The 576,716-nt window shown below is 42.4% G+C and overlaps 2 protein-coding genes, 2 non-coding genes and 1 pseudogene across 4 annotated transcripts; 2 read left to right on the top strand and 3 right to left on the bottom strand.

Moving 5' to 3' along the window:
• Positions 1 to 52,403: 52,403 nt before the first annotated feature.
• HS3ST4 (heparan sulfate-glucosamine 3-sulfotransferase 4) lies at positions 52,404 to 469,112 on the bottom strand. The gene is made up of 2 exons (XM_057748830.1): positions 468,376 to 469,112; positions 52,404 to 53,040 (listed from the first exon to the last, which is right to left on the bottom strand). The coding sequence occupies exons 1-2, from the start codon at positions 469,110 to 469,112 to the stop codon at positions 52,404 to 52,406; spliced, it is 1,374 nt and encodes a 457-aa protein (XP_057604813.1).
• LOC130860510 (keratin, type II cytoskeletal 8-like) lies at positions 134,980 to 136,451 on the top strand. Its single transcript, XM_057748829.1, has one exon. The coding sequence runs from the start codon at positions 134,980 to 134,982 to the stop codon at positions 136,384 to 136,386; it is 1,407 nt and encodes a 468-aa protein (XP_057604812.1). The 3' UTR covers positions 136,387 to 136,451.
• On the bottom strand, positions 435,701 to 435,818 carry LOC130829511 (5S ribosomal RNA; annotated as a pseudogene).
• TRNAG-CCC (transfer RNA glycine (anticodon CCC)) lies at positions 445,370 to 445,442 on the bottom strand. The gene has a single exon. It is a non-coding gene; the product is annotated as a tRNA-Gly (tRNA).
• Positions 446,106 to 446,179, top strand: TRNAG-GCC (transfer RNA glycine (anticodon GCC)). Its single transcript has one exon. It is a non-coding gene; the product is annotated as a tRNA-Gly (tRNA).
• Positions 469,113 to 576,716: the final 107,604 nt, after the last annotated feature.

The raw sequence follows: 576,716 nt of genomic DNA on the forward strand, positions 1-576,716 counted from the left end.
GTCAAGGGGGTAGAGGGGGGAGGGATAATTTGGGAGACTGAGATTGACATATACACATTACTATATATAAAATAGGCAATTAATAAGAACCTACTGTATAGCACAGGGAACTCTATTCAATACTCTGTAATGACCTATATGGGAAAAGAATCTAAAAAAGAGTAGATGTACAATACACGTATAATTGATTCACTTTGCTGTACAGCAGAAACTAACACAACATTGTAAATCAACTATACTCCAATAAAAATTAATTTATAAAAAAGAAGAACAAGTGCAAAGACCCAGAGGAGGAAATTAGCATTGATGGGTGTCTGGAGGCACTCTCTCCAACCACCTTGAGTATAGCAATTACTGTGTCCCAAAAGGTGTGCTAAATGCTTTATCAACATCACCTCCATTAATCCTCATAGTAATCTTACAAACATGGCAATATTGTCATTACATTTTTTAAATGAAACTAATTCTCAGATTGAAAAAAAAAAAACCTGAAATAAAAGGTCCAGTGGTTATGTGTTGGGATGCTCTTAGGTACTGTGCCTTACTGATGTAGTGAATAGAAGGGGCAAGAGAGAACTGGAAAGTAGAGGGGCTTTGTGGTTGAAGTCTTTGCACTCCAAGATAAGAAGTTTCGATCCAATTCCATCAGGAATTAGGGGTGCTTCTTAGGTAAGGGAAACATAACCAGCTTTGCATATTAGTCATATTACTGTCCAGGGTGAAGATGGATGTGATGAGGGAGACATAAAATTAAGTCGTAAAGCAATTAAAAAGTTCGGAAGAGAGGAAGAAGATAGTTTTGTCCAAAATAGTGGTAGTGGAGATACAGAGAAAAGTAGTGATTTCTGTGATTTGGGGGAGAGGGTTTAGACTCATGAAGAGAACTCAATAGCTAGCTGGATAAATAGGGAAATGAGCTCCCTTAGAGGGAAAAATAAGATGTTCAGCCTCTAAGAATCAGACTTTAGCACACAGCATGGAGTAGTACACTCAGGTCTGGTTACCCCTCTTCATGAAAGGCAGAGCCAAACTTTCACAGGTCCAGAGGAGTTGGTCAGCCCTGTTATTTCAACTCAGAGAAGCCATCCACCCTCTTGCTCAACTCACACTCCCTCCTCTGCCTCACTTCCCACACTCAATTAGTCATAAGGTCCAGCCTCTTCTCCTTCCACCTCAGTCTCCTAAATCCCTCCCGCACATCACAGTGTCCATGCCACCCTCATAGACAGACACGTTCACCTCCTGCCCAGACAGAGGGTGTCTTGCATCCTCTCTCAATGCGCTTGAAATTAACACCTTTCAAGAGTTACCAAATGTTCTTACCCCAGATCCATAAGATGATAAAGAAGGACCTGCATGATCTCTGCATTTAACTCCGCCTACCTCTCCAGCTAATCTTGATTTTGTATATTCTGGTAGAATTTCAAATTTATAGCAAAGTTATATGAACTCCCATATTCTACTCACTCAGATTGATCAATTTCTATTCTGCCCTATTTGAATTACCTCTTCTCTGGACAGATAGATAGATGATAGCTAGCTAGCTAGATAAGTGTTAGATAGAAATAATTTGTATAGAATTATTTTTTCCTGAAAAATGATGAGCTTTTTCAGTGTGTATTTCTGAGAACAAAAACATTCTTTTTCATGGCCAATTGTCAAGATCAAAAATTTTAACAGTGATGCAATTCTATTATCTAATCCCCAGCCATATTCAAAATTTGTCAATTTTCTCAATATATCCTTTTAAGCTATTTTTATTTTCTAGTCCAGGATCTAATCTGGAATCATGCATGGGATTCAGTTGTCATGTCTTTTTTCATCTCCTTTAGTCAAAAACAGTTCCATGTCTTTGTCTTTTTCGATCTTGACATTTTTGAAGCATGCAGGCCAGTTATTTTGTAGGATGTCCCTGATTTTGAGTTTGTCTGATGTTTCTTCATGACTGGATTTGGGTTAAGAATTCTGTCAGAACTCTACAGAAACGTTGTTGTGTTTTTCTCAGTGCATCATATCATCAAGAGGCCCATGATGTCAAGTTGCTCCATTATCTAACCAATGCTAACTTGGATTAACTGGTTAAAATGGTATCGCAAAATTTCTCTATAAAGTTTCTATTTTCCTTTTCGTAAATTAATAAGCACCTTGTGAGAAAATATATAAATGTTTCATGCCCCATAAAACTTTTACCTACAACTTTTGTAATTCATAATAGTTTTCTAACTCCATCATTCCTTTGGTTTTTATTAGTGGCACTTTTCTGTAAGGAGGAGCTGCCCTTTCTTCTACGTTTATTTAGATATTTATTCATGGACTTATAACAGTTGATTCACCGATTTTTCTTTCATTTGATGGATTAGAATCCATTTCTATCATCATTTATTTTGATGATCAAATTAGCCCTTATTTGGCCAGGAGGTGGTTATTTATTTATTTATCCATCTATTTTATTGGAGTATAGTTGATTTACAATGTTGTGTTACTTTAAGGTGTACAGCACAGTGATTCAAATATATATACATAAAAATGTGAGATATACATATATATACATATATATGAAATCTCCTTTCTTTATCAGATCCTTTCCCCATATAAGTTATTATAGAATATTGGGTAGAGTTCCCTGTGCTATATACAGTAGGTCCTTATTTGTTATCCATTTTATATATAGTAGTGTTGTATATTAATCCTAAACTCCATCCCCCTCTTTCCCCTTTGGTAACACTCCTGGGCATATATCTGGAGAAAACTCTAATTTGAAAAGATACAGGCACCCCAATATTCATATCAGCACCATTTACAATAGCCAAGACATGGAAGCAACCTAAATGTCCATCGACTGAGGAATGGATAAAAGAAGATGTGGTATGTATATACAATAGATTACTACTCAGCAATAAAAGTAAATGAAATAATGTCATTTGTAACAACATGGATGGACCTAGACATTATCATACTAAGTGAAGTAAGCCAGACAAAGATAAATGTCTATTATATCGCTTATATGTGGAATCTAAAAAGAAAAAAGATGCAAATGAACTTCTTTACGAAAGAGAAACAGGCCCACAGGCATAGGAGGTGGCCCCTTTGGTTGGTTCCTTGACCTTTCAATATGTCCTTATCTTTCTGAGCAATTTATCACTTATAAGGCACAAGATGTTCCAGCCTAGTCAATCCTACCCTTCTCTCTAAGACAATCTCTTATCCAGTCATACTGGACTTTTTCCCATCCTTTAAGTAATGCAAGCTCTTCTTTCTGCATTAGGGCTTTGAGGCATGTTTGTTCAGCTATCTACATAGTTTTTCCTCCCATGTATCTATCAGATACATAATAAGAATACAACAAATGTGGTTGACCAAATGAATAAAAATGTGAAATAAGGAAGCAGATTTCTATTTGAGTTCAGAAGACAAAAATATGGACACATGAAGTTTGGACAACCATGAGGAAACAAAGAAACACCATGCAGGCAAAGGAGCAGGAAAAAAACCCACAAGACCAAATAAATGAAGAGGAAATAGGAAAAATGCCTGAAAAAGAATTTAGAGTAATGATAGTAAAAATGATACAAAATCTCGATAACAAAATAAAGTACAAGAAACAGTTCATAAGAACTCAGAAAAACAAACAGCAATGGATAACAAAATAACTGAAATTAAAAATACTCTAGATGCTATAACCAGCAGAATGACTGAGGCAGAAGAACAAATAAGTGAGTTGGAAGATAGAATGGGGGAAATAACTGCCACAGAGCAGGAAAAAGAAAAAAGAATAAAAAGATTAGAAGACAGTCTCAGAGACCTCAGTGATAACATTAAGCATACCAACATTCGAATTATAGGCATCCCAGAAGAAGAAGAAAACAAGAAAGGGTCTGAGAAAATATTTGAAGAGGTTCTAGTGGAAAACTTCCCCAACATGGGAAAGGAAATAATTCACCAAGTCCAAGAAGCACAGAGAGTCCCATACAGAATAAACCCAAGGAGAAATACACCAAGACACATATTAATCAAACTAACGACAATTAAACACAAAGAAAAAATATTAAAAGCAGCAAGAGAAAAGCAACAAACAACATATAAGGGAAAACCCATAAGGATAACAGCTGACCTTTCTACAGAAACTCTGCAGGCCAGAAGGGAATAGCAGGATATACTGAAAGTCCTGAAAGAGAGAAACCTACAGCCAAGAATACTCTACCCAGCAAGAATCTCATTCAGATTTGAGGGAGAAATCAAAAGCTTTCCAGACAAGCAAAAGTTCAGAGAATTCAGCACCACCAAACCAGCCTTACAACAAGTGCTAAAGGAACTTCTCTAAGTAGGACACACAAGAAAAGGAAAACACCTACAAATACAAACCCAAAACAATTCAGAAAATGGTAATTGGAACACACATGTCAATAATCACTTTAAATGTCAATGGATTAAATGCTCCAACCAAAAGACACAGACTGGCTGAATGGATCCAAAAACAAGACCCTTCGATATGCTGCCTACAAGAAACCTACTTCAGACCAAGGGATACACATAGACTGAAAGTAAAGGGATGGAAAAAGATATTCCATGCAAATGGAAGTCAAAAGAAAGCTGGAGTAGCAATACTCATATCAGACAAATTAGACTTGAAAGTAAAGACTATTAAAAGAGACAAGGAAGGACACTACATAGTGATCAAGGGATCCATTCAAGAAGAACATATCACAATGGTAAATATCTATGCCCCCAATAGAGGAGCACCTCAATACATAAGGCAAATGCTAAGAGCTATAAAAGGGGACATCGACAGTAACACAATAATAGTGGGAGACTTGAACACCCCACTTACATCAATGGACAGATAATCCAAACAGAAAATAAATAAAGACACACAAGCTTTAAATGACACATTAGACCATCTTGACTTAATTGATATCTATAGGACATTCCATCCAAAAACAACAGACTACACTTTCTTCTCAAGTGCACACGGAACATTTTCCAGGATAGATCACATCTTGGGTCACAAATCAAATCTCAGCAAATTCAAGAAAATTGAAATCATAGCAAGCATCTTCTCAGACCACAACGCCATGAGACTAGATATCAATTACAGGAAAAAAACTGCAAAAAATACAAACACATGGAGGCTAAACAATTCACTCCTAAACAACCAAGGAATCACTACAGAAATCAAAGAGGAAATCAAAAAATATCTAGAAACAAATGACAATGAAAACACAACAACCCAAAACCTATGGGATGCAGCAAAAGCATTTCTAAGAGGGAAGTTTATAGCAATACAGTCCTACCTTAAGAAACAAGAAAATGATCGAATAAACAACCTAACCTTACACCTCAAACAACTAGAGAAAGAAGAACAAAGAAACCCCAAAGTGAGCAGAAGGAAAGAAATCATAAAGATCAGAGCAGAAATAAATGAAAAAGAAAGGAAAGAAACCATAAGAAAAATAAATAAAACTAAAAGCTGGTTCTTTGAGAAGATTAACAAAATTGATAAACCATTAGCCAGACTCATCAAGAAAAAAAGGGAGAAGATGCAAATCAAAAGAATTAGAAATGAAAAAGGAGAAGTAACAATGGGCACCTCAGAAATACAAAACATCATGAGAGACTACTACAAGCAACTATATGCCAATCAATTGGATAACCTGGAAGAAATGGATACATTCTTAGAAAAATACAATCTTCCAAGACTGAACCAGGAAGAAATAGAAACCATGAACAGACCAATCACAAGTACGGAAATTGAGGCAGTGATTAAAAATCTCCCAACACACAAAAGCCCAGGACCAGATGGGTTCACGTCGAATTCTATCAAACATTTCGAGAAGAGTTAACACCTATCCTTCTCAAACTCTTCCAAAATATTGCAGAAGGCGGAACCCTCCCAAACTCATTCTACGAGGCTACCATCACCCTGATACCAAAACCAGGAAAAGATGTCACAAAAAAAGAAAACTACAGACCAATATCACTGATGAATATAGATGCAAAAATCCTCAACAAAATACTAGCTAACAGACTCCATCAGCACATTAAAAAAATCATACACTATGATCAAGTGGGGTTTATCCCTGGGATGCAAGGTTTCTTCAATATACGCAAATCAATCAACGTGATACATCATATCAACAAATTGAAGGATAAAAACCATATGATCATTTCAATAGATGCAGAAAAAGCTTTTGACAAAGTTCAACATCCATTTATGATAAAAGCTCTCCAGAAAATGGGCATAGAAGGAAATTACCTCAACATCATAAAAGCCATATATGACAAACCAGAAGCCAACATTGTTCTCAATGGGGATAAACTGGAAGAATTCCCTCTAAGAACAGGAACAAGACAAGGGTGTCCACTCTCACCACTATTATTCAACATAGTTTTGGAAGTTTTAGCCACAGCAATCAGAGAAGAAAAAGAAATCAAAGGAATCCAAATTGGAAAAGAAGAAGTAAAATTGTCACTCTTTGCAGATGACATGATATTATATATAGAAAACCCTAAAGACTCTACCAGAAAACTGCTAGCACTCATTGATGAGTTTAGTAAAGTAGCAGGATACAAAATTAATGCACAGAAATCTCTTGCATTCCTATACACTAACAACGGAAGAGCAGAAAGAGAAATTAAGGAAACTCTCCCATTCACCATTGCAACAAAAAGAATAAAATACCTAGGAATAAACCTGCCTAAGGAGGCAAAAGATCTGTATGCAGAAAACTTTAAGACATTGATGAAAGAAATCAAAGACGACACAAACAGATGGAGAGACATACCATGTTCCTGGATTGGAAGAATCAACATCGTGAAAATGACTATACTACCCAAAGCAATTTACAGATTCAATGCAATCCCTATCAAATTACCAATGGCATTTTTCACAGAACTAGAGCAAGAAATCTTACGATTTGTATGGAAACGCAAAAGACCCCGAATAGCCAAAGCAATCTTGAGAAGGAAAAATGGAGTTGGTGGAGTCAGGCTTCCTGACTTCAAACTATACTACAAGGCCATAGTGATCAAGACAGTATGGTACTGGCACAAAAATAGAAAGGAAGATCAATGGAATAGAATAGAGAACTCAGAAGTAAGCCCAAACACATATGGGCACCTTATCTTTGACAAAGGAGGCACGAGTATACAATGGAAAAAAGACAGCCTCTTCAATAAGTGGTGCTGGGAAAATTGGACAGCAACATGTAAAAGAATGAAATGAGAACACTTCCTAACACCATACACAAAAATAAACTCCAAGTGGATGAAAGACCTACATGGAAGGCCAGACACTATAAAACTCCTAGAGGAAAACATAGGCAGAATACTCTATGACATCCATCAAAGCAACATCCTTTTGGACCCACCTCCTAGAATCATGGAAATAAAATCAAGAATAAACAAATGGGACCTCATGAAACTTAAAAGCTTTTGCACAGCGAAAGAAACCATAAACAAGACTAAAAGGCAACCCTCAGAATGGGAAAAAATAATTGCCTATGAAACAAAGGACAAAGGATTAACCTCCAAAATATACAAGCAGCTCATGCAGCTTCATACCAAAAAAGCAAATAACCCAATCCACAAATGGGCGGAAGACCTAAATAGACATTTCTCCAAAGAAGACATACAGATGGCCAACAAACACATGAAAAGATGCTCAACATCATTCATCATCAGAGAAATGCAAGTCAAAGCCACAATGAGGTATCACCTCACACCGATCAGAATGGCCATCATCACAAAATCTGCAAACAACAAATGTTGGAGAGGGTGTGGAGAAAAGGGAACTCTCCTGCACTGTTGGTGGGAATGTAAGTTGGTACAGCCACTATGGAAAACAGTTTGGAGGTTCCTTAAAAAACTACAAATAGAACTACCATATGATCCAGTAATCCCACTACTGGGCATATACCCAAAGAAAACCATAATCCCAAAAGAAACTTGTACCATAATGTTTATTGCAGCACTCTTTACAATAGCCAGGACATGGAAGCAACCTAAATGCCCATCAACAAATGAATGGATACAGAAGATGTGGCATATATATACAATGGAATATTACTCAGCTATAAAAAGGGATGAGATGGAGCTATATGTCATGAGGTGGATAGAACTACAATCTGTCATACAGAGTGAAGTAAGTCAGAAAGAGAAGGACAAATATTGTATGCTAACTCACGTATACGGAATCTAAAAATGGTACTGATGAACTCAGTGACAAGAACAAGGACGCAGGTGCAGAGAATGGACTGGAGAACTCGAGGTATGGGAGGGGGCGGGGGGTGAAGGGGAAACTGAGACGAAGCGAGAGAGTAGCACAGACATATATATACTACCAACTGTAAAATAGTCAGTGGGAAGTTGTTGTATAACAAAGGGAGTCCAACTTGAGGATGGAGGATGCCTTAGAGGACTGGGGCGGGGAGGGTGGGGGGGACTCGACGGGGGGGAGTCAAGGAAGGGAGGGAATACGGGGATATGTGTATAAAAACAGATGATTGAACCTGGTGTACCCCCCAAAACATAATTAAAAAAAAATAAAATGGGCAGAAGATCTAAATAGACATTCCTCCAAAGAAGACATACAGATGGCTCACAAACATATGAAAAGATGCTCAACATCACTAATTATTAGAGAAATGCAAGTCAAAGCCACAATGAGGTATCACCTCACACTTGTTAGAATGACCATCATCAAAAAATTGAGAAACAATAAATCCTGGAGAGGTGCAGAGAAAATGAATCTCTCCTGCACTGTTGGTTTGGAATATAAATTCGTACAGCCACTATGGAAAACAATATGGAGGTTTCTTAGAAATCTAAAAATAGTGTTACCATATGATCCACCAATTCCAAATGAGTGGAAGACATGCAGATGGCTATCAAACACAGGAAAAGATTCTCAATTATATTTCAATAAAGTTGAAAAAAAGAAAAGAAAAAAAAAAAAGATTACCATCAAGAACATGAAAAGACAATCTATACAATGGGAGAAAATATTTGCAAATGTTAAAAGAGTTTAATATCCAGAATATATAAAGAACTCATAGTTGAACAACAAAAAAAAAAACAACTCAGTTTAAAATAGGTGAGGGTAGGGGGGCTGACATGTTCACTGACCATAAGAATGCTCTGCTCAAGTGGTTCATTCCTTAGGGAGAAGCTGTGAATGGCTTGACCTCACTTGCTCCTCTGAAATTCCTCTGAACATGAACTTTCTCCTAAAAGAACTATTGTATTTGTGTTAGTAGCCTCTATTAGGCCTATGTTATTGCACTTTGAATAGATGACGTACTCAATATTAATATGTACAGCAAAGTACTTTATATAAGTATATTCAATTGAGCACACAAGGTATTAGTTATTGCTGAAATTCAGTGAGTTAAATATCAGGAAATGTATGGAATACTAAGATACATCAATAGATTAAAGACAAAAGATGGTCATCTCAACAGATGCAAAAAAGAGAAAAGAAAATTTCAATAATAATCTTGATTATTAATACTTAATAAACTCCCAATACTACTGATATAATACTACCATTTGTAATAGTAATAAAACCCGACAGAATTTCAGTTTTTAAAAGATGAGAAAAGGATTTGAATAGCTACTTCTTCAAAGAAGATATACTAATGGCCAATAAGCATATGAAAAGATACTCAAAATTATTAGTCATTAGGAAAATGCATAGCAAAACCACAATGAGATACTACTCAGCACCCACTAGACTAGCTATAATCAAAAAGAAGGACAATAATAAGGTTTGGCAAGGATGTGGATTAATTGGAACTCTCTTACATTTCTGGTGGAAACATAAAATGGTGCACTCACTTTGGAAAACAGTTTGGCAGCTACTCAGAAAGTTACAATATGACTCACCAATTCTACTCCTAGGTATATATGCCCCCTAAATTGAAAACATATTTATACAAAAATGTATACATGAATGTTCAAAGCACAATTATTTGTAGCAATTCAAAAGTGGAAACAACCCAATGTCCATCAAATGATGAATGAATAAACAAAATATGGTATAAATACAATAAATATACATACAATCAAATATTCAGCCTTAAAAAGGAATGAAGTACTGATATATGCTACAATGTGGATGAATCTCAAAAACATACTAAAAAGAAACCAGTTCAAAAGGTCTTATATTATATGATTCCATTTATATGAAATGCTCAGGATAGGAAAATCCAGAGGAGCAAAAAATAGATTTTTGCCAAGGGATAAGGAGAGGGGACAATGGGGAGTGACTGCTAATGAATACGGAGGGGGGTTTTTTGGGGAGTGTGATAAAAATATTTTGATATTAGTGACAATAGTGGCAAAACTTTGTAACTATAAACTATATTGAAAACCAAAAAAAAAAAAAAATATGGACACATGAGTAGCAATGACAGTTTCAGGATTCTACTCAGTGGAACAAAGAACTTGGGAATGTATTCAAGCAGATGCTTTTGGCCTTTTGCCAGCAATGTCACAGAGAGAAACCTTGCTCTGTAGAAAGGAGTGGACCAGATGGCCTCTGATGTTTCTTCTGATTCCAAGACCCTATGTTTCTGGTATTCTACAAAATATGCTTGGGCAGATATTTCTAGTATATCTTAGAGCCCAGCAGGTGGGTGGATTTCTAACCTTCCTTTCTTCTAGCATTTTCAATGGGATTCCTGGGCAGTTTGATAACTTCGGATGCCAATTTTCCCATCAAGGTTGTCATCAGTTAAGAGGAGTTAGCAAGCATACTTAGGAAGAATTCCATTGTAGCAATTTATCCTTTCCAACTTTAGAAGGCGTAATTACATGGCTTTCAACATGGAGGAGGGATCCAGTCATTTTTTGCCCTAAGAATCTGGGTGGTACAGAGGAAGGGCAGCTGAACTAGTGATGAACGAAGTGGGTTTGCCTTGTAGATTCCACGCCTGCTGGTTAAGATATAGGGCTGGGTTAAGATGAGACTCCTAGCTTAACTATCTAAGAAGTGTGAGAAATTTATAATGCTCCAACTCAGTAAACCTCAATTTCCTCATCTACAAAATAGGAAAATAAAGCCTCTCTATCAGAAATGTTGTAAGGATTAAGAGATAATATTGGTGAATTAATTGGCAAAGAGCAAGGCACCTAGTAAAGGTTAAATACATAAACAGTTGCTATTGTTATAGAAAAGACCTTAAGTGAGTTGCTTAAACTCTTTGAACCTTACTCTCTATATCTATCACATTGAATGATAATTACAGTCAGCCCTTTAACCTGGGATCAGAACCAGCAGATAAAGAGGGCCGACTGTACTCTACTATTATATGTAAGGGACTTGAGCATCTCCAGATTTTGGTATCTGCAGGGGTCCTGGAACAATTCCTTGTGGACACAGAGGAACAACTGTATACTTATCTTACAGCGTTTTATCTTAAGGCTTCACTGCACTAGAGCTTGTATGAGTTCCTAGCATACTGACAAGTTCTAAGTAAATGCTCTGAAATGTTGGTTAAAATTTAATCTGATATATAGCAGCCTATACAAGAGGAAAGTTTAGAGTTTAGCAATACGATGTTCCTTAATCAAATTCTCAGACCAAAGATTGGCAAAACATAATTTTTTCCATGCAGCCTTTACATTTACAAATTGACAACAGACAGGACTTAATTGAAAAATACCTCCTTCTATTTGGTTTCCAAAATTTGAAAGTAGCTAAAAAGGCTTTGACATTTTAAAATATTTCACATCTCGCTGAGAAAATATTTTTCAATGGAAAATGCTTTGGGCTTCTTATTGTTACTAATGAGACTATGGGTGACAGGGATTGCTTTTGCGACAAGTCCAGGGTTGACTTGCTCTAAACAACTCCTTTTTTACTTCCTGGTCCTACTCTGTTCACGCATAGTGACCTGGATAATTCACCAGACAACTTGCAACTAGACTTTGGATCCTGTATGGTGAGGGTGCCATTTGTACCATAGATGTGAAATACTCCTCTCCTCCTGTACTTCATTCCACATGACTTAGCATCCCCCTGGAATGTCCATCCTCACTGCCACTCTACTCATCCCTGTCCTCCTGGAAAACTCCTACTCTGGTTTCATAACCAAGCTCAAACAATTAACAATCTCTCCACAGTTTATCAAACTAGAAGAAGTGTTTCGAGTAACCTGTTTGAACAGGAAGGAGACACTAGTAGGATTACTAAGAATAGGGATAGACCTATATTGGGAGGAGGGAAAGAGGAAAGAAAGTTGTGTTGAAGCACAAGAAAACAAGCTCACCATCTACACAATGAGAGGTCAGAAAAAAAAAATCTAAAGTTGATAAATAAAAAATAATATAGCAAGAGTATTACCTTAAAATATGGAGGTTACCACCAAGAGAGCTAAGGATGGCAGTGATTCAAAATGGAGACCAAAAAAGAGGGGGGAACAATTCAACAAATGACTTGCTTTTTTAGGGGCTATTCTATTATTTTATACTGTTAAAAATCCATATTTGTATATTGTTCCAATATGATAAGTTAAACTAAATTGTTTCCCTCGTGTCCCTGGGTAAGTCATTCCTGGGTGTCTCTGGGGTCCCAGGATATAACACCACATTGTTTATAATTCACATTGTTTATATTTAACTCTTTTATCCAACTGTGAGCGCCTCATTGGCAGGTACCATACCTGAATTATCTCAGTTGCCCTAATGGGTCCAGCGCAGAGTAAGTATATAGGAAAAGGTTGTTTAGCGAATTCCAGGGAACTAGGGTTATGAAAAGGAAGTAAAACTGACATGAAGCATTCATGTAGAAGTTAATTAAATCATCATATTAGTGAATATGTAATAACAAACTGACATAGTGCTCTGAAGACTACGTACACACTTCTAGGAAACGGTGAAACAAAGGGCCTGAGTTAGGCTAGTGGGAATGATAGGAGTGGTCAGGGAGGTCTTAAAGAAATGATGTCTGTGCAGAAAACCAGCATTAATGGGTCAAAATAAATCAAAGGTAGTCACTTGTAAGAAGGGAACAAAGGAATGGTCACTAGTTCAGGCTTTACATTCTGCTCCTATTGCAACTGAATGTCTCGGGACAGAAAAAGGAGCTTTCAGCCAGATGTTTTCTGAGTTCAAGCCACAGAGAGATTCAGGAGCCAAAAATGTTGGAAGAGGAAGGGGCTGTCATTGGAAATGATATAAAACACACCATGAATACCATTCAACGAAAAGGGTACGGAAATGGTGTTTACTGCTAAATATGTTGTGATTTCTCCCTTTAGAAAAAAAAAGTTTCAATGCTCCTTTTACTTCCAGCTTCTGTCCTATTTCTTTGGTCTCCTTGGCAGTAAAGTATATAGTGTTCTACATTTTCTATCTCTAATTATTCTCTTCCCTTTCTCTCTTAAACTTGCTCCATAAAAACTGCTCTTTTTTAGGTCAATAGTGACCTTCAAGTTGCTCTCAGGAGCACTTCACATCATCATTCTTTCTTTCCCCCAGATATCCTTTCTTCACTTGACTTTCCTGGAGTTTCTCCTCTCTCATTGGTTCTCCTCTCAGTTTATTTTGTAGATCCTCATCTTTCCTTACGCCCTTAATGTTGGAGTGCCAAGAACTCAGTCCTTGGACCTCTTGTCTATTTACACGAAGCTCTTGGGTTTCATTCAATCTCATGACTATTCCTAGGGACTCCCAGTTTTGTATCTCCAACCCAGAATTTACTCCTAATCTTCAGACTCATAAATCTGGCTGCTTAATCAGTATTTCTGCTAGGATGTCCAAGAGACATCTCAGACTTACCATGTCCAAAGCTAAATGCTTGGCATGCCCAAATCCTGCTCCAAACACAACCTTTCCCATCTCATGTGAAGGCAGCTCCAATTGGTTATCAGTGCAGAGGACAAGGAACATTCATCCTTATCTAACACTATACAGAAAAATAAGATGCATCGTAAACCAAAATGTAAAAGATAAAACTATAAAATGTCTAGACCAAAACAGGAAAAAAAGATCTTTGTGATCTTGGGTTAGACAAGGATGTCTTAGAGCACAGGAACTCAAAATCTTATCTCTGGCAACAGTAATTTGAAGGAACTGCTTATGGTGCAATCACTCAACAAAAACACTTTCTAATTAGGGTTCCCAGAAAGCTGACGAAGGAGGTAGGGCTAAGATATAAAGGGGGGATTATCGGAAGGCTTTAAAGAAAACATCAGCCCCACCCAAAAATCCTTAACCACCTTCATCTTCCCTGTAGGTACAACTAAGACTCCTTGGGGTTAAGCTTGGCTCTAGAGCTGATGTTCTTTTAACAATTATCCATTCAGTTCAATTCAACAAATACTTAAATCTGCCAGTGTAGTGCTGGTACTCTGCCCAACACGGGTGAGCAAGCAGTCGAATCACCTGGAGGGCTGGTTAACACACAAACTGCTAGACTCCACCTCAGATTTCCTGATAATGGAGCTCTTGGGGGCTTGGGGAATTTGCAATTCCAACGCATTCCTCTGTGATGCTGCTCCGGCTGGCTGCTCCTTTTCTAGGGGTTTCACTTTCAGATCCACTGCTTTAAACTAAGGAATCTGGAATTAAAGATGCAATTTTTTTTAATGAAAAGTGCTATTTCAAGAAAAATGAATGTATAAAACAAAAAAAAAAGAGCTTGTGATTTCTCATTATATCAGAGGTATACTCAAGCCAGCTTCTACTGGATTGCAAGAGCTGATGGGTGGCTTGAAATCCATCATGATGGGAATATCTATACCAGAGAAATTGACCAACTCTACAAATGAGAACTTTGTTTTTATTTCCTAGAGAGCTCCTTATTGACATTGACTAATATGCTGCTGAATCAGACACATCTATCCAAGTTCAAATTCTAGTTTTCCTGTATCTGTTCATATGTGAACCCTTTAGCAAGGCACTTAACATCACTAAGCCTCAGTTTCCTCATCTGCAAACAGACTCGCCTACCTCTATAGGATTGTTGTAAAGATTAATTGATAATAACGTTAAGCATTTAGTACATGGCACATTTTTATGTTCCCATAAAGAGCTATTATTTTATTATTAGTGGGAGCAGACTGAAATGTAAATGCACAGTGGAGATACAGTCTGATATATGCCCTCATAGAAGGATGTGCAGAGTGCTATCAGGGTGCTACAAAAGAAGGCTCTAACTTCCAGATTGGAAGGGAATGGTCGGGGACATCTTCATCATTTCTTTAGAATCCATCAGGATGGATGTATGGGGGAGGCGGAAGGGAGGGACCCAAGAGCCTGGCTATCATGGAGGAACCTTATGAAATTGGATAGTTGGACTTGATTCCCACACAGTGAAATCCAGGTTCTGCACATCATTAAACATGTGTCAGATTCAGTTTGTCATCCTTGATCACATTGAGGGCCCCATTCCTGTTAGCCCAGACTTCATAGCTGGTTGCTCTAGCATTACAGCTGTCTGCTGAAGACTTTAATAATGAAAATGAGTGGGGTTTATGCAATATTTTACAGTTAGCACAGGATTTCCGCATCCTTATCTTATTTCATTTTCACAAACAATATGATAAAAAATATAGGTCTATTTGTTCATTTGCCTATTTTTTAAAAATTTATTTTATTTATTTATTGGCTGCATTGGGTCTTCATTTCTGCACATGGGCTTTCTCTAGTTGCGGGGGGTGGGGGCTTCTTTTCGTTGTGGTGCACCGGCTCCTCATTGCGGTGGCCTCTCTTGTTGTAGAGCATGGGCTCTAGGCACACAGTCTTCAGTAATTGTGGCACATGGGCTCAGTAGTCGTGGTCACAGGCTCTAAAGCTCAGGCTCAATAGTTATGGTGCATGGGTTTAGTTTTTCTGCAGCATGTGGTGTCTTCCCAGACCAGGGATTGAACCCATGTTCCCTGCATTGGCAGGAGGATTCTTAACCACTGTGTCACCTAGGAAGTTCCCCACTTGCCTATTTATTGAGACTACTCACTGGGTGCCTACACTGTGCCAGATACTATCCAACATCCCTAAGATGCTGTAGAACACAACAGACAGGATCCTAATGGAAATTGTGGGTTTAACCCACTCTTCCTTCATTTCCTAGTTTAATTACTATCAGAAAAATAAAACGTGAGCTCATAATTAGGAAACTCATCTAATCTGAGAAAGTGACATTTACCCTGACACCTACAAGGATGAAGGGGATTTAGCCAGTGATGTTGAGTAGGAGACAAGGAAGAGGACTCCATGCTCGGGGAGAACTTTGTACCAAGGAAGCAGCAGAAACTGGGGCTGTCAGAGATGTAAAAGAAGGGCAGTGTGGCTAGAAATCAGGAAGCAAAAGGGAAATGCATGACATGCGGCTGAGAGAAAGGCCCCAGTGTGGTGTGATTACACAGGGCCTTACAAGCCAGGCTAAGGATTTGGGTCTTCATCCTAAAACAATTAAGGATGCTAAGCAGGGAAGCAACATGATCAGATTTGCATTTTAAAAAGCTCTCTGTAGAAAACGGAACCATCTGAGACAGAGATTGGAAGGAAAATCTGCAAGATTGTTGATTCTTTGGATGTAGATAATGAGAGAGAGGGTAAGGGTCGAAGATGAGTCCTAGGTTTTAGACTTGAAAATCCGGGTGGGTGGGATGCTCTATATGGAGATTAACACTGGGGGAGATCAGCTTGGGAAATTGGAGGTGCTGAGGAGGAACTGGGACCATATGAGATGTCTAGGTGGTGACCTCAAGCCATCACATATCTGGAAATGGACCTCAGAGGAAAGATCTGGGCTAGAATGATAAACTTCCAGAGTTTATCAGCAAATATTGGAGTGGCCAAAAAGTTCATTCAGGTTTTCCATGCCATCTTACGGAAAAACCCAAACTAAACTTTGGTCAACTCAATAGATGACAAAGCCATGGATGTAAACGCTCTCACCCGGGGGCAAGGAGGCCAAGGGAAGAAACAGGGTCTGGGATTCTGCCCTAAGTATTGATAACTACAATGGAAGATCTGGACAAGGAGAATCAGAGAAGGCAGAGAAACATGGTGGGAGTGTGATAAGACATAAGCCAAAGAAAGAAAATTTTTCTAGAAAGAGAAAGTGGTCCATAGTCCATATCAGTTAAGCTGTAAGCAGTAAGTAAAGCCAGAAGTAGAAAGAGTTCCTTGAAGCTGGCCAAACAAAGTAATTAGTGACCTCGGGAAGGAAACTTCTGGGGGATTGCTGAAGGCAGGGGGCCAGATTGGAGGAGGTGGGTCACAAATGAAGATGAAGAAGGGGAGTCAGTGAATTTCCTGAGATGTTTCCTTTGAGTCATTTGCTGTGAAGAGGAAGCAAGAGAAAGCCAGTAGAGAGAGTGAGATGTAGGTGACATTTTTGTTTCCATTTTGTGCCCATTAGGATAGCCTTTCTGCATCAAGTAACAATGGCAAATCGATCATTCAGTGAATTGATTTTTTTTTCTTTACAGTTTGATTTTAGGTGAATTTCAGTAAGTTGACCTAAAGCCAAATTCAGAAGTCCAGGTCAATAAAAAACATCAACGACTGAGTACTTTCTACATGGCAGGCTCCCTGCTGCGTCAGTACTCTACGTTATCTCATTAACTCCTCACAGATCACTAGGAAGTTAGGTGGTTTTAGTCTTAATTTACCAGCCAGGAGACCAAGGCACAGGAAGGGTCTGTAACTTGCCTTAAGCCACCCAGCTGGTAAAAGATGGAGCTGGGATTCAAGTTGGGCTTGCCTGGCACCAAGCCCAGGATGCTGTATCACCATGCCAGGGTTCATTTCCAGCACATGGGAAAGGTCTGGAATGCCACCCCCAAAACTGTCATTCTGAACTGTTAGCAACAAGGAACTACTTTAGATCCTACAGTGTGAGTTTGATCTTAGAAAAGCAGTATTTAAGGTTTTTCTCAGATAACTGGGAAGGGTGGGCTTATACTGGGGAAGTCTTCCTTCTTCTTCTCACCTTTACTTAAATATACTATTTCATCTCTCAGATTTCAGTGTAATTATCATTTTGGGGGATTTCCCTTTCTGGATGCAGTGTCCCATAGCTCTGAGTTTCACTTCTTTACAGCACTTGTAGTTTTCATGTGATATTGGGATAAGAAACATCTACCCTCCCCATTCCCATTGGAGGTTAGATTTATGACGTCAGGAACCAGGGCACCTGCCTTTGCTCCAGCACCTAACACAGTCCTTGGAACATATCAGTCTTCAACAAACGTTTGTTGAATGAACAGGTTGTGGGAGCATCTCACTAGGGTCACAGGTTTCAGGTTGTAGCTCCATCACAACCTCTACCCTCATTCTGGATACCCTACAATGCTGGGATGTGCAGGATGTGAGTTCCCTGGGAAGCAGACAGTCACGGGGATGCAAAGGAGAAGGGTGGTTCAAGCATTTAAGTCTAGAGATCTGTCTTAGTGAATCAAAAAGGCCAAATTACCAAGCTATGCTTTAAACCCCGTGCTAGGGACTCCTGGCTGATGAAATCTGCCTTTGGATCAAAAGGACATTGAACTGGAGTAATCAGATGTTTGTGCTGTGCTTTTTATTTTATTTTTATTTATATGTATTTATTTATTGGCTGCGTTGGGTCTTTGCTGCTGCGTGTGGGCTTTCTCTCGTTGCAGTGAGTGGGGGCTACTCTTCGTTATGGAGCATGAGCTCTAGGGTGTGGGCTTCAGTAGTTGTGGCATGTGGGTTCAATAGTTGTGCCATGCAGGCTCTAGAGTGCAGGCTCAATAGTTGCAGCGCACAGGCTTAGTTCCTCTGCAGCAGGTGGGATCTTCCTGGACCAGGGGTCGAACCCGTGTCTCCTGCATTGGCAGGTGGATTCTTAACCACTGTGCCACCAGGGAAGTCCTCTGCTGTGCTTTTTAAAGGGAAGGGCCTTTGGTGTATTTGGCAGGCTATGGGCAAATGTCAAATCAGGCTTGCTTGTCTCTGGTTGGGTGGGGGATGGGGGTACACCATGACCAGGGTGTCCAATCATCTCTTCAGCCATCCTAGAATTCTCCCTGGTCCCCCATCCCCTCCCTCTGCCTTCCTCTACACATACACACAAGCTCATAATTATGGAGTCTTCCTCATAAATCTTTCCCTACTTCATCCTCACCTCTGCAATTCCATTGCCTTAGTTCAGGATCTCACTATTTCTTACCTAGGCTTTCATTTCAACCTGCCATTGGTGTCACCTGCCATCCCTTTACTCAGCAGGTGTGATCTTTGTCAAACATCAATCTGCTCATGTCACTCCTCTTATAATACAGGTCAGTGGCTCTCTAGTGCCCTTAGGATAGGACTCAAGTTCTCTAGACAGGCAATAAAGTCCCCCTACAATCTCATTCTATCAGATCCCTCCCACTTCATCTCTGACCATTTCTCTGAAGGAGAACTTTTGCTTTAGTCATGATGTACCAGGCATCTCCTGTTTCTGTACCCTGTAAATATTCATCACCCTGCCTACAAAAAAGCCACTTCCTACACCTAGAAATCTAGGTCCATATGATAAAGTTCTGGTGACTTTTCAGGGCTGAAACCAGACATTTATCCCCTTTGCCAAGTCATCCCCCAAACCCTAGGATAATTCAGTTATATTCAGCAGCTGATATTCAGACAGTAATCCATTGTCAGTGATCCCCCTGAACCTTATGCAATGATCTCAGAGTTCTTAACACCTGCTGTTATATTTATCTGCATGTCTGCCTCCCTCACTGGACTGTGGGAAACTTAAGGAGGTTCAGGGCAATATAGCCCAGAGGTTGAGAATTCAGGCTATGGTCTCATAAAGTTCTAAGTTTAAATCCTGGTTATGTCACAGTATGACCCTAGGGTATTTATTTAACTCTCTGCACTCGAGGTATTTTTCAACTATAATCTCTTCCAATATTTTCTCAGGTCCTTTCTCTCTTCTCTTTCTGGGACCCCTATAATGCGAATGTTGGTGCATTTAACATTGTCCCAGAGGTCTCTTAGGCTGTCTTCAGTTCTTTCCATTCTTTTTTCTTTATTCTTTTCCGCACCAGTGATTATCACCATTCTGTCTTCCAGCTCACTTATTCTCCCTTTTGCCTCAGTTAATCTGCTATTGGTTCCTTCTAGTGTATTTTTCATTTCAGTTATTGTGTTGCTTATCTCTGTTTGTTTGCCCTTTAATTCTTCTAGGTCTTTGGTAAACTTTTCTTGCAACTTTTTGATCTTTGCATCCAGTCTTTTTTCAAAGTCCTGGATCATCTTCACCATCATTATTCTGAATTCTTTTTCTGGAATGGTGCCTATCTCCTCTTCACTTAATCGTTTTTCTGGGGTTTTAGCTTGTCCCTTCATCTAGTACAAAGTCTTTTGCCTTTTCATTTTTTCTATCTTTCTGTGGCTGTGGTTTTCAGTTCCACAGAATGAAATACTGCTGATACTGCTTGATACTGCTGTCTGCCCTCTTATGGAGGAAGCTATCTAGGAGGATCATGCATGCTTCCTGATGGGAAGGACTGATGATTGGTAGGGCTGGGTGGGTGGAGCTCAGTAAGACTTTAATCTGCTTGTCTGCCAATGGGTGGAGCTCTGTTCCCACCTTGTTGGTTGTTTGGCCTGAGGCTACCCAGCACTGAAGCTTACGGCTCTTTGGTGGGGCTAATGGCAGACTCTGGGAGGCTCAAACCAATGACTGCTTCCCAGAACCCCTGCCGCCAGTGCCCCTGTCTCCTTGGTGAGCCACAGCTGCCCCCCACCTCTGCAGGCAACCAGCCGTCTCTGCAGGCAATCCCCCAACACCAGCAGGTAGGTCTGGTTCAGTCTCCTATGGGGTCACTACTCCTTCCCCCTGGGTCCTGATGAGCACACTTTTTTGTGTGCCCTCCAAGAGTGGAGTCTCTGTTCCCCCCAGTCCTGTGGAGGTTCTGCAATCAAATCCCACTGGCTTTCAAAGTTTGATTCTCTGGGGATTTCTCCTCCCGTTGCTGGACTCCCAGGTTGGGAAGCCTGATGTGGGGCTCAGAACACTCACTTTAGTGTGTGGACTTCTGTGGTATAACTGTTCTCCAGCTTGTGAGACACCCACCCAGCATTTATGGGATTTGATTTTAACGTGATTGCGCCCCTCCTGCCATCTCATTGTGGCTTCTCCTTTGTCTCTGGATGTGAGGTGTCTTTTTTGGTGAGTTCCAGTCTTTCTGCCAACGATTGTTCAGCAGTTAGTTGTAATTCTGGTGCTCTTGCAAGAGGGAGTCTGCACTTGAGGTATTTTTAATCTGTAAAATGGGCACAATAAATACCAATCTGTATTCTTCTTATAATATGGATTGAGTATCGAATGCTTAGCAACATCACTGCTTGGTTTAGCCTATAGCACATAAAATGTACGGAGATAATCAGACGAAAATGATAATCAAAGACACGTTTCATGTCTATTCATCTTCTCATCCCTACAATACAGTGCTTGGAACAAAGGAGGTATTAAATATTGTGAAAAGAAAGAAGTAAGTTTTCACAGGAAGGTGTGGGGACCAGGAGACATGCCCATTTCTTCTATTTGTACTCACAGGCTGGAATTTTACCATCCAGTTTTGTGTTCTTCCAAGCCCAGAGGTTGGAAGGAGATTTGACATTTTCCTAGTCAACCATCATTGAACCTGTCTGTGTTCCAGGTTACTGTGCTGAACGCTTTCATGTGTGAGCCAGATGTGAGCATTCCCATTTTCACATGAGAAAACTGAGATGCAGTGAAGGTAAGTCAGTAAGTAGCACTGGAAGGGCTTAAACCAAGATCTGCCTGATTCCAGATTACAAACTCCAACTTCTATAGTCAGCAGTAGCAGTGTTATTCCTAACTGGAAAGCTCTCCCCAGGTTTCCCAGGAGGCCCTGGCACTTCTTTGCAGAAAAAGATTCAGAGGATAGTCCATTATGCCAATGCTGTTGCCTTGAAACATAAGTAGTCACTCACTGTGGAACTGTTTGTTATGAGGAATGTGTGGACTGGAGAGAAGTGAGACATAAAATCATTATTTCATGCAGAAAGACATTGCCAAAAGGATAGAACTACTTACTATATTAATTCTGTCCTTCAGCCCCCAGCTCATCTCTCTGCATAATGACTTAGTCACAGAATGTATTGTTGGTAACATTTGGGGACATTTCCACTCTGATTTTTGCAGAAATTGAATTATCTAAGACTTCCCGTTCTATTCTCTTTCGCTTTACCTCCTCTCTTCTTCTGCTGGTCCTTCAGCTCCCCTCCCTCCACCCCATGTCTGTTTCACCCTATTTGCCAATCCCTATTTCTTCCCACCAACCTCCCTTCCTTCTACTCATATACCCCTCTTATTCCCCTTTCTCTTCTTCCAAACCCCTCTGTCAACCCTCCATTTCTTCTCTCATTTTTCCATCTGCCAAATGCCATCTCCTACAACAGGCTGGAGGATCTCCCAGTGGAAATTCCCACACTAGTCTTAAAAATGATACTATGGGGAGAGTACTCATAGGACATCATTTAGAATCATCATCTAGAAGAATCTGATAGAATCACCATCTAGAGTCAACCCATAGATTCATCATGTAGAGACATCATAGAGAACTATACTATAAAACCATCATATAGAACCATCACATAGCATCTCAGAATTAGAATGACAAGGATTAAGATAGTGTGGAGGTGAAGATCATCTGTCTACCCTGTGTTTATATATCCATGAATCATTCTTAATCCAAATCATACTTAATGGCAGAACATGATAGGCATTTCCAATTCAGTTAGGAATCCAATAGTTTTTCATTTGATGTAGTTGGGTAGATTTGGTAGGGAGTATGAAGCAGGACTGAGCAAAGAAAGAGTTAAAGCCACAATATTCCAACTTGGATGATATTTTCTATCCTGTGGCCTCACTTCAAAAGATTTAGGGGCTAATTGTACCAGGTGCATAGAGAGTCATCATGTGGAAGGGGAATTTTCTTCATGGTCTAGTATGATTGCGATTATCTATGGCTGTTCTACAATTTCTTTTAAATTAACACCAACTCTTACCATCACAAGCTGAACACCTGGTGTGCTGTGCCCTGCTCTGTTTTAGATTTACCACCTCATTTAACCCTCACAAGCATCCATGAGAGGCAAGGGTGACCATGTCCAGTTCAAAGATGAGTAGAGGAAGTTCAGAGAGGTGAAGTAATTTTCCTGATATTACAATGCTATGGAATATAAATAGTAGTTCTAACTGTTGCAAGGCGGACACAAAATGTTCAAAATCAGTAAAAAATTGCTACAAATATTTACCAAGGGCTCATAAAAGTAGACTGAAAAAACCAAGACTTACTATGTTTTTGTTTGGAAGAATAATATTTTAAAACTCTTAACTTTCCTAACTTATGAATGTAAACAATTTCAAGCAAATTCTGAGTAATTTTTCACATCTTAACAAAGGGAGTATTAAATTAAAAAAATAAATATCCTGGAGCAGCTAGAAAAATATTAATAAGCAATGAGAAGATTGTATGTTAGTGTAAACTAATAAACCAATCTATTAATATAATAATGTAATGATACGTTAATGAATAATATTATATAAATTATAATATTAATAAAATTAATATGCTTGTTTAAAACATTATGGGAATGGGTTCAAGAATGGATAGTTTGATCAAAGAAAAAGCAGAGATATCCCAGGAAGAGACCAATATATATAAAAATGTACAATGTGATAAATATGACATTTCCCATCAGCAAGAGAGGAAGAATATTATTCTGTACGTGGTCAACCCACTATTCATTTATAAAAATAATAGTAAGAAGAAGAAAAAAGAGAAGCAGAAAGGAGACATTGAATGGTTACTTGAATGTATAAAACAAAACAAATAAGTGGATTAAAGCATTGTAATGTTATAAGCAAAGGAAGAGAAGAAGGAAGGAAGGAAAAGAAAGGAAGGAAAGAAGGAAAGAAACTAAAAATAAGGAAAGATACTCTAGGTAACCAAACTTGGTATAGATAGGAAGACTTTTTTTAGCATAACTCAAAAGGAAAAAAATGAAGGAATATATTGACAGATTTGAATACCTTAAATATTTTTAAATAAAGCATTTATATCAAAAAATCATAAAACTGAAAGGCCAATTACAAACTGTGAAAAAGTTTTTGTCAATTATGTAACAGAAATAGGATAGTTAAGTTTCTAATGTTTATGTTTATTCTATTACTATTTATGTAACACAAATAGAATATTTTAAATACGCAGAGCTCTTAGAAATCAATAAGAAATTTTACATGCCCAATAGAAAAATGGGCAAAGGGTAATGAACTAGCTGTTCCCAGGGGAAAAAAAAAATCCAAATTCTTAATAAACATATGGAGTATTGGATTCCTAGCAGTAAAAAAAAAAAATGGTTGTGAACTGTGTTTCACCCATTAACTTGGTAGTGAATAAAAACCATTGTTGATGAGTGTGTGGGGCAAAAGACACACTCATACAATAGTGAAAAGAGGCAAGGGGCTAAAATGCTATCACATTTTTATTGTTGCAGATATTATGGATTTATGTATCAAAAGACTTAGGAAACAGAAATAATGATTGACCCAGCAATAAACATATGCCTGATCCAACCCATGATTCTCCTAGAAAATGTGTTCCAAATAAGCCATCAGAGGTGTACTGAAAGACCTACGTGGATGAAGATATCTCCAGCTAAGGGTATAGATAATTTGTATCAACCTGCAGTAGGCAGCTTCTGGCATGACTTTCAGTTACTCTGTCTTCTGTTATTTACACCCTTGTGTTACCCCGCTAGGTGTGGGCTGCACTTAGCCACTTGCATCTATAACAAATAGAATATGGGAAAAGGATGGGCTGTGTCTTCTGTGATTACGTTACAAAGACTGCTTTCTCTCTCGCTGGCACTCCCTTCTCTCTTTGGCTCTTTTGGTTGCTCTGATGAAATAAGATGCCAGGCTGTGAGCTATCCCATGCAAAGGTTCATGTGGAACACGACTGAGGGAAGCCTCCAGCCAATGATCGGTGAGGAACTGAGGCACTCAGACCATCAACTCGCAAAGAACTGAGTCCTGCTAACAACCACATGCATGATCTAGGAAGCGGATCCTTCCCAGTCGAGACTTTAGATAAGACAAAAACCCCAGCCAAGGAATTAACGGATTCCTTGATTATAGTCTTTGAGAGACCCAGCTAAAATACACTCAGATTCCCGAGCACAAAAACTGTGCGATAATAGATGTACTTTTAGGCCACTAAATTTGGGGATAATTTGTTACACTATTTGTCCTCATGAGCCTTACATTTTAGTGGCAAAAGACAGTTAATCAATGAATCCATCTGTAACATAAAGCCAAGGGGTCAGGAAGGGACAAGTTTATGAAGTGGAATGAGGCAATATAAAATAAAGGGGAGAGCGCTATTTTATACTAGGGAGGTTGGGAGAGCTTGAGATGACATTTGTGCAGAGACCTGCATAAAGTAAGTCACCGAAACATCTGGGGGAGGTGATTTCCAAGCGGTGAGAACAGCAAAGATCCTGTGGCAGCATCATGTCCCTAAAATCCAAACTGAATTGGCTGCAGTACTATATAGAACTCACAATCCCAGACAGCGAAGACAGGGTTCAAGGGCTCAGCTCCACGTCTTTCTTGGATCCCTTGGAAGAAGCTGATCAGACAATTTTAAGACACAGGTTTCTGAAGTTCCTCCCAACTGAATTTAATATCTTCTCCCTCTCCATGCTCTCTCTTCTCTATCTCAGGCAACCTTGACCAGTATAAGAGTTTATCATTGGCAACTGGGACCTGGAGTCATTATCACGGACCAAAGCATAGAGATGGCCTTCAAGGCACAGCATCTCCCTGCCCATGTGAGTGTGTTGGCATCTGTCTGTGGCACATGCTTTGTAAACCAGCCCTCCTGTACCTCCCATGGAGTTCTGCAGTGGATATTGGTCACTATATGTAACTGGACTTCTAGGTCATTCTCTCTGTCATGTAGCTGATTAGCCCAATGGCCAAAGCTCTTCTCCTAGTCTGCTTAATACTGACTACTGCTATAATAACTGACAATTATAAAGCTCTTGCTCTGTGATAAGAGCACTGTAGACATAATCCCATTTAATCCTCTCCACAAATGTGTGCAGCAGGTATGGCTATGAGAAAACTGGGGTTCAGTGTGGGCTGACCTCATTTAGTGTCATAAACTCACGAAGTGTCATGATTGAGATATGAGCACAGATTTCCCTGGTTTCAGGACTTTTTATTTGCCTTTTCCCAAGAAATCACATTTTGATTTCCTTATATTTTCCCCTCCTTCCTTCCTGTCTCATAGTGTATGATTTGGGGTGCTTCTTGGTTTTTGGAAACACATCCAGCAGAACTGTTTCCTGACCTATACAACCCCTCTATCCCTGCAATGCTAGCCTCTGAAATTGAATCTACCCTTCATCCCAACGTCATCCCACCATCCCACTCAGGCCTTGCCTTGCTTCTTCCTCATCCGTGCTACCCCACTGCTATGAAATGATGGAGGCCAACTGCAGTGCAAACTGTAAAGTGACAAATACATGAGGGTGACCCTATGGGTGATGTGGGGCACTCAAGGCTTCTGCTCTGGGCCCCTGTGTATGGCTTGTTCCGTGTACAACCTAGGCAACATATGAGGATGAGGTGGCCCTGCATCCCTTCTTGTAAGGTTTTGGGGTCTGAAATCCATTGCTTTCCCACTCAAACCTAGGCTGCATAGCAGAATCACCTGACAACAGAGGGAGAGAGAGAGAGAGAAGGAAATCCCCAAGTCTCACTACAGATCCAGAGAATGAAAATTGGAGAACAGAACTGGTAATCTTTATTTTTAATAAGCATTTCATGGAACTTTCAAGAAGCCTCTCTATGGTCAGATATTTCCTTTGCCTACATGGATTATGCCTGTAGCACCTGTTCAGGTGATTATACAGGTGAAACCCAGGTCCTAGGGCTGATTGTCCAGCAGGCAAATTTCCCGGTCTCTCCTGCATCCTCCAGCCTTGATCACAGAGGATGGAATTCCAGGCATGGTCAGTGAATCTGTGGGAGGTTGCGTGAAAGAACGTGGCATTTTATCATTGGGGGATGCCCACTGAGCAGTCTATTGGCTTTACCCCTAAGCTGATCTTGTTTTTAAGCCCAGCCAGGCCTCAATTTATTTAACCCAGGTAACTCAGAGACTGTAATAGAGTACTAAATCTAGGTTACAGGCTTAATTGTGTTCCCTCAAAATTCATGTTAAAGTCCTTACTCCCATGAACCTTGGAGTGTGACTGTAGGTGGAGATGGGGCTTTCAATGTGGTGATTAGTTTTAAAATCTAATACGACTAGTATCCTTATAAGAAAATGAAAAGACACCAGGAATGCAGGCACACAGAAATGACCATGTGAAGAGGCAGTAAAAGGATGACCAACTGCAAGCCAGGGAGAAAGGCCCCAGAGGAAACCAAAGCTGCTTGTTTAGGATACCCTGTCTCTACAGACACACACGTAGAGAACAAACATCTGGGCTCCAAGTGAGGAAAGTAGGGGGTTGGGGGCAGTGGAGAGGAGCTGGGGTGGGATGAATTGGGACATTGGGATTTGCCATATATACATTACTACTAAGAAAAAAAATATCAAATTGTATACTTTAAATATCTGCAGTTTATTGTATGTCAAAAAAAAAAGAGAAAAGATTAGGAGAGAGCCCACCTGAGATGGGATTAAGGGGGTGCAAGCCCTGTACACACTCTAATCTTGTCAGCAACCCCACCCTTGAACCATTATTATAAAACCTCTCATCACATCCTGCCTGGGTTGGGACACATGGTTTTCAAGTGCAGGAGCCCGCTGTGTCCCCCTTTGCCTGGCAAAGCAATAAAACTATTTTTTTTATACTTCATCCCCCCCCCCCCCCAAAAAAATACCCTTCTCTGTAGATGGACCTAGAGATTGTCATACAGAGTGAAGTAAGTCAGAAAGAGAAAAACAAATATCATATAGTATCACTTATATGTGGAGTCTAGAAAAATGGTTCAGATGAATTTATTTGCAAAGCAGAAATAGAGTCATAGATGTAGAGAACAAACTTATGGTTACCGGAGGTGGGGGGCAAACTGGGAGATTGGGATTGACATATATGCACTACTATGTATGAAATACATAACTAATGAGAACCTACTGTATAGCACAGGGAACTCTACTCAGTGATCTGTGGTGACCTAAGTGGGAAGGAAATCTAAAAAAGAGTGGCTATGTGTATATGTATAACTGATTCACTTTGCTGTACAGCAGTAACTAGCACAACATGGTAAAGCAACTGTACTCCAATAAAAAAAAAAAGATACTCCATCTCTGATTATCTATTAGGGCAGCCTGTGTCCATCTGCTAGGGCTACCATAACAAAATACAAGAGACCACCATTTCTCTGTGTGTCTGTGAACTCTTCATATGAGGACACCAGTCATATTGGGTCAGGGCCCACCCACAGGACCTCATTTACCTTAATCATCTCTTTAAAGACCCCGTCTCCAAATGCAATCACATTGTGAGGTACTGGGGACTAGGACATCTAACATATGAATATGGAATAGACACAATTCAACCCATAACAGAGACCTTAAGAAAGATACGAGAGAGAAAAGAACACTGGCTTCTCTGGATAATGTGCTTTGGGACAAACCCTGTACTGGGTGCATCCAATCCTAACAAAAGCGCTGGGAGGTAAACCAGATGGTCTCCCTTTTAAAGGTGAAAGAACCAAAGCCTGGAGAGTATATATCTAGTCACCCCCCAGGTGGGAAGGGAAGGGATGGGCTGATGGGGTATGCATTTCTTCACAGTGTAGCCCTGGGTCGCCTAACCACCCTCTTTTCTAGCCATGCACAGCTCCCAACCAGAACGAATTTTTGCAGAATTGGCCAGTCACAACTGGGATACTGATGAGGCCAAGCCCTCAGACTTGTGGCAGCGAGAGATCTCCAGGCAGAGCACTCAGCAAAGTGCTCAGACCCGGCAAATGCTCTAAGCAGTGATGGTCTGCTCATCACGATGATTATTTTGTAGCCTTGAAAACTCTGAGTGCAAGAAAAAGAGGCTATCAAATTGGTGATTGTACCATCTCCTTCTAGGTACCTCCACCAACACCAGGAAACTGAACTAGGGATGTTTTCACACATTAGCAGCCCTGGGAAGGACCATCGTTATTATCTTCCGTGTAGAGATATCCCTAAAGAGGCCCAGGTGAAAATGCAAAAGCCCAGGCTTTGCCAGCTCACTCGAATGGACTCATCTAAATAGAGTTGACCACTGACCTCAGCCGCTGCCCCGCCCACACCCCCCACACACCATCGTGCTTCTGTTCAGGGCTTCCACCTTGCTGGAGGTGGTAAATCACAGTAAGTCTCTTCTCAGCCAAAGAACACACACCCTTATCCTCTGTCCCACCTAGAAATCCTCCTTCCAATTTTCACTAGGCAAAGCTTCTCGGTCTTAAAAGTTCATCCCTGCAGCTCCGTTCCTGAATCTGCTCTAGGACCCTGAGGAATTTTCCATATTACAGGGTAGAGGAGAAATATCTAATGGTTACAGGGCCTAGAATGGACCCTTCATACGCCGCATTCGTTACTGCTCCTAACTAGTCTACCAGGAGGCAGTGTATTGGTCCAGACTTGATCGATGACAGAGGTTACAGAAACGCTCAGTAACTTGCCAAGGTCATATATACATAATTTTCTTTCCCCGTATTCGATTCTTAAGCCTCCAAACAATTTTACCAATAAGGAAACTGAGAGTGATTTGGTGACATGCTAAGGTCAGTTAGAAGAACTAGTTTCTGATCCCAGCTCCATCTTGGGCACTAACTAATCAATGGTCATTTATTTATTCAACATAAATGAATTGAGCTAAAACATAGAAGCAACTCCCGTGTCCATCAATGGATGAATAAATAAAAAAATGTGTTGCTTTTTTTTTTTTAATGAATGGGTGTGGCCATGTGCCAATGAAACTTTATTTACAAAAACATGTCACAGGCCCATGGTTTGATCTGACAACCCTTGGTTTAGAGCATTTATTTACTTTTTAATATAATATAATATTTTAATTAGAAGCAATGATTAAGGAGAAAGTCTCAGTTATTGCTAGTAAGTCCTAACCCTGATAATCTCTTTTTTAAAAATTTTTTTAATTTTTTTTCTGACATACAATAAACTGCATATATTGAAAATGTACAATTTGATATTTTTTTCTTATTAGTGATGTATATATGGCAATCCCAATCTCCCAAATCATCCCACCTCAACCCCTATGTCCCCCGCCCCCCGCTTTCCCTCTTTGGTGTCCATAGGTTTGTTCTCTACATCTGTATCTCTATTTCTGCCTTGCAAACTGGAGAAAAATGTGTTCTATACACATAATAGACCATCCTCTAGTCTTAAAAAGACAGAAAATTCTGACATATGCTGCGACATGGATGAACCTTGAGGACATTATGCCGAATGAAATAAGCCAGTTACAAAAGGACAAATGCTATATGATTCCACTTGTAGGAGGTACGTAGACTAGTCACACTGACAGAGACAGAAAACAGAATGGGGGCTGCCAGAGGCTGGGGGAAGTGGGCAAGGGTGAGTTACTATTTAATGGGGTCAGAGTTTCCATTTTACAAGATGAAAAGCGCTACGGAGAGGGATGCAGTGATGCTTGCACCGCATCATGAGTGCATTTAATACCACTGAACAGTACACTTAAAAGTGGTCTACATGGTAAGTTTTACATGGTATGTATTTACCAGAATTAAAATATCAGGAAAAAATATGGACTGAGCACCTGTTGGGCACCAGGTAGCCTTCTAGCCACTGAGAATTCAGTCTCATCCCTGCCTTTCTAGTGGCAGGACGGCGCGGGGTGGGTACAGAATGTACAATTAACAATAAACGTAGCTGACTGACCCCCAACAAAAACCACGGATATCAAAGCTTAGGTAAGCTTCCTTGGTTGACAGCACTGTGTGTCTTGTCACAAACCATTGCTGGGAGAATTAAGCAGTGTCTCTATGATTCCACTGAGAGGGTACAACTGGAAGCCAGTGTCTGGGCTCTGCCCTATGGACCTTTCTCCTTTGCTGATTTTAATCTGTGTCCTTTCACTGTAGTTCACTTTAACTGTGACCATAACAGCTTTTCTGAGTTCTGTGAGCCCTCCCAGCAAATCTTCAAACCTGAGGATGGTCTTGGGGACCCCTGACACATCTTCCCACTCCCTCTTCCCTCTTTTCATGTCTTCTGGAATAAACTAAGAGATTCCTCTATTTTCTCTTGCAAGTCAATTCTGACCATATTCAGATCATTTGGAGTCTTATGCTTTCTTCTAAGTAGTTTATCAATAAATTTCTCTCAAATAAATTAAGTGCTCTCCATGGGGGGAAAAAAAAACAATAAATGTAGCAGGAATAATGTGGATAATATATTAATAGGTAGGAAAAGCTAACAGGTGTGTTAAAATGGGGAAAGTGGTGGCAATTTTAAATGAGTGAGATGGTAACCTTTGAGCAACGACTTGAAGGAGGAAGAGGAATGAGGCTGTGGTTACCTGGGAGAGGCGCATCCCAGACAGAGCAAAGACAGAGAGTGAGCACGGTAGCTGAGCACACTGGGTGGATACACCGCAAGAAGGTCAGCATGAGTGAGGCAAAGGCAGTAGTAGATGATGACAGAGAGGAAGACAAGTCATGGAAACCATTGGAAGAACTTGGCTTTCTAATATGAACAATATAGGAAAGCCCACAGTCACAGACTCAATTGCCCCCATGGGCCAGGCTGGTGATGTCACCCTGGGATGGCTCAGGTGGAACTGTGGCAAACAGGTGTGCCTGCCTCATCTGAACGGGGCAGCCCCTACTCACTTTCATTCCAAATGTCCCCAAAGGAGAAGGCAAGCTTGATGTTGCTTGGTCTGCTTTTCAATCGAAGCCAGAAATCTAGATTTTTGCCTGAAGCCTCCTCATTTTTTTTTAAATATTAGCAATGAGCTCCATTTTGTCAAAGCACCACGTCTCCCTCGAGAAGCCTCTGATTATAGAATTATAACAAATCAACCCAGTTTGAGGCCTTTGCATTATTATACCAGGTTGCCATGTGATCCTACATCACCAGGCCTGTCTGATAGATTTTGAGACATTAGAAAGAATCAGGCCCTTATATTCATTACATGTATTCAGACACGAGATTTAACCTCTATCAGTGCAGTTATCTCTTTGTGTTGCAATGATCTGTGTATATGTCTGTTTCTCTTACTAATTTGCGAGCTAGTCAAGGCCAGAGACTGAGTTTTCCTTGCCTTTGAACCCCTAGAAGAAGGCTACACACATAATAGGAGGCTGATAAATATTTATTGAATAAAGCTGTAATGGTGAATGTGTAAAAATAGCTTGCATATGTTTTAAGCATAGCAGGGAAAGAAAAGACACAAAAGTAAAATGTGGATTGTGTTAGAGGTTGGCATTTAAGGAAGCTATTTTCTTTTGTTTTCCAAACTCCCCATACTGTTATATTGATTTTGTAATTGTTAATGTGAGAAAATGTTATAATAAAAAAAATTAGTTACTCTTCTAGGCCTCTCCTTTCAGAGCTGCTTGTCTGGGGATACAGACCCTGCTGGGGAGAATTTCCTGCAATATCCCACTTGCTGGCCCCAAGCACTTGCTCACATCCCTGAGCTCAGAACCAATACAACGTTACAGTTGTACATACAGGAATTCACATGATCTCACTGTATAGTCAAGGCTTGATATCTTCCCTACACCAAAGAGCCAACCCAGCACAGCCCAGACAATTCCCACTAAATTTCCAGGATCTTTCTTTCTTTCTTTTTTTTTTTTTAATCTCTTTATTGGAATATATTTGCTTTACACTCTTGTACCAGTTTTGAGGTACACCAAAGTGAATCAGCTGTATTTATACACATGTCCCCATATCCCCTCCCTCCTGCAACTCCCTCCCCCTCCCCTGTCCTGGCCCTCTAAGGTGAGGGCCCATCATCAAGTTGATCTCCCCTTGTTAGACAGCAACTTCCCACTAGCTATCTATTTTACAGTTGGTAATGTAAATATATCTATGCTACTCTCTCACTTCGTCCCAACTTCCCCTTCACCCCCCCCACCCCACCCCAGCCCCGTGTCCTCAAGTCCATTCTCTACATCTGTATCTCCACTCTTGCCCTGTCACTGGGTTCATCAGTACCATTTCTTCAGATTCCATATATATGAGTTAGCATACTGTATTTGTTTTTCTTTTTCTGGCTTGCTTCACTCTTTCTAAGATCTTTCTAAGAAAGGTTGTATTTAAGAAATGCTGGGGGACTTCCCTGGTGGCACAGTGGTTGAGAATCTGCCTGCCAATGCAGGGAACACCGGTTAGATCCCTGGTCCCGGAAGATCTCATATGCCGTGGAGAAACTAAGCATGTGTGCCACCACTACTGAGCCCACGAGCCACAACTACTGAAGCCTGTGTACCTAGAGCTCATGCTCCACAACAAGGGAAGCCACCTCACTGAGAAGCCTGCACACCTCAATGAAGAGCAGCCCCCACTCGCCGCAAGTAGAGAAAGCCCAAGCACAGCAACAATTGACCCAACACACTCAATAAATAAACAAATATTAAAAAAATTAAAACATTAAAAAAAAGAAAGAAAGGCTGATGTTTCTGCAGTGAGGACAAATATGGAGAGAAGCGGAGTCTGGGTGATGGGTCAATATAGATGGCATGTTGAGCTCACTAATCATGGTGGGTCGTCCAAGCACCATGTCCGAGAGGTGTGTGTAGCTGTGTGGGAATTCAGTTCAGCAGCTGAGGCATGGCACAGCAGAAGCCAAGTGACAATCGAACACTGGGGACCACATGCATAATAAACATCCATCCTCTCCTTCCTGAGTCTACCACTCCACGTACTCCATCTTGGGGAAATGATGCCATTTGGGTATCTGTAAATGGTGCCATGGTAGGTAAATGTGCTGTGCATGGGGTGGGGGTGGGGGTCCATGTGGGCTCTGATGTATGAACAAAACACTGGTGTATTAGGCAGGGGAATTGATCAGTCCTAACTGGAAGTACCTATTATAGAATCTCTATCCTGTGGATTAAGCCAACAGAGTGGAGAGGAAAATGGAACCAAATGACTATGATGTGTTCTGGTGATAAAGACCCACCTCAACCCTGCTCCAGGGTCTGACTACACAGAATAAAGAAACCGATAGCCAAGTGAGAACTCAGCCATCAGCTTTATTAAAATCCAAGTCCCTCCTTGACCCCCTTCCCTCCACAAAGGGAAGCTATCCAGAGAGCTTCGTTTGCCTGACCCTAGAGTAGAGGTTTCGAAGTCTACTCCTCATGCTTTGGGTGATGTTCTGTATAGCAGACACAACAATTGAATGGAAAGAGCCTGGGAAACAGAACTGTCTCCTCCTCCAATCATTTCCTCTAAGCACAGGCAGGTCCAACAGCTCAAGGTCCAAGGTACCTGTGAGCAGGAGATCAAACCTATAGGCAAACATTGTCCAACACATATAATGTTCTCATCAATTATAGTGGCTATTCTACCACCAGTGGGGAAGACCAAGCTCTCTTTACACCCTTTCTTGAAAGGTTAGATTTGACAAGCATTTTCCTTTCTGTGGAGACACAGAAATGAGTAGGAACATACCTACTGTGGATTAGACAGTGTCCTCTGTCTAATCCTCTATAGGAACACTAGCATGGATTGAGTCCTTCCCAGTGCTCCAGGCATCTTTCCAGATATTCACTCATTTAACCCTCCCAACAATCTTACAAGGCAACCAAGATGCGATGAGCCACAGGGAGGCCAAATGATGTAGCTAGTAAGCGACCAAGTCTGACTAAGAGCCTAAGGGCATCATCACTGAGTTTGGACCCTGAACCTCTGCTCTGGAGCTGATGCCTACAACCCTATACCAGCCCTTCATTCCAGTTTGACAGGTAAGGAACTTGAGATGTGCCCACGGTGCCAAAGAAATCTGAGTCTAAACTACATGCCTGCCTGAACCCAGAACATGTTCAGTTGCACCACAAAAGAGTTGCTGCATATAAGCAGTTATAAAGGACCTCAAGCCTTGTATCTGATGGGCAGGTAGCAACTCACCTGAGAAGATTCCACGATTCCAGCTGAGCCAGTGCATCGTGGTTCTGGCCTGTTATTTAATCCTAAACTCCAGTCAACTGAATGCACAAGAGGCAAGAGGAAGACAGAGGTTAATGTGCTGCCTATCTCTCTGGTCTGAAAGGTCTGAGTCTGCAGCTGGCAAGGGTAAAGGCTGTAGCCATCATCCATAGCTGCACATTACTGGGGTAAATTCTTAAAAACATTTTTTAAAGCTTCCAATGTAATTGATCTGAAGTGGAACCCTGGCCTAAAGGTGTTTTTGTTTTAAGTTCCCCAGGGGATTCTAATGTGTGTCAATAGCAGAGAAACACTGGGCCAGGAAATACACCCCAAACTGACAATTAGAATTAAAATCTTCCCCTAAACTAACCTTCATCTAAGATACCTGGGGCTTGACTGAGCAATGACACTTGAAATGGAAATGATCTGTCATTATTTACGGAGTTTAATTCCAGCTCATGATACTAATGCTGGGTCTGTGAGGAGGGCTTGGGGAGGGGAATTTGGGGGGAGGGTAAAATTGAAGGATGAGGCCATACAGATGGGACAAGAATCAGCAACGCACTGCCCTTGTTTGGTAAACACACCCAGTGCTTAATGGTGCCTAATGGTGCCTGTAATTGATGTCTAAAGTTATTTAAAAGTAAATTTACTAGAAAATAATTAGCAATTTTATAGTTCACTACTTCCTCGTTTTGTGGATAAAAATTTTTTCAGTGGTTTTGTCAGGCACCACAATACAACAGTACTGTGAAATCAGTTGCCCAAAATGGAGGTAGGCATGGGTCCCCTAAAGAGAGAAATACATTTAAAAACTTGTTTGATTAGCTATTTTCATTAATTGGAATGTAAGCCTCTCTTTCCCTTCACCACCACTCCCCACCCTGCCAATCTCCTGTTTGAATCTGTAATAAATTATCCTTAATCAACATCAAGGGAAAGTTGTAGGAAAGCAGGTTGGGGATAGCTTAGCTATGACCTTGGGAGTTCTTAACCTTCTCAGTGGGAGTAGAGAAGAAAATTGTTTTCTCATTAGGCCAGATACATCTTTCCTTAATAAGCTTGTAGGAATATTCATTACAACACATTAGCTCACCTATTCCTCTTTCTGCCCAGCTAGCCCAGGGATACAAGAAGAGACAGAATGATAGAAATAAACTTACTAAAGATTTTATTAAAGATTTACTAAAGAATTTGCTTGGAGGTTTCTTTCTGGACCTGTCTGCTCACAGCCAATAGGGGAAGGAGTTGCTATCATTTTCAGTTCAGATAGAGGCTCTCAGTGTCTTTTATAAACTTTCTACAGATGATTACCAGTTTCCACATCTGTGAAATGGGTGAGATAGTCTTCCCTCTGCTTGTTCCTAGAAGTGTGGTCCATAAATCAGCCGCATCAGCATTCTTGGAAGCTTGTTAGACATGCAGAATTTCAGGCCCCTCCTCAAAACTACCAAAAAAGAATCTGGGGTGTGGACCAGATATGAGTGTTTTAGTAAGTCTTCAGGTACTTATGCATGCTTAAGTTTAAGAAGCAGTGCTTTATAGGGATCCTGTGAGCAGCAGTTGTGAGAATATGCTCTGAAAAAAAAAGAATTGGAAGATGTTATCAAGATCCTGGGTATTATCATTTCTCTTCATATTATTAAGTGTAAATGGCACAAAAATATTAGGAGGTATAGGCCTAAAAGACTCATCCTGTAGCTTCATCAAAATTCTCTGTCTGTGTTTGGGATATGCACACATATGCACTATTATAAAATAGGTAACTAATGAAAACATGCTGTATAGCACAGGGAACTCTACTTAATGCACTGTGGTGACCTGAATGGGAAGGAAGCCCAAAAGGGAGGGGATATATGTATATGTATATGTATGGCTGATTCATTTTGCTGTACAGTAGAAACTAACACATTGTAAAACAACCATACTCGAATAAAAGTTAATTTAAAAAAAAAGGTAACTATGTGGGGTGATGGATGTAAGTAACTTGATTGTGGTAATCGTTTCACAATGTATTTGTACATTAAATCCTCATGCTGTACACCTTAAAAAAACAAACAACATATTGTACAACCTAAATATATACAATTTTTATTTGTCAATCATACCTCAATAAAGCTGGAAAAAAATTCTCCATCAGTGATGTTAAATCTTGAGCCTTTTAGAGGCAGGCATATACCATAAAGGAGGCTGATGGAAGTCTCTAGGGCATGTGGGGAGTGGGGAGAAGTAGGGACCCACACCCTTGCTAGGAGCACTCCAATTCCATTTAAAAACAATCGAATTGTGCAGGCCAGATAGAGTAGTTCTGCAAACTGAATATGGTCTGAGGACTAATGATACGTACAGTATAAATGCTTGGACTGCCCAAGGAAAATGTGTCCCCTATATCCCTTTTATTACTTTTCTTCCATTTTTGATATTATAGAAACTAATTGTTGAAGAGTCTAGGGGATGTCAGTCCAAAAGATTCTTCCTTGTATTAGCTTTCCTGGTCATTTACAATTTTATTTTCATATGGCTGTTGGGTAGCTGTGTTTCACTGAACATTTTCATTTTTGGATATTAGTTGTTGGAAAAATAGCTAAATGTGACACCTTCTTACTGAGTGTATTGGGTCTATGATGATATATTTTCTTATGACTTTCTTCTTCACCTAGAAAAATATTTTGGCTGCAATATTAACTTCTTTTAGCATTAATATTGTGCTTGAAATGTGAACTGAACTCTTTTAAAATATTTTTTCCTATATTAAAATCCACTATACTATAATGTAGCAGTTGAGAATATGAATTTTAGAGTAAGACAAACTTGGACTCATAAAAAGGAATGAAATTGGGTCATTTGTAGAGACATGGATGGACCTAGAGACTGTCGTACAGGGTGAAGTCAGAAAGAGAAAAACAAATATCGTATATGAATGCATATAAGTGGAATCTAGAAAAATGGTACCAATGAACCAGTTTACAAGGCAGAAATAGAGACACATATGTAGAGAAAAAATGTATGGGCATCCAAGGGGAAAAAGTGGGAGGGAATGTGAGATGAATTGGGAGATTGGGATTGACATATACACACTAATATGTATAAAATAGATAACTAATGAGAACCTGCTGTAGAGCACAGAGAACTGCACTTCGTTGTATAGTAGAAACTAACACAACATTGTAAAACAACTGCACCCCAATAAAAAAGAAAAAGGAAAAAAAACTTGAGCTGAAATAGTAGTTCTGTTACTTACTAGCTGTGTATCCGGGGAAAAATAAGGATTTTTCCAACTCTTTAAGCCTTAGTTTTATTATCTGTAAAATGGGGCCAATAATTTCTACCTGACAATACTGTTTTAAGAATAAATGGGATGGAAGTTCCCTGTGGCCTAGGGGTTAGGATTCTGGGCTTTCACTGCCGAGGCCTGTGTTCAATCCCTGGTCTGGGAACTGTGATCCCGCAAGCCACACCACGTGGTGCAGCCAATAAATAAATAAATAAATAAATAAATAAGACGGAAATGAGTTAGTATCATGCTATATGTGGCATCCATTATTATTATTATTAATTATTATTAATTCTTTATATAGTATAACATTGCTGCTATGTTTGTTCATATTGTATTGGCAGATGATATCTGATAGGAGAATGGCTCCTTATGAAATAAATAATTTAAAAAAAACAGAGTCTAGTGGAGTCTAGTAGTTTTCCTGAGTGACAGATTGTTTGGGCTGTCTCCCCATGGTCTAATAAAGTCACCTGGGAGAATATGTCATCATTTTCCTCTAGGTAAGGGGGCTCTCTTCACTCTCTCTGCACACAAAACACTCAAGAATGCAGAGGGGGTTGGCTAGAATAAGGTCATCTGGGGGGTCTCATCTCAAGGTCATCCTTAGCAACACTGGCTATCCATGAGGAACAGTCTCTCCGTCTGAATGCAGTATAATGATATAATGGCCAATTTTTTAAAAAAGGAGGAACTTTGCAAATGGAATGAGCCTTACCTGGCAAGTTGAGGAACTGTCAGGAAGTTCCATTCCAGCAAAAATGACCAATAGCCTTGTATAGTCTGGGTGGCAGAAGGCTTTGGTATGAGTCTCTGTTCTTCCTGCCTGCTCCCCATGTGCCTATAAGCTGTTCACTGCCTGTGAAGACAAGCAGGGAAAAGGAAACTAGACAGAATTGGAAAACTTCCTGTGGGACAGATCACTTAAACCCTCTATCTTTTGTTTCTTTCTCTGCAGAGTGGGAATCATAACCTAAATCTGAGTCAAATGGCATCAAGGATGGGAAAATGATTTATCACCTGCAAAGTTAGGAAGTCAGTCCCATAGCTCATCTGTGTCAGTCCAGCAATAGCTCAGTAAATCTCTTTCCTTTGGGGTTCACGCAGTGACAAAGAATGGTTGGCCTGGGAAAATGTCCCGCTAGGAACTTGAGAAGAATATAAAATCCCATCTCTGCTTTTCTACTGAAGCCCAGAGATTCCCCAAAGAGGGAGATGCTCAACTAGATCCTGACTGGGAGGCCTGGTTCTGCCACCTATTAGTTATGTGACCTTAAATGACCTCTTAACCCCTCTAGGCTTCAATTTCCTCATCTATAAAATGGAACAATGTTAGTGCCAACCTCACAGGGTTGTTGGGTAAAGTCGAGTAATCTATGTGAGGTGCTCGATATGTCTTCATCAACTTGGTAAATATTTATTGAGTGTGTACTGTATGTGAGGTACTTTTCCAGGAGCTCAGGGCAGAGCAGTAGACCACAGCCGGGGGGCTCTTGCCCATGCCACCCACCCCCTGGGTCATATCCCAGTGGAGGAGACAGATAGTGAGTAATTGAACACATCATGGTGATGTAGCCTGTATTATAACAACAGGCACTGAGAAGTGCTATGAACAAAAACAGTACAGGCTAAAAGGATAAAGGTCCAAGGAGGAGGGTTTGTGTCCTTAAATGGTGTGGTCAGGGAAGGCCTTTCTAAGATGGGGATATCTGAGCAGAGACCTGAAGGAATGAGGCAACAAGTCATGCAGATATCTGGCAGAAGAGCATTCCAGGTGGTGGGAATAACACCTGACCCTCAGTAAGTGCTCAGTAAAAGCTAGCTGAAAATAAAGGGAAAGTTCTACAAACAGATGGCATATAGTCAGACATAAAGGTGGAGTTCTTACCTATGATGATAAAATGCTGAAAGGAACATTGATTGAGGTCTGGAGGTTCTGAAGCCTTTCTCCAAAGAGATAAAAACTGTCTTTCCTGGAGAGTTTACCTTGCCTCTTGGAGTCCTTAATGACGTTTTCAGAGGAAAAGTCAAATGCCCATCCCAGCCTGACAAAATATACAGTGGAGATGTGCACAGCTCTTCTCTTTCCTTTTTTCATCATGTTATCCCTTTACAAGAGATCAGTATGCTCAGTGGGTAAAGAGGGAACAATGGGAAAGTGAGATTAAGAGAAGGTAATGAGGATTATTTCTCTGGTGGTCCAGTGGTTTAGACTCTGTGCTTCTACCGCAGGGGTCATGGGTTCAATCCCTGGTCAGGGAACTAGGATCTCGCATGCTGGGCAGTGCGTCCCATCCCCGCCCCGCCTCCCCCCCCCACCAAAAAAAGTAATGGGCTTGTTCAAGGTTAAAGAGTAGGTAACTACGTAGAGGGGAGTGGGCTCAAATGAACTCAAATGAAGACTGCAATCCCTTTACCTGGTGCTCTCCTCATTAAATAACATGTTTACTCATTCGTTGAATCCTTCATTCATCTCTTTGTTCAATATCTGTTCTATCAATCCTAAGATGTGGCATCAGTGGCAGAGAGCTAAGACATTCCTATTCCATCCCCCCAAACAATGGCTCAGAGAAGTGAATTACAGGGTCTCCATGGCATTGTAGAGTACTTAAAATGCAGAGGATGGGACAAACCAGTGCAGCCAGGGAATCATGGAAGGAACATTTCTATCAGGTCTTTAAGCATGAATACTGTTTCTCAGGAAAAGAAAAGATTGGTGTAGGGAAGGTATCATACGTAAAGGTAGAGCAAAATCTGTGTAGAGGATGATGAGAAATCGGTGTGGCAGGACCACTGAGTAAGCAGTGGTTGCCAGGGAGGATGCTGGAGGGGATGCTTAGGGGAACAGATTGTAAAAATCCTTATGCGCTAAGCTGAGGAATTTGGAATCTATCATGAAGGCGACAGGGAACCATGAAAAACATTTCATCGGCTTCCCAGCATCTCCTTTTGGAATCATTTTCCCCCATTCAATAATTGTGTTTTCCAAGCCATAAGGGCAGGGGCTGGCTCTGCCTGGTCCCCAGGTGTGACTTAAGCCAGGCTAGGAGAGTGCTTTAGATCCTTGGCCACAGTGATTGGTTCCTGAGTGGCCATGTGACCCATTTTAGATGGAAAATATGTTTTCTGGGGGATTGTTAGGAGTCGTGTAGGTTGGACTGCAAGTAGCTGTAACAATATAATGTGAAAAGACTCTAAGAATAAGACTCTGATCATGTGAAAAGAGATCAGAGGAGGCGAAATATTGGAAAACAGAGTGGGTAAAGGAGAAGGGACTGAAAAAGAGCAAACACCGATATTATTCAACCCTTGGATTCAGCTATACCTTAAGCCAATACAATTTGGAAAATCAGTTACAATGAGCCAGTATATTAACTTTAGTCCTTAATCTCATTTGAGTTATGCTGTCTGTCACCACCAGTTAAAGAGGTAACTGACTAATATAGGAGGCGTGAGTAGTTTATTAGTAAGGGAATGTTATAATCAGTTTCCCTTGTCGGCTAACATAGCCCCAGATGCAGAACTGATTATAAATAAGAAAGGGACTAAACCAGTGGAAGGGAGACCGTTTATGGGGAGATCTCAGAAGACCATAAGTGAAATGTAAATTGTGAGTATAAATATGTTTTATGCAATTATTTGCTAAATCAGACAGCCCTAAGTGGAGGAGATGAGAAGTAGCTGAATTCTGGACATATTTGATTTTAAATTATACGTAGGGGATAAGGAGAAAGAGAAAAATGAGGGTGAATATAAGTTTTTTGGCTTGGAAAGACAAAGAAGCCATTCACTCAGATGGAAAGACATTGGGAGGAACAGAATTGGGTGGGTTAAAACATCTAGAATTTGACTTGAGTGTATTAAGATTGAGATACCTTCTATACCCCACAAATGGCCAAGTCAAGAGTTGCTTAGTATAAGAATCTGGAAGGAGAGAGATCTGGGCTAACAATGTGGAACTGAGAGTCACTAGCATAGAAATGGTATTTAAAACCATGAGAATATATGACAACATCAGTTAACATTCTGAGGTCACAATGATTTCCCCAGATACTGAGATATGCTGGTCCATTCCTTCTCTTTCTTGTCTCATGGACTCTAGGGATTTGTAATTTAGGATGCTTTAATATGCAAGAAAAATTATTCATAATTACAAGTGTCCCAAGACACAAAGATGTTTCTTCTCTCACTTGACAAAAAGCTTGGAAATAGGTAGTTACAGGGTTGCATGATTCAGCAGATCAATAATTCCAACAAAGAGCCAGGCTCTTCAGTCCAGCTCCAACATCCTCAGTGTTGGCTATGTTTGTTGTCCTCATGGTTACAATATGGCTGCCACAACTCTAAATCTGTCATCCTTTCACAACAGTGTTCAAAGGTAGAAAAAATGGATTCCTATCATATCTTTTCCTATCACTGGCCACTCTTTTTTTTAAAAATCTTTAAAGATTATATTTCTCAAAAGCCCTGAGCTGTCCACTGCTCAGGTCCCACTGGCCATAAGAAAATCACATGTCTCCTGGCAATGGGGAATTAAAGGAGTATAATTGCTCAGATTCGTCATGGTTCATTCCTTGGGGCTGTGGAAGAGATCCACTTTCCATGTACGTATTGCCACTTCTTTCCAAAACAAATCCAGAGTTCTGTTATCAGGAAAAGGGTGAATAGATAGCTGTTGGATAGGCTATCAACAACATCAGTCATAAGCATTACGACCTTTGACACTACAGATTTGGGAGCTAGCTTATGACACCACTGAAATCATGGGAGTAAAATGATACCATGCAGAACATCCACATAATGAGGAATGGACCAACGATAGCAACCTCCGCCATTAACTGAAGAGAGAGAGAGAGAGAGAGAGAGAGAGAGAAGAGGAGGAGGAGTCTGTTATGAAGGAGAGATAGGAAAAGCTGCGAGAAGTATCAGAGAGACAGTGACATGGAAGATAGAGCAGGAGGGCTCCACGGAGCAAGGGGGTAACCCACAGTGTCAAATGCTAAGGAGAGATTATTTGGCAACTGTAACGTTACTGACGACCTCATCGAGCCTTTCTTTAGACTTATGGGAGCCAACAGCAGGACTCAGGGGTGTAAGAAGAGGAAAGTAACTGAGAGACTGCAGAGAAGGTAAACTTTACTTTCCAAAGATTTAGCTGTGAAGGCAGAAGAATGTATGGTATTTTGAAAAGTGCTACAGAAAGCTTTTGTCTTTAAATGAATGATGGGAAGATCTATTTTAGATTGACATTAAATATAAAGACCTGTGAAGAGGGGGGTAATTGAATAACATAAATGATGGTTGAGGTTGAGAGTTAGGGATTCAAGGCAAAAGTAGGATATGCTGAGACATGGGTGGAAGAATTAAGGATTCATACCATAGATAGTAATTTATAATTTATAATAAAAAATTTATAATAATGATAATAATAGCAAGCCTGTTGAGCTCTTTCTTCTCGCCAGCCCGTCTTTTAAGTTCCTTGCCTGTACCATCTCACTGAGTCCTCACCCTGTCCTGTGAAGTGGGCACTATTATTGTTTCCATCTGATGGATGAGGGTAGGCAAGACCAATGAGAGGCAGAGAGAGATGACCTTGACTTTCTCCATGACATCAACTCTCTTGACCAAGTAGAACACAGGGGAGGGGAATTGGGTAGGGATAGAAAGCTTGAAAAAACATGGAAATCTCTGAAACAAATACAAGGGACCTGGGGGAAAAAAAGAGCTGCCCAGGGAGAAATAAAAGGGATGAATAACAGAACTGAGAACCTAACTGAGGTTAGAAACCAGAAATTTATAGAGACCCCAATCTGCATTCTCTGCCAAGAGCATCAGAGCAGAATAAATGGATGATGGGATTCATCCTGGCTTGGGGACTGGTCTACGAGTCTATGATTTAGACTCAGTGCTCAGATGTGCTGCCTGTGGCATAAACAGTTCCCATTTTATTTTTTGCTTTCTCTTTCCTCTCAGCAGGATGGCCAGAGTAATGAAAGCCCTTATTTCCAAAGCCCTTCCCCCAACATTCCCAGAAGCAGATCCTCTCCCCTGGCACCCTTTAGAAGCACTTCTACTGGGATAAAAACGAAGAACTCTTTTCTTCCTCAGATGCCGGAGAAGAAGCTATCTCCTGCTCCGTCACGCAGTCTTGCCTTTGATCGTCAAAGCCACAGTGAAATCTGCAGCCATCATCTCGAATGTTACTTGCTCTTTCCTCTTGAGACAGAAGGAAGTAAAGTGATTGCTAAATACCGCTTTTTCCATGAGTTATCAAAAAGAACACACACCACTTTTTTTTCCTTTATACCATTTATTGTAGATTTTATATCGTTCCCAAGGCTGTTCCCGTGATCTTAGAAACAAACTAGTGACAAGCGCTCATCCCCCAAAGACATTTACATTTAAGGGGAAATATCCTGTTACAGAGACACTGGTGTAATTGAGTTGAAAGTAAAGATATAGCAGAGGTGGGTCTGCCAAGGGAATTGGGCTTCTTGAAATTTTTTTAGGGAAAATAAAACTAAATCTTTCCATCCAGCACAGAGCTGTGCAAAGGCTGCCCTGTACTGTCCCACTTTTGCCTTTCTGGACCCACTCTCAAGACATGCAGGACATGAAGTGAGGGGCTCTTAACCTTTCAAGAACCATAACTTGTCATTTTTCCAACCTGGTTCCAACCTCATCCTGCATTCCAGCTCCTGGCATTCCCTTTTTCCCACCAGAATATTTTGTGTTTCTTCCAGGCAGGGAAAAGTAAAAAAAAAAAACAACCAAAAAAGAAAGTTAGAAATGTTCAAAAAGCTTAATATCAACTCCTCCCTTAAATGGAGACTTAAAGGAAGGAGATATCCAATATCTTCTATAGCCCTGGGTCCCCTTAATAATCAAATTCCAGAACTTAATGTCCGCTGGGAAACCATCCTAGCCATTCGTGCTTACAAGCTGGATTGCTCTTGTACCTTTCCAGACAGATGGACATCTTTCTCCCATTAAAGTTTCATGAGGGTAGGTAATAGGACTTCTTGTTCGCAACCTTTCTCTGACACCTAGCACAGCTATGATACATAAATGCTTGCCAAATAAGTGATAGAATTTAATAAATGGTGGGGACTTCACAGCCGACTTGGTTTGCTGTAACAACGATCACTGCCTAAAACTTCCCTTTTGTGCCTAATTTAGTGGATTCTGGATAGGGATGATTACCAGTGCCCTCCTTGGGATTTCATCTTGCTCCTTATCCAAAGCTGCCTCTCCTGGGCGACAGGTTAAATGTCGAGTTGACAAAGAGCAGTGGAAAGCTGTGTGTACTCGTCAAACACACACACAGGCCTAGGTCTACCCAAAGGTGTGCTCTTTCAGAGCTCTGGAACATTCTCAGCCCTACATCATTCGTATCTCATAAGGTGGGGCCTCTGACTTTGGGAACACCATTAGAAAGGCTGGACTGCATTCCAACCAGGCAAGGCAGGGGCACTTTCAGAATCAAGCACAAACGCATCCCTTGCTTCCTGAAAACGTCTCGTTGTGAGTATTTGTAGAAGCACCACCTTTCTGAGATCTATCCTTTAGGCAAAGCTACTTTTAATACCCTTGGTTTGTCTCCTTAATCTGTGATGTGAGGGTATGGGAAGTGCATTGGGTTACAAGTCAGTAGATCCAGGTTGGGAGCATGGCTCATTTATTACCTTAAGTGAGACAGGGTGCCTCTTAATTTTGCATCTATAAAGCGAAGACATAAGAGATGATCCTTCGCACCAAATTTCTCTATTGGCCTGAACCTGAATTCCTGCAACAACTTATTCTAGTTCTCAGAGAACCCTAAACGTTCTTCCTGACTTTCCATTCCTTTTTCTTTTTTCTCAGAATAACCTGTCCTGGAGCTATAGGACCCTTGTTCCTCAGGCACATGGAATAGATAATCTGGTGTCTCTGTAAGGGAAGGCTTCTCTCAGTAGAGACGATGAGATATGTGGGTACTGGAAGATGAGAGCAAAGAACAAGAAATTAATTAAGGAAATAAGCTGTCCAGGAAGGATCGATCCAGGACACCTGCTAGGAAGTACTTCCTGGGGCCAGGTGGCTGAGAGAGGGGTCTACTGCCCTGGGTCTCACTGTGAATGTAGATCTTTGTTTGATCTTGGACCAAGGGCCAGGGAGTGAGTTCATGATGCTTGAGACTGGCCAGTGAGAGGTGTTAACCCAAATATCCTCCTTGTTTCACATTCAGTCCTACTTACTCCCTGATTGTCACAACAACAGGGTGTTACAAGCCAGGAAGAAGCTGCAATGATGATCTTCCTGACCCCAAGAACACAACAGACTGTTCCAGCTCTAGTCCACTCATGGCCTCAAGGATGAGCTGCTGACTGGTCATTCATTCTAAAATCATCCTTTCCCAATTGGTCCAGAATGATTATATGAAATCAGAGCTATTCAAGGAAAGCTGTTCAAGCCCAGGAGAGGTCTTAGAGAAAAGATTATGAAAATACGCTTTGAAATGTTTCCCGCTATTCTTTAGGACAGGCTGTACTGACACTTCTCTCTCTTACAATTCCCAGTGCAGCAACCTGCGCTGCGATTTTACTTCAGTCATTACACTGATGTACAATTTTGGAAAAGCCCCTTAAATTCCCAACCCATCACAGTTCCCATCTGTAAATTACAGGGTAAGACTTGTTGGTCATCCCTGACCTAGAGGACAAGTCTATAGCTAACTTGAGATGTGTAGCTGTGTGTGTTTTCATTTTTACTATTATTGATTTGAGTACATTTTCAGAAAAGTTGGAAATTGGTTCTATTGGTTTGCTATAAGAATCAACAAGTAGCTGACAGCTAAGTAAAGGAGTGGTCCCCGTTTGACCTTGGCCTTAGACAATGCCAAGGATGCTATAGGTGGTGGTGGGAATCTCTGGAAGGACTTATGTTCCCTATTCATGGCTTGGCTATGGTCAGAGATACACAACTTTTCTTCTGCGAAAAGATTATCGTTGATAGCAATGTCCCTCATGCATACTTCTCTCTTTTTCCCCCAAATCTCTGCCTTATAGCCTTCTTAATGAGCCAATCTTGTATTTTTTTTTATGTTTTATTTTGCTAGTGTCTACCTCTTTGTGCTTTAGCCTAACTTTAAAGCGTAAGAATAGCTTTATGATTTGAGATGAGACAAAATGCTGCTGAGTAGGGTCTTAGATGCCACAAGTACTTGGTGGTCTTTCCTTTTCCCTAGTAATTACCACCCCACTCCACCCCCATTTCATGTTTCCATAGCACCCTGGGCATCCCACCTCATAACAGTGTAAACCTTTTCATATATATTTCTCCCGTGTCCATCCTCCCCACTAGGCTGGTAGCCCTGTCCAGGCAAGTCAGCTTTGTTCTCTCTTTCAACTGCCCCTTGGTTACTCCACACATATTTGTGGAATAAAATCTGAATGAAACATGGTTGACTCTGGAGCACAGCTGCCTTCCTGTATCCAGGGACACTGGAGATGCTTGCCTATCTTCCATTCGTGGACTCACATTTCATGCATTTTCTTGGCCTTTATTTTTTGCCTTGATGGATGACGTGCTATTATTACCTTGAAATAACATATTTTCACATTTTAAAAAAAAGTGGCCTCCCATATCTCTTATATCTGAAACTGACACATCCTCACCCCCTTGATAAGCAAGAAATCATAGAACTCACCTCTCCCCACCCCAATTTGTTACACGAAGAACCTAAGGAGGTTGCCCCAGCCCACTTTATTTCCAGAAACATATGAGACCTGCTCCCAAGCACCTGCCCTGGTTCTCAAGCTTCTTCATCTTTCATGTGAACTTTTAGGCGTCAGAGTTCCAAGCACAGTGTTCATAGTCCGGAAGTTTGAAAAAATACCCCCATTTCCATCTCAAGAGGATCTGTTTGGCCCTTTGTGATTGAGCCTCGGTGCCTTGTAGCATCTAAAAGAACCTTGAGTGAGGAGCAAGAGAAGGGCCAGAGTGAGGTGACCGTGTCTGGGTACCAGGTGAGGGAAGGGGCCTGACCTGGGTAGGGAGAAGGTTTTGCATTCACATGCCTGAAATCCAGCCAGTTCTGAGCTATTTATAGAGGGCTTTTCTTTTGGTCTCAGCTCACAGCAAAATTGATGGTGGTTCCCTTCCTCCTAGTATTCTCGTAATTGTCCAGTCTGAGTAAAGATACACCCTTGAAACACTATAGAGGCATGTTGCTCTGGAAAGGGCTATCAGGAACCTCCTTCCTCCTCCTCCTCCTCCACCTTCTTCATGATCAACAGCAGCAGTATCACCACCATCATCATCACCATCCAGTGTGTCAGGGAAGCACTTTCTTTTCAAATACCTTCCCATCTATCAATTCACTTTGCCCATCACAGTCATTCTGGGTGGTCATCCAGTAGGGATTTAGTATGTCCATTTTCAAGGTAGGAAAACTAAGGTTCAAGTGGGGAAGGGTACTTGTCCAAGTTAGAGGCAAGGATAAACCCCAGCCACCTTTCTTCTGCCAGTAGTGAGACAGAAGATGATTGGAGGGAATAAGGAGGTAGAGCATGGGCAAATGGGAAGGGGCAGGACAGACTGGAAGGATCTGGAAGGAAGAATCAAGGGGTGGAAGTTTTAAAGAACCGAAACTCAGATGAAGACTCCCAGTACCACAGGACTGAGCAGGCCACACTCTCTGGAACTTAAAATTTGGTCTGTGAGGCTCCTAAAGTTGCAGGGAATTCCCAATGAATGGCCACATCCTTCCAACTCTGAAGTCAGGGTTTTCATACACAGTCTAAAGATAAACGGGACCACTGAATGTTTCTGTTATTATTGCTGTTGTGTTTTGAGCTGGGAAGTCTCAGTTCTAAGGTCAAGGCATTTATACCTTTCAAGTACAGACAATTACGTGTAAAAAGTGATGAACATGAGAACAATGCCAGCTGTGCTATTTGGAAGGATGAATTCTCCCTTTCTCATCTCTGAACCAGCCTTTCCAGGGCTGTGACTCACCCATTTGAGGGAAGGGAGGGGAACAGAACATTAAGTATAATTTATGCTTTGCTAATTGGAATCAAATACAAAATTCAGTCTCCTGTGAGTTGCCATGCTCACGCTTAAATAGGGTGGAAGTGTCATTAACCTGATTCTGTTTCAGAAGGTTGACTTAGCTTTTCTAGATAGGAAATAATTCCTTTGTCAAGTTCCCCCACCGAAGACAGGGACGTGGCTTAGTGACTTGCTCCAGGTCTCAAGGATCAAGCTAGAGGAGACACTGCCGAAAAGAGAACTTAAACACGTCAAGTTGGCATTTCTTTTCAGAACCATGAGCTTTCAACCATATCGCCAAACAGACGCTTAAAATAAAAATCTTCCAGATTGCAAGGCTTAGGCCTCTGCCCTATGTCTCCAGAGAACTTTAGCCTACTGTTCTATGCAAGAGCAGATAAATTCTTTCAGGAGGGTTCCCCACTTTGATTTCTCAGGTCAGAATAGCTTCTTAAACATGGGCTAACCATTTTAAAAATGGATTTGCTCATCCTATTTATGTGAGGATGCATACTTACTAGGTTTCTTTTGAAGCAGCACTTAAGGTCTTGATGTTCTGGGTTTCTGGGGACAGGTGGACAGCCAGGGAGATGGAACATGGAGAGTAGGTGTGATTGAGGGGCTGAGCTAATGGGTGACCACCCACCAGAGAACAGATGCGGGTAGGCTAGTGTAGTGGTCATCCTTAGCTGGTGGAAAAACATCTTTAAAGCTTTCCTACCAGCAGCTGCTCCTCTGACCGCCTACATCCTAAGATCATCCCTTACCTAGTTGTCATTGAACCCCTCAAAGAGACCTATTCCTCAAGAAAGCCATAAACCCTAGGGGCCACATCTCTCAGAAGTAATCCCCACAAAAGCCTCAACGGAGGGGAGGGAGGAGCATGAGGGGGCAAAGAAATACACAGGTGAGACTTCCCTCATTCTCAATCCCACCTTCCATTAAGACTATTTTTGAAAAGATAGACGCCTGGGACCAACCCTAGAGATTCTGGTCCTTTAAAAAGGCTGCAGTGGAATTTAGGAAGCTGTAGATTGACCCCACATCTGCCTCTGATGTGTAACTAGATCCACTCCTTGCTTTGCTTATAAAACAAGGCCCCAAATAAGCCAGCCCACAGTACACTCTTCTGATCAAGCAGGCGTGGTCTTTCTTCAAATAGGTGTGAGAGTGTACGTGCATGTGTATTTTTAATCTGTATCTTCTTTTACTTTGGTAATAAAGGGATATATGTTGCCTTCAGCTCAATAACCACTTTCTTATCTGGAAAAAAAAGTATTTTTAAGATTGTTTTTGAATCTGACACATCAGTCCACTCCATGACAGGATGGGTTAAGATGGGGGGGTACTGCGCCCCTTCCAAGAGCTGCTTCCTTTGGGCTATTCCAAGAATCATCCTGCCCTGCAGACAGAATTCCCTGGAAGATTCTCTAATCTGGGTCTTTCTGGCTATCCCAGAGAAGGGATGCTCCCAGAATTCAAGGGTGGGGGTAGAGGTGGGAATGGAAGTGACCAGTATAGACACACCATCAAAACCCATTAATCAGATTGCATTAAGCTTTATAACAACACAGTTTTCAGTTAGCGGGAGAAATGACAGTTTAATAACAGCTGAACAGATTTCACTCCCCCCCACTCATACATATTTCCAATTTTGCTAGAACAGTTCCTGGTTTTGGAGATCTGTGCAGAGTGCTTTATGTCAAATGCTGCATTTCAATGGAATCAAACTAATGGGAAGGGACATTTTATGCAGCAGCCCTTGATGGGGGTGTCCACAGACAGCCCTTACCCTCCCCCACCCCCATACACTGGATCTGACAAATGGAGTCAGCCCTCTTGTCACTGCCCCAATATGTGCCATCTCTGAACAGAGCAAATGAAGCATGAGATGACCACGCAGGGGTGACGGTGGGAAGAAGAGGAGGGCGGTGACGGATCCCCTGTGGGCTGTGTTGCTAAAGGTTATTCATGACAAAAGACATGCCAACTCTCTGATCCTTGCCCCTCTGGGGACCCTAAGGGACAGAGCCCACCCCGATAGCATGCCTCAGAACCATGGTGCTGAGGGTCTTCAGGGATGGAGACCTCCCACCAAGAGGGCTGGCTTTCTTTTTTTCACTCCCAGAGATGGCATTCATCTTTTCCAACCTCAGGGCTCTGAGCTCAGCTGCAACCCCCCTGCTCTGAGAGCAGCCCTGTGAGCCTGCTTCTGAAGAGGGCACAGGCTAAGCTTCTCCACCATCCAGGATACTCATGAAGAGAGAGACCCAACACCGCTTCAGGGGCTCTTAGAAAGAAGGCTTCCAGGGGTGTCAGCTTTCTTTTTGGTGAGGAACGTGCATGCCTCTGCCTTCATAAGGTGGAGAGGGAGGAAGTCAAAGAGTTGTGGGGTGAGACCTTTCAGGAGAAGGCTAGAGACACCTTAGAAGGAGGACCTTGCTCCTAGGAGTCCTGGAGCAATCAGCCACAATTAGTATTCTGGCGAGATGCCAAAGCAGAGGTTGATAGAGCAAGGACCTTTGCCAGACATGGGGCTAGAACTCAGGCTTCCCAAATTAAAGTGAGAGCCCCCTGCCAAAAGTAGACCATCCTTTCTTTTTTATGAGTTAAACAAACATTCATGGCACTATGTCTGACCTTGACAGCTATTTATCTTGTCTTCAGACTCAATTAACCAGCAGAAGACAAGAATTAGCAGTGGATTCTGGTGGCCATCTGGTCAACCAGATGCTGCTACTCAGGCGGGCCTGGTACCCCCACGAGTATGCTATGGGATCCATCCCTTTGCCTAAGTCAATAGCATTGGAAGCAATCCTGATTGGACAAAGGAAGAGATCTACTTGGCACCCCAGCAAGGCTGAGGCTGCAGACCCTGGGGGATTCAGGACTCAGTAAGGAGCCTCCCTAGCTATTCCCTCCACAGCCTTCCCTCCACATCTCTAGCCTCATTTGTCCCCCTCTTCCTGTTCCCACTGGAAATCTTGACCAGTCATTTGGTAAAACATCATGTTGAAGGGTTTGTAGAATTTCCGCAGTCTGTGGATCACATCGGGGTCGATGCGGGGATGAGTCCGACCTTTGCTCTTGCCTAAGCACCTGGGGGCACTGCTGTCTTCTGGCTTCTTTAGGCAAGGGAACCCCTTGGTTTTGTTGAAATAGAAATGTTTCTCGGTCACAACACGCTTGAGGCCTAGAAAATCCTGTACTTTGGCCATTTCCCCAGCGGGGTCCACAATGAGTCGCTCACCGCTGACAAAGAGAATCTGAGAGAGGGGGAAATACTGGAGCCAGTTCTCCAGATGCAGAGCATAGATCCCTATTCGAATGGCACTCCAGGAGGCATCGATCAGCCCTAGGGTCCGATTTTTGAAGGCCAGCACCTCAAAGGTGGGGATCTCGGGTTTCTTTGACAGTGTCTGGGTGTAGTCGGAGATGGCCCTGGTCACTGGGTTTCTCACCACCACGATGAGTTTGATGTCCTTGGCCATGGAGTGGATGCGCTTGGGGGCCTCATTGGTCACAAAGTAACTTGGTGTCTTCTCCATGGTTAACTGCCCATCCAAAGTCTTAGGCATCACATTTCTGGAAGAAGGAGGAAAACAAAAGAGTGGTTATTCCTATCCAGAAATAACTGAACTTGGTGCACAAAATGTATGACATCAATAGCCCAGTGGGGATCTACCAAAAAAAATTCATATACACTTGGAAGTTCTTTTGAGACTGTACGTCCCACTACAGTTCTGATTAAAGTATTATCAGAAAAGGCAGCATAAGGCTTGTGCATTCATTCTTGGGAATCGTATACACCTACATTCAAACTGCTGCTCTGTCTCTTACCAGCTATGTTTAACCTAGGTCGACTCTTAATTTCTCTATGTATTAGTTTTATAATCTCTGAAATGAAGATAATGATAGCACCTACTTCACATTGTTGTAAAAGGATTAAGGGAGATAATGTTTTCAAAGCATTTAGCACAGACTCTTGCATGTGTAAGAGCTTAATAAATCAAGGATATGATTGTTGTACGGGCTTTCAGACAGTGTTTGAGCTCCACAAGACCTCAGAGATGATCTAGTCCAGGGTCTGGCAAACTACAACCTGCCTCCTATTTTTGTATGGAGCACAGCTAAGAATTTTTTTTTATCTTTAAAGGATGGGGGAAAAAAGACACCCCAAATAATAAGACTAACATTTTGTGACGCATGACAATTACACGTAATTTAAATTTCAATCCTTATAAATAAACGTTTATTGGAACAAGGCCACCCATTCCTTTTTGTACTGTCTGTGTCTGCTTTTTGCATCTACATCAGCAGAGTTGAGTAGTTGTAACACAGACCATGTGACACGCAAAGCTGAATATATTTCCTATCTAGCCCTTTAAGAAAACATTTGCTGACCCCTAACCTAATCCAAAGGGATCTTTATGCAAATGAGGAAACTGAAGCCCAGAGACAGGGAATCAGACAGGCTTTGTGACCTCAGTAAGTTGAATCACATCCCCGAGCCTCATTACCCTCATCTGTAAAAATCCTAAAACTTACCTCAAGTTCAGTTGAGAAGGAAATGAATGACATATCATGTGACATATAGTGTGTGACAACAACTAGCATAGAACTGGTTTTATACATGGGGTTTCTTCTTTCTTGGCTCCCAAGGTTGTCCCATGAGCCAGTGATAGATCCCACACCAGGACCCATATCTCTTGGTTTCCTTCCCAGGTTGCTTCTCCAAACCCACCCCTCCATCCATGTTCACCTTCAGAGTGGCCTTGTCTTACTTGGGAGCTTCAAGAGATTAAAGGAGTTTGATGTTACTGGTCCCTCAATCCCAATGTGGCAGGTCTATCAGTGAGAAAATGAGGCTCAGAAACCTATTATACAGTCAATTTGCCATAGGCATATGTGGACCAAAGTTAATTGACAATAAACCTTTCCCTTACCTGTTGCTACAGCAGGCCATCTGCCCACCATGTGCTCCATTAAGTCTATTCACTTCCGAGACTTGCACCAAAGTGGTACATTTAGGATTACACAAGACCTCTTTGTTATGATGACATGCTTTTAAATGTCTCAGCTAATAAAACTTAATACAGACAAAGATCCCTCAGCTTCCCCTACCATAATTAAATTTATTTACTATCGTGTGTGTGGAGAAAGAATGACTTTTCTTTTATCTCTAATTCACATGCTCTGTCAATAATTAATTGCTACTGGGTTTTGAGCTTTCTCAGCAAGCACTTTTATGAGGCAAGAGGAATTTGCCTCTTGCCTAATGCAGAGAAATTCACATGGAGTTCAATGTTGTTCATGTATAATGGTTGGGCAGTGAGGAGTTTTCAGATCAAAGCAATAGCCCTGGCCATAAATAATCATGCTTGTCTTGAACTGATATTATCGCCCCAGTATTTTGAATGTCTTCACGTTTGTGGGCCTGTTTGGCTCTCATCAGATTTAATTGGGTCGTTTGGAGGGGCGGGGCTAAGGAACACAGTTTTGGGGGAGTCACACGAGCCTGATTTAAGAGTTCTGACTACCTATGTCACCTCTATGAAGTGAGCAAATCCACTCTGAATCTCCATTTTCTCAGCTAAAAAAGAGAGTTAATAAGAGTCCCTCCCTTATAGGACTGTAATGAAGATTGAATGTGATAAAGCAGGCAAATTACTTAGAAAAGTGTCCAATAAATGCCAGAATTTTAAAAGCTTAAGCCAGAGGCACAAGATCATTGGCACAGTGATTCTTAGAGAAGAGCAAGGAGAAAATATTTCTATTTGACCAAATGGAAAAGCTGAACAACATGGGAACTAAGGAACGGATCTGGAAAGAAAGCATATTCTTTCTTTAAGAAATTTAATTTTTTAAGAACTTTCACTGAGGTATAACTGACATACAATAAACTGCATATATTTAAAGTGTACAATTTGATTTTTTTTTCTTATTAGTAATGTCTATATGGCAATCCTGATCTCCTAGAAAGAAAGGATATTCTGATTCAAGCCAATATCATTAACCCTTCTTCTTGATCTGGAGGCTGGTGAGCAACAGGGGTGCTGCTATGAGCTCAGCTGGAGTTGAAGGAATATACCGACAGCCCTCTTTTATTTCAATTCCAGAGAGAGATTCTCTTATTTTATTACGGAACTCATGTCATAGTATAAAAATACTAAATAAATGCTGGTGCAAAAAATACTGAAGATAGATATTTTTACATGGCCTTTTCCAGATTTTCACCCCTCAGATATAGATTTTGCTCCTTTATTTTGTTGCATTTTTCTTTAGCACAGGAGCAGCTGCTAGGTTTTTCTTCTCATCCAGTCTCTGCCATTCACGTCTGAGACCTCAGTGTTTATCTTTACATTGACCCTGTTCCAATTCATCTCCATCACTTCAGCTAATTGCTACAGTCTGTCAAGACCTTTGTGGATCTCGAGTTTTTTATCCGAAGCATCTGAGATAAATGGTACCCAGCCTATAGGGGAGTAAATGTGTGCCTGGCTCAGTGCTCCATACAAAAGGCAAGGTGAGGAGTGGGGCTAGAGAAGGCAGTGGAGAAGGAAGAGGGGAGCAGAGGAGCCTAAATGGCTTTGATTGTCATTTACAGATGGGTTACACCATGCACTTAAGGAGAGTTTCCGCATTTGGGGCACACATGGTAAAACCATCTCATTGAGCCAAGATGCAACTGTTACAGTGTGTGATACACAGGATTTTTTTGCCAGTAAGAAGCTATCCAACAGCTGCTCAAAATCAATGAAGTAGCCATCCCCCCTTTCCAAAAATGATTCTGAATCAGTTATAGTTATTTATTCATTCATTCGTTCGTTCCATAAATGTTCACTTCCATAAATGGCAATATACTAGGGAAAAAAACAGACAAGGTCCCTTCCCCAAAGAGCTTCCAGTTTAACTGGAAGCTGTACGTCTGATAGAAGCAGAGTTCCTTATAACAACACATAAATAACCATTTTAATCAACAGAGCAGGTATCATTACTATTTTACTTTTACAGAGAAGGAAACAGACTTAGAACCGAAAGATACTTTTTCAAAGTCTCACTGGGTGACTATATCCTTGGTTCTTAAACTCACTGGCCAAGCAAACACCTACATCAGTTCCTGGAAAATAGCAGGTGCTCAGTAAATATCTCTTAAATGAATAGATGAATAAGCCATTAATCTTCTGTCCTAAGGCGAGGCTTTGTTGTGATGGGTTTTGTTGCCCTAATCTGGCCATTTCTCAGCCCTTATCCCTTCACCAGTCTTCTCACCTGGGCCCTCGATCCAGCAGCTATTTCTATATCTATCCTAGTCTCTCTCTTCCTGAGAAACTAAAGAATGCAGCTCTGCTATGTAAGACCAACCTCTCCCCAACTGGGCTTTGTATTTTCTCTCTCTACCTTCTCAGGAAATTACTTCATCCCAATTTTCCTTACCTCTCTTGCTTTTAGGTAAGTTCTTCTCGACTGGGTCTCCCATTTCACCATGCCCAAGTTCTCACATCTTTATGTGCTTGAGGAATGGGGAAGAAACCAGTCATGCTGGAGGGGACTGAGCAAAGCTAAGGAAGTGAGAAAACAAGGTCAAGGGATGGGGAGGGAAAGACCCTGGGGGGGTCTTACGGGCCATGGGCAAGACACTGGGTTTTACTCCATGTGTGATGAGAAACCATTGAGAACATGAGATTTACATTTTAGGAGATTTTTTTTTCCAGCTGCTTTGCTGAGAACACACAGGCAGGTGACAAGAGCAGAAGGAAGACAGCCTGCTAAGAGACCATTTCAAGAGAGCAGGTTAGAGATGGGGATAGCAGGGATGCAGGTGGAGAGGGCAGCCTGGGAAGAAGTGTTCAGAATTGAGATACCTTTAAAAAGTAGGGCCAACAGTCCTTTAGGATGGGTGGGATGTATATGCAAGAAAAAGAGAGTATCACAGAAGACTCCCAGATTGTTGGTCTGAGCTGATCGTTAAGTAGTAGTGCCGTTTATTGACGCGAAGAACACTGGGAAAGAAGCCAGTTTCCGGGGAAGATATCAAGTCTGATTTTGGACTTGTAATCGGAGATACTCAAATGGAGGAGTTGAATAATCGTCTTGATACAGGAGTCTGAAACTCAAGGGAGAGCCCAGTTGGAGGTGGACATTTATATCACCAGTTCACAGTCCACCTGCCAGAAAGTAGGGTGAGGAATGTCAGACTCTCTTTACCTTCACTGGTAGAAGGTGGGACCTGACCTTTGCCTTTCTGGGGAGTTGTCCTGAATAGGAAAGCTGTTTCGATGCCGATATGCAAAAAAATGTGTAATTCCTTAACAAAGATTTTCACTGACTCCTTTGAATTCCCGGGGTCTTTGATAACTTTCTGTATTACAGAGCTTAGGATAATGTCATAATTTGGTTGGTTCCCATGCCCCCCAAGGCTAGGCTCAGTTTCCGGAAGCCATGGGCACTGTTTTATTCACCTTGGTATCCCTGGTGCCTGCCGCATGGCAGCTGTCCCATAAATACGTGTTGGATGAATGAATGGATGACATACAAATGAAAACAAGAGCCCTGGGAGTCAGGAGAACCAGGGCAGTTTGGGGGACTTCTCTAAGTAGAGTTCCCATGTACGGGGTTCAGCGTTTCTGAATTCCACGCCATCCCTCGTCTGAAGGACCCTGCACTGCAGCGTGGACCATATGGTGAGAAAACACTGCATCTGGGCTTGGAACAGCTCGTTAACAGTATCTGGGGTGCTCAGAGCAGCCGCGACATTGGTGTCAACACACAGTCCTGAAGCGAGAATCATCCTGCAAGATCACACAGCTGCTCTCACAACCCCAACTGTTTATGAGACACGATCCAATTCACTTGCCCTCCCCCATCTCCGCTCTGCTGGCAGGGGGCGCTGGGCTGAGCACAAGCCCCACCTGGATGCAGGTCAGCCTCCAGGGCTGCATAGGAAACAGTAACACTGTGATCCTACAACAGTCATCACACGCCGTTTACCCAGTGCCCACTCTTGTGTTGTCTGGTGGCTGAGAGTTCAAAATCTGACACCGGATCAACGTCTCTAAGCACTTGCAGACGTGAGGCTCTCCAGCCTGGTGTAGAGCCCAGTGTCCGAAAGTGCACAGACGCCAGATGAACCAAATTTGGATCCACTTATTGTAACGGAATAGGACCCTAATGGCACCTTCCCAGGACAGACCCCTCCCCCATATCCTCTGCTTTAGCTCCTTTCTGAAGGACCTAGATAACTGTATCAGACACACATTTCCTGAGTTGTTTTACAGATGCTAGAACCCCCACCAAATGGAAGATGTGGACTACTTGATGACCACGAGCACGTAGCCCCCAGACCCCCTGGAGTCTAAGGATCGATAACGTTAACCCCTGTGACACCGCCCTGTTACCTCACCATCAACCAATCAGAGAATTGTGCACCAGCTGACCACAGACCCTGAGACCCACCCCCATCCCTCACTTGGCCTTTTTTTTTTTTTTTCCAAATTCTTTATTTATTTATTTTTTTGGGGGGGGGTACACCAGGTTCAATCCCTCACTTGGCCTTTGAAAATGCTTTCCCGAAACCGTCGGGAGTTCGGGTGTTCTGAGCACTAGCTGTCACGGACTCCTTGTACGGGGCCCTGCAACACACACTGTGCTTTCCTTTACCACAACCCGGTGTCAGTAGGTTGGTTTTACTTTGAGTGGGTATGCAGACCCAAGTTTGGTTCAGTGACATTATTAGCTGTGTGACTCTGGGCAAATGACTCACCCAAGTAATTTGTGTCTCAGTTGCATCATCTGGGAAACAGGCATTATACGGATAATACCCATTTCATAGGGATTTGGGGGACGATTGTATGAGTTAATATCGAAAAGAGTGCCTTACAGACAGTAGGTTCTCCGTACATTAGCTGTGAAATTGTTTTTTTATAAATTTATTTATTTATCTTATTTTTTATTTATTGGCTGCATCGGCTCTTCATTGCTGTGCACGGGCTTTCTGTAGTTGCAGAGAGCAGGGGTTAGTCTTCATTGCAGTGTGCAGACTTCTCATTGAGGTGGCTTCTCTTGTTGCAGAGCATGGGCTCTAGGCGCATGGGCTTCAGTAGTTGCGTCATGTAGGCTCTAGAGCACAGGCTGAGTAGTTTTGGTGCACGGGCTTCGTTGCTCCTCGGAATGTGGGGTCTTCCCAGACCAGGGCTTGAACCCGTGTCCCCTACCTTGGCAGGTGGATTCTTAACCACTGGGCCACCAGGGAAGCCCAGCTGTGAATTTTTAAAACAACTTTCTTAAGAAGGTATCACTATCCTCTCCACTTTAGAGGTCAGGAAAATGAACCTCAGTGAAATTGATCTGTTAGTCCAAAGTCACAAGAGGCAGAGTTGAAATTCAACCCCAGATCTGTCTTGCACTTTAGCCTGAGCTCTTAGTTACTGTCTGGCAATGTTTAACCAAACAACCGAGGCTCAGCAAGGTTACATGACTGGCCCAAGGTCGCTCTGCTGGTAGGTGACAAAGCTGCATCTTAAATTGTCTCATGTGTGTTGTAAAGGTGGGCTGTCACTGACTCACCACTGGGAGTTACAGAAACCCAGCCCAGAAGCCCCAGAAATTCTTGCCAAGTCAAACTCCATCATTCAATTTGTGATATCTCTCTCCAGGGGATCATCAATTGAAGCAAATGGACACCACCATGGATGCCGAGGGAGAGGGTGATCACCTGTGTGAGATGTAAAGAGCCCATTCTCTCTGGAAGGGTCAACGGCCCAGCTTGCTTTTGCTTGCCTGAATCAGAGGTACGCGGGCACCTCACATTTTCCCAAACGCATTATCCAGTGGGATAAATGGTGCATAAATGAGCAATATTTTCTGAGCCCTCCTGATAAACTGTAACCCAAGAGAACAGTGATCGGAGCAAGGGCATGAGATAGGGCTGTTTCCTCTGCATTGAGGAGAGAAATGTAGAAATTCAATCAGGTGCCTGCTACTTGCCAAGCACTGAGCGAGGCAATTTCACAGGTTATTCTGGCTGAATCTCACAAGTACCATCCAATTCCCTGAGTCCATTATAGAGATGTGGAAACTGAGAGTCAAGGAGACAATAAACCCTGCTCAGGACCACGGAGATGGAAGCTTTTCTGCCTCTTTCTGTTGGAAAGTTAATGCTGCTTTTCAAAACCAAGTTTATGAATCTCGGAATCCCTGAAGGTGAAAAGTCAAACCTTTTGGAAGCCACATTTCTTATGTAAAGATCCAAGAAAAGCAGCCTTTGCCGGGGCCATATGGCTAAGGACCAAATTGAAGCTGAGGAAGTAGGGATCCTGAGTTATAGCTCTGACTTAAGATCTAACTTGCCAAATGCATTTAGGACAGGGACTTTCCCTCTCTAGGCCTGTACCATGAAAGGGTTTTGTTAATAAGAACTCCCTCATTAATTCCATCGAGTGTTTGCTGGTGCGCATTATGTCGGGTATACAGTGATGAGAAACAGGCATGGTACCTGCCCTGCAACAGACCACAAGGTCTTTGAAGGACACACCTGAGTTTCCCATTTTTGTCAAGTGGTCTGTGGTTCAGACGGGGCACCTCTGTTGTGGGCAGAGGTCTCTTTTCAGACAAATTGACGTCTGCCTCCAAGAGGGAGAAGGAGGTGACAAAAAATGGTGGGCAGAGGAGGGGAAAGGAGGGAGAAAGGAGAAGCAAAAGATGAAGGCAACTTGAAGGGAGAAGAAGGAGAAATAAAGACAAGAGGAAGGAAAGGAGTGAGGAAGGAGGAGGGGGAAGGAAAGGGAAGAAGGAGCTGGGCTTTGAGGAAGCATGAAGAATTTAAATACCTAGACAAGTTACTCCAGAAAGCATTCCAGTTTTGAATGACACACGACCACTTTGTGGGAGAAAACAGCAAACCCAGATCTCAGGCGTTTTTGTGGTTTTAAAGTTTGTGCCAGGCAGGTACAGATATTTTAGGATTTATGACAAAAAGAGAGAGAACCATTCATTCGCTCATTAATTTAGCAACTGTCACGCGCCAGGCACTGTACTAATATTAGGAGATAAAATGAAGAGCAAGATCTCGCCCTGAAGAAGTCTGCATCTTTTGAAAGAGTAAAAATAGTCTGGGAGGTCTATCTTTGTCTCTGAGGATTCTCCGTGAATTTCAGGTGGAGAATCACTAGCTGAGGGTCGACTTGATCCCACAGCCCACGATCACCTCCTTCAGAAGCTTGTCAGTGGGTGCTCATCCTGACAAAGTGGGGTGGCTCAGTGTTTAACTTTGGGGTTCCATCTCTGAACCACAACTGGCTTTGAGCAACTCATTTCGTGTCTTTGATCCTCGGTTCCATCATCTGCTAAATGGGTATAACAGCATCTCCTCCTCATTCACAAGGAATGGTATCAGGCATCCCGGCACAGAGCAAGTATTGGTAAATGTCCCCCCTCGTATGCCTGCTAGTGTAACGTCGCACATAGTAGGTACGCATAAATTTGTTGAACGAGTGAGGGAGACGAACCCTGCTTAAATTCTGAATCTAAATACCTATTGCTGGTGGCCTAATATAGCCACCCCTCTGTAAATTATGACCCTGATTCACAGAAACCCACCTCTCCAATGGACATTGATACAAACCACTCTGAGAGCACCAAACAGCTTCTGTTTGGCATAGATTCCAGTGAATTCCTAGAAATCTCTTTCTCCTTGCCATCCCAGGGTACCCAGGCATTTGGCAAGCTTCAGTGCGAGACAGAGCTTGGCCACTTTATGGGGCCTGTACCTCAAACTGCACAAATCGTAGGCTCGCTTTTATTTCTCCCTGTCGTCCCTGGTTTTTCCCAGTTCACCCCCCGGGGCTTCAGCATCAATACACCACCATATGACAGAAGCTGACTTGTTCATATGGTTTGGTTTAGAGAACACATATGGACAAAAAACAGCTATGAAGTTGACAGTCCCTTAAAATGAATTTGTGATTGAGTCATCACCACTGAATCTATATTTTTCAAAGTGGCCGTGTGTGTGCGTCTGTGTGTGTATGAGATTTTTATTGATTTTGTGTATACTCAATGTTTCGTATCTAGAGATGTGAAGGTCCCTTGAAATAATTCCCAAGCCCATGAATTGGGAAGCAGGGTTCTAAAATCTAAGCCTTTGCCTGCTTATAACCTCAGCTCCATCAGACCACAACTCTCCCTCTAATCCCTCCTCTTCTGTTATTGGACCATCTCACTCCAGAGATTTGAAAACAAGATGCTCCCTGATTTTGAATTAACAAGATTATGGCTCACTTCACCTGCCCCTGACTGGGGATCCCACCTGGAGTGTTACTTCTCTGATACTTTATTCATACACGTTCAAAGAGTGCCCCGCTGCAGAACCTCACACACCAACTTCTATTAGCTGTTTCACTCTGTTTTCTTTCCTCTGGCTCAGCGTTTCAAAGGGCAGGTGCCACAATTAAAAGATGATCACGGAGGTGTCAGCGTTGTCTGCCCGGACACCTTGTGCTCACGATTTAACAGAGGATGACAGGAGAGGGCTCCTCTCGGGAAGGCTCCATTCCAGGTCTCTCCACCGCACAGTGCACTCCCAGCGGTGTGTCAGCTCATCACTGCCTCGGGGATGCTGCCAGCCCTGCTTCCTTCTCATCTGCATCCTGCGGCTGAGCCAAGCCCTGCTTGCTCCTGCTGAGTCTGCCTCCATCACCCTTATGCACGTCTCAGCCCTACTGAGTGGCTCTATGCCGGCTCTGCCATCCTCACTCTAAAGGACCTGGAGAAACCTATTTAACCACCTCAAGCCTCAGTTTCCCAAACGATGGAGATCACAAGTAAGACCCATCTCAGAGCATGTTCTACGAAGGCTGAAAGGGCCGGTGCTTATGATGCTGCTGTAGAATGAATGTTCATGCCCCGCCCCCCATTCATATGTTAAATCCTAACGTCCAATGGGATAGTACTGGGGGTGTGGCCTTTGAGAGGGGATTAAGTCATGAGGGTGGAGCTCTCATGAAAAGGACTAGTGCCCTTATAAAAGAGACCCCACAAAGCTCCCTCCCACCTTCTGCCATGTGAGGACATAGTGAAAAGTTAGCCCTCAATGAGCCAGGAAGCAGGTTCTCACCATAGAGCAAATCTGCTAAGCACCTTGATCTTGAAATTCCTAGCCTTCAGAACTGTAAGAAATACACGTGTGGTGTTTAAGCCTATGGTATTTTTGTTATAAGTCTATGGTGTTTTTGTTACAGCAGCCGGAACGAATGAAAGCTTAGCACAGCGCCTGGAAGGAATTAACCGCTCAGTAATTACTGCTGTTGTTATATATGAATCCTGTTTATTCACTGTGCATTCACAGAGAATGTCATCTTAGGACCCGTGCTGACAATGAGGTTATTTCATGTCTATCTCACGTGCATTGTTAAAACAAACTTTGTTTCTGTAAATAATTTGTATGTGTCTCTTCCTTGTAATCCAAGCAACCTGATTGCCTAGACCAATAAGGCTCAGTCAAAGCCCTTGATGTTTTACTGGTGGAAGGGTTACTCAGGTCGACTCAGGCCTGGCCATGGAAACTTGTTAAATAAGTCGGTCAAGATGGTAGCATCCATCTACACAAACGACAGGCGCGAAAGGTGCTGGGAGGAACCATGTTTTGTCACAGGGCCAGGCACCAGCTATAGTGTTGAAATAAACTCGTTCTCTCTGCCGAGAGGATGCAGCCCAGAAGCCCCCTTTCCCTACATTTGGCCAGGATGGCAGGACCTCTTCTCCTGCAAAGTGCCCAGGTAAGAGTCTTCCACGTATGTCCTTGAGATACTTCCTTCATAAGGTTGCATCCCCAAATCAAGATCTCTAGCTTCAATGATGTAAAGCACAATCATAAATTAACCAGTGCACCCTACTGTGCCTGTACTTAGACCTGACTTTCACAGCTTGGGGCACATGAAATACTAAACAGATTTTCAAACCCATCCATCTGATCATATAACAGATGGAGAAATGACAGATAGGAAAGAAGATCAGTGCACACCTAGAAAGATATACATAAACACACTGTGCCCCAGAGATGGAAGATTCTAATATTATATCATCAGATATGCATGCACACCGATCCCCTACAGAGTGTTTCTCTCTGTCGCTTTTTCACACACACACACCCACACACACACACCCCTACCTCTGCTCTTCCCATAACTGGCTCCTTCTCATTATTCAAGTCTTGGCTCAGACATCACCCACTCTGAGCACATCACCCTTCTCCAAGCACCATCTAAATCACTCTCTTTCACACCAGCCTCTTTTGTTCACTTCCTGGGGCTTCTTGTTATCTGACATTATCTAGTTTATGTGTTCATTTTCTTGTGTCTAGTCTGTCTGTCCTAAAGGAAGCAATCTCCCAAGAAGGAAGACAGTTTGGCATTTCTGTATATGGCTGAATTCCTGGCATGTCACTTAGTGCCTAGAATTGAGACACAGTGCTCAGTAAATATTTGCCCAATGATGGAAGAGATAAAGGAAAGAAGGAAAAGAAAGGGCACAGTTGGAAAGAAGAGAAAGGAGAATAAAGGAAAGGAGGAAAAAAGAAAGGAAGGAAGAAAGAGAGGGAGGGAGGGAGGAAGGAAGGAAGAAATTAAGGAAGGGAGGAAGGATGGAGAAAGCTGGCTTCTTCTCATCATTCAGATCTTATATTAAATGTCTGGCTTTGGGCTATTATGAAAGCCACAAGCCACATGAAACTATTTAAATTTAAATTAATTAAAATTAAATTGAATTAAAGATTTAATTTCTCAGGGACAATAGCCACATCTCAAGTGTGCAATGACTACAAATGCCAATGGCTACTATGTTTGAGGTACAGCTCTAATACATTCCATCATTATGTAACATTCTATTGGATAATGCTGGTCTGGTCAATCAGCTATGATTTTTGTGACATCTACATACCACGTAAAAGTCATCTCTCAGAGAGGCTTTCCCTGATCATTCTATCAAAACTCATGCCTGCTCGAAGTCACTGTCTATCCCATTTGTCTGCTTTCTCTTCCTCTTCACACTTCGCGGCATTGGTCAAGATTTGGAGCTATCTACTTTACTTATCAGTTCACATGATTTCTGATGCCCTTCTACCTGGAATTGACCTCTGCAATGGCAGAACTTTGTCTTATTCATTAACTATTATAACTATCTTTAATAGTGCATGGTAGAGACTTCCCTGGTGGCACAGTGATTAAGAATCCACCTGTGAATGCACGGGACATGGGTTCAAGTCCTGGTCTGGGAAGATCCCACATGCCACAGAGCAAATAAGCCCGTGTGCCACAACTATTGAGCCCGCATGCCACAATGACTGAAGGCTGCGGACCTAGAGCCTGTGCTCCGAAACAAGAGAAGCCACCACATTGAGAAGCCCATGCACCTCAACAAAGAGTAGCCCCCACTTGCCACAACTAGAGAAAGCCCACATGCAGCCACGAAGACCCAACACAGCCAAAAATAAATAAATTTTTAAAAAATAGTGCATGGTATGTAATAGGTACTTACTAAGTGACAATGAATTAATGAATGACCCCTCTTGATGTGTGCATTTGCATTTTTACATACTATACGCTCATTTCATGCATCTATGCAGCAGGACAAGGGTAGTGAAGTAAGGTCTAAGCTGGCGGTAGGTGGGCTTCCATCTCTACCACCAGCTGGTGAGAAGGTAGAAAAGGCTGAAGGCTGATGCTTACTCTTGCCCACGGCCCAACCCCTTCACTGAGGCTCTACGCATCTTGCCAGACTTCTCAGGGGCTGGACTCAGGCTCTAGAACCTAGGGGAGGGAGCGCTGGGAAAATCCAAGTCCAGGGTGTGGGATCTGTGCTGTTGGCTGGCCGGGGAGGAGCACACTTTGTTGCATGTTTGATCAACTACCTACAGACTTCTTCCTCTCACATCTATCCACAATGATCTTGCAGTCATTATATCAACATGTTATGAAAGTTCCACTTTTGGAGAATGCTTTCAGGGGGAATAAATATTCCCTTGTTGTTCTCTTTTTATGCTCCTACCTAGATCCTCTCACAATAGTCCTGGCAGAATAAGATTCTGCTTTTGCTGGAAGATCCCAGGCAAGCATGACATTGATCCTAGACGACTGTGGATTTCATCTTCTGCCTGGACTCACTCTGCCTGGTCTACAGAATTTTTGGTCCCATTCCGGAGCTCAGCACACATTCAATATGCTGCCTTGGGAAACAGGTTTCCTCTTAACTGTCAACCTCTGTGAATATGTTCTTAATAAGCCTCAAAACTGTGTCTTGAGTTGGGATAAATATGTTATTCTGACTCTGGGGGAATCAAATGTTTCCCTTTCCAGGTCCAAATGGCTGGCTTAGTTGCAGAGAAACACAAACATCATTGTCTCCTCTCTGGATAGATATTTCTCACACCCTAGAGCTTCCCATCTGCCTTCAGTCACCCCGACCCTCTTTCATCACAGCTTAGCCTTCCTGTGCGAAGCCCTGTGTCTTCGGGTGACTATGTGTATATATGGGAGTGTGTTCACACAAATAGTATCATACCCTATGCAGCATTCTAAAATTTGGGTTTTCTACTTTAGAATACTTCTTGAGATTTTCCCTTATCAGTTCAAATCCCATTTTTAAATGGATGTTGCGTTTTATAGCATATGCAAAACACTGTTTATGCAGCCATTTCCCTGTAGAGGGTCCTTGGAATTTCATCAATTTTCCATGATGACAAATAAGGCTAACGTGAGCACCCTCACACATGTCTCTCTTTGTATGTACTTGTTTGAGTATTTTCCTAACACAGCCATACCAGCAGTTAGATGCTTGAGTCGTGGGAGTTTGTGTCTAAAGGTCTTAATAGATACCGTGGCACACTGCTCTCCATAGTGGTCATGCCAAATTACGCTCCCACTCATAATGTGTGAGAGTACCCCTGCCCCCTCACCAGCTCCTAACAGTACTGACCCTGCTTATTTCCACCTACCTGGTGATAACCATCCCTCAGGACTCAGCCTACATGTCCTGTTTTCCCCGGGGTGACAAGACACTCCCCTCCTGTGGACTCTGCTGCCGGGTCTATTTCTACCATTGACCCATCCCACCCTATGGCATGTGTGTAGTTCCTTGCCTTCTTTAACGGACTCTGAGCAGCTTGGGAAAAAGGCCAAAATAGGCTCCCAGGAAAAGTTTGCTTAGTTGGACCAGATTAACCCCCTGCTCTTTCCAGATGCTATAATAGATCTCTGCCAGGAAAGCTTGTGCCCCTGGCAGCACCAGGAGCAGGTGGGGTGTCATGTGAACTTATGGCACTGAGAAATATTGATGGCAAAATAATTCTGTGCAGAAATGAATGTGATTGGGTGCAATTAAGCAGAAAGAGGGGAGGGACAACATTCAAAGGAAGGGTCTGCTGGCAAGAAAAAACCTTAGCCAGGCCCTGGTGACCCTGGCATTTCAGCTCCTTGGTGAGGACCGCTGTGTCCTGGCCACAGTCCTGCCATGTGCCCCCTGCATTTTAGCCTCTTAGAATTTTCTTGCCATTTCCTGGAAACAACAGATTTTGTCATATCTTAGATTTTGCATATGATGTTCCAACTTCCTGAAATGCCCTTCTCTTCCTGCCCACTGACTGGGGGAGCCCTTGTTCATGGCACGCCTGATCCAAAGGCCTCCTCCTCTGTACAGCTTCCCTGGGATATATATAATGTAATGTAATGTAATATAAAATAAAAATATATCATAAATACACACGAACCCATAAATCACTGATAGCATTGCATCTATCTGTGTGAAGCTCCCCACCATCTCAAACATTCCCAGGTGTTGTCCCAGAAAAGCAGATGAGAGAAAGAAAGGGGAAGAAGGGGAGGAACAGTGAGTCCATGAGTATTCTGGAAAAATACCACGTTGGTAATTAGATGCTCAGCCTGGAAATGATTCTTATCATTTCTGCTAACTGATTGACCAAAACTAGTCCTGTGGTCCCCGCCCATCCACAAGGGAACAAGAAGGCTGAGAGCTGCTAGAGAAATGGCCTAAAGACTAAAACAACCACTCTCCTGAATTTTTGAGTTTGTTACTCTAGTGTGTGTATATCATATGTTGCATTTCTAAACAATACACTGTTTAGTTTTGTTGTTTTTTTCAAAATGGCACGATACTCTAGTCTTCTGTTAATTTTTTAAAAAATTCAACGATATCTTTGTAAAATCTATTAATGTCATTGCATTTAGTGTTAGTCAATCCATTTTCACTGCTGTATAATATTCTGCTGTGTGGACATCGCATTATTTATCCATTTTTTTCTGATGATGGACACTGGGGTTGTTTCTAGAAGTTTGCTTTATAAACAGTGCCGGTGTGTCTATTCTTGTACATGACTCCTGGTATAAAGGGGAAGAATCTCTCCTGGGTATTTTCCAAATAATGGAAATGCTGAATTATGAGCTCTGAGATGCTTACCCTTATAAGATGATGGCACTTAAGTTATATTCCCTCCACCTGGGCAGAAGAGCTCACATTCATCCTCTTTGTGCCTTAATGTGTGCTACTGTCTTAGTTTGAATTTCTCTGAGTTCGAGAGATCTTTTTCATTTATTGATGATTTGTGTTTCCTTCTGGGTGAAATATCTATATCCTTTGCCCATTTTTCTATTGGATTGTTTTTCTTTTTTTATTTGTAGGGGTTCTTTGTATATTCTGGGTACTACTCCTTTCTCTGCTATATAGATTGCAATTATCTTCTCCCAGTTTGTGGCTTAATTTACAACCTTCTTTATGTGTATTTGATGATCAAAAGTCTTAATATTAAAGTAGTTTAATGTACCAATCTTGTGGCTAGCACTTTTCTTATTTAAGAAATCCTTCTCTACCTGAGAATGAAAAAAAAAAAAAAATATATATATATATATATATACATACATGGAAAGTGAAGGAAAAATTATGTGGCTCTCTGGCTGAAAATCGTTCTAAGCAGAGGAAACAGTTAGTGCAAAGGTCTTTTGGTAGGAGTGCTCTCAGTGTGCACAGAGGCAAGGTGGAAGCCAGTGGGACTGGAGACCATGGCAGAAGATGAGATCAGAGAGGTAATGAGAAGCCTGATGATGAAACTTTATTCTGAGTGTGATGGGAAGTCCTTGGAGTTTTCTGAGCAGAAGACTAAGTGTCATGATCTGAACTGCAATTTTCCAGGACCACTTTACCTGATGCATTGGAATTGACTGCACAGGGATACAGAAGCTAGGAAGCTGAGAAAGCAATTACGGTAGTCCAGATAAGAGAAGATGGAGGCAGTGATGTCGTGGGCAGAGTCTGGGCATAAATGGAAGAAAGAGCTAACAGAATTTGCAGATGGATTATACTGAGATTGTAAGGGAAAAAGGAGGTGTCAGGGTGACTCCAAGGCAACAGCCTTGAATAAGTGGGTTGGAGGAAGACATTGAGAGAAGATTTGGGTTTAGAGTGGGGGAAGATCAGGAGCTCTGTTTCAAATGTGTTATGTTTGAGATGCTTTTAGACATCCAGATGGAAATGTCAGGTAAGCAGTGAGTCAGGAAGAGATCTGGGTGGGCAAATATTTGAATGTTGCCAACATATACAGATGGTGTACACTAAGGTATATACAGAGATGAGAAAAGGTCCATGGACTAAGCCCTGTGGCACTTCTACACTGATCTCATGGGTTCTGGGTGTGGGGAGATGGACATGCCAGGAGATGAGGCTGGGAGAGCAGGTGTCTCCAGATGGACAGGACATTTCTGCCCCAGCGGTGTGCCAATTTCTGCATCCCAGATCTGTGATGTACTGCCAGGGTACCAGCACTGTGCCCAGTTGCTCCCTCCCCTCTCTTCCTCCCCCTAGACGAATTACTAGCACCAGTTAATGTTTGCTCTGGCTCATAAATGCATAATGCCTACCACACAAACCTCAACTGCCTGTAATCGAGACTCGCGCACATGCAGAAAAGATTGTGTGCGTGGAAAATATAAATGACACTGTCGCCCGAAGCTGCTGCAGGAAACAGGGCCACTGACATGGAAATCGCATTCTGCATTTACTACCTAAACAGCCTGGCTCCCTTTGCTACCGCCACCCTGGAAGGTAGAGGGAATTAGTTGTAAATATTTTACGGTTGGTAATTTGCGGGAATAAATCACAGTTCATTTTGCCAGAGAGTGAATGCAATGAGCATGAGTTTCTTTTTCTTCTAGGGGTTATTTGTGATGTCATTCCCCTGGTTTCATCCTGCATTTAATTTAGTCCTCAGCATGTTTATGTCTTCGTGGTGTAAGTTATTCTGTGTCTTCTGGATGGGCAGAAGTGGTGGGGTGGGGGTGGAATGAGGAAGGGAAGCAGGATTCCTCTTAGTGCTCTAAGACTGGGGCCCATTGGGTACCAATGCTATTCACCCAGCAATTTATTCATTCATTTACTAAGCAATTTCTGATTGATCACTGTATACCAGATGGCCTGCTAAGTCCTAGAAGAGGATCAATATGAGCCGTGCCTGTCATCAATGAGTTCACAGCTTATTTGGGAAATCCTTGGTAATACCTAAAGCTTACTCATAGCAACAAGTGTCCGATATTAATATTTACTGAGATCTTACTATATGTTCCAAGTGCTTTACAAGATTAAACCCATTTAATTCTTACAACAATCCTCTGGGGTGAAAATTATTTTTATCCCTATTTTACAGATAAGGAAACTGAGGCTTGGGGCAGTTCAATGACTTGTCCAAGGTCACACAACTGGCGAGATTCCAATAAGGCAGCTCCTTTAACCACATCAATGCTGCCTTTTGATGTGCAAACCAAAAGGAGGAAGAGGTTTAGTTATAATTAAGCGTTGTTACATTTGTTTTATGATATAAATCTGTGTTTGGTGATTTCTACAACAAATCCTTTAATTTCTAATTCTGGAAAATAAGCTCTATGATTTTACCCATTTTATCAAGAAAAATTAGGCTCACCCAAAGACACCCAAATAACATGCCACCGGGCTGAGATTTGAAGCCAGAACTTTTCTGACTCTACACCAAGCTCTTTTCATGCTGTGGTGGGATGAGGGTTGATGTAGACAAAGATGTGCTCAAGGCACTGTGCGGTCAGAACAGAGAATAACTAACCCCTGAGAGTTCAGGAGGTGAAGAGGGGGCAGCTAGTCTAAATTGTGAAGACAAAAAAGAACATTTTAGATAATCAAGGGCTGTAATGGCAAAAGAGGCAGTGGACCAGCAAGCGAACAGCATGCATTGATGTCAAATATCATTGCTGCTGGTTTTCTTTGCCTAAGTTCTTGCACACGGAGCACGTCAAGACCTTCTGCAACCAGCAGAGAAGGAGAGATTAAGCAGGAAGACAGCACAGTAAAGGCTTAAGGAGAGAGGCTTCGGGACAGTTCCCTCGAGATCTCCCCTTCCCTCTGCATCTGTGCTAGGGGACCAGCACCTGAAGAAAGGGATCTGGTGCCACTTTGCTCACTTTTTATTTGCTGTTTCTGAGCAAGTCATTGGTCTGGGTCTTTATCTGCCACCATTGTTAATATTCCCCAAGCTGCCAAAGGTAGGGGCTGAACGTGCTATCTCTGTTCTAAGCAGAGTGCTGGCCTGAGCTACACAATCATGAATGAGGCCCCTTTAGGTTGTTTAAACTTCACACCCTCCAATGCTCAGCTCTTGGCTTTTCCTTCAAGGTATATGCACGCTTTTTGGTCCATCATTTAGAACACTGATTTTCAACATGAAATGTTTCTGGGTAACTATTTTAAGTGGGGAATTTACTCAAAGGATGTATGAGGTGACTCATAAGGAATAGCTTATGAGTAGGCCTGGAGAGGGTAGAAAATGGGGGAACTGGAAACACAGGCTGCAGGACCTGATCTATAGTTAATTTTAAGGCATCACCATAAGGATGGGTTAGATTCAACTGTCTTCCTTTCTCCTTTATTTGATTCTTCTTTTGCTCCTTATTTATCTCTTCTCCTTCTCCTTCTTCTTCTCCTTCTTTTTTAAAATTTTTTATAATTTTATTTTATTTTATTTCTAGGCCATACCACATGGCTTGTGGGATCATAGTTCCCTGACCAGGGATTAAACCCAGGTCCTTGGCAGTGAAAGCAAGGAGTCCTAACCACTGGACTGCCAAGGAATTCCCTTCTTTTTCTTCTTCTTCTTCTTTCTCTTCCTCTTCTTCTCCTTTTCTTTTCCACTCCACTAAAGACCCAAAGTCCTGGTAGAAAACATATGATGGCTCTAGTTTATTATCCAAATGAGTGACAGTCCCAAACCACATACAGTGGGATAGAGGCAATTCCCTGAGGGAAAACTGGGGCACTTTAAAGCAGAAGACCAGGGCAGAGGTAGCATCTGAATAGGGATACAGAAGGAGTGTGAAAGTAAGCCACATGGAGGAAGGCAGAGGAAACAGCCCTTGAAAATTCTGGGGTGAAAGTGTGTCTGGTGTGTCCAAGGATCAGGGAGGGAAGGGGTGGAGTGACTAGAAAGAAGTGTGAAATTGGAAGAGTGGGAGGAGGTCAGGGCAGAAAAGCAGTGGGGTTCAGAAAATGTAGAGCTTTCAGGCCACTGTAAGATCTTTAGATTAATTAATTAATTTATTTATTGGCTGTGTTGGGTCTTCGCTGCTGCATGCAGGCTTTCTCTAGTTGTGGTGGGTGGGCCTACTCTTTGTTGTGGTGCATAGGCTCTTTATTGCCATGGCTTCTCTTGTTGTGGAGCACGTGCTCTGGGTGCATGGGCTTCAGTAGTTGCGGCACATGGGCTCAACAGTTGTGGCTCACGGGCTCTAAAGCACAAGCTCAATAGTTGTGGCGCACGGGCTTAGTTGCTCCACGGCATGTGGGATCTTCCCGGAGTAGGGCTCTAACCCATGTCCCCTGCACTGGCAGGCGGATTCTTTACCACTGCGCCACCTAGGAAGCCCAAGATCTTTAGATTTTTAAAAAAAATTCTTATTGGGGTAGAGTTGATTTAAAATGTTGTGGTAGTTTCTGCTGCACAGAGAAGTGAATCAGTTATACATATACATATATCCACTTAAAAAAAAATTTTTTTTCCCATATAGGTCATTACAGAGTATTGAGAAGAGCTCCCTGTGCTATTTTATCTTGAGTAAGGGGGGAGCCAGTAGATGGTTTTGAGGAGGAGAAGGACATGGCCAGCCTTACACATTTAGAAGATCATGGTGACTACTGTATGGGAAAGAGACTCTAGAGGGTAAGAAAGGGAGGAAGACCACTCAGGAGATGAATTAGGCTGCAATCGTCCCAGCGAGAGGTGATGAGGGCGTGGGCAAAGGTCAGTGTGATGGGGCTGTGATGACATATGGCAGCCCCAACAGCACTTGCTCATAGATTGGACTGAAGGCATGAGAGAAAGAGGAGAACCAAGGATGACTCCATGGTTCCTGCCCTAAATAAAAGCAAGAACAGAGCTAAGGTCTTCTGTGAAGAGGAAGACTCAAGAGGAGCAGGGTTTGGGGAATTGAAAAACAAAGAGCTTGCTTCTGGACATGTTAATGTTGAGGTGCTTCTTAGATACCCAAGTGGGAAGGCTGAGGAGACAGCAGGATACACACATGGAGAGTTACTGAGTCTGGATTGAGAGCTGTCAATTGAAAATCAGTATACGAGAGATATTTAAAGCTTTGAAAGTGGCTGAGCTCAGAAAGGCAGTGGATGAAAGCAGAGAAAAGGTCTGAGAACTGAGTCCTGCGTTCTCTGTGAGCCCTGACCGAGCTTCCAAAAAAAAAGGATCTTCTGATCCTTTAACAAGTGGTACCAGCCCCAAAGGGTCATGTTTTGGGCACTTACTAGCGTCAGAAGCGTGAGTCTAAGGTGACTTCAACTTACTGGCCTCTTGTCGTTTCTCAACCATGTCAATCACAAACAGCATCAAGCCTAGAGACACAGTAGAGGCCAGGATGGGTTGGTGGGAGAGAGGCTAAATTCCCAAGCTTCCAGGAGGACGGTCTGGTCTCTGACATACTTAGGTAGGGTGACTGGTTAGTAGTATCAGAAGAAGGGACATCTTCAAACAAGATAATGCTGAGGTCTACAGATGCCTTACCTGAAACCAGTTTATTTAAACCAACTTCTCTTAATGGGCAACCAGCTAGTGGTCAGGTCATGAAACTCACACTTCCTCTGAGGAGTTCTAGATCTAGTAAAAATGTATTTTTAAAAAGAAAACCACCTTTACGGCACTTTGAGATCCAAACAATTTTTAAAAGCATTCCAATTTAGCTTTGTATTTGTGGTGTGTGTTTGTGTGTATGTGTGTGTGTATGTATTTGTCAAATTTACACATTTTATGAAAGTTGGGCTTTCTCTGTACTGGTGTGGGTGTTGTCTTATATTTTATCTACTTTCAAACACGTTAAGTGGTTTTTAGTCACACTGATAAAAAAATCATTCTTTAAAAGTTGGTTTCCAGGGGTAAAAAGAATAGGATATATAAACAGATGTGAAACACGCAAAGGCATTGAACTTTAAAGGATATGGTCATTAAGTGAATTTACTGCTTGGTAAAAAATGGTGTTATTAGATTAATTAAGCTGGGAAGGTTTGGATTAATCATGTACTAAAAGTCTCACTCATGGAGATCAGAAAAAGTAGCCAGACAGAGTCCTTTGAAGGAATAAAGTCAATGTACTTATAGAGAAAACACCTGGGGATGTAGGAGGTGGGGTGGGTAGATGAAAACTTCCTAACGAAGATGGCCGGGGCACCTCCTGTCTATCCTATGAAGCCAAAGAGGGGTTTACTCCCCATTATAGCTCTCATGGCAATTTCGAGAGCTCCATGGTGAGATCTTTTCCTTCCTTAGAGAATAACTGTGATTCCCTGAGAAGAAAACTGAGTTGGAATCACATGGATCCAAGTTCAAATCTAGACCCTACAACGTACCAACCATAACAATGATGTGTTCTCTTGTAATTTACGTGATAGCTTAGGCCTCAGTTTCTTCACTGATGATGGTGTTGATTAGACTTCTTTGCCCGACAATTGCGAGGATTAAATAAGGCAATTATATAAAAACACTCAATTCTGGGTGGCAGAGTTAGGCTAGCTATTCCCCCAAACCCACTGTCTCCTTCTTCTGGGAAGAGAACTAGTGGCACTTCCCAGCCTCCCTGACAGTTGAATGTGGTCATGTGACTGCGTTCTGGCCAACGGAATATGAGCTCAAGCGATGTGTTCGCTCCCAGGTCTGCCCCATAAAAATTTCCCACTCATGATCTCCATGTTCTTTGCTCTTCTGCCTGGTGGCTGTTTACATCCAGACTTGTCTTAGAAGCTACATGTCTACCATGTCAGAGCCTCCATCAGCCTGGGCTCCTGAATCACCGTGTGGAGGAAACCTTTCCTCCCCTTGCCCAATCATGTGCAACCCCTTGGCTGTCGATGTAAGTAGAAAATAAACTCCTATTGTATTAGCCTGCCCAACCTGAAACAGACAGAATCTGACACCTTGTAAGAAAGAACGTGAGCAAATGAGCAAAAACCCAGAGAGAGTAAATCACCGAACATTATACGACAGAGATGGCAGGTCGACATAACACATGGCGATTGTTGGGTGGAGCTGGGACGTATTTGTTTTGTGTGTACCAGATCTTCAATGGGATAATGAGCCTCCCGCCGCCCTAGGGACAGCTGTTTCCAGGAATGGTATTTTACTTTCCTTGATTTGTTACCATGTGAGGGAATGGATAGGAAGAAAATGGTAACAGCAGGGGAGAAAGAAAGAAAGAGGAATGGTCGTGGGACCGACAAGAAACCCAGAGGCTTTTCCTTGCGGCAACACAGAGAATTCAAAAAACCACCTTTTGTGAGCCTGAAGGATTAATGACAAATGCCCAACAAGTAGGTAATGTCAGAACTCAGGATCCTGGGTGATGATGATGCCGAATACCTTGGAGGCCTTCTTGATAGAAAAATCCTTGCTAAGGCAGAAACAGAGACACAGATGCAGAGAAAAAACATATGGACACCAAGTGGGGAAAGCCGGCGGGGAGGGGGGTTGGGGGGGATGAACTGGGAGACTGGCATTGCCATATTCACGTTTCTAATAAGAAAAAAAATATCAAATTGTACACTTTAAATATATGCAGTTTATTGTATGTCAATTGTATCTCAATAAAAGTTCTTTAAAAAAAAAGAATGCTGCTTTTGATAACAGATTATGTTAACTTTGTTGCCTTGAAGTGATCTATATTTGCTTTTGAAATCTTTTGTCATTTTGATTAAATGAATATATATTCAGTACCTTATGATGCTATTTGAAAAAAGAAAAAAAGAAAAATCCTTGCTAGACTGAGCCGAGAGACCGTACAGAGACTGGATTTTTGTACGACTTCAGGCTTTCAAGTGCCATAGGCCAGTTTCAGAATTGTTATATTGACCCACCCACCCTGAATTGAACCGCTGTCAGTAAATGAAGAGTGCTTGAAATGGGCTATGCTTTTATATCACACAACTGTTTCTCTTCATATCCTTGGAAGAAGGGAACTGATACCCAAAAAAGGTATGCTTTCCAAAAACAACCCATGTTATTGCGTTAGAGCCTTCCGATTGGGGTCACAGAAGAATCTCTTGTCTGTTAGGAAAGTACAATCCTGAGACCTTTCAAAAGGCCATAGACAGACTATTGCAAAAAGGAAAGGGGGGAGGGGACAATCACGAAAAGAATATAGCTGGTTATTTGGTTATGAAAAAAAAAGAAAAAAAAATCTTTGAGATAAAGTGAAAAGCATATATCCATCCTTCCATCCATCCATGCATTCGTCCTTCCATCCACTCATCCATCCACGCATCCATCCATCCCTGCATCCATTCAATTGAGGACCTTCAGTACTTAAATACTATGCATATAAATGCAAAAAAGTATCAGGACAATTAACCAGGAATCCTACGGGAAAAAAGGGAGAGGAACATACTGATTACTAATATACGTGACCAACATAATGTTTCATTTCACTCATATGTTTAAGTTCACGCATTTAATCCACAAGTGTTTACTGAGCACCACCCAGGTCCTGGGCACTGGGATGATAGACACATTCCCTGCCCCCAGGGAACCTACACTCCAGGGGTGACAGGGAGCATGGTGGGACAGACCATGAACACACGTAAACACATTACAAAACAGAGGACTGATACGTTATAAATTTTAACAAAGGAGGTGGTCAGGAAACCAGCCTGCAGAGGTGACACATTTAAGCTGAGATGTGAAGGAAGAGAAACCTAACTCCAAGGAAAGTCAGAGGCAATAGAGTTCCAAGTATAAGGAGTAGCATGTGTTTGGGCCCTGAGTTAAGGGAATAAAAAATAGCCAACTGGCCACAGCATAAGCAAACAGAGAGAGTGTTATGACACAAGTCTGGAGAGGAGGGCCAGGACCAGGTAGGGCCCAGGAGTTTGGATTTCATTAGAAAGCCCTTTAAGTAAAAGGATGACTTGAAGTGGGTCGATTTTGAAGAGTCCATCCATGCTCCAGTCGGGGCAATGGACTGGAGATGTGGGGGGAATTGAGAATGGAAGTGAGGAGACTATTAAAAGGAGAAAGATGGCAGCTTGGCCGGGGTTGGGAGGAGGAGATGCGGAGGAGTGAGAAGGTTGAGACACAGATTGCAGTAAACAGGTCTGCTGACAGGCTGGGTACAAGCAGTGAGGGACGTGGTGACGGCAAGGATGACTCCCAGGCTTCCGTTACTGGGAACTGGGCAGATGGTGGTGTCATTTACGAAACGGGAAGATGGCTAGGCTCAGCTCTCATCTCCTGCCTTTAGCCCTGGCTGACCTGGGGAGCTCCTGCTGCCCCATCTGCAAAATGGGGCTAATAACAGCTTCCTTAACTATTTCATAAGATTATTAAGACTATTAAGAGGATCGCAGGAGATGATGTGACAATAATGTGAACACTAACACAGGAGTTATGGGAAGAACGAGGCTCTCCATGACGCCAGGTGGTGGTGCAAGCAGAGTTCTTAAGACATGTGCTAATGATTCCAGTTTGGTTGGGGAGATTAATGAGGCATGAAAATAATGCAAGGGGACTAATTGTCATAAATCAGAGTGGAAAAGTTTTCTCATTAGTGTAGAGCTGCACCACGGATTGGCAACAGGTGTAAGGGAGGGTGCAAATGAGTGACTCAAACACACCATAATGATCCCCCTGCTGTCCTGGGAATCTAGGGCAACTAAGCCATCTTTAGATGCCTCAGGGAACCAAGAAAGCACCAGCTTATGGGCCCGGATCTGGAGTATCTGAGAGGGGCTCCCCCAGAGCATCTGTGGCTGAGGGCATCCAGGCTTGTGCCAAATATGCTGCCGCTCTGTGACCTTGAAGCAAGTACCCAACATTAAGTAATCACACCTTTTCACACAAAACACCAGGGAGGATAATGCCGAATGAGTACCACTGTTGTGAAAATGACATGATATAATAATAGATGGGAATGTCCTCCCCCACCCCAGATATCCACTTGGCCCCTCGGTAGTTTCTGCCCTTTTGCCTTCTCAGGACCCCCTTCTCTTCCCTACTGAATAGAGATAGGATAACCCCTACACCCTTTCCTAATAGAGATAAGATAACACCTATACCCTTTCCTCCTAAATCTTACTGTCACTGACTCATATTTTTGTTTATTTATTTACTGTCTGCCTCCCCCACTAGGATGTAAATTCCAGAAGGACAGGGGTTTCTGTCTCCTGTGTTCACTTCTCTGTCTCTTGGTACCGGGCTCATAACTAGCCCTGGGTGAACATTTGTTAAATGGATGAGTAAATGAATGTGAGTAAACTTCTCATGAAAATGACAGACGTGGAGTGCGTATTGGATTTCCTTTCTTTGATTCCCTTGTTGACTGTGGGAGAGATGTTTGCTCCAGTTCATTCCAGATCTATCCTTCATCTTGAGGTTTGAGTACCAGATGGAGTCTGACTATCTGGGTTCAAATCCTAGCTCTGCCACATTCTGTTGATAGATGTTTGAGTTGGGCTGTTATTTAACCACTCCTTATCAACACTCTCTCTTCTTTCCTCTACCCATCAATAGCTCCATCCATATGTCCATCTGTATATTCACCCATCATCATCCACAAATCCAAACTTTCATATATCACTCTGATCATTCATCCATGTGTTCATTCATTCAACAAACATTTACTGAGCACCGCCTTTGTGCCAAATTCCATGTCATACCCTAGAGATGCTGAGATACCTAACTGTGATGCTTAGTTTTATGTATCAACTTGACTGGGCCATAGAATGCCCAGGTGTTTGATTAAACATTATTTCTGGATGTGTCTGTGCTTCTGGACGAGATTAACTTGAACTGAGTAAAGCAGTTTGCCCTACCCAATGTGGTTGAAAGTCTCCAATCCATTGAAGGGTTGAATAGAGCAAAAAGGCTAAGTGAGAAAGGATCCTCTCTCTCTCTCTGTCTGTCTTCAAACTCGGACATTGGCCTTCTGTCTTTGAACTTGGACTTTGACTAGAATTTATACCATTGGTTCTGCTGGTTCTCAGGCCTCAGGACTCAGGCTGGAACTTACATCATTGGGTTTCCTGGGCCTCTAGCTTGCAACCTGCAGATCTTGCAACTTCTTAGCCTGCATAATGGCTTGAGCCAACTCCTTATAATAAATCTCAATTTCTCTCCCTCCTCTGCCCCTCCCACCACTCTCTCAATAGACAGATAATCTCCTACTGGTATGTTTCTCTGGAGAATCCAGACTAACACAACAAGGCAATGTTTTCATCATAGGATCTAAAGCCAGGGACTGGAGCCTCTACCCCACTAGGTCTAATGAATCATCAGATATGATGCCTTGGGACAGTGGTGACTTGACAAAGAGCAGTGGGAACCACATGGCTTAGCTGTGGCCGGTCTCCTAGTGACATCTCCATGCTTATTGGCTGATCCAATTCACATCACTTCTCTCTGTAAGCCAAACAGAGCTGGGGATTGTTCTGTGGAGAAACTTGTTATGGCCAATTCTCTGCCATGTTTTTTTCTGCCAAGGAAAGTGCAGTCATGAACAGGGCCAGGGATGAGACAAAGAGAGATCCCTGAACGATATCTGAAGAGGAGGGCTCTAGAGGTCCAACAATATAATTTCCTGTGCCCATCACATTCTGGCTTTTTCAAGAGGACTCTGGTTGCCCCCATGCAGTGGTGCTCAGAACGTGTAAATAATCACCAAAGACCTCAGCTCAGCATTTCCTGATTTTTTCCAAAACCTCTGACCTCCTGCTAGTCTATCACTTCTAATTCTATAATATGCTCCTGCAGTAGAATTTAAGCCCCATATGGGCAGGGGTTTCCATCTCTTTGTTCACGATTGTGTCCCCCCACCAGAGCAGTACTTGGCACGTAGCAGGTGCTCAACAAATATTTCTTGAAAAAATGAATTCTTAAAATATTTGCTTCCTGGATCCCACTTAGATTTGGCATCGTTGCTTTGAATCTTCTACAGTTCTTGGCACACAGTGGGCAGTTCTTCAATGCCAATTTCTTCTCTTCTTCCTCCCTACCTATTCCTGACATTGCAGTTACTGGCTGGGATTCCTAGCCTTTTGGATGGTGACCCGATTCCATCACTAACTTCATTTTGGCATCTCCTTAGGATATGGTATCTTCTCTTGGCATCTATATCTGTGGCTCAGTAGCACCCTCCTTCAGTTTGCCATTTGCACAGGGGTCCCCAGCAACAAAGGTGGAACCAAAGCTGGTCATCAAGGTGTATTTAAGGTGTCAGGAAACCAATGCCCAAGGATGTGAAAGATGGGCTTCAATAACAAATACTGCCTTGACAAGAATAAAGATGCGCATGTAGAGAATGAACTTGAGGACACGGGGTAGGGGGCGAAAGGGAAGCTGGGACAAAGTGAGAGCGCAGCATTGACATATATACACCACCAGATGTAAAATAGATAGCTAGTGGGAAGCTGCTGCATAACACAGGGACATCAACTTGATGATGGGTGATGACTTAGAGGGGCGGGATAGGGAGGGTGGGAAGGAGTCACAGGAAGGAGGGGTATGGGGATATGTGTATAAATACAGCTGATTCACTTTGTTGTACAGCAGAAACTGGTACAACGGTGTAAAGCAATTATACTCCAATAAAGAGCTTAAAAAAAATAACAAATACTGCCTTGGAAAGGCAGGGAGCAGGTGGCCAAGTTCTCCTCTGCTACTTTAAAAAAAAAACACGTGTATGTGGATCTGATCAGGCATGATTTATATCCAGCAAACACTCACTTCATATCTCTTTTTTTGTGCCAGAACCTATGCTAGATGTTTTCAATACATCTGTTGATTAATCCACAGAGCAACACACCTGACAACAGGCATTGATGTTACAGAGGCTTAATATTACCATAGTTCAAGGCAAACATTACACGTGAAAAAAAAAAACACACTTCATAATTTCCCATCTATTCCTCTTCTTTATTAGGAGTTGGTTAATTATCCAGAAGGCAGAGTGATTTAAATGTCCAGACATCTGCATATAGACACTGCTTTCGCTTCTTTCTTTAGTCTAGCTTCGCAGTTCTCAAACTTTACTGTGCCTAAGAAAAACTTTACAGGGTTGTATAATATAGCCTCATAGACTGTGCTTTATGGGTGATTTAAGGAATTCTCAAGGGTACTGTTGACTCTATATGTTGAGTGAGCCTCACGTGCTCACTCCAGAAGCTGGCCTAGTAAACTCTGCACTATTCTATGACCTCAACTTCCCAACACAGGCTCCTCACAAGTCCCTTGATGTGCTCTCAGGGCCAGGGTGAGGGGGCCCGGGCTGTTGGAGGATTTGCCAGCTCTTTCTGGCGTCAGCCACCCCTTCCTATAACTCAGTGTTACTGACTCTCTTGTTGTTGCTTGGGGGTTCGGCATCTCCGGATTAAAATCTCTTATGACTATTGATGACCGCATACCCTTGGAGGATGGCTCCCGGGGTCTCCATGGGGTGGGCCACCACGGGGCAGTACAGGATTCTCAGGTCACCTTTATGAAACCAGTTGCTTCTGTGGGTTCTGCTCTTTGGGTCTCATTCATTGGTTCTTGAGGACAATACTATTTCTGGGGGAAATCAGGTGCACCCTTTCCACGTTCCTCTGCAGAGCGAAAGGAATGGACCATTCTCTAGCTAGGGCCTGGAAGGCTTTTTATACAATCATCCCCGGTGTCTGTCAGTCCATGTACCTTGGGGAATCCTGGCCAATGTGGACACAGCTCAATGATTAATGACTTCACCAGGATGCATGAAAGGACCATCAACATCCAAAGGCTAGGAGGTTTCCTGTGATTTATTCAACTCTGTCTTCCAAGGAGAACTCTGGCACTGCAAATGGCTTCCAGGCCAGTCCTGCTCTTTCCTCGTTCCAGCTGTGTGATCTTGGGAAGGTTTCTCAACTAATTTGAGTCCCAGTTTCTGTAAAATTGTCAATAGGAGAGTTGTGAAAAGTAGGAGAAAGGAAAAGAAGGGACTGACATTAAATGCCTACAATGTGCCTGTTATTTCATAGATATAATTTCATGGGAGGCCTACTAACAAAATTATAAACTTAGAATTAGTAGTAATAATGATGAGAGTGAAAACGAATTATTTATAGTGAGCCTGGTACCAGGCCAACTGTTCTCTATGCATTTTCTCATATGGGTCACAGGGCCCTATCAGGTAGCCAGTGCGCCTTGTCTACAGGAGAACCTGAAGCACAGAGAGGTTAAGTGACTTGCTCAAAGTTGCACAGTCCAAAATTTGGGGATCCAGGAATCAAACTAACAATTCACTGGCACAAAAGCCCACGTGTGCTATCCTATCTCCCAGTATCTTTATTCCAATATTGTGCAGGTGGAAGTTAAAGCTATGAGAGACAAAACAACTGGTCTCAAGTGACACAGCTTCTACAAGGCCTATCCAGGGTCTGCCTGCTCCTGAAACATGCTGCCTCTGGGATTAATATGACCACGATGTCAAGGCCAACAGACCTTTCTGGCATGAAGGAAGCACTCAGCATACGTAAGCAGCCTTGCCTTTTTCCTTCAAGCGTCCTTGTCTTTCTCTCTGCTCTTCAGACCCTCTCTGAAGTGACACTTGGCGTGCTATCCCTTTTCACAAACCTACCCTAACCTCTCTGGCTCCAGCATCAAGCCCTCCTCTTCTGCCAGGCTTGACAACAGACTGTAGAATCAGGCTGGATACCCTCTCCATCAGGTGCTTTGCTCTCAGCTGCCACAGGCTGCGAGCTGCCCTTTCACCTTGCAGCTGAAAGAAGTCAACCTTCACCATCTGGAGATGCACACAGTCCCGTTCTGATTTCTAGGGGCCTTTAGGTTGCTTCCTCACATGCACTTTCTCTGGGAGGTGCTGACGGGTTTGGAGAAAGGCCTTCTAGGAGGAACAGTGGGGCTGGGACCACCCTGTCACACCTGCTCAGAAAAACACCCACTGCTACAGATGTGTGTGCATGTGTGTGTGTGTATGTGCGTGGACGTGCACACACACACACACAGACCACACACATAGACATGGAGCCCCTGCAGGAACCCTGGAGCAACTCTCCCAGCATGCAACAAACAAAAGGAGACAGCTCCTCCGGGCAGACTTTCATTCAGAGACAAGTAAGCTTCTGCTATTGGTGTGTCTGCACTACACCAGAAGAAAACAGCTGGATGGATTTTCTGGAATTTACAGGGTATATTTTGGATGGTCCGACATGAAATATAACCTGCATGGCCTAAGGAAAATTTAATACCGGGGACCCTTGAAGAGATCCCAATTAGAAAGGCAGTCTTGCTCCAGAGCAGCTGAAACAGAGAAAGTGAGAGGCCTGTGTGGTGGCTACTTGGGGGAGGCGTGGCATACCTGCTCACGCGCCAAGGGTGGATAAAATGAGCTGCGATGCACCATCTGATCTGAAGCTTCTAATTGCAGGTGCTGGTTTGCAATGTGCAGCCTTGCCCATGACAGTCACACACTGCAAGCACCCCCTTGCTCATTCACTGAGCATAACTCATGTGGATGGGTGTGGGGCATCTGTACCTGAAGTTTGAGCTGTGTGAGCTCATCAGCCTCCCATTCACCCTACAACCAGCACTACCACCAACCAACCAACACAAACAGCTCCTGCAACCCACCAGCCAACACAAGCAATCTGCACTATCATCAGCCACCCCCAGAACTAACCACACAGCTTGACAGCCAATCACTCATGACAACCAACCAAACATCGCCACACAAAACCAGCCATCACCACAGCTGGTCACTCTCTCAACCAACCATCTGCTGCAACCCACTAGACAAGATCGCAAACAGCCACGACAACCCATCAACCACAACCCTAGTTAATCAAAGACCATCACAGCTAATCAAACATCTCAACTACTAACACAATCAACCACTAACCCAACCAACCCACTGAATGCCTCTATATTCAACCAGCCACCCCCACAACCCAACACCACCACAGCTAACCAGTGGCTAGCACATCCAGCAGCAACCACTATTAGCAAATTTGGCATTTACCATGTACCAGGAACTGTGCTAAGTACTTCCTATGGGTTGACTCATGTTATCCTCACACTAACCCAGTGGGATAGGCATTACTACTACTACCACTAATATGGTATTGCATTATATTAGTTATACTATATTATACCCTGAGGCAGGGATCATCACGTGATGCAGAAGGTGTGACACAGAGAGGTTAAGTAGTTTGCTCAAGGTCACACAGCTAGCAAAAGGCAGATCTGGAAATGGAACTCAGGCACCCTGGCTTGAAGCCAAACACTCATCCATGAAACAAAATTACTCTGAATAGTAGGCGTCATGTGCTGGGCGCCTCCCCAAGGACAGGTGCTGTGCACTGCTGTCACCTGGTGGGGACATCTCTCAGCCACACCATGGGGGTGCTGAGCACTCCACTAGGTCCTGGGAGAGGCAGCTTGCCATGGGCCCCGGGAAACTCTGCGTGTTCTTGCTGAGTGTGCCAAGCCACCAGACAGCACCAATGCTGCTCAGATACTGAGCTATTTCTACATTACAGCTGGTCACATGCGCAACTTAGTAGGTCAGGGCAACCATGATGGTACCGTGGACCTGCTCATTCCCAGGGGAGGGGACAGCCTCCTTAATGCTCCCCTTCTTATGGTGCTGGGTCCTTGGCCCTGGGTTCCTTGGTGGTAGAAGAGCATGGGCAGCATTTATTTGGGTCATCACACTGCCTGTGGGACTTGGGAGCAAGAGTTAGTGTACTACGTTGAGGCTGTGTACTGTGCTGTGAGTAATAAGCCATCTCACTCTGATCCATGTAGTTTCCCCATCTACCCTCAGGGTTACTCCTTGCTGTCCTCTGTACGGTTGTGGGCTCTTCCCTGATGGTAGGTGATGGAGCTAAGTATGAGCAAAAATTGATATGGTCCTACCCTTACGAGCTTTAAGCCTAATGAGAGGCACACATGAGATCCAATACTTGAATCAATTAGTATAGTGACAAGTGCTGCGAAGACAAAGCACGGTGAATTGTAAAAGCCTATCATTTAGGGGCTTCCCTGGTGGCGCAGTGGTTAAGAATCTGCCTGCCAATGCAGGGGACATGGGTTCAATCCCTGGTCCGGGAAGATCCCACATGCCCAGAGCAACTAAGCCCGTGCACCACAACTCCTGAGCCTATGCTCTAGAGCCCGCGAGCCACAACTACTGAGCCCACACACCACAACCACTGAAGCCCACGCAGCTAGAGCCCGTGCTCCGTAACAAAGAGTAGCCCCTGCTGGCCGCAACTAGAGAAAGACCACGCACAGCAACAAAAACCCAACGCAGACAATAAATGAATAAATAAATGAATGAATAAAAATTTTTAAAAAGCCTATCATTTAGGTGTTAAGTTCTACTAAAGTTGGATATTAAGTATACTTACTTCATTGTCTTGGTCTCTATATATTTTTCTATATTGTGAAACTTTTCCTATTAAAAATATAAATAGTAAAGTCAAGCCTGTCATTTAGGGATTTGACCAAGCTGTGGCCAGGGAAGTCTCCCATGAAGAAGAGCTGCAGTTGAGCTGAGATCTGAAGGATGAGAGTTAAGTAGAGGAAGGGGAGCTTGCGTCCCACATATGGTGTGTCCAGAGGGAGCACGGCAGGCAGAATGGCTAGAGACGGCCAGTGTGGCTGGCAAAGCAAGGGATGTGAAATCTCGGAGAGGGCCCCGCTCATGAAGGATTTCATCCTTATCTGAAGAGAAATGGGAAAGCATTGCGGGGCTTTAAGCGGAGGGGGATGTGAGGGGTATAATCCAAATCATTTTACGTTTTTAAATCATCACTTTGGCTACTATGAGGAAAATGGTTTTGGGCGGGGGGGAGGCAGGATCCATATAGAATGGATTGAAGTGGGGGTGCCCGGGGCCAGTAGTTCAAGCAACAGATGCCATCACATTGGCCTAGGGTGGAAGAGATGCTAAGAGGTGGAGAGATCTGAGTTATTTCAGGGTTTAAATCAGCGTGTCTGCTGATGGCTTTGATGTTAGGGGAAGTGAGGAAGCCAGAGGTGTAGGTAGGTCCTGGGTTTGGGGTTGGCTCAGCAGAATGACAGGTGTTCCTTAGTTCCCTTGGGAAGCCTTGTTTTGGTTGAACCCCAATTCTGGTACCAGCTTGTCCCTTAATGGGAAAGAAGGGGGCCCCCAGTGAGCGGGTGGTTCATCATGCAACTCTCCAGGGCAGCTTGGGGCTTGCTCTAACCAAATCAAGGGGATTGAAATCCTATTCATTGTAAGTAAATACATACAGCCACTCAGAGGTGCCCACTGTGAGTGGTCAGCATCACACCTGCTGCTGAGCTGAATGGTCAAATTTTGTAAACTTGAGCCCCATCAGGAGCTTGTGAAAGAGATGCTGGCACACTCTTAATGATCCTGGCTCTTCCAGGTGTCACAAAACAAACAGGTGTGGAAACTGGAACCCCCAAAGTATTTAAAGAACAATTAATCAGCACGTTCTGCATTAAAGGCTTGGAAAAAAACACTTCTGAACAATCGAGGTGGTCTGGAAGAAGAAACTGTTTGCTTAACACCAACAGCAGGGGGATGGAGGAGGAGGGAGAGAAGACAGTTGCAGTGCCTGCTCTGCATCTGGGCAATACAGGTGAAAGCCTGAGAACGAATTAACCTGTGGTCATGTTATCAGAAAACACAGAGAAAAAAACCAAAAAGTGCACTTTTGAAAGATGCAATCAAAGATTAGTTGGTAGAGAGACAAGCGAAGAAAGGAACTGCTATTATTAAAGGTCAACGGCTTTCTGCATTTCATTCATTTGGCAAGTACTTCTTATATATCTGCTAGGAGCCAAACACTGTTCTAGGTGCTTGGAACACAGATGCAACCCTTACTCTCATGATGCTGACATTCTAGAGGGTGCATCAGATAATTGAAGATACGCAAATAAATATGATATATTCTTTTGTAATTATAAGGACTATGGAGAAAAATAAAACCAAGGGGATAGAGAGGGAGGGTGCTGTCATAAGTAGAGCAATGAGGAGGTGACACTTGAGCAGAGGTCCTGAGTGATGTGAGGAAACAGGCGTTGGGATTAACCAGCAGAGTCAGGATTCCAGGCACCTCCCAGGTAAATTCTATTTAATGCTCACAACTGATTCATTTTATAAACCCATTTTACAGATGAGAACATTGAGGACCAGAGAGAAGAGCTGATACGTCTGGGCTTGCAAAGCTTGTGATCGGCAAAGCCGAGGTTTGAACCTGCACTGGCCTGACCTTAAATCAGTTACTCTTTCAGTTATACTCAACTACCTGTTTGCTGTGACGTTTCATTCAGGTTTCCATCAGTCAATGCAAAGGTTTCAGTTCTTCAAACAACGAAACATGGATAAGGCTGGCTTAAAGAATCAGGTCTCAACTGAGGGGAAACACAGAGGGGAGTGGAGATGGACAAGACACCAGCCACAGAGGAGAGGAGGATGGGTCTCTATTCCTAACCTGATTCACACAGAAAGCCTCTATGTGATTCACTTCTCTCTGCTACAAAACGCACCTGCTAAGGTTAGGAGAACACCGAGCAGATCACAGCTGTAAACTAAGAGTCCAATCAAAGACAGCTATGACAATGCTGGAAACCTCCCACGTGTTCTTTGAGACCCAAGGATCACCCCCTTGTTGAGATTCTCTGGATCCCTCCAAGTAGAATTCATCTCTCCTCTTCTTGTTTTACAAATCCCTATTAAAGTATTTATTCGCCTTTAAATAGATACATAAAGTATGCTTTTAGCAGGATGAGACTAAAAACTTTTATGTGGCTTTAGAGGCTTCTGCGATACTCTGTGGAATTTTAATCAATGTCTTTATGGTTAACATATGATATACAATCTAAGATGCCCTGAGGATTCTCTGGTATATGGCATACATGAGTGTCTAAAAAAAGAAGTATGTGGAACATGCACTACAGGCTTTAAACAGTCATTATAAGAATCACTTAAAAAGATCCTGCCCCTTGCAGTGGTAAAGAACCCGCCTGCCAATGCAGAGGACACGGGTTCGATCCCTGCTCCAGGAAGATCCCACATGCCGTGGAGCAACTAAGCCTGTGTGCCACAACTATTGAGCCTGCGCTTTAGAGCCCGTGAACCACAACTATTGAGCCCATGTCCCGCAACTACTGAAGCCCACGCACCTAGAGCCCGTGCTCCGCAACAAGAGAAGCCACAGCAATGAGGAGCCTGTGCACCACAACGAAGAATAGCCCCCCACTCACCGCGACTAAAGAAAGCCCCCGCACAGCAAGAAAGACCCAACACAGCCAATAAAATAAATAAATTTACAAAAAAAAAAAAAAAAGATTCTGCCCCTACCCCAGAAGAGTAAGACCAAATAAAACAAAATCAGCGCTGAATACTCAAAGTATGTCTTCCAAGGTTTGAACCAGAATAAACTCTCTTTCTAACCTGCACAGAGACATCAATTACAGCATCTAGGAATTCCACCATTCTTCCTATACTAAGTGAGCAGTGTACCTTATTGGTTAAGGGCACTGGTTTTAGAGACATATTGAGTCATCTAAGACTCAAATCCTTAGCTGTGGTGCTATTACCTGCTTTTTTTTTTTTTCTATTAAGTATTTTATTTTTCTTAGTTTAAAACTATTTGATAAGTATGAAACAATGTAAGAAGTGAAAAATTTCAAATACAACATACAATAGCAAGAAACATATAATAGGAAAGTCACCATTCCTGTAACATTTGAGGAGTCTTACCCCAGATAGACTAGTTTCTGTCATTATCAATGAAGAAAGATGGAAACCACCTTTATTTTCTCATAAGAGAAACTGGGCAGGCAGGAAAGAGAGAAAGGGAAGCTACAAAATTGAGGGTAAAAATCACATTTTCTTATGCAACGGATCAAAGAAATTATTGCCAGGTAACAAAATAGGCCCCACAAAGTATTAAAAAGCCAAACTGTAGGCAAACCTTGACTGATACAAGGCAAAAAGAAACGGACACTCTTAGGTATGATGATGTTTAAAAAGAGGCAACAAAGCTCTGTGCTTTAGGAAATGATGACAGAGGTGAATCCAGAAAATACCAGAAGTAAATGGCTATGTTTCTCTCGAGGGAGGAAAAAAAAAAAGAAAGAGTCCAAGAAGGAAACCCAAAGGTCAACCAGATTAGAAACTTTGGGTAAATTCCATAACTTTTTTAGTCTCAATTTTCTGATGCTTAAATTAGGGCTAATACATGCGTTTTTCATAAGGACTAATTGAGATCATTCATAGACTAGCACAATATATGGTTAAAATAACATTCAAGAAATGGCAGGATATTATTACTGTCGTTGTTGTTATTATTATTATTATTTCTGCCCAGAGTGTAAGCCTCATAAAGCCGGTACCTGTGCCTGCACTATTCACCAATAATCTATAACCTTGCTAAATCTCTGGATTCCTACACAGGCTCTGGTATATACTATACCCTCAGTGAACATTTTTTGAATGAATAAATGCGAGAACTCATGTTCACATGTGCTACTTAGTCTTCATGCAACCCCATGAGATGGGTATTATTGATATGGTTCCCATGTTACAGTTAAGATAACTGAGGTTTCCAGAAAGTGGTGAACTAACTTGCCCCAAATTATAAAATTGCTAGGGAAGAGTCAGGATTTGCATCTAACTTTTCTGGATCTAAACCCTAGCCTCATTTCACCTCGTTGAACTGCCCCTAGAAAGTCTCCAGGATGCTGGATGAGAGAAGAGCCAGTAGAGACACGACTTTCCATCAAAAAGTCGTATCTGGCAGGCCAGCAGCTGGGTCCCACTGAGACAGCCACTGTATGGATGAGAGCTACGTTCAGATGCAGGGTCTGCAGGGAACCTCACAAAGGCATTAGCAGCCAGGACTCAAGGAATTTATAAAGAACAGAGGAAACTATAAAAAAACCCAATCTTTCGGTTGACAAAAGAAGGATCTTAGTCAACTCGATGATGGGTGATGACCTAGAGGGGTGGGATACAGAGAATGGGAGGGAGGCTCAAGAGGGAAGGGATGTGGGGAAATATGTATAAATACAGCTGATTCACTTTGTTGTACAGTGGAAACTAGCACAACAGTGTAAAGCCATTATACTCCAACAAAGATCTGCAAGAAAAAAAAAAAGAACGATCCTAGGGCCAAAAAAGTGACGAAAGCATGACCACTTTCAGACTGGGTAGCACCGAATACGTCAATCCCTGTAATCTTGCAAGAGAAAGAAATGGGAGGTTAGCTGGGGTGTGAGGTTAGAGATTTGACTTCAGAAAGGAAAGCAAAAGGAAGAAGGGCTAGGGAAAGTGAATTCCAGTGGAGAGGCTCTTTCTGAAGATTCCTGGTGGCCTGAGAAAGACAAAGCCCCTAAAGTCTCCATAGAAAGCCCTTGGCTGGAGGCACTGAATAACAGAGAGGGATGAAAGAAATTAAGTCTGTTTAGTTTAGATAAGCAGCGCGGAAGCGGAGGTGTGATAACCACTCCCCAACGTCTGAAGAAAGGAGATGTTCAGCAGAGACGGGTATCATAGAAGCTGGCCCATGGGGATAAGCCGGGAACAAAGGGATAATGCTAAGCCAGAGGAAACTGGAACATCAGGACAAAGCCCAAATTTGGCAGGGAAGCCATCTCACCAAGAGCTACTGGTTGTTTTGCTGTTCCTCAGCATACTACATCCGTTCCTGCCACAAGACCTTTGCACTGCCACTCCCCTGTAATTATGTATTTCTCTGTAATTCTCTCCTCTCCAGATCTCACAAGGCTGTTTCAAGCTCATCTCGTATGTTCTCTTCCTTAGAGAAGCCATCCTGACCTCAAAGTCCAAATCAAGTTAGCCCTCCAACCTCTCCCCAGCAACCATCGAATGGTTTCTCTTATTCAGGGCACTTGTCTCATGTGAAACTATCGCCTTTATTTAACTCTCTATGGGTTTATTTTTTTCTCTTCTCTGTATTAGAATATAAAACATAAGCCCCTGTCTGTCTAGATCAGAGATTTGCCAGGTATTGACCACGGGCCATATCTGGCCCTTCAATCGCTTTTGTAAATACAGTTTTATTGGAACACAGCAACGTCCATCCACTTAACGTATCGCCAATGGCTAGTTTCACTTCACAAAAGCCGCGTTGGGACTTGAGTTTGGTCTGCAAAGTCTAAAATATTTACTACAGAGCCCTTTACAGAAAAAGGTTTTGCCAACCCCTGGTTTGGGTAGCACTGAATATTCAAGGGCTTGAGGTAGATTTGATAGAATTAATGAGCAGAATGAAGTAAAGGTTGGAAGAGGACAAAAGTCCACGATGCTCGAAGTAGCTGCAATAGCTACAGAAATATTCAAATTAATGCAGCTCGCTCACTTTAATACATTTTTCCAAACGCCCACTCTCGTGCCATGCCCTGTGCCTACATCTGGGGAAGAAATGATAGAAACAATAGACTTTCTTAGAGTGCTGGAGATTCCAAGAGCTGGTGTGGGGAAGAAACTAATGAATAACTCACCGTAATTCTGTGTGCTGCAGAGGTTTAGAGAATGTGCTGTCAGAGGACAGAGGAGGAGCAGTTAATTATATCAGATAAGGGAACAGAAGCAGGTGAGGGAGAGCGCCACTGAGTCTATGTCATTTCACGTTGGCCTTGAATATCATGAATAATGGCTTCTCTTTATTGAGCGTTTCTTTTGTGCCAGGCACTGTATAAAGACATCACATTCGGTCCTTACAATAAAACCCTATGGCAGACACCTGTATCAGAACAGGTCAGGGTATGCTGTTGCAACAACCAATTCCCCCATCTCAGTGTCTTCAAATAACCAAGGTTGATTTATTGTTCATGTCACATGTGATACCGCTGGCTAAAGTGAGGAGAGGGGGGTGAGCTGCAGTGTGGCGTTGGCACATAGGACCCCGGGGTGACAGACACTCCACCACCTAATGAAGCCACTATTTTAACATGAAGCTCCAGGTTTGTTACTCCAGCGTAGGAGATGACGGAGAATCACATACAGCTCTTAAAATCTTCTGTGCAGAAGCAGTGTGTACCATTGCTCACTGGTCCAAGCAAGACACGTGACCCACGTGACCGTGCCTCACTGCCAGGGCACTTGAGGTGTACCAGAAGGAGGAACAGGAAATAATGGTTGAGTGTTAGTCATGTCTACCAAAGTGTTATTTACAAATGATGAAACTACAGGACAGAGAGTTTAGGTCACTAGTGGTCATACCACTAGTGAGAATGGTGTCTGGGTTCAAAACCCAGTCTGTCTGTTCCTACCACTTGTGACATAATTAGCTGCTCCTCCTCTGTCCTCTGACACTTGTGTCCTTCACCAAAATGGCTAAAATGATCCTCAAGGTTGGACAAAAGCTTCTCAGGGAGAGAAGGGCCAAGTTAAGTCATCTTTAAGTAAATGATTTAGAAAAACAGAGGGTAAAGATCAGTCAGGCATTAAGGACTGATGGGAGACAGCATAGCCGTCACTGAAGCCTGGAAATGAGACTTGATGAAGGACGACTGTAGTCCTGTCAAGCCTTAGAGCATTTTAAGGGAATATAAAAGCGATTGACAGAACAGGAGGCCCAGAACTCATCTCTATAAAGCCTATGCTATAAAGACACTATGGAATACCAGCTCAGTTAGTATCTACCTCCCTCCCACTTCAAAGAATACATCCTCTGAGTTAAATGGTGTCTGCCTCTACTGGCAGTTCCTAAATGGCTTGATGTCCTCCTCTTACCTCCAAGTCCTGGCACATGCTATTTCCTCTCCCTCTGACATTCTTCTGATTTTCTCACCTGGATAAGTTCTGCTGGCCCTAAGACACAGCTTGGATACCTCCTCTCTTGGAAGCTGAGCAGGGTGTATGCCCCAGAGTGGACCTCCCAGGACGCTGCAAACTTACTTTGTCTGCAGACCCAGTGTACAGTATTTGAAATGCCTCATGAACTCCTCAAGGGCCCAGTCTGGGACTTACCCGTCCCTGACTCCTCTGTACCTAGTGGAGTGTCTGGCACCTTTGAGATTCTCAATAAATATCTATTGAATGAATGACTGTATTTGGAAAAAATCCCACTGCTTCCCAAACGTTGCTGTGTATATTTATCACCTAAAGATATTTTAAAATCAGACTTTGATTTAGTAGCGCTGGGGTGGTGCCTGAGATTGTACATTTCCAATATGCTCTAAGTGATGCTACAAGACATCAGTCCATGGACACATTTTGATGATCAAGACGGTAGGGATGTCATGGATGCCCACAGGGATGCCCACCCGTATCCTCTCATCTCATTGTTTCCATGGATGCCAACCAGACAGATGGCAGCTGCCAGCACCTGTGACTCTTTACTGGAGGTCTTTCTCTAGCTGCTGGACCCCACTCGGCCCTGTAGGGGGCAGATTAGAAGTGGCTTAGAATGAACACACACACCCTCCTCCTTCCCCAGGGGAAGCCATCAACCAGTGACTGATGGGTATTGGTGAATAAATACCCCAGCTCCCTCATCCCTTGGCTGTAGTAGCCCTGAGACATTCTCCATAGTGTCTCCCAGAGTTTCCCTGTGGGACTGTACTTCCATTGCTCACACTGGTAACCTGCCTGTTGGTGGATCTGCTATTTTCTTTCTTCCCTTCTCTGTCTCTTTTCTACTCCTTTATTGGTGTTTCCTGGGATGACTACCTAAATGAACCACTTGTAATCCCAACATGGTCGCAGGGATGCTTTCAGGAGAAATCAACTTACGTTAAGTCCCTGAAACTCTAGGTACCTGCTCTGTCTGTCCTTGGACTTCTGTTAGGTACTCATTCATTCATTCATTCCACAAGTGGGCATGTAGTGAAAGATTAATCAGTGCTTGAGGGTAGGGAATAATTTTGAATTTTTTCTGTGTTCCCAACTCCTAGCAGAAAAGCAGACAAAAACAGGTTTCCAGAAAATGTTGGTGAGAGAAGGCTGAAAAGAAGGGAAGAGCTATTCTGCCCTGACTTCTTGCATCCAGCTTTGGTCATGGTGGGTGGTGCTCTCCAAGTATGAGGAGTTAGGCTGTCAGGCAGATAAGTTCAAATTTCCCTACTACCAGTTTCTCACAAGGTACTTGAATTCTCTGTGCCTCAGTGTCCTCATCTTTAAAACCAGGCTACCAATAGTACCTATTTTTTGGTATAGTTATCATGAAGATTAAATGAGATAAAGGATGGATATCAACTCCCCAAACATGCCTGACACAGTGCTTGGAAAGCAATAGATCCCAGGATGTCATTATCATTGGCTTCCTCCAATAAGCTGACTCCAGTGCTAAAGCCTTTATGACTATTGTCTCAAAGAGTCCAGAACAGAGGCGGGAGGCAGAACTTGATATGTGGACCCCAAGAGGAAGCTCCCTTCCCTCCACCTGAACAGAAATTGTTTTGCCTATCACAGTGGAGGTCTGGAATCAGACAGGCCTGTATTCAAGTCCCAGCTCTGCTGCTGGTAATTCTGGGCAATTATATAACCTCTCTGAGCCTCAGTTTCGTCATCTGCCTAATGGGCATAGTAAAAGTACTTGCCTTACAATACTAAAGTACTGTGATGTTTAAATGGCATCAGGCATATAAAGTACCTGATAAATTGTAAGAGCTAGTAATGCTATTTTCATTACCATTACTGTTATAAATATCAGACCTATGGAAGCGACGGGGCTTTCAGCTCAGCCAGTGTTGGCTCTTCTGTGAATCCAGGAGTCCAGGCTGGACTGGTTCTGCTTGACTGCCAGCTTCAAAAGAGCCCTTCATTTTTCAAAGAATACATTTGTTAACTATGAGAATTTGCCTGGTGTCCAAAGCCCCCCCATGGCTCTTGTAAATCCAGATTATTCTGTTTATTCCTTCAGCCCCAGCTGCTGTTGATCATGTGGAGGTAGCTCGTTTATTATGTCTCTGGCTTCCCAGGTGCCTGCTTAAGGCATCCTTTGTAAACTCCAACTGCCACCACTGCCACCGAGTGACATGTCGATGGCGGCACCCACGGCACTGGTCACCCACAAAGGGGCCTGAGAAGATGTCAGGGCTGAGGTGTTCCTGGGAAGAGCCCCTTCCTTGCGTCCTGCTGGGCACCACAAGCCACAGAGCTGCCTGTTTCACTATCCGTTTTCCGAATTGGTACCCACAGCTGCTTTCATCCTCATACAAGACAAACATAGTCGTTTCCCTGTTTTATTATTAACACATTCTGGCATAATTGCTTGGGCTCTCAACTGTGACCTGTTAGAGATGCACTCAGCTGTGGAATTTTCAAGGGGAATACAGCATTGTGGTTAAAGACGGCAATATGCATGTTTCCCGACCAAATCTATTCATCTGTAAGCCCCCAAGTCAAATCTCTTGTTGAATTTGTTCAAACATAAATTAATAGTTGAATTTACATAGACTTAATGTCTCATAATCTTTCTGGTCTGGGAATCTGTATTCAAGACTAGATGCACTGGTTCAGATAGATCGCATTTAAGGCTGAAAATAATTTTAATCCCTCCAAAGCCCAATCCTTTTGCACGTTACTAAACCAGAACAGCCAATCCTTTCTAATAAGACGCATAAAACCTACTGCTGCCAACGAGTAAATATACATTTTGAGGATTTGGGCCATGTGCATGGGTCTGTTTAAAAAAGAAATTAGAGCACAAACAACTTTTGCAAGGGAAATGTGGTCATTTGTTATTCCTGTTCCCCTTCCCCAAATGTTGCAGACACTGTTCATCACTGAGGGTTATTCAAAGTGCCTGGGATAAACACTCCTTCAATCACATCCACACCAACGTCAGTTGAATGAACTCAATCCATGCATGCAACCAATATTCATTGAGTGTCTGATACGTTCCAGGCCCTGGCCTGGGTGCTGAGCACTCAGGAGAGAACAAACCTGATGAAGGCCTTGCTTGCCTGGAACTGATATTTCAATGGGGGAGGCAGACAAGCAAACCAACACAAATAAATGCGTGATACGTGGCAGGTGGCGATAAGCACTGAGAACCTAAGTACAGCAAAATAAAGGCTACAGTGATAGTGGTGGCAGGACATGGCCACATTGCAGGTTATTGGATAAAGGTGGCCAGCTTCCTGCAAAGGCTGAGTGAAATGGGCAGAGAGCCACGCAGATAACCAGGTGTTGTAGGTGGCGATCATCATGGCCCCTGATCAATCAGGCCTCACTGTGACCACACCCTTTTGCAATATCCATCTTTCTGCTCTTCTCATCAGGAGGTGGCATCTATTTCCACACCTCCTTGAATCTGGGCTCACCATTGGTCAAAGCAAGTCATACTTGTAGCTCTGCCTTCATTCACCCTCTTGGAACCCTGAGACCATTGTGATGCAAAGAGGCTCAGGCTAGCCTCCTGGAGGCCAAGTTACCCCAGTGGCTGGACAAATCAATGAGGTTACTGAGGATCATCAGAGGATTGCAGCTGCATGGATGACCCCAGGTGAGAGGAGCAGAAGAGCCACTCAGGTGTCCCTCCACCAAAGCTCAACAAAATATCAATATAAATCAGTGCTGTCGTGAGGCATTGAGTTTTAGGTGGTTTGTTACGCAGCAATAGCTAGCTGCAACACTGGAGAAAGGAATGTCTCCAGAAGAGGGAATAGTAATGCAAAGGCCCTGAGGCAAACTCTACTTATTGTTGGGGGGGGGGCAGGGGGATAGGGTTCAGAGAACCACAAAAAGGCCAGTGTGGCTGGAATAAAATGTGTAAGAATTCTTAACCATTCTGAATAATTTTTAAGAAATGCAGAGTTCCAATTCTATGCACCTATAAAAGCAGTGGCTACTCCTATCTCTTGCCATCCTCATATTCCAACAACAAGGGCTGCTATGGATTGAGATACTTTCTTGTTATCTCATTTAATCCTCACAGCATCTTATGTGGAACATCTCTTTATTCCCATTTGAGACATGAGGAAACTTTTTGCTTGGAGACAAGAAATTTTTTATCTACCTAGCGAGTGGAAAAACCAAAAATGGTTCTAACTCCAAAGGCCACGTTTTGATCATGATGGTTCCCTGGCTTCTAACCTTTAACTCCTTCTGGGGCTCAAGTAGTGGGGTAACTCCTTCCAAACTCACTGCCTTGACTGCAGCCATTCTCACAGTATGAGTGAGCCTGAGACTCTCTATCCCAGTCTAATACTTTGATTGATGCCAACACCTTTAGCCTTATTAGACTGTGATCTTTGGGGTAGAGAAAGTCCATTTCAATGCAAGAATCACTGTTCTAACCATGTAAACCCCAATACTGTGCTGGATTCCTGGGCTGTCTGTCTCCCTCCCTACCAAATCCACACAGAAACAAGTGCATATGTCCCCCCGCCGGTCCCTGCCCTTGGTCTGTACCTGTGAGTGCTTTTATACTTTAATGAAGCTTGTAGGCTTAAGCTATAGCCTCCAATACAACCAAGATTTCTAAGAAGGTACTATAATTTAAAGTAGATCCATAAAACCAGCCGATCTGGGACCAGTAGTGAAGCTTGAAAGGAGGTTTTTTTGTCATTGATGGAGAAACGGATTATACTCAAGAATAAAGGCTGGGGATAAACTATTAAATTTCTAGATGACAATATCTAAGCATCATGGACATCCCAGTGAGGAGTGTTGGTGCCAAGTGGAAGATATTGAGAATTATTTCAAAAAAAGGAAATATCCAACAATGCAGAAGAGAATACATTCTTTTTCAGTAGTGAAAAACCAAGCTGGCATCGAGTGTGTGAAATAGCCTGGGGATGCCCTCTGGGAATGTATTAGGCAATAAATTTAAGAAAAATGACTTGCAACTGTATTTATACCCCAACCAGTTGAGAAAAGTATCTAAGGCTCATGCTATGTTGTTACCTAGGCACTTCAGTTCAGTTTACTGCCATGTTCCCAAAGGTCTACAGAATATTCGCATAAAATGTCACAAGATCACATCCTGGGATGAGGCACGCAGGTCTCAAGTTAGATTCATAAATGGTAATAACATGTTCCCATAGAAAACATTCAGTTATTCACTCATTCTTTGTTTAGAAGTTTTATTGGATTATAGTTGATAACATACACACACTACTATATATTCATTCATTCTTTTAGCAAACCTTTGTCCAGTGTTTATTATTGATCAGGTATCTCGCTGAGTATTAGCAATGCAATATCATCCCTGTTCTCAGAAAACTACTACCATCGGATAATAGACAGCATGTTAATGATTGAAACAGAGTATCCTAAGCCCAGGGGCAGATAGAAACAGGTGCTAAGCAATCACCCCGGAGGTCTGCCAGCCTGTATTGTGAGGGAGAGAGCTGGGAAAAAAAGTTGTCTGGAGGTTTCTTGGACTTAGTAACACATTTTCTGAGTCTTAAAGTAAGAGTTAACAAAGGGAGTCCAACTCGAGGATGGAAGATGCCTTAGAGGACTGGGGCGGGGAGGGTGGGGGGGACTCCAGGGGCGCGGGGAGTCAAGGAAGGGAGGGAATACGGGGATATGTGTATAAAAACAGATGATTGAACTTGGTGTACCCCCAAAAAAATAATAAATAAAATTAAAAATTAAAGTAAGAGTTAGTCAGACGAAAGAAAATCTGGACAGGCATTCCCTTAAGTGAACACAGACACTCAGCATTCTTGCTGGAAGCTCAGAGGCAGGACACTCGCAGAAAATACATGGGGAACTTGATAGCTGATGGACAGTGGGCAGGAGATAATATTAGAAAGTAAGAATACTCACATTACAAATTGCATTGTGTGCTGAGTTTAGGAACTAAGGCTTTTTTCTGATTCCAAAGGTCAAGAATTTGTATAATAAGAATGATAAAAAGATATCTGGCTGATAAACTGTATCTTTTTTTTTTAATTAATTAATTAATTTTTGGGGGGGTACACCAGGTTCAATCATCAGTTTTTATACACATATCCCCGTATTCCCTCCCTTCCTTGACTCCCCCCCGCCCTCGAGTCCCCCCCACCCTCCCCACCCCAGTCCTCTAAGGCATCTTCCATCCTCGAGTTGGACTCCTTTTGTTATACAACAACTTCCCACTGACTGTTTTACAGTTGGTAGTATATATATGTCTGTGCTACTCTCTCGCTTCTTCTCAGTTTCCCCTTCACCCCCCGCCCCCTCCCATACCTCGAGTTCTCCAGTCCATTCTCTGTATCTGCGTCCTTGTTCTTGTCACTGAGTTCATCAGTACCATTTTTAGATTCCGTATACGTGAGTTAGCATACAATATTTGTCCTTCTCTTTCTGACTTACTTCACTCTGTATGACAGATTGTAGTTCTATCCACCTCATTACATATAGCTCCATCTCATCCCTTTTTATAGCTGAGTAATATTCCATTGTATATATATGCCACATCTTCTGTATCCATTCATTTGTTGATGGGCATTTAGGTTGCTTCCATGTCCTGGCTATTGTAAATAGTGCTGCAATAAACATGATGGTACAAGTTTCTTTTGGGATTATGGTTTTCTTTGGGTATATGCCCAGGAGTGGGATTACTGGATCATATGGTAGTTCTATTTGTAGTTTTTTAAGGAACCTCCAAACTGTTTTCCATAGTGGCTGTACCAACTTACATTCCCACCAACAGTGCAGGAGAGTTCCCTTTTCTCCACACCCTCTCCAACATTTGTTGTTTCCAGATTTTGTGATGATGGCCATTCTGATTGGTGTGAGGTGATACCTCATTGTGGCTTTGACTTGCATTTCTCTGATGATGAGTGATGTTGAGCATCTTTTCATGTGTTTGTTGGCCATCTGTATGTCTTCTTTGGAGAAATGCCTATTTAGGTCTTCCGCCCATTTGTGGATTGGGTTATTTGCTTTTTGGTATTAAGCTGCATGAGCTGCTTGTATATTTTGGAGGTTAATCCTTTGTCCGTTGTTTCATAGGCAATTATTTTTTCCCATTCTGAGGGTTGCCTTTTAGTCTTGTTTATGGTTTCTTTTGCTGTGCAAAAGCTTTTAAGTTTCATGAGGTCCCATTTGTTTATTCTTGATTTTATTTCCATGATTCTAGGAGGCGGGTCAAAAAGGATGTCGCTTTGATGGATGTCATAGAGTGTTCTGCCTATGTTTTCCTCTAGGAGTTTGATAGTGTCTGGCCTTACATGTAGGTCTTTAATCCATTTGGAGTTTATTTTTGTGTATGGTGTTAGGAAGTGTTCTAATTTCATTCTTTTACATGTTGCTGTCCAATTTTCCAAGCACCACTTATTGAAGAGGCTGTCTTGTTTCCATTGTATACTCGTGCCTCCTTTGTCAAAGATAAGGTGCCCATATGTGTTTGGGCTTACTTCTGAGTTCTCTATTCTATTCCATTGATCTTCCTTTCTATTTTTGTGCCAGTACCATACTGTCTTGATCACTATGGCCTTGTAGTATAGTTTGAAGTCAGGAAGCCTGATTCCACCAACTCCATTTTTCCTTCTCAAGATTGCTTTGGCTATTCGGGGTCTTTTGCGTTTCCATACAAATCGTAAGATTTCTTGCTCTAGTTCTGTGAAAAATGCCATTGGTAATCTGATCGGGATTGCATTGAATCTGTAAATTGCTTTGGGTAGTACAGACATTTTCACGATGTTGATTCTTCCAATCCAGGAACATGGTATGTCTCTAAACTGTATCTTTTAAGGAGCCAGCCTCTTTCTAATTTCCCTTCCATCATTCTCAGCCTGTTGGCTTTTGTCTCTGAGGCCTCTGATGGTCAGATGGCTACCCAGCTCCAGGCGTCACATCAACATTCAAAATGGGAAGAAGGAGGGAAGGAGGTGGCACCCGTCCTAAGTGTCCTCTTTATCAAAAAACCAAAAGCATTCCCAGGACTGCCTCCCCAGATGTCTATTTACATCTCACTGTCCAGAAAATGCCACGGGGCCCCTATCTAGTTGCCAAGAAGGATGGAAATGTCTGAAATTTTTCCAGCCACAAAAGTAGAAAAGGAGCTGTTTGAGACTGGTCAGTCAGACAGTTGTGCCTGATGAGGGATTTTAAGCAAAAACATTTCATTTGGGGGAGGAAAAAAAAGTACTTCTGGGGTTTCCCTGGTGGTGCAGCGATCAAGAATCTGCCTGCCAATGCAGGGGACACGTGTTCAATGCTGGTCCGGGAAGACCCCACATGCGGCGGAGCAAATAAGCCCGTGTGCCACAACTAGTAAGCCTGCACTCTAGAGCCCATGAGTCACAACTATTGAGCCCACGTGCCACAACTGCTGAAGCCCATGCACCTAGAGCCCGTACACTGCAATAAGAGAAGCCACCGCAATGAGAAGCCCATGCTCTGAAACGAAGAGTAGCCCCTGCTCACTACAACTAGAGAAAACCTGCACACTGCAATGAAGACCCAATGCAGCCAATAAATAAATAAATAAATAAATAAATAAAATTTTTAAAAAGTACTTCTGGAAAAGGAAATTTCCTGGTGGTCCAGGGGTTAGGACTCCATGCTTTCTCTGCTGAGGGCCTGGGTTCAATCCCTGGTTGGGGAACTAAGATCCCACAAGCTGCATGGCATGGCAGAAAAAAAAAAAGTACTTCTGGAAGATGTGGAGAAGCCACAAGTTTCCTGCCCTTAAGGGTTCCTGAGAAATGACATGAGAGTGGGGACGAGGGGCAGCATGGAATTTATAGTTAATATTACGTGAAGGGCTTTTAGCTTAGAAACTGGAAGGCTGAGAGGCAACTGCTGAAACATTCAAGAAAAATAATCAAAATTTGAAAAATAATGCAAGTTATCTACCAATTTCTATAATTTTCATAATAATATCCAGACGGTGCATTAGGGCATACAACATAAATAGTTATGCTTTGTCTTGTTCAGTCTGATAACTCAGAGGGAGAGAGAAAGCTAAGGAATCAAAGAGTGAAAGCAACAAAGCAAAAGAATATTAGGGAAATTTAACGATGCCTAGGGTATGTAGGATGCTTTAAAGACTATTTAGATTTTAAGAGTACAGGTTCTGAAATCAAAAAGCATTATAAGTTTCCAAACATGCAGAAGCTTGAAGAGTTTTCAAGAATAATTTTGACTCTACACAAATTCTATTCTCAATGTTGACATTAGAACCCAATCTCCCTGCAGAATGGGACCACGCTCTTTCTAACGGTAGCTGTAAAAAAAATAAATAAATAAAGCAGTTCATGTAAAGTGCTCAGCACAGAGTCTAGCATAGATTTAGAGCCCAATAAATGTCTGCTGAATACCTAAATGGACAAAATAGAAAGAACTTACAATAGTAAGAACTTGTAGTAAGAACTTGTAACTCCAAAGCTACGTGCTGGACACCGTTCTAAGTCTTTGCATGTATTAACTCATTTAAGCCCCTGAGATAAGGGGTGGTATTTTGCCCCATTTCATAAAAGTGCTTTTGACCAGGATACTATACTGCCTCTCATGGACAAGAAAAGGACTTGTTATTTCTTAGGTGCTGTCTTAAATTTCTAAGACTGAGGCCACCATCACACAGACATTCCTTCCAACTATGTCAGGGGCTCTACAGACCACTGGTCTGATGTGGGTACCCATTCTGATGTTCCACATCCCATACCAAAGGCACCACCAGCTCATCAGCCAAGATTCTCACTGGCAGGTAGAAGACGAAACATCCCTCTTCTCGACCACGCTTCCAAAAGTCAACACCCCATCATCCAGAATCCTAGGTCATCTGAGTCAGAATGGCGCTAAGAAATAGCTCATCCAAATATTTTCTGAGAGCGGAGAACACCGAGCCACAGAAAGGAAAGGGACTTGGATAAGGTCACACAGTAAGTGACCGGCCCACCTGCGTTCAGAACCCATTCCTTCTAGTGCTGAGGTTTCTACATTACTCTGTGCTGACTTTCTTAAAGGATCCTTCTGTGTTTGGTGGTCCTTCCTTCAGTTATGTCAAATCCCAAGGGCAGCCAAGGTGGGGCCCATCAGAGGAAGAGGTGGGAGGGCATGTGGCCCAAGCCACACATCTTTCATCGGGCTTCTGATGAACGTTCCAAATGAGATCATGCATTCAGCAACAGTGATACGCTACCGTGACTGCCCCAGGCACCAAACTGAAGAGGGCTCCATCCTGACAGTGAGCGCCTCCTAAATTTTGCCCCCCGCCACATGCCTCACTTGCTGCACCCTAGTCCTGGCCCTGGTGCATCCTGAGCTTTAAACCTGAGTCCTGGGACCAGCTCTTGTTGTACTACTAATGAGTACATTGAAAAATAAATCTTCTAATTATCCCTTGAAGAGCATCACTATTTTGCATCATATTTTCCTTAGGAAAAGCTTTAAATGTAAACATTTGATAAATGCTACTGTTCATAACCATTCTGACAGCTCATGATTTTTTAACATAGCAAAGCCTCAAAAAATATAAGTGCCCCAGGCATCTCAGAAATGGAGACATCTCTAAGTTCAGAAATATTTTCTTTTTGCTCTGCAATCTGCTCTTGGACTTAGATGCCCCAACTCCTTTCTCCCTGCTTGGCCTCCCTCTTCTCTCCTGAAGCATCCCTCGGGGCCTCAAGCCCCCACCCCCAATTGCTCTCCCACAGCCCCTTGCCTGACCCTCCCCCATTCTCCCTCACCCCTCATCTACTCCCACTGATGCTTCTCTCTCTGTTTCGTGTGCCTTCTCCTCAGATCACAAAGAATTTCACCTCCAGGGTTTGTGAAGCTGTGTTTAGGGGTGCCTAGGGCTTCATGCATAATTAATGACAATTCAGCTACACATGTTTTCTATTAGCAAGTCAGGCTCTTTTAGGACTTTTTAAAACATACTTTGCAATTCACCAAAATTCTGAGAGGCATTTAAATAGGAAAAATCCATAAAAGCACAGAATGTCGGAGGGTTCTGGAAGGAGGATTTAACGAAGAATTTCTTCCCAGAGGAGCATTTTCTGAAATGCTTTTTGCTCTGTACCACAAGTTTCTCCAGGTGAGTACAAGACTAAATCGCAGGTCTCCTCAAAAACAATGTCAATGGAATACATTTTTAAAAAAATGGTCCCAGGTTGCCATAACAACCAAGGTTCCAACATCATGTTGACTAACTGCAAAGTGATATGATCAGGAAGACCAGAGCAGAGAACAAAAGTATCAGGTTGCTATAGCAACTGGATATACAGAAAATGGAGTTGTTTCAATAGGGAAGTTTTCAGTGCCAAAGTACATGTACAGCATCCTTCTAGGGTGAATGATCACCCAGGCAATTTTTATATTAGTCGAGGGTTAGCCCATCACTTTGTTTGGTTAGCAAAGCTCTAAGGCAGGAGTTTTATCAGTTAGCTATTGCCGTATAACAAATAATCTGAAAAATGTAGTGGCATTAAACAATAACTGTTTGTCTTTCCCATGAGTCTATGGGTTGCCTGGGGAGTTCTGCTCACCTGGACTGGGCTCATGTTATTTGTGTCAGTCTCGTTTGATTTCAGCTTGGCTTGTTCATGAGCCTGCAGTCAGCTAACAGGTCAGCTAGGGGCTGGCTAGTCTAGGAATATGTCAACTGGGATGACTTTCTTTGGTCCTTTTAGTCTTTCTTCTCTCTCCAGCAGGCTACCTTGGAGGTGCTCTCATGGTGGAGAAGTTCCAAGAGAAAAGCAAATCTCAGAAGACCTCTTGAGCTCTTGAGTCAGAACTGGCAGGCTAGCACTTCTACCACACTCTGTTGACTAAAGCAAAGCACAAGGCCAGCTCAGAGGCAAAAAGTATGGAAATAGACTGTTTCTTGATGGGAGAGACTATAACATCCCATTGCAAAGGATATGGGTAGAGGCAAGAGTGGAGAATTGGAGTCCTTTTTGCAAACAATATACCAAGATGCCAACTTTTACATATGACATACCTTGAAATCACACACAAAAGTCGAACATGCAAAAATCAGACAATCCAACTCCATATTAAAAGTCATTTAGCTTCCAGAGAGCAAAACAATATCATAAAATGCCGTTATAGCTCATGTACTGAACATAATTTTTGACGACGTATATTCAGGATTTTGCACTCATTCTTTAATGTCATTCCCTTCCTTCAAAACTGAAGAGAATCAAGTGACCACTTCAGTCTCAAAGGGCATATAATTGAAACTGGATCTGAGATTGCCTGAAATGTTCATTCATCAGCTGATGGAAAGAGGCAGTTTGGTGAAGTGATTAAACTGCGGGCTTTGGAGTCAGATTGTCTGGGTTCAAATTTTCTCTCAAAATCTGGTTGCATGAACTTGGGTACAGCACCCCCATAATTCCCAGTACTCTCATCTGTAAAATAACGGTAGAGTATTTTGTTGATCGTAAAATACAATTTTCACTTTTTAATATCTCTGAAGTTGGGCTGCACCACACAACTGATGCCATGTTAAAAGTCACACATGAAACTGTTGTGCATCCAATCAATGGCATCTTAGACTCAGCGACTATGGCAGTGCCTTCCTCAAAGGGGTGAATTAATCTAAGCTGATTGATTAGAACCGTGTACATCCCCAGTAAGTGCCCAATAAGTGAGAATGTGAGGAGCAAGAGGAGAAAAGTTCACATTTGGCTAACATGTTAGCGGTTTAGGAAAGTAGACATACAATTATGTACATCCAAGTTGTGCATAGTGTGCATGTTTGAAAGGGAAGGAGAATCTGAATCTGCTCCTCTGTGGCATCCTTTTGGGAGAAGTGAAGAAACTGAACTTCCCTGATGACTGGTTGGTTCCAGCAGCAACTTTTCTTTTTATTTATTTATTTATTTATTTTTGGCTGTGTTGGGTCTTCGTTGTTCTATGTGGGCTTTCTGTAGTTGTGGCGGTGTGCAGGCTTCTCATTGCTGTGGCTTCTCTTGTTGCAGAGCACAAGTTCTAGGTGCACAGGCTTCGGTAGTTAAAGCATGTGGGCTCAATAGTTGTGGCACACCAGCTTAGTTGCTCCTCCACATGTGGGATCTTCCCGGACCAGGGATTGAACCCGTGTCCCCTGCACTGGCAGGCGGATCCTTAACCACTGCGCCACGAGGGAAGTCCCAGCAGCAATTTTTCTTGAGCACACAAAACTGTCACATCAACCCTGGGAGGGCAATATCATCTTCCCATTTTACTGAGGAGGAAACTGAGAATCAGCAAGGTGGGAAAAAGGTGTTTGGGGGTCACAAAGTCAATTAGTGGCAGAGAGATGCTGAATCCAGATTTCTCTGACTCCAAATTGCCTTATTCAGCCCGCCTGGGACAGGAACAAGCAGAGAGGGGAGCATGAAGGACTCCATTGTTTTGGTGCTTAGAATTATTGTGAGTCACTGCTGATTCAGAACTTCTCTCTAGAAGGACTCAGAGGCAGTAATTCGGTTGGAAAGTGGGGCTGGGGACTTTGTGTTGTGGACTGAATATTTGTGTCCCTCCCAAAATTTATATGTTGAAATCCTATAGGAGGTGAAGACTTTGGGAGGTAAGTAGATCCTGAGGGTGATACTCTCATGAATGGGATTAGTACCCTCACAAAAGAGGCCTGAGAAAGCAACTTTCCCCCTTCCATGATATGAAGTTACAGCAAAAAAGGCTGTCTAGACACCGAATGTGCTGCTGGCACCTTGATCTTGGACTCCCCAGTCTCCAGAATTGCGAGAAATAAATTTCTTTTGTTTATTTCTGTTGTTTATGGCAGCCTAAGTGAACCAAGAGAGTCTGGAAATAATGTTTGCACAGGAAACATGTGATTTTACTGAGACAGCATGTTCATTTTGGGGTACTTGGAAAGTGTTGGTTAATAGAGATTATGAAAGACAAGCCACCCCCAGAATAACACTGCAGCCTGTAAAATGCTAATTCAATCCTCTCTAGTCTCAGATCCATGTGCTTACAAGGACCTTCCTACCTAATCAAACTGCTTGGAGTCCCTACATGCATGTCTTTATCTGTGTCTGCATCCCTGGTCCTTGGCACAGACCCTGCTGCTAATTATTTGCTACATAAAATTTGCCAATGCCTAAAAAAGTCCTAAGGAATTCATTCCATCTACAGATTTGATGTCAAAGGAACAAATGTCCCTGAACTTCACACACTGCAAAGGGACCTCCTTCCTTTGGCCACAGAAAGACTCTAGAGTGAGATTCTCATCCCAAAACGAGAAGCAAGAAATCATTTGGAATTTCGCAGAGCCAATGAGGCATGAGGAATTCAGCACTGTGCTTCAACTGCACTTACATAGGTGCATGATGTTTTCCTGTTAGTTAACCTTTCACATGTCTCCACCTTGCAGCTGCTGGTGGTGAGTCTCAGATCAGCTAGATTTCCATTTACCTGAGGGATAGGTTCCTATTGGGAGTCATCCAGGTTCCTGCAGATGCTCAGTGAATAAGTAGAAGGAAAGAGGCAGGAAAGGACAGAGGGATCAAGGAACAGAAGGGAAGAAGATGAATGCACCGAAGGAGAATGAGATGAAATCTTTTCCACCTTTGTCCACTTTTAATGTAGGAGGTTTCATTTCCTCAGTTAACACAGATTATATGAAATGATGCAATCATAATATTCTTTCTCTCCAGGGGATGGTCTTGGTCAGTTGGGCCTGCTCTAACAAAGTGCCATAGACTGGGTGGTTTGTAAATAAAAGAAATATATTTCTCACAGACTGGAAGCCTGAGATCCAGGTGCCAACATGGTTAGGTTCTGCTGAGAACCCTCTTTCTGGTTTGGAAAGCTTCAGACCATCAACTTCTCATTGTATCTCCACATGGTGGAAAGAGAGCAAGCTAGCTTCTGTCCTCGTCTTACAAGGGCACTAATCCCATTCACGAGGGCTCCACCCTCATGACCTAATTACCTCCCCAAAGCCCCACCTCCTAATACCATCACATTGGGATTAGAATCTCAAAATAGGAATTTCAAGGGGACAAAAACATTCAGTCCATCAAAGGGACCACCTGCTACAATGTTCACTGTCTCTTGCAGAAAGAATGCCCTTCCCTCCACCTCCCTTAACAAATTCTTTTTGAAGTTTAAGGGGAGGAAAAAGCAAGTTATATATGATGGGCAAGTGTAACTTCCTTTATTTCACAATTAGCTTACTTTCTTCACATTGTTCATGAGAACACTTCACCGTCTCTGCTGTTGGCCCACATGCAGGTGGTCATGTCATAAGCAGCTCACTCGAAAAGTAAGTCTCCTATTGAAAGGGTTTTCCTTGCACCTTGCATTTGGGGTTCATAGTGGAGACCACCCTTTGTCTTCTTTACGAGACTGTAATGATCTCGTGTCATACCCAACACTCAATCCCAGTTGTCACTTAACATATACTCAGGAAGATCATCTCAAACACACCTTCCAGACTTTATGAAATTCCATCCAGCTGTTCTGAATGAAATAATAACTTTAAAATGGGCAGAAATGTATTTTATTAAGGTAGAGGAGATATAGATGATTGTCTTATTTTATTGTCTTATTTTGCCCTTTTCTACCAGAATGAAGAAGCAAGAGCAAAGTTTTAGTAGTTGATATCAAATTGTCTTCACTCTGGACTTCTTCATATCAGACTGTGAGTAGTTCAAAGTGGGATCTACTTCCTGTTTACTTTTGGTCTCCTGTAACTAGGCTGGTGTATAGAACTTGGAAACTGGGAGTGTTCAATAACTGTTGAAATCCATGGGCAAAATTTTCCCTCTCCTCCTCTTTTATTTCTTGCCTTGTGGTTTAGTCTATGCTGACTGTCCAATCTTACTGCACTGTGTTTTTAATTCAACCTCAAGTTCACTCTACCATTGGGCGTTGAATAAAGAGCCAAATATATAAGAATATATTTCTAGCTGCCATCTCCGCTCCTAGGCTTTCCCTGCCCTTTCCTGGCATCTGCTAGATTTATTCCCTAAGTCCTGATGCTCAAGAACCTACAAGGATTCCCCACAGCCCAGGAATCATATCTAAAAAATTACTCTGGCTAACTTCATGCCTCTCTCTTTTCTGGCTCTGAGTACCCTGTGTTCTTCCCATCAGTCCTCAATGCCTCCAGGCCATTCACATGCCTCATTCTGGCTCTTGTACATGGTGCTCTGTCCTGCTTCTGGGCCTCTGTTCATGGTCTACCCACACCTGGGCTGCCTCCTGTTCTCTCCTCTGCACCCTCAAGACCTACTCTAAACATTAAGACAGATGTGGGAAACTATTTTTCTTTTTGCTAGTGATTAAAAATAGCCAACATTTAAGAACTGAGTTTAGTTTAAGAAATCCAGATTTCCATCATCTCTTGAAAGATTGGGAGATTTAGCTACACTGGATTTTCCTTCCTACATGACAATTATTGGAAGAAGCTGGGTCATGGCTGGTTTCTTTAGAAGAGGACTGCATTGTCAGGGGACTATAGCCCCATCACTCAGACAACACGTGTGTAAACACCAGCCCTGTTCACCCATGTACATTACCCACCTAGCTTCTTATATATTTCAGTAGTGAACACAACTGAAGCCCTAACACCTAGCTGAAGGTCATTTTCTCCATAAGGTATCTCTTAATTGTGTTTTAGTTGTTCCCCTGAGGAAACATGGGATGTCAATTGTCAATGGAATATTTTAATTTACTGGAGTTTACTGGTCACCCACAGTTTTGTTGGAATCACAGAGGTTCATAATTTGCTTCCAAACAACCCTCTCTGTATCTGGCCCCAATCACACAGCTAGGACTTTTCCCACAGGAGTGAAGTTATATCAGGTGACCTTTAAAATCTTTTCCATCTCAACTCAATATGGTGCTGTGAGCATCTCACCCACTCAGTTTCTCTCTATCACATCTCATGACTAGGCTGAGCATGGGCTTGTTAGCTGAAAATGGATAGGACACACAGGGAATAGCCAGGGGCTATTCAGTGAACTGAAAGCATTGGGGAAGATGTTGGCCATGATGCAGATGGACTGACTGAGCTCTGAGCTATAAGAGGAAGTTGGACTAACCGGAAACTCTGGAAAGTATTGATATAGTCATGGTCAGGCTCAGCACGCAGTAGAGGAGTCCCTGCAGTGTATGATGCACAGCAATGAAGATGATTCAGAGATGACACAAGTATGGCAGGTACGTATAGGCTAGCGGCACTGCAGGCACCTAGCCAAGTTCAGGGATAACTATCTCATCCTTGGGGGCAAAAAGAAATAGGTAAGAGGAAAGTAGGTCTTTGTTTGACTGACAGTGCCAAGAAAGTTATCGTGACAGAAATCTGGATAGAAAGACCAAGCCAGATTCCCATTTATTAAAGTTTAATGTGCACCAGTCACTATGATAAATACTGCGGAAAAGCTATTACTATCCACAATTTAAAGATGAGAAGATTAAGTCCCAGAGGCATGAAGCAGCAAATCAGCATTGAATCCAGAAGTTGAAGATCCTTCATTTTTTTAAGCTCTTTATTGGAGTATAATTGCTTTACACTGTTGTGCCAGCTTCTGCTGTAAAACAAAGTGAATTAACTGTATTTATACATATATCCCCATATCCCCTCCCTCCCGTGACTCCTTCCCACCCTCCCTCTCACCCCTCTAAGTCATCACCCATCATCGAGTTGATCTCCTTGTGAACAAGATCTTATTCCATGTTCCTTTCTCTAATTTCTCTGAACTGAATCTGAGAAACTTAGTTGGATTTGGTCTTGGCGATTTGGGTGTGAGACAGAAATCTAATGGTTGGATGGTGGACACATCCTCTTTTAGCCACTTAACATTCATTAACCTCTTTCTCCCACTTTTAGTCCATATGCTTTAGGGAGAACTCCATTATCAACTCCAGAAGGTGGAGCACATGACCCAGCCTAGCTGTTGAGAAAAGTTCACTCTCCTGGCTACATTTGTTCAAGGATGAATGTGTAACCTAAGCCAATCCAAGCAAGGATGAATCTCAGGAATTTTTTAGGGACACCTAGGAGGGGAAAAAAAGACCATTTTTTCCCTATGGGACCTGAACCTTGAGAGAATTTGAGGCTAAAGTTGCTGGTTCAATCCTGTCACCATAAGATCAAGAATTGGTCAGAAAATAAAGTCAGCACAGAGATCTGAGCCCTGAGAAGAAAGAAGAAAGAGACACTGAGAAACAGTCTTGATGACATCATCTGAGCCTGAATTCAACTGCACTCGAAGCTAAAATGACTCTCAGATTCTTCATATTCTTAAGCCAGTAAACTCCCAGCTGCTTAGACCAGTGTGGTCAGGTTTTCTGCCACTTCCAATGAAAAAGCCCCACCCGAATTCTGGGCACTAAGTAAAGTTAAAAGGATGCCAAGCTCCCAATTATCTGGCCAGGATTTCTTAAATCCACCCTCCTTCTGGTCATAATTGTTCCCAGACGCTGGTGTGCAGCCAACATGGTGGGTGGAGGTCAAAGAGAGCTTAAAGAAAGAAGAGAGGTGTGGAGACTTGGAACTAGGTGAGCCTGGGTATTCTCTCCCATGAGCTAGGCGTGCACTCTGAGCCAAGACCACACGCTGCAGCAGTAAGTACACACTGTGCAATGAACCACCCCTTATTAGAGAGAGACAACACAGTGTCTGCAGTCAAGCTCAACCAATTTATCAGTGCTTTTTGAGATGGCAAACAGGCATCTGGCTAAAGGAGTCTGTGTAAATAATTTAATTAGGCAAAAAATAAAGGAGAAATAAAGAAGAAAACCTTTGACAAATTTCCACATCGAAAGCTGTTCAAAACACCGCATCACCATGGGATTGGGGGTGTGTGTGCCTTTTGCCATGGGTAGAGAATGTGCTCAGAAACCAAGAACAGAGAAGTAAACAGGCCCTTGAAAGGGTGGGAACATGTAATAAACGGTGTTTCTCAAGGATCAATGACAGCCCTGGCCTTACCGATCTTACGAAAGATCGAGGATTTGTCGTAGTGTAGAAAACCCCATCACGCGGATAGTAGCGACTTCTTCCCGTTAGCAAGAAGCCAGCGGGGAGGGAGAGACACCCACTGGGATCCCCAGCCACTCAGCAATCAGTGACTGATCAGTTAATTACAGATCGAGGCTGATCAATCCCAGGGTGATGTCTGAAACTACTCTGCTCTTATGGGCATTTCCCGAGCAAAGAGAATTAGAAACTGCTGCCTTGTTCGAATACAGTACCTGCTAGAAGGCCGAACACAGACCAGCCACTCAGTCAATATGTGTTCGCTGTTATACCAGATTTCAGATGACAAATACACCATTACCTTGGCTATCTCCCACCTTGTGGCTAATGAGAGAACCACGTTGAGAAAGAGTCCCAGTGCCTGTCACAGCTAAGTGTCAGTGTTATGATTGATTGGCAATGCCTGCTATGGAGGTAAAAAAAAAAAAAAGCAGAGGGCAGTGCTCATATGTTGAGTGTCTGAAGACTCTGTACAAACTGAGCTATTTGAGAACAGGAAGCAAGGTACTCAGGTGGGAGTATATTTCAGCAACTCAACGGCCACCAGGAAATTCTCAGAACAAGCGAGGAAGACAATAGCGGTTTGCAGTGCTGAAGTGGGGTCTACTCAGGTGGAAAAGGTTCCAGCTAATGTGTCATTGGTGTCTACTCCAGGTTACCAGCCACAGACATCCCTGACACTCCAGTATAAGAAGAGCATAGGTCAATTTCAAATTGCTGCACCTAGTTTCCAGGGCTTCAGGTCCCTCATACATCTTAGGGAGCTTGAATAGTCATCCAACCTTTCCATGGTGGGGCAGGACTGAGTTTCTCTGAATTGGCTGTAAGGAAAACCCTAATGCACAGACTCAGGGCTCTGACAACAGTTAACACAATCACAAGTAGTAGTAATAATAATAATAACAAATCTATCATCTATCTATCATCTACCTATATAGTGAGAGAGACACACACACACACACACACATACACAGAGACACAGAGAGAGAGAGTCAGAGAGAGACAGAGAGAGAGACCGAGAGAGTTTTATGTTTTATGGATTTCAGAATGCAATGTGTTTACCTTCCTAGAGTAACTCACTTACTCCCATCAAAATCCATTTAGCTGTCATCATCATCACCACCTTCACAGCTCAGACCAGAGGTGTCTACGGGTTCTACCTTCCTCACATAGTGAAGAACAGAGCTGGGGACCTAGCACACACTAGGCATGTTCGTGAATCTGTAAACGAGTGAATGAACTGGTTAACGAAGCCAGCCTTTCGGACCCACGTTTAGTGCCTTGCCTATGTTTTCAATATTGGTACCTAAAGGGTCCTCTCTTCCTTACTGTAGTTCATTGTTAGGAATAAAAGATAATGATTTTGTGAAAACAGTTCTGCCTCTTCTGGCCTGGTAGTTTTCTGTAAGAAAACCAGATCTCACATTTTATAGATTGTATTCAAGAAAAACAGAGAGAGGGAACAAGAGAGACAGAGAAGGAGGAAAAAGAAACAGCCCAAACACCCCAATATGCATCACCCCAAACCTGTCATTTTGACCAGGTCTTTCACTGCTTCCCGATCTTCCACTGCTGCCTTTTTACACATTCTGGGGTTCCAGCTGGCTATGCCTCATTCTTTGATCTAGAGGCTTAAGACAGCTGGTCTGGCTTCCGTGTTGATCCTGACTTGAAACCATCCTTTTGTTTTTAAATTAATTTTTATCAGAGTGTAGTTGCTTTACAATGTTGTGTTGGTTTCCTGCTGTACAGCAAAGTGAATCGTCATACATTACAAGTACCCACTTTTTTTTTAGATTTCCTTCCCATTTAGGTCACCACAGAGCATTGAGTAGAGTCCCCTGTGCTACACAGTAGGTTTTCATTAGTTATCTGTTTTATACATAGTAGTGTATATATGTCAATCCCAATCTCCCAATTCATCCCAACACCCCCTTACCCTTTGGTAACCGTAAGTTTGTTCTCTACGCACCCGATCTCATCTGATCTCCAAAGCTAAGCAGGGTTGGGCCTGGTTAGTACTTGGATGGGAAATCATCCTTTGGATCACACTCTCTCAACCTCCCTCCGAAAGGTCTGACCCACTACTTGCTCCCCAGCCTGCAGGCTGAACCCAGACGACAAATGGGGCCAAATGATTCTCTCTTGGCACGGGACCCCAGGGTCCAGCTCTACAGTTCTGGTTTTATGACCTCCCTCACTCCCTTTCTTTCTCTGGGCTTCAGTTTCTCTGTACCAGGAAAGGGGCTGGATGAGAAGCTCCATGAGGATGCTTCCAAAGCCAAGATTCTGGAATTAACTGCATGCATGGGGAAGAAAGCAGAGGCAGATGATACAAGAGAAGCAATTTCCAACCCTTCTGATTCTGCCTTAGGGAGCAAGAGAGCCAAGCAGAAACACAGCAATTCTCAGTGCTGTTTTGAGGCCGAGACGTGATGGACAGGAAAGAATCCTGTAATCACTGAGCAGGAGAGCACGCAATCCATTAAGACCTTTTAGTCAAAGCCGCCACCGAGCTGTCCACCTCCTGCTGCGCCCACGAGCCCTGTCACTCCCCAGTTTTGATGGCCCGAGGAGCCCTCTCCTGCTGACCCTGTTAGCTCACTTGTGTCGCCGCCCTCCCCAAAGGCCACATTGAAGCTGACCAAAAGGCCTGCACAAAGCAACACAATCTAAAAATATTACCATCACTTGGGACTTGATTTCTTTTTCCTTTGACAAGTGGAAAATCTCCAGGGGTTACTCAGAGTCAGTGCCCAGATAATGCTCAAATAACAGGCAACGTGGACAGCCCCTTTCCCCTATAGACGGGAAAACTGGGCTTCAGAAAGTTGTGGCGGCTTCCTAGAAATCACACGGCCACAATTACATAGCTCAGAGAACCTCTATAATTCAAAGCTCTAATAGGGCCCTTTGCTTGCAATGACTTCTGTGACCCCCACTTTTCACAGTTAAACTCTCCCTTCTCCACCGGGACCTGATTAAATGCTCCCTTCTCAGGAAGGACTTCTCAGATGTCCATCACTCCATATTTTAATTCTCTCTCATACTTTCTGGGCGGGACTGTGCCCTTCTACCTTGGACCTGCAATGAGATGTCCCCCTCTGCCTCCTCTAAGATACTCCACAATAAGATGGAGACCCTTCCTGGTTCCAGGCTTCTGCGTTTCTCCTCTTGACACAGACAAACTGGATACATGACCTGATCCCCATGAGCCTTGGTTTTCCCACCTATCAAATGGGGACAGTCTCGGCTTCACAAGGGCATTGTCAAGATTAAATATGAGAATATAATGTGAACTACTCAATAAAATACCCTTAGTGCTCATTATAGAGAGGAATACATCTTATAATACTAATAACGACATATACATTGAACTTGTCATCTCTCTGGGTAGTTACACGACTGAGAAAGCCAAGGTTTTCTCAGTTGATAGGTTGACAGGTTGATCTGCGTTACCATAAAAATCAAGGAAAAGCAATCAATCAATAAGTGTCTGTGTGTCATGTCTCATTATTGGGTGAAACATAAGGATGTCCTGTGGGATTTTTTTCTTTAGGACACTGGGTGGAGGCCATTGGCAGAAGCTCCATTTCGTGAATCAGCAAAGAGGCTGGAGTTTCAAAGGGTGAACACACGTAGATAAAGAACATGCTGCTTTGCTGCCCTGAGATGGACTTTGGAGCATCTCATAGACCTGAGCTCCTCCCTAGGCATTCATGGAACCCATGGCCACGTCCTCTGTCCTCAGCTCAGGTTCTCTCTGGAAACTTTGGATTCTGATGGGGGTCTTTGCCTCTAAAATAATGACCTGGTGCTGCCCCACTTTGACTGCCATTTCCCCATCTTTCATTTTGGTAGAGATCGCCGCTCTTCTTGCACGACCCTTTCCCGGTCAATAGCTCTTAAAAATTTCCAGCTTGGTTCATTTGCCACAACTCTGATCACTCAACTGCCCAGCTTTCCTGACCCCTTGATAGAAACTGACAAGGATTCATGGAAAAGAGGCATTTAGCCCTTGCACTGGTAGGTAAACTGAGTCCATGGAGAGGGCAAGTTGATTTGAAATGGACTTCTGAAAAATAAGAAATATTGCTGTGTGTTCTCTCCCTCTCTTCCTCTCCCTCCCTCTCGGTGGTGAGGGTACATTAAGATGTAAATCCAACCTGTCTGGTATGGTGTTGTGTTTACACTCCTAGGGGATCTTTATCAAATGTCCAGTGAGCCTGAACCATGTAGATAGACAAGCCAGGTCTTTTAGAACTCCTGGCCCAAACTGTAAAGCTTCCTTGTCTATACCAATCAAATCAATCAGATGGTTAGCATGTAGCTTCTTTCTGGTCAATGAATATTCAACTGTTGCGAATTACAACATATTAGGATGGTACTCATCCCAAAGACACCTAAGAGGAGAGGAAGGAAACAGAGTCTCCACATGCATCCTCACACAGGGAATCTACAAAGACGTTTAGTAAAGGGACAGTAACTGGACTCAGAGAATTTTAAAGTAAGCCACTTGGGGATTTTTACGTGGGAAGTTTTTCTTCAAACCCATAAGCTTTAGCATGTATCTGCAGACTCAGCTCCAAGCCCTGGAACTTAGGTAACCCCTAGAACTAGGCTGATGCCATTGATCCGCAGTTATGCCCGAGACTTCCCTGACAGCCCTCAAATCGCCCAAATCACTGTATTCCCCCATCACCCCAGCCGCCATCACCAGGACCCACACACAGTGCTTGAGTTTCCCCTAAATCATCACCACCATTGGTCCCATGCCTGCTATGAGCTAGGTAAAATACAGTGCTTTACAAATATCACCTCCTTTACTATCAAAACTGAGAGTTGAGCCTCAGAGAGGGTACACCACTTACCCAAAGCCCCACAGCTTCTCAATGCCAGACCTGAGATGTGGGGCTGGGCCAGTTCAACTTCAAATCCTGCGCCTTCCTCTTGGATCTCAGCAGGCTCCCTCCCTGCTGGGAGCCCTGTCCTCTCTCATTAATGATTCACATTAAAGGGCAATTTCAGATGATCCAAAAAGACCAGCTCATCAATTTAAGAAAGGATAATGGAGACGTGGCAAAGGCGAACTGAGTGACTCTGAATTCGATCTCACAGGAAAAAAACAGAACAATCTGGTCTAATCTTCAGCAGGTCGTCAGAGAACTTCTAGCCCAGGGGTTGGGGATGCATGTGACCTCAGGGTCCAGCTATGAAATATCGAGGAGTCAAGCTTCTCTGCTGAGTGGGAGAGCAAACATCTTTCTGTGGTCAGAGCTTGCACAAATATTTGCTTCTCTCCCCCGGGAACAGTCCAGAATCATGTGTCTTCACCTACTCACTCTCAGATATAAGCGTATGAATTGCTTAGACCAATGAAACCTGGGAAGAAGTGACATATGTATGTTAAGATCCAGGGTATCACTATTTACAACAGCCAGCACATGGAAGCAACCTAAATGCCCACCCATAGATGAATGGATAAAGAAGATGTGGCACATACATACAATGGAATATTACTCAGCCACAAAAAGGAATGAAATTGAGTTATCTGTAGTGAGGTGGCTGGACCTAGAGTCTGTCATACAGAGTGAAGTAAGCCAGAAAGAGAAAAACAAATACCATATGCTAACGCATATATATGGAATCTAAAAAAAAATGGTACTGATGAACCCAGTGGCAGGGCAAGAATAAAGATGCAGATGTAGAGAACAGGCTTGAGGACACCGTGGGGGGTGGGGGGAGTGTGGTGAAGGGGAATCTGAGATGAAGCGAGAGAGTAGCATTGACATATATACACTACCAAATGTAAAATAGATGGCTAGTGAGAAGCTGCTGTATGACACAGGGAGGTCAACTTGATAATTGGTGATGACCTAGAGGAATGGGATAAGGAGGGTGGGAGGGAGACTCGGGAGGGAGAGGATATGGGGATATATGTATAAATACAGCTGATTCAGTTTTTTGTACAGTGGAAACTGGCACAACAGTGTAAAGCAATTATACTCCAATAAAGAGCTGAAAAAAAAATAAAAAGATCTCCTGGTCCCAGGTTGATTAGGACCACACTTCCTCAACTCCCATCTGGGTCTTCCTGGGTAAGAATAACCCATGTTTCCTTTACATCACCATAAAGTCTGCTTCTTTCCTAAGACCCTACTGTTTACATCTTCCAGAACCAGATACGTTTATTGTCCTCTACACAATATTTCTGTGACTTGGGAGGTTCATGCTGGATGATAAAAGCTACAAGTGTTAGCATTCATTAGTTGTTCTCAGTGCTGTGATAAGCATTTAAAATGACTTATCTCACTTAAACTTCCTAAATGAGAAACCACAAACTTCCTCCTGCTATCACGGACCATTATAGAAAGACAATGAGTCCATCAATTTATGTGGGAAAGTGGGGTTTTCAGGGATGTGTCTTATGTTGCCAGGATATACACATAGATAGCAGAGCTGGAAGGATGCCTAGAGAGTATCATTCACAAATGCGGAAACTGAAGCCCAGAGAGGGAACGGGGCTTGTCCAAGGTAACACAGCAAACGAGTGGCCTGAGACTTGAGCCCAGAAGTCCAGTCTGTGGTCTGTTTCACTTTTCCAAACAAAGCTCATGGAATCATCTGAAGGCAACTAACAACTTATGTTACATAAGATGAAAAGAGTTTAAGAAGGTAGACAGAGCATATTTTTAGTAATCAGAAGTCCCCGACTCAAATCAGAAATAATCTGCAAAGGGACTTCCTAGGTGGTGCAGTGGTTAAGAACCCACCTGCCAATGCAGGGGACACGGGTTTGATCCCTGCTCCAGGAAGATCCCACGTGCCACGGAGCAACTAAGCATGTATGCCACAACTATTGAGCCTTCGCTCTAGAGCCCGTGAGCCACAACGATTGAGCCCATGTGCCGAAACTACTGAAGCCCACGTGCCTAGAACCCGTGCTCCACAACAAGAGAAGACACCACAATGAGGAGTCTGCGCACCGCAGTGAAGAGTAGCCCCTGCTCGCTGCAACTAGAGAAAGCCTGTGTGCAGCAATGAAGACATAACGCAGCCAATAAATAAGTTAATTAATTAATTAAAAAAAAAGAAATCATCTGCAGAGATAAAGGTCCCAGTGTGGAGGCAATGCAGCACAGAGTACAAAGAAGGGCACAGAAATATATTCTGGCTTCGGGGTCCAGGAAGCATCAGGAGTGGCAGGGACCATGGCAAAGCACAAGTCACATGGTCTGCATGGTCTGCAGCTACACGCTCCAGCTGCTGTCACCATGGAGGAACATGAAGTCAGCATTGCCAGATATTCTGAATCTTTTCAGAATAAGCCACAATTCTGGATCTTACTTTAAAAAAAAAATGCAGTCTCCTGACTTATAAATGTTACCTCTTCCTCCCAAAAGAATATTGTGCAAGACAGACAGAAAATTTTTGCGACATCTGGAGAGCAGAAGGCGGGATCTCCCAGGGTCTGGTCCTGCCTGCTCACAGCTCCTTCTTAGCACATGGAAGGTCTCTCTGCCTTGGCCTACAGAGCCGAACATGATCTGCTCCCAGCTGCCTCCTTTCTGAACCCATCTCCTCCCAGTCTCCCCACTGCTCACGCAGGCCCGGCCCCATGGACCTTCTCGCTGTGCCTCAAGCGCACCGAACTCATTCGCACTCAGCACAGTTATGGCTCGATGTTTGTGTTTCCCCCAGATTCAAATGTTAAAGCCCTAACCCCTCATGGGATGGTCTTTGGAGATGGGGTCTTTGGGAGGTGATTAGGTTTAGACGAGGTCATGAGGGTGGAGCCCTCATGATGAAATTGTGCCCTTAGGAAAGGAGGAAGAGACACCACAGCCTCCTTTCCCCAGTGAGAAGGTGGCCGTCTGCAAGCCCAGAAGAGAGTCCTCACCAGGAACCGAAGTGGCCAGCACGTTGATCTTGGACTTCCAGCCTCCAGAACTGTGAGAAATAAAAGTATGTTGTTTAAGCCACCCTGTCTGTGTTTTTTTTTTGTTTGTTTTCTGTTTGTCTGTTTTTTGCTATAGCAGCCCAAGGACCATAATATAGGCAACTTTGTACGTGTGACTTCCTGCACCTGGAACTCTCACGGGGCAGATTTCACAGAGTTTATTCCTTTACCCCATTCAAATCTCAGAGCACCAGTAACCTTCTCAGGGAGGCCTCCTATGGGCCCCTACTTGAACGATGCTTGTTTGCCATCACTCCCCATCACCTTGACCCTTCCCCGGACGTATTTTACAGACTCCCTTACTTGATAATATTTTATTTCTTTCTTATTTGTCTACCCCAGTGACAATGTAACCTCATGGAAGCTGAGACACGGCACATCTTTTCCATTTCTGTATTTGCAGTGCTTAGACCATCATTGACGGGTATCTCATTTATATTTGTTTAAAGAAAGAGGATGAGAAGAAAGAAAAGCTGAAAGGATGGAAAGAAGGAAGAGAGGAAGGAAGAAAAAATGGAAAACAGAAAGAGAGGGATAGGAAAAAAGAGACTAGGGAAAAGAAACTGTCCTACTCAAATCTGGGTGATCCTGGAGGTATCATTACATATCTTTAAGCCTCAGCATCCTCCTGGGTAAATAAACACAAGAATATGGACTTAAAAGAGACACCCTGGGAGAAAATATGAATAGATATACTTGCCCTGTGAAGGTAGGTTTCCTGGAATAATGCTCATCCTTGTCAGGAAAGCTTGTGGGAAGACAGCTGTGTTACCTGTGTGGCGGGAGCCTAGACAATCTGCATAGGGCTCCCACACTTGTCAGTCTCTGCTTGAGGTTTGCAGAATAATTAAAGGTACAGTAGGCAGATGTCATTAACTTGTTAACCTGAAGTTTTCTCCCACCTCCCACCCCCTCTGGAAGAGAGCTTGCAAATGGGTTCCCATGAACCCGGTCTGACTTAGATGATTTCCTTTCAATTATTCTCCCTGGAGCTCTGCACATTTGTTGGGCTCATTATTAAAATTCAGGGGCTGCATTGTATTCATCCACAATATCTCTCTAGATGAACATACCGTGGATGCCGGCTCCTTAAAAGTCACTGCTCCCAAAGGAGATCCCTGACCTCCAAACTGCATAGTCCCCTCCATCCCAGCTCCCTGCTACAGAGAGGGCTTCCCCCCCCGCCCCCCCCGCCACATTTCCTGCTAAATTGCCCGAGTTAGGTAATTAGGTCTTCTAAGGAGCTGTATCTTTTGTATGCTTCTGAGTAAGGGCTGGAAAAGCAAGGAGTCTCTGCATGGCACTTTGGAAACACAATGTAAGGCTCACGGTAAGAACGCTGCCCACATTCCTTTCCACAATTTGCAGAACATGTTCATATATCTCGGCTCATTTATCACCAGGACTGATAAGGTGAGGTAGGTCTCTGTCCATGTGACATGGGAGAAAGAGGAGGCTCAAAGGCTTAAAGAGTTCAAATCACTTGGCCAAGGGCGTCTGGTCAGAAAGAGGCGCTTTTGGGGGTCACAGACAATTCTCTGACCTCTTAGATGAGGCCCCGTCTGTCTTAATCCCTGCTGCAGCTACAGTATCTGCACAGGGCCTGGCACATGGAAAAGACTCAATGAGTTTTGTTGATAACTATTTCCAGAAAAACAAGCAGAAATCATACCATCATGTACTTAATAGAGTGTGTGGCTGTATTCAATTCTGTTTACAGAGAGAGAAAACAAAGGCAGAGCCAATCTTCCTAATTCATCCCTATTGATGGGGTGATTCCAAGGTATGAGAACACACACACACAGCGGCACATGGGTCCCCCCCAACAGACATGCTTAGGTGTGCGTGTGTGCACGCACACAGGCACACACTCACATACAGCCACACAGATCTTCTGCCAACACATACACACACATACACACACATTCACAATGACATCCTCCCCCAGATGCTTTTCCCAATAGTTGTCACCATTTTCCTTCCTTTTTCCTTGCCTCAGCCCCACAACAGTACTTCCCAGGATGCAGGCTTTTGCATTCCACCTTCATCACTTTTGCCGTGGCTTATGAGAGTTAGTCTACTGTTTTTACAATATTTTCTTTAAATCAACCCACTTTAAAAAAATCTTGGCTATCTTTAGGTAATAAAGGAACGTTTTCGACGATTATCGCAAGTGGAAGCCCAGAACCATCTGTCATAAATGAAAGGCAAGCATAAGAATTAAAGAAGATGAGAACAAGAGTATTCTCAAATTCTAGCTAGATTCCACTATCTTCCAAGGCTCCTGGTCTTCCTCTTTGTTCAACAGGGGACATTAGCAAGTGTCAGAAAGGTGTGAAAGGCATATTAGCACCAACTGAGATCGTCTTCCTGAAAAATTGAAAGAAAAATGAAAAAGGAATGACTTTCTTGCGGTGGGATGCAATGCTATTTAATGTTGAATCCCAGTATCACTTAACACCTTGCCACACACAATCACGTGTGTGTTCACACAATCAGCGCCATGCGTTTCATACAGTGAAAAGGTCATCCCAAGGAAGGATTAAGTCCCACTTCCCTCAAGTGCCATTCCAAGTGTTGTGCCATATGATCTGGTCTTTTTTAAAAATTAATTAATTAATTAATTAACTTATTGGCTGTGTTGGGTCTTCGTTGTTGCGCATGGGCTTTCTCTAGCTGTGGTGAGTGGGGGCTACTCTTCGTTGTGGTGCACTGGCTCCTCATTGGCCGTGGCTTCCCTTGTTGTGGAGCACGGGCTCTAGACGCATGGGCTTCAGTAGTTGTGGCACATGGGCTCAATAGTTGTGGCTCCCGGGCTCTAGAGCACAGGCTCGCAGTAGTTGTGGCTCTTGGGCTTAGTTGCTCCGTGGCATGTGGGATCTTCCTGGGCCAGGGATCGAACCTGTGTCCCCTGCATTGGCAGACGGATTCTTAACCAGTGTGCTACCAAGGAAGCCCTGATCTGGTCTTTATCTGCAGCCTTTCTCATGTGGCCATCATGTCCCAGCTTATCATGGGGCCGAATGGTGTCCCTCCAAAATTCACATATTGATGTCTTAAGCCCCATTAGCTCAGAAAGCGACTGTATTTGGACATAGGATTTTTTGGTTTTTTTAGAGCTTTTATTGAGATACAGTTAACATACAATAAACTGCATATATTTAGAGCATACAATTTGGTATCCCAATCTCCCAATTCATTCGGACATAGGATTTTTAAAGAGGTGATTAAGTTAAAACAAGGTCATTAGGGTGGGTTCTAATTCAATATGGTTGGTGTCCTTATAAGAAGAGGCCTTAAGACATAGACACACACAGAGGGAAGACTGCGTGAGGACACAGGGAGAGGGCAGCCATCCACAAACCAAGGAGAGAAGCCTCAGAAGAAAGCAACCCTGCAGACAACTTATCTCAGAGTTCTAGCCTGCAAACCTGTAAGAAAATACACTCATTTTGTTCCAGTCACTGAGTTTGTGGTACTTTGTTATTGCAACCCTAGCAAACTAACACACAGTCAAAACAGAAGTTGTACATGTCCCAGAGTTCACTTATTCTCCCAGTGCCCAGCCTCCGTCTAAGCCATTACATCACATCTGGTTGAATCAGGAGCCATGTTCCCTCTTCAAGCACCACTTCAAATGCTTCTGTGTTCATGAGATATTTTCCAATCATCCACACAATGTAATTTCTGCTTCTGCCCAAACCCCGCAGGTTTGTGTGCACGCTGCTTGCTGCCCTGATGGAACCACGATTTTCTACCATTTCCTTTCCATCACGAGCTTCCTGAGGGCCAAACCCAGGTCTTTCTTATGCAATAGGAGCTCAGTAAGTGCATCTTCAATAAGACTGGATTAAGTAAAAGGAAATAAAATGATGGGAGACAGGAGAAAGTGAGTAATAGCTGAAAACACAAGGGCTTTGGAGACAAGATCGAGGCTTGGGTTCTGCCTCTGTCGTTTGCTGGCTGTGTGACCCTCAGTGACTTCTGAGGCACTCTGAGCTTTTGTTTCCTCACCTGGAAAGCAAGGCTGCTTTCAGGATTAAAGTATATAATGATGCCTTCCAGGACAAGAGAGCAGCTGGTAAATGATGACTAGATTCACCCTCCACCAACTTCCCACTGAGATATTTATGAAAACGAACACACCAACACATGCAAAGTTGCTGCAGCTCTGGGAATGAGAAATATTGGTGGAAATCTTTGAGGCCTTTGAGGATTTCCTCTAACCAAAGAAAGGAAGTGTCCTTGCAGATAAACAAGGCCAGGCTCTTCTGCAACAACTTCTCAGCACAGAAGCTTAGAGCCCAGGGCCCTGTGCCAGCCAGAGGCAGGGAGCTCCCTGCACCATGTGGGAACTATTTCAGGAGGTGCCCACACATACTTTTTCTTTCTATTCCTCTCATCAGTGCATCCCTTTCTATACTCATTTGGGACTACGATGCCCAGTTGTGGAACAAAGCTATCTATTGTGTCACTTCTCTTAAACAGAAAGGAAAGGAAATAAGAAAGAGGCAAGAAAACCAAGGCAGCTGCGGTTTTCCACTTTTTTTGCAAGAACGGAATGGAAAGGAAGCATATCATGGTAGTTAAGAGCACATATGCCAGAGCCCTTTTGCTCAGCTTTGAATTCTGGCTCGAATACTTCCTAGGTGTATGATGTTGGGTAAATTATACTGACTCGGTTTTCTCATCTGTCAAGTGGGGATACTACGGCTATCAACCTCACAGGATTATTTTGCAGATTAAATAAATATGAAGGGCTTTGGAATAGTGCCCAGTACCACCCCAGTAAGCAATATGTCATGTTTGTTAAACTGTGTGTATATGAATATATATGTGTACACACACACACACACACACACGCACACACATTTCTGTGCATAAAGCAGAGATAGAAAATTCCTCCTGAGTCTTAAAGAACCACACGGGCTAAAAGTCTTCCAAGATGTCAGCTCAGAGCGGTGAATATCACTGACAGAAGAGAAAATCTAACAGCAACCAGAGTACCATGTAGGAAATACAAATAAATCCACAGAGCCTAACACGCACAGACAACAGGCTTGAATAAGAGCTCTTCTTGTCGTTTCCCGAGAAACTATCTTCTAAGTACAGCCAAAACTTGTACAGCAAGAAAGAAGAATGTAACACTCACCCTCGAGCAGCACAGGCAGAAAAGGCCCATGAAGAAGATATACTCTAGGCAACAAAAGAAAATTCCTGGAAGTACAAATGTCTTATGGTCTTTATAAAGTTTCAAAACCATAAACTCAATGAAATAAGAAATAAAGTGGAAATGATAAAACAACGACCCGAAATGGAAAGAACTGTTTCAGAGAAGCTAGATTGTATGGAAAACAAGAATAACACCAGAGAACTAAAATATGCATTAGGCATGGTAAAGGAACAGGTTATCAGAAACAGACAAAAATATAATCATTAATGTCAGAGGAACACTGGGGTGTTGTAAAAGTGCAGAGAAATGGCAAAAAAAAAGATGAAAATGTGGAGAGAGATGGGAAATTCACAAATGACAGTTGTTTCGAAAGAAAAGACTAGAACACACAACCAACATTCACAGATTTAGGAAGACATGCTGGTGAGAAGTGAGACACAAAGGCTGCATTAGCAAAGCTCACTGTCTAGTGTGAGAAAAGCCTAGCAATGAGGTAAAATCTGCCAGGGAGGACAGTCTACACTTTTCATCTTCCTACATTCTGCAAGTTCTACCGCAGGGCTCGACTAAATCACTTATTTCCTAAACTAAATCTCCCGGGGAACACTGTTTGCAAGGCTACTGGCTACTACTAAAAGTAGCTCTCTGGTCAAAGAAATTTGGACAAGAATAGGTTTGTTTTTTTTCTTTTAAATAGACAGCCATTATTTATTGATATTTATTTTTTTAATTGGGGTATAGCTGTTTTATAATGCTGTGTTCCTTTCTACTGCACAGCGAAGTGGAGTTCCCTGTGCTATACAGCAGGTTCTCATTAGTTCTCTATTTTATACATATTAGTGTATATATGTCAATCCCAATCTCTCAGTTCATCCCACCCCCACCCCCCGCTTTCCCCCCTTGGTATCCATCTGTGTCTCTATTTCTGCTTTTGGACAAGAATATGTTAAACTGAACTAAAACCAAATTCTTTACTACATAACTTTAATGCTGGGATGCATTACGAATTTTGAAGAGAGTGTGATATTATGCCACATTTTCAAATTCAGAAAAGGTAGAGGTCATTTTTGGCTGATACTTTTGACCATGATGCCAACCCCCCCGTCTTTTTCATCTCTCATAACAGCTACTGACATCTCCCAGGCACAGCTGAGAAATGCCAAGGTAGACCCTGAGGAAGCAAATGCCAGGATCATAATATGTCAGGCTCTCATGGATGTGCCCTCAGTGCTACGCCCACAGCCTTTAGAGCAGCTTGATAAACAAATTACACATTCACGCAGGCTGTCAGTGTCTTTTGCAAAATCATGGTCGGGGAGACCACTGTCAGCCTAGGACAGCAATGAGATACATAGCCTGGTCAGCCAGCAATCCTGTCCCAGAACTTAAGTGCCTCCGTTACTCTTCCTGCCACTCTAGCGCCAGTAACCACAGCACATGGGAAAGCCCTGAGCCACTGCTTCCATCTGGCTGCAGCTTCACTGTGACATGGATGATGTGTCCTTATGGTACTACAGCATCACGTCTACCTGGCATCTTGCTCCAAACCAGCAGCCTCTGCTACCACCAGAATCCAAGCATCATCCCAACTTGTAAATTTCTCATATCAGGCCTCACACACTGGGCTGGATCCTGGACTGTTGAAATGAAACCCCGCTTTCTCCATCTCTAGTCCAGCCTTCCTCCTTTTTGTACATGGCCCAGGTCTGCTTCTGGACAGCATGTTATGATGCACTGATGGTCTCCCACCAGAACTCATTTGTAGCTTTCTGCCTTTCTTCCTTCTCCTGCTCTCTTCCTGTGGAATGACTTAGTTGCTCCTTGGAGCTCCTGCAGAGTCCATGTAACAATTAGAGCAGCTCTGATGGAACATCTGGTGAGGGAGAAACAGGATTCACTTGAGGTGCAATTACCAGATGTAGGAGGTACTGCAGGGTTTCCTCATCCAAATAATATACTATGCCCAGAACTCCAAGGCAGAGAGTAACAGAAATCTTGGAGCTGGGCTGCTTAGGTTGGAACCCTTGTAATACCACGGACTAGCTGTGTGATGTGCAGCTATGTATTGAATCTCTCTGGTCTCAATTTTCTAATCTATAAAATGGGGCTAATAATGGATCGTGGAGGCACCTAGCGGAAGACAGTGAAATTGCTTAAGAGGTTCCTGTATTAATCCAAGCAAAAGGTAATAAAGGTCCTGGACTGAGGCTGACAGAGAGGATGAAGATGAGGAGGTAGAATTTGAAAATTATTTAGGAGGTCAAATGGCACAATTTGGTGACCAAGTGACCATGGGGGGTGGGATACAAGAAGAATAGGAGGGGTAAGATGAGAATGAAACCATTCAAGGGTAGCTCAATTTTTTCACTAGGGTAGCTGAGTAAACATGGGTGCTTTTAACCAAGACAGTTCATAAAAGAGGTTCATATTCGGTGTGTGGGAGGAGTAGTGTATTCCCAGGAGTTCTGTTGTAATGATTACTATCTCCATTCATTTTCCTCACGACACTGTGGTTACAATTCTCAGATGAGGAAACTATCTGTTGCTCCACACCTGTTACCTCCCTTCTTCCACACAGCAGCCCTAAGAGGTAAGTGTTCTATTCTTATCTCCTCTTAGCTCCATCATGTAAAAAAGTAAAAAAGCATCAGAGAGGTAAAACACTGGCCTAAGATCACACAGCACCTCGCTTGGGACTGACTGATTGATTAATTTTTTGTGTAAATTTTTTACATTATTTATTTATTTATTTACTGCTCTCCGAGCTCTTCTTTTTTTGCTTTTTAAAAATTTTTTAAATTTTTATTGAAGTACAGTTATTTGCAATGCTGTATTAGTTGTGTCAGGTGTGCAGCACAGTGATTCAGTTTATATATATATATATGTATATATATGTTTACTTATTTATTTATTTATATTCTTTTTCAGATTCTTCAGCTGGGATTTCAACCCAAGGCTGAGACTCCCTGAATTATCAGGCTTGCAGTATTACACACTGCCTCTCAAATATACTCCACCAGAGATGCATACTGAACAGTATCATCTGTGCCATCTTCCTGCATGAAATAGTTCAGAGTCCTCTGCATCATTTTGATTTGAACCCCTCCTTGTACATTCGAGAGTTTGCCCTAGCTAGCACAGAGGTGTTTTACCATATTATGCATTTGTCACAGCTGTTCTACAAACCTGTGTGGGCATTATGTTTGCATGGTGTGGTTTCTGTGTCTAATTACAGCGTTGAAAGCTATGACATGCACAGATAGATATGTATATAGAGATTAGGAACACACAGCAATACTGTTTTCTTTTTTTTTAATTAATTTCATTTATTTATTTATTATTTTTGGGGGGGTACTGTTTTAACATCAAAGTACACACGCCTTAGAAGAAGAATAGCCTACTTTTAACTCTTGCGCACTATTTGCTTAGCTGATAGCTAAGTGAAATTGGGGAGTGTTAGAAAGCTGTGAATACTCTTCAATATTAATATTACAGGTTACCTGGGAAGAGGGGGTTTTCCAGTATAAAATGATACTGCCCAAATCCAGCAAAAGGCTTAAAAGTCCAAACCACTCTAAATATTGATTTGACTCAATTGTGCAATTTAGAACATTCCTATTTCCCCGGAGAGGAGTCATTCCTGAGGAAAATCGTGAAAATGGAATGTAAAAAAAGGAGAGAGAAGAAAAAGTAACATTGCAGATCTACCGCGGACAGAGTTCACTTTCATCTTTGGGGAAATTTCTTTCCACCTCCCGAAAAAGACAGCCACAAATAACGGTTCTCCCGATGAAACCATCCCAGCTGGATCATGCTAAAAAGCTTTTAGGAGGGAAGCAGTAAGTAAATTCAACTGTTCAGATGCATTTGTATGTAATCCTAAAGCAGTAGCCCGGGTAATCGCCAAGCCATCAACAACTAGAAGGATTGAGACTATTAGATGCGGACAACAGAGAAATAATGGATGTTAAAGAGGTCGGGGAAACAGAAATGACTGCATTCACCCACCACATAGCTCTAAACCTGATGACGGGAGAATGGAAGCTCCATTTTCTAAGCACTGAACTATTAAAACACACACACACACACACACACACTGATAAATGCCAGCATCAGTTTTATCCTGTAGATGGTTAAACAGTCAGTTTCTTCTTTAACGTTTTGAAATAGAAGAGGACGTTGGTCTTTTACTCATTTCAGAGTGGAAGGGGAAGGATGTCTTTCTTCTCCACCAACAGTGGAGGCTGGGAGGGTTGGCTGCTGGGGCATCAAAGGTTCCAGAACCTTGGAGGCAGGATGCTGGAACAGAAGGCAGGCAGGGACACACAAAATGTCTATCCATGATCTTAAAGGATTTTTGAAGAAGAGCCAGTTCTGCTTCTCCAGCCAAGCTTTTGTTACTTGCCAGGAACATTACGCTTCAGTAGATCTGGGATTCTTGCAGTGTGGACCTATAAAGCCTGCCCAGATGAAATCATCTGCGTTGCTTGTTGAAATGCAGACTCCCAGACGAAGGTTCCAAGGTACCGAAGCAGAATCCCTTGAGGTGGAGCAAGGATTCTTATGCCACTGACCTTGAGAATTACCATGGTCATTAGTGGAATCAGAAGTTGTGGTTTGAGCTGGGTGATCTTAAATTCCAGGCTCTTTGAAGTTATTATGATATAGACCCGGGGTCAGCAAACTGCTGCCTCCTGGCCAAATTTGGCTGCCACTTGCTTTTTTAAATAAAGTTTTAATTGGAACACAGTCGCGTTCATTCATTTTTGTCTTTGAGTAGTTGCCACAGAGACTATATGGCTTACAAAAATCAAAAATATTTACTATCTGGCCCTTTGCAGAAGAAGCTGGCTCACTTCCAAGGTAGACCAACGGTTTTCAATCATTTCTGTGCATCAGAGACATTTACAGATATTTCTTCTAATGCCACATCCCCAGACCTATTCCTAGAGATTCTGAACTGCCCAGCCTGGGATCGGACTGGGATATAGGTGTTGTTTAGAAGGCTGTTCAGGTGATTCAGTGTGCAGCCAGGATGAGGACCATCGCTACAAAGCGGATTGCACGTGGTTTGCAAAGAGGCTGAAAAGAACTTGCTTCATAATACCACCTCCCCACAGCTGAGTGTTCTGGGGTAGCCTATGTAACTTGTGCGAGTCTCAGTTGCCTTATCTGTAAAAGAGTGATATCAACGGTCACTTTGTTGAGTGAGGTGTTATGAAGATTAGAGACAAGGAATGCATACTTCCTAAGACAGGGCTTAGCGTGCAGAAAATCTACATAAATGATGTTGGTGACGAGGGTGATGGGGACAATGCCCATGGCTTTAACCATGGAATTAAGTACACATTCATTAGGCATTAGCTGTGTGCTTGGCAAGGGGAAACCGAGATACATAAGACGTGATGACCCTCTGAAGGAGCTCACAGCCAAGTTAAGCCAAGCAGGCACATAAAAAAATACTGACTGCAACAGAAAAGAAAAACAGGCAAAGAATATGGGCAGACAAGCTGCAGAAAAAGAGAAACTAATTTCCAATCAATATACACAAACCAGTTCAACCTCAGTAATAATCAGGGAGATGAGAAATAAAACGTGAGGCATTTTTTCCCAAGAAACAAGCAAATGTTAAAAATATTGAAAATACTCTGCTTTCACGGAAGTGTAATTTTATAGACTTTTTAGAGGGTGAATAGTCAAGTTAATATCTGTATTCTTTCTAAATCCTCTATTTCCCTTCTAGGTATCTAGTCTGTAGGAATATATATGCACCTGTGTAAGAACATGCACTGTAGCATGGCTGCAACAATGGAAACCATCCAAATACCCCATAAGGCGGGGAATGGCTAGCTAAGTCATCACTCTAAGAATTTATTGTTTTTTTTTTTCTAATGAGGAATACAGGTATAAAACGGACAGTCGCCCAAAGTATTTTATGGTGAAGTTGCAAATAATAGAAAATGCCAAAACCCACATATAATAAAGCACACGTACTCACATGCAAAACAAAACTTTACATTTTTATCCCCTTATGTGTATGTAAATTCCCAGACAAGATTATTTCTGGGAAGGAAAGGTAGATTTAGAGTAGGATAGGGGAGTTCTTTCACTTCACCTATATTGTTTGAATATTTAATAACGTGAATGAATGTATTCATGTACTTCTTGCGTACATTTTAAAAATAAAAAATAGGACAATAATTCAACATGGAGAGTATTATAATAGAAGTGCATGTAGAGTACAATGGCAGTACCAAAAAAAAAATTCTGCTGGGGTGGGAAGGAGAAGAAGAGATGCCACGGAGACAGGATAACACTGAGTTGGCCATTAGAGAAGATGATCGTGGCACCCCAGGCAGAGAGGGGACAATAAGCAGGAGCCCAGGGCCATGAACGTGTGTACTTTCATTCATTCATTCATTCACTCAACAAACACTTGAGGAGTGTCTCCTCTGAGCTCAAGAACCTTAAAAAAAAAAAAAGATACAAATGAACTTATTAGAAAACAGAAACAGGAACTTCCCTGGTGGTGTGGTGGTTGAGAATCTGCCTGCCAATGCAGGAGATACGGGTTCAATCCCTGGGCTGGGGGAAGATCCCACATGCCACGGAGCAACTAAGCCCATGCACCACAACTACTGAGCCTGCACTCTAGAGCTTAAGAGCCACAACTACTGAGCCGTTGTGTGGCAACTACTGAAGCCCATGCGCCTAGAGCCCATGCTCCACAACAAGAGAAGCCACTGCAATGAGAAGCCCGTACACAGCAACAAAGACCCAATGCAGCCAATAAATAAGTAAATTAATTACAAAAATGAAACAGACTCAGACTTAGAGAATGAATTTATGATTCCCAGGGGAAAGGATGAGGGGTAGGGAATGACATGGACACACTACTATATTTAAAATGGATAGCCAGCGGACCTACTGTATAGCACAAGGAACTCTGCTCAATATTCTGTAACAACCCAACTGGGAAAAGAATTTGAAAAAGGATAGATACATGTATATGTATAACTGAATAACTTTGTTGTACACTTGAAACTAACACAACATTGTTAATCAACTATACTCCAATATAAAATAGAAAGTTTAAAAAAAAAAGAATGTTCTAGGTGCTGGACATATACAGCAGGGGGAAAAAGAACAAAGGTCCCCGCCTTCGTGTTGCTTCTATCCTAGTCTGGCTAGAGACACAAGATACAATCCTACAAGTAAAACGCATAGTGTGATGGTGGACGTGATGGGGAGGGAAGCGGGATGGGAAGTGCTGGCACGGGAATGGGGTTCCCCACTTCAGCTAGGGTCACCTGACTGTGGTCATGCTAGGAGGTACCATGGACAGAGAGCGGAAGGAGCTGAGAGAACTAGCTATGGAGATAATCAGGGGGAAGAACATTCCAGACTCAAGAACACCAGGTGCAGGGGACCCGCTGTAGGGCTGAGCTTGACGTGTCCCAGCGACAATCAAGACAGCATGGCTGGAATGGGTCAGCAAGAGGGCTGTGGGTCAGAGGGCAGGAGGGGACTGGGACAAGTCAGGTAAAGCTTTGTGAAAAATGAAAAGGACTTTGGCCTCCTCTTGAGTGATGGGGGTCAGTAGAGGCTTTTGAACTGAGAGCTGGCTTGACCTGCTACATGTTTTAAAAGATCCCTCTGGCTGCTCAATGGGAAGACTCCAGGGGCAAGAGTGGAAGCAGAGAGACCTGTTGGGACGTTCCTATATTTTCAGGATCTGCTGAGGGTCCAGGCGACTGAGTCTGTGGGGGCTGGATCATTCGATACAAGTGTGGCCAACAGGGTCTTGGCAGCCTGTGGACCTCCCTGGTCTTTAGGTAGCAGCTCCCCAGTTCTTTTTGACAAACCTGCCTATAACATTGCGGAATAATCCAGGGACTTCCCTGGCGGTGTAGTGGTTAAGAATCCGCCTGCCAATGCAGGGGACACGGGTTTGAGCCCTGGTCTGGGAAGATCCCAAAGGCCACGGAGCAACTAGTTCGTGTGCCACAACTAGTGAGCCTGTGCTCTAGAGCCCATGAACTACAACTACTGAGCCCACATGCCACACCTACTGAAAGCTGTGTGCCTACAGCCCAGGCTCTGCAACGAGAAGCCACTGCAATGAGAAGCCTGCGCACAGCAACGAAGAGTAGCCCCTGCTCGCTGCAACTAGAGAAAGCCCGCACACAGCAATGAAGACCCAACGCAGCCAATAAATAAATAAATAAATGTATTTAAAAAAAAAAAAACATTGCAGAATCCAGGGTAAGAGTAGAAACCAAGGGCCCTATGCCACATGCCGAGGTATTTCAAAGTTTTAAAGCAATCTATTATAGTGTTCTATAAAATATGAACCACCCTCCCATCTTCACCGTGACCTGGAAAGTCAGTTCAAACTTAGAATCCTCTGACTTCTCAGGCTTCTTTGCCAAAATATGGCCGCATGGGGTGGGGGGGAGGGGAGGGCAGGGGGCTGGCACCTGGCTTATGGCTCCTGGATCCCTAACCTCAGTGTGTCCCCCACTTTTCTTCCTCCTGCCAGCTCTGTCCCCCCCATAGTGGCTTTTTTTGCACATGTGTGGGTACATCACAACCTGCGTATTGAAAATTAGTGGAAAAAAAAAAAGAAAGAGTGGACAACTGGCTTTACATCCCCTCTGGCTTTGGTATGCAAATTGTCCTCAGAATAGCGGATGCAGGGAAGAGGCAACTTGGGCAGGGAAATCCGGGTCCTCTGTTACCAAGAGAATGATTCGGAAGGGAAAGTGCAGGTTGTGGTGAGCAAGTGCCCTTGCCCCATGGTCTTCTCAACCCATGGGAAGACATGCGGTGGGAGAAGGGCTAGAGTGGAGATCTCTAGGCTATGTGACCCAGGGCAAGGATGCTTCTTGCATGGGCTTAAGAATGGTACTGCCCAACCCCACTGAGAAGCAGCTTCTCGACTCCTCGAATCTCTGTCTGCTTTTGCCTCCTCACCTCCTCTCCGGCCTCCACCATGTCCATCAGGGTGACTCAGAAGTCCTACAAGGTGTCCAGGTCCGGCCCCCGGTCCTTCAGCAGCCACTCCTACACCAGCAGGCCGGGCTCCCGCATCAGCTCCTCGGCCTTCTCCCGGGTGGGCAGCAGCAGTAGATTCTGGGGCGGCCTGGGCACCAGCATGAGTCTGGCTGGAGGTTACGGCGGGGCCCCGGGTTTGGGGGGCATCACAGCTGTCACCGTGAACCAGAGCCTGCTGAACCCCCTCAAGCTGGAGGTGGACCCCAACATCCAAGCTGTGCACACGCAGGAGAAGGAGCAGATCAAGACCCTCAATAACAAATTTGCCTCCTTCATCGACAAGGTGCGGCACCTGGAGCAGCAGAACAAGATTCTGGAGACCAAATGGAACCTCCTGCAGCAGCAGAAGACAGCCCGGAGCAACATCGACAACATGTTCGAGAGTTACATCAACAACCTCCGGCGGCAGCTGGAAACGCTGGCCCAGGAGAAGCTGAAGCTGGAGGTGGAGCTTGGCAACATGCAGGGGCTAGTGGAGGACTTCAAGACCAAGTATGAGGATGAGATCCAGAAGCGCACAGACATGGAGAATGAGTTTGTCATCATCAAGAAGGATGTGGATGAAGCTTACATGAACAAGGTAGAGCTGGAGTCCCGCCTGGAGGGCCTGACCGATGAGATCAACTTCTACAGGCAACTGTATGAAGAGGAGATCCGCGAGATGCAGTCGCAGATTTCGGACACCTCCGTGGTCCTGTCCATGGACAACAGCTGCTCTCTGGACCTGGATGGCATCATCGCTGAGGTCAAGGCCCAGTATGAGGAGACTGCCAACCGCAGCCGGGCTGAGGCTGAGACCATGTACCAGTTCAAGTACGAGGAGCTGCAGACATTGGCTGGGAAGCACGGGGATGACCTCCATCGCACGAAGACCAAGATTTCTGAGATGAACCAGAACATCAGCCGACTCCAGGCTGAGATCGAGGGTCTCAAAGGCCAGAGGGCTTCCCTGGAGGCTGCCATCGCCGATGCTGAGCAGCGTGGGGAACTGGCCGTCAAGGATGCTCAGGCCAAGCTGGCCGAGCTGGAGGCCGCTCTGAGAACCGCCAAGCAGGACATGGCGCAGCAGCTGCGTGAGTACCAGGAGCTGATGAACGTCAAGCTGGCCCTGGATGTGGAGATTGCCACCTACTGCAAGCTGCTGGAGGGCGAGGAGAGCAGGCTGGAGTCTGGGATGCAGAACATGAGTATCCACACCAAGACCACTAGCGGGTACTCAGGTGGGCTGACCTCAGCCTATGGGACCCCTGGCATCAACTACGGCCTGAGCTCCTACCAGTCCAGCTTGGGCTCTGGCGGGAGCCCTGGCTCCTTCAGCCGCACAGTTCCAAGGCTGTGGTTGTGAAGAAGATTGAGACCCGTGATGGGAAGCTGGTGTCTGAGTCCTCCGACACCCTGCCCAAGTGAAAGGCTCCCGCAATCCCTCCCAGCCTCCCCGCTCCTGCAGAAGGAGGAAGAATCTGAGGCTCAGCCCCATCCTTCGCCCACCACTGGGTGGAGTCAACTGCCTGCCTTGCCCATGCCCCCAACTAAAAGCCAATTCAAGTGTCTTTTTCAGAATAAATGCAATTGTGTTTTTTTCAGAATAAAGTTTCAGCTGGCTCTGCCAACCCAAAAAAAAAAAAAAGAATGGTACTGCCCTTCCTAAGCAAGATGGCGAAGCTCAGGCCTACACTCTTCACGCAGGAGACATGGGATGCTTTGACCGGCAACCCTACCAAGAAACAACCCATAGGAGAGGAGTTCCTAGGAATCTGAATCGTGAATGGCGGGGCTTAAGGAAAACTCTTGGTGCTGGTTTCCACTGGCCACTGGTTCTCGAAGAAACTGTCTCAACTTCTATTCTCTGGGGTGTTGGGGGTCCTCTGGTTCTAGTACTTTCTTAGGCCTCTGTTCAGCTACTCCTTCCATTCCATGAGGCTTTCCCAAAGCATTCTTTTTAAGGGCTGCACTATTCAGGGGTAGATACTGTGCCTGTAACCAAGAAGCAGGTCATGTTACAAAGAATTTCATGCGTCACATGAGAGCAGGTGAACTTTAGTCCATAGAAAATTGCAGGCTTTTAAACAGAGAAGTGGCCTGAATTTTTGTTTGTTTGTTTGATTGCTTTGGTTTTGGTTTTATTTTCAGTGTCTCTGGAGACACATGGAAGTAGGATGGGAAAGGAAAAAAGTATGCCTGGCTTTCCTTTCTCCACCAGCACTTTAATCAGTGGCTTACACAGAGGCATTCATGATGAAGTAGAAGTTGAACCTCAAGGAGGAATGAAGAAACATTCAGGTGAGGAAGATGCCAGGAGATTGAACATTGGCTAATGAACTCATTTTCAGACAAGACCAAAGATTCAAAGCTGACTCCCAGGAATTACAGATCGGGCAGAGTAACATCAAACCACAGTTCAATTCTAGAAAACATTGTAGAACAGATGGTTTTTGAGCAGGGAGAAGCCAGCAGAGGTTCAGTGTGACCCAGCCATGCCAGACTCCTGTCAGCCCCAGCCTTCCGCAGTCCTGTTTAGTAACACAAACTGAAATGCTTCAGCAGCAGGACGCCTGTTAGGTGCCTTGGCTTCACTAGCTAGTGTGCTCTTAATGGGGCTGCCATGAACTTGGTATACACGCCTTGATTCCAGTTGGCGGTAGCTTTTCCCTAAACCTTCCAAGACTCTTAGTCTCTTGCTGGAATCAGTATCTCAGTTCACCTGTGTAGGGTCATGAAACCACTAACCCCTTATAAGTTCTCCCTTGAGAAATTCTCCCTTGAGGAACTGCCCTTATGGTGGACATCTGCTGCCTTTACCTGGCCAGCATCCACTTCCCCTGGGGCTGGTAATAGCTCTGTATTTGACCTTGAGGAAGGACCCTTCCTCCACTCTCAATCCCCATGCTCAGTGGCGTGGCAATGGAGATGGGGTACTGACTTTGCCTCCGTCTCCAGGGCTTTATCTTTGTCGTATGACACCAGGAGATGTCACTGATGAGTTTCAGTAGGTGTCTATGAGGACAAGGTCAATGGCAGAATGATGGGATCAGGGTTGCATTTGGGGAACATCCCTCAGGCTCACTCTGAGGAAGAGACAGCATGCAGCAAGCCTAACTGGGAGACTGTTGAGAGTTTTGAGAGACGAAGATGGCAGTTTGGACTAAAATATTGGCAGGAGTAAGAGAAGTAGATTGACTTAAATGACTTTTAGGAACTAAAATCAACAGGCTGGTGATGAATCGTGTATGGGGAACTGACGGAGAAGAGATGTCGCAAACGATCCCGAGTTTGTGCTTGTGCAAATGAAATGGATGACTTCACCGATGAAGAGGAATCTGAAAGAGAGCCAGACTTGGGGAAGGGATGTGTGAAGAGCAGGGCTTCCGTCTGGAATATTTTGAATCTCCTAAGAGGACGCGTTAAGGGTCAGTTGGATATACAAATATGGGACACTGAGGATGTTGGAGATATTAACTTTCCAGTCCACGTACAAAGCTAAAGATATGCATGCTATCGGTGAAGAAAGGAGACAGGCCCAGAGACCAGCTTGGTAACTGCCCCCTCTGTGTTCACGTTCACAGCTCTCTCTTTCCATCTTACATTGATCCTGCTGCTTTTCCTCCCCCTCAAAATGTACCCACCCATGACTTGATCCTACTTAATTAAACCTAATCATCACCACGGCTAATTTCTGGGGATGGTATTTTGACTTTGTTAACTATTTTTCACGGCACAATTATAATAATGTTTTGCATAGGGATGGTTCAAGAGATCTGACCAGATAATAAGACTAATTCTTTTTTTTTTTAATTGATTCTCCTAATGGAGACACAAAGCATCTGGAATCTGAAACCCTATCCTCTGTGCTGCTGAGACCTTCTTCACTCACTTCACGGAGCATCTCCAGTTTGGGGGATTACACATCAGGGGAGACGTGAACAAGTTATATTATGTCTTGTGGGCAAGGGTCCAGGACAGAGAGAAGCCTGGAGGGCACGCAGGATGGGGAACAAGGTAACCTGGGGGTATTATCGAGAAGCCCGGCAAGAAAACGTGAACCTGACTTATTCTGTGTGGCCCTAGAATAAGAGCAGGATCTATGACTTACAGCTCTTATGCTCTCAGGCCAGCATAAGCCCAGCACAAGGCAGGCTTCAATAAATGGATGCTGAATGCCCCTGTAGATGATGGTGAACGTATGGAGTAGTGATGAGGCTTAGCTGAGGAGGCTGAAGATGTCGTTTGGGCATCCCATGAACACGTCACCCTTAAATGCTGCCTGGTGACTGGGTACCTGTATTTAGCACCCTCCAGAGTCTTGCCCCTGATATCGTGATGTCCATGGGCCCACCTCCAGCTGGTCCCTCCCTTGCTCTGCCTTCTTCCCTGGAAACTGCAGAAGCCGAGTCAGACAGCAGGGACTCCAGAAAGATCCTGGAGAGGAGGCAATCAGGGTGAGACTCAATTATCTATCATAGCTCTCCTTGTCTTTCCTGGGATCACCCAGACCTGAAATCTGATTATAGAGCCCGGGCCTCTAGACGGTGGGGGTGTGAATGAGAGAATACTTATTAAACAAGACAATATGCAGTGTTATCCTACCAGCCCCTTCACCTCTCTTTGTCCTCATCTCACACCTTTCTTTGGAGACAAGGGAGTTGAGGCTCAGAGAAGCTGGGATCGATCACCCAGCTTGTAAACCGTGGAGGGTGCTTCAAACTCCGAGCCTGTACTCTTTCCACTCAACTTCACAGCCTCTCTCCAAGGTCCTAATGAATGGGTCTCACCTCATATACACCCTCCAGTGAGTGTAAAGAGAACACCTGAGATAGAACCACATTTTTTAAAAATTTATGATGAGGATACTTTGGACCAGAATTCAAATCAGGGTTAGAAACATGCCTCACTTTGCTGAGCTATGCTAGTAGATCAGGCCAGAGCCCACTACTGACGTGGTTTCTAAATGATAACGCCTTTTTTTTTTTTTTTTTTTTTTTTTAATTTGGGACCAATTTGCTCCTCTCTGACTGATTGGGATTTAACACTAGCCTAGCCGAAATAGATGTAATGATAATCAGCATTTGCCTCGGTGCAGTCTTTTAGTGGAATAAGCCTTCCCCAGCTTCCTCCCTGCCTGGAATACAAACATCTTCCTTGAGTAAGGGAAGTGCGACCATGATTCTAAAGTTATCCTGATAGAAATGCGTGAGATATCTTTGCCAGAGGGTGTCGGGGCTGGAATTGTTCCTGTTGCTGCTTGGCTGGGAGCTGCTGAGTGATCTGTAGCTATATCCTGCCCTTGGTTCTACTTGGGAGGGTGGTGGTGTCCATGCACCTGGGTTTACAATTCAGCCCCTCAGCCCCTCCTCACAGCATCAAATCCCTCTTCTCCATCCCAGCAGCGAACCTGGACAGGCAGCAGGAACAGGCAGTCCTGCTCCAAATGGAGCTCTTGGCTAGACTCACAGTGTTCCCATCCACCTGTTTTCATAACATCCACAGCTGTCGCTTTCCTGAGTCTGCTGTGTAGGTACCCATCTCCATGCTTGGCACTTTGCATAAATCATATTACTTCATTCTCTCGACAGTCCTTTCCTTCACAAATATTTACTTTGCATTTCCTGTGTGCAAAAGGGATATGGTCCAAGGAATGCAGCAATGAACAAAAAGCAGGCAACCTTCTACATTACTAATATGAAAAAAATATATCAACTTGTATGCTTTAAATGTATGCAGTTTATTGCATGTCAATTGTATCTCAATAAAAGTTCTTAAAGGAAAAAAATTTGTAACAAAAATATGTTGTTTGATGTCTTAAAAAATTTATATAACTGTGTTTTGACTTGAGATGCTCTTCCCAGGTTATATCCTCAAATTTAGCTCAAATAAAATTTTTCATTTTTTTCTTAAAAAAAAAAAAGCAGGCAATTCCTCTGCCCATAATTATGGGGCTCACGTTCTCTAGCGGGGGAACATCTCTTTACACAGTACTGGTATCCTCATTTGGGGGAACATTTCTTTAAATAGTACTGTTAGCCTTATTTTTAAAGAGAAAATAAAGTTCAGAGAGTTTTCATAACTTGGAATCTCACACAGCTGGTAAGTAGAAGAGATGAAATTCAAGCACTGGTTTCTAAGACCAAAACTCACCTTCCTTCTATTAAATTGGATGACTTCCTGCTGATGGCAGGTCCTCCTCCTAGAATCCCTATGACTGAGGTGGTGAGATCAAGATACAACAGCTTGTGCCTTGGTGTGTACAGCTAACATGTTGTCAGGGAGGTTGCAAACTCGTTCTGACTGATTCTAAAGGTCTTTCATTTAATCGGGTTATGGAGAGTGGAAAAGCACAGTAATTCTAGCCTAACCATAGCAGGCCCACTATGTGCCAGGCATAGTTTCAGATGCTTTATTTGCATTGGTTCACTTCCTCTTCATAACTCACCTACAAATACGGGTATTTTTAGTATTATTTCCTCTTTACAAATGAAGAAACTAACAGATGGAGTGTTTAAGAAACTGCCCAGAGTCACGGAGCTAAGAAGGGGCAGAGCTGGGATGTGACCCCGGGCTGGCCAGGGCCAGGGCTAGTTCCTGGACACCACTGGCTGCGTGAAGATGAGATGCAATTTCTCTCATACTGGAAGAAGCCTGGATTCCCAGATGTCCCTCGGGCCATGCTACCACACCACCCGCTCTCAAGTTTGACAGGTCTTGCTCTCATAAAGAGCAAAAGATGTGACTGACTAGGAATCTGGTTTTGACAAACAGGCAGGGGAAAGGTGTACTTGGCAAAGAGGACAGTGTGAGCTAAGGTGCGGGGATGAGGAAGAACGCATCCTGGTTTCTAAAAAGACAAGTCAGAGGATCATCACTCGTTTTGACACCAGACGTGGAAACGGTGGTCACCCAACCAAGAAGATGCCCTCTCAGTCAGTTCCTTCAGGACTGCATCCTTCTTCTCCTGGGACTGGTGCAGAGATAGACCCAGAGACTCTTCCAGGCAGAAGCAGCTACATATTTTGCAGGGCCCAGTGCAAAGGGAAAATATGGGGACCTGTGTTCAACAATTATTCACAATGTCAAGATGGCAACAGCAGACCATTAGACCAAATGTGAGGCTCTTCTAAATGCAGGGCACAGTGCCCCCAAGCCAGTCTTGCCCCCAGGTTTCCCTGAGCAACATCATCACCTCCCTTATATCATCTTTTCCTCAAGGCAATTCTGGGAACTGAATATCATCACGCCCAAATTCCAGGTGAGGAAACTAAATCTCCAAGGCCAAAAAGGACTTGATCAAGTTCTCAAAATTAGTGACTAACTATGTCAAGATCAGGATAATAATGAAATGACAACTGACAGTTAAGATTTATGGAGTTCTAGGACTCAAACTAAGATTCTTTGAAGCCAAAGCCCACCACGTTCATACACAACGCTGCCACTCTTGTCTCCTGCCTGTAGCTCAGGGCTCCTGTGTCCAATGCAGAGCTTAGACGGTTTTGTGCCTGGATTATAAAGTCTGGTCTGAAACACTTAGGCTTCTGCCCGGAGATGGAATCAACACACGTGTCAACAACTGTCCATTGCCACGAATATCTTCCCCAAAGCTGAGAGAAGAGGCCCAAGTAGAGACAGTGGGGAGCATCTTTACAAATTGATGTTGCTGTCAAGGCAACCTCATCCTCAGGCTGGCACAGGGACCAGGCCATCATCACATTGCACTCAACAAACAGATGGAGGAGTTTCTCTTCTTGATAACCAGATATGCCCAGTAGAGTTTTCTATTTAATTATCACAATTTTTTAAGTAAGTTTAAAAATATACCCCTATTCATACTCACTCTTCTACCCTATTTAGTCTTTTCAGTCCAAAACCAAGACTCTGTTATCCAGATCGTTTCTTTCCTGTGTGATCTAATAAAGCCATACCCTTAGATAGGTAATGTGTTTAAGACCAAAGAGTCAGGCATAACTGAGTTTAGGTCCAGTCTCTGGTGTTACCAGATGTATCGACTCAAGCAAGTATTCAACATCTCCTAAGGCTCAGTTTCCTCATCAGGATAATAAAAGAATGCAGAGTTGTGACTATTAGGTGCATATTAGCAACGTACTTAATCAATGCTAACAATTAGCAGTAGTGTAATTGGCAGTAACGCTCCTAAGTTGGTCTCATTGAATTCCTCCGCTAGCTTGTTCACTTTTTCATTCATTCATTCGACATAAAAAGATCTCTCTGCATATTTCCGATGTTCCAGACCTGTACCACAGCGTGGAGAAGCAGAATGAGACAGAGCCCCAAATCTAGAGGAGCTCACACACTCGTCAACAAGGAGGAAGTAAATGTTGACCTAAATAGTTATACTACAGAGTAGACAATGTACCGGAGAACTTGCAGCTAGGACACGACTGGGCAAATCAGGGAAGGCTTCTTGGAAGACAGAGCATTAAGCTGGGCTTTTCAGTTGGAGAGTAAGCAGCTCAGTGAGTAGTGTTTCAACTACTGGCCAATGAGAGTCACAGCTATTTCTTAAGAATGGAACTCCCTGTAGTTTCCTGACAGCATGGCTATAGTCTAAAATTATCCCCACTTCAGAGTTTTTCTTTTACTTTTGAAAAGTAAAATAGATTTTACTTTAAATTTAATGTTTTGAAAGCAAAACATCTTTTTTCATATTTCAAAGGCCAACAGTAGGGACTTAGGCAGCAGATATTTATAAGCAGGGGTACTCTGAAGGAGGACAGGGGGCACTGACTTAGAAAGAATTCTGCCATGTGTCACAGGATATTCTATAAACGCTTAGCCCACAGATGTACGCACACACAAAAGGTTTAGCATTTATCATTTTTTAAAATTAATTAATTTATTTTATTGGCTGTGTTGGGTCTTTTTTGCTGTGCACGGGCTTTCTCTTTTAGTTGCGGTGAGTGGGGGCTACTCTTCGTTGTGGTGCGCAGGCTCCTCATTGCCATGGCTTCTCTTGTTGTGGAGCATGGGCTCTAGGCTCATGGGCTTCAGTAGTTGCAGCACATGGGCTCAACAGCTGTGGTTCATGGGCTCTAGAGCACAGGCTCGGTAGTTGTGGTGCACGGGCTTAGTTGCTCCACAGCATGTGGGATCTTCCTGGAGCAGGGATCGAACCTATGTCCCCTGCATTGGCAGGCGGATTCGCAACCACTGCGCCACCTAGGAAGCCCAGCATTTATCACTTAAATGACCCACAATGACATCTACCATCCCCTCTGCTCTGTAGCAAAAGGTTCCGGGGGCTCCTTCTTCTCTGATGGCTTGAGCACCAGTGTCCATTTTCCATACCTGATTTAGAGGACACATCTGCTTAGCCCAAAACAATTGTGATGATTCCATTCCTCTTGCCAGGGGTTCGTGCAGGGGGAGATATGTGACCCAATTCTGGAGAACAGACTTGAGCAGAAATCAGCTAAGGGGCTTCTGCAAAAGGTTTCCTCTCTGATAAAAGGGGGCATATCTTGTTTTCTACATTCTTGTTCTTCTGCACAGAGTTGATTCTGGATGTGATGCTTAACATTGCTGCGTCTAGTTCATGACCATGAAGAAAAGCCAGCTTGTATAGAAAACTGATGCATCACAACAGCAGAAAGAAGGACAAGACTAACCAGATCATTGGTGACATCACTGAGCTACTGAGTTATCCAACACTACAGCCATCCTACCTTCCAGACTTCTCCTTACATGCGGTAATAAATTGTTCCTTTTGCGTAAGCTAATGGAATCAGAGCTCTCTGTTATTTGTGGCTAAAAGCATGCTTTATGATTAAGCTCTAGTCTGTTGGGCTTTTGAAATCACAGAATTGGTCCCGGTTATCAACATAAGGAGAAATGAGGGAGCTTTATCAACAAATGATGTTGTTTCTAATTCTTCTGTTACTTGGGAAACTTAATTGCCTATTATAGCCCATCCTCCCATGCGACATCAACCCATGCCACAGAGGCGGCAGCCAATCCTAGCCTTTCACTCGTCCAATTGTTGAGCTCACCACCCGCTCTTTGCTAGCTAGCAATTAAAGAACCAATCGTGTGTCACCAGCCAATCAAAGATGGCCTCGAGTTCTGGGGAGCATTTTGAAAGGCAGATGTGGGACCCAGGGTTTGAATGAAATAGTAACGGATGGTAGGATGATCAAGGAAAGCTGGCAGTCAACCAAACCTGCAACTGAGATCTATCTTAATATCAGGTGACGTTATAGCACTTTCCTGGTGGGAAAATTTAACCTTTGTGTTAAAAAAGTAACACATCTGGAACTTCCTGCTTCCAGTGCAGTGCTTGGGAGTCCACCTGCCAATGCAGGGGACACAGGTTTGATCCCTGGTCTGGGAAGATCCCACATGCCACGAAGCAACTACGCCCGTGTGCCACAACTACTGAATCCACGTGCCACAGCTACTGAAGCCTGTACATCTAGAGCCTGTGCTCCACAACAAGAGAAGCCACTGCAATGAGAAGCCCATGCACTGCAGCAAAGAGTAGCCCTCGCTTGCCAGAACTAGAGAGAGCCCGGGCGCAGCAACAAAGACCCAATGCAGCCAATAAATAAATAAATTTTAAATAAAAATAATTTTTAAAAAAGTAACACATCTCTCTTATATCAGAGATGGTTATGATGTGTAATTTTTACTCTCTGCAAAACTATAAAAGAGTAACTTGTACCCCATAGTCTGGAGGAGATACGATGGAATTAAGGAAAAAAAGTAAAATTTGAAATTTATCCATTAGTAATTTTACTATTAATGGAATGAGAGAGAGGAATTCATAAAATAAAGACAAGACATAACCTACAAACTAGCTTGTAGCTGGCCATGCAACTCTAAGCAGCCTGCTTAGATGATCTGGTCTTTGGTTTACCCACCAAAGGTAAGGAGGCTACACTTGACTCATGGCTTTTGCTAGATTATATTTTGTCAGTTTGGCTAAGGCTGGGATTATGTGAAGATCAATTAGAGAGATATCGAACGTGATTTGTAAACCACGAAGCATTATGGTAAACAAGACTTGTTTAAAAAATAAACAAAAGCAAAAAAAAAAAGTAAAAAACGAAATAGTTGTAGGGTGCTCTTCTTACATGTCATCGTTCTAAAGAGAAGACAGATGTAACATCAACTAATGATCTATTATAACAATCAGAGATCTCATTTACGGATGCCTCTTGGACACTGTGCACTGATCAACCCAAGTGCTTTCTATACATTACCTCTATTACCTGGAATGACCTCACAGAAAATGCATTTTCAGGTAAGGACACAAAGACTCAGGTTGAACAACTTGTTGAGGTCACATAACTAATAAATAATAAAGCCAGGATGCAGATTTATACACATTTGGCTGCAAACCTCTTGTTCATTCTACTCAGCTGTTCCATATCAACTGAAAAGTCTGAGAGAAGAACCATTCCAGAAAACTCTTTTATGCATTTTGGACTTTCAATGCAGTCAAAATTGTTTTTTAAAATGTTGTCCTTCTGTCCATTTACATACCATTCCTCTTATCAAATCAGCTGTGCCAATGGTTGGGGCAGGAAAAAAAAAAACATATGTATGACCACAATGGCACATGGATATTCACAGTCTTTAAGGGGAAGTAGGTGACACCAGTGGTACATCAATATGACAATCTTCAGCCATTAACAATGAAAATTATTAGGATTTTTTAAATTGAAGTTCAGCTGATTTACAATATTATTACTTTCAGGTGTACAGTATAGTGATTCAGTATTTTTACAGATTATACTCCATTAAAAGTTGTAAGATAATGGCTATGATTCCCTGTGCTATCCAATATATCCTTGTTGTGTATTTGTTTTTTACATAGTAGTTTGTATCTCTTAATCCTATATCCCTATGTTGTCCTTCCCCAGTTCTATCTCCCCACTGTAAGCACTAGTTTGTTTTCTGTATCTGTGAGTCTGTTTTGCCACGTACATTCCTTTGTTTTATTTTTTAGATTCCATATAAAAGATATCATACAGTATTTATCTTTCTCTGACAGACATTTCACTAAGCATAATATTTTCTAGGTCCAATCTACATTGCTGCAAGTGGCAGAATCTCATTCTATATTACGGGTGAGTAGTATTCCATTGTGTGTGTGTGTGCGTGTATGTGTGTGTACACACACATACCCCACATCTTCTTTATCAATTCATCTGTTGAGGGGCATTTAGGTTGCTCACATATCTTGACTATTATAAATATAAATAGTGCCACTGTGAACATTGGGGTGCATGTATCTTTTCAAATAGTGTTTTTGTTTTCGGGGGATATACAACCAGGAGTGGGATTGCTGGGATATAGTAAATCCATTTTTAGTTTTTGAGGAACATCCATACAGTTCTTCAAAACTTCCATACAGTTTCCATAGTGGCTGCACCAATTTACATTCCTGCCAACAGTTTACAAGTGTTCCCTTTTCTCCGTATCCTTGCCAACACTTGTTATTTGTAGACTTTTTGATGATAGCCATTCTGATAGGTGTGAGGTGATATCTCATTGTTGTTTTAATTTGCATTTCTCTAATAATGAGCTATGTTGAGCATCTTTTCATGTGCCTGATAGCTATCTGTATGTCTTCTGTGGAAAACATGTCTATTCAGGTCTTCTGCCCATTTTTTAATATTTTTTTTGATATTGAGTTGTATGACCTGCTTATATATTTTGGATATTAAACCTTTGTTGGTCATATTATTTGCAAATATTTTCTCCTATTCTGTAGGTTGCTTTTTGTTTTATCAATAGTTTCCTTAGTTGTGCAAAGCTTTTAATTTAAATTAGGTCCCATTTGTTTATTTCTGCTTTTACTTCTTTTGCCTTAGGGGACAGATCCAAAAAAAATTTGCTATGATTTGTGTCAAAGAGTGTTCTACCTACCTATGTTCTCCTCTGGCAGTTTTATGGTTTCAGGTCTTACATGTAGGTCTTTAACCCATTTTGAGTTTATTCTTGCATAATATCATTATTTTTTTAAAATAAATTTATTTATTCATTGCCTGCATGCAGTCTTCGTTGCTGTGCATGGGCTTTCTCTAGTTGTGGTGAGTGGAGGCTACTCTTTGTTGTGGTGTGCAGGCTTCTCAGTGCAGTGGCTTCTCTTGTTGTGGAGTACAGGCTCTAGGCATGTGGGCTTCAGTAGTCGTGGCACAAGTTCAATAGTTATGGCATATGGGCCTAGCTGGTCCGAGGCATGTGGGATCTTCCCAGCCCAGGGATTGAACCAGTGTCCCCTGCATTGGCAGATGAACTCTTAAACACTGCACCATCAGGGCAGTCCCTAATATCATTCTTTTATATGCAGCTATCCAGTCTTCCTAGCACCACTTATTGAAGAGATTGTCTTTTCTCCAGTTTTCTTGCCTCCTTTGTCATAGATTAATTGACTATAAGGGTGTGGATTTATTTCTGGGCTCTCTCTTCTGTTCCTTTGATCTATCTATTTTTGTGCCAGTACCATGCTGTTTTAATTACTGTAGCTTTGTAGTACAGTCTGATGTTTGAGAAGGTGAAACCTCAGCTTTGTTCTTTTTCCTGAAGATTGTTTTGGTAATTTGGGGTCTTTTGTGGTTGCATGTGAATTTTAGGATTATTTGTTCTAATAGTGTGAAAATTGTCATGGGTATTTTGATAGGGATTGCATTAAATCTGTAGATTGCTTTGGGTAGTATGGTCATTTTAACAACATTATTTCTTCCAACCCAAGAGACAGATATCTTTCCACTTCTTTGTATCACCTTCAATTTCCCTCATTAATGTCTTATGGTTTTCAGAGGATAGGTCTTTCACCTCCTTGGTTAACTTTATTCCTAGGTATCTTGTTCTTTTAAAAACATGGGGAAAATCTTGGGAAATAAAGTAAGGTGTGGAATGAGAAAAAATGCCATATGGTATATACACTGAAATGACTGTAACTATTTAGAAACTATTGTCATAGGCTAGAACCTAGACTATGCAAACATGGTCCTTCTTATTGACTTAGAACAGGATAACAAATGAAGGTCTATGCACTAGATTGGACCTGCCACCTGTTTTGTACAGCCTACAAGATATAGGCATACACCTTTCATTTATGTGTTGTCTACAACAGCTTTCCTGCTACATGGGTTGAGCAGTGGACTCTTGGCCCCCAAATCCTAAAAATATTTACTATCTGCCCTTTATGAAAAAAGTGTGCTGACCCTCGAATTAGAGGCCTTGGATTATGAACACGTCATATTAATGCTCAGTATTTGTCCCATGGGAATAGCAAATAAAGAGTAGGCATTAGCTTTCATCTACCACTAGTGTTTTCAGATTTAGCTTTCTTGATTTCAACCAAGATTCATCCACGAGGTGAGTATTCACCACTATACTGGGAAGAGAAATTTGAAGGGATGTATTTAGAAGCCTTGAGCACTGTGGGCATCCCCATAGCCTCACAGGTCTGTGGATCTCTATTGCAGACACAGTAACATAGAAATGACCACTTTGTATCATGTCCAGTGAAATTCATATGATAAAGTGCAGAAATTGCCAAGTCAGATGTCTAGAGGGGTTAGATAGTTAATACAAATGAGTAAAGTGGGTTGTGCACAAGACAATAGCGAGTGTTGGGGTAAATGGGGAAAAAAATGCCCATCTCATTCTATCCTGCCCGTGATGGATGTTGCTACCCATCCCTGGCTGGTCGCTGATCTTGGAAAGAATGCAGGCTGCTGTGGCCGAATCTGTAATTTTTTCTAAGGAAGCTAAAAATCCAGATATTTAGGTAACATCGCCCATATTTAAAAGTTGGCAACTTTTTAAAAAATCACCACATAGAATAATAGAAATTTGCCAGACAAATTTGTCCCACAGGCTGACAGTTGTCCAAGTCTGCTGAAATAAATTCAAAAAATGTGCGAGTTTGCAAAGATTTCAAGAAATACACCTAACGGGTATTCAAGTCCTTCCACAAGATCTACTTTGAGGTTTGAAAGCTCCAAACCCTCAAATAAATATTAGCTCATGTTTAATGAGTGCTTGCAATATGCTAGGTACTGTTGCAAGTGCTTTACATCTATTTCTTTAGGAAGCAAAGACCATTTTTGCCATCCCCATTTTATAGATGTGGAAACTGAGGCCCAGAGAGGTTAATTAATTCACCAAAGATGGCAACTAGTAACGGTAGGAATTGGGTCTGAGTCTAGGCAAAGTGGGTTCCAGACTAGCTTCTTAGCCAAAGTTTTTTACACTTTAATGTACACACAGATGATCTGAAGATCTAGTTAAATCCAGTTTCTAGTTCAGGGGGTCTGGGTGGGGCTTGAGATACACTGCTGACAAGCGTCCAGGTGATGCTGCTGGTGTGGTCCATGAACTGCACTTTGCATAGCAAAGCTCTTCACCACCACACCGGGGGTTCTCAAAATGTGGTTCTTCAGAGCAGCATCACCAGCGAGCGTCCCATGGGAGCACCTTAGAAATGGCATTCATCAGGTCCCACCCCAAACCTGAACGTCTAGGGTGGGGGTCCAGCAATCTGTGTTCACCAAGCCCTCAGATGATTCTGATGCAAGTTCAAGTCCTTAGAAATGCAAAGCCTTAGTCCTAGAGCTCCCACAGACCCATCCTTTCTGAGCATCCATAGCTTGGCTAGGAGAACAGTCACAGTGAACCTTCCTTCTGTCTTAGGACTTTGATTCTTGCTTGGACCAGGAGACACAGTAGAGGGTGCCAATGGCTTTGAGTTTATCTATAATTCCTGGACCCACCCCCCACCCCCCCCACTGCAAAGAGCAGCACTTCCTTAAATAGAAGCAAGGGCTGTCTCTGTTATACACATTTATCTTCCACTCAGGCCAAGATCAAGTGAGATAAAATTATCCCAGTTTGACTCAAGTCACCTCTTTGATTCCACTACCAATTGTCAAAGGTGACTGCCACTGTGTTCTCTGGACTTGACATCCTGGGCTTTAGGCATTCATAGAGTTTGGGAGGTAAGATTGGTGGGAGCTGGGTGTAATTGGAGGGGGGGGTGTCGAGGGAGCACAGACACAGCATAGCTGTTATCTGGAGCACCAGAAGTGTTTTGACAGTTTTCGAGATGGACATTAAATCACCCACTGGAGAGAGAGTGAAGTGGGTGTCAGTCAGACTGGGATGCGGGTGGTGCAGCCAGCGAGTAGCAATTGCAGTGACTGTGTGATGGGAGTCAGAATGAGAATCATAAATCTTGATTATTCTCTGTCTCAGCTGATTTGATCCATACGCCTTGGACAGGGATGGAGTTCACATCTCGCTGAAAACTGCAAAAAAACTGATTAAATGTACAAACTGATATAAATAGCCCTCGATCCATGTTAATGTTCAAACTGTCACCACTGAGGAAAAGAGGTTACATTTTGCAGATCGGGGATCTGTTTCGATAAGAAGAGGCATTCTGGGTTCTTGGGAACCAGAGGGACCCACTGCCCTTTCTCTGTGTTTTCATTCTAGTCCCGGGCAATAGCTAGCTATCTCTGTGTTGCCAGAATGCTAGCTGCTCTTATAATGAAGGCAATTAGTACAGCCAGCCCTTCTGATTCTGAGTGCCTTCCTGTTAAAATTAGGAACCCTATAGAAAAATGGAAATGCAGAGTCGTTACCATAAAGCAATAATTAAGTAAACCATTCAATTATGGATGAAAAAAAGGCACTTGGATTAATAAGAATATTGTATGCTTAAGAGCATTAAAATACCAGTGTATTACCATTTCTGCATACATAATGAATGAACTTGGAGACCAGAATGATTAGAATATAAAAATACTAAGTGATGGCGCCCTTACTCATAACCCAATGTTGCTGTCTGGGGTCTAGGGGTGGGGGTGGGGGACGTATGAACGGCACAGGACCCCTGGACATTCCTATCATTGCTTAGAAGCAAGGACTGAGGGGCGAGATGGAAGGGAGAACAGATGAGAAAGAAAAATTGAGTAGTTGGCAGCTTCCACTTGCAGGCTGGGAATGTAGCTGCAAGAGTCCCAGCCTCCAGACGAGAAAATGAAAGGTAACCATGTGGAGCAGGGGTTGCAAAGTCACATGACTGCAGGGGCCAGGCAGGTGACGCTAACAGGTGAATTGGGCCAGGTGAAAGGTAATGAGGATGTGGTGACTGTTATGAAAGGCAACGACTGTTTGCTACTCAGCTCCTGCCATTTTTCAGCCAGGAGGAAGCTGCCAGATCTTCTGATTTTCAAGAGAAGGTAGAAAAGCTGATGTTTGCCTGAAGTCTCTCAAGTTGTAAAACACTATGTGGGCCACACACAGTGTTTGTGAAGACCAGATATGGCTCCTGAGTCACTAGCTGTGGTCTTTGGTGCAGTGTCCATTGGACATAAATGCAGAAGATCAGGAAGTTGTGTCTTTCCTGACCTTGTCAAAGACTGGCTGTGTTACCTTAGAAAAATCACATTGCCTTGCTACGACTCTGTTTGCTCACGTGTAAAATAAAGTTTTCTAGACTGTAAGTGCTTTCGGGGCAATTACGATGTCTCTTTTGCTCACCTGGATACTCCGAGAGTGTAGCAGCATACCTGGCATATAGCAGGCACGCAGAAAATGTTTGCTGAATGACTGAATACATGAAAGAATGAATGAGGGTCCTGCATCCAGTCTCCCAGTTTCTTTCCATCAGTTCTGACCAATCCTATCCCCTCAGCTCCTTGTCCTAATCAAAATACAAATCCTGGCCCCTGACTCTGTCACTTTCTCCATTTATACTTTATTTTAGCCACTTCTCCGCATCTATTCGTTCATCTCTGAAATCTTCATGTGGTCCCACTGTTCTGAGTTAGGTCCTGTGCTGGACACTGGGCATAGAGAGATAAAACAGTGTTAGCCCTGCTCTCAAACAGTATCCAGTCTGGAGAGCTCGAATATCAAGGGAGCATCAAAACAGAGTGTAATGGGATCAACTCTCTGATGGAGGTGTGTGCAAGGTTCCATTTTGAGTTACTTTTTTGATCCAGGTGTCAAACTCACCTGTAATCCTACCTTAGAAAACAGATTCTAGAATCCTGGTGCTGCTATCTGGCTTCGGAAAATTTGTGTCAGAAGGTCTTCTCTGCTCCTTCCTGACAGTCCCTCCCAGCATGACCCTGACGGTCCCAAATCTCCCCTCGGTATCGTCTGTGGGGGCTGCCTTTCCTTCCAAATGACTTTTTTTTTTTTAAGGTTTCTGCCCCCTTCCTCTCTTCAGGGCTAAACATCCTAAACCTATATCCTAGCTTTATTCATCCAGGGACCGTAGAGTCAGTCCCCGGAGGACACTTTCCACCTTGAAGGCCCCACAGTTCTGATCCCAGACGAACTCCATGAAGGGACGGATGGCTTACGAGAAGAAGTGTCTTCCTGATACAGTAAGATTTTCATTTTGCAATAACTCTTCAACAGAAATTGTTGCTTTGACACAGTGCTGCCATAAAGTGTTTCCACTTCTGCCCGATTTACACACCTCCTGTTCTATCACTATGCAAATCACTTCTGGAATCTCTATTCTCTCTTATTTCTGACTGCAAACTAGCCAATCTTTTCCTAGCTCATGGCTTTCATGCAATATATCACCACACGCAGCCAATATCAACCAACACACACTACTAATGTCCTATTTTCCAACTCTTTTCCTGGAGCAACCAGTGAACCAGGCACGTAGTCTATCTCCCAAGTTATCACGAGACAGTTTCACCAAACATGGACCACTGCCTAGCAAGGATTACCATGTTAATAGCCTCTCATAGTTTCCTCACCCCCTCGCCTTCCAATTGTTAAGCTAATGCCATATACATATTTTTTGGTTATATAATCACCCCATTCCTGGTACTAATTTCTGTGCTGCAAAGAAGGCTAGGGGGACTTCCCTGGTGGCACAGTGGTTAAGAATCTGCCTGCCAATGCAGGGGACACGGGTTCAAGCCCTGGCCTAGGAAGATTCTACATGCCGCAGAGCAATTAAGCCCATGCGCCACAACTACTGAGCCTGTGCTCTACAGCCCCCGTGCCACAACTACTGAAGCCCACGTGCCTAGAGCCTGTGCTCTGCAACAAAAGAAGCCACCGCAATGAGAAGCCCAAGCACCTCAACAAAGATTAACCCCTGCTTGCCGCAACTAGAGAAAGCCCGTGTGCAACAACAAAGACCCAACCCAGCCAATAAATAAATAAATAAATTTATTTTTAAAGAAAACAAAAAAAACAAAGAAGGCTAGGTTATGCTGTGATAACAAATGCATCTTGAAGTCCCTTAATGCAAAGAATGGTTATTCTTTGGTTCGATGCCACATGTGCCATGTTGGCTGGCGGGGGCTCTGCTTGACAAAGCCCCTCAACGAGGCTATATTGGAAAGTGATAAGGTTATCACAACACAAGGCTTCCTGGTTGACTGTGGCTTGGCTGAGTCACAGGGAGCAGGGAGTTCATGTGGGCTTTTCCCTGCCTCAGCTTTCCTCTTAGCTGGGACTAATTCAAGGCCCTGCCTAACTACAAAGAAAATGGGACATAGAGTTCTTTTGGATACCCAGGAGGGAGAAAAGGATCAGATAGGAGCGAGCACCAGAAGTTTCTACCACATTTACTTAGTGTCTCCTTTAAACTGAATGGCTTTTACATACAAAGTTCTCATTTAAATTAGAACTTATAGTCCTTGAGTTAAATTATATGTATAATTGGTGAAACGTATCGTTTGCCAAAACATATAGTAAGCACAAATAGGTCTGAAATAGAAACAAAGCACACTTTAAAATTTCACTTATAAGTTGCTGATAAAGGGTCCAAGTCCAAGACCCACTCTCCTTTTACGAAAAAGGAGGTAAGCTAATAACAGAGAGGGGATAAAGATATGTTAGTCCCATACTGAGACACTTTTCTCCTTGGCATAAACAGACAAAAGAGAAGTAAAATATGGGTAACTTCCCAATGATGTGATTCGATATTATTTAATGCCCTCTGTAGCTTCTAAAGTGATCTAGTATACACCAGTGGTACTTACACCTGTGAATTACTCTGACCCTAGAGCATATCTGGGTGGACAGAATGAGATATTTGGGTCCTGGTGTGACAACCACACTTGTAGGAAGATTCCTAGATACCATAGCCTCATCAGAGTCCTCCTGTTTGCAGGAGCAAGACAGGATGTGAGAGGGTAAAATCTGCCTATATTCATTCTATGCAATCCACGTGTGTCTGGGCTCATTTCTGGATTTACTTTACCCCAGGGTCTCCCAATCCCATTGAAACTAAGCAGGACCCTCCCGGATACAAATCCTTTCTGTGTCCTCATTTCTTGTTTGTAGGAAATAAGCTTCACTCAGCCTCCTTGACCTTCCCTGAGTTCCCAAGGGCAGATTGACAGTTGCTACTCAGGGAAGCGAGGGAATGCAGAAACTCTGGAAAAGCAGTCAAGAGCAATAGTGCAGAGGTCCTGGTTTCTCCTCGAGGAACATACTTAACAATATCTTTGAGTTCTTCTACAGCAACTAAGGCCCCCACCCAGGTGATGGATGGTGGATTCCTGGAACACCGTCCTGTCACCTCACCACTAACCAATCAAAGAAAGTCTGCACACAGTGGAAGGTGACAAAGACTCTAACCTTGCTGCTCCCCAAATGATTCTCCCTTTAAAACCTTTCATGATCGGGCAGAATCTTTGGAGTTGGTTCTTGGACATGATTCCACCAGCCTCTTGAATAACCTTTCCTTTCCAACAACACTTGTCTCTTGAGTATTGGCTTTCAAGCAGTGGGCAGCTAAACCTGAGTTTGGTAACACCATCACTACTGATTTGGGGGACAGATAACTCTGTGGTGGAGAGAGATGGCTATCTTGTACATTATAAAATATTTAACATCTCCTCTGGCTCACCCATTAGAATCCAGGAGTACCACCTCCCACCCCATGACAACCAAAAATGTCTCTATTCCTGGCTAAATGTCTTTAGGTAGGGCTTACAATCATCCCTCATTGAGGAGTAGTAGTTTAACTTAAACCTAAAAAACTGGAGAGACAGACTGTGGAGTAAGGAACTTAGCCTCCAAAGAGAGGTCTGACTTTTGTCCTCACTCCTGGCAAGTAACCTCTAAACCCTAGGAATCTTCCTCAGTAGGATCGTCTTTGGTTTTCAGGCTGGGCCACACCTGATAGTTTATGCTACTTTGGTGACCCATGTGTGCCTTAGATAGTTTGTGTTAACCAAATGACTCAGGGTGGGGGCTGGCCACACCACCACAAAGACCAACCACGTGATTAGCTTTGACACGCACAGTATCAGCCTGATTTCCAAGGAGGGGAGGAGGGCTGGAGATTGAGTTCAACCACTTGGGCAATAAATCAATCAGTCATACTTAAGTAATGGAGCCCAATAAAAACTTTGGACACCACAGCGGGTGAGCTTCCTGGATTGTCAGCAGGATGAGGCATCTCTGAGGATAACAGAAGATCTATGTTTAGAAACCCTCCCCTCCCCATCCCGCAAGTCTGCCCTGGGAATCTCTTCCTTTGGCTGGTTCTGCAGTGTCTCATTGCTATAACTGATGCTGAAAATTCAGCCTCTGTGCACCGGTGCCAAATTGAATTTCGGAGACAGAGTTCTGCGTGACGTAGAAAAGAATGGCTTTATTGCTTTGCCAGGCAAAAGGGGACACAGTGGGCTTATGCCCTCAAAAACTGTGTCCCCCCCTCCAAGGGGTGTTTAGTGAGGAATTTTATAGCAATGGTTCAAGGGTGCGGTTGCTGATAAGAATCAGGGTGTGTGGGGCCTACATTCCTTTAATCTGGCCTCAGGTGGTCTCCTGAGGAGCTTCTGTGGCTCTCAAGGTTATCAAACTGTGATCTGCTCTCTGGAATGAAGAGCACTTCATCAAGTAGTGAACATCTTCCATTTGTTGGGGATTTTAGTTCTGCAGAAGAGCTCAAAGATATTGTCATGTGTATCCTTTGAGGGGGAACCAGGACCCAGTCCCAAGGCTGCACTATTGTTTCTTGGCTGCTCCTCCCTTGTCTCTGCTTCCCCTCCCTTCCCTGATTAGCAACTGTTTGAACCTGCCCTTTGGAACTCAGGGAGGGTCATGGAGTCTGACGCCTAGTCCCTACAAGAAACAGGGGACACAGAAAGGCTTCTTCATGCCCAGGAGCCCCACAGGGTCCTGCTCAGTCTCATAATAAAACATAATTCTAAATACAGCACTTTCCTGAGTCTGTGAATCAATCCAGTGAATTATCACACCTGAGGGGAGTTGCAGGAACTCCTAAATTTGTAGCCAGCTAGTCTGAACTGCGATGGCCCTGAGGACCTCTAAACTTGTGGCTAGAGTCAGAAATCTTGGGCAAACTTGACATCTAGAAGACTATGTACTTAACCTCCAGTTTGGCTAATTCCAAGTACAAGTGTAACAGGGTCATGTAATTTTCATCATCAATTTTGTCTTAAAAATCTTTCCTCCAGGGGTTTACCATTGCTTCTTGAGGGGAAGGGCTGTGCTCAGTAGCTCCAGTTCACGATGGTAATCAGGAGGAACTTTCCAGATGCTGAGTCACCACGTGTGGTGGAAATGGCTCGGCTCTCTAAATCATGAGCATAAATCCTGCCTATCCCTTTGTTTGTAAATGGTGGTCAAGTCACTTCACCTCTTGAGACTTGCTGTCCTCACACGTAAAATAGTGATGACAGAGCTTTCACTCATTCATTCAAGAAGTATTCATGGAGTGTCCACCGTGTGACAGGAACTGATTTAGCCCCAGGGATACAGTATGAAACAAGACGATATCCCTGTCCTCATGGAGTCCACATTCCAGTAGGAGAGATTCCAACAAACACAAAATTTTACAGGATAAGAAGCACCCCAAAGGAAAATAAAGCAGAGTAAGGAAAGAGCAAGTGATAGTAAGAGTGGCTGCTTCTTTCAGTGGACTCCTTTAACACCTCTCTGAGGACAAATCATTTGTGCAAAGGCCCTGAGGTAGACATAGGTTTGGTATATTTGAAATATAGAAAAACTTGGTCATTGAGGAACAAATGAAATAAAGTCTACAAAATTAATGAACTTAGCACCCGGCACTTAAGTGAAAATTTAAGCATCTGTTAGGTGAATCTGCATAAATGTGCATTGAATGTTACTGGAAAACATCCCTGGGGATAAAAATGGTTGAATTCGATTGTGTGCTTACCATATATTTTATATTAATAAACCTATTTGATCCTCACAACAACCTCTTGAGGTCAATAACACCGTCTTCACCATTTTTACAGCTGAGGACATTGAGGCAAGAGTCTTGGGTAAGTTGCCAAAATTCACACAGCTTGTAGGTGGCAAAACCAGGAATAGAAACTCAGCAGCCATCTTGGACCTGTTCTGTGAATTTCTCATCCGATATATTTATTCAACGAGCATTTATCAAACACCTGCGAAATTGCCGGCCCTTGAACAGGCACTGAGAATATAAAGAATGCGGCCCGGCCCCTATACATGCTGGAGTGTGGGCATAGAGACGAGGGCAAAATTATAATGCACTATTTCAAGCCTTGAAACCTCATTTCACTGTCTCATGTGTCTTCCGCTTGTCTTCCCAGCAGGGATATGTCAACAGAGATTGTGATGTATGAAATTTATTGCTAGTGTATCTGGACATTTTCATAAACAATGGGGAAATATTAGTGGCTTCTGGGAAACAAAAAATTACAGTGGTAGAATTACAAATGTCAAGAAATCTTCAATTGTGCTTAGAAGAGACTTGGCTAACCAGGTTTTCTCACCTGCCCGAATCTTGATTTTTGTTTCTTGATCTTCCTTCTTTCTTCAAAGATTTGGCTCATTAGATGAGATACAAAGCTTCCCTTTCTTTCTGCTGCTGTTGCAGATTATTTCTTCTCTCCCTGGTCCTTAAGCCCATAGATTGGACAGGAGTCCTTTCCCCATGTGCCACGAGAGGAGGTTAAGACATGAATCTCTGTCTCCTTGTTTTATGGTCAAATAGGATTGTCTGTAAACCACGCCCTGCTGGCTTATCTACTGGGACACAAGGCCCTGTTGCCTTGGTTGATTAATTCTTGACATTGATTTGGAATTTGTACATATCTCCCTCAGAATCATTAAAGAGGCATTAATTGATTTTTCAGGTGTAGAATCTATTCTGTTCTCCAACTTTATAGCCCTCTCAATCTCTTCCAGAAATTGCAAGGGCTGTTTGCTTCTGGCATGGCTTTCATTTACCTTGGCCTGAGTAATACATGGGAAAAGAAGCCTAGAATCTGTAGAACCCATCACCTCATTTCTGTAACTTAGATCTCCACCTCATATATCCCTGATAATATTTGTAATAGATTAGCAAAACATGGATTTCACTTCCCTTTCTATCATACTCTCCACATTGTCTCCATTCCAACTGCATTTCCTACACACACACACACACACACACACACACGCTCCTGTTGTCGGATTGTGACTGGCAGTCCACCAGCCAAATCCAGCCTGAAGTCATGTTTTACTCTCCCTGTTCATGTATTTTAAACTTGGAATGCTTTCAAGTCATACTGGGACGCTCCAGTAATGGTGGGTACCAGAGACCCCATCATTCTTTATTCTCCTGTTTCATTTATACATTCCACCTGCCGGGCTGCTGGAGGAATCTGAATTTGCTAGCCACACAAAACTATTTCCAATTTCCTAACCAGGCCACCCTGTGTCTTCACGTGATGGCACTACACATGCTGCTATTCATGCTTAGACACTTTTTCCTTCCCAAGTTAGGACTAAAATCTGAGAATGTGATATGGGCAGGGCACTATGATAAGCATTGGAAATGAAAGAGGGACTGTTGGCATCTCATCTTATAGAAGAGGAAACTCGGGCTTCCAGAGATCAGGATACTTGTGTAATATCATACAGCTAATAAACAGTAAATCCCCGATGAGAAATCAGACCATCAGCTCCCAAACACACCTTCTTTTCCAATAAGTTCTATCAGTCATTCTGCCTTATTCTTCAACACCCAATGCAGATAATCCCTCCTCTGGGAAGACGTCTTTGAGTTCCCACGGGCAGAATTAGTTGCTCCCTCTTGAGCATCCCCACAGGATTATACCTAACGAGGCTTTGTGAAGTTGTCACACTCTGTTGCGTTTTTAATTGATTCCATGTAAATATCTCACTGGACCAGTATTTTTCAGACTTGAAAATGACAGACGTCCCAGAGTATATTCACAGATTACCAGCTTATGGAATCACAATTTAAAAGCCCTGCCCTAGCAAACACAAATATTTAAAAACTGCAGATATTAATTACACTGTAAAGCCATTTAGACTGTAAAAATATTGAAAACTCCTGCCCATACTAGTCTATGTAGCTCTTGAAGGCAGGGACCATGTCTTACTCATTTTTACATCTTTACTGCTCAGCCTCGGACCTGGCCCAGAATGCAGCTTCTGAAAATGTTAGTTGCATCAAAGAATGAATGACAATGTGGGCTTCCCAGGAAGAGAGAAGCCGCAGCCCATGTTGTTAGGATCAATTAAGCTAAAATGAAAAGCTGAATTTGCAGGGCTAATTCCCCAAGGTCAGTGGCTGCAGTTCATACCAGTCTCATAGTTAAACAGTTGGACTATTTTTTTTTTTTTTTGGCCACATCTGCATTTTTCCTGTAACGTAGAAGGGCACTTCTGGTCCCAATGAGGTTTGGCAAGAGCGTGTGACTTACTTTAGCTAATACAATGCGATGAGAAGTGAAATACATTGCTTCTGGGTGGAAGGCTGTAAGAGCCGGTGAACAATCTGTCATTTTCCTTCACCTGCAACATGCCAGATGGCAGAGGCTGTGTGTGCCCACACACCCGAGCGAGATGCCACGGGGCAGAGGCTGGAGCCGACTGCAGTGGACGTGAAGTGCGGCTGAATGGGAAACACCCCTTTGCAGGGTTAAGCCAATGATATTTGTTGATTCTTACTGCAGCAAAACTATTTCACTTCACAAACATTTACTGAGCACCTAATATGTTCCAGGCTCTACGCTAGGGGCTGAGGATAGAACGGTGTGCAAAATCAGATATGGTCTTTTTATTTTTTTAACTTTTTACTTTATCAATATATTGGAGTATAGTTGATGAACAGTGTTGTGTTAGTTTCCGGTGTACAGCAAAGTGGTTTAGTTATGCACATACATGTATCTATTCTTGTTCAAATTCTTTTCCCATTTAGGTTGTTATATACAATCTTTAATCTCATAGAAGTCATAGTCTATTGGGGAAGACAAATATTTATTAAAAAGACATACATTTAAATATACAATGTGACATGTTTTGAGATGAGGAGCATGTTGCTGGGAAGTAAACTAACAGAATCAGGTAATCAGAAGAGACTTCTCCCAAGGAAGTCACAGATGAGCAGAGAGCTAAAGGAAGAGAAAGAGTGACTAGGTAAAGGCCTTGGAGGAAGGAAGAACATGTGAGGCAGGGAGTATGTGCAAAGAGCCCAGGACAAGACGCCATGAATTTAAGGAACTGAATGAAGGCCAGTGATGGACCAATAAGATTAGCTTGGAACTTCCCCACTTTCTGTGACCACCAGACAAGATGGGAGCACTGGCATTCTATCCATGGGTGCAGCTAAGTGAGACAGTGCATATGAAATTACTTAGGACCTGGAAGGTACTAGAACTTAGTAGGTACTCCACAGATGCCAGTTGACTGTGACTCGTACCAAATTCCCGACTTTTCACTTGGTTTCTCTTTTCTTTTCCTTTCCTTTTTTCTTCTTTCTTTCTTTCTTTCTTCCTTCCCTTCCTTCCTTCTTTTTTTTTTTTTTTTTTTAAACAGAGACCCTATCTTTAGCTGCCTTGGGTCCCAAAAGTTCATGTCCTTGGTGTAAAAGAGAGAGAAAAGCAGTGTGCTGAAGCAGTTTCCCTGGATATTGCTTCATAAACCCAATTTCCACTCACAGTTCTTGAAAACAAAGTGTAAGATCCCTGAAGGACATGGTCATGTGATAGACAGAAGTTCTGGTCTTCATTGCCTGAAAGCACAAATTAGAAAGAGAGGAAATGGCCTAATCTGTGAGCCCACACACCTTCTGAGCAGCTCTCCAGAGGATCTGAAAAAATGGGACAGGGCAGCAACACTTTATTAAGTTCTAGGGTGCTTCAGATACTGTCCCTTCTACTTCCCTAATGTCCCTAAATCATACCTGGAAACATCCTCGTTTTGCAAACGTGTGCAGGGGCTAAACCTGACAAGGGATAAGGAAACTGAGATGCACGGAAGTCCCAAAGCTGGTAGCTGGTCAAGCTAAGATCTGAATCCAGTTCCATCAGATCCAGAATCTTCCTGAGGCTAACAAAGAAGCTTCAGATTGTGCAAAATTGAAAGCAGGAGTTGTAAAAGCAAATACTTCCCAGAGCCTGTGCAGGGCAAGTGAGGGAGAAGCAGCCTGGGAGAAGGAGAGTAGAGGGAAGTCTGGCGAGCATATGCTTTTTCGTAAAGGGGCAGCTACTAACCGGCCGCAATTGGTAATTACCATGTGGCATGGAGGACAGAGCACCCCATATTTCAAGAGAATCCTCAAACACAAATAATAATGTAAAATCTCTGAGCTGTTAAAATGCTAGCATCTGGGACTTCCCTGGTGGTGCAGTGGTTAAGAATCGCCTGCCAATGCAGAGGACACAGGCTTGACCCCTGGTCTGGGAAGATCCCACGTGCCGAGGAGCAACTAAGCCCGTGCGCCACAACTACTGAAGCCCACGCGCCTAGAGACCCTGCTCCACAACAAGAGAAGCCACTGCAATGAGAAGCCCGAGCACTGCAACAAAGAGTAGCCCCCGCTAGCAGCAACTAGAGGAAACCCGAGCGCAGCAACAAAGGATAAAAATAAATAAATAAATAAATAAATAAATAAATAAATAAATAATTTATTTATTTATTTAAAAAATGCTAGCATCTAAGATAGATGATAGATAGATGGATAGATAGATAGATGATAGATAGATAGGTGGGTGGGTAGATAGGTAGGTAGGTAGATAGGTGATAGACAGACAGATAGACATCCAGCCTCTGTAGGAACCAAAGCTGTACTGAAGCCTCATTTAACCCAGTGGTTCTCAACCAGGTGTGATTTTGGCTCCCAGGAGACATTTATCAATGTCTGGAGACACTCTGAGTTGTCACAACTGGGGGCAAGGAAAGCTACTCTATTCTGGCGGATAGACGCAAGGGATGCTTGTAAATATCCTACCATTCATAGGACAGCCCCCCACCCACAGAAGTATCCAGCCCCAAATGGCCACGGTGCCAAAGCTGAGAAATCCTGATTTAACCTGTGGTCCCTCAAGCTCTGATCTCTGGTTTAAAGGTTTCTTGACCCAGCTAAGTCTTCTCCGGGTTTCAACATCCCTCGCATCTATCCTACGGCAGGGATGGCATGATATTTACTTGCTTTTCATTTGATTTGCCTTGTCCCAGATCTGGGCTAATTCTTACTAATGCTGAAGGTCTTGAGTTACACTTGCAAATCCAGTGTAATGTTCAAGTGTATAAGAAACAGGAGCGATTCAACTCCAGTCAATAATGTAAACAAAGCCTGGTTTAGATAAACCCCATTACCAGGCCTGAAGTGGCCCAGGGCACCTCTGCTACTGCTGATTAGTGTAAATGCTAAACACAAACCAATTAACACACTCTAAGGCTGCTTATCTCCTGTCACTTAGCACAGAAATAAAGCCCAACGTTAAATACACATATTGATTTAGCCATTAAATCCAACATCACTCAAAATAAAACTCATTATATTATTGAATAACAACAAAGTCCCCTTAGTTTTCAGGATGGGCTATATTATTAAGAAATTTCACTTTTCCACTTTTCCATTGATTTCCCAAACCACACTTGCTTCCTCCCAGTTCGGGTCTTCACCAGCTCCAGGACAAACCTAGAAAGCAGAGTTTTGCATTCCCTTTAACATGATCTTTGCTTTTAGTCCTAAAGATATACATTCAGAAGCGAATCCTTTTTCTTTAAAATGCGATTGCAGCATAGACAAGGAAATTTTATGCTTGAAAGAAAGGATATTAAACGGGAAGATGAACTGGGATATTAAACAACAAATACAAAACCCACAGGCGTTATAATAAAAGTGGGTTAACTTTGAACATTAACCATAAGCACTGACATGATGCTTACGGGCAAAAAAAAAGAAAAAACAATGCAGAAATATCTTCCTAGTTTAGGTGTAAACAACAGACTGGGGCGTCTGAAAAAATATAATCATGAAATCACTTTGAAAAGATATTTTAATTTATTAAATTAAATAATTTTAATTTAATTAATTTATTTATCAGGTGCCATGTGCCCTATCTCGTATTCTATTGTTTTGGCAGCCATCATATTTTACTAAAATGAGTTAAATCTCTTCAGTGGGAAACCAATCCACAGTGAATGCTCTGTCTGATTGACCTTCATATCCCGTATGCTAGTTTGGGGTGCTGGCATGTAGAAGACACTATTCCACACGGGTAACACAAAGACATTGGCCATGAGCTGTCTCAAGAAATGCTTGCTTTTAGAAGTGTCCATAGAAGTTGTGTCTGCTTCTTGGGTTGTGTTTTCCCACAGGTTTCACTTGTGGGCTCTTTTACCTTTATTTCTGATTGATAGGACTGGACACATGATCTCAGCCCTTGTAAATACCTCTCTACTAAATGCCGTCCTTGCCACAGCATCCTTGTAAAGTAGTTAACAACCAGTTTATTTATCAGCTGCTCTTCACACCTGGCTGTGGTGTATTACAGATCAATGGTAAAGACGTGTACTTACAGCCCAGAAAGGTACACATAAACCACAGTTATCTCCTATTTATCCAACACACCTTATTGATGGAAATCTGTTCTACTCAAGAATCTTATTTGTCAGGATGGCAAGAAGTTCTGCCTTAAAAAACAACCTTCTGCATAACACAGGGAGATCAACTCGATGATGGGTGATAACTCAGAGGGGTAGGATAGGGAGGGTAGGAAGGAGCCATGGGAGGGAGGGGATATGGGGATATATGTATAAATACAGCTGGTTCACTCTGTTGTACAGCAGAAACTGGCACAACAGTGTAAAGCAATTATACTTCAATAAAGAGCTTGAAAAAAAAAAACAAAAACAAACAAACAAAAAGACAAGCTTCTGTGGGGACTCAGGATTACAAGGTGGCATGAATGTGTCCATTTATCTCCTTTTCCTCCAAAAGACCATTAAAATGACAGTAAATACAGGTTAAACTCTAACTTCCTAGGTTTGTTAAACATGGACAAAAATAAATACACATGGACAAAAAGATCTGGAAAGGGACAAGAGCAGTTGAGGAAAGTGACTTGGCAGGATGTTAAAAACTGGAACTAAACACCCACCCCGGCAGGCATCAAAAAGCAGCAAGAAAATTTGTTTCAAAGAAACATGGAAGGCCCAGAACTTGGAGGTTCCAGACAGAAGTGGTAGGCACAGGGCATGGAGCTACATACAGTGTTGTCAGCAGAAAGTCTACTCATCACACACTGTACTGCCAGGCAACTCCTTCACCTCACTCCAACCCCCTTGTCAAATTCCACACTGAAAATACCTCCAACACAGAAGAAATGGAAACAAACACAGTCTGTGGCTTCAGAAGAAGGACACATTCAGTACAGTTCATCCCACTGCCCACAGTGACCAGTTCAGGGATGGCCATACTACCTAGCTGTTCCAATGAAAGTCATCTTTGGAACTTTTGCTTCTCCTGCTGGGATTGCTAAACTGGTAGCATCCGAGCCTGCAGTTTCTGGTGGTCATCCTTTCCCAGTGGAGAGACTGCCTGAGAATAAAGTAAACAGGAAAGCTAGTCTGAAAAATGGGAGGCAGATTCATGATAGGCATTGTTTGAGCACCAGGATCCAGGCATACCTGAAGCCAGTGATCCCTGGATAAAATCAGCAAACACTTAGTGAGCAATTACTATCTGTCAGCCCCTCTTCTAAGAGATTTACTTATATTAAATCAATTAACCCTCACCACAGCCTTGTGATGATGGAGCTATAATTATCTGTGTTTTACTGATAAGAAAATTGTTTGGACAAGTTAAGTACGTAGGTCAAAGATTCTGACTCAGGAGGTATGGTTCCAGAGCCTACAAGTTTAAAACGTTATAGTATATAATCCCTGGTTATTACTTCTGTGAGTCAATAAATTCACTGAAGTCATCGGAGTTGGATTTCTGTCCCTTCTATCTGAAAGAGACTTAACCAACGTACTGTCTTGTCTGATAGGAACAAGAAAGAAATCTTTACTGATGGGAGCCTGCCAAGCATGTAAACTCTATTTGTGTAAAATGCCCTGACAAACACTTCTCCTGTGAATCTTTTTCAAGTAAGGAATTCTAAGGATGCATCTGGGAATCCAAAGTCTCTTCTCTGGAAACACTGAATAATCCAAATCTTTCTAAAGTCCAAATGTTCAGCAGCTCTTATTTCTAGATTTAAGAGCTAAGCCCCACTTTTCCACCATTCCTCTAGATTTGTCAGCTACTCAGATTTCTGCTCGGCAAGGAATTTACCTCTTAACCCTTTCCACTATTTCTGGTTTACTTCCTCTATAATAAACCAACTAGAACTTTGCCTGACTTTGTCCCACTTGGCCTCATGAGATACATGTTAATTGTGGTGACTATTTATTGTCCCAAATGCTCTGGAATGATCCTTAAAAAAACAACGTTCACAGGCTCCTAAGTTCGTCCCCCTCTGTTTTTATGCCTCCACTTTTCCTGAGTAATCCATTTCCTGAGTAAGCCCTTCCCAAGGCTTTAATGACCACCTGCACACTGATGGTCCCCAAACTTCATAGGGAGTTCTGACTCTTCTTGTGAACACTACACCCCTAATTCCAATCTCCTACATACATGCACCTGGAAATCCCATAGAAGCAACAACACCAAAACAATCTCCCTCTCCTCCATGCTGCACCAGAACCCCCGTCCACCTACTCCTCTACCTATATTTCAGTTCTATTAATGGTGTTACCATTCATTTAAGATTCTAAAACAGACAGCTTGGCTTTTTCATCTTTCTTGCCCTAGAGCTCTGTTCAATTAGGTACCAAGTCCTGACAACTGTCCCTTAAAATATCCTTCAGAGAAAAGGAAACCCTCTTACACTGTTGGTGGGAATGTAAATTGGTGCAGCCACTGTGGAAAACAGCATGGAGGTTCCTTAACAAACTAAAATTAGAACTACCATATGATCCAGCAATCCCACTCCTGGGCATACCTCTGGAGAAAACTCTAATTCAAAAAGGTACATGCACCCCCATGTTCATAGCAGCACTATTCACAATAGCCAAGACACGGAAACAACCTCAATGTCCAATGGCAGATGAATGGATAAAGAAGATGTGGTACGTGTACACAATGGAATATTACTTAGCCATAAAGGGAAATGACATAATGCCATTTGCAGCAACATGGATAGACCTTGAGGTGATCATAATAAGCGAAGTAAGTCAGACAGGGAAAAGCAAATATCATATGATATCCCTTCTATGTGAAATCTTAAAAAAAATGATACAAATGAACTTATTTACAAAACAGAAATAGACTCACAGACATAGAAGACAAAGTTATGGTTACCAAAGGGGAAAGAGAGGGGGAGGATAAATTAGGATTTGGGGATTAACATATACACACTACTATATATAAAATAGACAACCAACAAGGACCTACTATATAGCACAGGGAACTATATTCACTATCTTGTAATAACGTATAATGGAAAAGAATCTGAAAAAGAACAGATTTATATGTATATATGTATATATTCATACACACACATCTATAACAGAATCACTTTTGCTGTGCAATTGAAACTAACACAATTTTGTAAATCAGCTATACAATTAAGAAATAAATAAATAAATGGGAAAAGGGGGGGAAAAATCCCTCAGAGACATCCTCTCTTCTCTTCCCTCATTAGTTCTTGGCTGAACTATCGCCGATAGTCCCCTAGGTCTCCCCTCACCTCGAGGTCCTTTCCATCCTAACCTGCCCTCTGCATTGTAACCAGTGCAATCTCTCTTCAAAAAACATTTTGGAGCCTTGGAAAAATGGCACAGTAGATACAAGCAGTCAGGAAACCCTTTCTTGAATCCCTTTAAAATGCCCTCAAACAACCAATAAGAGGATGGTGTGATATCTTCGCCAACAGGATAAAATCAATCGCATTCTGAATCAGGGCCGAGTTTATATTAATTGCAGTGTCTTTCGAAATGGATTTTAAAACATACCTAATTATATCACGAGCTTGTTGAAAAAATCTCAATTACTTTGTTATTGCCTACAGAAAGATAAATCCCAATATCTTTTAGACTTTTTATTTGGAACTAATTTCAAACTTAGAAGTTGCAAGAATAAAAACAGCACAAAAAATACCTGTACTCAGATTCATCTATTGTTAACATTTGGTCTCTTTTGCTTTATCATTTGTTCTATATAAACGTACATACAGATTGTTATTTTCCACACCAATTTTCGAATACATTGTACATATCGTGGTCTTCTACCTTTAAATAGTTCAGTGTCTATTTCTAAAAATAAGAGGTGTTTGTTTTTTTATATCCACAGTACAGTTAACCCTTTCACTAAATTTAACACTGATTCAATATTTTTATCAAATCTACCATCTGAATTCCAATACTTTTATCAAATCTACCATCTGAATTCCAATATTTTTATCAAATCTACCATCTGAATTCCAATATTGTCAATTGACCCAACAGAGCCCTTTATTGCTTTTTCCTTCCCTTTTTAGTACAGGACCCAGTCAAGGATCAGAGATTACATTCAGTTGTTACATCTCTTTAGTGTCCTTCAATCTGGAACATTTCCACAACATTTCTCTATCTTTTATTACACTGACATGTTTTGAAGAATACAGTCCCTTTTTTTCTTTTAAATAGAACTTCCCTATGTGGGGTTTGTCTGATGTTTCCTCGTGATTAGATTCAAATTAACCACTCCTGCATTGAATACCATGTAAGTATACCCTGCCCTTCTCAGGGTAATATGCCTTGGAAGCCCAAATATTTCCAATGTTGCATTCAGGGTCTTTACATTTTGACTCTCCCTAGAGTCCACACACCCACTGAACCCTGCCTGGCTGGCCTCTCAGGGACCAGCCTTTGGAGAATCTGTTCACCTGCCCATCATCCATTCCTTTGGGGAGTGCCCTCCCCAAATTCCTTATGAATGCTGCTCAATCTTCTTGGTTTTCATAGGGCAGATCCCACCTCCCTTGTTCCAACGATACCATCTGGGACCAGGAATGGCCAACAAGGTCCCTTCTCTCCTCAGACACAGAAATGCAATCAAGGATGGGCACATATCATTATGGAGAACACTATGGAGGTTCCTCAAAAAACTAAAAATAGAATTGCCATATGCTCAAGTAATCCCACTTCTGGGTATATATCCGGACAAAACCATAATTTAAAAAGATATACCCACCCCCAATGTTCACAGCAGTGCTATTTACAATAGCCAAGACATGGAAACAACCTAAATGTCCACTGATAGATGAATGGATAAAGAAGATGTAGTACATATATACAATGGAATACTACTCAGCCATTAAAAAAGAATGAAATAATGTCATTTGCAGCAACATGGATGGACCTAGAGATTATCAAAGTAAATGAAGTAAGTCAGAAAAGGAACAACAAATACCATATGATAGCACTTATATGTGGAATCTAAAATACAACAAAAATGAAATTATCTACAAAACAGAAACAGACACAGACATAGAGAACAGACTTGTGGTTACCAAGGGGAAGAAGCGTGGGGGAGGGAAAGATTGGGAGTTTGGGGTTAGCAGATGCAAACTATCATAAATAGAATAGATAAACAACAAGGTTTTGATGTATAGCACAGGGAACTATATTAAGTATCCTGTGATAAACCACAATGGAAAAGAATATGGAAAATATATATATATATAAAACTGAATAACTTTACTGTATACCAGAAACTAAAACAATATGGTAAATTAACTATACTTCAGTTTTAAAGAAAAAGATGGGCACATATTCCAATTTAGGCCACCCTGGACCTTCTCTGGTCCTCCTCTTAGGACATCTCTTTTCTTTGAGACTTGTGAATTATGAGAGCACATATGTTTGGGTCTGTGGAGGAAGAGCATCTTATCACTATGTAGAGAGATCTTTCCTGAGAATGAGAGAAAATGTAGCTATAAATTGAAGTGAGCATATGAGAGAGAAAAAGACAGGAAGAGATATGTGATGGCCTCATTTAAGCACCTATTTCCTGCCATGCCTGAAGCCTTCATTATCCAGGACTTTTCAGTTACATAAGCTGGTAATTTCCATGTTGCTTAAGCTGAAAGTGGGTGTTTGTATCTTGCAAACTGTGTTAGCCTGACTTTACACACTAGTCTCTCACCTTTTGTCACCTTTTTCGCACTAGTCTGTGTTGCTGATGTCCAGCATGATAACAGATTGGGCAATAATATATACATTTACTTTTCAACATTGTGCATATTTATCTACAGACTAGATCAGCATTTCTTAGATTCTGTGTTCACATATTTCTGTACAGACTGTTCAATCCTGTTCATGTGTAGTCTGTTAGAAGAGATGATTTCATAACTATTTAAAATTATATTTCAAACTGAAAGTTCAATATGAATTTTTGAGAGCCCTTAGGATGTGTCTAAAGTAGTTCTCAGAGGAAAACTCATAGTTCTAAATGGTATGAATTTTAAGCTATACAAATGAAAATAAATTATACTTAAGGATCTAGAAAAAAAGGAACAAGATAAGTGCAAGAAAAACAGATGGCAGCAATTTAAAAAAGACACAAGCAGAAATTACTGGATTACAGAGTAGAAGAAAAATACTTGAAATGATGAATACAGTCCCAAACACAGTTTTCTGAAAAACCATCTGCTCACCTAATCAAGAGAAGAAAAGAAAAATATGAGTTCACAATATTGAAGTAAGAATGGAGAAACAGTCTCAGATGAAGAGGCAATTCCATTATGCAAGAAAGAAAGATATGCCCAGAAAGCTTCAGAAGTGAATTATATCAAAACTTCAAGGAACAAAACAAAACAAAACAAAACCTTGTGCCATTTAACCTGTTATAGTGCATCCCTTTAAAAGCAGAATGTAATAGATGCACAGGAAGAAATCTTAAAAACTTATCAGGGCACTTCAGCAGAAGCATTTTGCTAGTTCTCCAAGTCTGACTGTGGATTTATCAAATGGACAAGAGCTGGAAGTTCATCCCAGACAAGGGGAATTTAGGGAAAAAGACTTAGATTATGAACATATGGAGGAAATAAACATTCATCAAATGGCACAAGCCTGGGAAGAGTGAAAAAAAGGATTAAATGTCAGGGCCAGGAATGAAAAATACTCTGATCACCTGGAGTGATGGAGCTGATTTCTAAAAATACCTGGATATGGTACTGAACTTTGGTAGATAAGGCCAGGAAAGTAGTCACACCTGTGACATCAGTTATGCAACACTAACTCATTATGACTCAGAAATATGATGTGGGTAACAAAAATGTGAAGTTACCTTAGGTTATATTGCAGAAGTATACTATCTAGAAAGAAGAAGAGTCTCCATGTACAGTGCTCTGATCAGTACACTTTGATATAGTGCTCAGTTTTAAAGGCAAATTGATTTTTTTTTTTAACATGTCCCACTTTATTTTGTTTGTTTGTTTGTTTTTTGGGCACACAGGCTTAGTTGCTCCGTGGCATGTGGGATCTTCCTGGAGCAGGGATCGAACCTGTGTCCCCTGCATTGGCAGGCGGATTCCCAACCACTGCGCCACCCAGGAAGCCCCAAATTGATTTTTTTAAAAAGAGAGAACATATCCAGAGGAAGACTAGGATAACTAGGAGTCACCTGATGGAATCTATTATTTTGCTTTTTCTCATTATTTGGGGAAAAATAATTCATTTCTCTTTGGGGAAGCATTCACCATCACCCTCCTCCACACACACACGTACATACACCATCCTTAGCCCATGTTGGGTCTTAAAATCAGCCACAGCAATGGATACCCAATCCAGGCATGCCCAACCGCAGTCTTATCCTCCTGGAAAAAAAAGGGAATTGATTAGTTTTTAGGCTCATGATCACCCAATGAAGTCAAGCTTTGAGTTGGAACTATTACAAAATTCACTTTTTGCTGGCATTGCTGAGTTGAGGGGACAAAATTCTGGGTCTACTATGGACACTGTAACCGTGAATCCATTGGAGAAAACATCATAGCTAAGAGATGGAGAACAATAGGTTCCTGATGCCATTACTGAGATCCTTGGTCAGTATGAAGTTTTCAGATACGTGAATCCATAATGTTCTTTAACTAATTTGAGTTCAGTTTCTGCCACTTACCACCAAAAGATTTCTGGCTAATTCAGCATGCCATATGAGAAATGATTAAAGGGACTCTTGATTTTGAAACTGAAATGACACATGGAGACCAAGACTGCCCTCTTTAAACTCTCAAAAACCATTTCACTGAAATCCAGACAAGGTAAGGATGACCCACATCGCTAGTATTATTTTGCATCTTCCTGGAGGTTTTAAGAATACACTAAGAAAGAAAAATAAATAAATTTATGAACTATTGAATAAGAAGAGAACCTTTTTTTTCTCTTTGCTGATATGATCATCTAGATAAACCATTTTGGTTTGACAAAGTGGCTGGATGGAAGATAAATACACAAAATCAATACATTTTTCTAAATCAAGCACTCACTAAGTAGAAATGAAAATGGAAAAAAATTCATAAACATGATAAAAGAAATACTTAGAGATGCATTAAATCCAAAGAAAATGGGACTTATATAAAGAAATCTATATAACTGTATTTAAGAATATCAATCTACATATCAACAAGGAAGATATAGTATGTCCACAGATGGGATGGCAATATATTAATATATCAAATATTTGAAAATTATCATTTTAATTCAATATAATTTCAATTGGATGTCAAATTTTTGTTAATTTTATAAAATGATATTTGTTTTTATATGGAAGAATAAGTTTCCCAGAATAATCAAGAATATGTGTCAAGAAGAATAGTGAGGAATGACTTGCCTTGCAAGGTATTAAAACATACTGTGAAATTACCATAATCAAAACAATGTGGTACTGAAACAAAGAAATAAATAGATGGGGGTGGCAGTAACAAGCCTTGAGACTATGTGTGTGTGTGTGTGTGTGTGTGTGTATGCATGTGTGTGTATATATATATATCCAGTAATGAAAACATAGCTTTACTTAATAAATAGTGCTGGCACAAATGCTTATTATCTGAAAGAAAATGAAACCCATTATCTTCTACTGTATATTAAGTTTTTGATAGATTAAAAATTTTAATGTAAGGAAATAATAATATAGTTAAATCCTAGGTCATAATTAAAAATTATATGCATATTTGAGACATTTAAACCACACAAAATACCCAGAAGCTATAAAGCTCTCTCCTAACACTTTACCTTGTGCTCAATCTTATCACAATCCTCTAGTGGAGAAGGATAGATGCAAAACAATCACGTAGCAAATAGAGGATTCTTAGAATCTACAAAGGTATCAGGGGATAGTGTTGTCACCACCAATGCCTGCAGAGAATTGCTATAACTAATAATTAGAAGGCTTTGGATCCCCAACCTCATCTGGTCTCTGATCACATTTCGTTGCTAGTTCTCAGCCAAGGATAAAAATTTTCTGTATCATTATTTACACTGATTATCTCCTGGTCCATCTTATCTACAGATATACCCTTTTTTATAAGGAGAAAGAACAAATCAACTGAAGCAAATGTGCTTCTTAGCAAGGTGACACATAGTCACTTTTTGAATACATAATCCTGATAGAGTCTAGGGAAAATGGAAGTGGGAACATCAGAAGCAGAGAGAAAAATTCACATTTACTGTTCACCTACTATGTGCAAAATACTTTCAATATTAAAAACACACACACACACAAAATAGTTCATGTCATTATCCCTTCTTATAAATGAGGAGACTACCACTCAGCAAGTTGAAATAATTTGTTCACGGTCATTGTGGTAAGTATTCTGATGTATTTTCCTGCCTGTTCCCTCCTTTCAGCACTCTGATTTCTCTTTGAGAAATCATCCACCCACATTCCCAGTCCCTGTGTATCCAGGGATGGGCACATGGATGAGGCATAGACAACCACTTTGTTTCATCCCCTCACCACAGTGATTGGGATACACATGGGACTCTGGTCAGTCCTATTAGAGAAAATTTTAAAATTTTGTTGAAATTGTTGAAAAACAGAAGTTTTTTTTTTTTTCCAGTCAGGTAGCTGAGATGGTAAACTGTAAGCCTGAGCTGTCCTGTGGACAGAGCCAACCTAAGAACTGAGTTGAATAGATGAAAGCATTTTCAAGAACTAGGGCAAGAGACAGAATCTTGAGTACAGTTTGAGCCCCTGGATCCAGCTATACCTGATGCAAATGCTGCTTTTGGATTTTACAGGTACATAGACCAATAGATTCCTCTATTTACTTAAATCACTTCACGTTGGGCTGCTGTCCCCTGCACAGAAAATGTCTTGATTGAGTCACCACAGAGCTGAGAAGAGATACAGACAAGATATAAATGTCTTTCTTTCTGACTCCAAAGGTCATAATCTTTCTACAAGGCAATGCTTCCTGAAAAAGCACTAGTTATTAGCTGGAGGAAAATAGTACAATTCACAAAAGAATTTGCTGTGATACCTGACACGTCCTTAGCCTGCTGTGAACACTACACTGTCTTTGATGAATGGGATTTAGGAAGAACATTCTGGGAAAGTTGATGTTAATGGGATTTAAATTGTATTGAAAAAAAAAAAACAATGAAATCCGGTTCCCAAGGATTTGGCTAGTACTTGGGCAAAAAGCAGATGTTGAAGTGGAAAGAACAATGGACTCTGAGTCTAAAGAACAGAAAAGTAATTCTAGTTTCACCATTCAGCTGTGTGATTTTAGGCAAAAGGGGGTAGTTCTCTGAGCCTTAATTCTTTCTCTTCCTCCTGGCAGAGATTTTGTAAAATGAAAATAAGATATTGGCTCTTAAAGTACTTTTATTTTTTAAATTGCAAAGGGCTATAAAGTAATATTATTAAATTTGCTGGGGTATTTGAGTACAGTTTAGTTTTCCATTGCCTTTATTACAACATATAATAGCAAGTCTTTAGACGCAGCATTAAAAACAAATAACATATTTAAAGAAACGAATATTGGTTAAAAAATAAATAAGTAGGATCAAGTTAATTGCATTCACTAATAGAAGACATTAGCTCAAAGGCAGTATTGGAAAGATAAAAACAGTGACTCATAAATAAACAGAATATATTCTCTTTACAACATTGTATGAGATGGTGAGATATATAGATAATGTAAATAAGCTAAAAGGGGCAAATAAAGAGAACAAATAAGTTATAATAAGATTGAAGAAATAAATCTAAAAGATTAAAAATACCAAACAAGACTATGTCGAGTAAAAATTAAAATGTGATGAGGTCATAATAGGGAAAAGAGGAATATATTATAAAGCTAAGAAAGTTAAGTAAGACAAGGTACAAAGAGGAACAGAGGGATTCTAAAGCCAGACGACTACCCGCATCTGTACCTGACATTTACTGAGTGCAGAGTATGTTCCAAGAACTAGGTATTTTATATCCAGTATCTCTTTTATCCTAACAGTAACACTGCAAGCTCGGTATTAATATTTCCACTTTACAAACAGGAAAGCCGAGGCCTGGAGTAGCTAAAGCAGCACTCCCCAACCTTTTTTGGCACCAGGGACTGGTTTCACAGAGGACCATTTTTCCATGGATGGGGTGGGGGTAGTTCAGGCAGTAATGCCAGCGAGGGCGAGTGATGGGGAGTGGCAGATGAAGCTTGCCTTGCTTGCCTCCCACTCCGCACCTCCTTCTATGAGGCCTGGTTCCTAACAGGCCAGGACCCCTGGGCTAAAGGATATGCCGTGGTCTCATAGTAGGTCCAAGTGCAGCTTAGGTGGGAGCTCCACGTTCTGGTTTCTACAGTACACTTACTTTGCCCCGCACCGCCTCTAAATCAGCTGCAGCTACTACCTCTCAGCACCCCCCCCCCAAACACACACACACCCCCACAAAAGGCTGCTGCTAGGTGTCATTGGGATTTCAAAACTGAATTGTTATCCTTAGGGGGTGAAGTAAAAGCACGGCACAGCCCATGACCCACCTCACATTATTTCAATAACCATCCCATTCTTCCCTTGGGAAACCACCCTTCCACACTCCCACGGCATCTCAGCTCTGGGTCTAAAACAGGCCTCGGCCAATCAGGTTACTGCATTCCCTTCCCAGCAGTGACTGGCTCCAAGGTGGTCAAATAACCCAAGCAGGGCCAATCAGAGCTGCAATCTCAGACTGCAGGGCTTCCGTCTGAGCTCAGAGAGTTCGATTCCCATCCCCACTCATCCCACATCCATCTAGCTTGATTTAAGCGTGAAGTATGAAGTATCACACTGGCGGCTGCCATCTATCCACCCCAAAGGGAAGCGCCTGTCTGGAAATGCGCCACACAGAGTGCAGGAAGGAGCTGAGCAGTGCAGAAAGAATAACGTCCTCGTGGCACTGCTTTACCCTCAGCCACGCCGAACGTGAAGTAAAATTACCCCTGCACACCTTACAAGCGCTTGAGCCAGCCTGCCTGGCAGTTTCTCTTCCTCACAACCTAAAATTTACAGAGACATCAACTTGAAGCCATGTATCCCTCTTGTTCAAGAAGCCATGAAGGAAGCCAAGAAAGTTTCTCACCCCTAGCTTCAAAGTCCCAGCGAGATGCTGACTCTCATCTGCGTGTCACTGTCAGGCTGCTATGGTCCTAACCTTTGAAGAGTACGTGGCTAAGAAGATCACAGATTCTAGTCTGTGGGTTTCAGTGGAAAGAGTCAAATAATCCTGGATTCAAATATTAGCTTTGTCACAAACTAGAAAGCATGATCCTTGGGAAATTAGTGGCTTTTTCCTATCTCTGTGCCTTGATACATATTCCTCTACCTAGAACACTCTTCCACCCCTTTCACCACTCCCTCTCTTTTGCCTGGATTAGCACTGGTCATATCTAGATCTCAGTTTAGACATCACTTCCTCCAGGAAGCCCACCTTGACTTCCTTGACCAAGGTCTAAATCAGGTTTACTTTATCCAGATTCTCAAAGTACCTCCATTCTTTCCTTGCTCCAGCACTTGTCTCCCTATATTAATCATAATCAAAAGATAAATATCTAGGTCTCCCACCAGGATAGAAACCCCATGAGGCAGGGAGTGTGCCACAGTGTTCACCATCGGATCCTCAGGGTGAACTAGCACAGTGCAAAAGTTCTGATGAACGAACAAATGAACAAATTCCATTTCTCACCTGTGTAATGGACATCACTGCAGCCAGAATCATGGGATTTCTTGGAGATTTAACTCCGGGTGTAGATAGCCCATCCCACGTCTGACACACACTGGATGCTCATTAAATGAAAATTCCCTTCTAGTTCATTTACCTTTTCCAAGAAATTTGTTCCTTATGGAGTCATCCTTTGCTAATCACTAACTTGGTCTCCCTGAATGCCATTAATAAAACTAATAAAATCCTCACTATTTGTTCAGGAAACCATGGCAACTCAAGGGTTAATAATAATCTGTCTCAGCTTGACAGTAATTCCTGGGTCACCATCACCACAGAAGGCTCTTTTTTTCTCCCAGTAACTGTCAACATGGAAATAAAGTGATTAAAAGTGTTAAACATCAGATATAATAAATGGCACCAATATAAAACTTAATGTCCCTAATATTTCCTTTGAGTTGCTACCTTTTGCATTAATTGAAGCAAGAAATGTTCCACTTAGTTAAAATATCTACTTAGTATCCTGCTCATAAACACATCTGCAACCCGAGCTCACTGGTTCAGTGGGTTTAAATTAGTTGGTATCAATGTTATTGATGATATGAGGATTCACAGAGCATGTTGAGGCTGTAATGAGGAGGGTGATACTGTAGGTTTTCATCTTCTCCGCAGGCATGAACGCAGTTCTGTGGATGTGTGTGGGTGAGCTGACTACAGCGCCTTACCGCGAAAGTTACAAGGCTTTATGGAGACTCTAGCATCATAATCGATCCTTTGCTGAAATGAATGGAAACTGCCCTGCTATGTGCCGGAGGCAGAACAACGTTTTTACTGAACATCTATTATATCTGAGGCAATGGGTAGCACAGTGGTTAAAGGCACTGACCCTAGAGTCAGGCAGATTTGGGTTTAAATCTGCCTCTGCCACTCCCTACATATTCTTGAGCACAACACAATCTCTCTGATCAGCTGTTTCTTTTTTTGTTTTGTTTTTTGTTTTATGGGGTTTTTTTTAGCTCTTTATTGGAGTATAATTGCTTTCCATTGTTGTACCAGTTTCTGCTGTACACCAAAGTGAATCAGCTGTATTTATATATATATATCCTCATATCCCCTCCCTCCCGTGTCTCCTTCCCACCCTCCCTATCCCAGCCCTCTATGTCATCACCCATCATCGAGTTGATCTCCCTGTGTTATGCAGCAACTTCCCACTAGCTATCTATTTTACATTTGGTAGTGTATATATGTCAGTGCTACTCTGTCACTTCGTCCCAGCTTCCCCTTCGTCCCCCACCCCATGTCCTCAAGTCCATTCTCTACATCTGCATCTTTATTCTTGCCCTGTCACTAGGTTCATCAGTACCATTTTTTTTAGATTCCAGTGATCTGCTCTTTCTTTATCTGCAAAATGGAGCTAAGGAAAGCACCCAAGTCATGAGGTTACTGTGAGGATTAAATCCACCTAAGTCAGCACAGTGACTGGCATGTACCAAATGCTAGGTATTATCTTTATCATCATACCTGTGTGATGTAATTTCATCTTCACACTGGTCCTATCAGATTGCATTATTATCCTATTAGAGGGCTCACTGGATTTAGAGCCAAAACACCTGGGTTCAAAAGTTGTTTCGAATGGCTGAAATCCAGGACACTGACCACTCCAAATGCTGACCAGGATGTGAAGCAACAAGAAACTCTCATTCATTGCTGTTGGGAATGCAAAATGGTACAGCAACCCTGGAAGACAGTTTTGACAGCTTCTTACAAAACCAAACCTACTCTTACCACACAATCCAGCAGTCACACTCCTTGGTATTTTCCCAGATGAGTTGAAAACTTATATATACACAGAAACCTGCACACGGATGTTTATAGCAGCTTTAGTCATAACTGCCAAAAGTTGGAAGTCACCAAGATGTAGTTCAGTAGATGAATGGATAAATAAGCTATGGTACATCCAGACAATGGAACATTATTTAGCACTAAAAAGAAATGAGCTGTCAAGCCATGAAAAGACATGGAGGAACCTTAAATGCATATGACTAAGGGAAAGAAGCAAATCTGAAAAAGGCTACATATTGTATGATTCCAACTACATGACATTCTCATAAAGGCAAAACTATGGAGATAGTAAAAAGATCGGTGATTGGGGGGGATGGGGATGGGGAGGGGAAGAAGATGAAGAGGCAGAGTACGGAGAAATTTTAGGGCAGTGAAACTATTTGTGCGATACTACAACGGTTGATATATGCCATTATAAATTTGTCCAAACCCACAGAATGCACAATACCACAAATGAACTATATTATGGACTTTCAATGATTAAAAAGAAAAACATCCGAGAGAGACTAAATAGCTGTGACACCTTAGACCATGTATTTGCTCTCTCCAAAACTCCACATTCTCATCCATAAAATGGGAAGAAACAATGGTGAGGTCACTATGAGTTTAAATGAGGTCATGCAGCAGAAAGCCTCTGGTTCAGGGTAGGTGATGAAAAGTCAGTGTATTCCCTGTGGCCTCAGCTTGGGGGAGGGGCACATTTCTCGAGGGACAGCCTAGGGTGGTGGGGGCTGGAGGCGGGCACAGAGCCAGTGCTGACGGGAGGAAGCCAGAGTTGTTTACATTCCTAATTACAGGGACCAAGGCTTCAGCACAGCCAGGTGTCATTCCACCAGACAAGGTTAATAGGATGTGAAGGGGCCCAGCTGCCGCCACTCTGCTCACAGACGACAGGCATGGAGGGGAAGTCAGATGAATTAGCGGGCAGCTGGTCAACTTCAGCTGCTTGGAGGCACAGGTTAAAATGCAATCTTGCACCTCCTAAGCTTCTCCTACAACCTCCTCAAGGTTGCTGTAGGTCTGTTTCACAACGAGGCACTGCCACCGGCGGGGGTGGGGGTGGGGGGGTGCATAGCCAAGTCAGACAGGCGGCCAGTGGCTTCAAACATTGTCCTTTTCCCCTCCAGCAGCGACGTTTAGGTAGGAGAACTGCATGTGGCCGTTAAGAGCACAAGTTTCGGAGTCCAAACTCTTGGGGGAGATTCCACCTTTGCCACCTTCAAGTTGTGTGAACAGCAGCAAACATTTTAACCGTTTCAGAATTTAATTTCCTCATCTGTAATATGGGAATAATCCTTTTAGGCACATAGGAAACCAGCTCAATAAATATTAGTGAAAATTATTAGCAGTATTGCTTTAATGGGCTACCTGGGCAAGTTCTGAGTCCAGGTATCCATCCATCCATCCATGGTCCGCGCCCTGCCAGCCGGCAGACGCTTTAACCAGACCGATTAACAACCTGTTTCTGATCAATGATTTATGGCTTATGTTTCCCTGTTAATGAAATGTAATTGCCAAGCCTGAGATGTAACACAGTGGCACAACAAACCGCCATATGAAAATTACATCCCAGGTCCCATAAGTAAAGCGGCAGCAACACACCGGAATGTCTTATGATCAGAGGCGAGCGCTGCCAGGCCTCGCCTCCGAGGCGCTTGTTCTGTTTGAAGGTGGAAGAGGCACCCTTGCCAGTGTATTATTCTCCATAAAAATTAACACCGTAACAGGACGCCAAATGGCTTCGGCTAATGTGCTTTTGAATGAGGACTAAATTTTATTCATAAAGCATCCGTGTCAGGACTAAAATAACATTTTTATGGACACTGTGAGCATAAACAGCAGTGCTGACTCAACCAGGTCTGCCACTGCATTGACTTGTTTCCCTCCGTGTGGCTGTTCAGACAGCAGGGGACTAGAAATGTGAAAGCCTGGGCTGGGATCCTGCCTCTGGGCTCTCCCGTTTTGTGGGATTGGAGGCAAATTAACCAGAAACAAAAATGCAATCACACCACCCCCGACCTTCCATCTCATCATCTGGAAAGTGAAGATAATAAAAAAAAATAACTTCAGAGCCATGTTGCAAATATAATATAAAGCTCACTATTCTTTCATTCATAATGCCAGGTTCGCATCTTGGTTCTGGCCACACAGCAGTCATCAAAACAGAAACAACCTTGATCTCATGGAACTTACATGCAGACGGTAGAAAATGAATACGTCTACCGATACTATGCTAAGAAGAGGTCATTGCTAGTGAGAAAAATTAAACAGAAGAAGGAGATTGGTCAGGCCAATGGGGGTAGAGGATGCAGGCAGTTTTAAAGAGGGTGGTCAGAGAAGGCCGTCCTGAGATGATGACACTGAAATAACCCTGGAAGTGGTGGGTCTATATAGATCAGGACTCGAACAGAGACTCACACAGTAAACACCCAATAAATGGTTGCCATTGCTGTTGTCGAGTTGTTGCTATTGTTACCAGGCGAATGCTGTGAGAATACATATGTGAGAGTTTTCAAAACTGCAAAGAACCATGCAACCCAAGTCAATGGGTTCGTGCGTGTAAATGTCCAAGTAGACTTTCGTCACCCCTTCATGCAATAGAGATTAATCTTAAAAGGGGTGCTCTGGGCAGGAAAAGCTGCTCTTGACCCCAGGAAGGCCAGAGAGTCGTGACTCATTTGTTTAACAGTGGGTCCCCTCTACCTCCTAGAGCATCCCATGTGTGGTTGGCACTCAGATATTTGCTGAAGAGATGTGGGGAGGCAGGGGAGGAGCCTTGGTTTTCAATAGCTACCTGAATTCTTGGGGGTGTTTAGGGATGGGGGAATATGCTAGCTTGTCATATTAGCCCTTGAATTTCTGGAGACTCCCAAAGTTAAAAAATTCTAGACTGTGATTTCTGCCTTCTGGAATCAAAAGACCAAAATTCAAATCTGCACTTTGAAACTTCTTAACTGTGCAATATTGGAAAATGTCACTTACCCTAAAATGTGGATTGAAAGAGTAAGCTTATGAGGCACAGAACCAATATAGGGGTAGAAATGGCACCCAAATGCAGGTCTTTCTGACTCAAAATCCCATGCTCCCATGGATTTAGGATGGTGAGAACACAGCTCTTTTAGAAGCACAAGGAAAGACTCCACACAGTTTGACCACGCTTTAGCTATGTAACTGTATTTCCTTCCAACAAAAAGCCTTCTGATAACAGGAAAGCCATGAACTTGGGATTCAGAGAGAGTTATAGTACACGAGTTACCTACCTTCATCTGAGAAGGAGCAATCAAACCGACTTTATGTCACTGAGGGGATTAAAAATTATATCAAACATTTATTGAGTATTAAAATGCCAGGCACAATGCTAAGCACTTTTGGGACACTATGAGCTTTAATTCTCACAGTAAGAGTATTATTATCCCCATTTTGTAGAACAGGAGACTGAGACCTGGAAAGTAAAGATTTTTCCCAGTGTCACATAGCTGGAAAATTACGATTAAACTCAAGCAGTCTGACTCCAGAGTATATGTAGTGAATCTCTATCATGCATATCCCTTAAAGGAGCTAGATCACTTCTGGGTACACAGTAGGTGCTTAATTGAGACATGAGTCCTAACCTTTCTGTAAAGGGAAACCCTATCCTTAGTGCCCATGCACACTGCTCCCCCTCCCACTTCTAGGCTTTTGCTTAGAAGGGTCTTCCTGCCTGAAGGTCCTTTCCTCCTTCTCTCCTCAACACAATATCTGCCATGTTTATCACAGTTAAAGGGAAGATCGACTTTCTCGTGAAGTCAACAGAAATTGAGATGGGATGACTGGGTTGATCTTAAACTCCAAACATTCTACCTGCAGTGCAAGTACAAGTTTTTTGTTTGCCTGTCTTTTGTTTTATTGCCTGCCTATGTCTCTTTACCTCTTCTAAAAATAACCCCAATTTTCTTTTGAGGGAATCTTCACATCCAAATTATCAGTCCAGGTGGTTTATCTGAAATAACTCCAGGCTCCAGGAAGGACACACCACCCAACCTGGGTCACCTAGTGTACCTCAGAATGTTTACCAGAAATATATTGGGATACACACAATTTTCCTTCTGGGATGACCAAGCTGGTAGTGTGTAAACCCTGGAGATGCCCAAGCCCATCTTTTCCCTTAACTGAGGAGAGCCTTGAGAAGAATTAAGAATGAAACAAAAGGTGACAGGACTTTCATGGTGGCGCAGTGGTTAAGAATCTGCCTGCCAATGCAGGGGACGTGGTTCGAGCCCTGGTCCAGGAAGATCCCACGTGCTGTGGAGCAACTAAGCCCGTGCACCACAACTACTGAGCCTGCGCTCTAGAGCCTGTGAGCCACAACTACTGAGCCTGTGTGCCACAATTACTGAAGCCCACGTGCCTAGAGCCCATGCTCCACAACAAGAGAAGCCACCATACTGAGAAGCCTGCGCACCACAACAAAGAGTAGCCCCAGCTCACTGCAACGAGAGAAAGCCCGCATGCTGCAATGAAGATCCAACACAGACGAAAATAAATAAATTAATTTATATTTAAAAAAAAAAGGAGACAGATACCTGATGGTATTGTTTGAACCCCTTGATCCAGTCATACCTGAATCAGTTAAATGATCCCATACATCTATTTTTTTCCATAAAGCCATTTTGAATTGGGTTTCTGTCACTTGCAATCAGAAGACTCTTGATGCACACACATTCTTTAACATTTTAGCCCTGCAGTCTAATCCTTTTGTAATTTTTTATTTTAAAAAATGTATTCTGTTACCTCAGTGATCTTATAGACTCTTTAAAGACAGCAGCAGGTTCCTTTCCCGCATCACTAAGAACTTGTAAGAGAGTCAAGGGTACTCGGTGCCTGATCACATTAATTAGAATAACCTATTTAGCAGCCTCGGGTGTGATGCTTGCAGCATCTATGGTGTATGGGCAGAGATGGGGTCATGAACTCAGGTTCAAGAACTGGTCCCACAGTTTCCTGTGTGACCTTGGCAAAGTCCTTTCACCTATTTAAGTCTCAGTGTCCTCATATAAACTGGAGAAAATAATAATGTCTAGGACTTTGGGTGTAAAAGTGAAGTGATAAGACTCATTTCTTGAGAAAGGCAAGCAGTTTCTCCTACTTCCCTTCCTGTTTCCTTGGCCCCTGACTCTGTCTGTACTGACACAGGCAAATGTACCTACTGTTCCAGGCAAGTGAACAAGCAGAAATTAATTTATCCAGACAGACATGTCAACTCTGCTTAGAAACACAAGGGAAGCCTGTTGGACTGGTTTATACCATGGCAACAGGAAAAGCACCAGCCATCACCTACCACAGGGCTCTTGTGTGAATTACATGATGCTTGGGAAGATCATTTGCAAACTGCAAATCACCACGTGAATGTGTACCAAGAGAACCAGGTAACTAAAGGGTACAAGCCTTCTGGAGGTCAGCAAGGGGCTACGAATCCTTCTCAAAGTTCACACAAATCCCTGAGTACATGTTTTCTTTTACTGGGCAAATAAAGTGCAATAAAATGCAAAAAAAAAAAACAATCATGGAGTGCCTTCTAAGTGTTGGATATTACACTGAACTTTAGTATATATCTGTAATCATCACAATTCATTCAAAAGACATGTTCTGAGTCCTGACTATATGCTCCTTAGTAGAGGAATGAGAATAATGAAATGGTCCCCAGAAACTCAGGCCAGTGGAGGAAAAGAACGTGTGAACAGCCGCACAAAGGGAGGCCTGTTCAGGGAACTAAATGAGTAGTAGATGCTGTCAGTCCTAGTCTGTATTCCTGGGACCCACTATCCAGTACCAGTGGCTGATGGGAGTTGATGTACAAATGCCCCAGCTCCCTCGCCCCTTGGGTGAAATCAACTTGAAGTTCAAGTTCAACATTGGCTCCTGGAGTTCACAGTGGTAACTTACCCGTTATTGGATGCCTTCCCTGTCTTCTTGCCCTTCCCCGCGCCACTACTTGTCTCCTGGAATCATTTTCCAAATTCACTATTTGCACTGGAGCTGCTGTCTCAGGTCAGCTTCTGGGACAACCCAAACCAAGACATCCTATGAGGTGAGAATGGTGCCTGCTTTATAGACGAGGGAATTGGGACTTAAGGTCACATGGAAGCTTCTCCCATGCCCTCCCATTTGGATACTGGGGTTCACAGCAGGTTATGTGACTACTGGGATTCACACCAGGTTACGTAACTACACGCACAGCAGGCAAACCGATGGGAGGATCTTCCCTGAGATTCTCCACCATCGACTCCAATGTTGGCAAACACTGCTCACTTCTCTCCCAACAGATGAAACACCAGGTAGCATTAAGTGGGGAAGAATTCACTTCACTCATCTTTATTAATATGTATGGAGGTCCACTGAGTGCCAAGTGCTGACCCATGCCACGCTATAAATATTAACTCAGGACAATGACACGGATCATTACTTCAGACGCCTGGTTGTGGTGATGAAGGCAGATACTTAACCCCAGATCCCATTGCTCCAGGAAGCAACTCAAAGGGATCTGAGGATGGGATGTGGAAAGAAAGAGGGCCAGAATGCCAGAGGGTGTCTTCCCTAGCTCTCCCAGGCTGTCTCACCACCCTTGTCCTCTCTCTACAATCCCAGTCCCACCTGACCTCTGGGTCCTTCCTGAGCGGCCCCATGTCCCCCCACAGCGAGTCTCTGGAATCAGTTTGCTGCTGTGGTAGGCAGCTTCTAAGATGGCCCCCGTGATCCTTGCCTCCTGGTGGTCATGCCATGTGGCCAACCCCCCCCCGCCCCGGGGGTGCAGACTCAACCCCCCAGCTCATTTCTGATAACATGGCGGACGTGATGAGATGTCACCTCACAGACGAGGGTATAAGACTCTTACTCCCCTCTTGCTCACACCCACTCTGGCTCCTTCCTTTCCTCATTCTGAGGGAAGCTACGTTGTATGTTGTCCCAGTGGCTGGGAACTGAATCCTGCCAAAAACCGCAGTAGAAAGCTTGAAAGTGGATCCTCCCCCTTCTGGAGCCTAAGATGACCGTGCAAGGTTGGCACCTTGATTGCAGCCTGTAGACGCTGAGACAGAGGACTCAGGTAAGTGGTGCCTAGATTTCTGACCCAGAGAAACTGAGATAATTCATATGTGTTGTTTTAAATCACTAAATTTTAAGATAATTTATCACACAGCAATAGGTAACTAATACAAATGCTTTCTCATCATCTTCAGTGTTGTCCTTGACATGATTAGGCTAACAAATAACAACTAGTGCTATTACTAGTTCTACTAGTTTTACTTCTACTACTTCCATTAATACTACAATGTCTAGAACAGTGTAAGTGCCCAAGAAATACTGGATGCTACCTGCCTTAGTCTGTTTGGGCTACTGTAACAAAATACCACAGTAATTTGGGTGGCTTATAAAAAACCAGAAATTTATTTCTCACAGTTCTGGAGGTTGGAATTCCAAGATTAGGGTGCCAGCATGGTCAGGTGAGAACCCTCTTCCAGGATGCAGACTTCTCATTGTGTCCTCACATGGCAGAAGGGACAAGGTGGTTCTTTCAGGCTTTTTTTTTAAAAAATAACAACACTAATGCCGTTCACTCACAAAGGCTCCACCCTCATGACTTAATCCCCTCACAAAGGCCCCACACCTCCTAATACCATCACCTTGGAGGTTACAATTTCAACATACGAATTTTGGGGGGATACAAACATTCAGACCTTGGCACCACCATCATCTTTATCATTCTCCTCCTCCTCGTCATCACCATCACCGTCATCACCACCATCATCACCATCAGCAGCAGCATCACCACCACCGTCATCACCACCATCATCACCATCAGCATCATCACCATCATCACAATCAGCAGCATCACCATCACCGTCATCACCACCATCATCATCAGCAGCAGCATCATCACCATCATCACCATCAGCAGCAGCATCACCATCACCATCATCACCATCAGCAGCAGCATCACCACCACCATCATCATCATTACCATTATTATTTAACAACTGCTACTGTGAAGTAGCTTCTGTAATAGGGTAACAAATAGGAGTATATTATCATATTTAAACCTCAACACTGATCTCTTCAGAATGCAAATCAGCTCCCTCACCCCTAGGCCCCCACATTGGCTAAAATGTTTTATTGATTTCCCAGTTCCCTTATGATGTGAATCAAAATCCCTGACTTGTTCCAGGCTTTCCTCCCTCCACTCTCTGTGTCAGCTACTCTGGCTCTCTTTAAGTTCCTCAAAACCCCCTTGCTTCCTCCCGCCTCAAGGTCCCCACACCTGCTGCTGCTGCGTGTGCATTGCTCTCTCCCTCCTGTGCCTTCCATCTCCTGAGCTCTTTCTCCAAGCTCTGCTCAAGCTCTCAGCTCTCATCACCCAGCTGACTACTGCCCTGCCCAGACTCTCAGAAGACATATTCATCTCTTCACTGCATCTTTTCCACAGCTGATTTTCTTGATTTGCTGATTCTTTGATTAATTTCTATCTCCCTCCCTGAATCCTGAACTCCACGAAGGTAGAAACTACAAGTGTCTTCTTTTGTTAAACATTCTAAGTGCCTTGTTTGGTACAACATTTTTTCTTTAGCTCCCCAGCAGCCCTGCACAAATTAGGCCCTCAATATGTACTGAATGAATGAGGCAAAGTTTACTATCCGTAATTTTAAAATGAAGACACTCAGAGAGGTTAAGTAACTTGCCCAAATCACACAGCTGATAAATGGCAAAGTCAGGATTTGGACTCAGGCAGCGTAAAGGGTTAATATCTTTAGGCAACCTTGGCACAAAAAAGCATTGCCTGCCTCATTTTCTTGATTAAACCTGAGACCACAGGAAGTACTTTTCCTGAACTTGTCTTAAACATCTGTTTCTTATATAGCCCCAAACCAGAATGTAGGAATGTATTTGCCCTGGGCTTACTTACCATTGGGTCATCTTTTGTGTAAACTGAGAATAGTGGACTAAGGTCTCAAATGCACGTCTTTAGACTTTAGACTCTCTTTTCTGGAAACTGACAATGACCTAATCTTCATTCATAGAACTGTACTCCCTATTTCTCAATGCCCCTCCTCAAGAATACATCACCTTTCTATACTACCTTAGCCCCGCGTTCCCTCTGCCTCCTGGCTGACACTGGTGCTTCCCCATGTAGCCCTGTGTGATGTGCCATGCCTCCTGTTTCTAGGGATCTGTGAGGATAAAAACTTCTTCCTTCAGGACACTCATGTCTCTGTCTGTCTTGCCATGCTGAACAAAACAAACACCGCAGCACACTTTAAAGCAGGAGTCTATCAGATGGGTATGTGCAAAGTAGGGAGATATTGGGAGATAGCAAGGGCTAGAAGCCTTTGGCTGAACATTGGTGGTTGACTCTGTCCATTCTACCGAACTTCTGTACCCAGAAACCACCGGAGATGCTCACCTGGCTACAAATAGTGAGAGAACAGCTGCGGCCGGCTTCATGGAACTCACTGTGTAACACACTGTGATAAATGATGTGGTCAGGAAGTAGCAGGGGTTACCACAGCAAGAAGAGGGGAACTTGATCCAGACTTAGAAGGAGAAAGAGGATCAAAGAATGTCTCCCAGGCAAAATGACATTCACATTGAGTTCCAAAGTTATCCAGAAGCGGGAAAAGGTAGGGACAGGTGTGTCCCAGGATGAGGGCTGAGAGTATGATAGGTTTAGGGAACCACTGGGCAAAGTGCACAGAAGGAATGATGTGGATGAAGCTGGAGAGGACACAGTGCCTGGAAAGTCACACCTATGAGTTTAGAAATCATCCTGGGGACCACCTGGAGCTGCTGCAGTCTTAAGCAAGGAGCAACAGGTCAGATTTTTGTTTTAGAGACACTCGCTGTGTGAAGAACAGATTGGAGTAGGACAAAACCAGAGGCAAGAAGGCCAGGAAAGAAGCAGGTGGGATGATTGATGGAGAGCTGATGAGGCCTGAAGTGGCAGCAGTAGGAATGGGATGTAGGAAGCAGATCCAAGAGAGAGGTGTGGAAGGAGGGCTAGGGGTCAAGGATGATGTTGAATTATAATCTGCATCACTGGGTGGGTGGTATTACCATTCACTGAGGAATGATCCACAGAAGAGAGGAAGCCCGTTGCAGGTTCAGGGGAGGGGAAGTACCCAATTCAGTTTCACAGTCTTAAAGGACATCTAAGAAGAGATACCCAGTGGAAAGCTGGAGGCAGGGTCCAGAGCGTAAGAGAGACAGCAAGTCAGTGACCTCATTTGGGTAGAGTTGTAAACTCTCTATCACTGTCATGTGGCCCATAGGTCTCCAGGTCCTAGCTCATCTCAGCCAGGACTTCTCTCCTTCCCTGCCTGAGCTGTGCTGTGCTTTTTTCTGCCTCTTCTATATATTTTCTGTTTCTAATCCTAAGGAAGTCAGTAATGAGGAGGAGGAGGAGGGGGGGGGGGGGGAAGGAGGTGAAGAAGAAGGAGGCTGAGACTTGTCTGTGTTAATCTGAATTCTGGCAAAATATTCATAAAAAAGACAACGATTTTTATGCTTATTTTCAGATGAGGAAATTGAGGTCTGACTTAGGATCACCCATGAGATTATCTCCATCTCCATCTCTGTAACTGTATCTATACCTATATCTATTTTGAAGGAGGAGAGCCAAATGGTGAAAGTTCAGTCCAAGTCCAAAGGCAGGAGAAGACCAACATCCCAGCTTGAAGACAGTCAGGCAGAGAGCAGATTCTCTCTTGCTCGGTCTTCTGTTCCATTCCCACCTTCAGTGGGTGGGATGAGGCTCACCCACCTTGGGGAAGGCAATCTCCCTTCCCGAGTCTACCCCTCCAACAGTTAACCTCATCCTGACACACCCTCACAGACACACCCAGAATAAAGTTTACTTATCTGGGCAACCCAGTTTTTGATGAAGTTGACACGTAAAATGAACCACCCCAGGCCAAATCCAGTGCCCGCCGGTTTTTATAATAAAGCTTTACTGTAACACAGCCATACACATTGGGTATTTTCTATGGCTGTTTTTGCACTACAGTGGCAGAGCCGACTAGTTCCAACAGAGACTATGTGGCCTGAAGAGCCTAAAATATTTACTATCAGGCCCTTTACAGAAAAAAGATTGCTGACGCTTGCCAGAAAGTGCCTCTGTTCTTTCTTGTAATGATAGGAATTTCTGAAACTGGTTAAACCAACTGTCATTGTCCCAGGTTACTACCTGTTACACAGCAGTCCTCTTCCCCATCTTTAACTCAGAGCCAGTTATGGCTCAAACAGTACTGGTTACAGCCTCCAGGCTGGAGTACCTACTGTGTGTCAGATATTTAAAGGGCAGCCTCCCTCTCCTCCTCCTTTTGTGTGGTAGATATTTTTCTCACCATTTTGCAGATAAAGAAGCAGAAGCTTGAAACGTGACAGTACTCATTCTAGGTTAAACAGCTAGTAAGTGGTGAGGCCGATTCCACACTTCTCAGACTCTCTCCCAAAGCCTTGCTCTTTCCACTACCACCTGCTGACTTCCAAGAAAGATGTCTGGTGGAGGACCCCAAGCTGGGGGCAGCAATCTGTGTCTGACACCACCGGACATCGCAGGGCAGCCACCCGAAGGTGCTTGGAGTTCCACGTCCTCTCCATAGAGGAGTTTAAATCAGACTATCAACAGCTGTAACAATAACTACTGCTTTAATTAAAAAATAAACAATACCCTTCCTCTTTCCTCTTACAGACCAAGTATCATGGGACTGAGGATTTGAATTCCAAAGAAGCCAGCTACTTGCTTTGGTGTTAACAGGGTAATATTTGGGGATGGGGTTCTCAGACTCATTCGAGGGCAGGTTCAGACAACCTGAATGTGATTCTATGGGGGAAACTACTGATATGTACACACTACTATATTTAACACAGATAACCAACAAGGATCCACTGTATAGCACAGGGAACGCGGCTCAATATTCTGTAAGAACCTAAATGGGAAAAGAATTTGAAAAATAATAGGTACATGTATCTGTATAACTGAATCACTTTGCTGTATCCCTGAAACTAACACAACATTGTTCATCAACTATTCTCCAATATAAAATAAAAGTTAAAAAAACAATAAAGTGCAATTAAACAGGTAAAAAAATAAATAAATAAAAACAAAGAGCCTTTGTGTTGGAGAATATAATGACGGATGTGTAAAGCCCTTTTAGGTCCTAGGGCTCTGTGGGTACTATTTATTGTCTCAGTATTGAGAGGAAACTGGTTGGGCTATGTGTAAAGGATTACGATACAGCAGGTGATGGGAAGTGAAAAGTGAGAGAGGGCACGGGGTGTTCACAGAACTAAAAGAATTTCAGGCCGTTGCAACACAGCATGCAGGTGGGGAGCGGTGACAAGTGATGTGCACTGTACACAGGGCAAGAGAAACAAAAGCATTAAATGTCTGTGATGTACCGGGGATGCCCCGGCAAGTGAGACCATCTTAGTCATGCTCCAACAAGCATGTAAGCAGAGAATTAGCCCTTAGTTTGAAAATGACAACTCTGATAAGATATTACAAAATTGTATTAGTGTAATAAAAATAGTAATGATATATGCTAAGTGCTTCATCTGTGCCAAACAGCAGCCCAAGTTATTTACAAATATGTTCTCATTCAACTGGCCCAAGACACTAGGACAGGGGTGAGCAAACTGCACCCCATGGGACAAATCTCATCTGTGAGCTAAAGATGGTTTTTACATTATTAAGTAGTTTTAAAAAAAAGATTTTGTGATGTGAAAATTATATGAAATTCAAATTTCAGTGTCAATAAAAAAAATTTATTGGAGTACAGCCACGCTGAATTATTGCAACAGAGACTGTACAGCCCATAAAAGCCAAAAATGTTTACTATCTCTGGTCCTTTAGAGAAAGAGTTTGCTGACTCTGGCTCTAGGAAATGGGTAGGCATTCTTCCTAGACCCATTTTACGGGTGGGAACAGTTTCAGAGAATCTCCTCTCTGGCCAGCTTTGCACAGCCAGGACACAGCAGAGCTGTGGCTGAAAACCAGTTCTCTGATTCCAGACACTGCATGTCTAAATAAGGCCTCACATTGCCTCCCACCAACCTCCTTCCCAAATATGGGTTTACAGGAAGCCCCCAAATTCTTCTGGGGATGCAGAGATGAGGCCAGTCAAGAGACGAACTGACACTCCTGGAGAAAAAAGGCAGAACACACCAAAAGACACCTCACAAATGATCAATAATGGTTTGAAGAAAAAGGTATATGAGTCACTTGTAACAAAATAAGTGCCATTAAAACCAGATATAATATTTAAAATTATGAAGTTAGGATTCAGGAAAAATTTGTATAATTCACTGCTGTTGAGGACATATAGTTTTCCAGATACTTGCAAACACATTTGGTGGAAATACAAACTGGGACAAAGTTTCCAGAAATTAAACTGGCAGCATCATTCAACGTCTCTCCTTCCCTGATACAACTGGAGGAGTTTCCTTTATTTAGTTCCTTTTACCTAGTAATTCCACCTCTGAGAATCCATCTTAGATAAATCATATGAGATGTAAAGAAAGACCATTGTTTACATGCATCATGGTACACTGCTCACAAAACTGATGGGAGGGAGGAGTCCATCAGTAGATAAACAAATTTACTGGCATATCACACTATGTAGCCACACCAGCCACTTTTTTTTTTAACAGTTGCTAACTTAGCATATAGATTTCAGAAGCCTGCAGAAGGTTTCTTTTTTTTTAAGAACTTTTATTGAGAAATAATTGACAATAAACTGCATATATTTAAAGTGTACAATTTGATTTTTTTTCTTATCAGTAATGTATATATGGCAATCCCAATCTCCCAATTCATCCCACTCCAATTAAAATCATGTTCCTGAAGAGTATTTTATGTATGGATTTTATTCTGAGTGAGATCAGAAGCCGCAGAGAGAGCTGACAGAGAAGGGACCTGCTTGGACTTAACATTTAATGATCTCTCCACCACATAAGGAATAAATCAGAGGAGGGGCGCGATGACCCATTAGAAGGCTACTGCATTTTTCTAGGTGAGAAATGATGCTGGCTTAGGCAGCAGAAAAAAGTCATCAGTGTATTTTTCAAAAATAGACATGACAGGATTTGGGGATGTATTACTGCATGTATTGGGTTGGCCAAATAGTTCGTTCAGGTTTTTCATGTTACAGAAAAAAAAACCCGAACGAAGTTTTTGGCCAACACAATAACTGGTGAGAGCAGAAGTCAAGGAGGATTCCAGGGCTTCTGACCTAAGCAACAGGGTAAATGGAGTGGCTGTTCATTACTATGGGGAAGCCAGCACTGGAAGAGGTTTGGGAAGAGAGTAAATAAATACATAAATAAATAGTGTTTGGTTTGGATACATTAAGTCCAAAGTAATTCTGATGCCAATTCACGTGATCCTGTAATTTTGAATATGTCAATAATCTATTACAAGTTATTGAAGGGCCAAAAGTATACCATTTTTAAATGCCATTTTTCTAGTTGTAATTTAATTAGGTGGCTTCAGAGCCTCCAGTCTTGTCCCCTCCTTTCTAGGGCATCTACCTCTGCCTATGAAATTCCTCAGCTTAAAAATCCTTCCTGGCTTCCCACTTCACAGGAGATGGACTTCAAACTCCTGTCACAATCTGACACTAACCTAATTTTCTAACCTTCAAGTGTCCTGTTTTCCAGCCAATCTGAACAACTGCTAATCCCTGTGCACACCCAGGGCCTCCCAGCGCTGCATCTCTGCCCTCCCCTGACAATACAATCATCATTTTCTACTCTGTGGTCTTTACTTTTTAAATGAACAACCATCCCCCAGTAGACCAGGAGCTCTTTGAAGAAGGACCCACTTATAATTCATCTGCTCCCAGTGATCCCTCTAATAATTCCTAATAGCAATGAAGATGATGACGTTGATATAGAAGAAAGCCTGATAAATATTTGCTGAAAAAACAAGACATAAATAACAGTATTAGTAATCATAACAGCTAAGACTTTTAAAGTGCGGACGATGCCCCTGATACTCCTCTAAATACTTTACATGCATAACTCATTTAATCCTCATAACCACTGTGATGGGAGCTTCAGACGTGACCCCCAAGGATCCACCCCATCCTGGCATCCATGCCCTGTATAATCCCCTCCCCTGAGTGAGAGCTGGACTAGAAGACTTAACTTCTAGTGTAGAGAATACACAAAAGTGATGGGGTGCCACCTCTGAGGTTAGGTTGCAAACAACTAGGATATCTGTCTTGCTGGCACTCTTTTTTTCTCTTGTCCTCTCACTTTGTCTCTTTGTTGAACCAAGCTGACATGTTGTGAGCTGCCTTACACAGAGGTTCATGTGGCATGGGACCAGGGGAAGCTCCCAGCCAACAGTTTGGGAGTAAATAAGACCTGTAACCAGATCCAACAACCCTCAAGGAACTGAATCCTGATAGCACCCTCTTGCATGAGCTTGGAAGCTCCAGCCTTAAAATAACTGCAGCTCCAGCTCATACCTTGACTGCAGCCTTGAAAGAGGCCCAGAATCAGAAGACCCAGCTATGTCATGCCTAGATTCTTGACCTACAGAAACTGTGAGATGATAAATGCTATCGTTTCAAGCCACTACATTTTGAGCTAATTTGTTACACAGCAATAGATAGCAAATACAACCACTTAGGCACTCCTACTATTCCATTTTGTAGATGAGTAAACCAAGGCCTGGAACAGCTCAGGAATTTCATGCAAACTATGTAGCTAGGAAGCAGCAGACCCAGGATTTGAATCCAGGCAGCCTGGCTCCAGAATCTTCACTCCTGACCATGGTGCTATAATAATACCAGTGGGGACTTCCCTGGTGGTTCAGTGGCTAAGATTCTACGCTCCCAATGCAGGGGGCCTGGGTGCGAACCCTGGTTAGGGAACTTAGATCCCACATACTGCAACTAAGAGTCTGCATGTCGCAACTAAAACAAAAAGGTCCTGCATGCTGCAAAGAAGATCCTGCCCGTGGCAATGAAGAGCTTGTATGCCACAAAGACCCGGTGCAGCCCAATAAATAAATAAATAAATAAATAAATAAATATTTTTTTAAAATTAAAAAAAAATAATAATAATGGGGACGAACAGAGGAATGAACAGGTGCATGGTTTTCCCCCTTCCCTCACCGAAGGGGCCTGCTTCTCACCCTTGAGAGAGATCTCACTATTAACCTCATCAAATTGCACCATCAGCCCCAGACAGAGCATTTTCCTAAAAGTCTCTGCAAGAGTGTCTACATCTCAGTGAAGGTGATGTTTGGGTGGGAGAGATGTGAAACAATAAGTGGAAACAGATTGTATGAGTTGAGGAATAATGCAATTATGCAAGAGCTGTGACCTTGGAGCAGGCTTCTAACAGATATATCACCTTATCAAATCACGTATATTATAGGTAACTATTTTTTCTCTAAAGACTGTAACATCCTCAAGTGAAGTATTTGGAGTTGTTCATTTTTGTATCCCCAGTGCTTCTAAAAGAGGGTGTCCCTCACTGAGGAATGAATGAGTGAATAAGTCAAAAGAAACAATGGATGGATGAATGGATGGATGGATGGATGGATGGATGGATGGATGGATGGATGGAAATGTGCTTATGATGTTTAACCTACGGATGTTTTCAACCGTGAGCTTCTTTAATATCTCATTCATACATAGATGATTATTCAAAGGTCAAACCCCTCCCTTCACTCTAAAACAACCAGAGGAAAGGGAAAAGGAAACTGTCATTTATTGAGCACCTGTTATGTTCCGGGCTTTGTCTTGAAATCATGTGTAATCTTCCCAATGGTTTGATTTGACCATTTCCACTTGGCAAAGGAGAAACTGAGGCTCGGACAGGTGATGTGGGCCTGCCCAGAGCTACACGTGGTGCCAACCTTCTGAATCCATCACTTCAGACCCCAGAGGCCATTTCTCTGCCTGTCCTTCCACTCGTGCCTGCTGAATGAGTGGCTGGAGTAGGGCAGGTATGTTCCTAGTTGGAACGGGAGAGTCCTATCTTGGTCTATTGCTGACTGTAAGGGTACCATCCATGTATCCGTTCCGTCTACAAGAACTGACAGTGCAGGTACTGTCCTTGACACTGGGAGCTGCGCTGGTTTGGGGTGGGGTTTGGGATCAAACTTTGCTCCTGGGAAAACTCAAAACAGGTGCCTGATCTCAGCACGCGACCATAATAGCACACATACCGAATAATCAGCTCCTCTTCCCAGGCTCCGAGAGGACCTAAAATGGGGACCGCCTGCTCCTTTCCAGTACATCGTGAGCTCAAGTTCATGCTATGGAAACTTTCATTTTCCCTTAGGAAAAGGAAGGAAAAGGACATGAAATGGCCGCGTCTGCAGCGTGCCAGCCTCTCACACACCTACTGCCTCGTTCAACTCGGACATGAGCTGACAAGTTACTACTGCCCTTGTTTTAAGGCGGAGAAAGTTGACACTCAGAGAAGCAAAGGGACTTGGCCCAGGTCACAGGTAGGAGGAATAAGATCTGGAATGAAATGAAGGCTATCCAACTGTATAGCCAAGACTCTATACAGTGCTAGGAGGTCCACTGACTGCTTAGCAAGCACTTTACAGACACACGTGCGCGTGCGCGCGCGCGCGCACACGCACGCACACACACACACACACACACACACACACACACACACACACACACACACACAGACCATGCCTCCACCGCCACCCGTTCCACACAGGTAGATTGTGGGGCCCCCCCAGCCCAACAAGATAGCGCTGTTTCTGAATAAATTCAGCTAGAATCCTCCATGTGGCCAGGATCCCAGAACACTCCCTGTCTCAAGGAATAAAATATCTATTCAGGGCAGGAAACTACCCCTAAGCTTTGTGTTCCAGGACTTTGGGGCCCATGGCATGGGAGCATGAGAAAATCACTAAAAGAACACTAAGTCAGTAGTTAGTAATTCAAATATTGGTGTGGCCAGTGTATAATGTAAATAATGACCAGCAGCAGTAACCATGGTCACCAGTAGTAACCATTAGAGCCTTGGTTGGATAGGAACTAACTGCCAGAGGCTATTCTATGCCCCTCATTTGTATTAACTGGTTCATTCCTCATAGCAACCTTGTTTTATGAATTTTCAAGTTGAGGAAAAATAACGCACAGAGGGGTTAAAGAACTCGACCAAAGTCACACAGCATGTGAGGGGCAGAGGCAGGATCTGAACCCCAGCAACTGGGATCTAGAACCCACACTCTTTTTTTTTTAATTGAAGTACAGTTACTGTACAATGCTGTGTTAGTTTCAAGTGTACAACAAAGTGACTCTGTTATACATATACACATATATATATTCTTTTGCAGATTCTTCTCCATTATAGGTTATTACAAAATATTGAGTACAGCTCTCTGTGCTGTATAGTAGGTCCTTGGAATCTATACTCTTAAATACTACATTACACCACTTATCATTAATATGAATACAGGAAGGAGACTGCGTGTGGGACAACAGACCACAAATGAAATAACCGACACCTGCCATTCAACCTCAGTGAATGAGTAGGAGTGATGGGGAAAGGGGCGAATTGGAGCGCTCATGCCTCATCTAAGGGGGCAGCCCCTGTTCATCTCGCACTGCTCTTGGCCTGTAGAGGAGATGGCTGCTGTGTTTCCAGAGGTCCTGCTTTTCCAGATTTGAGGGGAAGTTTCCAGATTTTAAATGTAGGTGCTGTGCCGGCCACACAGAATTCACCTGCCAGGGGCCAAAGTGCTTGCACACTGCCCATTTGCAACTCATCCTCAGGTCTCAGGCCGTGAGCCCCCCACGTCATCAGGCAATCCCTCCAATTCTGATTGCGGGATCTCTTCCTGACCCGGAGTCAAAATCTGCCCCATTCAGCCCCCATCCCTCTCCTTCCCTCCCCAAAAAGAGCCTCCCACTTCTGTAATCACTGAGAGATTAATCCTGCTTCCCTCTGACAGCTCTTCACATATTTTGATCACTGGAATGATTTTTGAGCTGACATAAATCTTATTCCATCTAACAGGGATGACAAAGCAGGTACCATATTCACAGGCAGATTAGAGTGGCTTAGGGTCACGGCCTCTAGGGCAGCTCTGTCGGCCCTGCCTGGCCCCAGGCCTCCCCCAAGGCAGGCACAGAGGCTTGCAGTCACAAACTACCCCCGGGGGCCCCCAACCCCATCACTGGGTCAGATGTCTCAACCTTATCTTTTCTTCTTCTCACCTAAATCCAAGAGGTGATTCTCAGATTATCTCAACGAAATTAGGGCAGACCAGTGATACCCTTATTATGATTTGCATCAGGAAGAGTCTCAAGAGAAATACTAATAATGGTTATCTCCTGCTCAGAGATAAGATCAGTGGGCAACTTTCTTAAATTTTCTTTTTGTAGTTCCTAATTTTTCTAAAAGAATATTGTATACTTTATATTATAAAAGTAAAAGATTTCAAAAAAAAAAGTAAAAGATTTCAAATTTTTGATTTTAAAATAAGAACTGTAACATACATTTCTTGCTCTGGACCAGCAGTCCTCACACTTGAACTTGCACCAGAATCATCTGGAGGGCTTGTTATAGCTCAGATTTCTGGGACCCATTCCTAGAGTTTCTGTAAGTCTGGGAAGGTGCCCAGAAGCTGTGTTTCTAGCAAGCTCCCAGGCAATGCTGACTGATGCGGCAGATCTGGGAACCACATTCAGGAACCACTGCTCTAGAACATTCTGAATAGACCCATTAAAGTTAGTTAGGGTACTGTCTGCTTCCTAGGTCTGGCAGTCACTCCATCTCAGAATCAGAGACCCCATGAGTTTTTTCTTCTTATAGGGCTCCGTGCTACACGCTCCAGGCACATCCCCCTCTGCATTGCCCATCAGCACCTAGAACTGGGCAAGCATGTGTGTTGCAAGCCCACCTCCCTGCCACCCAGCTACCCACCTTCCCAGAGCAGAGATGGAGCAGAGAGATGTAATTTTTACTTCTACTCAATATGTAATTTCACTGCAACTTTCGGATACCCATCATGTGGTCCTCCCCTAGTCAAAAGCCAATCTGCCCCAGCTGGTGGTTCATACCTGCAGGGGCTCATGCTACCTACAAAGACAAAGAATCCAGTGGCAAGCCATGGAGCATCTCAGGTTCAAGCCTGTGGGTGGGAATACAAGGCACAGTCTCCAAGGAGGAGGAGGCTTGATGCTTGAAGCGGTACATCCACTCCATTCAGCCCTGCCAGGAGTCAGAGGATGGTTTCTTGGGCTTATTCCTAAGAAATATACTGGTCCCAGCAGCCTCCTGATGGGGAAGAATTATAACATCATTGCACAGTGAGAGACACAAGCCGCGTAGTGGTTAAGCATCCAGACACTGAAGTCACAACCGCATGAATTCAAATACGCAGCTCTAGTATGTGCTAGTCATGTGACCTTGAACATGTCCTTAACTTCCCTGGGCCTCAGCTCCTTGCTCTGTAAAGTGGGTATAATAACCCTGCCATCTTAATGGAGGACTATGGAGATTAAATGAGATCCTCTGTATCAGACACTTAGAACAGTCCCATGGCACATGGGAGGCACTCAGGAAATGTTAGCTACCACTTTTCAAAATAAGGACAGATATTAAATTAGATAACATGTACAGGGGAAGCACTGATGAAGAGTTCTGGATGTAAAAAGACATGCTGTTGCAACCAAGTATATCTGTAAATATTTTGTTCGTTATGATTTGGGGTAAAGAACAAAATGTCTCAAGTCAGGATAGATAGGTGAGCATGACACGGAGAGCGAGAAAGAAATGTTTCGGTTAACAAGATATTTGAAGACACAGACATGAGAAAAATGGAAAGGACTTGCAAGGGAGAGTTTTGCAGAAGAGAGCAGTGGAGCTCCTAGACGGGAGGGTCAGCGTTATCCACAGAAGGATATCTACCAGCCTGTGGACTCAATAACTCTTGGGTGTGAAATATCCCAAGTTGGGAATTCACACTACCTGTCCTGACTGTTAATATCACTGTGTGGAAGGAATCTGGCCCTGGAGACAGCAGGGCCCATCTGCTCCCAGCTTCATGAGTGGACTTGCCTTGCCAAGGATCTGAGATGCTGAAGTCAGTATCCCACCACGTCTGCTGCACCTCCTGTAAAAAGAGCCAGCCTCCTGGATGTGCGGGGTGGAGATACCCCCACCTCAGTCCCCCAACCCCTTCCATACACAGACTAGTTGGTGCATATCTCTCCAGCTGAACCCACCACCTTCTTTCATCTGTTACAATGTCTGTTATGCACCTGTCAACGTCTTTAGAACAGAGACTCTGCCCAATTCCTTTTTACGTACCAAGTGTTTAGCCTGTTACCCGGCATATAGTAGCTACTTTTAAATATTTGTGGAATAAATGAAACAAAATGAATAAATGGTTAAGTAAAGTGATACATATGGTGCATCATATAATATGATAACATATCATCATCAAGAAAACTGGCAACACGAAGTAATGTTAATAAGCTAATATTACGTTAAATGACGGAAACGAGGTGATGTATATGCTAGGATTGAAGTGATGGGAGAATGTTTACTTCTGGGCTGAAACTGGAAAAAAAGAATTACAAGAAGCATTGTACTGATTAATTATCCTTTACAGAGTGGTAGAACTCAAGGGATTAAGGGCGGGGGCTCCAGGGCTTCCCTGGTGGCACAGTGGTTAAGAATCTGCCTGCCAATGCAGGGGACACGGGTTCGAGCCCTGGTCCGGGAAGATCCCACATGCTGTGGAGCAACTAAGCCCACGTGCCACAACTACTGAGCTTACGCTCTAGAGCCTGCAAGCCACAGCTATTGAGTCCATGTGCCACAACTGCTGAAGCCTGCACGCCTAAAGCCTGTACTCCACAACAAGAGAAGGCACTGCAAAGAGAAGCCTGAGCATCGCAACAAAGAGTAGCCCCCGCTCGCCACAACTAGAGAAAGCCTGCATGCAGCAACAAAGACCCAACACAGCCAATAAATTAATTAATTAATTAATTAATTTTTAAAAAAAAGAGCTGGGGCCCTGGAATCAGCCTGCCTGCGATTAAAACCACTCCTTTGTTTCCTAGCTGTGGAACTTTGGACAGGTATTTAAACATGCCTCACTTTCCTCCTCTGCAAAATGGGACATCACAGGGTTGATGAGCATTATATTAGTTGAAACATGTCAAGCACTTAAAACAGTGTGTGTCACACAGTAAGTAGCCAATGCTGTATACAATTTTATGATGAAAGGATTTGAGACTTTTTTTTTCTCAATGTTCTTTAATCTTGTTATACTGAATGGTCCATTTTCAAGAGCATTCCTTAAATCCTGCCCACAGAGGACACCAAGTCACGTCACCAGCCCCAGTCAGCTGCTCTCCAGCACGGCTGTCCTGACTCAGCCAAAAGACCTCAGGTCTGCAAAGGACAAGGATGTAGAGCTAAAACGGAAGGACATTTGCCTCCAGCATCACAGCACTAAATTCTTTGATGATTTTGAGAATAAAATGCTCATGAAATCCCTATGGGACTATATGCTGGTGTGTCAAAATCATTGAAGATACTTGGTCTGTCTAGGAACGGGAAATTCATAGGGCAGGCAGAGATAATAAAAGCAGCTCTTGACGAGGAGTCAGAAAGGCAAGTTTGAGGTCTAGCTGTACTGTAACTGGCTGGGGTTTCTTTTTTCAGAAAATGGTGGGAATAATCCCAGTACTCCAGGGACGTATATGCCAAGATTGTCCACAGGGGGCAGCATTTCAGATAATCGATCTAAGACACTAAGGAGAGGGTAGAAAGTCTGGAAGCTGGCAGAGGCGAATCGTTACAGGCATGGATGTTTAGCAAGCAGGAGAATGAAGAACCCGAGTTGAGCAAGGAAGGGCAGACATGGTCAGCCTTGCCTGGGGAAAGGTATTGCTTCATGGTTCATGAATGAAATCTGGAAGTTGAAGACTCAGGCTGTGCTGCATCTCTTTGCTTGCAGTTTGGGGTACAGAGGTGATGCCAATATAACATCAAGACAGGGATTTTGCAAAAGAAAAAAAAGAGAGAGAAAGAAAAAAAGGAAGGAAGGAAGAATGGAAGGAAGGAAGGAAAGAAGGGAGGGAGGGAGGGATTTTGCATTTGTTCAGAAGTCCCCCTTTGCTTTCTAGACCACACTTGATTTTTATTCCTGTTGCTACTGCTGCCCCAGAATTTCTCCCTGGTATTCTCTCCATTTCGTCAGGACTGCACTTTCCTCTGCATCTCAGGTGGAAGGAGGAGTAGTAAGAGTAGTTGTAGTCACAGTATCTATTGAGTGCTTACTATGTGCTGGACAGTGTGCTAAGTGATGGTACACATGATAACTGATTTAGTCATAGCAACCGTAAAAGACAGCGTGAGAGAGATTCTTGGTGTTCACCAACGTCTCCTCCACATCTCCCAGCCTGCCTGGTTTTGGTCAGCCACGTAACTCATTCTGAGTGGAGTAGGACAAATGCGTGTCACTCCAGGCTCAGGTACTCAATGTCCATCTTGCCTGCCCCATATTTTCAAGGCTAGATTTCAAGGCCAGGAATTTCAAAGTAGTAAAACCCAATGATGGACACAGCTGGATCCCCGAGTCACTAGTTGGAGGAGAGCCATCCTGGAAAGATATGAGACCCTCATCAGTTTGTATGAAGAAGAAATGTTTACTGTGAAGAGGCACTGATATTGGGTTTGTTTTTTATGGAAGCTAGCATGACTTGATGACTGCCAAAAACAGGCAGAGACTGCTGTCATGCCCACTTTACAGATGAGAGCGCTGAAGTTAAAAAAAGGTATAAGCAATATGTCCAAGGTCAAAAACCAGTGAGTGGTAGAGCTGAGACTGAACCCAGATCTATTGAGCTCTAAAATCTGTGCTCTTTCCATTTTTTTTTCCTCCTCTTATTCATGTTTTTTTGCAACTCTCTTTACATTTTCTAGGATAGATATCATCTTGTACCAGTTCCAACAGTTAAAATGAGCCCCAGGGGGAAAACCTCTCCTTTTCCCTAGTTATTTGGGAATAAAATCCATGATATTCTACCTTTCATCCTCCCTGGGTATACACGAGAGCTACCTGCATCAGAAATTATACTGAAGATGCTACTGAGTGTTCAAGAACAATTTGTCTGTAATTCCCTTCTTTTTATAATCACATACTACAATCACACCTGGCTAAAGAGAGAATTAGTGACCAACAACCTTGCAAATTATCTCAAAGCCTAATGAGTTTTATTTTCTAAATATCAACACCACCATCATACTTTGCAAAGTCGTTTCACAGTTTACAGAGCAAATATGCATATATAATTGGGAACGAGGAGGTGGTACAGCAAGAAAGTTAATGGCATGAATTTCTTAAGTCAAAGAAAACAATTTCTTTGTCTAACTCTTTCATTTACTCCTGTGTGACCAGACATAGGTCACATAATCCGGGCATCAATTTACTCCTTTTTAATAACAGACATTTATCTCACCAGGTTGCTGTGGTAATTCAATATAATAATGCTTTGGACTCCTAGGTCTGAATGAAGAGACACCTGAGTGAAAAAAGCAGTGTGCACAGTCATATTGCCCCTTCCTCTAGGTAAGAAACATACCCTCTGTAGTTAGTATTAATTCCAATTTTCATTATTCCTTGAGGGCAGGAAATACATCATGTTCATCTCTGTGGGCCCCATTGTCTATCAAAATATGGGACAAAATAACTGTTCAGTGCATGTTTTGGAAAAGGATGAAAGAATAAACCACATGGGTAGAAACCACGTGAGTAGAGACAGAAAAGCACAGCAGGCAGAGGCCACACACACCAAAGACGTGATGAGAACATCCACATCATGGTTGGCCTGGGGACAAGGAGACTCATTCTTCTACTCACTTATCACCATTCAGTGCACTCCTGGCTCCCAAGGAGACAGGATAAGTATGTGTTTGATAGATTCCAAGATACCCACTGGGGCACATTTGCAAATGAGTGTGGTTACTATATATCCAGGAACAGATTAGCTCAGGAGAATCGATCTTGTTCTCTTTTCTCTTCCAACCCCATGGAAGATGGAAGATGCAGTAAACTGCCCCAGGGACTGTTCTGAGGCCAGTCCTCTCATATTTGTCCTTCTGGGCATCAAAACATATATGCTTTGGACTACAGGGAGAGGCAGTAGTGGAAGTGAGAAGTCAAGGGCAGGCCAAATGCTTCAATTTAATTCCTCAATGTGAATTCTCAGTAGTGAATTGGAGGATTAAGCCCAGTTGCCAATGGCTACCTGAGTTTCCTTGGATGCAGTTTCATGTTCCCTTCAGGAACTCGCAGGGAGGAGCATCCGGCTGGGCAAGGTAAGTTAACACGTCACTCTCATTTTTAACACTTATTTTCTCATTTTCAACTTCCCAACAACTGCCTTTGCCAAGATGACTGAAGTGGTCCCCTTCATAAGACCTGGAGGCTTTGACTCTGATAAATAACATCACTGGGCTAAGATCACAGGGTACGTTTGTAGCCAAGGTGGGTAGGGACTCAGACCTCCAGAATTCATCCCCAAATAGTTTGAGGGTTTATTCTAACAGTCTCATATTCACAATTCTCCCAGAGTTTATTCTAACAGTGTCACAGACTATGGGGCTTATTCCAATAGTCTTCTGGACCAGAGAATGAGGGGTCCCCCCTCATTTAATTTATTTAGAAGAAACATAGTGTCTAAGAAAACACCCATGACTACAAATCCCACAGAGTCATGTCAGGAGTTGGGCTGAGCCCCAGTATTATATATTTGATGTTTATCTTTTAAGGTTCTGGCTCCCCATCCCCAGATAGGGGCCATGTCTCTGGGTTCTCCTGGTGGATTCTGTTTCCAAAGATAGAAGCAGCCATAGCACCTGTTCCATGGGTTCTTCTGCAGTGTGATCTTGTCACTTCCCTGAGGTGGACTCAATTTATGTGCCTGTTGCCTTAGGGCTGACCCTCGGACCGCTTTGACCAATTAAATATAGTAGAAATGACATCTGCACTCAGATATTAAGAAGGCCTGGCAGCTTCTGCTTTTGTGTAAAAGGTCTGGCTACTCTGAGACCTCAGCATTAGGGAAAGCTAACACCTGCCAAGAAAGGAAGCCATGTGGAGGGCACTGCCCTGTTACCACCAAGCTCTAGCCTAGAGCCAGCATGGGTTTGCCAGCCTTACGAGTGAGACTATCTTAGAAGCAGATCCTCCAGCCCCAATGAGCTGGCTCAGCTGATGCCATGTAGATCAAAGAAAAGTCTTCCTAACTGCACTCTGCTCAACTTGCAGATTCATAAACAAAAGCATGACTGTCATTGAAGCCACTAAATTTGGAGGTAGTTTGGCAGCAAAGATCCAAGAGGTCCCATGGCATCTGTCCCATCAGAGCAGTTCTTATTCTCAACATTGATTACTGTCTCAGTCGGTATCTCTCCCTCATCTGCCTCTTTAGGGCTTGCTCCCTGTGGAGTACCCAGAGTCCAGAATGGTGCCTGACACACAGTAGGCATGCAAAGAGTCCTCGCAGAAAGAAGTGGATTCTGGCTTTTAACCAGGCTGTTCTCTGTCCGGCCTGCAGCTGATACACCTGCAGTGACACTGCCCAGCTGCACCGCGGAAGGAGACCCTGATAGTCAACTCACCTGTCTCCACGTCTACCCGCATCTCAGAACTCACAGCAGCTCCCAGGAAACACTAAACGGAGCCAAACGATGAGCTTCCTTCCCTCAAGCGATTGCTTTGCGACATAAAGTGCTTGTGTTAAGAGTGTTGTGGAAGGTTCGCTGATTTTTCATCAGCTACACAGCTGCAGATAAAATTGAATTAAACAGATCCCTGCAGTCATATGCCCACTGCCCCAATCGTGTCAATTATTTTCCTTTTCTGGCCTTTAAGAGAGAAGATGCAGGGGAAGGGGCTCAAGCTGGTGATGTGCGGTGTGACTGAGACACAGGAGGGCTTCCCTCTAAAGGAGGAGTCAGGGGGTCTGTGGGAGGACCAGCAGGGGGAACCCTGACCAGCTCTGACTGCAGAATACTCCAAACCCCTCCTTCTCTGACCTCCTCCCATCCTCACCAATACCACCCAAATCTGGGCTCAGATGGTCTCTTTACGGAAATATTGTCACAGCCTCCTTGTTTCCAGTTTCATCCAGATCCAACACCAAACCCACACTTAAATCAGATCCCCCTCCCTTTTTTTTTAAGACACAAACCTAATCACACCATCTCTTGCTCCTGGAAGGCATCCACAGGAAATTAAAGTCTTTCATATTCTGACCATACCATTTCCTTTTCACGCCTCCTATAGCTAAGTCGGGTAGGGGTGGGAGAACTGACCTAGTTTTGGCCAGTGAGACTTCATTACTGGGTTCTAGGAAAGGTTTTACTCCATGAGAAAAGAAACAGGGAGGAGATCTGACTCTTCTTCATGCCATGAGCGTGGTTGTGTGAGAATGTGATGCTCAGACTCGGAGCGGGCATCAGAAGACCACAAGGCAACAAGCCAGCATCCCAGGGGAAGGCAGAGTGGAAACCTAGGCAGAATCCTCGAACTTGATGACATTTCTCAGCCACTGGGCCAACTTTGTGCAAGACAGTGAAACATTTCTGGTGTCCATGCCTCCAAATATGTTGTTGCAATGAAACCTTTACTACCACTATCGATAATAATAACACACACATAATGAATTGTGCGACGAATTAGCCAAACGAAATTGGCTACCATGTTGGCTTAGATCAACCAAGATTAATCACCATGGCTTGACCTCCCAAGAAATGTTGCCACTTCTCCCCAAACGAGATTCTATAAACCTGGAGAAAAGGACAGCAACTTTTGGGTAGGCTACCAACACAGTCTGTCATAGCTTTAAAATATGAATAAGATTTTGGCAAGAACAGTAGAAAAGATAAGGTGTCTAGGCAGAGGCATCAATGTGCACAAAAGCACGGGGCTGTGTGAAGAATGGAGGGAAGTTTAGTGCCGTGGGAGCACAGGTGGGTTGTTGCTTCTCTAATTCCTCCAGGTGAACTTACTCTTTCCTCCAAATGACACCTTAAAATACATATGTCATTATAATATAATTGAGTCTATTTTCCCCAAGATACTGCAAACTACAGCACCACGTCCTATTCATCTTATTCATGTTGGTATCATCTTCCACCATCCAGTGCCTAAAACATACTAATCACTCCAATAGATGCTTGTTAAATAAATACACAAATGGCATTATCTCATTAGAAGTGCCCTGGGAGTAAAATAAACCAGACAGAGAATGACAAATACTGTATGTTCTTCACTTACATGCAGAATCTAAAAACAAAACCAAACCACCACCAAACTCATAGAAAAAGAGATCAGACTTGTGGTTACCAGCTGCAGGGGGCGGGAAGAGGGGAAATTGAAGGAAAATGGTCAAAAGGTACAAACTTCCAGGTATAAGGTAAATAAGGACTAGGGATGTAAAATACAACATGGCGGCTATAGTTAACATTGCTGTATGTTATACATGAAAGTTGTTAACAGACTGTATACGACAGTTCTCATCCCAAGGATATCCTTTTTCTTTTCTTTCTATTGCATCTATATGAGATGATGGATGTTAACTAAAGCTACTGTGGTAATCATTTCACAATATATGTAAATCAAACCATCATCATGCTTATGTATAAAACTTATACAGTGATATATGTCAATTATTTCTCAAAACTGGAAAAAGGGGTCTTCCCTGGTGGCTCAGTGGTTAAGAATCCACCTGCCAATGCAGAGGACATGGGTTCGATCCCTAGTTTAAGAAGATCCCACATGGCACAGAGCAACTAAGCTCGTGCACCACAACTACTGAGCCTGCACTCTAGAGTCCGAAAGCCACAACTACTTAGCTCACATGCCACAACTACTGAAGCCCGCACACCTGGAGCCCATGCTTGGCAACAAGAGAAGCCGCCACAATGAGAAGTCCACACACTGCAATGAAGAGTAGCCCCCTCTCGCCTCAACTAGAGAAAGCCCACTCACAGCAACAAAGACCCAACACAGCCAGAAAGAAAGAAAGAAAGAAAGAAAGAGAGAGAGAGAGAGAGAGAGAGAGAGAGAGAAAGGAAGGAAGGAAGGAAGGAAGGAAGGAAGGAAGGAAGGAAGGAAGACGTAATGTAGTAAAATGGCAAGTTAAAAAAAAAAAAAAAACTAGAAAAACAAGAAGTTCCCTGGGAGCATATCTGCCACTAGAGAGCCCATGGCCAAACTCTTAGAGCCCAGGGACTGGAGGGATGCCCACACCTGAGATGAATATACTTTGCATACTCACCTATTTACACTGTGAAGATTCCTAATGGGAGACACATTGTAAATGCTCATAGAAAAGGCAATTGCTTACAATTCTAGACTTGTACGGGTTTCCTAGGGACAAACTATCAATGAACACTTGCACTAAGAAAGAAGGGACGCTTGCCCATGGTGGACTGGAAATGCATTCTGAAGGCTATAAAGTTACAGATGAAGTTCACTACACCTTTAGGACAGTTTGCAGAGCCTGTTTTGTCTAGTCTCATAGCCCAGAGCCATAACCCTCTGCAACATCCCTGAGCATTTGCCAACCAGCCTCTATTTGAACAACTGCAGGGCAAATGCCTCTGTGCTGGGGGCCAAGGGTACCTACAAGGTTACCCGGTCACAGGTTCAGCAGGTCAACAAGAGGAGCTTTGAGTGGTAGGGGAGGGAAGGGGTAGGCTTTTCAGAAATGCTTTGTTCTGAGTCCCACTCATGGGGACCACCCACCCCTGGCCTGGCCTGGCACTGACCTTACAGAGTTTCTAGAAGAGCTGATCCTATCCTTGCTAGAAGCCTTTGACTCAGCTCCTCATATGTTGACTTTTTATGAAAATGATCTATTTCACAAGCACATTCACGGCTTCATCCCATTCCAGGTTTCTGTCTTTGCCGAGACTCAGGCTCTCGGACATCATACTTCAGTCGTTTATAGGATAAGATTTCTAAACTTTTCACCATGACACAGAGGTTAAGAGCTGGGGAGCCAGAAACAGACTGATGAGGGTTCAAATCTTGTTTTTCCTTTAATTTTTCTCACTTATTCATCCATTCAATAAAGATGTTCGAAGTGCTTGCCATGTACCACTCTACTAGGTACCTGGCAGGAAACAGGCCAGGAAAGCTCATAAAACTTACCTTCGTGTGTGTGTGTGTGTGTGCGCGCGCGTGGAGCCGGAGGGGGACTGGGGAGATAATAACAAGTAGACTCAAATATCACATGTTTAGTATATGCTAGTTATCTTTATTCCCATCTTCGTCATCTCCATCTTCATCATCATGTAATGTATTCTTTGGGATAAGGTTTGGCTGTGAGTGACAGAAAACCCAACAATGGCTTAAACAAGATAGATTTTGTTTCTTTGACCTAAACTCTAGAAGTAAGCTGTCCAAGCCTGGCATGATGGCGCTCCAGTCTCCAAGGACCAAGGCACCTTCGTAGGCTTTGATCACCATGCTCCACCTCTTGGTTTAGAGTATCCCATAAGTATTCACCATTCCAAATATGCTGACAGCTCCTGACTACAAGCACCTGACACTCTCAGAGTGTTTGGTCTGCATATGAAAGCCTAGAAGTTCTGAGGAAGTAATGCCTCCAAGAGCAGCCCTCTACCCATGGCAGACAGGCGTTGGTGTATAAATACCCCAGCTCCCCCACCTCTGAAGTAGAACGCCTCTGAAGCATGTGCTACCCAATTTCACCCACGTTTCCAGCAGGACAGACACACCATAATTCATTCATTAACACACCCTATACTAGCTTCCTTCTCTTCCTATCTCACTTTCTCATCTCCCTAGCAGTGCTTCCTGGGATTACCCGGCACATAAATCTCTGACTGAGAGTCTGCTCTTCTCAGAGAACCTCATCTAAGACGTGGCCTAAAATGGCCACTGATGCTCCACCCATCTCATCCACATCCCAGCCAGCAGGAAGGAGGAAGCAGTAAAAAGTGGTGAGCCCCTACCTTAAAGAACATTTCTGGGGAGTTCCACAGGATACCTCTGTTTACACTCCATTCACTGGGTAGCAAAGGAAGCTGGGAATTAGTTCTTATTCTGAGTGGCTGCATGCCCTGTGAGATCAGGCATTCTATTACTAAAGAAAGAAGCGATAAATAGCTTGAATAAGCCAGCTTGTCTGTGTCCAGGGAATAGGAAAGGCAGAGCCTTGTGGTGTAGGCTGAGGACCCATGAGCAGGTGCCTGGATTCTTGATCCACCATAAATAGCATTTCACAAACACCTTGGTGCCTGCCTCCCCACCTGCTCCCCAACACAGTCTCAGCAGAACTTACTCAATCTCTCCAATCCTGGGAGAAAAGCCAGGACTTAGCTACAGCAAACCATGCCAGGATACAATTTGTATATTAAAATCACTCAAGCTGGCTTTTCCTTCACCTTAATTTTAGACAAATAACAAGTGGTGCAAAAGACTCCAGCCCTCAAAGAGCTTCGAGATTCGTAAAGAGGCATGACAGATGCATTAAAAAGATGTGGGATGACACATGGCTAATGACAAGTGAGTGGTCCAGGGATGAAAGCCACAGGGGGACGCTCTACAGACGCTGCAAACCCACAGGTGCAGGGATGCAGGGAAATGGGAAGGTTTAAGAAAATAGCCACAGCATGCCTACTGCATGCAACAATGTCTGAAGACATTTACACTTCCCAACCCGTCTATGAGGTAGGTTTCATTATTGGCACCATTTTATTTTATTTTATATTTTTTGACCTCACTGCGCAGCATGTGGGATCTTAGTTCCCCCACCAGGGATCGAACCCGTGCCCCCTGCAGTGGAAGCTCGGAGTCTTGAGCACTGGATCACCAGGGAAGTCCCCTGGCACCATTTTAAAGATGAAGAAGCTAAGGCTTTGATAGACAGAATAACCCGCCCTCAGTCACACAGCCAGTGAGAAAGACTGAGAAAATTTTTTTAAAATTATGAATAATAATACATATTTTAGGTCTTGTTTTGTGTGCCAGGCACTGGGCTGAGTACCTGTCATGCTTACGCAATTGAAGCCTCATGACAGACCTTAAGGAAAGTACGATTATTATTTCCATTACACAAGTGAAGAAACTGAGACGGAGAGAGAGTGAAAAGCTTGAAAAGAGTGACACCAGGATTTAAGACACCATCTCTTCCAACTGCCAATCAGATGAATGAATCCCCTTCCTGGACGTGTCTGCCCATGGTTACAGGGCCATCGGCTGCAATGCCCAGTGTCAGAGAATGCACAGCCTCCTAGTCCCATCTGTTTCTTTCCTGGAGGAAGCCAGCTGAACAGTCACTGTTTCTGACATCCTGGACTGTGAGCCCCCACGGGAAGGACCTTTCTTTTTTTTTTTTTTTTTTTTTTTTTGGCCGTGCCACACAGCATGTAGGATCTTAGTTCCCTGACCAGGGATCGAACCCGTGCCCCCTGCAGTGGAAGCTCAGAGTCTTAACCACTGGACTGCCCGGGAAGTCCCAAGGACCATTTCTTAAACTGAATAGCCCACCCAAAAATCTGCCCTAGGACAGAGCTTGGAAAACTTTTTCTGTGAAGGATCAGAGAGTACATATTTTCAGCTTTATCACCCACCATAGTCTCTGTCACCACTACTTAGCTCTGCAATTGTAGCTCAAATGCAGCCACAGATAATACATGAACCAATGGGCATGGGTGTACCCTAAAAAAGCTTTATTTATGGATGCTGAAGTCGGAATGTCATGCGATTTTCATGTATCACAAAACAGAATTTTTCTTTTGTTTTTCCCCAACCATTTAGAAATGTAAAAAGCATTATTAGCCCATGCGTAATACTAAATCAGGCAGCAGGCCAGACTTGACTTGTGGGCTATAGTTCGCCTAGGATCTAGAACGCTATCTGGACAACAGTGGTACTTAGGAGCCCTGGTTTCCCTCCCCACATATGATGCTGCAGAAAGATATGGCAGTGCACTGTTTGTTTTTTTTTAAGTGGTAAATGGTTAGAGAATTGGAGTATAACTTGGGGCCGGCCCACCTCAAGTTCAAGGGCTAACTTCAAGGTTAGCCTGCAACCTGAAGACTAGAACGGAAAGTAGACTCTGTGTAGTAAGAACCCATATAGCCTTGCTAAGCAGGTTGAACTTTTAAGTTGCCACTGGGTGCATAGTACCACGTGACAGTTCCTGGGATTAGTGGGCTAGTGTGCTATTGCCACGTATCTCCATCATCACACAGTTAGGAATAGACTATTATCCCCACTTCATAGGTAAGGAAACCAAAACTCAGGAAGGTTAAGTGACTAGCCCAACATCCCCCAGCGTGTAGCAGGAATTCACATGCAGTGTTGCCTGACATCAGATTCTAAGCACTGCAGATGAGCAGACGTGAACCACAGTCAGCTTCCCCCGGAAAGGACTAGCAGCGGCTCCAAGCTGGTCTGCTGCATATTCATTGCTTCAGGCCTGATCTAGGAACATCCACCGCTGACATCAGTCTCTAATCTAATTCCCCTCTCAGCTTCCAGTGCTACCCAGAACCAAGTGATGCTGGAAAGCCTCTGTCCCAGCAGCAGGTGGGCATCAACCTTACAGAGGGAAGGATTAATTAGAAACCTCAGTGGGCTGTCCCTTGCATAGAATCCGTGCTTCCTAAAAAACAACTTGTGCTGGGAATCCACGTCTGCTCAGGACAAGGAGTGCCCCAGAGGGTGGGGGCAAAGGAGGTGATCCAGAGGCAGTGTTTTCAATAATAATGGCAAGCATGATCAAAGCTGGCAGCTTGGAGGACCTTTCCTCATGCTGGGCTTGGGTCAAGAGGCATCACATACATTATTTTACTTAATCCTCAAGGCAACGCCAGGAGGTGGGTTTTACTGCACTTATTTGCAGATGAAAGAACTGAAGCTCAGCTGATCAATGCATCACGCTGAGCAAGGATGTTGACTCCAAAGTCCATGCTCATCCACCTGCTGGGCTCAGGAATGCAGTTCCCAGGTGACAATCTGGACCTTTATCCTCCTTTGGCTGCAATGGCTCAATGGCCATTGACCCAGATATGTTTCAAATGACCCAACAGAACTGCTTGAAAAATAAATATTTCAAGGAGGGAAGGGCAAGATAAGGGCATGGGATTAAGAAATACAAACTACTATGTGTAAAATAGATAAGCAACAAGGATATATTGTTCAGAACAGGGACATACAGCCATTAATTTGTAGTAACTTTAAACGGAGTATAATCTATAAAAATATCAAATCACTAAGCTGTACAAGTGAAACTAATACAGTATTGTAAATCACTGTACTTCAATATAATTTTTAAAAGTATTTACAATAAAAAATGAAATAAAATAAAGTAAAATAAAAACCAAGGGAATTTCCTGGTGGTTCAGTGGTTAGGACTCTGTGCTTTCACTGCCAAGGGCCTGGGTTCAATCCCTGGTCGGGTAACTAAGATCCCACAAGCCGCGAGGTGCAGCTAAATAAATAAATAAATAAATAAATAGTATTTACATGTGGAAAAAATTTTTTAAATAAACATTTCAGGCAAAGAGTAGTCGAATCCACATAGCATCAAACAAGAAATTTGATAGTCATCATTCATTCATTTATTCATCTGGTCATTTATCCATTCATCCAAATATCTGTCCATCCATCCAATTAATCAATCATTCATTTAAACATATAATCAATATTGCCTGTGTGTCCCCTGTTAGTCAGGCCCCGAAGAGGAAAAGTAAAATGATGAATAAGTCCTACTCCCAGTCCATTCGTAAGGGTTAACATTTTAGAGGGGGTCACATTTCCGAGTGTGTCCATTCAAGGCCAGGGAGTCCGATGGGTCATCTACCTGGATATGAATGAATCTGTGTTCCCTGACTACCTCCACCTCTTTTCCCTCCAGCCCACTGCCCTCACTGGTGCCAAAGCCAGCATTCCCTAAAAGATCAGATTTTGGGTCAGTGAATGGATGTCACAAGTTGGTAAAACAAAGGTACTTTGTGAAGCTGTAAAGAATTCATAATCTGAATTGTCCTGCAAAGGGATAGCACTAGAAGGCACTGATTTCTTCGAGGCTATTCAAGGAGACTCTGATGACCATTTCCGTGTGGAAGCTTCGCTCCTTGACCAAACTTAGGTCAAGTTCCTCTGAGATCCATTTTGACAAGACCCAACCTTGGGCTCTATCCTTGGCTCTTTTGATCTAATTTTAGCAAGAATCCTGCAGGGTCAGTTTAGCAAAAATCTCCCACCCTTGATATCTGATTGGATTCCTCTTCTTCCACCCTCAACATCTTATCACCCCACCTGTCTTCAGCAAGAATCCTGCTGAGTCAGTTTCGCCAGAATGGCACTTCGCCCTGATGTTTCCTCTAGTGATTTTCCATCCACTAACCTCCACATTGATTCTTGGCTATAAATCCTTACTTGTCTTTTGTTGTATTAGGAATGGAGCTCAGTTCCATACTGAAATCTCTCTTCTCCTATTGCAATGGCCCCTGAATAAAATTTGCTTTCACCACTTTAAGCTATGTCTGGCTCCACTTTGCTTTGACACATGGATGCCGCGGAAGGAAGGTCCACATGGAAAAGATTCATTTGTTCTCTCAAAAACAACTCGCTAGATGATACCTGCTCTGAAAAGCAATGTATCCCAGTGGTCGTGAGTCAGAAGGAGTAACAAATACCATCTGGACATGGAAAGTCTTTGGGCTGATTGTCAACTCCACACTCTCATTCTCAGATTCCAGCTTTTATTAACTGGCAAAGTAGTAAATCTTTCTTTGCTTCAGTTTCTTCATCTGTAAAATAGGCCTAATAACAGCATCACTGCAGAGAGATGTGAGGATCAAGTCAGGTGATGAGTACCTAGCACAGCGGTTGACACACTGCAGTGCCCGATACCAGCAATGATAACCATCGTTACTAACGGCAACTAGTCATGTAACTAGTAGCAGTCATTAACATTAGGAGTGAGAGAAGGGACTAGGTGATGGAGGTATACAGCATTTGAGTCAGAGAACATTTATGGAGCACATGGGATTTTAGACAATCCCTTAACTCAAGAATCAATCCAAGCAATTAGAAGAAGGGGGTAGAGAGGGATCAATGCTATAATAAGGCAGCAGCAGGAGAAATTATTTCCAGCTTGGGTGTTAATGGGTCTTCAAAGAATGAGGTGATATTTGGGATCATGGCAGGACTAGAATGTAACCATGAAGAGGGGTCTGGAGGGCATTTCAAGAGAGGAGCACAGCACACACTCAGAGAATCACAGACACACCATGTTTCAAACCTAACACTGGCCATCATCCTTCACCCACAAACCAAAAATCCAAAATGCTCTGAAAACCAAAATATGTTTATAACTAATTTTTGTGACAAGACCTGAGCTGATCTGATACAAGAGTGTTCACCTTTCTTGTCTTTCCATTTTGTGTGAATGATCATGTTTCATGGCAGAATATGCAAGATTTTGGTTACAAGTTTTTGCCCCAGGACCCATTGGGGATGCTATGTATTTATTGTATGGTGTATGTATCACATGGCCTTTCTAAAACCAAAGTAATTCTAAATTTCAAAACATGTCTGGTTTTCAGTAAAAAGATATGCACCTATACTAACAGTCCCTAATATTTATGGAGCACTTCTTATATTCAAGCACTTCTCTAAACACGTAACTAAGTTAATCCTCGTCATGTAGGTAAGTACTGTGATTTCCTTTTTTGCATGGATGAGAAAACTGATGTACAAGGAGGCTACTAACTTGCCCAGACTCACACAGCTAGGAAGTTTCAAAGCCAGGATTCAAAGCCACAAAGCCTTGCCTCAAAATGTTTATTCTTCAGTATCACACCCACCCAAGCTATAATTAAGAGCAAGTGTACGGATTTCCCTGGTGGCACAGTGGTTAAGAATCCACCTGTCAATGCAAGGGACACAGGTTCAATCCCTGGTCCAGGAAGATCCCACATGACGTGGAGCAACTGAGCCTGTGCCCCACAACTACTGAGCCCATGCACCACAACTACTGAAGCCCCTGTGCCTAGAGCCAGTGCTCTGCAACAAGAGAAGCCACCACAGTGAGAAGCCTGCGCACTGCAGCGAGGAGTAGCCCCTGCTCGCCACAAACTACAGAAAGCCTGCACATGGCAACAAAGACCCAAGGCAGCCAAAAATAAATAATAAATAAATAGGTAAAGAAATAAATAATAAATTAAAAAAAAAACAAACAGTTCTTGTAAAAAAAAAAAAAAGAGCAAGTGTGGTTAATCACATTATTGATTCACAGTTCTGCTTTCCTTCCTTCTTTCTCCTCTCTCCATGCCCTCTGCTTTACAGAAGGACTATAATTCCCACTGCATTGAGGTTGGACTGCTTTAGCCAAAGAAATGTTAGTAGAGGTGATATGAACAGAGATGTTAAATGTGCTTTTGTGGTTTGGTTTGGCCTCTTATACTCTCATGATTTATTATGGAAAAAAGCATCATCCAGGTAGCTGGATGCATCTCAGAACAAGGGACAAGTACACAAGACCTTTACCCAATCCAGAGCCTGAAGCAGAGCTGCCTCTGCCAACTCACAGGCTCACGAAAGAGAAAAAAAAAAAAATGCTTGTTGTTGGAAGCCACTGAGATTTGGGGATTGTTTGTTACCCAGCATTATCATAGCAATGGCAGACTTATTTGAACTGTTCAGCATTTCCTAAGATGAGGATTTAAAGCTGATGAGGATTTAGCCATAATGGGAAGAATCCTAAAAATTAAATGTTTAAGATTTTGAACCCCATCTCAAAAGCAAAGGAGAGTCTTCAAATGCTTCTATGCAGAGGCACAAAACGACATGACTTCTATTATCTACACTGCAACAGAGTCATCTCTTGAAAACACAAAATGAGTCACTACCTCCATCCCCCATCACTACACATACACTTACTTAATACTTGTCAACAGCTTTCCATTGGTCTTAAGATAAAACCCCAATCCTTAACATAATCCAAAGTCTTTCCCTCTGGCCCCTGCTCAGCTCCCAAACCATATCTTGCCCCAGGCCTCCCCTCACACTTTGCTCTAACTCCACTGTCCTTTTTTTCAGTTCTTTGAAGGTGATCACTCCTCTTCACCACAGGATCTTTGCATATGCTTTTCTTGCTGCTAGAAAAACTCTAACTTTCTGCCTACTTAACTCTCAGTCTCATCATCACTTCCTTCTGGAAGTCTTTCCTGAGCTCTTTGGCAAGTCAATCTCCCCTGTTATAGCTGCTCTTAGCACCATGCATTTCTCTTTCATTTCACTTATTATAGTTATAGTTTCACATTTGTTCATAAAATTTGATTAGTGTCCCTCTCTGCCACCAAATTGTCGACTTCCTGAGAGCAGCTGCAGGGCCTTTTCCTCCCCCTTATCTTTGTGTCCCCAGCATTAGCATAGTTCCTGATACGTGGCTGATGCCCAGTAAAACTTGCTGAATCAAAGAATGCTGACGGATGATAGCTCAGATAGCAGTGAGGACAATGGATTGTTTTGGTTGCCTAAAGCACACAAGAACAGAACTCATCCTTCTTCCTTGCATCAGCCCTTTCAACTCCCCCTTGCTTTCTCTGAGACTTGGCCAAGACAGATCTCCCACAAAGCAAGAGTGTGGTGGGAATGGATTATCAATCTGTTAGGACCAACCGGGAAATAGGACATCAACACAGTGCAATATGGTCCCTCTATGTGGCAGGTGTTCATCCTGCATCCCCCAACATCACACTGCAATTTTACAATCCAAAAGACTCCCGTAATTGGAGGGGGATGAAACATCTGGATGCTGCAAACTCTCTCGACAGGTTGTCTATACCATCACCTTCAAAATCAATGCACAAGAAATGAGAGTTTCTGGAGTAGCAGAAATAGTGGCTGGCATCAATGCTGTTTAAGTTCCTTCTTGGTATTAAGCAAAGACTACCTGGATTTCCTTTGGGAGTGATGGGGAATATGGGAACTGGCAGTCAAAGAGGCAGTGGGTAGGACAGAATGATGACTTCATTTCGAATGTGTTTGCCCTTGGGGAAAAGGACATCCCTGGGGCTTCCCTGGTGGCGCAGTGGTTAAGAATCCACCTGCCAATGCAGGGGACACGGGTTCGATCCCTGGTCCGGGAAGATCCCACATGCCGTGGAGCAACTAAGGCCGTGTGCCACAACTACTGAGCCCACGCACCACAACTACTGAAGCCCGTGCGCCTACAGCCAGTGCTCCGCAACATGAGAAGCCACGGCAATGAGAAGCCCACGCACTGCTCTGAAGAGCAGCCCCTGCTCATTGCAACTAGAGAAAGCCTGAGGGCGGCAACGAAGACCCAACACAGCCAAAAATAAATTAATTTTTAAAAAAAATTTTAAAAAAGGACGTCCCTGTTATTCACATAATATCTGTGAAATAAATAAATGAATTCGGTAGATAATTAATCAATACCCTAGGAACATTCTGATCGTAAGATGGAAGTCTGTATCTGAATAAAGGTCAAATGAGGGGTAGTTAAGCATGGACATGGAGAAGCTGGGACTGGAAAACAAGCAGTCGGCAAGTAGAGTGCTGGGAACTATGATCTAAACTCGCTATGATTCAAAAATCAAGTGCAATGGCACCAAAGAGAAAATAAATTTGAGAGAGCATAAAAATCAAATTGGTGATCTCAAACGTCGGTGAGGACATGGCGGGAGTAGAAATTGCCTTGATTGCTTTGAAAGGCACTTGGGCATTACATTTAAGAAAGTGAGATGTATATATACTTGCTGTACAATTCTTCTCAGTATATTCCTAGACAAACACTCACCCAAATGCAAAGGAAGGCAGATGATGGGAAGTTCACTGCAGCATGTTCATCACAGTAAAAACTGAGAACAACTCAGCTATCCAGTTAGAGCACCAATCAGACAAATTCATCTAAGTAGTCAACTATGGCAGGGGTCCCCAACCCCCAGGCCACACAGCAGGAGGTTAGCGGTGGCCAGTGAGCAAAGCTTCATCTGCCACTCCCCATCACTCCCCATCGCTCGTATTACCACCTGAACTATCGCTCACACTACTGCCTGAACCATCCCCCGCCACCACGCGCATTACCACCTGAACCATCCCCCACCCCGGCCGTGGACCAACTGTCTTCCACGAAACAGGTCCCTGGTGCCAAAAAGGTTGGGGACCACGGATCTATGGGATACTAGGCAACAATGAGAAACATGTTAATACAAGTAAACATTTCCAAAAGATACTGTAAGCAAGTTGCCAAGTCGCCAATATACTACTATGTATTATCTAGTATATTTAAGATAATCATAGCTAGCATATTATAATTATCTTAAATATACATATCTAAAATAACAATACCGTACACTGCGCATTTTTTGCTGACAGATATATGTGTGTAATCATGTAGGAGGTGGTCTAGGAGATGACACCCCAGACGGTTAACAGTAATCACCTTTGGATATGGGGTGGGGTCCGGAACTGATGGGGGGGGTCGTGGAGATTCTGGCACTGTCTATAACATTCTATTCATTTCACAAGGAAGAAGAGAGGCAGGCTTGACTTCACTAGAGAAATTAAAAATTAAAAACAAAACAAAAAAAAAACAAGTTGTTCAAAAGCATGAACATGTAACAAAGAAACCAAGGAACTGAGTGAAATTGCACTTGAAATTGCAGCCAGGAAAAAGGAAGAGTTGCTCAGAGTGAGACTGAGGTTTCGTGATGCTTTGATGTGGTTCTGAGGGGTTTTATTGATGGCTGGTCTCTCTGTGGACATTCTCAGCCCTATGCTACCTCTGGGTATCAAGGAACTTCCAACAAATGTGGAAAAGGAGGCTATTTCATTACGGATCAGCAACTTGGAGTAGGGGGGTGTGGAGAAAAGAAGTAAAGACGCAGGAAAATCACCACATCTCTTAGATAAAGAAAGAGTCCCCAGGCACCACTGCGGACACTGGGCTTATTTAAAGTTTTTACAAATCATCCGAAAGGGATTTATAGTTGAATATCTAAATATATAAAGTATGTTGAAGCTCTGGTGTAGGAAAATGCCAATCAGATAAGGATAAACAAACCAGAGAGCAGAAATGACCACAGGTCCGACCCGGTCTAATAATTCTTAATGTCTCCAAGTTGTTGAGGATTAAATAAGATTGCTCATGAATGCCCTGGGAAAATTGTAAAATGGTACACAAATGTTGCTTTGATTATGATTATGTGGTAGCTGGTTTTACATCAGAATTTGATAACAGAGCTAAAAACAGAATCCATAACGGAGTCTGGGATTTTATTCAGCCATCCACCCTGCCTGGGAGCACTTTATAAGAATGATTTTGCTTTTATATGAAATCAGCCTCAATTTTTTCTTTTTTTTTGGCTTTTTTTAAATAGAAATACTATATCCGAATTTAAAAGCTAGAGAAGCAGAACAGGAAAAAAAAGCCACCCGTAGCCTCATTAGCCCCCAAATGTCACCCAGTATTTCCTGACTGAATGAAACAATGAACCAACCTTTATCACTTTGCTGCCTTCCCTTTCAGTCTTTTCTCATCAGCATGTTTTACATGGTGGTAAGCGCAGTATAGCTCTACATTTTTACAGCCTGCACTTTCCACTGGTATCGTAAATAGTTCCTTGCAGTCCTCCTCAGCCTTCAGAGCTTCCTGGATTTGATGTATCATCCAACCTTCATGTTGGAACAGTCATCATATCCTCCACATCACTTTTCAGGGGGTATCTTTGTACAGTTTTCCGTTCTTTGCCCTGTACCTAATGCTTAAAAATTTCCCAGTGCTAGGGAATTACATTCAATATCTTGTAATAACCTATAATGAAAAATAATCTGAATATATATGTAGAGCCCTATACCAAGACAAAATTCTGGTGTTATCTCGACCCCCCATAGCAATCTTTGACTCATGACTTGGGCTAGCCGATAACCCGACCCCATATTAGGGAAGGTATTCACCATATAGGACCCTAGCCCATCATCTAACGACACCTGTCGCCTTTGGTGCACTGACCAATCGATTAGCGCCATTTTCTTAGCAGGAATTTTCCCTGTCTTGGGGTTATAAAAGTTGGCTGTGAGCCCACCAGAGGGTCAGCTCTCCCTGGTCTGCCAGGAAGTCGTCCCGCTGTCTTTACAGTGTCCCTTCTCTCTAATAAACTCTATCTTCCTTATATTCTGCCTTGCATCTGGAAATTCTTTTCCAACCTGTGCTCAGACCACGACTACATATATATATATATATATATATAAATATAAACTGAATACATATATTTTAAAATATATATATTTAAATGTATATATTTTAAATATATATTTATATATAAATATAAACTGAATATATAATATACATATTTATATATATAAATATAAACTGAATCACTTTGCTGTACACTTGAAACTAACACAATTTCGTAAATCAACTGTACTTCAATTTAAAAAAAAAAAGAATACTCTAGTGCTTAGAATCTGGTTGATGGCTGGTGGCTGGCAGGGACTCCATTTTACGGACCTTATCATTAGTGTTCTGGTTCTGGTTACTGTTATGATTTTGTGTTACTGAAATGGATTGTCTTCCGAACTGCTTGGTTTATTTACTTAACGTTTAAGCTAAAAAAAGAAAACACTCTCCAAGAACTACAGAGTTTATGTTAAAAAGGAGACAGAGCAGAGGATACACATTATGGTAAATTTCAATATAAAATATTCTCCATAGAAATATTTCTCTGGACAGACACATGATTTCGAAGAATAAGTCAGCCTGGAATGATGAAAAGCTCTTTCTGTACTCTTTGAGAAAGGATAGGGAATAGCAGATGATCCTTCTCCCTAAGGTCATCAAGATGCCACAAATAATACAATAAGATATGTGAGTGTAACCCTGTGAGACTAATTGCCCCCCAAACATACAGAGTGCATTCATTTGTTCTATTTTTTTAATAAATTTTTTTTAAGTTTATTTATTTATTGGCTGCATTGGGTCTCTGATGCTGTGCGAGGGCTTTCTCTAGTTGTGGAGAGCAGAGGCTACTCTTCACTGGTGTGTGTGGGCCTCTCAGTGCGGTGGCTTCTCTTGTTGCGGAGCATGGGCTCTAGACACGTGGGCTTCAGTAGTTGTGGCATGTGGGCTCAACAGTTGTGGCTCGGAGGTTCTAGAGCACAGGCTCAGTAGTTATGGAGCGTGGGCTTAGTTGCTCTGCGGCATGTGGGACCTTCCGGGAGCAGGGATCAAACCTGTGTCCCCTGCATTGGCAGGCAGATTCTTAAACACTGTGCCACCAGGGAAGTACCCACTCATTTGTTCTTGACTTCCTTCTTCCAAGAATTCTGCTAGGCCAGACTTTTCAAGATCCCCTTTACACTGTTCACTTTGTGATGGTCACTCTATCAGCTTCTGTTTCTTCTCCCCCAGCTCCTAGGTTTGGGGCCCCAGGTCCCATAATACTACTGAGTTTTGGAATCCATCAACTGGAACAGCCCCCACTACCCAAGACTTGCTGCCAAATAATTACAGGACCAAGTGACACATGGGGATTCTATTCATCCCCTGAATTCTTTCAAATGGGCCAATCCTGGCCTATGGACCAAGCACCCATTCATTTGCTGATTCATTCAGTAAATACTGATTTAACACCTATCACATGCCATGCATAGTTACAGCCCTGAAGATAAACAAGAGAACGAAGATCCTGCCCTCCTGGAATTCCATTCTAGTGCTGGGAGATGCATAATAAAGAAGTGAATCAATAAACAATGCAAGTACAGGGACTTCTTAGGTGGTGCAGTGGTTAAGAATCTGCCTGACAATGCAGGGGACATGGGTTCAATCCCTGTTCCAGGAGGATCCCACATGCTGGAGCAACTAAGCCCGTGTGCCACAACTATTGAGCCCATATGCCGCAACTACTGAAGCCCTCACGCCTAGAGCCCGAGCTCCGCAACAAGAGAAGCCACACCACGAGAAGCCCACGCACCATGACAAAGAGTAGCCCCCGCTCACCACAACTAGAGAAAGCCCATGTGCAGCAATGAAGACCCCCCCACACAACCAATAAATAAATAAATATTTTAAAAAATAAATAAATAAAATAAACAATGCAAGTACATATGGAAATGCTATGAAGGACACAAAATAGGGCATTGGATTGAAAGTAACTGGGGATAGAGAAAGACTACTTTTGTCTGGATGGTAAAGGGAAGAGCGCTCTGAGAAGTTAATATCAGAGATGAGACTTGCACGAGAAAGAGCCAGCCAAGTGAAAATCTCAATCTAAAGTGTCCCAGGCAGAAGAACGGCAAGAGAAAGGCCCCAGAGCAGAAAAGTAGATGTGTTCAAAGAACAGAAAGGAAGCTATTGGTTGGTGTTTCTGGTTGAAATTCAAAGGGCAAGAGGGAGAGTAGCAGGAGATGAGGATGGTGAGAAGGTCAGAAAGCAAACAACTTAGGTAGTAAAGGACTTGGTAAAGAGTGTAGTATTCATTAAAGTGAAAAGCTTCTGCCTTGATAAGTACTTTGGTCCATCTGGTTAACCTACTCCACACTCCACTCTCCCAAAAGAACTGGAGTTTTCTCCTAAACCCCTCTTCCTATGATTTATATAGAGCTCTTATAAATCTTCCCTAGGGGATTGCCTCTGCTCTCTGTGGTTCTGATCAAGACTTGCAGAATTGCCTAAAGAGGGGCTGGCGCATCTGGACCTGACTCCAACCTTCTGGTTCATTCTGTAAATCTCTGCTCATGCCAGGCCTTCTGAACCATGTCTAATTCTGCTTTGCCTTTTGGACTTGACACCTTGGGCATTTTGAAAGCAAGTACGCATACCCTAAGCCCATCCTATCCCTACTAAATGGGGTTCCACTTGGTCCTTCCTCCTCCCCAGTGGCCGTGGGGCTAATCCTAGCATGCCTTGTCCTGACCATGCTCTTGTTAAAGCTTCACTGCACATCACAGTGCCCCCAAAACAGTACTGTTAAGCTTAAGCATCAGACTAATTCATTCGACCTAGCTCCGAATAACTCTTGGCTGTTTCAAAAAATCAAATCTGGAGATTTGTCACAATTGAGGACATTTAAAAATTATGTTCAGACTCTGTTGGCAATTTTCAAAGAGCAGTTCCCAGAATAGCTGGGAAATTGCCATGTAATTGGAATAAAGCTATGACCTCCTCAGGGGTCTGCTTGGGAGAAGGACCACATGCATGTGGATGCAGGAGAACCAATGAATTTGTTAATAACTGGCCTCATTACCTACCTGCCACCCATGTGGTTGTGGTCATAACTCTTGTAGCACTTTGGGGTCTAGATTCTTATCTGGTAAATTAGGCACCAAACTGGGAGCGCCAGGGCAGCAAAGCTGAAGGGTCCCATTAAATATTTGCCTTTTGGGCAACTGCTCCTTTCATGGCATGGCTCCAGATCCTTCATCATTCTGCCTGCCCTATTTTCACCTGTAGTTTTCAATAAGCTGTTTTTAAAATGGTACCGAGGATAGAATTCTCTCCTCCCAGTGCAGTCTGACCAGTGCAAAGAGGCATGTGTACTGAGTTTTCCTCCAGAGAAGTCAACCCATTCCCCAAAGGGCCAGGGCCAGCTCCCACAGGTGACTGCTTTGATCAATATAGTATTTACTTAAACAATATTGTTGGCAACATGAAAAAGTTGGAAGGAAACCCATAAAATCAAGACTTCAAAACTTTATTAACAATACTGCCAAGACCTGTCCATGCTGAATCCACAAAGTTGCCTGTAAGGCAACCAACAGCTATTACACTGTAGCCTTTGCTCCCTTTCACCAGGATATGAGCTCCCAAGCCACCTCGGTCCCCACCTGGCCCAATGAAGTGTGTGTATTTCTGATCTCTGCATGTAGGTTTCACAAGCCAAACAACTCACAGGGGCAACATATCTGATTTGGAGTCAGAAGGGTCCACTTGACTCATTCGGCCCCCGAAATCATCACTGATCATTTATTAGGTGTCAGATATCACACTTGACTCTGAGGATAGAGTCAGGAGTAAGAAGATACAGAAGCTGCCCTTGCAGAACTTCTAGTTTAGCGAGGGGAAAAGGGTATAAGCAAATACTGACCTGCTTTATTTACTAACTGCAAAGGTGAGAAGGGCTTCCAAGGGAAAACAGCACCATTAGAATAAGTACAAGAAAAATCTGCTTTCTTCAGGAGATCAGGGAAGCCTTCTCTGATACAGTGACATTTAAGTCGAGGTCTCAAGGACAAGGAGAAGTAGACAGGAGATGCAAAAAATAGAGGAAGGAGAGTTCTAGGATGAGGAAATACCAAGTGCACAGGCCTTGGGGCACAAAGGAGGTTGGCACATCCTGGGAATTAAAAGAAGGTTTTCTTTTCTTTTTCTTTTTAATACTGTAGATAAAACCTGGGGAGGATTTTATTACTGTTTCTTTCTTAAGAATAGGTACCAGCTCCCTATCACAACGGAGATCTTTCCAATATGCTCCGTATTGTTGAGCAAGAGATAGGTGTACGGGCTCCTGCCTGTGTTCTCACATACAAATGTATGAATCCCTGACAGATGATGTGCACTTTTTTTTTTCCTAAAAAGACAATGAAATATATGTAACTCATAAGTCCCCAACCTCATCAGCCCCTGACTACAAAATGAGATTATGCTCTTCTTTCATAGGCAAATTATTATGGCCTGAGGCCCTCCAACTGTCTCCCAGCTGTTTCTGAGAGTTTCCCTGGGCCTCCTGTGTGTCCAGAATTATGTTTTTAGTTTCAGTTTGCTCTGAGCTTCTTGTCTTGCTGGGCCCATCTGTCCTCGTTGGTGACTACTGCTGATGGAGTTCTTGGCTTTGGGGAGAGGATGCTGTTGTTTAGGTCCAAAGGGCCAGTCCTGGTGAGTTTCAACACCTTGCTAGGGTGACCTGAATGCAGAAGCATCTTTGAAGCTGGGAAACTTGGCCAGCGCTGCTCCCAAATGTTGGCTGCCCCAGAAAGCCCAGGATGCAGTGATACTTTCATCCTTCCTATCTCCTCCTGCCTCCCTGTGGCCAGAAAGCTGCTCATTCCCACCAACGGACCCCTCGATACTGCAGAGCTGGGATTCTTCACTAGAGAATCTTGAGCTAATTGCTAAATCTCTCTGTTCCTAATTCTGTATTTACAAAACAGATACACTCACAAACTTCACTGTGTCCCTGGGAGGACAGGACAAGCAAATGAATGTAGAAGGATGCTGCACATCCTGAATGATATCCACAGAAGCCTCGCAAAACGGATCCAAGTTCTGCCCAGTCAAAAGCCATAATTAGCATCTCAGGGCCGACCAGACAACATGGGACAATGTAGGCCAGGAGGTCCTTGAGACTTACCATAATCTAGCCTCTACCCTCTCCCCAGCTGCACTGCCCACCAGAAGCTTCTGCAAACCCAGTAACACACACCACTCAGATTTCATGAGCACACAATACTTCCCGGTGCCTCCGTGTTTCATGCAGGCTGTTCCTCTGCTTAGAAGATCCTTTCTCTCTTCAAACGGGCAAATAAAATCACATAGGATTCCCTTTATTTGAAACTGAAGAGATCATTCAACTTGAAGTCATGTAAGAAAAGTAAAAATGAATTGACAGATTAGTATAACTAAACAGTCTGTGTATGACTAGGTCTAGGGTTCAAATGACAGCACTGGACAGAATTTCTCTTTGTTTCTTGTCTATTTTTCTTGATATTGACTCCATTCTTACCCCCTATAAACTCACCACCCAGCTGAAGCAGTTTCTAGATCTACTTTCTTTCTTGTTGGCAACCAACTAGACAGATGTTCAGCTTTCCTATTAACCCAGAAAGTAGTCCCAGAAAGGTATAGCCTTGGACTAAGTGGGGTGGCCAGAAGGTAGAATACCCTGACTATGCATTCCACCTGAGATGCAGGAGCTGCGTTAACTTCGTGCAAAGCACAAGGTCTGAGAGATCCCCATCATCTCAATGCCACCTGCCAAATACCGGGGTAGAAAGCACAAATATCTACTACTGCTACTCCAGCAACTGTACTCTCCATTTTTCACATGAAAAACTCCTAATCATCCTTCAAAATCCCATTTTGTTAGAAGTCTTCATCACAAGAAAAAAAAATTGTAACTATGTTTGGTGATGGACGTTAACTAGACATTGTATAACTAGATTTATTGTATCGATCATTAATGCAATGTATGCAAATATTGAATCACTATGCTGTACACCTAAAATTGATACAGTTGTCCCTCTGTATTTGCAGGGGAGTGGTTCCAAGACCCCAACCCTCCAGGATACCAAAATCCAATGCTCAAGTCCCTTATAGAAATGGCAAAGTTTTTGCATATAACCTATGCACATTCTCCCATATATTTTAAATCAACTCCAGATTATCTGCAATACTTAAAACAACATAAATGCTATGTAAATAGCTGTAAATACAACGTAAATACTATGAAAAAGTTGACAAGGTGGCAAATTCGTTTTACTTTTTGGAACGTTCTGGAATTTGTTTTTTCCTAAATATTTTGATCTGCAGTTGGTTTAAGCCTCGGATATAAAACCTGCAGATACAGAAGGCTGAGTGTATATGTCAATTACACTTCAATTAAAAAAAAAACTCATTTGCCTCCTATGTGAAATTATGTAATGCTAGAAAAGCAGGCACTGTATATTCTAGACTCCCATAATTCTCTGTAGAAATCTCTTCTGTAGAATTTATTCCACTGTACGATAATGTATCTGAATCTGCTGCTGGGAGAGCCTCAAAAGCAGGGACCCAGCCTTATTCATCTCCTTATTCCCTGCATGTAGTATGTTCCTGGCACAGAGAAAGCGCTTAGTAAGAGTTGACGAATGGATGACTGTCTACATATTTCTGGCCTCGGCTTTTTTATTATCTTTATCAAACTGCTGGCTACATTATCTTCTGGCCTCCCAGATCTTAGTCTTTTCCTCCTTTTACATGGACACATTCCAATCTGGTTTTTCTTCTCATCTGTTGAAAATGAAATTCATATTTTAGACCTAAACACCAGAATTTGCCTTAGCTCCTACTAAGTTTCAACTTAACTGGTGTGTCTCTAGCTCTCCAACTTGATCAGAGAGTTCTGAGTCCTGATTTCATCATTCCTCCTAAGAGCTGTTACATTCAGCTTGGCATCACCTGCATATCTGTTAAGCAGGTCTTCTAGGTTCTCCTCAAATCACTGATTAAAATGCTTACTAGGGCAGAACCGCACACAGAAGATCATTAGTGGACCCATGGATCATGGATAGAAGTCTCTCCAGCTGCAAAAAGAACAATCCATCACATTCTAAGGTTCAGCCAGCTGGAAATCAACATGATGGTGTCATCCTCAATGAAATACATCACCATCTCAATCAGCAGGGGCATACAGAGATGCTCTCTCAGCTATCCAGCAGAAGTCAAGAGACCCTGGTACCCCAATGTGCGTTGTTGGTTCCATAGATTATTTTTTTTAACTAGACATATTTTTATTGTGAGAGGTTTCACATAACCATCGCCATTTCTGGCTTTTAAGAAAGCCCCCAAAACCCAACACCATGGGGCCCATGCTACCAAAATGCAGCCACAAGCCAGAGCTCAATATTGAGAGAAAATGTCCTCTAGTTTGCCACAGTCCATATCCAGACTCTTCACTTACCTGCCTGGCCCTCACCAGCGTGGGAATTCACAAGCCCTGGTCTTTGGCATTCCTCCAATATGCTAAATCAACTGTCAAGGGCTTGGGAGATCACCAGGTCCAGACTCTCATGCGTGTACCGCAATCAGGGCTCCAGCAGGAGAGCACACAGTCTCAGTCTGTACATTCCCGTATCGAGGGCCCACAGTGTTGCTGAGTCGACTCTGTCTTTTCTGAGCTGATCATTACTGTTCTTTCTCATGAGGAGGTAAAATTTCCCCCTCAGCCTCCCTTCTTTCTCCATTAGACTGGATCTTATCCCCTGGCGCCATGTTGGAAATCATGACCACCTCTTACACACACCAGTGCATCTACATTTTGACGGCTCTGCCTTCTATCTCCCCCTGGTTGAGTGAGTCTTTTATTTCCCCATGTAAATAACCTCAGTTCGTTCCAACATTTTTATGAGTAATGGTTTCTAGACCCTCCTCTTTGCCTGGTTACCTCCTCTTAACCCGGTGAATACGTGGCAGTCTTCAGAGGGCAGAATAACATCAAGAACCAAACAGGAGGCAGACACGTAGAAACAAGTCAAAAAGGTATTTACCTGAGAGGCAAGCACCTCCTGCCATGAATTATCAAGGAGTCTCAAGGTTGGAAGGAACCTCAGGAACCACCTTGCCCTTTCTAAGATACGTGTGAAGATGTCACGGGTACTGAGAAAACCAGGTGTGACTGTCCCTCCTCAAGGCAATCAGAAGAAACAGCAGATAGACTTGGACGACAAATGACCTTGCGACAACTGCCAGAGAGCTCCTAGGGCAGGGTCAACCTTCACCATGGCATCTAAGGTTTCTTTCCTGCCCCGAGAAACAGGGGAAATAGGGACTTTTTTTTTCAACTGTGCTAAACCTCACTTTAAATGCAACTGAAGGTAGAAAACCAATGCAAGATGCCTCTGTTTGGGATGATGCTTCACCTGGGAACCAATTATCACCAGGAAGAGTGTCAGAGAATTAGGGAAACTAACCTTTTCTAATCTGCTGTCTAACAGGAATGTCTCAGCAGCCAATCAATAACAGCTGCGGCGGAGGGGCACCTGAGGTCTCTCTCTTTGCCTTCACATAAGTAATTAAAGCCAGTTTAATGAGATTGCCCAGAAGCTGGGTGTCTGAGAGCCAGAGGGGTAGACGGCAGCACTGAGAGAGAGTGAGCTAGCGGGTGTGAATCACCCTGAACCTCTCTGGCAAAACGGGATGAGGAGCTCTGGAAACAGGCCCCTGAATAAACAGAAAGGCTGTGATTGCCTGCCATAGTTGACAGCCGAGGGAAGGAGAGCTTGAAAAAAGATCCACGATGTCTGAGATCTGCTGCTCCCCCATCCTCTCCCCGACCCCGCAACGTTCCCATCTTTGCAGAAAACTCAGCTCTGAAATCTCACTGTCCCTCTTTGGAATGGTGGAAAGAGCCCAGATGTAGAAGCCAGATTGCACTGAGTTTAAAGGCCAGTTCTGCCACTCAGAAGCGGTTCTGTTTTGAATAAGTTCCTTCTACTGTAAGCAAGTCCCTTCACCGTCTTAGGCCTCAATCACCTCTTCTGTAAAATGGGATCATAACAATACAGACCTCTGAAGGATTTCACGAGGGGTAAGTGGGATCGTGCATTTAAAGTGCCAAGCACAGCGCCTGGCTCCCACCAAGCATTTGCTATGGTTGTTGTCAGCTATCGTTTTGCCCTCATTTTTTTAAAATATAAAGTTGTTTATTTATTTATTGGCTGCGTTGGGTCTTTGTTGCTGGGTGCAGGCTTTCTCTCGTTGTGGCAAGCGATGGCTTCTCTTGTTGGGGAGCACGGGCTCTAGGCGTGTGGGCTTCAGTAGTTGTGGCACATGGGCTCTACAGCACAGGCTCAGTAGTTGTGGCACACGGGCTTCCTTGCTCCGAGGCAGGTGGGATCTTCCCAGACCAGGGATCAAACCTGTGTCCCCTGCTTTGGCAGGTGGATTCTCAACCACTGCACCAACAGGGAAGTCCCATTTTCCCTCACTGTTTCAGGTTCCTCATCCAGATAAGGAGAGGAGTAACATCCCACACAAGGATGATGTTACGCTGCTACAAGATGCAGTGTATGAAGGTCTTAACTAGGCCCAGCAGGAAGCAACCACAAAACTCGGCAACTCCTATTCTTTCTCTGGACGAAACAATGCAGACGGAACATCGGCAAAGAACTACGAGGTAGAAAACTGCTTTACAGAGTGCAAACACTGCAACTTTGAGGGTGGCAGGGAGAGATCAGGGGAATGAATTCTCAATACAGTGTTTTTTGTTCCTCTCCTTTCAAAACTCTCCACTTGAGGGAAACACAGCCTTTGGAAACCAAGTCCCATCCAACAGAATTGCTTCCCCACAATCCACCCGTTGGAAACAGTGAGGCAGCTCTGCCACGACCCCTCTCAGAGATGGAAAATGACCCCTCTCAGAGATGGAAAGCCTCGAAGGCAGAACGGCAGCAGCCAGGGGTGCTGGCAGCCTCCAGACAGAACCATATGGCTTGCTGCACGTTCCACATAAATTACCTCTTGGCACTGAGCTAAACAAAAGAACTTAAAATCACCCTGCATTTGCATGACAGCCTCCCTTTCTGCAGCATCCTTTCCCACCAAACAGAATCTATCTGCATAGGCCTGCACCACATGCATCCTGGTCAGCTGGCCTGTGACTGAGGACCAGCTATTCCTCGCCTCCATCCTGCATAATGAAGTCCGTCACATTTTATTGCCGAATGGCCCTGGTAATGCCTCTGTAACTGCCCATCCAGCGTGCTCTGGCTTTCGGGAATAAAGAGAGAATCTGAATGTCACCAGGATAAACTCATGACTGGGTCAATACGTTGGATGGCTATCACAGGTGCCCTGCACTTTATCTATTTGTAGGCCTTGTTCCTACAAGGAAATAAAAATGGATTACCTGAGTGTGTAAAAGCCATGGGCCGGAGGGAGAAGAGGAGCATTTGGGAACTGTGTTTTGTAGCGTGGGAACAGATGAAGCAAGGCCTTCACTGCTGGTAGGGAAAAAAAAAGAAAAAGCAGTAGGGATGGGGAAGGGGCAATAAAAAGAAGAAAAAATCACTTCCTCCAGTGCCAACGTTGCACTTTATAAGGCCGTTTTTTCCCCCATGGGTGACATTCAATCTTCCAAGAGTTTTGAGCGATGAGCCTCCTTTTACACAAGGGGAAACTGAGGACCAGTCATCAAAGGGGGCTTTTTCAAGGTCACACAGGGATTCTAGAACTTAGATGGGAACTATGTTTCCAGTTCTGTCTCCTTCTAGACATATGGAAGAGTCACACTCCCTGGCCCTTTTGGAGTTAGGTGTGATCTGTGACTCATTTTGGACCACGGAGTGTGAGCAAAGGGAAGAGTGTTACCTCTGGTAGAAGCTTGGGCAGCCAGAGTGCAATTCATGACTTTCTCTCTGCTATGACCAAACCAATGTTCCAGATGGTGGCTGCCCTGGAAACCTGGGAGTGAGGGGATAAGAAGCAGAGCTCCAGCCCAACCATGATGGACAGGAGCGGAAGTGAGAAAGGACACTTTGCCGGCTCTTGTGCCCGGGACCCAGGTGCTGCTTGTTACTGCAGCACAACCTCGCCCATCCTGACTCTCAGCTCGTATGCTGAGCTCTTCCCTCCACTGAGCAGAGCCAGAAATTGAGCTCAGGTCTTCCAAGTTCTCAATTTTTTTTTTTTTTGGCCCTCCTTCTTCCATTAAGACTTTCTCCATTTTTTTTTTAACCCCTATTTTGTAGAATACGAAATTAAATTTTGGAGAAGTCACTTGCCCAACAGTACAATGCCGATGAGTAGCCTGATGATGTCTACTTTAGTATCAGAGCTCCTCTTAGCATCTTCTCCTTTTACTTCCTTGTTCTCACCTGCCAGAAACTCATATAGTTCAGGGATTAGCAGCACAGGCTGCGGAGCTGGATTCAAATGTGACGTTGGGCAAATGTCTAATCTTTCTGAGACTTTATTTCTTTACCTATAAAAAGGGGGCCAATAGTAATAGCACCTACCTCTTGGGGTTACTGCAAAATGTGTAAAAGTGTTCCATGCCATTCATGGCAAGCATTAAGCACCCACTGTATGCTCATCCTCACTTTCCTTCATCCAACACCACTATGGTACTCATAGAGGATGCCAGCTTCCTTTGGGCAGGGTTACTGCCAGCTCAGTTCTCCCATTGTGTCCACCAGTCTGTATTGCTGAGATGCCAGCAACTCTGCCCCTAAACCTCAACAGTGCGGGAGGGGGACCCCACTTGCAGTCCACACCCTGGGGGGTCCATGGGCAGATGGCTTCTGGCCTTGGGCCAAGGTTGCCCAAACTTTGTCCTCTGTTGCTCACTCAACCTCACAAACTATAATCATTTGTCTTAACACTGTTATCATTACTTCAGATCTCTAAGAACTTACATTCCTTTTTCTTCCATTTCTATTCATTATTTACAGAGTGCCTGCCAGGTGCCAGGCACGGTTCTAAGTGGCCAGAACAGACATGGTGATTCACACACAGCCCTGCAGGATTCACAGTGAAGCAAGGGAGGTAGACCCATAGAACAGCCAATCTAAAACACTCTGATCAGCACTTATGATAGGAGATGTGTATGGTGTCCTGGAGGCATAATCACTTTATTCAATAAATATTTACCGAGCACCTATTCTGTATATGACATTTTGTTCAACACTGAAAAGACAGTGGTGGAAAGGCCAGGAACTTTCCCTTCTCACATGGAGTTTAGAATCTGGTATCTGCACCAGCATCTCTTCTCCCCATATACTCCCTACAGCCGGCCTAGATGACTTAGGCATGCACGACTCTACTCTCTGAATCCAAGGATGGGTTTGTAATCAAGACCTGGCCAGTGGGAGTTTGGTCACAGTCACTGGTTCAGGAGTGGACATACGACAAGTGTCCATTGAGGGCCAGCACCTGGATGTTTGCTGGAGCTAACGAAAAAAAGGTCATCTCAATTTGCTGGGATTCCTACATTGGCAGGATGTAAACGAAGAGGGACAATGTATCTTCAACAATATGTAGGGAGGACCAGGCTGAAGAAGAAACCAGCAGCCAGGAAAAGAGAGACAAGAGATGGAGAAGGAAAGATTTCTGTTGACATCCTCTTAGCCACAGTCATACTGAGTGATGCTGGATCTAGCCATACCTGAAGACATTATTACACCTTGATTTTATATTTAATTGACCACTTTTATGCTTCAGCTGGTTTGAAGGGGTTTCTGTCACTTGCAAATGAAAGAATTCCAATACACTAGACAAAGACAGAGGAAGTAGAAACTTCTGTGAAGAGAGAATAGCATTTCCCAGCCCAGGACTTTGCAGATCTCATATCAAGTAGAGATCTGTGGGATGAGAGGTCTGAGGGAAAAGGCAACTTAGTGCTCCTGTGATGCCACTGGATGGGGCTCAAGCACCAAGTCAGAGATTACAAACTGGTCTACGGACCACATCTGACCAGCAAATAGGATCTATTATCTGTCTACAAGTTTCTCATTGACCAGGCAAGACAAAGGCTTTGCCTCTTCTGTTCAGTTATATCTTCAGCAGTATGTGAGCAGTATCCTCACATAATAAGTACCGAATAAACATTTACTGAATTGATGGATAAATGGATACTGGAATTGGGTGATTTTCAATCAACATTCTGATGTTCAGCTCCTTTTGAAAAATCAGAAAAAAATAGGGAAATAGTAAGCTGGGGCTGAGTAACAGCTGTTCCCTGTAGACAGAAGCTGTCCCCTCCATTTTACCACAGTCCTCACCACTCTCTATTGTCTCACACGGTGTCCACTTCATTTCTACACACCGCTGCCAGCATGTAAGCATTTATATTTGCTGACCTAAGCCATTATGAGAATTTTCCAGGTTAAATCGACTCTAGTCCCTGAAAAAGTGCAGCCAGAGAGCCTGGGTTATCACTTGCCTTACTAGCTCCTTAAGCCTCTCTCCTGAGAAAGCTGGGCCTCACTTCTGCCAGGGTCTGTGGGTCTCAGGAGGTCAAAAATGTCACAAACTCTTCCCATATCTTGTTCTTCCTTTGTGTTCAACATTTCCAAAATGGGAACACGAATCATTCAAAATTCAAAATAATCTAGTTCAGGTCTTTTTGTTTGGTTTTTTTTTGTAAGATCACAGGAAGGTTTTTTTTTTTTTTCTTCTAAAATGCTTTACAAATGCTAGGTTTGTTATTATTACTGCATATTCCACTGGGCCATCGTCTGCAAGGAATCAATGGGGAAGGAAAACATGGAGTTGATTAAGCTGATCAAGAAAATCAAACGGCTTCACGTGAAATTAATCAAAGACATTAAAGTATTCAGAATGGTCCCACTCCTGTCAGAGAGAGGGACCCCGAAGTGAATTCAATGAGGGGCACCACTGATCAAATCACAAATGAAAATCTAAAAGGTACACACCTATTGAGATCCCAGGAAACCCATTAGATACAGCTCTTGTGGATACGCCGTCAGCAGCTGGGAGGCACTGCAATTCTGCGGTTAAGGGAATGGATTTTTTGGCTAAACAGCTCCAGGCTTGAGGTCTGGCTCTGTCACTTACTATCTGAAAGTTCTGAGCTTCTCAGCCTCAGTCTCCATATCTGTATATGCCAATAAGAATAGAAAATACTCCTTCAACTGAAGGGAAGGTTAAATAAGGATTGTGAAATTTCACTATTAATACAAACTCTTAGCAGTGCTTCTGGTACCCAGGAAATGCTGAGTAAACATGAGCTATGCTATTTTAAAAAAGAAATGGCATGAAAGTTTCCTCCACATTGAGCAATAAACTTCATTCATGCCTATGCTCACGTGTTTAGACTGTTCTATTCGACCTTCCACCTGCCGGCGTTCTGCTAAGCCCCAGGGTAAGGAAGCGATCTTGGTATTTAAACTCAAGTTGGAGAAGCACACCCATAAACAATTGCCAGATCATTTTACAAGTTCATACAAAGGATGTGAGGAGGCTAGAGGATGAAATTTCTCTGCCAGAGAGAGTCTGAAGTTCTTAGAGAGGCAGATCTATAGAAGCAGAGAGTAGGTGAGTGGGTTGCCTGGGGCTGAGAGTAGGAATGGGGATTGATTACAAAAGGGCACAAAAGACCATTCTGGGGGAGAAGGAAATGTTCTAAGCTGGACTGTGGTGATGGTTGCACAACTATGTAAATTTGCTAAAAACCACTGAGTTGTACACAAGTGAATTTTAGTAAGTCATATCTCAATAGAGTGTTTTGTTTTTTTTTAAAAATAGTTCACAGGGACTTCCCTGGTGGTGCAGTGGTTGAGAATCCGCCTGCCAATGCAGAGGACATGAGTTCGATTCCTGGTCTGGAAAGAGCATACATGCTGCGGATCAACTAAGCCCGTGTGCCACAACTACTGAGCCCGAATCCCGCAACTACTGAGGCCCACACACTGTAGGGTCTGCACGCCACAACTACTGAGCCCAAGCGCTGCAACTACTGAAGTCCATGCGCCTAGAGCCCGTGCTCCACAACAAAAGAAGCCACCGCACTGAGAAGCCCATGCACGGCAACTAAGAGTAGCCCCCACTCGCCACAAGTAGAGAAAAGCCCAAGCCCAGCAACGAAGACCCAATGCAGACAAAAAAAAAAAGAGAGAGAGAGAGAATTCACAGAGGAAGTACCATATAAGCTAAGCATGCGGAATGGAGGTAGGATTCATTACACAGAGAGGATGTGGTTTTCCTCCAGGTCCTGGCATAGAAGCAAAGACAGAGAGTGGGGCAGAACTCAGCTGATCAGGGACTAGCAACATGGCAGGTGGAGGCAGAGATGGGTGAAAAGGCAGGATGAGGCATTCCACCTAAGGCTGAATTGTGGGGCAGGGGGCGTCCCCAGAACACAGCTGTACTATCCCACTCTCAGCAACGCCTGGCCTCTGTTGTTTCACCTTCTATCTCCCGCACTAATGGTGGGCTTTGGCTTTGGGGAAAAGAAAAAATCCCCACTCACTGACTGGAACCAGAAATCCCCTCACAGGACAAGAGAACAAAGCGAAGTGTTTGATTTCTCTGCTGTTTCCCCGGTTGAAGCTTCCCCTTCACTGGTACTTAGGGGATTTGTAGCTTCTTTGCAGAAACGGCACAAGAGGTTTCTCTGCTTAATCCCCAAATCTTCAGAGTTTGGGCTGCATTCGATTTCTATTTCAAGAGCACCACGGTGATGTGTGACAGCCAGCTTCAAGCTCTCTGTGCAGGGAGCAAGCTGAGCGAAAACAAGGCACCCAGAAAGTTTTAAAGATGAGAAAGCTAAGGCCAAAGCAGCACCTTTCAAGATTTCTACCCAGGCCACAATTTCCCCTCTGCTGTGCCACCTGCCTCCTTAGCAGATGGGGTTATAGTCTCTGACCCCACCCTCCTGACCTACAGTGATTGGATCCCTGACCCCAGCTGGGCCATTCACACGATCTCTGCAAAGGGTTTAGAACCAAACTGAGGTATGTGCACTGTTCTGGGCTGGCCAGTGGACCTGCACCCACGTGGAATTGACATCTGCCCTGGAGGGAGTGATGGCGTTGACCCTTCCCCTCCATCCTGACAGCCGTCTGGTTTCCGAGTCTAGTCCTCTGTGAGGCTGGGTTCACTTTATGACACCCCTGGGATTTATAAGATGATCTGGATGCTTCTAGTAAATTCCTACATTTTGCTTACACAAGTTGGAAATGGATTCCTTTCTCTTGTAATCACAGTGTCCTGAGTCAGAGAGTCGTTGGCCCAAATCACAGCACAAAATTGACACCAGAATCCTTCTCTCCTGCCAGACCAGGGAGCTTGGTGTTCATTACCCAAGATGGTAGAGGTCAGCTGCTCATCAAGTCTGGGCACCCACAGAGAAATCACGTGATTGTTTCCAGAAGCAAGTCCACCTCAAGTTCAACCTGACAAGGGAATGCGTTTTACAAAAGAGGGAAAGACTGTGGTGTGGAAATCACAAGTAGAAAGACAGGCCAGGAGAGGCAAGTAGGGGTTAGAGTCGCAGGACTTTATGGCCATTGCAACAATTTGAGTTTTGCTTAAAGGGGGTGATATAGGAAAATGGGTTGAAATATGTAAAACACAGAGCAGTATCTAGTACAAAACACTGTGTGCTAGTTGTTACTGAATACTAGTCATTATCTGGAGGGTAATGGGAAGCACTTGAAAGAGTATTAGCAGAGGTAATGTCACTTTTAGATTTTGGAAGGTCCGCTGGATGTGGGGTGCAGAATGAACTGGTAAAGCACCTCAGAGCGTTGAAGAGGCAGATGGAAGGCTGTTGTTACCCTCAAAATGGGACAGGATGGTATCTTTAATGAGAGTGGTGTCAGTGGATAGAGAGAGAAGCTGATGGACTAAAGAGATGTTTAAGGGGTAAAATTGACAGCACTTGGTGATAGACTATTTAAAATCAAAAAGCAAGCAGCTCAGAGATGACTCTCAGATTTTGGACTCAACGACTACATAGCTGGTCATGTCATTTAACTGAGACAAGCACTAGAAGAAAACTAAGCTGTGTGGGAAGGTGAGAAGTTTCCTCTCTGGGCACTCTGAATGTGAGGTGAATGTGAAATAGCCAAGTGAAGATGTCAAGTAAGCATCTAGATATTGATGTCTGAAGCTCAGAGGAGAAACTTACAAAAAGGAAACATTTTCAATCGTTGTTGCGAAGTTGAAGCCATAGAAGATGTTCCAATGGGAGCGTCCAGGGTCACATTCCAGAGAAAGCCAATGGGATCTACTTAAGAATGATGGATGCTGTAGCCCACAGAGCCCACACCGCACCCCCGCCCCCCGCCCAGCCACCAATGCCTCCAGTCCCAGCTCAATAAACAGCTACTTATTGAATAAACCAATCCATCAATTCATGAATAGGACTGAAAGCTAGAGCGGCATATCAGATCTTTCTGTGCAGGCAGTGAGAGGGAACCATGGCCTGGAACCAAATTTGGGTTTTTTTTCCCCAGTTTTATTGAGAAATCATTGGCATATATCACTATGTATATTTAAGGTGTACACAGCATGATGATTTGATTTACAGATATCATGAAATGATTACAACAATAGGTCCAGCTAACACCCATCTTCTCATATAGATACAATAAAAAGAAAAGAAAAAGAAACATTTCTCCTCATGATGAGAACTCTCTGGATTTACTCTCTTAACAACTTTCCTATACATCATATAGCAGTGTCAGCTACAGTCATCATGTAAGATATGACATCCCTGATACTTAATTATAATTGAAAGTCTGTACTTTTGACCACCTTCCTCCAATCCACTCATCCCCAACTTTAATAACCACAAGTCTGACCTCTTTTTCTATGAGGTGTTGCTGTTGTTTTTCTAAGATTCCACATATAAGTGATGTCATTACAGTATTTGTCTTTCTCTGTCTGACATTTCACTTAGCATAAGGCTTTTGAAGTCCATGCATGTTGTCTCAAATGATAGGATTTCCTCATTTTTATGCCTGAATAATATTCCTTGTCATATATATCTATATATATATATGTACACACACACACACACACACACACATGTATATATATACAGCACACCTTCTTTATCCATTCATCCACAGACCACTTAGGTTGGTTCATGTCTCAGCCATTATAAATTCAGCTGCTATGAACATGAGAGTGCAGATATCTTTTTGAATTAGTGTTTTCATTCCCTTTGGATAAATTCCCAGAAGTGGAATTGCTGGATCATATGGTAGTTCTATTTTTAATTTTTTGAGGATTTCCATACTGTTTTCCATAGTCGCCGTACCTGTAATCAACGTTTACTTCATGAATTCTAGGCTGTCTTTATCATTCATATATATATATATATATATACACACACACACACACATATATATGTATACACACACACACACATATATATTTAGAAAAACCATAGAGGCAGAAGTCGCAGGTAAATAAAACATGTCAGAAGTCTCACCCCCAAATCAAACAAAAACAAAAACAAAAACAAAACTTGACTGTACTGTAGAAATCTATTCATTACTATTCTTCAAAAACATTTTTCTCTTTGACAGATGTCTTAGGTTTCAGGTACCAGAGTTCTAGAAGAGCCAAGCCCTGAGCCTTCCAGCATGCACATCAGGAAACAGGAAAGCATCAGGCAAGTTTGGCTGAGAGCAGATATTTAATAACTTTGTTTCATAGGAAGGCAGAATATAGCCTTGAGTATTGTATCTTCCAACTAACATCAGTTTTTCCTCCCAACTGAAAAAGCTCTCAAAAACCCCTGCCACCTCCTCAAAAGAAATTCCAGAGAAGAGTAAACTAGAATTTGAAGAGTGTCACCCTATAATGCCTTGTTTGAAATTCACTCAGTGTATGGATTTGTGCAATAGTGGTGAAAAAAAAATAGAAGAAGCAAAAACAATAAAAACAATGTTGGTGAACTTGATGCAGCGGTGTCAGAAAACCCAATTTTTAAGGGTGGCTGCTATGGTCATCAAGAAATTGTGTTTCTATAAAAAAAGTTTACATTATGTTCTAGATACCACCACTCCAACTGGCCCTTCAGAGGAAAACTGACCAAGGGCCCTGGCCTTCTGCCACAGCTGAGTGGACCAGGGTGAGACCCAGCCCAAGGGCAGCTATTCTATATGGCAGTAGTTCTTAAATTTTAATGTACAAAAGAATCACCCAGAAAACTTGTTAAAATACAGTTTTCTAGGACGCATGCTCTGAGATTGGAATTCAGTAGGTCAGCGCATAGCCCATTAATTTGCATTTCCAACAAGCTCCCCTGAGGCTGACGTTGCTGGTGCCCGGGACCGGCTGCAAGCATTGTGCTTAACACCTGTTATCTCTGCCACGGCAGGGATGCTCAGGGATCCAACATGCCAAGAGTGCCAGGTCATAGTAATGGCTCAATAAATATTTGTTGAATAAACAGTCCTCTCTTGAGGAGTTGTGATGTTTAGAGACAGCCAGTTAGCAGATAAGAGAAAGGCCAAAAACACGAATAAAGAAGGCAGTAGGAAGAAGCCACGAAGTAGAAGAACCCACAAGGCACCAAAGGCATGGACTTGCATGTAGCCCTGTATGAGTCAAAACTTAGAGAGAAGAGGGAAGTTCATCAGTAGTATCCAGGGTAATAATAGAAGTGAAAGCTAAGACTCATTGATTTTCCTACAAATAACAAATGCCAGAGAGGGGTTTGAAGAAAAGAGAACCCTCCTACACTGCTAGTGGGAATGTATATTGATGCAGCCACTATGGAGAACAGTATGGGGGTTCCTCAAAAAGCTAAAAATAGAGCTACCATATGATCTAGCAATTCCATTCCTGGTCATATCTCTGGACAGAAGTATAATTTGAAAAGATGCGTGCCCCCCTATGTTCACAGCAGCACTAGTCACAATAGCCAAGACATGGAAGTAACCTGAATGCCCATCAGCAGATGAATGGATAAAGAAGATGTGGTACATATATACAATGGAATATTACGCAGCCATAAAAAAGAACGAAATAATGCCATTTGCAGCAACATGCAATGGACCTAGAGATCATCATACTAAGTGAAGTAAGTCAGAAAGAGAAAGACAAATACCATGTGATATCACGTGTATGTGGAATCTAAAATATGGCACAAATGAACTTATCTACAAAACAGAAACAGACTCACAGACATAGAGAATAGGCTTGTGGTTGCCAAGGAGGAGGGAGCAGGGGAGAGGTGGATTGGGAGCTTGGGGCTAGCAGATGCAAACTATATACAGAATGGGTAGACGACAAGGTCACATTGCATAGCACAGGGAACTATATTCAATAACTTTGATAAACCATAGTGGAAAAGAATATGAAAATATATATATATATATAACTGAATCAATTTGTTGTACACCAGAAACTAATACAACCTTGTAAATCAATGATATGTCAATAAATTTTTTTACTCCACTATGGAGAACAGTATGGAGGTTCCTTGAAAAACTAAAAATAGAGTTGCCATATGACCCAGCAATTCCACTGCTGGGCATATACCCAGAGAACACCATAATTCAGAAAGACACATGCACTCCAATGTTCATTGCAGTGCTATTTACAATAGCCAGGACATGGAAGCAACCTAAATGTCCATCAACAGATGAATGGATAAAAAAGATGTGGTACATATATACAATGGAATATTACTCAGCTGTAAAAAGCAAGGCAACTGGGACATTTCTAGAGGCATGGATGGACTTGGAGACTGTCATACAGAGTGAAGTGAGTCAGAAAGAGAAAAACAAATACCATATATTAACACATATATGCAGAGTATAGAAAAATGGTACAAATCAACCGGTTTGCAAGGCGGAAATAGAGACACAGATGTAAAGAACAAACATATGGACACCAAGTGGGGAAAGCGGGGAGGGTTGGGGGGGAATGAATTGCGAGATTGGGATACCAAATTGTATGCTCTAAATATATGCAATTTATTGTATGTTAACTGTATCTCAATAAAAGTTCTAAAAAGAAAACAAGGGATTTTGAGGGAAATCAAAGGCAAACAGGGTGGAAAAAGACACAGACCCCATAGTCACATGAGGCAGAAAACTTCGATCCACACTCTCTGCTTTATAGATGCTTAGCTCCTGCCTTCACTGACACTAACTGAGGAGGAACTGGGCCTTTTCCCCGGGGTCCTTGGCTAGCCGCGTTTCTTGGAAGACTTATTTATTGACTGAATTTAATTCCTTTCCTCCCTTTCATTTTTCAACCCCCTCAAATATGGATTATTTCCTTATCATTCCTCTAAAATGATTGCCAAATCTACCAGACACATTTAGGGCCCCACCTCCTCCCACCTCCCAGCAGCCTTCAGGCACAAGCAGCTATGCCATATTTTGAACACTCGCCCCTCTCGACCTTGGTGGCACCAGCCGTCCTATTCCCTCCCCCCACAACCCCGATCATCTGGCCACTCTTTCTCCTAACCTGGGTCCTCATATTCTTCCTACCATGTTAGAATTTGCCAGGGCTCAGGCCTGGACCACTTCTCACTCCACATGATTTCCCTAAGTGATGCCTAAGTCCCGTGACTTGCAAAACCCGTTATTGCCAGGACTTCCCTGGTGGTCCAGTGGTAAAGAATCCGCCTTCCAATGCAGGGGATGTGGGTTCCATCCTTGGTCCGGGAACTAAGATCCCACATGCCGTGGAGCAACTAAGCCCACGCACCACAACTACTGAGCTCGAGTGCCTCAACCAGAGAGCCCGCGTACTGTAACTACAGAGCCCACACACCATAACTGGAGAAGAGAAAACCCGCACACCACAACTAGAGAGAAGCCTGTGCGCTGCAACAAAAGATCCCGCATGCCTCAACAAAGATCCCACATGTTGCAACTAAGACCTGAGGCAGCCAATAAATTAAAAAAACCAGTTATTGCCAATGACACTCTGAATTAACTGATGCCCTGACCTCGGGCTGGTATATACAAGTGCTTTCTCAACCACTCTATCTGCATGTCTACTAGGCATCTCACCCTTAACATATCCAAACACTATTCCTGATGTCTCCCCAACCCCCAAACATGCCCCATCATCTCTAGTTAGTCCCAGTAATGATAACTTTTAAAATGCATTGCCAACCTTTAATAATCATGGAAGTTCTTGGGGAAAAAATGGAAAGGTCTGTTAACACGGGGCCCCTATTCCCACAGGGTGAAGGATTGCTCTAGGAAGCCCACACACGTTCCAGTTTTTACATCCCTGGCTGGCTCACTGCACACAAATACACCACTTACCTGGTCCCCGTAGGCATTCAGGATGGCACCCCCTACATCAGCCTCCCCTTGCACTTTTCTCCCCACTGAGCACACCAGCATCCATCCACACTGACTTTACCTTCATTTCTTAACTGAGTCAGGTTCTTTTCTGCCTCAGCACCCTCCCTCCGCCAGGAAAACAGCCTTCTTCTTTACCAAGCTGCCCCTACTCATCCTGCATATTTCAGTCAAATGTTACTCCATTAGCCTCATCGCCAGCCCCCACTGAAACTACCCTTTTCATGTGCTCCTTTGTGGCGCTCCCTACAAATTCTAATTCTGCACATAAGCACACTGAGCAGTTTAAGGCCATCTCTCCTCACACAGGCTGTAAACTCCTTAAAGGTCCATTATCTAACGGCATTCATCTCTGGATATTTAGTGCCTGGCATAAAATAAATATCCAATAAATATTGGCTAAATGAGTGAATGAATGAACGCCAGCTACTTTATAATACACCGAGGGTCGGCTTCCTCACCTGTAATGTGACAATGATATTTGCCCTTCTTTGGACACGTATTACTTGATAGACCACATAAAACCATGAGGTAGCATACCATTTTATTACATCTTTATTGTCCAGGAGAGAAAGGCTATTCTACCCCTATCGGTGTCATGAGCACCTGGTATAAAGATACTGGCCAACAAATGTGTGTTGAATTGAATTGCTATTATTTGTCTGCAGAAAGATCAAAGCAAAAGTTGATGGCAGCTCCCCGGTCCACAGTTAATGCTCTTACCCATCTGTCTCAAAAAGATGCTCTGACCTGATTATAAGGTTTGGACATCTTACAGCAAGCATGTTTGGGGTGAATCAATACATTGATGGCCTAGGGCAAAGGTGTTTTATTTTTTTGTTGTGTCTTGTTTTGGTTTTTTTGCCCTGGACAAGTTTGTTTCTTACCTATCTGCTTTATCTTTAGAAAGGCATCTGAAGTGCATCAATAAAGGTACTGCTCATTACCTGAAGGTTTAGACAGCAAACGAAAACAGTAGTAGATTATAGAAAATCTGTTTTCACCCAAAGATGTCAAATATCTTGATCACAGTTACAGCAATGGTTAAAGCTGAGGTGTACAATGATGAGGGGGGCTCAAATCTGGCCTGTGGGTGTGGGCAGCGTAAGGACACTCACATTTGTCCAAAAAGCTCACCTCCATGACGGTCCAAAGCACACGTGAGAGTAACCTACGTGGATTCAGTCTACATAGCCCATCTATGGCTCACCTGTCCAATTCACAGCCCGATGTGTTTAGGACACATGATAATAGAATGCATGTTTACTGAGTCCCTACTATGTGCCAGAACCAAGTGAGGCATGCTCCCAACTCAATCTCCACTTAGGAGGGACTGTTATCTCTTTTTAGAAATGTGGAAATTGAGGTTCAAGTAGGTTAACTTGCCCGAGATCATAAAATTGGCCAATGATGAAAGGCAGTGGTACCTGCATTGAAGAATGGATTCAAAGGACAACACCGCAACAACAAAGGATGTACTACTCTAGACACCTGTACGTTTCAGCGTTTGTGCTGCCCCACAGAGCATCAAATAGTCAATCACTTTCTTCTTGAGCCTGCATAGTGGTATCTCAGCCCACAGCACGATACTGCTGAAGGAACACGTGTTTTGGAGTCACATCTTTCTTTTTTTTTTAATTAATTAATTTATTTTTATTTATTTTATTGGCTGTGTTAGGTCTTTTTTGCTGTGCGCGGGCTTTCTTTTAGTTGCGGTGGGTGGGGGCTACTCTTCGTTGTGGTGCACGGGCTTCTCGTTGCTGTGGCTTCTCTTGTTGCGGAGCACGGGCTCTAGGCGCGTGGGCTTCAGTAGTTGCAGCACATGGGCTCAATTGTTGTGGCTCACAGGCTCTAAAGCACAGGCTCAATAGTTGTGGCACATGGGCTTAGTTGCTCCGTGGCATGTGGGATCTTCCTGGAGCAGGGATCAAACCCGTGTCTCCTGCACTGGCAGGCAAATTCTCAACCACTGCACCACCTAGGGAGCCCTGGAGTCACATCTTGATGTGAGTTCTTCCTCTGCTAATGATGAGCCATGTGCCGTCAGGGTATTTGCCTTTCTGTACCTCTGGCCAGGCGATCACGTGCTCTGTGGTTGTCTGGCCTATAACAGACTCGTAATAAATGATATTTCCACTTTTCCTCCTTCCTGCCTCAAGGAAATAAGGATCACCATGATGTTTACCCTAAAAACCAATACTGATAACTTTTATTTTTTTTCCCACATGCCAGGCACCCAGCTAAGTCCTTAAAGTACCATACTTTCATTTAATCCTCACAAACCCTTTTTCTTCCAGATTGTGGAATTGAGTCCTGGAGAGATTAAATAGCTTACCCAATCTTTATAATGGGGCCAGGACTCCAACTTGAACCCTAGCCTATTTTATAACCATTATGCTACACTGCCTTTCTCCCTGTACTCCAAGACAACAAATATTGAGAAAGTATAAGCTTTTTTTGTTGGTTCATGTTTTTCACAATAATATCCCCTAACCTGGCATTCTATGTTTATGCATAATCACCAGGAAAATTTAAAGGTAGAAAGATCAGGAGACATCAGCTGAGGTTGTATAAAAATCAGCCAGCCTGATCTGATATTACGATGGACAGGAAATTACGAGAAGTTCAATATCATCTGTGGGACTCTACTTTGGGTATTACTTTACCTTAAAAGGATTCTTAGAACTGCAAACACTTCCACAGACATTAAGGACTTGAACTTTTCATCACATGACTGTATTCCTCGACAACTCCTTGTGCATCAGGGAGAGGGAAAGGGCCGAGAAGTGGAGAGAAGAGGCAAATAATTTTGTTACTTTTAAAACAGAATTTAGAAGCAGGTGTGTTTGTGTTTCTCACTCCAGGCCAGGTTCTCCTCTCCTCCCTGCTGCTTCAGAGAAGCAGCAAAGCAGATCGATCCGACTCAGAGGTGATGCTCTTCACGGAACCTCTTCCAGGAATCTTGCAGGGCTACTGAATATTTGAAGGATCTGTCTGGGCTTACACGAAGGGAATACAAAGGAGAATGAAACACGTCATGCTTTAGAGCAGCGGTTCTCAACCGTGGGCTGTTTTTTATCCCAGCGGACATCTGACAACGTCTGGGGTCATTTTTGGTTGTCACAACTGGGGAGATGGGTGCTCCTGGCATCTAGTGGGGAGATGCTGATAAATATTGTATGATGCACAGGACAGCGCGCCCCACGAGAAAGAATTATCTGGCTATAATGTTAACGGTGTCCAAATCAAGAGACCCTGCTTTAAGGAAGTGTCTCTGTTTTTGAATTTTTTTTTTTAAAAAAAGGTGTCATCGTAAAAACAAATTACTATCAGCCTGTCAAGGAAATGATCTTTCTAAAACATAGTCCTTTAGATTACTTTCTGAATGAAATTCCATTGCTCCCTGCCTCACCTTTACAGGGTGGTCTGAAGCCCTCAGCACAGTGTGCAAGAACCTCTACCTCCCAGATTGGCTACCTTCTCCTTCTCTCCTCCTACCCCACCAAGAGCCAATAGCGCCAGTCTTCCTACCATCTCCCAGGCCAGCCTTGAATCTGCACCCCTTGGCCCCGTGCCTCTGCACACTACTTTCTCTCAGCCTGGGAGTCCTTTCCTTTCTTCTCCATCTTGCAAAACTCAATTCAGCCCTCAAGGCTTCATGACATCAGCTTCTTCACCTTTCTGAAAACCCTTTTCACCATAGCTCATGGACCAACAGAATCAGCATCACCTGGGGGTTTACTAGAAATGCAGAATCTCAGGCCCCCATCCCAAACCTAGTCAATCAGAATTTGCCTTTCAACAAGATCCCAGGTGCTCTATTTACACATTAAAGTGCAAGAGAACTATTGTAGGCAATGTGAGCTGCCAGCCGCATCCTCTATACTCCCAGGACTTCCTAAATAGACCCCTACACCCAGACCCCTGGAAACACAGCAATCATCTGTTTGTGTGTCTGTCTTCCTCTCTACTTTGTGACCCTGATCAGGAGAAGGATGCTATTTCATTTATCTTCATATCAATGGCATCAAAATAGAAGAGACACGTAGCAGACACCAACATATGACAGCTTAACAAATGAATAGCCTATCCAGCCATGCTTCCCCATCCCTGCTGGATGGAACACTACATCCTTCTCCAGACAGCTGAGCCCAGTGTAGGTCCAGGACCAGACACAAGGGTATGATAACACCCTCTGCACTCCTATCCAGTGGTACTTAGAATTAATAAGACACAGGACCCAACCTGTAAAATCCCGCTGAAGCTTACTGTGTGCCAAACCCTGTATTTGGTAGTGGGGATACAGTGTTACAGAAAACACACCTGAAGAGGACTCACACCAGTATTTAGCAGAGTATCAATCAGCACATGGATGTGAGAAGCCGAAAGACGTGAGCTGAGGGAGAGAACCATTTGAAAGCATTAGCTGGAACCCTCTATGGCAGTCAAGGTCAAAATAGCACCTGTCCCATCAGCTAGCCCAGAAAACGTCACAATTATGCAGTACTGGGTAGAGGACTCAGAGGATCTTGCCTCAGTAGTGTGGAACAATTAGCCCATTGTTAACAAAGTAAACAATATTTTAAATATTCAAATATTCAAAAATTAAGTAGAGACATGGATGATATAAAAGCATAAATCAAATTTCTAGCAATGAAAACTACAATGTCCAAGATACAAATTACACTGGGTTTGATCAATGGAAGATTTGATATCACAGAAGAAAAGATTAGTAAACTTGAAGACATAGGAATAGACAAACCAAAATGAAATACAAAGAGAAAAAAAGGAATTTTTAAAAAGTCATTGACCTGTGGGTCAACTTCAAATAACCTAATATACATGTAATTGTAATTCTCAAAGTCAGGTGGACAGAAAAATACTTTAAAAAATAATGGCTGAAACAGTTCCAAATTTGGTGAAAACCTACAGAGCTGGGAAATTCAGCAAATCTCAAGCAAAGGAATAAAGAGCCATGGAAAGGAGAGAGAGATGGAGAGAGATGGAGAGAGATGGAGAGAGAAAGAGAGAAGGAAAGAAGGAAGGAAAGAAAGAAAGAGGAAGAGGGAGGGAAGGAAGAAGGAAAGGGAAGGGAATGAAGAGAAAGAAAGAAAGAAAGAAAGAAAGAAAGAAAGAAAGAAAGAAAGAAAGAAAGAAAGGAAGGAAGGAAGGAAGGAAGGAAGGAAGGAAGGAAGGAAGGAAGGAAGGAAGGAAGGAAGGAAGGAAAAGAAAGAAAGAAAAAGAAAGAGAGAGAGGGAGGGAGGGAGGGAAAGAAAGAAAAAGGAAGGAAGGAAGGAAAGAAGAAGAAAGAAAGAAAGGAGGGAGGGAAGAAGGAGAGGAGAGGAGAGGAGAGGAGAGGGGAGGGGAGGAGAGGAGAGGAGAGGAAAGAAAGGAAAGGAAAGGAAAGGAAAGGAAAGGAAAGGAAAGGAAAGGAAAGGAAAGGAAAGGAAAGGAAAGGAAAGGAAAGGAAAGGAAACAAAGGAAACAAAGAAACAGAAAGGAAGGAAGGAAGGAAGAAAGGAAGGAAGGAAGAGAAAACACCTGGTTCCTATTTACTGGGGGCTGATATTCTGGAGAGGAAATCAGAAACGAACAAATAATCCCAGGATGGTGGGTACTATCAAAAAGGAAGTTTGGGGTGCTAGGGGAGCAGGTGTGATGTAGGGCGGATGCAGTGCTTCTGTTAACATAGTCTTCTTCCTGAAGGAGTGACATTTTAGCTTAGGGGTTAAGGGTGAATGGGAGTTAGCCAGGAGAAATGGGGTAAAAATCTTCCGGTAGGAGGGGAAACAGCAAAGACCCTGAGATACGGAGAGTGTGACTGATGAGTTCACAGCATTCTCTACCCCGAGGGCACAGAGTGTCTCCTAATTATAGTCCTTTCTACACCCACACATTTGCTCCCTGCTGATGGCCTTACCTTCTTTGCCTGACTAGTGCTTACTTTCCCAGCTGGACTTGAGACCTTCTCAACCAACAGCCCTCTTAGCCAAGACCTAGACAGCCTTCCCAGGCTCCTTAGAAGCCTAGACCATGCTTTTCCCAAGCCCCATCTTTTACCTGTTTCCTGCGACATTTAGACAGGTACCTGTCATTCACTCACTCACTCAGTATATTTATTTTGAGCTCTTCTTCATGCCAAGTCCTGGGGCCACAGAAGCAAATAAAACAGATACAATACAAAACAAACCCCAAGCCTGTCCTCCTTCTCTGGACTCTGCCAGGGACTGGGGAGCAGGAGATGGGGACGAGGAGGAGAGACCTTCCAGGTAAGCTCCACCCGGGCGAGCCCTACGATGCCCCACCTGCCCACAGAGCCATCACCAGGGCGCTCAGACCGTCCCATCACCTTCTCCAGTCCACTGCGTGCCCCCTACATAAATGGGAGGTGTTTTCTAGGGGATCTGATTTCATGATTCTTAAAGGCACTATCTTCATGGAAAGCTCCGGGGAAAGAGCAGTCCCCCCGACTGACAACACTTATCTATGTTACTCTGTCTCAGGGAGAATCATTCTGTAATTTCTGGGGCCTCGGAGAGAATGTGTTCGTATTTCTCAATACAATAAACTGCAGTCACTATTCATTGACCCTAACCAGCTCCATTATCAAAGAGCCCAATATTATGACCAGGCATTACGTTACCTACAATTATTTTGTTTTATTCTCCGTTTTGGTGAGATAAGCCAAGCAGAATGGGCAGGCCTTGGAATCATTTGCAATCCGTGTGTGAGTTCAACAGAGAGCCTGGAGCCTTATCTAAATTCCTTCCTGGGCTTTCTCATTGGACCTCTTGCTGTGCCTTCCTCTTAAGTAAGATTATTATAATAATGCGCTATACCAGGGGTCAGCAAACTATGGCCTGGGGGCAAGTCTGGCTGCTTTGGCAAATGGAAATTTCCTGCAAAATGGCCACACCTGTTCATTTACTTATTGCTTATGCTGCTTTTATTGATGAAACAGCCAGGCTGAGTAGCTGCAACAGAGATCCTGGGCTCTCAAGCCTAAAATATTTACTATCAGGCCTTGGTCAGGAAAAGATGGCCAACCCTTGCACAATAGCTAATGTTTCTAGCATCTAAGCCCTGTGCAAAAATCCTTTATGTGGTGTGTGTCCTTTAATCCACATAAGGTTCCATTTTACCGATGAGACTATCAAGGCTGAGAAGTGATGGCCCAGGGTACCAGCCGTGCTAAATAGCAGAGTCGGGGTCCAAGCCTTTGTTGCATCAGCTGTGTCTGATTGACACCTCCACACACCTCTTGAGATCTGAACTTCCATTGAACCTCACCAGCTAAGGGACTTTGTCAAATGAGGCAAGTAATTCACTTTGTCTCATTTTGGACATTGGTTCAAAGGGGCTCCTGATAAAAGCTAGTGGGCTATTCAGAGAGGTGGATGAGGTATGGCCGGTAAAAACATACTGAGTCTTGGTCAAACACTGTGCTTGCTTCCCAGGTGACATATGTCCATCTGTAGATACCACGCTGCGTTCCCTGATACCCCCCAGCTGCATCCAGCCTGATAAGGCTCCTCTACTCCCTTGCTTCTCAAAGCACGGCCTGCAGACCACTTGCTTGTCAAAAATGCAGAATCTTGGACCCCACCCCAGACCTATTAAACCAGGATCTGCAGGCCAAAAACACCCCCAGTAACTCAGTGGGGATTTGAGATGCTCTGCTCGTAGTATCCACACCCTGATGAAATCCTGATGGTAACACCATCAGCCTCAGCCGGTATCACGGACTGGAGCATCTCCACAACCTCACCATACTGGCCAAAGGGACTTCTGTCCTGGTTTCCTCTCTTTAATCTTTTCAGAAAAGGGCACCCCGGTCTGTCTCCGAAGACGACATGGTTGGACTCTGATGCCTTCCCAGGGGCTTGTGTGCCTCCTCTCCTAAAGATTTTCTTTTTATACTTTTTGCTATCTCCTCTGCACCCGCTGTGCTGTGATTCCCGACACTTAAATAATAATACACTCCTGGCATTGAATATCACACTCTATCATGCCAGGGTGAGACAGGCCCCCCCGGATACTTGTAGAGACGGCTGATGCTGCCCTCCTACTTCCTTGACCTTGAGGGCTTATCCTCACCCTGGCTCATATTCCTGATGCCCCAGCCAGCCTCATGCCTGGGATGTGATGCTCGGTAATTCCTCACGGGCAATTCAAAGGATATACGCCTTCACCTTTGGGTGGGATGCCTTGTCCATGAGAATCTAGAATGTGCCTCACACAGCCCCAGCTCCCAGCACAGGGCCCAGAAAACCACAGATGCCCAGTCATGCCCTGATCTGCATACTCTATGAATTCCAAAGCTGTATGTCTGACCTCAGGTCTCCCATCCCCCACCTCCTCCATCTCTCTCAAGCATATGAGAAAGAAAGGGAGTCAGTTAATGGCCTGAGCAGTGAGGTAGCACCACAGCCAAGTGATGCCAGAAGACACATCATCCTATGAACTTGACCCCCTCCCTGCCCCATTATCTGGTATCTCGGCTTCCCAGAGACTCGGCTGTGGCAGATGTCACCAGGTCCAAGCAGCCCCAGCCAGGCTGTGCCCACACTGTTCGCCGACCTCCTAAAATCAGTCAGATGTTCCGGCGCAGATGCCAGTAGGATTCTCATCTCTCCCCACACCTATGATTCATCCTCCTCCTCCCCTTTTCTATCACAAACACACATCTGTTCCGACTTAGAATAACTAAAGGAAAATTAAATGAATTTGTTTTGTGTATCTCCAAGGTTATTTATAGGACTTTAATACAGGCTGATACAGAATAAAGAAATAAAGAGAGAATAAAAATAAGTTATCTCTTCAGGAAGCCAAGCAAAGTTCACGAAAGAGAAAAATAAGTCATGTCCTTCGGGCTGATGAAGCTGTACGCGTCTTTGGTTTATCACAGCCTTTCTTCCAGGTCCTGGGAAAATCAATGAGGCCTGTTGGATTTTGAGAGATCAATATTAAAAAGACACGCTTTGCAATGCAGAACGTGTGCGCAGTGTGTGTGTTTCAAGGGGCCGCGGGCCTACGGAATGATGCTAATCCGGCACTTGGAGGTGTGTAAACGTTGACTGTGGGGACAAGGGCATCACCAGGTCCTTCTCGGCGCTGCCCCCTCAACTCCTCTCCACGCGCTTTGTGCTGCCTCGTGGCGGCAGGTGGCTCAGGCTCTGGGTCATTGATGAACTTCATCTTTCCTTATGCCCTGCTTATGATGATACCTTTCGGAAATGGGTCAGAAGTGAGATCTTATAATAACTCTTTCTGGAGAGCCATCTAAAAAAATACTGAATTACTATGTTGTACACCTGAAACTAACAAAGTATTTTAAGTCAACTAGACTTCAAATAAATAAATAAATAAATAAATAAATAAATAAATAAATAAATAAAATAAATAAAATTGGGGGGGAATACTACTAGGAGACTGCATAGGCATAGGTAGCTAGTATACTATTTCCAAACAAGCACATTCTGAAATGCCATGTTATTGGAAGTAAGTACAACGTTGCCTCTTTTTTTTATTCCCTCATGGTAGGGGATATAAAAGCAGCCAGAAATAGTGCGTTTGACATTGAGGAACACAAAGAGATGGTTCTTGGACATGAACAGGAGGCGATGGTGCCTGAACCCTACAAAGAATCTTCATGTGCAATATTGGACAATAAACAAGTGTGTGATTACCTCTTCCTGAAAGGAAGGAAGAAAGAAAGGAGGGAGGGAGGGAGGAAAGAAGGAAGGGAGGAAGGAAGGAAGGAAGAAAGGAGGGAAGGAAAAAGGAAAAGGAAAAGAAAAAGGAAAAGAAAAAGAAAAAAGTCACAGAGAGAACTGTAGGCTCCAATGGAAATGACTAGAAGGGCAAGATCAAGGTTACCTCTCATCTGGGAAAGTAGGTACCACATCCACCCCAGACACCTCTGACTCATCTCCCTCCTCCCCAGCATCCCCGGAGCCATCCCGCTCACCAAGCTTCCCTCCTGACATCTGCTAGAACCAGCCCCCCGGTCTCCACCTCTTCATCTCTCCACTAAGGTCTGGGTTCATCCTATGTCTGCCATCTTCCACGCAGATTCCAGCACAGCCTTTATTAAGATGGACATCTTATTATGTTTCTCTAATGCTTGAAATTTAATATTTTTGGCAGTTCATTAGGAATCAACTTGATTTTGCCTTTGTCGGGAGCTATCCCCAAACACATTTCCCCCATACCAGTCACAATGGCACTCACCACATCTTGTATTTTCACACCTCCACGCATCTGCTTTGTAAACAACTAGTTATCAACGTGCAGTTCTAGTGCCTTCCCTCTGTCCTCATTTCCTGATTTTCTTCCGCAGATATAAATGTTTCTTTTCTGTGATCCCAGAGGATGCCTCTATTTCAGTATTTATTCCATAGTATTATATTTCGTATTATCTGTTTACTTGTTTCACTGTCTTCCTCATTGGAATACAACCTCTTTGAGGACAGTGACACTGTCATGTTTATGGCTCTAACTCCAGCACCCCAGAATTAGTGCCTGGCACATAATAATAACTCAAAATACGTTTGTTGAAAGAATGAATAAATGAAAGTCTATCCCCAGGGGCTAAATTGCAAGTTCATTGAAGTCAGAATTTCCCGTTTATTTCATATTCGGGGTACACAGTTAAGTGCCTGGCACAGGGTAGGAATTCAGAAACTAATGCTTTGTTGAACTGAATTGGCTTGGAAAGCACTTTGCAGGGGGAACTTACCAAGAGGGTCCTCAGAATTGCTTCTTCGTCTCTGTGTACAAAAAGCCAGATTAAAAGCTAAAAAGTGAGACTGCCTTCCACAGAAAGAGAAGGAAGTCTTCAGTGAGGCTCAAGGACAAAAGATCCCCAAATCTCAACACCCCAAATTGGCAATTATGCTTCTCAGGCTTCACAATTCTATTTATGAAAGTAAATCCTCACCTTATCTCGAGGAAACATACTGCAATGTCAACTCGGTTTTCAAAGACCTTTATAGTCGCCACAACTTTGATATATACATTTTACTGCGGCACCATTTGCACTGCTGAAGTTAAGGCTGAGTCAGCACTTCTAGAAGGAAATCCATGTCCTGGGGATTTATAACCCAGCCATAAACACTTAGCTTTGGCTTTGGTGATAAAGAAACGAAATCTGACCCGATGTGCAAAGATGTGTAAGTGAACCCAACAAGCTCAAGGAGAAACCATGGATGTCCCTTCTCAGAACTGAAATTCTAAACCAATATCAAGGAGAAAATATCATTAATGAGGAATACAAGCTTCTTCCATCTCTCAAGAAACAGAATCCAGGATGTGTGCATGATTATGTGGACGCCTTAACTCCTAATTAGTTACCTCCCTTTCCCCCCGCACCTGGGTGGTCACCATATCCTAGTGCATCCAACCTGCTGTCCTTCTTAAGCCTTAATGGGCCTGTGAATCACCTGGAGATCTTGCTGACATGAAGCCTGGGGTGGTGACTGACAGTCTGCATTTCTAACAAGCTCCCAGGTGATGTAGCTGCAGCTGCCCCAAGGACCAGTCTTTGAGAGCCCCCAGTATTTGAAAACCCCCAATATGTTCCAGGCTCTGCATCCTCCCTCCTCCTTAATGCAGACCGTCCTCATTTCACACCTGGCCTGTTTAACACCTGCCCCTCGATCCACTCTTCTGCAATCCCATCTGCCTTTATTTTATTTCATCCTTCTTTATGCTGCTGAGGAAGTTTTAGGGGGAAAATCAAAATCATATCACTTCCCAGCTTAAAACATTTTATCATCCCAACATTACCTTCCCTATGTGATTAGGCCAGAATTCTTTAGCCATCCCCAGTCACGCTCCTCATCTCCCCACAGAAAGGGTGAATCATTCCCTTCCTGGTCCTACCACTTCCCACACTCTGTCATTAATCTGTCAGAGTTTCTAATTATTGACCCATGTGTCTGTCAGCCTCGACTGACTGTGAGATCTTAAAAGGTAGGAAGCACATCTTACTCAGCTCAGGGTCTGCCAGTCAATAGGAGCTCCATGAGTGTTTGATGACAGGAGGAATTAATAAATTAGGGATTTTATAATAAGAGCTATCATTTATTGAGCACTGCCTATTTACCAGGCACCATGCAACGGGCTTTACATGGATTAACCAATGTCACACTCAGAACAACTCTGAGAGTTAAAAACAGTGAGGCCCACACTACGCAAGAGCCAAGTTGGGGCTCAGAGAAGCTACATAACTGTCCCAAAGATGTACAGCTACTAAGTGGCAAAATTGAATCCAAACTCAATTTTATTAAAATTCCAAAGTTCTTTCTTTCAGTTGTCAAGCTATTGTGAAAGACTGATGGAACAAAGGAAGACAGGAATGAAGGCATGAGGACTTTTGTCATTCATTTTTGTTGCCCTTGGGTATCTGTGAAGTCAGGCAACCTCTTCCCACAAGTCAATGAAAGTACCCTATTCGGATGGCCAAGTGCTTATATATAAGAACTAAAAAAAAAAAGGGATTTATGCCTCTGGTTTACTGCTCTGACCTATGGCAGCTCAAAATAAGATTTGATTTTTAAAAAACAAATGCCTCCACCTGTTATTTCAGCTCCTTGACACTGAGATGAAGGACATGAAGATGCTTGACCAACACTCTGGACCCAAGGAAGTTAAGAGGAGTGAATGTTTTACCTACAGATAACACTAAGGTGTGGGAGGCCAGAAAGACCACACATCATTCACTCACTCATCCATCCATCCAACGATCCATCCTTTCACCCACTCATCTTTCCATGCATTTGTTCATTTTTAATTCACTTATCCATTCACTGATCCATCCTGATGTTCATTTTTTCATTCACTCAATATTGGTCAAGCCTTAGTGTGTTTTAAGAACTATTTAGGTCTGAATATATGGTAAGGCTGGTAGGGAGCTATCAAAGGAATCTTCCTACAAAGTTACCTCTCAACTGATACTGGAAAGATATATAAACACTGTTCAGGCAAGTAGGGATGTGAACTAGAGTGTGTTGCATAATGGCTAAGGGGGGATGAAGGTAGTTACAGATGAAAGTAACCACATGTGCACCAGCTGTGTGTGTGTGTGCGAGGAGTCCGGCACGTTTGAAGCATGGAAGGAAGTGTGGGATGGCCGAACAGAAATTAGAGTACAGAGCAACAGGAGGGAGGGAGAATGATGAGATATAGAGACATGGGCAAGAGTGCTTGGTCCTCCTCTTTGTTTCCAGTACTTAGAGGATGTCAGTAGCTCTGTGGATCTACAAGGGATGCCCTGAGAAAGGACTGTGTCAAGTTGAGGGGACTTGATATAACCATATTCATATTTATGACCAGATCCTTGTAGGTTAACAGTTAAATGAAGAATCACGTGTGCATACAACACTCAAATATGGAAGTACAAATACATACATACATACGTACACGAATATCTACATCTATGTCTGTCTGTCTATCTACCGATCATCTTCATCTTTCTTTAAAGCAACTTCAGTTCTGACCCTAAGTCTATTATGCAGAGTGTAGTGGAGGAAAAAAATCCCAGGTTCTTCCTGATGCACTCCCCTGACCTTGAGGTTCAACGCTATGGTGCTGGGAGTTTGACGGAAAGATGCTTAAGGACTCCAGTAATCTATCCAGCCAGGGTGGCTATTTCAGCATTGCCCAGCTGCCTCAAAGGCTCTCTGCTACTTCTGCATCAAGCCCAGCACCTGCAATTTTTTTAAAGACTGCCTGGGATCCCATTTGCCCAGAAGTTCCACATCAACATTTTCTTGTAGAGTTTTGTGGTCCCCCCTGCATGCATCCAAGAAGTATGGTCGCCTCTCTTTTGCACCCAAAGATCTCTCCCTCACTGCTCTTCACTTATTCTCCAACTAGATGGGTTGAAGGGAGTGATTCTCTTTCTAGGATGGTAAGGAGGAAGCCCACACTCTTCCCATGATGCTACTTTACATCCTAAATCCCTGCCCTGCCTAGGGTTTCAGCTTTTGAACACAAAAGCTGCAGAGAAAATGTGGGGAAGGCAACATTGGTTACCTTACCGATAGATCCCTCCCCGGAAGCAATGAGTACTGAGCTGAGTATCTCTTTTGTTGGAGCAGGACTAGGACAGAGAAGAAAGAAATGGCAGGAGACATTCAGAAAAAAGAAATGTAATTAATATCCATATTACCACAGATGTGCTGTGGAGATGAATATAGATAGAGATGCAGTGAGAGAACCAGTAGATAGTAGACATAGACATAGGATAAGATAAAACAATGTTCATGTGCTTGTATTTCCTAACTTCTAGTTCCTGCAGGCTAAACTCACTTTTCCCATTTCCCAAAACTCTAAGGAAGGCCCTGCCTGGAGAGACAGGTTTTGGAGGGGGGCAGGGTGGGGGTGGTTGTAATGGAAAAAATGAAAGCAGGGAGCAGAGCACAAGAAAAGGCTGAGGGCAGCAAGGACAGAAGAACACGGCTATACAGTTTAGGAAGAGGGGTGCTGAAACAGCTCTTCCATGTGAGAATGCAGAATGGAAGGGGAGGGAAATGAAAGAGCATTTTAACAATGGTATCTGGTTATTTCCTACTACTCCCTGGAGCTGGTGGTGGGATATTGCACTGCCAGCTTCCATGGAGTTGGTTAAGTTTCCGCAGATGCTGAAAGCTGCCCTCAGATGACTGTACACGGCCCAGGGACCCCACGGAGCCACAGTGAACATCCTGGGGCAGAAAGAGGGAAATGTGTTCAGGGCCAGGGATGAAGTTCGTCCCAGGTGCTTCACCAGGCACCTGCAGGGGAGGATGGAAAGTAACTACTATATGCGGAGGAATTAATACCTATGGGCTCAAGGAAGCAAAGATCCTCTCCTAACACCACAGAGGCACACACCCTGCCCATTCACTCCAGACATGAACCCTGGGGTCCCTGTCCTGACTTCTAAGCAGAGTAGATCCAGTTTCAACGTAGGGTATCATAGGGTCCTCAAGCAGGTGTCACTCAGGTGAGACAGCAGGCAGAACAGGGTATCCATCGTTTCACAGACTGCGTCTCCAGTCTTTCAAAATCCATCCTTCCTGTGGCAACAGTGACAACCCAGTGTTGCTGTGCTACATTCATCCACATGCCTAACTCACTTGGCACATGAGAGGATCTGAACCCACCCTAACTGTCCCCCCTTACTGCCCCCACCAAAAGCTCAAGAATACACATTTTCACGGGTTCCAATAAAGGAAGTTAGAAAAAATCAAGACAAAACAAAACACAGAACAAACGATGGAGCCTCACTTTTTAAATCCTAATATAAACTCTAATAAAGGTGTGAAGTAAAATGGGCACGGAAACCAATTTCTGCAAATCCTCCTGCTGGCAAGTTATTCATTCATTTTTTCATTCATTTCACTTTGATCAACCACCAGAATTATACCATAAGGGTGAAGGATGCAGGCGCTGGAGCCAGACAGACACAGAGTTTGAATAAATACCAGCTGTTTTTGTTGATAATAATAATAATAAACACTACTATGCTCTAAGCCCTATGCGAGTGAGGGCATTATAAAGATAAACGCTCTACATCTACCTTAGAATTGCTCGAAATCCGGCCAGGGACAGAGATCGGTAAAGAAACTCTGTTAGTAATGCTTTCAACTGCATGTAACAGAACTTCTAGTCCATTGTGGCTAAAATGATGAAGATATTCCTAATTTATTTAACCAGAAGTTTGAAACTAGGCAGTCCCAGGGTTGGTCTGGCAGCTCTGTGATCTCCCAATGAGACGTGTATCTTTCCATTTGTCGACTTATTAGTCCTATGCGTGTTGCTGTGTGACCACAACAAGGCTGTCACTAAAGGAGGTACCATGTTTGCCTTCAAGACTGGGAGAAGGAATAACGGACTGTTCTAGTGGAGACTTCTCCCAGGCTTACCGTGACCATCAAGAAGCAAAACACCTTTCTTGGGACTTTCCTGGTAGCACAGTGGTTAAGAATCCACCTGCCAATGCAGGGGACAGGGGTTCAATCCCTGGTCCCGGAACATCCCACATGCCACAGAGCAACTAAGCCTGCATGCCACAACTACTAAGCCTGCGCTCTAGAGCCTGGGAGCCACAACTATTGAGCCAGCATGCCACAACTACTGAACCCCATGTGCCTAGAGCCCGTGCTCCACAACAAGAGAAGCCACTGCAATGAGACGCCTGAGCACCGCAACGAAGAGTAGGCCCCACTTGCCGCAACTAGACAAAGCCCATGTGCACCAACAAAGACTCAACACAGTCAATTAATTTTTTTAAAAAAAGAAGCAAAACACCTTTCTAGAAGTCATTTGACAGACTCGTCCTAAGATCTCATTGGACACAACCGGGTCACAGGCCCTCCTCCCGTAGGTTCAGGAGAGACTGATAAAGTACATCTTAAGCCTTTCAGCCTCTAGAAGATGTGGGGGTGCCTGCTGGGTTAGCCAGCTAACAGTGCCTCCCTCAGAAACTTCCAGCATATAAGGACCACTGAGATGGAGGGGGCACATTTAAACTGGGAGAAATTGACTGACTCTCCCTTGGGATTTAGGAAACACCTTATAGAGGAGGCAACATTGGAGAAATATCTGGAGGAAATGTGTGGTGGTGTAGACAGAGTAAGAAATTAAAGAACTGTGAGCCTGGAGTCAGCAGAGGGAAATACTGTGGTGGGAGTGCAAAGAGATGGAGACAGGGTCCCGCTGAACTTGAGCTTGTCATAGAGTACTTTTCAAAGTGAGGGACCGCTTTTAGTGACTATGAGATGATTTCAGAAGACAGAGGAACACAGCACTAAAGCGCATTGAGTCCTACGAGAAAGATATTCCCCTATGAAGTCTCGCTGACATCTTGTTTTTCCATCAAGGAGAAAATTTTGGTTTGAGGTCGCTGTATCTTTAACATTTCTCTAACTCTCATTTGCATCTCTTTGTAGAGCAAAGAATGCAAGCCTCAGGCAGGGAACCCTGTCAACAGCCCCCAATTAGGATCTAATAACCTGCTTGGTTTTGTTTGCATATATGCTTATGGTTACCTTCTAGGGATGGCAACTGGAGCCACATTTGAATGACACTGAGTGTTTCTCTGACCTTAATCTATGTAAGTTTTTTTTCAAACGTGAGTCAATTTACAGAAAAAGCATCAGTTAATCATGCATGGGTGGTATACAATATGACAGGATTCACGAAGACCATCCACAGGGATATTTTTCTGTTGGAAAACCATGAAAGTGGTGGGCAAGCTGGGGAAGTTTGGGAAATCTCACCCCAGCACCCAGGGAGCCACACATATTAGTGCAGAAACGGATGATCAGACCTGTTTTACAGACTCGCATGATGAGTATATGAGTTCATACATGTGAAGAGCTTAGAGTCATGCTTGGTACCTAAAATAAATACTAAGTATTGGAGTCCTATCAGGACTACTAACATCACCATCAGCCAAGAGGCAAAATAAGTTCAAGGATGAGCAATTAGGGACTTCCCTGGTGGCGCAGTGGTTAAGAATCCACCCGCCAATGCAGGGGACACGGGTTCGAGCCCTGGTCCAGGAAGATCCCACATGCCACAGAACAACTAAGCCCGTGCACCACAACTATTGAGCCTGCACTCTAGAGCCCATGAGCCACAACTATTGAAACCTCATGCCACAACTACTGAAGCCCGTGAGTCTAGAGCCCATGCTCCACAAGAGAAGCCACCACAATGAGAAGCCTACACACCAAAATGAAGATTAGCCCCTGCTTGCGGCAACTTGAGAAAGCCTGTGTGCAGCATCAAAGACCCAATGTAGCCAATAAATAAATAAATTAATTAATTAAAAAAAAAGGATAAACAGTTAGATGCAGGAGATGAATCAAGAGGTTGTTGGTTTGATACAAGCTAAACAAAATCTGGAGAGAGTGGGGATGGCGGGAAAGACGAGAGACATTTAGGAAGATGAATTTGCAGGTTTTGGGTGTGACCTAGGTCAGGGTGAATATCTCCCTTCTCTCTGCTGGGGCTGGAGGCTGTCTGAGTCCCAGGCTCAGGATGACACGCTGCCCTGTCTCCCTGCACAAACTGACTCAGATGAACACGGCACACACACCGATAAAACTCCCCAAGTACATTCTGTCCCCAGTGCGGTGCCCTGTCATTTTCAGAATACCAACTGTCACACATAGCAAGAGTTCTCTTCTGCTGAAATGAGAAAGGAAGAGGAAAAAAGGAAAAAGAACCTGAACATAAACTAAAAAAAGATCCGGGACCTTGGTCTGAAGAACATCTCATTGGCCTCAGAGCCCTATTCACAAAGCAGCCTCTCCAGACTTCATAAACAGGCAGGAGGAAGGGGGAGAGAAGAAGCCTAATTCAGTGGGTTTACCTGGCCAGCAGTGCCCCCCACCCAGCAACACCCCATGCTCCATCTGATTCAGTCCTCATCACCGTCCTGTAAAGGGACCAGAGTACAGAGGAATTAGGTAGTTTGTCAGTGGTCACACAACCAGCAATATGAATCATGTCTGACCAGCCCACGTTTTGCCCAAAGTGCACCTGTGGGCCCATATTTAAGGAAACCTAAAGAGTGGGTAAAATGAGGGCTCGAAGGCTAATAGAACCCTGTAGTATTATTTCTGACTTGACTGTGTTGACTCACCCAAGACATATCACTTCACTCCTCTCTAACCTAGTCTCAGCATCCTTCAATATTTACATAGTTAGATGTCTGGCAGATTCCACAAACAAAAGGGCACTGGAATCAGATTACACTGGTTTCAATCGCAGGAGAATCTCTAAGAAGGGACTGAGATTCTGTTGGTCAGGGGTAGGGGCCCAGAGGGATATGGGGTGAAGAGCCTAGCCCATCACCTCCTACTCCCTGAAATAAGTCACTCACCAGGGCTGTTGGTATTACTCCCACCCCTTCTCCCCTCCTTTCCCATCCCTCTGTCTCCTTGGCCACTGCTATGGATGGAATGTTTGCATCTCCTCCAAATTCAGGTGCTGAGTCCTAATCCCCAGTGTGATGGTATTGGGAGGTGGGGCCTTTGGCAGGTGATTAGGTCATGAGGGTGGAGCCCTCATGAATGGGATCAGTGCCCTTATGAGAAGAGACACAAGAGAGTTGAAATCTCTCTCTTTCTCTCTCACTCTCTTCTCTCTCTCTCCCCACTTTGTAACAAGAAGGTGACCACGGGAAAACGAAAAAAAGAGTTCTCACCAGACACTGAATCAGCCAGCACCTTGATCTTGGATTTCCCAGCCTCCAGAACTGTGAGAAATAAATTTCTGTTGCTTAAGCCACCCAGTTTAGGGTATCCCATTATAGCAGCCTGAACTGACTAAGACAACCACTGTCTCAGCAGTGGTTTTCATCCTCCCCTGAGCCACTGCCTGCTCATCAGGCTCCTGTCACTGGTCCTTTGACCACCCCAGTCTCTGTTCAAGCTCTACAAATTCATCAGAATGATCTTTCTAAAACACAACACCGATCACATCATTGCCCATGATTGAAACTCTCAATCATTCCCCACTGCCCTCATACACCATGTCCAGACCTAAACTGTCTGATCCTTCTCTACCAACCAAGCTTCATATCTGGCCATAACCCATCTACGCCTCCTCCCAGTCATATATGAACTCACATCTTCCTGTTCTCTCAAGCCCTAGTGCCTTTCTTTGTATACACTGTTCCCACTGCCCAGCACACACGCACATGCACAAGTGTGCACATACACGCACACCCCCGCCTCCCTCATCCATCCTCCCCCCTCACAGCCGCAATCCCAGACACTTCCTAGAAGGATCCCCGCTAGCATATACTCTTATTACAGCCCCAGTCCCACCTCCTTGCCATTACTGATACTGGCATAGTATCTGCCATGCCAGAGTCCGGGAGATTTATCTGCTCCTTTCCACAGCCCTACTGTCCAGCACCTGGTATGCATAGATACTCAACAGCTGCTTGCTGAAGAAATGCATGACTATGAGACACAATGAATTTCACACTAGAGGAAAATACAGATGGTACGGGAGGACTATTCCTGCTAACTTTGCTCCTGTCAATAAAAAAGAGTCCCACCAACTATAGGACATCACAAATCTTGCAGAAAACCCAAAGGCCTTCGAGACTATGGCCCTTCTAATAACTCCCACTCTGCTTTTCAAGTTGTTTGCTGCTCACCTTGTCTCCCCCACATCGATATTTTATTGACTAGTACTTCTTTGTTTAGAGCTGGGAACAACTTCATTTGCACACTATACTGTTTTATTTCAGCCTAAATCAGGCTGAAAATAAGAAATTGTTCCTGTTAAACTAGGAGTTCCCCCACCCCACCCCATTAACAGAACCTAGCATTTGAATATCTGATGATGTCCCAAGCACCCCAAGGAAAGCATCTAGAATGGTAAAGACACTGTGACCTGGGTAGAAAAAGGAATGAACTGAGGTTATTTAGGGCAGAAAAATAAATATTTGAGATGTTGCTATTCCCTTCAAAAGGGCTACGTGGAATGGTATTTGGGCTCACCTGACAGGCTAGGTGAAAACTGCCCTGTTTTAAAACCTGGAGCAAATGCCTTTCCATTCAAGCAGTTCCCTAGTGGCTACTCTGGTGAGTGGCAGAGAGAGAAACTCCCTGGGCAACTCTGAATGTGCTCAAGCATAGATGGGATGTCCACACTTCAGAAATGCCATTGAGGGGCATAAGGGACTTCTATCACTTTTGCCAGTCCAATACCCACCACTGCATTTGTTAAGTGTACCCTCAATTTTCATTTAAGGAATTACTCTTACATTCTCAGGGGATGGGGCTCCAGAAATCAGTATGGGATCATTCAAAATACCACATCATCATGGCCACGGTCATTGGTCTGTGGATTTGCATGTACCCCCCAGGCTGACCAACGAGCTCCCTCTCTGGGACTTTGTCTGGAGGTGTTGCTGATCGGGAAGGAGGTCAGCCTGGACTCAAGAATGTCCACCTTGGCCCCTACATTCCCTACAAAACAGAAAGAGTGATCTTTTAAATAGGCAAATAAGAACATACCATTCCCCTATTAAAAATCACCAATGGCTTCTCATTACACTTAAAATCTAAGTTGTGGCCTTCTCATGGCCACAATTCCTGAACCATCTGCCTCTCTCACTTGTGCTCACATGATTTGCCTCTTTGGTCACTAAGCCCCAGACATAACAGCATCCTTTTAGTTATTCAAACACAGAAAGATCATCTCTGCCTCAAAGTCTTTGCAGGTGCTGCTCCTCCTGCCTGGAACACTCTTCCCCTCATCAGCACAGAGTGGGGTTCCCTCTCACTACACACGTGCCTTCTTCCAGGTGGCCAGCTCAGAGAGATATTCTGTGACCATCCTCTTTACTCTCACTCTCTATCTCTGTATCCAGCTTTATTGCCTCCAGTACACCATCAACTGCAATTACATGTACATTTTCATTCGTCTATTTATTTATATCTTTCCCCCATGGAGATAAATTCCATGAGATCAAGGACTTTGCCATCTCATTCGCTGCTGTATTCCCAATGCCTAAAACATGCCTAGTGCAAAATAAGCCACTAGCAAGTATTTGATGAATGAATTAATGAATGAATGGATTTATTCCAACCGAGAACAGGGCCAAAAATTTTTAAAGTAATAAAAACAGAAAAAGAAAGTGGCTTTGGATAATAGAGAGAGACAGGATTCCTAACGTCATTTGAGCACATGGACCAAACCAAGGTTATCTCCACCTGGACTTCTCACTAAAGCAAGCAAATAAATCTCCTTCTTAGCTTAAGCTGGTCTGAACTGGGTTTCTCTCACTTGCAACCAAAGAACTCTGACTTATACCAAGGGGGTGCATACAGCCAGCGGTGAAGCCTGAGCACGTGATCACTCTTCTCTGTTTCAACTCATTCCCCAAACAGATCTGGACAAGCCTTGGTCCCAGTGGTTCAGGCCTATTTTATCTGTCACCCACTGATAATTTAACATGGCTTCATTCCTTGCCCTTTACCTGGAAGTAAGATGAGGCAGGATGAGACACAGAAGGGCTTACATTGAGAAAGGTGAAAGGAAGTATGGCAGGGCCAGACATTTATTAGATGTGGCAGAATAAGACCCTACATTCTTCCTGGGTCTGGGGTCCATCTCACTCCTAAAGGGGCCACTGGCCCCCATCTCCTGCCTGCCCTTAAAAGAGAAGCCTTATCTCTGGGATCAGTTCTGATCCAAAAGAGAAGCAATTAATCAGCTCTAGTATTGCATTCTCTGTCAGCACCAGGATCTACTTCCTAACAGGTTAGCCTGAATGTTGTTTCTTGGTTTAAGTCTCTGAATTGTTCCTGGCTGGTTCCCTAAGTCTCTGCCTTGGAAGCCTTCTTAGTCATGATAATAACAGTAAATTCTTGCCTTTAGTTTACCACATGCTGGGTTCTGTTCTGCATACTTTTCTTATTCTCAGTTTTTTTTTTTAAATGTATTTGGGGTGTAGTTGCTTTACAATGTTGTGTTAGTTTCTGCTGTACAACAAAGTGAATCAGCTATATGTACACATATATCCCCTCCCTCTAGGACCTCCCTCCCAGCCGCTCCATTCCTCCCATCTAGGTCACCACAGAGCACCAAGCTGGGGTCCCTGTGCTATACAGCAGGTTCCCACTAGCTACCTATTTTACACATGGTAGTGTATATATGTCAATCCCAATCTCCCAATTCATCCCACCCCCTCCTTCCCCCATGGTGTCCATATTCTGTTCTCTATGTCTGCGTCTCTACTCCTGCCCTGCAAATAGGTTCATCTGTACCGTTTTTCTAGATTCCACATACGTGCATTAATATACAGTATTTGTTTTTCTGACTTAACTTCACTCTGTATGCTACCTCCTAGAGTAATGAAAATAAAAACAAAAATAAACAAATGGGACCTAATCAAACTTAAAAGCTTTTGCACAGCAAAGAAAACCATAAACAAGATGAAAAGACAACCCTCAGAATGGGAGAAAATATTTGTTCTTGGTTCTTTTAATCTTCACAACAATCCAATAAGATAGGTATTGTTAGTAGTTCCAGTTCATGGAAAAAGAAGCTAAGCTAAGGAGAGTTTAAATGATTCATCCAACAGCACACAGCTAGTAGGTGGTGGGGTCAGGATGTGAAGCCAGGCAGGCTGGCTCCAGAGCCTGTGCTATTAACATTCACACTGTAATAACTGAGTTAGACTGTAAACTCCTGTGACAGATTAGATTCCAAAGGCATGATGTTTTTCTTGCATTGTCACTCTGATATCCCTCTCACTGAGAAGTGGGGCATATGTTCCCTTCCCTTGAACCTAAAGCATGTGACACTATGTGACTCTTTGGCTCGATAATAAAAACACCATGCATTTCTGCCTTGCTCTCATGGGACACTTGGTCTTAATACCTAGCACTATGTTGGTTTTGGGAGCCCAAACTAGCCCACATGGAGATATGACAAGGAGATACCACGTGTAAGTGTCCTGCCTGACACCCCAGCTCTGGTCCCAGATATAATCAAGCATCACCACTAGACATGTGAGTGGAGATACCTCCAGATAGTTCCTGCTTTGAGTCACTGAGTTACTCCCACCCTTGAGTCTTCCCAAATAAGGACCCAGACATCAAGGAGCAGAGACAAGCCCACCCAAATTCCTGACTCGCAGGACATGAGCCTCATAAGATGGTCATTGTATGCCCCTGGGTTTTGCTGTGGTTTGTCACACAGCAATAGTACCTGGGACGTCACCCTCAGCCACAACCTTGTATATACCGTCTATGGAGCTCTACTGAACAGTATCTGGTTCAACCCCTAAAACCCAATGACAGGTGCCTCATATTCTGCTAGCCTGATATGTCACCCCATCCTTCCGTGTTGGAATTCTTGAGTGCCATCAGCCACCCTCAATTACCTCTCTTGTCTCTAGCCAGATCTTCAGGGTGCCAAGTGCTACCAGCTAGACTGAACTTGATCTTACTTCCTGAAGCTGTTTCTGAATCCTCCGAGCTTGTCTAGAGATCTGTTTTCTGTCTCATTCCTCTCCCACCCAAGCCCATCCATTTTCAGGTGATTCAGTCATGGTTCAGAAATGGAGACTATCCAGCCTCTTCATCTGAGAGATGTAAAAATAGAGGCCCAGCAAAATAACACAAAATAGCCGGCAACAATCAAGATGGTTGATAGCGTAGGAGGAGGAGAGCTCACCTCCCCCCACAAACACATCAAAAATACATCTACAACATGGAACAATTCTCACTGAAAACTAACTGGAAACTGGGAGAAAGACTCCTGTACAACCAAGGCTGTAAGAAAAATCCACAGGGAATCAGGTAGGAAGGGAAGAGAAGCAATCGGTCAGGAGAGGGGACTCAGGGGAAAGGGAGATGGCCGGAGCCAGAGACTCATCCTGGGGAGTGAGCAGAGAGAGGCACAGATGGGGTGCCCCCCTCCTGTGGTCCTATGCAGGGGAGATGAGCCCCCTTGGCTGGTTGGCGGGCCACTGGGACTAACAGGAAGGCTGTGGGAAGCCTGGACTCCACTCCTGAGGAGTGTGTGCATTGATCTGCCCCCAAGCAGAGCAGAGAGGGCAGACTGAAACCACACAGCTGGCTGACCCGTTTCCCACAACTGCCTTGGTGCGTGCCCCAGCCAGAACCAAGCAAACCCTTCAGCCCCACCACAGTGCAGCACTGGATCTGGGGTGGCCCAACCAGGGAAGAGACTTGACTGTGGGATGCAGAGATGACCTGGCCCCGGGGGCCGAGCCTAGGTGGGGCAGCAGAGGGCATTGTTGGCACTTACACAGCACATCAGAAGCAGCCCCGTTCTCCACTGGCAGTCGCTCCACCACAGTTCATGCCCTGATGCACACGGAGAGGTCACATGGGCCCCAGCAGCCCTGCAGTGTGGCTCCACAACAGGGCTGGGCCAGCAGAGGCTGTGGGCAGAGGCTCTCAGCTCTGCGGGACAGAGAGGATTTGGACCCAGGGCTGCGTCTAACCAGAGCAAGGGAAACAATTGCTGGCACTTGCACAGGCAGCGCCCTGGAGGTAGCTCAGATCTCTGCAGCCACAAGCTGAGAGCTGACACAGCCCCCATCCCTCCCACTCTGGTGCTCCCTCCCTCTGGGGCGAGGACCCCAGTGCTGGGAGCAGGGAAAGCACACACTTTAAGTGAATAGAGCCACCATAGGCCCGACCCTCAGGGCTTCTGCTCCAACAACTTGGGATCAGACCCCACCTGGATAAGGTGGTGACAGCCATTGAGCAGAGGGGAAGCCCTGCCTCACACCCAGCTCCAGCTCTACACCCTCCATCTCCAGCCCCACCCCTACCAAAGTGATAGCTGCCAGCACACCCTAAGGAAAGACGTGACTTGTGTCCATGTCAAATCCAGCTCTCCCACCAAAAGCACTGGGAATACACAGTCTGTATAGGGAGGCTCCCACATAAGAACACCCTTTCAAGACTGTACTAGGTAATTGTCTCACCTAAATTCATAGAGGCAGAAAAAGTTAAGCAAAATGAAAAGGTAGAGGAACTGGTCTCACTTAAAAGAGCAGGAGAAAACTCCTGGAAAAATAAATAATGAAACAGAAATAAATAATTTACCAGATAAAGAATTCAAAGCATTGGTAATAAGAATGTTAAATGAATTAGGGAAAAGAATAGATGAACAGAGTGAAATTTTTAACAAGGAACTAAAAAATATTTTGAAAAGTCCCAATTAGAAATGAAGAATTCAATAACTGAAATAAAAAACACACTAGAAGGAATGAATAGCAGACTAAGTGATACAGAAGCACACATAAGTGATCTGGAAGAAAGAATAATGGAAATCACTCAATCAGAACAGCAAAAAGAAAAACAAGTTTTTAAAAATGAGAACAGTTTAAGAGATCTCTGGAATAACAATAAGCATACGACATTCACATTATAGGGTGTGGAGCCCTATACCAAAGTCACAAGACAAAATGCCAGACCTACCTCGACCCCCATAGCAATCTTTGACTCGTGACTTGGGCTAGTCAACAACCCGACCCCATAGTAGAGAAGGTATTCACCATATAGGACCCTAGCCTATCACCTGATGACACCTGTCACCTTTGGCACACTGACCAATCAATTAGTGCCATTTTCCTATCAGGAATTTTCCTTGTCTTGGGGTTATAAAAGGAGGCTGCAAACCCACGAGAAGGTCGGCTCTCCCTGGTCTGCCAGGAAGTCAGCCTTCTGCTTTCCCAGTACCCGTTCCACCATCTCTGTTCTTTGTTCTCAATAAACTTGCTCTTTCCTACACTACTTTGTGTCTGGAAATTCTTTTCCAATCCATGCTCAGACCATGACATAGGGGTCCCAGAAGGAGAAGAGAGAGATAAGGGGATACAAAATGTATTTGAGGAAATTATGGCTGGAAAATTCCCAAACCTGAAGAAGGAAACAGATAGCCAGGTACAGGAAACACAGAGAGTCACAAACAAGATGAAACCAAGGAGACCCACATCAAGACACATCATAATTAAAACAGCAAAAGTTAAAGACAGAGAATTCTAAAGATGCAAGAGAAAAACAAAGTCATATGCAAGGGAATCCCCAAAAGGCTCTCAGCTGATTTTTATGCAGAAAGTCTACAGGCCAGAAGGGAGTGGTATGATATATTCAAAGTGCTGAAAGGATAAAGTCTGCAACCTAGGATACTCTGTCCAGCAAGAATATAGTTTAGAATTGAAGGAGAGATGAAAGAACTTCTCAGACAAGCAAAAACTAAAAGAATTCAGCAATATTAAACCTACCCTAAAATAAATGTTAAAGCATCTTCTCTAAGTGGAAAAGAAGCAAAAATCTATAGGAAAGGGAAAATCCCAGTAGGAAGGGCAAACATATAGTGGTGACTGAGAATCAACCATTTAAATAAACCAGAATGGAGTTTAAAAGACAAAAAGTTGTAAAAGCAATTATAAATACAATACACAGTTAAGGGATAAACATAAAGATATAAAATATGACATCAAAAAATGGGGGAGGGGAGTAAAAAACGTAGCCATTTTAGAATTTGTTTGAACAGCTTAAAATAAGTGGATATAGTTATAGGTCAACATCTATGAACCCCCACGGTAACCACAAATCAAAAAACTACAATTCACACACACACACATACACAAACACAAGCATACTACTAAAGAAAATCATTAAAGCACAAGGGAAGAAACAAAAAGAAGAAATTAACAGAGAACTACAAAACAACAGGAAAACAAGTAATAAAATGGCAGGAAGTACATACTTAACAATAATTACTTTAAATGCCAATGTACAAAATGTTCCAATCAAAAGACATAGGGTGGCTGATTGGATAAAATAATTCTAAAATCCATAACCACAAAAGGCCCTGAATGGCCAAAGCAATTTTGAGAAAAAAGGACAAAGCCAGAGGTATCATCTTCCCGGACTTCAGACTGTATTACAAAGCTACAGTAATCAAAACAGCATGGTTTGATGCTGCAAAAACAGACATATAGATCAAGGGAACAGAACAGAGAGGCAAGAAATAAACCTACACACCCATGATCAATTAATCTATGACAAAGGAAGCAAGAATATACAATAGAAAAAAAGACAGTCTCTTCAATAAGTGGTGCTGCAAAAACTGGACAGCTACATGTAAAACATAATGAGATTAGAATGTTTCCTTACACCATATACAAAAATAAACTCAAAATGGATTAAAGACCTAAATTTAAGACCTGAAACTATAAAACTCCTAGAAGAGAACATAGGTAGAACATTCTTTGACACAAACTGTAACAATGGTTTTTTGGATTTGTTTCCTAAGGCAAAAGAAATAAAAGCAAAAATAAATAAATGGGACCTAATTTAAATTAAAAGATTTTGCAGAGCAAAGGAAATCACTGACAAAACAAAAAGGCAACCTATAGTATAGGAGACAATACCTGCAAATAACATGACAGACAAGGGGATAATATCCAAAAATATATAAACAGATCATACAACTCAATATCAAAAAACAAACAACCTAATCAAGAAATGGGCAGGAGACCTGAATAGACATTTTTCCAAAGAAGACATACAGGTGGCTAACAGGCACATGAAAAGATGCTCAGCGTCACTAATTATTAGAGAAATGTAAATCAAAACAACAAGATACCACCTCACATCTGTCAGAATGGCTATCATTAAAAAGAACACAAATAGCAAATGTCGGCAAGGATGTCAGAAAAAGAAACCCTAGTACACTGTTGGTAGGACTGTAAACTGGTGCAGCCACTAGGGAAAACAGTATGGAAGTTCCTCAAAAAAATAAAAATAGAACTACCATATGATCCAGAAATTCCACTCTTGAGTTTATATCTGGAAAAAACAAAATCACTAATTCAAAAAGATACACGCACTCCAATGGTCAAAGCAGCACTACTTACAGTAGCTAAGACACGGAAATAACCTCAAAGTCCATCAACAGACAGAGGAATAAAGAAGATATTGTTATATATGTACAATGGAATATTAGCCATAATAAAGAACGAAATTCTACCATCAGCAGCATGGATAAACCTAGAGAATATTATCCTTAGTAAAATAAGTGAGAGAAAAATAAATACTATATGATATCATTCACATGTGGAATCTAAAAAATAAAACAAATGAATGTATATAGCAAAACAGAAATGGACTCACTGATATAGAAAACAAACTAGTGGTTACCAGAGGGGACAGGGAAAAGGGAGTGGCAAGATGGGGGTGTTAAATTAAGAGATACAAACTATTAAGTATAAAGTATATAAGCAATAGGTTACACATATTATATGTAGCACAGGGAATTACAGCCATTATTTTGTAATAACTTTTAACGGAGTATAACCTATAAAATACTGAATTACTATGCTGAGCACGTGAAACTAATATAATATTGTAAATCACCCATACCTCAATAAAAATAAACACTTCTATATGATATATAGGAAAGTTGTTAAGAGAGTAGATCCTAAGAGTTTTCATCACAAGGAGAAATGTTTTCTTCTTTTCTTTTTATTGTATCCATATGAGATGATGGTTGTTCATTAAACCTATTGTGGTAGCCATTTCACAATATATGTAAATCAAACCTTAAACGTACAGTGATGTATGCCAATTATTTCTCAATAAAACTGAAACTAAAAATGCCCTTAAAAGAATAGTAGCAACTAACATCTCTTAAAGCCTCAATGTACATTATTGAATTTAACCCTCATCATTTATCCTGTGCAACTATTAATACTGTTGACGCCATTACACAGAAGAACCTGAAGCGCAAAGAGAGTAAGTCACTTTTGGTCATGTAGTTGTGTTAAGCTGTCTCAGTGTCCTCTGAGAGGTCAGATCTTGGAAGGTTGAAAACAAGATAAACCATGGATTCCAAGATGGAAAAACTTGGAATCCGGCAGAGGGAGACTCCACCTGATATTCCAATATCCTTGGAGCTGTGGTCCAGACTTCCTCCACTTTGGAAATACACCTTATATCAAAAATACACCTAGGAAAGAAAGATGGAAGATGGTCCTTCCTCATGACTTGGTATGGTGGGTGTGTCCAACACAGAGGATTTGTACTGGCCAGATTCCTTCAGTTTTTATTTCTCTCTTTGTGTCACACTCCAGAATGTCATACTGTAAATCTGGACCCTTACGGTATGAAATCTGCCTTGGATGAGTGTACCATGCCTTCTCATGGAGGAAAATATATAGCGGTGGCTGAAAGAACAACCTTTTGGTATCAAACAAAGCTATAAATACAGGTCCCGCTGCTCACCGATAATATTAGTTGTATGACCTGGGGCAACTGTGTAACCTAGTAAGCTTCCATGCCATGCTCAGCATAGCAGGGATAATAGGCCCCATGTCATGGGGTTGTTGTGAGGTCTACGTGAGATAACGTAGAGAGGCTAGCACATAAGAACCCTCCCAAATGATCATTATCATTGTTTTTAAACACGAAAATGGAAAGGATCCCTACCAAACAGAAGTAAGCAGAATCTTACTACATTCTAGGAAAACAAATCACACCAAATTATCTCAAACTACAATATTAACAATCCCTAAAATCCCACAAAGAGGCAAGAATGCCAAGTCCCAGATTCCCAAGTGTTTATTCAGCCCCCCGTTGCTAAGAAACATTTTGATACTCATCATTCCCTGCAATCTCACGATGCTAATCACTACATATCAATCTTCCTCTGGTCAGTCTAGTGACTGGAAGACCCAGCTTCTGACCTAGAGGCTGGAGGTGGGAGCCCTGACCTTCTTAATCTCCAGTATTAAAAAAAGAAAGAAAGAAAAGAAAAGAAAATTTAGGCAAATGATGATATCAGAGTTCCACCCTTCTGGCAAAAAGGAGAGGGCATAAAAGCGAGTGAGAAAAGATTCAATTGTAATCCGACTAATGCATCTCCAGAAGAGTTGCTATCTGCTGCAGAGCACTCCCCATTAAAGAAATCAATTTAGCATTCGACTTCTCCTCCTGTGGTGCATATTGAAGTGGGATCTGACAAGGATGGAAAACAGATTTGTGTTAAATACTGCCAATAAAGCCTGTAGTTCAAGGTTACAGCAGTCAACGGAAATCCAGTGCCAAGGAAACCCCGAGACCCTCATCCATCGGCCAGAGTCAGCAGCTTTGAAAGGAAGCCATAGGTCTGGCTCAGGAAGGGGGACAGTTAACAAAATTGGGTCTGGGGGCCAGCGTAGCCCAAGATGCTGGTTTTGCATTAGATCCTTAAAGCCTGAGCTACCAGGTCTCCAAGGATCTTGTTGGTTTTTCTCGATTGTAGAGGATGGCTCTTATTTTTGCTTGCCCAGCTACCATTCAACTCTTCCTTTTCTATCAATAGCACCCACTCTATCTGGGGGAAAAGCTCCTTTTATACTTCTCAGTCCCTGAGATTTGGGTCGGATTTAGCCCACTTCCAGCTCTAAGTGTAGGTAGGCATGTGAACTCGCCCTGTCCAATCAGAGCTAAACAGCACCCGGACCTCATTGGATGCTTCCAGATGTGCACACGACCCACAAAGGCTAATCAGAGCCAGTGTGATTCAGTCTTGGAATTTATCATAATTGTTTGTTAAAATAAGTCATCTCTCCACTGGGATGGCTGGGAAGACAGGAGGCACACCTGAAGCTTCTGGAAAATCATCTTATCATCCTAAGGAGAAAACAGAATCAGCCCAGAGAAAGACAAAGGTAAGAGATGGAGAGAGATCATCCCAAATCTATTAGATCATTAGAGCTTCTAGAATCAAGCTGTACCTGAAGACCATCTCCTGGACGTTCCAGGTCCAAGATCAAATGAGTTTGATTTTTCTTGGTTGTAAACCAGTTTGAGTTAGGTTTTCATCACTGCTAAGTAAGAAAGAGATGATGACTCTAAGGTCGCTGTATGTTGCAGATGAGGACCACCTGCTTGGACAGCATCAGCTCCCCGGGGAGCCAAATTAAAGGCCACACTCAGCAATTAGTCACATATTCCAATCAGATTCATCTTTCCAATGTATTAAGAACATATGGGCTCATTTTTGAAGATTGCACATGATTCCTGGGAAAGCATATACAACATCCCAAACCAAGAATTCAGGTGCTGGTGACCCTCCCCAACCCCCTCAGACCCCCCCATCACTTCCATACACTCCATTCTCACCTCCAGCAGTCGGAGCCTCCATCTTCCTGAGAAAGATGCCCTAGGGTTCAGAATCCTGCTTTGCCCGTGCCCAGGACAGGTTGGTAGTGCCTGGGAACTGGGCAGCCCTTCCTTTGCTATTTACTTGCCCTTTGGCAAGGCTGATTCAGAGGCATTTTAAGCCTCATTTCTCAGTTTCCCCTACAGGGTTAGGTCTTAGGCCCCCGCTGTGATAGCGGGATTACTAATGCACCCCAATCGGCTGCCTCCCCTTTCCCCATCACCTCCCTACTCCCTTGGTGGTGTCCCCATACCTCCTAAATCACCTACACAAGCTCCATCACTGTCTCAGTGTCCGCTTCTGCCTTGAGAGCACAAGTGTCATCAAATCTCCTATCAGACACCTCTGTTATTGCCCTAATGGAAATTCCACCTCCAGCAGCCTTTGTTTCTTGGGCTGCCCAACCTTTTACAAATCCCCTTTCATGATCTCTAGAAACTCATCTCTCCCTTCAGCCTGCATATCCCATGAAGCAAAACAAAATCCTAGAAGCTCTCACACCCCTCCCACCCGCCCCCAAAACTTATCAATATATTCACACAGCAAAAATAGATTTCCTCCAGAAGGGAAGGATGTTTCCTCCCAAATAGGATGTACCTATAAATACCAGTGCAAAGGGTGGCAGCAAGCCCTTGGCTGGTACCAAAGCTGCAGTCAAAAGTTAGGAGGGTGCCCTGCTGCTTCCACAGGGTCTGCGCCACCACCACCACCTCGCCTCTCACCCCTTTCCACCTTCCCTTCGGCGTTTTACGTGAGCCTAGTCAAACTGAACTCACTACTTGCAGTTTCCCTAAAATAGGCCATGCTGTCTCTTTCCTTCTGCCTTGTTAAATGCTGTTCCATCTGCCTAAAATATCTTGTCTTCTCGGAGGCTCCTAAGGACTCATTTCTTTGTCACTCCACTCAGACTGCAGTCCTCCAGGACCTTCTCACCCTAAACAGAGATAGAACTTGAAAGGTTTGCATCAGAAGACTGAGCCTCCTTCCTTCAGAGTGGATGATCAAGATGGGTCTGATGATAACTTGGCCGGATGTTAGAGATGAAACTGCAGATTTTATAATGAAGTGGTTCCCAAAGTTCTGGACAAACACCACATTGTTTCAGGGGTTTTGCCAGATGTCTAAGGGTTACATAAATATAGGAGTCGACTATTAAAACACACAGTAGGAAAGATACTCTTTTCAAATTTCCTCCATTCCTTCTCATTGCTTTACACAAAGTCTAATGTTTATTATTCATATGTCTTTAGCACCTAACGCTTATTAATCTCTCGTTTTTAAAAGGCACAGCATTAATCATATTAGGGCTTCTCTGGTGGCGCAGTGGTTAAGAATCCGCCTGCCAAGGCAAGGGACACAGTTTTGAGTCCTGGCCCGGGAAGATTCCCACATGCTGCAGAGCAACTAAGCCCGTGCACCACAACTACTGAGCCCACGTGTCACAACTACTGAAGCCTGTGCCCCTAGAGTCTGTGCTCCACAATAAGAGAAGCCACCGCAATAAGAAGCCCATGCATCACAACGAAGAGTAGCCCCCACTTGCTGCAACTAGAGAAAGCCCGTGCGCAGCAACGAAGAGCCAACACAGCCAAAAATAAAATAAATACAATTAATTAATTAAAATAATAATAATATTGTTTTCCTTTCATTGTATTATGCTTATAATTCGCTTCTATTTAAGGTTAGTGATACCTTTGGTTTCTTTCCCACTTACATGAATGATGTAAAGTTTTCATTTAAATGCACAGAGTCAAAATAATTAAAGGTATTAAGAAAATGTTTACACATTGATATTTACACATATATGGGTGATACATCTCTATATTATATATATAACATAATATACATATAACTGCACATGTTAGCTGCAGGTGGTGCTTGGATATGACAAAAATTTGTGAAGTTGACACTCACATAAGTTTAGGAAAAAATCCTAGAAGAAGGAGCTGGAGTAGCTAACTTTTAAGATGCCCTCCTTTCAATGAAATAATATCATTTGCAGCAACATGGATGGACCTAGAGACTGTCATACTGAGTGAAGTAAGAGAAAGAGAAGTATCATACGATATTGCTTATATGCGGAATCTAAAAAGAAAGCATACAAATGAACATTATTTACAAAACAGAAACAGACTCACAAACTTAGAGAATGAACTTATGGTGGGGGTGGTGGGGTGGAGGGAAGGGATAGTTAGGGAGTTTGGGATTAGCGTGTACTCACTGTTATATTTAAAACAGATAACCAACAAGGACTTACTATATAGCACAGGGAACTCTGTTCAATGTTATGTGGCCCCTGAATGGAAGGGAAGTCTGGGGGAGAATGGACACATGTATACATATGCCTGGGTTGCTCTGCTGTGCACCTGAAATATCACAACATTGGGGTTTTTTAAAATTTATTTATTTATTTATTTATTGGCTGCGCTGGGTCTTCGTTGCTGCGTGCGGACTTTCTCTAGTTGCGGTGAGCAGAGGCTACTCTTTGTTGTGGTGTGCGGGCTTCTCATGACAGTGGCTTCTCTTGTTGCAGAGCACAGGCTCTAGACGCATGGGCTTCAGTAGTTGTGGCATGTGGGCTCAACAGTTGTGGCTCACAGGCTCTAGAGCGCAGGCTCAGTAGTTGTGGCGCACGGGCTTAGTTGCTCCGCAGCATGTGGGATCTCCCCGGACCAGGGTTCAAACCCATGTCCCCTGCATTGGCAGGAGGATTCTTAACCACTGTGCCACTAGGGAAGTCCCTATCACAACACTGTTAATCAGCTATTCTCCAATTTAAAATAAAAAGTTAAAAAAAAAGTTAAAAAAAAAAAGATGCCCTCCTTCCTTGATACTCACGAAGGATTTGGTGGGCAGAGCCCAAAGGCAGGTGTACTCCCAAATTCTTTGGAGAAGCAGAATTTGAGAAACGGGCTGAAACTGGTCTTCCCAGCTTCATAAAGGGCTAGCAGAAACCAGCTAATAATTTTAACTTTCCTGTTCTCCCTCCTCTAAGGGTGTCTAAGCAGAATTTTCACATTCCTGGATTATTTCAGAGTTGAAAAACTACTGTTTTAGCTACATGTGGCTCCCCTAAAGTACAAGGCCTAGGAAGTTCCCATCTTGCCAAATCCCAGCTGTGATGCAGGACAAAGGCTCTGCTGTCTTTGATAAACAAATGAAGCTAAACATTAAAGGTGCTTTCTGATCCTCACTTAAAGAGGCAGCCCCAAAGCAAGCCAGCCAGACCTTCCTAAGCAGCTTTTGACGTCTAGGTTGAAAAGCCATGAGTGGTTAAGCTTGTCATTTTTATTCTGAAATGTGACTTAGAGATATGCAAGATGGGGCTTTTCCTAATCTTTCTGATCGCTCCTTCTCACTCAACCAAACTCATTCAAATATATTTATCAAGCAGGCTTTTCTGAGCCTGGCAACTGTTCTAAACACCAGAGATAAACAAGGGGCCAGAACCACAAAGTACCTATGCTCCTGTGACCCGAGAAAGGGGAGACAGACAGTAAACACATACAAACATCAACAAATGCAAACATGATTCCAGAGAAGGTGATGCTATTTAAGATATTTATAAAATAGGAGTCATCAAAAGATGTCTGTGGGGGGGTGGGGGGGGGATGATGCATGCAGTGGGTGATTAGCTGGGGTGGTCAATGATGATCTCTAAAATACTCTCTTCTGAAACTTGAATCATGAAGGGACCCAGTCTTAAAAGATCTGAAGGAAGAGCGTTCCCGGTAAAGGGAGACACGTGTACAAACAAGCATGCAATAGACTACTTCAATTTACCTCTTCTCTATCTACTTTCCTCAAGTATTGGCCCTTCCTTCATTCCCTCCACTTCTGTTCACATGACTTAAAGATACGGCTCTCAACTGGTTTTGATTCTTAGTTCCATCACTAACTAACCACGTAATTTCTCCGTCTCTCAGTTTTCCCATCCATAAAATGGTAACAAGAATAATAACACATTTCATAGGATTGCTGTGAAAATATGATGGTGTATCTAAAATGCTCAGTTGAATTCCTAGGAAAACACTCAACAAACACTCACCACTCTAATTTCATTGCTTTCCTTGGACAAACTCCAAAGGCACTTAGGTTCATACAAGCTAAAGAACTAGTCTTTTGCAACAGCTGACCTGAATTTGAACTCTGAGTCCCTTCTTGTTTGAATGAGTTTGGGACTGATGACTGTGCAACAGGAGCTGATGTAAATTTTATTTTAATTTTTTTTTGCTCCAGGTATTTCCTGTTACCCCTTCAATACCTAGAACATTCTACGTCCCCTGTCTTCCCTATAGGGTTTTTTTTTCCTAGCAGGGATCCAAGGAGAACAAAAGTCAGTGTTTGGCCATTGAGGTTCAAAACTGGCCTTTGAAACTCAAGGCAAGAACTACAGTCTTGAGTAAAAAGGTTTTCTGAGTTTCAAGAGACTCTATCCTTTGAGTTTCAAAAGACCAAAATCCCGTGCTAAACAACAGACACAGAAGAATATGCTCACTGATCTGTGAGAATGAAGTTTTTTTCTGCCACTAAAAATCCCACAGGCTGGGGAGAAGCAGCAGAGGGGAAACATGAGGGTTAGAATCTGGTCAAGGTATCTAGGGAAGCCAGGTCCAGTGGAATGTAAGAGTTAGGAATAAAACTGCAGATATGAGGGGACAGAGGAACCTCTTCTCATTCCCAAGTGGAGACCAGGAAAGTGAACATGAAACCAAGCAGGACCCGATGGGGCTCCTGGGCAGGAAAGCCTTTCTGTGTTGCCTTCCCTGAGTTCCAAAGGGCAGGTTCAAAGGGTTGCTAATCAGGGAAGGGAGGGGGATGCAGAGGCAAGGGAGGGACAGCCCAGAAACATTAATGCAGCCTTGGGGCAGGGTCCCGGTTCCCCCAGCAAGGGATACACATGACAATATCTTTGAGCTCTTCTGCAGAACTAAAACCCCCAACAAATGGACGATGTTCACTACTTGATGAAGCACTCTTCATTCCAGAGAGAAGGTCACAGTTCACCCATCACCACCTGTCGCCAGATGACTGCTGGATTGAAGGAATGCAGGCCTTGCACACACCCTGATCCTTATCAGCAACCCCACCCCTGGACTATAAGACTCCTCACCGGCCCCCTGGGTTGGGACACACAATTTTGATGGCCTTGGCCCGCTGTGGCCCCCTTTGCCTGGCAAAGCAATAAAGCTACTCTTTTCTACTTCACCCAAAACTGTCTCCGAGATTTAATTTGGCGTCAGGGTACAGAGGCCAGATTCAGCATTAAACAGGATTCGAGAGTTCTCCAGCACCCTCCTGAGGGCCAGCACTGGCCTGGTGTCACAAATGACGGCTACTAGAGTTCCTGGATCTGGAGGCACTTTGTGCATAAAGGCTGAAGCTGGTGCCTGCCTTCCACCATTCAAGTGAGCACCGGGCATCACCATGTTAATTGCTCTTCTCCTGGCCACCTGGTAAGGACAGCGGCCAGCATCTTTTTTTTTTTTTTTGATTAATTTATTTATTTTACTTACTGGCTGCCTTGGGTCTTTGTTGCTGTGTGCAGGCTTTCTGTAGTTGTGGAGAGTGGGGGCTACTCTTCATTGCAGTGCTCAGGCTTCTCATTGCAGTGGCTTCTCTTGTGAAGCACAGGCTCTAGGCACACAGGCTTCAGTAGTTGTGGCTCATGGGCTCAATAGTTGTGGCTCTCGGGCTCTAGAGTGCAGGCCCAAGTAGTAGTGGCGCATGGGCTCAGTTGCTCCGCGGCATGTGGGATCTTCCTGGACCAGGGCTTCAACCCGTGACCCCTGCATTGGCAGGTGGATTCTTAACCACTGCACCACCAGGGAAGACCAGCAGCCAGCATCCTTGACAAAGAGAAACCTGTCTGTGCCCCAAGACTTGGCTTAGCACCATCTGAATTACCCCATGTGGACACATCCCCTTTACAATGGCTCAAAGTAGTCGTAAGCCCTTAAGATGGAATGCTGGCTCTAAAAAACAAGATGAATCAGCCTCAGCATTGATACTTCAGTAGGAATGAAAGGAACCCCCCTGAGTTTCCCCTGGAGCTAGAAGAGCACTAAAACACGCCATCATTATACACTTGCAATCAAAAGAGATTCGCTGGAAAGACAACCCACCATCAATAAACTAATGGTCTAGAGAAAAAGCAGGCGAAACCTGCCTGACGCGAAGCTCGCATAGCCCTCTGTCTTCCCCTCTTCATTCACCTTCTCTCGTGGAACTGAAATGAAATTTCAGGAACATAAACTTCTGCGACATAGAGTTAGATGGGGGAGGGGGTACACGATGCCCCTGAGTCTCCCAAGCTCATTCCTTTTGCTTTCTGGACCCCACGCTCTAGAAATCTTTCACGGGATGCTAACAACGAACTTGGCACAGGAAGGATGCAGGAACGTTCTCAAAGGGGTATTCAGTTGAGGAGCAGGCCTTAGTCCTGGGCTGCCATCTGAGAGAAGGAACACAGGCCACTAGCTTGACGGAATTTACAACGACTCTGTGTACGTTCACATCAATGACAGAGAGGGACGCAAGGTAGCTGCCTCAGTTTCCCCAAGGAGATTTCCTAGGTTTGCAAAAGAAAAACAATCTGAAGATACTAAAGGAAAAATGTTAATACAGGAGTGGGAGAGTGAGAGCTTCACTACTGGGTATCAGACAGGCTCAGGGGTGTGCTGTAGATCACGGGGAATACAGCCAATATTTTGTCATAACTAAGTGGAAAGTAACCTTTAAAACTGCATAAACATAAAAACTTTTTAAAAACCAACTAAAAAACAAAATAAAATTCCACTATGAAAAAAGAAATAAATGAAAGCAAATCATTAAGATGCAAAAGGTTAATTGACTGACTCTGCTGAAAAAACAGACCTTTCCATTAAGACTGCTCCTAAAAACCACCATTAGAGACCAGCCCATGAATCCGAAGGCCTTTTCTTTTCAAGCTTCATAAAATAAAGGGCACAGTCAATGTGACTTGTACTCTACATGAACAAGCCCTGTGGGTCGCCTGGTTGGCTGAGGTCTGAGAACTCAGTTGCCCTCCAAGGTCCTAGGGCTCCAGGGAGCATATGCGGCTCCTGTCCAGATGTTGCCACCTGAGCCCCAGCCCCCAGGCCAGCCCCACCCTCCAGGCCAGCCCCACCCAGCCAAGGAGAGCTTGGCAGAACACAGGAAGCCCAACAATTGCACTTCTAGGAATGTATCCTAAGGAAACAATCATGCATCTGCGTGGAGGTTTAACTACAAGGATGTTCATCCCCAAAATTAATTCAAATAATGAAAACTGTAAATACCGTAAATATATGACAACTGGGTAAGGATTAACTAAATTACAGGTGCTCTATGGGACATTCCATTGTCCTTAAATGTTCTGTTTTGAAGAATATTTAATAATGTGGGAAGCTGCTTAGGGTATAACACTTTTAAAATTATATGACTGTGAGTATGTACAAGCTTTGCAAATATCCTCACGTATAAGGAGGTTCACCACAATAAATCAATGACTCTGTGGTTGTGTTTAAGTTTATTATATGTGAGGGTTCAGGCCAACTGCAAAGTTAGAGGGCACAGCCCCCAAGACTGCTCTCACTTCTGACACCAACTACAAGTTGGGGGGGGAAGGGTGGGGTTGCTGGGCTTTGGTTTTCCCCAGGCCATTAACACTTTTAATTTGTTTGAGAGAAACTCTAATTGTATTTTCACTGCAGTATCTTGTATTTGTTTGTTTCTTTGTGATTTCAGAAAAGGGAAGAGAAAATACACAGACACACAACAGCCAACAATGTTTCTTTCATTCCTTGTTCTAGAGCTAACCACTCTAAACTTGTCTGGTAATGTCACTTAGTATCATTAATTGTTACTTTTTTTAAATAAATTGAGTTTTTGATGAGACAGAAAGGGAGAGAGAGAGAAAGAAAGAGAGAAAGAAAAAGGAAGGGAGGGAGGGAGGGAGAAAGAAGAAAACTAAAAACAAACCTATCACCACCCTAAGGTTAGGTAATTCATTAGAAAAACACACTTACTGAAAGTTGTAACACTCATGGTTACAGATGATACAGGGAAAGGATACAAAGATCAACCAACAGAAGAGATGCAAAGGGCAGAGTCCAGGAAAAGTACCAAAAGGGGACCTTCCATTGCTTTCTCCCCATGGAGTAAGGATGCATTACTTTTGGGGCCTCCATGTGCAGTAATCTCACGGAGTATTGCCAACCAAGGACACTACCTTGGCCTCAATGTCCAGTTTTCTGGTGGCTCCATGATGCAGGCATGACTAATGGCCCACGTGGCTGATCTGTGTCCCATCTCCACCCCACTGGGCATGACCCCCCACCCCAAATCACATTATTGGTCTTTCTGGTATGGCTCACCCTCATCCTCACGTGTGGCCATCATCACGCCCCCCCCCCCCCCCCACCAAATCATATTGTTAGACCATCCTGTGTGACCCAGGGTCCCAAGCAAACACATTCCAATCATGCACGACATTAGATCACCTCCCAGTGATAAAATAAAGACTGGGCTTCCCAGGCAAAGATAAATTCTTTACTACACACTATGAGAAACAATAGAAGTTATTCAAACAATAATATTAAGAAGTATCCCTGCATTAGGTAACTAGTGTGTTTGAAGTCTGATCCTGGACACCCAGAGATGGCAAAGAGCTGGCTCTACCCCATCCTTACCACCTAGACACTGTCTAGATGGGCTTCTGCCTTTCTTTGGTTGCACCTTAAATCTTCAATGAGGCTCTGACCCTTTGCCACTTTGTTGCTTTTCTTCTTTTTGTTCCACTACAATTTCAATAACGCCAGTGATAATAATACCAATCACTGTTACCAGTACTGATCACTGACAGTGTTCCAAGTACTGAGACAAATTTTTAACACAGGCAATCAAATATTTTCATCTAAAAGATCTGTTCAGTATGTGCTATTTTCACCCCATTTTGCAGATGAGTAAACTGGGGAACGAGCAGGTAAAGTTCTCCCTCCAAATTCTCACTGCTAAGAAGAGACAGAGCTTCAATTCAAATTCAAATCTGTCTCACTCCAAGTGCCCTTGACTTTGCTGCTGGACTAACAGCCCCCTCCCCTGAGAAATCACCATTCTCCGGTTCCCGGTCCCCCACTCTGGCCAGTCCTTCATCAACCCAGGATGACCAGCTAGGAAGCCAGGTCGCCATCCGTCTGAGGCCAGCAATGAAGCTTTTACCAGCCTCACCAAGTCCTTCTGAAAAGAGCCCCATGCCCATCACAGGCCCCAGGAGCCTCCTGTCTGGGTGATGGACACCACAAAGGCTCTCCCTGTCCACGTCACCCAAATAACCACTTCACCTGGACCCAGATCACCCCTCAAAATTCTGTTCCCTTTTGGGAGTCTGTCCATTCATCCAGCTATTCCCCATTCCCGGTCTCTGACATCGCAAGATTTTTTAAAAAACTAATTTGTCAAAGGACAATTTCATCATAATTTTACACGTCTAATAAACACCTGACAAATCCCAAATACATTTTAGGAGTGTTCTATACCCTGAGGGAGTTTACTTTTCTTTTTTTTATTACTTTGAATCTCTAGAGTCAAGTTTTGGTTAAGTTCCTTACTTCAAAATGTATTTTAATTTGTACTGACAGATGAAAGGCCATGAAAACGCACAAAATGAAACGCAAGGTTTTGGTCATGAAGTGAAAGGGTTTAGACACATCTGTCTGCGAGGGGCTTTCACAGGATGACCTGGTCCTCACCCCTGTCCCCTGTCTTCAACTCTTCCTGTTTATTTCTCTTTCCCACTAGACCAGCACCTCTGTGCATTTCCTGCTTGTTTTCAATCCTTGTCGCAAAGGCATTTTCCAGTCACTGCTTTGCTTCTGCTCAAGAAGCCAGCTGGTTCTTCTCACCTCCTTGATGGGCGAGCCACGTGTTCTGAAATCAGAGCGTAAGAAGATGAACGGCCCTCATCTCACAGGACTTCAAGCAGAACTAGAGGAGACCACCCATCAAATTCAGCCACCAGCATCCTCCCACAAAACCACTGAACTAGCCCAAAGTCTATAAAAATCCATTCTTGCAATCCTAACTCAAGTCATGCTTTTTATTTAAGAGACATGCAAGCAGAGAAAACCTCTGTATCAGGACGTCTCTATTCATTCCACATGCCTGTTCCTATTTTCACTCTATTATTTCATCTATTAATTTAGCAACCCAAGCGCTCCATGAGTTATTTAGCAATTACTGGGGGATGCACAGGAGGGGGAGGAGGTTGACAAACACCCATTAGCACCAGGCCCAGTAATGGCCCCATAATGCTGCCCTGCACTTAACCAGATGAAAGCAGCTATATATTGTAAGGAATTTTAAAGGGTGTCACCAACCTTAATTAATTCTCAACGCTCCGGGAGGAAAGTATTTGCTCCCATTTGGGACTCTGGGAATAGGCGCATAGAGATGGTCACACATAAAAGAAAAATAGCCTAAATCAAGTTTACCTTAGAGTCTATTGAAGTGGTTTCAAGCACATTTGCATCTGGAGCCCTTAGCTCATTCAGCAAATATTTATGGGGTATTAGCCTCGTGCGGGGCAGGATGCAAGGCTGTAGGGAAGGAAAAATGAGCCAAGAAGACACGGTCTCTGACCACGTGAAACTGAGTCTCATGAATGAAAACAGCCCTTAAGCAAATATATTCATTAACTGGTTAATCACACAAGCATCCCATTGAGCTTTATAGAAAGAAAAGTTGCTTGATGCTGAGAGAAGAGCCTGCTGTAAGCCAGAGTCTCAGGGAAGAGAGACCTGGGTTTGAGTAACTACAGGAGCAGTTATTAGCCACATGGCCTTAGACAACTTTTTAACCTTTGTTAGACTCAGTTTCCTCATCTACCAAGTAATGTCCACATCAAAATTCTGTTGAAAGGATTAAGTGAGTGAGTGCATGGTGCCTGCCCCAAAGTAACTGCTGAATCAAAGTGAGCAGGTGTAGCTATGATTATTATTCTCCAATAGCCACCAAGAGTGTGGGTTCAGTACTCATTCAAAGACCCATTCGTTAAAACTTGGCAGAAGTTTCTGGAATCCTTCAGAACCAAATGGACCTCTAAAGGTCTGCTAAGTGCAACTGTGTCTAGAGTTAACTCCAGGGAATTCGGTTTAGATGCTTGACAGCAACATCCTCTCACCCTCCAAGGATAGGATCCTTGTCTGAGGTTCTTCTGAGAGTAAGAGCCAGGAGAGACATCAACGCTGGGTGCTGTTTCAAAGCAGAGGACGGCTTCATTGAGGAGCCCTTCCTGGAGCTGCCACCAAGGGCTCCAAGATAATGCCAGAGCAGTGTCTTCCCCACTTAGCCAGGAGGGAGGGCGGTCTCAGCCTGTGGTCTAATATTCAACATTTTTATCGAGGGCTCGAATAAAGGCTGATAAAAAATCTGCATGTGATACAGAGCTGGGACGTTTTCATGTAGGCAATATGCTACATAATGGAATCAGGTTCCCAGAAGACCTCCACCAGCTGGTGCGAAGACTGAATTACACAACATGAAATGTACCGGAGATCAACACGAGGTCCTGCCCTCAGGGCCCAACAACCATCTGGACAAGCCATGAATGGGGAAGCAGGTGTGAAGGCACCTGGCTGGTTTTCATTCCCTATGAGCTCAATACCAGTCAACAGTGTACTGTGGTTCTCAAAGGACAGTCAGATCATTTTTGGTTGCATTACCCAAAGCAGAAGTCTAGAGCAAGGGAGGTGACACTTCTGTTTTGCTCTGCTTTGAGCTAGAGGTTTGGGTGTCCTTCTGCTAGATATCAGCACCCTTGAGCATCAATGAATAAATGTAACCAGGGAAGTGATGGAGACACCACATCACATCCTCTGTGGCTGAAGAAACTGGGAATGATTCACATGGAGAGGAAAAGACTTGGGGTAGCAGGATTGTTAATTTCAGATTTTTAAGAAGCTATAAAAATAGCAGCATATTTGGGCCAGGCAACGGTCTGAACGCTAGGCCTACAACAACTCCTTTCATCCTCATCACAGCTCCACATGACACCCAACTGAAAACGAGGAAACTGAGACTGACGGGGTTAAAGGACCATTTGCCCAAGATCACTCATCTGGTGAGTGGCGAAGCTCGGATATGAGTTAAGTCTGTCTGGGTCCAGATTCAGCACGTTAACCAAGATGCGGATTGCTGTATGGAAGACACCCCTTCCAGGAGACACATCACACAGCAAGGCTGATGGGTGGGACGCCTCTTTCCCTGAGCACCTGCCAAGAAGATCCCGACCGTATGGGCCCTGTCTTGACCGTCTTCACATCTGCAGGGCCCAGCACATGCTAATACCTAATAAACACCTGCTGAAAAAATGAGTGAATTAATGAACAAAGACAAGCCGCAAGGCTGCATAAGGAACAACTCTCTATAGCAAGAATCATCACTGTCCTGGATCCCAAGGCTGCCGTAACAAAGCATCACAAACTGAGTAGCTCAAAACAACAGGAATGTATTCTCTTGCAGTTCTGGAGGCTAGGAGTCTGAAATCCAAGTGTCAGCAGGGCTATGTTTCCTCTTAAGGCTCTAGGGAAGAATCCATCCTTGACTCTTCCTAGCTTCTGGCAATTGCTGGTAATCCTTGGGGTTCCTTTGCTTATAGCTGCGTGGCTCCAATTTCTGCCTCTGTCTTTGTGGCATTCTTATCTCTGGCTGTGTCTCCTTCATGTCCCTATAGCTCTTCTTATAAGGATCCAGTCATTGGATTAGGGTCCATCCTAATCCAGTATGGCTTCACCTTAATGAATTTCATCTGCAAAAACCCGATTTCCAAATTAAGGTCTCATTTACAGGTTCTAGGTGGACATGAACTTCGAGGGACACGAGAGCAATCACTGAATAGGAGGAGCAATTTCAGGAGGTAAGGCATGTCTCCACCCTAGGAATGATCAGGCAGAAGAATTTAATCACGAGTACTCAAGGGACTTCTCTGGTGGTCCAGTGGTTAAGACTTCGCCTTCCAATGCAAAGGGTGCAGGTTCGATCCCTGGTCAGGGAGCTAAGATCCCACATGCCTCCTGGCCAAAAAACCAAAACATAAAACAGAAGCAATATTGTAACCAATTCAACAAAGACTTTAAAAATGGTTCACATCAAAAAAAAAATCTTAAATTAGACTCCGATAAAGATCTGGGGAAAAAAATCTTAAAAAGAAATGATGGGGGCTTCCTAGGTGGCGCAGTGGTTGAGAATCCGCCTGCCAACACAGGGGACACGGGTTCGATCCCTGCTCCAGGAAGATCCCACGTGCTGCAGAGCAACTAAGCCTGTGCGCCACAACTATTGAGCCTGTGCTTTAGAGCCCGTGAGCCACAACTTTTGAGCCCAAGTGCTACAACTACTGAAGCCCATGTGCCTAGAGTCTGTGCTCCGCAACAAGAGAAGCCACAGCAATGAGGAGCCTGCACACCACAACGAAGAGTAGCCCCTACTCACCGCAACTAAAAAGCAAGCCTGCACACAGCAAAAAAGAACTAACACAGCCAATAAAATTAATTAATTTAAAAAAAAAAGAAATGATGAGTACTCAGGCAATAAAATTAAAGCTCTATCTAGAATATCATACTTTCATTCAATAAACATTTACTAACCCCAACTATCTACCTAGCACATATGGTTGGGGTAGTCCAATATGAATAAGGCACAGTAGTTCCCTTCGTGGGTCTCAAAGCCTGGTGGGGGAGACAGATTTGCAAAGGAGCAATGAAAATATGATACAAGGAAGTTTCCTCTGAAGACCTATGGAAGCATAGACATTAAAGTAATTAACTCAGCCTGGAAAGAAGATAGGGAAGAACAACTAAAGTGTCAAGGAAGAGTGGAGGTCTCCAGGCAGAAAAACTACGGCAAAAATGTGTGTCTCCAGCTGAGGTTCCTTCCTTCCTTCCTTCCTCCTTCTAGCAAAAATACAAAAATTCCCTTTGGGAAACCACCCCTTCTCCTTTCTCAGCTCTGCCCACTGAGTAGAACGATCTTATCCACAGCTCCAGGAATTTCAGGCCAGTCAGTATAATCCATGTTCTTGTCTAATTAGAGCCAATAAGAGACTAGGAGACAGTGGCCGAGGCTGGAGGAAAGAGAGGTTTGGACTCCACTGCATTCAGTGCTGTTAGAATATGAGGCTTGCAGCAGCTGGAACCATCTTGCAACCCAAAGTGGAGAATCTTGAAGCTGCCAAGAAAAACAGCAGATCCTGGGAATGGAGCCATTCACAAGAAGCACAGTTGGTCCTGTTAGCATTATTTATGTTCTGAATCAAACTGTACCTGCAGCCAGCCCTACCCACGGACCCTTCATTATGTGAGTCAATAGATACATTTCATTTTGTTTAAGTCCGTGTGACAACTACAACTAAATGACTCCACTGAAAAAGCAGTCCAGGATGCAAAACAGACAAGTCAGAAGTCACAGAGGCCAAAAGAGCAGGTTGCTTTCTAGAAATGGTTGTGAATTTAGTGTGGTTGGTAAATGAGCAAAGAGATGCTGGAGGTCTCATTGGAAGGGACTTTAGGTCAGGTGGGGTTTGGGTTTCATTGTGAAGGTTTTACATCCCTTCCAACTCTGAAATTCTTTGATTTCTGAGTCTGCACTCCAGAAATCTTTGCAGGAGAAAAGGAACTTTAGCCCAAGAGGAGCAGCCTTGCCTGAGTTACAGCTTCAGATCTGAATGTGCCTGTTATTGGGCATTTTATCTGTATCCATCAATCTACAGGGAAGCAGGGAGTCAGGGGTAAGAATTACTGCCCGGGGCTCCTGGAGCCCAAGATCCCCTCAGTATGCTGATCACACACGTGGCAGTAACCTTCACAGATGGCATGAGCTGTACCTCCGTGGCCAAGTCTCCCTCATCCTCAGGCACCTGCAATTCAATCACACTTAGGGATGCTGGAAATTTCCACCTCTGGGCTCCTGAGCATTCTCAAGAGTAGGCAACAGAGCTGAAGCCTACAGTCACATCTGAACAGTCACACAGTCCCCAACTCTCGTACTGGACTCAGCAGCTGTGACACAGAAGATCACGTTGCCCAGGCATCACCAGAGATTCATTCTGGCCACTCCACATGGGGCACATCTGTCTGTGTCTGGGGAGGAGACGGAGGCAGTCAACAGTCAGTGTGGACAAGCAGACTGGACTGGGCACATGGACACCCAGGGACTGAGTGACATTCTCATTAGTGCCATGAATGACCAAAGCCACATAGAGGGGGCAGGGTGCCCTCCCTCCTCAAAGGGATCCAAGGAAAAAAGTAACAAGGCTCCCACGTACCCAGGTATCCAAGAAGCAATGACAGGGACATAGGAACAAGTTCAGATAAAGGTGAAACTCTAGGACAGTTTGCTTAGCTGGGCTTGTCTTGGTTATCTGGTTGTTTGCCTGATAATTATCTGACTAATTTGCTAAAATGTAGGTTCCATGACAGCAGTGACCTTACCTTTTTTTTTTGATAAACACTGTATTCCATGTATTTAATGATGATAAACCAATAACACTAGAGTGGGGCCACAGTGGTCAAGTGGTAGTCTAAGTGCATGCGTGTGTGTGTGTGTGTGTGTGTGTGTGTGTGTGTGTGTGTGTGTGAGAGAGAGAGAGACTGTGTTTGATCCTCTCAGTAATCCCAGGAGGTAGGCCCAATCATCAACCCCTTGAACAAATGAGTAAGCTGAGGCAGAGGCTAAATAACTTGCATAAGGTCACACAACTAGATGGTGTAGCCCGAACTTGAACTCAAAACAAATTGGCTCCAAAGTCCATGCTCTCGTGATACCTACGTTTATACTCCCTTCCAACTGCCTGAGCCGTTCATTCCACAAGTACTAACTGAGTACTGATGACACTCTGGGTACATTTCTAGGTGCTGGGGATTTAGCTATGAATAAAAAGAAGTCAGGAGTTCATTAAACATTTGCTGGATGGATGGACAGATGGATGTAGAATGGATGGCTAGAAAGATGAATGAATTGATGGATGGATGAGTTGATGGATGGGTGAAGAACAAGGTAAGAATCAGAAATATGGAAAGGATCCTTTGAATATTACAGGTGGGCCATCAGTAAAAGAGACTGTGGATCTCTCTTCATGCGCTTTCTTCCCTGCTTTTGATAATAATTTGTCAGTAGAATGCATGCAGACTCTAAGACCAGAAGCCTGGCTCCATCCCTCTACCATCTGTGTTATCTGGAGCAAATCACTTAACCCCCAGGACCTGTTTTCTCACTTATAAAATGAGAATAACCCCAGTTAGTCACACAGTTGCTGTGGATTAAATGCTATTTGCTATTGTTTGGAGTCCAGTTCAAATGTTATCTCTTTTCCGTAGCTTTCAATTCAAGTCAATTCAACGATGTTTATGAAATGTGTCCTCTTTGCAGACATTGTGCTGGGGGTAAGGATATAACAGTAAATTAGACAAATATGGTCCTTTTATTTGGAGAAATTGTACTTTAGCAGGGAACAGGAGGAAAAAAACACATCAGATGAGTGTTAAAAAAATGGAATTGTGGGATGCTAGGGCAGTGCTGGACAAGGATAGAATCAGCCTCTCTTCCTTTATGCTCCCATATTATTTCACTTGGGCTGGCCACTAGTGTGCAAATTTCTCTCCCCTATCAATCAAGGCTCTTAGAGAGATGCCCACACACCGTTAAAGAGGAATCAACTGCACCAAACAAATATATGGATGGATGGATGGATGGAAGGAAGGAAGGAAGGAAGGAAGGAAGGAAGGAAGGAAGGAATGGAGGGAGGTAGGGAGGGAGAGAAGGAAAAAAAGACAGATGCCTGGATGGACAGATGGGCAGAAGAAAGCTGAAGCAATGGTCCACACTCAGGGAACAGACAGGACTTCACAAAAGCAAAGTTCAGAGGCAAAACATGGTCTACTCTTAGCCGATGTCCATATATTCGAACCTGAAAGGAATCAAGAGCATTAGGGGCAGATTTGAGGCAAAGCCAGAAACTGCAACTTAAATGACATGAGGAAGATGAAAAACAGGGCTGGGCTGCAGGAGATGATGCTGGCCAAAAGAACTCTTTAGATAGTTGGACTCAAGGGGACACGTGTAGTATGTCACAAAAATGTCCACAAATGTCTCCCACCCTTACAGATGCACTCCTTCACAATATGACTTTCCAGGTCCTCTCATTAAGAGTGGAATTATTTTCACCTACACCTTGAATCTGGCCTTGCTCATGTGATTTGCTTGGGTCCATGGGACACTGGCAAATGTGATACCAGCAGAGGCAGAAAAGCACTTCCACACTGGAGTTTGCTCTCTCACTGCTTTGGGAACCCCAGCGACCACTGTGAACCGCCAGACTCACCAAGCTTGGTCTTTTTATTTGGAGAAATTTTACTTTAGCAAAATACTTTACTTTAGATAATGAGAGACACATGGCCGAGTCATGCCTCTGGCCCCGGCTGTCACAGAGCCAATCCTCAGGCATGAACGGGACCATCCTAAGCAAGGCAGCCTCTCCTGGGCCGCAAGCTGACTGCAGAGATCAGGCTGCAGCTTGGCCCATAACCAGCATAAACACCCAACCAGCCACAGAACCATAGGAAATAATAAAATAACGACCATGGTAAGCCACTAAGTTTGGGGTGGCGTGTTACACTCCGAAAGCTCATTGATACACAGGGAATCGCGAGTAGCCACGCCCACCCCAGCAGACCCAGCCAACAAGCTGGTGTGGATGAAGCTGCTCTTTCTATTTGCCATTCCTTGGGGCAGAGGGATAATAATTTCAGCAGAACCCCTTCTCATCAGCTGCAGCGCATGAGCTGACCAGATTCTCTAGAATTTGAGAGACAGCTTGCATGCATGTTTTGATGCTATCACTTTTTTTAACAGTTTTTTAAAATATAAATTTATGTGTTTATTTTTGGTTGTGTTGGGTCTTCGTTGTTGTGCACAGGCTTTCTCTAGTTGCAGCGAGCAAGAGTTACTCTTCATTGCGGTGCGTGGGCTTTCTCATTGCAGTGGCTTCCCTTGTTACGAAGTATGGGTTCTAGGTGCACGGGCTTCAGCAGTTGTGGCACGTGGGCTCATTAGCTGTGGCTCACGGGCTCTACAGCGCAGGCTCAATAGTTGTGGGGCATGGGCTTAGTTGCTCCCTGGCATGTGGGATCTTCCTGGACCAGGGCTCGAACCCATGTCCCCTGCATTGGCAGGTGGATGCGTAACCACTGCACCACAGGGAAGTCCCACATCACTTTTTAATTATTGAATAATTTATTCAAAAAACATTAACGGAACACCCGAGAGCGGAGGCAAGATAGACCTGGGTCGTGTTCCGACATGGCTAAGTGATCACGTCAGGGGCTGGAAGAGGGCTTTGAGCAGAGACTTGAGCAGGAAGTGGCATGATGACAATTGTCTGGCCTGATCCTGGGCCCTTAGCCAAAAGAATCCGCCCACTCACTGCTTGCCAACACCCAGGAAGCAGGAACAAAGTGGTTAAGAGGATGGACTCCACTGTCTGAGTCTGGATTCAGGACTTACTATTTGTGTTAATTAATCTCCCGGTGCTTCAGTTTTCTTATTTAAAAAATAGAGCTGGTAATAGTCGCTACTTCGTAGGATTGCTGTAAGGATTAAATAAAATAATCCAGGTACACCCAGAATACCTGGCTCTGTGTAAGCACCATATACGTCACTTCTAAAAATTTATTGAAGTATAGTTGATTTACAATGTGTTCATTTCTGCTGTACAGCAAAATGACTCAGTTATACACATATACATTCTTCTTTATATTCTTTTCCACTCTGGTTTATCCCAGGATATTGAAAAGAGTTCCCTGTGCTATGTAGTAGGACCTTGTTGTCTATCCATCCTATATGTAATAGTTTGCATCTGCTAGTCCCAAATTCCCAGTCCATCCCTCCCCAACCACCCTCCTCCTTGGCAACCACAAGTCTGTTCTCTATGTCTATGAGTCTGTTTCACAGATAAGTTCATTTGGGTCACATTTTAGGTTCCACATATATGTCATTATCTTTTTATTATCCTCCTTCCTGTCGCCCTATTCTCATTCCTCACTCTATGAAGCGCCTGACACGTGGCTCTGATTTTTGTGCTCCAAAATGGATATTCCTTCCCCAATTTAGCTCCTGGGCACCCTCTTTGAGGCAGCCATGAAAATTTACCTCTTGAGTCCACTGCTATGGGAGCATCGTTGACGGGTAGCTCTGGTTTCAGGACTCTCCACTGGCCTGGCCAGTGTCTTTCAGAATTGTGTCTGCAACAAGCCTCACCCAACCCTCCTTCTTTGCCCTCTCCTCTGCAGGTGACAGACCTGCACTGCAACCTGAAAACTCCCTCTGCCATCTCCATCTTCCTCACTCTTTTTCCTTCACATTCTCCCCCAGATCTCTCGTGTGTCTCATCCTGTACTGGCATCTGCTTCTGCTCCTTGCAGGACCGAAAGTAACATAGTCTTTGACACTGTATCCTAACTATGTTCTCTGATTTCCTTTGTTTATTGTTACCACAGGCAACTGCCTCCCAAACAACTAGAGTTCAAAACCTAGAGCATCCATCTCCTTTCTCTATGGACCAGGAGAGAGCAAAAGAGGCAGAGGCCTCAGCTTTGTCTCACACCCCTCATCTTATCTTATCGTCTCTGCCTTACAGTACAGCAGAAACCTGACCACTCCCCGCTCCTCCACTACCACCATGTTGGTCCAGGATGCCATCCTCTCTTGTCTGTGTGTTGGCAGTAGTAACTTGGCTGTCTCCCCATCTCTGCACTAGCCCCTCTCCAGTCTATTCTGTTAAAACGAAGCGATGGGAGTAACATATACACACTACTATATAAAAATAGATGACTGACAAGGACCTACAGCATAGCACATAGAACGATACTCAATATTTTGGAATAACTTATAAGGGAAAAGAATCTAAAAAAGAACATACATACATACACTGTATATGTATGTATAACTGAATCACTTTGCTGAAACGAACATAATATTGTAAATCAACTATACTTCAACTTAAAAAAATTTTTCTGTATACTAAGTGTACCTATTAAAGCTAAGTCAGATGATGTCAGCACCTCTGCTTAATGTCTTCTAGCAGGTTCCCATGACTCGGACCAAAGGCTGAAGTCCTCATCATGGTCTGAAAGGCGCTCCCTGAGCTGCTCCTGCACAGCCACTTGCCCATTCCGCTACCTTTACATTTTTCTTCTGACGCTTCCACTTCAGGGTTTCATCACTTGCTGTCTCTCTGTCTGTAAAGCTCTTCCTGAAGGCAGCGTTTGGTTCAATCCCCCTCTTTACTCAAATGCCACCTTCTTAGGGAGACCCTCACTGGCCACACTGCCTGAAATTCCAAATTCCTCTCCCTTCACCATTGTTTTTCATAGCACTCATCATTATGTAACCTAGTTTATACTTTAATTATCTTATCTTGGGTATCATGTATCTCTCCCTAACAAAATGTAAGTTCCATGACTGCAGGTAATTTTGTCTGTCTTGTTCACTACTGTATTCACAATACCTATTGTGGTATCTGGCACATAAGGGAGGGAGGGAGAGAGGGATGGATGAATTGAATGGAAGGAGGGAGAAGGGAGGAAGGGATGGATGGATGGCTGATGAATGGATGGAGAAATGAAGGAAGGGAGAGAGAGAGGGATGGATGGAGGGAGGGACGAATAGATGCACAGAGGGATGGAGGGAGCGAATGAGGAGAGAGGGATGGAGGGATAGAGGAGGAAAAGAGGGAGAGATGGAGGCATGGATGGAGGGATAGAGAGATGGAGAGAGGAATGAAGGGATGGATGAATGGATGGCTAAATGAATGAAGAAATAAAGGGAGGGAGGGAAAGAGAGATGGATGAATAGATAGAGGGAGGGATGGAGAGAGGGAGGGATGACTAGATGGAGGGAGGGATAGAGGGAGAAATGGAGAGATGGAGGAAGGGATGGGGGAGGGAAGGATGGAAGGGGTGAATGAATAGACAGAGGGAGGGAGGAACAGATGGAAGGAGAGAGGTAGGGAGGAGTGGAGAAATAAAGGGAGGGATGGAGGCATGGATGGAGGGATAGAGAGATGGAGGGAGGGATGGAGGGCTGCACAGATGGAGGAAAGGAGAGGAGGAAAGAAGGGAAAGAGAGAAGGAGGGATGAGAAAGGGCCACCCAGGTGCTAGAAGTACCACGAGGCTCATCAGAGAGAAGCAAACTGCTATCAGCAAGGACATAACTGATGCCCATAGGGATTGAACGCATGGGTTTACCCTGAAAATCTTCTGCTCTAACCTAATGTAATTCATTGTTTCATGTCCTGAGTTGGGTGGGACAGCAAAAGATTGGATGGCCTGTGACTTCCCCCTGTTAATATCCCAAAGATGGAGATGGACACGGCAGGAAGATCTGAAGCTTTAGAGGGAGACAGACAGAGACCTGAATCCTGGCCCAGTGCAATCTTGGCCAAGTTACAGAACCTCTCTGAACCTTATTTTCTTCATCTCTAAAACTAAGATAACAGTATGTTTATATTAAGAAAACAGCAGAGATAGTCTAAGAATTAAATGACACATATAAAAGGGTTAACACAGAGTCTGAAATTTAATAAATGCCAGTTACTCCCAGAGACAAGTTATTCTGGGTCCTAGTTTCCCCATGAGGAAGAAGAGGTTAATGACACCACCAACTGACAGAATCTCTGGGAGGATGACACAAGTTGACCGTGGGCTCTGAACGGATGATGACTCAATAAATGTGAGCAGTGTTGCTGCTTCTGCTGCTGGAGATGATGGACTTTGCAGACTTGAGATGTGCCCCCGAGGTCCCGCCGGTACCCTGGAATAAGCCACTGAACTCCGGAGCCCTCCCTGTAACTACATAGGAGACATTTATCGTCACTAATTTTGCACCTGAGAAAAGAAAAAGTCAAAAAGATGTCAAATAACTTGCCCCAAGCCTCAACGTTTACAAGAGGCAGAATTCAGATTGAACCCATGGGGTGAGGGAGGTCTGCCTTCAGCATCTATCCACGTCCCAAATCCCCGAGGCCATCCTGACCATCTCCGCGCTCAGAGGAAAGTTGCCACAACCTGTCTTTCTCCACTTGTTCAGAGGCTGATATTATTTCACAGTCCAGACTTTCTCTTGTTCAAGGGGAATCTGTGAACGTGTGCCATCAGTGCTGTTTCTCCACAGAGAGGAAGTCACCAGCCTGGTCCCTGGGGCTGGGACCCGGGTACAAGCCCCTCCTGCTCCCCAGGAGCAGATGGCTGCCTCTGAAACCATCTTTCACGGAGCTCCTTTCTGGTACCCCAGGAGCCTTCAGTAATTACTGCTATTATTCTTACATTCAATGAGTTAATAAAATCAGAATTCCAAAGGTACAATGGTAACGGACACAGATATGCACACACAGACACAGACACACACACACACACACACAGGCACAAGCACTTAGATGCCACAGGGATTCTTAGAGGCTGTGACACAAAGAAGTTCTGGGAGCATCATTCTACCAGTGGACCTATCTACACAGAGATCTTTTTCATCTTGTTTTCTCTTCCAGGCAGAGGCAGTGTTTATTAACCACCTTACCTGCAATTTACCTGCAAGGAACGTGGCAGGGGGTAGGCAATGACTATGCTGAACAAGGGCAATCTTTGTTTCTCTTGCTTCCTAACCAGGTTTTAACGTTGACAATCTGAATTACAACATTTGCGCCTTAAGGAAATTACTCACAAGGAGTTTTAGCCTCCGGATGAAACGCTCGGTTTTTCTTCTGTTTGTTTGAATTCTGAACCTTTGAAAGTGAGGGCTCACCAACTGCTTTCTGTTTACGCAACATTTTCTTCCCCAACCGAAACAGTGGTTGCATTTCCTTTTCTTTTGAGACGACCCTGAAACGGAGCAGGCTGTCACTCTGTGTCAAGGTGTTCCTGGGCGTCTGCTACAGGCTGACGGAGGGACATCTGTTGTCAGGACCGTGGTCTCCTCCGGGGGAGGAGGAGAAGAGAGGAGCAGGTTGTGATGCCTCCTGTTAACTCCAGATTTAGTATCTTACAATGAATCTTCAATTTGTTAAAAAAAAAAAAAAAAAGAAAGAAATCAGCTTTTTGGCATAGACGTCGTCGCAGCCCCAAAGTTCTAAGTCTGTTCCATTCTCTTTTACGGGATTCCAAAGAAAGCAGTTGGATCCTGGCGCTTTCCATCTTGGGAGCCCCCGAACCTCATTCAGGTGGGAGGCAGGCAGAGGCAGAAGCAACAGGAGCAACAAAACAAGGATGCAGGTATAGATTCTGATCTAGTTGAGCCCTGCGCATCCGATATGAACCATCCTAGGATCTTTATTGCTTTTTTTTAATATCTCAGAAGAACACTCTGAAGGAGATACACACATACCTAAATCTACACCCCTACCTGTCTGTCTGTCTATCTATCTATCTAGCATCTATCTATCATCTATCTACCTGTCATGTATCTATCTATCTACCTATCTGTGTACAGCTGAGTAAACTGAGGCCCAACAGATACTTACAAAGCTCCTGTTACATGTCAGGCTCTGCGAGGTTTAAGCTACTTGCTTGGCTATGAGTAAGCAGAGATTGACTCAACTCTCCCAACCTCACTCCCAATGTTCTTAAGAGGGATCCCACTGACTTACTAATGCTTAATCGTGACTGTAAACGATTTCAGCATTCACTCAAACTACACTTATTGAGCACCTAGTATGTGCCAGGGCCTGTGGCTAGTGAAAGAGATATTGGCTGAGTCCCGGGGATTAAAACTCCCATAGAAAATGCCTTAGTAGGCTTGTATGCATTGAGCAATATGTGTGTGCGTGTGTGTGTCTGTGTGTGTCTATGTGTAACTGCTGAAGGTGAAGACAGATGATACACAAATCTAAAGCACTGCATCAGACTATGTTTGATTAGATTAAAGGAGTCAGTCTTACTCGCACAAGATCCTAAAGCCACACAGAGGGCACTATAGGGTCAGCAGACCCTCCTCTTGGGGAGAGTTTTAGATCTTAGGGGGTGACCTAATTCCTCCCCTTCCAGCTTTGCCAAACCAACAACGCAGGAGAAATGGCAGCATCTGCCTCCTCCATCGATAAGGCTGTTAATGTCCCTTTTGCCCTCTTTCACCCTAACCCTCTCCCATGATTATCCTCCATGAATCCTCCTGAAGCCTTTGGGGAATTTCCTAAAGCACCCCATGGCTCTGTAAATTGGGCCCCAGAATCTGGGCTGGACATAAGGTTTTGGGGTCGACAAGTCTTCGTTACTCTCAGTGGAAGGCAGGATTTAAAGGATGGATTTTTATTTTAAAGTTTGTTTTAACTCTAACAAAGAAAAGATAGCCTGGGTTGGATATGTTTTCTGTAACTCTGTGGTCAGGTAAGACTGGGCCCACTCCTTTTCTATATGAATGGATGAGTGAGCCTTCCAGGGAACCAGGGTTCCCTAAATACTCATAAAGGATGAATATAAGGTTCAGAGAAGCCAATGAAATGGATATTCTGACCATTAAAATTCCTCTGCAAGATCCCAGTGCATGGCAGAATAAACCTTACTGCCTCCTCTGCAATAAATGTTATCTTTAATATAGAAGAATAAGTCCTCTAACCACAAGGCAAGTCTCTAGCCCTTTAGAGAGGTCCGTGAATTACTTAGAAGGACAAGCGTACTCACAGCAATAGATGACACATACGAAGTCTCAGATCATTAGCCACTGTTATGGACTGGATTGTGTCCCCTCAAAATTTATATGTTGAAGCTCTAACCCCAATACTTCAGAATGCGACTGAATTTGAAGATAGGGCCTTTGGAGAGATGATTCCATTGAAATGAGGTCATCAGATAGGTCTTAATCCAATCTGATGGGTGTTTTTATAAGAAGAGATTAGGACATTCAGAGAGACATGGGGAGGGAGGGGGGCGGGCCTCCTGCACAGAGGGGTGACCATATGAAGAGGCAGCAAGAAGGTGGCCTCTGCAAGCCAAGGAGAGAGGTTCCCAAGTAAAATCAACCCTGCTGACGCCTTGATCTTGGCCTTCCAGCCTCCAGAGGTGTGAGAAAATAAATGTCTATTGTTTAAGCCCCCCAATCTATGGCGTTCTGTTATGGCAACCTGAGCTGACTAATACATGAGGCCAAACACTGGACATCTTGCATAAAATGAAGGAGCATTGGAGGGAAATTTTATGCAGAAAGTTTCTATTGTCAACTACAAATTGGCACTTGCCATGGGCACTTGCCATCTACCTCTACAAGGATGAAATCACACTTGCGCTGTTGCAGCTGCTGACCTTCCACATCCCTTGAAAGGAATTCAGGGTGGAGACCAGGAACGTGACACTCTGTGCTTTGGAAAACAGGCAGATCAGGTCTTCAGATAGTTAGATGTTTTCAGGAGCTGATTTTACGAGCCCAACCCTTGCATCTCCTCATATCTAGAAAAGGACTAAATCCCTACATGGTGACGTCTGCTCCTTGTGACCAGCAGAAACCCCCTACCAAAAATATGTGTTTGATTGCATGTACTCCTCCTTTATCAAGAATACATATATACTAATCTTCCCCTCTGCCTCTCTGAAACAGTTTCTCAGAGCTATCTGGGATGCTGTCTCCTGGGCTGCAGTCCTCATTTTGCCCCAAATAAAACTTAACTTGTAAGTCTCACATGTGCATTTTTTTAAGTCGACACTACGTTCAGGTGACTTCAAAGGGAAGGGATTTTTAAACCTCTAACCATCTAACTTAAAATACATCTTTCCAGAAGAATGCACAAGATAACACTTCTCTATAAAATCAGAGCAATGCTTAATTTCAGTGGATGACTTGATCTTTGCAAGGAAGATTGAATATTTTAAAAATACATATCCAATTGGTCAAAATTAGAAGCCTTTTAGAGGGCTGCATGGGAGAATACATCCATGTCACAAAAGAAGACAGAGAAACTTCAATTAAAATGTAGAGAATGGACCTGAGGACACGGGGCTGGGGTGGGGGGGGGTGGGGGGCAAAGGGGAAGCTGGGATGAAGTGAGAGAGTAGCATAGACATATATACTACCAAATGTAAAATAGATAGGTAGTGGGAAGTTGCTGTATAACAAAAGGAGATCAACTTGATGATGGGTGATGTTTTAGAGGGCCAGGCAGGGAGGGTGGGAGGGAGGGGATATGGGGATACATGTATAAATACAGCTGATTCACTTTGGTGTACCTCAAAAACTGGTACAAGAGTGTAAAGCAATTATATTCCAATAAAGAGCTAAAAAAAAAAAAGCTCAACACATAAAGAATAATAACTTTTGATTACATTAAAATTAATAAGTTCTATTTCTCATAAAACATCAAGAGAGAGAAAAGTCAGGCCACACAGTGGAAAATACACTTCAAACACATAAAACTAACAAAAGGTTCATATCCAGGATATATTACAATAAGTGGCCTACACAAGAGAAAAATGAGTAAAATACAACATAAAAGAAAAAAACCTAAAAAGCCAAAAAGAAAGAGTGCCCAATTCCATGAGAATTAGGGAAATGCATATCAAAACTGCAATAAGCTGCTGCTGCACATTTTTGACAAAGGTGAAAAATTCAAACAATATCAAGAATAAGCAATACGAAGCAACAGGAACTCCCATACACTGAAGATGGGAGTCAAAATTGGCAGAATCACTTTGAAAAGCAGTTTGGCATTATTCACCAAAGTTGAAGATACACATATCAAATGATCCAGCATTTCTAATTCCACACAAGTACTCAAGAGAAACTCTTGACACACACACCAAATACATGTACAAAAACATCCACAGCTATTGCAATATTGTGACATAATAAGAAATACATATCCCTGGATCCTAGTCAGAGCTCCAAAAACCTTTGTAATTTCTTAAGTGATAAAGACACCAGGAGCATCTCATGTTCTAATATTTGGTCTTTGACCCCATTTCCTGACACAGAGGTTCCTAAACCCATTGGAATTTCCTAGGTGACAGGAGCATCTTTTTTTTCTAATGAAGTGACTCTCGGTGGGTTCTGGGATAGCTCCTGGATAACGGTTTTCATTACTGTGATTTATAATAAGTCTTCGAAGGTTCCTGGCACAGAGCTCCTAAAACCCTTGGAATTTCCTAAGTGATGAGAGTGATAAAGGTGTCTTTTGCTTTGTTAATGAGGTGACTTTTGGACCACACCTAAGGATCCAGGCTGGTCACCAGGAGAATAAATCACATGATTAGAGGGCTGGATTTTCAGTCCCCCCCCACCCCCCCCACCCCCATCTTTCAGGGAGGTGAGAGGAGATGGAAATTGAATCGACTGCCCATGGCCAATAATTTAATCAATCACGTCTGTAATGAAGCCGCCATTAAAACTCAAAAGGATGGGATTTCCAGGTTGGTGAACAGGTGGAGATTTGGGGACAGTGGTGCAGGGTATGGAAGCTCCATGCCCCTTCTTCACACCTCACCCTGTGTGTCTCTTCATCTGGCTGTTGATTCATATCCTTTAATACCTTTTGTAATAAACCAGTAATCTAGAGCATGAAACCGTTTCCTGAGTTCCGTGAGCCTCTCTAGCAAATTAATCGAACTAAAGGAGGGCATGGAGAGTATCCTGGGGACCTCCAATCTGTAGCCAGTTGGTCAGAAGCACAGGTGACAACATCTGAAATGGAGGGCAGTCTCAACAGACTGAGTCCTTAACCTATGGAATCTGGTGCTATCTCCAGGTAAACAGCGTTAGGATTAGTTGAATTGTGCTGGAGAATTGCTTGTTGGTATGGACAAAACCCTTACATATGTCAGAACTGGTTCCGGAATTTTATAGGACTGATCACCAGAAAAACCAAGCCATGATTAGAAGTTTGGAACTTAAAAAAAAAAAAAAAAAAAAAAAGAGCGCATATATGTATGGCTGATTCACTTTGCTGTACACCTGAAGCTAACACAACATTGTAAATCAACTATACTCCAATAAAAATTAAAAATTAAAAAAAAAAGAAATTTGGAACTTCAGCCCCCATCCTCTGGGAAAGAGAGAGAGGCTGGTGACTGAGCTAATATTGATCATGCCTATGTGTTGAAGCCTCCGTAAAAATCCTTGAACTATGGGGTTCAGAGAGCTTTTGGGTTAGTGAACACATCTACATGCCAGCAGGATGGATTAGCCTAACTCCACGGGAAAGCCTGTAGGGCTCATACCTTGCTCTTTGTACCTTTGCATCTGATTGTTCATCTGTATCCTTTATTGTATCCTTATTATATAATAAACCAGTAAATGTGTTTCCCTGAGTTCTGTGAGCTGTTCTAGCAAATTATTACATCCAAGGAGAGGGTTGTGGGAACTCTGATTTGTAGAAGTTTGATCAAAGCTCAAGTGATGCCTGGGACTTGTGATAGGTGTCTGAAATAGGGGCAATCTTGTGCAACTGAGCCCTCAACTTGTGGAATCTGATGCTAATGCCAGGCAGGTAGTGTCAGAACTGAAATTGAATTGTAGGACACCCAGTTGGTATCCACAGAGATTTGCAGAACTGCTTGGTGTGGGAAGAAGGCACACACATCTAGTAATAGGAATGTCCTGCGAGGGTTGTAGAGAAGAAACATGAGAAATTTTTCTCTTCAATCATATTACTCATCATTGTCATAAACTGGAAGCAACACAAATGACTATTAGTATCTTACGGTCTAGCTATACAGTGGAACACTACACGAAACAGAAAATGAACAAACTACAGCTATACACAAAAGACAGGGGCTCTTCCAAACATTATTTTGAGCGAAATAAGTAAGATGTAAAATAATACACATCATTTTACTTGTGTAAATTTTAAAAACTGGCAAAACGATATTCTTACGAGAAGACAGGTGGTAAAATTAAAAAGGAAAACAAGGAATCAATTACCTTAACTTTAGATAATGTGTCTGTTTTTTGAGAGAAAGGAAAAAAAGTGTGACCTTGATCAAGCTACTTGAGGGGGCATAAAGGGGACTTTTGAGGTGCTACCTATATTATCTCCCTGACCTGAATAGCATGTATATGACTTTTACATTGTTTCTCATTCACTATACTTTTGGTGTACTGTTTCATGTTTCATTTTACCATAAAGAAGTTAAGAACAAACAAATAAAAAGCTTTCACAGATCCCAACCATTTAAATCATAAAACATTATAATAGGAATAGGTCTAATCTATTAGTCAGGGGGGTTATTTGTAAATAACAGGATCAACCCTGGTTTTTAAGAGTATGCAAGCAGGAAGGGATTCATTGTGGTACATGGTGCACAGAATCATTGAAACAGCTGAAGAAAGAGACTCTAAGCTGAGCACACAGAACCATACAACAGAACTGGGTCACCAATGGAGCTACTGCCAGCAGGGAGCTCCTGAGTCAAAAGCCACCACTGCAGCTATAGATGCCAGGGCCCCATGGCTACTGCTCTAATCTATACTTGAACAGGGATGCTCCAACTCAGTTCAAATCAATGTCTTACACAGATGGATCTGATAACAACACTGAAATCATCCATACCCTGAAAGTAAGGTAGGCTGGGGAATGGGTGGTTTTGGTGTGTGTGTGGGGGGGGTGGGTTTGTTGACTTATTTTGTTTGTTTTATTGGTTTTTCTTTGGTGTCTTCTATTTGTTTGTTTTTTGGGTTTTTGTTTTGTTCTGTTTTTTGTAATTCTACCTGGACAAGGCAAGATCTATATCATGGGGTAATATCAAAACCCAGTGCTCAAAAACTTCTGTGCATCCATAAGGGCACGTATGCACAACAGAAAACAGGTAGTTCAACCTTGTTATTTTGTGGGTTGATGAAATGTTACCAGAGGGAAAAAAAAAACAACTTAGCTTCTTAGAGGAAAGCATTTGCAAGGGCACATTAGAAAAAATGATTATGAAACTGATTTTGTCCTGACCCTGCACTAACAAGGTCAGTTCTCTACCTCTCTAGGCCCTCGGTTTTCTCAACTATAAAATGGACATCGCTATATAGTTACTGTACAGTATAGCTGCGAAAATTAAACAAAATAAGGCATGTGAAATAGCCTGAGAGAGTAAGCCCTCATTTAATTTCTTGTTTGCCACTATTCTTTTTAGAGATTTGCTGAGAATTGTATTGTATCTGTACTGTCTCAACAAACATACTTTTGTTAAAACTGCCAATCCATTAGGAATTCACATAGAGAAGACTGAATTCATGTGTGATTTTGGAACAAATGTCTCTTTCTCCCTCCAAAACTCCAAGAAATGCCAAAAATCACCTCTTTAAAAGAATAAGTTCAAAAAGCCCCAAGGAACTGTGCCCAACCTATAAGGGAAAATGCTGGAATAACCCCCACATTGCAGGAAATGACTGTGCTTCAGAGGAAAGAGTGGTTGGCATGTTCCAAACCTAAAATGAACAAGTACAAAAAATTGTAAGTCCCTAGGGATATTCTCAAGTTGACAAACTGGGAAGTTACATTCAGAGCTGCTACACAAATAAATAAAAAGAAGACACGTACACAACATTCAAAGGTCTATGAATGTGGGGGAGAATTTTAAAAATTATATGAGAGCACTACGTAAAATTTATACCAATCTTGAAAATCCATGCAAAATGAATGACTTCTTGGGAAAACATAATTTACTGAAATTGACTCAAGAAGAGGTAGAAAACTTGAGTAGACCAATAACCATCGAAGAAACTGGAAATGCTGTCAAAAAACTACTCAAAACGAGGAACCAGTGAAAGGAATTTGGAAATAGCTATTAAAATTAAAAACACACATACCTTTCAACTCAGAAATCCCACTCCTGGGAGTCTATCAAATAGAAATAAAGGCACCAGTACATAGGATATGTGCTACGGTTGTTAGTGCAGAATTATTTGTAGAAGAAAAAAGCAGGGGAGAAAGTGAATGGCCTACCACGGAAAGTTATAAAGTCATTAAAAAATGTGCTAGATATTTATCAGCTGATTTAGGGCAATCTACAGAATGTATTGATAGAAGAAACAGCAAAACACAGAGAAGCACATATGTATTGTATTGTGATTTTTGCAAAACAATCATCAAAACAATTCCCTGTGTGTGTGCACAGATTTGTATAATTTTATGAACATAGAGAAGGTTCTGGATACGTACACATCAGACTGTAAGCACTGGTTACAGAAGGTCAGGGAATGAGTTGCTAAGGAAGGTGGAGGGAAAGTAAAAGAAGCAAAAAAAGAGAAACAAAAGATCACATGTAAATTAAGGATTCCATGAAAAAATGTTTCAATGCTATGATTTCTTTGATGTGGCATTACATATGTGTACAGTTGAGTATGCATGTGTATGTATGTGTGTTTTGTGTGTATTTGTCAGTGCAAAAAGTGAAAAGAAAAAAAAGAAAAACATAAGTACATGAAGAAGACACTGACCCAAGCTTTTCACAGGGTCCCGAAACCTTTAAGATACAATAAAAAAGAACACTAAAATTTAAAAGGAAGGAAGCTTCTTAGCTCATTCTGTGAATCCTGATGGCCAAGCTGTGCAAACAAGAAACACACACCAATGGAAAACTATAGCCTAGTCCCACTGATGGACAGAAAAGCAAACTATGAGGCAATCCTCTCCAGAACTCCATGAGAGAATATCATGGCCACATGGAGTTGGTTCAATGTGAGGACACTTCTGGTTTTAGTTCCAGCACATAAATATGTTGGAAGTCATCATGCCCATCCTTCCAAGAAGAAAAAGTTGAACAAGCAGAAAATCAATGACTTTTCTTGGATCCACCAGAGAACTGAAATCCAAGGGCGAACCTCTACCTTGTAGCCTGGAGACTCAGGTGAATCTACACAGTTATGTTCAAGATCTGCTTATCTGGAGCTATAGACTACAGAAACACTTACATGGTCATTTTGACAAATGAGGAGGAGGCCAGGTATGAGAGTGAGAGATTCCTGGGGGCCCCAATCTTAGGGAGTCTCCGACCCTCCGACACCAAATGGGTGTCCAATGATTCAACTTAATTCTGACACTAACTACCCAGAGTTAGTGCAGACCCCACAGGTTCAGAGGCTTAGTCCAACAAGACAGCCCCACTTCAGATGCCAGCCACAAATGGGGTTTCAGGCTACCCACACTTTTGCCAGCCGACTACAAATTTGATGGCCCCTATGACTGCCTACTTAGATTCTATAATTTGCTAGAACGACTCACAGGACTCAGGAAAACACTTTGTTTACATTTATCAGTTTATTATAAAGGATGCAACTCTAGAACAGCCAAATGGAATGGATGTGCAGGGCAAGGTATGGGGGTGGAGTTTCCATGCCCAGTTTGGGTGTGACACCCTCCCAGTGCATCAATACCTCCACTAACCCAAAAGCTCTCTGAATTCCATTGTAGTTTAGGGGTGTTTGTGGAGGTTTCATTACACAGGCATGATTGGCCACTGGTGACTGAAATCAGTCTCCAGCCCCCTTTCCCTCTCCCGAGATTGGGGTGTGGGGCTGAAAGTTCCAATCCTATAATCATGGTGTGGTCTTTCTGGTGACCAGTCCCATCATGATGCTCTCTGGGGGGCCCCTGCCAGGAATCATCTCATTAGCACACAAAGGAGAGTAAATTCTGAGGATTTTAGGAGCTCTGTGCCAGGAACTGGGAGCAAAGAACAATCATTTCTTTTTAATTATACCACAGGGGACTTCCCTGGTGGCGCAGTGGTAAAGAATCCACCTGCCAATGCGGGACCTGGGTTCGAGCCCTGGTCCGGGAAGATCCCACATGCCTCAGAGCAACTAAGCCCGTGCACCACACCTACTGCGCCTGCGCTCTAGAGCCCGTGAGCCACGACCACTGAGCCCACGAGCCACAACTACTGAAGCACGCAAGCCCTAGAGCCCATGCTCCGCAACAAGAGAAGCCACTGCAATGAGAAGCCTGAGCGCTACAGTCAAGTGTAGTCCCTGCTCTCTGCAACTAGAGAAAGCCCACACACAGCAACAAAGACCCAACGCAGCCAATGAATAAATAAAATTAAAATTTTAAAATAAATAAATAAATAAAATAATTATACCACAGAGAGCCCCCACACTTTCATGGGTTTTACCTCTGGAAACCCCACCAGAGTCTCACAGTGAAGAGCAGAGAAAGATCAGCTTGTGGTTCTGGTGAGGGAGAGGGGAAAAGACTAACCACGGTAGAATTTGTCCAGAGCATCCTCCAAAACAAAGGACTGCTTTCTGGGGATAAGACTGTATGAGTTTTATCCTACCTGGGGGAAGAGCATTCCTCACTCCTGGAATCTGAAGTCCCTGGCACCTACAGCTACAGCAACTACTAAACACAAACCAGCCCATTGCCACGTTAACATAAAATGCCACGTTAACATAAAACTTCATGCTAGTGATCTATTTACCTCAGTTCCTTATACCCAATACACCATGTTCAACTGTCAACAAAAAATTACAAGGCATGTTAAAAGGCAAAGAATGAAAGAACTAGTGAACATTAGGGTTTCTATTCGTATCATTCACTACATTACAGATTAAGAACAAATATATTTGATTATTCTAGTAGACACTGGAAAAGTATTTCATAAATTTCAGCCTTTATTTTTTTGATGAAAACTCTTAGAAAACTATTTCCCAACTCAAGAAAGTATATCTGCCAAAAATCTATAATAAATGCCAACATAAATATTCTCAATGAAGTCAAGTGTGAAGGAAAAATGTTGCCTTTCATATCAGTAAACAAAGGATGTTGCAGCCGTCAAGCTACCACAGTCTCCCCCGCCCCACGGTGCACTCTGAGGGGACTCAGGATGGGAAAAAAAACAGGACACTGGCCCCAGATAGCTGAGGTGCATATGAAAGGAATAACTTCAGTGAGCCCAGACTCCTGCATCTTCCCATACATAGAAAAGTGCCGAATGCGTTAACTTGAGATATCTGGTTTTCTTTAATTAACAGTAATCTTTTGATGTTCCAACTACCTGATCTTTGTCACAAAAACTCCTATATGTCCTGGCTTCTCCCTTACCTCTTTGGAGCACTCCCTCAGAGCTGGCTGGGTTCCCAGTCTTTCTGCTATCTTTTTATTCAATGTGATCTTTAATCCCACAAGCTACCCCGTATCTTTCCACTGTATTTGCCCTTATGTTTTCTAGGCTCCTCTTCTGTTACTTACAACCTTAGTTGATAGAAATTTTAAGGAATATTTAGCAGTCCAAAAAGCCACATTTTCTACTTGTATTATTCCTGCTGTAATAAAGTATCATGAACCGGATGGCTTAAAACAACAGAAATTATCATTTCACGGTTCTGGAGGCTGAAAGTCTAAATCAAGATGCCACCAGGGCCAAGCTCCCTCTCTACCTTGTAGGGAAGAAATCTTTCTTTGCCTCTTCTCAGCTTCTGGTGGTCCCGGAGTCCCCTGGCTTGTGACAGGATCCCTTCAACCTCTGCCTCTGTCTCCCACCGGCTGGCTTCTCCCTATGTGTCTCTGTGGTTTCTCATGATATTCTTCTCTCTGTGTCTTCCCTTTCTTCATTTAAGGATACCAGTCATATGGGATTAAGGACCCACCCTACTCTACAATGACCTCATCTTAACTAATTACATCTGCAGGATCCTATTTCCAAATAGGTCTTATTCAGAGGCACTAGGGAATAAGACTTCAACAAATATTTTTTGGGGGGTGGGGGAGTGAGAAACAATTCAACTCATAACTCAATAAGAAAAAGAGTGTGGACTTCCCTGGTGGTGCAGTGGTTAAGAATCTGCCTGCCAATGCCGGGGACACAGGTTCAATCCCTGGGTCAGGAAGATCCCACATGCCACAGAGCAACTAAGCCCATGCACCACAACTACTGAGCCTGAGCTCTAGAGCCCATGAGCCACAACTACTGAGCCCACATGCCGCAACTACTTAATCCCATGCTCCATAACAAAGAGAAGCCACTGCAATGAGAAGCCCACACACCGCAACAAAGAGTAGCCCCCGCTCGCCACAACTAGAGAAAGCCCACTTGCAGCAACAAAGACCCAATGCAGCCAAAAATAAATAAATAAATAAAATAATAAATCTTTAAAAAAAAATAAAGAGAGTGAAGTATAAATACACACAAAGACTTGGATGGGCCTCAAAGACATTATACCAGTGAAAGAAAGCAGTCTCAAAAGGTCACATATGGCCTGATTCCATTGATATGACATTCTCAAAAAGGCCGAACTACATAACAGAGAACAGATCAGTAGTTCCCAAGGGGTAAGAGTGGGGAGAGACTGTGACAAGAAATATTTTGGTGGGTGATGGAACTATCCTGAATCCTGATTGTGGTGCTAGTCACATAAACCTTTACATGTGCTAAAATTCATGGAACTGTATACTTTAAAAAAAAAAAGTGATTTTTACTGCATGATAATTTAAGAAATAAAAACTTTAAAAGCCACAGATTAGAGTGCTGTTGTACTTTCAGACTGCACTCACAGAGCGAAAGGCTGATGTTTTGAGGGCCATCCAAATATTTAGACTAAAATCATATCCTATGTTGTTTCTGCCTCATAAAATCAGCCCCAAGCAGAATTAAATGATCCTGACATATTCCCAGCTTTACATGTATAGCCCTTGATTTGATAGTTTTTCCTCCCTTGAGAACTGTAATGCAATATTGTTTACCATCATATACCTCACAAATTGATGATTATGGAGTCAATCCTACAAAATCATACACATTCTTTCTTTAAAAAAGAAAAGGAATAGTGGAAACTAAGCTATTTTGATGTAATTAATGCAGCTCAGATGCAGAATCTGTTGCTATAGACAAATTTGTAATGATCTGACCATTCCATTCCTATCAGAATTACTGTCTTTGGTATTGCCCAGTGATCATATTATTTTGCTCTTCCCGAAGCAAAATACCTGCCACATAACAGATAATGTGCATTTCTTCTTGATTCAGTCCCTGATAATATGTAGACATTTCTGTCCAGAGGAACATATGATTTTACAGATGATATGGAGGCCTATTCTTGGTTTTCACATTGTGGAATCTGACCAATTTCAGCCAGTCATTCACCAAAATTCATTGAGCCCTAAAACATGCCAGTATATTAGCATGGACATCATCACCATCACCATCCTCATCATCCACATCACCATCACCATCATCATCACCATCACCCACATCATCACCATCACCCACATCACCATCATCACCATCATCACCATCATTATCACCATCATCATCACCATCATTATCACCATCATCACCATCACCATCATCATCACCATCATCATCACCATCATTATCACCATCACCATTATCATCATCACCATCATTCACCCACATCACCACTATCACTATCACCCACACCATCACCATCATCATCACCATCATCACCATCATTCACCCACATCATCACTATCACCATCAACATCATCATTACTACCATCACCATGACCACCACCACCACCATCAGCAGTAGCAGCACAGCACCTTGAAGAGCTGACATTTATTTCTTGCTCCCACTCCATATCCATGGGCTAGCTGGCTGGCTGGGGGCTCTGTCCCACGTCTTCTCTTTCCAGCACCCAGTCTGCTCATCACCTTGGCCAAGAAAAATGGGAGAAGTCTGAACATCTCAGCTGGGGTCATGTGGAATGTGCCATGAGAAGGCAATTGGCAGCAAAGACTAATGGCTAAGAACAGCCTCCGGACTCACGCCATCTGAATTTGAATTTCCCCTCCACCACTTACTATCTCTATGACCCCAGAGAATAACTGAACTTTTCTGTGCCTCTATGTCCTCATCTGTATAATGGGGGTAATAATAATGTCACAGAGTTAATAAACAATAAACAAATAATAAATACTTCACAGAGTTATGAAGATTCAATGAACAAACCAACGTTCAATGAATTACTGTGTTCTATGTTCGATACTATCTTAAAAGTGATGGAGGCAACTTAAGGACTTTAACTGGGAGTAACAACATCTGCCTTCATTGCTTTAAAAACAGGACTCATTCTACCTTTGCTGTGGACCATGGATGGAAGAGGGGTATAGTGGATACAGGCAGAGAATGAATTTGCTGTCCTTTCTTACATGTGTATACGCTGGGGTGGTTAGGGAGTGGAGGCATTGAGCATGGATTTCAAGTTTCTAACTAAGAGACTTCAAAGTTTCTACTAAGTGACTCTTTTGACTTAATCAAGAGTTACCAAAATGTTGAGTTGAGGATGTGTGAATCACCCAAATAGGGGTGCCCAGCATATGTGTGGCACTATAATTAGGAAAAGGTCTAGGTTGTGGATATCAGCATGGATAGAGGGGGGAGTCAACACAGAGAGAGAGGGGAGCAGAGAGAGGTGATCATACTTCAGAGAGACTTGGTAGAATAAGTGAAGGCCAGAGTTTCAGGAATACGTAAGGACTTTCAGAGGAAAAAGATTCAGAAAAGAGACAGAGGATTCAAAGAGAAGCGAGTAAAACTAAGGGGAAGTAAGAGTATTTGTCATGACAGGCTCTGCTGCTTTTCTCATGTATCCTTGGCAACACTAATCCCAGCTCTACCATCTACTCACCTGACTTTGGATGATTCCCTTTTGCTACCTTCCTCATCTATAAAATCAGATAATATAGAACCCACCTGATCCTACTGTCATTGATGATTCATGAACCAGTGTATAAAATGCACAGACCAGGACATGTAGCCCATGGTCCCTAGCTATCTACCACTGTTATTATATCACAGCCAGATCCCTTAATAAGATTTCTGAAGTGTCGGTACATATTTCTCATTAAGAGATTGTATGTCACCATCAAAACCAAACTGAATGGTACCTTGTGGAATTAGGTCAACATGTGATAAATTCTTGGTTGTTGACTAGGTCTTGTGTGAGTATTTCAAGCACACTAGCTCCTGATCTGTCTGTTCACGCCCCAGAGTTCTCCCACTTGACCCCACTCCCCTCTACTGAAGCAATAGAGATTGTCCACCCAAGTCCTCTTACTGTGCCCCATCAGCTATGCCCCAAAACTTTCTTTCAGAGGAAGCTGTGTTTCAGCCACCTCTGGTCTCCAGAATGTGGGGAGGGGGCAGTGTCAAGAGTAACCACAAAAGGTAACAGTGTAGGGAATTATTTTGGAAGAAAAAGGTCACACAATGGCAGAAGTGCATGCAACAAGGACAGTGGAAGCTGGCTCTCTGTGGCAGAGGACAAATGGGGAGGCTCTTTACTCAGTCAACCCAGTCTACAGGACCACACGAGTATCAACGCTCACAGAGACAGGAACAATGGGAAAAGTGATGACAGCCACTTGCAACTTGCCCTCCTACATGGAATCAAGGACAGTAAGCAAATACCAAACATGAAATAAAACAAGAGGGGCATAGCACCCAATCTGCAGGCATCTGTGTGCAAAAGCGAGCACGTGTTATAAACCCCCGATAAAATCAAGTGCTAGCAGGGATGGGGCAGAAAAATGGGAATGTGCTGCATTATTTATGAGCGCCACAATCCTTGGCCATGTCTTAGTTCCCTTGGCAAAATATTCCCTAAGTGATTTCTCCAAGCTCCATTCTTTAAGAGTCCAAGGATTGCCAGCTGTTCAACTACAGGAATGAAATGGACAATTATTAGGTTAAAGGTCCAAGTTGAGTCCCAAACACTTTGTAATGGTCCATCAGACTCAGCATTTCCCTTCGCAGAAAAGGAGTATTTCCAAATGAAAATCTATGCCTTTTTCATCCTCATCTACCAGCACCTTTTGCTCCCTCCTTAATATAAACAGTTACTAGCCACAACGACCTTCTAGTAAAGCCCCAAATAGGACCAGTGTTTTCCTGCCTTGGTGCCTCTATATGAAATTTCCTTCTCTTTTTTGACTTTGAAATCTTTCTGCATGCAGCAGGGATAGCCTCTGAATACTCAGGAGACCCCAGGTCTCTGCAGGGGGTTGTAGAAGCAAGAATAGCAGTAGTAATTGTTTTGGGGTGGACGTGTTGGGAGCAGGGAAATCGAAGTAGCAAAGAAATAAGAATTTTGTTTTCTTTTTCATGAATCCTAGAGAAAGTTAGTTGAGTAGATACAGATAATACAAGGTACTGAGAGCCAGAATTCAGACGTAATGAAGTGACAAAAATAGAAAGGAGAGATCCACATATATTCAGGGCTAAGAATTTCTAGAAAGGTTTCATATGGGAGGTGATATTTGCATATCATCTCAAAGGCTGAGTAGAATTTCTCAAGGCAGTCAAGATGTGAGGTTTTTTCAGCCCCTACAGAATTTTCAAATTTCTGATGCCACAAGGAGAGTTTTTAAAAACATATACGTAGATGCTCATGACAAGACACACTCCTGGAGCAAAGTAACTTAAAAAGATAGAAAATAAAATAAAAGGGCAAAATGTCAGTTAAATGTACAAAGAAAATGTAATGAGTAATTTAAATATCAGAAAAAAACAGAATTCTAGATAAGAGACATCATAATGGACAGAGAAGGATATTTTATTAATAAAAGATCAGGTAAGAAGCTATAAAAGTCGTGAAAAGGTATGCATCAAATAAAAGAACTTCAAAATAAATACACCAAAATCATTCGGAATTCCAAGGAAAGACTACACATTTCCTGCTCAAATTTTCACAGAGCAAAAGAAAAATATAGAAAAGATTTCAAATTAACAAGTCTGAGTAAACAGAGATATGTTGTTATAAATGCTTACATGTATGTAAATACAGTTGACTGCTGAACAATGTGGGGATTCAGGACACTGACCCTCCCCACGAAGTGAGAGAGTAGCGTTGACATATATACACCACTAAATGTAAAATAGATTGCTAGTGGGAAGCTGCTGCATAACACAGGGAGATCAGCTCAATGATCGGTGATGACTTAGAGGGCTGGGATAGGGAAGGTGGGAGGGAGTCATGGGAGGGAGGGGATATGGGGATATGTGTATAAACACAGCAGATTTACTTTGTTGTACAGCAGAAACTGGCACAACAATGTAAAGCAACTATACTCCAATAAAGAGCTTTAAAAAATCTGCATATAAATATACCACTGACCCTACTTATCCGAGGTTCCACATCGGTGCATTCAACTAACCACGGATTGTGTAGCAACGTAGTATGTATTTATTGAAAAAACTCCACATATACGTGGACCGGCATCACTCACTCATGCTGTTCAAGGCTCAACTCTACACGGGTCTGCACTTTACACGTATATTTTGTACCCAGAAGACATACATCCTTTAAAAATAAATTTATCAAAAATTCCAATATTTTTCTCAGGCCATGAGCAAAATCTCAAATTCAAAAAAAGGGCCAAAACTGTTAAAGGTACATAGGGGAACTAACATGGTACATTTAGAAATTATTAACAAATAGCCAAAAAACACAAGTAAATAACAGCATCACAAAACTATCCGTTTTTATATTGAACACTGTTTTCTGAACAACTCTTGGGTTAAATAGAAATTCTAATCTGAAATTACAACCTGATTAGCAATGAACAACTAGAACACTATGTATCTAAATTATGGAATGTAGCATTACTGAGGAGAAGTTATAACAGTAAATGCTTGTATGAGAAAACAAGACTGGAAATAAATGAACTAAAGATTCAACTTCGAAAGTAGGAAAAGAACAACAAAAACAACAATAAAAAAACTGAAGAAAGTAAAAAGAATAAATAAAGATTAAAAACAAGAATAAATGAAATAGAAAACAAATGAAAAATAGGAGACTGCAACAATAAAACTAAAAGCTAGTTTTGTAAAAAAAAAACCAATAAAATAAACAAACTTCTAGCAAGACCAATCAAGGAACAGAGCACAGATGACAATTTTAAGAATGATAAAGGGTGTATAAGTACAAATGTAAGGGTGTTTATACTATATATAAACTTGTATCAATAATCTGAAAATTCAGATTAAATATTTTAAAGATTGTTAACTTGCCAAAACAAATTCAAAAGGGTTTTAAAAAAGCAAAAAGAAAATTTTAAGAATTAAAAGTCAGCAAAATAACACTCCCAAACCACCAGACCTAGACAGCTTTACGGATGACTGCCACCAATATTCGCATAGCAAATAATCTGTACCTTATTGGGACAGTTTTAGAATATTGAAAAAAGATGGAAAGGTTCCAAATCATTCTCAAAGACAAACGTAAAACTGATACAGGAATCAAACTGTATTTCACCAGAAACAAAAACTCTCAAAAGCACACACCAATTTAATACATAAATATGAATGCCAAAAATTAAAACAAAGATCAGTTGTTTTAATCTACACCAATAATATAACAGGATCAAGTAAGAATTTTCTCAGGAATACTATGATGGTTCATCATCACGATTTCTGAAATTAACCACCTTCATGAAATGAAGGAGAAACTCTATATGACCACCTTGATACACACTGGTAATTTTGATAAATATCTATCTCAATTCCCAAGAAAAATTCACAGCAAGCTAAAAATGGAAGAAGATTTGATTTCATCTGATGAAGGATATCCAGCAGAAATCTATTAAAAACACCACACTTAGGAGTGAAACATAGGCATTCCAATTAAAGTGAAGGATTAAATGCAAAAGTTTATTATCACTGTTATTATTCAAAATTGTTTTCGATATTCTAGACAATGCACTTAGTGAAAAAGAAAAATAGAAAACTGAGAGGAGATAAAATTATAAAGAAAACCATAAATCGTCCTTATTTGAAAGTGTTTTAATTCCTGACCTAAGGAAAAACAATCTGCTAAAATCAACTTAATTTTTTTAATTAATAAAAATGTTATAAAGGTGGCCAACTGCCAACAAAAATCAACAGTTCTTCTCAACATCAATAAGAATTTACAATGGGAAAAGATCCTAATTATAATGATACCGGTATGAAATACCTAGTTACACGCAGAACAAAAAATACACAAGATGAGAGGAAAATTATACAATTTTACTGAAGTACATTAAAAAATTCTTAAAAGGTTAAGTATTAGTCTTTCATATCACTTATTTTATTGAGTATTACTTCAATGCAATTCCATAAAAAATTACAATGTGATGTGTAAATGAAACTTAATAAACTGCTTATAAAATTTATCTGGAGAAGCGAATAGAGAATATGCAAAAAAAAAAAAAAAATCTGGTGTTAAGAGGCAGTTGGAATAGGCAAAGGTATTTGCCACCCTGGGCATCAATATTAGCACATACGAGCTGTAGTACTTAACAGAATATGGTTCTGGGAGAGAGACAAATGAGTGGAACAGAACAGACAACATGGAAACAGATGGAAAGTTTGATTATGATATTGAGACACTCAATATCCAGAGAGTGATATTAGCAAGATGGTGGGCTAGGAGGTCCCCCAACAAAAACAATGATTTAACAAGTACCTATCAACAAAAATTGTTCTGGAAAAGCTCTGGAGTACAATTAAGAAACTGTAGCAGGCCAGCAGAGCACAAAAACAGAGGATGACTGTGTAGCAAAGCATAGAAAGCATTTTACTCGCATTATTTTATCCCCAGGCTGACACAGCTCAGCATCAAGAGGGATGTTCTTGGCCACAACTTCCTCCTGTGGGGGGGAAAAGGAGAGCAGAAAGACTCCAGCAGCCTTTGCCACTACTTCAGATGCCTGCAGCCTTCGCTGCTGAGGACCCCTGATGTTTTGGCCAACACCAATGCTGACCCCAGCTAATGGAGCTGCCTGGAGTCCATGTCATGCCTGCCTCCAGGAGCCAGAGCCACAGCTGCTACTGCTCACCCCTGAGTTGAAGCTGTGCCACCAGAACCAGCACCACCATACGTCCTATCCAGTCAATGTCCATGTGCTCATACATAGGTGAAGGTCTTTCCCCATGACAGCCTATCCATAAAGTCTGGAAGGAGTAACTGCTCATTCAAATGCAGACACAAAGGCAAGGGTATAGGGTACATGAAAATTCAAGGAACATGACACCACCAAAAGAACACAATAAATTTCCAGTAACTGACCCCAAAGAAATGGAGATCTATGAACTGTTTGACAAAGAATTTGGAGTAATTATTTTAAAGATGCTCGGCAAGCTACAAGAAAACACAAATAATTCAATGAAATTAGGAAAATAATACCAGAAATTCAACATAGAGTTAGAAGTCTCACACACACACACACAAAAGAGAAATTCTGGAGTTGAAGTATACAATAAAGTTAAATTTAAAAATGCAATAGAAAGCTTCAAAAGCAGACTCAACAAAGCAGAAGAGAAATCAGCAAACTCAAAGACAGACAGACACCTCAAGAAAATTACAAGCCAAAATTCCTTAAAAAAAAGGTAATGGTAAAAATTATCAACAAAATACTAGCAAACCAAATTTAATAGCACATTAAAATGATCATACAGCATGATCAAGTGGGATTTATCCCTGGGATGCAAGGAGGGCTCAACATATGCAAATTAATAAATGTGACACACCACATCAATAAAATAAAAGACATACTGTCATTTCAATAGATACAGAAAAAGCATTTGACAAAACTCAGCATCTTTTTATGATAAAAACTCTCAACAAAGTGGGGGTAGAAGGAACAAAACTTAACCTAATAAAGGCAATACATGACAAGCCCACAGCTAAAATCATACTCAATGGTGAAAGGTTGAGAGTTTTCCCTCTAAAGTCAGGAACAAAAACCCAAGGGTGTCTACTCCCACAACTCCTATTCAATACAGCAGAAGTCCTAGCCAGAGCAATTAGGTAAGAAAAATAAATAAAAGACATCCAAATCAAAAAGGAAGATGTAAAACTGTCTCTGTTTGCAGATATGATCTTATATACAGAAAATCCTAAACAAACAAAATTCCACCAAAAGAACCTCTTAGACTAATAAATGAATTTATTAAAATTGTAGGATATCAAAATCAACATACAAAAATCAGCTGCATTTTAATACACTAACAGTGAACTATCTGAAAGAGAAAAAAACCCCATTTACAATAGCATCAAAAACAATACAATACTTAGGAATAAATTTAACCAAGGAAGTGAAAGACCTATACACTGAAAATGGTAAGACAGCGATCAAGCAAATTTGACACATAAGTAAATGGAAAGATATCCCATATTCATGGAGGAAGAGTTAACGTCCATACTACAGAAATTCATCCATAGATTCAATGCAATCCCTATCAAAATTCCAATGACATTTTTCACAGGAACAGAAAAAAACAATCCTCTTGTTCATAGTGAACCACAAAAGACCCTGAGCAGCCAAAGTAATCTTGAGAAAAAACAAAGCTGGAGGCATCACATTTCCTGATTTCAAAGTGTATAACAAAATAAAAAAGCCAAATTTATACGAACAGAATAGACTGGTGGTTGCCAGGAACTGGTGGGTAGAGAAAATGAGGAAATGTTGGTCAAAAAGTACAAACTTCCACTTATAAGAATAAACTCTGGAGATCTAATGTAGCACGGTGACTATAATTAACAATATTGTATTGTATGCTTGAAAGTTAAGAGAGTAAATCTTAAATATTGTTACCATAACAATAACAACAAATGGTAATTGTGTGAGGTGAAAAATGTGTTAAATAATCTTATCGTAGTAAAGATTTTGCAATATATATATATATGTCGGGTCATCACATTTTACTCCTTAAATTTACACCATGTTATATGCCAATTATGTCTCAATAAAGCTGGGGGAAAAACAGTATAAAGCAATGAATAAAAAAGAAGTAAGGAAAACTCCTACTCACAGTAGCAACAAAACAAATAAAATAGGAATCAACTTAACCAAAGAAGTGAAAGATTTGTAAAATGAAAATTTTAGAACATTGATAGAGGGATTAAAAGACACAGATTAATGAAAAGACATCCTATACTCATCCACTGGAAGAATTAATGTTGTTAAAATGGTCATACTACCCAAAGCGATCTACAGATTAAATGTGATCATTCACATGGAACCACAGAAAAACCCTGAGTGCAAAAGCAATCTTGAGCAAAAACAAACCAGAAAGCATCACATCCTGACTTCAAAATATATTACAAAGCTACAACAATTGAAATAGTATGGTAGTGGCATAAAAACAGATATATAGGCCAAAGAAACAGAACTGAGACTCCAGAAATAAATCCACATATCCACTGCCAAGTGATCTTCAACAAGGATGCCAAGAACACACAATGGAGAAAGCACAGTATCTTCAATAAAGGGTGCTGGGAAAACTGGATATCCCCAGGCAGAAGAATAAAACTGGGCCTTTATCTCACACAACATACAAAGATCAACTCAAAATGGATTAAAGACTTGGAGGTAAGACTTGAAACCATAAAAATACTAGAAGAAAACACAGAAAAATTTATCTTGACATTGCTCTAGGCAATGATATTTTTGACTATGACATCAAAAACACAGGCAACAAAAGCAAAAATAGACAAATGAGGTTTCATCAAACTAAAAATCTCTGCAAAGTAAAGGAAACAATAGAGTGAAATGGAAACCTACAGAATGGGAGAAAATATTTGCAATCCACATACCTGATAAAGGGTTAGTATCCAAAATACATAAGGAGCTCATCCAAGAAAATCTAATTAGCAAAATCAAAACAAAACAGATAACAACAACAACAAAAAATAACCCTAATAACCCAATTTTAAAAATGGGCAAAGGACCTGAATAGACATTTCTCAAAAGAAGACATACAAACAGCTATGTGAAATGTGTTCAACATGACTATTCATCATCAAAGTGCAAATCAAAACCACAATGAGACATCACTTCACACCTGGGTTGGCTATTATCAGAAAGACAGAAGATAACAAGCGCTGGTGAGAATATGGAAAAAAGAAAAGAACCCTTGTACACTGAAGATGAGAGTGTAAAGTGATACAACCATTATGAAAAACAGCATGGAGGTTCCTCAAGAAATTAAAAATAGAACTACCATATGATCCGGCAAACCCACTTCTGGGTATATATCCAAAGGAATGATATCAGTATCTAAAAGAGATATTTGCACTCCCATGTCCACTGCAGCATTATTCACAACAGCCAAAATATAGAAACCATCTAAATGTCCACTGACAAATGAATGGGTAAAGTGTGATATATAAAAAAGTATTATATATAAACATATAAACATTATTATATAAATATTATCGTCTTAAAAAATTAGAATGAAATCCTACCATTTGCACATGAATGAACCCACAGGACATCATGCTAACTGAAATAAGCCAGACACAGAAAGTCAAATACTGCGTGATCTCACTTATGTGAGCCAGCCGAGGAGGAAATGGGGAGATGGTAGCAAGGTATAAAGTTTCAATTATGCAACATGATCAAGTTCTGGGAATCTAATGTAAAACAATGTGGCTGTCGTTAACAATACCGTATTGTATACCTGAAGTTTGATAAAAGGGTAAATCTTAAGGGCTCTCATCAAAGGAAGGAAGGGAGGGAGGGAGGAGGGAGGGAAGGAAGGAAGGAAGAAGGAAAAGGAAGGGAGAGAGAGAAAGTAAAAGAAGGAAATGGTATCTGAACTTGTGAAGTGAAAAGTATATTAATTCTTTTGATTGTAGTGATTATAAACATACATCAATACATCAAAGTATATAAAAAAGTATATAAAATACAATAAAGTACGATATAAACATACTTCAAAGAATCAAGTTTTATACCTTAAATACATACAATTTTTGTCAAGTATACCTCGACAGAACTGAAAGAAAAAAAAAACTCTAACTATAATCTCGACCTTTTTGTACATAAGAAAAATAAACTTCCTACTTGTTGAAAAAAAAATGGTCATTTGTGGGGTGGGGAGGGTGAAAAATATTTTCCCACATAAATAAAATCAAATGCCAGATTGGTCTTTAAAAGAAACATAAAACTCAGAAATATGAATACATGAGAAAATAGAAAAATTTCATAATGGAAATAATGAAAACTAAAATCACAAACAAATTTAATAACAGACTATCTTTAAAATGTAAATTCCTGTGGGCAGAAAGATACTAGAAACTTCATTAAGATACTGATGACAAATGGGAAAATGCAATTTAAATGGCAAGTAACAGAAGGTGTTAATACTAAAGGGGCAGGCACTGTTGGTGAGTTAACCCAAAACTCCTTATCAACAGTCTTTTGACTGTTACTGTCTCCATTCCAGCCATTATAAACTTCCTTGCAGATTCGACAAAAGCTGCAGCTTTCTGATAAAAAGGACAGATGCCAGTGTGATTAAGAGAGAAAAGCCAAGAGTCTTACAGAGACCCCAGGCCTGAGATGACTGAGCCACAGAGCAAAGGCCAACAGCCTCACACCTCTAGGCTTCTTGTTGTGGAAGAACAGGAAACCCCTATTCGTTAAAGTCACTGTTAATCCAGTTCCCTATTCCATGCAGGGGACACTTCCAAATACCATCAGTAATATAAAAGGTATTCCTATTAAAGAATCACCAAGATCAAGACAACTGAACAGGAAAATGGGCAAAAGCCAGAACGGGTAATTTAGAGGAAAGGAGAAACAAATAAACAAATGTGCATTAAATGTAAAAGAATAAATTTGTAACAAAGGACAAATTAAACAGTGAGATGGCATTTTTCAGCCTTTGGACTGGCAAAAATTAAAAAGAAAGAGAGAGAGAAATACAACATTCAATGTTGCCAGAGCACAGGGCATCGCTCCCATTAGCACATGCTATTCCTTGGCACAGCCATATTGAAAGTTAGTTTTTTAGCATCATTTAATCAAAACTTTAATTGGGCTTTCTCTTTGAACCCTGACCCAGCATTTCCACTTTCTTAGGCTCAAACAGAAAAAAATGTTGTGTGTGTACCTGAAAATACATATTCAAGGAGGATCACTGTTGGATTGTTTGTAATATCAGAAAAGTGGAAATACTACATGAGCATCATTAAAGGAAGGGCTAAATGAATAATCTCATTCAGCTGGCGCCACAGTGGTTAAGAATCCATCTGCCAATGCAGGGTACACGGGTTTGATCCCTGGTCCAGGAAGTTCCCACATGCTGCAGAGCAACTAAGCACGTGTACCACAACTACTGAGCCTGTGCTCTAGAGCCCATGAGCCACAACTAATGAGCCCATGTGCCGCAGCTATTGAAGCCCATGTGCCTAGAGCCCATGCTCTGCAACAAGAGAAGCCATTGCAGTGAGAAGCCCATGCACCACAATGAAGAGTAGCCCCCTATCGTCGTAACTAGAGAAAAACCCGCGCGCAGCAACGAAGACCCAACGCAGCCAATAAATAAATAGATACATTTTTTTTAAAAAGCATATTAAAAAGTATGACAACAGCTATACATACTAATACAGAAGAATGGCCAAGATATGTTGTTTAAAAAAGAAATAAAATTTCAGATATACGGGCACTCAGAAAATAATTTCTGAGTCAATAAATGTGACTGTCTGGTTGAACAAAAAAATGACCCCAACTTTGTTTAATAAGCAACAAAACTATAAATATATCATTTCAGAAGAATAGAAAGCAGTCTTAAAGGACGGACATTTAGGTGTTAGAAATGAATACAACCAGGGAGAATAATTAATGATAGACCAGACTGAGGATGAGGCTTGTTCAGCAGTTGGGAATTATTACTTTAACTTCATTGCAAATAAGCTCAGGGATATCAACATAAAACTTAAATTGGAGGGAAATTCTGTCTGTTTCCAGAATTCAGAACACAAACTTCAGGAGGCTGAGCCAACTTGAGAGACACCATTCAAAACCCATTAGAATGAAGTTCAAGCAGTGCCATAGCCAATCACCTTGCATCTAGCAAGCCTGATTCCTCAAATGATAATGCCTGCCGTCCAAGCTTTGCATGATAATCAGAGAACCCCGCACACAATGCCGCAGGCTGTTGCTGTGTAAGTAACGGGAGTCACTAATAGCCACAATGGAAAGATTGGAGTTGATTACAGTTGTTAAAGGTAGAGGATCATTTGACAAATTCCCCCATCATGTTTATTTCCAGATTCTCTGCCAGAGGAGCTGAGCTCACTTTGGTAGCTCACCCCCAAAGATAACCTTCTACCCCGCCTTCCCCCAGTAAACCATGCCTCCCAGTATTCATGCCCTGATCTAGCTTCCTCCTCTCAAATCTGGGCTGGCCCTGGGATTTAGTTTTGACAAACAGAATACTGTGGAAGTGACAGAGGTCTGAGGCTAGGTCACAGAAATCTCCTGAATTTGGGCTCGGTCTCTTGGAATGCTCCTTCTTAGGATTGGTCCCTGTTAGAAATTAGCTGCCCTGGAAAAGGGCAACTTCCTTGAGACCACCATGAAAATCCCCAGCCTTACGGAGAGGTCAGAAACAGGAGCTTCAGTGGACAGCCCGCAGCTGACAGCCAACACCAACCGCCAGCAGAGTAAGTGACCCCAGACAAGCCTTCAGAAGCCACTATGTAAGCAGATAGGTTAGGGGGGATCCCCAGAGAAAAAGAGCCAGGAATAGCTTTCTCTCTTTTTTTTTTTTAATATGTACTTATTTGGCTGCACCAAGTCTTAATTGCAGCTTGCAGCCTCTTAGTTGCAGCATGCAGGATCTAGTTCCCTGACTAGGGTTTGTACCTGAGCCCCCTGCATTGAGAATGCAAAGTCTTAAACACTGGACCACCAGGGAAGTCCCAGGAATGGCTTTCTTTTTTTTTCTTTTTTTTTTTTTTCCTATCTTTACTGGAGTGTAATAGCTTTACACTGTTGTGCCAGTTTCCACTGTACAACAAAGCGAATCAGCTGTATTTATCCATCTATCCCCATATCCCCTTATCCCCTCCCTCTTGAGAGGAATGGTTTTCTTGACATAAGAGAACCCATTTTGGCCTAAGCCATTTTGTGATCGAAGCCTGCCCGCAATGCTTGCCCTGGAACAGGTCTCAGTAACTAATGATCTTAAAGGAACAAAGGGATGAAGGAACAGAAAAAGGGCAGTCAAACAATGGTGCAGTAAGGCAGGGTCCCGGTTCCTCCTCAAAGGTTAGACATAATAGTAATATACCCTTGAGTCCTGCAGGAACTGAGGCCCCACCCAGGTGGAGGATGGAAGAATGATGTGGACCTTCCTGACTTCTATCAACTAAAGCTTGGCCTCTGTCAACCTTTGCCCCAATTGTATGCTGACTTCTCCTCTGCTCAAGGCCTCTCATGAATATGCATGTACCCTTCCCTTAAAACTTCCCCAGTTTTGCTGTTGAGGAGACACTGCTTTGGGAAAGATCCCTGGTGTTCTTCTTACTCGCTGCGAGTAATAAATCCTACTGGCTCAGTTGTGTCTACTGGCTCGACACCCACCAAGAGGCAAACTCGATTTTCAGGTAACAACTGTTTTACAGGAACTGCTTTAGAGACCAAAATGAGAACTGCCCAGCTAAGCCAAATTAATCCACAAAACTCTGAGAAATAATGATAAAGTGTTGTTTTAAGCCACTAAGTTTGGGGAAACCAGAAACAATCATTCACTTTCCCAGACAACAGGACAACAGTCTGCAGAAGGAAGGAATGAACGTTCTGCTGTAGAAGCTCAGGGAGGCTTCCATCGCTCTTGTCAAGACTTCGTTAATGGCAGAGAGTTGTGACTCATGTTGTTCATCTCTTGAGATGCTAATTTCATGAAATCCACTATCTCACAGGTAGATACTACCATTAGCATCACTTTCTAGATGAAGAAACTAAGGTTTCAGAGAATCAGAATAACTTGTTCCAGGTAGCACAGCTAGTAAGCAGTGAAGCTAGTACATTCAACATTACTTACTCTCTCAGGAAATACTGATAGAACACCTACCTGATCAGGGACTCACAAAAGGACTACGAAGCCCCCTGAGCTCAAAATAATCATTGGTTCCTGAAGATTCTGATTCCTAGGATTCTGGTGGTAGAACCATATTTCAGTGCCTTCCTAATAATGGGATTAATAAGGCAAAAACACAAAGGAGGTTTTCAGGGCTCAATTCAATTAATTTACTGGGTATCTAAAATATGCCCATCCAGGTCCTAGATTCTGGGAATAAAAAGATGAAAAGGATACAGTTTCTGTCTTCAAAAAGATCCCAGCCCATGGAGGAGAGAGGGGTAGGGAGAAGAAAGTAAAAAGAAAACCCACTACAGTATGATACATACAATTTTCAAGCCGTTTGAAGTGTTTTAAAAGTAGATAAGAAAAAGCCCACATTGTTTCAGTGTATCAATTATCCAAACTTACTTTAACATAAACTCAGATCTTCGGGTGTAAAATTGTTAGATTTCCACATCAATACTGCAAGTATTTCACTCAGCCTAAAAGAAGTGGTTGATAGTGCCATATGTAATCCCCAAACTTAAGCCAAAGCTTCAAGACTCCTTGAGGCGACCTTTTCTTCAACAAAAAGCAACCTCATCTGAGCCACTTCCCTGCCCACTGGAAAAGGGCACGATCTGCAGCTGGACTTACCATATGACAAAGACTCCAAAATGTCAAGGAGCCATTGACTTCCGTATTTGTGCCAACACATCGTGAATATGGTTTCTTATAGTGGTGGGGCTGGGCTCAGCCCCAGAGTGCCAGATGGTCCTGAGTACTCGAGAATAAAGCCATCTGCAGAACGACTCCTTCTTAAGGCCATTACAATTTGTACTGATTATAAGCCTCTATCAGAATGTGTTTAGAACTCTTATCTATGGATAATCCTAGCCTCTTCATTACAGCTCTGGGTTTAAGACTATACTTTCCACTGTAAGAATGGGAGAAACATATTGAATGAATACCCTGCATATCACCCACTGATGTTGAACCTAATGTGCATTACACCACCTTCAGGGGAAGCTCATAGACCAGAGGACAATTGAGACCCACTTGTGAAGGCTAATCTAATGACACAAGATGCTACATGGAACTGACCCTTTTCTGAATTACATGTGAAGGAATAATATGTTAGAAGAATTAAATACTGGATTTAATTTGGCAAATGATGAGGCTCTTCTGTCTAGGACAGAAAGCCTGCTTGACCATGGGTGGCCTATAGACTGGGTGTAGGACCACAAGCTCACCCCTGTGTAACACTTACATGGGTGCTGCCTGCAACAACAGAAACCCTGCATTGTTTATTTGATCCAGGACGTTAGGATGTGTAATATCTCATAAGAGGATACTCCGTAGGTGATGAAATCCTTTTCTGAATCAATTTTGGCCCCAGTAGGTTGATACATTATTTCTTCACAGTGCTCAAAGCATTAAGGTACTCATAAAATGAGTTAATGACCCACTTAAAAATGCCCTTTATGGAAAAAAATCACTTTTCTATTCCAGGAAGCTGACATTACATTATCTTTATCATTACCATGTGATAGCATCTGAGAACTATTTACATGAAGGCACTGGCTCGGCTAGAAGTTACCTGATGACCAACAATTTATGTGATATTGGGCGTAAAATAAAATACGAAAGTTATTTAATATAACCTATCAAAACACTCTCTAGTGGAATAGTCAAGATGTCATGCTGACTTGACAGAGTCATACTATGTGGGGAAACTTCTAGGTCATAGTAGATTGCCTCTCAAAATGGCTAAAGGAATCCTAAACCAATTTCAAATTTCTATTGCAAAAACCAAAGCTTTCTGTTCAGTATTTGCAACAGAGGGCTCCCCAGAAAGGTTTTGAGGACATCTAAGGAATTCTGGACAAAAGTCTTATCTGAATTGTCTCCATCACACCTCCTCATATTCCTGGGAGTTATCAGGATTAAAAAGGATGTGCGGATGATCAAGACACCTTACGTTGTTGTAAGAAGAGACCAAGCAAAAAGGACATTCTGGTTTCTGCTGATCTACACGCCAGTATAACTCAACCATTTCATTCTGGACCGAACCAATGTCTTACATGACAAATGTCTCATAAGGAAAGTATTCCAGATTTAACTTCTTCTCTGCCTATACTTTCCTCCTTTAAATCAGTAGCATTTGCCTTTTTCTTGCAAAGGACTAGGCCTGCCCTAAAATTCAGCCCATGAGCCCAATGGCACATAAAGCTCAAAGTGCTGGTTGGCTTTTGTGATCATTATTTTATCAATAAAATTAGGGGACAGGACAAGGGCAGAAAACTCTGTCTAGGACTTCTTAAGGCTGGCATTCTAAATCCTCACTCTGCCAACTTATCACAGACAAAAAAGCAGAGTGATGGTCACTGACCGCTATGGTGCTTCATCAAGGCCCCTGTATTTTAATAAATACTAGAATTTGGGCAGAAAAAAACAAAAGAAGATCATGTAGGTAACTCAAAGAGGGATCTCCTGTGTGTCAGAGATCACTGAATCAACACTAATTCTGTGCATTTGTGGATGTGGGGGAAGGCGGGTAGGAAATGAGTGGGAGGTGTTTTTATTTTGCTGATAACCCCTTATAACTGCTGAGGAACTACTACTAATTGTCCTAAGGTAGAAAATTCTGGAAAAATTCTTTAAAATGGGGGGAAGGGAGAATTATGCAGGGAATGTTATTTTTTATCCCTTTGTCTCTCTTGAGAAGGCGGCTATGGTAGAAGGACAAATAGTCTTCTTTCTCAAGATTTCCTTTGGCATCTGTATGATGTCTTAATGCAACCAGATATTTCTTCCCAAACAGATACGTAAAAAATACATTCCACAAAGACATTATCTTTGTTCTAAGAAGTTAATCGTTAAAGATCCGTTTTAAAAGGATCAGTACCCAAAGAGGATATACACAGAGTGCTGGATTTACATGTGTCAGATAATTTAATTTCCCAAGGCTTTTTATGCAGGGTTGGTTCCCGTATGGTAGCCAGTCTTTAGATTACTCAACAACGTTAAAATGAGGACATACCTAAACCTGCCAGATCCCCTTAACCAATGGTCAAATTTCACAGCGCCAAGGCCAATTTGGTTCCATTTTATTTATGTGAAGCAGTGACACCTAGTGGCAGGGAAGGCAAATCACAAAAGACAATTCTCTGGTGGTACCTCCCCATCCCTCAAGGGAGCCTTAATTTCTCACAGGGATTAGTTTTTTTGCCTTTTTGGTTTTTTTTTAATGATCCCAAAAGGGCTTATATATTTTCTCGGTTGAGCACTGGTCTGATTTTGAAGATATCCAGTGACATAATTAAGGGCCATCTCAGTGAGCTGGATCTATTCCAGCTTCTCTGGAAAGATGCAAACCCAGTACAGTGCTCAGGAATGGAAGGGTCTATGAAAGGACACAGAAGGTACTTGTGTTCTAAAGAAGGGCCATGAGCAAACAGGGCACCACAGCTCCTCAACAGCCAACCAAGGACACAGGACAATCATCCAAAGATTCCGGAGTGAACATTGTGCTGGGGGCATTTTACCAGTACACGGAGAGATGGTAGAACGCACTGCAAATATGAATCACCGTCATAGACTCATTGGTTTTCTGCCATTAGACTGTGAGTTCCCTGAGAGCTGAAACTATTATCTTTTCCATTTGTTAAAACCAGCTACATGTGGCTGACAAATAGCAGGTAACAGTAAATGTTGAATGAAAGGGAAGAAGAGCGATAGAGAGAATGAATCAGTCAGACAAGTACTTCTGGGAAGACTGCATAAGATACGAAGCCTGCAATATACTTCCACTAAAGCTGAGATAGCTTTTAGCAGACTTGATGTAGTTAAGTCACAGTACTAGTAGCTGATAGTCACTGAATACTTACAGTACACTATTCAGAGGTATTCCTCTCTTAGCATCCCCATTTAGCATCTGGGAAACCAAAGCACCTTCATTCCAGCTAGGGAGTGGCCGAGTTGGGATTCTAACCAGGCACCTGGCTCCAGCATCCCGGCTCTTCCCCATGATACTATGCAGCCTCTCTTCAATAAAAGTGGTTGTTTAAACTCTAAAAGAAGCATTTAACTTACAAGACTTCTTAAAGAGTGAGATCCATTACTGCATTGAAAATATGACTTACGTATATTATTTCTTTAATGATTCTGTTCTGTCAAAGGAATCCAACCCTTACCTAACCTACACCATGCAATGAATGGGCTGTCCTGGCCTAAATATCCACATACCCACTTCAGATAGATGGAGGTAGGCACTGAGCCCTTCCCCACCCCAAAGACATTTGCATATTTTACAAGAGATAGGCTCTCCCCTCCTCCACTCTCCCCCCCCCCCAGACTTTTAAAAAAAATAAATTTATTTATTTATTTATTTATTGGCTGCATTGGGTCTTTGTTGCTGCACCCAGGGTTTCTCTAGCTGCGGCCAGCAGGGGCTACTCTTCGTTGCAGTGCACAGGCTTCTCTTGCTGTGGAGCATGGGCTCTAGGCACGTGGGCTTCAGTAGCTGCAACAGGTGGGCTCAATAGTTGTGGCTTGCGAGTGCTAGAGCACAGGCTGAGTAGTTGTGGCCCATGGGCTTAGCTGCTCCTCGGCATGTGGAATCTTCCTGGACCAGGGATCTGTCTGCACTGGCAGGCAGATTCTTAACCACTGTGCCCCCTTGAACACCCCCCCACCACCACCACAGACTTTTTAAGAACAAGATTATATCAATTCTTAAGAGTTCCTGGAAAATGTCTGGAAAGTGGACCTCATAGTTTTTTTTCCACACATTCCTTACTGAAAAACTCTTTTCCTCCTGAGGCCATATAGAACCCTAGTTTGTCCACCTAGGAACTTGGTCATTCAGAATGACTAGAAAGCAGGATATGGGTATATTTCACATTCTCAGTTCATATAAGTCTCATCTGAACATGAATGAGCTAGATGGCATCCAATGAGTTTTCTGACTTGATAATATTCTGCAGTGGAAAGATCTTAGCTGACCTCAGTCACCAAAATAAGGTCAGCTCTTCAAGAAGGAAATGTGGTATCTCCTAAACTCCATTTGTAATCATCCATGAACTGAAGATTGGAAAATCCACCATGATTGGTATCAAGCTATACTGAGCTGAGAAGATCTGAGGTCCCCAAGGGAGGCCGTGAGCACATAACCACAACAGCAACTCCTCCTTAAACTCTCTCTTTCATTATTATTGTACCAATGTCACTGAGGAATAGCTCTCAGGTACATTTTGGGGGTGCACTTTGAGACCAAATTAATAGTCTTGAAGCCACCTTAACTATAAATTGTGCAGGTTACCTTTAATCTAAATTCTTGCTACCTTGGGTTTTCTGCGCCTCCTACCCTTTATTCAAGAATTATGCAAGGTTATATTCTAGGTCTATTGTAATTTAGCATTTATAGTCCACAGCGCCTTTGGGACTAGATTACCTCCATGCATGATATTGTTTTTCATTTCTATGCTGACAAATACCCCATTTCAACTGTCACTTAAGCAACCAGTTCAAGCTCTACTGTTATTTTAGCTCCATATTGTCAAACAGGTGGATTTATAAATGTGTTACCTGAAGGAAACGTTCCCCCAAATAGCAGAAGTGGAGACTTTATTTATTTATAATTATTTGTTAGATTTGTAAAAATGTTCCTGTTGCCGGAAAGCCTCTGGCTAAATACAAATTAAAACACTTTTGAATATAGTAAAAACAGCAGTGGCATCATTTTAATTACCCATTGGGGGACGCCAGGCAACAAAGATGTATTTCTTTCTTTCTTTCCTTGTTTAATGTGACTGCCTGCTTAGGGATATGAACTTCCTGTCTGCGTGTCTGCCACACTGACTACACCGCCAGCATCCGTGACTACACTGCCAGTATCCGCCTACCCCTCTTAACGACATCCTAATTTTTTTTTTTTTTTTTGGTGGGGGGCGGTAGTAGGAGGGAGAAAGAGATTAATCCCTCTTATTTTGTAGGCTTGGCAGGAAAGCAATTCAGGATGACTCTCTCCCAGAAGAGAAGACTAGCTCTTCCCTCTTCCTGGTCTGGACATGGCTGTGTTTTTTGCTGCCAAGCCCCCCAGAATATCCTTCTATCCATTTCCATTTCTTCCAGTGTTCTTTTCCACCCCTCTTGATATTTTCCCGCTAAGTTCTCTTCTGCTTACACGAGCCAGCATCAATTTATATTACTTGCAAGCAAGAAATCCGATGTATACAGGAGGTTAAAACAAAAACAAAGAAAACCAGTGTGGACCACCCTTTGGCATAAGAGACAGTATGTAGGTTGGCTGCATTGGGTCTCTGTTGCTGCGTGCGGGCTTTCTCTAGTTGCAGAGAGCAGGGGTTACTCTTCATTGCAGTGCATGGGCTTCTTATTGTGGTGGCTTCTCTTGTTGTTGAGCACAGGCTCTAGGCGTGCGGGCTTCAGTAGCTGCAGCACATGGGCTCAATAGTTGTGGCTCACGGGCTTAGTTGCTCCACAACAACTTAGTTGTTCCTGGTCTCCTGGACCAGGGCTAGAACTCATGTCTCCTGCATTGGCAGGTGGATTCTTAACCACTGTGCCACCAGGGAAGCCTCACACTATTCTTTAAAGATAGCACAGACTAGACACTAAAGCAAGGTTCTGACCTTCATGCAGATCTGTTTTTGACTTCTGACTCTGTATGTACTGGACTTGAGCAAGTTCCTTTAACCTCTCTGAACCTCAGTTTCTTCATCCATCAAATGGGGTCACTTTAATGGCTACATGAGAAAACGTGTGTTAAGCACTTCTCTCCAGAAACGGCAATAAATAGTGCTCAATAAATGTTGGATACTTTGATTTTTTTTTCATCATCTGTCAACTAAAGAATAATAATATCCATACTCATTCACAGAGTTATTTTCAGGATGAAATGTGTGAGACAATGCTTTGAAATATATAGAGAGTCCACAAATATGAAACCAGAAAAAACAGACAAGCTGCCCGCTGGCTCAAGCACAGAACTGAACTGATCGAGTGATTCTGGTAAGGGATGTTTAGCAAGTAGTTGGAAGTTTTAATGTTCTAACAAAGGTAGGAAAAGGGAAATTGCCCTGGGGACAGAAAGGCATATTTTAGGAAAGCCTCTCTTTTTAAAAGCAGTTGTTGATGATATATTTTAGACATTCAAATACAAAGAATAATTTAATGAAAACCAACGTGCCCATCACTCAGCTTAAGAAATGAAACCTTGCTAACAGTGATGAAATCCCTTGCGTAGCTTTTCCTATCACATTCTTTCCCATCCCCTAATTTTTCTACATATGCATTCATCCCTAAACTATATATAACTACATACACATATCTGTATAATTATTTTTGCAAATTTTAAAATTATAAATGGTGGTAGTATATACATGGATTCTTAGGCAACTTGCTTTTTTGCCCCCTCTCTCTCAACGTTATGTTTTTCGGTTTCGGGTTTTTTTTTTTTAATTTTATTGTAGTTGATTTACAATGTTGTGTTAATTTCACTGTACAGCAAAGTGATTCAGAGATATATATATATATATATATATATATATTCTTTTTATATTCTTTTCCACTATGGTTTACCGCAAGATACTGAATATAGTTCCCTGTGCTATATAGTAGGACCCTGCTGTTGATCCATTCAATATATAATAGTTTGCATCTGCTAATCCCAAACTCCCAAGTCTTCCCTCCCCCACACCCCTTCTCCTTGGCAACCACAAGTCTGTTTTCTCTCAATATTATGTTTCTGAAATACAACCTTTGTTGTGTATGGTCTTGTTCAGTGCTGAATAGTATGATTTCATAGGAATGTATCATAACGATGGTGATGGACATTTAGGTCACTCCCAATTCCAACACCTTCTCATCCACCTCCTTTGTGCCTCAGCTCCGGAACACCTCCAGGCTAGGAGTTCTCAAACTTGAGAGCCCACCAGCATCACCTGGAGGGCTTCTTAAAACAAAGGTTGCTGGGCCCCACCCCCAGAGTTTCTGATTCAGTCAGTCTGAGATAAGATTCAAGAACTGAGACCATCCTCAAGCCCCTGTGTCCCTGTCCTTTGAAGGAAAAGGCTTTTGCTTTAGTCTCCCAAGCCTCCCTTGAGTCTCAAAAAGCTAACTGAAGAGTTAACGATTAGGAATATGAAGATGTAGAAACAAAGAATAGCTGTTGGGCTGGGAAACTGGTAACGATTTAGACTATAAATCTGCCACATGGCAGAATCACACAAACTTACAGTTCCCCGAAAGATATAGATGAAGGCCTGACACACATTCCTAAATTGTTTTTACAGGAAGCAGACTCCCACCAGCTGAAAAGTGCTGACTGCAAGTACACAGACCCTAGACTGGTTACAACTAGAAGGGTGATGATGCCTGAAACTTCACCTTGATTCCAAAAACACTAGAACTGTGCATGTGCTGACTGTGCACTCTGCAGCCCCCTCCTTCACACTGCCTTTAAAACCCCCTCCCTGAGGCCAACCGGAAGGCCGGGTCTCTTGAATATGAGCTGCCTGTTCTCCTGGCTCGGTGTCCTGCAATAAATGCTGCACTTTCCTTCACCACAACCCGATGTCAGGAGATTGGCTTTACCATGTGCAGGCGAGCAGACCCAAATTTGGTTTCATAATAAAATGTGCACTTTTAACACGTTCCCAGGTGATGTGAACATCGCTGGTTGAGAACCATCCCATTAGGTCATATTTAAGAGGGGAAGTGGTGGGTCATAGAATATAAACACCTTCAGCTTTGCTAGATATTGCCAAGTCGTTTTCTAAAGCAGTTAATCGACTGCATACAGGCATTCGCTTTCTCCAAATTCTCATGGACTCTGGAAAAATACCTTTGTCATTTTTTTTTCAAAGTCAGCAATTAGTATTTCCCACCAGGCAGAAAGCTTCTCAGACTGTATTAGTTCCATAAGACCTAGCACATAGCACAGCACCGCAAAGCTGGTTATAAATGGGTGAATGCTTGGCAAAGCCTCCAAGTTCATGCAGCAGCATCCTTACCCTGGGAGTGAAAAGACTCCAGTCTGGGAGGCAAGAACTAAAACATCTTCTGTGACAGGGACATGCTTGGTGACTCTAGTTATTCATTTCCTTGGATTTCAAATTCTGCCTTTTCATCCAATAAGGCTCTGTGTGTAACCCAAATGGAGCTCATACTGGCTGAGTCCCAGCTGTCCTTTGGGGTTTATAACACATGAGCGCTCAGTGGGGTCTGTCCTCAGGGGAGTGGTAGAAACCCTCATGTACTGAGTTTCCACTACGTGTCAGGCACCTGATCTCATTTAATTTTCATAGAAGTCTATGTGGCAGGCATCACTATCTCCGATGTGTGTAGCTATAGTAATAATAACAACAGCATCAGCTAAAGTGACTGGGTGTTTCCGTGTACAAGGCACTGTCTAAGCTCCTTGTACGAATCAATTCATTTAATCCTCACCACAGTCCGTGCCATGATGAGCAGTAGTTTAGAGCAACTAAATAATCTGATCCCAGTTCCACCCCAGTCAATGAAGTCCTAATCTGTTTGACTCCAAGATCACTGTTCCTTCCTTTTCTACCACCAGCATCAGCCACTTCACTTGTTCACACACAAAATGGAATCCTAAGTTTGGGGAGATGCAATCTCAGCTTGGTTCCTATCAATTCAGCTGAAATGAGTCCCAAGGATCTGAAGCCATTAAGGAGAAATACACAAAGACGTATTTGAACAACCTCTTTTTCTTCCCCCAAAGGAAACTAGCTAGAGTCGGTGGACCAAAACTCCAACTGGAAAGCTGTTAAGGAGGGTGGAAAATAAACATGAAATTTAATTTGAAAATATATTTACCGACATCCCTCTGTCAATCAGATGTCTACCTGGCGTTTGCCCAGGTCTAATAGCTGTGAACTTGAGCTGAAGAAACACTTTTCTGCTACCAGTCAAAATTATTGTACCACAGACCATTCACATTCAGAAGCTGTTGCCTTTCCTGTATCTTATTTTTTGTTTTGGGAACTATTGGGAGAGTCTTTGCTACAGATTATGCTACCAGACAAGATGAATGATCATCAAAATACAGTCAGCAAAATTTAAGAATATGGATAAAGAAAAGATATTAATATCCCTTCTAAGGTAATCAGTACTTTTTGTTTGACAAAGAAATTGCCCACTGTTTATGGTTTATGCAAATAATATATGTTAATGTCAAAGCTGCAAAGTATATAGCTTTGCATATAAGTGTTTGTGGAAAATACATGCCAATACATTTTAAACTTTCTCCACATATAAACACAACGATTTCATAAATATACAGCACCTTGTTCTTAAAAACATTTATTATAATTTTATGCAATGCAAATCACATTAGAATAAATTATGTTTTTTGCTAAAATGGTGAAGTCAGCAAAATTACAAGGAAATATAAAGCCCCCGCCATTGTGTGCTCTTCAATTACATCAAAATGAGCCCAATACTATGTTGAATAGAAGTGGAGAGAGAAACAAACAACCTAATCAAAAAATGGGCAGAAGACCTTAACAGACATTTCTCCAAAGAAGACATGCAGATAGCCAGTAGGCACATGGAAAGATGCTCAACATCACTAATTCTTAGAGAAATGCAAATCAGAACTACAATGAGGTACCATCTCACACTGGTCAGAATGGCCATCATTTAAAAGTCTACAAGTAACATATGCTGGAGAGGGTGTGGAGAAAAGGGAACCCTCCTACACTACTGGTGGTAATGTAAGTTGGTGCAGCCACTGTGAAAAACAGTATGGCAGTTCCTTAGAAAACTAAAAATAGAATTACCATATAATTCAGCAATCCCACTCCAGGGTACATACCTGGACAAAACTATAATTCAAAAAGATACATGCACCCTTATGTTCATAGCAGCACTGTTCACGATAGCCAAGACATGGAAACAACCTACGTGTCCATCGACAGATGAATGGATAAAGAAGATATGGTACATATATACAATGAAATACTACTCAGCCATAAAAAAAGAATGAAATAATGCCACTTGCAGCAACATGGATGCAACTAGAAATTATCATACTAAGTGAAGTAAGTCAGAAAGAGAAAGACAAATACCACACGATATCACTTTTATGTGGAATCTAAAATATGGCACAAGTGAACCTATCTACAAAACAGAAACAGACTCACAGACAAAGAGATCAGACTTGTGGTTGCCAAGGGGGAGGGAGGAGGGGAAGAATGGATTGGGAGTTTGGGATTGGCAGATGCAAACTATTATATATAAGATGCATAAACAACAAGGTCCTACTGTAGATCACAGGGAATTACATCCAATCTCTTAGGATAAACCATATTGGAAAAGAATATAAAAAAAAGAATGTCTATATGTGGATAACTGAGTCACTTTGCTGTACAGCAGAGATTGGTACAACACTGTAAATCAACTATACTTCAATCTAAAAAAATCTTTCTAAACGAGTCCATACCCTCCTCCCTGGCCATATTCACTTGGACGCTCTTAGCCAGTGGGGCCCCTGGCTTCTCAGTCGATCCAGGGAGTCTCTGTGTTCATGGCATCAGCTCTTTCTTGCTTTTGCTGCCCGATGTATTTGAGAACCAATCTGCTTTATTATGTATTGCTAATGAAGACCTTTAGCCAAGGTAATTTTTGAAGATGTGAGCATCAACCCTAATTATTGCAGATGGAGCAAGAACACGCCTTGATGGAGACCATTCTTACAAGGCTGCAAAGCAAAGCCTAAGAGAAAAAGATGTACGTGACTACAGAGGATTCATTCACGTAGCCACGCATGTATTCATTCAACAAATAGTCACTGTACCCCTACTATGTGCCAGACATGATTCTATCCTTGGAGATGTTGCAATGCACATGACAGAAAAGGCCCACACCCTCGGGGAATTTATAATCTAGATGCTTTAGATAAGTGAGCAAATAAGGAGACATGATTATTCCAGATCATGATGAGGGAAGGTACCTGTCATGGGAGGCACTCTGGATGGGGTGGTGAGGGAACACTTTTCTGAGAAGGTGACATCTGGGGGAAAATTAAAATGAAAACATACAGCCAAACATGGGATGATCAGGGGGAAGGTACTCAAGGTCCAGCCAAAGCCGAGGCCTGAAGCAGGAATGAGGACGAGAAAGGTCAGAGTGGCTGGTGCAGAGAGGGGATGAGAGGGAAGGGCGGCAGAACCCAGGGCTGGAGAATAGCCAAGGGCCATGTTGGGTGGAGGCCTGGAGGCCACGGTATGGAGTCTGGAGTTAATCCTAAGCACAGGAGAAGCCACTGAGTGCCGACCCAGGCAGGGCACTGCCACGTTCTGAAATGTCCCTGTGTGAAGAATGGGTTGAAAAGCAGGACGGGGGAGCCCAGAGAGAAGGCCATCGCTGTCCACGGGAGGAGAGATGGAGGAGGGCTGGACCAGGGGATTCAGCAGTGGGCTATAGACGTATGGACCAATATGGGATATATTTGAGAGCTAAAAACACAGAACCTGCTGATGGACTGAAGGTGGAAACCGAAACGGAAGAAGGAATCAAGACAGACTCATTGGTTTTTGATATCAGCAGGTCAGACGATGGGGCCCCATTTACTAAGAGAGAAAGAACAAAAATAAAAATGAAAAAAAAAAAAGAAAAAAACGAGAGAGAAAGAAACAGGTTTAGGGGAAATCAAGACATCCATCTGTCTCCCCCTTTACCCTTTCACAAAGGCCCCATGAGTGCTCCCATCTGACTCCTTCGTCTTTATTCAGAACTCCGGCCAAAAGGAGGGATGTTATTTATTTACTGCCCACCCTCCCTGCCTTGAAGACCCCCACAGGCACCCTCATGTACATGAAATGCTCAACTTTATACTTTCATTCCCAAGATCCACCTTCAAGAAGAGAAAACTAATGTTCAGTGAGGTTAATTACTTATCCAAGTTCACAAAGCTAACCAGTGACAAAGCTTCTCTGAATCCACAGCTTCTGAAGCCAAAATTTGTTATAAAAGCCAGCTCTCCTGGCGGCGAACTCTGTGATTTGCAACAAGTTTCCTGATCTGTTAAATGGAGGTTAATAACTTCACAGAAAAGTACTGTGAAGATGAAATGAGATAAAAGTCACAAGTCAACCTGGCACATCATAGGGCAGATTTACGCTTGAAAGTGGTTCCTGCAGACTAATTTTAAAACTTTAAAGTTATCCAATAGATGGGAGAAATCAAGATATGCTAAATGTAGCATCTTCAGAGATCTTTATTCTAAAAACTTTAGTACTTTAAATCCAACTGATTCCTTCAGTAAAAGAGTTCCACCTAGATAGAAACCAAAAAAAAAAAAAAAAAACTGCTTTTTTGTGAGGAGCACACTTTTTTTTTCACTGACAATTAACAGTAAGTTTAGAAGACAGAAAAACCTCTAAAGGGATTTGAGGGACTGCAGCTTATTCCATAACTGTCAATTCATGTTCTGCACGCCCCAACTCCACCTGAATGATGTCTGTGTCTGCCCTAGATACCTGGGGGCACAGATGACAGTCACTCTCTGCTTACTGCTTGAATAGAGAACACACGAGCTCTGAGACTATCGCGGGGCTGACCCCACACTTACTTGACCAGAAGAAAGCCAGTCTGTAGGGCTGTGTGACTCTCTGAATGGCTCCAAGAAAGAGGCTGAGAGAGTAGCTACCTTGGATCCCAGTGGTTTTCTGATTCTTGGTTCTGGTCCCTTGTTCCTGCTGAGTTTCTAATTTCTGATTCTAGCCTCCTGAGAGGTCTGGCTCTATTTCTTATTAAGTTCCATGTTATACCTTTGAATCCTCATACTAAATCTTCCTTTCAGTTTTCCTTAGCCTGGTTTGAATGATCTCCTGTTACTTGCAAATAAAGGCATCACAACAGATGCAGCTTTCACTAATGTGGGAGCTAAAACCGTGGATCATCACTGTCTTGAAGGGTGCGTATTCTGGAAGGCTTGAAAAGGGCAAGCATGTCTATGCTTTATAAAGAGATAAATGGCTTAGTGAAATTATAGACCACGGAAGGTATTAAAATCACCTCTGAAATCACTAATATAATCACCCCACTCTACAACCACAGCTTCCCAATCCCTCCAACCTGCCTATTCAACGGCTCCCTTCATGACCCCTTTTAAGGCCTCACCAAGACATTTTGTCACTGGCTCCTCTGTGACCTTCCCTTTCCGTCTGTGTTCTCCCCACACCTTCATTTTTCTCTTTGTCTCTCTGGTTCCAGGGTCCTTGGTCCGTATTTCTGCAATTTCCTTGATAATATCCTTGCCACCCTCTCCCTTCCTCATTTCCCTACGCTCACCAGAACGAGAATCCCAGCCCCGAATGGACCACACCCTCCCCTTTCCCACGTGTTATGGGCTGAATTATGTTCCCCCCAAAATTCAGGTTGAAATCTTAAACTCCAGCACTTTAGAATGTGACTGTATTTGGAGATAGGGTCTTTAGAGAGGTAAGTAAAAGAGACCTTTGGGATGGGTCCAATCCAATATGACGGGTGTCCTTAAAAGAAGATAGGGGAATTCCCTAGTGATCCAATGGTTAAAACTCTGTGCTCTCACTGCCAAGGGCACTAGCTCAATCCCTAGCTGGGGAACTAAGATCCCGCAAGTCACATGATGCAGCCAAAAAAAAAAAAAAGAGTTAGGACATAGACACACATAGAAGAAACACTATGTGAAAAGAGAGAGGTTGTTCATCTATAAGCCAAGGAGAGAGACCCTCAGAAAAAACAACCCTGCCAACACCCTGACCTTGGACTTCTAGCCTCCAAGGCTATAAGAGACAAATGTGTGTTATTTAAGCCAGCCAGTTTATGGTACTTTGTTATGGCAGCCCTGGCAAACTAATACACAATGCAGGTCCCCGAGCATCTGAGAGTTGCTGGAGAAAACTACACACCTGGGCAGGATATGCTCTCACTATAAAACTCTGATCGCCAACCCTAACTAGACCCTCGGCGCTGCTTCGGAATCCTGTTACAGTTCTCTAAGCAACGTGTGCGTCCATTCTCCTTAACGACGATTTCTAATTTTTTCCAATCTCTTCAAATCTCCAAATGTCCCCCACTACACTTCCCATCCCTCTCAATGATGACCTTGACTCCTACTGCACACTCCAACAAAAGCCATCAGGAACAAACGCCTTCAACTCCCTATCCATGTGCCTACCATCTTACCTACACCCATGCTCGGGTCTCACCCATGCTCTGGTTCCCATTGCCCCCACCCATGCCTTCTTAAGAGTCTTCTCTGTGTTCAATCATTCCACCTCAACCAGCTTCTTGACATCAGTATCTAAAACGTGCTCAAGTCTCCCCCAGGTTATTTCAATCTCCCTGACTATAAAATGGACTTAATGTCAGCAACCTTAAGTGGCTGTTATGAGTGCTAGGTCCAAGTGTCTAGCACATGCCAGGAACACCACAGACATGCATGGTGCTACTTACATGTCCATCAGGATGCCAATGTCCCTGTCTCTGTCTCTCTCTCTCTGTCTCCCTCTCTCTCTCTCTGTTTCTCTTTCTCTCTGTCTTTCTCTCTCTATATATGGTAATCTCTATAAATCTCTACATATAGATTTATATTATATATTTATATAAATATATGTAAATAGTATACATTATATACATGAAAACTGTATGTCATAGATTTTGCACATAAGGAAGAAGAAAGAGTCTTCTTTTCCCACTAGGTATTTAAAGTTTAAAAATAATTATTTTCATCTCTAACACTCTGATGTAGACTGTACTTGATGAGACCCCCAGAGAATAAACCACATTCTGTGTCACAGGAAGAGGCCAGAACAAGTTGTTTAGTACAAAACCAGTGACATTGCTGGCACTGCTTCCAGTGATTTACATGCCGAAGCTGACAGTATAAAGAAAATGCCGCCTCGGTTAAAATAAAGTACAGGTCCTTTTCCAGACAATACAGAGGAAGCACAAGGACAAAGGACAGGGGGAAGTGCCGCTCTGGGACAATCAGGCTGGGGGGGATAAACTCTAGAATGTAAGCATGAGCAAGAATCCCGTTACAATTGCTGCTCTGGGGGGGAACCACCCATTCCCCAGCCTGGATATCATCACCATGGAAATAACCTTTGAGCCCCTGGCCATCAGCATCATGAGAACCAAGGGGACCAGCATATACAGTTGTCACTACAGATGCTCTCCTCCTCACCACTGGACAAGAAGGACCACATGCCCTGTGCCATCCATCAGTACTGCTCTGACTCAACCAGCTCAGTCCACTCTCTTCACTCTGAGTCCAGCATGCCCTGATGCTCAAGGAAGAGGAAAAAACCACTGGTGCCTACTGAGTAGCTACTGGAGAAGCTGCGTGGCCAACTGTGTGGTGGTCACCACTGCAGGCACAAGTTCTATACACGATGTTCTTTGAAGTCAGAGCTATGCCTCGGGGCTGATAGTGGTGATGCAGTGACCCAGCAGACTGAGGGGCTCTGCATCCTTTGTGAGCATGTCTGCAGAGCTATGGAAGGTGGGCCCGTGTCAGTGCTCCCTCACAGTCAAGTTGGCAGTGTCCCACATCTGGCTTTATTTGGGGGCCATGGATAGGACATGGGAAGATTGGATTCGCTCACAGAGCATCCAGGCCAGACCTTGTCTCTCCCTGGAAGTGTCCTGAGACTGTCTGAGCCAAGCCCCCTCATCAACAGGCCTCTCTGTTATTGTGTCTGCCTTGCAGGTAGGTATGTGTGGCTTAGCCAAGGCCCTCCCAGCCCCGAACTCAGTGAGTTTCACTCTCCACTCAGCCCTGTTTCTGCAGGGCTGCTAAGACAACCCCAGGCCACCCACACCTCTGTTGCTAGATACTGTGCTAGCTCAGTCCACCCTGTTCCCTCCTAAATGGACTGCAGACCACTCTAGTCAAGTCTTCTGTTGTTTTCTATACATTTGATTATTTTCTGATTTAAATAAAAACTGAAAAAGCAAAAATATGTAAATATATAAAGAACAGTGGCTTTAGAGAAGAGTTCCTGAAAGTCTTATAAATCCAATATATAATAAATCATCCCAAATGATGAAAGGAAAATTAAGACTGGGGAGGGTTATATAATGAGATGCACACCTCATTCTTGTATTTCCTTTTACCTGTGGCCCTTCTTGCTTTTGGACAGAGAACAGTCATTGTCAAGGGGTGGCTAAACAGAGAGAAGCATGGAGTCCTTCTGTTGCTTTTGTCCTTGAAAAGCTTAGATCTTTGAATTTCAGAAACCTAAGCCCTGAGGGAAATCAGAAAGCAGAAAATACAATGTGTAAGTGCATCCTGTGAATAGAAAGGACTCCCTGGGCTAAAAGAATCAAGGGCACAAATATGACCACTGGTACAAATTTCTAGGAATCCTTCTTCAACAAAGCAGGGAAAGGACTAAACGTCACAAAGAAATCGGGGCCTGAATTGCAAGTCTCTTCCTGAGAAAGCAGCTTGTTGTTATGAAAGTGAAAGCAAGAACCCAGAAGAACACCACCAGCCCCACTTACCCTCCCCCAAATGGAAGAACAAGTGGTGAGATGCAGACGCACTGTGGGGGGACTGGAGGGATCTCTCTAGCTCAGTGGTTCACAGCAGGGGATGACTTTGCCCCTGAGGGAACACGTGACAAAGTCTGGAGACACATCTGGTGTCATAAGTGGGAGGGAGGTGTTGCTACCGGCATCTAGTAAGTAGAGGCCAGAGATGCTGCCAGTGACCCAGCAATGCACAGGACAGCCCCCCAAAAAGAACGATCTGTACTGAGATGTCAGTGGTGAAACTGTCGAGCAGGACCAGCTACATAACTTGCAGGACCCAATGCAAAGTGAAAGTGTAGGTCCACACGTTAAATGTTAAAGTGGTGGTGGCAAAGCACTAAACCAAACACACGTCTTTCTAAGCATGTGGACCTGAGAAACTACACAGGCTGCACATGCTGGAAGCCAGCCCTGCTGCTGAGAAGCCTGTGCATGCAGCCCTTTTATCATCAAAGGGCCAAGAGGCCATCTCTCTAAAAGAAAGTCTGGGGTGGCTGGGCTTCCCTGGGACAGTCCTCTGACCTGCAGAAGCTCCAAGGAAGAGATTGGACGTAGCATATCATGTACCAGGAATACAGGGGAGGACAAAAACACAAGACAAGTAGGTTTAGGAAGCCAGACTACGAGGCACTGGATTCATCCAACTAGAGAAGAAATCTCAAATACGCAAAGCTCCCCAAGTGTGATTGCAGAAGTGAATGCATGTTTCTAAAGGCAATTACAAAGAAAGAAAGCATATTAAAAAGATTGATAGACTTAATCACATAAAGATAAAAATCATCTATAAGCTAATAAATAGCTTTCAAAAGGAAATGACAGTCAAGGAAAACCCATTTGAAGCAGATCAGATAGATGCAGAGCTAAGAGTAGTACTATGTAAAGAGTTCATATAAGTCAATAAGAGGAAAACACATTAGAAAAAATAGGTTATGAACCCCTCCCCAAACTGCAAATGTCATAATCAGATGTGTAATAAAAGATTTAGCACCACTAAAAAATTCAAAGGTACAAACTTAAATAAGAAAACATTTTTCATCTATTATATTTGAAGAGAGCACAAAATAATTGTAACCCTGAGTTTTGTAGAAGAAAAAGAAAGAATGTTTTTCACACTCTGCTGGTAAGTCTATACATTGACAGGAGTTTTCTGGAGGGTAAAAGGATAACATGAATCAAAATCCTAAAATGATAAACTCTTCATTCAGTAATTTTATCCATCTGCCTTGGTCCTGAGGAAATCATCAAGTAAATGAATTACCAAAAAATCAGTAAAAAAAAAAAAAACAAACAAACAGAGGTTCCATAACTTGCCTAAATTCTTTCAGCTGCTAAACAGCCAGAGGTGTTTGAACCCAGAGCTGCCTTCTCCAGATGCAGGCACATCAACAATAAGCAGGTAAGAGACAACACAGAAGGTCAGTAAACAATTGCCAATGGGTGAAACTCAGGGCCCAGAGCATCCCTCTTTCTGCACATGACATCAGAATCATCATGAACTGGTGGGATGGAAGAATGGCACATTTCTAGGGAGCTAAACACTCAGCAAGAGGAGGAAGATCATTTAAATCCTTCTTACTCCGTGGGCATTTCCTCAAGACTCCAGGCCAGGATCAGACTCTGTGATGAATGCTGAATTCCTTGCCCCGTCTGTTCTCCTACAAACAGCCAACCCGTGGCATGAATGAAAGACATCTCTCCCATTAGTAACAGCCTTCGAGTTATGAATGAGAAATTGCTTCTTTCCAGAGCATCCCCGGAGCACATGTCTAGTGGAGTTGAAATTTCACCTGGGACCGCAGCTCTGAGTGATGACTGAATTCTGTAGATGAATGACCGTAGAATCACCAGCACGAAACAGATGAGTCATACATTTTCCCAGGCAGAAGTAAGTCTGATGCTCTCATGAGAATTAGAAAGGAATGGACACAAGACTTTCGGGAGTGGGGGGAGGTTCTCTGATCTCTTGGTGCACTTCATCACTTGGAAGCTGCTTCTCTGCAGACCAGACATACAACAACAGAAACCACCCAGGCCTGGGTGGGACCATGACCCTTTGTGGTTTGTGACATCACCGAGGGAAACCCTTGAAGGTCATATAAGAGCAAAGGCCCAGACTAGGGTGGGTTGATGGAGGGAAACTCTGTGTTATACACTGTATGTGTAGTGTGTGTGTGTGTGTGTGTGTGTGTCTATGTGTGTGTGTGTATGCACTCTAATTCTTCCCAGCCTTGCAGGGTTGCAGACTCTGCAGCCTCCACCAATGGATCGACCCTACCATGTTTCTTAAGCCAAATCCTCCTGGGAAGATGCTGGCCTGACCAACAGCTGGGGACTGGGTGACCCTGGGCCAATTCTCTCTGACTTCCTTTCTTCTGCCTCAGTTCCCCTGCCTCTCTTGCGGGCAGTAAAGAGTTTGGAGTCCTGCAGGGAACCTCAGTTTACATGCCTGGTCAGTGCACACCCTGCTTAGTTCTTTGCAGTGACCTTTTCACGGTAAGTTTGACCTCCATCCTCTCTGTCCCTCTTTAATCTGTCCCTTCTTCATATACCTGTGATGCCAGCACAGGACCTGTCTTCAGGGATCAGCACACTTGAGAACATCTCTGGATGAGAAAGACAAAGATAGAAAATGGTATTGAAAACAGAAGGAAATCAAGACTTAACTGAACAGTCGGACCCCAAATCAGGAGTTTTTATAGCGTCACGTGGTGGCTACACGCGGACACCCAGAGACTTTCTTTTCCCTCTTGCTTTCATTTTCTAATGTTCTCATTTCTTTATCGAAGATCTTTAGAGCAGCACTATTTAGTCCTCTCTTGATAGAGAACTGACGTCTCTCATAGGAAATGGGCATGTTCTCTGCTTGGCCAAAATAAATGACATGTAAGCCTAAAAAAGATGCTTGCCACCCTAGTGATACTTTGGACTGGTAGAACATTTACTCTGCAACTGCCATGGTCGTTTACAAACATTAAGTCATACGTCCCTCCCAACACACTGTGGGATTCACATGTCATTGGTGAAGAAACTCTGGCCAAGAGAAGTCAACTGACTTCCCCAGCACAGCAGAGGGCCAAGGCAAGGGTTTTATGCCTCCCAATCTCCAGGCATGAGCTGAGCCGGACACACTAATTCCAGCCTTCATGCACCAGACAGTCTCACAGGAGAAAAATATTAAGTAAATAATATCACAAATGAATAATTATAAACCACAGCAAGCAAAACTGGAGCTATATCTCCAGCAGCAGAGGAAGAGCCAAATATAAATGATGGTTCACCCATGCATAATAAATTACTAGTGCAGGCAATAAAAATGAGTATGCATAAACACATTTACTTATTTACAGTATGTCCTCTATATGTTGATAAATAAAAAGAAAACAGGGTACAGACAGATTGTAAAATAGGGTCCTATTTTTATTAAAAGAAAAATAAAAGATATATATACTAATACATAGCCCAGGCTTTTAACTGCTATGTGATATTGCCCTTCTTCTAGGTACAGATCATCCTGTTAGCCCATCCTTTACAACAGGGATGGGAAAACCACAGCCCGTGGACCAAATCCAGTCTGCTACCTGTCTTTGCAAATAAAGTTTTATTGGAACACACACACCCACTTATTTACCTACTGTCTCTGGCTCCTTTTATACTACAATAGCAGAGTGGAATAGTTATAGCAGAGTGGAATAGTTGTAGCAGACACTGTATGACAGCAAAGTGTAAAATATTTATTACCTGGCCCTTTACAGAAGAAGTTTCTCAACCCCTTTACTAGTCTATCCAGGAATCTGAGGGCATGAATGTTCTGAAATTACAGCATCTGGAGTCCCATCTAAGTGCTGGTCTTCGTGCAAGCATTCTGCAAGCATCCCTCACTTCACTCTCTCCACAACCTTACGTGGCAGGTACTGTTAAAAAACCTCACTCTGTGTAATAGGGCAGAACAAATCTGACTCCATATTGGATCTGTTTCTTTTGCTGTAAGCTTTGTATTCCACCGCTTTTGCTACAAGTGAAGAATGTCGCCTATAGCCTGAAATGTACAAGATAGCCCACTCTCAAGGCTCTGGCCTTTAAAGGTATAACACTTTTACATTCATATAGAGATAAAATGTTGCAGAACAGAGAATAACATCTGTCTTATTGGAAGTTTACAGGAATATTGTGACTGGACCTACTTGGACATCTGTAAGAACAAAATATTCCGGCACCAAGAAGTTTTCCACAACCAACTGCCAACCCCACTTTTAATATAAAAGAAGACTGAATTATAACTTAAAGAAGATGACTTTTTGGGACACAAGTCCACCATCTTCTTGGTCTGCTGGCTTTCCAAATAAAGTCGCTATTCCTTTTCCCCACACCTCATCTCTCGATTTATTGGCCTGTCATCCAGCGAGCAGTATGACCTTGGATTGAGTAACATTTGCACATGAGGAAACTGGGGTGCAGGGAGGGTAAGTAACCTATCCAAGATCACATTGCTGGTAGAAGAAGGAGCTAAGATTTAAACTGAGCTTTCACAAGCAAGGACACGCTGACTCCAAAATCACCATAAGAGAGACTAATCCCCTTACTTCTCCTTACCTTTTGGTTCTAACCTCTGGTGTCACAAATAGAGTTGCTTCTAGCCTTATCTCTGCCTGAAGTCCTGTAATTCTGTCAGTATCTCTAGCTTTGCACATAAATGATTAATAATATTAATCGGATTGGACATCAGTAAGAGCTGTGCAGTGTAGCCAGAGCAAACCACAAGTCTGGACGGATGTCAGAGGTACAGATGGCAGTGGTATTGATCACCGCTGGAGCAGTCAGCTGTCAATGGAAGCTTCTGGAAGGAGTGAGATGAGGGCTACCATCTGAGCCTTGATTCTGGAGGATTTTAAAAGACAGGATAGTGGGGGAAAGGCAGACCAGAGAGAAGGTATAGGGTATGTTAAGAGTAGAGTTGGAAATGGTCTCATGGAATGCTTCCCAACACTGAAGGCAACAAGCCCTGCAGGCAGTACGGGGAGGAAAAGAGGAGGGTAGTAAATCATAGGTACATGTTTAGCCCTTTGGTTTAGCCATGACCAAGCATTTACACAGTGGTATGTATATTATTTGGTAATAAATTCCTTTCATTTTAAGTTCTTCTTTATACTACTGTTAGGTCATATTGATTCTTAATTATGCATGTGGATTGGTTACAATATCTATGCATTTCATTTCAGGGGGTCCTACAAAATATTTTTTTATAAAAAGGGAACACTGGGTTAAAAGGATGTTGCAAACCAATAGCCTAGTAAATTCAGGGAGTAGTGGGAGTTCCATGAGGCTGGAGCTGGGTGGGATTGGAGAGACCAGCTGTAACAGGATGAGTTCAGTGAGATAGCAAGGAATCAGATTATGGGAAAATCCTTGGGCACAGAGGCCATTTTACCTTGAAGCTAATGACACTGAAGCTTCAGTTATCCGCTCACATGCTTGGGGCCAGTCCAAGACCCTGGGAGGAACCCTACAGCACGTTCAGATGGTCGTTTTTTTTTTGAAATTTGAAATATATTTTAATTTCCACTTTGCTTAAAGAGGGTCTTCCTCAAAATTGCATATGGCGGGTCCCCCAAACCCTGGACAGTCTTGCTTGGGTGAAATTCATGCTTCAACAACGGGGAACACAAGGATGTGTTTAAGCAAAGAAGTGACACAACCCCCCGTGCAGAAAAACCACTGGGCACTCTTCTCTCAGGGAGATAAATGTTCTTGCTTCTCATTTCCCATTCCAGAGCAGCAAAACAGGCAATATGGTTCAGATTCACTCCCTGCACCATCCACATATGGACCGAGATACATCACTGCATGGTCATCGTGGTCCATCCGCCTGCCATCATACTCCATCCAGCAAGTCCCACACATCTGATTGTCCCGGACACATTTCCTTCAGAGAACAAATGAACTATTCCTGGGTTGGAGATATGAAGACCAGTCTTTGCACCAACCCTAGCACAGGGACACATCTCTATAGTCCTCATGCCTTCCTGAATTTGTGGCTCCACTCCCTGGGTAAGGCACAACTACACCAGCACTCATCGCAAATATGTTCATTTACTCTACAACCATTCGCTGTACTCCTGCTATACACCAGCTCTCATGGTAGATGCCAGAAAGATGGGTAAGAAGGTGATTCATGTGTAGCTTCTGGAGTCTTTGCACACCACTTACTAGCTAAGTGAATCGTGCATGATGTGAAATGACTTCAAATTTATCTTTACCATAAAATGGAAATGATAGCAGTGAGCATCTTCTATTTCTGTCTGTCCCACGAGTCTTTCTCTTTCTTGTTTAATTTTCCACTGTATTACATAATTATTTTTATGAGGTAGAGTGTTCATATGATAAGATACGGTTCTTAAGCGTTTAGCTTGATGGGTTTAGACAACTGTGTACTTCCAAGTAAAGTCCACTGAAAACAAGCGATAGAGCACTTCCATCACCCCAGGAAGTCCCTTTATGCCCCTTCAGATCAACTCGCTGCCTCCTAGAAACAACAACTTCTTATTGCTATGACCATGGATTAATTTTCATACATAAGTAACTTTTTGTGTCTGGCTTCATCTGCTCAACACCATGTTTTTGAGCCACATCCATGTTATCATATATATCAGTTGTGTGCCTTGTTGTTGTTGAGTGGTATATATTTCATTACCTCTGTACATCCACAATTTATCATTCACCCAGTGATGGACATTTGGGTTGTTTCCAGAGTTTGGCTATTGTGAAGATAGCTGCCGTGAGCATTGCTGGGCAGGTCTTTTTGTGCCCACATGATTACATTTCTCTTGGGTAAATATCTAGGAGTGGAATTTCTGGGTCATTGGGTAAATGGATGTTTAACTTTATAAGAAATTAACAAACACTCCTCTGAAATGGTTGTAACATTTGATACTTCCCGCAGCAAACAATGTAATGTTCCTGCAGCTGCTGCATATCCTAACTCTTGCTGTGCCAATTTTGGTTTTCGTTTTGTTTGTTTTTGCCATGCTAGTGGTTGTAAAATGGTATTTCATTGTGGTTGGAATTTGCATTCCTTGTTGACTAATGATATTGAAACTCTTTCCATCCACTTATTGGCTATTTGTATATCTTCTTTCACAAAGGGTATGTTCAAGCCTTTTGCTTATCTTAAGGTGCTTGTGTATTTGCACTGTAAAATTTGTAGGCATTCTTTATACATTCTGGACACGAGTTCTTTGTCAGCTGTACTGTGAATATTGTTTATCCAGGCTGTGGGTTGAACCATAAATGTAACCATACCTACTGCCAGGAATTTTCAATGATATGAACCAATAAAATCCTCTTTTTTAAGGTCAATCAAATGGAGTCTCTGGACTCTGGACTCTGTCCTTTGCAAGTGGGAGTTCTGATCAGACACACTGAGAAATGCCTATCTCACAGAGTAGATGTGAGGATTAAATGAGATTGAATGTCATACTACATAGAAAGTCATTAACACAGAACCCAGCACGTAATAAACTGTTTTGGTTGTTTTTACTAACATAAAAACAAACAAAAAAGTGGCCCTTTCTATTATCAAGAAAATATTATTCTATAGGAGGGGAGAGGCAAGAAGAAACTGAGGATTTATGAGACAATCTCATACCTGAACAAAGAAAGTCACGTCAAATAAACTTTCCAGCAAAAGACTGGAAGATTATTAGGCATTAGTAAGACTTGGAAAGGAAGATGGCAGAGGGGATGCAGTTTCTAGACAAAAGGAAGGGTATGAAAAAGATCAATGGGATGCAAACACCTGTGGCATTTAGGCAAGGCTGCAGCTGGTAGTGCAGGTTGGGACATGGTGGGAGATGAGGTCAGATTACTGAGGGTCTTTGCCACATAGTGTCTGTTCTTTTGTCTTACAGACCTAGCTTCTCAAAACGCATGCTCAGAGCAGCAATATCAACCCCAACATTACCTGGGAGCTTATTACTATCGATCAAATCAAAATCTGAATTTTAAAAATACTTTATGGGATTCATATTCAAATAGAGTCTGAAAAGCACTGCTATAGACAATGAGAGTCATCTGAAGATTTGATCAGGAGAGTGATTTGATCAGATTTATAGGTTAGGGATTCAGAGGCAACATGGAGAATGGCCTGAAGGAGGTTAGACCACAAAGAGGAAGATCATTTACAAGTCCATTGTTGTTAGATATCACCAGACCTCAGGAGTCAATGTCATTTCTGATTAAAACACTTTCAAGACTCAACTTATATTGCAAGCATTCTCAAAATACAGTTCTTCTAAGAACTTCCTGGAGACATTTACTAATATTAAAAACCCTGCTACTAATCATCATCATTATACTACCAAGAGTTATTTGATATGTAAATGAATATCAGGCACAACAATGGGTACCCTCTGCATATTATTTCTAATCCTCACAGCAACCTTGAAATACTGGCAACTGTAATAGACAAGTATTTGTCTGCCTCCCCTGCATCTGTTTCCCACTTATCTTCAGAAAGACCCCTATTTTCAGCCAAGTGGTTTGACAGGGACTGACACCACCCTTAGCTCCATCATAATAGTCACGGTGATTGGTTCAAGGAAGGTCATGTGACCCAGTGAACACCAATGAGAGGCAAGAAAATGCCTGGGGTCCTTGTGAGGGAGTTCCTAGAGGGAGCTGCCCAAGGAGATGCTCACCCTTTCTATGTAAACTGTGATGGGACAGTGAGAACCTGTGACATCTGGAACAATGGAAGTTATTTACACTACTATGAGGGCAGTCACTCACAGATAAAATTGCCATTGAAAACCAAAATGACAGAGAATCACAAAAAACATAGCTAGATTCCCTGATGAGAAAATGAAGCCATACCTGGGATGAGTTACTTCTGAAATTTTCTGTTAAATAAACCTATAGTTGTTATTTAGGCCAGTGGTTTCATCAATTGTTACCAACAGTTTCCCAATTGACAGCATGCCATCATTTTCATTTTCCAATTAAGAAGCTGAGAATTAAAGAAGCTAAATTATGTTTGATCACACAGCGGATATTTAAAATCAAATCTGTCTCACCCAAAAGTCCATGCTTTTTCAACTAAGTTTTGACCCTTCTCAAACTTAACAATTTTTGACAACATTAAAAAAACATAAATGAGGAATAAGATTTAATTGAAAACTATATGATGCATAATTTATACAACCAAGGGGGGAAAAATCACAGCTTGAGAAAGTGAAACATTTTCCATCTTTCACTTATGTACTTATTTAATTTTAACTTGTTAAGTCATTCAGGGAGTATCTGCTGAAAGCCTATATTACATGTGGGCACTGTATTAGAAATATAAAAATGAATAAGAGAATAATCTTAAATGTGTACTCACCAAACAACAAAGCCTTAAAAAAAAAAAAAAGATTTTTTTTTTTAAAAGGAAAAACAGACACATCTGCTGTTAGGATTAGAGGCATTAACACCCCAATCTCAGCAAATGATAGAATTACTAGACAGAAAGTCAGCAAAGAAATAGAAGTTCTGAACACAATCCGCCAACAGGATCCAGCAGACACATACAGAACATTCTATCCAACAAAGCAGAATACATATTTTTTTCAATCACCATAGAGCATTCACCAAAATAGATACTCAGATGCATACTCAGAGGCATAAAATAGATCTCAAGAAATTTTAAAGAGTTGAAATCATACAAAGAATTTTCTTTGACCACAATGGAACCAAACTAAAAAGCAATAATAGAAACACAACAGGTAAACTCTCTAAACATTTGAAAAATGTACAACACGCTTCTAAAAAGAAAATTTATGAGTTCCAGAGAAAGTCTCAAAGGAAATAAAAATTACATATAACTAAATAAAAATGAAAATATGATATATCAAAATATTTGGGAGGCAGCTAATGCAGAGCTGTCAGCAAAATCTATAGCATTAAATGCTTACTTTCAGAAAAAGGAAAAACAGCAAATCAAAAAGCTGAGCTTCTACCTCAAGAACCTAGAAAAAGAACAAAATAAACCCAAAGCACGCAGAAGAAAGTAATGATAAAGGTAAGAGCAAAAATCAACAAAATTGAAAATAAGAAAACAATGGAGAAATCAATGAAACGAAAAACTGCTTCCTTGAAAAAAAATCAATAAAATTGGTAAAACTCAAGAAAAACTGACAAAAATAAAAATAGAGAAGACGAAAGTCACCAATATCACAAATGAAACAGGGGATACCACTATAGATCTTGGAAACATGAAAAAAATAATAAGGAACAACCATGTACAACTTTACATCCATAAACTTAGCAACTCAGAAGAAATGGACAAATTCTCAAACACCACAAGCTACTAAAATCAATGAAGGCGAAATAGAAAGTTTGAATAGTCCTGTAACCTTTAAAGAAATTGAATTCATATTTTTAACACTACCAAAAAAGGAAATCTCTAGAACCAGGTGGAGAATTCTACCAAACATTTCAAGAATAAACACCCATTGTACATAATCTCTTCTCAAAAATAGAAGAGGAGGGACCACTTTTCAAATCACTTTATTAAACCAGTATTATCTTGTTCTAAAAAAAAAAAGACAAAGACAATACCTAAAAGAAAAATACAGGTTAATATATCTCATGAACTTAGATGCAAAAATCATTTAAAAATATTAGCTAATTCAACAACATATAAAAAGAATCATACACCATGACCAAGTGGGATTTATGCCAGGTATGCAAATTCAATTCAAAAACCGATCAGTGTGGGCTTCCAAGGTGGTGCAGTGGTTAAGAATCCACCTGCCAATGCAGGGGACATGGGTTCGATCCCTGCTCCAGGAAGATCCCACGTCGCAGAGCAACTAAGCTCTTGCATCACAACTGTGAGCCTGCGCTCTAGAGCCTGCAAGCCACAACTACTGAGCCCATGTGCCACAACTACTGAAGCCCATGTGCCTAGAGCCTGTGCTCAGCAACAAGAGAAGCCATGGCAATGAGGAACCTGTGCACCACAATGAAGAGTAGCCCCTGCTCGCTGCAACTAGAGAAAGCCTGTATGCAGCCACAAAGACCCAATGCACCATTAAATAAATAAATAAATACATATCAGTATAATTTACCATATCAACAGGCTAAGCAAAAAAAATAAATGCAACAAAACCATTTGACAAGATGCAACACCACTCACTATCAAAATGCTCAGAAGTTAGAAACAGAGGGGAACTAGATCAGCTTGATAAAGATCATCTACAAAAAACCAGCAATAACACCAAACTTGATGATGAGAGAATACGTGCTTTTTCACTGATCTCAGAAACAAGGCAAGATGTCCATGCTCAACACTCTTATTCCACATTGTACTCGAAGGTCTAGCCACTGCAATATGGCAAGGGGAAAAAAAAATACTACCCAAATTAGAAAGGAAGAAATAAAACTATCCCTTTTTTTGCAGATGATATGATTGTTGACATAGAAAAGCCCAAGGAACCTACCTCTAAGAAAACTTCCAGAACTAAAAATGTGCTCATCAAGGTTGCAGGATACAAAATCAACACACAAAAATCAACTGAATGTTCATACTAACAATGAATGTGTATAAACCAAAATTTAAAATATAACATCATTTACAACTGCTCCAAAGAACATAAAACACTGAATTATAAACTAAGGAGACAATGTACAGGATCTGTATGCCAAAAATTACAAAATGCTAATAAAAGTAATCAAAGAAGATCTAAATAAATGGAGAGGAACTGGAAGACTCAACATAGTAAAGATGTCAAGTCTCATCTACTTGATTTGTAGATTTAATGAATTCCTATCAAAATCCACACAATGTTTCTGCAGAAATACACTCTAAAATTTATATGGTAATGCACAGGCCCTAAAACATTTAAAACAATCCTGAAAACAAAAATATAGTAAGAAGAATCACTCACTTTAAGGTTTACTATAGTAATCAGGACAGTGTGGAACTGATAAAAGGAGAGACACAAAGATCAATGAACAGAACAGATAATTCAGAAACAGACTCAAAAACAAACAGCCCCAATTGATTTTTGACAAAAGTGCAAAAGCAATTCAATGCAAGAAAGGTAGTCTTTTCAACAAAGCATTCTGGAGCAATTGGACAATATACATAGGCAAAAAACTGAACATGGACCGAAACCCGAAACCTTACAGGAAAGTTAATTCAAAACTGGATCATGGACATAAGTGTAAAATTATAAAATTTTTCGAACAAAGACAGGAGGGACTTCCTAGGTGGCACAGTGGTTAAGAATCCGCTTGCCAATGCAGGGTACACGGGTTCGGGCCCTGCCCCAGGAAGATCCCACATGCCACGGAACAACTAAGCCCATGCACCAGAACTATTGAGCCTGCGCTCTCTAGAGCCCATGAGCCACAATGATTGAGCCCATGTGCTGCAGCTACTGAAGCCCACATGCCTAGATCCCTTGCTCTGCAACAAAAGAAGCCACCACAATGAGGAGCCCGTGCACCACGATGAAGAGTAGCCCCGCCGCTCACCACAACTAGAGAACTAGAGGAAGTCCATGTGCAGCAACAAAGACCCAACAGATCCAATAAATAAATAAATAATAAATTTATTTTTAAAGAAAAGAATAAAGACAGGAGAAAATCTTTGAGATCTAGGCTAGACAAAAAAATTCTTTAGATGACACCAAAAGCATAACTCATAAAAGAAAATTTTGATAAACTTTACCTCAGTGAAATTAGAAACTTTTGTTCTGCAGAAGACCCTAGGAAGAGGATAAAAAAAACTGGAAGAAAATATCTGTAAACCACATATCTGACAAAGGACTAGTATCTAGAATATATAAAGAACTCTCAAAACTCACCATTAAAAAGCAAACAATCCAATTAGAAAATATGCACAAGGCATGAACAAGCATTGCATTTCATTATAGCAAATAAGCACATGAAAAGATAATCAACAACCTTAGCCATTAGAAAAATGCAAATTAGAGCCACAATGAGGTGTCACCACAGATCTTTCTTAAAAATAGAGATAACCCCAATGTTGGCAAAGGTGCAGAGAAGCTGGACCACTCATACATCGCTGCTGGGAATATAAACTGGTACCACCACTCTGGACAACAGTTTGACAGTTTCTTATAAAACTAATCACATGGCTACCATATGATGCAGTAATTGCACTCTTGGACAGTGATGCCAGAGAAATGGAAATTTACATTCACACAAAAACCTGCACATGAATGTTCACAGCAGCTTTAATTCTAACAGCCAAAACTGGAAACAGCCCAGAAGTCTTTCAATAGATGAACAGTTAAACAAATCGAGTTACATCCATACCATGGAATACTGCTCAGCAATAAAAAGGAATGGATTATAAAAACATGCAATGACTTGGATGAATCTCCAGGGACTTATGTGCAGTGAAAAAAGCCAACCTCAAAAGGTTAAATGCAGCATGATTCCATTTATACAGCATTCTTGAAATGACAAAGTTCTAGAAATGGAGACCAGAATAGCAGTTGCCAGGGATTAGGCACTGTGGGGCGAGAGCGGGGGGGGGGTGTTGGAGGAAAGCAGGTGTGGCTATAACAGGGCAACACAAGGGATCCTTATGGTGGTGGAAACTCTGCTATATATTTGGCTGTGGACGCACAAACCTATACATGGGATAAAACTGCACAGAACTATACATGCATGCACCATACAACACACATGAACACAGACACACACACACACACGAATGCGTTCAAGTGAAACTGGGAAAATCTGAATAAAATCAATGGATTTCATCAATGTCAATATCTTGGTTGGGATACTGTACTACAGTTTTGCAATATGTTACCAAGCTACCATTGGAGAAACTGCGTAAGAGCTAGCTATGATCTCTCCCTATTACTTCTTACTACTGTCTGTGAATTTACAATTATCTCAGAATAAAAAGTTCAATTTAAAAAAAAACAAAGACAACCCTCAGAATGGGAGAAAATACTTGCCAACAAAGCAACGGACAAAGGATTAATCTCCAAAATATACAAGCAGCTCATGCAGCTTAATACCAAAAAAGAAAATAACCCAATCCACAAATGGGCAGACGACCTAAATAGACATTTCTTCAAAGAAGACATACAGATAGCCAACAAACACATGAAAAGATGCTCAACATCACTAATCATTAGAGAAATGCAAATCAAAACTACAATGAGGTATCACCTCACACTGGTCAGAATGGCCATCATCAAAACATCTAGAAACAATAAATGTTGGAGAGGGTGTGGAGAAAGGGGAACTCTCCTGCACTGTCTGTGGGAATGTAAGTTGGCACAGCCACTATGGAAAACAGTTTGGAGGTTCCTTAAAAAGCTAAAAATGGAACTACCATATGATCCAGTAATCCCACTACTGGGCATATACCCAGAGAACACCATAATCCAAAAAGAAACATGTACCATAATGGTCATTGCAGCACTATTTACAACAGCCAGGACATGGAAGCAACCTAAATGCCCATCAGCACAGGAATGGATAAAGAAGATGTGGCACATACATACAATGGAATATTACTCAGCCACAAAAAGGAATGAAATGGAGCTATATGTAATGAGGTGGACAGCCCTAGAGACTGTCATACAGAGTGAAGTAAGCCGGAAAGAGAAAAACAAATACCGTATGCTAACTCATATACACAGAATCTAAAAAAATGGTACCGATGAACCCAGTGACAGGGCAAGAATGAGGATGCAGATGCAGAGAATGGACTGGAGGACACGGGGGTGGGGGGGGGCGAAGGGGAAGTTGGGACGAAGTGAGAGAGTAGCATAGACATATATTCACTACCAACTGTAAAACAGATAGCAGTGGGAAGTTGCTGTATAACAAAAGGAGATCAACTGGATGATGGGTGATGCCTTTGAGTGCCAGGACAGGGAGGGTGGGAGGGAGTCGTGGGAGGGAGGGGATACGGGGATATATGTATAAATACAGCTGATTCACTTTGGTGTACCTCAAAAACTGGTACAAGAGTGTAAAGCAATTATATTCCGATAAAGAGCTTAAAAAATAAAATAAAATAAAATAAATTAAAAAATAAGAAAAATAAAATTAAAAAAAACAGTGAGCAGTCTCCACTCTACAGAAGCTCGCGGTCTGCAAGAAAGGACAAACATTTAAAGAAATCATTACAGTGAGTGTGGTAACTCTCATGTACAAGTGTGTGTGGTCAACAGGGGGACACAGTAGGTGTGACTTGGACAGGTGAGCTGACATTTATGACTTGTGGGGAGTTGTGGGGGAAATGGGGGCATAAAGATTGTCCTTTCTCCATTGTGGACACACATACACACTCACACACACTCACGCACGCAGGGAAATCGGCCAAAGACGCATCAAAAAGGGGGAACTTTGTCCCAGTGCTGAATCTAAAGAAAGGTGCCAGTGACTTGTCAATAATTGAAAAAACGTAGGCGACTTACACTGCAGGTGTAAGGACATGGAAATAAATGACCACAGACAACCTCCTTTCTGGAAAGTATTGGTAGCAAGATGTAATCTGAAGGAAACTGAACAGCACCCCATAAGGGCCCTCTTAGGATAGGAAGCCCCAAGTCAGTAACCAGTAAGTAGCATCACAAAAGGAGCCTCATTCAGTCGTACCACTTTGCTACCCAGCAACCAACCAGACACAGGCACCAGAGTTTTAACAAAGAGAGAGATGGCTGATTGGACTGCCTTGGTCCCCAAAGGCTCTTTGCATCCTACCTGAGGGCTGTGATCTCCTTGACCTTCTGATGCCAACCTAGGTCATCCTCCTCTCCAGTTTGAGAAAATACTGCAATAACAAAAATAGTAACTAACAATTATTAAGCATTGGTAGCAAGAGTTAGCCACTGAATGAAACTCACTGAACATTATTTCACTTCGTCATTCATGTTACATGATTGAAGATAAGGACGCCAGAGGACATAAGGGCAAACAGAATAAAACCCTAGAAAAATGCTGTGCAATTTTGGGGCAAATAACAAGCCAGAACATGACTGTCCACACTCAAAAGATAAATTTAAAAGAGAACGAACACCACCTCCACCACCACAAGAGGCTTGCGAAAAGAATGTGCAACTTTGAAGGAGGCTTTAAACATAACATACAACAAGCAGAGGAGGATCATATTTTCAAGAAAAACTGCTCGGGAAATTTTAGATACCATCTGCTTTTTGCTCTCAAGGAAATCACAGAAAACACAGACCCTGTAAAATAAGAGGAAATAATAAGGCCATTTACTGCACGAAAAATAAAAGAGAGCACTGATAGAGTCAGGGAATTAATTCATGCAAAGAAATCATGGTTTGCAGAATTAAAACATTAAAGGGGCTAAAGGGCTGAATTGATAATACAGGAAATTTCAGCCCCTTGTTGAGCAAAACAAACTGAAGAAGCTCTTTCTGAACGCACGAGAAAAGGGAAAGGAGATAAAACTAATTAGAAACGACTTTTATAGTGGTTCCTATAGATACGTGGATGACGGTAATGCAAAATACAAACTCAGAACCTTGAGGAAGAACACAGGACCAACGGGACAGAAGCTATAGGACCGCAGCCAGGGCGACCACAGTTGGTCCTCACTTCACACAGATGAGGCAGACTTTTTTCTTTTTTTAGAGCTCTTTATTGGAATTTCATTGCTTTACACTATTGTGCCAGTTTTTGCTGTACAACAAAGTGAATCAGCTGTATTTATACATATATCCCCATATCCCCTCCCTCCCGTGACTCCTTCCCACCCTCCGTATCCCAGCCCTCTGAGTCATCACCAATTATTGAGTTGATCTCCCTGTGTTATGCAGCAGCTTCCCACTAGCTATCCATTTTACATTTGGTAGTGTATACATGTCAATGCTACTCTCTCACTTCGTCCCAGCTTCCCCTTTGCCCCCCACCGCGTGTCCTCCAGTCCATTCTCTACATCTGCATCTTTATTCTTGCCCTGTCAATGGGTTCATCCGTACCATTTTTTTAGATTCCACATATATGTGTTAGCATACGGTATTTGTTTTTTCTCTTTCTGGCTTACTTCACTCTGTATGACAGACCCTAAGTCCATCCACCTCACTACAAACAACTCAATTTCATTCCTTTTTATGGCTGAGTAATATTCCATTGTATATATGTGCCACATCCAAAAGGGAAAAAAAGAGGCAGACCTTTTAGAAAGCTGCATTCTACAGACAAGCGAGCAAACTGAGGTCTTAAAAAGCTAGGGAGGGTGGGAGAGAGGCTTGGGAGGGAGGCTCCAGAGGGAGGGCATATGGGGATACGAGTATAAATACAGCTGATTTGCTTTGTTGTACAGCAAAAACTGGCAGAACAGTGTAAAGCTATTATACTCCAAAAAAGATCCAAAAAAAAAGGAAAATAAAAACAAACAAAAAAGCTAGGTACCTGCTAGGGTTATGAAGCCTGGGAACAGAGCTGGAATTCACACCCAGAGGCTAGTCTGACTCTGGGGGAGGGGCGCAGGGCACAGAGAGAAGACACAGAGAGAAGAGAAAGTGGGGACACAAACAGAAGGACCCTAAAAGCTACAAAAGGGAAGGGCTCGTTTATTAACCAAAGGAAAAAAGTGAAAATACAGCCACACCTGGATACACCTGGATACCATGCAAATTGGTTCCAAGGACCCCCTCCAATACCCAGCACAGCAAATACAAGTTTCACTTTTTGGAACTTTCTGGATCCTCCACTCACCCAGCCACCCAATCTTTCCCCCTCTGAGGATGCGGAAGCTTCGGATGAGAAGGGCCAACTGTATGCCAGCCGTTCTAATGAAAACCTGTTGTAACCAGGTGATTATATATTCGGGTAAGTTGAAACTCCCTTGTGAAAGCACCAAAAAAAGAAATTCTCTTGACAGAAATTGACCCAGGAAACGAAGCCCTCATTTACCTATCATGAAAAACAAACAAACAAAAGTCTATAAGAAACCTCAGCAAAGTGAGGACTGAATTAAAAAATAAAAATAAAAACCTCCTTTGCGGGGAAGGTACATCATAAAAGAACCGAAGTCATTAACTGAGTGCTGAAAACATCTGCACATAAAATTCCCCTGACCTCCAGCACCTGGTACTACGCATCACCTGGAAAATATTAAGTGCTTGAGAAACGTCAGCTCCACATACTTAATGATGATATAAGAAAGGAATTCTCATTAAAGTCAAGAACAGGAAAAATAAATTGTCTCAGTTTTTCTTTTAACATCATTTTGGAAATTGTTGGCAACATGAAAATATAAGACGAAGCAATACCAGATAAATTCGGGAAAGGAAGAGGTAACTATAACATTCTTTGTGGATCACACACCACTTAGAAATCCAGATTCCACTAAAATTATTACAATTGTTCATCAGGGGGTCCAGGATACATATCATTATATTATGATATGTTTTACATATTAAATTATGCATATAACTTAAAATCTACTAGCTTCCCCATATGACAGTAATATCCAGTTAAAAAAACATAATACCCAATCATCGCATTCACAATAGCCACAAAAAAATGTAAAACACTTTGAAATAACTTTGTAGAAAAATGCACACAACCCAGATGAAAAATATATTCTCCCTCTGATGGAGAATGTAAAGTCAACAGAATACACTCAAGCCAAGTTCTTAGATAGGACAACTCAATACTGTATCAACTGATTTTAAGTCCTTAAACATTAATCTACAAATATACTATCACTGACTAAAATCCCAAAGTGATTTTATTTGGAACTTGACAACATGATTCTAAAAGTTATCAGCAAGCATAAGAAGATCAGAATAGTCCAAAAAATACTGCAAAAGAATGATAAGGGGGAAAGCTGCAGTCTTAGAGAATAAAATATATAGCAGCAATTTTTAAAAATTGCTCCTGGGACTTTCCTGGTGGTCCAGTGGCTAAGATTCCATGCTCCCAATGCAGGGGGCCTGAGTTTGATCTCTGATCAGGGAACTGGATCCCACATGCCACAACTAAAGATGCCTCATCCCACAACTAAAAATCCCACATGCCGCATGCTGCAACTAAGACCTGGCGCAGCCAAATAAATAAATAAATAAAAAATTTTTTTGAATTGTCCCTGAGACCATAACAGAGGTAGATCAATGGAACAGAACAAAAAAAAAAGATAAAAGAAAAGAAAATGACCCAAATATAAGTGTTTAGTGCACCCTAAAGATATTTCAGATATGTAGGAAAAGAATAATATTTTTAATAAATAAATTTAGATAAAAGACAGCCTTCATCCACAACTCCAGGTCTTACACCAAGATAATCTGTAAATGAATAAAAAATTGAAAAATAAAGTTATAATAATAAACTGAAGGAAATGGAAGTAAATATTCATGTCAATCTTCCCTGCTTTGTTTTTCTCCACAGCACTCATCAGTTTCCAAAACACTGTATTTATTATCTTGTTTACTATCTAGAATACAAGCTCCAAGAGGGCAAGATTTTTAACTATCTATCCCCAGTGCCTTGGAAAGCTTCTAGCAGGTAGTAGCTGAGCAAAAAATGTGTTAAATAAATGAACAAATAAATAATAACAGATTAGGAAAAGTACATGAAGGAAAAGAAACACAAAATATAAGGCAGATTAAATTTTTCTCTTCATCAAAAAATGGCAAATAAAATTATATGCTAGATGGGTAAAATATTTGCAACCTTAAAAGCTGACTGTCTATGATTAAATGACTAGCTTTTATAGAACAGTAAGAATGAAAATGAACAAAGATGACATCCAAAAGAAAAAATGCTCATGGCCAATAAACATTTAAAATGTGTAACATCACAAACAACAAAAGAAATTATATTAAAATGAAAGTGAAATGTAATTCATTTCTCCTCTGACTGGCAAAGAGTGATCACACTCCATCTTTGACCAGCGTGTGAGGAAACTCTTACACCAGTAAGCAGAAGTAAATTTTGGTATGATTTTTCTTGAGAACAGTGAGATGTGTCAAATTTTATATGAGCAATTCCACTTCGAGGAAATTGTCCTATAGAAAAGCCTGCACAAATACAGTATTCAGACAAATAGGAACATGGATTTTTGATGCACTGCTATCATAATAATGAAACTGCAACAACTTAAATGCCTCTGATATCGAATAAATTAGAGTACATCAACAGAATGGAATAAGATGTACTTTGTTGCATATGAAGGTGGGTCAAAACTACATAAATACTGTCTGTGATAAGTGGAGCAAAAGATAGGAAGTTATCGAGCAGTGGTGGGTGTCTTGTCTGTGTCTCTGTACAACAGAGGTTCTCAGACTGTGGTCCCCAAACCATTAGCATTAGCATTACCTGAGAACTTGTCTGAAATGCAAATTCTCAGGCCTTACCCCAAACCTACTGAATCAAAAACTTTAGGTATAGGACTTAAAAATCTGTGTTTTAACAAGCCCTCCAAGACATTCTAATGCACACTAAAGGTTGAGGACCACTGGCAAATCTTGAAAGATTGACACCAAACTGTATATAAAAGCTGTCTCAGGATACAGTTCCATGGGAAGTTTTATTTTTCTCCTTTGTATATTTCTGTATTCCAACTGACACATATCACATTTGAAATCAGGAAAGTTATTTCCATTAGAGAAAGAAAGAGGGGGAGAGAGGAGGCGAGAGGGAAAGACTGAGAGAGAGAAGAACAGTGTGACTGGCCAATGGAAAAATGGACAAGAGATTTAAACAGGTGAGGACACTCCCACAAAAAGGCCAAAAAATTTCTAATAAAGGTACAGTTTAAACATTCAATTTGGCTAGAATTAAAAGAAATTGGTATTAAAATCTGGCAATTGTTTCCACTTATCAGATATGCGCCATTAAGAAAAATACTAAAACAATGGATTGACAGGTATAGTAGAGCCACAGGCTTCTGGCAAATGTTATAGAGAGAGCACTGGAAACTTATAGCAAAATGTATAAAACTGACCATATATTTGACCTGGTAACCCGAATTCTAGGGATTTCTCTTAGTTAAATATTTGAGGGTATGTTTTCTCAATAATAATAAAAAAGAAACAGAAAGCATCCTAAATATTCTACCATATAAAACTGATTTAAAAAACTATGTTATACAGTGTTATTGTAACATAATTACTTCATTAAAAAGGATGCCATGACTACAGAGATATTGATATAGAAATATACTAATATATAAATTATCCAGAAAAAATATACCTGTCAATACTAAGCATTTAATATGTGTTAGGCAGTCTTATACAGATGGCCAAGAGGCACATGAAAAGCTGCTCAACATCACTAATTACTAGAGAAATGCAAATCAAAACTACGAGGTATCACCTCACACCGGTTAGAATGGGCATCATCAGAAAATCTACAAACAGTAAATGCTAGAGAGGGTGTGGAGAAAAAGGAACGCTCTTACATTGCTGGTGGGAATGTAAATTGATACAGCCACTATGGAAAAAAGTATGGAGGTTCCTTGCAAAACTAAAAATAGAACTACCATATGACCCAGCAATCCCACTACTGGGCACATACCCAGAGAACACCATAATTCAAAAAGACACACGCACTCCAATGTTCATTGCAGCACTATTTACAACAGCCAGGACATGGAAGCAACCTAAATGTCCATCAACAGATGAATGGATAAAGAAGATGTGGTACATACATACAATGCAATATTACTCAGCTGTAAAAAGCAATGAAACTGGGACATTTGTAGAGACATGGATGGACCTAGAGACTGTCATACAGAGTGAAGTGAGTCAGAAAGAGAAAAACAAATATTGTATATTAACACATATATGTGGACTATAGAAAAATGGTACAGATCAACCGGTTTGCAAGGCAGAAATAGAGACACAGATGTAGAGAACAAACATATGGACACCAAGTGGGGAAAGCGGGGAGGGTTGGGGGGAGAATGAATTGGGAGATTGGGATACCAAATTGTACACTCTAAATATATGCAGTTTATTGTAAAAAATAAAAAAAAATAAAAAGTTAAAAAGTTAGTATGTGTTAGGCAGTCTTCAAAGAACTTTATAAGGAATAACTCACTCAATCCTAACTACGATAGGAGAAAGTAAAACTACCATCTTACAGATGAAGAAATACATTTGGAGAGTTTGAATAAGTTGACCATCAGGTTGTAAGCATGGGGCCAGCTGTGCTGTCAGTGTCCACACTGGCAATTGCTGTGCACATAATGTCGTTTATATTGTTGGTGATGGTTCATGGAGAAAATTCGGAAAGGTTAGCCACTGAAACAATGGTTATCTCTGGATCATGGAATTAACGGTAATTTAAATCTTGTCTTCTATCAGTTTGTCTTTTGTCTCTAAGGATTATGTAAAATTTATGCTATGTAAGTGGTAAGTATTTAGCTGGGGACCTATTTTTTTGTATATTAACAGAAACGAATGAGTAAGAGCTCACTATGAGGGCAAGCCCTACAAAATCCAGCCAGCAGAGAAAGAACCTTTGAAAGGCACAGAGTTTTGAAAAGAAATGGTACTTCAAAGTAACAATGAGAATCTGAATGTGGGTGGCATGGAAACCACTTATAACACCATCATCCCGCTTCAAGACTGCAATTACCAAAAAAAGGTAAATAAAGCTCATGAAAATTTTGGTTCCAGTCTGCTCCATGAAAATTAAAATGGCAGCTTTTCCTCATTGAAGAGACCCCGACAATTGGGGGTATTCAAATTTGCACAGGACCTTCCTGCTCCATACCCACCACCAACAAGATTATACTTGGATTCTTCCAGAAAGCCTTTACTTGCCCATTAAAGAGGTCACATATATTAACACCTGTGCTATGGTATCAACAATCTCAATTCAATGTCCAGGGAAATGTTGCAGGAGCAGGCAGGCAGGCATTCCTGAGGCATACAGGTCTCTCGATGAGACTATGTCATACTGGGATAGTAGGCTCCGAGAGAGGACTGCAGACAAGCATCTGGATGACTAGAATGCTACAGAGACTTACATGTCTCAGCACTTTCCAAATGCCAGCAGTCAATATTCAGATTTCTCCAATCGAGCCATCCTAGGGCATCTAATCCCTTTCTTTGTGGGTGAACTTGTCCTCATGGTAGAGTATATGATTGTTCAAAGTTTTCACTGCCTCTCCCCGTGGAAGGCTTATTTTTCGCCATCCCACTAACCTCAAAATTGTCCATGTGACTTTCTTTGGCCAATGAAATAAAAATGAAAGAATCACGTAAATACTTCCAATCAGAAGCTTTAAGAGTCATTGTACACTTATGGTATCTGGCTATTATGTTCTCTCTTCTCTCTGCCATAAAGCCATCAATACAGCAAATAGGTGCAGTTCTATTAGCCTGGATCCCAGAATAAATAAGTTGTGTAGCATAATTACAGCTGACCTATAATGGACATGAAGTGTGAGGAATAAACCTTTGTAGTTGTAAGCCTGAGACTCTGGGGCGATTTGTTACTGCAGCATATCACAGTATAAACTGACTGATACACTACTATATTTCTGCTTTCATACTTGGAGACCCACTCCACCCCAAGACTCACTTCTTCTTAGAAGCTTTGTGACCCCTCTCTGCATTGTCAGAAACAGAAACGCTGGCCTGTGTGCATCTTCCTTGTTGCAACTGAAGGAGTTTTTAACTCTCCTTTGGATTTGATGATTTGAGTCACTGGTCCCTTTCTGGAGTAGAGTAGCAGGCTGATTTCCTTGCCTCTTCCTCCTACTCTAAGCTCACCATGTATTTATACCAAAAACCTCTCCTTTCTTCCAGCATGTCACACAACCTCTGCCACTCCTGTGATAACAGGATATGAGAAGCAATGGACAGCGTCGCCAGCAGAGAATGAAGCAGTCTTCACAAAGCAGCCAAAAGATGACAAAACAGGAAATCCCTTGTTCCAGTCAATATCCTCGAGGGCTCTTGGCTTCTCAAATCTTGCATAAAGAAATTTACAGTTTGAGCAACACTGTTTTCCAAGAACCAAGGATTCCAGCTGTTATTCATCATTCTACCCTTGACAAATATGCAAGCATCTGCTTTCTGAATGGTTTATACGCAGTGGTTTTGGACCTCTGCAAACCCATCACTTGACTACTACAGAGGAGGACTTGGGAGGAAATGAAAGTACAGGGACCACTGGGAATGGTCAAGAGGCATCAGTAACAACAACAGCAAAAACAACAACAATAATATTATTATTAAATATGATAGCTAACAAGAGCTCTTGCACGAATTCTTTTGCCATTCCTAACTTACCTGACAATAAGGTACAGTTTATTATCCATACTTTAAAGATGACAGAATAGAAGATTAAAAAGGTAACTTGCAAAGGGTCATCTCATAATTCAATGGAAGATTTTGAATTTGAATGTGGGTCTCTTAACATCAAAGTCCAGGCACTTACTCATCATATTATATTGCCTGAGATTAAGGATACAAATAAATAAAAATACTTGGGCTTTCTTCCATACCTAGAATCTTCTTTCAAGAAAAGTAACATAGATGAAGGAGAAAAACTTACTGCATAGATGGTTTCTGTTTGAGTCCAAACAATGGCATTTTTTTTCACTATGTGATTTTGAATAGCCCACTTAATTACTCCAAAAAAGATGTTACCTCATTTATACGATGAGGAAAATGATTCTCATTTTATCAATATAAGGTTGCAATGAAAACAGAAAGTGGTAATAGATGGGAACAACTATAGAGTCCAAAATGCTAAATATGTGTCATTTATAGTTCATTTTTGCAATGTCATAATTGGTTGCTCAATGGCAACAATGAACTGATACTGGCCAGCACTATTAGACCAAAGACAGGACATTTGAGTATAATATCAAATTTACAGCATCCGTTGTCTTTTAAACTGGAGTAGCTTGTAACAGACCGACACTCCCACCAAGAGCAATGATAAAAACCAACAACATATCAAAAGTCATGTGTTTGAGGTGGATGGACCTAGAGTCTGTCATACAGAGTGAAGTATATCAGAAAGAGAAAAACAATCACCGTATGCTAATGCATACATATGGAATCTAGAAAAATGGTACTGACAAACCTAGTGGCAGGGCAGGAATAGAGATGCAGATGTAGAGAACAGACTTGAGGATACTGGGGGGAGGGGAAGCTGGGATGTAGTGAGAGAATAGCATTGACATATACACACTGCCACATGTAAAATAGATGGCTAGTGGGAAGCTACTACAGGGCACAGGGAGATCAGCTTGATGCTGTGTGAAGACCTAAAGGGCTGGGTTAGGGAGGCTGGGAGGGAAGCGCAAGAGGGAGGAGATATGGGGATATATGTATACATATAGCTGATTCACTTTGTTGCACAGCAGAAACTAACACAATACTGTAAAGCAATTATACTCCAATAAAGATTAAAAAAAAGAGTCATATGTTTGAAATCATCAGAGAGTTTCTGTGGCAGCCAGAATCGCCGGAGAGAAGCAAAGCTCACTGAGGTGAGCCCAATTTTCTGAATGAGGATGTTTTCCACAGGACATTTGTCAATTCTTGCCACAAGTTAGGAAACTGAAAGGACAGGCAGGGGTAATTGTTAGAAGGGGTAGAAACCAGCAGAGGTACAGGCAATTGCACAGGGCTGGGGTTAAATAAGTTGGGGTTCAGGGCTGCCAAGTTAGCCAGAACTTGAGGAGCAAAGATCAGAGACAGAAGGAAAGAACAGAGATTTGAGACTCATATTCAGTACTAGTTTTCTTCTTGAGGCATTTATGTATAAATGTCACAGAACAGAAGGTTAAGAAGCCAAACTAAAAGGGATAAAAAGAAGAAAGACTTTTGACAGTCACAGTGCTAGAGAGACAAAAATTAGATTTGAAGACCTGCCAAGGAGCACAGTTCTAGGAAATGTGATAAGCTCTAAGCTGGGATACCTAAAGGGTGAGACCCTAGGATTGAGACTGAACAAAAGGTAGATTGAGCCTTATAAAGAATCCAATACAACCTCAAGTCAGCTGTCCCCACGATGGTACGAGATGATTTGTCCCCTGCTGCCTGCTATAGAAAAAGGTGAATCTTCTCTGAAGAGCAATAACACCTGCCTGAATTTCTACAAATTGGCGTCCATAATGTCCAACATCTACCTAAAATTACCAGACACTTCAAAAAGTAGTATCCCTGGGAAAGAAATAAACGGGGAAAAGAAATTCACAAATGACTTAGTTATTGGAGTGACAAGACTCAGATTTTAAACTTCGATTAGAATTTCCAACAAAATAGATGAGACATTAGACAAGTTGACCAAACAACTGAAATATATGAAAAAGAATAAAATGGAAATTCTAGAGCTGAAAACTACAATAACTGAAATTTAGAACTCAGTAGGCAGGTTTAAACGGCAGATGGAACACAGGTGAAGAGAGCTGGAAGATGTATCAGTAGAAATACTCAGAATGAAGCACAAAAGGTGAAAAAAAGATGACAAGTAAAGAAAAGAATATGAAAGAGATATATATGTAACCCTGTAAAAACGTTTACCATATATGGAATTTGAATGCTACAAGAGAAAAACAGGGAGAGCAGAACCAGACCAATATTTGAATAGATAATAGCTCAGAATTTTCTAAACCTGGTGAATGACATCAAGATATGGATTAAAGAAGTGATACAACTCCCAAGAAGGACATCTACAGAAAACTACACCTAAGTACCTCATATATAAATGATTGAAAACGAAAGAAACAGAAAATTTCAAAGGATGGGGCTGAGGGGTATCTTCAAAGGAGCAAAGTTTAGACTAAATGCTGACTTTTCAATAAAACAGTGGAAGCCAGACACAGTGAAATGGCACCTTGAAAGCAGAAAAGGAAACAACCATCAACCTAAAATTCTATACTTAGAAAAAACATTCTAAACTAAAGAATAAAGTAAAATAAATGAAATGGATTAACTGAATAAAGGTGAAGTAAAAATATTTCCAAACATATAAAACTTCAGAGAATTTATTGCCAATAGATCTGCACCAAAGAAATTCTATAAGGAATTATTCAGGAAGAAGGAAAATAATTCCACACATAAACAAGAAATGCAGAAAGGAATTTTTTTAAGTTTAAATATGAGAATTAACTTAATGAAACTGTGTACAAAAAAGTATAAAGTTTTGCAGTATATAAGATATATGTAGAATTAAAATACATGACCACAATCACACAAAAGGCTAGAAGGAGTAGAAGTTAAAATGTTCCATAATCCTAGCATTATTTGTGAAGTGATTAATATTAGGCTGTAACAATGCAAAGATTCATATTTTAATCTCTAGGGAACCCATAAAAGAATATCTACAAACTAATGGAGGGGGGAAATGGAATAATTTTTTAAAACGTTGAACTAACCAAAAAGTAAGCAAAGACACACACACACACACACACACACACACACACACACACACACACAGAGGGAGAAATATAAAACATAGGGAAAATTTATAATAAATGGCTATGTAAAAATTGCAACATGTCAGTAATTAAATATAAATAGTTTAAATGCACCAACAAAGTATCACACTGAAATAAAATAAAAAACAATATATTAATTTTACGAGACATACCTTTAATATGAGAACAAATAAAGCCTGACACTAAGGCACTAGAAGAAGTTATAGCTTGCAAACACTAAATAGAAGAAATTGATGTAGCTGTAGTTATAAAAGGCAAGGTAGAGTTTAAAGCAAGAAACATAACTAAAGATAAAGAAGAATATCTCATACAAATAAAATGGTCAATCCTCCTGGAAGATATAAACATTCTAAATTTGTCTCCAACAAATAGCATAACAACAAATATATAAAGCAAAAAAAGATACAACTAAAAGAAGAAATAAGCAAACACATAAATATAATAGAAGACTTTAACAAACTCTTCCAGTAACTAACAGTAAATGGTAGACCAAGCAAACCAAACTACCAGAAAGAAGTTTTTAAAATCTTAACATGATTAACAGTATTTACCTAAATGAAATATATAAAATGCTACATTTAATAATGACATAATAATACACAAAATTTTCAAGTATATCCAAATGTTTATTAAAATTTTTCATATTCTGGACTGTAAAGTAAATCCAAGAAAATATAATTCAGATTATATTGTTTGACTACATTAGAATTCAGCAACAAATCAATAATAAAATAAAAGCTAGGAAATCAAAAATGTTTAGAGACTAAGCAATATAATTGTAAATAACCATGGTGAAAGAACTTATTAACATGGAAATTAGAAAATAGTTTCCTCTGAATCTTAATGAAAATAAAATTGGTAGAGTGTAGCTAACGTTGTAATTGGAGGGAAATTTATAACCTTAAATGCACCTACTGGAGAAGAAGAAAGCTGAAAACAATAATCTACTATTTTAGCTCAAAAAATTAAGAAAATAACCAAATAAACTAAAACAGGAGAAGGGAATAAATAATAAACACAAAGGCAAATTTAATAGTAATAGAGAAAAACCAAAGAAGGTGGTTCTTTGAAAAAAACATACAAATGTATAAACACCTAGCAGACAGTCAAGAAAAAAAGAAACAGCATAAATTACAATATTAAGAGTTAAGTGAGCATCAATCCTCAACTAAATATTGGCAAAACAAATTCAACAGTACATTAAAAGGATCATACAACAAGATCAAGTGGGATTTATCCTGGGTATGCAAGGATGGTTCAATATGTGCAAATCAATCAATGTGATACACCACATTAACAAACTGAGGAATAAAAATCATATGATCATCTCCAGAGATGAAAAAAAACTTCTGGCAAAATGTAACATCCATTTGTGATTTAAAAAAAAAAACCTCTCCAGAAGATGGGTATAGAGGGAATATACATCAACACAATAAAGGACATACATGATTAGCCCGTAGCTAACATCATACTCAATGGTGAAAAACTAAAAGCATTTTCTCTAAGATCAGGAACAAGACAAGGATGCCTACTCTCACCACTTTTATTCAACACAGTACTGGAATCCCAGCCACGGATATCAGACAAGAAAATGAAATAAAAGACATCCAAATTGGAAAGGAAGAAGTACAACTGTCACTGTTTGCAGATGAAAGACGTCACTGTTTTCAGATTACACATAGAACATCCTAAAAGATGCCACCAAAAAACTACTAGAAGTCATCAATAAATTCAGCAAAGTTGCACAGTGCAAAATTAATATACAGAAATCTGTTGCATTTCTATACACTAACAATGAACTATCAAAAAGAGAAATTAAGAAATAAATCCCACTTACCATCACATGAAAAGAATAATATACCAAGAATAAATCTTAACTAAGGAAGTAAAAGACCTGTACTGGTAAAACTAGAAGACACTGATGAAAGAAATTAAAGACAATACAAACGGATAGAAAGATAAACTGTGTCCATGGATTAGAAGAATTACTATTGTTAAAATGACCATCCTACCCAAGACAATCTATGAGATTCAGTGCAATCCCTATCAAAATACCAATGGCATTTTTCACAGAATTAGAACAAACAGTTCTAAAATTTGTATGAAAACACAAAAGACTCCAAATAGCCAAAACCATCTTGAGAAAGAACAAAGCTGGAAGTATCATACTCCTTGACTTTAGGTTATACTGCAAAGCTACAGTAATCAAAACAGTACGGTTCTGGGACAAAAACAGACATGTAGATCAATGGAATAGAACAGACAGACCAGAAATAAACATATGCACTTATGATCAATTAATCTATGACAAAGGAGGCAAGAATACACAACGGGGAAAAGACAGTCTCTTTGATAAGTGGTGCTAGGAAAACTGGACAGCTACATGTAAGAAGAATGAAATTCAAACATTTTCTGATACCATACACAGAAATACACTCAAAATGGATTGAAGACTTAACTGTAAGACCAGAAACCATAAAACTTCTAAAAGAGAATATAGGCAGAACAGTCTTTGACATAAATCATGGCAATATTTTTTTAATCTGTCTCCTAAGGCAAAAGAAATAAAAGCAAAAATAAACAAATGGGACTTAATTGAACTTAAAAGCCTTTGCACAGTGAAGGAAATCATCAACAAAACAAAATGACAATCTGTTGAATGGAAGAAAACATTTGCAAATAATATCACCAATAAGGGGTCAATATCCAAAATACATAAATAGCTCATACAACTTAGTATCAAAAACACAAACAACTTGATTTTTTAAAAAATGGACAGAGGACTAGAACAGACATTTTTCCAAAGAAGATATACAGATGGCCAACAGGCACATGAAAAGATACTCAACATCACTAATCATCAGAGAAATGCAAAGCAAAACCACTATGAGATATCACCTCATATCTGTCAGAATAGCTATCATCAAAAATTCTACAAATAACAAATGCTGGCAAGGATGTGATAAAAAGGGAACTCTTGTACAAGGTTGGAGGAAATGTAAATTGGTGCAGCCTCTATGAAAACAGTATGGAGGTTCCTCCAGTAAGTAAAATCAGAACTACCATATGATCTAGCATTTCCTATCCTAGTATATATCTGAGCAAAACAAAAACACTAATTTGAAAAGATACATACACCCCCAATGTTCATAGCAGCATTATTTACAACATGGCCAAGATATGGAAACAACCTAAGTGTCCATTAACAGATGAGTGGATAAAGAAGATGTGGAGGTAGGGGATTAAGAGGTTAAATTACTATGCATAAAATAAATAATCTACAAGGATATATTGTACAGCACAGGGAATATAGCCAATATTTTATAACTGAATGGAATATAATCTATAAAAATTCTGAATCACTCTGTGTACAACTGAAACTAATATATATAAATCAAGTATAACCCAATAAAAGAGAGGAAAAACAGCAAGAGCATTTACAAATCCTACAGACATTTAAAAGATACTGTAAGGCTATTAAGGACAACTTTATGCCAACACATTTGAAAATTCAGAATAATGAAAAAATTCCTAGAACAATGCAATTTAGAAAACAAGTATGTGACATTAATTAAAGAAACCTCAGCTAAAACTGGAGACCAAACAGGCCTGTATGGGGAGCTCTCATACCCTCCCATACATTGGCAACTACTCCAAACAGGAAGGGACTTATGCATAGAGCACATATGGGGGGCAGGAAGATGTTGCCTACTTTACTATACAGCAGGAAGAAGAAAACTCTCTGTCCAAAGACAGCCCAGACAATCAGAGGCTGTAGCAGCCCAACCAATGAGAAGACTCCATACTCTGAACTCCCGGCTTCCTCCAATGGACTCCTGGGTTATTGCAGCCCCTCCCAATGCCCTCTTTTTCCCTATAAATCAAGTTCCCCTCCCTTGTTCTCTGGATTTGCCTAGGTCTGCCATAGTTCATAGATTCCCCAACTGTAATTCCTCTGGCTAGTCCCAAGTAAACTTGCTTTCACCAATAAAATAACTGGCTATTTTATTACTAGCACTGACAGGTTCAAGAAGAAATGGCAAACCTGAATAGTTCTATATCAATTAGGGAAATTAAATATAAACAAAAATTTCCATACCCAGAAATCTCCAGGTCCTGATACCTTCATCAGTTAATTCTTCCAACCATCTAAATTATAATTAACACAAGTATTACACAAAACTTTTCTGAGAATAAAAAGAAAAAACAAAAACAAACAAAAAAATCCAGGATTACATCCCAACTTGTTTTGTGAGGCTAGCATTACCTTGAACAACAACCAAAATCTAACATGACTAGTACAAGAGAGGAAAATTACAAAGCAATCTCTCTAACAGACATGGATGTAAATATACTAAATAAAAATCACAAAATTATCCATTAATGTAATAATACACATCAAAATGTTTATTAAAAAAATCAATGTAACTCACCATATTAACAGAAAAAAGAGGAAAAAAAATCATACCAATAGATGTGTCGAATCATTTGATAAGACACAATACCCAATCATTTATTTATAAACAAATTATTGATAAAATATTTCCTTCCCCTGATAAAGCGCAACTTAAAAACCCTAGAGCAATTATCATAATTAAATTTGAAATGTTGAAAGCTTCCCCTCTGAAATAAGGAACAAGCACTTGCCCTCCCCACCATAATCCAACAATATACAGGAGATAAAGTGCTATAAGACAAGAAAATGAAATAAAACTGTCTTCTGCACAGTTCACTGGCTCGTGTACATTAGAAAATCCAAAAGAATATACAAATTACAAGAAATGAAAGTGAATATGAACAATATCCAAAAAAATCTGTTGCATTTCTATATACTAGTAACAATTGATTAGAAAATGAAAAACTTTTAAACAAACCATTTGCAATAGCAGCAAATACTTAGGACTAAATCTAGCAAAAGATATTCATGACCTGTACACAAAAAACTAATACATTACTAATATAAATTAGGACCCCATAATAGATGGGAGGATACAGCACACGCCTGGGTTAAAAGAACATTAAATAAAGATGCCAACTGTCCCACAATTCAGGCCATAGACTGGATGTAATTCCAACCCAAATCAAATAAGTTACTTTGGTGGAAACTGATGCCACAAATCTAATATATATACATATATATATATGGAAACACAGGTGGCCAAGAAAAACAACACAATCATAGAGAAAAAGAATAAAATCAAAGGGCTTTAAGTTTTACATATCAAGAGTTATTAGAAAGCTACAAGAACTAAAGTGGTGTGAAATTGGCTCAAGGATAGACAAACAGGCTACCAAAACAGAATAGAGCACAGAAATAAACTCACAAATATACAGTCTTTTTGATTTGTAACAGAAGTGACGTTATATTGCAGTGATGGGAATTTTCAAAAAGTCGTTCTCTGCCATCTGGATAGCCCATCAGAAAAATAAATAAATAAAAGGAAGAACACATCTTTACCTCTACTGCACCGCTTGCCAAAAAATCAGTCATATATGGGTTGCAGATCTAAGTTTGAAAAATATAAGAAAAAAACCTTTCAAAAGAAGACACAGAATATCTTCAGACCCTGAGATAAAGTCTTAACTTTAAAGCAGGATGAAAAAAATCACTTATTTTAAAGAAAGATACTGATAAGCCAGGCTGTATAAAAATCAAGAATGACAAATAGAGCCGTAGACAATACACAAGTGTTAGAAGAAAAAAAAAGAGACTGAGAATATATAGATTATTCATAGAGACTGACTTATGATGACATATTTTTGAGAATCTGAATATAGTCACATCCAATCTTGGACTTTTCAGTTTTGCGAGCCAATAAATTCTCTCTTTTGCTTGAGGCAGTAAGTAGAGTTTCTGTCACATGCAGCCAAGAGCCCTAACTATTAAAATTTCCAAGGCCACTTCCAGCTTTAATTCCATGACTTAGACAATGCATTGCAAACTTTTGCAAATAAGCATCCTTTATGGCCTAAGGAGAATGCACAATAGATTGAGGAATCAAGCCCTTCCATTTGCAAGCTTGATGTTTCTTTGAAGTCTCATATATTGTTTTCTAAAAAAGAAAATCATGCAAATTTTCAGACCTATTCCATAATATTTTGTCTTAATATGAAAATATTTCCGCCATATCATCGTGTAAAATCAACACTCCAAGAAGGTGTACCATATTATTCTGAAGTTATCCATGCCACCCATACAGTACCGGGTTCTCTTAGTGGCAGCATATTCCTGGTTGAAAAGAACAGACATAGGGAAGAGGCATAGACTCTAATTCCTACAGGGGTCGGGCAGGAAAGACAACAGGGTATAGAAGAGAATGAACACAAGCTAGCCAAGGCGGGCAGCCCAGCTCCACTCCGTTGTGGCTACCTAGGAATGCCTTTCCAAGCTTCATCCAGGCCAAACACAACTGCAGGGTGAATAAAGTCTGGGCACGACCCCTTCCCCACCTCTGATTTTGAACGCACGTCGCTCTATTTTTCCATCTAAGACTCAGGCAATACTGACACTGTTGCTAACATTCATTCTCCAAACACCCAATATTTTTCTTCTTATAAAAGATATTTCTTTCAAACAGAGATAAGGCATAGAAGCTTTGGCATGTATTTACTTAGTGAAACTATACCATACTTCCTGAAAATCAGATGGGTTTGCCTATGCAAGCTCTAGAAGGAAAATTACCCTATTCCAATAGGCACCCTCACATTTTATGTGACATTTTTAACAGCCTCAAAGTTTCAACCTCAACCAGAAATGTTTGAATTGCATTTAATTTAGCAAATATGGAGAAGAGCAGAATCTGGCAGCTCCTTCTTAAAACATGTCAGAGGCGGGGACCTCCCTGGAGAATCTGGTGTTTGTAAACGTAATTTTTTTCCATTCATTCTGCGGAGAGCATCCTCTTACAGCACAGTCAAGTGGCTGTCAGTCTTGAGGCAGACACCAGCCTCGGAAATTACAGAGTGATTTTTTTGGTGGTTTTATTTTTTATTTTTGAATAACTTAATATAATCAAGAATTTGATCTGAACTATTAAAGAAAGGAAAAAATTAATTTAAAAACTGACACCCATGACCTTTACAAGTATGTACTGTGGCTCTGTTTTATTTGTAATAAAATGTCCTTTATGGAGAACAAGACCACATTGTTCAAGGGAGTCCACTGTTAAGTCAAGAAGAAGGTTTAATTGGCATATACTGAAAAAGTAAAGTTATCTACCCTGTCTCCCAGAGGTCCTCCAGTATTTTAGTTACAAATCATTTCAGAATAGTAACAATGGTGTTAATGGTAACAATCTAGGTTACTAGATTGAGTACTTAGCATCCACATAACATTGGGCTAAGAGCTTCACGCACATTTTTTATTTAATCCTCTCAACACATTAGGGCAGGTGTGGATAATGTCCCTTTGATCCAAGAGGAGACAGCGTGAGTCTCGGAGAAGCGACTGGAAGCTGCCAGAAGTTTCAGAGCATGGGCTTCAGTCCATGTCTGATGCCAGAGACTATGTTCTCAACCACTCAACCACTCACTGACTATAAAGTTGGAGGGCCCTTCTGAAATCTGCTACCTAACCTTCGACTCTGCACAGTAATGCCATGTCCTGATCTTCGCCCCCACATCTGGCCATCTTCCTGTCTATCCTCGCTCAGTGACTATCACGACCTTCCATCTAGCTGCTCAAGCCAGAAAGTCAAGAGCATTACAGATTCACATACTTTCTCTCTCCCTCCCTGCCCAAATTCAATGCAGCTCCAAGACTTGCTGATTCTACCTCTTCAACAGCAACTGTTACCAATTCACTTCTTTCGGGTCTCCACCACCACCACCAGCCTCGTCCAAGCCACCAACACTTCTCCAACTACTGCAACAGCCTCCACCTTCCACACTCTGGTCCGCGTCCAATTTGTGTTTACATGGCTGAAATCTTTTAGAAATATAAACGCCACCCTTCCTGCTCAAAAAGCATTTGATGGTGTTTTGAGACTCTCAGGATAAAGACTGGAAACCATAACCTGGCATCACTAGCCCTGCACCCTGCCTGCCCGGGACCCCACCCCTCCCCACATGCCTCACCCACTTGTGCTCCAGAAGCCACACTGGACTCCTGGGTTTCTGAAAGCTCTGTGCTCCCTCTAATCACAACTGTTGTGCGTGCTCTGTCACCCCTGCCCTGAATTCTTTTCCCTTCCTCTTCACCTGGTTTCTATACATCCTTCAAGTTCAGCCGACTATCATTTCCTCAGGGAAGCTGAGACGGGGCAGGTTGGATCAGGTCAAAGCCCTCTCACAGAACAATGTACCTCTCTGGCGAAACGCTCACCACAATTACAATGTTGTGTTTACATGTGTGATGACATGATGCCTGTCCCACTTATTTGGACTAATCAGAAACAAATTTTTTCTGAATGTCTGAAATTTCTGAGTTAACACACAGTCAGAGGCAGCTTGGTGGAACAGCAGCCATCCATGTTGTGAGGTCAAGGACCTGAGTTCGAATCCTGACTCTATTTACTAGCTGCGAGACCTTGAACAAAACACTTGAACTCCCTGATTCTCAGTTTTCTCATGTATGAAATAAGGATGGTGTCAGCACCCACCCTTTCCATCCTAGGGCTGTTGTTAAGGTTAAATGAGGCAGAGAGGTGAAGATATTAGCTCATTTCTCCTGCCACATGGTAAGAATTCAACTAGCATTTGTTGGAAGCCTACAGTTAATAATATTGGATTCGTTTCCAAGAAATATTGCTTAGTAATGGAGCAAACTGCAGGTGTTCAAAAAGTATAAACTTCCAGTTATAAGATAAATAAGTGTTACGGATATAACATATGGCAGGATGATGACAGTTAACACTGCTGTACGGTCTATTTAAAAGTTGTCGGGAGCTCTACTCAGTGCTCTGTGGTGACCTAATTGGGAAGGAAATCCAAAAAAGAGAGGATGGACTTCCCTGGTGGTGCAGTGGTTAAGAGTCCACCTGCCAATGCAGGCGACACAGGTTTGATCCCTGGTCTGGGAAGATCCCACGTGCCACGGAGCAACTGAGCCCCTGTGCCACAACTACTGAGTCCACATGCTGCAACTACTGAACCCCATGTGCCTAGAGCCCATGCTCTGCAATAAAGGACGCCACAGCAATGAGGAGCCCATGCACCACAGCGAAGAGCAGCCCCTACTCACTGCAACTAGAGAAAGCCTGAGCCCAGCAATGAAGACCCAACACAGCCATAAATAAATAAATAAATAAATAAATAATTTTTTAAAAAAGGGGTTATGTGTATACATATAGCTGATTCACTTTGCTGTATAGCAGAAATTAACACGCTGTAAAGCAACTATGCTCCAATAAAAATTAATAAAAAGCAACAATCAACTATACTTCAATATTTTTTTAAATAATTATCTTAGTAATTTCACTGCATGTTAACACTAAGTACTATAGTTTCATTTTTAAAAATCTTCTTATGTAATGACACTACTATCACACCACCAAAACTTAAAAATAATATGTTAACAAATCCTAATACCAAATCCATTTTCAATTTTTCCCAGTTGCCCTCAAAACAACTTTTTATATGTGGTTTGTTCAAATCAAATTTCAAATAAAGTCTCTTTTAATCTTGAAAAAATTAAAATAAAATAAAATTGTTAAAAGAGTAGTTTCCAGGAGTTCTCGTCCCAAGAGAAAAAAAGCATATTTTTATTTTTATTTTTTTTGTATCTATTTGTGATGATGGATGTTAATCAAACTTAATGTGATAATCATTTCATGATGTATGTAAGCCAAACCATTACGCTGTACACACACCGTAAACTTACACAGTGCTGTGTGTCAGTCATAGTTTAATAAAACTGGAAAAAAATAAAACAAACTGCTCAGCCATACATAGCATTTCTATATAAATGCCCATGAAGCAGGAATAGAGAGTACATATCTATAGAGAAAAAAGATTAGAATGATACAATCCAAATACATGATTGGGATGGGGTTTGAGAAGAAGGCTGGCATGGAGATCAAAGTAAGGGGACTCTGGCCTTATTTCTCTGAAAAGGATAATGTACTCATATATGTATGTAATAAATAAATGCCGGATAGCTAAATAAGACATGTAAATCACTCCAACCAATTCAGTAATCTATGAGCCTTGTGTCTTTCTAGTTATCACTGTACCTAGAACTATGCCTAGATTCACAAAAACCCTCAACGGATATAAACATTAAATAAGTGAAAATAATTCACTGAAGTATAGTTGATATACAGCATATGCTACAGGTGTACAATACGGTGAGTCACAATCTCAAAGGTTATACTCCATTTATAGTTATTGTAAAATATTGGCTATATTCCCCGTGTTGTACAATATATCCCTGTGGCATATTTTATAATATTACTTTGTACCTCTAAACCCCCTACCCCTATACTACCCCCCTCTTCCTTCTCTCTCCCCACTGGTAACCACTAGTTTGTTCTCTATATCTGTGAGTCTGTTTCTTTTTCGTTATATTCATTCATTTGCTGTTTTTTTTTAGGTTCCACATATAAGTGATACCATACACTATTTGCCTTTGTCTGACTTACTTCACTTACCATAATACCATCCAAGTCCATCTATGTCGCTGCAAATGGCAAAATTTCATTCTTTTTTATGGCTAATATTCCATTGTGTATATATATACCACATCTTCTCTATCCATTCATCTGTTGATGGACACTTAGGTTGCTCCTATATCTTGGAAATTGTTAAAAATATATTTTAAAGAACAAGTAAGAAAGATATAATGATATAAAAAGTGCCTTAAAAGTGTTTAACAAATTTGGTCACCCAAGCAGTTCAAAATCTCTGAAATCTATATAAGTTCTGAAAATGGATAGTGGTGATGGCTGTACAACATTGTGAATGGAAATAACGCCCTTGAATTGGACCCTTAAGAATGGTTAAAAATGGCAAATTTGATGTTATGTATATTTTACCAACAACAAAAAAAGTTCATAAATATCTTTCTTCTGGGCGTAAAAAATACAAGTACTCTCCATATCTGAATTACCACAAATTCTTCATTAATCATATTTTTCACTGTCACCTTGCCCTATCCTTAAATAGAATGAATTTCTCCCCAAGATTAGTTGCAGCTTCAAAGTGGCTCAAGTGTCTAGAAATCAGGAAACTGTCATCACTCCACAGGCAGAAAAAAAAGCTAGAATTGGCTTGATTACCAAAGCTCTGGTGAAGAGCGGCGATGTGATTTTCAGTGACAACTGCCATCGACGGAGCTGATGTTAAAACAGAGGGCGGGCAGGCCCACCCCCGTGGTTCTAACTGCAAAAACTGGAAACACGGGCCATCAGCAGTAGCTTTAAAAACTGAACCATTCTGGAAAGTATTAGAAGGTTTGGAAGACAAGTCACAAGCTATAAATAAAAGCAGTGGTGAGTTAAAGAAATAATTAGATTGGTGAAAAGAAACACAGTGGAAAATTGAAAAAGAATCCTTTCACCAACAACGACATCTTCAAACATATCTGCAGTCTACAAAATACAAAAGAAAAAAAAAAAAAGAGGAAGAAGAAGAATGGGATTCCTCTGATATAAGAAACTGGAGCAAGGCAGATTGGCTAAATAGCTCCCAATCTTTCTCTTGTTTTTCAAAGAAAGCAGTAAAATGAGGAGTGGATTAGGTTTTCTTTGTGTTAAGTGGGGAGAGAAAATGCTGATGACAATGAGAGCATCTGACAAGAGACCCAATACCATTGAAACAAAGATACTACCACAAGAGAACTGAAATCTATGAAAAGTATTTTTGAACTATTAAGCCAATAAGACTGGCAGTTTGATTTCATACACGCATGTTTGCAAAAATATACGAAATCAATTTTATTTTCACCTAGTTGGATCTTCTAATTTAATAAAATCTCATTGATTTTAAGTGAGGTTAGAACATTAACAAAAACTAGCTGATATTTGATTTGCTTGCATTAAATTATCCAATATTTTTATTAAAGAACAATGGCCTAGCCAAGCAGTGGCAAGGTGCATCCTTCTTCAACTAATCTAGCACTTTCTTAATCAAGTTGGCTTTGAAATAATCCTGGGACACCAGAGACATACATAAACAGATACAGAGGGTATCCAATATAACCTGAACAAGTAGTGTAATATATTCTTCTCATAAACTTAATTCCAAACTATACCATTAAGATCCAACAATGGAGAAAACCTAAGTGTGTGCTAGAGAGAATTGGTGTGAAATGCACAGAAAAGGCAGGAGGCAGGGAGACAGCTTCTGGGAAGGGTGCCACTGAGCCCAGGGGTCAAGTTCCGTGATGCTGAACCAACAGACATCAGCAAAAGACAGCAGTGTTTCTGTTTGGTGGCTGAGTTTGGTTCTGTTTTTCTGTATGGTTAAGTTATATTTTGGAGGAAGAAGCAAGAAGGGAGAAGACACTAAATGAACTTGACTAGAATTTTTTCAGCCCCATACCCCCCAAAAAACAAAGAAACAAAAAAAAAATCCAAAGCAGAAGAAAAAGGATTGTACACAATCTTTAGACATCTTTTTCCAGACAGTAAAGGAAAACTAACGCTAAATTTTAAGTTGAGAGTACGACTGGGGTGGTCAAAACCTTGGGCTCTGGGGTCAGAGGACCTGGATTAAGATCTTGACTTCATCTCCAGCTACACATAAGGTCCTGAATAAGTTATGTGTGTGCCTGATGGCTCGCGTTCTCCCTCTGTCAATGCAGATAGTGACAGGTCCCATCACATCAGGGCAGGAGAAGAATAAATGAGTTTGTGGGGAAGCTCATGTTTCCGTGGATCAGGTGTAAGCCATACGTAAGAGAAGGTTCTGTTCAAGAAGACAACTTGGAAGGAAAAAAGAAACCTCGATGGAAAAAGGATGGAAGTCAGAACCTGCCTTCCTAAGGGTGGAGGAAGACGCTGTAAGAGACAGAGCAGAAATAGAGATGCAATTACTGCCATCCAGAGAATCGCTGGAGAACCGCTTCAGCAATTAGGGATGGTTATGTGTACGGGAATCTCCAAAGAAACCCCAAAAGCAATCATGAGGGGAAAAGCCTGCTTGAAACATCTGGCAATTCCAGAAAGTGCCGATACCAGCGCATGACAGTTCTGGTTAAGTAAACACATTCATCCCCTCTCCCCTCTCCCCTCTGGGGCCCTCTCCAGAACTCTGGAGAAAACAGAAACTGGCCAGTAAGATGAGGAAGGAGCTAGGGGTTAGCCACCTCCCTTCCGTGACAGCCAGCTGCCCTGCATGTAGCAAGCCCCAGAAATTAAGTTCAAAGTTTCAGCAATTGCACTGGGCTGGATGTTTTCATTATGGATGTATAGCTAAGTCTCGCCACTTACAGGGGCTATAGGACCTTCTATTACTAAATAGGTACCGGAAAGTCAGTAAGGCGTTTCAGAATTTTCATCCAGAGGCAGCCACAGAACCAGCCCCACTGGAGGACATCTAAAGAGACACCAGAAGACAAAAATAAAGTTACCTCTAGGATGACATCACACAGATCTTGTTCATTTAACATAGTGGTGACATATCTGAAGGTGCATGGAAATTGTTAAAAATGATTGTGTCCTTTGGGCGTTTACTGAATGCCAGAGACTGGGCTCAACACTTTCCAGGCAATGACACTTTTGACCTTCACAACAACCCTATGGGGGGCACAGGGGAGAGGAACCGACATCATTTCCATTTTACAGAAAACTGATACCTTGCCCAGAGTCATGCTAATTAGTGGCAGATCTGAAATTCTAAGCAACTATGCCAATTCTCTGCTTCTCCTTTTGAGATGACTTATGATATAATAAAAATAATCATTCTCATTTCTTTAGGATTTACCCTGTGATTTATGTGGATTAGCTCAAATTCCTCTCCGGGAGAGCCCCGTCTATGACGGCCCACACTTTATGGCTGCAGACACCGAGGTGGAGAGCGGGTGATCTGAGATCATCTACCCTGCAAAGGCTAAACTGGGATTTGAACCCAGACAGCTGGGCTCCAAAGACCAAGCTCTGAACCCGTGTGATCTGCCGCCTCTCTGAAAGACCTTTATCACCTATAAACTGCTCCATGAATGTCAACAGGGACCACGATTACTCTTATTACAGCCCGGCCACAGGGGAAGGGCAGGACTTGGACGGACCTACCATAACCTAGAGGGCACAGGAGGCAAAGGCAAGAGCAAAGACCCAGAGGCAGGCGTGAACATGGCAGGTTCTAGAAGCAGCGAGCCCAGGAGCTGCTCTCACACTGGAACTCATTCACAGGGGCAGCCAGGAGAGTGAATCAAGCAGAGGAGAAGCAATAAATCCAGGAAACAACTGCTCGCACTCGTGCGCTCACTTGCCTCCTAGGACACCCTCATCACTCACGTAAAGAAGAAATGGAGCAATAACCAACCTGGGGACCTCGGGAGGAAAGCAGTGGAAATGGACTTCTCCTCTGGCGATACCAGAGCCATAAATCCGCAGCCGCCGAGACGCCGAGCCAGCTCGCGCACGGGCGCCGTACATCTTCCTCTGACCCATCCGGAGGCTTCCCTCCTGTAAGCTGCAGTGGGTGTTGCTGTCGTTATTATCGTTCTGACCCTCCTGTTTCTCTGTCTGACTTCACGCAGTGAATTGAAAACGAGTTCGTTTGGTGGAAAAAGAACTGGTACTCATCTCTGAGGGCCAGTCTGGACTGGAATGCGCCTGCCCTGAGACGCTCGAGGAAAGTGGGTTTTGTGCAGAATGTCTGAAAAGTGCTCTATAGCACAGGACATATTTTTTCCTCTTGTAAGGGACATTTGTAAGGTCAGGTAGTTCAGATTCCTCAGGGTCCAGCACAGTCTATGCCTGTCAAAGTGGAAATGTGAGTTTCATATTGGATGGTTGGTTGGTTGGTTGGTTGACTGCTTGGTGGATGGATGAATGAATGGATGAAGTGATCCATACAGAGGAAAGAATACAGACTTTAAGATCAGGCCCACTTAGCCGTGGATCCTCCTCAATCACCAACGTTCTGTGTGACTTCGACCAAGTCATTTAAGGTCTCTGAGCTTGTTAATTGATTTGTAAAAGGGAACAGTATTCGCTACAGTGATGGACTTGTGTTCTCTGCCTTATTTTGTTTCCTTCCAGCCTCCACTGTTTTACTTCCTGTAACACACTCATTTTAGTTTGGTGGCCCTTCTCTCTCCCATCCTCAGTACGCTGGTCATTTGGGTGGATCTAACCCTACTCACAGCCTCAGGAGTGAACCTATAACCTTAGGCTGGGCCAACCAGTGTGTGTTCCGTGACTCAAGCCAGGCTCCTCACCGCTGTGTTAGTCAGGGGTCTCTAGAGAAACAGAACCGACAGGGGATATATATATATATATATATATATAAAGTGAGAGAGAGATACACAATGATAAAGACATAGAAATAGACATAGATGGTAGAAACAGGGAAAGAGATGGAGACAGAGGTGGACACAGAGATGGAGACAGAGACAGAGACGGAGACAGAGACAGTGATAGAGATAGATTCAACTGATCGGATGAAGCCCACCCACATTATGGAGGGTAACCTGCTTCACTCATAACCTACTGATTTAAATGTTAATCACATCTTTAAAAATGTCTCCTTCCTGCTATCCTTGAGCCAGAAAGGATGTAAGAGCAGATAAATCCAGGGCAGGAGGTAAGAGGCTCAGAGGGAGGACAGGGGGCAAGGTACTGTGGGGTTTCAGCCTCAGGAAGCCAGTCATCAGCCATGCAGACCAGACAGGCTCAGGACTGGCTGTCTCAAACCAAATGGCCACAGTCCCTGGAGAATGTCTGGTGACACCGAGAAGTTAATCTCTCACGTGGATTACTGTGCAGCCTTCTAACTGGTCTCTCTTTCCACCTTTGGGCCATTACAGTCTGTTCTCAACACAAGAGCAAGCTTAATGAGGTGAAAACATGAAGTCAATCATGTTTCTCCACTCAAAGCTCTCCAGCGTCTTCCCACCTCACTCAGAATAAAAGCCAGAGTCCTTGCAATGATCTTGCATCCCCTACGTGATCTGCCCCCTTCATGAAATCCATCAAACTCTCTTCCACCTCAGGGCCTTTGCACCTGCTGATTCCCCTTCCTGGAATGCTCTTCCTCCAACTATCTACCAGGTTTAAATTCTTTCACCTCCACTTTTCTCCACAGTACTTTCATCTTCTCTCATAATACCTAATTTAGCTACGTATACAATGTATCAGCTATACATTGTTGTGCTTTCTGCTGTATCCCTAATGCCTGGAGCTGTGCCTGACACAGAAGGCAAACAATAAATATTTGCTGGGGAAAAAAAACAAGTGATTACTGAATCCTGGCAAAGCTATGGAGGTGTGAAGGATATTGGCAGGTTTTGAGGAAAGGATTCAAGAAATAAACAAAACAGACAAAGCTGGGACAGGAAATGCTAATGTATCAGTTGCCTCAGTTGCTGCATGAGTTCAACTCGCCAATGTGGAGACCAAAGTGCTTGCGTCAACACAGAATTCCGACTCACGCTGCAGGGGCGCATCAGAGACATCTAGTGTTTTTCACAGAGGAAGCCGTACAGGAACGGGTGCAGGATGACACTGACCAGGAGGGACAAGGATTACAATAAGGGGGAAGTATTGATTAAGCAATACCCATGGGAAAAATGCACCTTGTAAGGAAGGAAGGCATGTTTGTGGGGGGGGGGCGGGGGGGGGCGTTAAGATTATTGCTAACAATAGAATGAATTGAATCAGTAGAACCAGACAAACATGACTCAGTCACCAAGATGTGTAGAGACTTAGGAATGATGCAGAGGAGGAGATTTCAGAGTTGAGATGTTCTTGTGTCCACGAGAGAAAGGAAAAAGCTGAAGCACCTGTGGCCCAGGGCTACAGCTTCAGATAAGAAGGCATGTCTTGTGAGTGTGCAACTGAGCACACACGGAGCCTAGTACCCGAGCTGCTTTCTCCCATGGGCGTGATCACAGCCAATGTGATTAAGCCAAGTATCTGAGGACTGAGGTCTAGTCCTTGCACGGTGGTGTTGAAGAACTCCCAGCAGAAGCAGCAAGCAGAGAGTCTGCTGAAGAAGCAGCCATCAACAGTACTGAGGCTGCAATTCAACTGAAGGCCAGACCTCCGGCCTGGGAGGGGGAGGCTAACTTTTTTTTTTTTAATCTATTTATTTATTGGCTGTGTTGGCTCTTCTTTGCTGCACACGGGCTTTCTCTAGTTGTGGCGAGTGGGGGCTACCCTTTGTTGCAGTGTGGGCTCCTCATTGCCGTGGCTTCTCTTGTTGCGGGGCAGAGGTTCTAGGCACGTGGGCTTCAGTAGTTACAGCACATAGGCTCAATAACTGCGGCACACAGGCTTAGATGCTCCGCGGCATGTGGGATCTTCCTGGAGCAGGGATCGAACCCGTGTCCCCTGCCCTGGCAGGCAGATTCTTAACCACTGTGCCACCTAGGAAGTCCAGAAGCTAACTTCTTTGATAGGATATCACTGCTAGACCCCAGACTGAACCCCACCAAGTAGTCTTGGCCCTACAGAAACCAGACTTCTTCAAATCAGGATTTCTAACTCATCTTTTTTTTTTTAAGTGAAGTATAGTTGATTTACAATGTTGTGTTAGTTTCAGGTGTACAGCAAAGTGATTCAGTTATACATACATATATATCTATTTTTTTCAGATTCTTCTCCCTCATAGATTATTACCAAATATGGAGTAGAGTTCCCTGTGCTATGCAGTAGGTCCTCATTGGTTATCTAGTTTATATATAATAGTGTATATGTGTTAACCTCAATCTCCCTATTTATCCCTCCCCCGCCAGCCCCGTTGTTAACCGTAAGTTTGTTTTCTATGTCTGTAGGTTTATTCTGTGTTGTATAAAAGTTCATTTGTGTCATATTTTAGATTCCACATATAGGCCACATCATATGATATTTGTCTTTCTCTGTCTGGCTTCCTTCACTTAGTAGGATAATCTCTAGGTCCATCCATGTTGCTGCAAATGGCATTTTTTCATTCTTCTTATGGCTGAGTAATATTCCATTGTGCATATACACACACACACACACACACACACACCCCACATCTTCCTTATCCATTCATCTGTGGATGGACACTTAGGTTGTTTCCATGTCTTGGCTATTGTAAATAGTGCTGCAGTGAACACTGGGGAGCATGTATCTTTTTGAATTATGGTTTTCTCTGGATATATGCCCAGGAGTGGGACTGCAGGATCATATGGTAGCTCTAACTCATCTTTCATTCCTATAATAAGCAACAGGGCTAGGACTATGGCAGGAATTCAAAGATAAATGGCCTCTGCCATCAAAGAATATGAACTGGTAAAGAGACGTGACAAAAAGTAAATGGATCCATTATCATATCAGAGAACAGAATGGTAGACAAGGAGAGAGGGCAAGTGATTTGACTTTAGGACCTTGCAGAAGGCTTCTCTAAAGAGTTATCAGATCTGGGTTTTGACAGTTAAGTAGGAGTTTGCCATTGGAGAAAAGGAGGAAGGGCATTCCATACAAAAGGAAGTGAATATGCAAAGGCAAACGCTATAAATCAGTATACACTATCTGGACACCTGTCAAGAAATTCAGTGGAAAGTGATTATGGGGGTACACGTGGTGAAGAGGGGTGGCTTTTTTGGACACAGCTGGGGAGATGGGGTGCCTAAGATTGTAAAGGCCTTATGTGCCATGATGAGGACTTTGGGGTTGATTTTGCACCTAACGAATAGCCAGAGGAGGTCTGCAAACAGGTGGGTGAGATGACTGGATTGGTGTAAAAAGCGCTTTTCCCACTGAACCATCTAGCAAACCCTGATGTTTTTTAATGACAGAATCTGTGTCCTTTCAGCCACAGAACACTCTGCAGTCATGTGCTGGCTTCTTTTATGGGAGGGCAAGAGGCAGGCAACAGCTGCTCTTCCCGCAGACCCATGCCAGCCACACTCATTGTTCAGATCAACTCTCTAGAATCTTCAGTATTGACGTCTCGTGAGCCAGGGGCTCACAGCAAAACCATCCTCCGGTATATTAAACAGACGGTGTGGCCAAGGTCGTCACAGAAGAACCGAATGAAATGCGCTTCTACTTCTGGAACCCTTGGTGGATCAATCTGCCAATTTGCAAACTACACATAAACAGGGTGGGTGCAACAGCGGCTTAGCCACCAAGGCCCCTGAATAAATAACATCCAATTTCACTGATGCTAAAAGAGAGGTCCCTGGGATACATAATAGTGCAGAAGAAAATAATAAAGTCACCAGATCTTAAGGTACGTACCAGGGCATTACGCAGCAAAGGTTTCCGTGTCCCTGGAAATTCAGCGCTGCCTGAGAAAGGGACAGTGGGTGAGAAGCACATTGTGATATGCAAACAGACTCTGCTGTCAGCCAACCGGTCGATCAGGAAGATGAATGCAAAACTACACAACAAATAGATCAAGCAGGTATTGCGTGTGTGGAAGAGGTAGTCCTCTGTAATGATAACAAATGCTTGTGTGGTGCTGGCTGTGTGTCGGACACCGTTCTTGGCACTTTACACGTATTACATCATTGAATCCTCACAATGGGGCAGCAGGCTACCATTATCCATGCTTTACAGATGAGGAAATGGAGACACAGAGAAGTTAAGACACTTGTCCATGGTCACACAGCTCAGAAGCAACAAAGCTGGAAGTGAAATCCAGTCTAGAAGTTGGGCTTTAGAGTTCATGGTTAAAACCATCATGGCCACAGCAAGGGAAAAGATTATTTCTTGAAAGCGGGAGACCTGAGTTTGAATCTTAGTCCCTCCAATTCTCTAGCTTGGAGTCTTTGGGACAGTTGTTTAACCTTTTGAACCTTGATCTTCCCAACTGTGAAATGAAAATACTGGTAGTGCTTGTCTCTGAAGGTCATGAACCAACTGAGTGAGTGCCTGGCACACAGGGGGCTGCTGGTGGATGTATATGGGCTACCTCCCAAGCTGAGAAGCTATCCAAAGGGCTTCCGCTGTGCCTCCTTATTCTAATTTAAGAGCTCACACAATGAGCATTAATCACTTCCCAAAGTGCCTCCTTTAACCTGCTCACCTTGCCCTCCAATCACCCTGGATCAAATTTCCTCATCTACATAATGGTCATAACTAGTCCACAGTGTCAGAACCTTCAGATCCTGGGGTGTTCCTTGAAGAGAGGCTCCCTTCCCTAGGGCTCCCACAAGAAAGCCCTACAAGACTGATATTGGAATGAGAGTGCTTCCAGAAATAAAACCTATCACAACAGGTCTTTGAGTAACTTTGGGGGGTCACCAAGATATTCTGAGATTCATCAAAGACATTATTATTAGCAGGGCTGGTTTTAAAAGACTGGACCACTCAACTTTGAAGTCAACACAAAACTTTTTTTGTGGACTACCAGTATTTCCAAGACATTTTCAGTATGTCAACTTGCAAATATTGCCACATTTATAAATAAGTTCCTATTTTCAAATTCAGCAATATGTATCAGGCTTTTATTAAGTGCCCACTACCTTGCTAGGTCCTCAAGCTAAGAGGATTAGTAAGACACCGCCCCTGTCTTCAAGGAGCTTTTAATCTCTTAGGGAGACATTCACAACCAAGGTCAATTCCATGTTTTAAGTGTCCGGGGGTATTATTAACAAAATGTTGTGGGGCTGGACTGGGAGAAGCATTTCTCTCCGACTTGGGGAGGGGCCAGGTCATGGTGGTAAGATATAAAAGATCACCAAAGCTCAGTGGTAAAAAAAAAAAAAAAAAACATGAAGATATTGCAGCTGAAGAGTGTGGAAGTCAGCCCGGACCAAATAGAGACATTTTTGTACGTTTACAGAGATCCTGTCTGGGAACAGGACTGGGGAAATGTGGGCAGATACGGAAACTGACAGTTCTCTGTGTGACATTTAGTTGCCCTACACCATATGCAAGTAGTTGTAGAACGTATAAACTTTTGGCATGTGGCGTGTATAGATATATATGGTGGGCTGATCCAGTCTCTTCTCTTTCCTGAAGGACAGTCTCAATTCTTACTCCTTCTGGTCCCAGAAGTTTCAAAAGAGTCCCTTCGATATCTTGTAGGTATCAGATCTACCTGCTTTGAGATGCTGAGCACAGCATCTCTGCCCTGGATCTGCCGACCGTTTACCCTGCCACCGCCGTTTCCCTGTCCCCTGACGTCATAGCCACCTTTGATTCCCAGGCTTACATTAGACTTGTAACATTACAGGTGTGAAACTGAAATGTCAAATTTTTCTCACTCTCTCTCCAAAAGAATGGTGAGACAGTTAGAAACGATGAATTTCTCAGACTGAAATGTCTCTCACTTTTCAAAGACTCTTTCTAGAATTCCAAAGACACTGGGCCTCCCTGGGCTCCCCTGGCTTTCACAGTTTACATTTCCATGTTTTAGTTGAAAGGTTGAGCTTTTGGATAAAAGTCTGCAAGAAGACAAAGTAACTAGGATTTGCTCTATCTCTATTATGGGCCTGAAACACACTAAATATTTTCCGTCCCTTAAAACCCTACAAGTATGATGATCTAAGCAACAGAGATGACAAAAGTGAGGATCAGAGAGGCTCAGTAACGCACCCAGGATCACACAGCTCAAATGCAGAATTCAAGCCAAAATAGTTGACTCCAAAGCATAGGTCCTTTGCACTATAACCTCTGGTAAGATGATACCTAAATGGGCTAGCCGTGATGTATCCAGAGTGATGTGTACCTGACATCAAGCAGATAACCTTTTCTTCAGGTCTAGTTTAAGATAATGGTTTAGGCCCCTAAGCTAATCTTGACCATGATAAAAGAAACACAACTACCATCTTGCAGTTTTAGTCATGACAAGAATACTCTAGAACAGGGATCGGCAAACTACAGCCCATGTGCCACATCTAGCTGCTGTGTTTTGTCAACAGGGTTTCATTTCACGCTACAACTACAGAGTTGAATAGTTGTGACAGAGACTACACAGCCCGCAAAGCCTAGAATACTTACTATCTGTCCCTTTACAGAAAAAGCTTATCAATCCTCGGGCCAGAAGCATCATTCCACCTTCCACTGGATGCTATGTGAAGCCAGAAGATAACAAAGAGGTGGGACAGGGAGTGGAAGGATGAGAAACCATCATTAAAAATGCACTTTTTTCTTCTTTCAATCTTTATTGGAGTGTAATTGCTTTACAGTGTTGTGCCAGTTTCCGCCGTACAATAAATTGAATCAGCTGTATTTATACATATATCCCCATACCCCCTCCCTCTAGACCCTCCCTCCCGCCCTCCCTATCCCACCCCTCTAGGTCATCACCAACTGTGTTATGCACTTACTTTGCTGTACACCTGAAACTAACACAACATTGTAAATCAACTATACCCCAATGAAAAGTAAAAATAAAATACAATAAAAAATTTCATTTTCTAAAAAAAAAAAATGTGTGAGTCCTGTGATGGTTAATTTCATGTGCCAACTTGACTGGGTGAAGGAAGGCCCAGACAGCTGGTGTAACATTATTCCTGGGTGTATCTGTGGGGGTGTTTCAGGAACAGACTGAATCAGTAACTTGTGTAAAGAAGGTCCACCCTCATCAAAGTGGACGGGCATCATCCAATCAGTTGATGGCCTGAAGAGAACCAAAAGGTTAAAGGAAGAGTGAATTCTCCCTCCCTTCTTGAGCTGGGACATCTGTCTTATCCTGCCCTCAGATATCGGAGTTCCTGGTTCTAAGGCCTTCAGACTCAGACTGAATGATTCAACCTGCCTTCTGGGTTCTCCACCTTGCAGATGGCAGATGCTGGGATTTCCTGGTCTCCATAACCACGTGTGAACTAAAAATGCCACCTGCCATAACAGTAAACAAAGGATGATGCAGCCATCAAGCCATCACATGACAGGCACCCTGACGGTGCACCCTGAGAAGACTCAGGATGAGAACGCACGGGACACTGGCCCCAGAGAGCTGAGGTGCGTATGGCAGGAATGATTTCAATCAGCCCACACTTCGCATCTTCCCATACATAGAAAAGTACTAAATTCCTTGACTTGAGCTCTCTGGTTCTCCTTAATTAACAGTAATCTTTTGATGTTCCAACTGCCTAGTCTTTGTTGCAAAAACTCCTATATATCCTGACTTCCCCACTTGCCTCTTCGGAGCAGTCTCAGAGCTATCTGAGATGCTGTGTCCCACGCTTAAGTCCTCAGTTTTGTCTGCTGAATGACACATAACTCCCAACTTTTAAGCTGTGCATTTTTTTCAGTTGACACCCATGAGCTGTTATTATAATAAATCTCCCCTTATATGCATCTATAAATATCCTGTTGGTTCTGTTTCTTTGGAAAGCCCTAACTAATACAAGCAACCTATCATCAGTGCTCAATATGACTGCTACTGTCCTCCAGGCTGGGTGCCAGCTAAGAAAAGGACCCATTTACTCACTCAACAAATATTTATTGAGCATCTACTATGTACCCGGTATTGGAGCAGGTGCTGAGGAGACAGTGATAAACATAAATTGCATATTCTAGTGAGATACATGCCTCATAAGCTCCGCCTCCAAGAATTTTCAACTGCACAGGGTGAGTCTAAAGGCACTGGGCTTCCCTGGGAGGAAGGAGGAAGAAGCAACTAGATTTTTTCCCTAGAAGATGAGGAAAGCTTTTGGGGGTGGCATCTGAACCAGGTGCTAAAGCATAGTTTGCCAAGCAGAGCAGAGGAGGAAAGGTGTACCAAGCAGCGAGAAGGGGACATGCAAAGGTCCTGCGGTAGGAAATCACTTAGTGTGTTAAACCAACAGTGAGAAGCCATCCTGAGGCTGGAGCAGAGGGCACTACATGGGTGGTGGTGGGGGGGGGGAGCGTGCAGAGCAGAGAAGGAAGTTGCAACATCATGGGCTGTATGGTAGGTTCTGTAGACAGGCTCCACAAGTTCAATCCTAACACTATCTATCCTGGTTCAAATTCTGGCTGTAGGATCATGGTCAGTGACTTCCATACTCAGCTCCCAAAGTCATTGTGAGGGCCAACCTGAAAATGCATTTAAAGCACTTAGCACCACCCTCAGTACATCAAAAGCACTGAATTTTCACTTCTATTGTTAATATCATCCTAGGGGGCTGATCATGTCCTGCAAACTAACTAGGCTTCATGAATTGCAACACTCAGCCTCCAATGACCTTGACCTATGGAGAGAAAAATATCAGCGAACAGGGAGCCTGATGAAATGTATCAACATAGGCTATAGGATAGCGGTGTGTTCCACTTAAGAGAATGGGCGGAGCTCAAATCCAGATGCCACCATCCTCACTGTGTGGCCTGAGAGAGGTTACCTAACCTCTCTGTGCCTTGGTCTCAATTTGTAAACTAGGGATGATAATAGAGCCAACCCCCTAGATAGCTGTGAGGATTACAGGAGATGATCACTGAAAGCACACACCACAATGCCGGGATGTAGGGAGCGATCAATAAATGTTACCTATTTACTTATCATCTTCAAGGCCATCATTACGCAAGTGAAACAAGTATACAGTTTCTTTCTCACACTCTAGTAAGCCCTGATGGAGGAGAAAAGGCTTTTACGCATCTCTCAGCAAAACCACTTTAGATTCCAGACATTTCTAGTAAAAGCAGAGAAAAATATTCACCGGATGAGAGCAACTATGAATCCTGAAATTTTTAAGTTTCCATTTCAATGGTCAATGCTCTGCCCCATCATCTTTACTGCAAACTCTGGTAGTTTAACAATCAAACAATACTTCCTTGTCTGCGTTTTACATTTAGAAGGGGGGCAAAAAACAAAAGACCTTGGAGTGACCACAAAAATATGGCAATGGAACTAGAAGAGAGAAGCAGAGGCAAGACAGAGTCTGCACGGGAAGGACTGCGGAGAGGAGAAGAAACTCCACCTGTGACTGCACTTGCTGTCTTCTCCCCCCCCCACCCCACCCCCACAGCTGTCAACAACCTTGTAAATATCAGGTTTGTCCCCAGGCTGGTGAGGAATTACCTGCAGATAGCCCCTTTCATAATCTAGGAGTGGAATCAATTAGAATATGGTTTGCTTGTTGGAAGAATATAATCCAGCCTGCACTCCAAGCATCAACAGTTAAATACGTGCTTATTTAAAAATCAATCTAAAAGTCAAGGTTTCCTTTTCAAATCCTTTCCATAGGAGGGCAGTGGTGGCAGAACGGAGGGATAAAGCTTTGAGTGGTACCACCTGCTGAACGTGCGCATTCAAGGAGACTGCTACAGATTTCAGAGCATCACAAATGGAAAATGATTGTGAGAGGCGAACAATGGGTAAAATGCCAAGATCTCCAGCCACTAAAGGGCCCCGCCATGAACCAGAGATGCCTGGTCCTCCCTGCATCAAGTAGCAAAAGGTTGCATCACCAAGCCTGAGAGCCAGGGCTGAAGACTGCAGATATAACTAGCAAGTAAGCTGAAAGACTGAAACAGACATGAGAAGGATCAAACCACACCTGCACACACAGAATAAACGCAGGTGTGTACACACACATACACACACACACAAACCCGTACACAGACATACACAGACCTTAACACCAGATGCAGGTAAAAAGGAAATGAGTCTTGCAGTGGGAAGATCCCAGCAGGACTCACTTTGCACCTGGGAGTTATCTCCTGTTTGGGAAGAGGTAACACTGCTCGGATTCTTGCTGCCAATCCACACTGAGATTGAATGAGAAGGAACGCCCCTTTTGTGTTCTGACCCAACATAGATTTGAACCTGGGATCACAAATTCAAATGCCTACAGGAGCCAGAAAAGTCACATCAGTAAATGAAATGTGCCAGAAATCAACAGTAGGGAGTGGTGGGGACTGTGGCAAAATAAAGGGCACCTAACTGTCTAAAAGGACTGCCTTTAGACACCAGCGGACCATTACTGGGTAAGGATGTGGACCAAATGTTTTTCCATGGTTCACTTTTTTTAAGAAACCAGAAACCCAGATTTTTATGTGAAATCTCCCAATTTCAAAATATTAGCCATGGGTGCAAAGTATTCTTAAAAACCCTCTGAGCTAAACAAAACAAATCCCTCACAGGGCTGGCAGGCCCTGTTCCACTCCACATCTGGCCTGCAAAACGTCCAATCTGCTCCCTCAAGCAACATTCTGGCTTGCCAGCTCCTGGCCTGCTCACACCCGGTGGGATCCCCTACCCTGAATTCCTATCACCCAGGAGTTAGTCTTCTGATCATCGTGTTCGTTCAAGAAGCAAGAGAAACAGAAGTAACATAGCTGTCCTCCTAGGGCCTCGGGATCTGCCTGATTTCCCCAGGAGACACACTCCCCTTTCCAGCACACAAGTAGCGCTGTGATGATTTTAAAAGAAAGATAAATGACACTGGAAGGATATGATCCACAGGAAAATACATACATATATGTCTGTGTGTGTTTATATACACGTACATGTGTGTGTATATATATAGTATGATTGCATCTCTGTTGATCAAAATGTGCATGGGTGAAAAAAGAAAAGTCACAAGTTTGAGGTATTAGAAAAAGCACAGGCTTCAAAAACCTAGCTCTACATCTAGCTCTACTCTCCATACATGATACGGGCCAGGTCCCTTCATCACCTGGGCCTCTGCTTCCCTCCCCTATAAAATGGGAAGGTTGGACCTTAAGCTTTAAATCTCTAATCTCCCCTGTGAGTTCCACAGAAACACGGATATGCTTCTATTTGTCCACATACCCACTGCTAAGAACAGTGCCAGAGACACAGCACATGGTGAAGGAAAACCTGCCCGGGCACCATAAGACACTGAAAAGGACAAAGCCAACAAGAGCTTTGTCACTTACTAGCGGTGCAACCCTGAGTGTGTGTGACAACCTCCCTGAGTTCCCGTTTTCATGCGAAGTGTTTATTGAGCATCTGCAACGTGCCAGGCATTGCTAACTACTTGGGCACACAGTAGGTGCTTTGAGCAAAGCAGCCATCCTTGTCCCATCACCAGCATGTTGTAATTCAGAGAGCAAAAACTCTCAGCCTGTGACTCAAAATGGCCTGGCCTGCAGGCGTGTTTATTTGCTTTGGCCCACAATAAGGGTTTTGTTTCCTTTTGTAGAAGGTGAATTAAAATTTAAGTTTAAGATACTACGCGTAAACGTTTCATTTGTGTTTCTCTTAAACCAGAAGCACTGACAATATTGAGGACCCTCAACCCCCACCCCGCCGGCCCCCGCCTCCATGGGAACTGGATGGAGTTGAGTGGTGGCCACCCCCTGGAGGGTGGTTCACTCTCGGGTTCACCAGCATCCCCGCCAGGCTCCCTTCACTCACTGTGACACCTGTCCGGTCCCACTGGGCGTTTGCCTTGTGGCCCCTGGACTAATCCAACAAGAAAGGAGGAGGGTCATCGGGACCGCCGGGCTAATGTCATACCAGAGGGAGACCGCACACTTGACCTTGGCATTGCCTCATCCGTAAGGATAAACATTTGCCTGGCGTTACAAGAAGCTGAAGTACCCTGAACCACTCAGAGAAAGTGTGCTATGGGAATTTAAAACCAGAAATGAAAATAAAAGTAACTGAGTGAGCTATTTTTTCCCCCTTTGCCATTCACGGAACTTCTTAAGGTTGATTTACAAACTCTTATTTCGAAAACTTTCTCCCTTTTTGCGTGTCAGTTCACATTTCTTCCTTCCCCTGGGAAGTTACATTATGGGGAAGTCCAAAGAATGCAGGATTTGGAGTCAGGAGGCTCTGCCCCAGACTGGCTCTGGCCACCTGGTGAAACTGATGCCCCTCCCAGAGCCTTACTTTACTTCTCTTTAAAATGGGATGATAAGACCCATAAGAGATGCCGTGAGGATATATGAGGCAATGCACACAGAGCTCATGACACTGTCACTACCTGCAATGAGTTTGCTTTTGTATCATCTTTACACCCAAACGTAAGCTCTATGAAGTCAAGGGGTTTGTTTTCTTTATCACTGGATTCCCAGTGCCTGGCACATAACAGGCATTCAATAAATATTTCGTGATTAAAACATGATGTGTGTGTACATAGATGACTGGTAGGTGGGATAATAAATAGATGATACAGAGAGAGGTGAGTTAAATAAAACAATGAGTGTGTGAGCAGGAAAGAGAGACAGAATTGTCACCACTACTACCACCTATAACCCTCCTCTCTGGATACCTACCCAAAGTCTGGCCACAGTCTGCCAAGCTCTTTTGGACACAATAACTAAAATCTCTACACAAGTTAAATCTCACTCACTTGCCCCTAGGTGGACACACTCCTGCTACAATTCATTCTACACTGAAAGGTCACTTGTAAGTGACCTTCACTGTAGGGAAACTAACGTCATTACGTGCGTCCTGGGTGCCAGGAGCGAGGACAGGCCCCATCATCTCACCTCATTCTCACAACCCTAGGGGGCAGACACTGTTGTTCATCCAACTCACAGTAAAAGAGACTGAGGCTCTGACTGGTTAACTGAGCTTCCCAAGACCACATAGCTTCTGAGTGGTGGTGCCTATTTTTGAACCTTGCCCTTTGACCCAAGTCCAGAGATATTCCCACATCCCTGACAGAATAGACTAGATAAGCCTGGGAGGGTCTTTGCATCATCCTGGGATTCTTGACTTGCTACTGAACGCATGTGCTCCTCTGGTCCCATTCTCGAACCACAGTGGCCGATTAACACACCAACCATTAACCAGTCTGGTAACTCTGAGCCAAGCCTCCTCCCATGATGCGAGAGTGTGCCTTGGGGCAGTCAACCACGGTTTCAGCCACATCCAACTCCCCCTCCCAGTACGGTGCACTCAGCAAAGTAACATGCTTTGTCTGAGTTGGTCACTGATCAGACTAGAACCGGTACCCAACTTAAAGATACATCCATGGGTTGGCCAACAATTATCAGAAGGCTTGCTATAAAGGGTTCCACCCACTAGGGGGCAATGGTCCTTAGTTAAGCCAATGAGAGTGTTCCTCTGGACAAGTCAGAGCAAATGCACTGAGATGCGGAGAAGCCAAGAGCCAAGGCGGGGTCTAAAAGGGAGGTTGTCACAGCTCGTCACATAAGATGCTCCAGTCCTGAGTCCCACTCGCAGAAGGGTGGAATCAACACCCACTGAATCTCCCTGGTCAAAACAATGACAGCCCCTCTCCTCTTTGGATCTGATTTAGAATCTGGCCCATGTGCTCTAATCTCAGCTCTAAACCCAATCTGAGTAGGCCCTTATTTCAGGGAATCAGCATTTTCGGTCCCAGTTCAACTCTAACAATGTCAAGGGCAATCAGCTCCTCACCACTGGGTCTTGACAACCCAAATCCCTTAGAAACGCCTTCTCGGTGGTGTTTGTGGATTTTCATGACATCCCGGCCCAGGAGCATCTTTCAGAATAAATTCAGTGAAACAGAATTTCATGCCAGGATTCTCTTCCTTTTCTTTCTCTCTCTCTCTCTCTCTCTCACACACACACGAGTCTGCTTCCAAGGATCAAAAACATAACTTTTAATAAGGTGACAACGGCCTCTGGAAGCCCAGTGGCTGTGGCCTTGCTCTCCGCTATTTCACGAAATGTTTCACACGGTCCTCACCCCGCCACACTCCAACAGCCAAGCGCACTGTAGATGCGGCTATGCTACCCATCGCCACTATTTACTTATTCCCCCTTTTCCATCTCTTCCCCTTAAGCTATTTCTCTTCTTTCATGTCTAAGCCTTTTTCTGGGTAAAGGAGAGAGCCGGCAGGATCAGCAGGCGGCCTTTCGCAAGGTTACTCTTACCTCAAATAATTCTGCCGAAAGTCCATGCACACACAGCGCCAAGCAGAATTATTTTCTGATCTCTTATTCTTCAGTCGAAAAGTGATTTCACCAGGATCTACGTTCACGGCCACGGCAGCTGTCGAGATGGCAGGGTGCAAAAGAGAACCTGCTACCTCTAGCATTCACCAGTCGTGGTTACATTATTCTCCCTTCATTTTCCGATCCATCCAGCTAGCACCAATTTGAGTCCCAAGTTACTGATATCGACGTGCCGTCCCTTTCCAGGGGCAGTCAACGCTAGATGTCCCATAGAAGGAAGCCAATGATGCGTGTGTGCCAAGTTGGCAAAGGCAACTGTGATATTTTCAAACTCTGGCTGGCACAGGGAAGAGTGATGACAGGATTGCCTCTTGGGGAAAACACACACACACACACACACACACACACAGGGTGTGGTTCAGATCTTAGCTTGGATACAAAGCCGTGTATGATCCTTAGCCTTGCTGTGCCTCTGCCTCCTCACCTGTAAAATGGGGTTGTACTCTGAATATTAAAGGAAAAGACTCTGATGAACGTGTCTACTCTACACTAGGGACTGATACGCCCTTTCACCCTCCCCTCTGCTTGCAGCCCTGTGAAGCATCTCCAGTCCAGATCAACGGCTGGGCTCAGGCTCTGATTGCTCGTGGGAACCTCCCTTCGATGTCCCAACATGTCCCCAGAAGAATTTATCACCTTCCCCCACACACCTGCTCACCCTTCTGTGTTCCCTGCATCACTGCCTGGGACCATCTTCCGCCCCGTCGCCCGAGCCAGCAGTCAGCCTGGAATCTGTGCTCTCCTTCACGAGTCCTTTAGAATCTGCCTCCTGTTTCCTGGCTTCACCCACTTCTTTCCATCCCTGCTCCTGGCCCCCCAGTGCAACCCAGGCCGTTACCTGGACGAGTTTTCTAATTGTTCTTCCTGAATCCTTGCCTGCCCTTAACTCATCCATCTCCAATCCCACACAGCCACAGCAATTTCTCCAAACATGCAAATCTGAACAAGTCACTCCCTTGCTTAGAAATCTTCAGTGACACATCACTGCCTTCAACATAAAATACAAGCTGTTTATGTCCTATGGCTTAGGAAGCCCTTCACTGTCTGATCTTCTCCATCCCTCTGTAGCCACACTTTTAGCCCCTGCCCTTGACTTTTTTTTAATTAATTTATTTATTTTATTTATTTTATTTATCTTATTTTTGGCTGCGTTGGGTCTTCGTTGCTGCACATGGGCTTTCTCTAGTTGCGGTGAGCGGGGGCTGCTCTTCATTGTGGTGAGCGGGCTTCTCATTGCAGTGGCTTCTCTTGTGGCAGAGCACAGGCTCTGGGTGCACAGGCTTCAGTAGTTGCGGCACATGGACTCAGCAGTTGTGGCACACAGGCTTAGTTGCTCCACAACATGTGGGATCTTCCAGGACCAGGGCTCAAACCCGTGTCCTCTGCATTGGCAGGCGGATTCTTAACCACTGCACCACCAGGGAAGCCCCGCTCGACTTTTAAGATCCAGGCACAATGACTTTCTTTCTGTCTCCTGTATGCACCCTTCAGAGCTCTGAACCTGTTCCTTCCCTCTTTCTGCAAGACCCCACATCCCTCCCCAAGCCACACCCCCTCATCTGACAAATTCTCATCCTTTCAATACCTGAGCTAGACAGTATCTGTCCTATCCATGCCTGTAACCCAGCACCCACCACTGTGCCTGGTACTTGGTAGATATTTGGTAAATGCATGAATAACGTGATACTCAAAGGTTTGCCTAGAGGTGGCAGGAAAATGTCTGCTCTGGACCCCTGAGGGCCTGGGCTGGGTTTACTTTCGCCAAGCCCATTCTCACAATCTGGTTGAAGCCTTCTGGGAGGAGACCTGGGAGGTGGCCATTAGGTGGCATTTCCTGTTGCCTGGGCTGCCTTCCATCCTGCAGAAACAGCTGAGCAGAAAGCAAAACAGCCCTGGAGATTCACAAGTGGTTGCAATGTCCCCAAAGGCAAGTTCCACCTATAAACCTGAAGTCTGCTACCATAACTCCTGGGCCTCGGATGACCCTGACTGAGGTCAGATCAGCCTTATTATCAGGCAGCCTGCTACCCAAGCTTGCTGCTGCTCTAAGATGGATAAGGTGCAGCTGCCAGAGGGGCACGGACACAGGAAGTGATGAGAAGCAGGCAGATGAGACCAGCTCTTTAACTGCCCGCATCCTCTCTGTGTCTTGGGCACCTAGGTGTCTGTTCCTGTCCCCACCATGCATTTCACAACCCTACAGGTTTGTGAAAATGCAGGTCAAACCCTACATCTCACCATGGGCTTCCCCCCAGCTTTTTCTTGAGTTAAATCTCTCGGGCAGATGCCTGTGGATGCCTCGCCCACAGCATCCTCCTCCCAGGAGCAGGTCTTGCAAGCGACAGCATCTGTAAAGCCAACCGGATGTCCTCCTTCTTCTTTTGCTATTCATGTAACTCCCTGGCCCACACCACTCCCGCTGCATCCCCTCTCCAACAGGATCTTCCAAAAGACCACCGTGATTATGAAGGTGGACCTTGGAGTCAGACCTACCCGGGTTCCAATCCTGCCCCTTCCAATGACGTGGGCAAGTCAGTCAACCTCTCTGAACTCCACTCTCCCTGACTGTAAAATGAGAAAGATAATAGCTACCTCCTAGGATCGCTCTGAGGATTAAATTAATACATATAAAGTATACAGAGCTGGCACACGGCAGCCACTCAGTAAATAGTATAATTAGGTAATAACTATTATGCCAGTGGAGCACAGCAATGATGCCAGAACAGAGGCACAGAGTAGGCATTTAAGAAATATTTATTGAATGAGTAAGTAAACTCTGCCCTTTATTTAAGATACTAGAGAGCAGTCTCACAAGGGCTGGTTCCCTCCAGCCTCTCGGCTCAGTCTCCAGGTCAAGCAGATGTGGACAAACAGCTCCATCCGACACACACAATTCTCGGTGGGACCCGCCCAAGCCCTGGTTCATGGAGATCCCAGCTCCTTCCTGGATGATCTACCAGTCCGTTTAGATCACGGCTGCACTGTCCAGGGTCTGCGTTATCCACTAGGGTAGCCACTCGCCACATGTGACTTTTTAAATTTTAAATTCAGGGAGTTCCCTGGCAGTCCAGTGGTTAAGACTCCATGCTATCACGGTCAAGGGCCCGGGTTCAATCCCTGGTCAGGGAAGTAAGATCCCACAAGCCGTGCAGTGTCACCAAAAAATAAAATAAGGTTTACACGTATTTCAATTAAAATTTTAAATGTATTAAAATTAAGTTACGTTAAACGTCTCAGTCACACGCACAGGACATACTTCAATAGCCAGATGTGACTGGTGGCCACCTTGTTCAAGCACACAAAGAACATCTCCATCATGGAAGAAAGTCCTGTGGAACAGGGCAGGTGCGGGGCCACCCGAGTTAGATGGCAATTATGGGATGATGCCCAGTGATGCTGTGCTCGGCAAGATGTGGCTACAGGAAACCCACCAAACAGACCCTGACCAGGCCCTGGCTTCCCCAGGACCCAAACCTCACCTGCGCCTACCTCCGGCTTTAACCTGGCTCCCTCTGACTCTGGCATCTGGTCTGGCCACTCTGCTTGCATCCAGTCATCCTGGCAGGTCACAAACCCTGCTGCCCTGTCTGGCTTGGCTTTGACCATTTGCACACACTCCTGTTGGAAGCCCCACATCAGGGAGGTTCTATAGTTTGTCCACCTTGTCCCGGACTCGGCACCACCCCTACAGCTTGCTCCTTAGACTTTCCTAAGCCCTCTGTTTTGGGAAGGTCATTGCTATGGGCCAAATTGTGTCCCCTACAAAAATTCACAGGTTGAAGCCCTAGGCCCCAGTAATCAGCATATAACTGTATTGGGATGTAGGGACTACAAAGAAATAATTAAGTTAAGATGGGGTCATTTGTGTGGATCCTAATCCAGTAGGACTGATATTCTTATAAGAAGAGGAGAATAGGACACAGAGAGACAACACAGACACACACAGACCAAGGGACCACCACGTGAAGACACAGCGAGAAGGTGGCCGTGTGCAAGCTAAGGGAGAGAGACCTCAGAAGAAACCAATCCTGTCGGCACCTTGACCTTGAACTTCCAACCTCCGGATACTGTGAGAAGATATATTTCTGCTATTTAAGCCCCACAGTATGTAGTATTTCATCAGGGCAGCTCCAGAAGACTAATGCAGTTGCCCAGAATGGAGTTCAAGTCTCTGCCATGTACTATGTCACCTTCTGAAGTTCAGCCTCAGTTTTCCCATTTATAAAAGAAGGAAATACCCATCTCCTATTTCCTAGGGTTTCAGTTCCTTATACTCATCGCTCTTCTGCTCTGTGGCTGTTTCCTCTGGTAAGGAAGTCTTCCCCTTCCTCCCCTCTTCAGCCACCAAACCCCTGCCTTCAGATCTCAGATGATCAGTCACACTCCAATCTCCATCGCAGGCCTATTCTAAGCACGCGGCCCCTGTTGTCAGCACAGGCAGTACTGGGGCCCTGTCTTCTCCTAGGACCTGTCCTCAGTGTCTATGTTGTTAATTCATTAACATCGATTAGCACAACCAGACTGCAGACTGCAAAAACAAGAGCCATGTTTTCTTGCCCATCTTAGCATCCTCAGCACCTCGTACTGTGCCTAGAACATGACAGAAGCTGCTAAATGAATAAATGAAAGGGCTATCGGGAAGATTAAATTAGATAATGCATCCAAAGTGCTTAACACAGTGCCCAGCGAGAGGCAGGCTCTTCTCAAACACCAGCTGTCGTCATCTTTAGTGAATTTTCCATGCATAGTGCTGTAATCATCTGCCAGTCACCTGAATGACCTTACTTAGTCTCTGGCTTTCCTCTTCCTAAGCATCGTCTCTGAGCCACACTGAGCTTTCTCAGCACCTTTGTTTATACCAAAGGCCCCCTTCGTCTCTGGCTACAACTATTTGGAGCCTAGCAGGTGATTGTTAGCATTCAAATCACCCACTTTATCTGCCTTCATATGGCATAAAAGGAACTGACAGGTGGCCGGAGCCTTCCCAGCTGAGGTGGCCGTTATATCCTTGTAAGGGATGAGCAAAAGGATTATCCCTTCTGAAGTTCAGATAAAAGAGGAAAGCCAGGCCCACGGATGGTCCAGACCATCTTAAGGACCCTGGTAGTTATCCCCACATGGAAAGAAGAACTTTGAGAGAAGCAGGCTTGGCCCAAGGACAACATAAGAGATGAGATTGGGTGCCCTCAAAGAATCCTGACCATATGTGAAATCTACAAGGCAATGGCAGTTTGAGCACAGGTATTGATGGCAGATACAATCTGCTAGGCAGAGACCATGAGTAACAGCTGCAACCAATTGGAAATAACTAAAAAGAAGATCAATGATAAGCTCGACACTGGTATAGATTGCAATGATATAATGGTTAGAGCAAAGACATTGTTGAAAGGGGTGAGAAAGAGGCAGGAGGTGCCTGCTCTATCAGCACTTCCTACTCTGTGCTCACCTTTGGGGTGGGGAGAAGAAATGGGTGGAGGGTGTACCCAAGAAGGAATGTCTCTCTCCTATCCCATCTGGTGCCAGGAGAATCTTTTTGTGACATCCTGGAAAGGCTGCAAGTTATTCTGGAGGCTCAGGAGAGAAGCAGGGGAGAGAGAGTACAGGAACTATGCGTCCCTTAGACATCTCTCTGTAGAACAGAAGCTACCTTCTTTTCAAGATCCCAACTGGGGAGCATCTATATTAAACATTTGTTGTGATTCTTCAATGTTCCTGACAGCGTATTAGGGGCTGGAAACTCAACAGTGAACAAGACAGGTTCAGTCCTCAACTTCCTCTGGTTTTGCTTCTCCTTGACCTCCACCCAAATAGACACCTGCACCCACACAATCTCCATCTTAGTGTTCAGGAAGAAATGCTAAGGAGTCTGAGATTCCCCCTAAATAAGGCACCTGAGAAAAGGAAAAGCAAAGGAAACAGGAATCCCATAACATGTGACCAGAATGTAATGGATCAACAGGAAAATACATTACAAAGGATTCTCCACATTGTATGTCATCAGGGAAATGCAAATTAAAACAACAAAGAGATACCACTACACGCCTGTTAGGATGGCCAAAACCTGGAACACTGACAACATCAAATGTTGTCAAGGATGCAACAAAAACTTGCCATCACGGCTAGTCGGAATGCAAAGTGGTACAGTCCCTCTAGAAGATGGTCTGGTAGTTTCTTACAAAACAAAACATCCTTCTTACCATGTGATCCAGCTATTGTGCTCCTTGGTATTTATTCACCCAATGGAGTTGAAAACATATGTCCACACGAAAACCTGCACACAGATGTTCATAGCAGCTTTCCTCATAATTGCCAAAACTCGGGTGCAACTAAGATGGCCTTTCAGTAGGTGAATGAAGATATAAACTGTAGTACGTTCAGACGATGCAATGTTGTTTCACGCTCAGAAGAAATGAGCTATCAAGCCACGAAAAGACATGGAGGAACTTTAAATGCATATCATTCAGTGAAAGGATTGTTGTTAATTTCCAGAATTCCATTCTTGAAAAGGCAAAACTATGACGACAATAAAAAGGTCAGTGGTTGCCAACGGTTGGCGGGGAGAGGGATGGCTAAGTGGTGCACAGAGGATTTGGGGGGGGGGCAGTGAAAATACATTATATAATATTACAGTGTTTGATGTATGTCATTAGAAATTTGTCCAAACCCATAGTATGTACCACACCATGAGTGGAAGCCAATGTAAACTATGGACTTTGGTGATCTTGATGTGTCAATATAGGTTCATCAATTGCAGTAAATGTACCATCCTGGTGGGGGGATGTTGACAGCGGGGGAGGCAACACATGTGCAGGGAAAGGGGACATGGGAAATCTCTGTACCTATTCTATTTGGCCGTGAGTCTAAAACTGCTCTTCAAAAGAGTCTATTGCTCTTCAAAGATGCATAAAATGGCAATAAATAAAGTATAAAAAGGCAAACTAATTAATCAACCACTCAAAAATAAAATTTTAAAGTATAAACATAAATTTATTTTTATACAGAGTAGGACTCTACTACTATTCTCCTAGCAAAGGAAAATCTTACGATCTCCTGCTTCCATTGCTTGAACTCAGATTACCTAACTCAAGTCATTTCGGAACCCAACTGGCAATGCTTATGTAGCGTAGAACAGTCAAAACAAGTAACTGAACACCTACTATGTGTCAGGCCCTGGGATTTTCTCCAGGCCCTACAGAGCAGGAGGGCAAGTTCTAGGGAGAACATAACATCTTAAACCCACAAAACAAGCAATATTTTGCTCTCTGAGTTAAAATAATAATCTTTTTTGAGCTATTATTGTATACCAGACATTGCCTCAAGTGTTTACCATAGTAAGAGCTGGTTTTTATTGAACACCTACTATGTGCAATACTCTGTTTTAAGCAATTCACATATATTAACTCATTTAATCCTCAACAAGTCTATGATGTACGTGCTACTATTATCCCATTTTACAGATGATAAAATGAAGGCACAGAGAGTTTAAGTGAATTTTGCCAAAATCCCTCAACCAGGAGGTGGTGGAAAGCTTCAAACCCAGGCACTCTGGCCCCAGAGCCTAGGATGAAGGTAGGTATCAAAACCGGACCTGGTTTAAAGATAAGGAACATAAGGCTCAAGGTAGTTAAATATCTTGCCCAAGGTCACATGCTTATAAGTGTTTGAGGTTTGAACCCAGGTTTTAAAAAGTTACAAAAGAATAAAGTTGGAGGACTCACACTTCCTGATTTCAAACATACAACAAAGCTATAACAGTCAAAATAATGTGGTACTGGAATTAATTTAATCTACCAGGGCCACTTAGTACAGCTGAGCAGGCTGAGCAGGGCATAAATCTAGAGAGCACCATTCACATTCGGATCTACGTAAAATGTCCTTCTAGAGTCATGCAGTGCACAACCTGTTCAATCTTACATGGCAATACTGAATGAATAGGAACCTGACTTTATTAAACTATAAACACAGGTAAGGGGTTATTAAATTAATATAGGAAACATATACCTGCCCTCGGGTTATTCTTGATCTTATTAAATAGATAAGACATACTTTCAGGACGAGAGTTGAAAGAGCTATTCTAATAAATTTCACTCCACTTCCTTCAATGAAGCATGAAGTTTCACAGGCTTTCATCATCAGGTGCAGGAAAGATATAACTTCAAAGCAGTTTTGTTTCTTTGCTGTGCTATGCTGTTAGGTCCTTTTTTTTTTTTTACAGTGTTTTCAATTCCACTGTAATTCCTTATCTTTCCTCATCTTTCTGCACCAGCACCAGTGACATCTGTTTCACTAAGGATCATTTTTATCAACAAAGCAGTTTCCCTACAAGGATAGCTCGTAGGTTTTGAGAGGCTGTAGATGCCTCTGCCTCCACAGGAAGGTTTGTGGTGAATACTGAATTTGAAGACCTGGGTTCTTCTTTGGGGTGAAATGAGAGGAGGGGAAGGGGTACAAACAGCTGCCATGTGATTCATCCCTTTCAGGTTCTGTCTCAATCTCTCCTCTTGCCCTTGCTCTCGACCACTCCTGCCACTGTCTGATTTTCATCCAGACTCACATCTTTCCTCAACTGGATAACTGTAACAGCCTTTCTATTTGTAGATTTGTCCAGCATCCTCCCCTCCAACTGTAAAACCATCATCATCAAAAATCAGAGTGATTTTACTAGATCACTGTTCCAACAATACCTATGTCACTTCTCTGCTTAAAATTCTTCCAAGATTCTGTGATTACTGCAATAAGGGTTATAGACTCAGATGTTTTTCAGGAGCAAAGAGGTAACAAAAAGAAAAGAAACAGGCGTGTGTGTGTGTGTGCGCGTGCGCGCGCGTGTCTATAATGCCACTTGGAGCTGTACCCTTCCCACACTGACATACTTTGCTTGCATATTAAAGATGAAGGAATATTCTTCACTTCCACAAAGAAATATGTTTTCTCTCTCACTTTTCTTGAAAGAGACAGACCTCTCAGCCTAGCTTTTGTTTTTTTTCTTTTAATAGAGACATAAGGAAAGGAAATATTTTACTTTCCGCTTTATTCTCAAACAGCCCAAGTGTGATGATAAGAGAAAACTGATACCCAGCTTCAATGTGGGGGATACCATGGGGAAGGAAGGACTGGGGCAACTTGGGGGACACATGCCCCAGCTTAAGAGAGAAGATTTGACTGGACAGTGAGCCCAAGGTGGGCCCAGTGTTCCTGAATTTTCTGATTTTTCCAAAAGAAGCTGGAAATCTGGATTTCTGTGTGTGAGTCTCCTAATTCAAAACGGGGAAATGGATTTTTTTTTGGAAACCTCCAACCAGGCTGAACAAAGCACAGCTGCAGCTCAGATGTAACCTGTGACCTTACTCACCTCTGCATCTTTGCTCATGCTCTTTCCTCCTTTCCACCTGGAAATACACCTCCTCCAAAGCATGAAGGTCACCTCCTCAGTGAAGCCTTCCCTGACTCCCCTGACAGAGTTCATTACTGCCTTTCCAGGGCTCCCTTAGTACTCTGAACACCATGTTGTGAACCCACTTTTCACATTATTTATATTAATTTCTGTCTTTCTTAATAGCATGTGAACTTCTTAAAGGCAATAAGTATGTTCTACCCATCTCTATGGCTCCAATGCTAGTAATGGGGCTTGTTGCAGAGCAAGCTTGTATTAATATTGGTTGGATGGGACTTCCCTGGTTGCCCAGTGGTTAAGGATCTGTCTGCCAATGCAGTGGACATAGGTTCAATCCCTGGTCTGGGAAGATCCCACATGCCGCAGAGGAGCTAAGCCCATGCTCCAAAACTACTAAGCCTGCACTCTCAGCCCTCAAGCCACAACTACTGAGCCCACATGTTGCAACTACTGAAGCCCATGTGCCTAGATCTGGTGCTCCGCAACAAGAGAAGCCACCCCAATGAGATGCCCACGCACCATAACAAAGAGTAGCTCCCGCTCTCCCTAACTAGAGAAAGCCCATAGGCAGCAACAAAAACCCAATGCAGCCAAATAAACTGGCTGGCTGGCTGGCTGGCTGGCTGGCTGGCTGGCTGGCTGGCTGGCCTTTGTGATTGGAGGCTCCTCGCCAAGATCCTCGTCAAGGATCAGTCCAGACACTGGCTTTGTTTAAGTTCCTCAAACACACCAAGCTCATTCCTTTACCAGCGACTTTGACCTTGTTCTTTCCCCAGTTCTTTCCAAGACTAGCTCCTTCTCATGAGTCAGGCCTCAACTCAGATGAAACCTCCTTAAAAAAGCCTTCCTCAACCCTCCCAATCATAAGCACCACAACGAAGTCAATAATTATTACACTGTCATGCTTGTTACTCTTTCTCACTGAATAAAACTGCTTTGTCTCTATTTCTGTTTACCTGTGTGTTTTGTGCCTCTCATCCACCTCCATTAGAGCGCTTCATGAAAGCACTGCTATAGATTTACGCCTACTATTGTGTCTGGAACATTGTAGATGTTGAATAAATATAAATAGAATGATCACTAAGGGAGAAAATAATCAATTAAAGGAATGAGTAGAACCTACTTCTTTGGTGCTTTTATTGGCCTTTGTGGCAAAACAAAACACAAAACAACACTGGGAGTAAGAAATCTCCTGTCCTTATGAAGATTTCCTCCAGAAAGCCATATGTTACAGCTGTTAAGAGCCTGCGGTTTGGAGCCCAAACAGACCTGAGTTTGAAACTAGGAAGTGTCACTTATCACTAAGTGACCTTGGGAAAACCACTTAACTTGCTAACCCTCAGTTTCCTCATCTGTCAAACAGACATAATAATAAGCACACAAACTCATAATGGGCTTCTGAGGATGAAATAAGATCATCGGGCACAGAAAGCACAAAACGTAAAGTCTAACTCAATACTCAACTGAACGGCGCCATCACTGGGGGGCTGTGAGGCCGTGTCGCCCACTGACCACTAATGTCATGAGACCTGGCCTGTGAAACAAAGTTCTCAACACACCTGACTCCTTCCGAAAGCACTTTACTTACTGGGGTCTCGCAAGCCGCCAGCTCTGTGAAAGCCTGCCGGGCTGGACAAATGTCACGAGTGATGCATCCCCTGCTGTGCTATTCACAAGAAACATTCAGGGTCCGACTGCCCCTCCCCCGCAGCTGCAGCCGAGGGGGAAGGGTGTCCATTCCCTGTGCCAGTCGGATCAGAAGCAACCCGTAGCAGGACTGCACTTGTTTCCAGGCTGACTTCCTCTGGGCAATGCCACTTTCCCCGGGGAAATGTCTCCTGAGCCCCATCTCCTTGGAGGTCAGACCACCACATAAGTGAATCTTCTTTGTGGGTCCAGCGTATGTCAACATGGTATTTTGCTAAGAAAACTCATAAAGAGGATTGCCGGCTGCAATACGACACTCACTCTATAATACCGTCAGTCTGATTGTTTCCAGAAGCAAACAATTAAACAGTTTATGAGAAAAACTCGATCTGTAACTGTGGGGCCCCTGCACAGCTGCTTCCTAAGTAAGGCAGTTGGAGAGGAACTGGTGCAGATATGAAAGTACAGTATGTATTTAGCAATATGGCATCTAAATACATCACAGCAGACCTATCGGGGAAATAAACAGCGTTCAAGTGTATTTTTGGAAGACAAATAGGCGATACTTCATTTAACGTATGGTTTGCCATTAGTGGTTAATCTAAGACCATGAAGAGAGAGCTGTGTTTCACGTGGCTGTTGAGGAAATGCAGAATTGATGGTGAGAATGATTGAGGATTTTGAAAGAGCCCAATTCCCAAGCCAACAAGGCCCTTTGTTGCTTTTTTTCTCCTTCTTTTAAATGTGCCTATAATCCAATCAGACAAATCCTTTTATCACGTTGACTTCCTCTCCTCATTATAACCCACGTGATTAACTGCGAAACTTTTCTCTCATTCTTGCCCAACTCCAGGATCTCATTTTTCATGTGTGGGATGGCCTTATATCTGCACCCCCCCCTCCCCCCCCAAAGGCATCTCTATTTTATGTTTTCAGGTTATTAATAATAGTTTTCAATTGGCCCATTCGGCTGGCCATTTGCAAATGTGAAACATATCTAGAGCGGGCTGAACAATGCTGGAGAAGAGCCCAACACCTTGATTTGATAATTAGTCACCATAATTAGTGACTGTGACCCTCAGAGTCTTTCATGAAAGTCCTCTTTTCGTGACATATGTATTCACGGAGTAAAAGGAACCGGGAAGGCCCTTCCTAGTCCCATCTCCACCTGTATTTCCCAAAGCTGGTCTGCATCACTCCCTGGTTTGGAAGCTTCCCAACGGTTCCCTATTTAATCTTCGGATAAAAAAGAAAATAAAAGAAAATGGAAGCAGTAGAGCAGATTTAAAACTTACGAGTCACAGAAACACAGTGGGAAAGCCATTTTTTTTTTAACAATCGAATGCATAACAACTTAGGGACTTCCTTTCATCCATCATAGGCTGAGATCACTACTGATGGCAGCAGACCTGTCTTTTCTCACTCTAACCTTCCAGCAGACAGTCTAATCCTCACTTCCCACAAATACGACCACTGCGTGTAAGCCAAATAGCAATGGAAAACACGAAAAGCAATTAGATTGAAATCTAGTCTTGCTTACTCCCCACCAGTTCATTTTTTTTTCCACTAAGAGGCTCTTCAGTCTAGTAACAAATATGATTCCTGTTCAGCACAGTGTGAAGCAGGGATGAAATGCAGGTCTGTTCACACTATTCAGCTAACTGATGACATTTCAAACTCCTGAAAGGGGACTCCAAACACAGATTCCTAACAAAAACCCGGAGTGCTCTGTAATTATTTCTATGTCATCCCTCCCTAATCAACGTCGCTGTGGCACTCACAGAGCTTAATTCCTGGCTTTGTGTAATGTTCTCTGACATTCTGTGAGTCAAATTAAAAAGAGCCTCAGCTCGGTCTCTGCCACGTACCGCATTTTCCCAGTGATGGCCACAGTGAAAGAGCACCTCCATGGCTGGAGAGTTCAGAAGGGAAATGAATGAAGCCGGGCTCACATGCACTTCAGCACACATGCATCCACCCACATCCGCACACACTTTCAGGGGAAATCCCTCTTCTGAAGCGGACAGAGGAGAGATGGCGAGGAGCCACCCCGAGCTGGGCTCTGGCCAGGACCCACACGACACCCTCCTGTGAGGTCGTGGGACTCCGCACGTGCAGACACGGGGGGGGGAGGGGGGAGTGCGGGTTTAAGCATCCTTCATCAATTCTTTATGTACCATGAGTACATCAAGTGGCAGCTTCTTGGCTCCTCTTCGGCAGCCCTCCCACCACACAACAGGGACTCCCTGCAAATTAACATTCCTTTCCTCTTGCCTGCCCTGCCCTCAAGTTTTCAAACATAACAACAATCTCAATGAAATAATAAGAGAGACTCATCCTAATGCTGTGGAGGGATCTGTTTTATTGCTAAGGCAGCAAAAAGAACTAATTGAATCCACTGGAAAGAAAGAATTAGAAGGGAAAAGGAGAAAAGGAGAGTGAAGTAACAGGATGGAATGACGAAGACACACACACCCAGAGGCAGGGCAGGTGAGTGGGAACCTGAATATTCCTAGGAGAGAAACTGTGTATGTGTGAATGCAAAGAGCTTCCAAGATGGCAACACCGCCAGGGACTGGAATCAGGAGTACTGAGAAAGCTCCTTATGCAGTGTATACGCTAAGCTTTCCAAGAGCTGCACCATATTAGTTGGAGCCAGGAATAGCAGTCTACATCCAGACACGAAGGTAACATCAAGTCCCAACAGCACGTGTGGTGGCTATAAAGCACAGCTGCAAAGTCTGTGACACTTGCTCCATGGAAAATGGAAATCAATCCAGGCGGGCTCATCACCTTTGACTCCTGGAGTAAGAAGTGATGCTGTGTGGCTTCCAAGCCTAAATCATTAAAGACCAAGAGGCTTCTACTCTGTCACCAGAATGCTCACTCTGGGAGCCCTGAGTTGCAATGTGAGAAGTCTGACTACCCTGAGGTCACCACACTGTGAGGAAGCCCAAGCCACACAGAGGCATTCTAATCCACCCCCCAGCTGAACCCAGCCTTTGCAAGTTATCAGCCCAGGCCCAAGATAGACGAATTAAGAAGCCTCCAGAGGATTCCAACACCAAGCTATTTGGGGTCTCCTAGCTGAGGCCCCAGGCGCCATGAAGCAGAGACACACCAACCTTGCCAGGCACTGTCCTATTCCTTCCCCACAGAATCCACGAGCCTAACAAAATGCTCATTGCCGCATGGTACAAAATTTTGTGAGTTACACCACAACAGCAAACCAGAAGAGCGTGTGTTTATTCTCTCTGCTTCTTCTTCAGAAAATAATCAATTTCTACATTATTAACCTTAATTTCAGCACCTGGAAAATGGAACTAATAATATCTACCTCACGGCGTTTTTTGAAGAGCAACTAAAATATAATAATATTAATAATAATATTAACTATCAATATTTGTTTAGAGCTTCTTGTGTTTCTGCACCCATGTCACATAATTTAATTCTTTTAAGTTCATGAGGTACAAAGCTGTTATTATCCCTTCTAAATATGGGAAACCGAGGCACAGAGAGTACAGTAGCTTTCCGAAACTCACACAGTAAGAGGCAGAATATGAATCTGAAACCAAAGCAGGCTTCCTCCAGCTTCTTAACCACTCCAAAAATCTGCTTCTAGACAGACAAGCACAGAAGACAGAGCCTGACACATATTTAAGCTTGAGTGATATTTTATTGTTTTATTATTATTGCTGTTGCTGTTGTTCTTGTTTAAGAATCTGATAATTGGGACTTCCCTGGTTGTGCAGTGGTTAAGAATCCGCCTGCCAATGCAGGGGCCACGGGTTCGATCCCTGGTCTGGGAAGATCCCACAAGCCACAACTAAGCCTGTGCACCACAACTACTAAGCCTGTGCTCTAGAGCCCATGAGCCACAAGTACTGAGCCCCTGTGCCACAACTACTGAAGCCCACATGCCTAGAGCCCGTGCTCCAAAACAAAGGGTAGCCCCCGCTTGCCACAACTAGGGAAAGCCCGTGCACAGCAATGAAGACACAACACAGCCAAAAATAAATAAATGAATAAATAAAATAAAAATAAACTGTGGCCCTGACACTTATGAGCTGTGTGGCCTTGGGCAATTTCCCATTAAAAACAAAAGAATAAGATAATTAATAGGCATAGACTCAGGAAATACCAAAATGGGTTTTCCTACTTCCCTGTGTTAGCACCTACAGGTGAACTTGGCAGTGGTTTGTCCACTGTCTATAATCCCCCCAGAAAATGGCAGTCTATTCATATTGTACACTTCATACACCAAAAAAATTTCAATTTCATGCTGTACTGAACCTTAGAAACACCCCCCTTTCATCCTGTTTTTATTCTAAACTAGTATAAAAACTTTAATATTTCCTAATGGAGTGTAGGTTTGTTCATTCCTACCAACCTAATAGCAATTTATAAGAAGTCAGGCAATAGCCAGTAAGATAAGCGTCAAGCTTTGGTTCCCAAAGTTCAATCAGTTAACCAGCAATCACTTCCCCAGAATGAATAATGATGTGGAATAATATTTGGATGGAGATAAACCCTTTTTGCATAGAAAATTGCATTATCATGTGCAGTATCTCAGCTGGATGTGTAAGTTTACCAATAAGGATGTTGCTTCATGCATTTTTATCACGGAGCTTTTTGATTCTGAGATTTCCAGAGGAGTCTGCCTTGAGAGAGGAATCCTTAATGTTTGTATAATGTGTGATGCTCTCTGAGCTGTAGATGTGAGGGTGGGAAGGCAGGAGCTGGGCTCTGCATCTTTTGAAAAGCTGCCACCACACTTTCCCAGGGGTTCTTCATTCCACTTAGCAAGGGGGAAAAGCTAGCAACACACAGGGAGACAGAGTTCTTTAAAGAAACAGCATTGAAAATAACCATCACGTCAATTTCAGCTAATGGAGCACAGTATGGGCTCATTTTAAAGCGAGGAGGAGTGGCATGCAACCATTAAGAAAGAAATGCTTATGCCATATGTAAGCATACCGATCCAAGCACAGCCAGGAGTTCTCTGGGGAGAACTCAATGCATCTCTCCCACAGACTTGGAGCGGGACCTCCCACTGACCAGATCCCAGATAACCATTAAGGACATATAATTATAAATGAAATTAGGGAGAAAGTAGCCGAGGGTTTTTTCCACTGGAGCTTCAAAGACTCCTACTGGCATGAGAGAGAGACTTAATTCCTGCATTCCACTAACTTCTCTTTCACAGGTGCGATTGCTATGACATTAAGATGCAACACCTGCTTGCCAGCTGACACATTTATCTGAGAGCACCCTTTCAGACTCAGGAGGAAGCAAGCTAGGAAAGGCCCTCTTTCCTCCCAACACTCCTGCTATTACTGAGCTGGCTCAAGCAAGATTCCAACTATGAATTGTCTACAATGTTGGTTCTCCACTGAGAAGATATCCACGCTCGGGCATCTGAAGGCAGCTGGAGAGTTCCACAAGAGTCTTTTGGTGCCCACTGGAAGACAAGTGCAGTGGCTCAGAGCACAGATATCGGTGCCAGGAAGACCCAAGCCTGAGTCCTAGATCTGCCACCCATCTCTTCTCTCTGTGCCTCAGTTCCCCATTCTGTAAAAAGAGAAGCAAAAATGGTATCTACCTGAGAAGAGTTGTGAGGATTCGATGGGGAAATAGAATACCCCTGGGCCAGTGAGGTACCTGTTACTTTGTGATTCTGAAGTATAGATGCTCTGGACCACAGGTTGAGAGTCCCATCCTGCACATGTCCAGCATGGAGGCAAACCAAACATCTGGCCTGTAGAAGGCAGCAAAGCTCAGTGTTGCAATAGGTGCTGTCCACAAGCATGGTGCTGAAAATGAGCCGCAGCTGTACCTCCCAAACTAACACTCACGGCGATCTCTGAATGTCATGTCCAGAGCCTCTAACTCTCCAGAAATCAATGGAAAGAGAAGTTTCACGAGTATCAAGGAATAATGCCCAGGACATTTTCCCATGTCAGATGTAAGTTTCTCTGACTTCTTTCTGATTATTGTGATAGTGAACATCAACTTCTGGCCCCCAGCTGGATCCGCTCCTCACTTGCTACACACCTCATGCTCTGATTACCTGTAACTCCTCTTTCCTCTTCAGACATCTCACATCCACTCATAACTCCACGCTTTTTGCACACACTGACTGCTTTACTCAGGATGCTCTCATCCCACTCTTTGCCTAGCAAATTTCCTTCAAGGTTCAGAGGACAACTTCTACAAGTCATTCTCTGAATCTCCTCAGCCATATTCCTTTGCTAAGCTGTAGCACTTTACATCAAATTATTGCACTTGTAACACCATTTTGTGTTCAATCAATCACTTGAAACTACTTTTCCAGTACTGTCACCAAACCAGATATTGCCGTAGGCACTGGGGATTCAATGATGGGCAAAGAACAGCCACTGCCCTTAAGAAGCTCACCATCTAATGGGAGCAGACTTAGAGTAAGCTTAGAATCAACAGGTGAGTCCACAGAACGATGAAGCATACAGAACAAGCACATCTGATGCATGACAAGAAGAATGAAGAAGGCTTTCCAGTGGAAGTGAAATCTATACTAAGATCTAGAGGATGACCTAATCAGGTGGAAATGAAGGGGAAAGTCTGTATGCAGTGGGCATTTGTGTCTCAATATCTGTCGAACATAATATAATACCTGACAAACTGTCCCATGATACTACAGAAATCAGACTAAGAAATTACAGCCAAACGAAAGAATAGTGAAGTCAGAGCTTATTTTTACTGAAATCATGTAGATCAGTGGATCGCAAATTTTAATGGTATACAAATGACTATGTACTATATATTCTTTTTATATAAAATTCTAGACAAGGGAAAAATAAACTGACATAAAGCATATTTCTTGGGAGGGGACAGCAAAGGGAAATAAGGACACTTTTGGGGTGATAGAAATGTTCTACACCTGGATGGTATGCATGACTATATATTCATCAAAACTCATCAATTTAACACTTAAATTTTTGAGTTGTATTGAATGTAAACTATACTTCAATAAAATTGATTTTTAAGGCAGTAATAAAATATTTAAGTGTGTATAAAAATATAGGACATGGCCCAAGATTCTGCATCTTTAATAAGCATCACTAGCAAATTGGATATGGTCTAAGAACAACCATTTCAGAAATGCTGATGGAGCAATCATCTACTCAGAGTCATATTCGGGAAGGTCTCAAGTTTTGCAACACATGACCCAATGCTTGACCTTGTTCAAAATGTTATCACCAACATATTTGTGGCCAATACTGTTAGTTGTCACCATTTATTCTTTCTTCCATCTTTAGTAATAGAACTCTTATTTTTATCTGGATACCTAGCTCCCTAGTCAAAAGACTATATTTCCCAGCCTCTCTTGCAACTAGACATGGCCATGTGATTATGTCCTGATCAATGAGAAGTATTCTTCAAGATTTCCAGGAAAATTCCTATAAAAGGAAGAAATTTGTCCTTCATTTTCTGTTCTCTATTCCTCCCACTTAGAATATGAATGCAAGGGCTGGAGTCCTAGCAGCTATCTTGAACCCTGAGGCAGCATATTAAAGATGGAGAAACACCTGTTAAAAGGAACCTGAGTCCCTGGTGGCCATGGAGAATTTACAGACTATGTTACAACAAGCTCAACTCTGGAATTCTTTTATGCTGAAGAGAAAAACAAACTTCTGCCTTATTTTAAGTCACTGTTATTCAGGATGCTTCTACTATATGCAGCTGAACCTAATCCTATCTCATATATGCAGTTTAGTTTTGTATTCACACCAAACTTGTTTCATTATCCAGCATGCTGGGTGACAGAATCAAACTTCAGGCAAATATCTATACCCACAAAAAATGCAACTATAAAAGATATCTGGGGTGTGGAGAAAAAGGAACCCTCCTACTGATGATGGAAATGTAAACTGGAGAACAGTATGGAAGTTCCCTGAAAAGCTAAAAACAGAGTTGCCATATGATTCTGCAATCCCACTCCTGAGCATATATGTGGAGAAAACTCTAATTCAAACAGATACACACACCCCAATGTTCACAGCAGCACTATTTACAACATCCAAGACATGAAAGCAACCTCAATATCCATCGACATACGAATGGATATGGTACACAAAATGGAATATTACTCAACCATAAAAAGAATGAAATAATGTCATTTGCAGCGACATGGATGGACCCAGAGATTATCATACTAAGTGAAGTAAGTCAGACAGAGAAAGACAAATACTATATGATATCACTTATATGTGGAATCTAAAAAAGATCATACAAATAAACTTATTTAAAAAACAGAAATAGCATCACAGACATAGAAAACAATCTTATGGTTACCAAAGGGGAAAGGGGGGAGAGGGATAAATTAGGAGTTTGGGATTAACATATACACCCTACTATATATAAAATAGATAAACAAGGAACTACTGTATAGCATAGAACTATATTCAATATCTTATAATTACCAATAATGGAAAGGAACCTGAAAATGAGTACGTGTGTGTGTAACTGAATCATTTTGCTGTACACAAAACTAACACAACATTGTAAATTAACTACACCTTGATTTTTAAAAAACGGTTAAAAGAAAGCTATCTGGTCAAAATCGGAACAAACAGAAAAGTCTACTGGGAATCCTAGTAACCACAGGACTCAACTGTAGTCAACCTTGTGATGTAGATAATTTTTAAAAACTAATTCAATATCAAATTACATCAAAGGAGGTAGAGTATAAAGAACAGAGAAGATGAGCCTTCTAACAGGCTTTTTAGACAATAGACAGAATATTGAATTTATTTCTGAACACTTCTTTGGAAGAAGAATGTTGACAAAATTGAGATGATCCAGAATGGAACAGAGAGAGTGGTCAAAGGCACAGAAAATGTCAACCGAAGAATTTAGACCATCTAAACTGGAGAAGGGACTACTGGGATGGAATGGTACAGATGATGGGAAATATCTGGAAAGCCATCACGTTCTAGAACAATGAGACTCGTTCTGCACAGGTACAGAAGAAGCAAGTCGAACCGAATGTGAGAGTCAAAGGAAATCCGTGTAAGAAGACCCATCACACACACAAAAAAACATGAACTGCCTTACAAAATATTGACTTCTCGGATATGTTGATTGATTAATTGATTTACACCTCACCTTGCGCCCAAAATAAATATCTAACATTTTAAAGTGATTATGTGATAACACTCTTCTGAGTGCTTTATATGTATAATTCATTTCATTCACACAACACTCTTAAGTAGTTACTATTATTATCCCTATTTTTATGGATGAGCAAACAGAAAGAAAGGCTAAATAACTTGCCCAAGGTCACAGATAAGAGGATGGATGCTAAGCCAAGATTCAAATGCAAGTGTACTGGCCTTGGAAGCCCATGTGTTCATCATCAAACAGCTACACTGCCTCTTCCTCACTGAAACATGCAAGGCTTCCTATGATTGTCCTGTTACTGGAGCAGACCATAATAATTAACTCTCTAGAAAGTTAAGGTGACAACTGGGTATGATGGACCTCTGATACCGTCAATGACTTGGGACTTTGGGGAAGCTCAGTGGGATTCTGGTTTTGTGGAACCATCGATACCCTGGGTTTGTAACATGTAGAATTTGATATGAATGTAACACAACTGGAAGGCAGTTTAAGGGAAACATTAGAAATTAGAGGCATGCATTTGTCACAGAGGTCAAGGCTAGAGATAAAAAATTTGAAATCACTCTTTGGATACGTGGCCAATGAAGCCATGAAACATTCACATTTGAAAAGGCAGGAAGCAGAGACCGAGGAAGGCAGATGCTGAGGCTGAAACCGTAAGCCACGCACTGCACACAGAGCGTGGAAAGAGAAGCCAGTGACAGCTAAGCACGGAAATAGCCTCATGCTCCAGAAGACAGTCCAAGAGTCTTTCAGAAGGCCAAGTGACTGAGAAGGGTGAGATCTCTTTTGCTTTTGTTTGCCCAGAATCCATTCCCCCTTATTCTTCCAATAGCAACCCATCTTCCCCTGGGTCCCATCCCTCTGTCATGTTTTCCTGGTGTGGTAGACCCCATTCCCCGTAGAATCCAAGGTTGCCCATATTTCAAACCTGGCCAGTAAGCATAACCTATTCCCCTGATCACCACAGTTGGTTTAGGGTGAACATAAGACCAAAGTGAGTCCAATGAGAATCAACACTGAAACTTTCAGTGGAATTATGAGGAAGATACTTTCTCTTTACCACCCAGAGTACCTAAGCCAGTAATATGAGTGCATGGAGCTACAGGATCATATTTGCCACTATGGGGAGAGCTTGTCCATAAATGAACCAAAGTGGAAAAAAAAAGTAAAGCCAAGGGATTGGTTGAGGTGGGGCGGGGGATGGGGGGCATTTGTACTCCCAGCTCCCGCTGTTTGAATATTTACACATACCCCCTAAATTTTTCAGTTATGTGAGCAAATAAATTCTCCTTTTCAGTTGATTTCTGTCATTTGCCGCTGAAAGTGATGGCCAATATATCACCTATGTCTCAGAAAGAGACCTCTTTTTTTACGTATCCATGCCTCTCTACATCATAAATTCCTTGAGAACATGAAATGTGCTTCCCTACACGACAGCACCAAGCGCAAGGTCAGGCACATTCTTGTTAGAAACAACCCTAATTGAATTAATCTGAATCAATTAAATGAAGTAATACAGGCAAAAGGGTTTTATAACCTGCAGAGCATTTTTTTACTGTTATTTCAAAGACAAGACGATATAACAGACTCTATTTTTAAAGCTTACTGAATCTGAAGTTCGATCAAGTTCATTGAGAAGAGATAGCCTCAAAGTACTTTTTTCAGACACATAATCCCACCAGTCTTGGCCCTCTGCCTTTTTCCCCCCTCTTCTTTCTCGAATGCACCCTTTAAGGAAATGCAGCGCTGGTACTTAAAATCAAATCTTGGCAAGGTAAATGCTTTCCTTTATATAAAAACAAAACAAAACAAAAAAGACTGAGGAGTACATCATTTAAAGTAATAAAAAAAACAATTTATGATCCATCTCTGATGTTCGAATGCAAAATGGGATGGAAAATGTCTGTATATAATGAATTTTGCAACATTTGCTAAAGTCCTGCATGAGAAGGAAAGAAGACAAATGACTCAAAAATAAAAATTCTCTTCAATTCAAATACTTCTCTCAAAAGGAAAGTAAACACACACAAAACTGTACAGTATAATCAGAAATGTAATAGTGACAGATTCTAGACGGAAACTAAAAATCTATGATAGGCTCAGTAATGAGGAACCCACATATCTTTCAGCTATATTTACTTGTATACTCTTTCTTTCCCTAGATCTTAGCAAATAGAGATTAAAAAGTAAATAATGGGGAGAGGAAGAAACCTCATCCACTGTAGCAATTAAGAATGTGGGTTTGGGAGGGCAGGGAACATGAGAATCCCTGGCTCTGGCGCTGTGTGACCTCAGGCAAGTCATCCCACCTCTCTGAACCTCAGCTTCCGCATCTGTATCAGGGGTGACATAATCATAGGCTGTTGGGATTGAGTCAGAAAACGGCATGGAAAGTGCTTACCGCAAAGGAGTGATCATTCTTTAAATTATCCTTTCATTTTGCATAGTTTAAATCAGCCACCGAGACATCAACAAGGCTCCTCTACATGAAGGCAGCCACAACCAGAATGTCCGGCTGGCCAGTTATGGCTCTGCTTCTACTTGTCCCATCCTGACCAAGTTAATTCAACATCTTGAAAAAGAGTCACCTGGAATCTAAGATCTTTGAGGCTCATTCCATCTGAGACTCGACCTGTTCAGAGCAGGCAAATATTTATATTAAGGGAACAGGCAGAAACGTGTCCTTGGCTTAGAAGGAGCCCTGAGCACTGGTTAAACAGTCTCTCCTGCGTCTCCTCTCTACCTTTCTGGAGGAGTCCTTGAAGAGGTGCCGATACTTTCATCAATTCAAACACAGGAAGATGCCAGTGCATCTTTGCTCCCCTGTAATCAGAAGGTCTGTGAACTCGCACTTGAAATCTCAAAGCAAGCTTAAGTGGAAAGGACATCTTTCAATACCAACATCATAATCCTCCCCACGTCTTGCCATCCCAAATAGACAGAGATGTCCAGGGAGTCGTGCTCCAGAAAGCACTTTTCAGGAAACAATCAGCTTAAGACATCACCCATCCAATTCACTCTGACACTCATGAGCAATGACACTGTTCCTTAGAACACAGGAACAGGAATGACACACCATCACTACACTGGCAAGTCTTCTGAGTTGCTTTCTTTTTTTTTAAAGTGTGTCATTCTCTAAAGAGGAGACAGGGAAAGTGGGCAGGTCACAAACAGCCCCCTGTCTGACTGGAGGCTTGAGATAATCAGCAGACAATTCTGAGTCTTCATGCATCTGTTCACTTCTTCAACAAATATTTAAGTATGAGGTTCTGTTCTGGATGCCGAGGATACAGCATTAAACAAAACAGGTGAGATACTTGCTCCCACGGCATGTATATACTAGTGGAGTAACACAAACAACATTGAGGTGCACCTGTCTTGTCCTGTTCATGTTTTCATTTTCTTTGGGTAAATATCCAGGAGTGGAATTGTTGGATTATACGGTAGTTCTATCTTTAATTTTGTGAAGAACCTCCATAAAAGTGACCAGAGTGTCCATCAATAGATGAATGGATAAAAATGATGTGATTATATACATATGCACACATACACACACACACACCTATATATAATGGAATATTACTCAGCCATGAAAAAGAACGAAATTTTGCCATTTGCAGCAACATAAATGGACGTGCAGGGTATTGTGCTTAGTGAAATAAGTCAGAGAAAGACAAATACTGTATGTTTTCAATTATGTGTGGAATCTAAAAAATAAAACACACAAATATAACAAAACAGAAACAGACTCACAAATATGGAGAACTAGTGGTTACCAGAGGGGAGAAGGGTGGTGGGGAGGGCAACATAGGTGAAAGGAATTAAGAGGTACAAGCCACTAGGTATGAAATAAATAAGTTACAAAGATGTAATGTACAGCACAGGAAATATAACCAACATTATACGGAGCATAAAATATAAAAACATCAAATCCCTATGTTGTACAGTTGAAACTAATATAAGACAACTAACTGTAAGTCAACTATACTATGATGAAAATAATAATAATCAGATAAACAAGATAACCTCAAGCAGTGACAAGCACTACGGTGAGAATAAACCAAGCAGCGTGACAGAAGAAGACCCAGGCTGGAGGGAGCAGGGCTGCAGCCTACACAGGCAGGTTGTGCTCTGAACACTTCTAGAGGGTACCGTTCACACCATGAATGAGCGACAAGGGAGAGACAGCCAAGCAAAGTCAAGAGCAAAAGCCATTCATGTCAGGTTTTCTTGAAGAGGGTGTTATTGGCATTTGGTGTGGGACTGTTTTTCTTGTGTGGGTCTGTCCTGAGCATCGCGGGACATTTAGCATCCCTTGATCCCACCCACCCAATATCTGGAGGGTCCTCTCTGTAGTCACTGGGGTAGCTAAGAATGTTCCCACTCATTTTCCTAGGAGAAGGGCCACGACTCTCCTATTGAAAACCACTGATGCAGGAGAGAACAAAGGCCAGGGTCCTGAGTTAGAAACAAACTGTGCAACGAAAAGGGAGAAGGCCAATGTGCTTGGCATATAATGAGTGATGGGGAAAAAGGCGAGAGTTGACTTTATAGCCGTATATACTTAGCTGCAGCATACTGAGTTTGCTTGCTGTCAGCTGGGAAGATTTCTGTAGCAGACAGAGGATGAGCAGATCACAGAAGCCACAGTTACCCACACACTTTCTGTACAGTACCAGGAAAGGGGGATACAATTCTATGGGCAATTAGATGACATTTTGCTGCCCTGGTGCGGCAATTAGCAAAGCTGGGAGGAGAGGAAAGTGAACAAACTATCATATTTCATCAATCCTAAAAGGTATCTTTTTATGCACATTTCAACCTATCTGAAGTCAAAACGTGTCTCACAATCATCATCACATTTTGTCACTTGCCTGAGTCTGTGCGTCAAAACCAGCAGCAGCCTGGAAGAAAATTCTGGAGGCAAGGATAGGGCACTCTTTAAGAAATGCTGCCAGAGCAACAGCCTGGGTAGAATTAAGCACAATCCCATGAAAACCATGCAAGAGAAGGACACTGTGAATAGGGGCTGGCTTAGAAGGGTCAAATTTTGAATAGGCAATGTTAGGAACCTATGGACCAATTTATTTCATTTATTTTTTTCTGATGCATGAATGCACGAGAGCGACAGAAGATAAGTGTTCAAGCATAAGGATGCTCTTTCCAATAAACACGAAATTTTGAAACTCTAAATGGAAAAGCACCGTCATGGTTTAATTAGCAATGCTCTATGTCTGGTGATAAAAGTAAGAGTGCATATTATAGATTCGAGGAAATCTGAGAACCTGTACTGAACATCCAGTGGGGGCCAGGAATTTTATATGCGCTCCACAGCCTGGAATCTCACAGCAACAGTCTCAAAACCCACACGATGAATTCCACCTCGTAGACGTTCATTAAGTCGCTTCTCATGGCACAGTTTCTTTTCTCATGTCAAATGAACCACGTCCAATATTTAAAGGGCCAAGGTCACTTTGCAGGGTCATGATGACCAAGAGTGGTCACATCCTCAAAGACACGGTCCTCCAACATTGTTTTGGATCATCACTCCAATCAGCCTCCTCACGCTGTCTTTGCTTAAAATGCCTGTGCATTTTAAGCATCAACTTGACCAGACTAAGGGATGCCCAGATAGCTGGTAACACGGGATTTCTGGGTGGGTCTGTGAGTGTGTTTCCAGAAGAGATTAGTATTTGAATCAGTAGACTGAGCAAAGAAGACCCACCCTCACCAACGTAGGTAAGCATCATTCATCCATTTCTTTTGAGGGCTGGAATAGAACGGAAAGATGGAGGGAGGGCAAATTTGCTCTCTTTGCTTTAGCTGGGAAGCCCACCTTCTCCTGCCCTCAGACATCGGCACTCCTGGTTCTTGGGCCTTTGGACTCAGAATGAATTACATACCACCAGCTTTCCTGGTTGTCCGCCTTGCAGATGGCAGATCACGGGACTTCTTGGCCCCTGTAATCACATGAACCAACTCCTATAATAAGTCAGTATCTTTCTATACATGATGCATATAGATAAAGATATAGATATAGAAATACTACTGGTTCTGTTTCTCTGGAGAACCCTAATGCAGCCTTGGAAAACATCCTTTGACCTCTGCTCAAACACCATGGGGAAGCCCACCTGGAGGCCACTCTGAGGCATGAAGGGATGAAACCTGCACTAGGACAGATGGAGAGATTTTCATGAGATGCATTGCCAAGCTGGATGGAAATTAATGATTAAAAAACTAAACTGTTGCAAGATCTTAGGCAAAGAATTTGACCTATCAGAGCCTCTCTGCCTGGGTTTTATTCTTCGATCTTCTAGTGATTAGCACACCAACTTTCCTCTGGGGAACATCCCTTCTTCTCAATCTGTGTTGTTTGGGGCAGGACACCTCCAGTCCAGCTCCAGGGATGGCAGGAGACCTGGGTCTGTGCCATGTGGTTCACAGTGATTGGTTGAGGGATCGGCATGTAGCCCAATCAGGGCCAATGAGAATCAGCCTTGGAACTTCTGCTGACTCTACTGAGAAAGCCACATTCCCTCTCCTCTGCCATGGGCGGGCCACCTGAAAGTAAGTCTGGAACTATTGGCGGCTACCACATACAGGTGGCCTGCCTGAGAACAAAGCCAGCACAGAGCAGAGCAAAGAAGTACAGACAGAGCCCAGATGGTTTTGGGTTTTTTTGTTTTTTGTTTTTTTAAAAATATAATTTTTTATTTATTTACTTATTTTGGCTGTGTTGGGTCTTCGTTGCTGCACACGGGCTTTCTCTAGTTGTGGCGAGCAGGGGCTACCTTCATTGCAGTGCGCGGGCTTCTCATTGCAGTGGCTTGTATTGTTGCGGAGCACAGGCTCTAGGTGCGCAGGCTCAGTAGTTGTGGCGCACAGGCTTAGTTGCTCTGTGCAATGTGAGATCTTCCCGGACCAGGGCTCAAACCCCATGTCCCCTGCACTGGCAGGTGGATTCTTAACCACTGCGCCACCAGGGAAGCCCAAGCCCAGTTGGTTCTGAACCCCAGGATCCAGCTTTGCCTGAAACCTCTACACAATGCTAGATTTTTCAGTTAGTTAGGCAAGTCAATTCCTTCCCTGGGGAAGGATGATGTCATTTGCAACAGACAGAGACCTGACTTATAAACGTTATACAGGTATCCCCCGTTTTCAGAATTTTGCTTTCATTTCACTTCGCTTTTACAAAAGACCTACATTAGTATCTACTTTTGCTAACTGAAAGAAATCCAGAGAGGATTTTTCACTGTTTATGAAAAAAGGCGAAAAGCAAAAATAGTGTTCAGGGTTTGTTTTGCAGTGAGCCCAGCCATTACAGAAACTGAGCACACCCCCTGCAGTGAAAGTGTCACCACCAAGCGCCTTTCCAAAGAACCACACTCAACATCTCAGCATCAAGCCGCCACGGCCCTGAACCGTGTCTGAGAGCATACATGCTTTATCTCAATTTATTCTGTGTATCTATGAGCAAGATGTGTCCTAAGGTAACTGCTTCTTTGCTTTATGCCACTTCTGCTTACAAAAGGTTTCATGCTCTACTTTCAGAGAGCAGGGGAATCCTATATACTACTATATCCTATAGTGCTGACGGCTTCAATGTTCAGGCAGGTGGACCGTGTCGGCCTCTTACCCAAGCTTTGAATGAGACTTTTTCTATAAGAGTGTGAGTGGCTGGCAGCCAGCCCCTTCAGTGCACAGACACCAGAAGTATATTCATTGCAACACCCTAGGAAATCAGTTATATTACTAGCTCATCTGTCCAGATCAAAGCCGGGTTCAGAATTCACAAAGCACACTCCACTGTAGACAGGACTCCTGGGAAGGTCAGCCCTCCACAGCCTGGCATGGGTGTCCCAGGCGGAATAATGTCAGATGCACAAGAAATCTCTATTGGGCCGGTATAGCTACTGGCCCCTTCTTTACTCCCATAATAAAGCCTGAAATCCCCACCATCAGGTGCCCCCTTTGGCTTCCAGTATACTCTCTCTCTCTCTCTCACAGGCTCCTGTTGGGATACGTTGGTGTCACACAGGAGGGGTCACCTGAGCTTACTAGCTCATCTGTCCAGATCGCACACGTCTGCTCGTTAACTAGCAGCAGCCTCCTGGGTGAATCAGAGAGGCCTGGGACTGCTGGCTTGCTTGTGGCTCTACTACACTGCAAATCCCTTAGAGGAGAGAAACGGTGTTCTTTCCTAGGCTCCACTGCACTCCCAGCACCTCCTATAGTGCCTGGAACACAAGCACACAATCAACACATACTGGATACATGGTTGATGGCAGACAACCCTGGGGTGGGAATCAGGGCCTGCCTTGCGGTCCTAGCTCTGCCCCAAGTCTATACACGCATACCATGCTCCTCTGAGGGCCTGGGTCCTCATTCCAACAAATGAGGAGGTGGGCCTCTGAGATCTGAGATCAAAGTCAGGAGTCCTGCATAGCTGGGTCTGTTGGGCCCATCTTGTGATTTTTATACTTTTGTAACACTCTAAAAAAACTGAGAGGTTTGTATAAAAATTCAGATCTCTTGTGCTTCTGGCAACACTGAGTCCACATGGCACGTGGCAGTGAAGGCCCAGAGAAGAATAAGGGCTGTGCCATTGGATGAAGCCTAAAACCTCCCACCCTCCACAGCCCCAATGTGGCCCCTACACCAAGGCCAAAGGTCAGCTATTTATGATCACATGACTCTGTTTCTTTTCTTTTAGAAAATAAATGTCTGTAAAGATAGACCAAGAGAGCCATGTCTTAAAAAATGTTTAGCGAGAGCACATTGCTTTGTAGGAGTCAACCTAATACCCACATTGTTAATAACATACCTATTATATAACGTTATATGTTGTATGTCATTTATACCTCAATAAAAAACAAAACAGAAGCAAAAAAAGAAAATACACCCATCACCCATGCAGCCTCACTACAGATGCCAGGTACCATTCTAAGCACATTATATCTATTTAACCCATTCAGTCCGTACAGCAACTTTATGCTGCTATGAATATGAGATAGATACTATGACTATTCAAATTAAAAAAAAAAGAAACTAAAGCACAGAAAGTTTCAGTAACTTTTCCAAGATCACACAGCCAGTAAGCAGCCTCTAAGGCTGGAACTCAGGCGGCCTGCACGCAGCCATCACACGCCACCGTGTGTGCTCATGCTTTGGTGCTGAAAGAACCCAGCCTAACTCACACCCAGACTTTTGCACTTACCTTTTAACCAACTTAGTCTCCCCTGCTTCCCCACCATTGTTCAGAAAGGGAAACTGAGACCCACAGATGAGAAGTGATTTTTTTTTCCCGAAAATTTCATACAAAAAGTTTGGGACAGGGCAGAGGCCAGAATCCAAGCCAACCAACTTCTAGCATTGCTCTTTTTTTTTAACACCAGGATGTTTAATCCTGAAGCCTAGATTGGAGATAAGTTCTCATGTAGTTTCTTTAGGAATCAAGAGAATGCAACCACTGCAGACGGTCTCACTCACTACCTTGTAAAATGTGATGCTACATGACCAGGCTTGAGGCTCAGGTACCTGAGGAAACATGCCCGAATACATAAGGGTGTCCAGTGTCGGCTTGTGCATGGGGGACTCCTGGCAGACAGTGACTCCCAGTGAACTCCTGGCACCCTGCACCAAGATGCTTGAGAATATGTAACAAATCCAGGTATCTGAGCCCAGGCTCAAGATGGAAAGAGTCAAGATGAGTCAGAGGAGCAATAACCAGATACTAAGAGTGTATCTCACATCACCAATTTATTGACAATTTATTGACACTTCTAAAATAACAAGATGCATGTCCTCCTATCTTGATAATCTCTAAAATACCTCATCCACTGTTCCCATTTCCCCATATCCCGGAGGAAGAGGGAGCCTAGGCAGAAGGTTCCAGAAATCCCCTACATGGGATGGATCTCAGAGACTGTCTTATTGGGAAGGCACCTTTAATCTATAAACCTACAAGGTAGGTATGGAGCACCTTAGCTCACTATTAGTTTAGTATCAGAATGTATTCTTTTTACTACTATTACTAATTATTCTTTCTACTACTATTATTAATGGTGGCAACAATGGATGTTGCCATTTTTTTAATTTTATTTTATTTTATATTAGAGTATAGTTGATTTAACATGCTATTTTAGTTTCAGGTATACAGCAAAGTGACTCATTTATACACATATATACATCCATTCTTTTCCAGATTCTTTCCCATACAGGTTATTACAGAATACTGAGTAGCGTTCCCTGTGCGAGACAGTAGGTCCTGGCTGATTATCTACTTTATACATAGTAGTGTGTACTTCTTAACCCCAAACCCCTAATTTATCCCTCCTCATCACATTTCCCCTTCGGTAACCATAAGTTTGTTTTCAAAGTCTGTGAGTCTATTTTTGTTTTCAAAGTCAGTTCATTTGTATCATTTTTTTAGATTCCACATATAAGGGATATCATATGATAGTTGTCTTTCTCTGCCTGACCTACTTCACTTGGTATGATAATCTCTAGGTCCACCCATGTTGCTGCAAATGGCGTATTTCATTCTTTTTTATGACTGAGTAGTATTCCATTTGTCTATATATATACCACATCTTTATCCATTTCTCTGTTGATGGACATCTAGGTTGTGGATGTTGCCATCATATGGTTGTGTCCTACAGGCTAAGCACAGCGTGCACAGCCTTAATTGCTCTAACCTGCTAATCAGCACAACTATGCCACAAAGTAGGTACTATTGTTACCCTCCTGTAACTGATGAGGAAACAGACAGTCTGAAGGGTTAGATGACATGCCCCAAGTCCCACAGCTGGAAGCAGCAGGAGCAAGGTCAACAATCAAAATACAGGGCTTCCAATAACCCACACAATCCTGACTCCTTCCACAAATCTAATTGGTCCTATTCAAGTAGTGGGATGCTTTTTGGGTTCTGTTGTTCAAGCAGTCAAGACTGCATGAGCTTATTTCCAAAACCATTTCTTAAGGCCTCTTCCAGAGTGTCAAGAGCTCCATGAGATCACCCAGGCTCTGCCCATCCACTGAGACATCCAGAATGCCAGCAGAAGGTCAACAGGTATCACTGCGAACAGCTAGGGGGAGAAAAGGCTTGTTGCTCTCCAGTGCTTGTTAGCATGAAAATAATTGTGCGTTTCCTACTGTATGGGTGGCAGAGTTACAAGGGTCAGCCAAAGAGATGGCATAACAATGCGGTTCATCAAATGAGTCATCAGTATGAGGATATCAATTTATTTGAGCAGACATGTGTTGACAGAATTTATCCAATGTAAAAAGGTAGCTGATGTAAACTGCCTCCAAAAAGTACCATCTACTTGCCAATCTCTCCTAATGTTCATCGGGTATCCAGGGTTTGCAGGGCAGGCAGAGGGGTGAGAGAAAGGAAGGGAGAGGGAAAAGCTACAGTATTTGCCTTAGAATACTTGCTTTAAAGACAAAAGTTTCAAAAATGGAAAGCTTGATCCAGTTGCTTGGACTGCACTTGCTCCTTGGATCCTGAGAGAGGGCATGCCGACTCTAGTCACATCCCTTGTGGGTCCCACAATGTGTCCCCCCTAGTCCCGGATCAGGAGAGGCCAAGTGGAAAGGCAGAAATACGATGAAGCAGCTCCTTTGCAACATTATGAGAAGATGTACCCTTCCAAGGTAGATTCTAACCAAATGGTTTGCCCGCTGTGGGACAACAAAGAGACAAAAGCAAGTCTTCTAATAGTCCTAAGCAAGTCTTCAGATCTGCATACAGTATAAGAAAGCATCTTGATTTTCCCAGCAGCTTGCACTTGCCTGACCTAGAGTCTGTGCTGGTGCGGGAGTGTGCATTAAAGGGTTTACGCAGCAGGCTTCGAGTCCCCAAACTCTGCACGCTCCAAAGAAAAGCCTGACCCTTGACCATGCCCTGGGAGATAAACTCTGAACCCTTGGAATACGCTGCCTGATAAGCGTGTCTTCGTATACCTAAGACACTGCACCATGCCCAACAGTTTATGCTAACACTGTCATTCACAGTGAACAGCTGTTTCTGTTTGCCTGGGGCCCTGAGCCATGCCAAATCAGCTGGACCTTTGGAAGGGCAGATCCTGGAGGCTGAGTAGCCCAGGTCATCACATGTGCACTCCATGCCTAGGTGAACTGGTCCCCAGTACAACTCCTGGACACCAAGCCTCAGTGAGCGGCCCTGGCTGGCAACACTTAGCACATCTGTCACTGTTGCTGGGAGAGTTAGCGCTGTCTGTGCAACTCCATCGGGAAAGCACAACTGGAAGCTTGGGCCTGGTGTCTCCTGGACTCTGCCCTCTGTGTCTTTTTCCTTTGCTGATTTTAATGTGCATCCTTTCATGGCTATGAGTATAACATCTTTTCTGAGTTCTGTGAGTCCTGTTTGAAAAGCATCAAACGAGAAGGTGGTTTTGGACACACCCAACCCAGGCAGGGAGGGAGAGAGGGGAAAAGAAGGTGGGGGGGAGGAAAGAAAGAAAGGAAGGAAAGAAGCAAGGGAGGGAGAGAGGGAGGGAAGGAAGTAGAAAGGGAGGAAGGGAGGGAGGGAGAGAAGGAGGGAGGGAAGGAAAAGAGAGGGAAGGAGTAAAATGAAACAAGACGAAAACAAGCTAAGGAATTGCGGTAGTGCCAAATTTCTTACTGTTTGGGCTCAAAGTAACAGCAGGAAAGAAAATACCATGTATACAAGAGCCTTGAAAGACACAGAAAACAGATAAAAATCAGAGGCTGCCCGTGTGACACCCAGGGCATCGTTGAAGACTCCAGCATGCTGTCATGGAGACTGCTTTGTCTGTTTCCCCAGCACAATGACTAACTTCCACCTTTGAGAAACTGTAACTATTCCCTTTTGATGAAAACATTCCATTTCAGAAATAAAATAAAACTTTCAAAAGTGATGTGGAAGAGACTTAAATAGATTATAGCATTAAATAATGCCTTTTTTTTTTCTTTCTGTGGCCAAACATGAGAATAAAATGGATTGCTGCCTATTTCTATGCCACCAGGGCAACTGTACAGCCACGATGAACGTTCTGGCAAAGCCAAGGATTTACACACCACACCTGGACCCGATACTAGAAACTCAGATCTCCATTCATACCCTTAACCCTTCTCAAGTCATTGAAAACCACTTCAAGCAAAAATCATTTGAAAGAAATTACCTTTGCGTATTACACCATGAGCAGTGAAAAATGTCCCACCTGAGACTTGATGGTCCCGAAGCAATAAAATTTTTGCTGAAGTGCAAGCTGTAATAACTCAGGGAAAAGAAGTCCCCGTGACAATAAATGGGGAAAGGAAACGAGTGAGAATCTGAGGCTTCAAGTCTCTCACAATACAAGGCATCACTAATTTGTACTTGGGAATCTGTCTTCAGGACTGAAATCCCAGAAACTGACTACCTCTCTATCGCTTCTCTGCCTGCCCAGGTGGTGCTGTTAAACTGAACTACACTTCATCAAAATAGGATGGGAATCCAGGCACTAGGATGGAACCTGCATCTATTCCATGCTTTCTGCATCTCCCGAATCAAAATGATGCAGGTGTGCCATGGAGATGACAGCCGGACTGGGATTTCAGAAGGTTCAATATGCATACATGTGGAAGTTGTGGGCAGTGCAGGAAGCCACGGGATTTCACACCGTGAGACGTCTGGGGTGATTTTCCAAGCACTGTGTCCCATTTCTTTTTTTTAATTTTATGTTATTTTTACTTTATCACAATAATTTTTTAAAGGTGGGAAAAGGTATGGTCCAAAAAATACAAACAGCAATAGTTTCAGAGTTGACGTCTTAAATTATACTTTATCTCTTTCTAATCCATAATATCTGAAGGAGCACTGCCAATCAGTGAGTCAAAATTTTATGCAGTGGTTTGCTGGGTTTTTTTTTTTAATAAGCTTATTTATTTATTTATTTATTGGCTCTGTTGGGTCTTTGTTGCTGCATGAGGGCTTTCTCTAAGTTGCAGCGATCAGGGGCTATTTGCTGCGGTGCACAGACTTCTCACCGCAGTGGCTTCTCTTGTTGCAGAGCATGGGCTCCAGGCACATAGGCTTCAGTAGTTGTGGCACACAGGTTCAGCAGTTGTGGCCCACAGGCTTAGCTGCTCTGCGGCATGTGGGATCTTCCCAGACCAGAGCTTGAACCCATGTCCCCTACATTGACAGGCGGATTCTTAACCACTGTGCCACCAGGGAAGTCCCGTTTGCTATTTTCTTAAGCCTACAGCACCCAGTATTCCCAGGTGATCTCCCATCCAAGTACCAACCAGGCCAACCCTGCTTAGCTTCTGAGATCAGATGAGATCAGGAGTATTCAGGGTGGTATGGGTGTAGACTGCAATGGTTTGCTTTTTATAATAGGGGCACTTCTTTAAAGTGGAACTATAGTTGATTTACAATATTGTGTTGGTTTCAGGTGTACAACAAAGTGATAAATATATTTTTTTCCCAGATTATTTTCCACTATAGGTTATTTTCCATTATAGGTTATTACAAGATATTGAATGTTGTTCCCCGTGCTATACGGTAAATCCTTGTTGTTACCTATTTTATATACAGTGGTGTGTATCTGTTAATCCCAACCTTCTAATTTACCCCTCCCCCACTTCCCCTTTGGTAACCCTAAGTTTGTTTTCCATGTCTGTGAGTTCATTTTTGTTTTGTAAATAAGTTCACTTGTATTATGTTTCAGATTCCACATATACATGCTATCATATAATATATGTCTTTCTCTGTGTCCCATTTCTTTTTCAGGAAAAGATCCCAGGAAATAACTCCTAATTTCCCTACTGAATTCCTTGGTGTGCTGCTTCTAGGCTGGGTCCTCGATGGGGCCCCATCTCTCCTTCATTCACCCCCAAAATCCATAAGACTGAAACTTCTTATACGTTTCCTAGTTATCAGTACTGAGAAACAAAAGACAGAAAGAAAAAAGCACTGGAGACTCTCCCGGAATCTTGGTTTGCAGAAGCCACTTCCCCACGGGGTCTCGGAGTCCTTATTCCTGAAGGTGCTGTTACTGTCCCCACCCCTCCCTCCCACCCCCGCCTGGCCCTGCACAGCCCAGAGACCTTGTTTCATTCCCACTAAGGCTTTCCCAACAGGAGGCCTCTCTCACCAAGAACATCATCATAACGAGAAACAGCTTCCAGTTAACCAGGATCTGCCAAGGGGAGGCCATCAGGCTAAGGCACTTGATGTAATTTATCTCCTTTAACCCAATCGACAGCCCTACGGCAAAGGCATTTTACTTTTCACTTTGCAAGATGAAGAAAACAAAGTTCAGAGAAGTCAAGCAATTAGCCCAAGGTCACAGAGCTAGGATTTGGCAGTCCTGAGATGTGAGCCTGAATATAAATCTACTGAAAATCTAATCAAAGTAGAAGAGCAGTTAATTCCGGTGATCAGTGGTGTGAAGTGTATAATGCACATGCCCAGGGTCTCCACGGGAAGGCACACCTCCTCTCTTCAAGCTCTCCCCAGTGTTTCCGCGAGGTTCACAGCGCTGAAGTCCTAAACACTGACTTTATCATTTTAAAGCGTGTGCACGGGTGTCTGGGTGCCCACATGTGTTTTTTTGCCAGCTTCAGGCTTCCATAAAACACCTGAATGATCAGCAACCCCCGAAACCGATCACAATTCATGAGGCGCACCAACTGGCATAATTCAGCTTTGAAAAGGCTCCATCTAAATGGATTAAGTATGATTGAGTGAAACGGGTTCTCCCGAGGTGTAAACGGGGTGGTAGTGGACGGGCATTCTGGGAAGTGGAGTTCACTCTTTCCAAGTGTCTATTTGATCCCCAAGGGATTCCCTCCACCCTGGGAGGATTTAGCTCAAAATCCTCAGTCTGGGTGAGGGAGGATGGGGCAGGGATGGATTAGGAGTTTGGGGTTAGTGACGCAAACTATTATATACAGAATGGATAAGCAAGGATAAACAACAATTTTTCTAAATTATCTTAGACACTTGCGAATCTTTACTTTTTTCCATTATCTATTTTAATTGAATAATATACTCAGAGGGTTTTCGAAAAAGAGACATGCACAGTGTTGAGGATTTACACTAGACGCCTCTCTGCGCGTGTTTTTTCTCATCAACAACAAACAGATCTTGGAGTTTTTTCCACACCTATATGCACATTGCTCTCTCATTCTTTTTAACAACAGCATTGTATCCCTCCTGTGAATAAGCCACAACTTATAAAACCAGACTCACACCGATGTATACTTAGATGGTTTCCAATCTTTTGCCATTAGAAATAAAACAACTTGTACATGCCTTTTGCTGGACAACTGAGATTTCTCCAAACTGAACACAGAGCAGTAATGCTCTCAATGCAGGCACATATTTGTTCTTACAGAGATGTTACGATCCAGGGCAAAAGTAAGGACAACAATTAAGAAATACAACCGGACCAACAGAGAGCAGGCACATTTGAAACGAAATCTGTCCTGAAAATTGCGCGATGCGTGGTTACCGCATCTATACTCTTTCTGAGAGAATCAGAGGGTCCACGGGAAAGGACAATGGAAAGATCCACAGGATCTCAAGAGCACTGTGCGATGTTTAAAAAACGCACTTCTTTGTGGCAGCGTACAAGAGAAATATAAATGCTAAACCTCACCTGCAGAGCAAGCTGCACGGGACATTAACGTAATACAATTTAGACACAATAGCAATCTTCAGTCATAGAGCAGACCCCGATCACTGCCAGAAACATTTCTCCCCTCACTACTGAACGATGCTACGAATTTCATCCGGGATTGAGATTCCAAGTTAACTCAAAGAATGCAGTTTTTACAATGTGAGGGCAGAGAGAACCAGGCATCCCTAGACACAGCTGACAAGAGTGTAAATATTTATATAAGCTTCCTGGAGGGAAATTCAGCAATGTGTACCAAAAGCTTTAAAATCATGCTCACTCCTCACCTTTTGACTCAGTAATTATATGCCCATGTATGCCCTGGAATTTATCCTGAGAGAGAGAGAGTGTTTCCTGCACCCATTTGTTCACTGCAATGTTTCAGAAACACTAGAAGCCATGTAAACATCCACTTGCAGGGCATCAGTTAAATACACAGTAATACATTCATATCATACAATGACCACTACACAGCCAATTAAATTCATGTGGCAAAGGTGCAGTTTGCAAACGGTGAGTCACAAATCATTAATGAGTCTTGAAATCAGGTTTTGTGAGCCATGGACAGCTTTTTAAATAAAAGAATATCAGAGTGCATTACACAAAGCAAGTGTGAGTATGGTTTCATGCAACATTTTTTAAATGCCTGTGTGTTTATTCTAGGTCATTATATAAAATGGACTTCTTACTGAAGGATATAGTAAAAAAAAAGACTGAAAACCACTGTGGTAACAATATTCACTAGCAGGGAAATATGTCAACATTCTATATTTAAGTGGGGAAAAAACAGGTTACAAATTATGTAGTATAATCCCAAATGTGAGATAATAGCAACAATCAAATATATATGCATATATGTACACAGAAAAGAAATACCCTCTGGATAGTAGTATTACGGGTGAAGGTAATTTTTCTCTATTTTCCTTACATGCTTCTGATATTTTCTAAATTTCCTATAATGAACAATTATTGTGTTGATCAGCAGGAAACAACCAGAGGCTATTTTCAAGTGTGGTTTTGGTAACTATGCTAAGTATTTTAAGATGTTCCTAAACATGAGTCAACGGTGACAATAAATGAATGAAGCGACCAGGCAACCATTCCATCCTCTGATACCCGCCTATGAAAAATCATCTGTCCAAAACACTACATACCAGCACACTGGGAAAAGCAGCATGGTCCTACACGAAAGGGCACAAGAAAAATAAAATAAAAGTAGTTCAGAATTGAAAGTGTTTTGTATCACAGTGTATACACAAGTGACTGCTGTTTCTATATAAAAAAAAAGAAAGGAAGGAGGGAAGGAAGGGAGGAAGGGAAGGAGAAAGGGAGGGAGGGAGGCGAGGGAAATAAATGGCAGAAAAGAGTGAAAAGGAAAGAAAGTACCAAAAATATCTCATATCCTGAAAAAGAGAGAGAGAAAGCTTGTCTTTAACATATAGCAGCCAAAAATTGGACAAAATTTTCATTGTATGACTAGAGGTTTCAGCCACCAAATATCCTTCTGAGGTTATTAAATTTTAACATGCCCAAGACCTCAATAAACCCCTTGTTTTAATTCATAATGAGTTAATGAAGTGGCCAATGACCTGACCTCTTTTCAAACTGGATGAGGGTTGATGAGTCAGTGCTAATTCAGGTTCAGATGATCACTTCTCTGTTAGGAAAATACCGTTACTTTTTTTTTTAAAGTGTGAGGAGCGGGCTTTAGCATGAAAGCATAATCATTAGCGATGCTATTTAATCTTCCGCTTCACTTCAGTGGTACCCCAGTGAGGCACGTGACTGATGACATTACTCAGTGTCAGACAAGGAAATGGCAGCTCTTCTGTTTGAATTCCATTTCTTCATTTTCCAAATCTTTCTCAAGTAGAGATGGGACCCTGTCCTCAAAATGTTTATAGTCTGTTGGGGGAGACAATGGCAGCTCCTGGATTTCTACATAAGTAGGTGATGCAGAGGTTTAGTCGGCTTGGAAGAGAGTGCTTGCTGATGGAAATGACTGGCGATAAGACTTAAAACCACCCTTCCTATTGCCACTCAGACGAGACGTGAATAACATGATAGGAACAACAATTGGGAAAGAGTGTGTTAATTCAGGAGGACTAAAATCACTTCCAGGCTGAAGGAGAAAAGCATTTGAGTTACATTTTGGGAACAAGAGGGACAAAATCATTAAGACAGATGGACAAACCCATCCTTTTGGATGCTACTGTGAAAATCTGGAACCAAACTAAGGTGGATCACATATGATTTTCAAAGAATATATTGGTCAAATTTATATCACTTTTTTCAAATCATGTGACTTGTGTGTTCCTAGCAACTAGCAAAGCGCTGGAGAGAGCAGACAGTTATAAAGTAATTACCCAATATTAGATAAATACAGTTGCTTGATTTTTTAGTGGACTCCAAAAAGGATTTGAGAAAGGAAACAGATGCTTAGGGAGAACAACTGGTATGTTAAAAAAAATACCAAAGGCATGTGGATTAATTTGTTTATGTTGACAGATAACTGACTTCTCATTTTTAAAAATTCCCACATTATCTGCTTTATTAGTATTTATTTTCTAAAGCTTTGCATGTGAATCTCATTTAATCCTTGTAACTAATCTATAAAGTACGTACTATTAATATCCCCATTTTACAGATGATGAAACTGAGTCACACACCAGTTCAGTAACTCATTCAAGGCCACACAACCAGCAGGTCACAAAGCCCATACTCATAGCCAAACAGTTGACTCCAAAGCCCATATTACCCTAGTGCCCCCGATTTCCAAGGCAGTCTAAACATTTGGCAGGTGGTATCTTATTCTTTCTCCCAAAAACCACTTGAAGTAGCTTGTTAAAATACTGTGACCTTCCCCAAGTCACTGCACATCCACATGCCCTTGCCGGGTATTGTCTGAGAGACCAAGGTAATTTCCCACAAGGCCAGCTGTATTCCTCACTAGCTGAAAAGCAAAGCAAAATGAAACAAAAGAAAAGGAACATGAGGCGTTCCTTGGGCACATTATGTATTGGACATAAACAAATAAAATGGTTTTAATAAAGGGATGGCAAGTGAGAACATGTATCAGTCACCTGGTACCTTGGTAGACCAGATAACCTTCCTCATGGAGTCTCAGAGACATGAAGAAGGATGTGTTTCTACATCCTGGTTTTTGTACCTTCCAAGATCTGACAAAGGTCTGCAAGTTTTAATGAAAACAATTTGCTTTGTAGGGTGCACAATGTAGCAAGCTAATTTTAGGGTGGAGTTAGCTGGTTAGTTTTATTCTCTGAAAAGTCTGGTTATGTCAACCCACTCCCAGTAGAGTTCCACAGACAGTTGTCTAATAAACTCGAGTTTCCCAATCAGGCCACACACAGTGCCAAGACATACTGCTGACAACAAAGGGTCTTTCTTCAGCACTGTAAAAAACTGGGTGCATTAGGGAAATCTGGTCACAAAAGAACAAGGAGACTCATAAAAGCTCCCCCACGTCTTCCATGCCTTCCTTCCAGCTTGATGCTTCTTGTCAAGAGAAGGAAACTTTCAATACAAAAATGCATTTGAATCATAAAACAAATCCACCCAGTACTTCTGCAGAAAAAGAAAGAAAGAAAAAGAGGCTCCAGAACAAATAGCTAAGTAAAAAATACAAAGGGCTTATACCCCTCTCACCTCCTCAAGGTGCCCCTGGCTCCTCCCCTTCCACTCTCCTCTTGCACTGATGGGTACATTCACTTGACACAGAGTGTCAGCTATCACTCAACAGATGTCACTGTGAAAGTAGAGGAGAAAATGGCCAGAAACAGCCTCTCAAGGGCTTCTGTATAAAAATATACTGACCAGCTTTAATTTTCGGTGCCACGGTCAACTAGACCAGCCCGCGTGTGAACACAGGAACTTATCCCTGCTGTCACCTGAGTCAGGTGAGCTGTGAATGCTAATTCATTTAGATGAGATCTGTGAAAAATATTGCTTTGAGAGAAAGAAGGGCATCTCATTGCTATGCAGACATATACAATCGGGGGAAAAAAAGACTAAAGGTAGCCCAAATAAGGTAGTTCTTCAAGGCAACCCTCAAACTAGAATGTGTGTGTGCAGGGATCACCACGGTTAGACGGCAGTTACAGTCCCAGCCCCCTATCTGAAGTCACGTTTAAAGAGAAGAATCACGTCATCTCACCATCAGATGTGTGTGTATCACATCTCTCTCCTCCAAGCCTTCACCTACTCTGTTCTTTATGCCCAAGACTCTTCCCTCACCACTGGCCCTTAGCCTAAACGGCTAACCCCTACAGGTCCTTTACTTCTCAGCTTAAGTGTCACTTCCCTTGTTTTACCTACAAACGTGCCTGAAATCTAGAAAAATGGTACTGATGAACCTAGTGGCAGGGCAGGAATAGAGACGCAGACATAGAGAAGGGACTTGAGGACACAGTGGGGGAAGGGGAAGCTGGGACAAGGTGAGAGAGTAGCACTGACATATACACACTACCAAATGCAAAACAGATGGCTAGTGGGAAGCTGCTGCAGAGCACAGGGAGATCGGCTCGATGCTTTGTGACGACCTAGGGGAGTGGGATAGGGAGGGTGGGAGGGAGGCTCAAGAGGGATGGGATATGGGAAAATATGTATAAATACAGCTGATTCACTTTGTTGTACAGCAGAAACTAACACAACATTGTAAAGAAATTATACTCCAATAAAGATGAAAAATAAATTAATAAATTAAATAAATAAGTATATAAATAAATAAACAAATATATAAAATGAATAGGACCCATTTGTGGCCAGTTGGTGTAGAGGAAATACACTAAGGTCTTCTAGGAGGAATTTTCTCCCTAATGAAAGGCAAGAGCTGCCTGAAAAATAAGCCTTTTTGTCACTTGTCCTCCCTTCCTTTTTTGCATACTCTCATGGAAGAATATAATACCTAACGCTGCAGCCGTCATCTTCAGATCACGATGTAACAACCCGAAGTTCAAAATCCAACAGGCTAACGTGGCAGAATGGAAGGATGTAAACAGCCTGAACCCTTCACAGCCTGGTAAACTGCTGACTTTATCCTGGGACCACCCATCTGGATTTCTTTCTAAGTGAAATCTGAATATCCTAAGTCACCATTCATTAGGTTTTCTCTCACTTACAGCCAAAAGCACCCAGACTGACACATTCTGCACTTATTAACCTAAATTGTGATGGGCGTTTGCTTGTCTGCCTTCCCACCTAGACTGGGAGTTCCAGAAGGATGAGTGTCTTGCTGTTTACCATCTCCCTGGGATTACAGCACCTGGCAAGGGACGGGATGCCTTAAACATATGTTAAATGAGAGACTCATTTCCCTCACACCCGCTCCCCCAGTTCCCAAGAACTAAAACTCAGTGCTGACCCACTTCTATCTTTCTGAGCCTTTAGAGATTATCTTTGATGTGGGATCTGGCACCCCTCAGCTCTCAGAATGCTATGACACATCTTAAAAAGTCAACTCTTTCTCAAGCTTTCTCTAAGTCAAATAGATATTTTTCAGACTTCAATTTAGAAAGTCTCTTAGTGACATTCAACATGGTTGATCACTCCTTCCTTTTTAAAACCCTTACGGCCATAACACTGCATTTGCTTTCTTTTTTATTGAAACAATATTGATTTACAGAATGGAAGAAAATATTTGCAACTGATAAGACTGACAAGGGGTTAATATCCAAAATATACAAGCAGCTCCTATAGTTCAATATCAAAAAGGCAAACAACCCAATCAAAAAAATGGGCAGAAGACCCGAACAGACATTTTTCCAAAGAGGACATACAAATGGCTAACAAGCACATGAAAAGATGCTCCATGTCACTAATTATTAGAGAAACGCAAATCAAAACAACGAGATGTCACTTCACACCTGTCAGAATGGCTGTCATCAAAAAGTCTACAAATAACAAATGCTGGCAAGGAGGTGGAGAAAACAGAACTCTTGTTCACTGTTAGTGGGAATGTAAACTGGTGCAGCCGCCATGGAAAACAGTATGGAGGTTCCTCAAAACACTAAAAACAGAACTACCATATGATCCAGCCATTCCACTGCTGGGTGTACATATCCAGGAAAAAACAAACACTAATTCAAAAAGATACATGCACCCCAATGGCTTCAATTATCACCTTTATGTTGATAACTCCCAAAGTTGTATCTCCTTTGAACTTTCCTCTGAGCTCAACTACATGCCTCTAACTACCTATTTGATATCTATACATAGATGTCTCAAAACCATCTGAATTCTCAATATTTGTGAAACTGAACTTATTATCTCCCCTGACTCCTCCACATCCAGATGAAGGTATCAGAAGCCCACCTCAACCTTAAGGCACTAAAGGAAATGTATCGGCTCAAGTAACAAGAAAGCTCTTAGACAGAGCTGGTCTCAGGCAAGCGTGGATTCAGGAATTTAAGCAACAAAATAAGATCTCCCTTGCCATCTCTCATCTCTATTAATCTCCACCTAACTCCTTTCTCTCTCAGGGCAAACCAGCTTTCTACATAAGCAGGAAACATCTCCACAGGTCGAAGCACCTGTAGGACTTCATCCTCCCTGCTCCAAGACCCCAAAGGCAAGGCCCCTTTGCTTTCACCTCCAACATCCCACAAAAAAGAATCTCACTGTGCAAACCTTGCTCACCAAGCCAATACCTGCTATAGCCAGGGGTGGTGAGTTTTCCTGGAGGGAAACCTAACCCAAAATCAGATGACTGGATTAACAGTTCTTCGATGGGAGAGGGCTCAGTGTTTGCTGGACAGGTTAACAGAGCAGATGTCCTCCAATTACCCCCAGCCAGCTCTTCTTTGTGGTCACTGTCTTGGTAAGTAAAGCCACCCTTCTCCCATCCACTGACACAAGCCAGAAACCCAGGAGTTCCTGCTGCCTCCCCTCTCTCTCATCCCCCAAAGGCAAGCCAGCACCATATCCTTTCAATGTTGCCCCCCAGATGTCACTCAACATCATCCAATTCTTTCCATCCTCACTGCCATCTCCCTAGTCTAAGCTACCAGAAACTTTTCCTAGACTATTTTATCAACCTTCTACAGGTACTTACTCTCGTCTCCCCAGTCCATTCCCTACACAGCAACCAGGCTGATCATTTCAAAGTGTGAACCTGACCCTGTCCCCTGTCTGCTAAAACCATTAGACAGCCCTCCATCTCTCCAAGGATAAAGCCCCATATCTTTTTCTTTTTTTGGCCACGCCGCACAGCATGTGGAATCTTAGTTCCCTGACCAGGGATCGAACCCGGGCCCCCTGCATTGGGAGTGCAGAGTCTTAGCCACTGGACCACCAGGGAAGTCCCAATCCCCGTATCTTTAACGTGTCCTGTAATTCCCTGCGTAGCTATCTCCTCTCCAGCTTCATTCCAGCTACGCCTCTCTCTCTTACTGAGCTCCAGAACCCTGTGTCTTTAGTTCTTCCAACATGCCAGCGCCTCCTTGTCATGAGGCCTTTGCATGTGCTGTTCCCTCTGCTTGGATTGCTACCCTCCCGAACACACACACACAGATACACACACACACACACACACACTTTCACCTCCTACTCATCCTTCAGATCTCATATCAAATGTCACTTATTTAGGAGAGTTTCCCCACACTCTCCGAACCTCTAATAGGTTACAGCTCTTGCTAGATGTTCCAACTGCACCCCCTCTGTTATATTCTCTTACAGTCCTGGGTCCCGTTCCTTCACACTACTCAATCGGCTCACTGTTTTAACTTTATTTACCTTGACTGATTATACCGTTCTTCCCCATTGAAAGACAAGTGCCACAAGCCCAAGAATCAACTGCTTTCACTTACCTTTGTGTCCCCAGCCCCAAGCACCGTGCCCGACACGTTGCGAGGCAACCAATATGGAATGAGAAATAAACGTCTGAATCATTTCTGGAAAGGACAGAGGTTAAAACTACAGGTTGTGGAGTCAAACAGGTTAAAATCTTGGGCCCATCGGGACTTCCCTGGTGGTCCAGTGGCTAAGACGCTGCACTGCCAATGCAGGGGGGCCCGGGTTCAATCCCTGGTCAGGGAACTAGATCCCACATGCATGCCGCAACTAAGAGTTTGAATGCTGCAACTAAAGATCCCGCATGCTGAAATTAAAACCCGGTGCAGCCAAATAAATGAATAAATATCTTGGGCCTATAGAAATACAACGTGTGTCACCTTGGACACATCACTTAGAATTTCCCTTCTTTAGGTTTCAACATCCTCATCTGCAAAATATGGACCATAATAAGGACTCATAAGATGACCTACCTAAAGCACTGAAAACAATGTCCACAACACAGAAGGCAGATGTACCCGTTACAATTAATTTTATCCAACAACAACTAAAACCCAAAATAGTATGGCTGAGGCAATACAAAAAGGCACCCCTCTCTTATCCAGAGGTTTCCATCAGGCTCCTTCTGTCCTGCTGCTTCTTCATTCTCGAGATGATGCTCTCTCCACACAGCACCAAATTGCTGTTGAACTTCAACTCTCATGTTCACGTTCTCATCAACAGCAAAGAGCATCCTTGTAAGGACCTTTCTCAGAAGTCGTACCTAGCATCTGCTCCCAAATTCCCCTGGCCCCAACTTAACCTTGGCAGCCACATCAAGCAGAAAGAAGGCCAGGAAACATAGTCTTTATTTCAGATTGTCGTGTGCTCAACAAAAATGGAGAGATGAACAGCAGCCTCTTTTACAGCAAGACAGTGAAAGGAAAATTCTTACACAGAAATCAGGCATTTTATGTCAAGGAGTGCCTTCATAAAAGATGATATGGGCAAATGAGATTGTAGAAGCACCCTCCCCAGAAACACATCTGGTCACAGTAATGGGCACATAAATGCATTTCCTGGATTTTAAAGAAAACCACCACCACTATCACCTATGTGAACTTTCTAATTCCCTGGACCCTGGGCTCCAGTGAAAATGTTCAGCTCTGGTCTTGCCCAGCGAGAAGCCTTCAGAGGTTCATCCCACTGTCACTCACATAGGCCTGCCTTGAGATTTGCTCTCTGAATGATGCAAAATGCTTACAGGTGCCAGGCTGGACTTTCCAGGGTGCCCCAGGGCAGTCTTTTGTCTGCAAAATCCACCCCCCACCCCAGGGCAGGTCACCAACAGGACGACTATGGCTTTGCTTACCTGACACACTGAGGGCTTCCCCACTTGTCACTAACCACCACCTCAGAAATTTAATCTTGCTTTACAACTAAAGCAATCCTGTCACTTCACTTAAATTCACTTGGGAAAAGTTTAAAAAAGGAATCTTTGGCCTCACTGTGAATTCCCAAGTCTGATAGAAAAAAAAAAGATTCTGCCGCAGTTCAAAGAGAGAAAGGGATGTGTTTACGTTTTCCCCATTTTGTGCAGAAAGGAAAGGAGCATTGATTATTATTTTGATAACAGAAACTAAACTTTAAATAAGATCATTCAAGAAGGATAACCATAGTCAAACTGCCTATTTTCTTTCATCTCATGGAAATGATACATGGAATCATTGTCCTTACTATGAAAAGCTTTTATCAAGATACCTGGGGCACCAAAGGGGCTGAGTTTCACTGTCTGTGACATTACTTGGGGACAACATGGAGGTCTTTCCAAAGAACTTAGAAATAAGATTACCATCTGACAGCTTATCAAAATATATCAAAGTGTATCAAAATTTTGCAAGTGCGTACTCTTTCCATTTTCTCTACAGACATACGCATTCAAGAGCACAAGGGTGTACCCTCTGTAGCCTTGTTTCTAGAAGCAAAGGGTGGAAACGATGGAGATGCTCACAGAGAGTGGAGAGGTTAAATATATATTACGATACAACCCTACAGGGAAACACAATGTCAAGATTACGAAACAGAGAACTCAACCTCTGTACAGTGTCATGGAAAACTCTTCACGACCTCCTGGTGAGTAGCCATGGCAAAGGCGGGCTCTGAAGCCAAAAGGTCTCACTTAATTGTTTCCTGGCTCTGAGGCTATGAGTAAGTTACTCAACATCTCTAAGCCGGAGTTTGCGCATCTGAAAAATGGGATAATAACAGAATCACCTCATAGGACCCTGTAACACAGCACCTAGCCTAGGAGACGGTGAGCTGGCATGGGACAACTGTTAATTCACTACAGTTCTGTGACAGCCTTAGTAGTATCAATGACACCTCATCCGCATCATCGGACTGTATCACTGAACACTTCTTACTCCACTGTATAAATCATTCAAAGGGAAACACAGGCCAACTATAAGCAGTGGCTACTTGCTGGGAATGAGGCTGGCAGTGCGGGAAGCAGGATGTGAATGCTGGAAAAGTCTTTGGCTTTATTTTCATTTATGTGTTCATGGTTTTTTCTTCTAAAACCAGCTGTGTTACTTTTGATCATAAAGTGTTTTTTTCCCATATTGGCCTCTAAGAATTAAACTTTAATTGCATCTTTTAAGGGATGAGAGCAGAGATATGCAAAGTCCCCTGGAAGGAGATTCTGAGCCTCAGGACCTGATGTAACTCGACTGAAAATAGTAACATCTAAAGAAAGGATGTGACTACCTATGGGCTGGGGGTGGGGATGGCACCGAGTCCTAGTAGCTTAGGAAGAACAGGGACAGCAGAGGTGGCCAGGCATCCAAGCAGTTCACGAGGAGAGAAAATTTTGGTCCTGAGACTCATATTTGCATGTGTGTCGTCCTCCAGGCTCTTCCCTCAGCTTTTGCTCTGTGTTAAGGACCGAATGGTGTCCCCCCTCCCCACATTCATGTGTTGAAATTCTAACCCCTAGGACCTCAGAATATGACCATATTTGGAGATAGGGTCTTTCAAGAGGTAATTAAGGCAACATGGGCTCATTAGGGTGACCCTGGTCCACTATGACTAGTGTCCTTTTAAGAAAAGGAAACCTGGACACAGACACACGGAGGGAAGACCACGTGAAGACACAGGGAAGAGAAGATGGCCATCTACAAGTCAGAGAAGAAGCCAGCCTTGCCGACACCCTGATCTTGGACTTCTGGGCTCCAGAACTGTGAGAAAATACACTTCTGTTGGTTAAGCACCCTTAGCGTGTGGTATTTTGCTATGGCAGCCCTGGCAAACTAATATACTCTGTTAGTGATTCTTTTTCCATACATGAATTTTACATTTTCTGTGTGCAAATCCATCAATCTTTCCCTTTATGGATTCTGGGTTGTCATTTTTTTAAAATCTTGATTTAAAAGGACTCTGCCATTCCAACAGGATTAAAACACATCCATACCACCTTATCACCTTTGTTGTTGTTGCTGTTGCTATGGCTGTACTGTGGTACCTCTTTTGCTTCGTTCTTTATCCGAAATATACTTCTGTAATTTGGGTCTGGTCAGGCCCTAACTTTGGGGTGGCCCATTGTCTATATCACTTCTTTACTCATAAAAATGTTGGAATTATATTATAGAAGTGGATTCAGACACAGGAAAACATTCATGATACACATTTAGGTGAAAAGAGGAAATTATGTTTAAAAATACACATTTTTGAAATAAAATGATTTATGTATACTTCGTAAGTATTGAAAAATGTATGAAAGAACATGCACTAAATTATTAGTATCAGTTATCTCTGGGTGATAGGATTTTTTATGCTTTCCATATTTTCTAATTGACTTTACCGAAATAATAATTTAAGTAAAATCCTACTGTGTCTCAGATTTCCTTTTCTTATGAGGACACTAGTTACAGTGGATTAGGGCTCACTCTGACGACCCCATTTTGACTTAATTACCTCTTGAAAGACCTTATCTTTAAATACGGTCATATTCTGAGGTCTTAGGAGTTAGGATTTCAACACATGAATTTGGGAGGAGGACACAAAACTATGACCAGAATACAGAATTTGATAGTGAGACTCTGGGATTCAGACCAATTCATGTTAGGATCAGGGTGACCTTGGGCAAGTTATTTAAGTTCCCTGCCTTAGTTTTTGCATGTGTAAAAAATGGGTATAAGAACTGGTGGTCATGAGGTCTGTTGTTTGGGGAGAGAGTTCATATAAACGTTTTTGGTGGGAAAAACATGCATTCGATGGCACTATAATGTTCCTCCCAACTCTGAAGGAGAGCAAAGCCCCGGGAATAGCAGGTGTCCCTCATCAGGACAGGGAAATTCAGTAGGTGTGGTTCATAGTGTAGGCAGGGAGACAAGAAAAAAAGCTGGCCTTAGGAGAAGCCAGGATTCTGAAGCTCTTCTACTCCACACCCGCCACTTTGCACTTTATAAAGACCAGGAGTATTCATGTCACAGAGCTTTGTAACATGGGATGACGTGATAATTAAAATTTCAGCCAAAGTACTGCTCATGAAAACACTTTCCCAAAGGCAGCTGTCAACCTTGGGGGGGGACAGTCTTCATCAGGAGCAAGAATGTGATCATGATGTCCCTGAGCAAAGCAGCCTCTGCGACCAGCCCCTCCTTGCAGAGATACCCCACAACCAAGGCAGCTTATGGGAAGCATTTCTAAGTAAGATGCCAGGGAAGAGATGCTTTCCCTCCCTCACATGGCTTTGAAATAGCCAAGCCTGAAGGATTTTTTTTCCCTTCTCTTTCTTTTTAAAAAAATATACAGCCCAGGGGCAAATCTCATACCTCAGCTGCCCGAAAAGGGGTAGCTGAGTCACTGGGTCTCTGAAGCTGCCAGCTCACAGCAGGGCTTGGAAAATCAATACCTCTCTCTGAAGTTATCCAAAGTACCGAGACCTTTAAACCAAACTCCAGTAGGTAGACACTATCAACAGTCTTTCACAGTGTTAGGAGATGTGGGTTTATTTCCCAAACAGCCTTGAAATGTGACAACGGGAGCTGTTCTCTAAGATGTGGACACGTGGAATTCGGCTGCGGAAGCCAGAGAATCACAACTCTGTCTGTTGACAGGAACAGACACAGCTGGACTGTGGCTGGAACACTCCCCAAGCATCACAGCCTTGTGGCTACAAGAACATGCCCTAAAGGCCTATGTTGGAAGCCAGGTTGCAACACTAATGACCTGTGTATCTTTGGGAATCACTCTTCACCTCTCTGTGGCTTAGTGTTCACCTAAAATCAGGTACCCTAGCTCAACAGGGACTGCTGTGAGGATTAAATAAGATACAGGAAAGACACGTATGCACTGGGGTTTTCTTTTAATCCTATAAGCACTCCAATGAAGTTAGCGGTTGTTATTAAGGATACATAATATGTAGAAGCACAATTGCTAGAAAGGAGAAGTCACAAAAGTTCACTTCCCACCTAATCTCTTCATTTTGAAATTTTGCCTTTTTCTGAACTAAGAGAGAATCTGGAAGAGGACTTCAGACTCTCAAAATAAATCACAAGAAACCTGGAAGAGAACAGTGTGAAAACAAGAGTTCAAATATATGGGCCTTACAGAGGCTGGATAGCCAGCAAATATTTTTGTGACTCTTCCTAGTTTCCATCTCTTTCACCTCCAGCAGGCAAACCCTTCAAGGGAACAGTCCTGTGGCTTTCTTTCAGGGGGAAATGATGGGGAGGGACCCTATGCAAAGGGGGAAACGTCACCGCCTGCTAATGAGAATCCCCCAGACAATACACAAGGTACCTATTTTTAAACAAAACACCAATGCACTAGATTTGACCCCCCAAAATTTTTCCCCAAAATGTAGATTTATTTTTATAAAAAGTCTTACAAAAGCATAAAAAATTAAATCACACTTAATTCCCTATTAGCAGCCTTACCTTAACTGCAAAGAGGGTAATGACACAGAATCAGGGTTGTTCTAGAAATTCTAGACTATCTAGTTGTTACATTAAGGCTGATGACATGCCAAATCATTTCTCCCTCTCGACTTGAAGTGAATCTGGGCAGGAAGGCTTCAAGTGATGAAACGATTTCACTTGCTATTTGAAGAATTTTCTTGTAAGATATATAATCTCTTTAAATTTTCCCAGGCAGCTGCTAGGGGTTGCTAGGGAAGTGATGGAAATAGAAAATATGCTAAATAAATAATTAGTGATTTCTGATGGGAAGGTGCTTTAGACATTTTTTTTCAGGATGTCACACACCTTAGGAACCAAGACTGGACAAATGTCCTATCCTGTCTTCCCTCCCTCTCTCCCTTCTTCCCCTCCTCCCTTCCCTTCTGTGTTAAAGAAGAAAAAATAGATAACTAATAAGGACCTACTATATAGCACGGGGAACTCTACTCAATACTCTGTAATGACCTGCATGGAAAAAGAATCTAAAAAAGAGTGGATATATGTATATGTATAACTGATTCACTGTGCTGTACACCTGAAACTAACACAACATTGTAAATCAACTATACTCCAATAAAAATTATTAAAAAAAGGAAGAAAGGAAAGAAAGAAAGAAAAAGAGAGAGAGAGAGAGAAAGAAAGAAAGGAAGGAAGGAAGGAAAGAAGGAAGGAAGGAAGGAAGGAAGGAAGGAAGGAAGGAAGGAAGGAAGGAAGAAAGAAAGAAAGAAAGAAAGAAAGAAAGAAAGAAAGAAAGAAAGAAAGAAAGAAAGAAAGAAAGAAAGAAAGAAAGGAAGGAAGGAAGGAAAGAAAGAAAGAAAAGAGACAGAATTGTCAAGCAGAGGGAGATTTTGAGCCATGCTGTGCCCACCTTGGTGGGGAGATACAGAAGAGCACCTAGACCCTCCATCCCCACTCAAGTCAGTGAAACTCTCCATATATATCAGTATTTTATTCCATTGTGCTTCGAAGAAAGATTATGTCTGAACAGAAGAGTCTTGAAATAGACATCTGTGGTTTTGGCAGAAGCATCCATTTCCCTTCTTTGATAACCGTATCCTGGTTTTCTGCTTTGGGAAAATGCCCACGTCTCATCCTCTGTGCCCCCAGGGGAAGCATCCCGCCTCTGCTCCAGAGAGGCAAGTACCTCAAGCCTCACACCCCCTCTGGCAACAAGGGCTGCCTGCAGGATGTGTGCGTGACCCCATAAGAGGCAATGAGACTTCAGCAGACACTTCTTGGACAAAGATGGAGCATTTTTCCTACTGCACTGGGGGTGAGAAGACTAGGCTGGCACCCACTACTAAAGCCGTTCCCACCCACGACTTCTCAAATATATAAGCCATTAAATCCCATTTTGGTTCATGCTCTGTTCAGATTTTACCTGGAATTTCTGCATGTTATAGCCAGAAGAATCCTAGCGAACAGTTCCACAGCTCCACTTCAAACCACTGGGAAAGACTTCTTTAAATGTGCTCGTTAGATTGGCGGCAATTTTTTCCTCCTCGTGGAGGAAAGGGAAAGAGACTGGAAAGAGGCATAATCCCAAGAAATCTAGGAGCACCAAGGTCAAGAGTTAAAGGTAAACTAAAAGAAGGGACTCTCAACATACATGAATGAGAACCAGTGAGTACCGAGCAAACTCATATTTTATTCTAAATAAGAAAATCAGGGACTTCCTACCTGGCGCAATGGTTAAGAATCCTCCTGCCAATGCAAGGGACAGGGGTTCAATGGCTGCTCCAGGACTATCCCACATGCCGCGGAGCAACTAAGCCATGCGCCACAACTATTGAGCCCATGTGCCGCAACTACTGAAGCCCGTGCCTAGAGCCCATGCTCTGTAACAAGAGAAGCCACACCAATGAGAAGCCCGAGCACCACAAGGAGTACCCCTGCTCCCCACAACTAGAGAAAGCCCGTGTGCAGCAATGAAGACCCAAAGCCACCAAGAAAGAAAGAAAGAAAGAAAGAGAGAGAGAGAGAGAGAGAGGGAGGGAGGGAGGGAGGGAGGGAGGGAGGGAGGGAGGAAGGAAGGAAGGAAGGAAGGAAAGGAAGAAAGAAAGAAAGAAAGAAAGAAAGTTTATTTATTTTAAAAAAAGAAAAGAAAAGCAGTGGTTCTGGGTAAGGTCATGGAGTTTTTGTTGGCTGAAATCGCCATGCGATTTTCAAAGTCTAAATGGGCAGTAAACCTACTTAATATCTGGCATATATGTTATAAAAATAATTTCTAATATTAAATGTCTTAACATATACTTGTGGAACTATGATATATTCATTTTGTTTGTCCATATTCAGACATTCATAGCTAAGCAGGAAAGAAAAATGCCACCTGGCAATATACTCTCTATATCTGAACACAAATTTTAAAAATTGGCTAAGAAGTGGGTAGAGAAAAAAGATAGCCAACTGTATGAGTTTGTTTGTCTTAAACATGCTCTAAACATCTGTTTTGATGTCTGTTTATTGTTTACTGAAAGTAAACATTTCATAAAGTCTCTTATTTTACAGGGGCAAAATATGCAGGATTAACCCAAATTGGAAGGAGCCTGAAGTTATTCACACCTTTTATCTCAGGAAAAGCCTTACTTTGAAATCAGCCTATGTCACATGACCACCACCTAGTGGTGATGTACTTAAATAGCAGGAATAGCTGAGAGTTACATAAATATCTTTTAAATGGACCCCAGCAATGGCATAGTCATTTCGATCAGAACTAGATCTTCCCTCCAGGATGGGGGAATTAAGACCTAGGAAATTAAGAAACCAGAAAGTAAGAGCAGAACAAGTATGGAATTAAGCAACTACTAGTGGTAACACTGTTTTTACCAGCATTTTCCAATGACTGGAGCTCTTAGCACTTAGTGAGTCCAGGCAGTACAAGAAAAGGTCATATTGAGGAGGGGCAATTAAGCAGAGGTTCTAATGAATGGAAGATGCAAACCATGCAGTTATCTAAGGAAAAAGCATTACAAGTGGAAGAGGCAACAAGTGCAAAGGCCCTGAGGCAGGGCCATGTTTGGCTTCTTGGGGTACAACAAGGGGGATAGTGTGGTTCAGGCAGAGAAACAAAGACAAGAAGGCACATGAATGTGGTTGAAGAAGTGGGCAGGTGTCAGATTCTGTAGGGCCTTGTAGATCGTGATCAGGACTTAGAATTTTTTTCTAGGTTGACAAAAAGCCATTGGAAAATGTGAAATAAGAGAGTAATGTGGTCTACTATATGTTCTAAAAGGATCACTTAACTCTAGTCACTGACTACAGAGGTCAAGAGTGTTAGCAGAAATAAGAATAGAAGTCTACTGCAACAGTCTGAGCAAGAGATGCGTGTAGTACCGAAGGCAGACTGATAGACAGATAGGTAGACAGTTATCTATGTATACAAACGTGTGTGTATATATGTATATCTCCACCTAATCAAACACATTTATAGTAATAATATAGTCTTTACAAATACTGAAGAAAATTATTTTTCATGTAAAAATGTCAATACAGGCAACTACATTTATATGGCAAAAAAAAAATGCAAGAGTAATACTTATGACTAACATTTAGAAGACACCAAACTCTCAAGATCGAAATATACTATTGGAGAATCTGGTAAATGTTATGTGCTCTTCTAAAATTTCCTGTGACCTCCTAAAATAGTTCTGTGTTCTAGTTGCAAAAAACATTATGCCTACTCAATTTATTTCATCCTTCCAACAGGATTCCCTTCTTGATGGAAGAGAATAAAAAGAGGTCTAGTACAACCATATCCTTGTGTTAGTTACTTTAGCAGATAGCTAACCCCAGACTCACTCTCCCCTTCTTCTTGGGCACAGAGACACTCATATAGTCCCCAGGACCCTCTGCAGTTAGATGTGGCCATGCATTGGAATTCTCACCGACAGGAGGAGAGTGGAAGTTATGAGTATCATTTCTGTCACTTGCTCAAGAGGAAACTGCTTCCTAGACTTTGCCCTCTGCCTGACCATTGGCTGGAAGCTAAATGGCGTAGAGTCTCAGCTCTCATCACGCAGGAGAAAAATCCTCCAAGGCAGGGGTTCTCACTCAACCACAAGCAATTTTGCCTTCCAGGGACATGTGGCAATGTTTGGAGGCATTTTTGGCTGCTCAAATGAGGGGTGGAGAGTTAACTATTGGCATCTTGGGAGGGCAGAGGCCAGAGACGTTGCTAAACATCCTACTATGCACAGAACAGCCCCTTGCCATGAAGACTTTCTGACCCCAAATGTCCACAATGCTGAAGTTGAACAGCTTTAGTGTAAGGCCACCTTTCTCAAACTTTATGCAAAATAATTCCCCAAGTATCTTCTTAAAATGTGAACTCTGCTTCAGAAAGTTTGGGACGGGATCTGAGATTCTGCTTTTCTAACAAGCTCCAGAGGGGATGGCAGAGCAACAAGATGGAAAGAATAGAACTTGGGTCTCTGAATGGTCTCCCTGAGCACAGCTTCCCCAGCAGTCCAGTCTGGCTGGAGTACCTGTGCAGGGCTGCTACTCAAACATATATACCTGCACACCTGAACTCACTGTTTTCAGCTTGTGTTTCTTCTGAGTGGTTGGTCTCCATGCAGCACCGATTGCTACAGACTTCGAATATCAACTTTCATTACAGGGGAGAAAATCACCTATTTTATTTAAGCCACTGTAGGTTAATCTTTTTGTTGCAACAGTTCAGTTTTTCCCCTAACTAGTACAGTGACCATCTGCAAGTAGTGGACAGTGACATCTATGCCACTGTCTGGCAAGAGACCTAAAGAGCGGCAGAGATGATATTTTTCAGAAAAAGAGAAAAAGCAAAGGGAAGAAAAGAAACAAGATGGCCACTTCCAGAGATACCTGGGAAGAGTGTTTTGCTGCTGTAACAAAGGACCCCAACCTAACCGGCTTAACATGCTGGAAGTCAGAAGTCTGAAATGGATCTCCATGGGCTTACAATCGAAGTGTCAAGAAGGCTGCATTCCTTCTGGAAGTTTCAAGGAAAAATCCATTTTCTTGCCTTTTCGGTAGCTTCTGGAAGTTGCCTGAATTCCTTGGCTCTTGGTCCCTTCTTCTATCTCCAAAGCCAGCAACAGCAGGTAGAGTCCTTTGCGTGCTGCCGTCTCTCTGATTCTCCCTCTTCTGCTCCCTCTTAAAAGGACTCTTGCTATGACATGGGGCTTGTCCAGATAATCCAGGGTAATCTCCCATCTCAAGGTTAGCTGTTTAGTAATCACAAGTCCATCTGCAACCTCCATTCTTCTTTGCCATTTAAAGAAGCATATTCACAGGTTTTGGAGATTAGGATGCGGTTTTTGGGAGGGCGCGTTATTTTACCTTCCACAGTTTAGAAAGTAGGCTAGTCAGACAGCCAGAAGGTAGGGATCTAACATGCCCACCTTGCAAATGCAGAGAGGGTGCACAGGAAAAAGAGATGACAGGTCATTTGAGAGCAAAATGAGAGAATCTTCTGGTCACTCCCAAAGCTCGTCAACTGCAGGGCAATCCTAGAAAAGCAAATGTGCCCTAGAGCTTTTTTATGTTTTCTCAATATGAAAGAATAATGCATCAGTGATCATGAGTCAGGTAAAAGAATTATGCAGACAGAGGTTCTCCAGGAATTCTCAGGATCTTTATGTAGTCTGCCCTCACAGTGTTTGATACCCATGGTATATAATAGTTTCTGTAAATTAAACTTCTTAATCTAACTTTATGATAAGAGTGCTTGTCCTGTATTTCAGGTACTCCCTGGAGTGCAACATTCCAGAAAACCAATTATCTGGGGGAGTTCACGGAAACGTGCGTGGATTAACAACAACTACAGAATGTAGACAAAGCAGATGCCGGCACATCCCCACCATTCTTCCCTTGCAAAATCACTGGGGGGTTATTTCAAACTGTTATTCCCATTTTAGAGATGAGAAAATAAAGGCTCAAAGGCTCTCTATGCACACAGCACAAGGTAGACACAGAACTCAGACTCAAATCTTTAATTTCTGATTTTAGGTTCAGCTTTCTTTTCTAAATATCACAGAGCTCCAAAGAGGCAAACTGCCCTATGATAAAGGCACTCAGGCAGTGTGACTCAAATTTCCTCAGCTCCAGGGACACACAAACCTCCAAGCCCCTGCAGAGGCCTTACCCTGGAGGCAGAAAGGTGTATCTACACCTGTAGTGAGCAACAGATCCAACACGGCCTCAATGTAATTGTTTACTAAATGGCAATGATGTCATTTTGATACTGCATTTAGAGAAACATCATCCAAACTACTCTTAGAGCATAACAGTCTATCAGGAATAATCCAGGCTCTTCCAAAACTTTGGCAACTACAGCAACAAAGGCAAGGAACCAAAAGCCACCCGTTACAATGGAAAGACACCTGGCTTGGGACAGCCTGCTGTGTGACCCCTGGACTGTCACCTGCCCTTCTGAAGTCTCCTGCTCTTTACTTGTAGCACTGGGATAAGACAGTATCTGCTTCACCGCCGTGAAGAATAAATGGGATAATGTGGTGTGCCGCCGGGACCTTTTAGGGAGACCGTCTAGCCCACACAGCTTGTTTGAGTGAGTTTCTCTTTCTTGTACCCAAAATAGTCTTGCAAAAATAGTACGCAGAAGAGCTGAGAACAATTCTTAGCCAGAGTTCCCAAGGAATGTGAGTGTGTGATTTCTTTGCAGCAGCCTGGGGTTTTACAAGAAAACAGTACAGAGAAGGTATCCCTTTCATTCAATAAGTCATTGATTCAGAATCAGTGATGAATAAGCCACCATTATGGAGTGCTTACCACGTACCAAGTGCTGCTTCTGGTTCAGAGCACTGGCTAGATCAGGTGGGACAAGACCCTGCTCCCATGTACTTGATCTTCTGGGGAGGTAAGTCATTAGGATGATTTGGGAGAGTAATACATGCTCTGAAGAAAATAAAACAGTGTAACGCTAGAAGTGGAAGAGAGTTTTTGAATTAGGTAGTTAGGATAGGTCTTTGGGAGGAGCTGAAATGTGAGCCCAGATCTGAAGGACAGATAACTAGATAACCTGCAAGTCTAGGGACCTGGGGGCAGAGAAATCCTGGAAGGGGAAACAGAGAGTTAAAATGCCCTGAAGTGGGAATGAGCTGGGTCCCAGGACAGAAAGTGAGACACTTCCACAGTCCTTTTTGGGGGCAAAACCCCACAATTAGCCTGTTCTGTAGGCAGGCCACGCGCACAAGGGAAACCAAAACCTTCTAGCACAGAAAACCTTCTAGCTGGCATCTACTATTCACTCCCAGGATGCTGGAAGACAACCCTTCCAGTGGAAAAGAGCTTGGGGATAAATGAAAGGAAATGCCGGGGACTTCCCTGGTGGTCCAGTGGTTAAGACTTTGCCTTCCAATGCAGGGGATGCAGGTTCAATCCCTGGTCAGGGAACTAAGATCCCACATGCCTCTCAGCCAAGAAACCAAAAACATGAAACAGAATCAATATTGTAACAAAGTCAATAAAGACTTTAAAAAATGGTCCACATCAAAAAAAAAAAAATCTTAAAAAAAATTAAAAGAGAAGAAATGCTATATGTACACCTGGGTTTGAATCCCAGCTCCACCCAGCTCCACATCTTGAGCAAGCTGCCTGACCTCTCTGTGCCTCAGTTCTCTGACCATGTACAACGTGGACATTCACAGTACCTGTCTCACCAGGTTCGTGGGAAGACTCAATGAATCCACCGCCTGGGGCAGAACCTGGCACATACAGCATGTGGCCACCACCGAGATTCTTACCACTTTGCTACTGTGATTCTTTCAGGTCCAGATAGTAAAATTTCATCTCCCTGTTCCATTAAAAATAACCATCACTTATCCAAGATTTCTTTTTGTTTTGTTTTGTTTTTTGGGTTTTTGGGGGTTTTTTTGTTTCTGTTTTTTTTTGCTCTGTAACAACAGGAGGCACCCAAATGTACTAATTTACACCAATTCAACTGTTAATCCACACCTTGGCACGATCCTACCACCCCTGAATTTGGGATGGAACCCACCCTCTACGAGGAATTCTAACACTGTTTATAAATCTGAATAGTAATGGCTGTCTTACCATCCTCTCCTCAGTCAAATAAAATGTAGAAAGTAAGGGAATCCTATATCTGAAGTACAGCATTTTTGCCCTGTTCACAGAAACAATATCGTCAGAACACCCTCAAACACACCTGACCTCAAGTGGCAGAAAAGATATCCAATTAAAAAGGGGAGGGACAGGGGGAAGGAAAGTGGGACGGGGGAAGGGAAGGAAAAGAAAGAAGTGCGAGCCTAGAGAAAGAGGTCTCTTTCCATTTACTGGTTTCTTCTCTGACACTCCTCAGCAAAGTATTAAAAATTTGTTCTTGCAAGCCCCTTGCCATTTTTGCTAAGTTTATTCCTAGTTATTTTGTCTCTTTGGTTGCTTCTATAAATAGGATATTTTTTCTCATTATATTTTCAAAATGCTTGGCATAGACATATAGAAAAACTACAGATTTTGCATAGTAATTTCCTTACTAGTCACCTTAATGAATCCTATTATTGTTTCTAACAGATTCATGGCGGGGATGGGGGCGGGGGGGATTGTTTATCTTAGATTTTCCAAAAAAGAGATGCAATTACTCACAAATGGCAATAACTCTACCTTCCCCATTCTTATGCTCTTCCACATCTAACTGCATTATCTATTCATTTCTCAGCAATGGCAAATCGTAGTGACGACAGTGGGCATTCTGGTCTTGTTCTGGATTTAATGCGAATGTTTCTAGTGTTCCACCATTAAATATGATGTGGGCCTTGAGGATGATCCTATTTTACTAGCGGGTGTTCTAAAAATCAGAAATATTTAGTTTTGTCAGACTTTTTAGCATCCATAAAATAAATCACAGTATTGGTCTCATTTACCCATATGAAGAGTAAGTCACATTATTAGATTTCCTAAGATCAAACCATCCTTCCATTCCTGGAATAAATCACACTTTGCCAGGACTTTATCTTGTAATGTAATCATTTTCCTGTCCATTTCTCCACTCTGAGTTCTTTCAGATCACCAGCCGTGACTGATTCGTGTTTCACATATAGTTGATAATCAAAACATGTTTAGTAAATAAATAAATAAATAAAACAATGTGTGTGCGGAACCTTCCCAAACTAACCCTTTGTACTCTCCCTGGCTTAAAATAGTCAGAGATGGAGATTATATGCCTTTCCCAAAGTGGATCTTTATATGTTTAATGAACATGTGACTTAACTGGTCCCTACTTCTTCTATCAATTAAACCCTTGAATACCTCACTCTTTGTGGAGAAACTATTCCCTATGGTTGTCATGGGAATAACCCTGCTTCCCTACTCCCAACATGACCCCAAGCCAAAGGCGTGGCTACATCCCCCAGGCATGCACAATGATTGCTTGAGGAATGGGCACAGGACCCAACCTAGGTCACTAGCATCTCCAGGAATTTCTTAGAGAAGCTCTTAAGAAAAAATTTTCCAAAAGAATTGATAAATATAAAATATGCTTGTCTAAGGTTCCCGCTGACCATCTTGCCTAAAACGTAGTGAGACAACCTAAGTAAGAATGAAGCAAGGTAGACACAAACACGGCAAAGAATGGAAAGAAACAGAGACCTAGTGCCATTATTTGAGCCCCTGGGTTCAGCTTCTCCTGAAGCCATTACCCTTTAGACTTCCTAAGTAATAAGCCAATAATTACCTTTCTTGGTTTATAATAGTTGAAGTTCAATTTCTATCACTTACAACCAAAACATATGGCCTAATTCATGTGCTGCTTCGTTTTCCTGCATATATGCTTTATACATTCTTAAATGAAGGTTGAAAAAAAAAGGTTTTTAAAGGAAGCCAATCCTAACTAGTGAGTGTTAAAAAAAAAATCAACTGCCTGCTTTTAATTAATGGCAAGATAGGCTGAAAGGCTCCCTTAGTGAATTATAATTTCAGATTGAAATTCCCAAGACAGTTATAGAGGAGCTTGTTATACCGCAGAAACCAATGGGATCAAGAGATTACTTTAACAGGGCGGTGGTTCAATCAGTTCCAGAGATATCATCCATTATGCAAAACTAAAACCTTTAAAACTTTCTACTATGCAACTCTAGCAATCCCTCATTCACCTGAAGTCTCTCTCCTGACTCAATTTAAAAGTAAAAATGCTTGGCATGATTTACAAAAATAAAAATAAAAATAAATAAATCATGTCATGATGGCTGGAGAACTCCCTAATGAAAGCCTCCAAATCTCAAGACGGGGAATTTCATGGGGTCTTCCTGAACCGTCCTGCATTCTTAAAAGCTTTCAGCTCTGCAGCAAATCTGATAGCAAGCATGCCCTTGGCATCCTAAATACCTCTACATTATCGGCTCAAGAAGCATCAACTCCTACCATAGGCCTGAGAAAACGTCAGCGGGCCAGACCAGAAAGCCTAGCTACTTCCCTACCCCATCTCCTTTATGGAGAATTCTGGTTGCACTTACCTCCTAAAATCAGACTCTTCTTCAGCTCAAGTTACAATAGACCAAATCCTGGAATCTGGTTTTGATTATTCTCTGGAGAGCTACTTAAGAGCCGCTTCAGGCTTGGAAATCCCTCATTCAGATATAATCTTGAAATAAAAGACTATATTCAAATGAAAAATGCATTACAGCATTCTCTTTAGGGCCTTCTATACTGACAGGCAGGATAAAAGGAAGGAATGGAAGCAAAATGAAGAAGAAAAGCAAGGGGGAAAAGGAAAAAATAGGAGAAAGAGAGAGGAAAGAAGGGGAGAGGGAAACTGTGTAGGACAAACTACAAACTGTGTAGGACACTTTGAATGTAATTTCACTTCATCCTCACACCATCCCTAAAAAGTAAATACTACTGAGCCCATTCTGCAGATAAAGAAATTGAGGTTTGGTGATTTCAGTAATTCGTCCAAGGTCACACAATGAGGATGCATGGGATTCAGGCTCAAAGATATAAATACGTGCTCCAAAGTATGCCACTTCTACTCGACTAGCTTCCTCCTTCTGAAGAGTCTAATACAGGAGTTTGTTCTAGAACCAAAGTATTCCAGGGGTTGAATGGACCCTATGAAGATAACACAGCCATATCATCTAAGTAACAGAGAAGGAAGGAAGAGAGGGAGGGAGGGAGGAAGATATTAAGGAACCTGACATCCAGTGGAACTAGTATGTGGCGAAGAAAAACCTAGAACCTTAGGAAACGAACTTGCAGGTCTTATTCCATCCATGTGACCAGAATCTATTTTACAAGTGCAACTGATCTAAATGATCAAATACAGACACTCCTGATTAAGAAGTGAACAACTGAGAATTTTCCCTCCTTCAAGAAAAATGTTCCCTGGGAACAAAAGGGAAATTTACTTGTGAATTGTCTTTTTCTGCTTCAATGTTCCTGTTGATATTCAGTTTCCTTTGTTGTTGTTGCCATATATCTGAAAGGTATTTCCCCCATGCTGTTGCAAAATGGGTTAAGGGGGAAAACATATAAACTAAAATAGCACATGTAAGCCACAGTTCTGGCAAATGCAGAGGGTACAGGTATGCCAGTTACCTTCTGAAATGAGTTTAAACCAAAGGTCAATAACCAGTAGCCAGCTGGCTGTATCCAGCCCACAGATGTGTTTTGCTTATCCCGCAGTGCTGGCCCACACCATGCTTTTAAGAAATCTCAATCCATTGCCAACATTGAAAACCAGGCCACCTCACACCAAAACCTGGATTTCCAGTTTCTCTTACCAAGTGGAAGACCTGGTACCCTGATGCCGCATTTGCACATGGAAAAGGACAGCTGGAACACAGCAGTTGCTGCTCCTTTGGATAGAGTGGTCTGTGCCCCAATTCCTCCCCACCTAGTCTATTTCACTTGTGTATATTATCCACCTGAGCCCTGAAGGCATCTGAGTTGGTGACCCTTGGTTTAAAAGGTTAAGCAGATGTACATTGCAAAGCCAATCATTATCAGACTTTTCCCAAAAACATCCCCAAGAAGAGCCTCCAATCAATATTATGACAGCTGTGATAGAAGGTAAAGCATGTGTAACCAAAACTCAGTAGTTGGGTTCATTTGGATTTCTGCTCTAGGATACTCATTTTTTGTTTAGAAAATATATTTGCTTTTATTATTTCATGTATTTCTCCTAACAACCCTGCAAGGAAGGAATTACTCTCAGATAAACTGAAGTCGAGTGATGTTAAGTCAGTTATCCAACAAAGATCATCCGACTAGTGTTGCAAAGCCAGGTTTTGAACCCAGTTTTGCCCAGCTACAAACATGTGCTTTTGGAATAATGAAAGAACACTCTGAAAAGCCCTGAGGCTTGTTTCTACCTCAGGGCCTTTGCACTTGCTGTTCCCTCTGCTTAGAAACCTCTCTCCCCAGAAACCTCTCTCCCCAGGTCTTCACATGGGAGGATCTTACACTTATACCACCTCACAGAGAGGTTTTCTCTCATCATTTGATTTAAAATAACACATGCACACACGTACACACACACACACACACACACACACACACACACACACCAATTACTTTCCATGCCCCTGCTACTCAAAGGGAGGTCCAGGAATCAACAACATCAGCATCACCTTGGAAATTAGAAATGCAGACTCTCAGGCCCCTCTCCCAACCTACAGAATCAGAATCAGAATGTTAACATCACCCCCCGGTGTTTCGTATGCATTTACAGTTTAAAAAGCACTGCTCTACAGGAGCGCTGCCCAGTGGAAACAAATATAACAGGAGTCACAAGCGTAATTTTAAATTTCCTAGTAGCCACATTAAAAGAGTTAAGCAGAAAGACTTGTTTGTTTGCTGTCTCCCCCTCCCCCACTCCCACCCCCAATAAAATATCAGTTCCAGAACAGGTGCTTCGCCTGTCTTGTTCACCCCTTTCACCACCAGCACCTAAAACAGCACCGCACACACATTAAGTATCATTAAATGTTTGCTGAATGAAAGAAAGAAGGAAGCAAAAGACCTTGCTAGCACTCCGTATACCAGCACTTTGGACAGATGTGGCTTCAAATAGCAGTTCAACCACTGACCAGCTGAGCAACCGCGAGCAAGTTGTTTACCCTCTGGGAGTCAACTGTTAAGCAGAAATGCTGTCGTTCTGCTCACAGCCTCATCCTGCCACCCAGATGTGATTATATGTCTGTAAAGTGTGAACCACCACCATAACAGGCGTTCAATACACCCCAGTGCCTTATGCTGCCTTCCTTCCCTCTCTCTCTGGATGCCAGGTCCAAATGATGCTGCAGACTACTCTCCTCTGGGTAGCATGAGCGTGACTACTGAACCCCAGCTATTTCCCTCCAGCCAACAGGACATGTGTAGCAACTCCTGGCAGTGAAGACAACTTGAAACCATGGAGGGTCACTTCCCATCACCCTACAGCCGAATGGCTGCCAAAGCAAAGTGGTCGCAGTCACTGTACAGCCTGTAATCCACGAGGGAGACCACGACTCAAGTCATCTCCGTTACTTTGATGAGTTCTGCCGAGGCGACCACTTGGCCTCCTCTAAGGTCCCACCCCTTAGAGGAGTTTAACGTCTCTGCCCAGACAGCACGTATCAGCTCATATTGACAGGCGTATTGTGGTTTTGTACTTTTATTTTTTGGGGTGGAGGGTTTAACCTACCCCCACTTATTAATCACTGGCCCGTGTCAATCCACCAAGTGAGGCTTGCTGTTCCGTAGATTTAACACATCCTAATCCATCAGTCTATCCTGTCCTGCAAATCTGATGCATATGTTCTAATCTCAAATGTGTTTTTAAATCACATTAGATCAACAGCATGGGCGAAAGCAAAACCCGGATTTAGACATAACCAGAGTGATACTGAGCTGCTCAGCTGAATATGAGGAAACCTTTGCTGGTTCTGCCAAGAGCAGCCCCAATTTCCTCTTTCTCTTCCTCTCACTGAAATCACATCAACCATGATCACTTACAGGCTACTAGGCTACTGGGAAGCACACTGAAAAGAAAAAGAAAGGGAAGAGGGGATCAAAACCTTTAATGGACCTGTGAATCTCTAATCAGGCAAGTAGTAGGGTAAGATTCCAGATAAGATACACAGCATATGGGGAGGAATTGTAACCATTAAAGTACAGATGCCACCATTTAAAACATTGGGGCCAGGAAATCAGGAGGAAGAGTTTCCGTTACTGGTTTGAATTAATACCACTGCTTCCTTTCTACGATATAGTGAGGGTGTTGTCCCCTCTTCCGACATGGGAGACGGAGAGAGGAGCCTGAGAAGACGGAGTCAAGGGAAATCCCCCAAAGGCCCTCAGACGACTGCTGTCCCTGTTAAGGCTGGAGAGCTATCCTAGGATCCAAAGGGTTTCCGGGAGTCTTCTCAACAGCCAGGTTTGGGTGGACAATGATTCCTCTACGTTAGATAGATTCTCCTCCAGCAACTCCAATCACCACCACTAGGCATAATAAGGATCTACCGTGGGTGTGATGCTGGAGCAGGAGACGGAGGATACAGAGATATCACATGCGCCTCTTAAGTGAGGATCAAGGGGACCCAGTTCCATCTACATCTCTCCTATGGGGCACTGAGCCCCAAACACCACGACTAACGGTTGAGGGTATCACAGTGCTGGAATAAGATCTTCAACTGCCACGTCCTGACAACAAGGCAGTTTACATACCTCCTTTTCCCAACTGCAGTGTAAAAGAATGTAAGAAAACCTGGCATCTTCTATCTTTTCATTCAGAGAACATTCCAGACCCTACAATGGGACTTCCTGACATGCAGTCCACCACATACTTTTCATCAACTTCAAGCCATCTGAATAAAATGCCCCCTCTCCATTTCCAGCTGCCGTAAAGCAACCCAAACACATGTTGGAAAGATTTGATCTTTATGCCTCCCTCTCCCTCAAAGGGCATTTGACACTTCTCACAAGATACAGGGCTTTTAAATTAGAATTGGAAAGCCACAGTTACCCTCTTAGGGCCACAGCTGCCTCACACCAGAAACCAGTACATTCCTACAACCAACAATTAAACAACTGAAACCTTCCCAGACATCATATCCCTTTTTTTAAATTTTACTGTTGTTGCATTAATCATCCTAACACCTTTTTAATTATAATTGCAAACTGGAAGCCAGGGCTTGTGATGTTATAAATACTGATTTTCCAGTTAAATTAGGCATTTGCTGTTTTATGTTTTGATAGAAAGGGGCTGTTTGAAGCCTCCTAAAATATTGCAATTAGTTCTCTCTGTTGAAACAGACAAGACATGAACAGACACATTTGCTGTTTCAGTTTAATGTGCTGGAATGTTTATGCCTAAATGTACTTCTCTCAAGCTTTGAAAGCGTAAGGCATATTTTTAAAAGGCAAAGAAATCAATCACAATACACAGACTTATTATATATTTCCAAACTTAAAGTTATTTCTAAAACTTTCCCAGGCTGTAATTTAAACTTAGAAAGCACATCTCTTCACCAAGAAGGCGACTTGTCAGGAAACAATCCTTATTTTACCTATTGGCTCTGTTAAGATGATAACATCACTTTAACTGACAAAGCCTGTGTTTCTGGTTGACAATTGCAATTAATTACTGAGATGCAACCAAGATGGGGCCAGCCATCCAGATCCGTTTTCCAGAGAGATTAAAAAAAAAGAAAAAGAGGAAAGAGGGTGGGGAGCAAGAACGCTGGCTTATTAATTTATTTTACCTGCACTTAACTTACTCTCTTCTCCCTTTCCCTCACCGCTGGCAGACGGTGGAGAAAGAGGGAGATGAACAAACATCTCGCTAGACACAAGCTCCAAACGGTTAGAAGGAGGCACAGGTTAGAAAGGGCAAGGGTGCAGGCCATAAAAACTCTTAGGGCATCAATTGTCATGTAGACACAAGTGCTCCCGATGCAAAATCAACCCAGTGTTCATGCAGCCCAAGAGGGATAGAAAGTTCTGGAGATGGGGGACATCCTGACTCTATACTAGAAAGCCCAAACTCGCCAGCATCATCTTTTTAACTGTTCCCTGTTCATCTTGCTCTAAACTGAAAACACCGAAGTTGGATTCCAGCCAAGCAAATGCGTTTGAGGGCGATTTTGCGAGATTCCAGGAGATCCCAAAGCCCTGTAGTCAATCTAGCTGTCCTGCTCCAGTCCTCAGCGTCCCCAACACAGAAGCGCACCGCCCCGCAAGAGCCAGGGTCAGGAAACACCCCGCGGGCACGGACTGGGGATTCCTAGGCTTGGAACTAGGCAGATTCGGAAAGCAGCTCCCTGAACGAGGAAGCTGAGACAGGAAGAGCAGGGGGACCCCTTTCTCCTCGTCCTGGAATAAAGTGATCCCCGGCTAACCTCAAGCCCCCTCCGCCGCTCCCCCAGAGCAGCCCCGCCAGGGTGCGCCAAGCCCGCGCGGGGCCAAAGGCTCTCGGGACGCTGCCCGGATCCCCAAGGGCAGGGGGAGCGGCAGCTTCCCGCGCGGGTCTCCCCCACGCGCCTATCCCATCCGCCGAGCCCGGGGTCCTACCTGTACCACTCCAGCCCCTTTTCATAGTTCCTGTCGAAGAAGTGAGGCTCTACGCCCACCGCCCGCACGTCCGGGTGCACTCGGATCGCCTCCAGCAGCGCACGGGTCCCTCCTTTCTTGACCCCGATGATGAGCGCCTGGGGCAGCTTCTTCTCCCCGTAGTCGGGGGTGCTGACGGCGCCGCCCCTCTCGCTGCTCCCGTTGGCCGCCCTCCGGCCTGCGAGCTCCTCGTCGGTGGTGCTGGACTCCTGCGCTTCCCTCTCCAGCAGCGCGCCCCGCGCCGTGACCATCTCGCCAGGCGCCAGCGGAGTCCGGAGCCAGGCGTCCCGGGCGCCCGCGCCGCCGCCGCCGCTCGCCAGCCCCCAGCCGTCGGCCCCGGGGGCGGCGGGCTGCTCGGGGGGCTCGGGCGGCTCCCCGCGGCTCGCGTTGTCCGGCGGCGGCGCGGGCGGCTGCGCGGGGGCGCCGAGGCGCACGGGGGGAGGCGGCAGAGAGGGTGGCGGCGGGCTCGGCGGGGGCTCGGCGGCGGCGCCCGGCGGCTCCTGCAGCGCCAGGGGGAACTGCAGGGAGCCCGAGCCGCCCAGGAGGCTGTAGCACAGGTAGGTGACGGACAGGGACAAGGTGCACATGAAAAGCAGCTTGCGCGCCGGCGGGCCCTTAGCCGAGACGCCGGGCGGCGGCGGCGCGGCGAGAGGTGGAGGCGGAGGCGGAGGCGGAGGAGGTGCGGGCCACCGGGCCATCGCGGCTCCCGGCTCGCGGCGGCGGCGGCGGCCCCCGGCACTGCCCGGACATGGTTTCAGCCGCCGCCCCCGCCGCCGCCGCCGCCGCTGCCCAGCCGCCCCGGCTGCATGAAGCGACGCCGCTGCGCCCCCGGCCCTGGCCGCTGTCCCGCTGCGCCGGGGGGGAGCCCGGCCGCATGGCCCCCCCTCCCCTCGCGGCGTGCGGGGGGGCCCCCCACCACCCCCCTCAGCCTCTGGCAAGGGGACCGAGGGGGGCGCGCGGCCCCGCCGGCTGCACCTGCTCCGTCTGCAGCGCCCCCGCTTCTTCCCCGGCTCCGCCGCGGCTCCCGCTCCAGCTTCAGCCGCCGCCGCCGCGCGCTGTTGCAGCCCCGAGTTCCTTCCCCGCTGCTAACTTTCTGCCGGGAGAGAGGAGAGGAGCGGAGGGGAGACGGAGGGGGCCGCGCGCGCGCCCCGCGCCGCCGAGCGGAGGGGGAGTGCGCCTCGCGCGCGCCCGCCGAGGGGGGCGCGGGAGCGGAGGCGTGCGCTAGGGCTGGGGCGCCCGGGGTAGCCCAGACGGTGCCCCCCACCGCCCAGCCCGGCACGCACTCGCTGGAGGTGTTCCCCGCCCCAGCCCGCGTGCTTCCCCTCCCCTGGGAGCCTGGGACGCCGGGTTCTCCATCCCTCTCCCGGTACTTTCAGGGACGTAGAGCCGGACGCCCGCCGCCGCTGCCGCTCACTGGGGAGCTGGGGGCCTGAGTGTAGCGAGCTCTCGCTGCCCCCTTTCCCCAGGGACTCCAGGCAAACTCGACCTATCCCTGTCGCGCCCTTCTCTCACCCTGGATATCCTCCCGCCTTTGGTCCAGGAGTGGTTTCTTCTCCATAACAGCTGTCTCATTCCAACTTCCATCTTTCCAGCCTCCCCATCTTATCTTGAAGCTCCTGACGCGTTGGAGCTTTGACACAAAACCCCACGTTTCCTTAACCCCAGAGCTTTTGTCTTTGTCCTGCCACCGGGTGACTGCGCTTTCTGCTCCGAAAGATGAGGCTGTCCCCTTCTCTACACCCTCAACCACAGGTACACCTGGCGCCCCTTGGGGGCGTTGCCACTAAAGGAGTTAGATTTCCCTGGACTGAAATAGACTGAGACCATTATCGCTCTAAACACCTAAGAAGCAGAGACAAGTTGGGTTGCAGGGTGTCTGTGCATCGCTTCATTGAATTTTTGTTTTTAAGTGTTCTTTTCAGCGAGATTTCCATCCCTCACCTCCCTCTCCAGGGGAGCTAATGGTAAGCATCAGAAGGCTTTGGAAGATTCGAAACTAGACTCTCGCTTCTTGGAGGTGGGGAAATGGGAGTCTGCAACAGGAGGGAGAGGCAGAGTAATCAACTGAGCCACTCTAGGGAACTCTGCTTCCTGGGGACAGGGCCTGGCCCTGCACACACCCGGGGCCAACGTCTCCCAGGGGCTGGCTTGCTGAATGCCATTTACCCTGCCAGCCGCAGCTGGGTGCCTGGAGGGTCTGTCTGTTTCCACCCCGAGGCTCATGTGGTTGGCCTCTCCGGTTTTGTTTGATCACATAATAGGAACAACAGCTGAAAGAAAATGTATATAATGTCTAAATATTAACTAGATACCTAGTGCCAAAGAGGGGAAGCAAATGTTAATCAAATAACATGAAGAACACGGACTTTTCCCTGAGTGAACAAAAGCTCACTGCTGCTCTCAGCTGGACACGAGTTTCCTTCACTGCAGCTTTAGTTCAGATAAAGATTATTCCTTTATAATATATTTTTATGGTACACTGGAGACCTCTGAAATGCAGAGTCGGGTGTCCTGTAAATCATTCCGTGTAACTAGGGATGCTTTTTTTCAAACACCACACAACTGCATTACTGTAATGTTGATGGGAAGGGGCCAACTAGAGCTCAGAGAGACCACAAGCTTGGCCCATCCCTCGTCCCACTCCAAGCCCAGCTCTGGGTGGTCACCCAGGAGGCCCCGGGGGCAGCAAATATTACGACTGTCTTGCCCCATCTCCCTTTCAAGGCCCAAGCACCAGGACACTCAACAGGTGGCCCAGGGCCTCCCTGTAGTCAGGTGCCCAAACTTTTCCATCCACCCTCTCAGTAATCCAATGAACCTGCCCTGTATCTAGTTTTACTAAAGTTGTGCTTTGGCGGACTTCCCTGGCGGTCCAGTGGTTAAGACTTCGTGCTTCCATTGCAGGGGGCACAGGTTTGATCCCTGGTTGGGGAACTGAGATCCCACGTGCCGCACAGGGAGGCCAAAAAATAATAATAATATAATTTTTTAAAAAAGAATATGAGGAAAAATTAACATTATATATATAAAAAAAAATGTGCTTTCGCATTTGGCAAGGTTTTGATAAAATGGTGTTAAAATGTAACCCAGGGGTGGCAACCCGGTGGCCAACAAAGCTTAATGTGGCCAGGACAGTGATAACGAAGAAATTTTAGCTAGTTGCTATACTTAAACATTAAGGGCTTTTCACCAAAAAATCTGGGTATGAGGTTTCTGTTGAAATAGCAGATCCAGCAGCTTTGGGCCCCCCCCCCCCGCCAGAGCTGAGAAGCCCGTTTAGGTGAACATGTGTGCCCTATTCTTCATGGGGCCACCCCCATTGCCCCCCTACATTTATGTTACTTGCCTGGACAATGCTAATGAGGAAATTTCCTGGAATCTCTTCTCCCTCTTGTCCCCAAATAGTCACACTTTAATAAAAGACTCTTGAAAGAATGGAGCCCCTCTAGTAAGGTGTCAGGCCCCACAACTAACGGGGAAGAGGTGGTTTGGGGACCAGAGGAGCTTTGTAGATTTCTCACTTAGGCAGTTGTCTATTTTTTCTACTCTTGATCCAGGCTTTTTCTGGAGGCGAGTTCTTGAGAAACTTACAATAAAAAGCAAGAGCTATCTGCATAGGGAGAACTCAGACTTCATTCAGCAAATCCCAGTGGATATGGAGACCAGATAGAATTTTTTTTTCTGTTTCTGCTGCCAACACCCATGCTCATTCAGGCCTATCCAAGTTTTTGCAATATTCCTCCAACTGCTCCCCATGCCTCCAGAGAGCCTCGCGTGCCTGTTTCTATTCATCCTAGGCAACAATATTTCTGAGACAGAGCTCTATGAATCCCCTCAGTGACTCAGAGCCCTTCCTCTCACTGCCAAACTAATAAACTCCAACCTCTATACCTTTGCAGTCAGGGTGTCCTTCCACCTTTCATGTGTCTCACAGTCGTTGCCAAACCAAATGGTACGTACCATTCAAACATACACACTGCATCCTTTCATCTCTATTTGATCAGATGATACAGTTAAAACAAAGCTGTCATTTGCTAGCTAAGTGACTGTCAGGTCATTTCACCTTCCTGAGCCTCATTTTCTGCATATATAAATTATTGACAGTAAGACTCACCCCAAATTGTTTTTATAAAGAATTGAATTGACTTACAGAGCATATGCAAAAATACCTGGCTCCCTGCCTGCCATGTGGTAGCTACCAAAAATTATTTGGATCCAAATATTGGCTCATCCATGCAGGTCTTCTTTTCTTTATTAAAATCTTACCCTTGAAAAATATGTTTGTACCCTTTCTTCAAAACCAGCAGACAGCGTCAGCTGAAGTTCACTTTCCTAAGCTGCTCAGTTGCATTGATAATGCAAGTCCAGTGCTCTCGATAGTTTTTTGGGTCTTGTTAAGCAATAGAAACTACTTCTGGCCAACTTCGGTCTGGGTCGGTTTTTTAATTACAGTGAAAAATTTCATTACATTTACTAGAAGGATGTATGATAACTCACAGAACTGGGAATTTCTTTAAAAATCAACAACAAGCAAAACACAGCAGTCAGCTTGGAGAAAAACAGTAAATGAAGTGGGTAAGTGTATAGTTGTCACCAGTGCCATTCAGCAAATATTGTCGGCTCTCCTGTGGCCCACGGGAGGGATGTGTTTTCTTGGCCCCTTGAAGCTAGCGGCGACTCTGTGCCTTGTTGGCTCATGAAACAAGAGGAAGTGAGATTGTCCCTTCCAGGAAGAAGCTTGGGCAGACAGTGGGAGATTTACCGGTGGGAATGTTTTTCTTGCCTTGCAGTTGTGCAAGAGGGGGCTTGAGCCCCTCTTAGCGGCCATCTACTCAATCCTCCACAATGAGCAAGGACAATGAAGATCCCGCCCTGGATCACTTGTAGCATGATAGTAAAATAAACCTTGCCTGTTCCCAGCTCCTGAGACATGAGGGTTGGTTGTGAATACAACACAACCTAGACGAGTCGACTGATGCAAACATACATATTACAAATTTCCTCTGCTTTTGACCAAAATGTCTTCTGCCAGCCAATATTAGAATTCCCTTTCACAAAGGTGGATGAATGACGGATTAGAAGTCTACGCTGTCCCAGCTGTGGAGACAGAAACTTTGTCTCATATACAGCAAATATATTTCCCCATTTTGTCTTTTACCTGTCAATAAAAAAGTATATCTACAGAAATCTGGAGGTAAAGCTCCAACCAAAAGCAACATGGTGACAGACACATTATATACTTATAAAGGGAGCAGAAGATTAAAAAGTAATAATAATGGCTATGAGCTTATAGGACCTTGCATTGAAAAGGATCTCACGTGGGAAATCAGGGAATACTTACAGCTGAAAGCGCTACATGACAAAATCTGGTGGATGGAATTCAGCAATACTTATAAGAAAGATTATATCTTCAATATACTTATCCAAAAAGAAGAGAGATTAAAAGGAAATGAGCTATGTGTTCAACTCAAGAAGCTCCAAAAAGAGCAAGAGAGTCAAGTCAGGAAGAACGGAAAGGATACATTTATTGCTGTGGATTGAACTGTGTTGCCCCAAAATGTATATGTTGAAGCCCTAACCCCCAATGTAGCCATGTCCGGAGACAGGATCTTGGGGAAGTAAGGTTAAAATGAGGTCATGATGGTGGAACCCTCATCGAATAGGGCTGTGGCCTCATAAGAAGTTAAAGAGATACCTCCCTCTGTTTCTTCACACACATATACACACCCTGCCACTGGAACACACAGTAAGAAGGGGACTTTATGCGAGCCAGGAAGAGAGTCCTCACTAGAACCCAACCAGAGCTCAGTATCAGAAGCGAGTTGAATTGTAGAACACCCAGCTGATGTCACAAGAATTTCTTGTTGGCGTGGGGACCTCCCTCCCTTCTCCAAAAGACATACACATTGGGGAGGGGGGGAGGTCCCCACGCCAACAAGAAATTGTTGTGACACCAGCTGGCTGTTCTACAGTTCAACTCGCTTCTGATACCGTCTACCTGCAGATAGCATCAGATCCCATAGATGAAGGGCTCAGTCCCACAAGACCTCCCCCACTGTAGATGCCAATCCCAAATCCAGGTTGTCGCCAGTGCTTCTGACTCATTGGCTGTAAGTCAGAGGTTCCCAAGACCCCCTCCTTGGGTTTGATGAATTTGCTAGAGGGGCTCACAGAACTCAGAGAAACATGTTAGTTACTCGATTACCAGTTTACTGTAAAAAGATACAGTCAGGAACAGCCAGGCAGAAGAGATGCCCTGGGCAAGGCAGGGGAGCGGGCAGGCGGAGTTCCCATGCTCTCTGAGTGCTCCACTCTCCTGGTATCTCCTCCCCGTGTTCACCAACCTGGAAGCTCTCCAAACCTGTCCTTTCGGGGTTTTGTGAAAGCTTCATTACACAGTCAGGATTGATTAAGTCGTTGGCCATTGGTGATGTATTCAACCAGTTTCTAGCCCCTCTCCCCTCCCAGGAGGTTGGAGGGGATGGAGAAGGCGGGGACTGAAAGTTCCAACCCTCTGATCACGTGTTTTTTTTCCCCTGGCAACCAGGCTCCATCCTTAGGCTACCTAAGGGCTTTCCAAAAGTCACCTAACTAGCATAATAAAAGACACCTTTATTGCTCCTATCAAGGAAATTCCAAGGGTTTTAGGAAGTCTGGGTTGGGAAGCCTGGTGGGGATCAAATACAGATTTATTTTATAACTCACAATATCACAGTCCACCCCTGGTCTTCTAACATGGATCCCTTATAGCAAAACAATCATAAAGGTCAAAAGATACTGGCACATTACTAAAATCCCACTCAGTCATTAATAACTATCATCAAATGGTGTGAAAAAGCCTCCCAGAGCCAGCCTACTCAGGTTTTCAGGCTTCCATTCAGTCTCATCAGGTTCCAAAAGCAGGAGTGATGTCAGCAATATATGCCCTCACCCTCTCAGACATCTGGTATCATCAAGCTAAGACACAATAGCATCTCTTGCTCTGAGCCCCTTTGGAGGTGTTAGTGTAATATTAGATTTCACTCACTACATAGCCTGTTTATTCATTCCCTTTCCCTCAGCTACTATTTTTCCTTTTATTTTTCCATTTATACCCAAACTTTTCCACCTTTGGAAAAGACAGTTGTTTCAGCCCCTGTGCTGGTCTACACTGCAGGCAGCAATACTGGTCTAGCAAGTGCCTCTCCTTCTGTCCCATTTCTGTTCAAAGAAGTGAAGGTTACACAGGCACAGAACTAGCAGGCTCTCTTTCCCCTAGACAATATAGCTACGTTCACTGTTAATCCCTATTTTGCTGCATGGGACGAAGGTACATCCTGCCCCACTCTGAGGCCCTTAGGAAGTCTGTCTGACATAAGGTTAAAAGCATAGTTACAGTTTTTTGTTTAGGAATTTTCCCTACTTCTAACTCATTTAGATGCAGCCCTGGTCCTATAACCACTGCATCAAGTAGGGGGGAAAAAGTTGAGATGATGTAAGAAGAAAAAAAAGTATAGTCATCCCTGAGCATAATCATACCAGCATCCTTCCCCACCCCTCGTCCCCTGATCCACCAGAATAACCGAGAATTCCGTGCAGTGGGGACACGCTTTTAGCCCCACTCATGTTCCTGTTGAGTCTGAGCACTCTTGTAAAGGTGTTTAATTTTGTTTTTACAAGTTTTCTATTGCTTAGTTGCTATTTCTTACTGATTCATAAAAGCCTCTTATGTAATAAGGATATCAGATATTTTTCTCTTTCATATATCTTCCAATTATTAAATTACCAGTTTGCCTTTATCAGTAAATTGTTTTTTTAGTGATTTTGATCACATAAGTTTTTCATTTTTATATACACAATCTTCCTATTATTTCCTTTGTAGTTTCTACCTTTGGTGGAAAACCATGTCCCCAAAGTGTGTAAATGTACATTTTCTTCCAGTACATTTTTTGGTTTATTTCTACACTTAAATGTTTAAACCTTCTGAAATTTTTCAGTGTGTAGTCTTACATGAGGATCTAACTTTATTTTTTTCTTCATTTTCCTAGCACCGTTATTTACCAACATTTTGAAACACTGGTGTTATATAATAAACCCAGAATGTTGGAGTTTTCCCATCCAGAAATATAGAAAGCGAATCTTCATTCATTCAGTCTTCTTTTATATTGGACTTCTGTAATTTTATTGACATAAACCCTACACAAATCTTTGGATGAGTGTTTTGACAGCTAATTCTGCTTTGTTAAATTTTATAGTTTCTTGCTTTCTTTTTGTTTCACTCATTTACTCATTCTTTCAGTTGTCGTTTTGAAGAGACTAATATATTCTGGGCCCTGGATTAGACATGGAGGATAAAAAAGGCTGAAAGCAGCATCCCTGTCCTCATGAAGGCAGAAACAATTACACAAGCAAGTTTAATACAGCCAGGCATTTAAAAGAGAGAAAATACAAAGTACTATGGAACACGTTGGAGATTCCTAACTAGAATATAGGCAAGAGAAGCCTTCAAAGAGGAAGTGACATTTAAGTCCACGTATAAAGGGAAAATTGGATTAAACCAGGTAAAGCAAGATTATTTTTAGTATGTGCAACATCTCACCCACTTCATTCATTATAAATACACTTAGCAAACTAAATTGAAGGTAACTTCCCTAAGAGAAAGAAAGTTTTTCTCCCTGTCTGCCAAAAACCTACAGCAAACATTATAATGAGACATGACAAATTATTAGAGCCGAACCTTTAAAGATAGGAACAAGTATGCCTGCCATCACAGCTTCTATTCAGCCTTAAACTGGGGTTCCCAGTTAATGCAATAACACAAGAAAGAATAATAACAACATGAGAGTTGGGAAGCAAAAAACAAATTATTATTTCCATACTATGTGTTTGTTGGCAAAAGAAAATGTATGAAAATCTGCAAACAAAAGAGTTTGGCAAGTTTGCTGAATAAAATTCAAAGTACAAAGAGTAATCGCATTCTTATATGCAATCAGGATACAATTAGAAAATATAATTTTAAGAGAAGATGCTATTCAGAACCACAATAAAATCCATTAAGTACTTAGAAATAAACCTAATAAAAGGCGAGTCCTTTATAGATAAAATTATACTTTTTGGAAGGTCATTGTATTAGTTTCCTAGGGCTGCCATAACAAAGTACTACAAACTGTGGTTTAAAAAGAAATGTATTCTCTCACAGTTCTGGAGGCTAGAAGTCTGAAATCAAGATGTCAGCAGGGCTGTGCTCCCTCTGAGACTCTCAGGGGAAAGACTCCCTCCTTGCTGCTTCTCAGCACCTAGTGGTAGCCATCAATCCTTGGAAGTCCTTGGCCTGCAGCCCCATCACTCTGATCTCTGCCTCTGTTGTCACATGGTCCTCTTCCTGTGCATCTCTGTCTCTGTCTTCAGATGGCACTTTCCTCTTTTTTTTTTTTTTTTTGGCCATGCCACACAGCACGCAGGATTTAACTATGGCCCCTGCAGTGGAAGCACAGAGTCTTAACTACTGGACTGCCAGGGAAGTCCCCACTTTCCTCTTATAAGGCCACCAGTCATATTGGCTTAAGGCCAATGACCTCATCTTAACTTGCTTAAATCTACAAAGGCCCTATTTCCAAATTAATTCCCATTCGCAGGTACAGAAGGGTAGGACTTCAATATATCTTTCTGGGAGACACAGTTCGACTCACAACAGGCATAAAAATGTATGCATAAAAAATGCATACACATTTATGCATTTATCATACTTATAAATGAAAACCTCAGTGCTGTAAAGATAAAGGTTTTCACCATTAATCAATAAATTCCAAGTAATTTCAAACAAAATCCTAGTGGATCACGTGTAGGTATGGATTATGTATATTTTGATAAATTAATTCTAAATTTCACATGGAGGTATGGAAGCAAAGTGACATAAACCCCTCTTTGAGAAAAGAAAATGTGTAATCAGAAAAACTAGTCTCCCTTTAAGAAGGGAAGCATATTTTTTAATTAAATAGAAAGATTAAAATAAATTTCTTAGTCCAAAAGGGACTTTGTTTATTCAGGTGCTCTGATGTAAAATCTTTCCATATTCTGTTAAGAAAACTAAATTGACAATCTCATGAGCTAATCAAGGAGCTTAGGTTTGTTGATATTAAACTAAGATGCAGTTCTCAAGTAGGAATATTGCCAGTAGAAATAAATGTAACATATAATCTGATCTCCATCATAAGTGACAGGTTTGAGCCTGTGTATTTTCCTGCCCTTTCACGTACAAAGAAAAGAAGCCTCTAGTTGTGAAGTAATTTTTATAACAGAGTATGTCTTTACCTCTCTGAAATGTAAATGTTTACATGTGCGTGAGTTGAAATGTGCAAAATACACTTTCCATAATTATGAGAAACCATAGACCATAACATGTAAGAGGAAGTACTGATTATTCATTGTTATTCATGTCAGTGAACTCGTTTACAATGAACTCACTGGGTTTTTAAAACCCTTTTTATTTTGCAATAATTTTAGAATTACAGATGCATGTCAAGATAGCACAGAGAGTTCCTTTATGCCCTTCATGCAGTTTCCCCTAATGCTAACAACTTACATACAGCATGGTACACACGTGTCAAAACCAAGAAACTAACCTTGCTACAACACTATCAACTAAACCACACATTTTATTTGTAGTTCATTGTTTTTCCACTAATATTCTTTTTCTGTTCCAGTACCCAATTGTATTGTTTTATTGTCCTGTCTTCTGATCTGTGTGTTGGAGGAGGTCATTGAGAGGATGTGACCTCTGGTTGACCCTGGAGCTGGACTCTGGGAATTGGAGGCTTCTCACCCCCATCTCTGTCCTTGGAATGTACTGCCTACTGTTTGCACCATTATGGAGCCGTTTTCAAGGAGGCAGCCTTGAGAGAGTAATGTGTTGTTGAGACCATCTGGATAGTATACATGACTCAGCCTCATTAAGATCTCCATACAAACTTTTAAGATCCTGGAGGGCAGGTGTGGAAATCGACTCATATTGTGGCCACTCAAGACAAGCCTTTTAAGTTTCCTTGCGTATTACACCAGCCACCTACCAATCTGGAGTGGTTATCTCTTTCTCTGGTGTCTCCTTGCTAGCCCTCCTTGAATGAAGCTAGTTTCAAATTTCACCCCTGGGGAACTCCCCAGGCTGTGACCCAACACTGTGGGAGTTTCTTAATCTTCCCTGGTCTTTCATGACCTCCACGTTTTTGAAGAGCACTGGGGTGAGTGTTGTGTAGAATGCCCCTCAGTCTGGGATTTGTCTGATGTTTTTCTCATGATTACTTTGGGGTTATGGTTTTGGAGGAAGTAGACCACAAAGGTAAAGTGCTCTCTTCATCACATCCTATCAAGGATACAGGACATCAACATGACTTCTTGGTGAGATTAACCTTGAAAACAAGATTAATGTGGTGTCTGCCAGGTTTCTCCACTGTAAAGTTATTTTATTTCTCTTTCTAGACTCTTTGTTTTAGAAGTGACTGACTAAATCCAGGCCACACTCAAAAGGAGAGCAATTAAGTTTCACTTCCTGGAGGGAGGACTATCAAAGATTATGCAAACGTATGTTAAAACCAGCACGATAATTAATAAGTATTTGGGGGGAGATATTTGAGGTTATGCAAATATCCCGTTTCTCTTTAAAGTTCCATCCACTAATTTTAGCATTCAGCAGAGGCTCTTACCTGCAGCAGTTATTACTGTGGTGGTCTAATGGTGATTTTCTATTTCTCTCATTTTTTTTACATTTATTAATTGGAATTTTCATCTGAGGAAGATTTGTCCCTTTTCTTCCATATGTTTGTTTATTCAACTGCTTACTTACATCCATAATGGACTCACAGATATTTATTTTATTCTTTGATCTACACAATCAGTATAATCCTATATAAATTGTAATTTATTTTGTTGTTGAAAATGTTCCAACTTTAGTCATTAGGAGTTCTTTCATGTTGACTCCTGTATGCTTTCCCCTTGCTCTCATTTTTTGTTGTTGTTTAATACTTCCTTACTTCTTTCTGGCCACTTCAAGATGCTCCAGGCTCATCTATCTGTCTTCGTATGTGTGTATGTGTATATATATATATATCTATCTGCCCATCTCTCTCTCTCTGCATGGATATAGGAGAACCAAACCTGGAAGCCAACGCATAGGTTTGGTCTGTGTGTTGTCTCTGAGTTTGTCACTCATGTGTTCAACAGGGTATGGAATGTGTCCTGGGTGGCCCCGTTGGTGGGCTGGCCAACCTCAGCTGCCAGGGGTGGCACCTCTTTGAGAAGTCATGCCCATGTCCATGAACTCGAGGCCATAGCTGTGGGCTAGATGGCTGTGCTGCTGAGGAGCCCATGTGAGAACTGAATCCTGGAGTCTCAGGCTGGGGACAGAGGAGAGAGGACTGTGGGGTGGGAGAGGTGGTGGTGGGCTCAGAGAATCTCCCTAGACCAAGCCCTTCCTTTGATGCCATCTCTGGGGAACACTTCCTCCTGGAAGGTGACGAGAGGGGTCTTAGACACACCTGGCACTGGGCTGCCCCACAAAAGGGAACCCCACACCACGTTCACTTTTGTTTAGCTCCTATGGCCCTGCCCAGGGCTGGAATCAGGAATGTTTCAAAGAGTGATTGTCTTTTCTTTTGGCAGAACTCTACTTAATCCAATGTAGATAGATAGGTAGATAGATACGTAGATAGATAGATAGATAGATAGATAGATAGATAGATAGATAGATAGATACATACATACATACATACATACATACATAGATACATAGATAGATATAGGGATAGGGAGATGAGATAGATTTATTATAAGGAATTGGCTCACTAGATTATGGAGACTGAGAAATCCCAAGATCTGCAGGGTGAGTCAGGGATCTGCAGGACAGTCGATGGTATAGCTCTAGTCCAACTCCGAAGGCTGAGATCCAGGAGAACCCATGTTTCAGTTCAAGTCCAGAGGCAGGAAAACGTTCCCCTTACTGAAGAGACTATCAGCCTTTTTGCTTTATTCAGGCCTTCAACTGATTGGAAAAAGCCCATGTTAGGGAGAGCAATCTGCCTTACTCGTTCTACTGATTCAAATGTTAGTCTCATCCAGAACCAGCCTATGGACACACGCAGAATAATGTCTGAGCAAATATCTGGGCACCTTGCAGCCAGTCAAGTTGGAACATAAGATTAACCATCACATTTCCTATGTAAAATAAATTATCCAGCTTTTACTCTCAGCTCCTCTCAACCTATCCATCAAATAATTTCTGGTATAAACTTTGGAATTTGGGACTTATTGCTAAATCAATATTTTGACATCTTCCTTTATATTTACATGTGTTTTCCATCTACATTTATATAATCGTGTATTCTCAAATGCATGCTATGTTAAACGTCAATTATTCATTCCAGTCCTTTTACATTCCCTATACTTGAGGTATTTTGATTTGCCTCTTGGTTTTCTGCAATATATAGTTCCACAGTTGCCTAGGGTTTGAGCTTCTAACTGGGGCCAGAACCTGGCAGGGCCCCCAATTAAGTAGTCTGCTTTTACATAAAGACTAGAATCGGCTGTTTTCTTTGGACACAAAGGATTGTCAAACTATGATTAGATCCAAACAAAAAAACAAACAGAACACATTTTTCATGAGAGCATAAAAATATACAGAAATACAATTCATTTGGCTAACCAGTAGATAACACAATTATAAGGTATCTTCCTTTTCTATTGTTCTCTGCTTTTGTAATTACAAAATAAAATATGAATACGTGGTAGTGAATGTAGCAAAAAATAAATCCCAGAATACAGATGTAATTGGAAGCTCCTCTATTAACAAATATTGAACTTATGAATTCTCACAGATACCATGAAAGCTACTTTCCAAAGTCAAAAATGTGTCGAGTCTGCCACTGGCTGATGACGTGATCCTGTTTACCCTGATCTTCAGGCTGCTCCTCGGTCTACACTGTCTTTCCCATGCATATGCTTGCTGTTTAGGTATTTTACAAATATTATTGAAACCATTATATCTGATAAATAGAAAAGCAGCAGCAAGGATATTGAAAACATTGCTAAGGAAGGGCACGTGATTAAAAAAAAAGAGAGAGAGATTTCTGGAAATAAAAGGCAAAAGAAGGAAGAAGGAGGCACGTGTGCATGGCATGAATTATTTGAGAGTGTGAGTGATTTTGAAGTAAGAACGAATTGCGCAAGATAAGATGAGGACTGTGGCTATGAAATCAACTATATACTCCTCAAGAAGTGGGAAAAGCTGTTTGACTGAGTGAGGGAAAGAAGTCAGATGTCCATCCGCCTAGTGTTCATTGTTGACAAGACTTGATATGGGGAGTTGAAGGACTAAGTAGGTCTTAGCAGGCTGCTCCTGACTCTTTTGTCTCATGGATTTTTGCCACCAGGGTTGAAAGCATATCTGAATCAACATACCATCAATGTGAGCGGCAAACTAGCCCACGTGGACTTCAAACCCCTAAAGAATAATGTATGACACCTCCACCGATTATGCAGGAAGAGACAAATACCTGCCTTAACAGATTTCCAAGGAAGACAAAATTTATCTATTTGGGGAAAATAAATCTGCTAGAAAATATGCATGTAAGAGGGTGAAGAATATGCCTGCTTTTCAAGCTTCAAAGAAATTGATTCACGTTCCTGTTAGGCAGAAGTGCAGTGGGGATCACACGTTTAAATCTGTCTTAGTTACTTTGGAGTTGAAAACATATGGGCTTACAAATATCCTTTCAGAACCTAATCTATTCCAAAGTATAGACTTGCCCTAAGTAACAATTGTTAACAGTTTGATTGCCACTGGTCTTTCTTTTTTTATATATAAATAAAAATTGGACTATACTATAAATAATATTATTTATCCAATTCATTTTTAGATTTAAGAGACTTTTTAATCAGAACATATAGACCTACCCCATTCCTTTTAATAACAAAAGAGTATTACACAGAAACTCATCTACCATAAAATATTAAACAATTCTACTGATGGACATTTAGGTTATTTACAGTTTGGGAGTGTATATATATAAAACTACATACAAATTGAATTTATATGAAATATAGATCCATATTGCACAAATATTGCATGTGTATACATGTGTGTATACATAAATTTCTATGCAATAGAATTGCTGTGTCAACTGGTACAAGTGGTTTCATAATTTGAAGAACTAAAAATCTGCTGCAATTCATATATTCACCAGTTATTTCTAATTTTTTGTTTTGAAAAAATATTAAATTTACATAACATTTACAAGATTAATGCATAGAACTCCCAAATACCTTTAAACAAGATTGACCAATTGTTAACATTTTGCCAAGGCACATTTGTTTTATTCTCTCCTCTCTCCTTTTTGCATTCTTTCTGATTTCAGAATAGTTTGTATATATAATACCAAATTACTCTCTAATATTTCATTGTATATTTTCTAAAAACAAGGAGATTCCTTATGTAACCACAGTGCACTCCCCAAGTTCAGGATTGTAACAGATGTCCACTTCACAGTTCACATTCCTTTTTTGTCAATTGTCCGAACCATGCTTTTACAGCATTGTTTCCCTACCAGTACAGGGTCCAGTCTAGAATCATGTTTTGCATTTAATTGCGATGACTCATTCGTCTCTTTATTCTGGAAATAGTCCTTAGCCTTCCATTGTTTCCCATGACGGAGATGTTTTTATAAAACATGGCAGGTTATTTTACAGAATGTCCTGCAGTTTGAGTTGGTCTGTTGTTTCCTCATGATTAGATTCACATTGTACCTTCCTGGATACACTACTGTAAGTCATGTTTTGTTTTCAGAAGTTTACATCTGGAGGCATGTGATGGCCATCTGCCCTCTCAATGGTGATTTTGATTTTTCTCAACTGATGAAAATGTTGCTAGTTTCACTGTATAATTATCACCACCTACTTGTAACTAATAAATTCTCTGAAGGGAGACACTTTCAGGTAATATCCTATTCTTCAACAGACTTCCATCTCCTTAAATATACCATCAATTGACAATTATTTTAAGAACAAGTCTTTAACATAATGATGTCAAAATGGTGATTTTATACCTCTATGACTCCCTTGACATTTATCAATTGGCATTTTACCAAAGGAAGAACATTTTCTTTTTATCTCTCACTGTCGGTCTATCTATCTATCTCTATCCATCTATCTCTATCTATCTATCTATCTATCTATCTATCTATCTATCTATCCATCCATCCATCCATCTACCTATGTTTTTGTCTGTCTATCCACCCATTTACCATCTACTTATCTATTTACTATCAGTGTAGACTAGTGAATTACTATTTAATTCAGTTAAAATACATTTAAATCCTTACTTATTTTGATACTCAATTTTCCCCAGATCTGTCCAGTAGGATTCCCTCTAAGCAGGTTCATGTGTCCTTTTGATAAGTTCCCGTAAGTTGTTTTCAGTGTTTGCTTACCACTTGGCACTGTAAAATGTTTCAAGTTATTGGATGTTTTAGCCCTGGAATTAGTACTTCCTCCAAGGATTCCTGGTCTTCTTTGTTAGGGACTGGAAACTAAGATCTGGGCTCTGGATTTGTTCATTGTCACCCAGCTGGCATTGCTTTCAGGTCTTTTCAGTTGCCAGAGCTACTGAAATGTTTATATTTGTACACTAGAAATCATGAGTTGATACTGATACTCCCCTCAAATTCTAGTCTAACCCCACAAAGTTCTTCTTTGCTTTCCCCTACACCCCAGTGAGAACCCTGACTCCCAAAACAACACACTCATTTGCACAATCCTGTGTCACACAGAAAAGAGTTTCAGAATTGCTACACCCATATACTATGAAAAACATATCTAGTAATACATGTTTGAGATTAATTTGTAGTTTTTTGTTCCCTAGACTGATCATCGATAGTAAAAGTACTGCCTGCAAAAGTCACTTGCATTACTATTTTCCTCTGCAGCTGATTGCCTTAAATTTGCAAAACAAATGGGTTCGTCTCTTTTCACATTCAGTTTAGGCTTTGTTTTTTCCCATTATGATGATTAAATTTTATTTTGGATATGTAGAACATCAGCATTCTTAGTTGCTCGTCTACATCATTGGAATATATAACATTTATATACTGTTCTTTCACACGTCCCCTTCCTTGTTTTAGTCTTATTACAATTAAACATATTACAGTTATATATTATTACATTTAAATGTAATACATTTTCATTTAAATATATTAAATATGTTTAATATCTTTATTAAATACAATTAAAAATATTAAATGGTCACCATGAGCCCTTTTGCCAAAATTTTTTCAGTTATCTCTTGCTTGGCTGAACTTCACACTCAAAGAGATTCTCCAGGATGGGCACAAGTGTATCGTATCCCCTGAATTTTTGCATGTTCAAAACTCCTTCTATAGCACAGCTTCTCAACCTCAAAACTACTACCCTTTTGGGCTGGATAACTCTTTGTCATGTAGGACTGTTCTGCACATAGCTTTCCTGACCACTAGCCACTAGATACCAGTAGTACTTTATCCCCCCCATCATGACAACATAAAAAGTCTTCAGACATTGCCAAATTGTCCTGTGGGGTTGGAGGAAAAATTGCCTCAGTTGAGAACTATTATTCTACAGCATAGATACATGAAGGACCGTTTGCTGGATATAAAGTCTTTGTTTAGCACTTTTCTTTCCTTGAGATTTTTATTTTCTGCCTGGAAGCTCAGAGGACTTTTTCTTTGTCGCTGAATTTTGATAATCTTTTTTTTAGGATATGGCTTAGAATTGATTCTTCCAGGTCAGTTCTCCCAGAAACATTGTGGTCCCATTCAAGTGAATATTTAAGTTTTCAAAAATTTCCAGAAGGTTTTCTTGAATTACAGTTTTAAGTACTAGTACTATTCAGTTGTTTTTTCTACCTCACTCCCAAAGCCCAGAATCTCCAGTAGTATGTAACTTGGACTTTCTTGGCCTATCTTCCATTTCAACCATTTGGTGGTTTAATGCCTTTTTTCAATGTTTTTATTAAAGTTTCACATTCAAATGCATTCTTGTTGAGACATCTATTTTAGTCTTCATTTCTTGAGATGCATTTATATTTTTCTTCTATTTTTTTTTCTTAAATTTGATCAAATCTCACTTCATTTCTTTCTATGCTTTGTTCATTTCTGTTCTTAGTATTTGGATTTCTAATTCTAGAAGTTTTATTTTTTTAACATCTTCAAATGTTTGTTTAAAATAATTGAGTGTAGAGTTTTGTGCTATAGTTTTTCTCCTTCATGTTTTTGGAGGAGCAGAGGAGAAAATTTTTATTAGCTGAGATGTTACGATTCACTTTTTCTGTTTTTGTCTTACAGTAACTTTTTATGGTAAAACTTGTTTTCTGTTCCTAGATATTTTATGGACAGGATTCCAAATTTTAGAGGGCCCACTTCTGTCAGTGCAATGAAGTGCAGTTTCTTTAACAGTGATACTGGGAAGTGAGAAATGTATTTTCTCTTTCATTTAAGCAAGATCCTTAATATTCCTTTCTAGTTTCCTTACTTCCTTTTTCCTTCATTGCCACATCTTTAAGGAGCATTACCTCTTTTCCAAATTTCTGATTCTCCCACAGAAGCAATGCTTCTCCATGTTGACACCTCCAGAGTCTCTCACTTTCAAGCTGCTTGCTTATGGCCAATGCTGAGAACTACCAAGTCTGAGACCTGTGTCCAGTGTTTTAGCGTTTAGTGTTAGACTTATTTTGGGGGATGATTTTATCTGTATTTCATCTGGTTCCTCCATGACCCTCTCCTCCTTTTCATGAAGTCGCTTAAACCTTCTAATCTTCCACCTCCACCCAAATGTTTTCAGTAGTGGTGGGAACTGAGTTGGAATTTGTTTACTTATGAACTTACAGATAATTTGAAGGGTACGGTATTCTTTGTCATCTTGTAATGCTGAAGGCTTGGTTGTATGTAGCTCTGTCTGTTCTCCTCGTTTATTATATTTTTTGGAGGGAGCTGATTGATGACTGTAGAGAGATTTGGATTCAGAGAGCCATGATTATCTTTCAGATGCTGAAACCTCTCCCAAAGTTTTTACAAGTACCTATTTTCACATGCTTTTCCACCACATAATATTGTCAGCATTATTCGTTTTCTCAATATGATGGTTGAAAATGGTATTCCATTGTCAATTTCATTTTTAATCAATGAATTCTAACACCTTTGCATACTGGGCATCTATATTTATTTCTCAGTAAATTGTTTATTCATACCCTTTACCTGTTTATTAATTGGGTTTATGGAGCTCCTTCTTCAGTATTAATATTAATCATGTGTCTATTTTGTGTATTGCTAATATTTTTTCTGAGTCTGACTCACCTTTCATCTGTGTTTATAGTATTGTTACTAAATGAAATAGTGTTTAGTGCATTTTCTGAGACCTTGTGCATTAATGTAAACATTTCTTTTTTGTTGTCACTCATGAATGAGAGATTGTCTAGCTACAGAATGTTTATCTCACAAAATTTTGCCCCTCATCTCTATCTACACACATTACTTCATTGTATTCCAGAATTGCAGATGAACAGTTTAATGCAAATATGACCTTTTTTCTTTCCTAGATATCTAGAAATTTTTATTTATTTTTCAAATTCAAAAACTTTCTCAAAATGTGTTATTACTTTTGCCTAGTGTAGGAAGTGATTTTTGATGATGGGGACCCTTCTTGACTTCAGGAAAGTTTTTCTGACATATCTTTAAATATTTTTTTCCTGTTTTCTCTGTTCTCTCCATCAGATATAGCAGTCTTTTTTTTTTTCTTCCCCCTGTGTTGGGTCTTCATTGCCGCATGCGGGCTTTCTCTAGTTGTGGTGAACAGGAGCTACTCTTTGTTGTGGTGCATGGGCTTCTCAGTGTGGTAGCTTCTCTTCTTGCAGAGCATGGGCTCTAGGTGCACAGGCTTCAGTAGTTGTGGCACGTGGGCTCAGTAGTTGTGGCTTGCGGGCTCTAGAGTGCATGGGCTTGGTTGCTCTGCAGAATGTGGGATCTTCCAGATCAGGGATTGAACCCGTGTTTCCTGCAATGGCAGGTGGATTCTTAACCACTGCACCACCAGGGAAGTCCCTGCAGTCATTTTTATAGTGGGAATCTCTTCCATCTCTGGAATCTTCTCACTCATTATTTTATCTCTTTTTCTTTATGCCCTTATTTCTGAGAGAATTTGTCAGGAATGGCTTAGACATTATTGATTTCATTCCCAGGAGTATAAATTCTTTTTTTTACTGTTTCTAAGCTGCATTTAATCTCAAGGGAAAGACATCCTTTTCAAAATATTTCCTCTTTATCTATTTCTATTATTTATTATACTCCAATCTCTCTTTTCATCTCAGTCTCTCAATTTATCGTACAATTTTTTGTTCCTTGGTTTATAGAGCAAATAATTTCATGAAATTTTATTGAGAACACAGACACAACAGATACTTCTCAAAGTATGCTTCTGTTTCCTCTAATAATACTCTTTCAAAGACCCTTCCTCTGACTCTTGAGCTTAACATTTCTGTCCTTATGCTATATAATCTTGAAAAAAATAAGTCTGAGATAAGTGGCTGAGATATATGTTGTGCTTTATTTCTACTTCTGCTTATTCATCAAGGAACAAGAAATTTATAGCCTTTTCCTATTTGCTACATATGTAAATTTCCTCCTTAGTTCCCCTGAGTGCCCATCAGGCTGCAATGTGATCTGTTCTGCCTTTTTGTTCTGATGTTAGAGAGCTATTTGATGTGCAGCCTTTAGCCAGCTTTCTAGTTTAACATAGCCAACTATCATTAAACTTTCTAGTTTAAAAAGCCAATTATTCTTTAATATTCTGGTGCTCTAAAGAGGGATGTCTTAGTACCACTCCCTCATTGTCCTTCTATGGTATTTAGAATTTTTTCCTGAATACGCTATTTCTGCATTTTATGACTAAAAATCTACAACCTTTACCATGGCCACTCCACAGTTCATTTCTTTGCAAATGCAGATTTTATACCACAACTGATGCTGCGCAAGGGTGTTAAAAGGCTCTGAATACTCCAGTCCACAGTTCCAACATGAGGGAGATCTGAATTCCTTCACTCTGATGGAAGAAAGTCCAAGCTTGTGAGATTTCTTGAGATATTTTTCCACTAATGATTCCACCATTATACCTATGGGCTTCAAAGGTTTAACTCATGGGTATTCTTCCTGTTTTCTAGGAGGTCATTCTGTAATATTCCTAATTCCCAGTGCTACTGAAATTCTTCATCTCCTCTTGTGAGTTTCATATCTGTAGGGAATGGCTAATCAGAAGTCATTGTATTTCTATCATCATAACTCAAAATGAAGTAGGTTGTGATTATGTCACTCTGCTATATAAAATCCTTCAAGGGTTTCCAACTGTATGTAGTGTGAAGCATAAAACCCGCTCAGAATAACATGTGAGCTCTTTACAATATGGCACCAAACTATCTCTTCAACTTCATATTTATTCACTTCCTTCCATGTATCTCAAACTCTCACCATACTAGATTCTTAATCTTTTTTCCCAAACATGCCAGGTAATTTCAAACGTTTCTATTCCTGTTTATATACTGTTCCCTCTGCCTGAAATGCCTTGCCTCTCTTGGCTCAGTGGAAAATTCCCATTTATCCTTTGAAGTGGAACGGAAATGACATCTCTTCTTTGCAGTATACCCAGGTACTCAAAGCAAGATGACTTATATCATTCTCTGTGGTCCCATTGCTGTGGTCTGAATGTTGTGTCCCCCTAAAATATATATGTTAAGTCCTCACACCCAATGTGATGCTATTTGGAAGTGGGGCCTTTGGGAGGTGATTTGGTTATGAGGGAAGAGCCCTCATGAGTGGGATTAGTGCTTTTATATAAAAGAGACCTGAGAGACCTCCCTAGCCTTTTCTCAGGGAAATTATCTTCTGATAGAGCATTGAATTTTTCCTCCCTTTTATTGCCTCTGTTCTTTGTCTCCAGAACCCAGTAAAAGAAATAGCAAACATCCATGCTGCTTCATATTTCTTCCATACATTCCATTCTTTCGCCTTTAGCTCAGGTCTATAGGATTCTATCAACTTTATCATCAGATCATCGACGTGGTTGTTAAACATAGCCATTCTCTTATTCAGTCTGTCCACTGAATTTTTTTTTTTAGTGCCAAACATATTTTTAATTACCAAGTACTCATTTTTGTTCTGATTGCTCCTTTTGTGCAGCAGTAGTCTGTTCTGTCTTCTGTATGTGCCATCTTTCCAATCTCACTGGAGTCCTTTGTTAATGTTTCAAAAATTCTTTTGTTTCCTGAATGATCTTTGTTTCCTAAAAACACAATCATTTTACTTGTGAATTTTAATGTTTCTCAAGCATGTGACTTCTTTTCCTCTCAAGTTCGTCGATCCTTTGCTGTTTGTTCATGTTTATGAAGAAAGATCTGGCTATTAAGGAGTGAGAGTTTCATTTGGATTTGTATAGATCTGTTCCCCAAAACACTTCTCCCTGGATGATTCTGTACCAGTAGGTGGGATGTGGTAACTGGAAAACCACATTTAAGAGTTGTGGGTAAGGGGTCAGTAGGCTGTTGGATAGCAAGTCAAAAAAAAGGAGGACTTTCGCAGTGGTTTATTTTGATGTATTCCTTCTTGAGAAAGGCTGCCTTACCTTTCTTTTTTCATTAGGTAGCAGCTGTGTGTTTCAGAGTTTTCTAGAACTCTGTTTTGCTTCCCATTCATGATCTTACGCTCAAAAAAGAGGCATCACCATGTGGGTGAGATACTTTCTTTAGAGCACACAGCTTGGATTTTTGAGAGGGGGCAAAAGGTTATCTGCTGTATATATTTGGGGGGAGGTCAGGGAAGAGAGACAAGGTCCACCTAGCCCAGACTTCCCAGCTTCAGCTCTTTAAATCAAATATATTCAGCATATATTTATTGAACAGTATGACAAGAGTGCAAAAATGGCTAGAAATTCTGCCCATCCCCGTCCCAATGCACCTTTGCAATATGACTTTGGAACTTCCCCCAGCAGGAGATGGGTCGATTTCTCCACCCCCTTGAATCTGGGCTTGGTCACGTAGCTTGCTTTGTTCAATGGGACTGTAAAAAAGTGACCTGAAAGAGAGCTGAAAATCTCTTGAACACTGGGGCTTGTTCTCTCTTGCTGCTCTCATAAAGAAGATAGATGAAAGACCAGAAAGTTAAAAATACATTCTTTTACATATGAATTCTGAGATATCAAAAGCAATAGCCCTGGGAAGAAGCCCAAGAGGGTATAAGAAGAGGCATGTGGCCCATTTGCCTTTATGGCTCTGATCAACGGCCTGTTAGACACTAAACATGTGAAAAAAGACTTCTCTTGATTATCCAACCAGCAGCCAACCCACAGCTGACCATGTATGCTTAAAAGAGTCTAGCACAGATGAGCTGAGCTCACACAGATAAGAACTGCCTAGCTGATCCAAACATGAACTGAATAAAGAGTTATTATTTTTTGTTTGTTTTTTGTTTTTCATTAAAACTCCTTTAATAAGGTGAGGAACTCTTAATAGTAAATTCAACAGCTGAATAACAGGATGACTGTGTAACAGTAGATGAGTTGTTATTTGAAGACATTAAGTTTTGGAGTACATTGTTACACAGCAAAAGCTAACTATTACAAGCACCAAATTGTATTAATGTTCCAGATACTGTGAATACAAGATAAGCAAAGTAGATAAGGCCTTTGTCCTCAGCTGATGATAAACAGAAATAAACAAGGAAGACCATTTCAGAGAGTAATGCACTGCGTGAAGGAAAGGAAACAGGGGGTTGTGACAGAATGACTGTCTAAGGTTGGGATCTAATTTAGATATTGTGGTCAGAGAAGAATTCTTTGTATAGCTAAAGTGTGGGCCGAGATCTGAATGATAAGGAGGAGTCAACCATGTGAAGGTCTAGAGATATTTGTTCCAGACAAAGGAAACGGGAAGTGCAAAGACACTGAGGTGGGAACACACTTGGCATATTAAAGGGACATAAGAAGGTCAACAAGGCTGTAATATAGTGAGCAAAGGAGAGACTGAGTGAAAGGTTATAAAGTCAGGGAAACAGACCACATGGGAGAACTTGGACTATAATTAATGTATTAATTACCATCATGCTTGTGCCATAGCACATCCCTGTTCTTTATATTTGTGGACTAGGAGCTTGGAGCTTTTAAAAGACTCCTATGGGAAGGATCCCTCTTCTTTCCAGCATTTGGGCTACAACTTCCCATGATTTGTTTTCATCGGTCAGATCCATGTGCTTTCCCTTTTTTAGGATTTCTTCAAAATGTCCTCCAGCTGCCTGCCTTTCTAGTTTTCTAACATCATTATGGATTACTTCTTTTTTCTTTTTACATATACTTGATTTACAATGTTATTTTAGTTTCAGGTGTACAACAAAGTGATTCAGTTATATATATTTTATATATATATAAATTATATATATATTATATGTATTATATATTATATTATATATTATATATATATATAAATTTTTTCAATTTCTTTTCCATTGTAAGTTATTCTGAGGTATTGAATATAGTTCTCTATGCTTTATAGTAGGTCCTTGTTGTTTGGATTAATTCTTTTCAAAACACAGGATTGTTGGTGTTTTGTTCTGTTTTGTTTTTACATTTTTAAGGACCTTGGTATATGTCCATCCTTAATTGAGTCTTTAATTGAAATCCTCTTATCTCATTTTAAAATTTGCAGCTCTGAGCTCATCTTAACCTCCTTTCGTTACCCTATATTTTTCTCTTTGTTTCTTCTCCTGTCAGCTTGTCTTTAGAGTGGCTGGTAAGAGGCGAGACCTCAACAGGATATTTGCTCACTATCCAATAAATATTTATTTGGCATCTTTTACCTGCAAACAAAATTGAGGCTCTTCTCCACCACCAGTTATTCATGCGGACACCTGCCTTGCTTGGTTCCAGCTGAGTTGAGGACAGCTCATCAAAAAAACCTCATGCTAGGACACTGAGGAAACACAAGGGTTAATTCTTCCCTGTGCCTTAACAGGGAAGGCACTGGACCCTTCAGGTGTTTCATTTCCTAGGGAGGTGTTGCTTTTGATATGTCAGAATTCATATGCCAAAAAAATATATTTTAACTCCTTGATTTCCTATCTATCTATCTATCTATCTATCTATCTATCTATCTATCTACCTATCTATCCATCCACCTATTATCTATCATCGTCTATGTATCTCCATTGATTTTGGGGTGCCATAAGTCAATAGGGAAGGGCACATGGGATGTCATACCTGCAAGTGATGGACCGTATAAACCCATTGGGAACAGAAGACACTTCGCCCTTACAAACCAAGAGCTTGGCCTTGGTAGGCATTTGTAAAGTTTCCAGGAACAAAAAGCTCAAGTCATCTCCCTAAAGCAAATAAATATGCTTTTGTACAGAGATTAGAGTACTTGAAAGGTGATATTAATGATCTTCAGAGCCCAGTACACACTCATAATATTTTCTTCCACACATCTTTTGGGTGATTTGCAGAACTCCAAAGTACAAAAATGTTTGCCTGTCTTGCTGTTGCCTAATGGGAACTATATTCCTTCTCTCAACCCAGAATCAGGAAACCAGACCATCTTGACAAAGAGAAAAGGAGGCCAACATCTTCTTCTCTACCTCAGGGCCATTGCATGTGCTACTTCCTTTGCCTGGGACAACCTACTCCCTGCTCCTCCTCTAAGCCTCTTACTTATCCTGACTCTTACTTACCCTTCTGGTCTCAGCTTGTAAGCTGTTTGCTCAGAGAGGCCCTCCTTTCCTGCTTTTCTAATCTTCCCTTCCTACCCTAAGTATAGAGGACACTATTGGTGCCCTGCCCAGGTCCCCCTCACTGGTGCGGTGCACATCCCTCAGTTGCTGTGAGTATTCATTGCTAAAATGGAGCTGCCTTGCCTGGGAAGTTACTCCTGGCCAGGAGATAGTCAGTGGCCAATGACTGACCAGGGTACAAAAGGCCAGCGGCCTGGCCTCAAGGTGGACCAAAGCTTTCCCGGTATCAGGCTGAAGTTAGTCTCCATCTGAGACCCCAGCTTTACTTAGTTTTCTCCTCATCTTATCCTGCTTCCTTCACACCCCCTCTGCAGAGAGTACTCCTCCAATAATTTATTTACACCAAGATCACGATGTAAGGCCCTGCTTCTAGGAATCCTGACTTTAGCCACTAAAGATGCTTTGTTTGAGAGGTTTATCTATTTACATAACTGAGAACAACTTTTCTCTGAAACCCGCACCTATAACCACAATGGGGATTCACATGGACAGACTCAGATGTGAATAGCATCCCTGGAACTGGCCACATAGTAGCCCCCTCCCCTCACCCCCCGCAGCCAGAGGCCCCTAAGAGCTTCTCATCTGGGAAGTGGAGGTGGGGGCAAAAAAGAGAGACGCTGCACACAAGCAATTCACCCTGGAGGCTGTGCTGGCATTTTGGAAGCAGAGCTGTTCATCTGATGTGATAAAAAGGGCTATTTTTTAGAGGCTTTAGTAAAATCATTTAATCTAAAATTCAATATAAATGCTACTCTGTGTTAATCTTTAAGAACCAACAAGTCAATCCCAGATCTGTTCTTTCGCTGAAATGAAACTAATTTGGTTAAAGCCAGAGTTTTTTTGAGTTTATTTACCAGAAAGTTCAAAGTTCAAAACCATGATTAAGTATCTTCTCCCCAGTGTAACCCCTTGGGAGCCACAGTAACGGCACAAACTAATAAAACATGATGAATTCATGTTTGAAGAGCCTATGGAGACATTGACTAATGGCATGAGACCCACAGAATGGCTTAGAAATGAGTTCATATGCAAATATTGTTAAACACCAGTCCCTTGTCACTTACACATTCAGTACTTAAAATTTAGACTATTTGAAAGTGACGCTGAGATGGAACAATTGTGAATTTGTGGGGTGGGGGGGCATGAACTTAACTTGCACGTGGAGTTGGATGCTGAAGCTCTAGATGGTAAGTGAACCAGCTGACCCCTCAGCACCTACTTGGCACATGTGTAGAAACTCACACGAAGGAATTTTAAATCTTTACACTCATCACTGTTCCTAATGGAAGTGCAGAGGCAGAGAAAAGCAATGCCAAGTATGGATTTGAGGACACCCACGACCAAAAGTCTTGCAGCTGTCAAGTCATTACTACAGTGCATCCATTTCAGCCACCAGGATGGCTGCCTGGGAAACTGATTTTCCAAATGCATAATTAAGGGAACAAAGGGACTAGCATTCCGTCTTATGGAAGAAGATGGAGCTTAGACATCTGTGGAATTAGAATTTTAAGGTCGTCAAAGTGGCCCATCTCCCTCTGATTTCCCCAGCTTCCTCACCTGTAGTTCAAGAAGCCATCTCTTTACAGTCTCAGGCAGGCTTATTCCACTCAGTCCCTTCGCAGCGTAGGTTTGCTTCTCCTTCCGCATCTTTGCTTTCGTTGATGGCACCATTATCATCTTTTTTAAATTAATGAATTAATTTCATTTATTTTATGGGCTGCATTGGGTCTTTGTTGCTGCACACGGGCTTTCTCCAGTTGCAATGAGCAGGGGCTGCTCTTCATTGCAGGGCGTGGGCTTCTCATTGCAATTCTCTTGTTGTGGAGGACAGGCTGTAGGGCACAGGCTGTAGGTGTGTGGACTTCAGTAGCTGTGGCACATGGGCTTAGTTGCTTCACAGCATGTGGGATCTTCCCAGACCAGGGCTCGAACCCGTGTCCCCTGCATTGGCAGGCGGATTTGTAACCACTGCGCCACCAGGGAAGCCCCGCTATCATCTTAGTTGCTGAAGTTTCAAACCTTGGCCTTTGGCCCTTATATCATTAGCCTTCTTATTTCATCTTTTGCTGTCTTATCCTCAGGGCCACTACCATCCATAGTCTTGGCTGTGATTCCTTGACCTCCTCTTGGGATGTGACCATCACTTCCATACCACTCGAGTCATTCACGGGCCTGGCCACACCTTGGATCTTTGTATTACTCTGAGTTTTCCTCCTTGAAGAGCATGGTTATGCCCCCCCTACCCCGGGAGAATTCTCTACTTCAGCTCCACTGCCTACATCTCCCACTACGCCAACTTGTGCCAGTTGTTTCTTATCACTTGAAGCATGTGAGATTAACTGTTTTGACTCTTGTTTTAAAGAAAGCCACACCAAGATCTATGTTTCCTCCCAGAAAGAATAGAGATATGCAACAAGGAAGGGAAAAATGTGTCTGTAGCAAGTCTGTACCTTGAAGCCCCATGTATTTGAAAATCATTCTTATATGCTTTTTATATTCCTATAAAAAATGTACAGAGAATCTTATCCCTCTATATTCCAAATAAGATAAAAAGTCGTGTGTTTGGACCAATAAAAGAGGAGAGGACCCTCTCTTCCTGCTGCCCATGAGCAAAATCTCAGCTGCAAGGTAAAACGATCACCGTGAAATCTGTTTCACCAACAAATGAACCATATTAGCTCTGGGACCCAGGGCTGTCCTGACAATAACCAGAAGACAGGCATAGTGTAGGTTGTAGTACCTGAAAAGTACCTGGCATTAGGTTTGATAGTACCTGGCATTGGGTTTGATTGGTTTTAACATCTCATAATGCTTATTTCATTTCCATCAAATGGAATAAAAGCATGCTATTTTCTGGCAAGAAGATGTAACCCCAATGTTGACCTACCCTACACCTAGTGTGAATTCTGAAATCAACCCCACTGATCATAGTAGCTTCTCCTTCTGCCTCTTCGCCTCTGTTTTCCCCTGGAACCTGCTGGCTGTCTAGCCCAGGAGCTCCAATCCCACAACTCTCTGATCTCGCTTGTTTCAGCCCAGAGTCAGCCACTTCACTGGTTCTCATAAGCATCCAATGCCCTTGCTTCCATGAACTTCCATTACCCCTGCCTTCCCATCCTCCACTGCGCCACTCACTACCTCCTTCAATATCTAGAAGGTCAGCAACACGAGAGTTATTTGCTCTTTATCTGTTGGGTCCTTTGAGAGCTTTAACATCCTTGAGTTTTCCCTGGCTAACTCCATAACATATTCTTAAAGGACTTCAAACCTATTCCACTCTGATCAAGGGACATATTCCATTCCCACTGCCAAACCCTGAAAAATCATATTTTGTGGGGACCAAGTCCATCCAATGTGCGTTTTCTAAAAATCTCACGTATCTACATCAAATGTATGTTTGTATTTGCCTCTCTCTTTTTTCTTTCTCACCTCAAGTAATTTCCTTTGGCATTATCTGACAAAGTTAAAAATGTCTGTGACCCAATGGTTTATTTCCTATCTATTTGTCTCCGAGACCATTTTCCTGTTGACTTATTGTACTTACTTTTTAGAGGACCTCTTTCTTTATTAGGGGACTGAGACTGTAGAGAAAGCTATGGTAATTATGTATGCCCCTTTCCTCCAGAGTCTAAACCTCCCCCAAAATAGACACAGAGGTCAGACACTGTCGTTATGGAGCTCAGAGTTCAGTAGGGAAGGTGGGGTATAAAATCATAATGCAGCATAAGTGCTATAATGGATGTCTATTCAAGGTACGCTCATGGCACAAAGAAATGGATTAACTCTCTGGGGGTGGAAGCAGAAAAGCATTATAGACAAGGTACAGCTGAGCCGGGTCCTAAAGAATTAGCAGTTGAGTAGACAAGATGGGGAGGTATCCATTCAATATTTGTTAGATCAGTAAGTGAAGGGCATATCACACAGAGAAAACAATATGTGTGGCAAGAGTGACAAAGTTGAAACAGCTTAGTGTCTTCAGGAAAAGTGCCGACTCAGTGTAGCTAAATCAAGAGGGAAGAAGAGAGCGGGGGCAAATGGGCCGGAGAGCTCTAAAAATAAAATAGAGTATACCCAAGAAAAACTCAATGAAGGAAATGATATTGATAAAAGCAGAAAGGATTAGTTTGAAGGGCATAAAAACAGTAGAATTAACAACTCATTCCAAGAATTTTTTCGACAAAAGAAAGAAGGAGCAAGGGAGAAGAGAGGGCCAGAGACAGGAAGGAAAGGAAGAAGGAGCGGAGGGAGGGAAGACAGACAAAAGTCTTGCAAGTTTAATCAAGGGGAAATGGAAACTACATAGAAAGTAAATTTACCAAAGATATATTTACAGAGTGCTTAATACTTGCCAGGTCCTGGAGTAGGTGTTGGAGACGAAACAGCTGTATAAAGAGATATGTCTTCTGCCTTGGAGAAGCTGAATTTTGGATGAGGAAGTGCTTCTTTAAACATATAATTATCAGATGGAAATATAGCTACAAATTGAAAGTGGTATGAAGGAAAAGTAAAGAGTCAAAGGAGAGGTTATGGCAAGATCAAAAACTAATGTGGGGCTGGGTGCTGGATCATGAAAGGCTTTTTGAAGTTGTGACATTTAAGCCAGTGTCTGATGAAGGAGAATGAGTTAACCAGGCAAAAAGTGATTGGAAAAGCAATGCAGGGGGAAAACCAGCCTGTGTGAAGGTCTTGAAGTAGGGAAGATCATGGTCAAGTTCAAATAACTGGAAGAAGCTTGGGGGGCTGGCGCAAACAAAGGAAGCAGAGCTTTACAAAGACTTATAGGTAGGATGACTGACAGTTCCAGTTTGAGGACTGAGGGGTAGGGGAGTGTGTCCTGGGATGTGGGAGTTTCCATTTTAAAACTGGGATAATCCCAAGATAACCTAGATGAATTAGTCACCTTATTTACAGGCCTTATTCAAGATTTTGGACCTTAGCAGAAGAACAATATGGTAGCCATAATCAAGGCAGCCATAGTGAAGATAGGGAGAAATGAATGGATTTAAGAATACTTAGAGGTAAGTTAATAGAACTTGATGACTAATTGATAGCTGGGGAAGGAAGAAGGGCAGAGAGAATAATCAAGAATGAACTGACAATTTTATTTTGGCTTTAGAAACCAAAGGAATATGCATAAAAAAAGGAATAAAAGCACAAACAAATGACAGTATATTTGTTCATTGACTTCAACTGTCAGATCAGAGCTCCCCATTGAGTTACACAGGAAGAAATTTTGGTACCCCTCCATCTCTTCCATCCCTGGGGGTTAGAAAGGAAACTAGGCCTGGTGGAAACCCACATGTGCTTAAGAAAGAATTTGGAAGTCAGTTTCAACCTTTAAAAAAGGGAGTGTTCCTCACCCTAGTAAGGGGGTATGACTCAACATAATGAGAAAAGAAAAACAGGAAGCCTTTTATACAGAGTGCATTCATCTTGCATTCAGATGGCATGTCAAGGAATGTATTACTCTCGCTCCTTCCCCCTCCCCAACTCTCAGACTCCAATATTTAACCCAGAGGAAATTGTAACTGAATTATGAAGTCCTTTCAAAACTAGACATTTGACACATCTGTTATAGAAGCCTTATAAAAAGCACACTGGATGCTTATAAATTTTATAATTATGTTAATTCAAACTCAAAGACACTCCCATGAATTTTTTAAAAAATATTTCCAGCTCAAATCTCAGAGTTTGTTCTGCCTGCCATTGAGATGTGGGGAATATTTGCTGTATGCACTAAATTCTCTTCTTTAACTGCCCATGGCAGGAGAGCACAGGACTGGAATGAAGATAAGCACAGTAGACCAAAGATGAGAGTTTACTGAACACGTAGGCTTAATCTAGGTTCAAAAGCACAATACCAGTGAGATCTAAATCAGGTATCTGGACAGGTGAGAATTCACTTTCCAATACCCCTGAATCCCAAATGGAAGGATGCTTTTTTTTGGACATGGGAGCAAGAATGCCAAGGCTGGAATGGGACACCAAAATCATTCAGCCCAAACTTACATCTACGGCTTGTTTTTCAAGCATTCATTTACTCATTCATTAATTTAACAAATAGTTACTGAGCACCTACTGTACATGAGGCATTCTTCTAGGAATTTGGGATATATTCGTGAAAAACAGATCTAAATCCTTCCTCTCAGTGATTTTAGATTCTAAAGAAAGGATTCAAGTAATAAACAATAAGAATAAGCAGCACATGTAATGCATGAGTAAGTTATACAGTACCATCTGGTGGAAGGTGAGAACAGTTCCACGACAAAAGACAAAGGAGGGCAGGATAGACAAGATCAGAGTGATGGTGAGAGGAAGGGCAGGTTGAAATTTAGATTAGATGGTTGAGTAGCTCTCCTTTTTTGAAGATGATGTTTGAAAAAAGATTTGAAAGAGGTGAGGGAGTCCGCCATGGGGACCTTTAGGAGGAAAATTTGGTTGATGGTTGACTTTTTTTTCCCTCCGAAACAGTCCAGAGTCATCTAAAATGGGACTTTTAGCCAAGTGCTCCACTAGGCTCAGAAGTTGGGTTTTGCTTGTGTCCCACCCATGAGTCACATGACCTGATCAATATCTTCTGTAATACTCTAAACTTAGCCCACCACCCTTATAATCCATGCTTCCAGAGCCTTCCCTGCAGCTCTTCCATGTTGCAGCTTGACGGAGTATCTTTTTTTTTTTTATATTTTTTTATTTTTTGGGGGGTACACCAAGTTCAGTCAACTGTTTTTATACACATATCCCCGTATTCCCTCCCTTCCTTGACTCCCCCCCCTCGAGTCCCCCCCACCCTCCCCGCCCCAGTCCTCCAAGGCATCTTCCATCCTCGAGTTGGACTCCCTTTGTTATACAACAACTTCCCACTGACTATCTATTTTACAGTTGGTAGTATATATATGTCTGTGCTACTCTCCCACTTCGTCTCAGCTTCCCCTTCACCCCTCGCCCCCTCCCAAACCTCGAGTTCTCCAGGAGTGTCTTGAACTTGTCTTTTGGGGTGTTTATCTTCTGTACAAGGCAGTAGAGAAGCTCAGAGACCAGGGCAAATTGAGTTAAAACCTGACTCTGCCAATTAACACGGACTGTCCTTGGGCAAGTTATTTAACCTCTATGTGTCTCGGTTTTCTTATCTGTAAAAGTAAGATAATAATATCTACTAAGTAGAGTTGTCATCAGTATTATCAGAAAAACTGTAGAGCGCTTAGCCTAAGTGCTTGGCAAAATAGTAAGCATTTCATTAAAGCTAACAGTTCTTGGTGGTACTCATATCAGAGCCATCTCTTTGGTGGTACTCATATCAGAGCCAACTCCTTCTTGCCTTCCATTCTAGTTTACCAGTGCCCAGCTTAGTTATGGGTAAGTATGGTTATGAACAATGAAATCCTGTTCATCCAAGAACACCCAGAAAAAGGTGCCTGAAGCCCCACTGGAGAACTCACCCTCTGTCCCTGGTTGGTAAATAGCCATCCATCTATTCACCAGGATGAGAAGTTTAAACACACACACAATAATCGGATTTTATCCTTCTTTTTTTTTTTCCCCTAAATTTACTATCTTGAGAAGAGAGGCGTACCCAGGTAAGGAAAATGTTTGGCAAAGTTTTCTTTCTTTGTAACATGTTTCCTATCCAAATTATACTATTTCCTGGTCCTTCTTTCTTTCAAAATGTATTCTTTGTCTAAAATTAAAGCATAATGATAATAACAAAATTAATTCTCTGGTGTGTCAGGCTGCAAGATAAAGGTAGGATGTGATTCTATATATAGAAGGGCTTCATAAAGAGAATCAAATCTCTGATCCCAAATGCCTTGCAGTGTGGAGAGTATGTTAGGTACAAAATTAAAAAGACTTTTCCCAAATCTCCTTTCTTACTGCATTTTAGAGTTTCAGATTATAACATCACGGTGCCCAGACTCTGTTAGGAAGCATTAGTCTCTGGTGGCTAATGGGCAAAGTCCATAATTACCCAGCCCTTCTGGATGTCACAACAGGAACCCAGTGGTTATGACCTGCAGGCATCTCTGAAGTCTCTTAAGGTTTAGGGGCTCTGAGTGGAAGCCACATGCTGGGCCAAGGAAAGTGGCAATATGATCATTCTTGCTGTGAGCTGGTTTGGAGACAGGTGTTAGGGAAAGAGGTCATGGTCATCTAACACTTTTCTAAACCCAAGTTTCACAAGCTATGGTTTACAAACCAAATCCAGCCTATTGCCTGTTTTTGTAAGTAAATTTTATGATTGCTTGTAGTGGTGACTCTTCCTCTTTTTACCTGGTCTCCTGGCCTGCCAAGTATGTGTCCACAGCTGAAGAGAAATCCTGCCTATGTTCCACTTTCCTGGTTGAAGTCCATGATCTAGAAAAGAGATCAGCAAACTAGCCCACAGGCCAATTCTGGCCCATTGCTTGTTTTGCCAATAAAATTTTACTGAAACACATGCACACTCATTCATTCATGCATCGTCTGTGAATGTTTTCAAGCCATAATGGCAGCCTTGAGTAGTTGCAACAGGGGCCTACTGAGCCTAAAACGTTTATCATCTGACCCTTTTTTTTTTTTAGCTCTTTATTGGAGTATAATTGTTTTACACTGTTGTGCCAGTTTTTGCTGTACACCAAAGTGAATCACCTGTGTTTATACATATATCCCCATATCCCCTCCCTCCCGCGACTCCCTTCCACCCTCCCTATCCCACCCCTCTAAGTCATCACCCATCATCGAGTTGATCTCCGTGTTATGCAGCAGCTTTCCTCTTGCTATCTGTTTTACATTTGGTAGTGTATATATGTCAATGCTACTCTCTTGCTTTGTCCCAGCTTCCTCTTCCCAGTGACAGGGCAAGAATAAAGATGCAGATGTATCATCTGACCCTTAACAGAAAGTTTTACCAACCCCCCCATTCTGTATGAATAAAGTTTTCTGAAGAATTTGCACCCAGAGAACCTTGTGAAAGAATTAAATCATCACCCACATATAGCAGTAGACACCTGAGCTCACACTCAGGCAAATCTGGGGACTGGCCTTGGGCCTCAAAGAAGCAAGCTTGTGGTGGCAGCAAACCATCATCTCTTACATTAAATTGAGACTGTGGATGTGAAATGGATGGCTCTTGTGGTTTTGTTTGTATTTAATTTTTTCAAGTTTTTTTTCTTTGTTTTACAGCTGTATAAGAGCTAAAAGAATAAGGAACTTTTAACCAAGGCATCTGTTTGTAATTTACATTTGAATAAAATAATTTAAATGACACTAGAACTTCTGGAGAAGTTTTGTAAGGGCATCTGTACATTTCTCAGGTTTGAGAAACACAGGTGAAGCAACTTTTCCCTCACACCTTCACACTGAATTCCCTGCCCTGTTTTCTCTCTGCTCTAATCTACGAGGGTGAGTCAAAAATTAACCGCACTCTGGTTATATTAAAACTTCTGTTGGCTGCAGTGTCTTATCAGCGCTTTCCATTCAAGGCTAATGTCTCCCTAGTCACTGCTGTGCAAGTGTGAATGTGTTACATCAGTTCATTTGTAACTGTGGTGCGAGCAAAAATGGATGCCCCACTTGTGATTTGCATGAAAGAAGAGCAGAGTGCAGTGATTCGTTTTTTTGTGGTCTGAGGGTGTACCTGGTGCCACTATTTATCAAAGATTTTGTGTGCAGTATGGACAAAGTGTTTTATCGTGAAGAAGTGAATGAATGGATAGAGATGCTTATTGAAGAGCTGAAGCCTAAACTTCGGATTAAACTCAGAGGACTGCTATCCAAGGGCATTGTGATATTGCATGACAATGCATGTCCGCACACTTTTGACCACACTGTCAACACTCTGCAGAAATTTCGTTTTGAGGTGTTAAAGCATCCTCCCTACAGTCCTGATATTGCTCCATTGGAATTTCACCTGTTTGGTCCCCTGAAAGCAGGCCTACAAGTATGAAGATTCACTTCTAATGAAGAAGTGGAGACAGCAGTGCATTCGTGGCTCGCAGCTCAGCCTAAAACATTTTTTAATGAGGGAATATGAAAGCTTGTTGACAGATGGACAAAATGTATTGAAAAGCAAGGACATTATGTTGAAAAATGATGTATTTGTCTTTTCTAAAAGTTAATTATAATAAATTCTACAGCCAGAGTGCAGATAATTTTTTTACCCTTGTACATCCTTTAACCAGGGGCCACCAGACTTTTTCTGTAAAGGGTAGAGAGCAAATATCTTAAACAATCTCTGTTGTTGAGCCCAAGGCATAAACAAATGGGCATGACTGTGTTCCATTAAAGCTTTATTTATGGACACTGAAATTTGAATTTCATATAATTTTCATATGACATGAAATCTTCTTTTGATTGGTTTTCAACCATCTAAAAATGAAAAAAAAAAAAAAAACCCACCCTTAGCTCATGAGCCATAAGATAAAAAGACTGGGGACTTGGGGCTTCCTACGTGGCGCAGTGGTTAAGAATCTGCCTGCCAATGCAGGGCACATGGGTTCTATCCCTACTGCAGGAAGATCCCACATGCCACGGAGAAATTAAACCCATGCACCACAACAATTGAGCCTGTGCTTTAGAGCCCATGAGCCACAACAACTGAGCCCACGTACTGCAACTACTGAAGCCCATGTGCCTAGAGCCTGTGCTCCACAATAAGAGAAACCATGGCAATGAGGAGCCCGTGCAACGCAAAGAATAGTAGCCTCCATTCGCTGCAACTAGAGAAAAGCCCGTGTGCAGCAACGAAGACCCAACACAGCCGATAAATAAATATTAAAAAAAAAAAGACTGGGTACTGGATTTGGCCCACAGGACATAGCTTACTGATCCCTGTTCTTCATTACTAATGAACGTATCTATTTAATAGTACATTTTATTGTGTTCTTGCTTAAAAATCTGCACTTGAGCCCGTGTTTCTTATAGGATTAAGTCCATTCACCCAGGCTAGCATTTCATCCTTTAGGATATTTTTTCCAATCCCATTTCTTTCCACACTCCTCCATGAAACCTATGCTCTGGACACACTGAACAAATTCTTTCCCCCATTATTCTCTTGCTGTTTTAATGTCAACTTGCCTTTCTATGTGGTCTCAATAGCCCAGAATACCTCCCCCTCATTCTTCACCTGGCAAAGCCCTAAATATTCTTCCTGACCCATCTGTGCTGTACAGCTTCACATCTTAAGCGTAGCTAGCTGTTCCCTCCCCCACTTTCACACAGTTCTCAGTACCCCTGTTATAGATAGCACTTACGCGATGTTGAATTCTAATTGTTTATCTAAGGGTTTTATTGCCCAGATCACATGAGCCTTTTGACAGCAGGTATTGTGGCAACTTATTCCTGTAACCCTAACATCTAGCCTAGTGTCCTAAAACCAAGCAGATGCACTACAAAAATCTACCTAGTGAATGCTTCAGCAATTATGAGTAATAGAAAAAACAACTACTATTTATTGAGTACTTTTTATACTCCAGACACACTACTGAGTGCTTGTATGATCTGATATACTTATCAAGTTCAATGTGTTTTTTCCCTCCCTCTTAGTTTTTTTAACTAGGTCACACCTCCTTAATTTCAAAGGTATTTACTATACATTCAACAACAGAATTTAAGGGATCAGAGACAGGCTGATGGGGGAAATATGTGGATCCCTCAAATCCCACTGGCCTCTGCTTCATGATTAAGCCAATTCCTTCTACTTTCCCTATAGCAGCCCCATGCCCTCCAAGGAGGAAAAGCTTACCAAGTTCTTCCTAAAGAAAAGATAAAAATAAACTGGTGGCATTTCAGCAGAATGCTGCTTCATCTTTGTCACTGGGCAAAATTAGGGGTATGTCCTGCTTTACTGGAGTTGCTGGCACGTAATTGAAGCCCAAGTTGAGTTAAAGAGGGCCCCGGGGACCTGACTGTGCATCCTTCTCTTGGCTGAGGCGAGAAGAGAGTCCCTTTGTTTGGCAGTGGATGCTTTCCAAATTTAGAGAGTCCTTAATGACTCTTCAACCGCATTACATCCTGAGGATAATTAGTAATGTTGCTGCTCGGCGGTTCAGCACCAATCAATCAAAGAAGATACACAAGAACATACAATAAATCCAGAATCCGAACCCACTCCAGGGAAAAAAAGATATCTCCTTCAAGGTTCAATAGAAGAAGCCCATCCTTCTGGGAAATAGATTTAGAGGGGCAAAAGTTAAATATATAGGAGGCCCCTGTTAATTTTTGTGCAATTACAATTCTGTTTGTCTTGTTCCTCAATGGCCAAGGATAAATGGCAAGAAGGTCTTTATGGGGAAACATTGAGAGCAAAGCAGGTGAGATATGGAATTTTCTGAAAACCTGAGAGAGTGCCATCTTTTCTAGCTACCTGCTCCAAAGCTACTTTTCAGAAATATTCACCAGGTCCTTCCTAGCCCCTGGCATGAACTGCACTAGATACTGGGCCAATTGCACAGCTGACTCAAATATAGTTTTTGCCTTTGCACTGTCTAGGCAAGAAGATTCTTCCCTAAAGTAATAGAAGAAGGGAGTTTCAAGTCTTCAAGGGATGCTGATGAGCAGGGTTGAGAAACATGAATGTGGAGAAGTGCTCCGTGGATTTAATAACGTGAAAGCAAGGGCAAAGTTAGTTGAGGAGCCATGGAAAGAGAAATAATGGGGAGAAATGCATGTAGACAACTGTTGATAAAATTTACTGTTACAGCCAGAGTTAATATTAGCAATAGTGCTCAGGGGACGGTGAAAAGAGTCTTTTGTATTTTTTTTTTTTTAATAGAAGAGGATTCTATATGAAAATTTCAAAGGGGTTCTTGATAATCATTGATCTGTTTACAATCCTTATAGTTTTCCAAAATGTCATACAAATGGAGTCATATAGTGTGTCCCTTTCTGAGTCTGTCATCTTCCACTTGGCAAAACACACTTCAGATTCATCCATGCTGTTGTGGGTACCAATAGTTCATTCCTTGTTATTGCTGAGTAGTAGCCTGTCACATGGATGTACCACCGTTTCTTTAAGCATTCACTACTTAAAGGGCATTTGCATCATTTCCAGGTTTTGACAGTTTTGAAGAAAGCTGTCATAAACATTCACACACAGATTTTTGTGTGAACGGAAGTCTTCCTTTGTCTTGGGTAAATCCCCGGGAGTGAGATTGCTGAGTCATATGATCACTGTATGTTTAATTTTATCATAAACTGCCAAGCTGTTTTCTCAAGTAGCTGTACCATTTTGCTGAATTTAATTTTTTCAAAAATTAGTGAATGAAATTAAAATGCACAAAAGGCCAAAGGCAAGAACCTGGTACAGAGGAACAGAGCAAAGATACAGAATGGAGTGAAGATAGGTGAATCTTAAAGATTCCAGGAAGGAGAATGGGATGGGATCCAGAGAAACATCACCTTTCTCACTGTGAGAGGAAAGAGGGTGGGGAAATGGGTACAGACATTGGCTTGTTCAGAGCTGAGAGGCAGTTTCCATCATTGAAGCAGAAACTAGCAAAAGCGGAAAGAAGGTCGAAGTTTGAGAAGAGTGAAGAAGATTTAAAGCAATCTTTGCAGAATGTGGAGAAACAGGCTGCCTAGAGATATGTTGTAAGATGTATGGGCGGTGTTGGGCTGGTAATCAGTGCTACCAATCTGCTTGTTTGGAACAAATGAGTTTATGATACCAGCCAGAGAGTAACTGAAAGGCTAATAATTAATCTCAAGCTGGACAGACAAGGAAGTGAAGACAGGCGGGGATGATGGATAGGAAGAAAGTAAAGGAGTTGTTTAAATTATCAAGCTATTGTCTCAGCCTCTGACTCACCTGGAACTGGCATTGGTACTCTGCAAGTGACATTTGGGCATGGCCAGCTGGCTTCCTATTAGAGTCTGAGAGAGAGAGAGAAACTGGAGGGTGATTTCAAGCCTAGCAGTGGGAGGAGGGACTTGCTCTTGTTCCTGTATGCCTGTTGTTCCTGCGACCATCACACAGCAACGCTTCTTCACGTATGCAGTGACACTTCCCTCCTGAAGCAGCAGCTGAAGCCAGTTTGCAGCTTTTCCAACACTCTCAGAACTGGCTTCATGGCACCCTCTCAAAAATGGCAGTCTCAGCCAAGCAATGCCCCTCCTCAGAGATCTGGGACCTAGCACCAGGTGACCCCTCCTCCAAGCTTCTGTGCTTTAGCAGTTTCAGCATCTTCTCTTTGTTTCTTCTTTCTAGTGATGCTAGCTGCTTCCTGCAGCTATCCCTGAAAGTGAGAGAGTTTTGCCTTTTCAGTTCTTTCCGTTAACACCTTTTCATATTAAATTCTTTCTGCTCAACTAACTCTGTGGTGCTTTCTCTTGAATGAGCTCTGAGGGATACAGGAAACATTGAAATAGAGGTACCTAAGAAGTGCAGGAAGAGTAGTAATAAAAATGTTTGAGGAAGTAAATTGGAAAGATAGGAGGTCTGCATGCTTGAATTAGGAATTTAGAGTGGAAGAGTTTTGGAGTGATGACAAGGCAGAGGGTGCTTTGGCCAAAGTGGATGGCTGAGATGGAGGGGAAAGTTATTAGAGATGAAGAAATCATAGACCTGAGATGCATTACAAAGCCATTGAAATTAGCCCAGATGCTGGCAAGAGCTGGAATGGAAAGGAAGAATGTGTGCCAAGAATTAAGTAAGTAGAAGGTGGCCAAAATATACAAACTTCCAGTTATAAGATACATAAGTACTTGGGATGTAACATACAACATGATGACTATAGTTGCCGTATGGTATGTTTGAAATGTGTTAAGAGAGTAGACCCTAAGAGTTATCATCCCAGGGGGAAAAAATTTTTTTTCTTTCCTTCTTTTTTTGTATCTGTAGGAGATGGTGAATAGTAACTTACTGTGGTAATAATTTCACAACACATGTAAGTCAAATGATTATGCTGTATATCTCAAATTTATACAGAGCTGAATGTCAACTGTATCTCAATAAAACTGGCATAAAACTGGGAAAAATTAAATAAATAACAAGGCAAGGTCCAGAATGTCATCAGATGAACAGGATATGGAAGGGATAGGATGCCAGAGTTGAACTTGAACTTTAGAAGAATTGTTTTTTTAATAAGATGAAGGTATACAGTTTTACTGAGAGGTATGCAAAGACTTAATTAAATGAAAAATATACACCAAAAACCTGAAGGGGAAGACTCCATTATGGTTAATTATTTCTAATCTTAATCCCAATGGAACTTCTTTAGACATTGTTGATAAATTTGTAATTCTCATCTATAAGAATATCATGTCAGAAACAAAGAATAAAACTGGGGGGGGGGAGGGATAATGGGAATTCAATAGATATTAATATGTACTATAAAGCTAAATTATAAAACATCAAATCAATGACAAAGGAACACAGACCAATGGAACAGGCTAGAGTCTAGAAATATATCAAAGAAAATTACACAGAAGTATAGAATGTGATAAAGATGTCATTTCACATTTGTGGGGATAGTAATTTGAAGACAGTTGCTTAACCATTGGAAAAAAATATTAGACTTAAACTGCTGAATCATAAAGGAAAAAAACCCTTTCTTGTTAAGTTACAAAAGTAAGGTTAACAATCAGTGGAAACTGACTTAGTGTCACTACCTTGAGCCTGATATTTTGTGTGCCCTCCGTGGACCCTTGGCTACAGGTATGGCATCCAAAGGCAGTCCCTTTGGTCAGGAATCATAAACTTGCAAGTGACAGAAAACTAAACTCAAGCTGCTGTAAGATAAAAAGGGAATTTGATGTATGCAACTTAAAAGCTCAAAGATATAATTGAGACGTGGCCTCATCAAGAGTCTGAAATTGTGTCATCTGTCCCATACAATCTCTGACTACCACTCTGTCGGCTTCATTCTCCACTTTCATCACTTGGCAGCAAGATGGAGACCAGCATTCCTAAAGCCAACTCCTCTCTGGCTCAAGTGTAGCAGAAAAGAAAAGTTCTCTTCTAGCAGGAGCCCCCAAAGCCCCATTGATTTTCATTGGCTCCAATTGGGTTATATGCCCATTCATGAACCAATCACTGTTACCAGAAGAATACAGACTTTCTGTTGGTCAGGTCTGAGCCACATGTCCTTCCCAGGATACTGGGGTAGAGAGTTAATTCCATTTAAGTCACATGGACCAAGAATTAGCAAATGGTGGTTCTCCAGTGGAACTCAGGGGACTATTACTAAAAGAAGGAGGAAACAGCAGATAGCTTAAAACAAATTGACAGCAACAAAAACAGCAGATGTCTCCTATAATAAATGATACTTTGGGGTTCTCCTCTAATTTGCATTTTATTTCCCTGAATCCCTCCCCAGTGTCCTGGGGCTCTGACCACCAATGCCTGTCTGCTTAGGCGAGTCCATACCTATGATATGCCTTCCCTTAGCCTCCTGTGATTGGATGGAGTCCTTCTTTACCCATAAACATCCTCTTAAAAGAGACCAAAGTCTTTATCTGTAGGAATAGCCTGGAGAACTTAGGTGTCATGAATATTAATTATTCTAGACATCAGCATTCTTTTCATTCAGCAAATATGTATCAAACATCTTCTATGGGCAGGAACTGGGCACATAGTGGAGAATAAGGCAGAAAAGAGGAATTAATTCAAACGTTACATGGAGACTATGGTTTGTATGTGCATCACCCTTGGTGGCCAGCCTTACCCTTCAGAGTACCCTCTCCCTGGTTAATTGCTGTCTCCACTGGCTCCCCATGAACACGGTAGTATACATCATTCCGAGGCCACATATGTGGGAATCATTTCACGTCACTGTGGTGAAAATGTCCAGGATACCTACCAGTACTTTAAACTAATTTGTCTCTTGGGTCTTAGTCTACCCCCATCATGGACATTACACTCCAAGCCAAAGACAAGACAACAAAGCGTGTTGACTGGAATTGAATGGAAGTCCATCCATCAGCCACGTGGCTTCAGAATGGACAGCATCCAGCCCCCGACCACGTACAGGGCAGTGACCAAAGGGCTGTATGCAAGAAGGACAATGCATAAAATGTGAGTGGAGCAGGCCAAGAGCTTGCGGTCTGGTTATTAAGAAATCAAGGCATGTCCACAGCTGGTAGCACGGCAAGGAATAGAGTAATGAAAGTCATATACTGGCATGGACAAGGAGCTGTGGAAATGGAAGCATTTTCTGGCTGAGTGTGGGGGGACTCAGGGATGGAGACAGGGAGAGTTGCTTTTGGAAAATGGACTCTGTGAGTTTGAGCTCGTAGGATAGCTGTCATGCTTTATAATTTATCCTAAAAGCTTCACTCCTCCTGGCCAATTCTCTATAAACTCTGAGCTTCAGCTCCAAAATACTGACTGCCCATGTACACTGAAAACACGAAACGTCCTCACGCCAGTAGTGTTACACATCTGCTGCTGTGTAACAAATTACCCCAATACTGAGTGGCTTCAAACAACACATTCATTTTCTCACAGTGTCTATGGGTCAGGGAGTTCAGAGCAGCTTAGTTGAGTGGTTCTGATTCAGGGTCTCTTACAAGGTTACAATCAAGATGTCGGCTAAGGCCATGATCTCTGAAGGCTTAATGGGTACTGGAGAATCTCCATCTAAACGCACTTGTATGGCTGTTGGCAGGAGGCCTCAGGTCCTTCCTGGCTATTGACCAGACACTTCGGAGTCTCACCATGTGGACCTCTCCATATGGCTTTTTGAGTGTCCATATAACGTGTCAGCTTGCTCTCCCCAGAGCAAGTGATCTGAATGAAAGGGAGAGAGTGAGGATGTAGACACAGTGCTTTTTATAACCTAGTCTTCAAAGCCACACATGGTCACTTCTGCTTTCTGGTATTCATCAGAAGCAAGTCACTATGTCCAGCACATACTCAAGTAGAGGGAAGTTAGACTCCACCCCTTGTAGGAAGAAATATCAAAGAATTTGGACGTATTTTTAAACTACCACCATACCTCTATGCCTTTGATGATATTGATGCTATGCTCTTTCAGGCAGAGGCTAAAAATACAATCTCTAGAGTCAAAATGCCTAGGTTGGAATCTCAGGTCTACCACATATTTGCAGTGTGACCTTTGGCAAATAACTTAACCTCTTGGTCCTCAGTCTTCTTTATCTGAAAAATGGGGATAATATTAACATCTACTTCATATGGTTGTTATGAGGATTAAATGAGTTAATACATGTAAATATCATATGAATAATACACGTAAAGCACATAGAACAGTGATTGGCACACGGTGAGTACTCAAAAAATGTTAGAGGATGATGATGGTGGTGATTATTCACTCTCTTCTCCGCTTGGCAAACTCCTGTTCTTTCAAGACTGAATTTGAATGTTTCCTCGTTTGCTAAGTTTTTCAGATTTCCTGGGCAAATTTTCTTCTTCCTACCTCTAAGGTACTCTAACATTTTGATTATTCTTATAACCAGTACTTTTCAAACTGTGTCATCATTGCTTAATTACGCCTCTGTGTCCCCCACCAAGTGGTGTGGCCCGTGAGGATAGATTCTAATCTTCTTAGAGGCAGATTCTCTGGAAGGGGAAGGAAGGCAGATTATGAGCAGCCTGTGGGAGACTCAATTTTTCACCCCAGAGTTGGGGCCATGAGAAAAGAGAGGACTGAGATTTTATTGAAAGTGGTTTCCCAACCATAGCAGCCTGGAATTAACACCAACTGTTCCCCAGGGTCGCCTGGTGGAAGCTCTTGGAGGAAACGCTGGCTTGGGGAGAGAATCCTTTCTATCAGAGCTCTGACACCAGGAGCCTGGGCACTCATTACGCATTCAAACACCTCTCAGGGGAGCTGTTAGCAGGTTTCACATACAAGGAAGTACATTTTCAGGAGCATGTGATATTCTGGAAATGTCTTTATGCAGGAGAAGAACAAGAAAGGAGGAGGGATGACTTCAAATTTCCTGAGCATCTGGGGACACTTGTTTTTGCATAGTGAGGTATTAGAAAGACCCAAATTAAATCCAAACTGGTTGCCCCTTGCTCCAATATGCCACAGGGGAGGTGGGGAATGGAGAGGACCCAGGCTTCTCTCAACAGAAAGTTCCTTCCATAGAGGGGTTTCATCAGCCTATACATCCTTCAAAAGTAACAGACTATGCAATTTAAAGTGATGCTTAGGGAATTCCCTGGCAGTCCAGTGGTTAGGACTCTGTGCTTTCACTGCCAAGGGCCCAGGTTCCATCCCCAGTCAGGGAAATAATATCCTGCAAGCTGCAAACTGCAAGGCATGGCCAAAAAATAAATAAATAAATGATGCTTAAAAGGAATTGTTCCTATGCCTGTTCTAGGCTCAGACTTTTATCTCTGTTGACTCCACATCATGGATGTAACAGGCAGGTATATTCCCTCTTTCCCCAGCCTGTAACATTATAACATAGAAAATTATAGCCTAGAATCTAGAAGATGTATGAAATGGAGATAATTGGTGGGAATGTCCAAACCATTCTGAACATTTTCAAAAGCAGCTTCCACCCAGCTGAAGGGTGTACTTCATGCCCATATTACAGGCCTCGTTGACATCTGTTTTGACTTGCCTATGCCATCTCCATTAACTCTTTCAAGTCATAACTTGGAGTAGGGGGACATCAGTAGGGAACTCCCACAATGTCTGGCTCCAAAAGTGAGCACATGACATGGGCCTGACCTGGCCAATCGGAGCTTTTAACCACCAGAGCTGAGGCAGAGGATGAAGAGGAGACACGTTTGTCCTAATTCACATCAAGCTCCAGGATCAAATCATACCTGAAATCCACCGCACTGCATTCCAGACTCCCAAGTTACATGTGCTTATAAATTATTTTATTGAATCAAGCCTTTTTTAATTGAATTGGATTCTTTCCCTTGAGACTCCATAAAGTTCTGACTTACATGATAGAGAGAAGCAGAGTAGCAAGTATCAATTTCCTTTGCCCTCTTGCTCTACACATCAAGTATCTATTTAAAATTTTTGTGCTGGAAATTCCTCCTGATAGATAGCAATACGAACAGCTCTCAGTCTCCCTTAAAACTCTGTACCTTTAAGAATACATTTTTTTCCAGCTCTTTATTGGGGTATAATCGCTTTACCCTGTTGTGCCAGTTTCTGCTGTACAACAAAGTGAATCAGCTATATCTATACATATATTCCCATATCCCCTCCCTCCTGAGACACCCTCCCACCCTCCCTATCCCACCCCTCTAAGTCATCACCCATCATGGAGTTGATCTCCCTGTGAAGAATACATTTTTATAAGTATTTTAATTAGAAGACCTGGAAGAGCAAATTTATATAGCACTTTTGAAAAGTAATTTAGCAATATATATCAAGAACCTTAAAGAAGTAACCTTGTATACTGTATCTCAAGAATTCTCCCTTTTAGGCATTCAACCTAAAAAGTAATTGGTTTTACGGGTTTATGATAAGAATACCTGGGAAATTAGGAAAGTCAAGAATCTCATTTGCTAAACTGCCAGTGCTCACAGAGACTAGAATGTCTTTCATGATTAGATCATTCAGGACTCAATGCTCTTGTAGACCCTACATGTGCTCAGAAACACATTATTTCCTACCCTATTATGATGGTGAATTACTTATACTCTGTACTTAATCAATACTATTATTGCTAAGTGCTCCCTACTCAGCTTCTTGTTACTCTGTAGCTGTTGCTTAACCATGGCTTCCACTGTCTTAGAGCATCAGTCACTTCTAAGTCTGGTGCTGCTCTCTTTATGTGTGTCTTTTAGCCTCTGCCGCCACTACCTACTCCTGACTCTCTCTGGCTGATGTATGGTTCCTGCTGACAATGGTATGGTTCTTTTTTTTTAATTTATTTATTGGCTGTGTTGGGTCTTCATTGCTGCACACGGGCTTTCTCTAGTTGCGGTGAACAGGGGCTACTCTTCATTGTGGTGAAGGGGCTCCTCATTTTGGTGGCTTTTCTTGTTGTGGAGCATGGGCTCTAAGTGCACAGGCTTCAGTAGTTGTGGCCCATGGGCTTAGTTGCTCCACGGCATGTGGGATCTTCCTGGACCAGGGATCAAACCTGTGTCCCGTGCATTGGCAGACAGATTCTTAACCACTGTGCCATCAGCGAAGTCCTGACAATGGTTCTTACTGACCCATAGTTCCTGCTGAACAAAAGCTCCTACTGAACTCTGTGTCCTGTTAACCTGTGGCCTCTGCTGACTCACAGCTCATGCTAACTCTTGGTTTCTATAGATCTGCAGTTCTTCCTGACCCATGGATTCTGTTGACCCCTTGCTCCTACTGTTCCACAGATCTTACTGAACTATGACTCCTGATGACACTCGGCCCCTACTCACTTATGTCTTCTGCTGACCCATGTCCTTTGTTGAAACATAGCTTCTGCTAATCAATGCCTTCTGTTTACTCATGACTTGTAGTGGGAAGAAGAAAAGGATCCAGCCCTTCAGAAAATTCAGGGTTCCAAAAAACTAGATCTCAGTTCAGGGCAGGCCTGCAATCTCAACAAAGATCTCTAACACTAATTATGGAAACTGCCTAAGAGTGCAATGTCCCCATGCACATTCTTGGGCCCTCCACAACCCTCTTCAATTGACTCCATTGCCCATTTTCAATCACATGGTATCTGAGAGTGACCATGAAAAGTCTTCCAGCTCTAGGCTAGTGGAAATAGAGTTTGTTTTTTGCAGAAAATCCCTAACTCAACTGCTTGAAAGTATGCTTTCTCTGTGAAGCCCCAAAGAAGCTAGTTTATGTAGTACATGTGATGATTTTCAAGCACTCTAGAAAAGTTTTTCTTCTGTTTTAAAAGAAATAAGTTCCTCCAGTGGAAATGCTACCTGAATGGGAAATATTAAAAAAGAAAGATGACGAGAAACACAGATTGATAGAATTTCAGGGATGAGAGATACCCTTAAATTTGAATCCCTCCTCTTTTGTATGAGTGTCCTGCACAAGATCCTGTCTAAGAACAGCCCAGTATCTCTCTCTGAATGGCTCCTGTGAAATGAGCTTCTTAATTCTGGAGCTAGACCATTCCATTTTTGCATAGTTATTATTATGACAAAGATTTCTTACGCTGATCTCAATATCTTGCTTCTTGTAATTAATTCAGTCCTATACAAAAACGGAGAGAAGGGGAGCTGAATTTCTCATACTACAATTCTTCAAATAATTAAGTGCAAACTGTTGAATCATTCACTAATTTATTCCTGTGACCATTTATTCTTTAGTCCCCAACAACAAATAATTATTTGGCCCCTAATGTCAAAAGTGCCAAGATTGAGAAATATTACCATAGCCCATTCCAAGACATAGAAAGAAATCTTATTGTTTCCGAAGAAGGGATTTACCCGACATGAAGGATTATTTTTCCTCAAAATGAAATATGCTTGAGGATTGAGGAGAGAAAATGTCAGGCCTCAAATCATTTTTCTTTTCTCTAAATTTACCAAAGAGTATGAAAATGAAGTTCTTATCTGTCTTCAACTTCATAGTCTTCTAAATAAAGTTTTCAGTGTTGCAGAAAAAAAACCGATCCCACGAGAAACCAAGCACAACACTCGGAGAGTTGGAGAACTCAGGTTTATTAAGCCGGCGGACCCAGACGAGCTAACGCTCCAAAATTCTGGGGCCCCGTTTCAGGGGAGTCTTCTCCATATATAGGTTAAAACATACAGCTATAATTGGTACAAACTGATTGGCTACAAATTACTATAGGTCACGGGCAGTTACAGAGCGGGAGTTGCCAGGGGTTACACACATAATAGGGGGTCCTAACAGGAACTTGTAGGAGCCAGACATTCCATTTCTATCAGGACTAAGGTCACAATTTGCATTCTCACATTGGTTGCAGGTTGAAGTTAATGGTCACTTAACAAGTCTATGTGCAAAGGGTCTCAAACAAAGGCTTGGGGTGGGTGCCTGAGAGCGAGACAGTCTTCCCTTATCTGATCACTCTTAGTAATTCATTTTACTGTCTAACTGAGAGTGGCGAGCAGGCCTTTGCAAGATAGAGGAGAAGAAGTTTCAATTTCCTCATCATCAGTACGTTGTTTTTCACCTCCTTGTACTTATTTGAAAGGATGGTGAGGAATTCAGTGCCTTGTAGCTGCACATAGAACAAAGGCAACCCTTTGCTCAGGGCTTACAATCAGCCTCAAAAGCTCTGCTCTATACCCCCTGGCTGCCTCCTATCTGGGCTGATTTCTACCCTGGAAAGCACAGCCCAGCATGTTTGCAGTCTGTACTAGAGATCTGGAAGTCATAGCTAAGCGTCTCTGCTTGGGCTTTCCAGCCAACTGGCAAATTCTACTCATAGAGGAAGCATTTGTTCTTGCTACTACTCTTGCTGCTGGCTGGGTTGAATTCCAATGATCTGAGTATCTTTTCCTGTGAATAAGATGACAAGTAAATAAGAGATGAGTTTATTTTCCTTTTAAAGGAGATAAAAACCTAGGAGTAATGTTTGCCAGAAAAAGAAATAGTGAAGTCCTTCATATATAAAGAACTCTGACAAATCAATAAGAAAACCTCAAAGCCCCACTACTTAATAAAAATCAAGGTAAAACTGTAACATTTTAATCCACAAAATTATCAAATTTTTAAAAATTTGTCATTGATTTGAGGCCAGATTTGTATATCTGACCTAGTGAGGAGAATGAAAATTAGCACCAATTCCTTAAAAAGCCAATCTGGAATTATGTATAAAGAACATTAAAAATAATTAATACCCTTTGAAGCAATAATTCTTCTTCAAGGAATTTATCCTGGGGAAATAACTAGAGATTCAGAAAGAGATTTATGTGCAAGAATGTAATCAAAGCATTTATGATAGAAAAAAATAGAAAGTATCTAAATTGTTAAAATATATAATAAATATATGCAATCAATAAAATTATGATTTTATTAAAATTTAATAATTCAAGAAATTGCTCCCAATCTTATGTGATTAGTAAAAAATATATGAAATATTTTATTTAGTATGAAATTGATGGAGAATAAGCATGGACCAAGATGGGAAAAGAAGCATTAGATTGGTAGCAGAGATTATTTGGGGATGGAGAATCCTGAGTGATTCTTCGTCACTATCTTTATAACCATTCCAATTCTTATACAATAGACACATACCACTATGATAATTCAAAATTGTGAAAGATTTTTAAAATCTGGAGGCAATAGGTCTGGAGGGAAGATCACTGAACTTAGAGAGACTGAGAATCAGAATCTAATTCCAAATTCAGCTTCTCACCAAAAGTGGACCTTGAGAATCCTACCTTATCCTCTGGGAACTCAGGCACTAACTGGGGAAAACAGTGCTACTTCATGCAGTTGTCCTGATAGTTAAATAAGGTGAAGTACCATGATAGGTATGTTGAGGCTGCCCAATAATTGTTAAGTAATTGAAGAACAGAATCTGGGATGTGGGGAGTCCAAATGATGAACTCCCCTGAGAATGAAAAGCCTTACTCAGACACTATAAGCATAGGAAATCCTGAATTGTGTGGATGAAAAATATTCCCTGCCATATCAGCATACAAATGATGCCGTGATTATCAAGCCATCAGCCACTCCAGCTGCTCTCAGCAGTGCACCCTGAGGGGACTCAGGATGGGAAAGAATAGGACACTGGCCCCAGAGAGCTGAGGTGCATATCAAAGGAATGATCTCAATGAGCCCAGCATCTTGCATCTTCCTATACATAGAAAATCACTAAATTCATTAACTTACCATATCTGGTTTTCTTTAATTAACAGTAATTTTTTGAAGTTCTGACTACCTGGTCTTTGTTGCAAAACCCCCTATATATCCTGTCTCCTCCCTACCTCTTTGGAGCAGGCCCTCAGAGCTATCTGATAGGCTGCCTCCCTGGCTTGAAGTCCTCAGAATGTCCCCTGAATGAAAGATAATTCTCAACTTTTAGGTTGTGCATTTTTTTTCAGTCAACAGTTTCAGTTCCGAATCCAACACTTACTGCTCTGGGATCTCATGCAAGTTACTTCATCTCTCCAGGATTCAGTTTCTTTATCTGTAAAATGGTAAAGAGTAAAAATAGTACTTCCCAGTATCATTCGGGTCAATGAGATAAAGTAGGAGTTACCAAACCACAGCTCATGCTGAAAATCTGGCCCATTATGTGCTTTTGTCAATAAAGATTTATTGGAACACAGCCATGCCCATTTGTTTACTTATTGCCTATGGCTGCTTTTGTGCTACAAGGACAGACTTGAGTTGTTGTGACAGAGACCATGTAGCCCACAAAACCTAAAATACTTACTGTCTAGCCTTTTACAGCAGAATTTTGCTGACCCCTGAGATAATGTATATAAACTACCTAGAATGATGTCTGTCACTCAAAAAATGCTGCTGCTATTATTATTATCAATGTCATTACTGACTGATTTCTCTGCTTAGAAGTAATTCTGAAAAATCACATCATCCAATTCTGTTTTCATCAGTAGTGAACCAAATGAATTCCAGATGGCTGAGTCATTCTTGCTGACTCACTCTTTAAAAACTGTCAGAGCAAGAGTTCCCAAAGAATTCTTCTGCAATCCAGCCAAATATATATCTATCATCACCTTTAGGAAAACATCTTGTCTCCTAGCCTTCCCTTTCACCACTTTTTCAATGCGTGTTCTATTCCCAGTCTAGACAAAGAAGTTTTTGGTGTGAACCTTCTGTCCAGCCACTCTGCTTGTCTTAAGAATAGTGTATGGTCGCTTCACAGTTTCCTCCCCTGAAAGTTGTATGATTCCAGGTCTCTGCTGTTTTCTCAGGCAGGCTCTGGTCATAGGCATCCTGGGACTCCAGGAATTCAGCCAGTGTAGACAGGGAGAGAGGCGAAGATCAAGGAAACTGACCTCACTACAGAGCTGGCCCAAATATACAATGTCTAGTATAGGGCAGCAGTTTCAGGCTATGAGGAGATGTCATGATCTGAGGATCCCAGTTCAGTGAATATGGTGAAATCCTGAGAGCCCAGGCGCCAGGCAGGACCCAAAGTCAGTATAGGCAGGTGGCAGTGGCATTGGCTGGGGAGCTGTCCGTTCAGTTCTCAAGTGCTTGCTAGGGGAAACTCAAGCAAAAGATGCTTTATCTGGTTTGGGTCAGTGTGATGAAAGTAGAAGCTGCCTGTTTTATGAGCCTGTGAATGCCCAGGCTCAGGGTAGGCTATCCAGATAAGTCTCAGCCCAGCTCACTGGGCTTAGGATGGGAACGTAGGTGAGCCCACAGGGGAGACAAGTCAGAAATTCCAGAGGAAAGGAGATGTGGAAGCTCCATCCTACACATCCTAACATTTTACTTTGGTCTCTCTCACCTGCAGAACTTCACCCACCCACAAGTCTTGACTGAACTTTCTTCACATAAATTACAGAGCTCTTGGTGGACTTTTGATCCTGGTGAAATTCACACAAATTTCCACCCTCCTCTGAAACACCTGGTAATTCATTAAGCATTTAGGTCACAGATGGGGCCAGAAAATATTTCTAGCAAATTCTCAGGTGCTGTGAGTGCTGTTGGTCCGAGGACCATACTTTGAGAATGCAACTCTGGATATAGGAGCAACTTGTGTGTAAAACAGACATATAGAGCTTAAAGCACAATCTTCAGCTCCATTGAGTCTTTATCAGAACCCTGAGTAGGCGCTATGGATTCATTTTACAGATGAATTGAGGGAGGTACAAAGAGATAAAAACAGGCTGGTTCAAGGTGAAATGCTTGGGGGCATCCCTGGTGGCACAGTGGTTAAGAATCCGCCTGCCAATGCAGGAGACACAGGTTCGAGCCCTGGTCTGGGAAGATCCCACCTGCCACAGAGCAACTAAGCCCATGTGCCGCACCTACTGAGCCTGCGCTCTAGAGCCTGTGAGCCGCAACTATTGAGCCCTCATGCCACAGCTACTGAAACCTATGTGCCTAGAGCCCGTGCTCTGCAATAAGAGAAGCCACTGCAATAAGAAGCCTGTGTACCACAAATGAAGAGTAGCCCCTGCTTGCCACAACTGGAGAAAGCCCACACACAGTGACGAAGACCCAACTCAGCCAATAAGTAAATAAATTTTAAAAAGAAAGATGAAATGCTTGTGACAGTAATTCCCAACTAGGGAAGAAGTGGAGAGGTGAGGACATGAACCAGGAGCTGCAAGCAGAAATGCCTGCAGAGACCATGCAGATATCCTTAGTGAACGAAGTGGTTCCCGGGCCACTGGGAGCATCTATAGTCTGTTACCAGTTGCCGTCACATGAGAATGGAGTTCCCAGTGTTGCTTGACCCTCCAATCTTTCAAGAGAGGTCAGGAAAATTCCCAACTTTTAAGCGCTGTCAATCAGTTCTAAATTTCAAAAAATACTGTGCAAGCCAGGAACTAGACATCTGCCAGCAAAATTTGGCCCGGATTTTGCACGTTTGCATCCTCTATGTAGTAATGTTTTTCAGTCCTGTGTGCATAACAATTTCCTAGAGCCCTTTTAAAAACATGGATTCTACTATAACAGGTCTGCAGTGGGCTTGAGATTTTTAATTTCTAACAAACTCCTGGATGACACTAAGGCTACTGCTCCGTGGAGTAGACACTGAATAGCAAAGAACAGAGCTACTCAAGGCACGGTTTGTGGAAAGGCAGCAACAGCATCATTGGGAAGCTTGTTAGAGGCACAGTGGTTAAGAATTCGCCCACCAGTGCAGGGGACATGGGTTCCATCCCTGGTCCAGGAACATCCCACATGCCACAGAGCAACTAAGCCTGTGCACCACAACTGCTGAGCCTGTGCTCTAGAGCTCGTGAGCCACAACTATTAAGCCTGTGTGCCACAACTACTGAAGCCCGTGTGCCTAGAGCCCGTGCTCCGCAACAGGAGAAGCCACCGTAATGAGAAGCCTGCGCACTGCAATGAAGTAGCCCCGCTCTCTGTGCACAACTAGAGAAAGCCTGTGTGCAGCCAGAGGAAGATCCAATGCAGCCAATAAATAAAATAAATAAATAAATTTATTTAAAATAAAAAAGAAATGCATATTCTCAGCCCAACCCTAGAGATACGGGATCCAATTACTGGGGTTGGGGTTTGGGAGTCTGTGTTTTTATTAAAACACATCTTCCAGATGATTATTCTGCATATTCAAGTTTGAGAAGCACTGACGAGGTCAGTGGTTGTATTGCTTTGTATGTATTGAAATCCTTGAGATTTAAAACCACTGATGCCTGCAGACTTTTTAAATGGATTTAGAGTGTAGCTGGGCACCAGGATTTTTAGAACACAGTCATGTTAGTCATATTAGAACTTAGTTGCTTCTAATATGCAAGCAAATTTGAGGACCGCCACCCTAGAAGTTCACATCAGATTCTTCTGTGCATTTGGTCCAAATCGGAGAAATAAGAATATATTTTTTGAATAGAAGAGGTGATTTCAGCTAGAGCTTGGGAATGGGAGTTGCATTTACATGAAGTCCATTGATTCTGCATAGCAGCCCACGTGTCTGGGAGGAAATGCTGAGAGACTTATACAGGGAAGGAGCCCTGACTCACCCCATGTTCCAAGAAGCCGACACCACTGCTTTCCCTGGCACATCACAATTCTTCCCACAGCCAAGACCTTGCTGAGAAATGAAGCTACCATCACACTTGGCCACTTGGAGGATGATAACCAGCCAATGCCTAGAGCGGCTAGTGGCCAAAGCAACTGATCCACAAATGGTCCATCTGGTCAGGGATAGAAGCCTGGCTTTGGTGCTTTGCCTGACTGTGTAGTTATAATGCAGGCCACTCTGCTTTCTGGTTTTATATGTTAATTCACGACCAGTTAAGTATCCAAAATAGCAATATTAATCACAGTGGATAATGACCATATGACTTTCTCTCCTGAGTGTTGTTCGGATGCTTTGGTCTGGACTGTCTCTAAAGACCAACTGAGCATGGGAGAAAATGGGACTAGTCCAGGGCTTTAGAACACAGAGAAAAGAACTGATATCCTAAAAGAATCCCAGAGGAAGATGGGCCTGTTTCCAGTGGCAGAGAGTGGAGCAAAGGAACAGAGCGGTAGAATCGTTAGGTCACCAAGCATACAACAAGACGGAATGGGAACTAAAGCACGTAATCAACAATAGAGAGGAAGCAAAACAAAGCAAATGGGTTCTGGAGGCAGAATTTGGAAAGCATCCCAGAGGACCATAGGATGCAGGTGGATGCAGACGTTTATGGGATGCCTGTGGCTAGGTTGATGGATTGGAAAGGAGATGCTGAGGACAACAAGCCCCTTTAGACAATATCTCTCATTACCTCCTTCTACATTTGTCAGTTGATCAACAAAGATCTATTGAGCCCCTACTATGGGCCAGGCAATGGCTTAACTTGGATTGAGTTTTCCCAGTTTCATTGATGAATAGTTTTGACTTGAATAAACATGCTCTAAAGATTCATTCATACATTTTGCAAATATTTGTTGAGTACCTTTTGTATTCTAGGTACCGTGTTAAACATTAGAGATACAATGGCAAAGAAAACATACCCTAAGTTTGCTTCTGCTCTCATGGAGATGACAATGCTAGTGACAGAGATGAACCATAAACAAAAAAAGGAACAATGTAAATAAATATATTTCAGTGCAGTGAAGAAAAACTATAGGGTACTAACAATAAATAAATTTTTCTTAAAATAAACATTCTTTTAGAAGTGTGGAAAAGTTTCCCACAACAAATGACATTTGAGTTGCTATCTGACTAGAGGATGGGAATTAATTAAGCCAGAGCTGTGATGAGACTCTAACAAAGGAAACAGAATGTGCAAAGGTCCAGGGGCAGGGAGGACAATGATGCTGTCAAGAAATGGGAAGGGGGCTGGTATGGCTGGAACAAAGTGAATGAGGAGAAGGAACCAGCTCTTGCCACGCCTTGTGTGCAATGCAACGGGCTTGGAGTTTCATCCAAGAGGAATGGACTACCATTTAAAGGCATTCACCAAACAGGATTTCCTAAGGAGTGAGGCTGACAAATTCTTCAAGTTGTCAGACAATGATGATGCCTAGCTGCCCCTGATGAAAGGAGTTTTGCCTGAACTCAGATTCTCACCTGATGGGGAGTTCTCAAGATTTCCAGGTAATGGAAGCTGTCTTTTCCCAGCAGTACCCCTAGCTGGCAACTAAATTCAGATTTCTTAGCATCTGATCCCCAAATGTTTAAAAGAGGGCCCATGCACCTTCTGAGCCTCTTACCTAAGAGGTACAGCCAGGACCAGCTGACACTGCTGGGCTCACCTAAGCTCTTGGCTTCACCATGGCATAGTCGGCTTTGTGTTCTCATAGGATCACCTGGGCTACTGTGTGGAAAGGGACTGAAGGCTCTAGAGCAAATGCACGACAGTGTGCTCTCTCTCTGTATTCGTGTATCACAATGGTTGAAGTAGATCTGGGATGTTAGTAGATCCGGGATCTCTCTGTGTGTATTTGTCTAACTAGCATAGTTGAATTGGATCCTTAGTGTGCTCTCTAGATAGGTAGATAGATAGATAGATGATAGATGATAGATAGTTGATAGATGATAGATAGATGATAGACAGATAGATAGACATCAATATAGATAGATATAGCTCTAGCACTTTCTAGCTAAGAGAACTTGAACAGCCCTCTGTGCCTCAGTCTCCCCATCTGGATAATACAGAGGGTTATTGTGAGTCAGTATATATAAGCCCTTAAAATATTACCTGGCATGTAGTAAGTGCTACAAGTGCCGACTATTATTTCACGTACATTATCTCATTTAATCATCATAAATTCAAGGTGGTGAACAGTAATCCCATTTTACAAATGAGTGTACCCAGGTTCAGAAAGATGAAAGAACATTCCCAAGGTCCTCTTTACTAAGCTGCCACAACCCACCACGGCTGTGTTGGTCCTTCCTTATACCTGCAGATTAGACCCTTTGAACCCCATACCACCCTGCACAAAAGTCAAGCTTGCTACAGGCATTGAACTTGCCAAATTAGACTTTTGACTCCTTCTTGTGTTGGCCTCTGCACCCTCTTTCCATCTACCCGATGTTCCCGATGGACCTGTGTAACACTGAGTCACACAGAATTAATCTAAGAAGGACCTAAGCGTGCCTCACTGGTGACCAGATCAAGGTAGGTCATGCATTCTAGCCCCTGGCCTCAGCGGGGGGCATAAAGGACACAGTCCCTGCCCTCTTTGTGCTTAGCCTCTACTGAGAGAGACCGATAAGTGAATATGTAATATAGCAGGTACTAACAAGTGCTATAAAGAAAGATAGAGCAGGATAAAAGATAGCACCGTAAAATTCTTCAATTTCCCTTAAACTGTTGCTCCACGGCTTAAAGCAATCATTTTTTGTGACCTGCCATCTGACATACAGGGTCTCTCCAAGTGGCCAAGACGTTTCAGAGCAGACAAGAGAGTAACACTTAAAAGATCAACTCCACGGAACAGATGGCTTAGTTATTTCATGCCAATTAAATCAACCATTCAGCTGTCTGATCCATTGCTCACTGATCAAGCTGCAAGGAGCCTCTTGCGCTGGTGCAGAAATCTGATTGAATATAAAAGACGCTAATGGAGACAGACTGAGGGTCACACAGACAATTGAGCAAATATTGAGATAAAGAAATTATACAATGGCATCGTGGGGAGGCAAAGGAGCAAGTAGAAACTGTGAGACGTGATAGGAGCTAAAAAAGCTTTATGTAAAGAGGATGATGCTGGAGGAAGGTGTGACAACGCTAATTATTCAATCCATTTAGACAAATGTTATTGCGATAGTGCACTTACCTTGTGTCAGGCTCTGTGCTCAGCCCTGGAAAGCAGGACAAGGAAATTTCAAGGCACGTAAGATGCTGTTCTTGTCTTAAAGGGGATCACAGTCTAGAGCTAGAGGCAGATTCAGAAACAAAAAGCTGGTTGGGATTAGCAGATGTAAACTATTATATATAGGCTGACTAAACAACAAGGTCCTACTGTTGAGCACAGGGAACTATATTCAATATCCTGTGATAAACCATAGTGGAAAAGACTATAAAAAAAGAATGCATATGTATGTATAACTGAATCACTTTTTTCTACATCAGAAATTAACACAACATTGTAAATCAACTATACATCCATTAAAAAAATTTTTTTAAATAAGAAAAAAAACAGAAACAAAAAGTTGTGATATGAAGTCCAGTGATAAATGGATAGCTCTACGGTCCTGGGTGCCACTGGACTCCATGTTTATTTTTTTACCAACACTTGATAAGAAATTGAGCAGTTTGAGTCTGTCGTAGATTCTGTATGGCAGCTGTGATAGAAAGAGGGTGTAGGTAAGGTATTTATACTACTTAAAAAAAAAGCCTAAGTACTGCTTACTGCCCATTTCCAAGTCTGCATTTAAGTAAAAATAATAAATGCTAAAAATACAAAAACAAACAAACAAAAAGAAATTGAGCAGTAATGAGATTGGCTTGGCACATCTTAAAAACTCCCTGGGCTATGACATCACACATGATAGAAAACCAGATACACAGATACTCTGAAGTCACTGATGCTGGACCATTTTGTGGTTATCCTATAGGGACCATCGAAAAGTCCCTGTGGTCGCACACTTTAGGTGGGGTCAGCCCAGAAGCAAACAATTCCTCCTGTCATTAGTCATCCTGGGAAGGGCTGAGCCCTCAGATAGGACATGAGGATTTGAGAGGCATGTCTAGACCGAGATGACTGGGGAAAATTTCTGCCTTGTTTCTGTGATTATTAGTAAACTTAGGCTAATCATAGAGCTATAAAAATACCTGAAGCTCTTCCAGGGGTGAGCACAAGCTTCCTCTGCCCTCCGGCAGCAGGAAAGGGGCTGAGGCAGAGTTCCCGAAGAGAGATCTGGGCATGGGTGAGAGAGGTAAGTCATTCTCTCAGTTATACATTGGTATCTCCTTTCCACTACTGCAAAGCTCCAGGAAGCCCTCCTTAAAAGCTACAGCCCATCACAATGTGGGTCTGGTATGGAACTAGCCAGATTCATAGATCAATGGAGTAGAGTAGAGAGACCAGCAAAGGCTCATGAAGGTGTGGGGGTTTAGCATACTATAAAAGCAGCATTTTCAAAGTGGTGGAGAAGCAATTCACCAAATAGGATTTAGCTCTTTGGAAGAAAAAAAAGTGGATACCCACTTTTCCCCATACTCAAAAAGCAAATTCTAGATGAACTAGAAAGCTAAATATATCCAGCAGAGTCACATCCAGAGATGGACAGATCAAGACTTTCCCAGACAAAAAAAAAGCTGAGGGAATTCATCACCACTAGACCTGCCTTACCAGAAGTGCTGGAAGGAAGTTCTTCAAGCTGAAATGAAATTAGTTACATGAAAACATGAAAGTAAGTGACGGAGGGACTTCCTAGGTGGCGCAGTGGTTAAGAATCCGCCTGTCAATGCAGGGGACACAGGTTAGATTCCTGCTCCAGGAAGATCCCACATGCCACGGAGCAACTAGGCCCATGTGTGCACCACAACTATTGAGCCTGCGCTCTAGAGCCCGTGAGCCACAACTATTGAGCCTGTGTGCCGCAACTACTGAAATCCGTACTCCTAGAGCCCGTGCTCTGCAATGAGAGAAGCCACCGCAATGAGGAGCCTGCACACCACAAGGAAGAGTAGCCCCTGTTCGCCACAACTAGAGAAAGCCTGTGTGCAGCAGTGAAGACCCAATGCAGCCAATAAATAAATTAATTTAAAAAAAATAGAAAAGAAGTGGTAGAAGTGTTAGCTAACAACATGGTGGTAATCATTTTGTGGTATGTAAGTGTATATAAGTGTATCAAATCAACATGTTGTACACCTTAAACCTACATGATGTTATATGTCTCAATAATGCTGGAAAAGATTAACCAACGGCTTGATATCCAAATATATCAAGATTTCTCCAAACTCAATCAGACATAAACACTAAAACAATAGAAAATTAGGCAGACAGTATAAACAGGCAATGCACAAAAAGGAGAAATGCAAACAAAAAGATATTTAATCTTACTAGTAACCAAGAAAATATAAAATGAAACAATAATGATATTTCATGGTTTTTTTTTCCCAGTGGAACAGTAAAGTTAAGGCAATATTAAGTGCCTGTTGACAAGCATTTCCATACATTGTTGGTAGAAGATCAATCTGGTAAACCTTTCTAGAAAGCAATTCAACAGTATATTCATTTTTTTAAAGAAATGCATCTCTAAAATTTAAGAAATTCCTCTCTACCAAGAAATCTGGGTAGATATCCTTTGGAGACACATGGGCACAACGTGGTAGATATAAGTGGAGATAAACAAAATACACATCTTCTTACGAGGTGTTACCTCCCCATACATCCATAGTAAGTTGAAAAAAACCGTAAGTCAAACGTGCATTTCATACACCTAACCTACCACACATCACAGTTTAGCTACCCTACCTTAAACGTGCTCAGGACACTTACATTAGCCTGCCATTGAGCAAAGTCGTCTAACACATGGCCTATTATATCATGAAGTGTGGAACATCGCATGTAATTTGTTGACTACCGTCCTGAACGTGAAAAACAGAATGGTGGTCTGGGTAGAGAATGGTTCTAAGTGCACCAGTTGTTTACTGTCGTGATCAGGTGGCCGCCTGGGAGTTGCAGCTGCCACTGCCCAGCATCAGGAGACAGCATTACCCTGCCTATTGCTAGCCCAGGGAAAAGAGCAAAATTCAAAGTGCAGTTTCTAGCGAACGTGCATTCCTTTTGCACCATCATAAGGTTGAAAAATCATAAATCAAACCATTGCTAAATCAGGGACGTCTGTAAACAGCAGGAGCAGAACACTTAAATGATAGAACATTTATGTACTAGAATGCTATGCAGCTATGAAATAAAGGAAGCAGATTTATATGTGTTTCTCTAGAAATATCTTCAACACGTCGTTAAGTGGAAAGGTAAGTTGCCGTAATGTATATAGTATGATGTTATTTCTGTTAAAAGAAAAAAAGTCACGCAAAGGTAAACTGTATTTTTAAAATAATGCACAGACACTCATTATATAGATATCGATTTAGATCTAGCTTACCTAGACACAGACGTAGGTATAGCTTTAGATACAGACACAAATAGAGATATATACATAATATATGTAGAATAATTGGAAGGCTATACATCAGACAGAGATCAAGGGCTACCTCGAGGGTGGGAATTTGGGTGTGGGGGTAGAGTAGGAGAAGGGAAATTTTCACTTTGTGTTTTGTATATATCTGCCTTCAATATACACACACGCATGCAGGTACTTATGAAAAGAATGTATCTAGATATTCTGCAACTAGAAAAAAGAGCAGAATGGGGGGAGAAAGGAAGAAGGGAGAGAGGGAATAAAGGAAGGAAGGGACATAAAGGAAGACGGAAGCGTCAAATTAGAAGGAATTTGTGTGAAAGTGATGAAGTTTTGATTTTATCCTTGAGTTGGGAAGAAATCATTAGAGGCCTGTAAACAAGTAAGGGGTGTTCTGAGATCTGTAAGTCGTACATGGGATCATATGATTCTCAGAGTACATGGATTCAAAAAGATCAATTAGAAACCTGTTGGAACCATCCAAATAAAAGATGGTGAAAGCCTGAACTAAGGCAGTGATCCAAGACATTTTCTTGGAAAAGATTAGATTTCAGGTGGGGTAGTTTAAAAAGTCCCCATTTAGATGGGGCACAGAGTTGTGGAATGGTAGACGCAGACTTCAGTTCAGGGCTTTTTGACACAAAAGTCTCTTCTTGTAACCTCTGTGTTATCTGACGACTTTGATATTGTTTTTAGCATTTCCTCACTATTTTGCCTATGAGACCCAGAAAGACTTAGTGCATACTTTACGGTCACACAGCTGTAGTAACTGTGTGTAGCTGTGTGTAGCCATGTAATGCCCTCTGATGTTAAATTCTGTGTTCTTTCCAAATATTGTATATTAACACATATGCGGGCTATAGAAAAATGGTACAAATCAACCGGTTTGCAAGGCAGAAATAGAGACACAGATGTAGAGGACAAACACATGGACACCAAGTGGGGAAAGTGGGGAGGGTTGGGGGGGAAATGAATTGGGAGATTGGGATACCAAATTGCACACTCTAAATATATGAAGTTTATTGTCTGTTAACTGTATTTCCATAAAAGTTCTTAAAAAAAAATTCTGTGTTCTTTCAAGATATCTTTGGATTGAATAAGTTTGTTTCTCATAACATCCCTGTGAGGCATTTACTTTCACTCCCATGTTCATGCGAAGAAACTCAGGCTGCAGTTAAGAAAACACTGTTCATTGTTAGTACTGAGGGCACTAGGGTAAAAAAAAATATTCGGTCAGTTGTATAAATGTATTACTTGTATTTGTAAAGTTTAATTCACTAGAAATAACTATAAGTTAACAATAAATATTTCTAACATTAAAAAAAAAAGAAAAGTTTGTTTGATTACTGGCTGGAGGGGCTAGATTCACAACTAGGTCCTTCTGTGTCAAAGACCGTGATCTTCCTCACATTTTCTACGAATAAACCTTGAAACCTACTATTATAACAAAATCAATATCTGTGGCAATAGCATCCACGTGCCATTTATTCAGTGAGGAATTATGGTGGATGCCCTTTCAAGTACCTGTCCTACCCATGCCACCCTATCTAAGAACTGTGCTCACCAAGAAGCCCTGGCCCCAGAATCCTATTTGTGCCATGTGCCTCCGCTTCCTTAAACTATAGCCAATCAGGCTTGTCCCAAGTGGTGTTACTAAGATCCTTTCTCACAGAAATTTGAAACTGGGGCCAGGAGCTGTAAGTAGTTTACCATGGATTCTCTACATCAAGGTCATGTAATCCCAGAACTGGGGATGCCATGTTCAGGCAGTCATTGGTAACTATGTATAAGCAGGAATGAGAAACCAGTCTTCCAAGAAAGGAAAGTGAATCAGATGCACCAGGAAGCGCAGAGATGAAAACCCACGTGATCCTAACCAGACAAAGCATGGCTGCCTCTGTTGTTCGATGCTTTCTAGTTCACTATGAGATTCAGCTGTACCTAAGTTCTTTAGGTTTCCCCCAAATATCCTGTTTCCTTATGTGCCCGGTCTATACATATTCATCCGTATTCTTCTTGCCTCTCCTTTCTTTCACAGAAGTTGGATCTACACGCATTGGCTCAAAGGAAGAGGCATCTGAGTGGAAAAATCAAAGTTACCAAATATGTCTTCTTGTCCTGGATTTTCTTTTTAAAATCAATGTCCCAGGTATTCTCAGGCTTTGCAAAAAAGAACAGATATTTAATCCAAGATATTTCCCTAGTCTGGGGTTGGGGAGAGAGAGAGGGAAAGAATAAGAGTGCATTGTCTAGGGTCCCAAAGAGGAACCCTATTCCCTCCTTCTCAGTCATACCAGCAAGAAAGCAGCTAGAATCCAGAGAGGAAATCTCTCTGTGGTGGTTAATTTTATGTGTCAGCTTGACTGGGCTAAGAAATGCCCAGGTAGAGGTAAAATATGATTTCTGGGTGTGTCTGTGAAGGTGTTTCCAGGAGACATTAGTGTTTGATTCACTAGAGTGAGGGAAGAAGATCTGCCCTCACCAGTGCAGCTGGGCATCATTCAATTCATTTAGGGCCCAAGTAGAACAAAAATGTGGAGGAAGGGAGCTCTGTGCTTGAGGTCCATCTTGTCCTGCCCTCAGACATCAGTGCTCCTGGTTCTTGGGCCTTCAGACCCCGACCAAGACTTTACACCATTGCTTCCCTGGTTCTCAGAACTTCAGGTTTTTACTGGAACTACACCGCCAACTTCCCTGGGCCACCAGCTTGCAGACAGCAGGTTGTGTACTTCTCAGCCTCCATAATTGTATAAGTCAATCTCATAATAAATCTCATCTATATCTATGTATTAATATATGTCTCTACCTCTATCTCTATCTCTATCTCTATCTCTCTCTCTATCTCTCTCTATCTCTATCTCTGCATCTATATCTTATTGATTCTGTTTCTCTGGAGAACCCTGACTGATACAGACTCCATGGTGTGAATAGGTGGGTGGGACCAGGGGCAACCTTACTCTGAGCTTGAAAACGAAATAGCAGAGAGCCTCTGAATCCCAAGGGCCACATAGGCAGACACGATGGACATTTCAGCAACACTCTATGAAGACCAGAAACTGAAAGCCAAGCATCCATCCTACTGATGCCTTCATGCAACCTAACATCAAAACGGTACCCTAGGAGAGGGTGCATTACAGAAAGAATAGGAGTTAGTTTTCTGATGCCATTGGGGGATGGGGACTTGGAGAGAGAGATTGTTTTAGAAAACAAAGAGAGAAATTTCCTGCATTTTCAAGATTTTAGGCTGAAAATCTTCTATTCCCTTTACTTAAGGTGACCCAAGTGGGTCTCTGTTCTTGACAAGTTATCCTTTACCAAAATGGTCCAATGGGAAGTGAACTGCCATAGTCAAGCACGCCTGTATCGACATTATTTTCTTGCCTCCCTGGCTGGTCCCATTTGATGTTTATGGCAAAGTCCTGAAACTGCAGGTTCCTTGCCAGTAGAGGTTAGTTAACTGCAGTGTGTTTTTACATCACCAAAACCAAGTCTAACCTTATCAATTTTCCCCCAAAGACACAATGAATGTTGTGCAGATTGGGTGGCCAAGGTCCAAAGAAGCCCAATCTTCCCCCTGGTTATTCTCAGTGCTGCCCCTGACTGTCCAAGGCCATGCCTGCAGTCCAGGCGAGGACTGTGATGGGAGCTCTGACTTAGCGTGCATAGCTGGTGACATGGGCTCTGACTTAACTCTCAGTTTATGGGTTGTAAAAGAATCAGTTGTGTGACATACCTCTTCCTCCCAACTGACTCTGGCTCTGCCTTCTACCTGTACTCTCACTGCTGAGTCCTCTCATCTTCTGTTGTACCAATATTTTCCCAAAGAACATCCTCACACCCTTTAGATAGTCACAACATTGGATTGCCCTGTTACCCATCAGAGAATCAGCCGCACAGCCAGGTGTGTTTCTCTCTACCCCATGACTAATATCCTAGGACGTCTTGCCCCCAAGCCTGCCCCATTTTTAATACCCAGGTTTGGAATGTAGCTTCAAGAATAGCTCCAGTGAAAAGTGCTATGGTTTGAGATGCTTTTCCTTTCATTCTTTTTGACTGGTCTTGGTTTTACTATGAATTTTGAAAAAGAAAAGAAAATCTCCATTTTTTGCTCAATTTCATTTCTTTCAAGCCATGGTGATGAGGTTCCCTTGGAATTAGCTCCTGGGATTCCTCCTATAGTTGAAGCTTTCTCTGGACCCGATGACAAAGCTCAGCACACTAGCTCTATCCGGTGCCTTGGACTGACAGCTTAGGAACTCTCAGGACTTTATTTGCAGTGATCAACCTCAAAAGACTCCCTCCAAGCGCCATTATCCCTCAGCAAGTTAAACCAAGTGTATTCAGTAGAGGACTTGACAGAATATACTGGCCTGAATTACTGTGAACAAATTACCCGAGGCTGTTGTACACTCCATCATCTATCCACGCCATACTCTGGGAACTCGATTTTGTGTTTGGGAGATAGGGAGGGCATGACTTTGCATAACAAAGGCAGGGCAGGGTGCAGCGTGCTGCGTCTTAGCTGCTAACGTCAGTGAATCATTCATTAGCAGGGGTGGTGCATCTGAGAGGGAGACACACGGAACCTGATTAGAAGGAGGATTTATCACCCTGCCCGGAAGAGTAAACAAAACACAAGAGCTGTCCATCACAGTGGGGTCCGGCACCACCTTGGCAGCCAACATCTGCTCCACCGGCTGAGCGTTCACCTCAGGCAGGGAAGAGCAAGCCGACGGCTTCTAGAAATACTCTGCGTCTTGCTGAGGCCGTAGAGCGCTTTTCTGGAAGGACCAGAAGTGCCTAGGAGCCTGTAGGTTCCAGATAGGCAAGGCAGTCTCCAGGAAAATGGGTGTGTTAGACTGTGCTTCTGACCCACCAGACGTTCCTGTGTCCTCCCAGCGATGCCCCTCCTTGTGGGAGGGTTAAGCATCCTCATTCCATTGACATCAGCCTTTGTCATATGACTTACTTGAGCCAGGGAAATGTAAGCAGAAGTGTCACTTTCAAATGAAAGCTTTAAGAGGCAGTGTGTGGTTTACCATGTTTCTTTTCCCTTCGCCATGAATGCTCATGGACCCCAACAGAGGCTGCTCTATTAGCCTGACTCCGGATGAAGAGGTAGTGCTTCATCTAAGGACTGCAGCTAAGCAAGGATGGACATATAACGAGAGCCAGAAATAAACATTGATTATTCTAAGTCACTGAGATTTGGGATCATTTATTAGAGTAGCATCCTCTAGCCTAGCCTGGCTGAAAACATATTCGTTAATTCCCTCCCCCCCGCCACACACACATCCGTTTTGTGTTTTATTCTGTTATAAATGGTACCAAAGTGGGGCTGCTGTTTTGTAAGTATTGGTGAAACAACTCTTCCAGTTTTTATGTACAGGTCTCTCTATCTAGTCCCTAGTCATTAGTGCGCAGGGCTATAGGGACAAAATCTGGTCGGAGCCATCATGCTGGATGCCCAAGAAATCCTTAACTATAATCACATGTCTGGAGACTGGGTCAAATTTATCATACCTGACTTATATTTCCAACAATTGAATCACTTTCAATCTCTCATAGATAATTTTCTGAAAGCTAGCTTAACCAGGCCACCAACTACTTCCAACTTATGTGAGTCTCCATTAGAGGTGATATTCAAAATATCTAATAGCTGGCATGGAGTTACAATAAATTGATATGGTCATCCCTAACTAAATTTTACATTACAAATTTACTAGCATTTTTTTCACATAGTGTTATATTTTAACTTTTTCCATTTAATTTCTTAATCTATCTGGGATTTTTTTTTTTTGGTGCATAGTATTAAGTAGGAATTTAAACTTTGTTCCCAAATAGTCAACCATTTGCCTCAGAGCCATTTATTGAATAATCTATCATCCTTTTACTTACTTAAAATGCTAACATCCTTGTGTAACAAATACTTATTTGTACTTAAATCTATTTCTATGCTTTTTGTTCTGTTCCAAAGATCTGTTGGTCTGTATATGAACAACACATTTTCAACAGTGTGCTTTCATAATATGTTTTAATACCTAGAGTGTATCACATTGTATTTCTTTTTCAAAATCTTCTTGGCTATAATCCTGTGTCTTCTTATAAGTGAACTATTAAATTATTTTGTCATCCTCTTTGCCTCTTAAAAATTATCTTGGTATTTGAATTGGGATATCCCTAAACTTCAGGTTAATTTTGCGAAAGTAGATAGAAATATTTATGAAATTCCATCTTTCTATCCAAAAATTGATATGTCTCTTCATTATTTGACTCTGTTTATTTTTGTCTTCTATTATGTCCCTCAGTCAAGTTTATATTTTTTAGTAAGAATTCTACTCTTATGTTTTAAGTTTATTCCTAAGCATTTTATTTTTAGAGCATTATATGAATGGCATTTTTTTTTTGATTTATGATTTTTTCTTTATTCATTAAATTCTTTCTATTGAACTTCATTTGTTTACACTTTTTTTTAAGCTCTTTATCAGAATATAATTGCTTTACACTCTTGTACCAGCTTTTGAGGTATACCAAAGTGAATCAGCTGTATTTTTACATATATCCCCTCCCTCCTGCGACTCCCTCCCACCCTCCCTGTCCTGGCCCTCTAAAGCATCACCCATCATCGAGTTGATCTCCCTTTGTTATACAGCAATTTCCCACTAGCTAGCTATTTTACAGTTGGTAGTGTATATGTGTCTATGCTACTCTCTCACTTCGTCCCAGCTTCCCCTTCACCCCCCTCCCCCCCAACCCCATGTCCTCCAGTCCATTCTCTGCATCTGCATCCTTATTCTTGCCCTGTCACTGGGTTCATCAGTACCATTTTTTTTTTTTTTTAGATTCCGTACATATGAGTTAACATACAGTATTTGTTTTTCTCTTTCTGGCTTACTTCACTTTGTATGACAGACTGTAGGTCTATCCACCTCATCACATATAGCTCCATTTCATTCCTTTTTATAGCTGAGTAATATTCCATTGTATATATGTGCCACATCTTCTTTATCCATTCATCTGTTGATGGGCATTTAGGTTGCTTCCATGTCCTGGCTATTGTAAATAGTGCTGCAATGAACATTATGGTACATGTTTCTTTTTGGATTGTGGTTTTCTCTGGGTATGTGCCCAGGAGTGGGATTACTGGATCATATGGTAATTCTATTTTCAGTTTTTTAAGGAACCTCCAAACTGTTTTCCATAGAGGCTGTACCAACTTACATTCCCACCAACAGTGCAGGAGAGTTCCCTTTTCTCTACACCCTCTCCAACATTTATTGTTTCTAGATTTTTTGATGATGGCCTGAATGGCACCTTTTTGATCCATTCAACTTTCTCACTGTTTCTTTCTTCAGGCAAATTTTAAAGTTGTTAATTTTTAAATATTTCTCTTATGTTTGGTCACATTATTGAACTTTCATACTGATACTAATAGTTGATTTTCACGGGTTTTTAAGATACACTTTTCAATCACTTAAAAATGATAACTTTGTCTCTGCTTTTCCAATATGCATACAGATAATTTCCCTTTTCTTGTTTTATTATGTTGGCAAGAAGCTCTAGAACAATGTACAGTGTGTTTTTCTATAGTTGAGTTTTTTTTTTAAACATGTTGTAAAGGTTTCAAAGATATATTGTAAGTGTAGATTCTATTGGAGAAAAGATAATCATGGAGCTAGAGTTTTATATTTGCAACATTTTTTTTGTCCTGCAGGGATTTAAAGAATAATGCTTTGAGTGTACTTTTGTTATTATAAGCTAAAAATGCCAAATTGACATATAATAATGTCAATTGCCAAAATTGACAAAAATGGACCTAAACATTGCTTTATTTGTTCTTCATTCTATATACTCAGCTATTTTTTGGCCTCCTCTATCATTCATGACCTTGACTTTGAAGTTTTGATTGATATTCAACAACCAAACAAAAGAATGCAACATAAAATCACAGTCACTCTCTACGGCAAAGCAATTGTGTCTCTGGTCTACACAACAGCTTTTTTCTCTGTGCATATATAGAAATGGAGATTTTGTTATAACTTTAGCGGACCACATGGTACAAACCGTGTTCCCTAATTAATTAGTTGTGTTTAATTCTTGTTTTGAAAACTTATTCTGTTGTGGAAATGCTTATGATAGTGATAATTGCTGCCATTCTTCTCTTGACCCTGACTACAGTGGGATAGCCTCTACTATCTTACTTTGTACTATTAAGTACAGTGTGGCTAATATCCATTTTAACATGGCCAGTGGTTAACAGCTTCAGGTATAGGCTCTCCTTTCTACTCTCTAAAAATGACAAAGACACTGAAGATGAATATTGACAGCAAATATAAATAAATAAATAAAACTGACAAAATCTTCAATGCCTAAATCTGGGGAGAATTTAATTCAATTATAGGGTAAATGAATCTAACCCAATAAAAAATTAAGACCTGCTTGGGTTTCTGTCTATGTTGATTCACAAGAGCAAAAGCACCAGAAAAGGGGAAAACAACTTTTCACCAGTCCAGTCCTTCCCCTGGCTCAGGGACACGGTGACTATAACAATCAGAGAACTGGTCAACCCTCCTTCAGGGACTGCCCAATACATTCCTACGTTCAAGATGGAGGGGCAAGTCTGAGAGGAGAGTGGAAGTGGATTGAACTTGTGGAGGTGTCATCTCCATGAGAAAAGCACCAGGCATGACCACAGTAAGGGTCTGGTAGCAACACGTGACAGCAACTGCTGCTTTACAGGTAGAATTTCAGTTCAGTGAGGTGTGGAAGCTGGCAGTGGGTTTAGGAGGAAGATGTCACTTCAGAGGATAGGGGTTCATGAGGAAAGGATCTGAACACAAACAGGATTTGACAGGAGCTCTGCACCCTGCCTTTGGGTGGAGGTTTGGGAAGATCTCAGCCGCTCCAACCCACCATTATCTCCCTCTTGGGCTTCTTCAGTGGCTCCCAGAGGGTCTCCCTGCTTCTCCTTCCCTTGCTGCCCATCTTGCAAACAGCAACCACAGAGAGTCCTTTAAAATGTAAGTCAGATCACATCCCTTCTGCTCAAAAATGCTACAGATAGTTCTCATGTCACTCGGATATAAAATTCAGACTCCTAACCATTGTCTGAAAGCCCTGATGGTCTAACCCAGGGGTCTTCAACTCCTGGTCCCCAGAACCATACCAGTCTGCAGCCTGTTAGAAACCAGGTGGCAGAGCAGGAGGTGAGTGGCAGGCGAGTGAGCGAACCTTCACTGTGCTGCTCCCCACCGCTCACATTGCTGCCTGAACCATCCCGACCCCGTCCGTGGAAAAATTGTCTTCTGCGAAACCAGTCCCTGGTGCCAAAAATACTGGGGACTGCTGGTCTAACCCCTACCCGCCTATGTGTCTGAGTTCCTATCCTAACCACTCTCCTCTCTCTCACTCCGCTTCAGCCAAACATGCCTCTTGTTCTTTTTCAAACACTCCAAACAAGCCCATTTCTAGCTCATTTGTATTCATGGTTCCTTCTTCACCAGGATATCTGCCTGGGTTGTTTCCTCAATTCAGCTGGGTTTCTGAGCAAATGCCAACTTATTAGGGAAGAGCTCTTTACCCCTCCTCCACCCTCTTTCTTGAGGTTACCTTGTTTCCTTTCCATAGCACTTATCACACATAACATATCATATTTGTTAATGATTTTCCTCCCCCCACCCCAACTAGGATATAATTCCCACATGAGTAAGAACTTGGTCTCTTGTTTGTTGATATAACTGCAGTGTCTAGAACAGTACCTGGCACAGAGTAGGTGCTCAATAAATATTTGTTGGATGGATGGATGGATGGATAAAGAATGGATGAGTGGATGGATGAATGGATGGAGGGGATTTAGAAACCATAACTATAAACAGAGAAAAAAGAGTTTTTAATGTGGTATTTTTATGAACTCCTGAGCCTGGAAAGATTTCTTCTTTTTCAAGAATGAGGAAAAGGGAAAGAGAACATGAAGGACATATTAAAAAAAAAAGCTGCCAGCCTAATAACCTGTCTTTGTAGGTAACCGTTTTCATACAATCTTTATGCTCATAGAATTCTTTCTTTATCCTTAAAAAAAGATAGCTCAGAGTTCATTTCTTTCTGTTAAATTTGCCCACAACTAGCTGGAACCTGTACATCTGTAGGTTTGGTTCTTTCTTCTGTTCAGGAGTGCTGTATTCAGTTTTGTCTTTGATTATTATATATCATTCATTCTCTGTCTTTCTCCCAACAACCAATTCTATGTATCATGAATCTCCAGTCTCCATCCTCTAGACATAAGCTGTAACATTCTTCTCATTGTTTTCATTGCCTTCTCTTGTATTCCGCATTCTAGAGCTTCCCAAATTTATGAGTCATATAACACCGATTTAGTTTTTTAATGTTATTTAAAAAGCTGCACTGCCATTATTGGTTTTCTTATATTTTCCCTTTATCTCAGGCTACAGTTTCCTCACAGACTGCTGTGATATCATCCTATCTTTCTACTTTCACTTCATAGAGAGTGGAAAGTACATGTTATCTAAAATGTACTTCTATTTTTTTCTAAAGATATCTTCCTTTGAATCCTATATTTTCTTTCCTCTTTTATGTTGAAATATCTTTCCATGGGTCAAAATCAAGTTGTTTCTTTTCCTTAGTTTTCAGGCTTGATGGAAGATATTTCGATCCTTGCTTAATATTTGTGAAATGTAGTGTGAGCCATCTCTTTAAGTTGTCTCCTATCTATCTGGATGCTTCCGTAGCATCATGACTTCTTTCATTATCAGTTACAGGATCTAACAGACTGTACAGATTGGATAGGAATCCAGGCACAATAGAAGGTCCGTCCTTACTTTTTTCTTTGTATTTGGTAAAGCTACTGAGCTGGGTACCAGTTGTCTTCATTTCATAGTCTATGAGTCTTGACCTCTGCTTTAAGTAAGCACAGTGGTTCCACTGACCTTCCTAGTGTTACTGCCAGCTCAATCATACTCTGTCATGGAGAGGTCTTGTTGTTTTCCAATTTCCTGTTGAATGTTACCATCTTTGACCATGGAAGCAGCTGCTTGTTGACAGATAAATGAAATTCATATGTAGTGTTCCCCTATGGACAATGATTTCTCCTTCCCTCTAAACAGCTCCTCTCCACATGTGAAGAGCAGTGCCTTGTTCTTCTGACTTTCCACATCTCTCTTTTTTATTTATTTATTTATTTAGTTGCACCAGCTCTTAGCAGCAGCAGGCAGGCTCCTTAGTTGCAGCACATGCGCTCCTTAGTTGCAGCTCCAAGGCTCCTTAGTTGCAGCAGGTAAACTCTTAGTTGCAGCATGCGTGTGGAATCTAGTTCCCTGACCAGGGATAAAACCTGAGTGCAGTGTCTTATCCACTGCACCACCAGGGAAGTCCCTCCACATCTCTTGTTGTGACTTTTGCTGCCTTCTGCAATAGTCAAGCTTCCCTGGAGAAAGAGAACATATAGGATACATATAGATATATAAGAGATTTATTGTGGGAATTGGCTCACATGATTATCAAGGCTGAGAAGCTCCATGATATGCTGTCTGCAAGTTGGAGAACCAGGAAAGCTGGTGGTGTAATTCAGTTAGAGTCCTAACGCCTGAGAAGAAGGAGCTGCTGGGGTAAGTCCCAAAGTATGAAAGCCTGAGAACAAGCTCTGATGGCCAAGGGCAGGAGAAGATGGACATCCCAGCTCAAGAGGAGAAAGAATTCACCCTTCCTCTGCCTTTTTGCTCTATGTGGGACGTCAGCAAACTGGCCGATGCCCATCCACATTGGTGAGAACAGATCTTCTTTACTCAGTCTACTGTTTCAAATGCTAATCTCTTCTAGAGACATTCACAGACACACACAGGAATAATGTTTTACCAGCAATCCCAGGCATCCCATTGCACAGTCAAGTTGACACTTAAAATTAACCATCATTGGGACTTCCCTGATGGCTCAGTGGTTAAGAATCCACCTGCCAATGAAGGGGACACCAGTTTGATCCCTGGTCCTGGAACATCCCATATGCCTCAGAGCAACTAAGCCTGTGCACCACAACTACTGAGCCTGCTCTCTAGAGCCTGCGAGCCACAACTGCTGAGCCCATGCACTGCAGCTACTGAAGCCCATGCGCCTAGAGTCCATTCTTCACAATAAGAGAAGCCACCACAGTGAGAAACCTGCACACCACGATGAAGAGCACCCCCTGCTCACTGCAACTAGAGAGAAAGCCTGCATGCAGCAATGAAGACCCAATGCAGCCAAAAATAAATTAATTAAAAAAGAAATAAAAAAAATTAACCATCACACTTCCTTTAATCTCATCCTAACTTCTCTAACTCTAGGAGAAACTTCTTGAAGTTTATAGCACGTATATTCCATCTTCCCTATTTTCCCTTATACATCTCTTTGTGTACTTTTTAGGTCATTTTTGGCAAGACCTTGGAAATTGAGAGAAGAGGGAGAAGAATTGGACCACTGTTTTTGGATTGCTGTAATTCCATGCCTGTGACTTAGTAGAAAATTAATAAATCTTTGTTGGATGCATAGATAGATGAATGTAGAGGACCCAAGAGATTGGATGAATTTCCCAAGTCCTCACATATGATCTGTGATTCTAATCCCTTTCATAAGATTCTTGTTCAGATTCTATTCATGTTTCAAAGCCTGGATTAAATAGCTTTTTTTCCTATAAAGGTTTTTCTGTTCCCCTAAGTCTAAAGTAGTTTTTCCCACACTGAGCTCCCAGAGTACTTTTCTCTGTATCTCTTTTACAACTTTGATCTTTGTGTTATAGTTATTTATGGACCTTTCTTATTTCACCTATACCTATACAAAATAAAAATACTTCCTCTTTAGATGGAGCAGATTTTGATACTCTCTGGAGTCTTTACAGGGTTTACGATTCAAAAAGAAGTAAGTTTGAATTGTCAGCCCATAAGATTGCTTTCCAGTATTCCTAAACATGTCCTGGAAATCCTAGCCATCCCATAAGCAAAGAGGACACATCTGAACTGCTTGCCTTCTAAAGCAAGAGTTGGCAAGCTTTTTCTATAATAGGCCAGATAGTAAATATTTTAGGCTTGCAGGCCTTGGAGTATCTGTCACCACCACTCAAGTCTTCTGTTGAGCATGAAAGCAGCCATAGACAGTACATACGTGAGTGGGTGTGGACGCATTCCAATAGAATGTGTGGACAAAAATAGGCAGTGGCCCTTGGGCCATGGTTTGCCAGCCCCTATTCTAGATCATGGATTTCTCCACCAGGGAAATGGAAAATAGGCAGGATTTTCTGTTCTGCTGTGGGCAGACACTTGACAGGCCAGCTGACCACTGTGGAAGGAGGAAAGGTCTTCCCTCCAACCAACTAGAACCACACCTGCACTTGTGTAGCAGTTTTCATCAACCAACGGCAGAGTGGGGTTATTGCAATTTTAGTGGTAACATTTAGAAGAAAGTTTGCCCATCCAATCAGAAGTTATCAAATTTTGTGGGAGAAGTGACCTATTTCTCAATAAGTCCGTCTGGAAACATCTCATAAAACAATCTTTAGAAAATTCGATAGCAAGCACCACTCTATGGCATATTTTAAAGAGGTCCCATCTGTGATTCTTCTCTCGCTAACACAGGTTCCAGCTAAGGCAGCTGTTTGCAGAATCTTATGGCAGCTAACTCTGCAAACTGACCTACTTCTTCCAAACTCAGCTTTGCAAATTGCATGGTTTGAACAAGCCCCGTGTGTGACAGGTTTCTTTTTCAGAGACTGCAACCTGGCTGTTATTTCATTATTGCCAACTTTGAAATTTGCCTTGATGGTTTCCCAGGTTTTACAGAAACTCTTAAGGAAAAAATAGGCAATCAATAAAAAAATGGTCATGGGCTGAACACGAGGGAGGTTTTTCTGGGTTCCCATCACTTCCTCCCAGACTGTGTCTATCTTAGGGCCAGATTTATATCTGTTCATTCATCTCAGTGTCAACCACAAATCCAAGTATAGTGACTTTAATATAGTAGCTGCCTAATGAATATCAGTGCAGTGAATGTGTGCGTGTACAAGTGAGGATGAGAAGGAATGAGGAGGACAGATGGGCAAAGTGTGGGCAGGAGGGAAGAATGCTCTCCTTTGCTTGTTCCTCAGGTAGATCAGCTCCATTCATTCATTCACTCATTCATTCATTGATAAACAGTTATTGAGCACCTTCCCTGTGCCAGGTATGCACATGATCATAGGACATCCCCCACTACTAACAAGTGCACAAAATCTCCCGGGGCAACATTGGAAATGATGTCATAGAAGCCTTATGTGGGGCTTGATTCTCAAAGTAAAGGCGTAAATTTGAATTCTGAACATGACTCTTACTTGTATCCATGACTGTGTCATTAATAAAAAGCACAGATATTTTCATATCATTTTACTATTGTTGCAGTTACATAGAAATATTATTGATGCTCTTTCTCACTTTAAAATGAGTTATCAGACCCACTGCTGGGTCTTTTCTATTGAATATGTTAATTAAAAGCACATATATTGCCATATTACAGATTTGAGATTCTTTCTGTAACTTGGTAACTGTATTTCAATATAATTAGTTTCCCTGATATATCTTATTTTATGTACTTAAAAATATTATTTTGAGAAGGAATCTACAGGTTTCACCAAACTCCTAAAGGGACCCGTGGCACAGAAAATGATTAGGAATCCCTGTCTTAGAATCATGTAACATTTTTGCTCTAAGAATCTGAAAGCAAGGAACATGAAAGAATCCCTTAATCTTCATTAGATCTGTACGGAATAGAGAGCAGTTAAAATTTTTATTCCTGTTAGTTCCTTTTCCAGTTTTATTAAGATATAACTGACAGATAAAAATTGTTTATATTTAAGATGTGCAAGTTGATGTTTTAATGTACATATACATTGTGAGTAAAAGCCACAATCATGCTAATTAACATATCACCTTACACAGTTATCATTTTCTTTTTCTTTTTTTCTTTTTTGTGGTAGAACACTTATGATCGGGAATTCCCTGGCGGTCCAATGGTTAGGACTCTGTGCTTACAATGAAGGGGGCACAGGTTCAATCCCTGATCAGGGAACTAAGATCCCTGCAAGTCACGTGGTGCAGCCCCCCCACAAATGAAAACAAACAAAAAACAAAACACCTAAGATCTACTCACTTAGCAAATTTCAAGTATCTAATGTAGTATTTTTTTTAATTTTTTTTAATTGAAATATAGTTAATTTATGATGTCGTGTGAGTTTCAGGTGTACAGCACAGTGATTCAGTTATACATATATACATATTCTTTTTCAGATTCTTTTCCCTTATAGGTTCTAATACAGTGTTGTTAACTGCAGTCATAGTGCTGTATATTAAATGGGAAGATGCTGGTCAAGGGCACAAAGTTTCAGATATGCAAGATGAATAAGTTCTGGGGATCTACTAATCTAATAAGATTTGAATCCTTTCGAGTTTTTTGAAATCTTTGCTGGTGATCACTAGAAACCAGAATGAAGAAACCACCAACAGCCTGCGGTTGAATTTTGAATTCAATTCTGAATTGAATTAGGGACAGAGGTATTTTTGTGGTTCATTTTTGCTATATGTAGCACATCTATATATTTTTATATTTTCAAAGCATTTTATTGATCATTTCTATGTGTTTGGACTGTAGGGTGGAGATCTCTGATGTATTCCCTCTACCATGTTACTTAGAAGTCTTCAATCCATTTTGAGTCTGTTGCCAGAATGGGGTTCCTAAGAGGTGAATGTAATGGCTCCCCAATTCCAACAGAATGAAGTACTAATTCTTCAGCATGGCAAACAAATTGGCTTCCTCCAATCTTTCCCCTCTGATGACTGACCATTCCCTTTCCTAACTGTGTGTTTCAATCCTATTATTTTCTCTCTTCTCATAATGTCTGATGAGTTAATATCACGAGTTAATACTCAAGCCCCAGAAAAAAATCCTCTCCTCTCTCTAGTTTTCCATGAGGCTGATTAATTACCCTTCATCTGTGTTTCCAAGCACTATAACTAGTGGTCTATTAAAGCATTTAATCACACTATACCCTAGACTAAGTGTCTTTCTTCTCCACCTGACATTGAGCCCCTCTAAAATTTGATGACCTATTCTTCATCTTTGGAATCTCATGACCTAGAATACAGTGGGTGTTCAAATATATGTAATTTGTTGAATTATAACATACCAATTCCTCACTCTCTCTGAAAGCATGTTTTTGGCGTATATTCCATCTCATTCCCTTGCAGCAGTTAATCAAAATCTGTAGAGCAAAAGAGAATTTGAATATAGAGTGAATTAACTTTGGTTTAATACACACAATCAAATATTCTCAGGTTAGGAAGGCATACTAAGAGCTATGCAGTCCAATCACCCAACCATCAAACTGATATTCTCTGCAGTTTCCCAACCTAGCAATCACCTAGAATTTGACATCTCCTATTTGGCCTGTCTCTATCCCATGCACACATAGTAAGGGCTGGCTCCTTTCCTGGTGCTGTATCTCCATTCACTCTCTGGGGTCTCCCAGCTCTGCAAAGTTCAACAGTAGTGAAAAGGGATTCCGAGCTCAGTGTTTCTCCAATGTCTTCCAGCCTCCAGCCATTCCCCTTCCAAATCAGTGGATGATGTTTGTGTTCTGGCAAGGTCCCACCTATTCATTTTCTACTATAATTTTAAGAAGAGCTGGACTAGCTCTCACTGTGCCCTTTCACATTGATTCCTTTCGTACTCTAGGAGAAATTCTCTGACTCTCTTGCCCGTGGATGGCGCTCTCTCCTACTTCTGTTGCAAATAGATTTTGATCCTATTTTTATATTCCTTTGATGATGTCGTTGAGGATCTGGGAAAAGGGGGCAAAGTCTAAGGCCTGAGTGCTTGTTCCAGTAGGGAAGCAGGGAAGACACTTTCTCCTACCCCCAATCTCATTCTTCCTCAGAAGGGAGAAATGCTTATCAAGTGTGGTCAAAGTCAAGGATGATGACTGGGACATGTTTTCAAATGAGCAGAGGTCACACATGGTGGAGGTCATACATGTGTTTATGATTCTCTCTCTTTCTTCATGCTTCTATGAGGCCTGCAGCAAGCTTACTCCTGACGTCTCTTGACCTTCTCCTCACCTGAGTGTGTTTGGACTTTTTCATCTTATTGGAAAATGTAAACTTTGAGATGTGAGTTTGGGGCTTTATAAGAAAAAAAGAAACCATGTAAGCAATGGCGTTGGCCATATACTGTAACCCAACTTGTTGGGAGTTGTGTGCTGAGTATAGATCATGTGTCTTGATGATAAGATTGAAATGGCATTTGATTCCCATTGGCCCCTGCCCCTTGTATATATAGCTCCATCCAGAAGAACCTGTCAGATGGCCATTCTGCCTGAATAAGGCTAGGACAGATACTGCAGCCCTAAAGGGAAGTTTCCACTTTGAACCGTCTTAGCATGAAAAGCCCAGAGAAGATGAAGCTTGTAAGGGGGATCCTTCAGTGCCCAATGGCCCTCTGGACCCCAACGGATGAAGAGATCAGTCAAGGAGAAAAGTCATTAAGGCTTTCAGAAAAGGCAGAAGGTGTGAACCAGCTTCAGGGCTGGAGAGAACCTCATGGCAGGACTTCACACAATGGGAATAATGTTATTCTTTCCCACAAAGGGAAATGGTGTTTGTCTCAAATTCATGTCTCTCCAGCATGTGTGCTTTGGAAACCAAGAGATGTGAGGGTGTAATGTACAGCACAAAAACAGACATCTGCCACTCACGGTCACACACCATCAATTCAGCCAAATAACTTCATTCTCCAAATGCATAACACCTCTTACATTTGGACAGCTGTCACCAAATAGACATGGACTCAGAGACCTTCCCAGATAAATCCTTCTTTAGCAGAACCATGTAGGGGAAGAGGTAGGCCCATTTGGAGAGCTGAGGTTTTCATCTTTGGGGATTTTACCTCAACTTTCAGAGGACACTGACTACATGTGCTGCTCTATGTCTTTATTTGTTTATGTGGTTCCTGGGCATATAGAAGACAGTAAAGAATTGTGCTGGAAAGGAGGCAGCTGTGATACAGTAGAAAAAAGAGCTAGATGCCAGAAATAAAACGGGGAGTGTAAACAGACCCGAAATGTACAGTTTAGTATAAGTCTATTCTTGTATCATCCCACAGACATGTAAAGTGCAATCTCCAAATTGAAATGGTTGCACACACGGGGTTCTCACCCTCCAAGTTCCCATATAAAAAAACCCAAAGCAAAATCTTTGAGAAAATATAAGAGGAAGTCTCTGGTCTGGACTGCAGCTATAAAATTATAGGTAAAAGCCAGAGACAGAGTGTAAAGAAATGGTGTTTCTCCAGCTACATTTACTTTTCCATGGCCCTTAATGTCAGTGAATACCAGCTCTGTACTAAGAAGCTGTGGAACTTGGCACAAGTTACACCATCTCTGCCTCTTAGTTTCCTTATGCATTAAATGGGGATAATAAAACCTACGTGATAAACCTTAGATGAACCAATATTTCCAAATATAAGTCCAAAGGATTGAAACAAATAGTTTTGTTTATTCAAGCCCATCCCAAGAGAGACCGGGTAATTACAAATTCTACTTTTTATCACTTGTTCCATTGTTCCATTGCAAGAATTTAGTACTAGAGCATATGTGAGGATTCTCCCTCCCCTGGGATGAGGACAAGGATAAGAAAATTAAAAATAAAAATGAAGCATCAAGTAATTAGAAGAAGCTACTTCCGCAGAAACCATATGCAATCATGTCAGTTGCTTAATCATTTGCCAAAGCCCGAGGCCACTAGAGGGACTGGCCTCCCCAGCACGTGGAAGCCTTGTTTCCAGCCATCTGAAAAGGAAAGCCATATCATGGGAAAGTCCAAAGAAAAACGATTGGTCTCCTCTGTGCCACTGACTTTTGTTTCCTCTCTTTGGACTCCATATGGAGCCACTATTACAATTCTGCTAACTTAAATCTTTCCTGCCATTTGTGAATAACAAAGTTGGGCATGGGAAAGTCAGCTTTCTCACTGAATTTTCTCCCAGTTTGGGGGTTAGGAATTATTATACCCAATTTGCAGATGAAGAAACTGAGACTCAAGAGAAAATTACTGATCGATGCCACACAGTTAATAAAGCGAGGAGCTGAGTGTCTTTGTAGCAGCCTAGTGGAGGCTTTGAGGTTTCACAGGTCCTTTTCTCATCCCTACCTAAATAGTCATTGTGGTTATTTACTGTATCTGCTCTCAAGGTGAACCTGAACCTGACACTATTCAATAACTTCTTCAAGCCCATTTCTCCTAATGAAAAGTAGCAGCAGGGGTTCAGAAGTGCAATTATGAATCTCCATTTACAGATGGAAATCAATGAAGCTTAGATATTCAAGGTCATTCAAGATTCAAGAGAGAACAGGAATGGAAATATCCAGCCAAAACTCCAAATTGAAATTCACTCCTTTTGATAAAGCTCCAATTACCAGCTATAAGATGCTGGGTAAGTTACTTAACTTCTCTGAGCCTTCACTCTTAATCTGCACAATGGGAAAAATAATGCTAGTGTTATGAGGAGAATAATCAACAGTGATTATCGTTAAAGGCTACCTTTGGCCAGATGTTAACTAAGTGCTTCTTATATTTTCCACCTATGCAAGATTCTACCTCTAGGATGAAGGAGTAAGTTTCAACAGACTGGCACTCCTACAGAAAACAGCTTATAAACAGCTATAAACTTGGGGGACAAAATACCCCCCCAGACAACCATCTGAATGCTCTAGAGTGTGAACAAAGGCAAGAGATTTTGGAAGGCAGTCGAAACTTGGAAGAAGCAGTCATGAAAAAGTGAGTTTCCCATTGGGGATAAGGACTTTGCCTAGATGGCAGACTCCAGTCATAATTTAGGAAATCTAAAACCAAAGAAAAACCAATTTTCTAGCCTAAGGAACAAAAGGGACAGAACCTGGAGCAAGTATGGCTGCTGAAGACTGGGGAGGGAGTCTCCAAAAAAGGAGAGAATCAGAGAAGAAGAATCCTAAATTCTGTGTACACATTCTGCTCCAAGTCTGGCTGATGCCTACACCACATATGCATGAGCTATAAATAGCCCAGCTAAATATAAAATATTAAAACTGAGATTTGAGTTGCCACCCACCTAACCAAATTAATGCAGGTCATACACATTGATACTCTTTCGAGAAATGTAACCAAATTCACAACATTCACAATGTACAGAATACAACTCCAAACTATTCAACATATACAGAATAAAGAAAATGTGACCCATTCTCAAAAAAAAAAAAAAAGGAAAAAAAAGGAGGACAGTCAACAGAGGCCAACCCTGAGATGCCTCAAGTAATAAAATTATCAGACAAGGGCTGTAATGTGGTATAAATATGCTCCACAGCTAAAGGAAATTATCCTCATAATGAATGAAAAGATAGGATAACTCAGTAGAGAAATTAAAAATATGAAAATGGGTCAGTTGGAAATTTTAGAACTAAAAACATAGTATCTGAAATTAAAATGTATTGGATGGGGTTAATAACAGAATGGAGATGACATAGAAAAGCATCAGTAAAACTAAACTTGAAGAGAGATCAATAGAGATCATCTAAAATGAAGAAATGCAAAAAAAAAATACTGGAAAAGTGTACAGGGATTTGTTGGGGGGAAATCAAAAGATCCAATGTGTGGATTTTTAGAGTTGCTGAAACAAGGAGTTGAAAGAATAGACTAGAAAAAAATAATTTGAAGAAACAGTAGCTGAAATTTTCCTAATTTGGTGAAAGACATAAATTTACAGAATCAAGGAGTCAGCAAACAAAACAAATATGAGGGAAACCATGCCTAGACATATTATAATCAGACTGCTGAAAATCTGTAACTAAATCCTGGGAGCAATGTCTGTCTAGAGCTCACCTTTCTGTAGGAGTGTTAGACCTTCAAGACCCTACTGTCTGTTTTTTTAATTTTTTATATATTTTTTGTAAAGCCACATATCTTTTTTTATATTTATTTATTTATTTATTTATCTACTTGGCTGCACCAAATCTTAGTTGCAGCATGCAGGCTCTTCATTGCAGCATGTGGGCTGTTAGTTGTTGCATGTGGGATCTAGTTCCCTGCAGGGATCAAACCTGGGCCCCCTGCATTGAGAGTGCAGAGTCTTAACCACTGGACCACCAGGGAAGCTCCCCTACTGTCTGTTTTATCAGAGAAATAGCTTGTCTCAAATATTAACTCTACTCCTCTTTTACTCTTCACAACCACCTTAGATGCTCCGATTTTTCCCATTTTACAGATAGAGGAACTGAGATACACACAGATGACACCGATTACCTGGTATCACGTATAAAATAGGTGGTGGGAGCAGGACTTGAACCTGGCTCTAACTTCAAAATCCATACAATTAACCTTCCTGATTGGCTCCATCGTGTAGGAGGTTAACAGTTGTTGACGTACCAAGACAGTGTCTTATGTATAGCAGGTGCTCAAAAATTACTAATTACAATCCTCCCTTTCTTCCCTAGCACTAGGCACACGTTCTACATGTGGTTGCGTGTATCTGTCAATGCTACTCTTTCACTTCTTCCCAGCATCCCCTTCCCCCCGTCCTCAAGTCCATTCTCTACATCTGCGTCTTTATTCTTGCCCTGCCACTAGGTTCATCAGTACCATTATTTTAGATTCCATGTATATGTGTTAGATGCTGCTGATTTATACTCCTTCCTCTTCAGCTTCTTTTAATAAAATCCTTTAAAAAAGCTTTTATTGGGATATAATTGATTTACAATGTGGTATTAATTTTAGGTGTAGAGCAAAGTGAACCTGTTATACATATACATTTATCCACTCTTTTTTAGATTGTAATAAAACCTTTACTGAGCTATAACTCACGTATCATACAACTCACTATTTAAAGTATAGAATAAAATCCAGTGGTTTCCAGTAAATTCACAAAATTGTGAGACTTCTCTGGTGGTGCAATAGCTAAGAATCTCCCTGTCAATGCAGGGGACATGGTTCCACCCCTGGTCAGGGAAGATCCCACATGCCATGGAGCAACTAAGCCCATGCGCCACAACTATTGAGACTGCGCTCTAGAGCCTGTCAGCCTCAGCTATTGAGACCTCCTACCACAACTACTGAAGCCCACGCACCTAGAGCCCATGCTCCACAAGAGAAGCCTCTGCACTGAGAAGCCTGTGCACCACAATGAAGGGCAGCCCCTGCTTGCCGCAACTAGAGAAAGCCCATGTGCAGCAACGAAGACACAATGCAGCCAATAAATAAATAAATAAATAAACAAACAAACAAAACAAAAAAGTTGTGCAATCATCACTACAAACAATTTTAGAGCATTTTTCTCTGCCCCCCACAAAAAAACCCATGCCCATTAGCAGTCACTCCCCTTCTCCCCACCTCCCACTGTCCCTAGGCAAACATTAATCTACTTTCTGGCTCAGTCCCATTGCCCCTTCTGAACATTTCCTGTAAATGGAATCAAACAATGGAAGCTTTTGTTTGGCCTCTTTCACTTGACATAATGTTTTCAAGGTTGATCCATGTTGCAGCATGTATCAGTACTTCATTATTTTGTGTGTGTGTGTGTGTGTGGTACAGTTGCTTTACAATCTTGTGTTAGTTTCTGCTGTACAAAGAAGTGAATCAGCTATATGTATACATATATACCCTCCCTCTTGGACTTCTCTGCAACACCCTCCCATCCCACCCATCTAGGTCACCACAGAGCACCAAGCTGAGCTCCCTGCACTATACAGCAGGTTCCCACTAACTAACTGTTTTACACATGGTAGTGTATATATAAACCCATCTCAATCTCCCAGTTCATCCCACTCCCCCTTCCCCCTGCCCCGTGTCCACAGGTCTGTTCTCTACGTCTGTGTCTCCATTCCTGCCCTGCAAATATGTTTATCTGCACCATTTTACTAGATTCCACATATGTTATACACAATATTTGTTTTTCTCTTTCTGACTTACTTCACTCTGCATGACAGACTCTAGGTCTATCCACATCTCTACAAATGACCCAATTTCATTCCTTCTTATGGCTGAGTAATATTCCATTGTATACATGTGCCACTTCTTCTTTATCCATTCATTACTTTTTACTGCCAAGTAATATTCCATTGTATGGATAAACCACACTTTATTTATCTATTCATCAGTTGATGGACATCTGAGTTGTTTCCACTTTTTGACTACTACAATAATGCTGCTTTGAACATTCACTTACAAATGTTTGTGTGGACACTTCTTCATTTCTCTTGAGTATATATACAAGGTAAATCTGCTGGGTCATATGCTAATTCTCTGTTTAATTTGGAAGGCTTTTCTCCAAAGTAACTACATCCTTTTACATTCTCACCAGCAGCATATGAGGGCTTCATTTTCTCCATGTCCTTTCTTACACTTATCATCTGTCTTTTTTATTATAGCCTAGTAGGTGTGAAGTGGTATCTTATATAACAGTTTTGAATTGCATTTAATGGAAGGCTAATGATGTTGAACAACTTTTCATGTGTTTATTGGTCACTTGTATACTTTCTTTGGAGAGCTATCTATTCAGATCACTGACCCTTTACTTAAAAAATAAAAATTAGGTTGCCTTTTTCACTGCATCACTTCCATGGCAGTACAAAAGCTTTTCATTTTGATCAAGTCCAATTAATCTATTTTTTCTATCATTCCCTGTGCTGACATCTTGATACTCAAGTCACCCTGTATTGTTTTCCTCACAGCTTTTATGCTAACTGGTATTTATTTATTTATAAATATTCTTGACTCTTTTCTGTCTCCCACTGGAAGATTAGCACTCTGAAGGCAGAAGCTTATCTATTGTGCTCACTGCTCCATCCTCCGTGCCTAAAACAGTCCTTTCCCAACGTAGACACTTGATAAATAGTCTATGTAAATACATAGAAGATTCTTTGTCCTATCCCAGCAAAAAGCAGAATTGTGAGGGACAATACATTAGCCAATGAGAAAAGTGCAGGGTGAGTTTATTTCTTCCCCAAAATTGGTTTTAAGAGCAATCCCTGCCACCTCCATTTGTTCTCACCTCAAACCAAAGCACCTCGAACTCTGGGGAAACAAAGGCCCTTGCTCAGAGGTTGCCTGGAACGGGGCATGGGCTGCTTGTATGGAAATGAGGCTGAGCTATGTTAGGCAACATCTGCTCATTGAAACCAGCCAAAGACATCAGCAGCCTCGCACAGCTTTATTCCAAGGACTGACAGCCATTGTGCATCCCTGAAGGGCTCTCACTTGGATATGGTTGGTAGCAAACCCAATAGTTGCTCAACTCCACAAGCTAATGGATCATTGTTTGGCCATTAGCATTGCCTACCTCCTGCACCACATTCCAGGCTCAATCCCCTCTCTGTACATTGCCATCATCCACAGGGTTTGTTCTCAGATGGTTTTCTTTCCTGGTTAACTTTGTAAAAAGAATGTACTTGGCCCATTTCACTCAAAAAGGAAGGCTCTTCAATGGCACTTTTTATCTTCTAGGCAGCTCAGGTCTATAGTCTCCTCTTACTGTAACAATGTAAAGGAGACTCCTGGAAGGATTTTATGTCAGAGAATAATATTAAGGATGTAATGTTAATGAGAAGAGTGATGTTACCAAAATGTCAGTCCCTGACTCATCCAGATGTGGTCAATGGGGGCCTTCACTCCTAAACTCAGTTCAGTCCAGTCCTTTAACCAAAATGCACCAGGTAATTTTCTGGTGGTCCACTAGGAACCTCAGCCTTTCCGTTGATAAGGGAGGAAGCCCTGGACTAGACTGCAACTGGTGGATCTGAAAGAAATAACCAAACTTATCTAGGTTGACCTAGTCTATAATTAGGTTTGTTTTTTCCTTCTGCCTTCTATTCCATTTCCAAGCCAGAGCTACAGCCTTCCATCTGGTTGCCACCATCAAGACCTAAATCCTATTCTCTTTTAGTCAGTAGTTCTCATTACTGTCGGTACTTGCCCATTACAATTACACAGGGAGTTTTCCAAAACTGCTAATGCCCAGGCCAATTAATAATCATCTCTGGGTACAGAGACCAGGCATCTGATATTTCAAAAGCTCCCTTGGTGATTCCAGTGTGTGGCCAAAGTGAAGAACCATGTTTAGCTTCAGATGATGGCAGGTGTTATTAAGAAAGAACCGTTCTCCAATAACACCACTTCCAGCAGCTGCCTGACTTTGAACACTAGCTGATAGGAGAGCCCAAGTCTGAGTTTCTCACTCTCTTGTAGATGGGGATCAGCCTGAGTTTGTGGTGGAGCCTCAGTCTTCCATCACGCCATATCTTAGTTTACTTCTCTTTTCTGTTGACCCAGTTTCTGAACACCTAAGCATGTCTAAGGGTTCTAGACAGGTTGGGTTGAACTTGCAGCTAAAGCTGAGTCTATGGCATTAAGTAGGATCATTGGGAGGACTAGAGCATGGCCAATCAAGCTGAAGGCCCAGTCTCTTGAATGAAATAAAAATTGGGTGGAGCCCTATAAGCCAGAAGTGTTGCTTTTCAGACTATGTGGGCATTGAAAGGTTGCCTGGGACTCTGAATCTAATGCCTGGTGACTGATTACCAGCAACCTACGTCAAGACAGTCTTCTGCAGTGGCTTATTGCATTGAATTCTTCCAGAAGTTAATGTCAGCTCCATTCTGTTATTGGTACCTGCATTCCAGGCTGAAAGAAGTGTATTGGTTACAATAAAGATACACAAGCAGGGAACAAAGAATAAAATCAGCTTCTGAGATTTCTTTTGAAGTCATAGGGTGATGGCAGGAAATTGGGACTGGCACAGATAAAGATGACTTGGCACAGAGGGGGAACCAGACAATGTAGACAGAGTCCAGGGCTGTATGACTCTCTCAACACTAATTCTTGGTGGCATCTGTAAAGGATGGGGAATCAATCACTTAGGTCATGGTAGCAAGAAGTCCAGTCACCTGGGATATATGTAAGTGTCTAACATGTTGTGGTTTGTAGAATGGGGAGATCTGCCCATTGTGAATGAAGAGTAGCAAGAGTAAACAGGGCTCCAGAGAGTTATGCTGGGTTTGAGCTTGAGGCTAAAGGTGAGTCTAGAGCATTTTGTGGTATCACTGGGAGATCGATCAAGCTGGAAGTCCTGTCTCTTGAATGGAATAAACATTGAGTGAATCTCCATATTCCAGAAGTTCTGCTTTCAATACTCTGTGGGCAACCAGAGATCTCCTAGAACTCTCAGTCCAATGAGGGGTGTCTGATTACCACCAATAGAGCCTGGGAAGGAGGAGGGATGGGGGAGGTAGGCAGAGGCACAGTTATTGTGTTGGCTCTGATTTCTGAGTATATGAATTTATTCTGATCCCTGCTGGTCTGAGGGTGGAGACTATTAATAAGCACTGTGCCCCTGAGGATGTCTGCTCTTTAACTGGGGCAAGTTCAACCAGTATGTGGGAGGTCTTTGAGGCATCAAATTTGGAATTTGGGGAAAGGCAGAGGTGGGGCTGACCAAAGATGGGGAGCCAGAGATAGCCAGCTCCTTCTCACTGTATGTGGGGTTACCCTGCTGGTCCCTCTCTTCCCTTCTTTCCCTGTTCTCTCCTGTATTCAAATTCCAGCTAACAGCTAGACTCCACAGGGGTGAGAAATGCTTTAAAGGCAAAAGTAAAGACCTCATTAAATCAGGGAATGCAGAGAATAGAATGAATAGGAATGAAACACTTTCAGCTATCCCTCAGGAGGCCCCAGCAGAATAGCACTTCTCAGTGGAAAGCATTAGCACCAAGGTAATTCCTTAATGCACTGCATCTCTACAGTGCCCCCAGAGGCCCAGTAGCACTGACTGGGGTGGAAGAATTTACACCCAGCCCTCCCCTGCCCCCATATTCAGCCTCAGACAGAGTCCCAGGGATGTAGGTGATGAAACACAGGCCAGGCTGAGGAAGACCTAGAGAATTTGGCTTCAAACCCACCCTTCCAACCACTTGCATGCTCTCCCAGAGAGTTGTGTAGAATCCTCCCAGCAGGCCTGGCTTTCTGAGGTGTTAGAATATAAAAAGAGAAAGTGAAGAGTAGTAAAAAATTTAAATAATTTCAGCTGTCCTGGTGACCTGGGAATCCTGGATGAAGGAAAACCTCTACTTGGGTCAAAAGTGCTCTGCATGTAAAGAAAATGAACTCTTTTATGTAACCTGGTGATGCTGAAATCTGGAGCCCCATGAAACCCAGTAGAGGCAGCAGTAAAAGCATCAAAACATCAGTAAAGGCAGCTCAATGGAGTGGGGAGCAGTGGAATTCAGAGTCAGGGAACCTCTGTTTGAATGCTGACTTCATTACTAAATTGCTGTATGATATTGTTTAGTCTCCCTAGGGTTTAATAATTTTGTTATTTGTAAGTTGGGGATAATGAATACCTATCTCATAGTGTGGACTGTAAAGATTAAATGAAGTAAAATATATGAATAAGATCAACTGTTTACTCCAATGAAGAGCAGACATCATCACATGTCTGTGGCATTCTAGGTAGTCCAGGATACCTTCCTGATAATGATGTTAATAATAGATGTTGAAAACAAGATGAGAGGCCCAAAATGGAGTCACTTGTGCTACGCCCCATGTCACCAAACCAAGACTCAACTGACGTTTCAGTTGAGTTCCACTTCTCTCAGAAGTGGAATCTTTTTGTTGTGTCGTTGTTGTTTGTTTTGTTTCTTTGGCTGTACCACATGGCTTGCGGGATCTTAGTTTCTGGACTAGGAATAGAACCCATGCCCCCTGTAGTGGAAGTGCAGAGTCTTAACCACTGGACGGCTAGAGAAGTTCCCAGAAGTAAAATCTTAAACCAGCCACTCAGAAATCACCAGATGAGAATTAGATAGGTAATCACCTGATAAACCCCTGCCATTCCCTAGCAATAACCAATTGGCTTTTTGCCTTATCCAACTTCCTTGTTCCTCTTGCCTTGTACAGCTTTTTGGAGCTCCTTTCCATCTGCTAGATTGGATGCTGTGCAATTCATAAATCACTGAATAAAGCCAAGAAGATCTTTAAAATTTACTCAGTTAAATTTTGTTAACATAAATACAAATTTTAAGCATTTACTATATGCTAGGCACAGTGCTCTAAATTTGCATGCATCAGTGTAATTATTCCTCTTAATGATATCGTGGGTCAAATATTCTTCTTATTCTCATTTTACATGCCAGAAAACAAAGGTTCAGAATATACAGGTGATTTGCTCAAGACCACATACCTAGGAAGGAGCAGAATTGGAAATTGAAACTACCATGTGCCAAGCACCACTGTGCCACATTGCCACCCAGCTGAACAGAGAAGCAAGTCGCCCCAAGGTTTGCCATGGCCACTTGGGAAATAGAAAAATGCTATGACTGCACAAGGAGTAGATGGTGTTGAGGACTGAAATTACCCCAATATTCTCAGTGTCCATGAGCTGTTCACCTACTTAATGTTTGGCATATGTGCTTAATGATATTTTTGTTTTGTTGTTGTGTTTTTTTAACTGTAACTGTGGCAGCTAGACTTCTAAAGTGGCACCCAATGATCCCCATTACCTGGTGTCACACCCTGTGGAACCCCTCCTCCTGAGTGTAGGCTGGATCTAGTAACTTACCTTTAATGAATAAAACAGCAACAGTGATGGAATGTCACTCTGTTGGTTTTCTATTGCTGCATGTATTAGTCAGCTTTGGCTGCATAACAAAATACCACAGATGAGTGGCTTAAACAACAGACATTTATTTTCCCACACTTCTGGTGCCTAGAAGAGCCAGATTAAGGTTCCAGCCAATTCAGTTTCTGGTGAGAGCTCTCTTTCTGGCTTGCAGACCACTACCTTCTTGCTGCACCCTTTTCTGGCCATTCCTTTGGTGAGTGTGTATAAAAAGAATGAGCAAGCCCTCTGGTGTCTCTTCTTACAAGAACACTAACCCTATTGGATCACGGTTCCGCCCTATGACTTCATTTAACCTTAATTACCTCCTATTGGCCTTACCTTCAAGTATAGTTACATAGGGGGTTAGGGCTTTAACAGGTGAATTTGAGGACAGGAGACACAATTCAGTCTATAACAGTGCATAACAAATCACCACACACAGAGAAGCTTAAACAATACGCATTTATTATCTCACTCTTTCTGTAGGCCAGGAGTCTGGGTGTAGGTTAGATGGGTTCTATGCTCTAAGTACCACAAATTCAAAATCAAGGTGTTGGCCAGGCTGAGTATTTGTCTACAGATTCTGGAGGAAAACCTACTTCTAAGCTTATTCTTGCTGTTGACAGAATATAGTTCTTGCAGTTGCAGAACTGAGGTTCCTGTTCCCTTGCTGGCTGTCATCTGTCGGCTGCTCTCAGCTGCTAAGGGACACCTGCATTCCTTGCCACGTGGTCTCTTTCATCTTCAAGTCAGCCAGAGCATGTCTAACCCTTCTTGTGCTTTGAATCTCTGACTTCCCTCATCTCTGACCTTGAGTCCCAGATTCATTAAATATACATGTGGTAGCTACCCTTCTAAAGGCCTCCTGTGATTAGTTCAGTTCCACCTGGATACTCTCCCTATCTTTAGGTCAACTGATCTGAGACCTTAATTACATTTGCAAAATCATTTTTGCCATATGATGTAATAGAGTTGTGGGAATGCCAGCCCATTATATTCACACTCCTGGGTCATACAGGATGTGTACACCACGGAAACATCTTAGAATTCTGTATCTCATGGTCACTTCCAAGATTAGATTACAAAACACTGTGACTTCTGTTTTGCTCGCACTTTCTTTCTCAAGCTCTTTTCTCTTCTTCCTCTGATGAAGCAAGTTACCCTGTTGTGGGCTGCCCTGTCAAGAAACTCATGTGGCAGAAACTGAGGGCAGGCTCAGTTCCACAGCCCATGAAGAAGTGAATCCCACCAACAACCAGGTGAGTGAGTTTGGAAGAGGATTCCCTTCTCCCCAGTTGAGCCTTATGGTGCAGCACTGGCCATAACTTGATTGTAGCTGATTGAGAGACCCTCAGCCAGAGGAATCACCTAAGCCACACCCTGATTCCTAAGCCCCATTATTTTAAGCTGTTAAGTTTGGGGGGCAATTTCTTACACAGCAGTGTATAACTAATACAAGATTTCTTAGCAAAAGCAATGTGATAAAATGTATGACTTCTATATGGGTTACTTCCAAGAGGTTGAATGAGAAAAGAAGAGTGATTAGTTCCCAATAATACCCCATAAAATGTAATTCATAGGAGTTATGTATGAAGGTGCTTGGTTTACCATAATGGCTGGTTTATGATGATAGGGATTTGTGATAAAATGTGGGAGGGATGCTCTTTGAGAGGTAAATTTCCCTGCGCACTTGACACGTGGTCCTTTCTGTTTAAACAAGGCAGTAAATCTTTTCCACATCCCATGAGCTACCATAGGGCCACATAGAAAGCAGTCAGGATTTTCTAGTCTCTAAATGGTATAATTCATCAATGGTTAGCAGTTGGTACCTGGGTACCATCTGGCATCTTGTGACTGTGCCCAGAACTAACATCTTCATGTTGGAAAGACATACACCATGATACACCTTTCCCTGGGAGAAAAAAAAACTGACCATATTTGGTTTCTTCACAAAAGATAAGAATACAATGCTCAGCCCACCTCTAACATTTGCAAGAGCCAAGGGCAAGAGTGAAAACACAAGGTTCATATACCATATGTTAAATAGTTAATAAAATGAATAAATAACCTAAATAAAATATGTTCTAGCCTGTTTCCTTGATAAATATACCTTCACAACAACCTAGAAGGCCAGGTTCTCATACAGAGTTCTCAAACCCATTCCATGTATGGGGAAAGCCACCTCTGAGCCCTTGGCCCACTCTCAGCTCCGTTCTACACCACATCCTCATGTCCAAGCCTGTGGATACCCTAGCCCACGTGTCTAAGCCTGTCCACACTCTGCCTCAAGCCTCCCTGAGGCCTAGGAAGGCACATACCAGCATAGCCCAACCCCTGGAGGACAGACACAGGAAGGCCCCCAAATAGGTTCTGAAAGTGGGCATGGGGCCATTTGATCAGGGAACTGCAGGATTCCGATGAGCAGAGTATGGTCTAGGAGGGCACTGTCTCTGGATATGTATTTTCCTGGACATGACAATTTTTCATAATGTGTGTGGGTGGTGTGGGGAGGGGAGGTAGACAGAGAGGAACCAGAATGAGGCCTCTAAAGCACAGGGATCCCTCTTGCCCAGCTCCAAGAGAATGCTATAGCCCTTTACCTAAGACCTGAAGTGGAGTGAGCTGCATGATAAAAGGGGAATGAAAAGGCCATTAACTGGGACTTGATGGAGTCACTGCACTGGAATCCACACTGATGGGATTGCAGAGTGAGGGTTGGTTACAGACTAAGAGAGAAAACCTAGCCTACTGGGTAGATTTTCCAGTGCGGGTGTGTCAATAACAGAAGTGGTAACTCAGCCCAAAGTCAGCCCTGCCAGCATGAAGTCACAATAGAAATGGAGATCAGGAGGGCGTCCAGACAGGGAGAAAAGCCCAACTGTCAGGGAGACCGCCTCAGTCACTGACCAAAGAAGAGGAGCCGGAAGAGGGACCAAGTTCTCCTCTCAATCCAGAAATTGTGGTGCCCAATGAGATGGATGAGTTTGCAGTTACCCGGATGGGATCACCAGGACAAAACCAGACCAGCAGCAAAATGATGTGATACGGTGTCCAGTGTCCCATAATTTTTTATCTCAATTAATGGCCTGCTGAATCACCCAGCTCACCCGCTCTAGAGACCTTCAAAGTGCCGAATAAAGTGTACTTTCCCCGTGAACATTTTCCAAACCCTTCTCCGGGAGAACCAACCACCTTCCCTGTTCACCTTCTCTTCTAGGTTCACCTCGGTTGTGAACTTCTCTCAGCATCCTGATCCTTAAGCAAAGAAGACATTAGTGTCCATTTCATAGGATTGTTATGAGATTTAAAGGAGGTAATGGGCATTAAGTGTTGAGCCTGGGACCTGGAATACAGTAAGAGCTCAATAAACATTGGTCATTATTGCATTAGAGTTAGCTGTTCACAAAACTGTCTTCCCTCCTAATTATGATCTCCTTAAGGGTAATGGTAGTATCTTGTATCTCCAGAATCTGTAAGAGTGCCTTGTTAAAAAAAAAAGATATAAATAAATAAACTCATTTAGGGCCCACTCTATGCCAAACACCGGGCAAGGTTGGTAATAAGCCACGGCTAAGCGTGGATTTGCATAATCAAATAAAGAAGTCAAGAAATTGTAACTTTAAGGATTTGCCATTGGGGGAGAATGAATTGGGAGATTGGGATTGCCATATTTCCATTATTAATAAGAAAAAAAATATCCAATTGTACACTTTAAATATATGCAGGTTATTGTATGTCAACTGTATCTCAATAAAAGTTCAAAAAAAAAATTTCCCAACTCTCAGTTAAGCCCATCAAGTATCTATAACTAATCTTGAATCTTCCTTATTGGAATGTTCATTTTTTTTCCCTCCCCTTTTTAACCCATTAGGGGAAAGAAAAAAAACTCTTTTTTCTTTGTTTTCAAATAACCTGATATACTGGGTGGATCTACAAGAAAAGACTCTGCCATCCCCTCGGACATCTCCAGTTTCTCTGATCCCATGTGGGAAAAACTGTCTAACTGTTAGCTGTCTTTTGTTTGTTTCACTAGCAAAATAGCTCAGATGTAGATTTCCAGTGGGTGTGAAATCGTTTCTTCTCAAGAGGCAGTGCTGAGCAGAAACATATTTATAAGAGTCACAATACATATTTACCACGTAGCTTCCAGCAGTGTCGCCTGTGTGGAAAGTATCTCTACTGATTACCAGTACACTGTAATCAGAATTGATTTCCACATTTCATTTATAAGCATTAAAGCAGAAGGTTGAATATAAAAGATAGTAGGAGAAATAATGCATCATGTTACCTGTCTCCTCCATTTGATTTGGCTAGAATACCTCCCTCATGAGACCAGGGTGATTTTAACACTGGATCCCAAGTTCCTAGGAAGAGAAGAATGCCTGCCACAGAGTGGGAATTTGGTGAGTATTTGTTGCATGAGTGAATGAATGAACGGGTAAATAAGTGAATAAATAAATCCTGCTCTGGATATTTTTATTCCACCTGGCACCTTTGCTGATACCTGACCCATAGTGGTGTGATCTGCTCAGATCTTTCATGGACTTTGTTCTGATGGATTTTGAAAACATGCCCTTTTAGAATCTGAATTCATTTTCAAAATGCTAAACAGAGAATATCAGCTCCTATAGCTAGATGAGAGGATGACACATCTGAGCTGGCCTGCAGACATGGTGGAGTATTAATTTCCTGTGATCTGTTTACCCTGATGGCTAGAGGTTCCTGCCTCAGTGTTGTGGGCAGCATGTGCATTAAATTTTGCTCCTTTAACTTCTGGGACATGTGGAGTTCCACTCAGAGTGCCCTGATGGTTTTCTTACGGAGCAGCTCCTTGATGCCCCGTTCCTAGCATAGATTCTACACCCCTCAATTTAGCTCTTCCCACCCCCCGCTGTGTGTAACAAAGGACCTGAGAATACGTGAGGAAAATTAGAAGTAACCAAACCTGAAAATCATCAGGTCTGGAAGGAAGTAGACAAAGATGTATTCCAAGGATTTAAGGATAAGGTTTTGACCTTGCAGGGGGCATCTGCTTCATATCAAGAAAAAACAAAATCCTCCGAGAAAGAAAGCACATCAGTGAGTGCCCACGATGGCAAGGGATTTGTCAGGCTGCAGGGTGGGGGGAAGGAAGGAATTTGGGTAGAAGTAAACGGAAGGAAAGTTAGTGAAGGAGTGAACTCTGGTTGCCCAAAGGATCTACAATGCTGCACATGGTGAGGGTGAGAATAAAACTCACCTCCAGGAAGCTCATCCTCTCTCAACTCCCAGTCCCAGCTTGGAGTAACTAGAGTAGACGTCAGGGTGGACGACAGAGGAGAGCTAGACACAAAATGACCTTCAAAGATCAAAGATCATGAAAAGATACTCAACATCAGTCATCTGGGAAATGCAAAGCAACCACTATGAGATATCCCCTCCCACCTGCTAGGATGGCTGTCATCAAGAAGACAAGAGGTACCAAATGGTGGTGAGAATGTGAAGAAAAGGGAACGCTTGTGCACTGCTGGTAGAAATGTAAAATGGTGCAGCCACTATGGAAAACAGTATGGATGTTCCTCAAAAAATTAAAAAGAGAGCTACCAGCCATCCCACTTCTGGGTACGCATCCAAAGGAAATGAAATCACTGTCTCAAAGAGATATCTGCACTCACATGTGCATTGCAGCATTGTTCACAGTAGTCAAAATATGAAAATGACCTGTGTCTGTCAATGGATAAATGGATAAAGATGTAGTATATTTATACAAGGGAATATTGTTCAGCCCTGAGAAAGAAGGAAATGCCTCCATTTTTCATAAATTGGGTGGAACTTGAGGGCATTATGCTAAGTAAAATAAGCCAGACAAAGATAAATACTGCATGGTATCATTTATATGTGGAATCTAAAAAAAAGAAAAAGTCAAACTCATAGAAACAGAGATTAGAAAAGTGGTTGCCAAGAGCTGCGGATGGGGGATATGGGGAGAAGTTGGTAAAAGGGTGCAAACATTCAGTTATAAAATGAATAAGGTCTGAGGATCTAATGTATAACATGGTGACTATAATTGACAACACTGTATTGTACAACCGAAATTTGCTAAGAGAACAGAACTTAAATTTTCTCACACACACACAAAAAAGATAAGTATGTGAGGAAATGGATGTGTTAACTGACTAGGTCGGGGGGTACTTTCAAAACGTACCAAATCACCATAATGTACACTTTAAATATCTTGTAATTTTATATATTAAATATACCTCAATAAAGTTGAAATGAAAAAAATAAATAAATGAAAAGAGACAAAGATCATTTAAGGCAGACGTGTTTGCTGGGATTGGCATTACTCTTCTTTTTATGGTGAATGTCACTGTCATCATTGCTTGTCTTCAAATGGGTTTCTTGCTGTGAGGCAGGAGAAACAGTAAAGAAAGTTCATTCCAGATGTCTCTCCTTAAACTTGAACCATCCAGGGAATCAGCATGAACAGATATTTAAACAGACTGTGAAGATATAGTCATTTAAACAATGTTTTACGTTGGTTCAACTAAACATAACAGATAGCTTAGATTATACTCCACTATATGTGAGAATTTAATATATAATAAAGAGGAAAAATGATTAGCCTTGTGAAAAGGCTCTTCAATGTTATGCACTGAAACAAATTCCAGATAGATCAAAGAGTTACTTTTGAATCAAAGCATAAACTATAAGAAAAGAGAAATGCATATTTATCAAGCTTCTGCAAAAAGTAGTGTCTAGATTTAGAAAAGATTAAAAAATCACAAAGGAAAGGATGGGCAGATGTGCTTACAAAAAATTTAAATCTTCTGTCCATAAAAAAAAAAATCAAACTTAAAAGAAAAATAACAAACAGGGAAACACATTTGAAGCAAATATAACAAAAAAGAACCGTGTACTTATACATTTGAATTAATGCAAATCTTTAGGAAAAACAAAGATGCCAATGGATGAATGAAGAAAGGGCCTAAACAGACATTTCCCCAGAGAGGAAATGCTACTGCTTAACACACATGGAAAAAATGTTCAATATTACTACTAATCAAAGCCATGCAAATAAAAACAACCGCATTTCATGCTTTTCAAATTAGCTGGTCTTTTAAAATGATAATAGGTATATTAACACATGTGGCAAAAAGGGCATTTTCTTAACATTGCAGATCAGAGTGTAAATTGGCACAGCCTTTTTTAAGGGAGTAATTTTAAATGTGTATCCAATGCTTTAATATGGTCACATCCTTTGATCCAATAATTACACATTGGAGTATATAGCTTAATGAATTCACTTGAAATACTGGTGGTGGACTGGGGACTGGGAGGGGGTGAGTTCACAGCACAAGATTGTCATCACAGTAGCATAAGTAATAGTGAGATAATTTTTTTTTAAATTTAAATACTTGGTTACATAATCCATGCCATAATCCTAGCATGAAATATTATGGAGTTGTAAAATGCAATGTTCATAAAGTCTGTATAACACGGAAAATGCCTGTGATATAATTGTAGAAAAAAAAAGATTAAAACTGCATATAGAGAATGGATATAATTATGTGAAAAAAAAAACTATTCATAAAAAAGCCGTGAAGAAAAGACATTAAAATGTAAATAGTGGCTATGCATGGATGGTCAAATTATGGATGATTCTTTATTTTCTTTTCTGCTTTTCAGGAATTTTCTCTTTTTTCCAATAACATGAGAAAAATGCATTTTTAAACATGCAAGATTTCTATTCCCTCTGACATCTTGGGTCACTATGAATGTCAAACATTTGTTTCAGACAAAAGGCACCTTTGGAGGGCTTTGGAATGCAGTTCACATACAAGGTATCGTCCAATAAGACACCTAACATAAAACCTCTGTCTTAATTCAGCCCCACAGACTGGGTGGCTTATACACAAAAGAAATTTATTTTTCGCAGTTCTAGAGGCTGGGTGTCTGAGATCAGGGTGCCGGTTCTGACGAGGACCCTCTTCTGGGCTGCAGACTTCTCATTGTGTCTTCACATGGTGGAAAGAGGGCAAGAGACCCCCTGGGGTCCTTTTTATTAGGGCACTAATCCCATTCATAAGGGCTCCACTCTCATGACCTCCTTTCCTCCCCAAGGCTCCACCCCTCCCAATACCATCACATTTGGGGTTAGGATTTCAATGTACGAATTTTGGGGGGACACTGACACATAATCCATTGAAATCTTTCAATGCAAAATTGAGATAGAATCACAGTGCTGGCCATAAAGTGGTGCTTAGTAAAAAGTTGCAGAATGAGTGAATCACTGAGAGCTGACAGCTAGTACTTACGTAGCACTTGCCATTTGCCTGGCACTGTTCTAGTACCTTCATATGTCTTAACTCATTCAACCCTCCAACCACCAGGAGATGACCATAACAAAGTTATAGGAAGTTGAAAGCCAAGTTGGTGGCTTTCAGCAATGGAAATTTCCTCATAGTTCTGGAAGCCAGAAGTTCAAAATCAAGGTGTTGGCAGCATTGGTTCCTTCTGCAGGAGGACATTCCATGCCTCTCTCTGACCTTCTGTGGCTCTGCATATCCTTGGGTTCCCTGGCTTGTAGACGCCTCATTCCAATCTCTACCTCCATTTTCCTGTGGTTTTCTCCTCAGAGTTCTGAGCAGAAGGAACAGCAAATGCAAATGTCCCCTGAGAGAGACCAGTTTAGCATTTTCAAGGAAAGAAGGGGAAACCCATGTGGCTGGGCAAAGGAGAAGAGCATCATCAGCAAGCGGGTAAGTCAAGGGCAGAGAGGCAGGTGGATGGTGCAGGGCTTCTAGGAGCTGAGGAGCTGGGATGCTGCTCTAGTTGCAGAGGGCAGTGGTGTAGGGCTTGGAGCAGGGAAAGGCCTTATTTCTGCTTTAGAAACATTAGAGTCAGTGGATCTGAACTTGTTATCAAAATTCCACCTGGCGCTAGTCTGGTACTGAGAGATGCCCTCCAATTAAAGATCACTGCATGTGCTACAGAGGCCACCAACACGGAAATGACAGAGAAACAATGTGCGGAGAGCATTTTCAGTTGCCTTGAGTTCCCAATGCAGGAAGGGAGGCTCTGAAAAGCCTTTGCATTAAAAATCACAGAGTCTGTTATGGACTGAATTGTGTTCCCTCCAATTTCTTGTGTTGAAGCCTTAACTCCCAGTGTGGCTTTGTTTGGAGACAGGACCTTTATAGATGTAATTAAGGTTAAATGAGGTCATAAGGGTGGGGCCCTAATTTAATATGACTGGTGCCCTTATAAGATGAGGAAGAGACACCAAGGCTGCCTGCACACAGAGAAAAAGGTCATGTGAGGACATGGCAAGAAGACAGCCATCTGCAAGCCAAGGTGTATATTGTGCATTTTTAAAGCTTAATTTTCCTGATGCCTCAACATCTCCACAAACAGGCTGTGAGCACCTGCCCAGGGGACCAGGTACACCAGTGTGATAAGGCTGGTGCCTGCTACAAGCTCCCCCTCTCGCCTTCCTCTGAGTTTGACCTAGTGATGTTCAAATGCAACAATGAACCCCCCTCATGCCTTTTGCTTCTGTAACTCCACTCCGACCCCTAATCAAGGCACTTCCTACAGGTCCTCACTTTCTCTCTCTCAGTTCCCTACCTGCTTGGGTGAACCTGCTCCGTAACTCCCTTCCCATGTGTCACCCCGTGCAGTGTGCCATGCCTCCCGTCCTAGGACATGTAAGTATGACAATTCCTCTAATTTCCTATGCCTCACCAAGTATAATTTCCATGGTTATGTTGGAGTGATCCTTAAAGACCCCACAAGGGAACTTACACCTCCATTCACAACACACAATGAGAAAGGCTTCATGAGAAACCAACCCTACTGGCACCTTGACCTTGGATTTCCAGCCTCCAGAATTGTGAGAAATAAATTTCTGTTATTTAGGTCACCTCGTCTCTGGTGCTGTGTTATGACAACCCTCACAAATGAATACAGTCTCCAATCATACACGTATCCTCACAAAACCCAAATGCAACATTTCTTGCTTCCTCCTGGTTTGTCTGAAACTGAGGGTGTTCCTGGAACATGGGAATTGGCGGTGCTAACACCTGGAAAGACAAACTGGGATGCCCTGGCCACCCTATACTACCACAACCTTCCCACATCCAGCCCTTGGGAAAGGACAGGAAAGGAAAGAGGAAAAGATGGATTTAGAGCTCCATTTTCTGTTGCTTCTCATCATAGCACTGGTCTGGGTCACAGAGCACTCACCCAGACCCGTGAGAAACAATGCAGACCATCGCCTGTGCTGAAAAGGCAAAGCGGTATTTAAAGGTTTTGATTAACAAATATTGGGCTTTCCGGGTGATGCAGTAGTTAAGAATCTGCCTGCCAATGCAGGGGACATGGGTTCAATCCCTGGGCCTGGAAGATCCCACATGCCGTGGAGCAACTAAGCCTGTGAGCCACAACTACTGACTCTACACTGTAGAGCCTGCAAGCCCAGATGCCACAACTACTGAAGCCCGTGAGCCTAGAGCCGGTGCTCTGCAACAAGAGAAGCCACAGCAATGAGAAGCCGGCGCACCACAACGAACAGTAGCCCCCGCTCATCACAGCTAGAGAAAGCCTGGGTACAACAATGACCCAATGCAGCCAATAAATTAATTAATTAACTAATTAATTAATTTTTTAAAAAAGAAAAAGAAATACTTAGCCTTCACCTCATATCAGGCGCTGTTCAAGTGACTCATGGAATCCTCACAGAGCCCCAGGAGGTGGTGACACCATTATCCACATTTTGCAGAGAAGGGAACCGAGGCCCAGAGATGTGTGGCCGCAAGTCATACGCTGTGGCTGATGCAACTGCCCTTTGGTCCAGAGTCTCAGGCACCCCTCTTCACCACACTGGTCACGATGGGTCAGGGTAATATCAATGCATCAGTAAATGTAAGCAACCAAGGCAACCTGCGTGAGAAGTTCCCCTGGCTTATTTTCCATGGACACCTGTGGCCGTGGCCTTGACACTAGATGGCAAGAAAGTTTCCAGGAGTATCAGATCTGGCTGGCTGGCCAGATTGGGTGGCATCCCAACAATCCCACAGGTTGTTAAGAGGCTAGATGAGGATAATTCATGCAATGCCCTTAGCAGAGCCCCTGGTGCAGAGTACAGAGCGTTCAATGAAAGTTCACCGATCATAATAACAACAGCAACAATAATAATAGCCACCAATGTCACTATCCCATTTTTTTTCCTTTTGTTTTTCTTTTTAAAATTAATTATTTATTTGCTGCGTTGGGTCTTTGCTGCTGTGTGCAGGCTTTCTCTAGTTGCGGAAAGCAGGGGCTACACTTTGTTGCTGTGTGTGGGCTTCTCATTGCAGTGGCTTCTCTTGTTGTGGAGCAAGGGCTCCAGCAGGCTTCAGTAGTTGTGGCGCATGGGCTTGGTTTGCTCTGTGGCATGTGGGATCTTCCCGGACCAGGGATCGAACCCGTGTCCCCTGCATTGGCAGATGGATTCTTAACCACTGTGCCAGCTGGGAAGCTCCCCTCCATTTTTAAATTACTGTCAGTCTCTGCATTAGCTTTCAGATTTTCTGATTTTCCAAGCAGGTATTCAAGAGCTCAGTGATCTTCCAGCTCAACACCTTAGACAGACTTCAATTGAATAGATTCAAAACACAAGGTCAGAGCACCCTCACACCCTGGACCAGCACTTGGAAGCAAAAAAGCTGCCTGGTCCTCGTGATGGAAAAACTCTGCCGCTGATTCTGCCCAGCCCGCAGGAGAGCAGTAACCTATCCCATCTCCCATTTCAGAGATAACACTCTAGAAGCCCCCAGTTTATTTACAGCAAACGTTCGGCTGCTGGTCCTCTCCGATGTAAGTGAATTTCAAAACACTTTAAATTCAGGATAAAGCAGTGAAATGGGAAAATCTTTACACTCCAATAAGACATCGTTACTGGCAAATGTATTGGGCTTTCAATATCAGACTGAAAACTGCTGGTGCATGAAAGGGAATGAGGGCATCTTCGTGGGCATCGGGCAGCTTGATAGATAGGGCCCTGCTGAGGAGGAAGAAGCTCTGGCGGACTCCTATGAAGGACTCCCCCCGCCTTTCTGGACTGTTAGAAGTTTCCAAAGGTGGCAGGGTTTCGAGCCCGCTCCCTGGACAAAAAGGGTGAGGGTGGGGAGAGTAGGTCTTGTTTACTTCCATGCAGTTATTCTAGGGTGTGTTCAGTTGTATCAGTAGAGGGGGTTAAAGGAGCAGGTTAGGCAGGGATCATTAGCATTTAGATTGCACAACTAAGAAACCAATAAGTGGAAAGAATGGGTTGCTGTGAACCATAAGAGGGGAGACCAAGAGCAGACATCGCAAGTCCCTGAAATTGATCAACTGCTCTTAAGTGGACGTCTCAAGAATAGGCAAAGGAAGGGAGAGAGGGAGGAAAGATGAAAGAAATAAATTGAAAAGGAAGATAAAAGGAAGGCAGTGACAGAAAGAGGTGTATTAATTGAGGATGGCAAACACCAGGTGGACATCCTCCATTTTATTCTGTGAGGGAAGGACCTATTGTCTTCATGTATCAATAAGGGACTGGAACTCAGAGAAGTTCAAGTTCTTCATGCTCATATGGCACACTCAAATCTTGTGGTCTTTGCACCCCATCATTCCACTGGCTCTTCCCCAGTTTTCCCAGAGCCATATGTTCAAGGGCACCTGCTCATTCAAGGCTGTGAAGAATAGCATGAATGCCTAGCTTCACTAATTTTCTGCTCCATGTCAGACCCTGTGCTATATACTTTTAAATAGTGTCTCCCTTAATAACATTTAATAACACTATCCCCATTTTACAGATGAGGACACAGAGGCTCAGAGAAGCCTGACTGAGGCCATACAGCTGCTTGGCTAGGATTCTCACCTGCACTGTCTTAATTTAGAACCATTAACCTCAGTTCTAGTCACAATTCAGCAATTTATTTAAGGGGTGACCAAAGGGCTTCTACCTTTATAAGCCTGTGATAGGCTGAAATAATAGTCTCTCCAAACATGTCTATGTCTTAATTTTTGAAACCTGCGAATATGTTACCCTACATGGCAAAGTGGACTTTGCAAATGTCATTAGTTTAGCGTTTTGAGATGGGAAGATTTTCCTGGATTATCTGGGTGGGCCCAATATAATCACAAAAGTCCTTATAAAGGTAAGAGGGAGGCAGGAGGGTCAGGGTCAGTGTCAGAGAGATTTGAAGATGCTGTGCTGCTGGCTTTGAAGATGAAAGGGGAGCCATAACCCAAGAAATGCTAGTGGCCTTTATAAGCCAGAAAATGGCAAGGAAACAGATTGTTTTCTAGAGCTTCAGAAGGAATGCAACCCTGCTGACACTTTAATTTTTGCCCAGTAAAATTCATTTTGAACTTCTTTTGTGCTGTTTCAAGCCACTAAGTTTATAGTAATTTTTAATCACAACAATAAGAAGCTAATACAGAGCCTCAGTTTCTTTATCTGTCAAATGGAAATTATAGTCTTGCAGCTGCCTATTCTGTGTGGCTTTGATGAAGATGCAAGGTCTTGGGTCCTTATGCTGGCCGTCAATGCCACTCCCACTAGGACATCCCAAATGGAATCCATGCTGGCCAAACTAGCTTTTTCCTGTACAAAGAGGGCTGTCAACCAGGCTTTCCATATCTTGGTCTATATTCCTTCAGAACTCTGTTCTGCTTGCTCCAAAAAGTAACCAGCTGGTCTGCTGGGCTTATTGAAGAACACAGTCAAGCACAGTAGAAAATGGTGCCCAAAGATGGAGAGAGATTGAGTCCTGCTGACATTGTTTCAGCCCCTGGATCCAGCTATACCTGAAGCCAATATACTCTTAAACTTTTCAGTTAGGTAAGCCAAGAGATTCTCATTTTTGCTTAAGCTGGCTTGAGTTGAGTTACTGTTACTTAAAACTTAAGTTACTTAGGGCATCTACTATGTATCAGGCCCTGTACCACAAAGCTTTGCTGCAGCAATCTTATACAATGGAGTTTCTCCCTTTAATAGATGAGAAAACTGAGGCACAAGTTAGTTAAGCAACTTGCCCAAAAGTGCAGTAGTTCATAAGTGAGTAACAGTGAAATTCAAATCAAAGTTTGAGTCTAAAATCTTTGCTCTTTCCCCAGCACCAATTTTTAACTTTCACTTAACTTGAACACAACTTGGGGGGCTGTAAAGTCAAATTGAAAATGCCATTTCTATCAGGTCTTTACACTTGCACTAAAAAGAATAGATCACAGTTGTTGTTAGTCGTACCATAGATCCTCTTAAAATCGTCACTGAAAATCTTATTAAGTTTTCTGTTCAGAATGTAATGCTTGGTAGTAAAAAGATACAAGCTTTTGTGAAACAGTTTGTATCAGAGAACATGTCGTAAAAAGTGTGGGCTGCCAGGTAGCTGCCAAAGGAATCATTTTACTCAAATTCAAATAACATCTAGAACACTTAACAGCTGGAGATTTTTGTTAGGGAGGAGTGAGTTTGTTTGTTTGTTTGTTTGTTTGTTACAATGTAAAAGAGATTGAAAGTTGCAACTAGAATGGCTGGAAATATCATCATATAATCCACAAATCATCCCCTCCTAAAGTGGTTTCTGTGTTTTTCTGATCAACTGGGTTTTGGGTTGTTTGTTTGACCTGGGCTTGTGTGGGTGAGAAGCGGGCTTTTTTGTTCTGTTAATTTGATCTAGAGATCATAAACTCAAGTGCCGACAGGAATATGTAGATGAGAAAGAAGCCAGGGTTGTATTCTTTTTTGAAAGACACTTGATCTTCTTTTTTTTCTTTTTAATCTTCAAACAGGGATAATTACTGTTTGTATCCAAAGTAAAATACCGGGTCTTGACACATGCAGTGTGTCATTCTGTCTCTCTACCTTTCCTTTTGTTATCTTTAATGATACCTGGAAACAAGCATGGATGGAATCAAGTTTCAGAGTTGAGGAGACAATGGGGGTGAATGGTGGGGATGAGACAGATTGGAGAGTGTGTGTGACTGGGGGGCCAGGAATACAGGACCACTCTTACTACATCTCTTGGAAACGAGGCAAAGGCAAACCAGAAATTAGGAAGTCAGTGTGAAAGCCACCGATTTTTCAGTGTTATTTACCTAAAATTATTTTGAAAATTGTGTTTGGCTGGACAAAAACACTTGGGGTGGCTGAATACAGCCCATTGGTTTGGGGCATTCAGTGTAGAGAGGAGAATTGGATAAAGCCAAGAAAGGCTTGATGGATTTTATTTTAAAAGGAACAGGGAGATCCACTCAATGATGGGTGATGACTTAGAGGGGTGGGATAGGGAGGGTGGGAAGGAGTCGCGGGAGGGAGGGGATTTGGGGACATATGTATAAATACAGCTGCTTCACTTTGGTGTACAGCAGAAACTGGCACAACAGTGTAAAGCCATTATACTCCAATAAAGAGCTAAATAAACAAACAAACAAGCAAATAAATAAATGTAACAGAGCTACTTCTGTGAGAAAAGAGATCTGAGATGGAAAGAAGAAAGGGGAGGATGGCAATGAGAGGATTTGGGGGAGACTAGGGGAGAAACTGTAGGTGTTAGCCACCCTTATGATGTGTGAACTCTTAGGAGAAAGGTGAAGAGAGGGGATTATAAGAGGCTTTTCTTTATATCCAGCAATGGAATGCCCTTGGCTGTTTCTATAGAAGAATTCAGTATCTATTTGCTACTTTTTAAAAATTTTTGACATAGGTTGAAAGTTTGTTTTGGCTACACCACGTAGGGGCTGGGCCTTGGACCCAGCACATCACTCAGCTCTCTGTGCCCACGTTTCATCATCTGTGAAACGGGACTCCTAAGGGCACCTACCTCTTGGAGATAATGTTGGTAAAACACTTGGCAGTGCCTGATCCTTTTAAATTCTCAATGGGTGTGAACCATTATTATTTATTATCTCATTTACCTTGGATAAACTGTCTAAACTCTCAGAATTTCTCTTTCCTTATATTTCAATAGGATATTTAAAAATATCTGCCCCTTATATATATAACTGAATACTTTGTTGTACAGTAGAAAGTAACACAACATTGTAAATCAACTATAATTTGAAAAAAAAAAAAAGAGGAAAAAAATCTGTCCCTTGGGGAGGATTATTACATAGCCTGGTGTATAGTAGTCCCCCCCTTATTTGTGGTTTCACTTTCCATGGTTTCAGTTACCTATGGGCAAGTGCAGTCTGAAGATACTAAATGGAAAATTCCAGAAATGAACAATTCATAAGTTTTAAATTGCGTGTTGTTCTGAGTCGCGTGATGAAATCTTATTTTGTCTTGCTCTGTCCCTCCTGGGACATAGATTATCCCTTTGTCCAGCACAGCCTGCCCATTAAATACTTAATATCTGTCTCTGTTATTGGATGGACTGTCCCAGTATCACAGTGCTTGTGTTCAGGGTTCAAACCCTTGGGTATAGGGTTCAATACTATCCACCATTCCAGGCATCCACTGGGGATCTTGGAAAGAATCCTCCACGGATGTGGGGTGGGGGTGGGGATTATTGTATGTAAAGCGTTTAGCACAGGGCCGTGCATATTGCAGACACTCAATCCATTGTTCCCAGTGTGCCTGAATTTCCTCTCCCTCCTCTCTCCTTCCTTCCTCTACTCTTGTCCTCTTTTTCCTTCTTCCAGGGAAGCTCTGCTAAAGGCTACTTGCGAATACGTTCTGAAAGGCCGGCCAGGAGCAGCTCATGCAGCTGAGAGATTGTGGCTCAGGATTTTATTTCAAGATGATGGGGAGCCATGGATGGTCAATAAATAACAAGAAGGTCTGCAACAGTGTTGAGTGGAGGGGAGAAAAGAGCAGAAGCTTTGGAAGCTGTCAAGAAGCTCTACAGGTGAGGAATGATGAGAACTTAACTAAGGCAGTAGAGGTGGGCAAGGAGCGGAAGAATCAAATTAGGGAAATGAGGAGGCAGAATCAATAAAGCTGGCCAACAGATTCGATATGAGGTTAAGGGAGAGAGGAGTGAAGAATGAAGATGAGGTCAACTTCAGACAACTAGGAGACTGCGATGCCCTTAACAGAAGTCTGCCAGGAAAAGGGATAGGTTGGATGGACAAAGATATATATCCAGACTGGGACAGGTTTGAGGCACATGCAAGCCTAAATGTATAACAGACAGCTAGACTGAGGATGGAGTTTCCATGAGGGCTGACCATGTCCATCTTGTTATATGCCCAGTGCCTACAGCAGAGCCAAGTATAGGGTAGATGATCAATAAACAGTTTCTGAATGAATGAATGAATGCTGGGCCAGAATTCAACCAAGAAATTGAGCCTGGAAATGAGTATTTTGGAGTCTCCTTATATAGATCCATTAGCTGAAAACATACAATGTAATGAGACAACCCAAGCAGAGAGTGAATAGGCAGAGAGGAAAGGAGGTCCAAGGAGGGATCTTCATGGGGAAGATGCTGACAGGTGCCAGTAGGTCTTTACCAGGGTTGGTAAGAAAGAAGAGTCGGCAAGGTGAACATACACCAGAGAGATCTATCAGAAAGTGGGTCCTCTATTCTGAGGCTGAGAAACAATTACATCAGCCTTCTGAGAAACTACAGCTTGGAATCCTAGAAGGACGAGGGCCCGCTATCACCTGAACAAGAAAAGAGTTGCAGAAAAAGCAACAGAGCGGAAACCTCCACAGCTTATTCAATCCTGCCTGAGACAAAAGAAATTCCAGCAGATTCCAGGAAACTGTCAAGAGGAGTAACTGCCCTCCCCAAGACAGCATGGCAACCACATCCCAATAGGGCCAAGACACCTTGCCAGGGTGTCATTGAGCAGGACTCCCAGTCTGCCAGTTGAGTACTGATCCCCCATTGTCTCACTTTGTGCCTTCCAGGGAGTCACCCATTTTCCTTGGGTCTGAGCTGCTTGCAACAAAGTGAAAGTATGTTCCCACTCAGCAACTATGATCCTTGCTAGTCTTGCTCGGTCTTTCTTGAATGACCTTGCTCATCATTTAGTCATGTCCTTGCTGTATTTTCAGCGTAACCTCCAAGTTATTGCCATTGGGATAGAAGGGAGATTGCCCTAAAATGGCAGGACTTGGAATTGATCCTCAAAGAACAATACTGTCATTTCTTTCTAATTGCTATGGATGCTTTCATGGTTCTTTAGAAGGGAGGAAATATCCTTGCTGGTTCTGTTGGAAGAATGGGCAAGAGATCTAACATATTCAATTCCAAAGACTTTCTTGACCTTCACGCCTGACACAATCTCTGTTCCAGGTCCCAGCGTGAGGACTTTGTAAATGTTTGGTCAAGTAAATTCATGCAATCAGAGGGCATTCACTCACAGACAACACTTATTGTGGGTTAAATGCAAAGATTTCAAATGTCAAGGTCAAAAACTATTCTTCCAGCTATGTGCTCTGTCTCCTGGAGCCAAGTCACCCTTCTCTCCAAGCCAAATACTCAAAGTCATTGCTGACATTCCTCCTACTTCTTCCTTTAAGTTGCTCACCATGCTATTGGATTTCATTCCACAAATCCCTTTCAGATTAGCCCTCATCCTTATATCCTTACTGTCACAGCCTTCCTTTAGGGTTTATTATCTTGAGCTAGAAGGCATCATTACAATAATTGTCTCTCTCCTGGTTCTAGCCATGAGGAATTTGTCCTAGTAACTATACACTATACATCTGCTAGTTACCTTTGTCAAATAAAATTAGATCATTATTCTTATATATATATATATATATATATATATATATATATATATAACTCCTGGGAATCAATTTTTTTCCAGAAT

The sequence above is a fragment of the Hippopotamus amphibius genome, chromosome 9, assembly GCF_030028045.1.
Source record: "Hippopotamus amphibius kiboko isolate mHipAmp2 chromosome 9, mHipAmp2.hap2, whole genome shotgun sequence".
NCBI classification, from domain to species: domain Eukaryota; kingdom Metazoa; phylum Chordata; class Mammalia; order Artiodactyla; family Hippopotamidae; genus Hippopotamus; species Hippopotamus amphibius.

Bases quoted from the DNA above. Each gene is read 5' to 3' on its own strand.
- LOC130860510 (XM_057748829.1), top strand. From the start codon at position 134,980: ATGTCCATCAGGGTGACTCAGAAGTCCTACAAGGTGTCCAGGTCCGGC.
- HS3ST4 (XM_057748830.1), bottom strand. From the start codon at position 469,112: ATGGCCCGGTGGCCCGCACCTCCTCCGCCTCCGCCTCCGCCTCCACCT. The intron at 53,041-468,375 runs GTAGGACCCCGG...TCCTTCTTCCAG, and splicing joins AAGGGGCTGGAGTGGTACAG to AAATGTGATGCCTAAGACTT.